This window comes from Meriones unguiculatus, chromosome 1 (assembly GCF_030254825.1).
Source record: "Meriones unguiculatus strain TT.TT164.6M chromosome 1, Bangor_MerUng_6.1, whole genome shotgun sequence".
Classification (NCBI taxonomy): domain Eukaryota; kingdom Metazoa; phylum Chordata; class Mammalia; order Rodentia; family Muridae; genus Meriones; species Meriones unguiculatus.
Window position 1 is genome coordinate 61454301 of NC_083349.1, and position 491738 is coordinate 61946038.

General features: G+C 49.2%; 9 protein-coding genes and 1 long non-coding RNA gene across 17 annotated transcripts; 4 read left to right on the top strand and 6 right to left on the bottom strand.

The window, feature by feature from the left end:
- Positions 1–7673: 7673 nt before the first annotated feature.
- Taf5 (TATA-box binding protein associated factor 5) lies at positions 7674–23123 on the top strand. Of its 3 annotated transcripts, XR_009594153.1 has the most exons (12): positions 7676–8366; positions 10853–11090; positions 14496–14811; positions 15412–15575; positions 15674–15809; positions 16767–16887; positions 18331–18460; positions 20143–20307; positions 21398–21575; positions 21735–21912; positions 22070–22893; positions 22925–23123. XR_009594153.1 is itself a non-coding variant. In XM_021650581.2 (11 exons), exons 1-11 carry the CDS (start codon positions 7808–7810, stop codon positions 22285–22287), a joined length of 2403 nt encoding a protein of 800 aa, XP_021506256.1. In that variant the 5' UTR covers positions 7676–7807; the 3' UTR covers positions 22288–23123. The 3 variants fall into 3 exon arrangements, 2 of the variants coding, with proteins under 2 accessions (XP_021506265.1, XP_021506256.1); XM_021650581.2 differs by having other exon boundaries at positions 22070–23123; XM_021650590.2 differs by lacking the exon at positions 20143–20307 and having other exon boundaries at positions 7674–8366; positions 22070–23123.
- Positions 23108–31873, bottom strand: Atp5mk (ATP synthase membrane subunit k). The gene is made up of 4 exons (XM_021650601.2): positions 31718–31873; positions 25732–25827; positions 25552–25644; positions 23108–23213 (listed from the first exon to the last, which is right to left on the bottom strand). Exons 2-3 carry the CDS (start codon positions 25816–25818, stop codon positions 25555–25557), a joined length of 177 nt encoding a protein of 58 aa, XP_021506276.1. The 5' UTR covers positions 25819–25827; positions 31718–31873; the 3' UTR covers positions 23108–23213; positions 25552–25554.
- Positions 31874–31893: 20 nt separating this feature from the next.
- On the top strand, positions 31894–75202 carry Pdcd11 (programmed cell death 11). Its single transcript, XM_021650612.2, has 36 exons — positions 31894–32014; positions 33586–33704; positions 34618–34746; positions 36274–36441; positions 38078–38239; positions 39555–39678; positions 40173–40354; positions 42212–42319; positions 43848–44054; positions 45080–45204; positions 45369–45429; positions 45998–46144; positions 48283–48534; positions 49065–49205; positions 49589–49783; positions 50482–50652; positions 51513–51732; positions 53854–54000; positions 54750–54865; positions 56997–57544; positions 58454–58516; positions 61929–62037; positions 62988–63077; positions 63253–63355; positions 63743–63920; positions 68215–68271; positions 68559–68681; positions 69753–69875; positions 70291–70576; positions 70721–70837; positions 71404–71553; positions 71718–71962; positions 72567–72735; positions 73081–73234; positions 73617–73782; positions 73991–75202. The coding sequence occupies exons 2-36, from the start codon at positions 33603–33605 to the stop codon at positions 74160–74162; spliced, it is 5610 nt and encodes a 1869-aa protein (XP_021506287.1). The 5' UTR covers positions 31894–32014; positions 33586–33602; the 3' UTR covers positions 74163–75202.
- Positions 75203–75526: 324 nt separating this feature from the next.
- On the bottom strand, positions 75527–81156 carry Calhm2 (calcium homeostasis modulator family member 2). The gene is made up of 3 exons (XM_021650669.2): positions 80823–81156; positions 78297–79007; positions 75527–76454 (listed from the first exon to the last, which is right to left on the bottom strand). Exons 2-3 carry the CDS (start codon positions 78849–78851, stop codon positions 76038–76040), a joined length of 972 nt encoding a protein of 323 aa, XP_021506344.1. The 5' UTR covers positions 78852–79007; positions 80823–81156; the 3' UTR covers positions 75527–76037.
- A 2153-nt stretch (positions 81157–83309) lies between these two features.
- On the bottom strand, positions 83310–86056 carry Calhm1 (calcium homeostasis modulator 1). The gene is made up of 2 exons (XM_021650625.2): positions 85505–86056; positions 83310–83798 (listed from the first exon to the last, which is right to left on the bottom strand). Exons 1-2 carry the CDS (start codon positions 86054–86056, stop codon positions 83310–83312), a joined length of 1041 nt encoding a protein of 346 aa, XP_021506300.1.
- Positions 86057–93879: 7823 nt separating this feature from the next.
- Calhm3 (calcium homeostasis modulator 3) lies at positions 93880–115242 on the bottom strand. Its single transcript, XM_021649556.2, has 4 exons — positions 115125–115242; positions 98111–98492; positions 96758–97013; positions 93880–94888 (listed from the first exon to the last, which is right to left on the bottom strand). Exons 2-4 carry the CDS (start codon positions 98395–98397, stop codon positions 94397–94399), a joined length of 1035 nt encoding a protein of 344 aa, XP_021505231.1. The 5' UTR covers positions 98398–98492; positions 115125–115242; the 3' UTR covers positions 93880–94396.
- On the top strand, positions 114525–190653 carry Neurl1 (neuralized E3 ubiquitin protein ligase 1). Of its 2 annotated transcripts, none has more exons than XM_060390844.1 (6): positions 114525–115256; positions 170923–171164; positions 171475–171796; positions 184099–184800; positions 187592–187738; positions 188683–190653. In XM_060390844.1, the coding sequence occupies exons 1-6, from the start codon at positions 115172–115174 to the stop codon at positions 188919–188921; spliced, it is 1737 nt and encodes a 578-aa protein (XP_060246827.1). In that variant the 5' UTR covers positions 114525–115171; the 3' UTR covers positions 188922–190653. The 2 variants fall into 2 exon arrangements, with proteins under 2 accessions (XP_060246827.1, XP_021495900.1); XM_021640225.2 differs by lacking the exon at positions 114525–115256 and adding an exon at positions 159246–159520.
- Positions 190654–191386: 733 nt separating this feature from the next.
- Sh3pxd2a (SH3 and PX domains 2A) lies at positions 191387–396073 on the bottom strand. 4 transcript variants are annotated; one of them, XM_021640215.2, is made up of 15 exons: positions 395285–396073; positions 351059–351139; positions 325085–325160; positions 303227–303303; positions 292626–292717; positions 274758–274786; positions 252012–252056; positions 245877–246008; positions 218072–218185; positions 214335–214418; positions 209763–209880; positions 204530–204864; positions 203553–203602; positions 201016–201135; positions 191387–200197 (listed from the first exon to the last, which is right to left on the bottom strand). In XM_021640215.2, the coding sequence occupies exons 1-15, from the start codon at positions 395354–395356 to the stop codon at positions 198248–198250; spliced, it is 3375 nt and encodes a 1124-aa protein (XP_021495890.1). In that variant the 5' UTR covers positions 395357–396073; the 3' UTR covers positions 191387–198247. The 4 variants fall into 4 exon arrangements, with proteins under 4 accessions (XP_021495890.1, XP_021495891.1, XP_021495892.1 ...); XM_021640216.2 differs by lacking the exon at positions 252012–252056 and having other exon boundaries at positions 395285–396053; XM_021640217.2 differs by lacking the exon at positions 214335–214418 and having other exon boundaries at positions 395285–396053.
- On the top strand, positions 286038–291893 carry LOC132648093 (uncharacterized). Its single transcript, XR_009586473.1, has 3 exons — positions 286038–286161; positions 287393–287476; positions 291782–291893. It is a non-coding gene; the product is annotated as an uncharacterized LOC132648093 (long non-coding RNA).
- Positions 396074–427863: 31790 nt separating the features above from the next.
- Positions 427864–463718, bottom strand: Stn1 (STN1 subunit of CST complex). Of its 2 annotated transcripts, XM_021640213.2 has the most exons (10): positions 463459–463716; positions 462844–463035; positions 454587–454682; positions 450221–450289; positions 443216–443383; positions 442289–442412; positions 440075–440246; positions 436737–436859; positions 434019–434091; positions 427864–428589 (listed from the first exon to the last, which is right to left on the bottom strand). In XM_021640213.2, exons 2-10 carry the CDS (start codon positions 462974–462976, stop codon positions 428432–428434), a joined length of 1116 nt encoding a protein of 371 aa, XP_021495888.1. In that variant the 5' UTR covers positions 462977–463035; positions 463459–463716; the 3' UTR covers positions 427864–428431. The 2 variants fall into 2 exon arrangements, with proteins under 2 accessions (XP_021495888.1, XP_060246854.1); XM_060390871.1 differs by lacking the exon at positions 443216–443383 and having other exon boundaries at positions 463459–463718.
- Positions 463719–491738: the final 28020 nt, after the last annotated feature.

The following is a 491738-nucleotide window of genomic DNA, read 5'->3' on the forward strand; positions in this document are numbered from 1 at the left end:
CCTGCTCCTTTGCTGGTTTGCTGGACTACGGGACCTACTGTCTACAAAGACTGGGATTGCCCCAAGGAACTAAGTCTAAAGAGGTCTATGTCCCTTTCCCTTCTAATCTTCTTTCTCTCCTACCTAGTGTTGGGGGGTTGGAAGGGAGGTAAAGGTGTAAAAAACCCCAATAAAGTAGATAAAAAGCATGCCACCGTCTTATTTCTAGTCTACTTGCTTTCCTTTTGTGTTACATCTGTTTTGTTGTTTCTTGAGCCAGGGTCCCACTGTGTAGCCCAGACTGGGCTCAAACTTGTTGCAATCCTCCTGCTTCTGCCTCCCAAGTGCTAGAATTACAGGTGTATGACACCTGATTGGCTCCATGTACTTCTTATAAGATGGATTATAATTTGTTAGTGTATGCTAGGGTTTTTTTTTTCTTTTTTCCTTTTTTTGTATAGGATTTAGGTAGTTTACTGTATACCAGAGCACATCTTAGAGGTCCTGGATATATAAATATAAACATATATATGTATATATAAACATATATACAGTTAACTTTACACACGCTACGGTCATCTCAGAAGGGAAAACTTCAACTGAGAAAAAGCCTGTTAGACTGGCTTGCAGGCAAGTGCGTGCCTTCTTAATTCATGCCTGATGTGGCACTCTGCACAGTGCCACTCTTGGGCAGGTGATCTTGAAGCCAGGCGATGGTGTCACACACCTTTAATCCCAGCACGGCCTCTACATCAGCTCCTGCTTCCAGGTTCTGGCTTTGAGTTCCTGCCCGGACTTCCCTTCATGATGGACTAACTATAAACTGTAAGTTGAAAGTTCCTCCCCAAGTTTCTTTTGGTCATGGTGTTTTACCACAGAAATAAAGAGCAAGTCAGAACAAGAAGTGAAGATGGACAATAATCAAAGGAACCATTGCAAAGGGACCATTGGGTAGATATACATATCAGGAAAACTTTATACTGTTTTTTTTTTTTGTTTTTTTGTTTTTTTTTTTTTGAGACAGCATTTGTCTGTGTAGACTTTACTGTCTTGGAGACAGTAGACCAGGCTGGCCTCGAACTCATAGAAAGCTGCCTGCCTCTGCCTCTGCTCTCTGAGTGCTGGGATTCAGCACTCAGCTGTGTGCCACCAATTCTGTCTTATACTATTTCTTTTTAGATGATTTATTTTTATTATTTTAAATTACGTGTATGTGTGGGTGGGCGCAGGCCCTCTAGGAGGCTAGAGGCCTGGTATCCCTTGGAGCTGCACAATTACAGGCAGTTGTGAGCTGGCCAACACTGGTCCTGGAAACCAAACGCAGGTCCTCTGGAAGAGTTGTAAATGTTCTCAGCCAATGAGCCACCTCTCTAGCTCCCAGCTTTATAATACTTTTTAAATCTTCTACAACAAACAGCTGTTCCTCAGGGGCTCTTTTTTTCTGTCCGGGTGATTGACAGGCCCTTTTGGATTGGGTCTTACAGGAGGAAATGGGGTCACTCGGTCTCTTCATTTGTAGTGTTAGAGATCAGCTCAGAGCTCCATGAGCATTCGACAAGCACTCTGCCACTGAGCTACACTCCCCACTACACCACTCAAAACGGAAGAGAAATATGGAAAGGATCTCTCCAAAAAATATGACAAGATATTCAAATTCTCTGACCATGAGAAGAGTGTTAATTCGAATGGATACAGAGTGGCTGGTATAATGGCTCACCAAGTGAAGAGAGATGCATGCTGTTGATCCTTATGACCTTGAGTTTGATCCCCAGGACCCCTATAGCACAAGGAAACAACTAGTATCCCCAGATTATCCTCTGATGGCCAGATATGTGCTGTGGCATCCATGTATTCCCACACACACACACACACACACTCAAGCAAATGTAATTTAAAATTAAATACAAAGACACTGAGACTGACTTGTGGTCAAAAGAGTAAAATACTTCATCCTGTCTTTGCAATAGGGTTTGGATAAAAACTCCAAGATCATAAAGACTTGTGAGGTCTTTAGGATGTAAATAGTAACAGCCAGCTTGACAAAGGAAACTAGACTGAAGTTTTGTTTCACTTTTTTCCCTCCCAGAGACAGGGTTTCTCTGCGTAGCCTTGGGTCGCTTTGTAGACCAGGCTGGCCTCAAATTCACAGCGATCCTCTTGCCTCTGCCTCCCAGAGTGCTGGGATTACAGGCATGCACCATCACACCCGGTGATTTGTTTTACTTTTGAGACAGCATCTCACCACATAGCCCTGGTCGTCCTAGAACTTGCTCTGTAGAGCAGCCTAGCCTCAAACTTATAGAGGGCCACCTGCTTCCAGAGTACAGGGATTAAGAGTGTCACCACACCTGGCTAGAATTCAGGTTTTGTTTTTTTTTTTCATGTTGTTATTGTTTGAGCCTCAAATAGCCCAGGATGGCCTCTGACTCCTTATGTAGCCCAGGATAATCTTGAATGTCTTTTTTCTGTACTTTGCTGAGATGACAGGAATGTGCCACTATGGCTACTCCAGAGCTCAGGGCCTGACTCACCCTTTATTGAGTTTCCCCTCTGGTATCCCTGGGCCTGGACTCATCATAAGCTGAGTAGACTGTGTACCACAGTAGACAGAACTCTAGAACTCCATTACTGAAGGTCAGAGGTTGAGTACTTGCTACTCTTCCTCAGAACCTGGGTTTGGTTCCCATCATCCACCCAGGTTCATAATCATTTCTAACTCCAGGTTCGGGGGAATCAGATGCTCAATTTTTGGCCTCTAAAGGCATCAGACATACATTCCAGCAAAACACACCCCCCCAAAACCATAAACTGTTGACTGCATATAAGTCCTCAGGGAAGTGGGGTTCACAATCCCCCCGACATACCTCCCATAGCGATTCACAGCTGCTATGAGTTCAGGAACGGAATATCCATGTCATGCCTGTGCATGAATAGCTCCTTCTTGAGCTGAGGGCTTAGGAGCACGGGGGAAGCCTCCAGTGCTAGCCTGATTACTCAATGCCCTGCAACTTGGGCATGTAGGGTCTTCAGTGACAGGATTTTACCTCAAGTTCTGGTGGGCAACCAGAGTGACAACTGCCTGCATTGTTTTGGGAGCCTCAAGAGCTTTATTCTTCCTGGATCTTTTCAGGCTTCACTCAGCAGTGACCCCCAGACGCCTAGCTTTTATCAGATAACAAGGTAAAGATGGCTTTAAATGGAGTACATGTTTAGCAAAAGTTACAGCAAAGCTGGGAACAAATATGATCGGAAGCAGGTGTGGGTATTGGCTGCCCCACACTCACACCGGAGGAAGGCATAGAAATGTGCAGAGCTGCAAAAGCAGCAAAAGTCCTGAGTTCCTTTGTGTGACAGCCGCTCAAAGGGACAGAGCTGTGGTTTTAAGGAAGCCATGTCATGCTTGGGAAAGCCTTTCCTATTTGTTTCTCCCCGCCTACCCCCATCTCCTTCTGGGAAGATGTCTAGAGACAAGCTACAGGAAAGTTTTCTGAATTGTGCAAATCTTCATTTATGAATTGGTTCTAGTGAACGTATGCTTGTATGTGCATGGGGAGCTGGCAACTGAGGTCATGGGACCCAAATAGGAACACAAGAGAATTATCCAAAGAAACTGGAGATTGATGGATAAATATAATGAAATATGGATAAAAATACAACTTCAATTGAAGCCAAAAACTGAACTAGATGCAGCAGAATACATTTATCAATAGAAAAATAATTTCAATAAGATAATCTGTAACAGGTCCTCCAGACCTCAGCACAACTGACTCCATGATGGAAGTACCATTCAGTTCGTAAAACTCAGAATTCAGACAGCACCATCTGCCAAAATGAAAACAAAGACCTAATCCATCAAGTCCACAGTTCTTGGAAGTCTCTAAATGTAGTAACTTGCTTTTTGGCTTCAATAGTTTCATTTCTGGCTAACTGTTCTTGGTAACTGATATATATCAGCCCAGGATTTTCTTTTTCTTAAAAGTTCATCCTGAGAAAGGTTTGGCGCTACACTAAGATCCTGAATACCCAGTATAGTTGTGAGCAGGTTAATAGACTTTGTATTGCCCAAGCACTATTCTCTTGTGGATTACCTTACAACAAACCCGTTTTTTAAAAATTATTTTTGTTTTCTGTGCATTGATGCTTTGCCTGCATGTTTGTCTGTGGATCCCCTGGAACTGGAGTTACACCTAGTTGTAAGCTGTCATATGGGCCTGGGACTTGAACCTGAGTCTTCTGGAAAAGCAGCTGAGCCATCTCTTCAGTCCCAAACCCATTATATATATATATATATATATATATATATATATATATATATATATTTTTTTTTTTTTTTTTTTCTTCAGTTGTTCAAGACAGAGTTTCTCTGTGTAGCCCTGGCTGTCCTGGAACCCATTCTGTAGACCAGGTTGGCCTTGCCTGTCGCTGCCTCCTGAGTGACAAACCCATATTCTTTAATTTTTTAAAAAACTCTAGTTTGTGAATTTCACATCATGCACCCAATCCCATTCATCTCCCTGTCCCTTCATATCTGCCCTCTGCCCTTGCAACCTTCCCCCTCAAAAGAAAATAAAGAACAGAAGACGAAGTAAAATCTTGCTGTGAAAGCTGTAGTGTGCCACACAGCATATATCCTTCTGTCCACACATCTTTACTTGCAAATGTTCATTGTAATAAGCTCCAGTTCAAGGCTTCTGCTAACAATACAGGATCCTCACCGGCACTCTTTTTGGATATTCTGTTGTTGCCTGTTCTCAGAAAGATGCTGTAGCTTTGGATCTGCAGGACTAGCCCCTTCACATGCTCCAGCAGGTCATAGATGGGGCCGATGTTGGGGTGGGCCAACTCAAAGCCCTGGATCTGGGCCTGGGAGGTATCTGAGCTAGTCAACCTGACAGCTCACCGCCAAGGCAAGCATTCCAGCACTGCCCAGTTAGCTCACTTAATTCCTCAAAGGGCAAGGGGCAGACCCAGCTCTTTTGTTCAAGTGCTACAGCCAGTGAGGGGCAGGGACAGCTCTCTCTGCTGGAGATGGTCAGTGGGAAGGTGAGAGAGAGAGAGAGAGAATCTCTCCAGCACCCACACCATCTCAATGCATATGAGTGTCTAGGCCAGCTCTCCTACACTCATACCCTCAGGCCGGCTCACCTGTGACACCCCCACCCGCCCACCCACATACCAGGGCCAACTCTGCTGCACTACCCAGGTGTGGTGCAGGGTCTACTCTCTTGAGTGCTGCAGCAGCTGAGGAGCAGGGACAGCTCTGTACAGCCCTTGGACATCAACATAGTCCCAGGCAGCAGCCCAGACCAGAGATATCTGCAGATATCTGGTGGTAATGAGCCATGGACATCCACACAGACCTAGCCCTCAGTGGCAGCATGACCAGGCTTCACCATGGCCTCAGGTGGCAGGGCAGGCTATTCACATCAGGCTATTTCTCTCCATCCTCCAGTCTCCAATTCCTCCTTTCTTCATAGTGCTCAAACAGGTCCGCTTCTCTTTCTCTCCCATCTCTCCACTACATACTTGCACATCATAGAGGCTCCAAATGAGGGTGGGCCGCAAGTGGTGGCAGAAGGCCCCAAACCCATAGCCTTAAAGAGATGTTCATGTTGGCTATCTGTGATAATTCTAAGCACCAGTAAGGCTGAGGTAGAAGATGGTAAGTCACAGCCTAGCTTGGGCTACACAGTGAGAGTCTGTCAAACAAACAGACAGAAAACCCACACAAACCAAAACTGTTCATCCGGGTCTTGCTACCTTGGCAACACTAACATTTTGAGTTGGATAATTATAAGCTATGGAAAAAATGTTTTTGAGGAACTGTGTCCTGTGCATTTTAGTATGTCTAACAGCATTTCTGAATTCTACATGCTCGATGCCAAAAGCATTTTCAAAAATATCTCCACACACTGTCAAATATCCACAGAGAATAAAATCATTTGGTTGGGTTGTAGAAGACAGGAAAAATAAAAATAAAGAAACAAATCAAAATACTATAAAATTCAATGGTTGAAGACTATAAACTCAATAAGTGGAGCAATATAGACCTACGATAAAAATGTATTACTTCACTGAAAAAAATCAGGTAGAAGGAATAAAAAAAAGCCTGGTACACTCTAAGCAAGTGTAAACAGCAAGCTGACCTCAAAGACAATACTATCCATTGACACATTCATAGGAAGAGATTTTAAAAGAGGGAACAGGAAAAAGGAATATTTGTAGCTGTGCTTACTAAACATTAAGCTCTACAGAAAAAAATGTCAGAATGAAAGAGTGACATCCAGAGAAGGAATGGGTTCCCCGTAAAGACCCAGACTTACAGCAGACTCTCAGAAGGAGGAGGACTCTGAGAGAAGGGGTCAGAAAGGAAGAAGACAGAAACAAGAAAATAAAAGTGGGTCTCCTGGGCACTCAGTGAGTTTCTTTCTTTTGGTGGAACAGGGAAAGTCATTCACCTCAGCGAAAGTAACAACTAGATACTCTGGAATTTCTGAGACCCCATAGAGAGGACAAGGGTGGCCATACTGTGAGTCATACACCCTCTTCTGATCTCTTTCCAATTAAGGGCTGCTACAGTAGCTCAGCGGTAGAGCACATGCCTAGTATTCAAGAGGTGGGGCGAGGTTCAGTTCCCAGTTCCGCCCTAAAGAACAACAGAATGGTGAGAATTAATAATTAGTACACAGCATAAACATTTCAGCCACAAAAACTTCTATATGAAAACTTTGTAGCTTTGTATGTGAGGGCACACACTTGTGATCCCAGCACTTAGAAGGTGAAGGCAGGAGGACCAGAAATTCAAAGTTGTCCTTCATTACACAGCAAGTTCACGGCCAATCTGGGTGCATAACACCCTGTCTTTTTCTTTCTCTCTCTCTGGTTTTTTGAGACAGGGTTTCTCTGTGTTGCCTTGGCTGTTTTGGACTCTCTTTGTAGACAAGGCTGGCCTTGAACTCATAAGAGATCCGTCTGCCTCTGCCTCCTGAGTGCTGGAATTGCAGGTGTGTGCTACCATCACAGGCTAAACAATCTTTTCTTTAAAAAAAAAAAGTTTTTAAAGAGATAAATGGTTTATTTGATAACAAGGAATGAACAGACATTTAAAAACTTTCTCACTCTTTAAATTTATAATTGATTTTGTTGTTGTTTGAGACAAGGTCTCCTTGTGTAGCCCTGGCTGATCTAGGTAGCAGTCATTATGTCCCTGCCTTCGGCTTAAATTTATTTTTAAAAAATAAATCCAATTTAAAGGCTTTTTATTACAATATAGCATATACTGTAAAGTTCACAAAGCTGGATTTTTTACGGGAATTAAAACTTAAATGAAAATTAGCCACGGCTCAGCTCACAGTATTAGAAAAATCTTACCAGAAACTCAGAAGACTCCTAATAATGGCATGTGCTTTTGAATTAAATACCTAGACTTGAATCTTCGTTCTTTCTTCGTGTGTGATTTTAGCACTGTATTTAAACTCTTTGGGTTTTCGTTAAGCCGCCTGTAAAGACTCCAGGGATTAGCACCTTTTAAAATTGTTGAATTAAAAGAACTCGTATACTGTAAAACGTCTATCTTAATGTCTCAATGTAGCCTGCCTGCAATAAACGGTAATTATCAGGCAAATGTAATAGAGACGGTAACCAACTCCCACTTCCTGCCTGCCTTTCACTCGGTTTTGAAAATAGCTCTTGCTCATGCCTTTTCTCCTCGCTAGCTCCGCCTCTTGCCGTAAACGGCCTGCCCCAGCTGTCGTGAAACGCTCCACCCCGCCCTCCATGTGGCGAAAACGCAGTCACGCTTGACGGCGCGAGGTGGCTCAGCCGCAAGATGGCGGCGCTGGCGGAGGAGCAGACGGAGGTGGCGGTCAAGCTAGAGCCTGAGGGACCGCCGACGCTGCTACCTCCGCAGGCTGGCGACGGCGCAGGCGAGGGTAGCGGTGGCACGCCAAACAACGGTCCCAACGGCGGCGGCGGGAATGTGGCGGCGACGGCGACGGCCGGCGGGGACGGCGGGACCCCTAAGCCTGTGGTGGCTGTCTCCGCCGCTGCCCCGGCGGGGGCGGCCCCGGTGCCCGCCGCTCCCGCGGAGGCCGGCGCTCCCCACGACCGACAGACTCTTCTGGCTGTGCTGCAGTTCCTGCGGCAGAGCAACCTCCGCGAGGCCGAAGAGGCACTGCGCCGTGAGGCCCGGCTGCTGGAGGAGACTGTGGCGGGCTCCGGAGCTCAGGGAGAGTTGGACGGGGCCGGCGCGGAGGCGGCGAGCGCGCTTCTCAGCCGGGTCACCGCTTCAGTCCCCGGCGCTGCGGCTCCCGACCCTCCGGGGGCCGGCGCTTCGGTGACCTCAGTGTTCTCAGGTTCAGCCTCAGGTCCTGCGGCTCCAGGAAAGGGTGAGTCGCGGGGTCCCGGGTAAGGCGCGCCGGCACGAAGGGGAGCTAGCCGGGAAGGCAAGGGCTGGCGGGCCTGCACCTCTGCGGGCTTGTTTTGAATTTCCTGGGCCCGCCTCTAGGGCCACATGCCCGCCCCTTTCTCTACTGCGCCGGCTGCGCAGTGAAACCCTCTTCTGAGCTGTCAGTTCCAGCCAGCGGCTGAGCAGAGCTGAGGGAGGTGCGGGAACTGGGGATTGACAGAAGTGGAGGACTTTCGGGGTTCGGTTTTTTTTTTTTTTTTTTTTTTTTACTCTTATTTGGACTTAGGAGCCTTGGATAGATTCGCATGAACACTAATATAGTACTGTTACGTTTCCCTTACTACTTTTGTACTGCAAGTACTTTCTATATCTTGATTTTTCACAGTTCCATAGTTCTCCTCTCTCCTTTTGAGACATTTTGAGCAAAGCCGGAAGACTTGCTTTGGACCATACATCCAGAGTGATGTTAGTATTTCTCAGAATGTGAGCTAAGAACCACAGGTGTTAAGTATTTTGGAGGATGCAAATTCCTGAGCATCACTTCAGGCTTAAACTCTGTAGGGGTGGAGTCTGGAAATCTGCCATAGGCTTCTAAAACCCTGCCTTTGAAAACTCTGACTCCACGGGTAGGTGTGGGGCAGACCTTTTTGTCTCTGTTGCTTTTCCTTGTGTGATGTCAGTTAAAGGCATTTTTTTCCCTTTTCAATTAAGTAAGTTATCGTGAGACTCAGATGTAATGTGCCCAGGACTGTTCCTGATTCAGTCCTGACAACTCGTCGCCACCTTTCTCCCAGACACTGTTGTCACAAAATCCGTACAGAAAAGCACACTCTTCCAGTATCAGGTGAAGGTGCTTGCTGCCATGCCTGACCACGTGAGTTGGGTCCACAAAATTCACATGGTGGAAGGAGAGACCCAGCTACCTGAAACTTGCACCCCAAACTTAAAAACTGTAGTCATACTTAGTGTAAGTTCTCAAATGAGACCATTAAGTATTGAATTGAATTATTCAGTTTGGTTCTAGACAAGTTTGTCTGTCCCTGGGAAAGCATTGCCAGACAGAGAGTTTGAACATTGCAGTCCATAGATAGCAACGTGTCAGGTATATAGGGCCAGCACTTGGGATGCTGAAGCAGGAGAATTACTGTGAGATCAAAGCCAACCTTTGCTAAGTATAGTTATGGGGGAAGGGAGTGATAAGTAAAAATGAGTGGAAAATGTGACTGTGAAGGAGGGTCTTTTCTGTATGCTAAATTTTGTGGGTATATTGTAACACAAATCATATTGTTATATTATTTTCTAATAGCTCTCATTTGTCAAGAAATGACTTAATTTTTAGATCATACCCGAGAAACCAAGAAGGAAAAGAGATCATGAGAATGACTACAAAATTATAAGTTTAATTATAATTTTTGCGGCAAAGAGTGTATAACCATTAAACCCATTAAACACACACACACACACACATACACACACACACACAAAAAAAAAGAGAATAACACTGTAATTGTAGTTTACCAAAATTTCTAACATCCAAACTCTGATTTGATTGAAAAAGCATTATTGTTTTGTATTGCTATATTACAAATCTATACAAACTCAGGCTTTCTACCTTGAAATGATTCATTATAGAAATAGTTTTAAGCATAATGATTGAGCTGTAGTCTTCTATACTCCAGAGCCATAACAGATGTTCCCCTTTTTCCTTGAAATGCTGATATTTTATATGAGGTGATTGGTGTTTGAATATAAAGATATCATAGGATTAGATCTCTTTTATAAGAGTGATATACAGAGTACTTAGATGTGGTGTATGCCATTTTCACTGAGCCTAATAACATAATAGTTAGCTTTGCACATACATTTATTTATTTATTTGGTAGTGTAGGGTGTTGAACCCAGGGCATTGTACATGCTAGATAAGTCTTAGTCACTTAGCACATTCCCAATCCTGCATGTACATTTTGTCTTTAAAATAAGACAGTTCCAGGAAAACTTGACTGTTCTTGTTATTGATTTGAAAATTTAAGATCTAGTCAAACTGAAGGGCTTTTGGCTTGGGTTACTGAAAAACATGACAATGCCCATTAAAGGTTTTGTGATTGAGGGCTAGTAGATGGCGGTAACAGGTAAAGGTGCTTGCCACCAAGCCTGACGAACTGACATGGGTCCCTGAAACCTTCATTAGGGAAGGAGAGAACTGACTAATATAATTTGTCCTCTGATCTCCACATGAATACTGTGGCTTTTCTGCCTTCTATCCTCATACACAGTCACACACATACAGAAAATAACAAATGTAATATGAAATTAAAAAAAAATATATATATATATGATTGTATTGGAGAAGTTGTGAGGAAAGAAACAATCTTGAGAAATAGCTATCCTCTGGGCCTTAGCAAAACCACATCTACTTGGTGCGTTTTATATCATTTTCTTAAAAGTTGTCATTCATTTTTTAAACAGTTGGAAGTGTAGCTGTGGAAGACCAGCCAGATGTCAGTGCTGTCTTGTCGGCCTACAACCAGCAAGGAGACCCTACAATGTATGAAGAGTACTACAGTGGACTGAAACACTTCATTGAATGTTCTCTGGACTGCCATCGAGCAGAATTATCCCAACTCTTTTATCCTCTGTTTGTACACATGTACTTGGAGCTAGTTTATAATCAACATGAAAATGAAGCAAAATCATTCTTTGAGAAGTATGTGAATCTTAACATATTTTATTTATCTATATATGTATGTATACACACACATCTGTAACCACACAATGTAAGACTGTAAATCAAAAGGTACTTTGTGAAGGAGAGGGCCCTGGGGCAGTGTGAACCTAACATGGGAGGATGACCTAGAGGAAGCCAGACTTGAAATGAGGTCTGAAGAAGTTCTAGGAATTAGCCAGATGAAGAGAAGAGCATATCTGGAAGTTCTGGTAGGGGACGGGATCATGGTAGTTACAGGCTCATAGAAGCTGAGGCGGGGAATGGTGTGGAGGTGTGGTATGGGGTTGGGGGTCGTATGACATTCAACTGGGAATGACAGGCAGATTCCTAGACTGTGTTCGGGATCTTTGTCATAGGAATAATAGGGATCTCTATTGGATGTGACTAGATTTGATTGAGAGTCACTGAAAACCCAGTGATGTAAATAAAACTTTATTTTAAGAGCAATGGAAAACAATGTTAGTATTAGACTGGACTGAAAATGACTGACAGCCCAAACAGCAGAGGCTCAAATACAATGAAAGTTTGCTTTTCTCATTAAAGTAGGACGTTTAGGGCTGATAGGTGAATCCTTGAGCATCAGGAAAATGGCCTTCCTCAGTTTACTGTCCTTGTCATGTAGCTGCCACTACGTGGCATAAGATGATCCTCTATTGGAAAGCAGTCTACTCAGCAAGGAGGGCACACATTACTGGAAGACGCACACAGTTCTTTTCTAACATTAGTCAGTGACCATTCGTAGCTACTAACGTAAGAAATATGGTCTTTTCTTAGGCGTCCGTCCCGGCTAAGTTTGATTTGTTTGTTTGTTTGGTTTGGACGGTCTTTCTTTCCTTTCATTTTATTTATTTATTTATATTTATTTGTTTATTTATTTATTTTGAGGCAGGATTTGTCTGTGTAGCTGTTCTGGACTTGTTTTGTAGGCCAGGCTGGCCTCAAACTCACAAGAGATCCACCTGCCTCTGCCTCCTAAGTGCTGGGATTAAAGGCATACAGCACCACCACCCAGTGTCAGGTGCTTTGTTATGGAGGAAGAAAGGAAAAATGAGCATTTGGAGACAGTGAGGCATCTCTGCTATCGATATCATTAGGGGATCATTTCATTAATTTTGTTTTTTGTTGTTCTTTTAATAAGACAGGATCTTACTACATTGCCCTTCCTGACCAGGAATTTACTGTGTAGACCAGGCTGGCCTCAACATTGCTGAGATATGTTGCTGGTTTCAGTGTTAGGATTATAGGCATGGTCCACCCCACCATAGTCTGAGTATTCATCTTAAACAGCCTTTATACAAAGAAGCAAACAGATGGTGGGGGAAGGACTGTTGATTGATTAGGGTTATTAAGTGGTTCTTAATGGAGGTGATAAACCTCCGTCCCTTAAATCATTTACAAATATTTCAGGGCATTTTTGTTTGTCATAACTGATAGGGGAGGAGGAATTAATGATAATATTATTATGGGATGTATAGATAGTCCTACTTAGCAGAGAATTGTCCTGCCAGTTTGTTAGTAGCATCTCTGTCGAGAAACAAGAATCTGCTGGTGAAGGTGAAAAGTAAATTAATTCGACAATTGATAATTGGATATGTAGATGAAATATTGATAATCCAGATTTCTGGTCTGTCCTCTGGATAAGAGTGACTTTCAGACAGAGATCCCTAGAAGAGGACATGGTGTGTCAAGTAGGGGGACTAACCTTTAGTTACAATTCAGATGGGCTTTCGACTAACTTAACAACCCACTAAGAACCAATAACTGTGCCCAGCGTGGTGGCATATACCTTTAATTCTGGCACTTGGGAGGCAGAGGCAGGTGGATTTCTTGAGTTCGGGGCCAGCCTGATCTACAGAGCGAGTTCCAGGACAGCCAGGGCTACACAAGGGAAGCCTGCATCAAAACCAAAAGAACAACAAACACCCAATACCTCCAATACTGGATGGCCAGTAGTCACTCTGTCCTTCTATAATGTAACCCCTGTCCTCCTCATAAAAGCTGAGAGGGGAACTAGAGCCATACATTGGCTTGAGGAGCTCCAACATTTAACAGCCAAGTGTAAGATATAGAAAAGGAAACTAGGGAAATAGGAAGAAATCCTGAAAGGTGCTGAGTTACAGATGTCAAGGATGCAGTGTTGAATTGACTGAAGGGGAGCTCTTCAGTACAAGCAATAGAGCTTGAAGCCAGGACTTGTCAGGTAAAAATGATGGTGATAGGGGAACAGGAGAACTCTTACAAAGCTATTATATTCATTTATTACACTTGGATTCCCAGTTGAAGGCACAGAAAGTGGACTAGCTCATCTCCCCCCAACCCCAGCTGATAAAATTTCTACACTGCAAGCTAAATTCTTTTGCAGTACTGCCATCAGTCTTGCTCTTTCAAGTCTCGCAGGATAGCTATCTTCCCATGTAGGAAGATGGGCTATCATAAGGTTCTCTGTTCCCATTACAGGCAGTCTGCTTGGACCCCATGCCCAAGTGACAACAAAACAAACCAAGACTTGTAAAAATAAAAGTATACTTAAACTGTAAGTTATAACCAAGGCTGAAGGCTTTATTTAATTGCTTTGGTAATAGTGAAAATATGAAAGTGCTCATTGTTCAGTACCAATATTCTTTAGTTTATCAATATTAAAGTACTGATATTTAGTAAGTCTTAACATAGGAAGTAATTAAAATGTATAGGCTTATGAGAGTTTATGTACTGATTATCTGTGAGGCTGATAAGTACACTAAGGCACACTATTTTCTACTATGTTTGAAATGATTTTTAATAAAAAGTTTTAAAGAGTGGGGTTTTGAGAAAGCACAAAATTCAGTAAAACAAGGATATTTTTATTTATTACCAGAGTTGTTTTTATTTATTTATTTTTTGAGACAGGGTTTCTCCATGTAGCTCTGTCTGCACAGCTCTAGCTGTTCCTGGAACTCACTCTGTAGACCAGGCTGGCCTCAAACTCAGACATTTGCCTGCCTATGCCTCCAGAGTGCTGGGATTAAAGGCACGAACCACCATAGGTCAAAGATGGTTTTCAAAAGAAATACATACTAGTGGTGGGTCGTATGTTCCACTCAAATGTTTCATTCACTCTACTTTATTTCAGAACTTTCTCTTGAAATATTTATGATACATTTCATTAGAGAAATTAACCATTTTAGGGGTGATTTTAGAAACTGCATTATAATCATTTTGAACTGTATTACTGTTGATCCTGCAGCCTAGGTCAGGGCTATTTATATAGTTACATTATCATATTTTATAAATAAATACTTATATATTAATTACAGGTTAGTCTGGGATGGTTTATAAATGTATGAGGAAGAAGCAGATTACCTTAATGACACATTGAACAATGACTTTTTAAAATCACTGAAACAGGTTCCATGGAGATCAGGAATGTTATTACCAGGACGACCTACGAGTATTATCTAGTCTTACCAAAAAGGAACACATGAAAGGGAATGAAACCATGCTGGACTTTCGAACAAGTAAATTTGTTCTTCGCATTTCCCGTGACTCGTACCAACTCTTGAAGCGGCACCTTCAGGAGAAGCAGAACAATCAGATATGGAACATAGTGCAGGAGCACCTCTACATTGACATCTTCGATGGGATGCCTCGAAGTAAGCAGCAGATAGATGCGATGGTGGGAAGCTTGGCAGGAGAGGCTAAGCGAGAAGCAAACAAATCAAAGGTACGGGAGCAAACCTGCGACAATGTAATGAGACGGAAATTGTAGGATTTCCATTATATTATCCATACGCTCTTCTACAGCTGCCTTGGGAATAATCTTACGCCGCACGTAAAATGTGTTGTTTAAGGATTACTGGTGTATTTGAGGATTTGGGAATGGTTGCATGTAATAGAGCCCTAACTACAGAGGCTGAGACAAGCAAGGGTTTTTGTTTTTCTTCTGGGACTGGCATAATAGTTCCAAAGTGCTCTCTGTACTCCTTGGCTTCTAGTTCCTGGCCCACAGTCTTTAGAATGTGGTCAATGTGTGTGTGTGCACACTCACAAATGGCTGCTATAGTATTGCAGCTGAATCCAGGGAGGAATAGGAGGCACAACAAAAGGTTTGCCAAGACAAAAGCCAGGACAACAGGTGGGTTTGTTTGTTTGCTTTTTTATTTTTAATTAAAACAATATGCAATGTACTTCTGTGTATATTTGTTGGCTACAATTCCATTATGTGGTCATTTATAGCTGTTAGAGAGCCTGAAAAGAGAAATTATTTAACCAAACACATTGAACAAAAGTTAATTTTAAAAATGTTCATACTTTTGACTTGTAGGTATTTTTTGGTTTATTAAAAGAACCAGAAATTGAGGTTCCTTTGGATGATGAGGATGAAGAAGGAGAAAATGAAGAAGGAAAACCTAAAAAGAAGAAGCCTAAAAAGGATAGTGTGGGATCTAAAAGCAAAAAACAAGATCCCAATGCCCCACCTCAAAACAGGTGGGGAAGAAACTTAAAATAGTGGTGAAAGCTGTGTTACAGAAGGTTGAAGTTTATTAATATTCAAAGAGTGATTCTTAGTCTGTTTTCTCTTATAGAATCCCTCTTCCTGAGTTGAAAGATTCAGACAAACTGGACAAAATAATGAATATGAAAGAAACTACCAAACGAGTGCGCCTTGGGCCAGACTGTTTACCCTCTATATGCTTTTATACATTCCTTAATGCTTACCAGGTTAGTAAAATAATTAGGCGTTTCTTCCAGAAGAGTCAGATAAAAAAAAAAATGGTGATTTACTACTGGGGAAAAGAAACTAAGATGGAATTTTATTATTTAAATTCTTGGCATTATTTAATGTAAAAACAAAGGAAAGCCAGTATGGTGGTGGTGTATGCCTTTAGTTCCAGCAATTTGGGCGGAGGCAGAGGGGCTCTCTGAGAGTTTGAGGGTAGCAAGTGTACATAGCAAGTTCCAGGACAGCCAGAGGTACAAAATAGTGAGACTGCCTCAAAAAACCAAGCCAAAGAAAGCAAGAGAGAGAGAGAAATGACACTGGTCAGGATAGGTAGACATCTGATTGTAAAAGCCTTTTAGCATCTTGCAAGAGTGAGAGTCTTGCTTATACTTGACCCTTGATTGATTGCAGCTCTGTTCTTCTAACCTTTGAGGGTGCTCATCTGGTTCATGTCTTGAACTTGGTTTAAGTATTAATAATGTAAAGTTGGCATTTTAGTTAATTCTACATGTCTATGTTGACTTCTTATACTAGACCAGTGAAGATGTATTTAGTAACATACAAAAATGATTAATCTTTACTTTTATTATGCATTCTAAATAGAGAGGGGAAAAAAAGCAAGTTGATCACATGTTCTTCATGTATGTGTCTTATTTGAGAATGGAAGTCAGATAATCTTATTTTGGCTCTACTTTTTTGGGGGGGACTTCAAACATGAGAACTGCATGTACATTACTCCTGCTGCTCCTTCTCAGCTCCTCCTGTGTCCCCACATTATGATCTTAATTGTTATTACATATATATGTGTGTATGTAAGTGAATAGTTATATATACAGGTTTGTATTTGACTTCACTCATATGTACATGTGTTCATAGTTGTCAAATGATCTTCCATATGGGAAAAATACCCATTATTAATTCTATTTTATTTATTTATTTATTTATTTTACTCTCAGGGCCTCACTGCAGTGGATGTCACTGATGATTCTAGTCTGATTGCTGGAGGTTTTGCAGATTCAACTGTCAGAGTGTGGTCTGTGACACCTAAAAAGCTTCGTAGTGTCAAACAAGCATCAGGTAACTGAGAGGACCTTTTGCTATAAACTTGAAATTAGTCTATACCACTTTAATTTTATAGAATGTAGACAGGAAATTGTGATCCTTGCCTAACTGCTTTCACTTGAATTCAAGGGTAACATTCTCAGCTGTAACTGGTGGTATAGGCCCATGATTACAAACATTTTAGGAGGAAGAGGAGAGAGGAGAATTGAGAATTCAAGGACTGGGCAGGTGAGGTGGCTTAGCAGGATAAGGCCCTTGCTGCCAACCCTGACAACCTGAGTTCTATTTCTGGAAGCCACATGTGGGAGAGAACTGCCTCCCAAAAGTTGTCTTCTGACCTCCCTACATGTGCTAGGCATGTATGCATCCACATATACACATACATTAAATATTTTTTAAAAGGAGAGTGAGTTCAAGGTCTGCCTGGATTACAGAGCGAATCAAGGCCAGCCTGTAAGCTTAGACAAAGTGTCTCAAAACAAAAAAATACCAAAGCAAAATAATATTTTCAATAGTGAAAGTGCCTTTGGGATGGCAGTGATTTTTCCATTGGCTCTCAGTTCTCTCATGTGCAAAATGAAGGATTAGGGCAGACAACTCTTTAAAGTTAAAACCTTAATATCTGGTGATCATTTGCCTGTACATTTTAAGGGAACTTTAGTGAGGGCTGGCAGGGTAACTCAGCAGCTAAAGGCAAATACTACCAGACCTGATAACCTGAGTTCAATGTCCACAACCCACATGATTGAAGAGAACTGGCTCTACAAGTTATTCTCTGACATCTACATGTGTATGCTGGCATGCATGCTCAAATTCACATTCATACAAGGGCTGAGGCAGAAGGATCACTGTAAGTTCAAAGTAGCCTAAGCTATATAGTGAAGACCCTGTCTCAAAAATCAAACCAAGGGGCTGGATGGATGATGATGACTCAGTTGAAAGCACTGCATGTTGTTGCAGAGGACCTGGGTTAGATTCCCACCACCATAGTAGCTCATAACCAGTCATCACTCTAGTTCCAGTCATCACCCAACCCATACATGTGGTACATTCACGTCCATGCAGGTAAAACATTGATACACATAAAATTAATCAAAACAAAAACAAAGGCAAAACAAATAACCCAAACCTCTAATAAGGTCAGGATTTTAAAAGCTTTCTGTTAGTTATTTTTCCTAAAACATACATTAAAATTGTTTTTGAATTTTTACAGCTTCATTTTTACGAAACAGCATGTTAGGCAGACTAAAGAATCAGAACTGGTTTTCATAGTGAATAACTGTGTGGTGTAGCAGATTAACTGAAGACTCGTTTTCTTATGGACAAGGGGATGTATCACTGACTTCAGCTTTAGCATAGTGTTGGTACATAGGGAAAAATGTTGAAATCTTAGTTCTGAACTATGATGAATTGCCATACAATGAATGCACCTAAAATAATATTTCTGGACCTTTTTAGATCTTAGTCTTATAGACAAAGAATCAGATGATGTCTTAGAAAGAATCATGGATGAGAAAACTGCAAGTGAGTTGAAGATTTTGTATGGTCACAGTGGGCCTGTCTATGGAGCCAGCTTCAGTCCGGATAGGTAAAATACAAACAAAATTAAATACTGATAAACAGTATTGAGATTTAAAAGTAAACTGCTGTAAATAAAATGCAAATGTCTAGACACTTTTTAGGAAAACATCATGGTTGCCCGTAGTTAAGTATCTTTTGGCATCTTACCATTTGCTAATTTATTTTGGGGTACTGGAATATAAAATAGCAACTAAGTATACACTGCATTTACAGAATCAAGGTACACATTCAAGGCTCACTGGTTTCAAGGTTTAGCTGTATCTTTGAATAACCCTCTGATGGAGATTGAACTGCTTGGGTTCTTGATTGTTCTTGGATTGGTACTTCATAAATTTTAAGAGAAATTATACTAATGGCATTAATAGCTATCAACTGAAGCATTAGCTTTCTGTAATGGAAATAATGAATAAAGCTGGGTGTTGTGGTAAGTGCCTTCAATCCTTAGACAGTAATACTAATATTCTGGACACTAGGGTGTTTTGAATTGTGGTTCAAGGTCAGCTGGGCATCATGGCCAGACCATATTTTGAAATAATAGCACCATATGTATTGAGGTGTTTCTTGAGTTTCATTTCTTTTTGCAAAAATGGCTGGGAGAGGGTATTTTCACCCATACTATCATCTGTATTCTGCTTAGATAGTAGTTTTCATTGAGTTTTTAAGATCTTGAGAATTAAAAAAAAGTTTTTAATAGGATTTAGCCAAATGGTACATTTTGCTTGGAGAGAACGTCTGATTTCAGTGAAAACTGTTGGCTTTTGTATTTATCCCTGAAAAGGTAGAACATTTGCATTCTGCATGTGAGGAGTGTCCTGACTGAATGTAGGGCCTCAAGCACATGCTAGATACCCACTCTACTACTGAGCTATACCCCACTTCTTTTTCCTTTTTTAAATATAACCCATGTGGATGGGAAATAACATATCCCAAACTGGTACACCTCATTTCTAGACTGTCTTGATAGTCATTACTATAATTAATATTAGTTTGTTGTTGTTTTGAAACAGGGTCTCCCACTGTAGCCCAGACTAGCCTTGAATTTGCAGCAAGCCTCCTGCCTCAATCTCCCAGATCTGAGATTACACGAGCCCCTCCATAGTCTCCATCATTATTATATATATATATGTATATATATTTATATATATATATATATATACATACAGTAGGTGTTCAGGATATAGTATGACAATATTTCATTTTAACATTAGTTTAATACTTTTAGCTCTTGGTATCTACTGTGAATTCTAAGAATAAATAAAGAGGTGGGGATGAGCTATCTGAGTGGGTAAACTGCTTGTCATGCAAGTCTGGAGACTAGAGTTTGGCTCCCCATAACCCACACAAATGCTGGACTGGCATGGCAGCCCTCGTGTCATCCCAGTACTGTGGAGCTGGGATCTCAGACAAAGCTGACAAGCCCTAGGAGATTGATCAAAGAAGACACCTGAATGTGCCCATATATACTGCATACCACACATACAGATGAGGGGGCTAAGGATGTATAGCTCAGTGGTAGAATGCCTGCCTGCCATGTGTAAGGCCCTGCGTTCAGTCCTCAGCACTCTGTGCACTCCTGTGCATGTGTGTGCATACACAAAGACAGAAGTGTGTGTCATTTGCTCAAGTGCGAAAATGAGAATGAGAGGTAACCGGTTGTTCTGGGAGTCAAACATCACCTTTTTTCCTCAGGAACTATCTGCTCTCCTCTTCAGAGGATGGAACTGTTAGACTCTGGAGCCTTCAGACGTTTACTTGCTTGGTGGGATATAAAGGACACAACTATCCAGTGTGGGACACACAGTTTTCTCCGTATGGGTATTATTTTGTGTCAGGAGGCCATGACCGAGTAGCTCGGTAAGAACACTGATCTAATAGGGTTATTCACTCAGTATAACTGTTTCTTATGGGAATACCAAGTCTAGCAAATCTCATTTTCATACTATTCACAGGATTAACTTTTTGAGAAGATAAGTAGTCATAGCTGTAGTTTGAAAAATGAATGTGAGAGTATTACTCTGCCTCCCATGTCTACACCAGTAGCCCTGCTTTAATATAACACATTCCCCACACCTCAGACATGTCTTGTTTTTCCATTACCGCTGGTACCTTTATGTCTCCTGTTAAAGTCCCCACTGACGTAATTCTTGCTGGAAACTATGTCGTTGTCCAAACTACAGGAAGATGGTTTTCTGTGCATTAGGAGTGGGAAGGAAGGTGGGTATACAAAGAATTAAGAATTTACATGCAGGCTAGAGAGATGGCTCAATCGTTAAAAGAGTGCTGGCTGCTCTTCCAGAGGACCCAGGTTCATTTCCTGGCACCTGCATAGCAACTCACAACTGTTGGTAACTCCAGTTCTTGGGTATCTGACACCCTTACATAGACATGTATATAGGCAAAGCATCAATGCCCATAAAATAAAGTTGTATGCCTTTAATCTCAATATTTGGGAGGCAGAGGCAGGTAGATCTCTGTAAATTTGAGGCCAGCCTGGTCTACAAAACTAGTTCCAGGATAGTTAGGGCTACACACAGAAAAATCCTGTATTGAAAAAACTAAAGAGAATTTACATGTCTATAATCCCAGCATTCTGGAACAGGGCAGGATGGTACATGTCTTCAAGGCCAGCCTAATCTACATAGTGAATTCCAGGACAGCTAAGGCTGCATAATGAGACCCTGCTCAAATAAAATAAAACAAACCCAAACCTAACAGCACTCTGGGATGTGGAGACAGGACAATAAATTCAAAGACAGTTTGGGCTACGTGAGACATTATCTCAAAACAGAAAATGTTAGTTCCAATCTATTATCTTTCCTTCAGGTAGGTGACAAGGAGGAACCGTTTGGAATTGAATTTCACCTGGATATACCTATATTTTGGGTTAAATTTTGCTACTTCAATTAATTACTATTATTTCTTAATTTCCATGAACTTATAAAAGGCTTTGGGCTACAGATCACTATCAGCCTTTAAGGATATTTGCTGGCCATCTAGCTGATGTGAATTGCACTAGATTTCATCCAAATTCGAACTATGTTGCTACGGGCTCTGCAGACAGAACTGTGCGGCTCTGGGATGTCCTCAATGGTAACTGTGTAAGGATCTTCACTGGACACAAGGTATTTTACACTTTTTTATTTTATTCCAGCACACAGATGCTTTTAAAGTCAAAATATATAACCAGTAGCATAAACACTTTAAAGATAATATTTATGATACTAAATTACAATTCTTTGTTGGCGGTATCAGAGATACTAAACCCGACTGATCTTTTCTAGGGACCAATTCATTCCTTGACATTTTCTCCCAATGGGAGATTCCTGGCTACGGGAGCAACAGATGGCAGAGTACTTCTTTGGGATATTGGACATGGCTTGATGGTTGGAGAATTAAAAGGCCACACTGATACAGTGTGTTCACTTAGGTTTAGTAGAGATGGTGAAATTCTGGCTTCAGGTAAATTATTTTAATGGCTTTGGGGTAAAGGTTTACTTTTCATAAAAAATAAAAAACAAAAAATAGAAAACCCACAGTAAACACAAAGTATACAAAGGAAAATACCACGCTGGTTGTGACAGATACACACTAACAGTTTTCTTTGGCTTTCTTTTAGGTTCAATGGATAATACAGTCCGGTTATGGGATGCCATCAAAGCATTTGAAGATTTAGAGACTGATGACTTTACTACAGCCACTGGGCATATAAATCTACCTGAAAATTCCCAGGAGTTATTATTGGGTACATATATGACCAAATCAACACCAGTTGTACATCTACATTTTACTCGAAGAAACTTGGTTCTAGCTGCAGGAGCTTACAGTCCGCAATAAACCAACGGTATTAGAGACCTTTTGGAAGCTACTGTTTGGAAAAGGGAGACTAAAAGCAAATACCTCAGTGATTAGTATTTAAGCTACAAAGAATGTTTTTGTCTACATGGATCTGGAAGTATGCTGCTTGGAAAATCTGAACAGGACAGTTCCACGTTTCTATAGCAACCACATTTAACTAATTTCCGTTAGTTGAATAAGAGGTATTATGTTCATGGAGGGACATTTATGGTGCTTTGGATTGTGTGGAAACTATGCATTTTTCTGTTCAAATGCTATTTTAATTTATTATGTTTAGAAAGGAAATCAATTTGATTCAAACAATTCATTCTGCTTCAAGATTCAAATAAGAAATATACTACCATTTTGAGTAGCTGAAGACTTCTATGAGCATGTGTGTGTCTGCTGTAAAATGAAGTTACTGTACGGCACTCAGGCACTTGTGTTAACCATCCCACTAACATGCTTTCCTTTTTCCGTGACTAGCGGGATGTATGTAACTGGGTAGGGACTACAGTTCCTAAGACCTGGATGTACCAACCATCCACCAACATCTCAATTCCTACCTTGTAAGTTTTCAGTGCAATCAGATGCTCTACGAACCAGGTGACGAGATTTAGATCCTACTCTACTCCAGCTAACATGGCTACATCTGACCTAGCACACTTGAAGTCAGTCAGACATTTCAGTTGCTTACCTCCAGTACTGAGCCTTGCTTTGGAGAACTAAAAGATATAGACCAAGTTACTGCCAGTTTTTGCCTTTGTTGCATTTTGTACAGTTTTATATTTTTGATATCTTGTAAATAAAGACAACCAGCTTTTCCAGGTTCATAATTTATTGTACAAATTGAGTATTACATGATGAGTTGACATCAGCTTCTTCAGGCATGGGACTTAACAGATGAGATCAGACATTTCAAAATCCTATAAACAAAGCAAAAACAGTCTGACACAAATGTGTTCCACTCTGACAGTCAGTAATTACCAAAAATCCCCAAAATAAAATGTAAATTCACTAGATTCTCAAGAGTCAGGGCATGCACACAGCACACACACATCCTTCAGGTTGATACAATGTTCCAGCTTTAACAACTTAAGTAATTGTTGAAACTGCCAACAAATCAGTATAGTCTTAAAAACAAAATCTGGGGAAAAAAAGTGTTGTATACAAAGTAAAAAATCTGTTAGGTTTATGTGTGAGTGTGTGCCTACCACTTATGTGCTTGGTACCTATGGACATCAGAAGAGGGTATCAGTTCCCCTAGAACTAGAGTTATGGATGATTGTGAATCAACATGTGCTGGAGATTGAATCCTGGTCTAGCAACAGGTGCTCTCAACCTCCCAACTATCTTTCTAGTTGCAAAGTAACATTTTAAAATAGCATAAATAGATAACATACATGCCAGCTACTTAGTTTTCAAGATCCAATTTTTATGGGGCTATTACCACCCTTCCAAAGTTTAGAGTAACTATGTAGAAATTTGGGTAAAGTAGTGTGTACCAGGAGCAAGGCATGCACTGGACCTCACAGTCTCCAAAGTTAAATGCATTTAAGATAGGAAAAGCTTTAAAAGCAGAACAAAAATAAGTGAAAAAGGCATCAGAGCTCTCTAGCCTTCTGCATTTCTGCACACTTGCTGCTAACACCATATTTACTGACTTCTGTATAAATAAAAGGGCATGAGGGGGACCATAAGAAAATACAAAAGGGTTTATTCAGGGAGAGAATCCAGTATTCTATGAAAATGTAAAGCTAGCAATTTCCTAACAAAGATTTACAACTTTATATACTAAAGGTTGGTTACGGTTGGGGTTGTAACTCTGAGGCAGATAGTCCAGCATCTGCTAAGGCCCTGAGTTCAAGTTCGGCTTGTAATTCCTTTTTTTTTTTTTTAACGTACATTAGTGTGAAGTATCAGATCCCTTGGAATTGGTGTTACAGACAGTTGTGAGCTGCCACATGGGTGCTGGGAATTGAACCCAGGTCCCTTGGAAGAGTAGACAATGCTCTTAACCACTTAGCCATCTCTTCAGCCCCCTATTTTCCTTTTAAAAGCTTTTTTTATTTTTAATTATGTGTGTTATGTGTGAGAGTCCAGAAAAGGGTGTTAAGATTACCTGGTACTGGAGTTAGACAGTTGTGAGCCTCTTGGCATGGGTGCTGGGATCTGAACTTGGGTCCTCTGTTCTTACAGGACTTGATCTTAACCACTGAGCAATCTCTAGTTAATCCCCACTCCAACCCTAGGCATGGTAGCACATGTCTGTAATCCCAAAACCCAGCAGGTTGAGAAAGAGGAACTGCCACACTCTTTTGAGGCCAGTTTGGGCTATAAACAAATAAGACCCAACCCAAACTAAATTACATAAGCTTCTAGTTGGGCTGGGGAGAAATGAAGAACTGAGTTTGATCCCAAGAATTTATGTTAAACTAACAAAAAAACAAACAAACAAACAAACAAACAAAAAAACAGACGCAGTGGCACATTTGTACTTCCAGCACTCTTCTGTAGAGATGGGAGGCAGAGACAGGACAACTGGCTTGCAAATGTGCATGCCAGCTAGGCTGGGAATGCACAATGGAATAGAAAGCAGAAATGAAGACCCTGCCTCAACAAGGTGGAAAGAGAAGCACCTCCTTAAAGTTGTCCACATACTTCCACATCAGCGTCCTGACTCGGGAGTGTACAAGGACATATGCTCCCAAAAATGGTGTTAAGAAAAATACAAATGATAATAAAACAAAAGGACTTCAACAAAACTCGAGACAATTTTTCTTTAACACGCCAATTTAGCAAAAAATAGTCTACACTGGCTGAAGTAAAAGACACACCCCTCTTACAAAGCTAGGTGTCCCATAATCATTTGGGAAAGCTCTCAAGCCTGAAATTAACACAGACAGCTCAAAACCACTGCTGTAATACCTTTTTTTGGGGTTTTCTTTTCACAGTGATCCTTCTGCTTCACCCTCCCCCGTGTTGCGGGGCTTACAGGTATAAGACACCACACCCAGTTCCTTGTTCTTGCTCTCTGAATTGTTCTGAAACCAAGTCCAGCTATGTAGTATAAGCTGTTCTTGAATCTGTGATCCTCCTGCCTCTGCCCCCTCACTGCTGGGCTTACCTGTGAACATTATACCCAGTGCTTTCAGGCAAGTAATTTCAGAGTGCCAACAGTTTATAAGGAGAGGAAAAAAAAAAAAAAAAAAAAAAAACTTAACAAATAACTAAGTTAAAAAAATTTTAATGGTAATTCCTTACCATCTATGTTGCTTTCACAGCTGGAGTTTTTTTAGGCCTTAACTTGAAGTATAAGACCAACAAAGCAATGCCTCCATATGTGGCCAGCACACACTGAGAAAAAAAGAAAGACGTAAATGAAAGCTGTCATATCTCTATTATTCTAAGATATAACTGCTTAAAAATATAATTAATACTTACATTCATTCTACCTGTGAGAGTGTAAGAGTTGAAATACTTTTTAATACCAGTGAACTGGAATTGGGCATCATTTTCTGGACCAGCCATGACTTCAAGCTAAAAAACACAACAACAAACACGATAAATTGATTTGAATGCAATCTTTATTTATTTATTTATTTATTTAGGCAGGGTTTCTCTGTGTAGCCTGGGCTGTCCTGGACTCAGTTTGTAGACCAGGCTGGTGTTGAACTCACAGAAATCTGCCTGCCTCTACATCCCAGAGTGCTGGGATTACAGGTGTGCACTACAGCACCTGGCTATTTTTTGGTTTTTCAAGACAGGTTTCTCTATCTCGAACAGAGTCCTGGCTGTCCTGGATGTGCTTTATAGACCAGGCTGGCCTTGAACTCACAGAGATCAGCCTGCCTCTGCCTCCACCTGGCTTTGGGTACAATTTATAAGAAAAATAGTTCAGTTTCAAAACCTGTCATCTTTTTTCTTTTAAAAAATATTTATTTATATAGTATTCTGTCTGCATGTATGCCTATACACAAGAGGGCATGTAATTTCATTATAGATGGTTATGAGCCACCATGTGGTTGCTAGGAATTGAACTCAGGACCTCTAGAAGAGCAGCCATTGCTCTTAACCTCTGAGCCATCTCTCCAGCCCCCAAAACCTGTTATCTGTGGTTCAGTTGCCATTGCACTAGCAGAGCCAGTAGGAAAAGCCTAGCTAATAAGGACTGTTAGTAGGCCCTTCACCTAAAAACTCCATAATGGTCAAGCACTCAACATAGGAAGACAAAGAGTTGTTAACTCGGTCGCTGACTCAGGACAGCTTAATGTTTTCATTTGTGGCTCTATCCATATTGTAAACAATCACTTAAACTTTTTTTTGAAATTAATTTTTAAATTTATTTTTTATTTTTTATGTTAATTACAGTTTATTTACTTTGTATCCCAGCTGTAGCCCGCTCCTTCATTCCCTCCCAATCCCACCCTCCCTCATCTCCTCCCTGCCCCTCTCTAAGTCTGCTGAAAGGTGAGGTCCTCCTCCCTTTCCATCTGACCCTAGCTTATCAGGTCTCTTCAAGACTGGCTATAATGTCCTCCTCTGTGGCCTAGCAAGGCTGCTCCTCCCTCAGGTGTGTGTGTGGGGTGGGGGGGTCAAAGAGCCAGCCACTGAGTTCATGTCAGAGAGAGCCCCTGTTCCCCTTACTGGGGAAATCCACTTGGATACCGAGCTGCCATAGGCTATCTCTGAGCAGGAGTTCTAAATTATATCCATATATAGTCCTTGGTTGGCGATTCAGTCTCAGAAAAGACACCTGTGCCCAGATATATTTAGTCCTTGTGGAGCTCCTGTCCTCTCCAGGTCTTACTAACTCCCCCTTCTTTCATATGATTCCCTGCACTCTGCCCAAGGTTTGGTTATGAGTCTCACCATCAGCTTTGATACTCTGCTGGGTAGAGTCTTTCAGAGGCCCACAAATGGGATGGATATTGGAAGTAGGAGAAAACAAGAAACACTTAAGACCAGTTGAAAAGCCTGGCTTGCCAGCATATGCCTGCCTGTAATCCCAGCACTTGGGGAGGCAGAGGCAGGCAGAGCTCTGTGAGTTTGAGGCCAGCCTGGTCTACAAAGCAAGTCCAGGACAGCCAGGGCTACACAGAGAAACCCTGTCTCTAAACCCTCCCCCTCAAACACACACAAAGTAACACATATTCTCACAGGTTTTCTTCCTATTAATCACTTAAGGGCTTCCAAGGAAGACAGATCATTTACTAATGATATTGATACCAGGCAGCAGTGGTCTCCGAAGCTGGAACCTACTACCCAAACAGAGGAACTGAGTGTAAACAATGGAGCCAAAAACTCCTGGAAGGAAACTGGCAATTACTTTACTTGTCTTTGGAAAGGGAAACAAAACGAGAGCCAACATTAGAAAGAAATGACATCAGACCCATGTGGCACAAGCCTTTAATCCCTGCCTTAGGAGGCTGAGGCAGGCTGAATTCTGTGAGTTTCAGGCCAGCCTGCTCTTCATGGGAAGTTCTAGGCCAGCTAGGTAAAAGAGGAGACCCAGTATCGCAACAAAACAAAACCTAACAACAAACCAATATTTAATTATCACACCAACACAGATAAGCTACAAGTAACTGGACTTAACATTGTATGGTTTAAGCTGGAACAATAACATATATTTAGACTGTCTATTAAGTTATATCATGAATATACCCTTCTAGATAGCTGATTGATTTCTTCAAGAATTCAACTTTACTGAAATTATCACAAGGCAGAACTATATGGTTCGTGAATAATCACTGAACACTCTTCACAGAAATCCATGGGACTAATAAAAAACAAATGCTATTGAAGAAAACTATGTGATCTGTATACCACCATGAAAGAAGGCCCCAAGTAATGTTAAATGTTAAAAATCAACTCTGCTTCTGGGTGTTAAGGGCTTATCAACGGTTCTCAAAGTCTGGTTCCTAGAACAGCAGCATGAGGCCAATGGAAATTTGTTAAAAATGCAGATACTCAGGTCCCTACCACAGACACTGAAATAGAAACCAGTAATCTGTCTTATAAGGCCTCTAAGTAATTTTAACTCTCTCTCTCTCTCTCTCTCTCTCTCTCTCTCTCACACACACACACACACACACACACACAGAGATCCACCTGTCTCTGCCTCTGAATGCTGGGATCAAAGGTGTGGACCACCACTGCCTGGCTCGCCCTATCTACTTATCTACCTACCTACCTAGGATCTATTTTGTTTCTTCCAAGACAGGGTTTCTCTGTGTTGCCTTGGCTGTTCTGGACTCACTCTGTAGACCAGCCTGGTCTCGACCTCCCAGAGTTCCACCTATTTCTTTTACGTAAGAAATTGCATTAAAAAAAAAAAAAAAGTGAACACACACTGGTGAGATGTGGGGAAAGAGGATCCTTACATACTGCTGATAGGAATGTGAACTTGTGTAGCCACTATGAAAGTCAGTATGGCGGATTCTCAAACAACTAAAAACAGAACCAGCTATTCCACTCAGGGGATATACTTGAAAGACTAAGCCAGCATACCACAAAGATACTTGCATATCAATGTTTACTGATAAGACTATTCACAATAGGTAAAAAACTGACACAGCTTAGATGCCTATCAACAGATGAGCAGACAAAGAATATGTGGTACATGTATACAGTGGAATTTAATTCAGCCATAAAGAAAAATGAAATTATGATACAAGCAGGAGAATGGATACAACAGCAGCCCATTGCGTTAAATGAAACAAACCGGACACAGAATACCCATTCTTTTCTCTTGGTACACAAACCAGAGATTTAAATATATATCTATAGATGTATGTGTATGCCTATGTTAAGTCACAAAAGTAGAACTAATTCTGACTATTTGGCTGGAAGCAGGGAACACTAAGGAGTGGGGTAAGGTTGATGGTGGGGACAGTGAGAGAGAAGGATGAAAAATAACAGTAAAATTACATTGTTTGCTAAATTAAAAGAACCAGCAGATACAAATTCAGGAAGTCACAGCAGAATTCAAAACTATTCAAAGTTTTGTGTGTCTGACTGCCTGTCTACCACAACCAAGCCACAGACTCAATAGCAACTTGGACTAGCTGGTGGAGGTCCAGGCAAGACTGGTGAACTGGCTGGTTCTAGATGAAATGGAAGTAGGAGAAAACAGTGAGGGTTCTGTTGCTATGGAAACTAGCATCCCTGTTTACCATTCAAAGTCTTCAGAAGCATTCATGCTCAAAGATTTCACAACAAAATTTGAGATCTTTATTTTGAACACTTTCAGAATGGTTACTGGAACAATGAAGGAAATCTAAACTTCACACACCTTGGTCACTCTAGCCAAAGCAGGAAAATCACCACTAAAAACCAACAACAAAACCTGCATAGGATGTCAAGTTTCCCTTTACTTAACCTACCAAAGCACATTCACTTCATGATGTATTTTTCATGAAGAAGGTTCTCTTGAGAAACCTTTTAGAAAACTAAGTCTTAACTTTGTCTATCCATTAACCTTCCAACTCATTAACTGATAATCTATTTATTACCTTTAGGAGGAAGTGGTGCATAATTGGTCAATATTAAGGTGCTTTTAAGTTTCATGCTACAGGATACTGGAGTAAGGATGATATAGTCCAAAGACAACTAATTCTGACTGAAGTAAAAGAATGGTATGGAAACTGGGGTCTTGAAGGACACACCAGAAGCTTAGATAGAAGAATAGCGATGTTGCTGATGAGATAAACAATAGTATTATTATTATTATTTTCGAGAAAGGGTTTCTCTGTGTAGCCGTGGCTGTCCTGGAACTCACTCTGTAGACCCAGCTGGCCTTGAACTTAGAGATCTTCCTACCTTGCTGGGAACAAAGGTGTGGGGCCAACCACCTTTGGTTAACAATGGTCATATTAAGACTTAAAACACATAGATCTGTACCTTCCAATAAACTGTATTGTTTGGGGCAACGAAGAGAAGCCTTTGTTAACAATGCCACCCCCTACACACATCCAATTTTGTTTATTTTTGAGACAGAGTTTCTCTGAGTAGCCTTGGTTGTTCTGAATTCCCTCTGCGGCCAGGCTAACCTTGAACTCAGTGATCCGACTGCCTCTGCCTCCCTGAGCGCTAGGATTAAAAGCATGTGCCACCAAGTCTGGCCAACAATGCCCATTATGGGATTTTTATTTCATTTTTTTCAAAGACAAGTGTCTCAACATGTAGCCTCAGATGGCCTTGAACTCAGAGACCTGCCTGCCAGTGTTGGGTCTAAAAGCATTAGCCATTCACACCCGGCAATTGGAATAAACTAAAAATTGCTCTCCTTGATGTCATATGCAAGTTTTGAGCCATACAATAGTGGAAAAAAATCATGTAAGACTAATACTTGTGAACCTGTGGTTTAATATTTTTAAAAATGTAATATTGTTAAACAGCAGCCTGTTAGAAAGCTTAAACTGACAAGTTTTGCTTCTGTTTCTAAATAATCCAACAAGTACTATTAAATAGAACCAGTCTCTCCACGATTATGTTCGTGAAATGGGCATTTTATTAAAGCCTTGACGTGATGTTGCCCTTGCTTCCTATCTGGTTCTTGGGTACAGCTAGTTTCCTGTCTTACAGTCATCATCTGTAGTGGTGAGATCACCAGGTCTACGTAAAAGGAGAGACCGCTCAAAGGCACCCAGGGACCGCAAGCAACAGCTTCTTGTGGAAGCCCTTCCATTGACTGAATACAGCAATGGTTCTCAACCTTCCTAATGCTGCGACCCTTTAACACAATTTCCCCTGTTGTGGTGGATCCCAACCCCCACTATAAAATTATTTCCGTTGTTCCTTCACAACTGTAATTTTGCTATGGCTACGAATTGTAATGTAAATACTTTCGGAGACAGAGGTTTGTAAAAGGGGTCGCGATCCATAGGTTGCAGAACCGCTGGAATATAAACTAAAATCTAATCCGTTTGTCGCGCCCAGGCCTGGAGAGTAGCAAGGGCCACTCCACGTCTACTCTGGCTTTGACAAAGGCTACCGCGCAGTTAAAGGAGACCTAGTTTCCTGATCACAGCTCAAGAGAAAACAAATTGCTACGGCCACACAGGCCAGACACATAGATTCAGCCAAAGGTGGGCTCAAACGTCAGAATTCTCTCCCAACACTGTATCGCTGGATGACCTTGGGGAGCTCCTCTCTCGACGGGTCTCACCCTCAGCCCACACTGGAAAATGGAACAAACGGCTCTTCGCGAACCGTGCGAGGCTGGGGGAGCTTGCGCTGAGGCTTCCTAGACGCGCCTGGGGCCCCGACCCTCATTTTCCACCAGGGCCTTTCCCATTTCCCACCGTCCCCTCCCCGCAGAAAGTAAACCTCGCGCTGTTCCGGGGCAGGAAAAACGGCCAGATTCCCGTCGGCCCTACAAAGCCAAGTCACCGGTTAGCGCAGCCGAGGGGGCTTCCTCACCCACCTTAGCCTAAAGCACAGACTCCGAAGCCGATGTCCTTCAACAAACCTAACGACCAGCGAGACCGGACCGGAAGACAGCCCCCTCCCGCACACGACCGCCTGGCCCCTGCGACTCGGCCCTCTGCGTGGATTGGCTACAACGCAAAATCCCGCCCCCCTACTTCCTATCTCCGCCCCGGTCCTACTGACGTCATAACGGAAGTAGCCCTGGTCTGGCCTAAGCGTGTGGAAGAGTCGCGTGGGGCTGTCGGCTCACGGATGTGCGCGCGCGATTTCTTTGGACCCATCCATCCGTGAGGTAGGCAGCCGCGGGAGCGGTGGGCCTGTGACCCGGGAGCTTCGGGCGAGGAGGGACGACACCCCATGGCTCCCTCCTCGGCTTTCTGGCCTGGGTCTCTGGGTTTCCTGCTAGGTGGTCTGTCCCCCTCATGCCCCTCTGCGCTAGCAGTTCCTGCAAGCCAGGATTTCCACTTCAGGTGCCTAAGTACCTTCTCCGCACGTAATCGCCAGACTGGTGCGTCTGTCTCAAATTCTAAAGTGAGAATTAAAGGTTGGATTCCCAGCAGAGGACACCTCGAGAAATATACGGTTTCTATGAAGCATGCATCCATAACAGATCAAATCCTGAATTTCCTCTCGGTGCTCACGTCTCTCACAATCACGTTCTTACTAAAGTTTTAATCTCAGAACCAACCATCCTGTCTTTCGTCTTCATTTATACGTAGCCCTGGTTCTCATGTTTTTCCTGATATACGTCATTTAAATCCTTATACTTGATTTACTTGCCTTCAGTTCTTTCTTTTTCTGTGCATTCTGTAAACTGGAGAATATTGTTCATTATTCTGACTTCCCCCAAGTCTCTGAATTAGCAAGTAAATACAAAGTACTTATTTTTAATTAAGTATCTTCCACTAAAGAGCCAAATTGTTTCTAAAATGTAACTTGTTACTGTGCTATATTTCCCTTGTGGTTTACTTGAATAATTCAAGTTGTTTTTTTTTTTTTTTTAATTTAATCATTGTACAGCCCGATCCCAGTCCTCTCCCTAATAATTCAGTTTTTTAAGAAAGGCCTTTGAACATATGTTTAATAGGCAAATGGCTGCTGTATTTTGAAGAATAAGCTTTTCCTTGTTTCTGTATTTTTTCATATTTTCTACCGTCATGTTCCTATTTGCTATTATTATTAGTTATTTTTGAGACAGGGTCTCATTATGTAGCCCTGGCTGGTCTGGAATGCACAGAGATAGGCCTGCCTCTGCCTTCCAAGTGCTGGAGTTAAAGGCATGGACCACTAGATCTGGCTTCCTACTTATTTAATATATAGCTCTAAAGCATCGTTCTTATGAAGCTTGCCATCTTTACTGAAGCTTGCCACTTCCTTTTTGTTTATGCTTTGTAATATGATTTGTATTTTAAATTACATATTTTATAAATAATGTGTGTTTGGAAGTAAGAATTTATGTGTTTATGTGTGTATACATATACATACACAAACCTGATAAATTACGATTTAATTAAATGAACATTTACCAAATTGAACTTATTTTCTGGAAGACAGTCCATAGTGTTTAGTTTGTGGTTTTGAGGCAGACAATGTTGGAAAGATGAAAATGGATTAACAAGAGCCTGATATATCGACTGTTTGTTTCTCTGTGTAGCCCTGGCCGAGACTCTGTAGACCAGGTCACTCAGCTGCCTCTTGCAGGATTAAAGCTGGAAGCTCCCACGTCCTGGCAGCATATCAGCTATTTAATCATACTCTTCAGTCCTGTTTAGTGATATTGCTGGACAGTTCTCTTGTCCATTTGTCACATCCTTAATGAATCCTGCCATCAATCCTATGACTCACCATTATTCTTTCCATCAGCTTTAGGAGAACCAAACATGGCAAACTTGGAAGAAAGCTTCCCCCGAGGGGGTACAAGGAAAAGCCACAAATCAGAGAAATCTTCCCAGAAGGCAGTTGAACAAGACAACTTATTTGATGTAAGTGGGATGCTGCTTTGGCAGGACCAGAAACTCTAGCATCTTCAGGAAGATTGAGCCCCATTTGCAGCAGTTATTTTCCAGTTTGCTTCTCTTTGATGGTACTTTTAGAAAGCGAACTTTAAAGAGATTCTGCCACCTCAGGCTTGTTTGAAGCATGGCATTAAGTATTTGACACTGAAGTGCTTTTATAACTTGTCTTTAGGGAGTCTGTGCCAGTTGGTTAAGGAAGGGGGATATAGGTACTTGATACTGAATTTTGTTTTGTTTATGGTTCTGGGAGTATATCCTTGTGCATGTTAGGCAAGTGCTCTACTCCTGAGCTCCATTGTCCCGGTCCTCATCATTGTGCATTTATTTAAAAGGAGTCGTAGTAAATGAGAGTTTGCATCGAAATGCAGTCCCATAGAGTAGTTTGTGCTCTAGATGCTACAGCAAAGGAAATTGCCTTGGATGTGTACCTTAAGGTTGGTGCTACAGAATCTCTTGATGTAGGTTTTAGGGTAGAAGTCATTGTTCCATGTGGAGGAACTGAGGGAAGTTACATAGTTAGGTGAAGCTATAAAGCTTGTTGAGGAAGAGCTTTGGAGTTTTACATTACTCTGGACTCCATTTCCATGTACTGTAACACATGGCTTCTCAACTGGGGAAGCCCAGTATCCACCCCATTCAGTAGAAGAGGAACATAAACATAAAGGTTGGGAAGATGAAGGAGACTTTCAGAGCATGGGCGAGGGGAACATTGGTGCCTGAATGCTGGGCTTGGAGTGGAGCAGAAGTGAAAAGAACGGGGGTGGGGGTGGCCTGGGAAAGTTTGCAGTGACAGGAAAGGCAACGTAGCCCAAATGTGGTAATGGCTAAGATTGTGGCTTCTCATCCTTTTGCGCCTTTATGGATCTCCCCCCCTCTTTAGATTTCTACAGAAGAATCCACTAAAAGGAAAAAGAGCCAGAAAGGGCCAGCCAAAACAAAAAAATTAAAAATTGAAAAGAGACAAACCAGCAAATCTGTGAAAGAGAAGTTTGAAATTCTTAATATTGAGGTTCGTTACTATTTGCTTTTCTTTTTAACATGTTACTTGTTTAAGTTTGTATATGTTCTTCCCTTTTTTCCTTCATTCTTTGCACATACACACACATACACACAATTTTACGGTTTTTGTGTCTGTAGGGATTTACGCAGATTATGATAAATGAGCTTTTTTTTTTTTTTTTTTTTTTTTAAAGATATTTGGAGTTTTTTGAGGTAAGGTCCTATGCTGTCCAGGCTCTCTCTATGTAGCCAAGGACCTCCACCTCCCAAGTATAGGGATTACAGGTGTGCGCTGCTGTCTGTATGGAGCCTGCTTCCTTTCTGTCCCGTACCCTCAGTCTTTGTTCACTTGAGTTTGAGTCAGCATCACATAAGCCAGAAGTGGTGGTGCATGCCTGTGATAGTAGCACTTGGTAGCTGGGGTTAGCAGGACCAGAAGCTTAAGGTCATCTATTAGTTCCAGACTAGTCTGAGATACACAGGATCCTATCTCAATAAACAAAGCAAATTATGAAAATGTTAGATATGTGTGATTTTGCTTGTGTTTTAGTAGACATGAGAATTGACAGTAACTCTAGCAGTCATTCTAATTCTTATTTTATTTTTATTGTTTTTGGAGATAGGGTCTCACTCTATAGCCCTTGGCTAACCTAGAATTCACTATACCGATCAGGCTGTCCATGAATTAATAGAGATCTTCCTGCCTCTGCCTGCTGAATACTGGGATTAAAGGTGTGCCCAATCATACCTGGCCGAAACTCATTTGCTTTGTAGATGTGAAATGACATCTGATAAATGGTGTTGTTTTTATGGTTCTTAAAATTTCATATTATCCCCACTCCCCCAGTATATGTTCATTTAAAAAAAAATAGTTAAGCTATTCTGAGAGTAAAGATTAATTAGCTTGCAGAAGTATTTTGTTTTTTAATATGAGTATATATATTTTTTAAGACAGGGTTTCTCTGTGTAGCCTTGGCTATGCTGGAACTCACTCTGTAGGTCAGGCTGGCCTCAGACTCACAGAGATTCACCTGCCTTTGCCTCCCAGGTGCTGGGATTAAAGGCATATGCCACTACACCTGGCTTCCTAATATATTTTTTAAAAAATGTTCAATTTGGTGGCAGTTTAGAAAACTGGAGGTTTTATATAAAAATGTGATTTTGGCCCCTCATGAAAATCAAAGTGCTGACAACAGAAAGCCCATTTTTCCATGTTTGAGGTCTCAAGGAGCTGTGTCATGGTTGTGCTCTTAGAAGTGACACACACACTCCAGACTGCCATTGCTTCAGTGGCCTGTCTCGTCACCATGCTTTCTTGTAGGTGTTCAGTGAGGGTTGCCGGGATACAGTAGAAGGTGAGAGCTCCTTGGTAACGCTGTTTCTCATCACAACCTTTCATGGCGCCTGCCAGTGACATGTGCATGCATTCTCCTTTCCTTTATCAAATTCCTCTAGCATCAGTGTGGGGACTGGGAAGCTACAGTCCCCCAGACCTCATCACTGTTGTCTGCCTTACTGTGTGTGTTTTCCTTTTCAGTCCCTATGTGAGGGAATGCGGATTTTGGGTTGTGTGAAAGAGGTCACTGAGCTGGAACTGGTGGTCAGTCTTCCCAATGGCCTCCAAGGCTTTGTGCAAGTGACTGAAATCTCTGATGCCTACACTCAGAAGTTGAACGAGCAGGTGGCACAGGAAGAACCTCTTGAGGTAAGGGGTGTCTGAGTGAAACGTGCTCCTGGAATTAGAATAGAGCCAAACAGATGTAGACCCACCACTTTGCCAGATGCTAAGAAAGGAAAGTATGTGTGCCAGGAGAACCATTGTCTTTTTAATCTTTCACGTTTTTGTGTGTATGTGGATTTACACATGTCACAGGACTCACATAGAGCTCAAAGGATAACTTGTGAGATTTGGATCTCTCCTTCCATCCTGTGGGTTCCTGGGAGCCAACACAGGTCCTTAAGGCTTGTTCAGCAAGCATCTATACCTGCTGAACTATCCTGCTGGGCCAGGGGCCGTATTTTTAAAATAATATAGGGTGGGTTTTTTTTGTTTTTTTTTTTTTGTTGTTGTTGTTGTTTTGTTTTTTAACTTAGTCTAGGGAATCTAGAGCACCTCTATAAGGAAGGACCATTGGAGCTGAGGGCTGAAGGATGGTTTTCCAGATAGAGAAAGAAGGGAGATCAAGCGAGTCAGGCTGTTGCAGAGAAGGCAGGTGTTGCTACCGTAGGAAGAGCAAGAGGAAGGGCAGTGTAGGAGGAAGCTGGGCAGCTGTATAGAAGCCAGACTATGCATGACTTTACAGACCATCTTAAAGATCGGTTTTAGATGCTATAATCAAAAGGAAGTCTTTGAACTGTTCTCATTGGAGTGGGTGACATGTTGATGGCATAGCAAATAAACTAAAATGGTATGAGTAGTTGCCTCAATCAGTTAGGATGCTACAGCTATTAACCTCGGCACTGAGATTGACAGCAGCCTAAGGATTTATCAAGGATTAAGGAGGTGAAGCCATGGCCAGAATGATACACTTGATATGGGTGAGGCAGAGAGGTGCTGGGGACCAGTTGTAAGCTTCCACTGTGTATGGTTTGATGGGAGAGATGGTTATTCGTCAGCTGCTATTTTCAATTTGAGCTGCACTTGATCCCAGGGGACAGGTGATTGCTGAGTTCCAGAAAATCTGGACTGGAAACAAATGTGTGGAACTTGTATAGCTGATGAAGGTATGAAAGGGAAGAAATTAATTACTTCTGGAGATCAAATTAGAGTGAGAAGAGCCTGCAAGACTGAGTCTAGAGTAAATGGTGAACTGAAGAGACTTGCTGTCAGAAGAAGCAGGAGGGGCCAGGAGGATAGAAAGGGCAACCATTAAATATTTATGTAAGAGAGCAAGGGCCTAACTCAGGTTAATGGATATGTTTAGCATGCATGAGGCCTTGCATTCAGTCCCCAGTACCAATATGTAAATGTCACGTAAGCAAAGGACTACTAAATGGAGGTGGCATGGAGCTTACTGTCTTAGCAGGTACAATAGAGTGAGAGGAATAGGAAGAATTCTGTGTGATGCTAAAGGGGAGATGAACTAGAGACAGGAAGTACAGACAACCCTGGGTCATCCATTGACATCTGCCTGTTTCGTGGCAGTACTTGAAGGCTCTATACCTAAGCCCAAGGTTGTGACTTAACTGTAGGCTCTTCCTCATGAAGAGCCTTACTCCGTTTGCCTTTTGGCTTCTCTGGAGGTTTGAGCATGAGAAGTCACTGAGGTGAGGCTGGGCAATGGATTCTTCGTTCAGAGGAAATACATATATATCAGGTCTTTCTCATTACCTTTACGCAGGACCTACTTCGCTTGCCTGACCTTTTCTCACCTGGAATGTTGGTGAGATGTGTGGTGAGCAGCCTGGACATCACAGAGATGGGCAAGAAGAGTGTAAAACTTTCTGTAAATCCCAAACGTGTCAACAAAGTGCTGAGTGCTGAGGCCCTGAGGCCTGGCATGGTACGTATCTGGATGCCATGGAAAGGAGGAACAGTTGTACCCTGTCTCATGTGGGTATGGCTTGTGCCACCTTTTACTTTCTGCTTAATGGCTTAGGCTTTCTGGAACAGTGGTCTGTTAGCTACTTAGTGATCATTGAACATTTGAACCTAGTTTTATTACTGTGGAAGGAGGAAAGAAAACTCTAAGCTTTTTTGGTGGCACAGTCAAATGTCTGCAGGGAGCATTCATGGGAGGCTTGAAGATGGTGAAAGAGTTCCCCACCAGCTCTTCACAGACTTAAGTTTTCCCAGAATCTTGCCATGTAAAATGTCAAGGGGCTCTCAGTGAACACAGGAAAAGGGCAGATAGCAGTCAGCTTACCAGTTGTCTTTTTTTTTTTTTTTTTTTTTTTTTGTATAGTAGCTCTGGCTGTCCTGGACTTGCTTTGTAGACCAGGCTGGCCTCTTGAACTCAGAGAGATCAGCCTGCCTCTGCCTCTGCCTCTGCCTCTCAAGTTGGGGGATCAAAGGCATATGCCACCACCACCCATCTCCTACCAGCTGTCTTAATACCCAACTCTGTGGGAATTCAGGCAAACTTATTCAGGCTAGATCCTCCAGCTCTTCTAGGAATGACACAAAGTGCTGCAGTCATGTCTGGTGATTAAGGGTCAGATGTATCTTGAAGTGTTTTCTTAGAAGCAGTGGGATTTGGGGAAAGCTAGAAAGTGTAATAGTATTTAGTTCAGTACAAAGAGAATAAAAGCCAGGTTGCAGTGAGTTGCAAGTGTCAGGAGCCCACTCCATGACAATGCTCTTTTAGTCACTTTGTCTCTTGCTGTTCTCACAGCAAATAGGGAAGTCAGTAGACAGTCTCCCTTCTCCATATGAGGTCTCAGTGACTTCGCAGAGGGCAGCTAAAGTCAGCTGCACTGCTTCTCATGAAACAGATCTTGGCAAGATACACTTCCTCAAGAGTTTAGAAAAAAATGAACAGAAGATAAAAGGATGGTTCTGGATTCTCTTGGTAGTCCTGGCTCTGGGTGTGACTGTGGAACTCATTGCTCTTTGCATAATATAAAAGTATTTGTGTGTTACTTCACACTTTAGCTATATATAACACTACTCACTTTCAGGAAACAAAACTCTTTACACTCTGTGAAAAAGTTGATGTCTTCTCTTTACTCAGGTAGGGAGCTGTGATTAACAGGCTTGAGAGGCTGTGATTAATGAGTAGTACATTTGTAACATTTGTGTTTAAATGGTAGTGAAATTTGTGGGTGTTCTGTTTACCTTTGACCTGGAACTTTTGAGAATGTTTTCCCTTCCCCCAGCTGCTGACAGGCACAGTGTCAAGCCTGGAAGACCATGGCTACTTAGTGGACATTGGTGTTGGTGGGACCAGAGCTTTTCTGTCACTGCAGAAAGCCCAAGACTACATTCGACAGAAGAACAAAGGTGAGGGTGAGCAGAGAAAGGGGCTGATATGTGGGAGTGAGCTTAAGCATGTGGGATTATATTTGAATGTTTATATTTTAATGTTGATTTGACTAGCAAGACAGAATGGTGACCCTGAAAGACTGGTTTGCTTTGGAGAAGTCTATAAATGCCAGCTGATAGGAAAGAAGATGTGTAAGGGTCAGAGAGTAACAAGGTCTCTTCTCTCTTATGGTCTGGCTTCAGTTTCCTTCATCTCAGAGATTCTGCCGAACTTGGCCTCCCAGACCTTTGACTGGCACTCCTGGCTTATTTGGTTCATTTTTTTTTTTTTTTTTTTAATAGTTGAATTCTAGATCAGTTAGATTCACATCCTACCCTTTTCTTGCCTGGTGAGTATCAGATGCTCACTGGGTGGGGAGGCCATAGTTCTTTCCAGGTTTGCTTGGGCCATGTTTAAGGACTCTTCTCATAAAGATATATTTTCTTTTTTGGTTGCTGGCCTGGCCTCGCAGGTGCTAAGCTCAAAGTTGGCCAGTACCTGACCTGTCTGGTTGAAGAAGTGAAAAGCAATGGAGGAGTTGTGGCTCTCTCTATAGAACACTCAGAGATTTCTTCTGCTATTGCAACTGAGGAGCAAAGCTGGAACCTGAACACCTTGCTGCCAGGGCTGGTGGTCAGAGCCCAGGTGCAGAAGGTAAGCTGTTGGTTGTTACTAATCTTTTGGAAAAAAAAAAAATTAATATTTATTTGCTGGGCAGGGCTGGCACACACCTTTAGTCCCAGCACTCAAGAGGCAGAGGCAGGCAGATCTCTTGAGTTCAAGGCTAGCCTAATCTACAGAGCAAGGTCCAGGACAGCTAGGGCTACACGGAGACCCTGTCTCATTTTTCTGTAGCTCAAGTTATAGGTGGTGTGAGCTGCCTCGTGTGGGTTCTGGAAGCCAAACTCTGGTCCTCAGGAGAGCAGTGCACACTCTTGATCACTGAGCTGTCTATCGCTCAGCCCCTGTGAAATGTAATTTGTAACAAGGTATTAATATGCGTTCTGATAAAGCTGTCCAAGAGGGTACCCAGTAGATATTTCTGGTTATTGAGCACTTGGAATGTTGCCAGTGTTTTATGTCGATACAACAGAACTTTGGGAAAACTGTTATTATTTTATTTGTTTGTTTGCTGAGACCATATAGTTCTGGCTGGCCTGGAACTCATGGTTTAGACACCAGGCTGGCCTCATACTCAGATCCTCTTGTCTTTTTTTCCCAAGTTCTGGGATAAAAGGAATGTGCTACTATGCCCAGCCTCGACAAGCTATTATTGTCTAACTTTATCTGATATTTTTGTAAAATTAGTTTTGGGTTTTTTTTGTTTTGTTTTGTTTAATTTCATTTATAGGGCTAGAGGGATGTCTCAGCAGTTAAGAATGCTTGTTGCTATTGCAAAGGACTTGACTTCAGTTCTGAACACCCATATGATTCCGCACAACTATTTGTAAATCCAGTTTCAGGGGATTTGACCCCATCTTCTGACCTCCATAGGCACCAGACGTGCATGTGCACTGCAATCAGCACTGTACATAAGCTAAATTAATCTAAAACAAAAGCTTTTTAAACATTGAGAGAAGCTGGATGCGGTGGCTGGCGCACACCTGTGATCCCAACACTCAAGCACTCAGGGAGGTAGAGGCGGGCAGATCTCTGAGTTTGTAGACCAGTTTGGTCTACAAGGCGAGTCTAGGAGAGCCAAGGCTACACAGAGAAACCCTGTCTCAAAACAAACAAACAAACAAAACAAAACAAAACAAAAAAAAGAAACTCCCCAAAAAACCTACATTGAAAAGAGAATATGTGTAAGTTCACACATACCATGGTGCCTTGTGGAAGTCATAGGCTGACTTGTGAGATTCAGTTTTCTTCTTCAACATATTGTTTCCAAGGATCAAACTAAACTAAGGTTGTCAGACTTGATAGCAAGCATCTTTACTCAATAAATCAGCTTATTGGCTCCATGTAATTATTTGAGGTTATTAATATGACTTGTATCTATCTATCTATCTATCTATCTGTCTGTCTGTCTGTCTGTCTATCTATCAACTATCAATCATCTATCTAATCTAATCTATCAAGTATTCTGCCTGTATGTGTGACTGTATGCCAGTAGAGGACACCCAATCTCATTATAGATAGATGGTTGTGAGCCACCATGTGGTTGCTGGGAATTGAACGAAGGACCTTGGGAAGAACAGTCAGTGTTCTTAATCTCTGAGTCATCTCTCCCATCAACTCATGTTGATTTTGATTTTCATTTTCCCAGCAATAAGTGATTGTCTTCATTTTCATGATGATGTACTTATGGAGCTTCTTTGGAGAAATGTCTGTTCAGAGATTTTTTACTTTTTTAAATTAAATGATTAATATTGATAAGGGCTAGCAATAGGAGGAGAAATGCAAAGTTGTGGGTGTTGTGTAATCCAGTGTTTGTTATGAATTATCTTTTATATTCCAGGCCACTTGGTAGAATTCTTTTAGATAACTAACTGTTCTGTTTACTTCTAGGTAACTCAGTTTGGACTCCAGCTAAACTTCCTTACATTCTTTACGGGCCTGGTTGACTTCATGCACCTGGAGCCCAAGAAAATTGGAGCATATTCTTCAAAGCAAACAGTAAGAAGTGTTCTAGCTATCTTTCCTTGGTTCCTAGTTGTGTCTTAGCTGTCCAGTGTCCTAGCTAGCTTCCAGGGAGGCTGTAGGGCTGCATGTGTGTGGTGTATAGTGAGATGGGGAAGTGCTGACAAGTGCTTTGGAAGATACAATAACTAGTAGCTAGACTGAGCTGAGAGAAGGGGCAGCCCCAGAAGGCAGCTTTTGGCTTTTATTTTAAAGGAAGAATAGTTGGTATAAGAGAACACAGTTTGTTCAAGTATGTGAGGCCAGGAACAGTGGCTCATACCTGTGTTGCAGCATTTGTGAGACAGAGGCAAGATGATGACCTCAGATTTGAGGTCAAACTGGTCAAGTTCCAGGCCAGTCAGAACATTCTCTCTCTCTCTCTGCTTCTCCCTCTTTCAAGTACACCACTCTTCATCCCCCACCCCGAGGAAAAAAGTTATGTGAAGCCTCTGTGTATAACTCATGTTAGAGTACTTACCTAGCAATGCTGTGGCCCTTGTTTTCATTTTCTAGCACTCACCATCCCCATATTTAAGATTTGTTTTTAATTATGTATGTGGGTTGTTCATGGCCATGACTGCAAGTGTCTTCAGAGGCCAGAGCATTGGATCTCATGAAGCTGGAGTTGTAGGCACTTCTGAGCTAGGAAATGAACTTGGGCCCTTTATAAACACAGTGCACGCTCTTAACAGATTAGCCAACTCTCCAGCCTATCCCTCTCCCTTTTTTTCACTTGTGATTCTGTAAGTAGTGTAGATTTTTTATTGCATTTTATTTGTGGAGGAAGGGAAGCAAGTGTGCCACAACACATGCGCAGAGGTCAGAGGACAGCTTGGTGGGACTCAATTCTCTCTTCCTACCGTATGGGTCCTGCAGACTGATCCAGGTTGTCAGGCTTGGAGGCAGATACTTTTACCCACTGACACCCACTGAACCACAGCTGCCTTTACCCGCTAACACCCACTTTAGTTTTTTAGATTTTAGTAGTAACCATTGTAGGTTTTCTACAGTTACCTAAATGTTAAAATTTTACACAGTGAACATGTGTATTTTAGAATGTATGTTATTTAGAATTTTTAAATTCTCAAATGATTTCATCTCACTTTCAAAATAGTAGTACATACTTAAGTATCTCAAAAATGTTTTAAGAGAAAACATTGGTCCTGATTTGGACCAATACTGTTAATGTCATAGTAAACTTGCTAGTGTTGTTTCATGATAGTTATGTTTGTGTGAAGAGCTGCTATGCCATGTACGTTTTAACCTTGCTGGTAAGATGGATAGTTGAGACATTTCCATAGGCCTTCATTGGTGACACTGATATGAATGAGAGTACACACAGTTAGTCCCTATGCAACATTCCGTTTGACTTTTCCACACGCTGTTTGATTACACAGACTGACACTGGTACTTCTGAAGATTAGTACTAACCTGGTTAGCATGGTCAGTTGTGGCACCTTAGAAGGTCTGCTCTCACCTGTATTATGTGGGCGCCTCCTTCTCATTTTGCTCTTTTGTCCAGGTAAAAGCCTGCGTCCTCTGCATCCATCCTCGCACCAGAGTTGTGCGACTGAGCCTGCGTCCCATCTTCCTGCAGCCTGGGCGTCCACTCACCCGCATCTCTTACCAGCACCTAGGGGCTGTGCTGGATAATGTTCCTGTTCAGGGTTTTTTCAAGAAGGCTGGGGCTACCTTCAGGCTGAAGGATGGGGTACTGGCCTATGCCCGGGTAAGGAGATTCTTTGTTTAATCAAGAATCTCATTACTAGAATGACTTTAGGCAAGTTGGGTCTTTTTCTATTTCCTTCATCCCTTGTTGTTAGATAACCTCCAATGTGAAAAGCTGTCCACAAAGTCAGAACAATGCCAGTGCGTTGTTTCAGAATGCTTAGCAGCTTCTTGTCATGTATGATAGCTGGTCGGGGAAGAAAGAACGGGAATGAGATAGAATCCAGACCAATGCTCAGCAAATCTTTTTTTTTTTTTTTTGGTTGCTGTTATATGATTTTAAATTATTATTATTTTGTGTGTGTGTGTGTGTGTGTGTGTGTGTGTGTGTGTATGTGTAGAGTGCCCATGAAAGCCAGAGTACAATGTCAGACCCTCTGCAGCTAGAGTTACAGGAGGTTGCAAGCCGCCCATCACGGGTGCTGAGAACTGAACCCAGCTCTTGTGCAAGAGCAGTATCTACTCTTTATTACTCAACCATCCCTTCAGTCCCAGCAAAACTTTTGTTAAAGGGCTAGATAGAGAGTATTTTAGGCTTATGGGCTGTTTAGTCTGTGTCTCAACAACTGTTTTGCATGAAAGCAGCCACAGACAGTATATAACTGAACAGGCTTGACTACCATCAAGTAAGACTCATTTATAAAAATAGACATTTGCCATGAGTATGTTTTATTGACCCATGATCTAGGCTATTCTTCATGAAATTCTAGGATATTGAAGAATGAAGATTGTTTTAACAAAGTACTATTTTTAAATTTTATTTTATATGTATGGGTGTTTTACTTATATGTATATTTCTGGACCTACTGTGGCTGCAGTTATAGAAAGATGTGAGCGAGCATGTGGGCACTGGGAAGTGAACCTGGGTCGTCTAATAAAGCAGCCAGTGCTTTAGCCACTGAGCTGTCTCTCCTCAAAAAACATCTTTATAGTGGATGGTTAATGTTGTCCTCTCCGTGTGCTTTGAATTTGGACTGCCTCAGAGGTGTGTTTCTGACTTAACTTCACTCATCTGGTATTCTGTAGCTCAACCATCTCTCTGATTCTAAGAAAACATTCAATGCTGAGGCCTTCAAACCAGGGAGCACTCACAAGTGCAGAATTATTGACTACAGCCTAATGGATGAGCTGGCCTTGCTGTCTCTGCGGAAGTAAGTGCCATTAGCACAGGGAGAGATTCTCTGTGTACATGCACCTCCACTTTCTTCTGGTCTTGCTGGGTGAGGGTGTCTTCTTGTTGGCATGATTGTGGAAGTCCTGAATTTTAGGCAACCCCTTCCTTAGACTCTGTAATCATATTTTTCTTTTGTCCTAGATCAGTTATTGCAGCTCGGTTTCTTAGATATCATGACATCAGGACAGGGACAGTGGTAAAGGTAAGAACACCAGCATCGCATAGATCCTTCTCCACCTTCAGGCATCCTTGATGTCAGCACATCAGTTCCTTGTTAATTCATATGAAGTCGTAACCCTGCTGTCAAAAAACTGAAATTTCTGAGCTTCCCTTAGGTGACTTGTAATTAGCTTCAAAGTAAAATCTTACTAGCCCCACCCAACTTAATGGAGACAGTGGGTCACAAATCCTGGGGTTTGGGATTTGGTGGCAGCTGTTAGAGCAGATTGAAAGTTAGTTGTGTGATTTTAGAGAGAAACTGGATCCAGTTACCTCTCCTCCAGCATGTAGCACTCACTGAGCAGTTCCTTTCTAGGCAGAGTTTGCACTTTGAGAGACGTGTCCCCTCTTAGGGAGTATACCTGTCCAGAAGACAGAAAGTGCATGCTCAGCCAGAAAGCGTGAAAGGCTTCTTGCATAAGCCTGGCTAAGTCTAGGTTGGGGTACAGGAGTGGCTTACTCACACGAGATCTGCAAGGTGGGCAGTGAAGCAGACATGACAACTCTAGTAAGAGAAAATGTGTCGTGATGGCTTTTCTTTTGATCCTCAGGGCACAGTGTTGGCCATCAAGCCATTTGGAATACTGGTGAAGGTGGGTGAGCAAATAAAAGGCCTAGTATCTTCCTTGCACCTGGCTGACGTCATGATGAAGAATCCAGAGAAGAAGTACCATATAGGGGATGAGGTCAAGTGCAGGGTAAGCCCTCTGAAGGAGACCATATTGGGGTTTTGGGAAGAGGGAGGTTCTCAGCTGAAGTTTCTGCCTTTTTTTTTTTTTTTTTTTTTTTTTTTTGTGAAATGAATGTGTAATCTCTGCAGCGTATCCAGTACTTTACCTAACACTGGGAAATGAAAAGTGAGTCCCTGGGTTGTGTAGTAGAGTTGTAAGTTAAAATATCCATACAGGTCTTATGAAAGAAGTGGGAAATAATAGTAAGAGCTGGAGAGGACAGGAGCTCCACAAGGAGAGCAACAGAACCAAAAAATTTGAGCACAGGGGTCTTTCCTGAGACTCATACTCTAACCAAGTACCAGGCATGAAGATAACCTAGAATCCCTGCACAGATGTAGCCCATGGCAGTTCAGTGTCCAAGTGGGTTCTATAGTAATGGGAACAGGGGCTGTCTCTGACATAATCTGATTGGCCTGCTCTTTGAACACCTCCCCCTGAGGGGAGAGCAGCCTTACCAGGCTACAGAGGAAGACAATGCAGCCAGTTCTTATGAGACCTGATAGATTAGGATCAGAAGGAAGAAAAACCCTCCTCTACCAGTAGACTTGGGGAAGGGAGTATGTGGAGAAGGAGGAAGAAGGGAGGGATTGGGAGGGGAGGAGGGAGGGAACTAGAGGGGGGATACAAAGTAAATAAAGTATAATTAAAAAAAAAATCCATGCAGGAAAAAAAGCAAGCTAGGTGTGTGACCTTTTGCCACATGGTTTGGCTCAGGCTATATGCTGTGGTCAGAGCTCAGAAAGCGGATAGGTGGGAGTCAGCAACAGAATATTATCAATAGCCATTACCATACAGTCCTGTGTCTTAAGGACCCTTATTTTCCAAGTAGGCCAGTTAAAGGATAGGAAAAAGCCAAGTATGTGTCCAAAGTCCCACAGCTAATAATTGCAGAACCAGTTTTCAGATTTATCTCAGTATGACAATAATTCCTTCTGGACTTTGACCAAGTTTGAACTAGAAAAGATGGACAAGGTTTGGAAGGTTGTGGAAGAGCAGGGGATATGTCAAACTCACAAATAACCCTGAGATACATTATGTACATGCATGGAATGTTATAGCAAAACCCATTATTATCTATAATTAATATAAACTACTTGAAACCTTATTTAAAAAATAGCCCAGACCCTGGGAGGTAGTTCAGTGGGTGATTGCTGCACCCTAATGACCTGAGTCCGATTCCCAGGTCCCTAGTAGTGGAGGAAGAGAACTACCCTCTGACCTCTGTACACATGCACCATAGCACCTGCATACTTCCCACCCCCGACCCCAAACGTACATGCACCATGGCCTGTGCGTGCCCTCCACTATTCCACATATAAACACATGTGCCATGGCACGTAAATGCCCTCTGACACACACAATACGTAAACTTAATTTAAATATGCCACAAAAACATGAGAGGTTTCCAACAGATACTCAAATCCCTCAAGAAGCTCATTATAAAAAAGTGATACTATACAAAGCACTGGCATAGGGCCTGGAGTGTTCAGGCAGTGGGAGTCTCTGGCTCTGTTTTGTCCTGGTACTGATAGTCGAACTCAGCGCTTCCTGCGTGCAAAGCACGCTGTTCTGCTTAAACACACCACTGGCTAGAGCCGGGTTTTCTTACATTTACTATATTTCATCATTATTGATGCATAAAGGGTAGTAATTGAACATTGCAAATTTTTATGTAGTGAGGTTAAGGAATTAAAAACAGGTTTCTCTGCTCTCAAGGTAATTGGATTGCTCAGTCTGTATTAGAGTGTAACTAATAAATAGCACTAATGAGGTAATAAGGTAATCCACTTGGCATGTGGTGAGCCATTGTAAGTTTCTAGAACACCAAGCCTGGTGCTGTTGTAAGAAAATAATCCCACGGTGTGACTGGGAAACTGTTTTAGCACAGCCGCTTATTAGAGGAAGCGCATTTGATGGAGAGAGTTCTGGCTTTAGATGGCCATCCTGAAGGAAACAAAAGATCCACAGCTGAGATTATTAGAGGTGAAAGGTAGTTGGTCCTTGGAAAATGACCTATGGCCTTTGGGTTCCTAGGGTTGTAGACCAGGCAATGACTGTCTTGGTAACAAATGACTTGTTGATAGTCTTTATCTTTTTCCTAGGTTTTGATCTGTGATCCTGAAGCCAAGAAGCTAATAATGACCCTGAAGAAAACACTTGTCACATCCACACTACCTGCCATTACCTCCTATGAGGATGCCAAGCCTGGCCTACAGACTCATGGTGTTATTGTAAGGGTCAAGAACTATGGCTGCATCGTAAAGTTCTACAACAGTGTGCAGGGGCTTGTGCCCAAGCATGAGCTCGGTACCCAGCATATCCCTGACCCAGAAAAAGTCTTTTACACTGGCCAGGTAACTCCTGTACAGATGCCCTGTTCTTAGTGACTCCATGAACACAAGTTTAAAGCATCAGTAATCATGTGGCTGCCTTTTAAGAGGAGGGGAAAGGGAACGCAGATAAAGTGGACCTGAACCAGTTAAAAGGGGGAGGGGTGACAGAACCCGAAGTACTCGTTGGAATCCAGTGGACCCAAGCCCACTACCCAGAAGAAAGCCCTTATAAGCTATAATAAACCAGAGCTCTTCATATCAGACATTGTCACCAGATGAGTGCTAAGTAATGGGTTTGCATTTCTCTTAAAAAAGAACGTCTTAGAACTTGAGGCTTATAACTTGAAGTTATTTGTCTTTGTTGTAGAGGGTTGGCTTATAGGCTTTTAATGTAGTCTCTGTATCCATCATCTCTTCGCCACCTTTGGATCTGACCCAAGGTCTTGGTGGATCTCCCAGGGCCCCTTCAGTGTTCATGGAGGGCACTTTGCTCTAAGTTCTGAAGGCCTGTTGCTGCTGGACAGGGCCACACACATGTGATTTCTCATCAGGTGGTAAAGGTGGCAGTGCTGAACTGTGAGCCTTCCAAAGAGAGGATGCTCCTGTCCTTCAAACTGTTGAGTGATTCAGAGCCACAGAATGAGAGTGTCGAAAACAGTCAGAAGAAAGAAGGAGCCGTTAACATTGGGCAGGTACCTGGACAAGTGATGGTGCCGCATAGTGACAGCTGTGCTAGAAAAGTGCTGAGGCCTGTGCAAGAAAAGAGAGGTGGCTCTGAGACTGCAGGGCCTCTTTCCTGCCTGCCGTGCCAAATGGAAGCTGTCACGAGAGAAAAGCTGTGTTATGGCAGGGCTTTGCCGGTCTCCTCTCTGACTGCTAAGACAAGCCTGCAGTTCCCTTTTTCCTCCCGGAATCAGCAGAGAAACTCCCAGGGGGAACCCTAGAGGAGTCCTGGTGTGGGGTCTAGAGGAAAGTGTGTTTGCTATTAGCTTCTTGGGATTGGGATCCAGTGGCTCTGGCTCTGAGCTTTTTGCTCAGAAAGGGTCCTAATTTTTACCTTTCTGATTCTGAGTAGTTGGTGGATGTGGAGGTTTTGGAGAAGACCAGAGATGGACTGGAGGTGACCATCCTGCCCCATGGCACCCCGGGTTTCCTCCCCACACCTCACCTGTCAGACCATGTCGCCCATGGCCCACTGTTGCATCACTGGCTCCAAGCAGGTGACACTCTCCATCGAGTTCTGTGTCTGAGCCAGGGTGAGAGACATACTGTATCCTTGACTGGTGGTATTTGGGGGCAGTTGAAGGCCATAGGCACTTAATTCTAGACCAGGACTAGGAGGGGGGGATATCAACTATTTGAGCTTAAAAATAAAATGCTTCCATAAGACCAAATTGACCTGTGCCTGGAAAGCAGGAACAGGCCCTTAAGCTCTGCCAGGGGCTGGATGGGGTTGAGGCAGTTGCCCAGAAAGGTCTTACCTGTTGCGGGTATGGAGATCAGAACTGTTTTCTTGATGCTGCCTGTGGGTGTTTTTCAGGACAGTACCTTTTTCTTACCAACCATAAGACTAAAATCCTTAGGGCATCAGGGTAGAAGGGGATTCACTGGTGACAAGACAGGGTCAGTGGACAGCTGCACTGGCTGACCCAGCTGTGGACTGTGGACCTGCGCTGTGTGCTGTTAGCAGACCTCCAGGAATCTAGAGAGGAGTTAGCAGGAAGGAGTAAAGCTGACTGTCCAGCATCAGGGAGCATCAGTAGCTCCTGGAGGGCTGCACCTCTGGAGCTGCTGCTTCAGCAGTCAGATAATGCTTGCAGATGTGGACTCTCCATGCTCTAGTGTGCTGTCCACGCTCTGGTTCTCTGTCCAGAGTGACTCACGGTGATTGAAAAGTCGGTGGAACAGAAGAGGAAGTAATAGACATTTCATTTGTCTTTCTGGCATTCCTTAATGAGGTTCCTCTAGCTTCTTTGTAGGAAGCCAGCTTTGGTCTCCACAGTAGAAGGTGGCCAGGACCCTAAGAGCCTCTCGGAAATCCAGCCTGGAATGCTGCTCATTGGTTATGTGAAGAACATCAAGGACTACGGTGTATTCGTCCAGTTTCCCTCGGGTCTTAGTGGCCTGTCCCCCAAATCTGTAAGTTCAGTTCTACGTACAAGGGCCTTTGAGGAGAGACCTCAGGCTCGTAGACCTGCTGCGTTGAGAAGTAGCAGGAGACTAATGCTTAAAGGAGGTCAAGGGGAACCACTCAAGGTGTGGATGCCATGAAGGCCGCTGGGAAAGGAGTGAGTGCATCTGATACATCTGTCCTCCCGCCTGCTCTGTTTCCTGGAGGAAGGGCCCGCTGTCTCTTACACAGCAGTATTGGAAGACAGTGGCTTTGATTTTCATCTCTATTGTAAAAAGAATAGAACTTGTTTATAGCATATTCAGCCTAAATTTTCCTGGATAGCCCAGTCTAGTTTTTAGAGCCTCCTGTGGTTTTTAAGGTGTAAAGGCACCAGTGTATCCCTGGAATTACTTTTTTTTTTTCTCTGTGCCGTTGGTTACAAACTTTGCAGATGGGAAAAGATCCTGGCACAGGACAGCCAAGGCTACACAGAGAAAACCTGTCTCAAAAAATTAAAAAAAAAAAAAACAAAAACAAAAAACTAAAACAAACAAACAAAAATCTTTGAAAAAAAAAAACCCAAAATTTTCCATTGGTCTGACTTTCTGATGTTTTAGAAGGGAGAGTCTCATCCCCTGCCAGAAAAGGGTAGGAAGGAGGGTTGTACCTAGACATGCTCTGTCCCCTTTGGTGTGCTAGTAATGGGTCTTCTAAATGGCTGTCATCTCTAAATGCCAGGGTACATAGATAGGGCCTCTCCTTTTTGTGGAAGGGGGATAAAACTGCTCAGAGAAAGCCAGGAAGCTACCCAGGCTCCCTTGTCCTTAGCCAGGACTGTGTTAATGGACAGTGACTTTCTTGTCCCGATTATTTATCTGCTGTTCAGATCATGAGTGACAAGTTTGTAACCACTCCAAGTGACCACTTTGTGGAGGGTCAGACGGTCGTTGCTAAGGTGACCAACGTGGACCAGTTGAAGCAGAGGATGCTGCTGTCTCTGCGGCTGTCAGACTGCAGTCTGGGGGATTCAGCCAACACCAGCTTCACCCTTCTGTGCCAGTGCCTGGAAGAGCTGCAGGGCATCCGAAGCCTCATGCGCAACCAAGGTAGGGTGTGTGTAGTGGAGACAGGAAACAGAGGGTAACGTCCAGACAGTAGTGTGTGCTTTCATTGTACCTATTGTTAGGTAAGTTGAGACTGTGTAGTTTAAATGAATCTGATGCAGTTTGATCAGGGAATGAAGTGTTTTTATGGCCAGTTTACCCTAAACCATGGCTCTTAGGTAGTGACCCTTATGTCTGAGCCTCTTCAGTAGCTTGGGGCTGTAATTGCATGCTACCTTAGCAAGCCTCTCTCTCTTTTGCTCTGTCTTTCTCCCTTCCTTCCCTTCCCTCTCTCCCTACCTCCCTTTTTTATTCTTTTTCTTTTTGTGGTGCTAGATAAGAACCAACCTAACCTAGTACCTCAAGCATGTTAGGCAAGTGCTCTACTGCTGAGATGCTTTTGTTTGTTTGGTTTTTGTTTTTCAAAACAGGGTTTCTCTGTGTAGTCCTGCCTGTCCTGGAACTCACTCTATCCACCAGGCTAGACTTGAATTCGGAAATTCTAAACTTGTCTCAGCCTCCTAAGCCATCTAAGCTTTTTTAATAGTAGTCGTTTATAAAGTAATCTTTACATGTTTATTAAGTGAATACCCATTTACTACCCAGAGTGTAATGAAGATCCACCTGAATTCTTGACTAGCGTGTACAAAACTCTGGGTTCTATCCCTAGTACCCAGAAGGGAAGGGAAGGTACAAGGATCAGGAGGAGTTCAAGGTTATCCTTGGCTACATAGCAAATTTCAGGCCAGCCTGGGCAACATATGACCTTGCTCCTACCCTCCAAAATAAAAGGGCTGGGCATGCAGTTTGTTTGCTGGAGTACTTACCTAACATGCACTAGTGTAGTGGCACACACTTGTAATTCTAAAACCCAAGGTGGAGACAGGAAGACCAGGGATTCAAGGACATGCTCAGCCACTTAGCAAGTTCTGATCCAGTCTGGGATAAATGAGACCGTGCTTTTTTGTTGGTTCTCCTCTTGCCTGGGGCCTGTGTTCCAGCAGCCCGTGAAGTCAGGAGGGCCAGAGACTAGAAGCTTGCCTGGAATGGCCAGCGAGCACCATACTGGGATCTCACATCCTGGGAACCAGCTGATGGGTAATTCAACTTTAATTCTAGAGAACAAAGGTTGTATAACCTTTGGCGAGTGAGTGGCAGGCTCCAAGAATAGCTGCACGGAATTGGTTGGAAGTAAGCGCTTCAAGGATGCCTGATTTGCATATACAGCACACTTCTATCATATGAATGGAAACACAGCACCCATTTATCATATAGGCAGGGGAGGAGAGAGCTAGCAGGAGCTGTGTCAGACATATCAAATGTGGCTGAGATGTCTGTGTCTAATGACACAGATGAAGTCAGGCAGAGAACAAGGGGTCCTGCTGGGAAAGAGGGGGTCCTCCCTTAACGCCAAGCCTATCTGGACTAGGCGAGAACTGCGCCCTCAACCAGCAGGGTGCCTCCAGCAGTTTTTTGGTTTTGTTTCTGTTTTTTAAAATCATTGTAAGTAAGGAGCCCCAAACTTCCCCTTGTCCCCACAGTTAGTCAAAAGTCAAAATTTCCCTCCATTCTGTGGCTTTGAGTTTATACTGCAGATTCACTTTCCATTCTCTTCTTTTTTCTCTAAGTTATGTTTATTTGAGTATGCTTATGAGAGAATGTGAATATACCATGCCATGCATGTATAGGTCAAAGAGCAGTCTATGGGAGTTGGTTTTTTCCTTCCACCATGTGGGTCCCCCAGGATTGAACTTAGGTTCTCAGGCTTGATAGCAGGAGCCCATTGAACCACCTCCCTTGCCTGACAATAGATAAGTTTGGGTTTTGCTATATATGTTTTATTTTGTTGAGACAAGGTCTCACTGTTGTAACCCTGGCTGGCCCAGAACTCACTTATATAGAGCAGTCTTCCACAAATTCATAGAGGTCTGACTGCCTGTCTCTCCTGTCCCTGCCTGTCTGACTGCTGGGTTAAATGTAATGTCTGGTCTGACACTGAACTGTTTGCACAAAGCAGTTGCACTCTTTTGGTGATTTGCTGCTCCCTGATGCTGGTGCATTTCCAGAGGAAGTGTGTTGAGAGCGGCCATCACTAATTCCCTGCTTTCTTTGGGCCTTCGGTAGACTCTGTATTGACCCAAACACTGGCTGAGATGACCCCAGGGATGGTCCTTGATGTCATGGTACAAGAGGTGCTGGAAGATGGTTCAGTGTTGTTCAGTTGTTCTGTGCCGGACCTGATCTTGAGAGCCACCAGCTACCATCGGGCAGGTGAGTTTACTCATTATGGATTGTTGGGGAGACCCTGTGCTTACTGCTCCCACTGTGGATACAGAATTCCCACAGTCATGTTGTAGATGAGTTGATGCAGTTGAAGCATGCTTATCTTGAATGAAGATAAAGACCACAGCAGGATGAATGCTTAAGTATGGATCTTGTGATGTTTAATGTCAGTCAGTGCTCAGCTTAACAGGATCCAGGATTACTTGGGTTGGCCTCTGGGCATGCCTAGGGAGCAGGGTCTTCTTAGCTGCCTTAGTTGCAGTGGGACAACCTGTATAGTGCTCCTGGGCTGTGTAAGAAAAGAAGGGAGCTGAACAATAGCAGCATTGGTGCTGTGCTCTCTGCTTCTTGAGTGGGTGTGATATGATCAGTGTTTCAAGCTCTGCTGCCTTGACCTCCCCACCATGGTGAACGACACTTGAAACTGTCAGCCAGAATTAACCTTTCCCTCCTAAGCTGCTTTTGTCAAGGCATTTTATTACAGCACCAGGAAACTAAGCTAGAAGGGCTTTTATTTTATTTTATTTTATTTGGGTAAAGTTGGGATTTTAGGTTATTAGGTTGTATAAATTAGGGCCCAACACAGCCCTAGCTATGTGTTTCCCTATCTGTGGACCATGTAATGTAGCAAATGTGCCATCTTTGCCTTCTGGACTGAGCCCCCCCCCCGCCGGAGAGATGCCTTCCTTCCCCTCCTCCACAAGGCTGACTGCTCTGTGCTTGGTTCTGCACTGCAGGCCAGGAGGTGGAGCCCGGACAGAAGCGGAAGGTAGTGGTCTTGCATGTGAACATGTTGAAGTTGGAGGTGCATGTTTCCCTTCAGCAGGACTTGGTGAATAGGAAGGCTAGAAAGGTAAGCTTACTTACAGTTTCCATCTTGTGGCTTTATATCTCGCCCTCCACACTACACTCACAGCTTAGGGAACTTGCAGTTGGAGTGACTGTGTACCTGGTTTCTCTAGGACATTTCTTGTTTTTACCTCTTGTCCTGGTATAGCCAATAGGACAGATTTTCATGCTAGTTAGGGTGACAGATTTTATGATCCCCCTATCTTTAGGGCCAGTCAGGTACCGTAATGAGTGAGTAGGACATACCAATGAGGGAGTGAGTGTTAGCACTCAGAACCAGACAGATGGGCAGATGTATGCCTGGCCCACGTGGGACAGACTGTTTGGCTCCATCTAGTTGTTATCAGAGGGCTCTCTGGGTCTAACGTTACTAAATGTATGTTGGTGTCCACCTCACACCAATCCCCACCTACCTCATTAGTTTTCAAGACAATCTGGCATTGACTTCAGTCCTGCCTTTGTCTCTCAAGTGCAATTTTTTTTCTAGATGTTGTATCACCATACTTTCAATTTCTTTGGTTTTATTTTGTTTTATTTCTACACAGAATGCCTCTGTTTAGCCTTGACTGTTCTGGACTCACCTTGTAGACCAGGCTGGTCTCAAACACAGAGAGATCTGCCTGCCTCTGTCTAGGATTAATGGTGTGCGGCACCACACCCAGCTCATACTTTCAGGTTTTTAGGAGAAGACAGAATTTAGATTTTGTTAGAAATAAATGTTGAAAACGTTGAAAAATAACTTTTTAAACAAACTCGGTCTGGGCATTTCTGGTGTCCAGGCAGCTCGTCCATGCTTATTACTGAGTGCCTCTGTAAGAAATGGGTGTGCTGATGCACTCCTCTAACCCCACCAGAGGTAGGCAGATCTCTTGACTGACCTGGCGGTCTACAGAGTGAGTTCCAGCACAGCCAGGGCTACGCAAAGAAACCCTGTCTCAAAAAGCCAAAAAAATTAAAAGAGCAGGTTTGAAGAAAATCTCAAGATCTGTAGAAGTTTTCTATAAGGATGTTCAGATTGTGTATTGCTTATTGAGAATGAAATGCTTGGGAACAGAAGTGTTTAAGGTTTTTAGGGTTGTACTTTTCTGTTTTTGTTATTTGAACTGAGTTTTCCCTCTGTAATACTGGCTGCCTTCCATATCCTGGGTGCTGATATTGCAAATGTATACTGGGTATGCTGGGTGACTTCAGTATTTTGAAATACTTACATAGATATCACTGGTTCAATATTCCTAATTCAAAAGATCTGAAACCTGAAGTGCCTAAAATGTAAAACTTCTGAAGTCTCATATACTAGTAACTCTCAAAAGCAAGGATTTGGGAGCATTTGGGTTTCAGGTTTTTCAGTTAGGTGTTCCCCTTGCATTTGATCATTATCCCAACTGTGTGCGTGTGTGTTGCTAATTATTGGTTTTGAGACCATTTCTCACTGGATAGCCCAAGCTGACCTAGAAACTTGAACTCTCAGTGATTCGTCTTATCTCAGCCTCCCAGATACTGGCATGATGGGTACATGTCACCGTGCCCAAGTGCTCTCACTCTGTTGTGTAGTAGGACCCTACCATCTTACCATCTGAGTAAAGCTTAGGCAGAGAGTGAGCGCAATGGGATTGGAAGGAAGGCAAGCAGAATGGAGTGCTTCGCACATAGTGTGCTCTTGTTAATGACTACTGTCTTAGTGATGGACAAAGAACTGAAGGACTGTGGTAGGATCAATCCTAAGCCTACTGGCAGTCATTTAGCTGTACATCAGATTCACCATAATGACCCCAAAGCTCAGATTCAGTAGTTCTAGAATGGAACATAGGAATTTAAGTTCAAAAATACTGAGGCTAGGCATGTTAGCATACCTGTAATCCCAGCAGTAAGGAGACTGAGGCAGGGATAGTATGAGCTCTAGACCACTGTGGATTACATAGCACACCTTTTCTGAAAGAAAAGAACCATTACAGCAGGATTCTGGGGATGCTGGGAACTAAGTGTGTGGGGAAGGAGGGCCATCTCTGTTGGGGGAAAGCTAGTTGCTTACAACCCAGTCTCCTGGGTGTCTGGGGGCTTCATGCACTGCCATGTGGGTCCAGGAATATGTGACCACACTGTGTGGAAGAGAGTGAATATGACTTTCTCTTTTCCAGCTGAGGAAAAGCAGTAGATACCAGGGCATCGTGCAACATCTGGAGGAGTCCTTTGCCGTGGCCTCCTTGGTGGACACTGGCCACCTTGTGGCTTTCTCCCTGACCTCTCACCTCAACGATACCTTCCACTTTGACTCTGAGAAGCTACATGTGGGGCAGGGTGTCTGCCTCACCCTCAAGACCACAGAACCAGGAGTGACGGGTCTGATTTTGGCTGTGGAAGGGCCAGCTTCTATGAGGACCATGAGGCCAGCTGGGAAGGATTCAGAGACAGTTGATGATAAAGAGGAGGAAGATGGGAACTCAGATATACCTGTGAAATCTAAAAGGAAGCATAGCTTAGCTATTGGGGACAAAGTCACTGGGACCATTAAGTCTGTGAAGGCCACACACGTTGTTGTGACTCTAGAAAATGGCATCGTTGGCTGTATCCACGCCTCCCGCATTCTAGATGATGTTCCAGTGGGCACCTCTCCTATGAGCACACTGAAAGTTGGGGAGAAAGTCACTGCGAGGGTAATCGGTGGGCGAGATGTGAAGACATCTAGGTATGAGGTTTTGGGCTATTGGGCTGGCTTTTGAGAGGCTTGGCAGTTACAGGAGGAATGGGAACATAGGTCTTAAAAAGTTGCATGTAAATGATAATTTCTCTTGGTTAGCTAAAAGACAGTCAGAATCCTTTAGTATGTTATTTTAAAAAAAAAGTAGCAATTAAAGGGTGGATTTAAAGTTAGAACTGACTTTGAATTTCAGGTTAACTGCTGAGTTATTTCTGTTATTTGTAAAGTGAGAATAATGGCATGGTCTGCCTTGGAAGGCCATTGGGAAAACTGACAAAGTGAGCATGAATGCTACCTGCATAGTGGGTTGCTGCTTCATGCTCTTGTTCAGTATATATCAACAGTTCTTATAGTATATCCTTCATGGCACGTCTTTTATTTGTATTATTTGTGTGTGCACACACGTGCATTCACAGGCACATACTATGGCCCATGCATGGCAGTTAGAAGAGACCTCTTCTGCCCCCTGTGTGATCTGAGGATTGACCTAAAGTGGTCAGGCCCACACACAAGCTGTCTCAATGACCCCTTACTCCAAAATCTTGTTGTGTATCATCATAGTGGAATTTCTTGCTATAACAAGAAAAAGGGGGGGGGGGTGTTCAAAATCTGGCCTATTAATATGGATGGCATACTAATTTCAAGAATTAAGTATAGGATCTCCAGTAAGTCATTCATCCTCTTCAGACATCCAGAATGAAACAGGAAATAGAATCTATAAGTCAAGTCTTTTCAGGGCCAGTCCTTAAAGACTTTCACTGGATCTTTGTCAGCCTCGTATGGTAGTATGTGTTTTGGGGGCTAATCCTCTAGGGATAGGATAGGGCAGAAGGAGTTCTGATCTGGGATCATTGTGTTAACAGAGAGTAAGAAGTGACTTGATTTCTTTTTCTCTAGGTTTCTCCCAATAAGTCACCCCAGATTTACTCTGACCATCGTGGAGCTGAGTATTCGGCCAAGGTGAGGGAATCCTAGCAGTGGTCTCCTGGAAAGTGTCCTGGGCTTTGGAACCAGTAACCCTGAGTTCTTGATCCTACCAGGGAAAGGGCTTCTGTGCCTCTCTCTGTCCAAGTTTCCTTAGTTCTGTGCCCGGATGCACTGAGTCTGTGTCTAAGTGGAACTGCTGAGGGAGACTGCAGACGCGTCAGAGAGTGCCTGCAGTTCCTGCTCAGCAGCTCTCCAAAGAGCCCCACGTGAAAGATGGGCTTTGTTTGTTTGTATTTAAAGAGCGGAGATTCTTGACCACGTGTTTCCATTTGAGCATGCTGAGGGTAGCAACCAAGGGCTCATGTAACCACACAGCTACGCCTCAGCTCTTGGCTCCTTTTTTTTTTTTTAAAGCCATCCTAAGGCTAGTTAGAGGTGTGAAAATTAAAGTGAGCATAGATCAGTGGTTCCCAACCTCTGGGTCATGACCCCTTTTGGGGTCGAACAACCCTTTTAACAGGGCTCATCTGAAGTTCTACATATCAGATATTTATATAACAATTTATAACTAGCAAAATTACAGTTATGAAGTAGCAATGAAATAATTTTTATGGCTGGGAGTCACAGTCACCACAACATGAGGCACTGTGTTAAAGGGTCATAGCATTAGGAAGGTTGAGATCCACTGGCATAGAGGCTCATACCTGAAATCCTAGCACCTGGGAGGCTGAGGCCAGAAGATTCAAATTTAAGGCCAGGTTAGGCTGTAGAGTAAGAGCTTGTCTCACAAAACAAGAGTAAAATGTCAGCACTGTTTGCAGGTTTGCTAGTCAGCATCTAACAAAAAGAACATTTCTGTTCTCAACCCAGTTTTCTAGAACACAGTAATTCCTGACATAAGCACATAGCCAGGAATACCTATTCTTTCAGCACGTGCAACCTCAGAGTTTGGTGGCAGAAAACTGCTGTGTGAGTTCTGCAGAGTGGCATTGTGTGAGAGATCCTTGGGGAGGGCTGTGGTCCCTGTGGTGGTGTCTCCTATCTTCATAGTCTTTTTCTTTCTTTCCTTTTTTTTTTTTTTTTTTGAGACAGGGTTTCTCTGTGTAGCCTTGGCTGTCCTGGACTCAATTTGTAGACCAGGCTGGCCTCAAAGTCACAGAGATCCACCTACTTCTGCCTCCCCAAGTGCTGGGATTACAGGCCTGTGCCACCGTGCCCGGCTTGTGATATTATTTTTCAGTTAGCAACTTTTAATTAAGGTTGAGGACAAATTGTTTATTTGAACTATGGGTAGAGATCTCAAACTAATGGGTAATCCCAGGGATGTCAGTGACAGAAGGCCCCCTACAGTCCTCAGGAGTGCCAGGACATGTTGTCTGCCCTGTCCTGGGAGACTGGCATCAGTCAGAGTGGTACTACTTGGCTGTGGAAGTGTGCACCATGTCTAGGAATGATCGGATTTGTGAAGGGGATAGGAAATACAAAAACATAGTAAGAGACAATAAGGAGACAACCAGGACATCTTCCACCTCTCCGTGTCCCTGTATCACACTGTTACTTATTTCCATAAAAGACTCTGAGAAGTATAGTACCAACATAACAGTGGTATTTCTCTGGTGCTTTATCTTTTAGTGTTGTTATTATGTGTATGACTGTTTTGCCTTCCTGAACAAATTTGCACATGTGTGCCTGGTGCCTCAGAGGTCAGAAGAAGGAGCTGGATCTCTTAGAACTGGAGTTGTAGACAGTTGTGGCCACCATATGGGTGCTGTAAACTGACCTAGACCCTCTCTGTAAGCAAAGTGTTCTTAACCACTGAGTCATCTCTCCAGCTCCTAATATTTATGTTTTAAAATTAATATTTGGAAGTCAGGGTGAAAAGTGTTTACTTAGTGCATGGTACTTCCTTTTCTTTCTTAAAATTTTATTTTTGAAGAGGTCCATCTCCAGCTGATACCAGAAGTCAATAGAGGTCAGTAAGACCTCTAGTCATTCTTGCCTCTTGCATTAGTGCTCTTAGCTAAAACTTTTTACAGGAGAGGAGACACATTTCAGGAAGACATAGGTCTATGACCTCTTAAAGCATCGTTTTCTTTTCCTTTCTCTCACTAGTAGTTACACAGAATGAGTTATTGCAGTTTATTGTTAAGTGTAAAATACTGTGAATCAGCAATGTTTTATTTATGACCTGATCGGTGGTGGCGCACAGCCTTAGTCCCAGCACTTGGGGAGGCAGAGGCAGGGGGATCTCTGAGCTTGAGGTCAGCCTGACCGACAAATCAAGTCCAGGACATCCAAGGCTACACAGGGAAACCCTGTCTTGAAACCAAAACAACAACAAAACAGAAAATTTGTCTCAAAAAAACAAAAAAATATTTTGTTTTTCTTTCTTTTTTTGTTTTTTGTTTTTTGAGATAAGTTTTCTTTGTGTAGCCCTGGCTGTCCTGGAACTCGCTCTGTAGGCTAGGCTGACCTTGAATTCACAGAGATTTGCCTGTCACTACCTCCCAAGTGCTGGGATTAAAGGTGTGTGCCACCACTGCCCAGCTCAACAACATTTTCTGTTTTCTTTAGGTAAAGGCTGGCTTTTATTAATGGACTTTCTGCCCTCTGTGAGCTTTCTGTGTGTGCCAGGACTGGGATAAATAAAATTTGTTGCATTAAAAAAAAAAAAAAAGGTTTGATTAGATGGTTGTTGCTGAGTGGTAGAGTTCGTACCTACGATGTGCAAGGCCCTGGATTCCATCCCCAGCACTGCTGAAGAGAAATTTTTTGGGGAGATCAACTCACTTGGGGTCAGTTGAAATGAGAGAATTTACCCTGTGAAAGCACCAAACCGCACACACTCTCAGAATGATGCTGTACGTTTGAGCTTGTTTCTGGTCACTAAAAACTACAGGGAAATTCTTACAATGCCACAGCAAAAAGCACTGAAACTCACTCCACTGTGCTCATGCGTAATCGTTTCTTTTGGGTGGAATTACTGAGTCAGAATGTATATGCAGTTGCAGGTTTCTAGTGTAAGAAAAGTTTCCTCATTCACTAGTACATGTGACCATGTTTTGTGTTTTTAACAGCATCACTGCACAGTTGTATTGATGAATCTGTAGAGCAGGCTGGCCTTGAACTCAGATTAACCTGCCTCTTCCTCCTTAGTGCTGGGATTAAAAGCTGCGCCACCACAACCAGACAAAATAATTTTATTTACTAAATTTATGAAAGACTCATGAACTAGTTTGCCACTGGTTTAGATACAGATGATGACCCTGAAAAGAACGATTAGACCTGGGTTGATTATTGAGAAGATTCTTCAAGGAGAGAGATTGTCCATGAGAGTAGAAATAGTGGAGTCCTGTGCTGGTACTCTGTGGTCATTTGAAGGAGTTCTTTCAGGCTAGACTCTACCCAGTGGTTGGCTTTCTCTTTTTTGCCTTTCTGTAAACAGCGAGTTGAAGAAGGATAGCTACAGTGCTCTTAATACTCACTCTGTGAGCCCTATGGAGAAGATTAAGGAATATTCGGCTGGTCAGACTGTGACATGTTTCCTCAAGAAGGTGAGTAGTTGCTGCCCTCACTGCAGAGTTGACCTTCAGAGCAGAGTGGGTGAAACTGGAGCCAGAGACTCTGCACCGGGCACTCTGACTCTGTCCTACTATCACGTAGGGCTGTGGCTGGTGCGTGGCCTCTGCCCCTGCAAACCCATCTCTGGATTGGACCAGAATGTAAGAGTGCTGGCAGGGAGGACACAGGCCTCTACTAGTCTTCCTTCTATGTATGTTTTGGCTCTGGTCACTGACTCTAAGGAGATACTGTCCTTCAAAGGAGAAACCTTTGAAGAAACACCTGTTCAGCTGTGAGAGTTGGGCATATCCTTTTCTGTCAGATCTTTTCTCTGATATGTCACCTTCTCTGCCAGTCAATCAGACATCACTTTGAAACATGAGTGCTTCCTTCTACAAACTATCTTTCCCTTCTTTGTTTGGGATTAAAGCAGTGTACCACCTAAGCTTTCCTTTACCTGTAACTTGCTCTATACTAGGCTGGCCTTGAACTCAGATCTACTTGCCTCTGTCTCCTGGATTATAGGTGTGTTTGTATTCCAGCTGGATCACATGTACCTTGAAGGTCTTTGGGTGTGATCTCTTGCCAGGACATCCATGTTCTGAATTAAATACCTCTGCCCTCTTTGTCTGTTTTCCTTCTGCCTAAGCGCCCTTTAAGGGTCAGCATCTATCATTTTCCCTGTTGATAACCAGTATATTCCTATAGCATGTTGTGCTTCCTGCACACTGCTTGCAGCTCTAGTTATTTGCATGCACATTGACTGGGGTTGAAGCCCATGAGATGTGGTGGTGGGCAGGGCCACAATTACAATAGGATGATGGCCTGTCCCTTGGGGAAATGTGGGATTTTTGACATTTTCATCCTTTACAATGTTTTAAGAGTAAATTTTGTTGGTGGGTTGGGCAAGGGTACTTTTACATATCTACCCTGTCTTCCACAGTACAACGTGACTAAGAAGTGGCTTGAGGTGGACATTGAGCCAGACGTCCGAGGGAGAATTCCCTTGTTGCTCACTTCCCTCAACCTTAAGGTCAGTATCTGGAGAGAAGAGGTTACGGGGGAGGGGGATGTACATGAGCTACCTAAACTAATTGGGATTTGGTGATTTGGGAGGGACTTGCTATAGAGACTTATATTTTTGGATAAATGACAGACCTCTATGGAAACTTTTTTTTTTTTTTTTTTTTTTTTTTAAATCCTTTCAGGTTCTGAAACACCCAGACAAGAAGTTCCAGATTGGGCAGGCCATCAGGGCCACTGTGGTGGGCTCAGACAGCCCTAAGGCTTTCTTATGTCTGTCACTCATAGGTATGGAAAGAAGCGGTACCTGGATGGGGAGGTGTGTGCAGGAGGGGCTAGGGGGCCTGCTTCAGGTACTGCCAAGGTTAAAGCCCTTTGGTCAGAAAGCCAGTATAAAACTTTGTTGGAGGGTTTAGTTTGATTTTGGCTTTCTCTTGGGCTTTGTTCTCTGGCTTATGTGACTCTACCACTCTCTTAGATATCCTTTTTTCTTGACTTGGTTTTCTCAGGTTTTTTAGAAGGGATTATGTGTCACATGGCTGTGGGGTTCATGGCTTCAAGCTATGATGAGCCTACTCCATTTGGATGCCTCAAGGCTGGATGGCCTCCACCTCGGGCTGGTAGGCTGTAGTAGGCCAGACTGCCAGCTGCTTTCTTGTTTCCTCTTCCCACCAGGTCCTTACAAACTTGAAGAAGGGGAAGTAGCCATGGGCCGAGTGTTAAAGGTGGTGCCCAACAAGGGACTGACCATCTCCTTGCCCCTTGGGAAGATAGGGAGAGTCAGTTTATTTCATGTGAGTGACTCCTTCTCTGAGGCACCCCTGGAGGACTTCTTTCCCCAGAAGATTGTCAGGTAAGCCATGAAATTGGTGGAATTATTTTTAACTGATATGTGATATGTATGTGTGTGTCATTTTAGTCCTCCCACACACACAGAAAAATTTATAGATTTACTTATAATTGCTACCAAGTTGAACTGCCAAAACCTTTTCACTGGGATGTCCCATATTTATTAAAAATTCACACACAGATGAAGAGCGAAAAGCTACTGATACCTGATTTCTGTCCCTGTTCTCCTCTTGCAATCACATACTTAGATGCCTTTTGACCTGATGAGGAAAATGTCACTAAGACTTAGAATTACCACTAGCAGGAAGAAAGAAGAAAACAAAATGGAAATTGAAATGTTTCCATAGACCTTATGTACACAAGTGAGTAGGTCAGAGGACACTTGTGGAAGTTGGTTCTCTACTTCTGTGATGTAGTTTTGGGGCTTGAAGTCATTTGTTTCACCTTTACCCTTAAAGCTGCTGAACCACCTCTCTGGCCCCCAGGTAAATCCTTTTATTTGTTTTTGTTTTTTTGTTTTTGGTTTTTTTTTTTTTTTTAGATTTATTTATTATGTATACAGTGTTCTGCCTGCATGTCAGAAGAGAGCATCAGATCTCATTGTAGATGGTTGTGAGCCACCATGTGGTTGCTGGGAATTGAACTCAGGACCTCTGGAAGAGCAGACAGTGCTCTTCCAGCCCCCCACGTGAATTCTTAAGCATATTCTCTAGGTATCTTTTGACATAATTATCACAGGTTCTATGTGGATGGTGCCCAAGTTGCCATCAAATGGCCAATCAGATAGGCCTCACTTACCTCCTGTGAATAAAGGAATGGGCACAGGTAGTGTCGAGTTTCTTGTAGCCTGTTAACTTTCTACAATGATGTGGTTTCTTCACTCTACCAATAGAGGGTGCACTCTTGCAAGCATCTTCAATGACTAGTTTCTTGTATGTGGATTCGCCAGCAGTCAGCTTTAAAGAACCGTGGCCTAGAGACCTCGGTACTTACCTTCTCCTGGAGCTGGAGTCCCAAGAGCTAGGGATGACACTAATTAGAGAACAGCTGTGGTACTGCTTCATCTGAGAACATGACTGGTTTGAATTTTTGTTTGTTAGCATATAAAATAATGGATATCATTATGGCATTTTCTCAAGATCATTGTACCTTGCTAATACTCCTCGACTAGCCCACTTCTTCCCCCAGATAGTCTCCCTTCTGCTTGCATGTTATGGGGACACAGGACACAGTTAAGTCTAGATTCTGCGTACAAGCAAATATATGTAGCTCCTGTTGTCCATCCCCCCATTACCCTCTTTTGTTCGTCCCTCTGTTTCATTATTTTACTTTGTTTATACTGCACGTATGGGTGTTTTCCCTGAATATGTGTCTGTGAACTACATGTGTGCCTTGTACCCACAGAGGCCAGAAGAGGACATTAGATCATATGTAACTAGAGTTACGGGTGGTTGTGAGCAGCCATGTGAGTGCTGGGAGTTGAACCTGTTATTCTGCAAGAGCAGCCAGTGCTCATAATCGCTGAGCCATCTCTCCAGCTATCTTACCAGTTTCTAAAGGAAATGTGACTCTGTTTTTGGTTTATCGTGATGAACTTCAGTCACCCATTTTCCTACAAATGATGTAGTTTTATTCTTTATAATTAAGCAAGATTATACTTTTTGTATATATGACGTTTTCTTTATCTATTTACCTATTGATGAACATAAGCTGAAACCTTATTTATTTATTTTTTTACTGGAAAGAAAACCTGAAATATACGTTTCTGTCGCTTCTCCGGCATGCTTTTGCCATATATACTTTGACCTCTAATCTTTACAGACTTGAATATATCTCTGGTATAATTTTACTTCATTTAGTAGTAGAACTTCATTTTATTTGCAACTTGCTTTTTTCTCAAAGCAGTTTATCATGAATTTTTCCTTCATGCTAATATCTTGTTCTTACTCCTTATCTTTATTTGTATTATACTACTTTTATCTAAACTTACTTAGCCCATTCTCGTTGAATGTTGAAATACCGTCTCTGTGTGCATTTGAATGGTAGTACAACTTTGAAGTGTGCTTGTAGAAGTAAATTCCATGGACCAATTGATGGTAAACATTTTGCAAAATTGCCTATCATTTATAGTCCCTAATAGTGTAGGATTATTCTCCTCTGCTTTCTGGGTGCTGGAACTGTAAGACTGTATTTGTTTGCCTTTTTTGCTTTATATGTATGTGGGTTGCACGTATGTATGTATGTATGTATGTATGTGAACCATGTGCATGCTTGGCGCCCACAGCAGACACGAGAGGACATTGGATTCCCTCAACTGGAGTTCTACCATGTGGGTGCTAGGAATCAAACTCAGGTTCTCTGAAAGAGTAGCCAATACTTTTTAACCAGTGAGCCTTTTCTTCAGCCCAGACTAAATATTAATTTTTTTAATAAAAATTTTTATTTTCTAAATTTATTTTTTTTTATATTATGTACATTGGTGTTTTCCCTGCATATATGTCTTTATTAGGGTATAGATCCCCCAGAGCTGGAGTTGCAGACAGTTGTGAGCTGCTATGTGGGTGCTGGAATTGAACCCAGGTCCTCTAGAAGAGCAGCCAGTGCTCTTAACCTCTGAGCTATCTCTCCAGACCAATATTCTTAATTTTTATACCAGTCGTTGGATAGGCAAAAATTGATCTCTCATTTTAATTTACATTTCTTTTTTCTTTCTTTTAGGTAGACTTTAAAAAATATTTTTAGTTTATATGTATATGTAAATGCACCATGTTCATGCAGTGCCTGTGGAGGACAGAAGAGGGCTTTGGATTTGGAGCTGGAGTTACACAGTTACAAATTGCCATATAGGGGCTAAGAACCAAATGCGGGCCTTCTGCAAGACCAGCCAGTGCTTTTACTGCTGACCTATTTCTAGCCTGTTAATTTGATTTCTTATATTGTCTCTTCATGGTTTTTTTTTTGCTCTTGTTTTCCAAGCCAATTGCTCATTTTTATTTGAAACATTCATATTTTTAGTTTAAAAAATAATCATCTGTACGTGTTGTTTTGTAAAAGGATAGCAGCCTTGGGGGTGGGGACTTGATAAACTGTTTCAGGCACCCACAAAAAAACCTGTGTCGCAGTTCCCTTATGGCCGGTGGTTTTGTGCTGAGGCACAGACTCTTTCCTTATAGTTTGGGCTGGCCTCAAATTTGTGCTCCTCCCTAGAGCCTTCCAGGCACTAGAAGTACAGCTTACACCATAAGGGTAGCCTGAGAAAAGTAGCCTTGCAGAGCCAGATTTCAAGCTATGTGTCCTACTACCAGCCAAGACAAAGTTGGCTCATGGTAGAATGCATACCTCTGGGAGACGGGGACTAGAAAACAGTCATGGTCCACCTCCATCTCCAAGTCCCAGATACTGACATTTGCCGAAGTTGTCAACTGCTTATTGAAGCCAAACAGCACAGAAATGCACAGAGCCTCAGTGAGTCCGAGAGGTAACAGGTCATCTCTGGCTTGGTTCTGGAAGCTTACAAAATGAGGGTGTGGTTTTAGCAACATAGTCATTTTGAATACTTTTTCTGACAGCCAGACCCTGTGAGTAGCATGCAATTAGAATGCCCTTCATCTGTCAGATGTGGGAGGAAATAATTTGCCTCAAGGTAGCACCTGAAGTCTCCTTCGGCTTTGAAGACTCTGGTGCTTGTGAAAAGCGGATGTCTCTTATGAGAATGTTTTGCATTGAATTGAGGCCGTGATATTTTCTACCTCCATCCTCTCTGTTTCTAGTTAGTGAAAAAGGACTATGGATTACGGCTTTACCTGAGCTATTTTGGAAACCAGTGAGAGTCAATCTTGCTTTCCCTCTTCAAATTCTCTCTCTGCTCAGACCTCATTGGTCTGCCTGACAACCCTCACTCATTTGTTCCTTGGTCGTGTTTTTCCGTGGTTTTGCTGACTCTGGAAAGCCTAGTTAAGAATTATGTGGGGATGGTCTTATCTCTCAGCTCCTGACAGATCATGTTGCAATAAACTTGTGAGTTGAAGATGCCAGAAGCTGAGAATGCACCAACCACCTCTAATCACGCAAACCCTGACTGAGCAGCAACAGGGCAATGTAGCTCATCCATTCTATCACCTCATGGTCATGTGACTTGACTGGAGCTCTTCTTGCTGCCCAGCATTGTAAGAATATCCTACTGCATATCACCAACAGACAAAAGAGTAGAATTACTAAAGATTTGTTTGAATTTTCAGTTTATGCATCTGTCTCCAGAAACACTGACGTTTGAACATGCCCTCTTTTGCTTATTCCAGATGTTACGTCCTGTCTGCAGCACACCGTGTGTTGGCTTTGTCATTACGATCATCCAGGTGAGTGCTGGTGTTGGGGTGAAAAAGGAGAAGAAACAACTCAGAAGACTTAGGGAAGATTACAGTTACCTGTGACAGAACTCTGAGCGTCCTACCTTCTCTTCCTGTCTATTTAAGTGTGTGTGATGGGTTGGGGTTGGGACATTTGACATCCAGGCTCTTGTCTCTATAGATTCAGTCCTCTCAGAACAGAGGCAAAGTCTCCCACAATGTGATTTTTGCAGGTTTTCTGGGGGAAAAGTAGCAGTGGTTATAGATATATATGTACAAGCCTTGTATTCCCTTAGGACAAACAAAGAGACAAAAAGTAAAATAGAAGATCCAGAAATTGACTCCATCCAGGATGTCAAGGAAGGGCAGCTCCTGAGGGGCTACGTGAAATCTGTCCTGGGAAGTGGTGTGCTCATAAGGTGAGTAGTGTGAGGTACAGAGACCCAGGTGCTTTCCTGGCCTGCCTTCTTGGCTTTGGGCTTGCTGTCCCTCCCTCCCCCACCCCCCGTCAACTGGCTAAGAATAGAGGAGAGCTTATATGTTGTCAGTTTTTAAAATTGCAATTTTAAATACTTATTTTTATCTTTTTAGTGTTCTGCCTGCATTTTGTATATGTGCACCATGTGTGTTCCTGGCACTGTGGCTGGGAGCCAAACTTGGGTCCTGAAAGAGCAGCCAGTGCTCTTAAACATGGAACAGTCTCACCGCTCCCAGAATGCCTTTGTTCTTTTGTTTGTTTTGAGTTATTTCTTATTTGGTGTTTGGAAAATTAATGATATTTTTAGTTTCAGATTCTGGATTTCCTCTGATTCTGTTTGATCATGATTCTTTGTTGTGCCATTGTTTATTTATCTTTCTGTCTATTTATTTACTTATTTAGTGGTCAGGTTCTCGTTATGTAGCTTCTGTTGTCCTGTCACTCACTCTATAGACCGGGCTGGTCTGGAACTCACTGAGATCCACATGCCTCTGCCTCCTAGTGCTGTGATAAAGGGCGTGAACCACCACACCCAGCTTCATGATTCTTCATATGATTAGCACCAGTGTGTTGTATTCCCTGCTCTCCTGTCTCCTCTCTTCTCTGTGTCTGTTTAGCAGTTTGTCATTTAGACATCATGGAGCTATAGTGGATAAAAGCTAACCTGGGGAGTTGGGTGTGCTAGTGCACTGCTTTAATCGCAGTACTCCTGAGGCAGAGGCAGGAGGATCTCTGAGTTCCAGGCCAGGCAGGGCTATATAGCTCAGTGATGGAGCCCTTGCCTAGCTCGCCTAGGTTGGATTTTCAGAAGCTCAAACCAAATCCGAATTCATAGCTTCATTATACATGATAATTTTTTTAGTTTCCAAGACCATCTTTATCCTCCTGGGTGCTGTGAACAGTGTCTCATACATCCTATCAAAACTTGAGGCCATGTAAAAGTGGGGACACTGGGTGTGGTTGGGGTTGTGTTGTATTTGTACCCACAGGACTCTTGTCTGTCTCCTTTCAGCCTTGGGCCTACAGTTATGGGTTTAGCCCAGTACTCCCATGTCTCTCAGTGTAGCCCACCTGAGAAAGAGCTTTATGACAGATATCTCCCTGAGGGAAAGCTGATCACTGCCAAGATCCTAAGGTAGGTGTCTTTTCTCCCTGCCCTCTCTGCCCCTCTTTGTTTGGTGTGAACCAGACCCCTTTCTCTAGGGAGCCCTGCCCAGGGAGGAGTTTTTGAGGTAAACTCGGAACATAAAGGTGTGGGTGGTGATGCATTCATGTGCTGCTCAAATGAGTGAAAACCCTTTATTTGAAGCATTTGACCTCAGCTCCAGCCCTAGCCCAGAGTAGACACGGCCTCAGTTGTTGATGAAGCAGGTCCATCCTGGGTGCTCCCTGACTTTTTCCATGAGCAGATGAAATGTGTAAATCGCAGATACTAAGCATCCCAAAACATGTGGGGCAGGCCTAGACTTCTGATGAGGTGAGCTCTGACAGCCTGTGGTGCCAGTCACCTTCTAGCCTTACTCCTTGCCTTTCTTCTCTTCCTGTATTAGTGTGAACCCCAAGAGGAACCTGATAGAGCTGTCACTCCTTCCCAGCGACACTGGGAAGCCGGATGTGTTTTCTGCCTCCCCAGAACCAGAACAAGAAGTGAGGAAAGGAGGGGCTGAGGAGGACCTAAAAGGAGAAGAAAAGAAGAAAAAGAAGCAAAAAAGGAAAAAGAAGAATCAGAAGGAACAAGAGAAGTCGGAGTTGTCCAGCCAAGAGAAGAAAGAGTCCCAGAAGTCACAGAGGAATGGGCAGGGCAAGCGGGAGCGCCAGGAATCTGCAGATGAGCAGGTAAGTCCCCTTCCAGGGAGGATCACGCCTCTCCTCACCCATAAGAAGTGTTTGAGAAGTGAGCTGCAGCTGCCCAGCCTTCTCTCGTGGAGGCACCGGCAGGGCGAGGAGAAACTTTGTATCCTACACCCCCAACCATTTCAGGAAAGAGTGAGCAAGAGGCCAAAGAAGTTTGGGCCACCGGAAGAGGATGACAGTGGTGTGGAGGTGTACTACCGGGAAGGAGAGGAGGACATGGAGGGGCCGAAGGCGCTGCCTGCGGTAAGGGCCACCACTGAATTGGAGCAGAAGGGTTTTCGGGGAGGAGCTCCTTGCCTTCCTCCCACAGCTGTGCTATCCCAGTCCCATCCTCATTACCTCATTTTCTATAAAACAGTGGGTGATGAAGGGTAGTTACCTCAGCCAGTCTAGCTGCTTGAGGACAGGGTCTGTTAACACTAATAACATGTTTATCAAGAACTGAATGAAAGAGGTGGGCAGATGAGAATGCACAGCCTGCATGAGCCCACGCTCTTCACAAGTGGAAGCTTGGTGCTTGGGTAGGGAGGACTACGTGAAGTTTCAGCCATGGAACAGAGCTTCTTCGCTCTTGTCAACCCCTGCCACCTTCTCTGTAGTTCTATTCTAGACCCCTCCTGTGTGGGTGTGGTGTGGGTGTGCGTGTATGTTTGTGTGCTTGCACGTGTGTTACATTTTATAAAGTCATTGTCTGATTGATTTAGAAAGATCATTTTTAAGTCACTCTTGTCCCCTCAACGGCCGGGAGGTTGGGTAGGTACAGGGAACAGCCTGGCCCCTGCTTCCTTCAGTTTTCTGTGATTCTGCAGGGAAAGCAGAAAAAGCCCACAGAGGTGCCCCGGCTGCAGCTCTCTTCAGGCTTCATTTGGGATGTGGATCTCGATACTCTAACTCCAGCCTTACCATTCAGAGGAGAGAGCTCAGACAGCGAGGAGGATGAGAAGCCACAGCCAGCCAAGGTATTTCTAAGGCTTTGTTTCTTTGGCAGAGACTCCTCAGTCCCCGACTCCTTTGCCCTCTTCTGGCCTAGGTGCCTTCCTGGAGATCATGGATTGACCTATGAACCCATGATTTCTACCTCGGATCCCCAGATGATTCACTTTTCTTTCTTCCATAACAAAAGAAAAAGGGCAAGAAAGAAAGGGAGCTGGAGAGGCAGAAGGCAGAGAAGGAGCTGTCGCGCATTGAAGAGGCACTCATGGACCCGGGGCGGCAGCCAGAGTCGGCTGATGAATTTGACCGTCTGGTGCTGAGCTCTCCCAACAGCTCCATCCTGTGGCTGCAGTACATGGCTTTCCACCTGCAGGCCACTGAGATTGAGAAGGCCCGGGCTGTAGCTGAGAGGGCCCTGAAGACCATCTCCTTCAGGTGTGGGCTTTGGCTCTCCCACTTCGTTTTGGGTTACAGATCTTCCTGGTAGTAGTAGCCCATGGTCTTTCAGGCTCACACTTGTAAGTGTAGCCACTTGAAACAGATCACTCATTCATACTTTATGTTCCGCTTCGATGAAATCACCATGACGACGTTTACAGTCTCTGTGTGCCAGCAAGGTTCCCATATAAAACAAGCAGAGCAGGGAGAACTCAGCACTTACTCAGGGAAGCCTATTCTCGGCAGAGTGGAGGTAGCTTTCTGAAGCTGGTGTAGAGGGATGACAGTCTGATGCTTTGCCTTCTTCACTGTGGGGGAGAGTCAGACCCAAGATTCTGTTACAGTTGAACATAGGCCCACTTTGTAATCTGAGGCTTCCTTCCCAGAAGGGGGGGTGTGATCAGGGGAGCCCCAGACTTGGCAGTAAGATATAGGGGAGCACAGGTTCCCCTTACAGTGAGCTGCAGTGGGGGCAAAGGGTTTCAGTATCTGTATTTACTGGTGGGATCGAGGATGTGATTGTTGCCTGGGAGAAAGAAATAGTTCATAGGTATCCAGTGCTGAGTTGATGGAACTTGTGTTCTGCCTACTCCACCTCCAGAGAGGAACAGGAAAAGCTGAATGTGTGGGTGGCACTGCTGAACCTAGAAAACATGTACGGCTCTCAGGAGTCCCTGAACAAGGTCTTCGAGCGAGCTGTGCAATACAATGAGCCCCTCAAGGTTTTCCTGCATCTGGCTGACATCTACACCAAGTCTGAGAAGTTTAAGGTAGGTGTCAGGGCCTAGGGCCAGCAGTCTGTGAGGATCCCACCTTCTGGGTTCCCCATGCTATCACATCCCAGCCTCATAGGCCCTTTCCCTTCTTCCTCTTGCTAGTCTCACGTCTGTCTTTATCCAAGGCAGAGGTGAGAATATATGGAGGGATTACTATGGAAGCCCCAGTATTTTGTGTCACTGCATTGTGTTCTCCTGAAGATCCTCCCAGGTTCCTTAGGCCCCTAGAATTAGGAACTTGGCAGCAGTGAGCCAAGCCTACCTTCCATGAACATAGCCTATCTTTGATATCTCTCTCAAGTGCTACACTTTTCTTGGCTTACCGTGTCTTTCCCACAGGAAGCTGGTGAGCTGTACAACCGGATGCTGAAGCGTTTCCGGCAGGAGAAGGCAGTCTGGATCAAATATGGTGCCTTTGTTTTGAGGAGGAGCCAGGCTGGGGCCAGTCACCATGTGCTGCAGCGAGCCCTGGAGTGCCTACCCACCAAGGAGCGTAAGTGTTCTTCCCACTTCCTGAGCACACTCAGGACTGGTGCCTGGGAGTGACAGTTGTCATCTTGTAAAAGGTGGGGTTGCTTCTGACTTAGTAAAGCTGATGGTGTGCTCATGAAAACCATGATGCATGCTGGGCTCCAAGGACGGAGGAGCAAAAGCAATCAGCCTTTATTCTGTCATCTATGACCCAAGAATAAGGGGTATCTGGAAGGCTCGTGTACTTGGCTCCAAACCCACAATGTTCTTTTGAGGTTTTGTCTTTATGTCCTGGATCTTGGCCCAAGAGCAATGAATCGGACTAAGCTTGTCTCTGTAACATACTGTGCTGTGGCGAGGGGTCCTTGGAATTGACTTGGCTCTGACCTGTCCTTTCTCCACAGATGTAGACGTGATTTCCAAATTTGCCCAGCTAGAGTTTCAGCTGGGGGACCCAGAGCGGGCTAAAGCCATTTTTGAGAACACACTAAGCACCTACCCAAAACGCACAGATGTCTGGTCAGTCTACATCGACATGACCATCAAGCATGGCAGCCAGAAAGAAGTCAGGTGAGGGGGACAGCAGACCAGGGCTGACTCCTGCTGGTGTGGGGTAGGAGGGCTTTGGCTATGTTGATGCTTAGCTGCCCCATGGCAGCCCCAGTTGTCTGACTTGATACATATTAGAGGGACCTAGTGCCTGAGAGCAAGTTGGGAGCGTAGCCGGAGTCTTGTGATATGGACCCTGAGGGAATTGCTTCCCTGCTCTCCCTCATAGGGACATCTTTGAGCGGGTCATCCATCTGAGCCTGGCCCCTAAGAGGATGAAGTTCTTCTTCAAACGCTACCTGGACTACGAGAAGCAGCACGGCACTGAGAAGGATGTGCAGGCTGTCAAGGCGAAGGCCTTGGAGTACGTGGAGGCCAAGAGCTCAGTGATGGAAGACTAGTAGCCACAGACTCCACTGAACACTGGTTGCAGCAGGCGCCTGGATGCTGGGAACATTGCCTGGAGACTATTACGACTGTTTACATGCTGCTTTTTTACAGCATGCCTGCAGGCTTGTGATGTTCAAGGAAGGGAGAGAGGAAGGCAGACTCGGCTTACTGGTGCCAAGTTTCTCATCCTGTCAGAATAAAGAATTCTGGGAGGCTTTCCCGTTCAAAAAAAAAAAATTCTTTTGAGACAGGGTTCTTACTCCATGGCCCTGACTGGCCTGGAACCTATTGTGTAGACCTGGCTGGTCTTGGACTCAGAAATCCACTGCCTCTGCCTCCCAAGTGCTGGGATTAAAGAGGCATGTGCTATCATTTCTTGCTTTTAAAAATATGTTTATATATTTTTTTAATTTAGGGTGCTATAGATTGAGCCAAGGCCTTAAACATGCTAAGCAAGTGTTCTTTCACTAAACTGTACCCTAGCCATTGAGGTTTTAAAGCTCTTGTTTTGTTTTATATAAAATGTCTTCCTTTGCCTTTCTTGGGGTTGCTCAGTGTTTTCAGGCAACAGGCTCTTAGGCTTCCAGAAAAAAACAAGCATTCCTCTTTCAGGAGTGTTTGCTGCAGTCTAAGAACAGAAAGGCAAATGACAGCAGATTTTGTGGTCAGGATCCCACTTTGTCCCTTGGCAAGCTCTCAGTCCACACCTAAGAGGTGGGTAAGGTGGGTAAGTCCACACATCCTGTGGTCCAGAGGTCCAGGCATTGTGTCAGCTCAGCCTGTACCATCTGCCCTGTTGTGGAGCCTGGGATGCTGAGATGGGAGGACAGAGGAAGAATCCTGGGGGGTGGGGGAACGACGGGACTGGGAAGCTGAAGCTACTTAGGACAGCTGAAAGGACTGGTTTATTTGCCTACTCCCCCAGACTCACCATGGCCCAGTCACCCCACCTCCTCAAATCTGGCACGACCTGGCATTCTGAGATGCTAGCACAGACCATCTTTTTTTTTGGCTTGGGCCTAACGGAAATTAAAAAGCTTTCTCTGACAGAGCCTAAGATGTTCTGTGAATTTTCTGTGGGAAATGGCTGGGTTGGATGCCGGGGAGCAGACGAGGGAGGGCATGAGGTTTTAGAGTATGAAGGTAGTTGGTGCAGGGCTAAGAGGGCATGGGCTTTAGTGCTAAGTCTGGCTGCAGGGTCTTCTGGTGTTTCCAGCTGAGTGTCCCTCTGCAACTCGGACCGCCAGTCAGCCCTTCGGCAGGGCATGTGGTACACCTTGCATTGCTGCCATTTTTGTGGCCCCCCAGTCCTGTCCCACCTCCTATCACAGTGGGCTGAGTGCCCTTGTCAATTGTGCAAACACCAGTCTAGGTCTTTAAAGTAAGAAAAGCTTTATCAAAAAGTTTAAATGTATAAAATCAAGCCAGAGGTATACAGTGGAGGCAGCTTCCTAGCCACACACCAAGGAGCTAGGTGCCCCTATGCAATTAGACACAAATTAACTGCACAAAGCATTCAACGAGCCCCCACAGTGGGCAGTACTGTCACCAGGCTCCACCAGCTGATGCTTCTCAGCTTGAGGCCCACCAAAGGTCATCCATGTCATACTTAAGGACCAGCTCTAGAAAAATCTTAACCTGTGTGAACCACGCCCACTGGTGGCCGCAGGAGACATGATTTCAGCAAGTCTGGGAAGTCAGTCTCACCACCCCTACCACCCACCACTGCCAATCTCTGGGCCATGTGGTCCACAGGATCTTTACAAACTTAGTTTTATGTCCCCTTGGTCTGTGCCTGGAAAAAAAAAAATCACCTGGTGCTGAGGTGAGCATGCTGTGAACGTTAGTTTGGGACTAAGCACTTCCACTTGCAAAGAAGCAGGCTTCTAAGAGGTGAGCAGGGCCATCTCCACATTGTCAGGGGCTGTACCATTACCTGTCAGACCCTGGGCCCACTTGTGCAGGCGGCTGTACAGTGGGAGGCCCTGGTTCTCACGGTACAAATAGACCCCAGTAATAGCATTCCACTGTGGTCGTGGCTGTGTGCCTTCCACCGGGAACTTGGTGACCAGCTCTTCATCATCCTTGTTGAGAGCCACAAAGCCAAAGAAACGGCGCACGTTGTTGGCAGCCAGCACCCTTGAATGCACCTCTACCGTCCGCTGGAACAGCTGGTCCTCGTTGGTGCGGTACTGAGCCCAGTAGGCCTCCTGGCGGTAGCTGAGTGGCGAGCAGTAGTGTTTGAGGCACTTGGTCAGGAACACCAGGATGGCTACCACACCGATGAGCAGCCATCCAAAGAGCTGGGCAGAGAAGAGGCAGGGCTCAGGGAGGGCCCAAGAGCCGCCTGGACCCTGCCTACCCGTGGGGACAGAGAAAAGAGAAACAGATTCTGCTCTGTGGGCAAGCAGGACTTCCTCTTTTCTATTCTTAATCCCCTTAGGCCACATACTGCTGTGTGTTCCTTCTGCCTTTTTTATTCTTCAGCCCCAAGGGTGCACTCCACCAAACCCATCTCAGGAGCCAGGAGTTGAGCTCAGTGACAGAGCACATGAGACTCTCCCAGCCACAAAAAAAAAAAAAAAAAAAAAAAAAATTCAAACTGTCGGTTGGCTCTGATGCCAAGGTTTCACAGGCCTCATCCTCTCTTGTTGCTGTTTAAAGAATTGTTTTAGATTTTGTACTTTTCAGGGGAGGGAAGGGGTGTATATGTGTTGGGGGTTAAGTATATATGTTGGGGGGTCTGTATCTGTGTGTTGGGTTGTATAGTGCTGGGGGTTATGTATATCTGTTGGGGGCTGTATATGTGTTGGGGTTGTATAGTGCTAGGGTTACATGTATAAATGTCGGGGGGGTTGTATATGTGTGTTGGGGTTGTATAGTGTGTTGGGGCTATGTATGTGTTGTGGGTTATGTATATATGTAAGTGCAGCTTAGAAGAGGGCATCAGATTGGAGTTACAAGGAGCTGTGACCCCCCTGACCCGAGTGCTGGGAACTGACCTGAGTGCTGGGTTCTCTGTAAGAGCAATACTCTGTCTTAACTACCAAGCCATTTCTCCAAATCCCTCCTTTTTCATTGAGACAATGGTCCAAATGGTCCCAACTGACCCTTACTTTACTCTGTAGCTAAAAATGACCCTAAACTCCAGATGCTCCTACCTTTACCTCCCTAGTACTGGATTACAGGCAGGAAGCAGCACAGGCAGCTAGCTTAGGTTCCTTCTTCCCCCCTCTCTTCCTTTTTTGGTATGCATGAGTGTTTTGCCTGCATATGTCTATATACTATGTGTGTGCCTAGTGCCCTCAGGAGGCATCAAGTCCCCTGGAACTGGAATTACAAGTGGTTGTGAGCTACCGTGTGGGTGCTGGGACTTGAACCCAGGTCCTCTGCACTCTTAGCCCCTCAGCCTTCTCTCCAGCCCCTAGCTTAGGTTTTTTATGTTTTCAAGGAAAGAGACCCTTTAGAGTCCCTTGCACTTCTTCCTGTCTCCCTCATCCTCTACTTCCGAGTTCACATGCAGTTCAGATGGCTGCTTCTGACCATTCTTTTGACCCCTTTTCCCTTGACCAATCTCCAGACAGGATGCAGGGAAGGCCGCAGCTAGGCCCAAGCAGTGGTAGCCTGCCTCTTGCTGGCCTGCCTCGCTCGAGTGAGGCTGACTCAGTACTGGGACGGGAATATGTTCATCCTGGAGTCAACCAGGCTCCACTAGCAACTCAAAGCCCACACGGGTATTTCTGAGGTGGCCTGCAGCGGCCCATGCCCAGTCAAGCTAGGGTAACGATAAGCTCACCAGGCAGATCGAGAATGGCCCTGGGTGTTATAGGATGGTTTCTCACCAGGATTCCAGGCGGTACTCTCTTATGCTCAAAACTGTAAGGCCTGGAAGCGGCCTGGAAGCGGAGTCTAGTGGCAGAGCACGTTTGGCATTTGTGTGGACTTGGATTCACTTGCCAGCACCCAAAAGCAAGTCACACGTTCTTGCGATGAGTTGACTCTTGCCCACGGGTGGTTCTGCTCTGGTGCCTTATTCTGGAGCTCCCCTGGAGAGGTGCCCGTTTTCACACATGCCATGGGGTACCGCCCCACCGGCTACCGCTTTGGGAGGGACGAAGAAGGCTGCCCTTCCCACAGCTCCTTACCTGGGACTCGTACTTGAGCCTGCGGCTGACCTCGTCTCGGAAGCCCGACAGGTTGGCGGGGCCCTCTCCGCAAGGGAACCTGGCTAGGATCTCCGTGGCATGATCTGGGGGGAAGCCTTCGTCCCCAGCTGTGAGTGAGGAGGGGTCCACAAACTCACTGAGAGCACAGACGTAGGCCTCCCCTCGAAGCAGGGAGATGACAGACCAAGTGACAGGAGCCACAGCGGCACGGCCCAGGATGGAGCTCAGGAGGAGGAAGTTGGGGGCAGCGGAGCAGTTCTTGGCCCTCCGATACTGGCACTCAGCAACCAGGTTCCAAGTGTGGTTGTTGAGGATGACTCCGATGAGGAAGAGCGCCAGCGCAGGCACTCCAATTGCTGTCAGCCCATACAGGTAGTTCCGGGCAGGTGAGCAGGGACAGTGGAAGGCCACCACAGAGAACAGCTCCTGACTGCCCACCGTGCCCAGGGCCACCAGCCCATTGAAAATCATCACATCCTTGCTCTTGAAGAAAAGAGACAGGAAGCGGAAGTTCTCTGCGATCAAGGCCGCCATGGTGACTGGTGCGCTAGGGATGGGTTGCTTAAGAGGAGGCAGAAGAGCACAGAATTGATGGCTTCTGGAGAAACTGGGAAGGCGTGCAGGCAGGACGACATCGGACAGCAGAGCATGGTTATGCCATTTTATCACAGTTGGCTGAACTGGTGCTTCCTGTGAAACACAGATGACTGATAAATGTTTGTCTCTGAGCACAGGCTTAAGGATGCTGCTATGGTCAAGCGGGTGGGGCAGGAGGGAGCCCAGGGCCGCCACAGAAATGGTGGTAGCCATGGTTGCCTAAGGTCCTGCAGGTGCCAGATGCCCATCCTCACAAGTCTCTGTACGTAGTCCCTGGGATTCTGATGGCATCCTTGTGTGCCTGCCTCCCCCCACCTCAGCACAGAGGACATGGCGTCCTGGGGGTGAGCCCCTGGCCAGGACCACATGTGAATAAATGGCAGGCCTCAGATTCAAGATCACATCTGCCTGCTCTGAATACTTTAAAATCTTTTTGCCGCTGGTAAGAAGAATCTACCTTCTTACCAGGAGGATTTAGAATGGCTGGTGGTGTTAGGCAAGTGGGATGAGTTCTCTCTGGGATTCCAGGTGGTACAAATATGCTAAGGATCTGGGACAATTTGGAGGGTGTGCTATGGGTAACAGCTGTAGGGGCAGTCCTAGTGGACAGGACAGACTGGAGCCCGGGGGCTGGATCAGCGGCAAGCCTGGCACAGGATGCCAACATCCTTGGGTGCACAAAACCCTTCCGTGTTGAAGACCTCGGGGCTCAACACACTTGGTGTCTTTTCTCCAGACCCCTGTACTCAGCTGTGAGGGTAAGTCACTGTGGCCCCTGAGCGCTTCCTTAATGTTAGGGGACATTAAGTGATGTTTGATGGTAGTTGAACATCTGAACCACTTATCCTGTCAGTTCTACTGGCTGAGGATGATTCTCCTGTTGGCAAAGACCAGAAAATCAAGACCTGAAGGGGACAGGGTGTCTTGCTGAAGCCAGGCAAATCTGGAGGAGCCAGATTTGAGAATACTTAGAAAGCGGACAAAATAAATTGGAGCCAAATTAGCTCCCCCTGTTCACAACCTCCTTCAGACCTGGCACCCCTCACACCCTCCCTATCCAGCAGCCTGCAGAAGCTCTGCTCCTAAAGGCCTAGGCCAGAGACCTCCAGCACCTGCCAGTCTCATGCCGCCTTGGTGGGATTCAGGCTCACCCTCCCTTGTCAGCCCTCCCCTGACTCTTGACTACAGTAGTGATGGCACTGGGCCAGAAGTGCCCATGGCCTCAGGCTCTTTGGAAGTTTAGCCCTAATTCCCTTCCCAGGCTCCACCCACACACCCAGAGAGACAGGCAGGGTGTGGCCCCGTGTCCACCCCCATCAAGTGAATGAAAAACAAAAATGCTCCGGACCAGAGGAAGCCTGGAAGTGTAGAGAGGGGTTAGGCTGTGCAGAGAGGAAGGGAGGGTAGGGACGCCTGCGCTGCCTTTTTCTGTTTCATATACACATCCCTTTTCAACTGTTGCTGCCTCTGCCAAGGATACCAGATGGGCACAGGCGGGGCCATCTGGACCCAGGAGAAGGGAGGAACATTTGACTCCCCAGCTCGGAGCCCAGAGTTCCTGAATAATCCCACAAGGAAGGGACTCCATCCTGTTAGTGGCGAGAAACTGGCTAATGGCAACCCCACCTCTTCCTTTCTTCCTTCTTGGGGGCTAGGCACCCATTAGCTCCTTGTAGTGGCCCTGAGTTCAGTGCTGGGTACAAGATGCCTGATAGCCAGGGTAATTAGCAGAGGCTGGACCAAGCCATCTTCTGAGATTATTATGCCAGGAAGCTAGAGAGGGGAGTGGGAGCAACACTTCCTCGTCCTCCCTGGGCATCTCTCTCCAGAGAATCCCTGGAGGCTGCCTGGGACCAACCAGCAAGCTCCTTTAACACCTGCACGCCCCAGGGAGGGGCCCCTCCTTACCTAGGGGTGGTTGCAGGCATCCGTGGCCTTGGCTTCCTAGTGGAATGACAGCAGTGTGGGACTGCAGACACAGGGACAGGCTCCAGGCTCCAGGCCACAAAGCAAAGTGGCCTCACGGGGGGGTTCGCTGCTCCTGCACCAGGGGCCGGGCGTTTGAAAGCAACAGAGCTTTGGACCCGGTCACAAAAAGACCTCCGGGCGGCTACAGATGAAGTACAGGCATCTGAAGACAAATTTAACTCCAGAAAAGGAGAGAAAGAAACGGTGGAACTTTCTTTCTCGCCAGCGAATGGAAAAACAGGCTCCTGGCGCCAGGCAGAGGAGGGCGGGCTGCTGAGGGGCGGCGCGAGACAGAGGAAGTAAGAGAAGCGGTCGGTCTCGGATGCCGCGTCCTGTCCCAGCCCGCCTCTGGGCCCGCTGTGGCTGGTCCTACTGGCCCTGCCTTGACTCTACCTTGTTGCACCCCTCGGGGGCCATCTGGGAAGTCTAGGCAGGAGCCAGGCAGGGCCCTCCAGGAGCTCTTGCCCAGGCTTGTTCTCCGGGCAACAAGTTTGAAGAACATCCCCCATGCTTGACACCCACCAGGCAGAAGCTGCTGGAGAGGAAGTGTTCAGGCTTGATGATGATGCTCCAGAATACAAACGGTCAAGACCGGGGTCCCCTCTGCCCTCCCTTCCCTGAGCACCCTGCCTTTGTACCAGCCATTCCCAGAAGAGGCTCATCCCACCGCAGCTGAACAGATACTGTCCCTATCCTCTGTACAGCTGACAAGTGAATGGAGGAATCTGGGGATCCTCTGAGGCTCCTAGGGCAGAGGCTGGTCATAGGCAGAAATTAAAGGGGAGCAGGTTTCTTAAACTGCGCTGCCGGTCCCTAGAGTGGCCCTGAGCTCTTATCTCTGGGAGCTCACAAGCAAGAGAGTCATGAGTCAGGGACACTGACAGGGAGAATGCCAAGATGGACCCAGAGGCTCCTAGGACTGAGAGAGATAGCCCTGGGCCATCAGTTCTCCAGGGCTGTGACAGTGGGATTCACACTGAGGGACAAGCTGAACCCTCAAATCTGGCTTGTTCCCATGGCAGGAATGAATGGAGAAAAATCAGAGTTTGTTTGTCCAGGCCTTTCCAGGAAGCACTTTACAGGTTGGGGGGTTGTCTTAGCTCCCAGCACTCTCGTGTTAGAATCCAGGTCTTGGCAAAGCTTTCTCTCACATTTGTTCCTCCAAACACTCCTGTCCCTAGTGGACACCCCCACACCAATGCAAACTTGGTCTGTATTAATTTGGTCCTTTCATTCAGGGCTGGGGTCAAGTTCAACCTCCAATTCCCTGCCACCGTGGCACTGTGATTCCACTTGAGAGTGGAGGGAGGCTGGATGAGGGAAGATGAAAATACGAAGATCAAAGTGAGCTCTGAGAAGGGCAGGGCTAAGGGCTGGAAGATGGGGCTGGGAGATAAAAAGCCTAACTGCATCTCTGTTTCATTTTCTTGGACACGATAACAGCCAAGAATTCCTGTCCTGTCCTGTCCTGTCCTTTGGTTGGGGTCAGGGAAGGGGAGGAAGCAGCCAAAAGCATATTAACCCCACTGGTCCAAGTGTCTGCTTTGTGCCATGATGAACCTGTAAGGTAGATGGCCTTCTCCCTATTGTACAAATGAGGAAACTGAGACCCCCAAAATGAAGGACTTCGCAAACAGTAGAATCAGCATTTAACCCACTTTTATCTCACTCTGTAGCCTTAACTACTCCCCCTCTTAGGCAACACCCTCATCTTCATCCCACCTCACTGCAGGCTTCCCAGGGAGCCTTTGAGAAAATAAGAGTTCATCAGCTTTCATGTCTAGTCCTCACACCCCATGGATCGTCTGCTTTCCTATAATCTGTGTGAGAGTATTAATTTTGTGCTTGGTGTGAGGTAAATATGGAGTCTGTTGTCTAATGGCCTCATGACACACACCTTGACCTCTCTCATAAGATCCTAGGTCATGGCATCTTATCATGTTTCACCCAGGTATGTCACAAAACCCATTCCATTTGGTCCAAGAAACTGGCAATGATCACCAGAGGGCTGGCTGCTCTCAGTTGCCTGAGCCCGAGCGCAAGAGAAGTCTAGAGGAAGAAGAAATACTGGCCATGGGTTTTGGAAGCCTAAGTGGGGACACTGAGTCAGGGATGGAATGAGCAGCATCAGGATGAGGCTTGGGAAGGGATTTGGGTACCAGCCATGCTTCCTGGTCCCACCAACCAGATGTGGACACAAGTAATACTGAAACAGCAGGAGATGAGACACAGGACGACACTGCTCCCAGGCCACCCAGGGCAGCAGCTCAGCTCAGGAAGTAAGGTCTTCCAGCTCCGACTTTTCTTTTTAACACCAGCAGGTGACTGTCTGCACTTGTTATAGCTCAGAAATGTTTTCTGTCTACTTCGAGGGGCAAAGGGTTTTGGGTTCAGATCTCTGTTCCTGCCTCTACAGCCAGCTATGGCTCACACTTTGCTGAAGTAGGTGGCCACTTCTTTGCGAGGGGGCCGGAGCTCACTCCCAGCCCAGCCATTGCCCATCAGTGGTGCCTCCTGGCCCAGCCGCAGTGGTGGTTTGCATTTGTGCCAGCTTATAAGTAGCTTGTTCATGGTGCCTTGGTCAGTGATGCCACGAAGCTTCTCCCTCTCATTCTCCGTCCTGTCAGAGGGACTTTGGGCAGCCTCCATGGCTGTGGCTGTGGCCGTGGCCAGCACTCCATGAGTGTGACCCAGTTCCAGGTCATGGTTCATGGCTTCAAAGAACTGCTGGATACATACCTTAGCAAAGGCCTTGGCATGCTCTGTGCATGTCTCATCGAAGAGCTTACGCTCAATGTCAATGTAGTGGGACCAGTACTTGCTCTTGAGAAAGGCAGCCTGCGTGAAGCAGGGCCTCACAGAGCGCACCATGAACGCCAGCAATGTGGTCAGCAACACGAAGGACCAGCCCAGTGCCTATGGGGAGAAGAGGCTGTCAGCAGACTTACCTGCCCAGACCCCTAAAGGAGTTCTTAGGGCCTTGACAGAGGAGGGCAGCCATGGATCAAGAAACCTCTTGGCCTCTGTCTCCCTGTGTGTAAAATGACCAAATACTCCACCTCGCAGGACTCAGATTCTGGGAACATAGAATGTGCCACTCTGGCAGTGCAATCAGTACAGGAGTTAACACCATGCCCCATGGAGAGGCCTCCTGGGTACAAATCCTGCCCCCCTTTGATCTTCCTATGTCTCCATATCTCTCCCTACAAGATGGGGCTACCAGCAAGAGCACCTACTTCACAGGAATTTTCCGAGAACTAAATGAGATGATGATTGTAAGACAGCTTGCATATAGCACTCTCTGTTAGACTTCAGGATGATACCACTCAGGGGCCTGATCTCCCCAGGCCTGGCTACTTCTTCCTCCAAGCTCCGGGCCTTTCCTTCCGTTTCTAGAACTGACACCAGCTCTGAGTGAGCTCTTTCTCCACCAGGCCCAGCTAGACTCTCACAGAGTTCCGGAGATACCCTGGACAGTCCTCAACCTCTGACACTTGGCTTTGACAAGTCCTCTGAGAGCAGCTCACCGGACACAGAGCCGGGCGCCCCTCCCTGTCTGCACTTTGGGTCAGACCCTGTCTGCACAGAGAAGAGTTGGGAAAGGTCAAGCACTTGGGGTTAGCGGTGGGTGTGGCATCACTGTTGCCTAATGGCCGCCATGGGGGGGGGAGGAAGATACAGCGCATGTGACTCAGCCAGGGGGCTGCCTCCGGTGTTGCTCACTAAGCCGATTTGGTTACAGAGGGCTTGGGTTGTCTCCTGTTGCAAGTGAGGCTGGAAACCTGATACTTCTTGGACGATTTTTGATTTCTAGATAAAGTCGGTTAATTTCTAAAGTGACTCCTGAATTCCTTCTCTACTGGTCACAGGGGACTTGACTTGTCTACAAGCCAGGCTGCCTATGGCCTCCGGGGGCATTCGGGTGGTGGGGGCACCTTCCGGCTTACATAGTGTGTCGGTTTAAAGGTCAAGCTGAGCGACCACTGCTCCAGGGCCTAAGGTGATGGAGAAGGGTCCCCAGATGAGGAGGTAATGAGCTTGGCTTAGACACCCATGGTGGGAGATCCTCAAGCCATTGGGGGGTGACAGAGGCCGTGCAGGGAAGAAGTCCCTCCCTCTGGGGGACCAGGCCTCTGAGCTGGTCAGAGCAGTGTGCCTGCCTCTCTAGCCCACTGGTGCCCATACTGCCTCCTGCCAGTCTCCCTAGATCACCATTCCAGGGCACGATGCCCAGATGGTCCTGTAAGTCTTACCCCAACCATCCATCTCCCTCACCCACATGCTCCCGTTCAAGATGCCCAGACCCTCAGCTCCCACTCCCGGAGTGAGCAGGCAGCAGCTGGGGGTATTTGCCAGGGAAATGTACCCAAATGGCTTAGCCACCCACCGGCCTCTCACTACCGCCTGGGCCTGGGAGAGGAAACGGATGCAAATTTCCCAGCCTCTCAACTCTGAGCTCAGGTTGGAGAAGGTGGAGAACCATCCACGCTCTCCAGGTGGGCTCTGTGTTGTCTCAGCTAGGATCGAAGGCCTCCACCCACAGCCGTCTGAGGGGAAACCCCACTCTGAGGAGGGATCTTCACACAGGGACCCTGGCCTGTGAGGAGACCCAGCCCCCTCACCTGAGAGATGCAGCGCAAATACCGCACGGCCACCTCTCGGGCCAGCAGCCAGTTCCCGTCATAGATCTCAGGGCAGGGTACCCGAGCCAGCAGGCGAGCGAGCTCTGGAGCAGGCAGGCCAGGCACCAGGCTGCCATTGCCTAGTGTGGCCACCGGCACAGCTGTGCAAAAGGCACAGAGGAAGCACTTGCCATCCAACAGTGTGACGGCCACCCAGATGACAGGCGCGATGAGAGCTCGCTGGGCCATGGAACAGAACATGTAGCGCAGCACGGCTGGGTCCTTGGCCCTGCGACCTGGGGGGCGCTTCCACTCTTCGGCTAGCATGGATATGTTGTTGTTCATGACTAGGCCGAGCAGGAAGAGCACCAGGGGAGGCGTCAGCAGTATGCCCATGCTGTAGGCCACATTGTAGCCAGGCAAGCAGGGGCAGTTGAAGTCAAAGGCAGAATACATCTGGGCACTGGCCAGCGCCATGATGCCACAAATGCCATTCATGAAGGACTCTTGGTTGGACTGCAGAAATTGGAAGATCATCCGAAACTTGTCCATTGTGTCTTTCGGGGTTCCTCAGCCTCTTCCGCTCTCACTGTGTCCTCCCACACAGCTCCAGGAGGCTACTCCGTCCACTGGGCATCCACCTCATGACTGGGCTCTCCTGGCTGGACAAAGCTCAGAGCAGTTGATGAGGTCACTCTTTGAAAAGCCTTCTAAACAGGTGTTGGTAGAGAGGGTGCAACTTGACCAATCCCGTAGGTACAGCCGCATCTGTGTCCCTCCCTCTGGCTTCCCACCCCTTCTCTCCAGCTGCCTGCAGCCTAGAGATCCAGAAAGCTGCACCCTATGAGGAGCAGAGGAGCAGTTTTCTTTGGGTGTGGGAGGGAGGAGGAGGTGCAGACGGGCTGGAATTTGAGAGGTCGCTGGGCTCTGGGGAAGCATGTTGTCTCCTGTGCCCTCTCCTGAGCTGTCTCTACGATGGATGCCAGGACCCCAGGGAGCTCCTCAGTCAGTTGAGACAATGACAATAAGAGGACATGGAAATGACGGTGGTGGCAGAGGCTGTAGCAGGCAGCAGTAGCTGGCTGTTACTCATAGTAGGGATGGCAGAGGTGGCAGGGGTGGAGCTGGCGATGAGAGTGTGGCACACAGCAAAAAAACCTGGATTTAAAGGATTTTCTTTTTCTTTCTTTCTTTCTTTCTTTCTTTCTTTCTTTCTTTCTTTTTTTTTTTTTTTTTTTTTTTTTTTTTTTGACAAGGTCTCCAACTCACATGTAGCCAAGAAAGATCCAGAACTCCTGATTGTCTTGTGTAACCCCCAGGTGTTGGAGCTCAGGCTTGTGCCCGATCATCTTGTCTGAGACCCCCAGACTCTGGGCTTGCAGGTTTGTGCCATCCCAGTTGGCACTGGCATTGGAGTTGATCGGACGGGTTGCCCATTTCGTCTCTATGTCTCTGTGGATATGTCTGTGTCTGTGAGTTGTGGGTGGCCAACCCTTCCCAGGGTTTCCTCTTCTACCTCTGCACCCCTGACCCACAGGCACGGTGTTCCATGCTCAGAGCTTCTCTGTTGAGCCACCCAAGGGGAAGGCTCCCTTTGATCCTGCAGCTTTCAGACAGGCATGTCAGATCCAGATCCAGGCGGATGACTCCTTGTCTGGGGCAAGGAGAGGTTGGATGTCAGCAAGGTCATCTCCTTGTGTTTCTGACTGTGCGTGTGCGCAGTGCGGCTTCTGTCTGTGTGCAGAAGTGTGTGCAGAACCACGTTAGTGGTCTTCTGCCTGCATCTCTGTATTTCTGACAAGAACTGTCATGGCCTCAGCTGACCTGTGTGCATTGTGTAGCCCTCGTACAACCCTGTGGGATAGGATTTTCATTACTTTACACAAGTGAGGCCTGAGGCTCAGGGAGGCTGATCTTAGCTAAAGGCCGCCCAGGTCATAGGTGGAGAAGTGGGATTTGAGCCCAGGCTAGCACTTGTGGGTAGGAGTGCGGGGTGAAGGAAGGCAGGAAAAGTGTTTGTTTCTGTTTTAACTTATCTTCTGGTTGGATTAAGTTTGTCTATTGAGTGGAAAGACTACTGTCTCACAAGTAGGACATGGTGGGGAAGAATTTTGCTTCCCTCAGCCATAAGGCTAGGTGTCCCTAGGACAATTGGAGTCCCTGGGTTGGTGGCCCCTGGAAGACTCTTGCTAGGGACTCCTCCAGAAGACAGAAGGGAGCAGCGGGAGGGAGTTCCGGCAGAGGCGTGTCTGTCTCTCCCTGGATTTGTATTACGAGTTGATAGGCACCGAAGAGGAGGGTCTCAGCTGCTGCCAGGGCTGAATGGGGATGGGGTGGGCCTTGATGACTCATGAAACCACAAGAGGTTTCCAGCGCCATCTGGAGTACAGCCTTGAGTACAGGTATTGGACATGGCTGCCTGTTTGTAGCAATGGTATGTCAAGAATCCCAGACTGGTTGAAAGGTGCCTGCGGCAGCCGTGCATGCCTGCAAGTTCTCCCGCAGTGTTACTTGAGAAGTCTTGAGGCAGCACAGTCACCGCTGGGTCTTACAGGACTCTGTGAGGGTTGGTGGCCTCCCTTCACTTCAGCTCCAAGCCTCCTTCCACTCCTAAAACACGACAACCTCTTCCCACTGTGCAAGCGCTTCCGCGTTTCCTGAGTGCTTCTGTTCTTCCCGGCAGGCATTCCTGTTTGTCTTATTATTTATTTTATGTATATGGATACTTGTCTGCATGTGTGTCTGTGCACCACATGAGTGCCTAGTGCCCTCAGATCTCTGCAGACTGGGGCTACAGATGGTTGGAGGCTGCCAGGTGGATGCTGAGAATTGAACCCAGGTCCACTGGAAGGACAGGCAGTGCCCTTAACCACAGAGCGAGCTCTCCAGCCCCTTCTATTTATCTTATTTCTTTTCTTTTTCTTTTCGAGACAGGGTTTCTCTGGGTAGCCCTGGCTGTCCTGGAACTCACTCTGTAGACCAGGCTGGCCTCGAACTCAGAGAGCTGCCTGCCTCTGCCTCCCAAGTGCTGGGACTAAAGGCATGTGTCACCATTCCAGGCCTTTAAAATTAACTTTAATGTTCTTTCTTTTTTTTCCCCCAAGACAGGGGTTTCTTGTTTCTTTGTGTGACAGTCCTGGATATCCTGGAACTTGCTCTGTAGACCAGGCTGGCCTCAAACTCACAGAGATCCACCTATATCTACTACCCAAGTGCTGGGATTAAAGGCATGTACCACTACACCTGGCTAAAATTCACTTTAGTGTTGTCTCCTCTCCTTTATTTTTTTATTTTTATTTTTTTGAGACAAGGTATTACTGGCCTTGAACCCATCATCCCTCTGCCTCCTAAGTCTGGGATTATGAGGATGATCCCCATGCCAGGCTGATAATGGTTCTTCTCTAGAGGGGACTTCTTCAGCTCTCAGTTTAGCTCAGTTTCTCTCTGTTTCTGTCTCTTTTTCTTTGTCTCTGTGTCTCTGCCTCTGTCTCTCTTTGTCTCTGTGTGTGTGTCTCATAGGCACAAATGACTGTATGCATCCATGTCTGTGCAGAGGTAGAGGTGAGAGTTGGCACCTTCCTTTGTCACTCTCCTGACTGCCTGGAGACAGAGTCCCCTGCTGAACCAGAAGCTCACGTCTTAGCCAGGCTGTCTGGCCAGTGAACTCTCAGGATCTACCTGTCTCTGCCTTCCTTGGTTCCTGGCATACATAACGAAACTGAACTTTTTACCTGGGTGCTAGGGATTTGAACTCAGTTCCTCATGCTTGACCAGCAAATTTTCTGACCCCCTGGGCTGCCTCCTCAGCCTCTTTATTTCAAACTTAGCTATGCTAGGAGGATGTTCATATCTGCTGCTTCTCCTTGGACCATGCAGGCTAAAACTCTGCATTCATTTTCTTCACTATTCTTTTTTAAAAAGATATTATAGTTTACATATATGAGCATTTTGTTTGCATGCATATATGTGTACCACATGAGTGCCTGGTGTCCTTGGAAGAGGGCATTGGGTTCCCTGGAACTAGAGTTACAGACTACAAACAGTTATGAGTGGCCATGTGGGTGCTGGGAACCGAACCCAGGTCCTCTGCAAGAGCAACCAATGCTCTTAAGAGCTGAGCCATCATTCCAGCCTCCTTGTTCATTGCCCTATACTGAGAACACTGCACCTGGTACTTAATAGAGGTTCAGTTAATAAGTGCTGAGTGAATACTCAAATGGGCGATCAGAGGATGAACTTGAGGGGAGATAGGAACTCAGATCCAAACAAGAGACTTGCCTTGATGGGGGAAGAGGAGGGCTAAGGGCCTGGTGAGGGTTCAGAGCTCCCTGCCAGGACAGCTGCTACTGGCAGGCAGCCCAGTGTCACCTCTGTTCTGCTACCACCTGTGACTCCAGACCATTTCCCATTGGTTTCCCCTAGACCTTCAGGGACAGGGTCCCCAACCCCAACCCTCACCTCTCCCCAAAGAGCCCACAAGTGAGGAAGGAGAGGGGTTGGGTGCAGGCAGACACACAGCAGAGTGCCTGCATTTTCTAGGAGGCTCTCCAAAGTGTGGTTATGAGTTGGTTCCTCTGCTCCCTCACGGTCCTCTGTCCCAGAGTCTTTCCCCGCACAGGATGTGTGTCAGGACCACTGGGACAGGGTGGAAGCCTCTAGCCTTCCTTTATAATTCTGGAAGGGACATGGGCCCTTTATCTGCATGGGTCCTACAGACCCCGCTTTGGACCCCCTTACCTTGCTGGCCTGTCTCTGCCCTCTCTGCTTCCTGATTGCTCCTTTTTCTCTTTAGCTGATCCTCTTCCTTATCCTAAATGCTGCCTGCCCTCACACTAGCCTCTCTCTCGGCAGCCCTATCCACTCCTGCAGCCTTCGGCATCCCTTCACCTAGACAAATCCCAGATAGCATCTCCGGCTCCACCTTGCCACTAAGCACTTGCCTTGCTCCCTCAGTTGCTTGTACATGGTACAAAGTATTAAGTACCCTCTGGGACTTCCCCTCCCCTCCCAGGCTGGGAGTAGATGTGGAGGCTTCGAGTGCCCAGGCTGCACAAGACGAAGACATGCCCTTGGATATAGGACAGGGTCAGGGGCTGCAATCCTGGACTGGCTGGGACTTGAGGAATGTGTCTGGGCCCCCAAGATAGCTCCTCTCGTTGAATGGAAGGTTTTTCAGGAGCCATCTCTGTGTCCCTCTCAGTTGGGGGGGGGACACCTGTGTCTCAGGCATCTCACACCTGCAAGGATGTGAACAATAGGTAGTGTGGGTGGGTGGTGGCAGAGAGCTTGGGGGCCCTGCAGCTATATGGACTGGGGCCTAAAGAGGGTGAGTGATACCTCATAAGGCAGGAGGGTCCAGAGAAGGTGACGCTGGGCTCAGGGGCTGCTGCTTGGCAGACTTCTTAGGTTCTGGCCGATGGCCTTCACTTCTGCCACATTGCACAGGCACCCCGCCGTTTGGTTGAGTTCACTCTTCATGCCCCTACCTTCCACTCCAGCCCAGAATATATGAAAAGAGAGGACAGTGTCCCTCCTGCACTTGTACTCTGAGCCCCCAGGACCCCATGAGAATCTGCTTCACGAGAAGATGCAATGGGCTCTGCCCTTTGCCAGCTCCATGCTTGTGTCTTTGCTGTTTTCTCTTCATTTTGCTTTCCAAATTGTCACAGAACAGTCCCATCCTTTAAGACCCAGTCACGTAATATCACAACCATCGCTCAGTCTAGAGCTTCACTGTGACCCCAGAAAGCTTCCGGTAAACGGTTTGCCTCTGTTATGTTGCACTGATTGCCTCAGACTGTCAACATTTCTGAGCCCGTCTCTGTCCCTTAAACAGTGATCTCCTTGGAGTAGCCTATAAAGTATCTCTTTCAGCGTTTTCTGTTACAGGGCCCTATGCAGGAGGTGCTCTATAAGGGCTCAGTGTGAGAAGGAAGGTGGGATGATTACAGTTGGTGGCTTTTTAATAGTCCCCGGGGCCCAGGGCAGCCGGCCTTTCCCAGGGCAGGAGCTCACCCACCCAGGCTGGGCTATCATCAAGCTCTTTTTCCATTCTCTCCCACAGTTGCTGTTATCAATTTGCCTAAATCATGTCGCATGCCCCATGCTACTGCAGACATTTGCATGGCCTGACCACAGTCAGGAAGCGGAGGGTGGGGAGGGGAAGTGAGCTACAGGGATTTTCTGGTTTTACTGGGTTTCACAAGGTCCCTTAGCAAGAACCCAAGGAGTAGAAGTTGCTTAATGGAGGGATCCAGGTTCCAGGAGCCATCCAGGAGTACCTACACTGCCCACGGCCCTGAGGCAGCGGAAGAGACTGGAGTAAACGTAGCTTTGTTTTCGGGCGCAAGTGAGTCATCAGGGTCTGGAGGAGGTTCAGAGGACTGGCTTGCTCTTTCTCCGCCTCTTCCCGTTTGGGCTGCCACAGACTAGTGACTTTTCTAGCAGCTCCAACATCAGTGGTGTTTCACAGGCTTTGTTCCTTTGCTGGACCCCACCTGGTTCTGGAGACAGCCTTACCAGGCTGGGGGCGCTGCTAACAGGGGGAGGGGCGGCCCGAGAAGGGATGGTGCTGACGAGGGATTCAGGCAGCCGAGCAGCAGTGATGGTGGTAGAAAGGCGAGGGAGGCAGCCCTGCCAGCTGGAAAGCAGAAGGCTAGGCTCGAAAGAGCCTGGACCAGGCTTAGCTTTGGCCAGCTCCAAACAAGCTGCTGGGAACTGGGGGCTATGGAGGTCACCTCCTCTTGATGCCACAAGATAAATTGTGTTTATCATGTGTTGGGAAAGTGGCGTGTGCACGCCGCCTGGGGTGCATGTGGAGGTCAGAGGGCAACTTGCTAGAGATGCTTCTCTGTTATCACGTGGATCCTGAGCACTGAATCCAGGTCCTCAGGGTTGGCAGCTGGTTCCTTTATTCTCAGAGCTATCTTACCAGTCTGATCTATTTATTTTTGAGACATGGTCTTATGTAGCCCAGGCTGGCCTTGAATTCGATTTGTAGCTCGGGATGACCTCAAACATCTGCTGCTCCTGCCTCTACCTCCTGAGTACTGGATCCAAGTGTGCATGACATGTCCAGTTTATACAGTGCTGAGGACTGAACCCTCATTCATGCTGAGCAAACATTCCACCCACTGAGCTGTATCTCCCAACTGAGCTATACCCCCAGTCTGCAAAATAGAAACCTCTGGAGTGGCCACGAAGAGTCAGGACCTAAGGCTTTCCATGAGAACTAATTTACCAAGCATGATTTGCTAGAACCTACCTTGAGAACCCTGGTAGAAAAGCAAGAAACTCAACAAGGGCACTGAAAGACAATCAGAAAGGCCTAGAGAGTAAGCTGGTGTCACGGCTCAGAATAAAACCCAGAGCCCAGTGTTCTGGGATTCAATACCAGCTCCTACCCTGGCGACCCTGGGCAACTTCAATGCCTTTTTGGTTTAGTTTTCTCTTTTAAACAATGATCTGATGATGGAGCTTCGGCGGTAAAGTGCTCACTTAGCACTTTGTTCCATCCCCAGGCACAATGCACGTCTGTATCCCAGAACTTGGGAAGTAGAGGTGGGAAGGTTAGGAGTTCAAGGTCATCTTCAGCTAGACAGAAAGTTGAAGGCCAGCTAAGTTTCATTGGATCATATTTAACATACATGCACGCATGTATGCACGCGTGTGCGCACACACACACACGTGCAAGGAGATATGGTAAGGAAGGAAAGAAAATTTGTCTCTTTGTCCCTGGGGTGTGCTGGCACACTAGCAATCCCAGGACTCATAAAGCTGAATCAGCAGGATCACTGAGAGCTCCAGGCCAGCTAAGACTACAGAACAAGGCTTTAAAAGGGCGTGGGGCTAAAGAGATGGCTCAGTGGTTGGGTCCATACTGTTCTTGCCAAGTACCCAAGCCTAAATCTCAGCACCTATACCAGGCAGCTCACAACTGCCTGTAAGTCCAGTTCCAGGGGATACAACACCTCCGGTCTCTGCGGGCACTCATGTGCTCATACCGCCTCCTCCTACACATAAAATAAAACAAGTCCTAAAAAAAGAAAAAAGAACAACTCAATGGCTCACCAGGTAAAGGCACCGTTGCCAAGCCTGACGGAATTTCTGAGACAGACATGATAGAGCAAGAGGGGTGACTCCGACAAGTTGTCTTCTGATCTCTAGACACAAAGCAAGGCACACACGCACGCACACGCGCACACACACGCACACGCGCACACACACGCACACAGGCACACACGCACACAGGCACACACGCACAATCAATCAATGTGATTTAAAGGGGGTGCTAGTAATCATCTCTTCTTCACTAGATTTCACACCAAGAGCGACTGAATGAAATCAGGCATGTGACACTATTATGATGATTTTTTAAGATTTGGTATCAATGTCTATGACCCGGATCCACAACGGATTTATTCTGACTGTGGCTGCTCAAAGTTTGGTCCACTGACCAGAAGAAACAGTCTAGTGTGGGGGCTTGTTGGAGATAAAATTCTGGAAACCAGGAAGTGGTGACTCACACCTGTAATCCCAACACTAAGGGAGCCTGAGGCAGGAGGCTAGCCATTCTTATTAGTCCTGGAGTTCAAGGTCAACTTCAGCTAGACAGATGAAGTGGGACTCTTCCTCAGAAAGAGATGGGGTGGTTGAGGAAAGAAGGAAAGAAGGAAAGGAAAGAAAGGGAAAAGGAAAGGAAAGGAAAGGGACTCAGTCTTGAACACGCTGAATAAGAATCTGAACTTGCTCAGGGCCCAGAAGGAATGGTGTCCACACAGCAGGACATTCCCAGAAACTAGGCAGATACAGGGCTATCTGGGAAGGAGGCCAGCAAAGGAGGCTGTGCTAACATGGGCATTTGACATGGGAAAATGGAGCCTCACAAGATCCCTATACATTGACCTGGTGGCACAGCTTGGTGCCTGGAGCAGCGATAGGAGCTCGGTGATTGAGGCCAGGACCCCAGAGCCTGGGGGACGCTGCGAGGTCAAGCGGTGGCTTACTGGAGTACCAGGTACTTAGGAGTTGATCCACCTGCTGCCGGCTGGAGACTGCACGCAGGTGGGCCTTCCCGATCGCACCATCCAGGTCTTCTGGGGGCTCTGGGGACTCCTGCGACTCTGGGATCCCACCGGCTGGGTCCCGACGTAGCCCCAGAGAGCGCAGCTCGCTCTGCATGCTCGCGAAGAAGTGCAGCACGCAGCGGTGTGCGAAGTCCCTTGCGTGCTCACAGCAAGTCTCATCGAAGAGCTTCTGCTCCAGGTCCACATAGTTGCTCCAGTATCTGCGCTGTAGGAAGACTGTCTGGTCGAAGCAGGGCCTCAGGCAGCGGACTAGGAAGGCAACCACTATCAGCAGCAAGGTAGTGCTCCAGCCTATGGCCTGGAGGATGGTAGGTGTCAGTTAGTGAGATGCAGGAGGGATCTGGTGGTGTTACACCGAGTGTGTGCTCCAAGGCCCCTCCCTTTGCTTTCTCCCCATCCTTTATCACACCTCTACATTTTCCAACCAGTCACCATCCTGCCACCCATCCTCCGATTCATCCATCTAAACAAACATATGTCCGCCCATTCATCCAATCACCCCTCCTCTCCTCTGACTATATGTCCATCATTGTCCCATTCTTTCATTTGTGTGGATGTATATTTCCCACCTAGCCTCACTGCTGTGCTGTATTTTTGTGAGCTCTTAGGCTGGGAGTAGGGACAAGGGGACAGTGTTCTAGGCCTACATCGAGGGAGACAGGAAGCCATTCTCTAATGCTGGAGCCCACGCCTGCCTGACCCCTTTCTTCCTCTCTATCTTCCAAAGCTGCAGTTTTTCCCAGCCCCACAAACATGAAAATCCTCATCAGTTGTAGATTTGACTGCCACCATTTACACAATCTCCTTGTTTGGTCAACACAGAATCCCCCACTGAAAAAGTTGAGTATTTTATGTATGAAAGCAGAGGAAAAAAACTTGATAAGCTAGGCATGATTGATAACTTAGAACTTAGGATGCAAACCTGGGTCTGACTGCAAACTCCATGCACTTTCTCCCGAACCTGGGAGAGCTAGAGGTGCTGACTACATCTTGGCCCTCTCGGCAAACCTTCAGCCTGTGTTTTCTCTCAGCCTCTCTGTATTCTTCACTCCAGAGTATCGGGCTCTCTGGAGCCCTGGAGAGGCTCTGTGTATAAAGACCTCATAAATACTCTGAGACCAACCCAGGCCAGCACAGGCATTGGTGAGGGTGGTGGAATTGGGGGCCAGGATAGAGGTGGGGCTGTGTAGGCTACAGCGTAGTGGAGAGGTTTCCAGTTGGAGTCCAGGCATCTGGTGAACCTCCTTTGTAAGGAGGTGGTTAAGAAGGACCTTGACGTGTGTACCCAGAGCTTGGCATGTGTAGCAGAGCTTGCCTGTTACAAGTTCTGTGACTTTGGCCTTGTGAACTAAACACTATCAGAGCCTCACTCCCTCCTCTGAGAAATCCGTGCCAAAGGGTTGTTCTGAGAATTACACACACGGGTGCACAGAAATGCTCAACACAGCACCTGAGGTGGAAGTACTCAGTAAATGACATTACGCTGTGTGTCTGGGGTGGGAGGCCACATGTCACCAGCAGTCCTCTGCCATCCACCTCCTGGGGCCTTCAGGGGCAGCTGCCTGTTCTGGGTAAGCTGGTATCGATGGCCCAGTGCTTGCTTCTCAAGGACAGTGGTCCCAACCCCCCACACCTCCTGCTCTTGGTTATGACTCCAGCAGCGAGGAGCATCCTCGGGAAGTCACATGGACCAGATCCAGCACCAAACCCAAAGCAACACAGGGGCTCTGTCTCAGTAAAGGTTACTATTGCTGTGATGAAACAATGAAGCATGTGGGGAGGGAAGGACTTATTCAGCTTATGCTGCCACACTGTAGCGGAAGCCAGGATAGGAACTCAGACAGGGCAGGAACCTAGAGGCAGGAGCGGATGCAGAGGCCATGAAGGGGTGCTACTTACTGGCTTGTTCCTCAGGAATTGCTCAATGTGCTCTCTTATAGAACCCAGGACCACCAGCCCAGGGATGGCACCACTCATAATGGACTGTGCCCTCCCTCATCAATCACTAATTTAAAAAGAAATGCCTGACAGGCTGGCCCACAGCCCCATTTTATGAAGGCATTTTCTTAATTGAGATTCTCTCCTCTCAGGTGACACTAGCTTGTATCAAACGGACATAGAGCTAGTTAGCGCAGTCTCCATGAGGGCCTGGGCAGGACCCCCTTACCTGTGACAGGCACCGCAGGTATCGAGACACAGCCTTGCGTGCAGGGCTGTTTTTAACAAGCTCATCCTCCTTGCAGGGCACCTTGGCCAGGAAGAGCTGCACCTGGCTGGGGGTCATGTTAGCGAAATCCAGAAACTTCTCAGGGTCCACGGAGTTGCTGAAGGCACACACGAAACACTTGCCATCAAGGAGGGCCAGCAGGATCCAGACCAGGGGTGCTGCCAGAGCGCGTTGCAGCACCGAGGAACACATGTACCTGGAGGCAAAGAAAGGAGGCCTCCGTGGGCATCCAGTGCACAGCTCCAGCCAGCGAGAGCTGCACCTGCAGTTGTGGCCTCTTCCTAGCTCCGAGAGCTCAGCTAGGATTTCTAGACGTATGTGAGAGAAGGAGAGAGCACGCAGGCACACACACACACACACACACACACACACACACACACACACTCACATACCAGCATGCCCAGTTTAGCCTTTAACTCTCTGTGTAGTAGATGAGAATGACTTTCAGCTTTTGGTCCTCCTGCCTCCTCTTCCTGAGTTCTGGGCTTGCAAGGAATGTGCCGCCCCATCTGGAGAACGCAGTGCTGGGGTCCAGCCCAGGCCCTCATGCTTTCCAGGCAAGGGCTCCACCAACTGGTCTACGTCCTCAGCCCTTGGCCAGGGTTCTTAACATCCAACTGTCAAAGATTCATCGTGCTGGAAAGCGGGTCTGCTGAAGGAGTGGGCCCAGCAAAGTGAACTTAGAGGCGCCTTACTTGCAAAGTGCTCAGCAGGTAGGCATTGGTCCCAGGTAGGCATTCCATGCCAGCTGGTTGGTATTAGAAACTGCTGAGCTCTATCAGCTGACCTGTAGGCATACGACAGACCCTGGGGACATAGGGCTACAACAGGTACTTGTCTCAGGAAGCTTCCAGGAAAGGAAATACAGCCTTTAAATAAAGCATTGCCTCTCGCTGCACTCACAACAGACAGAAACCTGCTATGCGCTCAACGAGACTGATGGAACCTGAATAAGTCTTGGAAATCCTGACTCATTCCTATGGTTACAGTAGTGGAAAGATGAAAAACAATAGGAACAAAATACTTATCCTCAGGACCAGCCAGTTGGACCAGCAGTGAGGGTAACAGGCTAAGACTGATGACCTGAATTCAATCCTCAGATCCCATAGGGTGGAAGGAGAGAACTGACCCCTGAAACCTGTCCTCTGGCCTCCACACACACAGACATGTTTCCTGATGGGAACCGGAAACTGAGCAGAACATCTTTGGTTGTTGAGCACTATCTGGAGCAAGAAAAGGAACACCGGATAGCATCAGTTGCTCCGGGCAGTGGAGAGGTATGTGCCAGCCTACCTGATGGTGCCCAGGTCCTTCCTCCGGCGCCCTGCTGGCCGGTGCCACTCCTCCATCATCACTACAGATTGCCTATTGACCAAGAGACCACAGAGGAAGAGGGCTAGAGGAGGAGTGAGCAGCAGGCCCAGGCCATAGAGGGCATTGTAGCGAGCTAGGCAGGGGCAGTTGAAGTCGAAGGAGGAGTACATCTTGACTGTGACCGCAGCCAGCAGGAGGCAAATGCCATTCATCACTGACTCAGAGCTGGATTGGAGGTGCTGGAAGAACATTCGGAACCGATCCATGGCTGCAGCTGCGTGGACAAAGCTGTGGGTGTGACACTGAGGCTTGGTCACTCAGTGGTGGGCCTGGGCTCCACAGGAGGGGGTCTCTCTTCTTCCTAGAGCCACAGTGCACAACAGAAAAGGCCGCATGCATCCTCCAAAGCACAATGGAGACTGAAGGGAGATGCCTGCTTTCTCTAAAGACACCTCTCGCCACGTGATCGCCACCCCCCTCTCGGTGGGGTGTGTCACTCTGTGACCAGCCAGACCGAAGCACCTCTAGGCAAATGGGCCCTGCCTTCCCTTGACTCCCTCCACAGCCTGCCTTCAGGGTTTGTATGCACAGGCAGACAGTAGATGAGGCTCCCAGGCAAATTCTGGGTGCCATGAGACAAAACATGCATGGAGCAAAATTGTGTTTTCTGATGGGCCCAAACCTGACAGCACAGTCCAGGGAGATGTCCTCTGTGCTCTCGGGCTGGGTGGAAGGTAGAGGAGTGTCTGCTCCTCCCCTGAATTATTACTATTATTTTTGCTTTTAAAAATGTGTATGGGCGGTGTGTGTGTGTGTGTGTGTGCTGGAGTAATAGTTCAGAGGGCCTGGGTTCAATTCCCAGCACCCACATGGTGGCTCATAACCATCTATAATGAGGTCTGATGCCCTCTTCTGGCAGGCAGGTGTACATGCAGACACAGCATTATATACATAATAAGTAAATAAATCTTTAAAAAATCTGTATGGGTGTTTAGCCCGAGTCTGTATTTGTGCAGAAGCCAGAAGGGGATCTGGGGCTTCCAAAACTGGATCTCAGACAGTTGCTAGCTGCTGTGTGGGTGCTGGGAACCGAACCTGAGTTCTCTGCGAGAGCAGTAAGTGCTCTTAGCTGCTCAGCCATCATCTCTCCACGCCCCATTTTTGCTTTTCTGAACTGGGTCTTACTGGTAGCCCAGGATGGTCTGCAACCCATGGAAGTCCCCCTTCTTCAGCTCTCAGGGGATCACAGGCATGTACCACCATGCCTAACTATGATTTAGTCCTGCCCCTCTGACACAGAATTAGCCTTTGGGGAAAAGGGCCACGTGAGGCCTCTGGCAAGAGTGACATTGAACGAAGGGCTGGTAAATGGGGTCAGACTAGAGGGACTTGTCTTCTAATGTAACTGACGCAGCCTCTGCCACATTACAAAAGTTCACACACATGCCTGCACACACACATACATAAGCATGCGCCCATACACAGTAACTATTTTTTTCCTAAGATTTTATTAATTTAAAGTATGAGTGCTCTATCTGTATGTATGCAGGCACACCAGAAGAGGGCATCAGATTCCAGGATAGATGGTTGTGAGCCACCATGTGGTTGCTGGGAATTGAACTCAAAACCTCTGGAAGAGCAGCCAGTACTCTTAACCACTGAGCCATTGCTCCAGGCCCCTGTTTTTTGTTTTGTTGTTGTTTTGTTTTAGTGCATGCTACGTAACGCATGTGGAGGGGAGGGGACAACTTTCGGCAGTTGGTTCTCTTCTCTCACTGTGAGTTCTGGGGTCTGAGCTCAGGCTGTCACACTTATACAGCAACCATCTTTACCCACTGGCCCTCAGAAAGCCTGGATGCCCTGCTTGAGATCACAGCCTGGTGGGACAGAGCTAGGGAGAAAGCTGGGAGCCTCCTATACTCTTCACCCTTAGTTACCTGTTTGTTTGTTTGTTTGTTTGTTTTGATTCTTCAGCAGAAACATTAAGAAAGATGATTTATTGTACAAGAGTTACACTTGGCCACAAGCGAACAAAACTAGTTCATTAGGCCAAAGGGCCAGGGCAGAGGGCCAGCGGACTGTTTTGATTGTAGGGAAGGCAGCCAGGTTCTCAGGTGGTCTCGGCGAGAGGGTGTTCCAAGTCCATTGAGACGGTATTGCTGACAGCAGCGTACAGAGCAACAACCTGCACCAGCGTCCCGGCCTTCAGCATCTCTTACATCGGCTGCTGCATCCTTCGTGGTGCACAAGCTAATTTACTTGGACCTCTGCCTCATCTTTCTTCTCTCACGCTTCAGCCTGCACGTCTGCTTATTCGGCCACTTCGCTCTAGTGGGCTCTGGCCATGCCTCAGAGACAGGTCTTTTAGTCTGTGTGATCTCTCTCTTCCTCCTTCCCTCCCTCTTTCCCTCTCTCCCTTCCTCCCTCCCTCTCTCCCACTCTCACTTTTTCTGCCTTCCTTCTTTCTTTCCTTCACTCCAGCCCTTTTTTCCTCATGCACCTCTCCCCCACCCTTTATGAGTTTTTACTATGTTGCTCAGGCTGCCTCGGCCTCTTTAGTAAACAATATTCCCACCTCTAATTCCAGAAAAAATTCCTTTAAAATGTTTTTCTAAAGATTTTATTTTTATTTGGGGGGGCCGAAGAGTAGAATCAGTGGTTAAGAGCACTGGTTGCAGCAAAGGACCCAGGTTTAATTCTTAGCACCCACACGGAGGGCTCGATGCAGGCACCAGGCACGCATGTGGCCCATGGGCGTACATGCAGGCAAAATACTCATGCACATAATAAAAAAATAAAATGCAATAGAAAGGTTTTGTTTTTACTTGTGGTGTGGTGTGTGTGTGTGTGTGTGTGTGTGTGTGTGTGTGCCTGTGGAAGCAAGACAAGGGCTCCAGATACCCCGGAAATAGATTGCAGGGGATTTTGAGCCACCCAGCGAGGGTGCTGGGAACCAAACTGCAGCCCCCAGAAAGAGCAGGAGCAATTCTTGCTTGCCTAGTCTCTCCAGCTCCTAAGTAAGGGAGAACCTTAGAGTCCACGAAAACATCCATGAGCATGCATTAACTTGCAACTGGAAGATGCTTGTAGAATTAGCTTCTGTCTGGTTTTTTTTTTTTTTTTTTGAGTTGGAATCTTGTAGATACATTCTTGGGGTTCTTCTGAAAAGAATTTTTTTTTCGAGACAGCCTTGTGTAACCCTGGCTGTCCTGGAACTCACTCTGTAAACAAACCTGGCCTCAAACTCACAGAGATCCACCTGCCTCTGCCTCCCCAGAGCTGGGATTAAAGGTGTGTGCCACCCCCCCAGTGTTTTGTGGATTTTTGTTTGTTTGTTTTGTTTTTTTCCTTTTGAAAGGACTTGAGGAGCTAGAGAGAGGACTCGGTGGTTAAGAGCACACACTGCTCCTGCAGAGGACCCAAGTTTGGTACAGAGAACTCCCACTGGCGGTGCTCACAGCCTCCTGAAACTCCAGCCCCAACATCTCCTCTGGACTCTGTGGGCACACTTAAAGTAAAAAATTAAGGTAAAGGGCTTGTTATTTTTGAGATGTTAGCTTCATCATATTCCTGTGGCCCTGCTGTTGTTTATGTGTTTATCTCTTAATTTGCTTTTGGAGACAAGCTTTCATGATGTAACATGGGCTGTCCTAGAACGCATAATCACTACAATCACTTTCCCTCAGCCTCCCAAGTGCTGGAATTCATGGAGTTTCTATTGTTACAGGCCTGATAGGAATGGCTGCCTCTATCTGATCCAGGTGTGGTGGCAAACTCCTGTAGCCCTGACACGTGGGAAGCAGACGCAGGAGGATTGCCACAACTTCGACATTGGTCTGCTCTGCACAGCAAGTCCCCGGTCAACTGGGTCTACATTTTGAGACTCCACGACTAAAAGCAAAGCAAAGCAGAACACTCAGTGCATGTGTGCATGTCTATCTGGAAATACGAGTGTGGTTGTGTCACTGCCGCAGGGTAGAATGATTCTGCTCCCCCGGGGGTTCCCCAGAATCGTCTTTCTTTTAAAGGCAGCGAATGAATGTCCTACTTTTCTCTCGGGGCTGGAAGGCTACTGACTCCAGCAGAGTAGCAGGGCTCTCTGTGCCTCTAAGTGACCTGGTTCTCTGGTTCTCTGTCTCCTTGGGGACATGTGGTGCCAAGAGTGAGAGGATGGCAGCGGAAGGGGACTACCTAGCCAGTAGCACAGGACTAGCTGGCTGACTAGCCGGGAACAACTTGAACTAAACCCCTATTTCATTCTTTTTAACAGGGTCCCACTCTGTGCTCCAGGCCAGCCTTGACCTGGCTGTGCCCTGCCTGCAGCCTCTCAAGTGCTGGGATTATAGGCATGTGTCACCGTACACAACCCCCATTCTTCATACCAAAATAAATTTCATGTCTCAACGTCCTAAACATGCAATTAAAAAGAGAATGTTAGACAAGAAGCTTTATGTAAATGGCCCAGGCCCACGCCTCTGTGAGCAGAACGCAGCTCTTGGGTGCTGTGCAGAGAGGCAAAGACCTGTGTAAACCAGAAACGCATTTCTGGGTGTGGTAGTGACCATGGGTAATACCAACGTTTGGGAGACAGAGGCAGGAGGATTATTCGGTCAAGGTCATCCAGGCTGAAAAACCAGTTCCCGGACAACCTGAGCCACACAGGGAGACAGTGTCTCCAGTGAACCTTAAAAAAAATAAAAAGGAGAAACAAAATAAACAACTAGAAAATTCTGTGAGCAAAAAATACCAATAAGCCAAATTAAAAACAACAAAGAGGACTGAAAAACCGTCTTTGCCACACATACTACACAAAGGCTTGTGCACTTACCTTGCAGAAAGTTTGAGTCATTACAAAAGACGTGAATAGTCCCTCAGAAAAACTGGACAAAGTGAGGTCGGGATGTAATTCAGGTGCCAGAGTGCTTCCCCAGCACACACAAAACCCTGTGTCTGATCCCTATGGCCGCAAAAGGTAAGTGTGTTGGCACACACTTGAGAAAGAAAGGCAAGAGGATCAGTCTTTCAAGGTTAACCTTCAGTACATAGAGACTTGGAGTCCAGCCACGCTGTACGAGTCTCTGTCACAAATTCAAATAAATAAGTGCAAACAGGACAAAGGATCTGAACTGGCAATTCCCAGATACTGAAACACAAGTGCCCCAAACTTGTGCATCCTCATTCACAATGAAGCTTGTGCCTTTTAAAATTTACCAAGAGCTGAGTGTGATGGCGCACGCACTCAGGAAGAGGCAGGCAAATCTCGGTGAGGCCAACCTGGTCTACAGAGAAAGTTCCAGGACAGCCAAGACTACATAGAGAAACCCTGTCTCGAAGAACAAAGCAAAAACCCAACCAACCAACCAAACAAAAGCACTTACCGAGTAGTTAGAAATGAAGCTGCTGATGACACTCAATGTCAGCGAGGCTTACAGAAATAGTCAGTTTCACACACACACATTTTGATGGGTAAATATGGCGGCTCAGTAGGAGAATTTGGTGGTCTATTTAACCACAGATGCCCTTCCAGCAAGTAATTCCTTAGCTCCCAGTTTGCAGATGTGCAGATGTGCAAATGTGCAGGTGTGGCCAAGACAAACAAGGATGCTTGTTACCAAGTTACTGTGGTGGCAACAAAACTGGGAACAAACTAAGTTCCATCAGCAAAGGGGTTGCTTAAAGGAAACACGACCATTTATAAGACTAGAGCTAGAGCTGTGCAGCTATTGAAAGAATGAAGCAAACCTGTGCCTATGCAAATTAGAAACTTTTGTGGACTTTGATAAACTCGAAAGGCATTGCTTGCATATTACACAGTCTCACCCCTTCTAGTTCAGGCTTGAGCATGCGTGTGTGTGTGTGTGTGTGTGTGTGTGTGTGCGTGTGTGCGTGTGCGCGCGCGCGCACATGCACACACACACACACACACACAGCTTTAATATTATACAAACTGTTTTTGTACGGTTATTACCACGGGTGGCCAGAAGGGGAGACTTTCTATTTTATATCTTTCCTGTTGTACTTTCCTTTTCTTTTTTGAGACAGGGTTTCTCTGTGTGGCCTTGACTGTCCTGGACTCACTTTGTAGACCAGGCCGGCCTCGAATTCAGAGATCCGCCTGCCTCTGACTCCCCGAGTGCTGGGATTAAAGGCATGTGTCACCACACCCAGCTAACATAATTTTAAACATCCCAGTCTTTAAAGAATTCACTTTAAATGCTCAAAGTCTCTTTAAAATACCCAGTCTTTTAACTGTGTTCCTATAAAATAAAAAATAAGTTAAATACTTTCTTACTCCAAAGGGCATTAAAAAAAAAGTTAGACTTAAGAAAACCCCAAATCCAACGGAGTAGATAGCTCAGTGTCTAGTATCTGGAAGTCACAATTTTCTAGGCTCCGAAGGGTTGGGTAACTCCACTTGTGCTGCTCTGCTATTCACAGCATATAGAACTTGTCTTGAAGGCTCAGGCCAGCTCCACTCTGTAGCTGCTACCGTCTGGCAGTTGTCACCTAGTCCTGTCTTCTCCAATATTCTGGATCTGTACTTCAGTGAATGGCCTCCTGGGAGACTCTTTCCTGCCACATAGCTCTGTGCTTTGGTTTCTCTCTGTGACCCTTTACTCCTTCAAAACCACCACCATGTGGGAGACTCTTGTGCACAACTGGGTTTTCAGCTCTGGCTAACCAGCATCCACTGCCCATAAAACAGACTCTTAATTCAGTATCACACAACTGGCTCAGCAGAGTTTTTACTTCCCTCTGAGACTTCACAAGCAAGGCCTCCACCATCTGTACTTCTCTTTTGTAGGTACCCACAACAGCTCCTTAAGCTTTAAGCACTCAGCAACCTTTTCCAGCCCAAAGCTCCAAAATCCTTTTCACTAAACTTTCAAAAACAGCATGGTCAGGCTCATCACAGGGATACTCCACTTCCAGTACCAATTTCTTTCTTAGTTTGTTTTGTGTTGAGCAAAGCCAACTTGGGGAGGAAAGGGCTTGGTATATCTTGCAGGTTAGAATCTATTATCAAGGGACGACAGGGCAATAGCATGAGGCAGGAACGAAGCAGAAACCGGGGAGAAACTGGCTTACTGGCTTGTGCTCCATGGTCTGCTCAGCTTGCTTTCTTGTGTAATCCAGGCTCACCTGCCTAGGGGTGGTAACACAGTGGGGAGGCCCTCTTCTATGAATTAGCAGCCAAGAATATGCCTCACAGGCACGTCTGCAGGACAATCTGATGGAGGTAATTCTAGTTTGGATCAAGTTGACAAACACCAACCAGCACAGTGTCTTTACTGGCTGAGCCATCTCTCCAGTCCCCCAAAAATGCTATTTCTAAAAACAGGATCAAGGGGGCTAAAGAGGTGGCTCTGTGGTTAAGAACACTTGCTGCCCTTGCAGAGGACCTGGGTTCGGTTTCCACACCTACATCAGGCAGCTTATAACGGCCTGTAACTCTGGTTTCAGTGGTTCTGACATCCTCTTCTGGCCTGCATGTGTACCTTTAGGCACATGCTACACATACTCTCAGGCTGCACACATACACATAAAATAAATCTAAACAACAACAAGAAGCCAGAATTGAAATAGTATGATTGACACAATAAAAGAAGTAGATTCCAGCCTTAATATTCTTCCTTTATGTAAATTCTTAGTCATATTCTACAGGATGCAGAAATTGGAACACTTTGTTTTATTGTTGTTTTTTCAGTACTGTGCGTTGAATGCAGGGCCTTGTGCTTGCGGCAGGTGCTCTGCCAATGAGCTGTCCCTGGGCTTTATACATTCTACACTTCATTCTTTTCAGAAAAAGAGACAAATGAGCTTTATAAAATTATCTTTCTCTTCTCTTTCCTTTTTGCTTTGACTAACAAGCTATATACGTGAACTATAATGCCAAGTTTGTCGATCTGGTAGAGAGCACCGGTTTTCTGACTTAAGAGATCTTTGAATACTACACGTGGGGTTACATACAGAGAAATTCCAGGACAGGACGGGGGGGGGGCTAATGGTTTGGGGCGAGGGAGTACCAGGATACACTTTGGGATTTTCACTTCTACTCCCCAAGTCCACCGAACCCAAAGTGACTGCAGACTTTCTTTTACCCACGCCCTCTTCCCGTTTTGAGACAGGACCTCACTACGTAGCCCTGGCTGGCCTTTAACTAACAGAGATCTGCCTACTTTTGCTTCCTGAGTGCTGGGATCAAAGGCAGGGGACACTGTGCCTGGCCTCCTTTTACCCTCTTGCTGATGGAAACATCTCCAGCTGGCCCAGCGGGAAGTGGGTGATCGTGTGTTTGTGGAGAGACTGGGCTGAGGAGAGTCCCAGCCCTGAGGATAGTAGCCTGCTTAGAGAGCCACGATGCTGGCCTGCGCAGATGTCCACCCTGGGTAACCAGAGGCAGCGAGGGCTATGCCCAGGGGTGCTCTGAAGGGGGCCTGGGCTTCGCTTACGCTGAGGAGTGCTTGTGGATGGTCTGTCCTTTGGTCAGTTGCCACAGTAGGGAGGACTCCTCTGTCAGGATGAAAAAACGAGAAAGGGGCCCCGGTGAAGCGAATCTAGGTAGGAGGGTGGAGCGCTCAGAGCCTACAGTAGGGCCAGTTTCCTCACTGACGTTTGCTTCATACGAAAGTAGCTAATTCACGTTTCAGGGCGCACAAGTCCTTCCATAAGATCTTTGCCTTTTGAAAGAAGCCTGGACATCCTTTAAAGTGTTTCGATTGGCCTGAGGCTCTCTCCTTCAAAAGTTAGAAGGCACTAAGGAGATTCCCATGATGCTCTACTGCTCTCTAGTGGTGGAGGGGGGACCTTGAAACACAAAGGGAGAAGTGCCAAAGTGCTTTTGGGTGTACCTGTGGGACCCCTCTTGAGCAGCAGCTACTGCTGTGGCCTCAGCTCACCCCCTTACCAGGTGTTAGGACAAAGGGCATTTAGTGTGATTTAACCGGAAAGGCGCCACCCGACTCCCGTTTGACGTTTGCCGTCAAAGAGTTTTACAGCGTAACGCAATCGTATTTATCGTGTTTTCCCTTTATGAGTCCCTGGTCTTTGTAGCATTCTTGGGGGGCTTTCTTGCCAAGTACAGGCCGCTTCACTTATCTAAGAGAGAAACAGGAAGCTGGGGCTTGCACCCATTTCAACCACCTTTCTTGGGTTTCGGCGCGCTCTGTCTGTGTCCATCAGCAGCCCGTCGGCTGTTCCCTGGTTAAAGAGCCTGGGGAGTGGGTTCTCTAGCAGAAAGAGGCTGGTTCCTGAACACAGTAAAAACACTGTTCTTACCATAGATGCCTCCCTCCAGCTCAAGGCACAAAGGGGTGGTACAGGCACAGTTCACAGGCGCAGGGATCTGAACTCAGATTTCCTAGCGCTGTAACTCGGGCACTTCACTTACCGGCTCCCAGGCAACGTCCCTAAGCCTCGGGATTCTCCTTTGCTCGATGGGAAGAGCAATACCACCAACAGTACGCAACTCACGTGGCTGATTCCAGCGAGCTGACTCATGGGTGGTGCTCAGGCCAAGGCTTACTGCACAGTAGAATAAGTTCTTCTGAATGCCGCTTACGGCTGAGGAGGTGACTCAGTGTTCAAGCGCGGAGGTCTCTTCCAGAACACCCAGTTAGGTTTTCAGCGCCAACACAACCGCCCACAACGCTCTGCAACTCTAGTCCTAGAGGGCCAGATGCCCCCTTCTGGCTCCCATAGGCACTGCACCAATCCAGTACAGAGGCATACGCGTAAGCAAAACACCCATGTACATGAAATTTTTAAAATGAAGAAAATTAAAATAAATTCCACTTGCTGTAATTATCTGAGCCAGTGGTCTGGAAGGGGCCCATGGAAGCTTGGACTGAAGGTCATTACGCAGGTTCCCGGGTGGGACATTTGTTTTCCCTCTTGCTTCTTGGAGAGACTCCACTTCCGCACTGAGCTGCAATGGGGAGGTTGGATTCGGGCCTTTGTCTGGGCTTTGTCTGTGGGCACCCTAGACCCAACATGTAGCCAGCGGGCTTTTAAGGGTCTGCTTATGACTTGGGGGGAAATTGATGACTCCAAATTATAAAAAACAGAACAAAACAACAATAACCTTCAAAAGTAAAATTAAGAAATGTTGGCATACCTGCTTCCAAACTTGACATCATGTCCGCTCACTAAAAGTCATTAAAAGTAGTACTCATAAATATTTCATTATTCTTGAAGACCATGGTTTTTTTCCCTCCCCGCCACTTGGCAAGAAATACAACACATGCATGATTGCTTAGAAATAAAATCAGTCATAAAATCAGTGACTTCCTGGTAGTCCTTTGACTCCAAGGCCACATTTGTAAAATTCCATTTAAAATATGTAGGGTGATAAAATGACATTTCATGTGAGGTGTTGTATAACTTATATAAAAAGAAAGATTTATTGTATTTTACCTGTGGGTGTGTCTATGTGTTTGTATGTACATATAGGTTTGTATGTATGTGCACATAGGTGCGTGCAGAGGCCAGAAGAGAGTGGCCGGATCCCCTGGACTTGACATTCCAGGTGGCTGTGAGCTGCCTGATATGGGTGCTGGGTCCTGAGCTCCTTTGGTCCTCCGAGAGAGCAACAAGTGACCACTCGAGGAGCCGTCTCTCCAGGCCCTGGGGATGGTGTACTTTGGTATACTTGAACTGGTGGAGTCGGCCCCAAAGATAAAAAAACTTACAGTTCTGTGACTAGCCCTACTATTGATTTTTGACTCAATGTTGCCTGGAGATGTCAAGGCTCAGGAGGGACTGTGGTCCCTCTTCCCAGCACAGCTGCCCTCCTTCCCAGGTGGCCTCACACTGGCCTAATTTTTGGTACTCAGTGTTCCTAGGGTAGCCTGCAGGATTGCTTTGAATCTCATCCTTTCCATTAGGACACGTGGTCAGAGGCAGCTTCCCTAAGACCTGCCTTCTGCTGAGTCAGAATCTGTTGGTGGAAGGGGGCGCTCCATTTGAGCACTGTCCTCCCAGTCAAGCCCCTGTGGATAATTCTGGTGCACATGTGGGTTTCAAAGTATTGCTTGCAAGGAACCGACATCTTGCTCAGTGCCAGGCACACACTGTTCATTAATAGTGTTCATAATACATGGCAGAATATTAGATTCCATTGCGAACTCCAGAACTGTGAACTGTAGGACCCTGTTTCTTGTTTGGTTTGGTTGAGGCCTATCCGACACCTGCTGGGTGCTTTCTCTGCCTCTCTGAGCTAGTGGGTTTTCATCCTAGCATCTGGCTCCTGAGTCTTTCTTGGTAAAATAGAACGGTTGGGACTTTCATTTAAAAACAACATCAGCAACAACACATTACAGTTAGTGTGTGTTACATGCTTGTGTGCATGCAGGTGTGTGTGTGTGTGTGTGTGTGTGTGTGTGTAGAGGTCAGAGGACAGGGTCTCTCACTAAACCTCAGGCTTAAACTTTTGGCTAGATTATAGTCAGTGACTCATCTTTGTAGAAAACTGATTTTCCCTTACCCAGCAGGTACCAGTTACAGCCTCTTGGTTAGGGTGGGATTTTATGGCCATTTCCCTTTCTCTTTGCTGGAATTCTGTCTGGCTTGAATCTGTGAAGGTCTAGTCATAGGCTCTGTGCATCCGTCTTGTTGTGCCTGGAAGATGCTGTTTCTGTGGAGTCGCCCCCAAACTCTGGCTCTTACAATCTTTCTTCCTCCTCTTCTGCATAGATCCTTGAGCCTGAGGGGAGGGGAGTGTCACTGGGCATATCAGCCACACTCCAGGGCAAGACCCAGGCCCAGGAGTAATTGGCCAACAGAAAATGGAGTCCATGGTTTTGTGTATGTTTTTTGTTTTGTTTTGGTAATTTTTGCTTCATATACACATTTATAAATAATATATATAGTTTGCATTGATTTTTCATCTTGTTTTTTTGTTTTGAGAGAGATAGGTATGATGTAAGGAGGATCTTGGAGGAGTTGGGAGAGGGGAAATATGGTCAAAATATTGTATAAAATATTTTTAAATTAAAAAATTAAATAAAAAAGTTGGCTAGGCCAGCAGGCCAGCAAAACCCTAGGGGTCTTTCTGTTCCTGCTGGGATTGCGGGCATGTGCCTCATGCCCAGATTTTTTTTTCTTTTCTTCTTTTCTTTTCTCTTCTCTTCTCTTCTCTTCTCTTCTCTTCTCTTCTCTTCTCTTCTCTTCTCTTCTCTTTTCTTTTCTTTTCTTTTAACATGAGCTCAGCTCCTCATGTTTCCATGGACACAAACAGACACGCTCTCTCTCTGACTCTGAACTGCTGGAAAGAGTTGCCATATCGACAGCTGCTAGAACCCCACCTTGTGGTATTGTTTTTGTTCGTTTGGTTGGTTGGTTTTGGAGACAGGGTTTTTCTGTGTAGCCCTGGCTGTCCTGGAACCGATCTGTAGACCAGGCTGGGCTAGAACTCACAGAAGTTGCCTCTGCCTGGGATTAAAGGTGTTCGCCACCACCGCCTGGCTCTCCTTGTGGTACTGATAGCCCTAGTCTCCCTCCTCCCTTCCGGGATGGGGCTGAGCTACCTCCTTGTCGCCTGTAAGTTGCATCAGAGTCAGGGAAGGGGCTTAAAAGTCTGGGGTTCAGAAAGACACATGGTATATACTCACTTATAAGTGGATACTGGACCTATAATATAGGATAAACATACTGAAATCTGTACACCTAAAGAAGCTAAACTAGAAGGAGGACCCCAGGTAAGACGATCAATCCTCACTCAGAAAGGCAAATGGGACGGATATTGGAAGAGGGAGAAAACAGGGAACAGGACAGAAGCCTAAGCCTACCAGAGGGGCTCTGAAAGACTCTACCCAGCAGGGTATCAAAGCAGATGCTGAGACTCACAGCCAAACTTTGGGCAGAGTTCAGGGAATCTTATGAAAGAAGGGAGAGATAGAAAGACCCGGAGAGGACAGGAGCTCCACAAGGAGAGCAACAGAACCAAAAAATCTGAGCACAGGGGTCTTTTCTGAGACTGATACTTCAACCAAGGACCAAGCATGGAGATAACCTAGAACCCCTGCACAGATGTAGCCCATGGCAGCTCAGTGTCCTAGTAATGGGAACAGGGACTGTCTCTGACATGAACTGATTGGCCTGTTCTTTGACCACCTCCCCCTGAGGGAGGAGCAGCCTTACCAGGCCACAGAGGAAGACAATGCAGCCAATCCTGGTGAGACCTGATAGGCTAGGGTCAGAGGGAATGGGAGGAGGACCTCCTCTACCAGTGGACTTGGGAAGGGGCGGAGGAGATGAGGAAAGGAGGGTGGGGTTGGGAGGGAATGAGGAAGGGGACTACAGCTGAGATACAAAGTGAATATTTTTAAATTAATAATAAAAAATAAATAAAATAAATATTTTTTAAAAGAAGAAAAAAAGAAACATAAAAGTCTGGGGTTCAGCTCAGTGACCAGGGGAAAGAAGGCTGCTGGTGCTCCGTGGCTCTTTGAGGTGTGTTTACCCAGGGTCCTTGCTAGGAACCCTGGACCCTAGGACAACTTGGAGGGTTACACTCCGCTGGGTCACATGCAGCCACACTCTCCTTCTTTAGGTCTCTGCCCGGCTATAGACCTACCTCCAGTTGACAATTAACAGTGATGTCTTATCCCCCAATTGAACACCCCAGAAAAACCAATTCGGGGTAACGAGGGGCCCCCTAAGGGGGTGACACTAAGGGGGTGACACTAAGGGGCCCGTGTGCAGATTTGTGCAGAGTATTGTCACTCAGAGCGTTGTCACTCAGCATGCCATGGCATGGCCCTTCACATTCACCACTGGTGTGGCTCCTTTGCCCCAGCCCGGTGGAGCCCTATCATCCTCCAGTAATTTTTTTTTTTTTTAACCTCTTGAGTCAGGGAAAGTTTTGGTACTGCTCTCAGCTTTCATTCTGGATACTGTACTGAACAGGGAACTACAGCTATGTCCTGAGCCATATCTGGCAACTGGTCCTTAATTAAAAGGAGAGTTAATCACTGTGGCCACATTAGGAAGAAGGATAAAAAGGTCCAGGGATCCCATGTCTGTCTTTTGGGGTCCTAAAGTGAGATTAAAGTTTAAACAGGGTGCAGAGGATATGCACATCTAAGCAGGCTGTGATCCCCAAGTTAAAAAATACTTTTCACTTTCTTTGGAGCTCAGGCTACTCTGAGCAGCAGAGAGCTTCCACTGCCTCTGGACTCTCAGGAAAGACTCACTGCTGGCCCTCCCTCCCTCCCTCCCTCCCTCCCATCCTCCCTTCTTCCCTCCCTCCCTCCCTCCCTCCCTCCCTCCCTCCCTCCCTCCCTCCCTCCCTCATTTCCTCCTGTCTCTTTGGCCTTCATTTCTCTTCTGCTTTCCCCATAGCCCAGGTTTAGGCCTGTGTGGGGCCTGTGGTGGCTGTCATCTACTTCCGGGGCCTTAGGTCTCCCATCCCCCTACCCAAGCTTCCCAGGAGACAAAAGTGAGCTTATTCCCAGAAGGACCTAGAGCCTCTCCCACAACTGTCTACAAACCCCAGCCAGGCTGGAGAGATAGCTCATCTGTTAAGAGCATTGGCTGCTTTTCCAGATGACCCTGGTTCAATTCCCAGCATCCACATGGCAGCTCACACCTGTCTGGTCTGTAACTCAAATTCCAGTGGATCTGATTCCCTCACCCAGACATATATGTGTGCTGAACACCAAATGTACATAAAAATAAATTAAAGCAACAACAACAACAACAAAAAACAAACCTAGGCAGGGCCCTGCCCTTCATACACTCAGGGGAATTAGTCTCCTTTATACAGAGTCCACAATTTTATTCTGACTCCTAAAAATGTCTGTTCTCCCCAGCTGTGGCTACCCTCTCTTCACAGACATGAGTATATATGCTGTACAGCAAGTTCATTTGTGTAGAGCAGAGGTGTGTGCTAATGTGTGTAGCTGTTAAGAGCCCACAGATTTCTGACGAATGAGTCATCCATTGGGCTAAGTGTTGGGAAGGCACCAGGCCTGACCATTCTGCAGCTGGTCCGCACATGATCCCAGGCACTCCAGAGGCTGGGGGCTGGGGCTGGGGCTGGGGGCTGGTTGTCTTTCCCCTCAAACACCAGGGTGTACCTCTCACAGGTATTTCTAGCTTGCCTGGAGTCTCTGAAACTTAAGGATGAAAGGCCAGGAATGAGATGGGAGTCAAAGGCAGGACGGGGACTAGAGAGGGATTCAGAGATTCTGTTTCCAAGGATCACAGTAGGGTGTGACTGCTGCCAGGCAGGGAGCGCCATCCACTTGACAGATACTTTTGAGAATCTACTGTACTGCCCTGTGGGCTAGAACACCGCGGGGAACGAGGCTGACGAACTCTCCCCTCACTACGCTTATTCGCTATTGGGAGAGGCAGAGTCTAAGCAAGCAGAAAAGGCGACTTTTAGGCAGAGTCACATAAAAGCCATGAAGAGAATGGGATAATCCCATGGAAAATGACAGACAGTGACAGGGTTGCTTAGTTGGGATGGTCAGGGAAGAGCAGGGCATGGGCTGTACCCAAATATTGAGGATGGGTTCCATGGAGATGTGTGGGAAGAAACTTCCAGAAAAGCATGGAGGAGAGGTCTGTGCCCCACTCATGCCTTCCAGGACTCTGGATCAGAGTCGCCGAAGTCAGATTAGAGAGCGACAGAAAGCCTAGAGAGGTAGGAAGGCCAGTCAAGGTAGTATCCACGGAGAAAGAAACGCCCCAGATCCAAGTGGGAGGATGACTTCCTGGTTCCTTCCTGCAGGTTGCAGCACCGAGCTACACCGAGCTACACCGAGGGAAGAGTCACGTGAACAGGACATTTACAGACCGCCCCCCTTCCTCCAAAAAGCCGCCTTGATCTACCATAGGCCATAGCCCCCCTTCTCCAACCGCTTAGCTTTCCAGCTGACAGATTCCTTCAGCTTGGAAGCGGTAACTCTCTCACCGTTTGCGCCTGAGCTCTGTCCCCTCAACTTGGTTCTTGCGGTTCTCTGGGCTTGAGCATGCAAAGGCCCTAAGTCAGGAAATGGGTCTGGCTGGGGTTCTGGTTTGGGGGAGCGAAGGGAAGGGGGGCGCCTATATTCCTTATCCTAATTGTCTTGATCCATCATCCATTCACTCCGGAGAGTTTTAACCTGTGCCAGGCCCTGTTCTCGGTGGTAGGGAGCCTCCATTAGGACTGCCTCGCCACGCCCTGGCATCGGGGCTCCTGGGTTGTGGAGGTCCTGTTCCTCTTGTTTTCAAGTTCTATGTCCCAGGACGGGAATACGCTCAACCTCTGGAGCCCCCTTCTGTTCCTGATGTCAGGTCCGGAGCGGTGCCGTTCCCCACCCGCCACCCCCGCACCCCCGTACCCCCGTCCGCCTTCGAGAACTTGTGCCCAGCGGGAACGCGGCGCGCCCCGGGTCCACATCTGGCAGAGCGGGCGCGCGCGTGTCACTAAGACGCTCATTCACCGGCGCGGCTGTCGCCATAACAACCGGAGCCCGGGAGTCCGGGCGACGCTAGGGCGGGGGTTGGGGGCGGCGGCCTCGGGAGGGACCCGGCAGGAGCGGGGGCGGGCCACACCAGTCGGGCGCTGCACGCTCACCCGCGGGCGGGAGGGCGCCACGCACGTCTCCGCGGCCATCCCCGCGGGCGGGGACCGAGCCCGCCGCCGAGCCTCCGAGCAGCCGCGCGCCGAGCCCGGACTCTATGGCCCGCGGGGAGCGCGCCGCCGCTGCGCCGCCCACCCGCAGCCGGAACCCGAGCTCCAACCCCAGGCAGAGAGGAGCGGCGCGCGCCGCGGGCCGGGGCCCAGGGGCCGGGCCGCCCCGGGCGCGGGGCATGAGAGCTCGGTAGCCGGCTGGCGCGAGGACCCCCGCTTAGGGCAGGACCCCCCGAGGGAAGACAGCCAGGCCCGGGGCGAGCCGGAGACCGCGAACCGCCCGCCCCCGGCCGCAGCCCCGCCAGGGCCCTCCCCCGGCGGCGCGCACCCGCGCGCACACACACTTGCACACCTTTCCTCCGCTCCTACCCGTCCTCGCCTGGTGCCCGCCGGAGCACCCCCGGGGGGCCGATGCCATGGGTAACAACTTCTCCAGCGTCTCCTCTCTGCAGCGAGGAAACCAGAGCCGCGCGTCGCGGGGCCAGACCCAGAACCTCAAAGGTAGGCTTCGTCCTCCGGGGCGCAGCTGGAGGGCTGCGGCGCAGGTGGAGAGGTGGGCAAGGTGCGGTTAGGGAGGACCCGCGGGTGCCACCTGTTGTGTGCATCCGAGCGGCGTGAACGGCCTTTCTGAAGGTGGAGGTGGGCTCGCCGGAGCGGCTGATGGGTGCTGGTGGTGGAGGTGAGGGAGGATGGCTGTCGGTGGGGGTCTGCGTAGTTCTCGCCGTCTGCCCCGGCGACGTCACCGGAGTCCCCTCCAGCGGTGCTGGGCAGGGTGAAGGGGTGGGAAAGGCGTTTGCGGGCAGGATAGGGCAGAGTGGAGGGAAACCCCGGCTCTCCAGCCGAGCTTCCCCGGAGAGTCGCCGTGGTCTTCGTTGCATCTGCCTTGGGCTGCGGAGATCCGGCTGGAAGCACTAGTTGCATTTTCAAGCGGAGGGTCTTAGAGATCCAGGACTAAAGCGGTAGGAGCGGATGGTGTGCTCCCGGGGTCTTCTGCAGGGGGTGATCTTTTGCACCGACTGAGTCAGCTTGATTTTATTAATTTTTTTAGTTTATCCAAAGACAAGATATATGGTCTGAACCCTAGAAAGAGGGGGCAGGGAGCTTCCAAATGGATGGACCTTTACCGGGAAGGTTTGCTGTGTGTGTCCCTCCATCCACCCAGCATCCTCTGGGGGAGGCCCTGGGCTCAGCCCCAGGCCTTCTAGCTTCCAGCATGTCTCTGACCTTTGGAAGATGCTGCTGGATTGGACCCAGCCAATTCTCTCTGGAAAGCTGATTTCTTCATCATTATCAGAGCCAGGTGCACTTAGGTTCTAGGGGTACAATGATAGCTAAAAGTCCCAGCGCTTTTCAAACAACAACAACAACAACAATTAAAAAGCAAAACAACCCACTTCCTAGTCTTCCAGGATACGACTAGGGTAGTAATAGTGCCCTTTAACCCGGAGCCTTTAATCTGGTGTTCGCAGAATGTTCTCAGGCATCTTTTCAGGGACTATGAAAGCCTCTTTGGCTAGTCAGCAGAATAGAGGTAATTGTGCCCATTTTATAGATGAGGGGATCTGAGGCTTCAGTTTTCAGAGCCAGTAAGAGTCAGAAACAGAGTTAGGCTTCAGACCCCAAAGGCTTGGAACTCTGTCTCATCTTGCCAGGCAGTTAACTTCAAGATGGAGAAGGGAGGACAGAGGAACCCGTCCTGCGTTCTAACTCCACCTTTCAGAACTTCACCTCCACTCCGCTCATGAAAATCAGTGGGTCTTGGTGGATTTATGGAAATTAATGTGGCGATACATGCACAGGTCCTTTTAGGGTCATGTTTATTGACCTTGAGGGAAATGGCGATGCAGGTGGGACTAAGAGCGTTAGGCTAGGATGCTCGTGGCAGTATCCTTTAGACTAAGAAAATAAGCCAAATGCCTAAGATTCGTGCTGTTGCCTCTTGGGGAGGATGTGTCGTCACCATCACTAAGATTGTCTTTTCAAAGACTCTGAATGACTTGGGGAAGTGCTCACATCGTAAGAACAGTATGTAAAGCTATAAAAAAGTATGTAAAGCCATAAAGACTTTGTGATCCCCGTTTTGTTAAAAGGCAGTTATCTGACTAGAAAGGAAAACCCAGTAATCACAAAAACAAATAAAAGCTAAGAAGGGACATTTCTTAAAGGTTCCAGGCAATGAATCATATGGGACTTTTTTTCTTTTTTTTATTCATATTTTCTTTTTAAAAATGTGTGCAGTAGCTGGGCACGGTGATACACGCCTGTATTCCAGCACTTGGGGAGGCAGAGGCAGGTGTATCTCTGTGAGTTTGAGGCCAGCCTGATCTACAAATCGAGTCAAGGAGAGCCAAGGCTACGCAGAAAAACCTTGTCTCAAAAAAATGTGTGCAATAAATGCAAGTTATTATTTTAAGGTTGGTTTCATACATGTGTGTAACGCATCCTGCTTACCTCTCTCCCGCCCTGTCCCTTTTTTAACTTTTTTATTTGTTGCTCCCCCTTTTTAAATCTAGGGCCACCTGTGTACCCGGTGTGTTGGGACTATGCATTGCGGCCTGGTGGGGTCACTAGTGGACACACCACTGAAGGCAGCGACACTCCCTTTCCCTGGCTGTGTCTAAAGCAAATAGTTAAGCAGCAAGGGGCGGGGCCCTCTGAGTCCTTCCTGTGTCCTTGGCTGGCTGTTGATGGCCCATTTTTGTGCAGACTCAGCACAGTCATCTGTAGGTGTTGAGAGTTCATAATTGCAATGACCATGTCCTTCCCAGAACATGACATTTCACAGTCCATTCTATATTGAGCCTCTTAGAGTCTTTCTGCCAGCCCCCTCTTCCTTAATGCTCCCTAAGCTTTGGATGGAATGATACAAATGTCTTATTTAGGGCTGAACATTCAACAATAAATCTGTCTTTATCACAGTTCGCTGGAAAGAGAGGCTTCTCTGATTAGAGCTGAGTGCAGTAATTGTCTATAGGTATAAACATATATATTTAGGGGTAGGTCAACACTGTCATTTTAGCTAATCACATTACCCCTGTGTTCTATGGCCCTACCCACAGTGAGCTTTAGAGGGTATTTAACAGTACTAAGTATGGATTCTGTTCAGTGGAGCGGGCCTAAAATTCAAGCATAAAGTGGTTGGTTACTTCTCTAATGGTTGTGCCACTATTGCACAAGCAGGCATATCTGGCCTAGCGGTGTGGTTTCATAGTTTGTTGTAGGATTCACAGCTGTGTATGACCATTGATAGCCTTTCTCCCCAAAGCGGCTTGCATAGCACTTTCAACACTATGAAAGCTTGCCATTGGAAAAGAAGATTCCAGCTCAGTTCCAGCGTGATCTCTTTATTGCATGCAGCCAAGATGTGTGGTGTCTTCAGCCATGAGGTCTTACCATCTAGTTCTGGTGGGCATCCAGGAGAAATGGCAAGAGCTTGTACTGTTTTGGGGGCTTGTAAGGCTCCCTGACCAACTCGTAAGGAGTTGTCCCACACTTGGCCCCATTTTTGTCCATTTTATAACCCACAGCTTCAAGAAGGATCTTTCCCCAGCCATGCAGGGTATCTCCCTTCCAGCTTGAAGAAGTTTGGTTGTAAGATTGTAGGCTTTTTCATGCCCCCATGGTTTTTGTTGATCCTTCCTGCTGCCCCTCCGTCTCTAAATGCCCTGCTTCTTTCCTACTTAAACCTGTTCACCCCTGGAATTTCCCCCTTCTGCTTTCATATTAGCTAGATCTACTGCCTACCTTTTCTTAGGGAATCCCTCCCAATGGCCTCTTTCTAGATTTCTGGTCTCCACATCAACTCTAAATTGAACACAGTAAGTTAGAGATACTCAGTTATGACCCACTTATGAAGGAGAACATATGCTATTTATTTTTCCTGTAGCTGGGTTGCCAGGTTTTATACGTTTTCCTGTTTCATCTATTTATCTACACAAGTACTATTTTATGATTATAAATGAACTGCCATGGGCTGGTGCTATACCAGTGGTAGAATGCTTGCCTAACATGAGTGAAGGCCCAGATTCAATCCCCAGTGCTGCTAAATATGTGAATAAATAGACTGCTGGCGTCAGCATGTGTAAAGACTATTTCTAAGCACCAAAGAGAGATTGTTGATGAGGAAGGAATTTGTGGCCATCATTTGGATAAATTTCTTCCCTTACAAATGAGAAGAAAAATGGAAAAGCACACTGATTTGTCCAAATTACTTAGCAGATCAATTTGAGGGGCAAAGCTGAGCTCTGTCCTTGATGGGTAGGGGTTTGCTGGGGGCTGGCAAATTGACCTCATTGTTTAGGACTCACACCTGTTCTTTTTCTGGCTCCATGGAAGCCTAGAGGAGCCCCCAGGAACTGTACCCCTTTACCTGATATTTCGGCCTGTGAGGGATGTGCAATCTCTGTGTCTTGGCCAGGGGTAGGGGTCTGCTTTCCTGAACTCATTCACATATTTGCTCTCTCATACCTGAAATTCTAGCACTTGGGAGGCTGAGACCAGAGGAGTGTGAGTTTGAGGCCTGAGAGGGTGAGGCACTGCTAAAGAAAGAAGAAAGGAAGATAGAAGAAAGTAAGAATGAGTGGGAGGAAGGAGGAAGGGAGGAGAAGAATGAGAATAAATGAGAGCGCCCATGTGTGCACACCCGTGGGTCTGCCAGACCTCCTCAGCCGGGCTCCTAGGTACTTATTCCTATTTTCCTTCTCTAAGAAAGTGCTCACCTATGGGTCCTGGAAAGACAGCTCAGTCGTAACTCAGCTCTGGGAGTACGATACTCTCTTTTGGTCTAGCGGCAGCCCACACGTGTGAACACAAACACACACACACACACACACACACACACACGCATGCATGCACGCGCACACACACAGGCACACATCAGAATTAGAAGAAAGCTATCATATTTATTCTGCAATTCATTTTCGCTTTGAATTTCCTTCTACCCGTTCAGCGCTGCCATAGCGTCCCACCTGGTAGATTAGTGACCATCCAGAATTCTGTTCTAATTGTGTTGGTTTTGACTCAGGACCGGCGTTCCAGCTGCACACCCAGTTTTCAGCGCTCGGCCAGCATCCAGCTGTGATTTTAGCAAGGCCCATGTAAAACTTAGGTGGGGGTGGAGGACCTGCCTCCCTTTCTTCTTCTGTTCCAGCACTTTCGGTTCCTTACCGCTCTAACTGAAACAGCTGCTGGGACCTGTGAGAATGGGGAGACCTCAGACCGTGCTGCCTGCCAGGCTGATGGGAAGTGGACTCCACTTGTACCTCTCCGGTAGACGTTGGTCTTTTCCTGGAGACACACTGATAATTCCCACCGGGTCTGAAAAGCATGGATCAGGAAGCCAGGTGTAGCTCTGGACAGTGCCGGACACTTGTGTGCTGGGCTCAGAGGCTGAGGTTATAGACTCTCGGCATCCTGGGCTTCCGTGTGCTGAAGATCCAAGAAAGGCAAGGTGGAGGGAGGAGTGGAGACTCATGCTTGCACAGTTGGATTGTGGAAAGCCTAGGTCTGTGTGCCAAGGTCAGAGATGGGAGGGACATCGGGAAAGGCTTGCGCTGGCCATGGGGAACTGTAAGGAGGGAATCCCGTGGTGGTGTGTGGGCAGGGGACAGACAAGGCCTGGAGAAAGAGAACATGTGTGTTGCATATTTGCAGCAAGCCATGCACAGGTGACTGGAGAGGGAATTCGTGCTTTGTTTGGAAAAACACAGGGACTAAGATCTTCTTCATCTTCTGGCTTTTTAAGTGCTTCTCTGTTTCCTGCTGAGTGTGGAGGAGCAGACGATTAAGAAAGCTTTGGGGTGAAGTTACTCAGCCTAGTTGTCACCCGTGGATGGAGAGTGGGTGGGCCACCTCCTACCTCCTGGAAAAGTCATTGCAATAAAATTTATATGATATAAAATTTGCCATTTTAATGCACGTAATTTAGTGGCAGTTACAGTGCTGTATAATGACGACTTCTGACCGATTCCAGGACGTTTTCATTGCCTCAAAAGGAAACCCTGTGACCATTAAGCAGCTACTCTGCTGCCCCTGGCTCCCTGGCGATCACCACTCTATCTTCTGTCTCTGTGAACTTGCCTGTCATGGACTGTAAAAGTAACTTTTATTCACCTGCTGTAATTGTTGTCTGGGAGGCTTACTGCCTCTGTTAACCTAGGCCTAGTCCTAGAAACTTCTAGCCTCCGTACAATCTAATGTAGGCCTAGAATATTTTTGTTGTTGTTGTTTTGAGACAGGGTTTCTCTGTAGCCTTGGCTGTCCTGGACCTGCTTTGTAGACCAGGCTGGCCTTGAAATCACAGCAATCTGCCTGCCTCTGCCTCCCTGAATGCTGGGATTAAAGACATGTGCCACCACACCTGGCTTAGGCCTAGAATGTTTTCAGCCGCCATTAACTGCTGAATAAACTCTCATTTTCTAGTTCTTTCTCAACTCTTGCTGGTTGGTTCAACTTAGCTGTTCTGGTTCAAAATCCTCTCCAAGCTGACTGACTCAGTCTGGCTTCTCTCAGTTTCTCACTGAATTGCTCTGCTTGGCTTCAAACTAACTCTAGCAATCTGTTCTAATCTTCTGGCTCCTTCTCATTCTCTGGCTTGTTCTCTCTTTAACCTCTTCTGTAAACCTCTCCTGGTAAAACTGCCTCTGAATTTCATGAATTGAACTGCCACAAACTCAACTCCACGGCACTGTTTCTCAACTCATTGACTCAACTGAACTGCCTGAACAGAACTCAGAGATGTGCATACCTCTGTCTCCTAAGTGCTGGGATTAAAGGCTTGTACCACTAAGCCTGGGCCTAAGCTTTTCTTTACCTGAAACTTGCTCTATACCAGGCTGGCCTTGAACTCAGAGATCTGCTTGACTCTGTCTTCTGGGATTAAAGGCATGTCTATTCCAGCCAGATCAGACATATCTAGAAGGTCTTTGGATGTGCTCTCTTGCCAGAGCAACCATGTTCTGAATTAAAATTCTTCTACAACGGACATTTCATGTAAGTGGAATCTTAGATTAACTGGTCCTTTATGTTAGCTTCTTTGACTGGACATAATATTTTCAAGCTTCATTCGTGATGTGGTATGTCTTTTCTTTTTTCTTTTCTCTTTAATCAAGTACTATTCCATTGCATGAATAAGCCACATTATGTTCATATATTCATCAGCGATGGACATTTGAGTGGCTAAGGGAGGCACTCCAGAGATCCAGCTAAGGAATTTTGATTCTGAGTCAGAGTGGAGAACTTAACTTCCTCCCTGCCTCAGGGTAGAGGATGGGTCTCCCTGGATCAAGTCCTAGCCAATTTTGAGCCTTATATTCTGGCTGCTATTTCCTTGATAAGGGTCCTCATACCACATATGGTGAGAGCTGCTTTTATGTTTGAGACAGTCTCATGTAGTGCAACTAGGTGAGGATGGTCATGAACTTCTGATCTTCTCTGCTGTGTTTTGTTTGCTTGTTTTTCATATTTGTGTGTGTGTATGTATGTGTGTGTGTGTGAGAGAGAGAGAGAGAGAGAGTATTGTATTAATTTTATTCTATCACATGGGTCCTGGAATCCAACTCGGGTTGGCAGATGTCTTTACCTGCTAAACCATCTCACCATTCCTTGTATGTTTTAAGAGAAGATCCCACCCTGTATCCCAGATTGTCCTGAAATTCGCTATGAAGCCTAGGCTGCCCTCTAACTTATGGCAATTCTCCTGCCTCAGTTTCCTGAGTCCTGGGATTACAGGATTACAGCCCGATCTCACCTGGTTTAGATGCCATCTTCATTCCTGCTGTTGTTCTGAGAGTGATTGTATTATTATCATTGGCTCTCACCTGTCTTCAGTGGCTGCCACAGCCATAATCCAATAATAAAAGCTGCCATTCTTCTGCTAACTCAGACATTTCCGTGTTTCTGTCTGGGCTCCTTCTTCAGTTGCCATGACGTTGGCAGACCACGTGAGCTCATCCACCCCCAGCACAGAGGCTGGGGGGGGGTTGGTGGTCTCCTCAGTTACCCTGGATGTCAGAGAGTCTGGGCTGAACAGCTACCCACCTGCCTGTCAGTTTTCAGTTCCTCGTTACCTTTGAACCCTGTTTGCTAACTGCCATAGTAATATTTACAGTAGCAGTCATATATTAGGTGGTTACTGTGTACCGAGTACTTACTATGTAGATTTTTCCATCGGTGCCATCCTGACAATATACCAAGGCGTTTTATAGATGAAGAAAAAGAGGCCGAGAGAGGTTGAGTAACCCATCCTAGATCTGTTGGAAATGAATGGGGGGCAGGTGAGGTGGCTCAGCAGCTGGGTATTTGCTTCCAAGCCTGGCGACTTGACGTCTGTCTCTGGAATCCACATGGTGAAGGAGCGGACCTGCCCCCTCTAAACTGTCTCTGACCTTCACACCACGCTATGACATACACTCCCACGGTTAAATAAAAGTAATAATAATAAAAAAGATGACAGGCACAGCGTGCACACCTTTATTCCCAGCACTTGGGGCAGAAGCAGGCAGATCTCTGAGTCTGAGGCCAGCCAGAGCTTCATAGTGAGAATGCATCTTGGGATTGGGGGTGGGGAGAACATGAATGGAGCTGGAGTTTGAACTCAGGATCCTCAGACTTTAGAGTTTGCTGCTTGTCTTAGTGACTGTTCTGTTGCTGTGGAGAGACACCATGACGGAGGTGACGCTTATAAAAGAAATCGCTTAATTGGGGGCTTGCTTGCAGTTTCAGAGGCTGAGTGCACTATCATGATGGGGAGTGTAGAGGTAGCCAGGCAGGCGCAGGAGCTGAGAGCCACTTCCTGATCGCCAGTCTGCAGGGGAGGGGGAGGAAACTGAGAGGGACTGAGACTGGCCGTGGCAAGAGCTTTGAAGCCTCAAAGCCCATAGCCACTTCCTCCAGTAAAGCCACACCTACTCCAACAAGGCCACACCTCCTACTCCTTCTCAAATAGTGCCACACCGCGGAGACTAAGCGATCAAGTATGTGAACCTGCGGGGACCGTTCTCACTCACACCACCACACTGTTGTAACTACCGTCCTGCCTTGGGTTGGTTTTCTCTTCAGCTGTAGAAAAGAGACAAGGCAGAGCCCCAGAGGGAGGAAAGAAGGCAGAGTAGGGTTTTTCATGCTCTCTCTCTCTCTCTCTCTCTCTCTGTCTGTAAGCTGACTTGGGTAGTGCCTTCCCAGCCTCTGGCCCCTCATAACTTCCCCAGTGACTTTTGTCCCCAGCAGCCGTATTGGGCAGTTCACAACCACCTGTAACTCGGCTCTAAGTGTTCTGATACTCTCCTTGCCTCCACAAGCAGCATATACTCAAACAGACGCACATAAATAGACAAAAAATATTCTTAAAAAGACGAATCCCTGTTTCTCATGGTGCGTTCAGTATAGATGAATTCATTCGCTCTCCTAGTAAATGTGAGTGTTTTCTTCTCAGAGTTTCCAGAACATGGAAAGCAACAAGGGAGAAGACTGGCTTTGGAGGCATTTCTCTTTACTAGAACTTTCCCCTGTTGCGGGAATGGTAGCTCAGTCTGCCCAGGCAACCAGTACTAATACATAACAGAATCCCACTGGTGAAGGCTCGGACTTCTGAAGGCTGGCAGTCTACACTAGGGTAGGTTCTGGTCAGAGGGCTTTTCTGGCCTTGCACACACCTTCTTTTTTTTGGGTCATCAACTGGCCCTTCCTTGGCATGTACACATCATTCTCTTATAAGGCTACTAACCCACGACAGGTGGCATGGACTCTCACAGTTTGCACATTGAGACTAGCCGTTGGCTTTACGGAGTCCAAACAGAGGCAAGATAGGCAAAGACAGAAACAGATGGAGGAAAGGGGGAGGGAACCAGGAACTGGGCACTGCATAGTGGATACCAGGGCTGTCTTCACGCTGGTGTGCAGCTGGCTGGGGCTGTTTCCTGTTTAATCTGCAATTATCTCATTCCTGGACCTGCACACCCAGAGGCTAGAGGCTGAGGGGCTGCTTCTCCCTGAGCTGGTTGCTTTGGCAACCTGGGCAGGATGCAAGTCTCCTTGGTAACATCTGGGAAACCTTCTTCAGGGAGAGAGAGACATGGGGTTGCCAATATCAGGCCTAGTGGCACAGACAGAGCTGGGCCAGACCATTGAGATGGGCCTGTGAGAGGGGTGAGGCTTTGGGGATAGGCTGGGCTGTCTCTTGGCCATTTCTCAGTCAAGAGTCCAGAGGTCCTGTGTTCCTATGGGCCTGGCTTATCAGGAATCATTGCCCAAATCCTGATGGCTTGGAAAATGGACAAGTGTTGATAATTGTGAGATGAGGCAGGGCATCTCTGAGAGGCAGGTAGGTGGCCGGGGTGCCTCTGCTCTAGCCATAGTTTGGGATGCTGGGGCTCCGGGCTTGGGCACTGGCCTTAGGTTAGTGGTGGTTTCCTGGGAAGCTCTGATGGGCTTTAACAAACACACACCGGGCCCTAGCAGAGCCCAGCACTTCTCTAGGACACAGAACTATACAAAATAGACCAGGGCTGGCTGCCATGGAGCTAGTGGGAAGGAGACAAACCCCAAAGGCAAATGAACAGGTGAAAAAGAGTCAGGTTAGGGTAATTGCCAACATTTTAGGAGCCATGTTATGTTATGCGACATGTTATCTTACACCCTCATCCAGCTGAACTATTTGAACTTTAAAAATGTTATTACATTCTATTGGGTGTACGTGTACCCAGGGATGCAGGCACATGTGGGGGTTCAGGTCACAGCTTAGAGAACGCTCTCCACCATATCAGCCCACGGGGTTGAACTTGGACTGCTAAGTTTGCCAACAATTGCCTCTACCTACTGAGCCATCCCACCTACCCAGTAATTTGACTCTTTGGATGATCACTGACATGTACTATAGGGGTGATTTTTAACCCTTTTGCAGATGGGTAAACTGAGGCTTGGATGGGTTATGCACCAAAGGTCACATGGCATTAGATGGGCTGGTAGGACTCTAACTAAGATGTGTTTGCCTTGGAGCTGCCACTGTTTTTGAGACAGGGTTTCTCTGTGTAGCCCTGGCTGTCCTGGACTCGTCTAGTAGATCAGGCTGAATTCGAACCCACAGAGATCCACCTGCCTCAGCCTCCTGGAGTGCTGGGATTACAAGCGTGCGCCACTGTGTCCCACCAGAGATGCCACATTTACTTGGTTGGTAAAGTGCTTGCTTTGCACACTCAGCCCCATGGGCTAATGTTCTGGTGTGTGCTTGTGATCAGCATGTGGGTGGCAGAGGCAGGAGTGTCAGGAATTCAAGGTCATTCTTGGCTAGTGAATTCTAGGCTAGCCTGGGCTACATGAGATTATATGTCAAAAAACAAACACAAAAAGAACAAAACAATAAAAAAAAAAACCCTTTAGGTCTGGAATGGTGCTGTTGCTTGTGAGGCTTTGGCAGGAAGATCCTGAGTTTGAGGATACCTGGGTTCTAGAGCAAGACCCCATTAAAGAAGCAGGCAACCAACCAACAAAAGAAAACAAAATGGAAGAAATTTCTTTAAACAACAACAAATTCAAACTTTGACTTCTGTTCTACAGACCTCCTTGTGCCCTGCCCGTGGGCTGAAAGCCCCACCCTGTGCCCTGAGGGGGCGTGGCCCCTGTGGCCAAGCACCTGTCTCAGATCATCATGATGGCATACAGAGGGAAGGCAGTGACTGAGCAGGCAGCTGCTTATGTGCTGGGATACGCTGGGCGCCAGGGTGTGGCTGCTGCCAGTCTCTCTAGCCTCCCCCTCCGGGAGGCCTGTAGAGAGAATAGAGAGGTTGAGATCGGCTATGGAGGGAGGCTGGGACCTTACTGTACCTTTTAGAGTTCTCTAGAGGAAGAAAACTGATAGGAGGAGTATATATAATAAGGACGTTTATTGGCTGGCCTTGCAGGACCGGGCTGGGCATCCAACAGCAGCCACCTGCATGCTGAAGAGGCTGAGGAGAGCCTGGTGGCTTCTCAGTCCATGAATCCAGATACCTCGGTGGTTGCAGTCTGGTGCTGAGGCCATGGGCTGCTCCTGGAGAGTTGCTGGTCTTGGGTGTCATTTAGAAGGTCAAAGAAGCTGTGTTAGCAAGGACAGAGACAGCAGCTGCAGCCTACTGTAACTCATCAACAGCCTGGCCATGTGGCCTAATCTGGAGTTTTATGGCACAGTTCTTCAAAACATGCCTTTGAGGATGATCAGAATTTCGTTTCCACCTTCTCCTTACGCTGGTTCCTGCCTGACTTGACACACACTACACATGCTTTCAAACCATTACCCGGGTCACCACTACTGACATTGTCCTGGGGGGCCTGGCTCAGGAGCTGTTTATCAGCTTCCCCTCTGGAAAGGTAAAGCTAACTCCTTCCCTCCATTGATGCTCTTTGGGAGGAAGTTTCCTGTCCTACATCTCCTTTCCTTGGCTGGCCTTGAACCTTCTCACCTCTGGAGCTGGGATGACAGGTTTGAGCCGTTCTGCCTGGCCTAGCTCTTTCTTTGATCACTCAGTCAAGGCAGTTGTGTTTGCAGAAAGGCTCAGTGCAAACCATGGGTACTATTGTGGGTATTTGGCATGTGCTGTGGGCTCAGGGAAGGCTCCTTCAGGTAAGCAACCTGGTAAGAGCAGGGGTCTTCATGTCTCTAGAGAGACTAGTAAACATGCTGGACATGGCACTGGCCACATGCCACCCTAGGTGCCTGTGTGTTAAATAACTTATGGGTTATCCCACAAGCCATTGCTGCATTCAGTTGGGAGCACTGAGCTAGGTGTGGAGGGATGCAGTAAAGGCCCAGGATGAGCCCTGGTACCCTGCGCTGAGAGAGGTTCAAGCTCAGGGCTACCTGGGAGGTGCTGCTGACTGGAGAGGGAGAGGGACTGAGTCAGGCCAAAGGCATCCAGTGCTTCTGGTCAAGGAAGTCTCCATAGGAAATCATTAAACATCCATGTCCTTGTCTCAGCTATCCCATAGTCCATCTGTCCTTGCAGGTAACTTGCTGGATATGTGCAGAGTGAGGTAGAAAGAGTAAGGGAGGCTCTTCCTGGGAGGGAGGAAGAGAGGGAAGGATGGTCCTTGATTTACCTGGATGGCAGGGTTTGTTTGTTTGTTTTGTTTTGTTTTAGCCCTGTTGCTCCACAAGCCTTTCTGACTACTCCAGAGGTTAGAGCAAGGATGGAAAATGGAGAGCTTTGCCAGGGCCCCTAGCTCCTGCTGAGAGGCTGCTGCTCTTGTTCTGTAGGGGTAGCTATTCTAGAGTGTCTAAGGGGAGTGGCATGCAGTGTTCCTGTGATGAGGAGGGGCACTTTGCTCCAGTCAAAGCCCGGTGAAGCTTTAAGGGGGTCTAGGCTATTCATTTCATGAGTCGTGCCATCCTGAGCTGGGTGTGGTGCCCACTGTGGAGAATGGAGAAGTGAGTGTTACATGCTCTTCTGGAGGGCATGTGACACTTTTCTTCAAGTGTGCTAGGTGATAAGTAGAGGGCCAATGGTTGCTGACTTCAAACATCAGAACCAGCGGAGATTGTTTCTCAGCCCAGGGCTCTAAGCAGAGGGGGGACGCCATTTGCTCAAAGTCCAAACGCTTAGGCCTTGTTCTAACTTCCTCCTAAACCCCTATGTGTCACAGCAGTTCACTCTCCTGACAGCCTCACCTGAGGAGACAGTCAGTATAACCCCCATCTCTTCAAAAAGTTTTGTTTTTATTTCTATCGTGTGTGTTAGTGTGCGCACATGTGTGCAGCTGCCTGTGACGGTTGGAGGGCCTCCGATTCCCTGGAGCTGGAGTTACAGGCTGTTGTGAGATGTGTGATGTGGGTGCTGGGAGCTAAAGCCCAGGCCCCTGCAAGAGCGTCAAGCTCTCTTAACCCCCCACCCCCAAGCTGTCTCTCCACCCTAAGCCATGACCCCTTCCTGCCCCTGAGTGTCTTGGAATCTTCTTCAGCTTTCAGGGACAAGGGTGAGCCTAGGACAATCCTCCCACCCTCACGCCAGTCGTGTGTTAGTCTTCCACTGCTTTGCAAAATATCCAACAAAAAGTAGCTTAGTGGAGCAGAGATTTACTTTGCCTTAATTTCTGAGGCTTCATCCACAGTCGCTGGCTGTGGTGAGGCAGGATGTGGCAGGAGCCTGTGGTGCAGAGCAAAGCACTTCCCCTAGAGTGAGCAGGAAGCAGCGAGCGTGAGAAGAAGGCTCTAGAACTCCCTCCCTCCAGGAGGGATCCACCCCCAAATAGCCCATTCAACATCAGTGACTGGATTCATTAACAAAGCGTGAGCCACCATGGTCCACTCGCTTGAGTATTGCCACCAGCTGAGGCCCAGGCCTTCAACATGTGAACCCGTGAAAGCATTTCATTTCTGAACTGTGGCGGATTCTGTGCACAAAGCCTCATGAGGTGCAGAGGCTAGGGCTGAGGAGAGCAGCCAGGTACCCAGAGGAGATGGTCAGGGCAAACACAGGTAACCAGTGTCGTCAGAGGGCAACCTTCCTGAAAACCAGGGCTGTGTCACCACAGCGTATCTCCTTAGCTGGAAAATGAGAAGAAAGATGTTTGAGGGAAATTTGGCTTCTTCATCAGAGCCCCAAGCTGAAGCTGTAGTAAAGAAACAAAGCCAGGCTTGGGGTGCATGCCTTTAATCCCAGCGCTTGGAAGGCAGAGGCAAGCAGGTCTCTGAGTTTGAGGCTAGCCTGGTCTATGGAGCAAGTTCCAGGACAGCCAGAGCTACACAGTGAGTCCTATCTTAAAACAAACAAAATATAGTCAGGTGTGGTGGCACACACTTGTATTTGTAGCAAGCAGGAGGATATGTATAAGGCCAGCCTGGGCTACATAGCAACATTCATTCATATTCTCTCTTCCTCTCTCAAAAACAAAACAAAAAAACCACAAACCCTAAAATAAGTAAAAATAGAACAAAACCAAAAGAAACAAACTAAGAAAGAAAACTAAAAAGAAACAAACCATAATTGGCTGGGTTGGGTCTTAAGGAGTTGATGAGCTAGCTCCTCAAACCTCAGGGCTTATCCTGAAAGGAGAGGCTAGCTGGTGACAATGTTCAGGTCCTGAAGTCAGGGCTCTATTTTGGGGTGAAGGTGCCATTTTTGCAGGCAGGATTCTAGGTTGGTGCTGGGGTTGCCAGTGGGGGTACTAGGGCCCTGCTAGGTGGGGATCCACTCCTGGAGTGTAGTTCTTCTTGTCAGCGTCCAGGGTCATGATTGCACTTGACCCTTGAGGCCTATGGACAGACATCCGTCTGAGCTTTTATAGCATTGGGTTGAGGCTCCCTCTCTGGGCTTGGTTAGCTGGCCTTGGGGTGAAGCAGTTTATTTTCCAGAAACTTCCTGGGCCCATCAGCAGATGGAAGAGCCAGAGAGCCCCTGAGAGGCCACTCCTGACTTTCCCACTCTGCTTGGATCTGAGACCATAGCTAAGTCACTTCCAGCTCCAGGTCTCTGGGCGTTAGCTTTGGCCAGGAAGTCAGGGCATCTCACACTCACCATCCACACTCACTCGAGCATTCCAAAATGACACTAATGGCGTGCTCTATAGGCACTGACGGCCATTGCTCTGTGAGTCAAATCCGTGATGACAGTACTTAAGCTGCCCCAGGCACTGTCAGCTTGGTCCAATTAATGCCAATTGGATCTTAACTTGTGCTGAGTGGCCCCTGGGGAGAGGGAGTGCTCAGTGAGCAGGATAAGTTAAGCCTGAGTCTTGAGGGCTCAGTACAGCTCAGGAGGGCCATCCAAAGCCAGGCCAGGCTAGTAAGGCCAATAGCTTTGCTTCCTAGTGGCCAGTTTCCTCTGCCCAGGCTGTCAATGAGAACGGCTGATGCCATGGTTGAAGGAGGCTGGCTGTCTTTGGGGCTGGGATGTAAAGGGACTGGCTTTTTGCCTTGGCTGTCCTGGAACCTGGGTGAGAAAGAGCAGTGTCTGCACAGGGCCTCAGCCTCTCCCAGGACCTCCAGTGTGGAGTCCTCTCTCAGAAAGCTGAAGTGGTTGCAAAGAAAACATCCCATTCCGTGTGTCCTGGGCTCCCAGCTTTGTGAAGCCTCTTTTTCTTTTCTGGTCTTGCTCAAGATCCCTGCAGGCAGGTCTCATATGTGGTCTATGGCCTGCATTCAGCCAAGGATCATAGTGAGTGTGGCTGAACACAATATTATGTCAAGTTTATGATTTTTTTTCTTTTTTTGGCTTTTTGAGACAGGATTTCTCTGTGTAGCCCTGGCCCTCCTGGAATTCACTGTGTACACCAGGGTGGCCTTGAACTCACAGAGATCCAATTGCCTCTGCCTCTCCAGTGCTGTGATTAAAAGCGTGTGCTACCACTAGCAAGGTTTTTGTTTGGTTTTGTTGTTTTTTTGTTTTAGTTACTCAGCTGCACGGTTCTCAAGTGTGAACTTGTGACAATGCTGTGTTGCCATGAGATATGCCTGTGAGAGGGATGTGGTCTTGGCTCTCTTTCCTGGTTGCCTCCTGGGAACCCTCTTGGTAGCCCAGCACCCGCTTGTCCAGGTCAGCTGCTGCCAGCAGGTTTTGAGTCAGGGGTCCTGACTCTGCCTCCCAGCTCTCACTGCCCCACCCCTTCTGCAGACTAAAAGACCCCCTGTGGCCCTCAACGCCGACAGCAGCAAATGTGGAAGGCAGTTTCTAGCTCTGGTGTGATTCCCTTCCTGTTCTGGGAATTTCTCCTGCAGTGTGGAGCCCTCCCTTGTGGCTGAGAGACTCAGGGCACCGGAGGAGAGGGGTAGTCTCTCTGCTAGGAAGGCTGTCTGGGGTGAGGGCTAACTTTGTCTGTGATGAGGGACCCCGCCTTTCGTCCAACTCTCTGGGCCTGACTGAGGAGCCTGAGAGGCTTGGACTGTGGGAACCGAATCCAGGTGCTGACCTGTGGGAAAGCCCCTGGGCCTCTGGAGCTCCCTGAGGACATGGCTGGTGGGGCTGGGTCCGGGCCACACCAGCCAGTGGTGAGAAGGGAAGGGTAGTGCTGAGGATCAGCCATGCTGCGAGCACAGGCTCCTGAAGCACCTTCCTAAGAGGCTGAACTTCCATGTCCTGGCTCCTCAGTCAAGCTTGGCTAGTAAGGGAAGCACAAGGCATCTTGGCTATTGTCTTACACTCTCACCTCAGGCCTCCTCTCAGGTCACTGGGGACTGACCAGCCGGCTGGCTTAGATGGCTTGGTGTCCCCCTCACTTCTGTTCTGTGCTCCCGAGTCCTCATCTAAGCAGTGATCACACATGGTCAATGTCTGCTTATGTGGCGGCGGCTTTTGCTGTCTCTCTCACCGCTGATGGCCATCCCCAGGGCCTGGCACTCCAGAGGGCATTTAACGTGTTTTAAAATGAATGTAAGAATGGGTTGATATAGGGAGAGTCAAACTTCAGGGCTGCCAGTGTTGTCCCTCATTCCTTCTTCCTGCTCCCTTCCCCTTCTCTCCCCCCTCCTCCTCGCTAGGAATGGAACCCAGCCTCCTCTGTATGCTAGGCAAGAGTTCCATCCCTGAACCCCCACTTAACAATGACATTTCCTGAATCCCAGAGCCCAGGACTGAGTTACTTGCTGACAGTGCAGATTCTTCCTGGTGCCAGACTGCATGCCAGGCTCTGGGTACCAGGCTCATGGCCCTGCCCTTATAGAGCTGGTTGCTTAAATCACTGGGGTGGAGGTCAAAGTTTAGAGGAGAGGGCAGACAGGCCAAGAGAAGGGAAGGAGGTCTCCCCAGAGAAAAAAATGTACTTTTATTTATTTGAGACTATGTTATGTAGCCCAGGCTGGCCTTATTCTTGCTGTGTATCTGAGAATGACCTTGAACTTCTGATTTTCCTGCCTTTCTGTACCTCCCAAGTGCTGGAGTTACAGCTGTTTCCCCACACCCAGTTTGTGCGGTCCTGAGGATAAACTAGGAAGCAGGCTATTTTTCTCAGCCCCTTGTTTGGTCTTTTGGGAGACTCCTGTCATGTAGCTTTGGCTGGCTTGGAACTCACTATGTAAACCAGGCTGGTCTCTTATTTGCAGTGATCCTCCTGCCTCTGCCTCCTGCGTGCTAGTGTTGCAGGAGTATGCCAAAAGGCCCAGATGAAGAATTTGTTTTGGGAGATACAAACAGGCTATGCTTTGGGGTGGACAGGGAGCTGAGCTGCCTGTGACTATGACAGGTGAGTCTAGCCACAGCGTGGGGCCTGAATCACAGGGTTCCAGAGCTGTGGAAACCACTGGTCCTCACTCTCCTTCTGCACACAGTGGCCTTGAGCACATTCCTCCCCTCTTGGTACAGTCAACCCTAAGATAGAAACCGTGATGCCTACCCTCAAGTTTTGAGACACAAGGCAAAGGCCTTGGAGGGATGGGGCAGCAGGCCAGCTGGGCATGGCTGGGCTAGACAGCGGGTGGGTAGGGAGAGGTGGCTTGCTGGGAAGGCAGGAAGTCATCTTACTTCAGGCTTCACTGGTAAATGATTAAATGCTCATCTCGGGCAAGGTGTGTCCACATTGAGGGAGGCAGCTGAGGTGGCTGGGAACTTGGTGCACACTGGCCTGGAGGTCTCTAGTCCCTTCCCTCTCCTTTTCCCCGGCTCCTGCTCTCTGGGGTAAATTGGGGCAAGGTGATAGCAGTTGTGGTATATGTGGTGAGGGTGGTGGTGGTGTGTGTGGGGGTGTGGGTGGTGATGGTGGTGGTGGTGGTGTGAGGGGGGTGAGGGTGGTGGTGGTGATGGTGGTGATGGTGGTGGTGGTGGTGGAGGTGGTGGTGGTGGTGGATGTTGGTGGTGTGGGTGGTGGTGGTGATGGTGGTGGTGGTGGTGGTGGTGTGGGGGGGTGAGGGTGGTGGTGGTGATGGTGGTGATGGTGGTGGTAGTGGTGGTGGTGGTGGTGGTGGTGGTGTGGGGGGGTGAGGGTGGTGGTGGTGATGGTGGTGGTGGTGGTGGTGGTGGTGGTGATGGTGGTGGTGGTGGAGGTAGTGGTGGTGGTGGTGGTGGTGGTGGAGGTGGTGGTGGTGGAGGTGGTGGTGGTGGTGGTGGTGGTGGTGGTGGTGATGGTGGTGATGGTGATGGTGGTGGTGGTGGTGGTGGTGGTGGTAGAAGTGGTGGTGGTGGTGGTGGTGGTGGTGGTGGTGATGGTGGTGATGGTGATGGTGGTGGTGGTGGTGTGGGGGGTGGTGATGGTGGTGATGGTGATGGTGGTGGTGGTGATGGTGGTGGTGGTGGTGTGGGGGGTGGTGATGGTGGTGATGGTGATGGTGGTGGTGGTGGTGTGGGGGGTGGTGATGGTGGTGATGGTGATGGTGGTGGTGGTGATGGTGGTGGTGGTGGTGTGGGGGGTGGTGAGGGTGATGGTGGTGATGGTGGTGGTGGCGGTGTGGGTGTTCGTGATAGCTCCTCAGATTTTCTGTGGTACTGTCTGCCTGCCTCTCTTCCCCATCTCACTGCCTTGCTCCCCCTCATCTTTCCACCTCTGTAGTCACAAGGATGCTACATTCCCCTCTCCATTCCCCACCCGCCTCAGGCTCTGCTCACTCCGAGGTTAACCTTCTGATCTGCTGCCCTCCGCAGGCACCCAGGTCCCCTGGCTGCTCAGGGGTCTCAAGGGAGCGCTAGCTTCTCCCATGTCCCAGCGCTGGAGACAAACAGGCGCTTTTTCATTTTGAGTGCTTAATACTGGGAACAGGAAGGTCTGTTTAGTCTTATCCAGCTAACATAAACCAGCCGGAACTGGGCCATGGCAGGGGACTCTGCTGTAAGTTCCCTTATTTGGAATGAAATTCATTGTTTTTTTTCCCCCCTTCACATTGGGAGGCACTGGGGACTTTGAGGAGGTCTCGCTGGCCTCACCCCACTGTGTGGTTTGTGTAGCCCCTTCCAGGCCCACTAAGGTGCCTGTGCCATGAAGGCTGGCCCTGGGACCCCTCCATGCCTCCCGGGTTCACAGACTACACGCAATCTTGAGCCATACCCAGTGTCTTGGGATGAAAGTAGCTGGGCTTGTGGAAGGGGCTTATCCTATTGTCCCTTCCAATAGGATAAACTGAGGCCTGGAGAGAAGAGACTTTCTCAGACTTATAGGGTAAGCAGAAGTAGGTAGAGGTCTAGAAGCCAGGGGCTTCCGGGCTTTTGTGCTTTGGGCCAGCGGCCTCTGTCCTGGATGTGAGTGGGGAGTGAATGTGCCGACTGGTCTGGACGGAAGTGGTCTGTAGTATGGGAACCTCCCAGGCTTCTGGGAAGCTTGTCATGGTGGCCTAGGGCTGAGAGCTAGGGGAGGTGGTGAGAGGGAAAGCAAAGTGGCTGGGAGTCTAGGAGAGCTGAGGTTGACCCTGATCTGTCCTGGAGGGTCAGTATTTTCTTGAGCATTTTTCCTGGATGTGTCTTAGATGAACCGCGGTAGTGGGAGGATTTCTCGGTGGTGACAGGCGGTGTGAGTCAGCTTACTAGGATGGGCACCAACCTCTCATGTCTGGGTTTCTCAGGAACAGGGTAGGAACTCTCTGTGAGGTTTCTACTGACTACTTCTGGCCAGTGTTAGCCTCTGTTGTTTCAGTTTGGGCCGTCTACTACTGAGGGTCTCCCTCTTCCAGAATCCTGCATCTGTGGCGTCAGATCCCTGGAAGTTTGTCTGGGGAAGTTGTCTTGCTCAGCGCCTCCGAGAAGGTAGGGCTGGTGGGAGCAGGCAGAGCACTGTAGCGAGGGCATGAGCTTTCAGAGCAGACAACTTCAAAAGCCAAAGCTGGGTTCCTCAGCCCTACAGAGCACGCTTTGCCTCTGGGTTTACAAAGATGACATGAATGAGCTCACAGTCACAAAAATATCAGCCCCAAGTCCCCACTGGTTAGGGTGGGGAGGTAGGGGGGAAACTGGCTGTCCTGGTGGCTGCCATCCTCCAAGCCAGGGTCCTCAGGGCAGTGTGAACTCTTTTCTGCCCTACATCTTCAGCTTCAGTCTCCACTGACAGTACAAGAAAGCGTGTATTCAGATCCTGTTTCTAGAAGACACACCCCGCTTCACATCTTTCAGAAAGAACTTCTTGTCTATCCACTTACGGTTTCCACCAAGAGTACTCATTGGGGGAATGGAGCTGCAAACTAACTGCCCAGCATAGGGCCAGCTAAACAGCCATCTCAGAAAGTATAGGCCTAAGACACCCTTACCTAAGGGCCCTGGTAGGGGACTAGGGCAGGAGACACTGCATTGTTTACTATGAAAATTCCATTCATTGTGCCTTTGCAGTAACAGCATGCTGTAATCCAGGGCTGTTTATAAAGCTACAGTAAACTTTCACTTCTACGCAGTCAGTGAGACACTCATTTAGGAAAGACTGCCTTGTTGCCAGGAGCAAAGCACCACCTTGTGAGCTGTTAACTTAGGAAAAGTAACCGGAGATGATGCAAAGAGCTGGTCCCTGGGCCGCTCCAGGCAGCGGGCGGGGCTGAGGAAGGTTTTACTTTTGTCTTTTAGAAATGTTACCAATCAGTTGGCATGGGGCCTTTTGCTTCACCCGGGACAGGAACTATGGGTAGGTGAGAAGAAGCTCTTGCAGTGCTGGTGGCCCTAAACTCTTGAGTGCCTGAGGCCTAGGGACTTGTTCTATTTTCTTTTCTGTTGCTGTGATAACATAGCCCAACAATGAGCAACTTAAGGGAAGAAAGGGCCTGTTTTGCCTTATAAGCCTCAGGTATAGTGCATCATTTTGGAGAAGTTAAGACAGGAACTCAAGTAGCTAATCTCACACCCGCAGTCAGGAGCAGAGAGATAAATGCATCCGTCCTTGCTTGCTTAGCTGCCCTTCTTCACTCTTCCACAGCTCAGGGTCCAGGTTGGGGAATGGGGCCGCCCACAGTGGGCTGGGTCAAATAACAAGACAGTTCCTCCCACCGACATGTGGTGGTTTAAATAGGAAATGTTCCCCCACAGGCTCAGATGGTTTTGGACTCTTGGTCCCCAACTTGTGGTGTTGTTTGGGGAGATTATGGAGTCTTTAGGAGGCAGGGCACATTACTGTGGATGGGCTTCGAGCCTCCCCCCCACTTACAGCTTACTCTCTGTTTCCTGTTCATTGCCTGATCTGGATAATTCCTCACTGAGACCCTCTTCCGGGGGATGCTAGTTTATGGCAGGTTGACATTTAAAACTAACCCATCACAGGGCTGGGTTGGAGGACCAGGCATCCGAAGCCCTGAGCCCTGAGAGCTGCTGGCTCACTACTCCAGGCTGTGGAGGATTATAGCTCTACGCTCTCACATTAGAGGCTTTTGGCTGCAGGCATTAACCACCAGTGGTCCTGGAACTTGGCAGCTACTGCAGCCTCAGCTTTTAGCAACAGTGGGTGGCCGCAGGCGGCAGCAGCAGCAACTGACACCTAGTTTTAGAACGCTCGTATAGGGCTCAGTCTGGAACCTTCAAATGTTATATACGGTGACAAATGCTACAGCTCAGAACACTGGATCTGCAGCCTTTGTGGGACTCGGGCACCAGCTGTCGGACCTGTTCTTTAGAACTTGCCTGTTCTTCAGAACTCTTGCAGTGACCAGGGCCTGCAATCTCTTGAATCAACTCTTCAGTAGTCATTGTCTTTCTCTCTGGAACTCTTTGTGTGCGTGTGTGCACTTCTGTGTGTGAGAGTGCAGGTGCCTACGTGCCAAGACACAAGTGTGGAAGTCAAGGAACAGCCTCTGTGTAGTCTCTGCCAGGCTGCCTGGCCCATGAACTTATTCTCTCCTTCTCCTGTCTCACTGTAGGAACACCGGGATTAAAGACACATGCTACCAGGCCACAGGCTAGAGAGATGGCTCAGTGGTTAAAAGCACTGGCTGCTCTTCCAAAGGACCCGGGTTCAAATCCCAGTACCCACATGGCAGTTCACAACTGTCTGTAAGTCCAATTCCAGGGGATCTGACACCCTCACACAGACATACATAGAGGCAAAACACAAATGTAAATAAAATAAAAGAGACCTGCTACCACATTTGACTCTACAGGGTTCTCTGAGGATTTGAACTTAAGTTCTTACATTTGCTTACAAGTTCTTAAAGTGCTTACAAGCACTTTACCCACTGAGCTGTCTCCTCAGCTCCACTCTAGCTCTTCAGCTGCCTTCTTATCACTGCTGCCACTCCGTTGCTGCTTCCTCCTTCTTTCTGTGTTACCAGCTCAGTCCATTCGAATGACAAGGACTAAGCGCAAAACAACAACAATGAAGCCAACAGACCTGTGAGAGAAGCCCTTTCTTCATCCTCTTCCCTCCTCTGTCTCTCTGTCTCTGTCTCTCTCTCTCTCTCACACACACAAATGAGCTGAATAGCCCTCTTATATGAGCAGGAAAGCTACATGCCAGGGGCACCTGCACCAATCACAGCAGTTCTTCGTGAAAATAAAAGATATTGTCTGTATCAACCAATCACAGCACAGCCATTCGTGCAAATGAAAGTCCACACTTGCAGCAATCACAGCCGTCCCCGGGATATGTGCATGGAAGACTTGTACCCCATGTATGTACGTGAAAGTGGATCTGCGCCAGTCCCTGGCCTTCTGCTGAGCCACCGCTGGAAGGAGTAGGTGCCCTCTAAAGGGCAGAAGTGGCTGTGAGGACTGGTGAAACTCTGTCCCAGCTGTCGGAAACGGTTGTGGCTGGGACAGGACTTTCAGACTGGAGGTGTGCTTCTCCAGCAAGCAGTTGTGGGGACAAGTTCTACACGTTGACATTCTGGCCAACTACTCTCAAGGTGGCTGAGACATAGAAAAGCATCTACTAGCTCTCAGAGGGGTGAGTCATCCTGGCATCCAGTATCTTCCCTTATTTAAGGGAAAATAAACATTAAAAGAAGTGTTTATAATAAAGGTGTATTGTTAACCTCGGGTACCTGAATAGCATTTAGTGCTCTATGCTTAACTCCTCCAAGACCCCAGAGAGGGTTCCTCTGATGTGCCTCAGAAATAATGTGCACTGTCCTGTGGACAATGAATTCAGGAGTGACAAGATGGGAGTGGAATGAAGTTGTTTGCGGGATGTGTCCAGAGTCCAAAGGGGTGGGCTTGAAAGTACAGTGAATGGATGGTGTGGATGGTGAGGGAAAGACTTCAAGATGGTGCCAGGCTTTCAGATGCAAGGCAGACAGCACTCCGGAGCTCAGGCAGAGGAGAATTACAAGGGAGGACAGAGGGCTGGGTGCTAGTCGGGTTGTATTAGAGCAGCCCTGATATGACCTGGGGAGAATGTGGGGTCAACAATTCCAAAGCGTGAGAATGAGGCTTAGGGAAGAAGTCATGGTTAGAACCTGTCAGCTGTAGCGTCACTTAAACTGTGATGACAAACAAAGTCTCACAGTGCGGACAGTATGGAACCATGAAGGAGTTGCTGGAGAGGTGCAACGGGAGAACCAGGGAAGGGCAGAGGTCCAGAGGTGAGAGGCGGAGCCCAGGGGGTGGAGTGTAGAGGCTCAGCCTGGCAGTGTGCCGTGGCCCTCGGATGTTAGTGGGTCTTAGCTGGCACGGCGGGGTGTATCCCCGAAGGACCACACAATACAGCTAGAAACAGTTCTGCAAAGAGACCCCAGGTAGAAGACTCACCCTTGCTGATGTGATACCAAATGGTAAATGTTAAAACTAAATGTATACCGAAATCCTGCAGTACCACGGCAGATGGTCCGGGAGGATAGACGTGTGGACGCATGTACAAACAGAGGCATAAGTAAATCTTCCTATGTATGGTCAGCTGTTTTTCAGGGAGAGTAAGACCACTTTTCAATAAATGGTGCTGGAGCAACTGGAAATCCACAGGCATGAGGATGGATTCAACATTTAAAAATGGATCCGTCCACCTATAGGTAACACCTAAAGCTGTAAAATGCTTGAAAGAAAGCCCAGGGGAATACCATGATGTTGGGTTTGGTGACGACTTTGTGGGTATTAAAAGCATAGGTGACAGAGGAGCTGCTGCTCTAGTTGGCGGGTGAACATTGGACGACGGGGTCTAAAACTGAGGCAGACTACAGCCTCATGCAACAGCCAACTTTATTCAGCACATCAGAGTGTCTACTCTGAAGGTTAGGAAGACTCACCCGAGTTAAGTTCACAATTACAAGGACAAGCTGCACATGGCAATAAAGAGTATTTTCATAGAGACTTATAACAAATAATAGCCATTTGTAATGAATAATCTGAAGTAATCCAGCTGCCACACCTGGGAGGGGCACAAAAGCATATTTGAAAAATAATTCTGTTTTGAAGAAACCGAGGTCACAAGATTCTTGTCTTGTTTTTTTGGAGTTTTCTCCCAAGCTCTCAGAATTCTCCTCACATGACTCCATTCTTGGACTGTGTTCCAACAAAAAGAAAACAGAGAAGCTGGATAGCATAGACATTTTGAAATTCACACCTCAGACAATAGTATAAAACTTCTCTAGGCCCAGCCACTTAGGAGGCAGAAGGATCACTTGTGCCCACTTGTTTTAAACCAACCTGAGCAACACAGTAAGACTCTGTTTCAAAACAAAGCAAAATAAAGAAAGGAGACAAAGCAAAGCAAAGGAACAAAAGGCAAAGCAACAGTATTGGCAGTGTCTGCCTCACCTTGCTCCACTGGCCTGATCATGGTTCGCCTCAGTGACACTTTTTTGGAGACAGGGTTTCTCTGTGTAGCTTTGGCTATCCTGGAACTCACTCTGTAGACCAGGCTGACCTCTGACTCAGAGATCCACCTGCCTCCGCCTCCCGAGTACTGGGATTAAAAGCGTGTAGCAGTGATGCTCCTTTACAAATAAATTTTACATATAAAAATTTAAAATACTACATTTACTTATGTATTGGGGGAGGACCACTTGTAGGAGCTGGTTCTTTCCACCAGCTCTGGGTCTCCGGGATTGCACTCAGGTTGTAGGCTTGCCGGAGAGTGCCTTTACTTGCGAACCATCTCACTGCCCCCTCAGTGAACCCTTTTAGGGCCCTGGCCTCCAAAGAACACATCTCTCTCTCTTTTATTTTCTTCTTGAAAGACAAAGTGTCATCTAACCTAGGCTAGCCTTGAACTCATGCAGCCAAAGATGACCTTGAGCTTCTCCTCTTCTTGCCTTCATCTCCCAAGTGCTAGGATTCTAGCCCTGTATCACCACACCTAGGTTTTATGCAGTATTGGGATCCAGTCCAGGGCTTTGGGTATGCTAGGCCAGCGCTCTACCAACTGGGCTGCAGCCCCAGCCCTTCTCTTCCGCAAATGGGATTACTTAAAGCACTTGCCAGGGAGATGAAAATTGTCTATTATATTGTTGAGAGAGAGAGAGAGAGAGAGAGAGAGAGAGAGAGAGAGAAACAAAAACAAACAAACAAAAGAACAAGCAGTGCAAGGGCCGGAGAGCTGGGTAAATGCACGGGCCCACTTGCAGAGGGCCCAGGTGTCTTCCCAGCTTCCACGTGGTGGCTCAGAACTGTCAGTACACTTCATCGCCAGGAATATGACTTCCTCCTCTGACCTCCATGGACACCAGGAACACACATGGTGGACATACATGCATGCAGGCAAAACACTCACACCCTTGAACTCATCAGATCATCTTTTAGAAAAGCACTGTGCAGCAGTATGCATAGCATGAGCCCGTCTGGATGTGGAGTGTTATAGTTCTCCTTTTTCTCATTTCCCCTCTGGATTTTGCTGCATTCCTTTCCTTCAGCTAACATTTATTCCAGGCCTACTGTGCACTAGGTGCTGTTCTAGGCACTAGGGTATAACATTGGACAAATTCCCTGTGTCATAACCATCTTCTTTGGAGGAAAAACAGGTTAAGGGGGGAATAAAAGAGAAGGTGCCATATGGGATGTCAGATGGTGAACAGCGCTATGGAGAGAGAAGTCATGAGGGGGCACAGCTAGGGATTATGGGTGGGGGATGTTATGCTTTTAAATCCGTCTGGCGGAGGAGGCTTGAGGGCATTAGAAGGCAGTGATGGAGAGAATGATGCAGAGATCCAGAACTCTCTGGCTCCACATTCCTGTCATCTGCTGTGCAATGTGCCCCTCTCCCTGCTACTTTGTATGAACAGACACAGGCTGAATCTGAATAGATGCCCACCCATGCATTACCAAGGCCTCCCTCTCGGGAATAGTTTGAATGGCAGTGTGGGGAGTGGGATGCCTTTTCCTTTTTTTTTTTCTTTCTTCCAAGTCAATATTGTTTTTCAAAGTTATTATTATTAGTATTATTGCCCGTTAGTACACGGGGAGGTCAGGGTCTTTTGCTGGCCTGGAGCTTGCTAAACAGGCAAGGCTGGCTGGCCAGGGAGCCTCAGGGCTCCGCCTGTCTTCACCTTCCCAGTGCGGAGATGGCATGTGTGTGCTGCTATTCTCAGCAGTTTTTCCATGGTCCCTGCAAACTGAGCTCAGGTCTTTGAGCTTCTCAGGCGAGCACTGTATTGACTGAGCCGTACCCCTGCCCACCCGTTGCTTTAAAACAAACAACAACAAACAAACAAACAGCAAACACCTCTGGAGTTTAAGTTTTACAAGATGAGCTTTTGTAGCCCTGTGCCTGTGGTCTGCGGAGGGAGCACCTGGCTTCCACAGTGCTCTCAGGAGTGAGTGGGTTCTAGAGAGGCCTGTGGTTGATTGTACCACTCTGCAGAGGTCACTTCCCTGCCATCCCCTGAAACAGGGTCTCGATTTGTAGCCCTGGTTGGCCTTGAACTCACATTGTAGACGGGGTTGACTTTGAACTTGCTGCAGTCTTACGGCCTCGGCCCCCGGAGTGCTGGAACTGCAGGTGTGCGCTGTGGCTCTCAGCCACTTTTTCTTCTCTTATTCTCCCTGGGTGTTCCAGACAGCTGTGTCTCGGAGCGCGTGAGCCCTCTTGCCCTGGTGGGAATCTCTGAGCCCCCCACGCCCACTCCCAAGGCCCTCGTTCCTCTGCAGGAAGGTTGGGTCTGACTCCTCCCCTGAATAAGAAGCATTGTTTTAAGTGTGTGACTGTTGTTATTAGGGCATGTGTGTGTGAGCGTGGTTGCCCCGGGAGGCTGGAAGGAAGTCGGAGTGTTCTGGCTCACGGTCCACCAAGGCCCCAAGGCGAGGGAGGCGGGGCTGGAGGGGTGGCACATGGCGCCACAGTCAGAGAAGCAGGGAGGTACATGTCAGTGCTCGTGTCGCTTTTTTTTTTTTTAATTTTTTATTGGCTCTGTGAATTTCACATCATGCACCCCAATCCCACTCATCTCCCTGTCCCTTCATATCCCCCCTCCACCCTGGCAACCCCCTCCCCAATAGGAAAAAATTTCCTTGTGGTAGCTGTAGTGTGTTACAGTGTGTCCCACAGTGTCACCTTTTGTCCACACTTCTTTGTAAATGTGGTTGGTCTGGTTGGAGGCCTCTGGCTTCTGCTGCACCAGTACTGGGTTCTCACTGGGACTCCTCTGGGGTATCCTGTTGTGCTGTGTCGTGGAGGTCCTGCAGCTTTGCATCTATAGGGCTCCAGCAGTTCGTCTTGGGTAGATGTTGAGGTAGATGTCAAAGGCCTTGGTCTGGGCCTGGGAGGTAGCTCAGATACTCAGCCCTCCCACACCATACCTTGGGGCAAGCTCTTTAGCCCCTCCCAGCTCAGCTAAGGCTGCCGCCAGCTCTCCCGCTCTCCCGCCCTTGGGTTCAGCTCACCAGCACCCACCCCATCAGGGCCAGCTCTGCCGTGCTGCCCAGGTGAGGTGTTCAACACCAGCTCTCCCGAGTGTTGCAGCTGGTGAGAGACAGGGCCAGCTCTCCCACTCATGACCCTGGGGCCAGCTCTCCTGGCTGGGGAGGGGTGGAGGAAGGAGTAGCTCCCTCTCATTGGCATCACAGAGTGCAGACCAGCCAGCTAACAAGGCCCTGATTGTCCGTGATGACACCCACAGCGACGTTAACCTACAATTTTCACAACCAGGGTCAGCTTTACTGTGCTTCCTGAGCGATGTGAGAGATGTGTGTGTGTGTGTGTGTGTGTGTGTGTGTGTGTGGGGTGCAGTACTCTTTCAAGTACTGCAGCTGGTGAGGGGTGGGGCCAGCTCTCCTGCATTCACATCCTCAGGGCCAGCTCTCTGGTTCTGCACAGCCTCAGACATCAGCATGGCCCTGGGCAGCAGCCCAGAACAGGGACATCCGCCTGGCCTCTGGTGGTAACCCAGCTGCTGCCGGGCCAAGGACCCAGACATGGTGGCAGCATGGGCCTGGACCTCACATGGCCTTATGTGGCACCGCCAGCTACTGCCATCAGGCTGTTCCTCACTACCCTGGAGCCTCCAGTTCTGCCTGTCTTCATGGTGCACACATCCTTGTGCTTCTCTTTCCGTCCCATTTCTCCACCACTTACTTGCTTATCTTACTGGTGTCTGGGGTCATCTCAGGAGTGCTGGCAGGGCTCACTGTCTCAGCTGTGGTCTTCCCACCTGAGCCCTCGTGGCACCAGACTGGTGGTCGTCTTGAGCTCACTCCCTCCTGGGCCCACTTTTTCTTTAGCCTGAACCTCGAGCCCATGGAAAGGTGTTGCCCCCATTTGTCGTCTCCTCAGCTCATTAACACCTTCTAGAAACTTACTCACAGACATGTCCAGATATTTGTGTCCCAGGTGATTCTGTCAGTTGATACTAACTATCACACTAGCTAGACCATTTGCTTATTTTTGTTTGTTTTTTCACGACAGGGTTTCTCTGTATAGCCTTGGCTGTTCTGGACTCGCTTTGTAGATCAGGCTGGTCTCAAACTCACAGAGATCTGCCTGCTTCTGCCTCCCTGAGTGTCTACCATAATTTAATGGTACCCCCTGTTTTTTGTTTTTTGTTTTGGACCCAGGCTCATGTAGCACAGGCTGGCCTCAAACGTTCTATGTAGCCAAGGATGACTTTATGGTACTTTTGATCCTCCTGCCTCTACCTCCTTGGGCTGGGATGACAGAAATGTACCATTACACTTAGTTTTTAAACAGTGCTTAATTTTTTTAAAGATTTATTTATTTTTATTTTATGTGTATGGGTGTTTTGCCTGCATGTATGACTGGGCACCATATGAATATCGTACCTGCAGAGGAGAGAAGAGGGTGTCAGACCCCATTGGGCCTGGAGTTACAAATGGTTGGTAGCCCCATGTGGGTGCTGGGTCCTCCGAAGAGCAGACTGTGCTCTTAATCGCAGAGCCATCTCTCCAGTCCTTGACAGCACTTTTTAAGGGGCCAGAGTATTCTCAAAACATTCCGCTTCCTTTGTACTTATTTAAATTCTCTCTCTCTCTCTCTCTCTCTCTCTCTCTCTCTCTCTCTCTCTCTCTCTCTGTGTGTGTGTGTGTGTGTGTGTGTATAAGGAAGATCACATACTGTGGCATGTGTGTGGAGATCAGAGATCAGAGCACAGACTGCATCCATCTTTTACATTGATCTGTGCTCAGGTCCTTAGGCCTGTGGTGCAAGCCCTTTCAGCAGTCCCTCATTTCCGTGTGCTTTTACTCATTTTATTATTTAGTTGTTTTGTAACAGAGTGTCATGTAGCTCAGTTGGTCTTAAATTTACAATGTTGCCAACAGTAACCTTGAACTTTTGTTGTTTTGTTATTGGTGGTGGCGTTTTGTTTTTTTTCTTTTTTTCTTTCCCTAGTTTTTGAGACAAGGTTTTTCTGTGCAGCCCTGGCTGCACTAGAATTTACCATGTAGACTAGGCTGGCCTCAAATTCGCAGCAATCTGTCTGCCTCTGCTTCCCAAGTGCTGAGATTAAAGACATGTACCTTTATTCTTGGCCTTTCAATCACTTTTGAAGTGTAAAATCTAGTGGTGTTAAATACGTGCATTGTTTCATAAGTGTTGCCTCCTTCATCTCCACTTTCCCATTTCCCCAAACTGAAAGTCTAGATCAGTAGCTGCCTGGCTCTCCTGGCCCCTAGTCCCTGGTGGCCACCATTCTTGACCACCATTCTTGTCTCTATGAACTCGATTATTCTAGTTGTAGTAGGGAAATGAAATTGTATGGTATTTGTCCTTTGCAATTGGTATATTTTGCTTAGCACAGTGTCTTCCGGGTTCATCTGTGATGTAGTTTGCATCAGAATTTTTTTTTTTTTTTAGAATTTTTTTTTTAAGTCACAGAAACTTGTATTGGAAACGAATGAGCTGCTTTTTTTTAAGTTAAATTATTAATTAATTAATTTATTTTTTGATTGATTGGGTCTCACTATGTAGCCCTGGATGGCTACAACTCACTACATACACCAAGCTGGGCTTGAGCTCACAGAGAGATCCCCTTGCCTCTGCTTTCCAAATTTTTGTAGCCTTGGCTGTCCTGGACTTGTGTTGTAGACCAGGCTGGCCTCAGACTCACAGAGATTTTCCTGCCTCTGCCTCTCTGAGTGCAGGGACTAATGGGGCGCACTATCACAGCCAGCTAGTTCTTTCCTTTTTAAGGTGCTATGATCACGTATTGTATTTAGGCACCGTATTTTCTTATCTGTTATATGCTGCTGTGACCCGTATGGCTGTGGAAGTGACCTGACTGGGGAGGGCATGAAGAAACAAAGACACACATACAGAAAAGCTGTGATTGACTGGGCCGTGGGCTCTGGTGGAAGTGTACCAGCAGTCTGGAAACTCCGCGCTTTTACTTTACACAGCTGAATGAGGAGGTGGGGTAGCGAATGCGGGGTAGCAAATGTTGGTGGGGGCTCAGATAGAGAGAAGTCTCCTGCTGTTGTCATCAGGAGGAAGAAGCTGTGGTTGGTACTTTCTGCACAGATTGTCAGCATCCGTACTCGGATCAGGGGAAACCTTGCCGGGCTGGGGGAAGGCCTTGCCATTCCCATGGGTCCTTGCCATGCCTGTGTCATGGCTGCACATCCACACGGGAGTGCATTTACTCCCCACAACCTGCCAACAAGCACCTGAGCTTATGCCGACTTTGCCTGCATGGGTGCAGGTAGCTATCGGAGTCCCTGTCTTCAGTTCTGATAGGTTTGTTCCCCAAAGTGGAAGTGATAGCTCATATAACTCTATTTTTAATTTTTAAAAAGTTTGGGAGGAACTGATTCAACTTAGTTTTTACCGAAACAGCCGTTTTCTGTCCTTACTCCATCTTCTCAAACGCAAATGCTTTGATGGGTTTTAATGCAGCTTTATTGAAGCCTGACATACATTGCACAGCATATATCTACACAATCTGATGTGTTTTGACACACGTGCATACATCTGGGAAGTTCTTGACACCGCAAAGCTAGGGGACATCCTGTCACTCTCAGAAGAGTCCTCATGTCTTAGGCGGTTTTCTCCCCACTCCTGCTGCTGATCTTATTTTTCTGCTCCCCACCCCCATGCTCAAGGATTTGCCTCCTCTGGCTGTGGTTTGGTTGACATATTTAGAGTCATATAAGATGCTTTCTCACCCTCTGTCTTCTGCCACTCAGTACAGTTGTCTTGGGATTCACCCAAATGCTGAGCTACATGCTGATAGCCTGGTGCCTTCCCTTGCTGACTGGTGTTTCATGGAATGGATGTGGCTGAATCTGTCTGCTGATGGCCGTTTGAATTGCTTGCAGTATGGAGCCAGTATGAAGCCCCAAAGAGATTTGCTTTCTCAAGCCTTTGTAAAGACATGATTGTTTGTTTCTTTGATGGTGGAATGTCTCAGTTACAATCGGTAAATGCACATTTAATTATTTTTGTTTTGATGACAGGCCCGCATATACCCCAGGCTGGCCTTGAACTTGCTGTATAGCTGAGAATGACCTTGAATTTAAAGTTTTTTATTTATTATTATCTTTGTGTGCATGATGTGTGTATCAGAGCATCTGTGGAGGTCAGAGCTCAGCTCTCTGGAGTCGGTTCTTCCCACTTTGCATGGGTTCCAGGGCCAGGTTGGCTTGGCTAGGACTTTCACAGGCCCCAGACCCTGAACTTCTGATCTTGTTTTACCTTAAGTGTAATCCCAGGATTACAGGCTTGTACTACCATGGCTGCTTTATGCTGGCTGAGCCCTTAGGAATAGAACCTTGGGCACCAAATGCTAGATGAACCCTTAACCTAGTATGCTTAACCTACCTCTAGAAAGTTGAAAATATGTTTGTGTGTGTTGGGGAGGAGGAGGGGGGATGGATAGAGACCGACAGACACACAGACAGGCAGGCAGAAAACACACTGTGTTTCAGGGACTGAACTCCGGTCACCAGGAAAGCGTGGCGAGTGCTTCTTTTTCACATTTATTTTAATTAACTAATTAATTAATTTACCTTACATCCCGACTGCAGTTTTCCCTCCCCCTCTCCCTCTTCTCCTCCCAGTCCTTTCCCTGCGTGTCTCCTTTCTGCCATCTACTCCTCCTCCCTTTCTGTTCAGGAAAGGAGGCCTCCCGTGGATATCCATCAGCCGTGGCATATAAGTTGCAGGGAAACTAGGCGCATCTTCTCCTTTTGATGCGAGATGAGGCGACTAAGTGCTTTTATCCCCTGAGCCATCTTGCCAGCCCTGAGTAAGTTTAGCTTTTAAATAAAGGGCCTATTTTCTACAGAAATTAAGCCATTTTACATTTTCGCTAGCAGTGTATGAGAGGGCGTGAGTTCTGATTTCTCTGTCTTCACCGACATCGTTAACTTTGGCCTTCTAACAGATGTGTGGGGCATCTCATTCTAGTTTGAGTTTGCATGTCCCTAATCACTCATTATACTGAGCATTTCTCATGTGCTTTTTATGCCATCCCGAGTGTACTTTGGGGAAGTGTCTGTTTAATTCTGTTCCCATTATATTTTATTGGGTTATTGTTGAATTTTGAGAGTTCTTTATATAGACAGCGTCCTCAGCAGCCATCTCAAGCTGTCTGTTGCAAGTAAGAAACCCTGGCCTAGACTGGCTTTCTCCGTGAGGGGGGAGAATTCCTGACACAAACAGGACATCTGGGTGGGTGGACTTCAGGTGAGCCAGGACAGCTCTGCCATCTTTGGGAGGATTTGCTTCTAATCTAGTGGTATGCCACGGCCATCTGAGGCTCCCCAACCAGAGACACACACGGTCTCTGGAGGAAAGGGAATGGCTTCTCTGGCACTTTTTTCTGAAGAGCTAGGAAACTAGTCTGTCTGTGGAAGATGTCACTCAGAAGTCCTGCCGCCATGCCTCACTGGCTAGATGCAGGCCACATGGTCACTCTCTACCTAGTCACTGGCAAAAGGGACAGAACCACATAACTGGCACCAATCAGTGGAGGTGGCAAGGAACCATCTGGAGAGCTTTATAAACCACCCCTGTCATCAGGTATGATGACATATGCTTTTAATCTCAGCACCGTGGGTAGGGGTAGGGGCAGGGATGGAGGTGGGGGTAGGGAAGCAGCCACAGGCTAGGGTCTGGGCCAAGGCAAGAGACCTTGAGTTTAGGGCCATCCTGGACATAATGGGTTCCGTGCCACCCTGGGCAACATACTTGGGACCTTGGCTCCCAAAACCAAAGACTAAGAATGTAGCTCAGTAGAGTCCTATCTATCATCTGCCAGGCCCTGAGTTCAATCCCCAGCCCCACACAAACAGAACTATGAACTGCCCCTGCTTGGGTGCCTCCCGGGAAATCCTTCACCAGTCTGGATGGGGTGTGGATATTAGTCAGTCTCTAATTTCCTCACGTAGAGACAGCAGTGAGCTTCAGTGCCTGGACCAGGACAGATGCTGGGAGTTAGCCACCATGTCCTTGATGGTCTTGCTGAGCAAATATGGCTTAAACATGTCACCTAACCTCTTAGAACCTCACTTTGCTCATCTGTTCAATGGGACTAGCTCTCTTATAGTTCCTGTAAAGGCTGAGTGGGCCCATGGGAGCTGGCAGGCAGGCTCTGTGCCCATCGGCACCTGAGGTGGCTGCTTAGCCCCTCATTTAACTTCCCTCCTGCCAGGAATAGCCAGGGGAGGGATTTCTTTTGAGCTCAGCTTCCTGTCATTAGAGAAAGAGAAGGGGGGAACAGATCAGGAAGCCACAGGCAATCACAGTGGGCTTTTTTCTTCTCAGAAGGTGTGGGCTTGAACAAGATGCTATAAATGGTTCATGCAGACGGGCTGGAGGATCTCTTCCTGCTGCCGTTTTACTCAAGAGGACCTGGCAAGAGTGCCGGCTCAGGGCATCCATCGGCTCTTCCCTGGGGTCCCTCAGTGGGTGGAGGGGTCCGGTGCATACCTCTGCTGCCTGCAGGAAAGTCGGTGGAGCAAGGCTGTGCATTCAGTCTCCTCAGTGTACAGGGCACACCTGGTGCTTCTTAGTGAGGCACAGGCTGGGGCTGCCAGTGTGTCAAGGGAACGGAATGAGGAGGGCACCTCTTGAGCTATGAGGTAATAGGTCAGGTGATCTGACACTTTTGGGTTCTACTGGGCCCACGGGGCCACAACAGGCACGAAGTCAGGGAGGGTGGCTTCCAGGCTACAGATTGGAAGCTGGAGAGGAGGGAGATGAGTCAGAGCCAGGACTGACACCATCAGTCCGAGTGTCCCCTCTGCTCTGCTCTTCGTTTTCTTCCCGCCTGTGTAAAATACCATTGGCAAAACTTATGGGTGCCACTGTTAGATGCTGGGCATCCAAGTTGCTCAAGGAATGAGAAAGTCCCTGTAGGGCAGCTCTGCCTTGGGTGGGCAGCTCTGCTTTGGGTGGGTAGTTCTGCCTTGAGGCTTTGGGATGATCTCAGAGTGAGTGGTAGGATAAAAGTACGCTGGAAGGTTTGGAATGGCTAGTGCGGGAAGGATGTACTGGGAAGGGGAGCAGTGCTCAGAATCACAGGCCTTTGAGATGTGGCCATGTTCTAGGGCTCATGGCTCATGTACACGGAGTACTTTGGTGGGACAGTGGATATCATGGGAAACAAGGCCAGACCCATGGGTTGGGGCCAGTTTAGGGAGTTCTGAATGCTTCCCAGAGGGATCATGCTTATCCTGAGGTGCTCAGGAACCATCAGAGGCTTTGAAAGACCAACCTGTCAACCCTATGAAGGAAGTAAAACTGGCAGCAAGGATCTAAGTGAGGGTGATGTTGGTAGCTGTTGCTCTGGGAGGAGCTGGAGGATGGAAGGAGTTGACTTGTAGCTCCTCAGAGCTGAGTCATTACTCAGAGGCCACACAGCAAGGGCAAATGCTTGGGTGATGAGGTCAACAGATGAGTATCTTTTTTTTTTTTTTTTATTTTTTTTTGAGACAGGGTTTCTCTGGCTGTTCTCTTTGTAGTCCAGACCGGCCTCAAACTCTGAGATCCGCCGGTCTCTGCTTCCCTAGTGCTGGGATTAAAGGTGTGTACTCTTGGCTCAGATTTTTGTGTTAATCTTAGTTCTAAACTGCTTTGTTGCTGTGTAACGTGCACCAAGCAGTCTGTGTCCCTAAGCCTCAGTGTCCTCATTGAGGACACCAAGTTCCCAGGGCTGGCCTCGACTTCTGTGGTCCAGGGCAGGTGTTTCCAGATGACAGTGGCAGATGTAACTTTCTTAGCTGATTTTACAAGTATGATAGTTACTTGTCCTATTGGCGTGACAAAAGCAACGTAAGGAAGGAGCCGTTTATTCCGGTTTACAGCTTTAGCTTGTAACTGTTGCAGTCTCTCATGCCCGGGACAAAGTGGTTGGTCACATTGTATCCTGTCAAGAGGCAGGGACAAATGCTTGTGTTCAGCTTGCGTTCTGCGTTTTAAATACTCCGAGACCCTAGCTGGTAGAATGGTACCACCCCGGTTAGAATGGGTCTTTCGGCCTCACTTAATCTAATCTAGAAAATCCCTCACAGACAGGCCCAGGGATTTGTTTCCATGGTGACTCTAAATCCCATTGCATTGACAACGAAAATTAACCATCTTAGGTGTTCTCTTGTCTTGGTTCTGCTTTATTTTTGTATAAGGGAAGGTGCTAGGGGACATACAAGCCCTTTGGGAAAGCCTCCGTGGGGTGGGGAGGGGAAAGGCGACTCTGCTGTTTCTTATTCTGTGACCCTGATTCATCATCAGTAAGATGGGGACACGAAGGGGCCTTTATGTAGTGCTCATAGCTGAGACTCAATCTAGACCACACTTCCTGGAATGGCAAGGTTGTTTTTCTGCTGTTGCTCTGGCAGGTAGGCACTGTCAACCCTGTTTTCCCTGAGGTTTGAAACTCGGTAGTTGGAACTACTCAAGAGTCTGATCTTAACACCTCCTTTTCTGTGCCGCCCCTCCCCCCACCCCCGGTTCTTCGGTGGTGAGAGCAACTATGTGAGGCACCAGACTGCTGGCCTTTAGCTGCCAGTGGCTTTCCTGGGAGTGTCTGACCCTAGAGTAGGGGCCCTTGCGGGTCCTGGGTTGTACTGGCTGATGCCCATTGTCTGAGGGAGAAGGTTGGAGAAGGAGACCCTTCAGGGTCAGAAGCAAGTGGAGGGCTGGCACAGCAGGCTGTGAGCTCCGCTGTCCTCTGCAAACCAGACCTTGGAGGCACAGGAAGAAGGACAAAGCAAGCAGCGAGGAGGAAGGCACGTGGGCTGCAGGAGGCCCAGGGGTGTCCTCAGATTTGGGGTGCTGTTGTGTGTGTGAGCCTGTGAGTGTGCGGAGGGACCGGGAGGGGGAAGGCCCCTCCCTGCAGAGGAGGTCTTTATCCTCCCAGCATCCGGCTGCCAGCTTTGCTTATAATCCAGCAGGCCAGCCGCCATCACTCAGGTGCATTTCTGCCTCTCAGCCGCACAGGGTCTGTCCCAGCACATATGTCCCGTCTCCTACGTCACTCTGGTGTCCTCTCTGCTTTTCCTCCCTCCATGAATGTTTCATTGTCTTCCTCTCCTTACCATCTCCAGAAAGGTTATACTGTACACACATCTCACAGACTCCAACTGATGATTTATCACTCGTGACTGGGACAAGGGCTGGCTTGCATTTAAAATTCATTCCACTCTGACCAGAACCAGAGCACCAACCAGGTGACAAGGGACAATGCTTAATCTCTCTTCTTAGCCGAACTGGCTGCTGGCCAGCCCTCTGACATGGCATTTGCATATATAGCAGGCGTGTGTCAGTACACATGTAAAGCTTAGAGTCGGGCCCGGGGAGGCGCGTGTGGGTCTGAGTAGACGTCAGTGACAGGAGCCGGCACTTGCTGAAGCCAGCTCTCCCATTTCTCCCGCCTGGAGGAAAGCAGTCTGTGTGCGCACCCAGTGTCCCAAGTCCCTCCTTTCCCTGGGGAGGGGCAAGGCCCCCGATCTAGTTCACCCGAGTTCCTGACACGACAGTGGCCAGGCAGCCTTTCCTTGCAGATGTGTCTTTTGCTCTTCATGAGTACCTCTGTCTCGTTTTGTCCCCATTAAAGGAGTGACCACAGACCCTCAGAGAAGTTCAGTCGTTTGCCCCGTCAGCCAGTTTGTGTGGCTGTAACGCCAGACTTCCCAATCTTCACATGCTTGGTGTGGGCACATCCACCCGCCCTTGCTGGCCAGTGACAAAGCTCAGGCCGTAAGCAGATGTTGCTTCCAGCTGCGGGTCCTGTGGGTGTGGGTTCTTTCCTGGGAATAGGGATCTGGTACCTCTGTGGTTCCTTCATGCTTGGCATGGATGGTGAACCCTCTGTCTAATTCAGTGAGGCTTGGAATGGGGGAGAGTGAGCAGGTGTGTCTGTGGCTTGGAGGGTCTCAGAAGGTGCTGTGGGCAGTGAGCCTGAGTGGAGCCTGGGTGGAGCTAGAAGGGCACCCGACTCCAGGTTGTTTGCTCAGATTCTCTTTCAGCCCCCGCCCCCGCGCCTGCACCTGTTGTGTTCCCATCATCCTGGGCAGCTGGCAGCTGTCATTGCTTAGGGCACCTGTCCCAGAGGACACCCTCTGGTCTCCATGGCTCTGGTTTCTCTGCACTGTGCAGCTTCTGTAGTCTGTGTTCCTGCTTCCATCTCTCTGTCTTCATCTCCATCATTTTCTTTCAGACTCCAGGTAGCAGCCTGTATTTTTCTTGGGTCTGGATATAGAAGGAGTTTGGGGGTGGCCTTCCCTGCTCCTCATTCTCCAGTTCCAGGCCTAGCCTAATCGGTCAGGGTGGGGAGGATGGCCCGGGTAGGTCGGCTTTAATATCTGAATACCAGATGACTCATCATCTCGATCAAATTATCCTTTGTTCAAGATGGAAAACAAAACAAAACAAACCCTCAAACACTGTAGCCCGCAGGAGCTGCCTTCCACCTCCTCCCCAGCACACCTTGTTTCCCTTCTCTGACTTCTCCACATGCCAGCCATTTTCTCTGTCTCATAAATGAGAACGTAGCCACCCTTCCTTCGGCCAGTTTGGTCTGTTATCTGTACTCTGCGTTTGCCTTTTGGCCACTCTGAGTACAAACCAGAAGACATCAGCCCCGAGTCCAAGTCCTCACCATCATTCCCTGAGAAAGCCCACACTTTTCCGAACCTGCTTTGCTGCACCTGTAAGGTGGGTGTGGGACTCCTGTGCCCGCCTCTCCTTGGGGCGGGGGCTGGGCCCACTGCCCACTGGAGGTGCTTTCCTCTTAGCCCCTGCTTCTGGCGGGGAGTTTGTTCTTTCCTGCTGTAGTCACTGGCTCTGCCTTTGACTTTCAGCTCTGAGAGGGTGGGTTTAGGCAGAGGGGGAGGTTGCTAGGCCATGGGAAACATGGATGAGATGAAGAAAAAGTTTAACTGGGCAGCCCCACCTGAAAGCCCATGAGGAAGGAGAGAGCACAGACAGGGTGAAGCAGGTAAGGGAGTGGTGGTTTTATGTTTCTGTATTAAACTCATTCTTTTCTCTTTTATCAAGAGCATGTTTAAGTTTTTTTTTTAAATTTTAAATCTATGTTTGAATGTGTATGCTCAAATAGGCACACCAGGGCACATGTATGGAAATCAGAAGATTAAAATTTGGTCCTCTTTTTTCACCATGTGGGTTCTGGGACTGGGACACAGCTGGTCAGCTTTGATGGCAAGCACCCTTAACTTCTGAGCCATCTCCCCATCCCTAGCGTGTGTGTGTGTGTGTGTGTGTGTGTGTGTGTATGTACAGACAGGCTTTATTTGTGTAGCTCTGGCTGTCCTGGAACTTGCTCTGTAGACAAGGCTGGCCTCAAACCCAGAGTTCTGCCTGCCTCTGCCTCCTGAGTGTTGGGATTAAAGATGCGTACCACCACTTCCAGGCTATTATATATATATATATTTTTTTTATGTGTCTGATTATTTCGCCTGCATGTATGTCCGTATACCATGTCTATGCCTGGTTACCACAGAGGCCAGAAAAGGAGTGTCAGATCCCCTGGAACTGAAGTTACAGCTGTTTGTGAGCTGCCAAATGGGTGCTGGACGCTGAGCAGAGCTGCTCTGGAAGAGCAGCCAGTACTCTTAACTGCTGAGCCAGCTCTCCTTTGACGGTGTCATATATGTGTATGTCTTGATCATATCTACCCTCAATTTCCACATGGCGCTGTCCTGGACTGCCCCTAACGCATCCCCCGCCTATTCTCCCGTCTGATTTTCTAATCCACTAATTCCAATTAGTGTTGCCCACATGCATGGTGTGGGGCTCGCCATGAGAGCGTGGACAATGGTGGTGCACGGGGAAGCTGTCTCAGTGAGTGAGCGGTGCTCTCTTCATCCCTTTTGGTAAATAGAATCCTTTGGCTTGTGTGGTAACCCCAGGAAATAAAACCTAGTTGGGAATTCGTCCCCGGTTCCACCCTGAAGAAGGGGTGCTGCCTTCCCTAAAGATCCCTGGACAGTGCTCTGGGGAAGGGTGCAGGACATTGCCACTTCCTTCTGAAAACAGGGCAGCAGATGGTGGGAAGTGAGACCCAGGTAGAAAGAGCCCTCTGTTCTGTGGTACTCTTCTAGAAGGCCCAGGAGCCACCCAGGTGTCCCCTAAACCTCAATTTTTCCTACCCCACCAAACAGGTTTCTTGCTGTTTAGCTCAGGCTGGCCTCCAGCTCATGACTCTCCTTCGTGCGTTTCCCGAGAGTCAGAATTACAGCTGTGTCACCGTGCCTAGCTTCCACTGCTCCCCTGAAGGACTCCTTGACCGCTCACCACACTTGCCCCATCCCTGCTGCTTCACTTCCCAGTTATGACCACCGTCCTGTGAATGAACCCCATGCTACTGTGAGCTGTTGTCCAAGGACCTCCTCTGCCAGGCATAATGCAGAGGGGGCGGGAGGGCAGGCCAGGTGCTGGCCCCGTCCTCTCGGATGCTGATGCTGCTTTCTTTCCTGGCACCTCTTGTGTCTTCCCACGTGTGCCCCATACCAGATGGCAGAGTGACCTTTTAGAAATGTGCGCCTGGTCTCATTGCCTCCCTGCTGAAGCCTTCCAGGGTTCCCTGTTGTCCTCAGGAAAGTAGCCTGGTCTTCTTCCCGTTCCTCCAGGCCCTGTGTCATTTCCCTGGCCCATTTAGTCTTGCCAACAGCAAATTTCCCTGAGACTCTCCTGCTGGCCTTGTTCTATCCATACCAGCCTTGCTCTGGGAATATGCTGGGCTCCTTACAGCCTGTGGGCCTTCACATAGTTTATTCTCTGTAGCACCCTATTCCCTGACACACTTACACAGTACACGGACATGAACCTGCAAATCTTGCCCTGCTCTGGATGCTTTTCAGGAAAGCCTGCCTCTAGCTCACTAGAACCTGAATCCATGGTTTCAGAGCACTTTTAAAGAAAAGTGATGGCGGGGTGCAGTGCCTCACGCCTGTAATCCCAGCACTCGGGGAAGCAGAGGTAGGCGGAGCTGTCAGTTTGAGGCCAGCCTTGTCTACAGATCTGTGGGCTCTAGGACCTGCCTGTTGGGCACATCTCATCCTCACTGTGTAAGTCAGTGTTTGGCATGCAGTAGATGCTCAGTAACTGTGGCTTTAGGTACACTGGGTTGAGGAGTTCTGCCCGGGTGAAGCTGGGGCACAGAGTCAGGTCCTGGATAAGCCATGGCTTCTCTGTGTTGTGCAGAATAAGATATGGGGTAAGACAGTCATAGCCATGGGGCTCAAGTTCCAAGAATGCGGACTTACCATCTACCTGCAGCCTGAGGGAGACTTTCTGAAAGCTTTTCCCAGTACTGGGCAGGCAGAAAGAGAGCATCTCTGGGGGGGGGGAGGAGCAGGAGCCAGTGGATGAGGGAGGCTGGCACGTGGGGCGCTGAGCCATGAGAAGACGGGGTGGCCATAGGGAAGAAGTTGGTGGACCAAGGCCCAGCTGGGTATATTAAAAGGCATGTGGGCGCTGGGGGATGTCTCACTGGGTAAAGTGCTTGTCCAAACGTGAGGCAAGGAGTGTGGATCCCCAGAACCCGTGTCAAAGCTAGGCAGGCTTGGTGGCTGCCTGTAGCTCCGGAAGCTGAGAGGCAGAGGCAGGGATAAGGAAACTGGCTAGGTAGCGAGAGATCTTGTCTCAGTAAATAAAGTGGAAAGTGATGGAGGAAGATCCCAGTGTCAACTTTGGGCCTTCACGTGCGCACGCAAATGTGTGCATCCCACACACATGTTCACACATGTTCATATGTGCACATACACCATGCACACATACACTCGTAATTAGTGTGTGTGTGTGAGGGGGTGCTAGAATGAGACATTCCTGTGTGCAACCTGCTTAGAGCAGTGCAGAGCCACTGCAAGGCTTTGCCTTTAAGACTGTGAGCTCATGAATGGAGTGGGGAGGTGCCTCAGCCACTCTCTCCCATAGGAAGTGGCTAGGGAAGTGTGTGTGTGTGTGTGTGTGTGTGTGTGTGTCCACAAGTAAATATATGCCAGTGTGAAGGGAGCTGCCTTGCATAGAATTCTGAGTTACAGCTTCTTCCAGAAGAAAGTCCCTGGCAGAGAGAGAACCACCATGCCACCTTGTACCCAGGGCCTGCCCAGCTTTCGAGCTGCTGTCCCCAGTTAGGCCCCACCGTCCTTTTGCAGTCTGTCTGTCCTACCAGATTGTGGTTGGGGGAGGGTATGTGGTGTGTGGGCCACATCAGCATCCTGGCCATGACACAGTGCTCAGATCTGAGTTCTATGGATGTGGGGCAGCTCCCCTCCCCCACCCCACTGCCCACCCTCCCCCAGCTCTTTCTCCAGCCCTAACTCCCCACCCATATCTTTCTCTAGGAACATAGATCCTTGACCCTAAGGACAGGGCCTGGGGGGGTGGGAGAGAAGCTCCCTGTGGGGAGCATGACAGACAGTGAGAGTGTTTCCTAACCCTGCCTCGGCCTGAGTGCTGGCTCTGCTGTGGCGTGCTGGGATCCTCAGGCTTTGCCTCTCAGAACACCCACCTTCTTTTCTGTGAAATGGGTGTAAGAGCAGCTCCGACCTCCCAGAGTCATCAGTGTGAGCCTCTGCCCTTTCGATGGCAGTTTGGGCTTGGCGCTTAGGGCAGGAAGGATTTTCCTCACTTATCTTCTCTGTCTGTACTTTCTTTTCCCTAGGTACAGGGCGCCAGCGCTGCACCTTAAGATTCCTCCTGTGTGAGTCTTCAGGAGAAAGCATGTAGTGTGTGGGGCAGGAGAGGGGTGAACGGGCACAGTGGTGATGCTTAGGCATATGTATGTGCATGTGTGTTTGCACACGTCTGTTCAAAGACGCGCAGCGTGATGCAGACATCCTGGGCAGGTCAGTGTGGCTGTGCAAGTGTGTGGTGAAAAAGACAACTTGTGTGTGTGTGTGGGGGGGGGTGCTGGAGAGATGGTTCAGAGGTTAAGAGCGCTAGCTTTTCTTCCAGAGGTCCTGACTTCAGTTCCCAGCAACCACATGGTGGCTCACAACCACCTATAATGAGATCTGGTTCCCTCTTCTACTGTGCAGGCACCCGTGCAGGCAGAACACTGTATACATAATAAACAAATAAACCTTTTTTTTTTTTCTTAAGACAACTTGGCATGGGCGTGAAAGCCTGGATTCTGGCGCACTGCTTCACTACCTGGGTCCTCATCTCTGCCCTGCTACCTTCTTGTTAGCTCTTTTATAGACTTCTGGCCGTTGGAAGGTGCTGGTGGTACCTGTTGATAGCAGCAGTGACGCTGGCCTCACAGGTCAGCCTGTGAGGACTGAAGGAGTCAGTCCTTGGGAAGCGCTTGCAACAGAGTCTGGAAGAAGATAGAAATGGTGTGAGCTCTTTGCACCTAAGCTCCCTCAGTGACTGTTACCCCGAGGGCAGGGACAGAGCCAGTGCTGCCCCAGGTCCCACCAAAGAGTGGCAGAGTGGGGACATGACGGAACTTCTTTCCCAAGGCCTCTCTGCTCCAGCCTCCCGAGGGGTCCCCGGGCCTCAGCTGGGGCCCTACTGTGGAGAGTGTTCTCTTGGGGAGCAGCAGTCCCACCCCCTCTTCACCCCTTATTTGCATGGAGTGGCATCATGTTCCCTGAAGACTGAATGGCCTGGGTGACTAGGAGTTGTGTGTAGATCCATGTTCATGGGACAGTGTGGTGTGTGTTTGTGTGTGTGTCTGTGCATGGTGTGTGCTCTGCTGGGGCATCTTCAGCGCTTTCTGGAGCTTGGCTATTTCAGGAAGCCTCCAGTCTCCTCCTCCTTATGTAAATAAACATGACAGATCCCTTCGCCTGAACCAGCACGGAGGTGGGGGAGGCTCCCAGTGGGTGGGAGCTGGGAGGCAGCGAGTGCAACCAGGGGGTGTGCATGTGTGGCCGGCTGGCTGGCTGGCGGGCGGGCAGGCAGGCAGGCGTGTGCATGCAGGAGGGAGAGAGAGCGAGAGAGCGTGGGGGTGCAGAAGGGGCCGCTTGGCCCTGCCATGCCGGCTGGCCGCGGGGGAGGACAGGGGGAAGGAGGAGGGGAGCTGGCAGCTAGGGCTGCTCGGTGACGAGGCCGGCCGGCCAAACGGAGGTGGCCAAGCTGCCATCGGCCTGAGATGGGGGGACAGATCACACGGAACACTCTCCACGGTAAGGCCCCATTTGATGTCTGGGGTTCCCCCCGCCCGAGCCTGGGGACCACTTGGGAGGTTGGAACAGAGAGGCCTTGGGCTTAGTCATGACCCTGCTCTGTGTGGGCTCTTTGGTGGGCTCTGAGGCTCTGTGTGTGTAAGGGTGGTGTTTGTCACTGTGGCTGAAGAAAGAGGTCTAGGGAAAGCTGGAAGGTCAGACATCTAAGTTTCCCCACAAAGTGGCCTTCTCCTTTTCCCCGGGGTGGGGAGCAGCCCTTGGGTGGGATGTGAGGTCCTGAGGATCCCAGGCATACCTCTCATAGGGAGGGAGACGAACCTCCCTTAGACAAGAGGGGAGACAGTTTGTGGTTCCTGGAGGGAGTTGTCTGGGCACCACATGTGTATACGTGGAGTCTGTGCTTGTGAGTTTGCGCTGCAGATACCGGTGGGTGTGTACCTGGGCCAGCTTGTGCCTAAGCACATAGGTGTGCTAGTGACAGCCCCCACAGAGCCCGACTTGGTTCTCTAAGAAAGGAGAATGAATTTCTGGCAGATCGACAGCAGGGAGGTAGAGGAAGGGAAGGAAGCAGACTGATTGGCAGCCTATTTGCTGGGCTCCTGCTTGCTCGCACTCCTGTCTTCTGGGCGACCTGTCTCATGCTGTGGTCTTGGGGAGCAGCATGGCTGGTGTGGCAGCTGACCCAAAGGGGAGCCCTTCCTCAGGACTGGAACTGCCCCCCACCTCCATGCCCTATGACCCTTCGTACAAGCAGGATACTAGAAGGTGGGCACCCTCTTGCTGAGTCTCTTGAGCATCAAGGGGCCTGGGAGAAGCCTGGGCAGGAAGGAGAGCAGTGGCAGGAACCACTCAGAAACCATGGCTGGTGGCTGATGGCTGGGTGGCTGCCCTCTCCCAGGCTCTGGACCTTGGGATAGTAATTTCTAATTTAAAAATAAAAAGGTAAAAATGTAGGGGAGGAGATTATTGATTCTCTGAAAAGGAAGTAAATGTTGTCCTGAGCCTGAAAGGCCAAGTGACAGATGGAAGGTCCTAGAAGACATATAATCTGGAGGCTGCTGGGACTGTCAGGGACCTGAGCTCTGGCCTCAGGCTTGGAATGGGCTGACCTAGGCCTGGCCTGCCTTCCGGTGGCCGGGGCTCGCTGTTGGCAGAGGGTCTGGAGGCAGCTTACATTTTCCACTGGGGTCAGACCTGGGCAGGCTTAGGGACTGGGCAGGACAGAGAGGCCCTTGAAGCACGTGGCCGCTGTCCTCTGGCTGCCTTGGAGCAGACGATCCACAAGTCTTGGGGCATGAAGCTCCGAGACCTGCTGAGCTCATGCTCTGAAGTAGATGACATCGCTGTGATAGCGATGCGGCTGGCTGCATTTCAGCGCTCTCATCTGTCAGCGGGACTAACGGTAGCTTCTCTCACAAGGTTATAGGGATGATCGCACGGATCAGTGTGAAAAGAGAATGCAAAGGGGAGGAACTCATGAGGGCTCAGAGAAGCCACCTGGCGCTAGGGTCAGACACCCCTTCTCCTTCGGGCATCCCATGTCCCAAGGAATAGGAACATAGTTGGCTGGGTAGCCATTGCCGAGTGTTAATCAAGGCTCTCAGTTGCCTGCTCTCCCCTCCCTGTCAAGTCAGGCCTCTCTCCCCAGCTTGCCCGGGCTGTTGCCTCAGCTGCCTTCACCTGAGTAGGGTGTGCGGAGGGGTGTGCCTGTGTCTACCAATATCCAGCACACACCAGCCATCCATCCTCATGTGTCCACACCCATATAAGCCTTCCAGCTCGGCACAGCAATTGCCCCCATGGCACTGCTTCTGCCTCCCTTGGAAAGGGAACAGGGGCTGGGGAAGGCACAGACTCTGGCTGCTTCCCGTGGGTGCTCTTTCTCTGCATGGCTTGTTTGGGCCTCCAAACATATAGTCAAATGACCCTTGATAGCGTTTTCAAAGCCTCCAGTTTAGGGCTTGTTTCGAGCACAGACAGTTTGGATTGTTTGGTAACAGTGCGTGAAGGGCCGAGGTAGGAGCGGCCCCTGCACTCTGTATTGGGTTTTATCTGCTGTGCATGCATGACGGAATGTTTTGGGTGTCCACAGATGGTATAGCTGTGTTTAGAGTCCCTATTTGTGTACCCATGGGGTGCGTCTTGCATATTGAAGAGACTGTGTTGTTCTTCTGAGCAGGCATGTTTGTGGTATGCCCATGGTGGTGGCATGCCTGTGTGTGTGTGTTGGTGTGTCGGTTGGTAAAGTGGAATCGAATTCCCAGAGGGGCGCAGCCTGGCAGGGGACCGATGGGCGCAATAAACCCCATTTGAAAAAAAAATGGTTTCTGCCGTTACATACTTGGTCTCTTTCCCTAGGCAGGTTTCTGGGGCTGCTCCTGCTCTTGGTCTGAAGGGCAGACTGCTGGGGTGGACAGGGTGGCAAGTCCCACAGGGAGGGAGCGGGACACTGAGAGAGTCCTCCCTTGCCCACTTTCTTTCCTCTTCCTCTCACTTCCTCCTCTGTCTTCCTGCAGTGTTCCTCAAGTCAGGGATCGCACACCTTGTTTGAGAGGTGATATATTGCTGACAGCCAGGTAGCTCACCTCCACCTGGCCTCTAAACCTCACATGCCCACGCATCAGAAGATGCAAGGGTTCAGTGCTCCGGGGGCCCACTCATCACAGAGAGAGATGACATCGCACAAGTGAGAAGTGGCGGGCGGAGGTTACACAGTTGGTGCCTCAGACGGGACGTGTGGTCTTGTCTCACTGGACCGGCTCCTTACTTTCCCTTCTTGGGTTCCTTAATCCCGAGAGCTGCAGTAGGGCAGTGGCCTCCCATGGCCTTATGAGTCTGGAGATTAGCACAGAGCAGCTGTGGGTGGGGGGAACGTAGGCTTGAAGAGCCGGGCTGAGGAACCACTGAGACAGCAGTCTCAGGGAGGGAGAGCAACAGGCCGTTCCAGCATAACTCAGCTCAGTGCCTGGGCCGCACTGGGCACTAGCAGGGCTTGGTCTGTAGGGAGAGAGAGGAGTGCGGAGTACAGGTCTGATGCAGAGCTGAAGTGTCAGAGAGCCAAGGTGAGGCTGAGCCGGGCTCCTAGTGGACAAGGCCAGGAAAGCTGTAGGGGGAAGGGGAGAAGAGCATGTCCTAGTGAAGGCTAGAAGCTGCTCCATTCTTGCTGGCTCATGCCTAAATTGGCCCCTGGGTCGGGGTGGGAAGGTCTGGTGGCAGAGAGGGGGGGGTAAGGATCCAGTCAGCTGATCTGGAGTCCTCTAGGCAGCATGCTTGGCTCGTGGCACGTGGGGTGAGCATCCTTGAAGGTTTCCTGTCCACGGATGCTTGCTGGCATGTACACAGGCATGTACCCTGCTGCCCTCCACCCCCAATCCCATTGTGCCCCTGGGGCAATGTTCTCTAGGTGTTTGTGTCCACTATTTTGCATGCCCACCAGCTACCCAGAAGTGAATAGTTGGGCCCAGTCTACACTGAGGGGAAAGGCTCAGGAAAGATGTGAAGTCTAGAAAGCAGAGGGGGTTACCAGAGCCTAGGTAGAGGTGTGGCCTATAGATTCCAACTTTGTAGGGTAAGAGCACGGGAGAGGCTTGTATGAAGGACCTGGTATATGAGAGGGGGAGTGGAGTGGGGAGAGAGAGTGGAGAGAGAGAGAGAGAGAGAGAGAGAGAGAGAGAGAGAGAGAACACACTCTCATGACTCTCATGGAACACTTTCTCTGTCTCCAGCAACCATCTAGGCATGTGCAAAGTGGGTGTGGCTCTGTGTAAGGGACAGTGAGGTGACAACCGTGTGGGGCAGGGACTGATGTGAGCTGTGCCTTCCCTTGTTCTCAAACCTGGCTTTCAGGTGGCCCTGGGAACACAGGGACAGTGACAGCAGGCTGAGTCATCCGGAAATTCCCTTGTGGAGCCTGAAGGTAGAATGGGAAGGAGAAGGAAAAGGACTGGTCCCTCTCCGAGGTGATATCAGAGGTGCAGCCGACGGCTGCCGGGAACATCAGATTGGGGTGTCACCCTGAGTGGTTGAGGGAGTGAGTGGGCAGGGGCTCAGCTTAGAGATGAATTTGCCTACAGGGTGGCCATTTGGCCCATCCTCAGCCACTCTTCTTCCCCTCCCACATCATCTTGGACCCCTTCAGTGTTGCCGGAGGCTTCAGGACATGCCGTTTGTATTGTCAAGCTTTGTGTGTGTGAGAGAGAGAATGCGGTGCTAGTGTCTGGAGAAGAGCTCAGGAAGGGCAGAAGGCTGGAAATAGGTTGAGTGGGCTGGCTGGCTTGCTGGGGCAAAGTGAGCAGCCTTTGCTCAGTGTGACAGGTCTGAGTTCAGAGCTCAGCTATGTGACCTTGACAAGTCTTTAGTTTTTAGGGACTGTTCTAAAAACTGTGGACCAGGACAGTTAATGCTATAGTGCCTGTTGCCGCATAACACATCACCTCCAGCCCCCTCTGCCTGAGACAGCAAGCATTTAGCCAGCTCACAGTGAATCCTGTAGCCTCACCGGGCCCCAGGACCCCAGGCTTCTCTGCTTCCCTGCGGTTGCAGTCAGCTGGCTGGGACCGCAGCCTCATCCGAAGGCTTACCAGAGGGGAGCCATCACCAAGATTACTCACAATTCCTGGCAGTCCTGGTCCTCCCCTCGTCTCCCTACGGGCGTGGTGGCTGGCCTCCCCAGAGGGAATAATTCCAGAGAGGACAGAGCAACACCAAGATGAAAGTCTTTCTATAACCCAGTGGGAGTGACATTTTATCACCTCAGCTGGGTTCTCCTCTACCACACTGAAGTAGAGAGGCCACACGTGAGCAAGAAGGCCCAGAGGCAGATGGTCCTCTTGGGCTAAGTTCAGTGGAGGTGCCTGCCACAGACACCCACCTTGCAGGGTTGGGAAGGTGAGACAGGCTACATATGAAGGACAGGGGGAGCCAAGACTGGTGCAGGAGTCATGACCTGTCTTTCCTCTCACCAGCAAGTGTGGCGCTGATGAAGGGGCTTGGGCTGGTGGAGGTGTAGTCAGGCATTCCGTGCGGGATCTTGGCACTGGGCAGGAGGGGGAGTTGCCTCCCTTCTTTTTCTAAAGTCTCCACTGGCCACCAGGGAGGGGAGGCAGGAAGCGGGTGCCCAGATTGGAGAACCACAGGCTAGCAGACCTTTTTGTTGTTCCGCTTGAGCACCTATTCTGTGCTTAGACCTGAGCATTGGAGAACAGCTGTGAACCAGATGGCAGCCTTGTCCCCCCACCTTCTACCAGGAGCCTCCCAGACCATCAGAAAGAAGGGCAGAAGCAAAGAACCTTGATGCCCTTCCCAGCCAGAAAACAGTGGTGCAGAAGGCACAGAGTCAGCTGAGGGACCTTCCTCAGCTCTCGAAAAGATACATATGCCCAAATCACTGGCTGCAGAGTTGCTGAGGGAAAGCACTGTGTGACATGGGTGCCTCAGTGGTGACCCAGGGTTTCAAAGGCCTGTGTGGCGAGGAGCACCCGGCTTGGTGCCCCAGAAGTCCACAGCAGGGCCCCAGAGAGGCTTCTGAAAGACCCTAAAGTCTGTAGGGTGAGCAAGGAAAGGGCAGGTCAATGGTGGGTAGGGCAAGGATGGGTGGCGCCGTGCCTTGGGCTGAGGCAGCTAGGGGAGTGGAGACCTTCAAGGAAGCCACTGTGCTCCTGCCCAGCTGGACTCCCACCTCCGGGCCTCTTTCTCCTGCAGAGGAAGCCCCGTTTAGAGAATGCATACAAGCCTGTCCGAGTGGGGCCACCAGGTCCTGCAGCCTGAGACAAAAGCTGCATCTGGGAGAAAGCAAGGTCGTAGAGTTTAGTTCTTCACAGATAAAGTAAATGGATGCTGCCTACCATAGTTGTCCCTTTCATTTAAAACAAAGCAAAGCCCGATGCTGGACTCAGGTGTCAAAATTTGGAAGTGTTTTTTGAGTCAATGTGTTCACCAAGTCCTCAGCTGGGAGAAGTAAGCAAAGCTATAATGAGCTGCCTTGTTGTTGTTGTTGTTGTTGTTGTTGTTGTTGTTGTTCTTCTTCTTCTTCTTCTTCTTCTTCTTCTTCTTCTTCTTCTTCTTCTTCTTCTTCCTCTTCTTCTTCTTGAATTTATTTATTTTATAAAAATTTAATGATTTATTTTTATTTCATGTACATTGGTGTTTTGCCTATATGTTTGTCTGTGAGAGTGTCAGATCCCCTGGACCTGGTGCTATAGACAGTTGTGAATGCTAAGTGGGTGCTGAGAATTGAACCTGGGTCCTCTGGAAGAGCAGCCTGTGCTGAGCTGTCTCTCCAGTCCCCTTAAAGATTTATTTTTATTTTAAATTACGTGTGTGTGTATGTGTGTGTCTGGGGAGAAGGCTTATGCATACATAAATGCAGATACATGCTGAAGCTGGAGTTAGAGGTTGTGAGTCACCTAAAGTAGGTCCTGAGACAGAACTCGGGTCCTCTGCAGGAACAGTAATCACTGCTGCGCCATCTCTCCAGCCCCAAGAGCCTCCTTTTATAAAGAACTCAAAGTCCAGAGAGGTATAGCAACTTGCCTGAAGTCACACAGCAATTTTGCAGCCTGGCTAGGGTTTGAACTGAAGACCTCCTGCTTCCAGTGTTCATAGTTTTTACTCTGCCCATCCTCACTCCCCTGGAAAGTGATGAAGGAGATGAAAATGAGGCCAGCACTTGTATTCAGGGCCAAGGTTTAGAACAAGGTAGCCTCAAGAGTGATGGGACCCAGCTAGGCCTTGAAAGACAGGTGGGGTCTGCAGAAGTTCAGGTGGGGCTGAGAAAGAAGGGGCATGGGAAGGGGGAGCAGCTGGAGCCGAGGTCCTGGAGGTGGGATGACATGGGGTGGTGCTCCTGGCAATGGTCACACAACAGTGACCGCTGAGTTGTCCCTATGCTGTCTCGTTTGATCCCATGAGGGCCTGTGGTGACCCCATTTCACAGACGGGAAAGCTGTGACACCACACACTGAGGCCACAGTGCCTGGCTCGGAGACAGGTAGGACTGAGCTCAGATCTGGGCTCTGCACTCTGGCCGAGAGACTGCGGTGTAACTGAACTTCTGAGGGTCTGTGCCAGGCGGCAATAAGGGAAAAGTCAGGATGCTCCCAGGAAGTGGCACAGGGTTTGTGCTGCCTCCCACTCTGCCTGCTCCTTGGCAGCTCTGCCATTGGACCCCACAGTAATTCTGGGTACAGCTTGGTGGGGGCCATGAGGTCATCACCCCAGAGGTTGTATATGTGTGTGTGTCTCTGTGTGTCTATATGTGTGCATGTGTGTGTGTCTATGTGTGTGTCTATCTCTATGTGTGTATGTGTGTGTGTCTCTGTATGTACCCCTACCTCCCCTGGGATCCTGTGAGGGGCAGGGATGTAAGCTGGAGCTGGCTGAGGGTCAGGCCTGTGTTGGCAGCTTGCATGCCCAAGGAAGCTGGTGAGTCTTAGCTCAGCATGGGCACCCCTAGGGGCCTCATGGAGGCTCCCGCAAGATTGTCACTAAAGGGTCCTACCTTGTACATGTGCTGGGAGCTGGTGGCAGGCTGGGGCGTCGCTTGTGTAGCTGAAAGGCCTCAGTCCTGCCGAAAGCCACACCTTTGCCGGGGTGCAGTTGCCTCCTCATCGAAACCCATTTCCTCTCTAACAGAACAGGGGAGCATGAGCTCTGGGGTCAAAGTGGGCAAAGGGCCCTGGACACACATTGGAAGAGCACGGTCAAACCTGAGTCTTGCCTCACAGTCTGATACTAACTCATTCATCTGCAGGGCAGGCCTCACAGAGTTGTGGTGAACATCAGAGTGATGGAAGGAAGCCACCACTAGCTCCTTGGTGCCAGAGCTGTACACACAGTAATTCTCAATGTGCTTTCTCTCCCCTCTGCCCAGTGGATTTTCAGTTATGACAGGGAGGGAGGTAGCAGAAGCAGGGACTCGAGGGTGGCAGTCCCTCTTGTCAGGTGCCTCACACTGGTCACCTCTGAGGGTACCATTCACAAGACAGCCCATAGGTGCCTCATGGGTGGCCCTGGCACCTTAACCAAAGAGGCGTCTCCATGCGTTAGTCACCAGCAGCTGGAGAGGAGGGTCTGGGAGTCGCTCAGTGGCCATCCTGGTAGCCTTGGAACCATAATGTAGGCAGGCGAGGTAGACCCAAAGACTTCACACCCCCTAACACCAAAGCTGCCAGGGTGCCTTGTCTCCACCCACGGGGGCAGGGACGGCATCCTTTCACTTCACAGGTCCAGACAGGACTTTGGTTAAGGTTGGAGTGTCAACCCAACTTGGCTTGGGGACCTGTGAGGTGGTCTATATCCTTAGGAGCCCTTCCTGGGGCCAAGTGATGGGGTGCCTTGGTGGTCAGAAATTCCAGTTTTTCTTCCTGCTACTGTCACCATCAGAAGGCCTGGTGTATGTGTGTGTGTGTGTGTGTGTAAGCATGCACACACGTGTATGTTATGTGTTTGTATGGTGTGTATATGGATAGAGTATGTGTACATGATTTTGCTTGTGCCCAGCAGTCAGAGGAGGACATATAAAGTATTCCCCCCTGAGACAGGGTCTCCCACTGCTTGTGGAAGTGAGGCCGGCAGCCAGCAAGCCCCAGCAATCCCCCTGCCTCTGCTCCTCTCCCTCTGAGTGCTGGCATGACGCGGCACACACAGCTGTGCCTAGCTCATTGTGTGGCTGCTGAACCCAGGTCCTCATGCATGTGCCAGCAGCAGCATCTCCCTGGCCTCAGCTTGTTGCTGAAGTCTAATGTCTGCTCAGTGAAAATCGTCCTTTGAACATATATGGGTTTGGGGACAACCATGTAAGTTCTGTGACTGCCACCACCATTGAGATAGAGAATATTTCTGTCAACATGAGAACTTCCTTCAGGCTTCTGTGTGGCCAAGGCTTTTCCTCGGACCCTACAGACCTCTGCCCCTCCAGGGTCACTGAGATGCAGTCACGTAGCAGGTGACCTTCTGTTCTGGCTTTTGTCACTCGGCATGCATCTAAGTTCCTCCACTCTCCCCAGAGCACCCATCACTGTGTGGACACGCCCGCTGCACTTACCCCTTCCCAGAAGAGGTGTGCTTGAGTGGTTTGGGGGTGGCCGTGGATCAGGCTGCTGTATACCGTGTGCAGATCATAGCCATGTCCCCACTTCTCTTGGGAGAACATGCTGACGAGTAGTGTTCTGTTGTGTGGAAGCTGTCCGCCTCTCAGGACAGACTGCCAGCCTGTTTTCACCTTGGTCTGGCTGCGTCCCAGCACGAAAAGGCGGCTGAGAGCTTGAGAGCTTCGTGTGTATGTGTGTGTGTGTGTGTGTGTGTGTGTCTGGAGGGACATAAGCGCATGTGTGTGTGCACATAGCTGGAGGCCAGAGGATGTTGTGTGTCCTGGCCTGTCACTGTCTTAGTCTCTGAGACAGGCAATCCTCCTGTCTCTGTGCTCCACAGCCCTGGTAGTGTGGCCATGCCTGGCTTTTTATATGGTTACTAGGGATTTGAACTTGGGCACTCACTAGCAAGTGGCTCCTAGCCCCTGAGCCATCTCTCGACCCCAGCAGCTGGAAACTAAGATCCAAGGTGTGTGTGAGGCTAGCTGGGTGCCTCTTTCAGGAAGGGACGCTGGAGCCACTGCCACTCCCTGACGCTTACCTGGGATGACCTCCCACCCTCCACGCTGCCTGGAGGCCACTTAGGAAGCCCCTGTCACTATCCTGAGATAGTCCAGCTCTTGTGGCCTGATGGCTGTCAGAGCCCTTGCACCTTTGGACAGCTCCAGGATATCTTGTCTTCCTGGAGAGGGCAAAGCCACCCTTTCTCATGCTGCCTCCCATCGGGCCTGGAACTCAAGAATCTGCTCCAGAGAGACCCAGAGGAGTGTGGCGAAGGGTCACAGCTGGGGCTAGGCTGTGGAGCCGGGTGTCTGGGGCCCTCAAGAGAAGGGAGCAGAGACACAGAGTGACACAAACCAAAGTGTCCCGACAGGCTTGGCTTCCCAGGCCTCCAGCATCACTCATTCTTCTCCCCTCCGTTTCCATCTCTCCCCATCCCCCATGGAGAGAGTGGAGGGGTCTGTGCAGGCCTGCTGCTAACCATGTCTTGATGCACTGTTACATTGCTGTCTCGTGAAAACCAAAATCTGAAATACCCCAGAAGGTGGTCATAGGTTGGAGGGACCTCCACCTCCTTCTGCCCTGTGGTTCTTCGTGGCTCTTTGCTTAGGATGACAGGATGGGCAGGCCCCATTTTCCCTAAGACTGATGGGGCACAGGATCTGGGGAAGAAAGGACATCCTAGCTCCCAGCCCACGTAAGCTGCGGATCCTGAGGCACAGGCCAACCAATGTCCCAGAGGGGGAAGTGTCGCCCAGCCGATGAATGGCAGAGAAGCCACCCGACACCTTGTCCTGCAGTCTTGCTTGTTTCTGTATGTCTCCTGGCTGCTAGCTGCACATCTATAAAGCGCTCGCCCCTCCCCCAGCCTGCCCTGCCCTCTATCCTACTTGAGTGGTGTGTCTGTGGAAGAAAGCATGATGCCTTTGTCTGCTGCCCCCAGTTCTGCTACCGGCATGGGTGAGCAGGAGCGAAGCCTGAGGTACGGAGGGGATAGCCTTGAGGGAGGGAGAGTATGTCCTTGACACTGAGGCTGGTGTTGCCTCCTCCGTGGTCACACGCCCACCACAGCTCTCTCACCAGCTGAGTCCCAGTGCTGCCCTGTCCGTCTCCTCCTCCAGGGCCTTCCTGAGAGGCCAGCCTCTCGGTGGTTCTTTGGGCAGTGGTTACTGTGTGCCATGCAGTACAGTGATCTCCATGTACTGTGTCCTGGGAAGGACTGTTGGCTTCAGGACAAGAGCAGTGTGTGTTTCATGGTTGTACTTCCAAGGGCAGAGCTTGGCATCCGGTAGATAATGAATGATCATGACTAAAAGAGATGAGTGCTGACGATGACAGCGAATGGCGTTAGCAGGGTGGCAGGCCAGCCTTGGTGATGGTGGAAGGAGGCAAGTGCTACTGGGGAGGGAGGCAGGAGAGAGGAACTGGAGGGCTGAAAACCTTTAGCACTGTCCTTATGTTCCTCATGTCGTGCTGACCCCCAACCATAAAATTATTTTCGTTGCTCCTGCATAACCGTCATTTTGCTACCGTTGTGAATTGTAATGTAAATAAGTGATACACAGGATAGCTGCTATGTGGCCCCCAGGGGGTCGCAACCCACAGGCTGAGAACCGCTGCTGTGAAGGTGGCCGCCCGCAGACAGTGGCTGGCAGCTGAAGGATGGGTGGTTACAGCTGGCCCCGCAGGTGACCGTGCAATGCTGCAGGCTGCGAGCTCCCGGACCTCCTCTAGGAGAGCCTGAGCTGGCTCTTGGTCGCTGGCTCTTGGTCCTGTTCCGCTCTCTGACGCTGTGGCCCTGTTCCTTTGCAGACTCCATCGGGGGCTCCTTTCCGGTCCCCTCTCACCGATGCCATCACAAGCAGAAGCACTGTCCGCCTGCGTTGTCAGGCGGGGCGTTCCCGGCCACGCCGCTGCTCTTCCACCCCCACACTAAGGGCTCCCAGATCCTCATGGACCTCAGCCACAAGGCCGTCAAGAGGCAGGCCAGCTTCTGCAATGCCATCACCTTCAGTAACCGCCCGGTGCTCATCTACGAGCAAGTCAGGCTGAAGGTGGGCACCCCCGACCCCGCCTTTGACCTCTTTCCTGCCGTGGCCCGCTGTGCCGCTGCCGGCCTGCCCCCGCTCCTTCTTGCCCTTCTCTCATCCTTGCTCCTTTCCCAGCCTTCCTGGGTAACAAGACTCGGTGGGAATGGCCTTCACCAACCTGTAGGAAGGCCCCCTGGCATGGGTGGTGGGTGAGGACACTCCCTAGAGCTGGCTGGGGGTGGTCTATAGAGAGCCCACCCCTTCCTTCCCCCTTGGTCATCTGGCCAAGGAGGAGAGGCTGGTCTGAGGCTCCCCACTCACTCCCTGTGGCCAGATCACCAAGAAGCAGTGCTGCTGGAGTGGGGCCCTGCGGCTTGGCTTCACCAGCAAGGACCCTTCCCGCATTCACCCCGACTCGCTGCCCAAGTACGCCTGCCCTGACCTGGTGTCTCAGAGTGGCTTCTGGGCCAAAGCACTGCCTGAGGAGTTTGCCAACGAGGGCAACATCATTGCCTTCTGGGTGGACAAGAAGGGCCGAGTCTTCCACCGCATCAATGACTCAGCTGCCATGCTTTTCTTCAATGGGGTCCGGACAGCGGACCCACTCTGGGCCCTGGTGGATGTCTACGGCCTCACTCGGGGTGTCCAGCTGCTAGGTGAGTGCCATCCCTCTGCTCCATTCCATGAGTCCTGGGGGCTGCTGGTGGCGTAGCAAAGGCTAAGGGGCCCAGGAACAAGTCCAGGGCTTTCCTAGGAACTGCAGTTTCCCGATCCTGGCCACAGCTTTGACAGTTCCTCCTTCAGGGTGCTTTCTGAGCTGTGTGCAAATTTCACCACCAGAAACGACAGCTTTGTCCCTGCCCTGGTGAGGCTAAAGTTGCTCTCAGTAACCGTTGTCATTGGAGGCCTAGGCATGCCTCTTAGCAACTCTGGGGCTCTTTTGGAGGAGACTCATGGTCAGGGATGTTCAGTTGTTCGTGGATGAATGGTCTCCCCGGCCCTGGCCTGAGCCCTCTCCTGGCTCCTGGGCTCCATCCTTACCCTCGAGCTTTCTGCAGCGATGGGAAGGGGAGGAGAGAGGGGAGCAAGAGGCAATGCGGACCCAGACCCCTCAGAGGGAAAGAAAAACAACCTATAGGGTTACCAGGGGAGCATCAGAAGATAGGCTGGACCTGAGTGCCAAGGCACAGGCTTCCTGGCCATGGAATCTGCCAGGACTGCCAGGGCCCTCAGAGAGCTGGTGATGGAGATGGGCTATAACTCAGCCCATCTTCCCAGCTTGATGTATGTGTTCATATATTTTCAAGAGTGTGCTTACAGGCATGTGAACTCTACATACAGGCAGAGCCTGATCAAGCCTCAACTTCCTCAACTGGAAAGCGGGTCTTGGGAAGAGTTAAAGAGGCAAAATAAAGTAGCTTGCACTATCCTAGGTATCAAAGATATACCTAGCCAACACCTGCTACTTCCATGCCCACCCCCATTCTGTTTCCTTTGCAGAGAGAAATCCCACAAAGGGGGATTCAAAACCCATTTTCTTTTTCTTCTCTCTGACTTCTAAGCCTAGAAATTGTGAACGTTTTCAGAATGCTTTCACTTGCATAAAAAAAGGCAGTGAAAGTAAAAACAAAGACATGAGTAATTGCCAGAAGCCCGTGTGTTAAGTTCCAAACATCAGGAGGCTGTTTTTATTAACTCGCAGTTTGGGAACTTTCTGTTTTTCAAGTCAATAAAAGTGTTCCTGCATTCATGCTGACATGTTGAGAACCCAAATGGGCTATTCCTGGTGACAGCTACCAAAGAAGGGTATCCGGGCTGGCCGGCAGCCTCCTCCACTCCCTCTGTGTACTGGGTACACCTGAGGCCTCTGCCCTGCCAGGAATTGTGTGCGTTAGCTGGAGAGACAGATCCAGGCTGGATCGCAGTCAGTGCAAGGCTGTCTGGGCCAGGTGGCAGGCCCGTGTGTATGTGGGCAGTATAGCGGCGCTGAAGACTCCTGAAGCATGGCGGTATCTGGATCAGCTGATACACAGTAGTGGCTGTCAGTCAGCCCTACCAGGCCTGGGAGGACAGTGCTCAACCTAAGGCTCACACGAGTCCCTTCCTGTTGCCCTGGTGTCCCCTGGGCCTCACGCTGTAACACAATAGAATTCCAAAGCTCAAGTGTGAGCGCTGGCCCACTCATCCAGGACAGCCTCAACCATCTGCTTGGAAAAGTGTCTGGAAGTCCATGTCTTACCCAGGTCCCTGCCGCCTGGTGGAAGACAGAGGATGAGTGGCTTCCTGCTCTTGAGAAGGTCTTGTTGGGTGAGGGGTGAAGGAGGTGGGAGCAACACTCTTTGTCTTCCCTAAGCAAAGAATACTCCTTCCTTCCTGCAGGACCAAGACCTGGGCCCCCAGGCCTCCAGCATGCTAGGCCAGTGCTCTGCCATTGAGTGAGAGATCTGTACTCTCCATTTGGAGACAGGGTCCCACTGGGTTGCCCACGCTGGCTGTGAACTTGTTCCCCTGCCTTAGTCTCTCTAAGTAGCCGAGTATAAGCCTGTGCCACCAGGTCTGGCCAAGAGCGCCTTTCCCCACAGTCCCTACCCTGGCCTGAAGTCCCAGCTGGAGGCTGCCTCCTCCCTGAGGCCTCTGGGTAGAATTTTGATTTCTATTCTATTTTCACCACAGCTTTGCAGTCTTGAGAAGCTTTAGCCCATCTTTGTGTCTGTTTCTCCATAGGACAGGAGTTCCTCTGAGGAAGGACCCAGGTCTTATACTGCTAGCTCGCTTTAGAGCAGAGGCTCTCAACCAGTGGGTCGAGAATAGGGTGGGCAGTGCCAAACAACCCTTTCACAGGGAGGGGTCACCTAACACCATGAGAAAACACAGGTACTTACATTACAGTTCATACCAGTAGCAAAATTACAGTTGTGCAGTAGCCATGAAAATGATTTTATGGCTGGGGGGGTCACAACACGAGGAACTGTATTAAAGGGTCACAGCAATGGGAAGGTTGAGAGCCACTGCTTTAGGTGAGACTCTCATCCAGCCTTGCGAGAGGGGAGCGTGGAGGCTGGCCGAATGGGCAGGCTGGGACTTGTTACCTGAAGAAAAGGACAGGTGGGTGGGACCGAAGGAGACCAGCCTACCCTCGGACGGTTCCAGGCTCCCTGTCCAGTTAGGGAGGCAAAGGAGGCACCAGGACTCAATCAACGTAAACCTGGGAGGGTAGTAAATTGCTAACCTCTGAGGTCATAGGATCCCTCTCATCTGCCCAGACGTTTCCATCATTAGCTCACTTAACCTCTCTGCAGGCCTAGAAGAGTGTTTTTCATCCCCATTTGGCAGGGAGAAGACTGAGGTCTGTGGAAGGCCCGGTCTGCCCATGTAGGGATGTGGCCGAGCTGGGTCTGAACAAGGAGTTCCACGATAAAGTGGCGCCTTTCCCACGGCCCTTCGGCAGGTTTGAACCGAAAAGGAGGCAGAAGTTAAAGGTGGCTCAGGTCTGCGGCGGTAGAATCCAGATAGGCTTCTTGAAAGAGGAGGCTCAAGCTGGACCTTACACATTCCAGGAGGCCAGAGAGGTGGGAATGAGGGGGCCTTGTGCCTAGTGACTTTGGGGCTCTGACCTTCAGGGCACTGGGGGTAGGTAGGGGCTGAAGCTGGAGACGAAGCAGCAGCAGGCCTCGTGCTGGCACCGGAGCCCAGGCTGCCCATGCCAGCCTGACCCACACGCCTGCTGTGACTATACATGGGTTTGCTCAGAGTGGCTCACTTGCCCCGGATCTGCCTGAAGGCAGTTGTGCACACTCAATAAGGCTGGGGCCTCTGATTGCCATCCCAGCCATAAATCACCACAATTCCTGGCATTTTCAAACAGGGATTATGGCCCCTAAAGTCAATTAGCAGATTAAAATAGCTCTTCTTTTTGCTCCTCCTAAATTGATTTGTGTGTGTAAAAAAAGAAGAAAACAAGAGAGTCAGAGGGGGAAGGGAGAGCGAAGGGGAGGAGTTGGGTGGGGCGAAGGCATGGATCCCTCTGGGGCCTCTAAGGGGACTCTGGCCTTACTCTAGCTAAGCGCTATGATTCTAGGCCTGTGCCACTCTGCCCAGCATGTCTGGGTCTTTTGTTGTCCCCTCTCCTAGCAGCTATCTTTCCTCTTAAGAAAGTTGTTCCCTTTCTTGGTGGCTCTGAAGCTGGGACAGTGTTTCTTGGGGTGATTATCCCTAAAGATTGTGACCTTTAGGAACTCCCTTCATGCTTGCCCCATCCCCTGCAGCTTCTGTGTGGGGACTCCACACCTTACCTGCTCAGTCTTCAGAGCACAGGTGTACTCGAGCGCTTGGCCTACTGCGCGTGGAGTAGGTGTACAGACATTAGATACCCAAGCCAGCCCACAGAAGATGGCTCTGTCCCTGGAAGAGTGGGCAGCTAAGAGCCCGGGGTCTGACCCTCCTTCCCTGCAGTCCAGACACAGTCATAAGGACAGCTTTTCCAGGCCATGTCCCCATGTGCTCAGTAGCTCACCCTCTTTCCTGCGGGTGCCCTGGCCCAGGCCTGGAATGGTATCTCCAAGAATAACAGCTCCCTACCTCCAGGAAGAGGGGCCTGCCAGCAACCAAATAAACACAAGTTTTATGGGGTGATTAATACAAGAACAGATAAACTCCTGTCCTAGTTTCTTGTGGTCTCCTTGCTTCTCTTAGAAATGTTAGCTAGTTTGGGAAACACAGGCCTGTAATCTCAGCACTTAGGCTGAGGCAGGCAGATTGTGAGTTCAAGGCCAGCCTGGACTACATGAGGTTTCATGTCCCAAAAATTAAAAAATGTTGGAAAGAGCAGCTATGATCTTATGAAAGGCTGGTGAGCCCAGTCTACACCCTCAAGCCCTCCTGGATATCACGTTGTGCCTGCCATGGCCTGGCCTTTCTGCAGAGAAGGGAGAGTAACAGGAGAATTGAAAACCCAACTCCTGACCTTGAAGATTTTTACACCAAGGGACATGCTACATCACAGCTGTGAAGTGGCCCAAAGCTGCTTCCACAATTAAGTGTGACCCAAATCGTCCACCTGTAGGATGCCACAGAAACAATTCTGGAGGACTTCTGTGGGAAAAGAAACTCAAGTTGCTGAAGAGCAATTTAGCCATTAGTGGATTAATACACTGGCACGGGGTGGGGACTGAGCCAACAGGGGAGTCCCGTCCTAGACGGGGGCAAGAAGAAGAAAGGCAGCAGGCTGCCTGAGGCCATGAGGGCTGTGTAAAACTGGGCACACACAGAGAGAGAGAGCTTCAAGTTAAATGTTCCTGCGCTGTCTGTGTATTTAGTAGGAGAAATTGTGGCTGGCAGCAGAGGAGTGCCAGGTCCAAAGTGAGGTGGGAAGGGTCTGGAATTCAGATCCCCCGGACCCTTCAGGCTCACACATCAGGTCAGTGTGAGCGGACCTGGTGCCACACCCAAGTGGTAGTGGCAAAGCCAAGAGGGCTGGGAGCTGGGGCTGGCAGGGGCTCAGGCCCTCCTACTCCTCTCCCGGAAGCATACTTCCAGGCCTGGGTGGAGAGCCTCACCTGCCTCCTCGGGGGTGTTATGCATGGAGACTCAGGAGGTGTAGCGTTGGGCCACGTTCTAAGGGGCTGCCCGTCCAGGGCAGTGGTCCAGCTCCATAGCTCTCCTCAGCCACCTGAGACGAGGCCCAGGGGCCGTATCCTGTCCCCCGAGTGCAGTCTATAGCTGAAGGCCGCACTGCCTTCTAGGTGGGCTTGCTGCTTCTCTGGCTAAATCAGTGTTTACGCTCAGCCTTAGCTGCGGGTTCAAGAGGCTAGTTGCATTTTAAGGAGCTTGTACTGGTCTTGGGTTGGGGAGTCCATTGGGAATGCTTTGTTGATATGGGTTTCTCCCTCGTTGACAGTTTTCCCTTACTCTTCACTTAAGAATAATTCAGTCAAGTGTTGCAGTATACACACTGGGGAGCACAGGCGGAAGGACTCAGATACATATTGAATCTGAGGCCAGCCTGGACTGCATGAGACCCTATTTCAAGTCCAGTGCGCCCTCTGCCCCCAAATCTTATTGTTCCTTCTGCAGAGGTTCTTCCAGGCCTTTTCTTTTTCTTCCCTCCTCAAATCTTGCCAGTTGTGTCAGGCCCATGCACCAAACCCTCCTCTCCTCCATCTGGGCTTTTCTGCCTTCCTTTGTGCAGGGAGACACATCTTCTCCTGAACACCCAGGGCACATGGAGGTCTAAGTGGTTTGCGTGCTGCATCGTCCTGCTCTCTAAGGCGGCACTCACCCTCTGCGCACAAGGAAAGGTGTTCCTGTGGGTTCTGCAGAGAGGTCTAAGAACCTCAGCTGGTAGTGGCTGTTTTGAACCAGGGGCCTCTGGACTGCACTGCCTTCCAGCTTCTCTAGCTGGGAGTAGTCTAAATGACCACCTCCAGGTGGTCCCTGAGGACCTGCTGTGTCTGGAACAGGGAGTGTGAGAACTCTAAGCAGGAAGGAACCATACCTGTTGGGCAGAGGAACCCCAGCAGCATTGGTTTCGGAAGGAGGTAACAGGGTACCAGGGTATCCGATTCAGCTGTGAGGGCAGTTCCGACTGCCTGAATTCTTCATAGGTTCTCAAGGGCTTTGTCTGGCTCTCCTGTCCCAAAGCAGACTAGCCTGAGCAGCTGAGCCTCGTGTCCTCAGGATTACCAGACTAAGACTGTTTGTTACCTTCGGAAAAGGCAATGCCACATTTCCACCTGGTGTCTCATGGCTCCAGGTGTAGTTCCAAGGGCCTTGGTAGGACCTGCAGGGGCGAGAAGGTCATAGTGGGACCTGAGGGAAGGGAGTACCCGGTACTGTAAACTGGGGACCAGCCCCTCATTTTAGAAGCAGGAGAGAGCCACCAAATTAAGGCCCGACCCAGCTGCTTGTGAGCTGTGGGCAATTCCCAGCGCCTCTTGCCTTGGCCTCTGGGTTAGGTGGCCATGATTATATATGACCCACTAAGCTCCAGATATCTGCAGAGCCTCTCAGATGCAGGAAAGTGTTTACAATGTGAGAAGTGGTCCTATCTTTAGGTTAAAAAGAAATACCAAATTTGCCGTATTTTTCCATGGTCACCATCACCATCGCCAAACAGAAAACTCCATGCAATCTGAGTTTAACACGAAGGAAAACCTTGCAATCTGAGTTTCCTGGGATAAGATCTGTGCTTCTCCAGCGGAGTTCTCTGGAGCTCTGGTGTGCCCCAGGACACTTCTGAGACAAAAGCACAGGCCTGGTGAGGAGATGGGGCCCTGGCGCCTGCCTGCCGGACCTCAACCACAATGTCTGGCAGTCCTGGAACAAAGATACCCTACCTTAAAAAAATGAGCAATTGAGGCGAGTGTGGAGCTCACGCCTGTCCTCGTAGCCACCGGAAGACCGACACAGCAGGATCACTGTGAGTTCCAGGCCAGCCTGGGATACAAAATCCTGTCTCAGAAACCAACAAAACCAAAGTCAACAAACAAACAAACAAATGAAACAGCAGAAGTGTGAGCCACCACCTCAACTGTCGCTGGGAGCCTCTGGCTCCGGGATTCTACCAAGGCGTCTGTCTTCGAGTAATTCTGGAACAGTCTACGCTTCCCTCAGTGGCCTCAGAAATCGTGTTTGTTTCTTCTGGGCTGCACATAGCTGAGTTTAAAAGGAGAGAGAGGGTGGAGGGCAGTGTGGTTTCCAGAGCACTGCCCAGGAGGTTGAGAAACCCTTGGTCTATCTGGGCTGTGGACCGCCTCCGCGGCTCCTTCCCTGCGTGGGTCAGACGCAGACCAGCAGGGCGATGTTGATGGAAGACAGTAAATGTGCTGGCAGCACCTTCCAAACCGGCTGGCTGCTGCAGCCCCGTGGTTAAAGACTAACCAGTGCTGCGGATGTGAGAATCTAAACAAACAAGAGTCTGGGCTGGTGGTGGCCCAGCTTCAAAAGAGGCACCTACGGCGGTGCCAAGAGCCCAAGTTGGTCACCCCGTGCAAGCTGGCTATGTGTTGCAGGGCTGGGTGGCCTCGGGGTGAGAGCTGGCCCTTGGCTGTCATCACCAGCCAATGTTACCCTTGGTCTGGCTCAGGCTGATCTCCATGAACTTGCCAGCAATATCACACGCCATGTGCCTTTAACAGGATGTCTGTCCTGCTTCTGAGGCAAGTCTTCCCTGACCCTCTCCAAAGCATAGGATGAGCACCTTAATCTGAGTTGGAGGGCTTTATTTTCAAGGTGACATTTATCCCAAAGATGAGACTCAAAGGGGCCCTCTGGGGCATGATCTACCACACCATGATCCAAACCGGGAAAGCTTTTCTTTTTCAAGACACGGTTTCATGTAGCCCAGGCTGACTTCAGATTCATTTACGTAGTTTAGCAGGGATGACTTTGAACTTCTGCTCCTCCCCCACCCTCCAGGGTTCTGGGAGTACAGGTGTGCACCAGGCCAGTTAGGTACTGAATATCAAATCCAGGTCTTTTGAGCATTCCAGGCAGGCATCCTACCGACAAAGCTGTGTGTCCCGCCCAACGAAAAGTTATTTTTGACAGAGTTACACAGTGATAGGGGCTGGGAAGCTTTTTGAGGTGGTGAGCTTCCTGTCTCCAGGGTCATTCTAGGCAAGGCTGAGTGAGAAGCCGGCAGGGGGAGAAGGTTGCCTAGGCCCTTACCTCCTCACTTTCTTTGAATCTAAGATGCTAAGATTCTTGCAACTGAGTCTAATTTGGATTCTTCCTGTCTCTAGGCCTAAACTAGCTGTCTGCTGATTCCCAGGACCCAGGTCCTGGCTTGTCTCTGCCTGTGGGTCAGTACATGAGAGTATACCAGCCTTGCCCTGGCAGGGCCTGGTTATTTCTGCTCTGGACCAGAACCTGAATTGGCTGAGCAGCTCCTCTGGAGATCTTGTGCCACCTCGGCCTCCGCCACTGACTCCTCCTGAGCAGGGCAGCTTTTCTCCAGCACCGGTTATATAACTTGTAGCTTCCAAACGTGGGGCCAACCATGGCTTGTGGCTCTAGATTACCTGTGTCCCGGGAGAGTCCCAGGGTGTCCTCTGGGATTTGGGGGCCAGACACAGCTATGCCCCATCTCCATGTTAGCTCCCTCTGAGGCCCTTTGCTTCTGCCACGCGGTGGGTGCTCTGTGTCTCAAGTTGCAGCTATTTCAGGGCCTTGAGCAGCTGACCCGCTGCTGGGACAATTATTTGGAGCCTGCTGGCTGCCCACAGCTGCTCCTGCTGAGCGCTGGGGTGGAAGGGGAGAAGACATTCCTAGGCTGGGTCTAGTGGCTTCCAGCTGCTCCTGGGCTTCAGGCCTCAGCTCAGCAACATTCCCATACATCCACTTCCTAGCCCCGTCTGTCTGTCTCCCTCTCTCCGTCCACTCTCTCATTCCTCCTCCTTCAACCTCCACACATTCGCTGCTTCTCCTGGGTTTTCAGTCAATAATTTCATTCAAAGAGTAGTTCCTGGGAGCCCACTGTGACTTGTGTGGCTACAGACAGCACGGGCAATGTGTCTGCCTGGGCAAGCACTGCTCGGGGTTGAACCCAGAGCCTTGTGCATGCTAGGCACGTGCTTCACTGCTGGCCACGCCCCACCCCCAAATGCTGATATCTGAAGTTATCTGGGCAACAAGGCCTCTGCCTGCCCTGGCCTGCCAGAGCTTGCCGAGGTATGCATCTGCCTCCATTCTCTAGGTACACCATGCTTCAGGAACGTTGCTTACACAAAAGCCGAGTGCCAGGTTGAACATTCAACACCTGGTCTGGAGTGCCCTAGAGCCCTCGGTGACATGGAAACCGTGACTTGTATTGACATCTTGTCACGTGTGCCAGGTACTTTCCAGGTGCCCACGGGGCCTTATTTTACCACATCCCTGCGGCGTTCTTCCAAGATGAGCCCCAAGCCCCAGAACACAGGGTTTGTATAGATCAGGTCTCTCTCACAGCTGAAGAAGAGAGAGACCTCAGGAGGTTAAGCCACGTGTCCAAGGTCATGCAGTTCATAAAAATCTCAGTCAAGATTTGAGCTCAGGCTGATGACTTCAAATTCACTACAGTCAACTCTATTCCTAACAGTATATGGGTTTGAAGTAGACTTATCTTTAAAGTGATGGTACCTCTGTGCCTAGAGCTTCTCGGGGCACATCTGGAGTTCCATCTGGGTCTATTCACTCACTAAGTGGTGGGAAGGTGTCTGCAACCTTCAGTATGGAGGCAGCGGTGTCTTTCTTTAGGCTCAGAGCTCCAGAGGTGTAGTGCACTAGATCCAGGGATGAAGAGTTCCGTTTAAGAGACCCAGCCTCTCAGGGGGCAAAGTCCTTCTCTGCTTACTGAGCTACTTGCACAAGTAGGGTCCACAGGTTTGGCCTGTGCTGCTGTGAACTGACCTACAGCCTGCCTAGATCCAGGACTCTGAACACAAGTCCTAGAGTATGGCACGGCCAGCGTGAGATCTTTCCCATAGGCTGTGGGTGCACATCTCTGAAAACTGAGTCCCTCTCCTCTCTTCTCCCATCTCCCTAGAGTCCTCAAGGCCCTGCACTGGAAACCCTGAGGGGCCAGGGAACAGAAACTGGCTCTCCAGGGCCCAGGCCCTCCCTGCCATTGTCTTCCTCCATTTTACCTCTTCTTCCTTTCCTGTCCAAATGCTTCCTCTCTGCCTCTGCATGGTCCCCAGCCTCCGAGCCATGGCCCTCATTGTCTGAGTCAATTCCCTGGAATAATCGAGTTTTCCGGTCGGTTCCCTCCTCCTTGCTAGCGCAATGCTGGGAAACCCCAACCAGCCATGCCCCAGGAGGCTTCTGGAGCAGATGAAGGGCAGCACCTAACCTTCCAGAGTCCAGATAACAGCTTCCGAAAGGGGTAGGGAGACAGGGACAGAATGCAGAGGCTTTAGGCTCTCCTCCACCTTCAGTGGAAGGCCAACTATGGCCTCTGCTCTTCTTGCTGGCTTAGTCTCCCAGGCTCTGCTTGGAAGGCTTGGGCACCCCAGCCACCCAGGCACAGGAGGGCTCCTGGGAAGGCAGAGGCCATGGTGTGGCTAACTGTGGTGCCAGCCTTCTTTGGAGGCACCAGCTCTACAGAAGGGCTTCCATCAGAAATGAGTGTGGCATTGAGGGATGCACAGACCTTGCTTCAGTATTGGATCTATTTACTTTGTGGCCGTCACTCAAGACCCCCGAGCTGCATCTACGGTGGGATGGCTGCCATGGGCCGCTTTAAGGATAACATGCAGGGGCCATCACACGTCATGACTGTCTCTGTAAGTTACAGGTCCATAGAGCAGGACATAGCATACCCATTATAAGAATATGGCTGCAAACAGCTGTTGGCTTGAAGGGGTGTTTGGGACACAGTAAGTAAAAGAAAAAAAAAAAGTCATTGTGCAAAAGGAAATTTGTGCAGCAGGGAGTTGAGCCTGAAGTCCATGCCCGTGGAAGGGCTTAATACATGTCACGGATGCCCACATGTTATCCACAGACTTTACTGACAGTATTTTCAGGAGCTGGGTCAAAGTTACTCCATTTTCCAAATGGCAGGTTACCCATGAAAGTTTAAACATTATTGGTGTTTCTATAGCAGAACTCAATCTTTGCATTGTCAGAAACCAAAAATACATTTAAAAGAATCTGTCATGAGCTGGGTATGGTGGTGCACACCTGCAATCCCAGCACTCAGGGAGGCAGAGGCAGGCGGATCTCTGTGAGTTCCAGGCCAGCCAGGGCTACACAGAGAAACCCTGTCTCAAAAAACCAACCAACCAAACAAACTAATCTGCTATACCACAGTCCAAATACAGGAAATGCTTTTTCCCTAGGTAGTGGACTAACAGTTGTTTTCCTTTCTGCTGGAGTGTTTCTTCAAAGCTCCGTTTGTGTTTCCTGATGGCTTTGCAGCCTGCTGAAGCTGCTCTCAAATGCTCTGTTTCTTGGATTTGATTAACTCCCTTCTATACTTTAGTATCGTTATGTGGCAATGATAACATCCAAGGGTAAGTATTGGTTTTGATGTCATAGTTTATGCAAAGAAACTGGGAGACAGGGGGTCCTCCTGGCCTCCTAGAGTGTTACAGTGTCAACAGGGCCTGTAAACATGGTTATTTGTCTGAAAGCCACTCTGAGGATTGGGGGATAGCTCAGTGGGCTGAAGCCACAAGAACCTGAGTTTGTTGTCGTGTGTGTGTGTGTGTGTGTGTGTGTGTGTGTAAGACAGAGTTTCTCTGTGTAGCCCTGACTGTCCTGGCACTCACAGAGTCCTGATTGCCTCCACCTCTGCCTCGGGAGTACTGGGATTAAAGGAATCACACTTGGGTTTGTTGTCTTCTGAAGGTGGGTTTGTGGTGTGTTTATAATCCTCCTGCTGGGGGTGCTGAGACGTCCCTGGTTCCAGGATAGACAGCGGCCTCACACACACACACACACACAAGGATGGTGCCTGAGAAACACTATGTAAGGTTGATCTCTGGCCTCCTCGTGCGTGTTCACACGTGCACTCGCATACCTGCACGCACACACAGGGGAGTCAGTGCGCTCTAGTTTTTAAGCAGAAGTAGGGAAATCCGAAGGGTTAGAATTTAAGAAACCTTTCTCTTCCGTGGAAGGGCTGGAAATCAATCCATTGCTAACCACAAAATTCTTTGTAAGACTGTAAGTCTTAGCGGGCACTGTGGCACACACTGAGTTCGAGGCTAGGCTGGGACAGGAGACTCAGAAAACTACAGCACCGCTCCTAATACGCAAGTGCTGCAGGGTTCCCGGAGGGGGAAAGGGGAAAGCGTTTGTCAACCGGAAAGCACTTAGAAGCAATTAGATGCCCTTCAGGCGGGCGTCTTCCGGCCGCAGGCTTGGTCTGAAGGGTAGATCCCCGCCCCTCGCTGCCCGACGGGCGCCTTCAGCCCGCTGCGCTAAGGGGCCGCGGTGGGACGGTGACGCTCGCCCTCTCTCGCCCTCCCCGCCGCAGACAGCGAGCTGGTGCTGCCCGACTGCCTGAGGCCGCGCTCCTTCACCGCGCTGCGGCGGCCGTCGCTGCGCTGCGAGGCGGACGAGGCGCGCCTGTCCGTGAGCCTGTGCGACCTCAACGTGCCGGAAGCCGACGGCGACGGCGGCGACGAGGACGGCGCGCCGCCCGCCGGCTGCCCCATCCCTCAGAACTCGCTCAACTCGCAGCACAGCCGCGCGCTGCCGCCGCAGCTCGACGGCGACCTGCGCTTCCACGCGCTGCGCGCCGGCGCGCACGTCCGCATCCTGGACGAGCAGACGGTGGCGCGCCTGGAGCACGGGCGCGACGAGCGCGCGCTCGTCTTCACCAGCCGGCCGGTGCGCGTGGCCGAGACCATCTTCATCAAGGTCACGCGCTCGGGCGGGGCGCGGCCGGGCGCGCTGTCCTTCGGGGTCACCACGTGTGACCCCGGCACGCTGCGGCCGGCCGACCTGCCCTTCAGCCCCGAGGCCCTGGTGGACCGCAAGGAGTTCTGGGCGGTGTGCCGCGTGCCCGGGCCTCTGCACAGCGGGGACATCCTGGGCCTGGTGGTCAACGCGGACGGAGAGCTGCACCTGAGTCACAACGGCGCCGCGGCCGGCATGCAGCTGTGCGTGGACGCCTCGCAGCCCCTCTGGATGCTCTTCAGCCTGCACGGCGCCATCACGCAGGTCCGCATTCTCGGTGAGTGCTGGGCGCCATCCTCCAGTTCATGGTGGTCTTGCTAGGCAGTCACTTGTAGTTGAATTTGGGGCCCAGAGGAAGCATCAGCTCCACCGATGGCTGGGGAAGAAACCCATCAACTCTCATCCCAACATGACACACAAACCGGCCAGAGCCATACACCTTAGAGGTTGTGTGAAAATGGGGACAAGGGAGTTCCAACCAGCAGTGAAGTTTCCGAGACTTGTTTTCCTCGGGGCTGTTGTGGGTCTTAACGAAAATCAGGTTGGCTGGTTTGGTGCATGCTTGTAATCCCAGCGTTCAGGACACAGAGGCAGGAGGATCTCTGCAGGTTCGAGGCAAACCTGGTCTGCATCTTGAGTTTCCAGTCAAAAGCAGAAAAACAGCAATAGCAAAACCCCAAAGCCCCAAACACCACGGTGGGGTCTACTGGTGCAATAGAGTAGGGGACCCTGAGCAGGTGGCCTTGGGGAATGAGATCGTCCAGGCATTTCTTTCCGGAAGAGGCAGTTTGACAGGGTTGGGGTGTGGGCTTGTGTTTAGCCACACTCCCTGGCTTGTTCGACAGGATGTGTCCCTTACTGTGACCGAGCACCTGTCAAGAAGGCAACTGAAGGGAAGACGGGTTAGATTTGGCTCGTGGTTTGAAGGGACAGTCCATCCTGGTGAGGGAGGAATGGATGGAATGTGAGGGCCGGTCTCGTTGTGTCCATCTGCTGTCCAAGAGACAGGTGCCTGCAGGCAGCTCCGTCCTCTTCTCTTCCTGTTTTTATTCAGGATGGGAAGCCAGTCCTTCCGATGGTGTCACCCACACTCAGGGTGGGTTGACCTTACTGGCCTCTCTCACTAGCAGGTGCAGCTCTTTGAATCCTGGCTAATTCTGTAGCTGTAAGATAGATTCCGGACATCTGATTTTGTTGGGGTTTTTTTTGTTGTTGTTGTTTGTTTTATTTTGGTGTTTTTGTTTGTTTGTTTTGAGAATGGATCTCTCTACATAGCCCTGGCTGTCCTGGAACTCACTTTGTAGATCAGGCTGGCCTGGAACTGACAAAGAGCCAACTCTGTCTCCCAGGTGTTGGGATTTAAAGTATTTGCAGCACTATGCCCAGATGATTTATATTTTTCTTTAAGTATCCTTAGCTAAGGTTGGAGAAACCTGGGCCTCTCAACCCTGAGGCTCAGCCCAGGAGGCTTGGTAGGGTTGGAAATATGTACAGATTAGCAGGCCTCAGCTGCTTTCTGAGCTCAGCTTTCAGTGAGGGGCTGGGTAGCCCAGTGCCTGTGTTTATGTTTGTGATGCTTTGAGACCGTAAGTGTGAAGAGCTTGTGAAACAAGAGAAAAACCAGCACAGACTTGCAGCTCTGTAGAGACCAGGTGAAGCGACGGTGAGAAGCAAATAGAAAAGCTACGAAAGGAAAGGAGGCTGGAGTGCCGAGGAGCTGAAGAAAGACGAATCAGGTAGGAAGGAGATGAAATCAGGTTAGAGGAGATGAGATCAAACAGGAAGGAAGATGAACCAGCCTAGGGTGGGTATTCTGGGTGGGATAAAATGAAAGTGGATTGTGAGGTGTGTACACAAATCTGAGCTGAGGCGGGAGATGACTGGCTCTCCTCGTGCTTCTCAGAGAAAGGGACACACAGGTGCAGTTGCGTCACCACCACCTAATAATAGCAAAGCAGCTTTCCAACAAGGCTTCTTCCGCCCAGAGTGGTTTATGAGACTGGAGCGAAAGGGAATTAAAACAAAAGGAAACACAAGACCTTTTCTGCCCCAGGTGGTAAGTGGGTCAGGGTGGATACCACCCGGAACCCAGCGTCTGTTAATAGCTCCCGAGCTGTTTGGAGAGTTGGGCATGTCTGTCCGCCAGCCAAGTGGTGTTGGGGGATCCTGAGTGGCCCCAAAGGAAAGACTCAGCAGCAGCAGCGTGTGAAGGCTCATTGTTCCCCTTACGGCTTTGTGAAAGTCCCCCGTAAGCTGATAAGTGAGGACCATTTCCTTTACCCATATGTACAAAACCTACAGCTCCCTTTGTGTTCCCTGGCAGAACAAACCTACGTTCACTAAAGACAACGATATCAGTAGCTTGATAGACATTGTTCTGAAAACAAAACAAAACAAAAAACGCTAGCCAGTGCAGCAGGGTAAGAAAAGTAAATAGAGAGCTTATGGTCCTGATAGAAACAGAGCTGGATTCTCAGCCAAGAGGACAGAGTACTTCCGGCTGTGTGGCTGGGTATGGCTGGTCAGTGACCATGACTAGTCATGGAGCTTGGGGGGGAGCCATGGTTGCCCAGAGACTGAGACTTGAGCACAGCCTCAAGAAGCTTCCTGAACAGTCCTTTGCAGGCAAAGGCTCCGTTCCCAGTCTCATATGTGCACAACATGAACCTCGAGGAAGAACTTGTTGAAGAAAGGCAGGGAAGACAGAGGGAAAGAGCGGGGGAAAGGTAGGACTAGAGTGCAGGGACCAGTGCCTGTGTAGAGAAAGCGAGTGGTTTTGGGCACTGTGGTAGAGAGGCAGGACTGACGGAGGCTGAGGTAAAAGGCGGGGCCTTCTTCTCTGAAGGCCAAAGGTACATAGGAGGTGGAAGGGGCCACTAAAGAGGCAGAAGTTGGCTTGGAGATTGTGGGCGATGTAAGACAGAGCAAGGGTGGGGCTGAGCCAGCCTGTGGGCCCTGTCCCTAGCCTGTGGCTGTCCTGTAGGCAGGTGCAGGAGCCCTCTCTGGGGGCGGGTACTATAGCTTTCTTAGTTAGGCTAACGGCAGTGTGGCCCATCCCCCTTTCTCAGGCTCCACCATCATGGCTGAACGGGGTGGCCCATCTCTCCCCTGCTCACCTGCCTCCACTCCAGCCTCACCCAGTGCCCTGGGCAGCCGCCTCTCTGACCCCCTGCTCAGCACCTGCAGTTCTGGGCCTCTGGGTGGCTCTGCTGGTGGTGAGTACCAGGCCCTGTGGTTGGGTCAATGCTTCTCTCCTCACTCCGCAGAGAGGGCAGTGTAGCCTTTGCTAGGGCTAGGGCTGCCAGCTCACCGGGGGCCTTTTACTCTCTTTAGAAAACAAACCCACCTTTAATCGTTTTTAACTTTTGAGTGTGTGCATGTTTGTTGATGCGTGAATGTGGGCAGTGCCCGTTGAGGCTTAGAGGGTGTGCTGCGTCCCCCAGCTGCAGTTATAGGTGCTTGGGAGCTAACTGACTCGGGTTCAGCTAACAGGCAGCTGAACTCCAGTCCTCCGGAAGAGCAGCAAGCCTCTCAACTGTTAACGGAGCTCTCCATTGTTGAAGCTGTGGCTTTAAAAAAAAAAAAAAAAGATTTGTGCGTGCGTGCGTGCGTGCGTGCGTGCGTGCGTGCGTGCGTGCGTGCGTGCGTGTGTGTGTGTGTGTGTGGTGGTAGTGGGTTTTGTGGCTGTGTAAGCATGAGTGCCCGTGGAGCCCAGAAGAGGGCACTGATCCTCCAGGGGACTTTTTGTTTTTTGAGACAGGGTTTCTCTGTGTAGCCCTGGCTGTCCTGGAACTCTCTCTGTAGAGCAGGCTGGCCTCTCAGACTCAGCTGCCTGGCTCTGCCTCCCAAGTACCCGGACTAAAGTGCACCAGGGGGCTTTTTGATATGCACATAGGGGGTGCTAAAGGTTAGGAGGGTCACGCCTTGAAAGACTTGGGAAGTCCTTTTCCCCCCTCTTTCCCCCTTTCCTCTTATTACGCTCCTGGTCTGGGGCTGTGTGGCCCAGAGCTCTGCTTCTTCCTTAGGCAGGAAGGCGGGCTGTCAGTGTGAACAGGTGGCTCTCCACAGTGGAGGGAGAGTGAGCCCAGGGCCGCCTTTCTCCTGTGAGAAGGCCCTGTGCTGGGTCACATCTTGTTTTGATTAGTGCTTTTGCTCCCAGGGACAGCCCCCAACTCACCTGTGAGCCTGCCCGAGTCACCAGTCACCCCAGGTACGGGCCAGTGGAGCGATGAGTGCACCATTTGCTATGAACACGCGGTGGACACGGTCATCTACACGTGTGGCCACATGTGCCTCTGCTACTCCTGTGGCCTGCGCCTCAAGAAGGCCCTGCACGCCTGCTGCCCCATCTGCCGTCGCCCCATCAAGGACATCATCAAGACCTACCGAAGCTCCTAGCCCACTGCAGAGCCCCACCCTGCACGCCCACTTTTACAGACTCCAGCTAAGGGCAAAGCCAACAGGGTCCCTTCCTTCTCCATTTTGCAAATTCTTCCTCCTTTTCCATTAAACATGGGAAACCAAGGTCCCTGAAGGTTTGGGCTGAGAGGGTCTGAGGCAGGGAGGTTGGGGCACAGGTAGTACATAATGAATGGAGGAGAGAGGAGGAGGCTAGCCCACAATCTCTCTCCTCTTTACCCAGATTTCTGCAAGCTGAGGGGCTGAGGTAGAGTCTTAGGTTGTATAGCCCACGTGGCTCCTTGGAGAGAGTTGTTCAGCGGACACGTAGCTAGCTTCCCCTGGGCAGCCGGGGAGGAGACTTCGGGCCATGGTCTCGTTCTCCTTACCCAGAGCAGGTAAACAGACGGGCTGCCGATTCCAGGCCCCAGGCCCTGGACCTCGTGTCAACAGCTGTGTGCAGGGTCTCTCCTTGCCATAACCTGCACCAATCATCTCACTGGTGCCACGCCCAGGGTGCCCTTCAGTGTAGGCTGACACGGGCCTTCCTGCCATCAGGGTCTCCAAAGAACAGGTCTCCAGCCACACGCAAGGCCTCATCTCAGTGTCAGACTTGGCCTGGGCGGATCCTCCCATCATGTGCCCAGGAGGGACAGGGGACCTCCGTGTGGTGGGGGTTTCCTGGCCTATGGACAGCCCTTATCCTTATTTTAATTTATTTATTTATTTGGTTTATGAGTTTTATGGGTTAATTCTAACCTGGGGGCCCCTGAAATGCTACTCTTGCCAGGTGAGGGGCAGCAGAGAGTAGCCACTTGGTTTCTCTCCCCTCCCCCGACCCCAGGCCCTAACACAAGGCCCGTGGGCAGTCCTGCCAGCCCTGAGGTGGAACTCAGGGCTGGAGGTCTCCCAGGAGGTTGATGAGCCTCTCTTGGTTGGGGAACCACCCACATCACTTGTGCTCTTCCTCTCTGGGTGGGCGCTTCCTTAGCTTGGTTGTTTCGAGGGCATCCATTCTCTAGAACTCCACCACCTCTATACAGATAGGGAAAGTTCTGGAAGGTTGGGGAAAGTTATTGACACATGGGCCAGAGACCAGAATGGAGACCCTTATTAGAAAAGGGAGGATGGATCCTGAAGGCCAGGACCCTAGTCCTGAGAAGGGAGTGTCCATCCCTCTCAGGTTGTGGCCTCTGTAGCCCTACCTGCCTGTCCTGGGTTACTGTGGCCTAGATTCCCCCAGCCTTTCTGATGGCTGGTTTTATTACCATCAGAGGTGGCTTCTGCCTTGACAGACAGGACCTGAGGCTGTGTCCTGGCCACTGGCCAGTGGTCACCCCCACCCAAGCCCCAGCTTCCCCTGTGTAAAGTGGTTTTGGGGTGGAGCACTTTCCATGTCGTTCCTGGGAGTTCTTAGGGGGATGTACTGGGGAGGCGTTGAGAATGTCAGGGTGGGCCTCTGCCTGCTCTGGCTTTGCAGGGATTAGGGCCACCCTCGGTCTTGCCTCTTCAGTCACTGGCCCTGGTAGACCCCTTCTGTGGGAGCAGGCTGGAGCTGATAGGTTGCCCCGTCCAGTTGGGGCCTCGTCTAGAGGTGAGAGAAGTGCTAGTGCAGAGCCGCCTGGCTGGAGGCGGGAAAAGAAGCCATCGCCCATTCTGCTAGTGCAGAGGTAGCACAGCCTCCTTTGTGAACTGGGTCACTGTGTTTGTGAATAAAGGTGATTTCGTACCAGCCTGAGGGCTGTGGTGTGCGTCTGGAGGTTGGGGGACCGGTGTGTGAGAACACCTGAGTGATTAGGGGTAGCCCCCTAAGCCCCAAAGGACCTGTGACAGGGAAGCCTTGGAGTCAGGCTTCGGAGCATAGTGTGGGGCTGAGACAGTGGGGTCCATAATACTAGGCAAGACTTTGAAGTTGAGAAGCTGCCCCTCTTCTGGTGTCCCCAGGACTTTGGTGACATAGGGTACCAAGGGAAGCCACAGTCATGCTATGCTGTTTCCTCTCCGGCCAGAGTTCCTGTGGGGTGAGTATCGCCACCTGGAGACTAATAGGGGAATGACAAGTCAAGCCTGTGGCTGGGATGGGGAAGAGGTGAGTAGCCTGGTCTACACACGATGTTAGAACTGTGCACATTTGGCAGGGCCAGGCCTCAGAGACCTGGGATGTGCCTGCCTACACCTTTGCCTGGGAGGAGGCTTTGGCCACCTAGTCCTAGCCTGCCTTTGAACTGACCTCAGGTCCATTTTTCCCTCCTTACTAGAGATCAGCCCAGTAAGGACCAAGAGTCTAGCTTTGGCTACTCCAGGAAAGCCACCTGCAGGTAGGAAAGGCTTGGAGCAGCCTGTGAAAACTGACCTCGCCTCCTCCATCCCACCCCCTGGAGTAGGCTGATGTTTGGACTGGTAGAACTTGCTAGCCAACTGAATGGGTCAGTGGGGCCTAGAAAGAATCACCTGATTCCGTTCAGTTAAAAAGGCCAAAAACTTTATTTAGTTTTTAGGGAAATACAAGATGCCTGTAAACATAAACAAAATATGAAAGAAAACAACCCAAAATTTAAAAGACTAGAAGCATGCCAAGACAGATCATTTCTACAGACCAAAGAGTCCCCCATCAGAGTGATAAAGGACACCCGCAAAGCAGCAGGCCAAGGGGGCTGGGTCCCTCCCCAATGACGCCGCCTGTTTGTGGTGAGACGTATAAAAACAACCCACTGCTAGAATTATGAGAAACATGGAGATAGTTTAGCACCACTGAGGGTTCTGGAGATATGTCAGCACTTGCACCGACCCCTACCGCATCCAATGTCCTTGTGGCAGTTTCTCTGCTGAGGTGAGGAGGGAAGAAGCTGGGGGAGGGGCTCCTGCTGATCCCGGGAAGCAGGCTGGGGCAGAGTGGACACTACGATGAAGTTCCTGTGACATCCACCTGCTCATTCTCACCAGTCCACATACCCACACTGCAGGGGGTGGGGTCACTCACATCTGCCTTAGGAGTTACTTCCCAGACCCCTCAAGAACTGGTGTTGCAGGGGACAAATTATAAATCTAAGAATGGCAGCTGTACACCCTTTGAAGTAAACTCAAAAGCAGTGTGCCTCGGTAGAAGCCACTAGAAAACAAGGCATTGGCCAGGATGTTGGTGTGCTCACCTCAGCTGATTGGCAGCAGGAGGCCAGCTCGGCAGTTAGAACCACAGGTTCCGTTACAGACTTGGGAATAAATGTCCTAAGCCAACAGGAAAAGTGAGGTCACCTGCCTCCTGGGCAGGCCTGGGCTCTTAAGTTCTAGTGTGGGGATGCTGGGTCCCTACCGTGTGGCCTGTATGGTCAGTGGTCTCTAATGTGTTTAGTCTGACAAAACACACTGGGCAAAGACTACCGGGAATCTGGGATATGGCTTTAAGCCTTCTGGGAAAGGGCCTCCAAACCCAGACTGGCTGTGGCTCGCAGCACCTCTTCCTTAAGATGATCCGTGCTAACTGGAAGCCCAGCTGCGGCCCAGTGAGTGAGTTTTCTCTGGCTGGACTCTTGGCTGGTGAGAACAACAATCCCTGTAAAACCCGTCGTTTTCAAACTCCAAGAACAGACTCCTTCCTGCTCCAAACACAGTACAACTCCAAACTCTCTCTCTCAGCCTTCCCACACCTTCTCTGCCTAAAAGACATCTCTGGAAGCCTCCGTCCAGTATGGGGACGGTAAGCCCCAGTAATTCCAAACGTGCGTACTCATCTTGCCAACGTGCCTCCCACTAGCTTTCCAACATGCCAGATCCATCCTTTTGCACCAACACAGTTCTCTCACATTTCCAAAGACACAGCCCATTGCCCAGAATGAGACTTGGAGTAAGGCAGGGATTTTCAGCACAGGGGCCCCGCCCTAAGGCCACTGAATCCTAGGACTGTGATGGGGGAGGAATTCTGTCAAGATCTCTTGAGATTTAGACAGGATTGGGGAGGGGGGGGTTGTCACATGCCAATTCCTTGTAGCCAGGTTAGAATCAAGGCTTTGGAAAGACCCTTCTATTTGGTCTACAAGCACCACTGAGCCCACTTTGTGGCCTGAGGGCCCCAGATGTCCTAGATGCACAGAACAAAGCAGTAGTTAAAAGCAGAGCTAAGGTCACTGACCTTGTCCTCTCACTAGCTGAGCTTGGGAAATGCAGGGACATGAGACTGACCCAAGTGGGACTTAGCCAGCAAAGCTCAGAAGGTCCTGAGGAGCCCTCCACACTCTCAGGAAGCACTGTAAGGCTTGCAGGGGAGATTCTAATACCCCAGGACATGTAGGGTGCAGGTGGGTGCCCTGATTTAACCGCTCGACGCTTCCAGACTCAATAGTATCTCCTCCATGTCTTCAGCTTGGTGCCCGGGACAATGGCCTGGGCTGCTTCTGTTAGCTGTTAATGCCAGTGTGAGTTTCCAACTAAATAATAAAATAATTACAAAAACAAAAAGACACATTGCACTCTCCAGCCAGAATCGTGTGAATGGCACACATACCTGCTGCCAGAGCTGCGAGTCCCTTGGGACCTGCCCAATGACAAGGACTAGTTCAACGGAGACCGCCTGCCCGGTATTTATTTTCTCTAACCCCATGCTATTTAGTTCAAGTGGGAAATAACCACCAGTCTCTCTCACACACACACAGGCACGCATGTAATTTCCATGCACATAGAAATTACCACCACCACTACACACATACACACACAAACGCACACACGCTATCTCAGCCCTCAAAAAAGCGAGGGAATCTTAATTGGTTAGTGACGTGAACTGTTGTCTTTCCAGAGAGCTGCACGGATTTTCTAATTGATCAGCTATGCAGCCATATCTGTTCCTAGCGAGAGACCCCAGAGGGGCCGGGACCCTCTCCCCATCTGAATAGAAATTCACACAAGGTGGTGGGAGCAGCAGGCCTACAGTACTATATAAAGAGACACACCAGCAAGGCTGCGCCGAGCCCCGCAACCTGCCCTCACCCCCAAGAAGACGTGCTATCCCACCACTTCCCTTGCTGCATGTGAAAGCAGGCTGGTGTGTACCTGTCAAGGGGGTTTCTGCTATCAGAAGCAGGGCTTGTGCCTGTTGGCCAAGTCACTGAGATGAACGGGTGGCCGGGACTCAGCCCCAGGCCACCTGCAGGCCTGTAGGAATTGGATCTCACTGGGTATGAAGGGCTTAAAGCACCTGCCCTCCAAATGGGTTTGCTTACAGTCAGGATTCCTGTCTGTAAGGTGAACTGAGGTTCCATAGTTTTAGAAAGACTCATGCATACATCCAAAGCATTGTAGCCCACACATGGGGAGGCTGGGGCGAGAGGGCTGCTGGGAATCTCTTCCAGGACGGGTCTCTCGGAGCAGCTGGCTGCAAAACAATGGGCATGAAGACAGGAGTGGATACCTCATTCTGCTCTGGGGACTAGGCCCAGGAGGTCAAGAGCACCGTGCCATTTCCCCAGCTCTTCCTTCTAGGTGGAAAACACCAGGTGGCTCCCCTTTCTTCATGCCAGGGGGTGGGGGTGGAGATAGACAGCTGGCCTGCCTGGAGATCAAGCTCCCCACCCACCCATGTACTCCACAGTGCTGGCTCCTCCCAGCAGCCCCAGCCATCCTCTGCAGGCAGATCCAACAGGGTCCACTCTGTCCCACATCCCTCTTGGTAATATTGCACGTTTCCTGTCTCAGGGTGTTTTCATTTTCCATTGAGAATGCAAGGTATTTGGAGTGAACAGGGGAAGTGAGTAACCTTAAAGAAACCATATATTAGTCAAACCTAGAAGAAATTGGGGTGATTTCACCTGGTCCCCCCTTCTAAAAACAGAACACTACAACTTAAATAGCTTACGTCTGCTCTGCAAGTACTAATCACATGAACGTAAAGTTTGACTGAAATTCCCTTGTCCTCTTTTCCTTAGATGATAAAAGTAGTAATATGCCTTTGCTGAGGAAAGCGATGGATATAAATACCAGTAAAATATGCTGCTCTAACATCTCAAAGTGACTAAATGATTCTATATAATGCCTTCGTCCATTTAGGAGTGAGAAAGGGAAACCCTCAGGGCCAGGCTGGGGGTGGAAGATGTGAGGCCCTGCACACAGAAACTCCCACACACACATTGTGAAGGGAGCCCCCAGGGCAAACGGGAGACCAGCTGGTGGGCACTCCCATCAGCTTCCTCCCGCTGCCCCCCCACCCCCGTGAGAACACAGAGAGGCCAGGCAGTGTCGTCAGGCCTGCCAGAGATAAAGAAGGAGAAGGTTTGAAGACTTCCCTCCACCCCTGGAATAGAAGGAAAGGGTCTTTGAAAGACAGACAAAGCACCACACGCTGCATCTTCGGGCATTATATAAACCTCAATAATGACCTCAGAAGGGCTCATTATGATTAAAGTTGCAGTATACAGCAATACAATGTCATTTCACATTTTCAATCATAATAGAAAACTAAGTTTGGACTTTGCTGAGATTCCTTTTTTTTTTTTTCCTTTTAGTCCGATCTGGTTTTCCTCCAGATGGATCAGAGCCCCAGGCCCTGTCCTTCTTCCACTGCTGCCACAGTCCGTCCAGTATCACAAAGCAGCTCATTAGCTCTAAGGAAAAGCCCTCTTGCCCGGGCAGGGCTAGGATCCAGGGACACAAGGCCTGGCATGCACCCTTCTTGTTTCAAGTATTCTTTGGGCTTGCAGGGTTTGTGCTGTGCCCTGACAGGCTGGTGGTGAGGCACCTTGGCTATCACTACTTGTTGCCCAAGTCTACGTACTGACACTAGGTGGCAACATTCCCCACTTTCCCCAGATGCCTGAGCAACTCCCAGCCATCCCTGGGGCTGGATGTTACAATGTAAACACAATAAACTAAAGGGGCGGGAGAGGAACACAGTATTAACGCAATGCGGGAACCTGCCATTAACTGGGCGATTTGGGGAAAGCCATTTCCTCTCCGTGGGTTGAAGTAACAAGAAAGGATGGGACTTCTAAGGTCCCTTCCAGTCCCACTGGGCCTGTGACTACAACACTGGGAGTTGGGAGAGGGTCTTTGGGATGCAGATGGAAGGATGTGAATGCAGAGGGCAGGGCAGGTAGGAAAGGCAGGCTCTGGGGATCCCGGTGGTCCAGTCCAACTGAGATGCTCTGTGCCTGGCGGGCGCACTAGTCATCGCGAGCTGGCTCAGTGCAGACATCTGAGGAGCGAGGCTGTGGGCTATCCCCTGGCAGACAGCTATGCGGAAGGTCCTTTCACCTGACAGTCATTCTACTTTTAAATTTTATTTTAAATAGTCATAAATTACTTTTTCTTCTTTTAATAAATATGTGCTGTTTTAAAATGAGAAGAGTATATACTGCATCTTTAAGTAATGCACTTTGCTCTCCGAGTTTCTTTCCATTTCACCTTAAAGTGCACTAATTAAGAAATAATGAACCACTTCTTTATCATTATTGTTCAAAAGTACAAATAATATCATGAAGACACCTACCCACTACCGTTAGTACTGCAATCTAGCAGATTAACTCAACATCCTGCTCTATTTAATACTGTCCAGCAGAAGAAAATAACTAATTTCAATTTTAAACAGACTCATGAACACAGAAAAGGAGATAGAACAATATTACCACAGGGCCTTTGACAGGGGAGGCTAGCGGTTTGTATCTGCGCGTGGGCGGGTCATAGGCTTGGAGATCCAGAAGGTTAGGGTTGGGAGCTGAAGGCAGACCTGCCTAGGAGGAGGGGGGAGAGGCGTGCTTCCTCCCACGTCTCCTGGAACCAGCAGCCCTCGGTCAGGGGAGATGCTGGCAGCTCAGCCACAGGCTGTGAGGCAGGATCTGTCCCAAATCAAGGCACGTGTGGAATCCACTCCCAGCTCGAGGGGAATCCTTGGAGGAAGCACGCTGTGGTTCTCTCCGGAGGGTCCCCCCTGAAATGTCCAATATTGAATCACAACCCAAAGCAGAGAACTGCAGCAAACTCCATTCCTTTGCTTCTCTGTTCCCTGGGGCATTGCCCTTGGGAACACAGGGTTGGTTCCTGGCTTTGGAGTCCATCTTCTTGGGCACTTGTAGCATTGCCAGAAGGCTAAGGGGCCCAGTGGGTGGCGTCTGCTCCAGGCCAACCCAGCCAGAGTCCCTTCTGCCCAGGGTTGGTGGCGACTGACTTTCCTACAGTAAGGCTTTCTTTGGGCCCTGCCCAGGTTGGAGAAAATGTGCAGGAGGAGGCATAATAGTCACCCAGCAGCCTGGCTTCTGACAGTGCCCCTTTCCCTCTTGGGCAGGAACCCAAACACTTTGTTTCATGGAGTCTGGGACCTGGCCATAGCGGGCCCCAAATTCCCTGGTGAGGCGCCATGCTTGGGCACTGCGCACACAGTGGAAACCTAAACAAACAACTTGGCTTATGGAAAGGCAAAAAACGTTAAACCAAAATCCAAATAAAACATCCCTCCCCGGAATTCAACAGAAAACCCCACCCACCCCTGCTTCTCTGCTTTGTGAGGCTGAGCCCCTCGGGCCCCTGAACAACTTCTAAAACAAACCCCAAACCAAACGCCTGATATAACCTCCCATCCAATAACCCTTCCCCAAACAGGCAAAAGGAACTGCCTACCCAGAAACCCTCAGGCAATCTCTAGAGTATGAGGAGCCTGGCATCCTCTAGGTCGGCTCCCACACTGTCCTCTGAGTGCCCCACAGAGAGCAGGCTCTCACGGCAAGGCCAGGGCGGCACAGCAAAAGGAAGTGGTCCTTGTTGGCATCTGGGAACTCTTAACTACCAAACATAGGCTGTGGCCTGGCCCCAGAAAGGGCTGAGCTCTTCGGCGACACTGCCAAGCCCTCGAGCTGGTGGCCTTCCAGGACCCCCACCAGTGGTCAGCGGTGGACTAGAAACCAGCACAATCTCAGAACACATCATTAGGACAACATAAAGGTGACTTCCAGAGGTGAAGCCAGCCACTGGAGTGGCTGAGCAGCGGCAGGACCCTGGACACAGCTCACCTCATGACATCTTTTCCACATCTGCAGCAAAGGCACGATCAGGCTTTCCCCACATGGCCTGTACTAAATGGCAATACAGTCCATCAGCAAAGTCATCAGTGTGCACGCAGGGGTCCTGGGCCCAGGATGTGCCTGCTATTCCCTTTCTCCTAAGTCTACACACCCATCACATCCTCCCTTCCAGCTAGAGGTTGTGCTGGGGTGGGGGTTACATATTCTGCAGGGTTCAATGCTGTCATCCCCCTCCCCCCTCCCATTTTGCCCTTCCCCTTGTCTGCACGCCACAGCTCATCCCGCGGCAGCCGGAGCGGCGCGCTGAGTCTGGAAGGGCTCCCTGCTCTGCTAGTTCTTCTTCTCAAGGTAGTTGGAGGGTACCCAGCCCTTGAAGGGCTTCACCTCATCCAGGATCTGGCAGTACCACCAGCCATTGGGGTTCCTCTCCAGCACCTCCATGGACACCCCCTCCTGGAAGCCCGCGGTCTCTTCGTCACCCTCATAGTCTGCGATAGAGATGTATAGATCTTTGAGGTTGTTGTGGATGAACTGAGACTTCTCAATGGGCTTAGGGCGCACTGGGGAGACCGGGATGCCGTTGCGCTGGGCAGGCAGCAGGGGCGATTCCGAGCCCTGGCTGGCAGCCCGCTCTGCCAAGCGGCCCTTGGCCTCGGCGGCTGCTGACCGTGCGGTGCTAAAGGAGGAGTTCCTGCGGACACCCCTAAGGCTGTCCGTGGCCGTCAGTGACTCATTCCTACGCAGGGCACAGGACAGGTTGTTGTCCTTGGGTGGTGGAGACACAAACACAGACTGAGGCCTGACGGCTACTTGCCGTACCCCATTCCTCATCTTCACCGCTGTGGTGCCCGAGGTCTTGCCGAAGCCCCCGGGGGGCTTAGAGGGGATGGGTGGGGTGGCCCTCTTGTTCTGGTTCACAGTGTTCAGTGCTTGTACCCGCTTCTCGATCTTTTCCAGGCTGTCTGACTTGCCCTCGTTCTGAGAGCTCTTTACTGTGTCTGGCTCTCTGTCAGCGGTGTCAGGTTGCTGGTTCTCCTCGGGCACCAAGTAGTGGGAGGGAGCCCAGCCCTCCAGCTCCCCAAACCTCACATACCACCAGCCGCTTTCCGCCTTTTCCAGCACGTGCACTTCCACGCCCGCGGGAAAGCTGATCTCTGAGTCCTGGACCTTCTGATAGGCGCTACAGGTCACAAAGGTGATGCCTCGCCCTTCCCATTCCTTCTTGGGAACGCAGGAGGGAGTGGCGGCTGGGAGGGGGGTGATGTCCGCAGAGCCTCTCCGGGACCCCTCAGAGGCCGTCTGCGGGGGCAGCTCTGAGTCCTCACTCCTAGAACCCTTGAGGCCCCCCCGGAGCTGGCCTGTGGGCCTCAGCTGGCGCCGTAAGGAGCTAATGTCCATCTTCTCCTGGCTTTGAGACTCGGCTCGGTTCAGGACTGGCTTTGGTCGGACCGATGGCTTGGCTCGGGTGCAGGAGGCCAGCCCGGCCTTCATATCGGCGTCTTTCTTGGTCCCGACCTTGGGGGTGCCACGGATGCCTGCATCTGAGGCGGAGCGAGGCTTCAGGTCACCATTGTTCTTGGACAAGGAGGAAGAAGAGGAGGAGGAAGAGCAGGTGGTGCCGATGGTGATGGAGGAGGAGAAAGAGACGTTGGACTGGTTCTTCCCCAGTTCTGCCTGGGCATTCTTCTCTGCCTTGAGCTTGAGGAGTGATGATGATTTGGGAGAACCTGACTTGGGGGAGTTTTTCATGGCAAGAGACAGTGAGGAGCTTCCGGGGGAGTCACTGTCCCCAGAGGAGCACCTGGCAGACAGGGTGTCTTCCGTGTGAGGCCTGAAGCCCTCGTTCTCGTAGATCGTCTCCTCTTCCAGGGCCACATCCTCACAAGACTCGCCCACCTTGAAGCGGGCCCGCTGCAGGGAGGAGGCAGGCGAGGACCTTCGGGGCTGGGCAGGACGCCTGTCCCCGGAGCCTCTGTCCTCTGTGGGCTCTTCACTCAGCTCAGGCTCCGAGTCAAAGCCAAAGGCAGGGATATCATACTCAGGCTCCTCATACTTAAACTTCAGTGGGGAGTCCTGGCTCTCACAGGCCCCTGCTGGGTTCTCCTCGGTCTCCTTGGGTTTGCTGGGGGGTGCGGGCGGCGGCACCTTGGGCCGGGTCAGAGTGCTAGTTCTGCGGCTCAGGTTGGGCTTCTTGCGCTTATCGATGTACGACGCAGGGGCCCAGCCCTCCTTCTCCCCGATCTGCACGTACCACCAACCACCTGAGTTCTTGTCAATGACCTGGGGAGAGAGGGGCAGGCCAGTGAGTTTCAGGGGTCTCTGGGTCCCTACAATGTCCCAGCCTGGTTTTATAGACACAGCAAACCGAGCCCATGGGGCAGTCAGTGGCAGGCTAGATTCAAACCCCAGTCCTGGTCGTGAGGCTCCCACCCTCCTTGTTTCCTGGCTCCCTGAGTCTGTGCCAGTAACTTGGTGGAGGGGGCTTCCACTATAGACCTCCATGACGCTCCCCAGATGTACTACATTGTTCCTAACCCCTCATAAAAAGTAACTTTCGAAGGATCCATATGCATACAGAACCAGTGTTCTATCATTCCTCTCCTCTACCCATGCCAAGCATCCCTCGAAAGGGCCCTCAGGTGTGCATGGGAAGAGGCAGACAAATCAAGCGGAGACCAGATCCTCCCAGGCTCCACAAAAATCTCAACAAGATCTCATCAGGACAAGAGATTTCTTGTCGCAAAAGAAGGACAAAATATTGTCCTTTGCTCTCTGGGTGCGTGCATACGTGTGTATCCTTCCAAATAAAACATTCCCGATGAAGCCAACTGTTGCATCCTGGAAGTCCACAGGCCCTCACCAGCACTTCATTTCAAGGCTCTCCGTGCTCTGCCCGGCCTATGTCTTGGGCCATGCCACTATGGGCAAGCTGAAGGCAGAAACCCAAGTCCTGGGCTTTAGCCCTGGTTGTGGCCCTGTCTAGGCAAGCACTCATGGCTGGGAGGCTCCTTTCTGTTACCCGCCCCGCCTGACCCTCTTGCCAAGAGAGACATATTATAAAATATGGAACACAGGTCCTCAGCCAGGAGAAGGCTCACCTCTGCCTTCTGTCCACCCCGAAAGCTGATCCCGTCAGAAATGCAAGACTGGAACTCGGCAATGGTGTAGTATTCCACCTCAACAGAAGGGGGCTCTGGTGGCTTTGGCAGCTGGAACCCCTACAGCAGAAACAAGCAGAAGCAGTGAGCAAGTCCAACTAATCAGAGCAGGGCCAAGGCCAAGGACGGGTGCCCACTGGCTCCCCAGGTGCTTGTGGTCTTCACTGCCAGCTGGGTGGCAGCTGCACTGCAGGCAGCTATTACGGTTCAGAGCTCCCCCCCAGGAGGTTTCACATAGCACTGTTTGAGCTATTGGGATGCTCCCTATCGATGCCTCAATAGTTGCGTCCCAAGGTGGAAAGCTAAAGACAGAAGAATCATTCTAACAAGGCAGGGACCCCGCCATTTCCTAAGTCTAAGGGTGGGTCCTCAGCCAGGTGGGCAGCTGCTGGAGATGAGGGACAGTATAGGGTTGGGGGAGGAGCCCTTGGGAGGGGGTCGGCTTGTTGGTACCCTGAACAGCACGCAGAGCCCTGTCTCAGTAGGCAGGCAGACTACCCCAGAGCTCCTATATGCCTTTTAGATGCTGGCGCTTTTCTCATAGTGATATTCAAGGACACTTTGAACAGTTGGCCCATGACCTGTAAGCCACATTTAAAAAAAAAAAACAAAAAAAAAAAACAGCCATTTGCCATGCACCTACTGGCTGCTGCTCTGAGGCAGCCAGTATAAGGGACAGGAACAGCCAGCCTGGTGGGCTGCAACTACAACATGCTGTACTCCTGGCTTCGCCTTGTCATTTTTCTTCTTCCTATAGTCAGGGTTAACACAAGCAACTGAAAAGGCAAGTGGGGAGGGAAGGGGCGGCTATGACGTGGAAGGACCCAGCCCACTCTGTGCCTCGGTTTCCTCTTCTGTAAAACAGAGCTAAGAAAGGGGTCGTGAAGATGATTTCTGCGATAATGTAATAAATTCCGATCCAGGGTGGAGGGATGCAGGGACAGTTGAACAAATCCAGAGGTCAATACCTCCGGAACCCTGTCTCCTCCTTTACCCTTCAAGGCTGAGCTACCTGTCTTCTGCTCTAAGCAGAGCTGTCTTGGGTCACACTGAGTGAGAGATGGGAGAAAGATGGTTTGGCGTGTGTGAATCAGCAAACTTTCCCTGCCCCTGTGCCTGGAGATACAGCCACACATGGAAGCAGGCACAGCCAGCCTAGCTTCATTCCCTCCCTACCCTGACAGGGTAGGGTTCAGCTGAGCCTAACTGGAACCAGCATCCCTGCCTCGGCGAGCTTGCATTTGTAAGTGTGGAAGGAATGACTGTTTTTGCCAAAGTCAAGTCTGCCCAAAAATAATTAGCTGCAGCTCAACAGGAGAAATGGAGACTTCATTGTTCAGTTGCAAAAAACCAGGGGAAAAAGGGATAGAAATTTCATTTGGACTAATAGCTAGGTCACAAAATACTTATGGCCAGAGGCCACATCTTCCAATGTATGGAGGCCCCCAACTCCCACGGATGGGCCACTGGAGTAACATGCAGCCAGGCATGATTTAGAGATCCATCCTATGTAGAGCGCCAGATAGTGGCACTAACATCCAGGAGTCCACACAGGAAAGGAAGCCCTGGCTGCATGTCCTGAGTAAGCACCATTGCCTCCCATCCTCACGGCAGACCTAGGAGGTGGCCAGTACTCTTCTTCCCTCTCAGAAGAGGAAACTGAGAAATTCGGAGGGTAGGTGACTTACAAAGGGTCTTTCTTTGTTCTTGTGTCAGAAACAGAATCTATGCCAGGCTCCAGTATCCCTTTCCAGGGATGCCAGGGATGGTACCTCCAAGGCTTTGCGCATGCTGAGCAAACACTCTACTGAGCCACACCCTGGCCCCAGCAGCTTGTCTCCACACGACATCACACTGTTCGCTGACCCACTCCCTTATGCTTTAACTGTCCCCTGCCCCATCCCATGACAGGCCTCTCAGTCTGTCACCAACATTGCTGTTTCCCAAGCTCCCAATCACATATCTCCCTGCCTGAGCTGTCAGTTACCAGTCACTCATTCACGAGCCAGGGACCTCAGCAGCATCAGCCCTCCATGAGCCAGATCCTGCAATGCACTCTCCTTTTTGAAGGATAAGCAGTGGTCTGCTTTTCCCCTCTAGGCTGTGAAGCCCACCACATTCACTGGGCAATCCTGAGAAAGTTGTAAGACTTTTGGGCCAGCATGGCTAGAAGCCCCATTTCTAGGCCCTGGCAATGCCCCAGTGGACACTCCTGCTGGCCAGTCTAAATGTTTATGTCTGCCAGTGCAGCGGCCGGGGTGGATTGATTTAGCCTTGGAGTGCCATGCATTTCCGATTATAAACTGTCTGGCTATGCTCCAGGGAGGCCTGGGATCTGCAGGCTCCTGTCCCTGTCCCCAGCGTTGTAAAGATGGCAACCCCAACCAACCCTTGGGCCATAGGCTCTGCCTTAACAGTGTCAAGCTAGTAAGGGTGCTGCAGTCACCCCAGAAAAGGAACAAAGACTGTTCACGTACCAGGCTGGATTCTCTGCGTGGGGGCGGTCTTGTCCTCAGATTTGGGGAGCCTGAAAGAAGAGCCACAGCTTTAAGACTCCCCGTGGACAGTACCTACACCTGCCCTCCCTGGGAATGGGGGTGGGGGTCTACTCAGATCCTTGAAACTTCATGATTTGGTCCCATAACTACGAACGACCCTGTATTCTAAGTCACCATAGGCCTGAAGAGAGCTTTAGGCTTCTTTGCCTGTTCTTTAGAAGGACCCACAAACCCCCTGAGACTACAGGGAGTTTCAAAGGCTGCATGAGTTTATCAAATTTTCAGTAGAAGCAGGAGCCACATCTATTTCTTGCTCACTAGTCCTAAGTCCTCTGAATGTAGCACAAGGCTAGAAGAAAGTCCTGCCCAATGAATATTCCTCTAAGTACCAGGGAGCTAACAATAAAGTGCTAAATATTAAAAAAAAACAAAACCCAAAACAAAACCCAAAACATCTTTCCTCTAGATTATTGGCTGGGCACAAACAGAAATTGTCCCCACCCCCACCCCATAATACCAAATGTGTTGCTGGTTCAGAGGTGTGTGTGGCGGGTGAGGAGAGGCAGGTTTTAGTAATTGATAATGTATGCAGGTGGGGGATGGGCACGTGTGCCACGGCTTTGGGGAGTCACTTTCTAAAGCCTTTCTGGAGAGAAAAGATGTCACTTCCTGCTCTTGGGGGTCTGTCCCTTTGCTAAAGAGCCACCCCTGATTCCTTCTCAGGGAGAGGGAGGCCAGCAGCCTGCTTCCTCTTGCAGCACATCTTCAGAGCAGTAGCTTACAGGGACACAACCACTCCCTCTTCACTCTTGTGTCAGCTGACATTCACAACTCAGGCTGTAGCTCAGGGTAAAAATGACAGGGAGACCCTGACTAGTCCCTGGATTCCCCTGCGCCATGCCTGCCCACTCTATGGGGGCTCTGTAGGGAGAAACTGGGGGCTTCCTGGTGCTTACTGATCTGGGCCCTCTGCGGGGCAATCCTGGCCACGGCTGGGGAGCCCTGGGCCAGCTTGGATGTAGTCCTCTCGGGGATGCCCAAGGCGCTGCCATTGGAGGCATTGCAGAGGATGGGTAGGCTGATCTCCTTCTTGGTGATGGGGGCTTCTGATCCCTCGCCGTCAGTGGGGGCCTCCTTATCTCCAGATGCCTTCTTGTTGAGCAGGTTGCTGATCTCCATGATGTTCCCAATGATCTCCACTGGACCTGCCAGGTTCTTCTTCCGGGTCGGCAGGTCATCCTTGGCCTTCTTCAGATAGGACGCTGGTGCCCAGCCCTCTTTGCCTAGATATCTGTGAGAGGAAGGACCACAGCATCATTAAGGCCATCGTTTCTGGCTTCCCTTCCAAGCCCAGGCTTCAGTTTCCACCTGACCTTGCCTAGCCCAGCCGTCTGTTTCATGCTCGGCTAGAGGCTTGGCAGTTCCACCGTCCCATAGGAAACTGGAGCTGGGACCAATGGGAAAGATACTAGACACTGAGCTATCACTCTCAGACAAAAGCAGGACCTAATTATTGTTCTGCCCCAAAGGTAGACTTCATGATGGCCTGCTACTTTTTGACCCAAGAAGCTGAGGGCAGTTCTAGAGAGATGTGGAGTGCGGGTAGAGTACAAAAATCACATTCCTATAGAAAGGGAAGTGTGACCAGACAGGAAAGAGGTAAGCACAGGTCCTGGCTGTGTTATCTTGTTCGGCTTTTTTCTGCAAGATACAGGGGTGCGGCTGCTAAAATGGATCCAAAAGGACAGATACAGAAGGACTTGAGACCAAAGAAGGTTCTCTATTGTTGAGTGTGGTGGCATAGGCCTAAAATCCCAGCGGTCAGACGACCGAGGCAGGAGGATTAGAAGTTCTAGGCCAGATCAGGAAATCAACTACTTTGGGATTAGATTTAAGGCCTTCGCAACAGGAGGAGGTTCATGCCTGGCACTGTGAACCTGGTGATAAGCCCCTAGGGGAACCTACCAAATCAGTGGTTCTTAATGCTGCAGCCCTTTAATCCAGTTCCTCATGCTGTGGTGACCCCCAACCGTAAAACTATTTTTGTTGCTACTTTATAACTGCAATTTCGCTGCTTTAATATATTGTAATGTAACTATCTGTGTTTTCTGATGATCGCAGATAGTCTTCCATCCCAAAGGAACCACAGGTTGAGAACCACTGAGCTCAAAGAAGCTTTTTTCTAAGTATTTATCTTTAGCAGAGTGCAGTGGCACACACCTGTGATCCCAGCACTCAGCGAGGCAGAGGCAGATAGATTTCTGTGAGTTCGAGGCCAGCTAGCCAAGACTACACAGAGAAACCCTGTCTTGAAACACACACACACACACACACACACACACACACACACACACACACTAGTGTTACCCCCAACCTTGGCCAGAGAAGCTTCTCTCTGAGGTGGTCAGCAGCAGTTTATGCAGAAACTTGTAACTGGTTTTAATGATTTTAATGCTAAGAATTATTGACTATTGAATGTGCTGTCTGTAATGTTATTATTAAAAAAGCATGAGGTTTATTAGGACCTGAAGAGAGAGAGAGAAAAGGGAAGTGGTGCCCCAAGAGAGAGAGAGAAAGTAAGAGAGGAGAGTAAGAGAGAGAGAGGGCCAGTATAAGAGAGTGAGAGAGAGACCACGTGTCGGGGTCATCCCTTTAAGGGGCAAGGTAACCACGCCTTCCAGGTGTGGACACCTGGCCGGCGACACATGATAACATCATAAACTGCTGAGTAACCCAGGAGCAGGTCGTGTTCCAAAATACTAACACTGTCCTACGTGGGATATCTGCATCGCTACAGCTCTTACTATATCACTGCAGGCTCTCAGGTAACGTCACAAAAGAAGGCGTGAGAAGAATGAGAGAGCCGGAGAGTGGGGCAGCACTGGGAAATGCTGTCTTCTAGATGTGACTCTGCTGTTGCACCCATGAACTCACAGTGGCTGCGTTACCTGAGCAAGATCAAGGCAACAAGATCAATAAACATGACAGCACTAGTTCAACCCAGTGGGGAGAGGAAGGGGAAGTGTTGGGGTGCCTTCGGAGAGTAGAAAGGGGGGACACAGATATGGTAAAAATAGAGGGTTTACATGTACAAGCGTCGAAGACTGATAATTCTGTTTTTTATTTTTAAGCTCTAGGTTGGCCTGGGCTAAAGCACCAGGGTTTAAGCCTTAGCACTTCACAAACAAGCATGGAGGCACGCACCCACATAGGCAGGGGATCAGAAGTTCAAGGCCACCCTCAGTTACATAGGCTAGCCTGGGTACAAGAGAGCTTGTGTCAAAAGACGGCAACAGCCACAACAACAAGGAGAGGGTGGGGAGGTGGCCAGCACCTAATGGGGGAGGGTTTGAGTGCTGCAGGAGGGACAGCAGACAGATCCGGTTCACAGAGTGAGCCCACAAACGGAACCTTTCAATGCTGTGAGCCAAAACCAAACTAGCCAATAGGTGAGGTGATGACAATTAGGAAAAGCAAGTGAGATCTGGCCTCTCATCATTCAGTAAAAAGACAGAATAAAAAAAAAAACAGGCACAGTGGCTGAGGCAGGAGGACTCAAGTCACACCAGCTTAGGTTACATGGGAGTACCAGGCCAGCCAGGACTGTATACAAGACTACAAGATTGTGTTTTTAAAAAAAATGTCATGTTTATGTAGTCTTGAAGGTTGAAAAAGCCTGTCTTTGCTTGTTTGTTTGTTTGTTTTTTTAGGACGGGTTTCTCTGTGTAGCCTTAGCTGTCCTGGGCTCCCTCTGTAGACCATGCTGGCTTTGAGCTCCCAGAGATTTGCCTGCTTCTGCCTCCCAAGGCGCCACCATCACCATTGATGGAAAAAACCTAACTGGGGCTACAAATACAGAAGCATAAATGCACATGAAAGCGCATGACTGGATAAAATTCAAACCATTGTTAGGGCAAAACTGAGCCAAAAGCTCATAAACAAAGGCTGAAGGCAAATGACAGGGCTGACTTAATTGTTGATGGTTCCTTAACTTTTAAAAACAAATCCCCTCTCTTCCTCCACATGGTGTTAAGCCTTTACCCAAATCCACAGGGAGCTTGCTTCCGGGCCCAGCACTGGCTGGCCAGTGCTTCCAACTCTAGGTTGCAATGTCCCCATCTGCTCCCTGGGACACAGCTGGCTCTTCAGACTGGCTCTTACAGACCAGATGTCTGACAACCCCCCACTGCCCTTCCTGATGTGACCTTGATCTGGGAGTGTGTTAGGTAAGAGAAAAGGAACATAGAGGTTCGGACAGGAGGTCACGTCACTGAGAGGCACACACAGGTTGTGCCCAGCTTACTTGTTCCTTGGAAGGCAGACATTACTGAACTGAGGTTGGCTCCTGATGTAATGGGTACCCATAAGCAAGGGTGGAGAGGAACACTGAGGAACAGCAAGTGTCTGACCTTGCTATGGTAGTAGCTAAAGCTCAGAGAAGTTAGCAGAGGGGCCCGAGGAAAAGCGTGTCACACCAGGCCTAGAGCCTGAGGTTTTTGAAACTCAGAAAAAGACCTTGCTGGTATCTTGTTATGTGAAAGTAGAAGAAGAATAGGGATGGGGTTTCGGGGTAATAGTCAGGCCCACACACAGCCTGGGGTGTCCCATTTCACAAAGCTCTGTTCCAGGCTTTGTGTTACAGGATACAGCAGGCAGCATGGGGTCAGGGGGTGGCTGTGTGTCTGTGACGTATGACACCAGGGGTGGCTGTGTGTCTGTGATGTATGACACCAGGGGTGGCTGTGTGTCTGGGCCCAACGTCCCCATGGCTGTTCCCCAGCTCTGTAGAACTGACTCCAGAGGGATGCAGGCTGTAGAGGGAATGTGGAGGAGACAGGGAGAGAGGGAAAGAGGGAAGGAGAGAGAGGGAGAGGGAACGAGAATAAGACGGAAAGGGGGGAGAGACTAAGGCTGGGGGAGGAAAAGAAAGACAGGAAATGAGGATCAACACACAGCTTGGAATGTTGGGAAATAGCATGTTTAAGGAGGTATCTGGCAGCCTTCTTAAGGTAGAACAGAATCACTAGGGTCCTTCTCAATTCAAGTCCTCACTGGCTGGAAAGGACCAAGCTGTAGGGACAGTAGCTGACTAGAAGTTGCCCAGAGTGACGCTTTTCATCTATTCATTGTCATAACACACACACACACACACACACACACACACACTCACTCTCTCTCCCAGACAAACAAACAGAAACCCCCACACTATAAAAGGCAGCTGTGGTGATCACTTTGGCCACCAGCCTGCAGGCCTTTCCATATCAGGCTTGATGGATTTGCAGGCTGGTTCCAGCTTTCATTGCTCAGAGAACATAAAAGACCAGGGGTGGCTGCTTGGGTTAACACATGTGTAAGTAAACAGCCCCACGCCACATAACAGTATAGAAAGGTACACCTCAGTCCCCCAGGGCGCCAGGGCAAGGGTGGCAGGGACTTCAGTTCACACTAAGGCTGCAGCCCGGACTAACCTGTAAGGCCTCCCAGCTCGGCCGTGCTCTCAGCCACTTAGCCAGGCCTGCTTAATGTGCACATTGGTGGATCACAGGGGCCTTTTGAAAAGGGCCGAAGTGAGTCTGGGGGTGTGGTGAACCGAGGCAGCTCATAGAGGGGACTATTCTGTTAGCTGGGTTGCAAGCAGAAGAGAGAGAAGCTGAGCAAATTCCCCGCAGCTGAACTGCCCCAAAGGAACTTTCTGAACACAAACCCATTTAAGGCAGGTCTAGGGTTGGTAACAGCAGAATGAGACCCACAGAGTTCAGCTTACAATAGTCCTCTAGAGACATGCCAAAATGAATCTCTCACTGAGAAGAGCGATTAGGCTCTGGGACAGACAGTGAGGGAGGGAAGAGATCTCACTTCTATCCCCACCTTACATCCAGCCCTGCAGGGTGCAATGGCCACCACCAGAGGCCTATGTCTGGAGCCCTGAGTGTTGAGCTGTGAGCTGCAGAGGCAGCGCCCGCTGGGGCTTAACAGGGCCTGTGGAGGCTGGTGTTTCCGGTTGTCTCAGCTGAAGAACAGGCTAGGCAGCCAAGGTGGATGAGGAAAACAAAATTCAGATGGGCTGAACTCTTGGCAGGTACAGGGGAGGGATCGCAGCGCTGCCTGTGAGCTGAGCAGAGTCGGCACGCATCATCTGTCTGCAGCCTGCCCTGCGTGGGCTCGGCTGCCCCGGAGCCAGACTCCTACCTGATGTACCACCAGCCTTCCAGGTTCTTGCGGATCACCTCCACTGTGACGCCCTTCTCGAAGCCAATCTCGTCCTTGCTCTGGCTGGTGTAGGGCTGCACGGTGACGTACTTCTCTTCTGTGCGTGGGCGGGTGGGTGAGAAAGCACAGTCATTCGAGGCTGAGGTGCAGATCCTATCCCCCATCCCCCCTGCCCCGCTGAGCCTTGCTCAGCCACTAACCTAACATGCCCTGGGCCAGCACTGGCTTTTCCAGAGAAGAAGAAAGGAGTGGAACTCAAGAGAGCAGAGGGGGGGGGGTCCCTGCTGTTCCCAGGATAAGCCAAAGCCAGGCAGGATTCTGGGGTACCAGCAAAGCCTCAGGCAGTGTGAAAACAGGTCCTCCAAGCCAGGGTGTGGGGTCCTTGAGTTTGGAAGACTCTGCTTTTCCTAGGGTCTAAGTCAAGAAACTGAGATGGACGCTGGGTGTCTCCTGAAGGCCTTGAACCCTAGCACATCCCCACTCAGAAAATGCCATGTCCCATCTATACTCCATCTGTAAGATTCCAGCCCTGTAAACCTCTTAAATTCTCTCAGCTTGACTTTCGGATGATTTCAGGGGCACCTTCCCTGAGTTTTCCCCATTAATAGAAGACTACGGCATTTCCATAAAGCAAAATCTACAGGCAGGAAGGCCTCAAGCCCCCTCCTCCTCCTGTACAGCCACATGCCTATCCCCCTGTGTGCCTTGAGGAGGAGGGTCCAAGTTTTCCCATAGCACTAGGATCTTGGAAAGAGCTTGTGGGGAAGGCTGAGCAGCAGACCTAAGGGCCCAGGGCTTCCATGTCTACTGAGATCCATTCCTGATGGGCAACTGACTGGCTGAGGCCACCCGCCTCTTACAGGAGTGTTGCTGGCCTGGGGCCCAGGGAGGAACATGCTGCCTGCCTCCTTCCCTACTGGAAGAAGTGGTTATCTGGAGATGCCCATGGGAGGACTTCCCTGAATCCTGCTGTGCTGATGCCTTCCTGGAGATCTGCAGTGGTACCCAGCACACACAGTAGGGGCTACTACTGTAGAGGCTTGGTCTCTATCAGAGAAGAGGAAAGCGGGGACTAGCAGGGACTTAATGAGAAGCTTGCTTGGGAGCTAAAAAGAGCAGGAGCCTGGCCTCAGAGCAGCATGCTGCTCCTGGCCCTCAGCTGTGATAGCCACCCCCGGACCTTGTCAGGCAGCCTGCCTCAGCTTCTGGGTGGCTACGGGGGTTAGGCGGGAGCTGCCACACCAACGCCCTGCTGTGGGAGGCCATCCATTCATTCTCTCCTGCATTAACAGGGTGCTGTCTGCAGCCCTGCCCTGGGCCAATAGCCTTTCCCTCTAGTAGAGGCAACTGTCCGAGCTGATGGACCATGGGCCATGCTTGTAAAACTGCCAAAAAGCAAAAGGTGGCTGAAGGCCACAGGAGGCCGCACAGCTCTTCATTAGGCTGGCTCTTAGCATAGGCCTTTCTCGGCATCAGCTAAGGAGAGCTCTGCTCAGGGCCTGCAGATTCCATCCCAGCTCTGCCCAGCCAGATCCTGACGAGGGCCCTGGAGAAGTTCCACAGGCTCCAGGCCAACCCTCTTCTCTCTTGCCTGCTCCATTTTCCAGCGGGGCACGGTAAACCCTGGCCTAGCCAGTGGCTAGAGGGACAGCGCCAGGTCTGGGGATCCAGGGCCTGAGGTCCAGGCAAGGCCTGGGCTCCACATTTTGCCTTTGTTCGGCCAGGCTATTTTTAAAAGCCTGTGGTTCGAGCAGGAAGCTATCAGGAAAGTTTTCCTAGGCAAGGTTGCTTTTGAAGAGAAAAATGACAGCCTTTCTCAGGGGAAGATTGGAGGAGCCCTGCCCTGCCCCACGGCTGAGAACAGGGCCCTGACCATGTGTTCAGCCTCTCAGATGCCAAGCCTGGCCACAGCAGCCTTTCATGTGTGTGTAGTGGACAGAGTCCAGGGTCAGCCACTTGGGACAGAGGGTAGAACCATGGGTATTGGTTCTGGCTAGTGAAGCTGGCTGCAAAAGACCCTGTACTTGGGGCACTGGGAACGTCATGCTTTCCCAGTTAAAATTCTGACTGGCACAGAGATTCATTCTATCCTGGTCACTGTGGTCAGAGAAGAGTTCAGTCCTGGTTCCTAACAGGGCGAGGCAGCCAGACCACCTCTCCCTGACTGTCTCTTTGGACAGGTGGTTCCCAGCTCTGGGAGAGAGATGCCCACCTCTGGTTGTCACAGGTGACTTGGGTCTTGGGCCATCCATCTTATAGGTGAGCTGAGGATAAGCAGAGACCGGTCCCCACTTCTGGACCTGGCCACAGAGCCTACGGTCAAGGGGAATGTCTAGACAGACAGATGTAAATGGTCTCTATAGATAGCTGAGTCTTCAGGGGGTCTGGGGTCTCTGGAAGAGATGCCCCTTTGAGAGACAGGGTTGAGGGAAGACAGGGTTGAGGGTCAGGGCCCCTGGGTTCTGTGATTAGGCCACGCAGAGGCGATGGCTCTCCGGCCCTGGTGAATGAAGGCTGGCCAGGAGGCCGGTGGGTGGGTAGGACGGGGGAGGTGGACAGCCTGTCTCAGTTTGGGAGGCAGGGGCTGGAAGACCTGCAGTTTCCAAACCACAGAAGCCTCCTCTTTCCAAACACTTTCCTCCCTGTCAGCAGTCTCTCTGCTCCACTCCTGGCCCCTCCTCTGATTCCAAAGGCCTGGCCAGCTGAAGGATAGGGAGCGGAGGCCCCGGGAAGCACTGACTTCTCTGATCCGCTTCCTTAGGACCCACTGCTGGTTGCCGCCTCCAGCTCTACCGCTCGAAGCATAGTGTCCACCAGCCAGCTCTCTGCAAGCCCTCTTCGGCTGACTGATTTAATGCAACACAGTTCATATGGCTAGGGCTGGGAAGTGTGTGATAATGAACATGAAGTAATGGCTTGCCTTTGCTCATGCATAGGTGACTGCAGAATTATGATTACTTGGGGATTTACACCTACACATATTGTTTTGTCTGAATTTACCATGTCTTCCCAGTATGAGGGGTTACATACATGTGTCATTCATGGGTATTGCTGCGGTTAAGCGAGGATGTGACTGGGAGCCGTGAATTGTACACAAACTCCATATGTGACTCTGTAAAGCAGCTGTATGCGGCAGGGCCTGTTGGGCACTCCTGGAATTGCTCTGCGTGAGTACCTCTGTCCACAGGGCTGGGTGCATGGAGGTGGTGGCTGGATATGGCTATGACACACACTAGTCACACCTGTAGCCTCCAGGGCCTTGTGTGGGCCTGTCTCTGGTCTCCATGTGCATCTGTGTGGTCATGCAGGCAACGGCATGTCTGCGGCTCAGCAAGTGATGGTATGTGGAACAGGCCAAACCTTTGTCCTCCTCGTGTGATTCTGGGCCCACATCCTATTTGTCTTTGCCACTAGAGCTGGAGGCCATGTTCCACCTCTTGGCAGAGCTGCTCCCTCCCTCCTCACTTTAGGGTGGCCTTTGTTTTAAATGCGGCCTGTTGCTGCTTCTCCATCTCAGGCCCCCTGTATCGGCCCCCAGGGCCCACACTAAGCCCTGCCTCCAGACAAGCTGGGTTCTTTATGGCCAACACTGTGAGTCAGCTATTGGCTGTAGCCATGCTAGAGTCTGACATTCTGTAGCCTGATTCTTGGGGTAGGCACTGAAATACACTGTCATTTGGGAACAAGCTTTGAGGGTGAGCATGTTGAGTCATGGGTATGAGACCCTGCTTTCCAGAGAGGCCCGTGTTCACTATAATTCCACCTCAGCTTCCAGCTGTATTGTTACCACAAGGAGGATACTCTCTGCTCTACTCTCTGTGGGGCAGGAGAGACTGACCACCCAGCATGAAGGTCTGCATATGTTTAGGGGTGCATCCAGAGGCTGGCCCTCCCGTCTCTCACTCCCCCGCCCCAAGTTCCTGGATGTTAGGAAGGATCTGGGCCAGACAGTCCTGACTCAGCAAATGTCACCTTTCCAGTCAGCCCAGGGCCTCCCCGGAGCCCTTGACTGGGCTCCCTGAGATCCTGCTGAGGCCCCTCCTCAGCGTTGGTTGGGGAATGCTCTCATGCCATGATTAGTTTGGCTTCTGTGCCTATCTAGGTTCAGGTGGAGCTACTGAAGAAGGGCTGTAAGCTGGCACAGCAGCTGACAGGAGAGCCGCAGCTGAGGGAGTCTTAATGGACAGCAGTAATAAAGGACAAAAGCCCTGGTGGGAACAGAAAGCTTTGCTCTCTCTCATATGTTCCCAGGACAGGGATGGCCTTCCTTGGAGACCCAGGGACTTCCCTCATACCTCTCTTCCCTTCCAAGGAACATAAAAACTCATCATGAGTCTCACATCCCTGATGCCCATGACACTAGCAAGCCAAAGTACCACTCCAACTCCCAAGCAAGGCTCTGTCCCCAGTTCGAGCTGCAGTGAATGAGGAGCCAATCTGGCCAGATCTGGGTGAGTCAGGAGACCACAGGCAGAGAGCAGAGCAGGCAAAGGAGAGGGTGTTAGTGAGAGATGGGCAGCTGCAGGAGGAGAGGCAGGCGCCCTCGGTCACCTCGGCTGTGCTGCCTGCTGACCATCCCGCCCAGGGTCCACCGGCGATCCAGGCGCCGCAGGTGAGCTTTGCGTCTCTTGGACACTGGCGTGAGAGATGGTGATGGTGCCCACGGCCCACACGAATCAAACCGGTGGAGAGAATGGAAATGAGGATGAGAGGGGATGGTGGAGGGGAGGAGAGAGGAAATGTGTGCACACTGCTGGGTTACCCGGCTGGGTGAGGAGTGGTCTGGTGGTGGCACTGTCAGAAGAGACAAATTCAGCCAACCCCCTTAGAGATGGGAAGACCCATCTGCAGCCCCCAGAGATTCTCTCCGAGTTCTAGACAGCATTGCTCTCCACTCACCAAGCATGGCTGTCAACTTGCCACTATGGCCAGGGGAAACGGGGACCCTTCCATGCTGGGTCAGAGCTCTCCCCACTAGGTGGGGTCTGGGGAGGGTGATGACTTTGCCTTGTATCTGAGTACCCAGGGCCTTACATGTAACCAGGTACTAGCCCAGGGGAGGTTTGCTGAATGACACACGTACCGGCAGATGCTACAGGCAAAGCTCTGTTCCACTGTTAGCCTTTGATGACCAAGACCACAACTCCCTAGATTCTCACTGCTCAAATCTGCTTTGCCTGGACACCACCACCACCATCACAGATAAATGCTGAGTTCCCATGTACCCTCAGCCCTGGCCTGGCTCCCCATGCTCTGCCTTCTTAGATGACTCCTCCTAAGGGAATGAACATCGGACCAGGGTGCCAGAGTGCCAGCTCACCTCACCCCCTAGCACCAAAGGAAGCTGCCAGACTGCCTAGTTCTGGGGAGGGTGGCTGGCTGGTAGAGAGAGTAAAAGTAACACTGTCCACACCTGGGCCAAAATCCAGTAAAACCTCTGGGAATATCCACTTGCCCCTGAGAAGAGTGGCCATGCAAACTGCTTCTTCTTCCTCTTTCTTAAGTTCTATTTTTTTTTAATTTTGTGTGTGTGCATGTATGCTCGCAGATGGCAGAAGAGAGCATTAGATCTCCTAGTATTGGGGTTTGAGATGCTTGGGAGCTGATATATGGATACTGGAGATTGAACACAGGTCCTCCTGAGGAGCAGGTCAGTGTTCTTAACTACTGAGCCATCTCTCTGGCCCTGCAAACTTCTTACAGAGGCCTAGGCAACAGGCTAGGAATGTGGGCTCCAACACAGAGCATGAAGGCAGGAGAGTTCTTAAAATGTGGCCAGAGTGCTGGAACACAAGTCCTACCAGAAGCATGCAGAGCAGCGACACCCGTGTGCACGCATACTCATATACACACCTGTGGATACAGACATTGCCATGGCTGTCCCCTAATCCTAATCCATCAGGGTCAAAGTCTTCCACAATCTGTCAGTTGTCTTGACACAACTCAGAGTCATCTGAGGGGATCTCAGTTAGGGATTACTTCTATCAGATTAGACTGTAGCCATCCTGGGATGTTATCTTTTTCCTTTCTTCCTTCCTTTCTTCCTTCCTTTCTTCCTCCCTCCCTTCCTTCCTCCCTCCCTCCCTCTCCCTTCCTTCCTTTCTTCCTTCCTTCCTTCCTAACTTCCTTCCTTCCTTCCTTCCTTCCTTCCTTCCTTCCTTTCTTCCTTCCTTCCTTCCTTCCTTCCTTCCTTCCTTCCTTCCTTCCTTCCTTCCTCCCTCCCTCTCTTCCTTCCTTCCTTCCTTCCTCCCTCCCTCCCTCTCTTCCTTCCTTTCTTCCTTCCTCCCTCCCTCCCTCCCTCTCTTCCTTCCTTCCATCCTTGACAGGGCTAGCCTTGAACTCACAGAGGCTGAGTACAGAGGGGCTCTGCCCCTCGAGTACTCAGATTAAAGGCCCGTGCCACCATCACCCAACAGTGGGCCAGTCTCTTGACTGTTAATTGATGCAGGAGGGTCTAGGTCCCTGTGGGCAGTATCATCCCTAGGTGGGGATGTCCTGGATTGTTTAAGAAGCTGGCTGATCAGAAACAGGGGTTAACCCAGTAAGCAGTGTTCCCTTTTTCTGCTTCAAGCTCCTGCCATGGCTACCCCTTGATCATCAAGGGAGAACTGTAATGTGGAAGGGAAACAAACCCTCTGCTCCCCTAGCTTGCTGTATGTCGCGAGGTTTATCACAGCCACAGAAACCTCACCAGAACAATCTGGTTCTACTTGTTCCATGTAAAATGCCCATGTTACTCTAACCAGGCCTGCTGAGCTGTTTCCCGCCTTGTCTGGTTCTCTCTGGGGCCTCTACAGCCACCCAATACCTCTGCTCTGTGCTTCCTGCTGTAGCCTTTTATGTCACACACGGTCCCTGACACAGTAGTGAGGCTACCTGCACTCAGACCTGATGAGGACAAACATGGGACTAAACATCTTGAGCTTCTGCCCTTATAGTTAGACATACGACATATATGTCATCTCCCAGAGTTGGTAATAAAGATTTGTTCCTGGCCTGGCATCGGGATGTTTGATGGTGTTTTAATTATAATTTTTTAAAATTTATTTTAAAATGGGGTCTCATGTAGCCCAGGCTAGCCTTGAATTCTTGATCCTCTCCCTCTGCCTTCCAAGTCTTAGGATTACAAGCATGCATTGCTACACTCAGAGAGCTGCTGTTTTGAGAGGCCTGGTTGGCTATGAAGAGTAGGGCACTAGGTAGGCGACAAGGTCTGGGGATTACAGACAGACTGGTACAACAGAACTGCATAAAGTCAGATAAAGGCTCAAAGACTCGAGGAGGGACCTAGGATCCGGAGTCCTGGTACAAGGTGGATGTGTACCGAGTCCCTCCTCTAATCACAGGCTGGAATAAGGCGCCGACACATGCAGGGTAGGGGCCCAATCATCAACAGAGTAGCTAACATCTTGGGGAAGGATGGATAAGGATCTGGCCCTGGCTGCCTATTTGGCTTGGGTAGCAGAGAGGAGGGGGATGGAGGCACAGGCCTGAAGGTGGCCTGAGCTGTGGGTGGTAGGTGTGTACTCCTCTGGCCTTCAGATGCTGCCACTTGGGTCACTCCTACTGACTGACCATTAGGGAAAAGATTCCTGCTGCCATGCCACAGGAGCATTGAAAGGCATTAGGAGCAGGGTGTGGAAAGTGGGGTGGCTCACAGTTACTGGGCCTGATGGCTTAGAGGGCAGAGGCAATCTCTGAAATGCACGGAGAAACACACAGAAGAATCTTAACGGAGCCAGAGCCAGTCAGAAAGTAGTATGGGAGCCTGAGCACCCCAGTGTCTGGTAGGCTGAGAGGGGGTTCACAGGACAGCCTGGGTCTGTACCACGAGGCACCTGTCCGTGTCCACAGCAGGATCACAGAGGGAGACAACACACAGCAGAAACCATGCCTGCCTGACCGCTTGGGGTCAGCTTTGCTGCAGGAAGTCCAGTGTGCAGCTGGGAGTAGAGGCAGGCCTTGTGGAGTTCTTGAGAGAAAGCCAGGGTTTCTAGCACTAAGCCTGTTCTCTACCGTAATGGTGTCTGAGACCCATAACCCAGCAGAGTGTTCCCTTTTCTGAGCCTCACAGGAGGGCTGACAAAGACAGGCCAGCATATGAGGTAAGTGCATGGACTGGTCTCCGTGAATGAATCTCAACGGAAGGGGCTTGGGTAAAATCCAACGCACTGTAGTAATTCAGGTGGCTTAGGGAGAAGAGTCAGGGAACTGTGTCCATGAGGGGCTTGTCCTAGAAAACCCTTCAGTCAAGCTTACTACTCTGCTAAGAACCCAGAGACCCTCACCTTCCCCAGTCTTGGAGGTGTTGATGTCCGAGTCATCTCGCGTGCCATTCTGGGCCTCCAGGTAGGTGGCAGGGACCCAGCCCTGCTCCTCAGATGTGCTTACAAACCACCAACCTGCAAAGGGGACAAGAAAGAACAGGCTGTGAATGCCACAGGACGGGGGCCAGGATGTTGAGAGCAGGAGTGGCCAGAGGGCAAGGCGTGCCCAGAGGAAAGGTGCTGAGCAGGGCAACCTGGGCACCTGGGAAAATCCTTGAGCAGCTACAGCAGCAAAGACAAATCGTTTTCCTGAGAGGAGGGACTGAGAGACCTCCCCCCATCATGGCGCACACCCGATGAAGACATTAAAAGTGTCCCCGTGCGCCATGTGGAACACACTGTTCAGGGAGGCAAGCACCGTCCCTGCACCATCCACCTGCCATCTTCCTGTTAGCCTCGCTGGGGCACTGGAGTCAGGCGGCCTCTGGCCATGTCACGTGACTGACTGACAGCAGTTTCTTTTCCCTAGCACGGGTCAGCAGTGCTCCCGCTCAGCTATGCGTGGCTGCCCTTGAAGCGTGTTGACATTGCAGTCACAGTAAGTGGGCACTGCATCCTCATGTGACCTCAGGCAACCAAAGCCTCCTTCATATCTCTTGCTCATCCATGTCGTTTGCTCACTCACTGGTTCATTCATTCAAGAACCAGTTACAGAAAAAATATCTGAACCCCCCCCAGGTCTTGGGACCTCTGGCTGTCTTCAGACCCTTACTTGCTCCATCTTCCCTCCCTTCTGCCGTTTGTCCTCCACTTCATCTGGCCTCCGAGGGTCCTTTCTGTTCAAGGCAGACTTTCCGGGGCCAGTTCAGTCCCCAGGGTTTCTCTTTGGGCAGCAAGTGGCAGCCTGAGAAGACACAGTGGAGGTTCTCCTAGACACCCCTAAACCGGGCTTGGAATGGCGACTGCTTGATGGGTGACATGAAAACCATAGAAGAGGAGAACCAACAGCCCATCACAACTAGGTAGGCCTTAGAACTCAAGTCATTTCCTAGGTCTTAAATTCAGCCCTCACTGTCCCTTACAACAGGCCTGGAGTCTGTGGACCAGCCGTTCCCATCCTTCTAGGAGGTTCCACAGTGCTCGGCATAGATGCTCTGCAAAGCCCATGGAGGCCCTGGCCTGTTTGCTCCAAAGATCTTAGTTGGGTCATTGACTTTCTTGGGTCTCTGTTTCTTCTGCTGCTGACAGTGTTGGCCCAATTACCTACCTTGAATCCTATGACCCGGGGCCCTTGCTGGCTGCTTGGCACAGGCCATGGTGGTCATCTCTCCCAGTGGTGAAAAAGGGCTGCAGGAGGCTCCTTCCCCACTGCACAGAGCAACTCTATAGCCCTGACTAGAACCTGAGTATTGGGCCTGTCCTCTTGCACTGTGCTGTCCTGGCAAGACCGGGCCACAGACAACCTGCAGGGGACTTCTATCTAAACCTTGGAGGCCCAAAGGCCTCCTGCATCAGGCTCATCACTTGGGCCAGAAGAGGGGAGCTGGATGTGATCTATCTACAAGATGATGGGCCTCTGGGTTAAGGAAGAAAGGAGATTTGACTTCTTATGAGAGAAGAGTTGAGGCTACTGAACAATTCAGGACAGGGAGACGCTGGTACCCACCTGTGGGGACAGGGTTGTAAATACTGGCAGGGCAGAAGCTAGTAATAATCTACTGATAGCCACTAGAATGCCTGCCTTTGGGGCTGTAGGTGTGGCTTTCAGGGCACCAGACAGCCAGACTTGGCTTCTGGGGAAAGAGACTGGTTCCAGGAGGCTCACATCCTGACAGAATGTGCTTTGAGCGGTGCTGAGAACCCATGACAGTGAGATGTTCACTTTGAGACCAAGGTCAGGCAGATGGTGCTTCTTGACTATGGGGAACCCCCTTAATCCTCTGCTTTTACCTCAGATGCTCTGACATTTGGGTAATAAATGCTGTCAGTGGCTGGAGAAGACTGATACATTCATGGATATGAAGAAAGGGCTTCATTGACCACCTCTGTTGAACCAGGAAGCTCCTCTAAGCACCACAAGCTGGCCAGTAAGTGCCAGGCTCTGTCTTCATTTTTATTTCCAAAGAGGTCTCTCTGTCTACTCTTTGCAGAGATGACTAGCAGGTGTCTCTGCAAGGGCTTTCTTTGGCTGCCCACTCATGGAGAGGATCAGGGAGGTAGCCACAGGCACAGAAAAAAATCACCAACGGCTCCTTCACCCTAGGCTTGAGGTGAAAGCCTTCCCCCCTCCTCTGCTGGGTTCAAGAGGGTGAAACACTCTGCAGGCTTAAGTGTCAAGCCTTAAGTGTCAAGTTCTTGGTGGACCCCCAAGAACTCAAGGGATAGTTACCAACTTGGGGTCACTTTTTAAGAGGCTCCAAAGTTTATACCTGAATTTGCTGCTGGAGGCTGTACCCATATCTCATCACACACCCTTCTGCTGGCCTGCAAAAGCCCATTCAGCTGTTGCTAAGTCAGTGTCCAGCAGGCCACAGAGCGTCTGCATAGCCTGGTCGATATGGGAACCCTTCTTCTGGGAGTGGATCTCTCTGGGCTAGGGCCAGGGGGTTTATTGTCAGAGGACAAAATAGGATTGGCTTTGAGGGAACAGTTCAGAAGCAGGTGTCCTGGTGAGGATTTGTCAAGATCTCTTCATGACCAACTTTCTTCCATCCCAAGGTGTCTCTACTGCCAGTGCCATCCTCTAAGGAATTTCCCAAAGCCCCAGGAAGGCAGGTGACTGGTGGTCTCATGGAGGCTGGGTGGTTATCTTCCAGTAATGGGGGCAGGACTAAGGGGGAATGTCCCTAAGGCAGAGGGCTGGTGGAAGAAACCAAGGATCATGTCTCCTCTGCATCTGAGGCCTAGAACTCTGACTTTCCCAGCAGGATTTCCTTATCTAATCAATCTATATCTGAACTCCTGGGAGGCAGATCCCTAAGCCAACCACATTCCTGTTGCTACCCTCTCCTTCCTGTATGGACCTTTCTCCTGTCTCAATGGGCTCTGACCCCAGGAGTCTGGGCCCTTCTCCCTTGCAGGCTTGTGTCCTCTCCCCTGATTTCCCTCATGGGTACTTTTGCTTGTCCATGCTGCTTCCCCCTTCCTGTGGAAGCAGATAGGTAGATGCTGGGCAACGCATTATCACAAGGCTCCTGTGTACCTCACACTGTCTCTAGGTGCTCTTTTTAAAATGTGACATGCCACAACTTCTGCAGTGTCTGGCCACACCCAAATACATCATCTCCCCTGGACATCAACTTAAGAGGACTTCATTCCCTTGCTGTGGCTCTGAGCACTGAGGCTGAGACAGTCATCCTCCTTAGAGCCTGGTGGCCAGCACTGCCTAAAAACACTAGCCTGGGTTTCTAATCCAGCCCCAGTACTCCCAGGACTGGGCTGGGCAGCTTCTAGGCCCCGCTGGAACCAGGTAGGATACTGGCTGTAGAGAAAAGTCTATCACTGGCTCAGCTCCACCAAGCCATGATGGGCATGAGTGAACATGGGTAGAGGACAGTGTCCACCTAGCTCCACACAAGACTCGCTAGGCTTGCTCCCACCCGTGGCTGCTAGCAGGCCTCTCCTTGATGCCATTGACTCACACATCAGTTGCTATAACTGGGGCTCCTGACACTAGCCACTGCTCTTCTACTGAGGGACAGACAGGCCCCAAACCTCTGAGTGTGGCCAACTGGCGTGAGCCAGGGCACCCTGTGGGGTTTCCAGATGCACCGGAAAGTGTGTACCTGTCCTGCAGTGTTTGTGCGTGTACGTGTGAATGGACAAGGGTACATGGGGGGGGAGGTAGTGATGCATGTATGTCGTGTGTGCACAGGTAGGCACAGATACATGTGGGAACAGAGGTCTGCAACTGCATGCATTTCATAGCCAAACACGGTAAGAATGCTCAGCTCCTCACACAGGCTACTTTAGTCACTCTACAGGACGTTAGAAAATAATGTCATTGTCGCTAAGTGTCCCGCTTTCTAGAGATGAGGAAGACCTAGGGAGTTCAGCTAGAGTGTGGAGTCTCAGCCACTATAAATGAAGTGTGTTTGTCTCCTGCGTGACAGTGGGGGTGACTCCTTGACATGCTGGGTCCTTTACTACTGGCACTTATGTTATCCTGGTTTTATATATCCTAGCTGTGTGACCTTGGGCAAGCTACTAGACCTTCCTGAGTCTCAGTCTAATGTCCCTTCTGACATTAGAGTAACCAAGGCGTCCCATCTCGTAAGGGTGAAGAGTTGACCCGGAGAAGACACCAGTGGCTGAGTTGAGCCAGTGCCAGTGTGGTGGTGCTGTTAATCACTAGGGCATCCATGCCCCATGGATAGCTGAGGTGATGTGCTTTCCACACAAGCTGAGGTGATGTGCTTTCCACACAAGCAAGATGGCCATTCCACCTAGAGGGCCCGCAGGGGTAGGCAGGAGCCCCTATCCCTGTTGCTGAATGGAGAACTGCAGAGGAACTTGTTTTGGGGGGCCCAAGAGGGAGCTCCGTGTGGGTGTGTGACATGCAAGAGAAGCCCCGGGCTGGGGAGTTATCTATGAGAGCAGGCTCCTGCAGCTGCCCCTGCTCCTCTTCCTTCCCTGGGGTCCTTCCCAGGAATTACAGGCCATTCACGGGCAGCCCTGCTTGGTAGGCCTCCTCAAGAACCTCCCCCTTTATCTTGGTCCAAGTGCCAAGGGGAGGGAGGGAGGGAGAGAGAGAGAGAGAGAGAGAGAGAGAGAGAGAGAGAGAGAGAGAGAGAAACAAGAGCTGTGCCCAGCATGTTCAGCTAAGGGTGGGGATGTAGAAGGCATGGACCAAGTCCAGCGCCAGGCAGGATCTGCTCAGGCTCTGGAGCCAGATGCCGGGTCTCAGGCCACAGGCAAATCTTTGGTGACCACTGGGCTGTTACCTAAGAGTCTATCTATCTGGCCAGTTTCTGGGAATGATTTTATAACTGAATCTTTCCAATGCTGGCACTTGGAGGTAGGGTTAGACAAAGAAAAAAAGAGAAAAGACCAGAAGGAAAGAGAGAGGCATAGGAAGAAGAGCAGTGAGAGAGCAGCTGGGGCTGAGCCTCTCCAGGAGGGGGCGGAGCCTGGTTGGGGCTGGGGGAGTGGCAGGAAGTGATGGGCACTCCCAGGCCACTTCTGTCCCCAGGGTGACCAGGCCACAATGGCCTCCTTAAGTAGGGAGGATAATGAGCTCATTAGGGCCAGAGTGAGGCCAGCTGTATACAATTAGGATGTTAATAAAGTCTTGTGAGGTCACTGCTCAGCTTAGGACAAAGCAGTAGGCGGGGGAGGGGAGACCCTACTCCTTCCTCCCCTTTTGAAATCCTCCCAATCCTACCAGATGCAGAGATGGGTCCTCCTTGAGGCCCCTTCACTTCCCACTCTTCTGGCTCTGCTGACCCTGGGACTGGACCCAGTTTGGATCCTGGCTTCACTACTTCCTAACTGGGCCACTGGGCCTCTTTGAGCCTCACTGGCATGCTAGGATAATAACTGTCTACGGGGGGACAGGGGGGCACAGTACTGTCAGTCACCTAGGATTTTTATTGAGCTCCTGGCACTGCTGCCAGGAACTCTCAGTGAAAGGAAAGTCACTCCCTAAGAACACACCTGGAGGTTCCCCTTCCCCACCAACCCCAGGCAGGGCATGCAGCTGTTGTCCTCCCTGCTCCAGCCTTGGTGGCAGCCCCTTGGCCCACACCCAGGATTTCCAGACAGGCTACAGCTCTGGTTTTGGAACCTGAGAAACCTTGCAACCCTGAGGTGAGCTCCAGACCTTGCTTTTGTACCCTATGCAGTGTCCCAACTCTTTCCCACTTGAGCTAACGACACTCACCTCAGAGCCGAGTTCATATGTGGCACTATCTCTAACCCAGGCCTCCTCCGGCTTTCATACCCAGGTTGCAAAGGGTGTCATGGAACCAAATACTGAAGAAACTGCAGACATTTTGGGTCTTGATTCTGGGGGACCAGAAGCCCATCCTACCAGAATCCTCATCTAGCACCCTAATCTGCGTCCATAAATGCAAGTGTTTCCTTGGCGTAGGCTTGGAGAAGTGGGAGAGTGAGGATTGGTAGGCATCAAATGATGAAGAGAGTCGGGAGATGTAAACACTCAGCCCCTGGCCAGTGCTGAGCCCTAAGGCCCTGGCCTCCGCTTCATTTCCTTCCTATCACTGTACAGCAGATCCAGGGCTTCTCTCTAGAGGGACCAGAGGAACAGGAAATGCATCCCACTCCTACATGCTGTGCCTTTAAGAACAGTGAAAGGCCAGCCTCCCTGGGCCAGGCCTCCCCTGGTCAGAAGGCTCTGTCACCGTATCCTCTTGCCAAGACACACTCCAGCTCTCAGCATGTGGCCTCCACTGTCCAAAGAAAACAGGAGAGGCTTTGGAGCCGGTCACAGCCTCCCCAGTCCCTCCTGTGCACAGCCACACAGCCCTGCCCTCCTGACCCACTCACCTACTCCTACCCTCGGCACTCACCCTCTTTTGTTGTCCAAGGCCCACTCCCTTCCCCCATGTGGGGCCTTGAGGCCATAGGGCCCAGAACCTTCCCAGGGTGCCTGGATGCCAAGACCATGAGCACAAACTGCCTACATCACCATTTGGAAGGCTCCGTGGAGCCCGTGGCAGGGAGGCAGGAGCTGGGCTGCTGCCACCTCTCCTAGCTTGGGCTGCCTACCTCACTGGATGAACCCGGAGTTAGGCTGAGGTCTGTCAAGCCCACAGAGCTCTGATGGAGCTGAGCAAGTCAGTGTTCTGGGTGAGGTACTGAGAAGGTGGTTATCTACCAAGCATTTGCAGGCAGAGAGAGGTACATGACAGAAGAGCAGGCAGAGACAGGTTTAAAAAGGCTCTCCAACTATAGACTGTCTGGGATCAAACCCCAGCCCTTCCTAACTAATGAAATTTATAGCTATTTCCTCATCTGTAAAGTGGCCCTAGATAGTACAGTGTGTGTGTATGGATCAGATACACCTTACTGTTCTAACAATACAATGTATAGCAATAATATCCAATTACACATTAGATAAAAAGATTTCAAAATGACACCTGATTTCGAACTGTTTGCCAAGAGCTAGCCTTCCATTATTTTAAGTGCAAATCATGGAAAAGAAATGAAGACCTCAGGGTTGGGCAGAAGGATCTTAAGTGATCAGCGCCCGTGTGCATGTGTGTAACGGAGATTTAGTCTTGGTGACACTGTCATTTGGTTTTGATCTGGGGAGGTATGGATCTGATGCTTTGGGCATAGTGGTGAACACCGTGCAGCAGGAGGCAGAGGCAGGAGGATCAGAAGTTCAGTGTCATCCTTTACTCCATAGAGAGCTTGAGGCCAGCCTTGGCTGCATGAGACCCTGAGAAGGAAGAAAGGAAGAGAGGGAAAGAGGAAGGGTCGGAGGAGAAAGAAATATGTAGATCTGGCAATATTTAGGGTAGACAGGGTGGTGGGGATGGAGGGTAAAGGACTAGGGAATGCAGGACAGCAGAGCACCGGGGCACAGCCACAGGCTGGGTGAGTTAAGGAATGAGTCTGCTTGGCTAAGTGCCACAGGAGGGCCTGGGCAGCTCCTGCCCTGCATGTGCTAGTGGCTGATGCAAGGCTTGTTGCAGAAAGGGAAGATGCCCAGTGATCAGATCTGGAGTGAGGGCAGAATTCAGAGAGGGGGCTTGAGGGGCCTAGCAGATACGGTCTGCTGGGGAGCAGAAGGGACAGTCTGTGGGAGCATGAGCAAGGGCAGAGTGGAAGAGGAAGGGCTCATCCTGGTGACATCCAGGATGGGGAGAGGGGAGAAGGGAGATGGAGACAGAGACAGGCACTGTTTCTTGTCCACCTTTTCATCTCCCAAACAGGAGATGTGCTCAGAAAGGCCTCGACCCAGCAAGGTAATGCTTAATAAAAAGGTAAGGAATATGAGCAGTAGGACAGACGTGGCTAGAGGAAGGAGACCTCTGAAGATGACGGAGGAGCGGGAACTGCAGAAAGTGAACAGATACAGGCATGAGCTACTTAGACTCGGGGCTGAATGGTCACATTCCAAGCAGCAGAACTCTTCAAAAAGTGATGACATATCTCCTGCAATCCCCGAAAAGGAGCGAAGTGTCTTTCCTGAGAAGGGCGGAGGACAGGGATCTGTGGTCCCGACGCTCAGAGTGGGTCCTAGACTGAGATGCTCCCGGGGGGCAAGTGAACCCAGGGAGAGGAGGCAACACTGTCAGCTACCTGCAAATGCTGCTGGGTCTGTTTTGAGGAGAATCCTGTGAGCACTTGGCAAAGGTTCTATACATCGCCATCAGGAATCTCAAGATGCCGAAATGGGAGCAAGGCTGGGGGACACAAAAATATGCCAGGCCCCAGCTTTCAAGGAAGGAGGAGGCAAATGCCAGAGCAGAGAGTAATGCTTCAACGAAGGTCATGGAATCAGCAAGGCAGATTCCCCAGGGATGTTTACTAGGGCTCTATAGACTGACCCAACTATGCTGGACAGAGAAGCAGGCCTGGGACGCTGGTAGCCAAGTGACCTGCTAGCAGGTCAGGATGGACCAAAGCACACACTTCTGGGCCCTTGAGTCCACGTAATTTCCCCAGCCTCTGGGGCTGTAGGGTTCCAGGAGCCCCAGCTGCTGGCTGGTATGTCCACAGAGGGTTGGTAGGAGCCTGTCCTGATAGATGTTTTAATCAGCACAGGGTGAGGACATACATACTGCACCATCTCATTGAAGAGGCTGAGAAGAGGCTGTGCCAGGACCAGAGGGAGAAGGGGGGGCCTAAACAGATGGTAATGACAAGTTAGGATCTAACAAGATGCTAAGTATCATATGGCGAGATGAAAAGGCACAGCTTAACACAGGGACCTCAGAAGTGGGTTTCCACTGTCTCCATGGGCCTGGTAGAGAATGCTGGCTTGGTGATGTGACTCAGCAGTTAAGAATACATACAGCTCTTGCAGAGGAACTGAGTTCCTAGCACCCAACTTAGGCATCTCAGAACTATCTGTAACTCCAGCTCCAGGGGATCTGATGCTTCCGGCTTGTGGGCACCTGCACACAAGTGCACATACCCTTACACAGATGACCCCCTCCCCCAACCTACATAAAAGTGAAAATAAATACCCAGGGCAAAGGAGGATTGGCTTGGCAACAAGGGGGAACAAGGCTCTGTCTCCCGACCTGAAACCCCAAGCTGCCTTAGGAATGACTGCAAGCCACACAGCTAAGTGGCTGCATCCGGACTAGCAGGTCTGACTCTTGAGGCAGCCTTCATCCAGCTCTCCTTCAGAACACCCCACCCACCATTCATTCCTTACGGAGGAGACCAACGCCAGGCTCTTCCACCTTAACATGGGTTCTGGGGATCCAACTCTGGTTTCTAGGCTTATGAAGCATGCATATGCTCAGTCGGTGCACCTCAGCAGCTCTGATGGTGCCATAACTCATCCCACAAACTATCTCACCGACGAAACCTGCCCGTTAACTGGTTCCTCTCTGAGCCACTGCTGCTTTCAAGCGACCCAGTCTCCAAATACTCAAAGGTGTGGCTTTTCCCCCATCAGCCCCACCTCCAAGTTACACCTCCTCTGTGCTGTGGGACAGGGCGAGGCAGGGACACCCACCTAGTATGAGATCTAACCCCAAGGGCTTTTCCAGGTAAGAGCGAGCTCAGATCAGCATTTCTCAAACCTCAGATGTCCCCACACCACACCACATCTTTGCCATTCCCCACAGCTACGCATTCTATAGCTTGTATAATACAAAGCTGCGTGCCATCCAAATGGGGCCAACTTCTGAAAAATGTATCACGGTTTCACTGTTCATGAGCAGTGCAGAATGTACTCTAAACATGCACCTAGGTGGTCTAGCTCAGTTCACTGAAGGGGTCTTGTGATATAATGAAGAGATGTCATAGTGTGAATCGTATGAGACCAGTAACATCCTAACATAGCAGACTGCGTTAGAGTAATTTTTTTAACTATATAAATAGGAATACATAGTAAAACAATGCCAAAAAGTATGTATAGTAAATATATGTTAAGTAATATGTAGTTATTCATCAGTTATATTTATATACTGGGCATAACTGTGTGTATGCTGTATCTTTATATGATGGATACTGCAGCTTAAATTGTTGAGCCAGAAACGGTGGCGCACACCTTGAATCCCTGTGCTGGTAGGGCAGAGGCAGGCAGATCTCTGTGAGTTCAAGGCCAGTTGGGGCTACATAGGGAAATCCTGTTCTAACATATATGTATGCATACACACATATACACAGAGACTGGGACTCCTGTGATAGACAGACAGACAGATAGACAGACAGACAGATAGATAGATACTGTTAGGGGTTTTTTTGTTTTGTTTTGTTTTGTTCTTTTAAGTCAGAGTCTCGTATGTGGCCCAAGCTGTCCTTGGACTTGTGATCTCCTGCCTCTGCCTCCTGAATGTGGGGACACAGCAGCACAGGTTTATTTACATCACGATTATCAACATGAGTTATATTTTCCACTATGACATTACAACAGCTCCAGCAACACCAGGAGATAGGAATTCACTTCCGCTCTAACCTTATATATGGGCTGTATCCTGTTCCCTCTGTTCCTGAGGAGATCTGAAGAGAGAGCCGGTCATTGTAGAACACCAAACCAAGACAGAAAGGGGCCAACCATGCCCACCGTGTGAAACAGACGTGTCGCATACACTTCCCTGTACTGCCAAGACCACTGCAAGAAGCGTGCTTGGGGGGATGGGAGGTGAGGTGGATGATGGTTCCAGGGAACACACCTCCTATCAGAATTGACACCTGCTTGTCTATGGAGCTGGAGGAAGAGGCTGGATGAGGCACTTGTGAGTAAGGAAGGGAATCTGAAATCCCTGCCAGAGCTGTGGGGAGAGGGAAAAAACAAAACAAACAACAAAACAAAACCCGAAAGAGCAAAGCAACATGACTTTCTTTGTTTTGGCAGTGCGGAGCTAAGGCTGTGGGCTATCCTGTGGCTGTTAATTTTGAGGGGTAGGTAGCAGTGCTGGGAAGTGAAGCTAGGATCTGGTGAAAAGTTCTACTACTACTCCCCAGCCTGTCTGGTAATCTCAGTTTTTATTTTATTTTATTTTATTTTATTTTATTTTATTTTATTTTATTTTATTTTATTTTATGATTTTGTGAGTGTGTGTCTGTGTATGTGTGTCTTGTGTGTGCAGGTGCCTCTGGAGGCCAGAAGAAGGTGTCACATGCCATGAAACTGGAGTCACCAGTGGTTGTAAGCTGCCTGATAGAGGCATGGGCTGGGAATAGGACTCAAGTCCTCTGGGGGGCAGAAAGCGCTCTTTCCAGGACTTAAGAAGGACACGTGCATGTAACAGCATATGTTCCTCTTCTCTTTTGCTAAAACTAGAAGTTTCCTGGCTTCACTGAGTAGGTTTCTACTAGGAGCTGTAACCTCCCTCCCGGCTGAGTCCAGCCCCTCTTCAATTGGGCAAAAATAAAACGGGGGCAATTGCAACTTTAAAGACCATCTCTATAAACAAAACAAACCCACTCTACAATTTGTCGAGGGCATTCCTCCCTCCAAACCCTCCTTACTTAATTTCTGGGGAATTTTAAATAGAGGGCTTGCAGTGATTCTGCTCCGCCTGACGTCAGTGGCTTTCTGACCACGTGGATTCCTCCGCACACTGTGGCGAGCCACCAATGCCCCTGCTTTTCCAGGCGCCCTTCCCAGTTGGAAACGCGGAGCCTCCGGTGTCACCCTAGTGTACTGTGAGACAGTGTCCCTCCTGGGGCCCTCTAACTGCAGTCCTTGCCCCAAGCCCTCCAACAGCTCATCAAGCTCCGGAGCAACACCTGTACTAGTGTTTGCTTACGCTGACAGCTTAAAACAAAATGTAAATACGCTCCCAGAAAGATGTCCTCCTGTGCCGTATACTGCACGCAAAACTACTATCCACGTAGAAGATAACTGGAAAAATACATCCAGTAATGCCTTGAAGCTACTAAGGCAGGTTCAACAAGACGCCCAATCAGGACACATCCCCCCCTCCCCGTAAAGGCTACTGATGAATTCTCGAACACTGCAGGAGCCCCAGCGAGCACTTTCTCCTCTACCCAAGGTGGAGTCAAAGAGAAGCAAGGGGACAGAGAGCTACTTGGCAGGTGTCCAGGAGCACATGTGTACAAACTGCTCTTTGGGAAACACTGATTGCTGCTGTGGTTTAACGTCCTGCGGGCCCCAGGCTACCCACAGCTACACAAAACAGAGCCTCCACACAACCTCCACACACGTAGCTCAGCCACCAGCAAGCGTTGAGGTGGCCTACAGATGACTCCCTCCGAAAAATGGAAACAGACCCCTGCCCTCCCTACCGTGGGGCTGCTCCGAGGTAAGAGAGGGGAAACTTGCTTTGGAGAGGCTCTAGGTCACTGGGGCCAAATTCAGGAATCCATTAGACTCCTCTACCCCGCCCCCTCGATGTCACTACTGCCAGGGACTTGAGGGTCGCCTACCCATGCCTGTCAGAGAAAAAGGATGGGAAGTAACTGCCACTTGGTTATTTTCTTTATCTACAGCCACATGGGATTCAAATATCAGCCCAGTTTTACAGAGAGAAGGCCTGGAACAGTGAGCTGCATGTTGGTCACAGGCTGGCTAGTCACAGGCTGGCTTCTCATAGCGTGGGAGCACTAGTATCTCTATGTCTCCCGATCAGCTGTCACTCTGGCTTCCTGCCCTCAGCCGCCCTGGCACCCTGACCTGAGGGTTGAGTTGACCACGTCCTCAGCCAGAGCAAGACATCTCTGAGGGCAGCATCTTGTTCAGCTTGGCACCCTGCAGGGCCCCAGCCTGGCTTGCAGGTTTTGGACAGAGAAGGGGCTGTTGAGAACACAAGGTGATGAGAGAGTGGCACGGGCTTCTCTGGTCTATGCAGTCACACCCAGGCCCTCTCAGCACAGGCTCAAGATCCCCCACGCTCAGCTTCTGGGGTCCATGTAAGCTGGGCTGGTCCTCCTCAGCCCCCATCACTCTAGCCCAGCACCTTCTGCTCGAAGGGACTGCAGCTATCCCCTGGGCAATCCTTCTCCAGTTCCCCAGTGCTGGGGAGTAACTGACAGCACCCCCTCTCACTTGGGGGGGCTCCCACAGGGGACTGAAATACAGAATGTTTTTCTTGGCTGTCTGAATGGCCGCAGCCACACAGGAGGCAGGCACTCCCATCCACAAGAGCTGGAGCCCCTGAAACCTGCTGGTGAACCCAACTGGAACATTTCCACTTCGGCCTCTCCCCTCTCAGGGATGGAAAAGCAAAGTTCAGGGAGGACAGGAGGCCACTCAAGAGGGACAGGCCTACTCCCAGGTTAAGGCTCCTGGAGGGACGGGGGATGGGAAAGATACCCGTCTGAGGCGGCCATGCAGTCTGGCTGCAGGCTCCACCAGCACCATGTGCACAGTTTCACATCCAGGGTCCATGAGGAAGCCCTCCCCTGTGGGTACCACCTGGAGCTCTGGAGAAGGTTGTCCCAAATACCTGATCCCCTTGCCCCCTGAGAACAGAGGGGAGACAGCTGCACCCAAAACAGCTTCCTTGCCACTGTGTCCTACTCAGTGCCTACAGAACCACGGAGGAGTTTCCGGCTGCTGCACAGCATACGTGAAGGCTGGCTGACGGCATGAGTTCCGTGGCGTGGCTCTTTGGCCTGTGTAATGGAGGTCACACTACTACACTGTGCAGGACGGTGGGAATCATAACCACAGGGGAGGGTGTTCGTCTCCATGCCTGGCATAAAGCTAATTCTAGATCCACTCATTTGCCTTCTGCATAGGCGTCTCATTGTCTCCAGAGAGCAGCAAATCTCTGCATCTCCTTGTCCTGGGATGACTGCTGTGGAGCCTTGGGGGGGTTTGGAGTAGTGCAGCAGGAGGCTCTCTGAATGTCCTGCTCCACTTCACTTCCATGTCTCCATGGGTAGCACCAACTTATTTCCCCGATTCCCGAGACTGTGTCTGATGCAGATGCTACCCCAATGTCAGAGAAAGATCCCTTTAAACCAGCTATTCCCCTAGTCCATGCCCAGCTCACTACACACTCTCCACAACGATGGGCCAGGCAGTGGTGACAGACACACAGGATTACCAATGAGAGAGGCAGCTCTTCCAATACTACCAACATTGGGGGGAGGGGCACACACATGCAGAAGGTCACCGAGCAATGATGGCTAACTGTTTCCTCTTTAATTCTTCTATGAAGGTCTTTCTAACACACGTCTGTGCCTGGCACACATAACAGGAGATAAAGGTCCATACGTGAATAGATAAACAAAAGTGTCTCCTGTCTCTGCTGGCTACACGCTTGCTTGTTTGCTTGTTTCTGGATTTTTCCATTTTGAATAAGGCTGATCAGTTCCCTCTCTGCAGGCAGAGGTGAGGGAGGAAGCTGGGGAGTTAACTGACTTAGCCTGCCCATCGTATTCTCATCTCTCAGCTGCCAACTTGCCCAACCAATTCTGAACTCTTGGAGGGGCAGCTCCATTCTAGAAAGATTCTTTAGTGAGAAGTCCTAGCCAGAGTCCTGCAGCAGAAAGCGGGACAGAGATGGGCTACAAGAATCCCTTTCCTGTTTTGGCAATGACAGGCCCAAGACACTCCCATCTGAGTCTCTAGCCCTTGGCTGTGGCACGCCACAGTGCCATTTTATGGAGAAGCAGCAGTATTGGTAATGCCATGTCATCAGCTGAGCCTGCCCCTTAAATTGGAACCCTGTGTCTCTATTCCCTTCTTCCTGCCTTGGCCTCTGGATCAGAACCTGCCCGGTTGGCTTAGCTCTCATCCAGTTACCCACCTGGGAACCACATCTACAAGTTTAGGTGGTAGACTATCCCCATGGAGTTTGAGAGAAGGGCCTGTGGAGTGCAGACTAGACTGAGGCCTAAAATGTTCCCTATTGCTGTGTCAATGTCAAGAGGCTTTGACCCCACTGCAAGCGGAAGACCTCTGGAGGTAAGTTTGTATTTGCCTATGCAATGAGGCCTAGGACAGTGCTGGGCCCTGGAAGCAGAAGAGGGGATATATTTATAAGCAGAAGAGGTCCTAGTGAGGCAGGACCCCTGGATGATAATTTTCCTTATGCAAATCTCATATGATGAGCTAAACACCTTCCTTCCTCTCCAATGATGGCTGGTTATAATCCCACTTTGGTGACAAGGTCCACACTGTCCCTAAGATCTGCTCAGCACTTGGGAACCATGCCCCACACAAAGCCATGGCTCTGCCACACTGATGGCCTAGGAGTGGGACAGTCCATCTGAAGCTTGCCTTCGAAGCACCAGTTGAGGAAGGGGAAAAGAAAGAGAAATAGCTCCCACCCCTAGGGCTAGTATAGACCCCAACATTCCAGTGTGCTAAGGCATATTCCTTGAGACAGCCACCTGATCTCCCCCATCACTCACTGTGAAAGCACATGGCACACATGGAGAAAATGCCAGGATACTTGGATGGTGAGTGCGCCCTTGCAAAGGAAGCCCCAGGAAGGCAGGAAGGACTCTGGAAAAGTTGGATTTCCCAGTTCACCTCAAAGAGGAGTGGCTAAGGCAAACTGTTCAGGGCAATTCCCAGCCCCAACACTAGTGGAGCCTGGTGGAGCCCTCCAAAGTGGACTCCCTGGCTTGAATTCTGGCCTCTTTAAGGCCCAGAGCTATGGCTTTCACAGATCTTGTTTAACTTGAGAGGGTGGGGGAGGGGCCAAGGAAAACTGCATTCCTCCCCATCAAAGCCAAGAGTCTAAAGTAAGACTTCTGGTTGTAAGTGATCGCAGTCTGTTTGTGATTATGGCCCTGGCTTTCTGGCAGGGCAGCCCTGGAACCCCACAGTCTTGCTGACGGGAGGGGACACTCTCCCTCACTTGGGTAATCATGTCCTCATCTGACATGACCCCTCTGCTTCCAACAGTTCTCCATGGCAACTCCTCAAAAACATCATTTAAAGAGGGGGGGAAAGCCACCCCAAAACCCTATCAGGAAAATTCTTTCTGTTCCAGGCAAGTCCTAGAAAATCCAAGAAGCACCAGCTGCCCCAGTGGCTGATGTCATCTTCGGGGAGGGGGGGACACCGGACCACCCTCGCCCTCTTCCTTTCATCAGGGAGAACAATGCACGCACACATGGAAGCCCCTTTGCTGCCACAGTAAAGCGGCTCAGGGAAGCTCAGCTGTTCTCTCTGCGGAAATTTAATCTGCAAAGCATTTGGCCTCACAAAGTCCGTTCCAAAGGTGTCCGGGAGCCCGCGTTCCCTGTGATCACTGTTACAAACCCAGGGAGGCTTGCAGCCATTGACCCAATTGGCAAATGGGGAGAGCTGGCTGGGGGATGGGCAACATGGCCACTTTCCCCTCCCCTGTGCCTTCTGTGTGGAGACAGACTATGTTTATACAAGCCTAGGGGCGGGAGGTATCAAAACTCCAAGGATCTCCACACCACGGGGACAAAGAGGCTACTGGCTCAGCTGATAAAAGTACAGCGGCTAGGGAATTGGGGAGCTCCAGCTCAAAGAAGCAACTGTGGCCACTACTGTCACCCCTGTACCCTTCAGATAAGGGCAGCCGGTGTTCTAAGGAACAAAGTGGCTTGAGGTCACCCCCTTAACTGGCAGTTGAGCTTAGAGCCCAGGTTGACCAGCACCATCTTATGCAATGCCTGGCATTCCTTCCAGAATGGCTCTACAGTTCTGCCCATTAACATGACACCCTGAGCACTGTGCCAAGTGGCAATCCCTTGGCCCAGTGCCTCAGGCAAGAAGTGGGTGTCTCAAGCTGGCAGCAAGCACCACAAGGCTAGAGAGAGGTTAGCTGGTCAAGCCAGCTGTGGTAGTTGATGGTGGAGGTGCTGGATGGCCCAGGGACCTGAGAGCCTGTGCTCTTGTCACACTTGCTTGCTATCTGTCTCCTCCCATCAAAGCAGCTCAGACCAGCCAACAACTCAAATACGTGAGCACAACCAGCCATGGGCAGGCTGGGCCCCTGAGAGAACAGAAAACAAATGAGAAAGTCAGAGTGTCCGGGAGTGCCAGGACTGGGTACCTAGCCAACAGCAACAGAAACCTTGAAAGGAAAGGAGGCTGCAGGGACTGGGTCTGGGGTCTGATGGGGACTCAGCCAGAAATGGACAGCACAGCATCCTCTGGAGAACACCAGCTTGTCTTCACTCTAGAGCCAAGGCTGGACAAGCAAGTCTGCATTTTCAGGCTGTGTATGCACACGTGTTAGGGAAATGAGCCTCTAAGTACACAGTGATGGGGATGTGAATCTAAAATCACAGCTGCAGCCTAAAGGGCCCAGCTGGGGAGCAGGGGTTTGGCAGGAGGAGCGGCCTCAAAGCCCTGCTCCTGTCCCTCAGTACCTGCTACATTACTTCTTGGCCTTAGAAGTTGGCTCCTCAGTACCAAAGTCCCAGAGCCATGAGACAGCCCTGCCCGTTTCCTACCCTCTGCACAGCAGGGAGTAACTCCTATCTGGCATCACACAGCAGGCCCAGTCTACTTACTGCCGCTGAACTCAGGGGCACAGTCAACCCCTTGTTCCAGCCGGTCACGTCGGACCCTCCACCCGTTCACTCTGCATGCCACACCTGGCTCCTGCGCGCCTCTCCTGTTTAAGATGTGCCTTCTTCAGAAGCCTTCTCTCCACCCAGTCCAGCACTGAGCCTCCACCCACCCCGCAGCACCCGGGCCCTGTGCCTGCCTGAGCCCTCGCCTCCTGTGGTCAGCATCTCCTTGATTTTGGCATCACATGGTAGACAGCACCAGCTCACAGTGTCTAGTGGGCTACAGGCAGTCTCAGGAATGTCACTGTCAGCAGGAGCAAGCCATCGGCAGCTTCCTTTGCCTCAGTCCTATGCACGCCATGGGTCACAGCAACTTCTCGATGTTGCTGACTAAGCTACCTGCCTGCTAGGGAAGCAAGATTCCCCTGAGTACTGAAGGCTGGAGGAGAGGAAGGAGAGGAGACAAGGACAGAGGAGCTGTTCTGTGTGGTATGTGGCTGGAGGAGACGGCTCGGAGGGTTCCGTTTGGTGGCAAGCAGAGAGAGGCAGCCAGGACTGGAGGCCCCTGGACTAGTGCCAGGGAGGCACAGCTCAGGCTCCACCCAAGCCCCTCCAGACCTGCCACTCACATAGGCCAGACCCTCCTGAAGGACCTGGGGAGCCAAGACAGGGAACTCAGGGTACTTTCTCCCTTCTCCTTCAGTCTCTGTGACCTGCAGCACTTATCCTGTTCCAGGGCATCTGCCCTCTGCTTCCTAGCGTTTGGGGTTTGGTGTGGGGAACTCACGTAGCAAAGCTTTCTGGGGTTTGGCCTTCTAAAGAAGCAAAATCTGGGCTGCAAGCACTCAGGCTCCCAACCTGGACAGACTATACGGTACATAACGCCAGTGCCTGCCTTCCTGGCTGTGCAGCGTTGGGGCAAGTTACCTCACTTTTCTGGTTTTCAGTTTCCTCCTTGGAGAGACAGAACACCAAGTTCCACCTTGCCTCTTACCAACAGTTTTAAAAACCACACGGGTTTCTATCCTATGAAACTTAAAATATTATGATTCAGAAAGAGATCACCTTGGAAAAAGCTCAAAGCTGGCAGGAACAGGCATTTCCCCAGGTGGCCTTGACCTCTCTCATGATGATTCCCAGCAGGCAGCTAAGAGAACAGACATGCAGACTTCTGGCCGCTTAGGTTTCCAGACACGGTGAGCCAAAGCTGGCAAAGCAACGCTGATGGAGCAGGCCGCAGGAGAGGGAGACATGGCCCTCACGTACCAGTTTCGGACCCAGGCAAGTTTTCTCTCTTTACCACTCATCCTTGGCAGACTGACTCTGAGTTTGGCTTTCTCTTACCTCCTGTGGTGCCCCTGGGCCATTTCCCCACAATCCAGTCCACTAGAAGCTTGAAAGAAACATGAATTTTCGCAGGAGCCTGAGAGATGCCCAGCTAGGAAGGGAAATAGAGCATGGGCTGAGACAATGAAACCCAGACAAATCGTTTCATATCACATACGCCAGTCACAAAGAGATGAACTTGAGCTATAGCAACCAGAAGCTTCCCTCCATTTTGGGGGATTCAACAGGCTCCAAGCTGGGGAGCCCTATGGAGCACTGATTCCCACAAGACTTTTCATGTCTTATGAGCTAACTGGATCACCCTAGCTGCTCCCCGCCTTCAGACTAGGATTCTCGGTCAGCACTGGACACCCAGAGGATGAGGTTATGGAATCTGAAAAGATGCTGATAGGAACGAGGGTGGTTGCCATGGGCTACCCTCAGCTACCACCACAACAATTACTGAAAACCCAAGTGCTGAAGTGTGTGATATTGAGCAGCCACAGGGTAAGCTGGGAAAAGAACAAGGAGGGGGCAATTTCCCAACCCCAAATTCCCTGAGGTCCTGACAAATTATACTCCCCAGAAAGCGCGTGCCCTACACTTGGCTCCAACCCATTACATAAGAGCAGAGGGCATGTGGGAAGAGCTGCTCTCTGCTCTTCAGCTGGGGAGTGAGACCTGCCACTTCTCCTGGGGACAAAAGCATGCATGTGTGTGCAGGGCAGGGTCTCCGGGACTGCCCACTCACAGGCAAGAGAGGACCGAATCCCAAGAGTCGGGTGACTTCTCTCTACAGAGATATCAGCAGGTGATTGGCTGCCATACCCATCCAACCTGAGCAGGGTGGAAACGAGACAGAGGGACCATCCAGCCCCCGTTGCCCTGCCTGCTGTCTGGCAGCTGGTTCCTGGCATGTGCCTGGCAGCACCAGGATCTACAAGCTCTTGGATGCCTTCCTGATGCAGCCATGGCCCATGTAGCTCCAGGGAAGAACTATTTCTAGAGCCTCCTTGTGCCCCGGCACCTGCCCTTGCTGCCCTCAAGCTCCAGGAAGGTGGGCTCCAAGCTCCCCTCATCAGGCAGCCCTCCCGCTTCTCAGAGCTGTGGCCAATTTGCGGGGGCTGCCTAACTGCCACATTCCTTCTGCCCTGCATTCTTGATGCCCTGCTTTGCTGCCCCTGCCCACCACTACGCGTGCACCTTCTGCCCACACCTTCTGCCCACTGGAACATGTTCATTTTCTGTGGCTCAGCTGGAAGCTCCTTTCTCCTTTAAACCTGGCCCAGCCTTGGCCCCCGTCCCTTCAGCACTGCCTGCACCACATGACAGAACCTTGATGGTCAGCATGGAGGTGTCCCAGGTGGGCCTCCTCTCCACTAGCTTTGCACGAAGCATCCTGATGGAAGGCATCTGCCCTTGGATCACCAATAGGAGTCTGGCCTCTGCCACAAGCCCTTCTTTCTCTTCACAGGCCAGGAAAAAGGCAGCCATGCAACTAAGAACTCTGAAGGAAGTAGCTCTGGCAGGTGCTGTCTTAACTTCATGGGCAGTAAGCCCTCTGGTGCTATCTCTGCCTCAGAGGCCCACAGAACTGAGTTAGGACCACTGAGAATGGTAGGGAAACTGGCCGGAAGAGCGCAAACTGCGCCATTGCTGTACCAGTCTAGCGTGGTCTGGCTTGGAGACAGGATCTCATATAGACCAGACAGGCCTCAGACTTGCTGTGTAGCCAAGGATGACCCTGAACTTCTAGTTGTCCCATCCCTACCTCCAAAGTGCTGGGCTCACAGATGAGTACCATCATGCCTAGTTTGCGTGATGCAAGGGGTCAGACCAGGGCTTTGCGCACGCCAGGCAAACACTGCCATCAGGTTGCTAGTCTACTGTCCTGTCTGTGCTACATACACTGGCATCTCTGTCCCTGAAAATGAGCCCTTTTCAGTAAGACTATGCTACGGTACAGCAGGGGCTGTACAGCTGTCCCTGTTACATGGGTAAGAAAAAAACTGATGCTTTGAGGACCCAAGAAACTTTCCAAGGGCCGTAGAGTAATCAAATCACTACCAGGTTTACCTAACTCGAAGCCTGAGGTTTTAATGAGAAAGATTTCTGCAGTCTCAGTGCAGAGACCGTCTCTGTCCTACAGTGAACAAGGCTGAACCCCGGAACTCACTTTCCCAGGGATTTACGCTCTCTGGGCCCCTCTCCTCCAGCCAGGTTTGAGAAGTGAACAAACTGCTTGCCAGAGATGGCCTTGGACCAGAATGAACTTAGGAACTGCTGATTAGGCAAATACAGCAGGGACACACACATGCATTTAAGAAAAGAAGAGCTGCTCAGAGAACAAGGCTTTCTGATGCTCCTCATGGAGCCTGTGAGGGCCAGACAGTACCTTCAAATGCGTGCTGACTCAGGGGCCCTTACTCTCACAAGGCTGTTTTGGAGATAGGAATGGTAGCTAATCTGCAATGCACCAGGATTGCTAGAAACTACCCTTTGAAGATTTCTAGAAATCTACTCTTTCTAGAAACAGCTTGGTGTGTCTTTACTGGGTGTCCATTTCTTAGGCGGCACAGCTTGGAAATCTGGATCAGAATTCAGGTCATTCCTTAGTCAAGCACAGTCTAGGCACAAGACTTTGAAGCCAAACAGAGCCAACTTAAGAGAGCGGGAAGTCTGTAGAGCTACGCCACATGGTAGGACAGATCAGTGGGTGGGGGCACTTGCCACCAAACATAACCACAAGAGTTTCATCTCCAGGGCCCACGAGGCGCAAGAGCACCAGCTCCCACGTGTTATCCTCTAACCTCCACAGGCACACTGCAGCACGAACGGCCCCTGGAGCTCCGTACCCCCTAAGAAATAAATGTGAGTTTAAGAAAAACTCAAAGCTACCCTACCCTCACAATACAGTCCACATCTTAAGTGCTTGAATTTTCACACCAATTAGACATGAACGAACCCTGTGGGTAGATAAAGTTATCACAGTGCCCAGGGACAAAGGAAATATTCAAATATCGTCAAGTAAACAAATGAGCATATTAATGAGCACTACCTTATAATATGTAGTGTACCCTGTGGTACATATCACTGTCCCCCCTTTATTCTGGAAAAAGGAAATTAGAAGGCTGGAGAGATGGCTCAGCAGTGAATAGCACTTGCTCTTACAGAGGACCCGACTTCAGGTCCCAGCACCCACATATGACCATTCATAACTCCAGTTCTAGGGAATTTGATGCTCATTTCTGACCTCTGCAGGCACCAGGTATGTATGTGGTGTAAGCAGACCCTGATAATACATAAAATAAATAAATCTAAAAAAAAAAGTTTAAAGAAGCAAATTGACTTTTGTTTTTAATGCCAGGGTTACTTACATTGGATTCATTCCTTCCTTCCTTCCTTCCTTCCTTCCTTCCTTCCTTCCTTCCTTCCTTCCTTCCTTCCTTCCTTCCTTCCTGTCCTGGGGTGAAATCTAGGCTTTGAGCATGCTAAGGAGGTACTCCACCACAAAGCAACCTCCTCAGCCCACAAGCACTAGATCTGAAACCCAGTATTTGAATTCCAGACTCTTGGCCTTCTCTGCTTACACACACAGCCTCTCAAGTAAATTGTTGCAGACACCCATGTTTTGGGGTACCCCTTACCTAAATAGCTCCTTTCTTTAAACTTGCCTTCTAGCTGACAAGAATAAATGAAAGCATTTGTTCTGCAAGCTAGATGCCCTGAGCTTGATCCTTGATTCCCAGAATCTCCAGTGAAAGGGGAAAACCAACTCTGAAAACCGGTCCTCTGACTACCACACAGACGCCATGTGCTCCCTTTCTCTCCCCCCACAAGCCCCCAGCAACAACAACAACCATGTCTCCTGCAGTCACTGCTGAAAAGGTTAGCTAAGTAGTCATAATTACAGCCTGTGACAACGCTTCTGGGTTCTGCAGATTGAATCGGGCCTGTGTCTAAGGACTGTCAACCCACTGGCTTACAAGAAGCCAATCAGAGTCATACACTTACACACATAAACACACTGGGAGTGAAAAGAATATATATGAGCTACAGACAGGATAGCTCCCTATGTTTCTCAGATGAGTCTCCAACTCATAGACTTTCCTGCCTCAGCCTTCCCATGAACCAGAGCCACGCGTGTGGAAATTTCTAGCTCAAACCTCAAAATTGGAGCTCAGAACTGGAGGCTCTGGGTTGTTGGTAGCTCTCTTAACTGAAACCTCATAGAGGCTCGAGCTAACAAAACACAGACGTAAAGAAGCTCCTATCTTGGGTGAAGGAGAGAGGGAAAGCTGTCCGCCGTGAGAAGTGCACAGCTCTGCTTTGAGTCCACGTGGTACCAAAGAAAGAGGGAGTTGTAAAGGAATTTTAATTCAGAACATGGCTGTTCTGGCAAGATATCATATCCAAAGACTTTCTAGGTCTGTGTGATCCAGCTGGAATGCAAACTTACCTTTAATCTAGGAGACATAGGCCAGCAGTTCTGAGTTCAAGGTCAGCCTGGTATAGAGCAAGTTTCAGGTAAAGAAAAGCTTAGATCCAGGCGTGGTGGTACAAGCCTTTAATCCCAAACAATGAAGGTAAAGTAAGTTTGTAGAAGGAAGCACCCATGTTTGAAAGAGATGTCTAATTGAGTGGCAGAAAAAGTGACGAATCAGAGAAAGGTTTGACAGAATAGGATACGCCCAAGTCTCTCAGGGCAATGCAGAGAGTTAGAGAGAGGGAGAGGGAGCAATTTTTACTGGGACAGTAATAGAGAGATGGGTTGCAGAGAGAGAACTCAGGTGAAGACTGAATGAGCCAGAAAATGAGAAGGAGCCAGGAGATTAGAGCAGATTGTTGGAGTTAGTTTGAGGCCAAGCAGAGCAATTTAGAGGGTGAGAGAAAAGCCAGATCGAAAGTCAGCTTGGAGAGGAGTTTGAGCCAGAACAGCTGAGTTGAACCAGCAAGCACAGAGCTCAGTAAGGACAAGAAAGGGTGAGCTTATTCAGCAGTAAGTCTCAGAGGCTGAAAACATTCTAGGCCTAGGTTAGATTGTATGGAGGCTAGAAGCTTCCAGGACTAGGCCTAGGTTAGCAGGAGGAGGCAGTAAGCCTCCCAGACAGCAATTAAATCAGTCACATAAAAGTTACTTTTACGGGGAGTGGAACACACACACACACACACACACACACACGTACACATGCGTGCACACACAGTCAGGAGAGGGCAGAGACAGAGCCAAGAAAGGACAAGAGCAAGGCTGTGCTCACTTTTTGCTTCCAATCCCAGCCTCCCCAAGGCTGGGACTTGTATCTCCTTTTCGGCTTCAGTGAGATTTTCCTGCATCTTCACTAGTCTCTTGAGCAAGCTGGAGGAATTTCCAGCCTTTAGTCACAGATCAAATGTACTAAAGAACTAGCTTTGGAGGGTAAATATTCCCAAGGCTTAGTTTTCTCACTGGGAAAGTGAGCGGATTGAAAAGAGGAGCTCAAAACCCCTTGTTTCCAAGGAAGGTTAAGAAGCCTCAGTATGTCACACCAGTGCCAGGGAGTAAGCGAAGACTCGGGATGAAAGCTGAGGCAGGAGAAATCCTGTTGACTCATTTCCACACTCCCTGCCCTGGCTGCAGTCTTGGAAGGAAACAATCCTGGAAAGCTGGAGGCAGCTTTGTTCAACATGGAAATCAGTGAGCAGGATCCTGACATCATCAGCCTGCAGATGTCAGACCAGTTATGCCTGCCAGAGGTGCAGCTGATACAAGTCTTCCAGACACAAGAATGTCCTAAACGAGGCGACATTGCAGGTACCATTGCTCAGGTCAAGGGTGAAGTGTCAAGAGGTTTCCATGAAGAAACAAGGGCTGTTGCAGGCCCTGGCATGGCCTGCTGCATAGCAAAGCTACCAAAGCTGCTGTAGCTTTCTGCTCTATGTGATCCTGTTGACCAGTGGCGAACAGTCTTCCTACATGGGCTCTTTCCTTTTGCTCACAAGAGGTGCTTGTAACTTCTATATATGTGCTCCCTGGGATGGGTTATCCTCAGCGTGGGGAAACATCACCTTCTTGAGACCTTCTCAGCTGATGCCTGCCTCCAAGTTCAAAGGATCAATTTAGTCCCTAATACCCCACACCTGTGGACACTATACCAGCTGGTTCCGAGCACCGTCTTTTGGCAAGGATATTCCGGGGGGATCTGTGACCATCTTGAGCTTTCTGTGTCTCTAATGCATTTATCATCGACACAAACTTTACCCACTCAACACTCCAAGATCAGCAAATTCTCAGCCTCCTCCAGGGCCTCTTTGAAGGGAGAGACCTAAGCGTTTGCATTCTAAGAATCACCTAAACTCTTTCCCTGTTTCTTTAGTTACAAAATGGTTAAAGTGCCTTTTACCATGAGACTGGTAGAATTATCGTATTCAGTGTGGAGCCTGGGGCCTGGTGCTTACGGTTTATGGACTTGGGAGTCACCTTCCAGACATATCCCTTTAGATGGATGACAGCCATAGGGTGCTGGCATGTCCACACATTACCTTGTGCCTGTAGTTCAGGTCACATGGAGGCCTCTAACAAACAGGCAGAGACATTGCTGGGTCTCTCCGCGGACCCTCCGTCTGAGCAACTCCCAGCTAAGTGAAAGGGCACACAGGCAGAGGCCTGCTCCCAATGGGAGGCCTGGGGGACGGTACTCACTGGGGCTGCTGCCCAACAATGCCAGTGGAAATGTTGCAACATGCTCAACATGTCCCGGGTCAAAGGCATCACAATTGCGTCTTTGTTCCAGAGTTCACCACTCCTTCCAAAACCAGCTCAAGGGATGTACACACCTCACGTCCAACCCCTACAATCCAGCCTCCTTACCAGACAGCTACTGGCCAGGATCTGAAGTCTGGCCATCCAGCTTTCTCTCCTCTATCCTGTCTCTCTCGTTAAGCTGGATGTACATCCAAGCCATCCTGGTTTCTATGGACAGATAGACAGGTAGCCATGGTACTCCAGATCCTTGTTCAAACATATATGTAGCTACACAGCGATCTCCACAAACCACCAGAGCAGCAGAAAAGACACAAAAAAAAAATTTTTTTTTTGAAGCAGAGCTTCACCATTTACTCTCACATGGCCTCAGACTCACACAGGCCTGCCGAGATCTGCCTCCTGATTGCTATGATTAAAGGCATGTTCCCCGACTCTCCCATGGATTCATGAAGCCTTCTTCTGCCATCCTGGCCAACGACTAACTGACCTGAAAGACTCAGGAGCTCACCACCTCCTGCTACTCTGGGTCACAAAGCAGGGGTGGTGTGGCAGGGCACATATGGCAATCTCTAAGGAAGAACGTGAAAGAACTGACCTTGCATTCAAAGGCGAGTTCCTGTCTCTCCTAGGAGCAAGCTCCCGAGAGAACAAACTCCAACCCCCTCACCCCCACGCTGCCTGCCGCCTCTCATTCTATCACAAGAGATCCCTCATGGAGCCTCAGGGACTCAGAGCTTCCAGAGCCAGCCCCAAGGCAATACCAGCTCCCTTACAGATCAGGGAGCTGGGGACGGCGAGAAGATACACAGAAGGGAAGCAGTGTGGTGGTCACCTAGAGTCAAGATCTGATACCACGTCATGTTCTGTCATGTGCAGTTTCGCTGCCAACCAGCCAGGCACAAGGACAGAGCCTGGCTTCTCAGGGAGGGAAATGGGCTATGATGATGCCAGCCTCAGGCGGGGATGCCAGCCTATGCTCACATCCCAGCGCTGTGCTCGGGAGCTGTGTCCCCAAGAATGCCCACTGAGATTTCTTTAGTGTCTCTGCAGCCACCAGAGGCATTATCGTTCAGGAACTTGGGAGCACTGCTTTTGTCCTCAGAACACTCCAGCTCTCTGGGTGCCTCAGTCATTCTATCTACAGAATGGACGCAGTGATCCTTCGGGTTGCTTTCCTTTCAGTGTCTTAGGAGGGAACAGGGAAGACATGTTTCCCTCTCAAAGGGCCCACAAGTGCAATCCAGGGGTACACCTATGTACAAGTCCTGCCTCCAGGAAACGGAAACTGAAACCAAAACAAGACCCCGACACCCCTCCCCACCCCCATCAAGCTCCACCTGACAGGCTGTGGGACCCTCTGGCCCTTCAGGAGCTACATGAGCCTGCAACCATGGACTGACAGACTCCATCCCTCTTTTCTCCATCTGCTGTGCCTTTTCTTGCCAAGGACATCGAGGGATTTTGGTTCCCTCTGTAAGAACCCTGGAACCAGCAGACCCTGGCAAGCCATGGGCATGGTCCCTATGTCAGTTCCTAATGACAAAGTGGCTGCTGCAGGACCCTCCAGGACCTGGCTTCATCCAGTGCCTGGGCCCTCTTCCCAGGTCCCGGTGGCCTCCAGCTCAGCAGGAGGCAGTCAGCTCACCGCCCACTCACTGCCCAGACACTAGCCAACCTCCCACAGGGCCCTGGCCCTTCCTCAGACATCTTGCCAGGGGCCTGGGGACTCTGGAACCCATTGTGATGTCATGGCCTGCCTTCTGCACCAGCTGGTGGGGTCCTCCCACTCCTGCCTGGATCCTGGCAGACAGACAGCTCAAGTGGTAAAGCTGTCATTGGGCAGCCCCTGAACTAAAGCTACCATCTCCTCTGGCCTCAGATGGCATGGGGTCCCCGACTAGGGAAGGGATGCTTCTGCTCCCACCTTGGCCCTTGCGTTAGCACAAGCCGGCTAATTAGCCCCAAGCCAGGGAGACATTCTTCCACCAGGCAAACTGCTGGCCTGCAGCCCAAACCAACAGGGGAACTTCAGACTCCTCGGCCCTCTCCCTTCCAGATGGAAATAACGTATAGCTGCAGAGGTGGGGGGAGGAGGAGAGGAACAAAACCCCAGCCGGGCCCAGGAGCCAGGCTGGAACCCAGAAGCCAGGCAGGAACCCAGGACTGGACAGTCGAAGGCCAGGCACTCACCACTTTCGTTCTTCTCGATGACATCTACCACCTCCCCGGCCTGGAGGCTCAGCTCCGAGTTCTCTTGTTTCTTATAGTTGGACACCACCACGTACTGTTCCAGGATCATGGGCTCGGCGTTGGTGTCGGCACCTGGCGAGGGCAGAAAGCATGCGGTGAGCCAGCGGCCAGCCGTGGCCCCGCGTCCGGGGCGCCCTCTGTCCATCGCCCTCGAGGGAGGCTGCTCGGTCGCCAGGTCTGCACCGAGGAGCAGCCCGTAGCCAGGGCTCGCAGCTTGCTGGGCCCCAAGGACAGGCCATATAGCAAGGCCCCACACCGGCCCGCTGCACCGCGGGGACCGGGGGACATGGGGAGCCAGGGGGACGGGGAGGGGGGGGAGAAGGGGGTGGAGAGAAGCAGAGACAGTCAGAGATGCAAGCCAAGGAAATTGAGGGAAAAGCCTGCTGCTGCGTGTGAAGAGTTAGTCACAGGCCAGCATGGGGGAGTCTGCGGAGAGGCCCGGGGCCTCCCATCTCTCCAGACTCTTGGGCTGGCTGGGGTAGGAGAGGAGGGCCACAGGAGCACAGTGGGCGGCCCATGAAGGTTGAGGCCAGAGCACAGGGGAGAGAAAGAAGAGAGGGGAATAGAAGGTCCAGGAGACCGGCTGCCTCTACCCCGGCCTTTAACCCAGAGAAAAGGCAGCAGGGCTTCCCTCAGGAGGGAGAGGGAGAGAACTTCTCCACAGCCTAGGTCCAGCAAAGAGTCAAGAGGGTTTGAGGCCGCCAATCACCAGGGCTTACTCGCAACCCTTAAATAGAAACACATGAGACCCATCGAATGAGGAGCCGGGGGTGGAGGCAGGGGATGGGAGGAGGGCCCAGACTGTTTACTTGAAACCCAAGAAGAAAGTCCCAGCGCCAGTGCTGGCGAGCCTAGCGCCCCCCCCCCCACCAACTTTTCCTCAAGTTCGGCTCCATTCCTGTCCTCCCAGCTCTTCAAGGGCCAGGCAGACAGCAGCCTTAGGCTTTCCGGAGGAGCCTTCCTGGGCCTCTCCACCACCTCAAACAGCAGAGGCTGCCTGGTCCCCCTTGCCTTGATGTGCTGGGCAGTTTTAAGAGCCTCTGAGTCAAAGGCTGGGGTGTATCAGAGAGAGAGAGAGAGAGAGAGAGAGAGAGAGAGAGAGAGAGAGAATGCGGGCCCTGCTTTCAGGAGCAAGCCAGTTCTTTGTCCTATTTGGCCACTGGACCAGTGTGGCACTCGTTAAACAAGCACCAGGCTGGGAAGTGGACAGCTGGGTACCCCTCTTGGCTTAAAGGGGATATGGCTGGATGTGCTGTCAAATCTCTGCTCTTCAACTGTTACCTCGGACACTCCCAAAGACAGGATGCCCTGTTAGCCTTATACGAATCCACAAGCCAGAAAAATGACTAATCACCTCTTTCAGGAAGCCTTCCCAGACCCCTCCACCCCCAAGAGAATTCCTAGTACATTTCTTGCACCATATGTTTGCCAGTCAGCCTGTAATTCCCACACTAGAGACGGAGGCAAGAGAATCAGGAGTTCAAGGTCAGCCTGGGTGGCCAGTCAAGAAACCTGTCTCAAAACCAAAACAAATGCAAAATGCCACCAACGTTCGCGTTCACTCGTTCTCTCTAAGGCTGGGGCTTTTCTCCACTAGGTCTCCTGGGGTGCCTCACCCCTCAGACACATTCCCTCTGCATGACTGAGTCTGACTCATATGCCAGGCAGGTATGGCTGCAGCCCGCCTCGAAACACCCCTTTTCTCTTCCTGTTTAACTCAAAAATTAATGAGAGGCTTAGAGAGGGCAAGAGACTCATGCAGTTCCCACAGCTCATAGAGAGAGAGCCAAACCACTCACGGTCTTTCTGAAGGTTCAAGGCCACCTCTCTCCTAATCACAGAACGCTGCTCTGTCTCCATGCACACGTTCCTTCTGACACAATGACTCTCCACTTAGGAACACAGACTCATCACAGGAGCTTATGAACCTCAAACTCTGATGCCCAGGCTTTAGAGGCTCAGCTTTGGTGGGTGGGGCCTCAGCACGAGTCACTTTGCATACCCCATCCTGTCCCACAGTTGAGAGATGCAGCCAAAAGTGAGGTGTGCTGCTTAAGACTTCTTGGTCCTTAGTGAAGAAGGCCACGCCAAGGTCTGTGGCCAGAGAACTCTGGGAGTGTCAAAGGAGGCTCTCGCGGGAGGAGAAAGAAACCATGGCCCTGGCACTTTTCTCCTGCATGGTGTGGGCTTTGCAGCCCCAGCTGAGCCCTTTGGAGACTCAGAAGCTGAGGGGTGTGCACACATGGGGGCCCTAGATAGCCCCTGCCAAGCCAGAATTGTATTTCAGGCAGAAACACAACCAACAGCAGGGCAGCCTGTCCTCTGTCCTCACCTGTCGCCAGCTTCTATACCAGCCAGCAGCAGACTGGGCACTGGGCTGGCAACGAGCCTCCCACTGTGCCCTGAAGAATATCAGTGTCTGGTAGCACAAACCAAAATGGGACCAGACTGAGAGGACCTTAAGTGTGAAAAACGGGTAAGGACCCAAATGGGGGGGACAGTGGTCGGGGTTCTGGAGCAACCTGAGGCTTCTAAGTCCGGACAGTGGCCAGGCAAGTCCCCATCAGGGTCCCTCAGGGTCAGTCCCATCCTCAGCACCCAACTGCAGCATCACGCTTGGGCCTTGCAGGGACCTTCCAGCCTCGTGTTACACACGTGCAAACTGAATGTCACGAGGGGAAGCCCGCTGTGTGTCCTCAGCTGGGATTATACCCAAGTCCCATGCCAAGCACGTGATCTTAACTCCTGCACCACACGTGGCCTACAGGTGCTGTTGATGCTTAGTCTCTAGGAAGGACCCTGCCCTACCTACATCCCCAGACACCTGACACCCAGGTGGTGCCTGATGAACACTGGAGCTCCGGGTTCTTACAGGCTCATGCTGTGACCTCTGTTGAGAGGCCCATGCACCCATTAATGGTAGGCACTGAGCATGAGAAGAATATACTTCCAGACAGTGTGACTGCAAGGGCCTTTTACTTCCCAAATGTGGGGACAATAAATGACTGAACTGGAAAGGAGGAAAAGGAGATGGGAAACTGAGGCAATAAGGAGCAAGAAGCTCTGGAATTGTGGCCAGACAATGGACAAAAAAATGTGAGGATGAAGATGAGGTGCCGGTGGAGGGGACAGGTATCAGCTCATTTTGATCCAAGCCAAGAAAAATCCGAGGCAGGATTTCAAAGCAGAGGAAAATCTACACACCCACAGCCCTCGTCCGCAGTCTGCTGGAAAATTGGCTGGAGCCTCTAACGGCTAGCATTCTGGGACTCAGGAAGGCAAAGCAAAGAGCGCTTTCTCCAGGGTCGCACAGCACGGGCAGGTTGCCACTCTTCTTGCAGACAGCTGCACTAGCTGCAGGGTTCTCTCTCCCTCTCTCTGTCCCCCCTCTCCCTCCCACCCCCAGTGCAGGCAGGCTCCCAGCTCTCCCGCTCTGGCATCTGCCTCTCGGGGTGTTGCTGCATGACGGCGGGCACTAAGAGCAGGTATCCAGATGAGAAACGGCTTGGTGGTAGGTGATGATGTCATCTATAGAGGCAGCTCTGGATCCCCTCCAAGGCAGGCAAAGGCCTGGAAAATCGGGGTCTGGAGGACTCTGCCTTAGGGAGGGGGAGGGAGCCTGGTGCTCAGATGAGGCTCTGGCACTGAGCAGAGGGGTGGACACTCCTGGATAGCGCTGTCTCTCCAGCCTTAGAAAGGGGCTTTGCACAAGAGGTGGATTCTTAAGAGTTCCTTGGCTGGAGGCCTTGGCTGGACCTTCTGGGCTCCTGGGCTCCTGAGGGTCTCTATCCTAGCCCTGCCTCACACCCAGATTCCTCCAATTACCATCTGCATAGCAATTTGGGGGTTTTGTTGTGAATTCAAGCTTCTGAACTAGGCCTTTGCTAACTCATTCCTGGGCTCCCACACCTTCAGTGGCTCCTCATTACTTGAAGAATAAAGGGCAAATTCAAGCCCAGTCGTTCTTGTGATTGGTGCTCCCCTGGCTCCCTGGTACTCCTCCACCATTCCATGTAGCATTCATTGCTCAGCACGTGAGTGAGCACACTCTGTCCCTGTGTACACTCTCCTTAAGCCTTCCCTGTAGGACTTGCCCCTGCCCTACACGTGTTCCCTTCTATTCCTCAATTCTAGCCAAGCATTCCTGCCCCTTAGGAGGCTCCCTTAGCACTCCAGCCACGGTGTCTCTTCTCTCCTGGCCTTCTGGTTGGGAATGGTTCTCCAACCAAACCGTGTGCTTCAGACTAGTCACTTGTGATTCCAGTGCCACAGGACACGACCCAGACAGAACCATTTCCCCTGATCCCTGAGGCACAAACTTAGCATCACTGTCAGAGGTTCTGAGTCCAGTCCTGCCTGCCCTTGTTTGCTCTGTGACATTGGGGAGCACACCTGCCCTTCCTGAGGTTAGCTCCTCATATGTGAACAGGAACAGTACCTCATGGGGCTGTCCTGTGAATGCTAAAGCCCTGTGCAAAGTACAGACAGTTGTTTAGAGCACAGGGACTATGGGAGACTTGGGAGGAACTGAAGACTCATTACCAGAGGCAGCTCATAGCAAAAGCCCCAGCACCCGGAGCGAGGAGAGGGGAGCCTAAAGCTACTCCCCTGCAGTGTGCCTCTTCTAGACGCCCCTCCAGGCAGGCATGGACTTACTGGCTGGAGAGAGCCAGCTCTGAGCCTCCCAGGCTGCTCTGGGTTGGATGCCAGGCTAAGCAGCCCCAGGACTCTATCTATCCCTTGGGATCTCTGGCATCAGCCCATCAACTCTGACTTTCCTGTTTGACAGAATTCCCCCAACATTCCAGAAGGGAAACCAAGGCTAGGAGACTCTAGTCTTGGACTCTTAGTTAGCTGTCCCTGCGGCTCTAGGGTGGGGATGGGGGCGGGGAGGGGGCGAAGCCAGGCCTTATGGGAGCTCTGCCACAGGTTCCCCAAGACACTCCCAACCCTGGGCATCCCACCAAGACCCAACAGTCCCTCACAGCCTGGTGCTCCCAGGCTCCACTGGGCCTGCTGGCCTCTCAGCTATACGTTTGGTGAATAGAATGTATTGCTGCGGGCCAAGTGTGCTCTGCTTCACTGGCTTGAGCAGAGGGGAAAAAGGGACAGGAGCCCAGTGATTAGCTCAGGCCCAGGCTGGCGTCATAGGGAACACTATAAGGACGACCAGGAGGGAAGGGGGATCTCCCCCGCTGCCTTCTCTCCCAGGATGCTCAACACCCCCTCCCTGCCAACAGTGGTGATGGAAGGTGAAGGAGGGATGAAACTTAAGCTTTGACCCTGCAATTGGCCCAAGACCCCTTCTTACCCCAATCCTCTGCCATACCTCCCCAATCCCTTGGCCTGAATATTTGCTCTTGGAATGAAAAGGATCCTGTTAAAGATCCTTCTGGAAATGCCATCCTTCTCCCACCATCTACTCTAAGCATTATAGTCCTGCTGTTCATGATTTTTGCCACAAGGCAAAACTGACCCTCTCTCCAGATGGACCAGATACAGGCCAAGTCCCTGGGCCCTGAAGGCACCTTACCTGGCAGCTAATGGCCCTGGGGCATTTCCAAGCTCTGGACTACTGGGAAGTGGGGGCTGTGATCCACCCTGTCACACTCACAGAAAGGGGTCCCCTGTACTCCAGATCTCTAGCTCCCCAGAAGGATCTCAAAAGTGGGTTTGGATTTTGGCTCTTCTTTGGCTACTCTCCCTGGGAAAGTCAACGTGATAAGGCAGAATATGACAGCAGCCCACCATCATCCTGGCGCAGAAATCCCCAGAGACGGCGTTGTATGCCTTTGGGAAGGTTATGCAACCCACCCAGAGCAGCACAGGCAAGGCATGGCTAAGCTGGGATTCAAACCCACGGGCCCTGAGCCAGCACACACTCACACTCCAATACTTGGGCACTATTCTACAAGGTTCCATGGCTCATCAGAAGCCTATAAAGGGTTCTCCCGGCAGGCAGAGGGCCCAGGGAGTGGAAAAGCCCTGCATGCAGATGAAGGGAAACAGGCACCAGCTCCCCGGCATACATGCTGGGACACACATGTTCAGGAACACATGCACGCAAGGCAGTACCTGTCACGTCCTTCTTGGGAGACTCAGCCCAGCTGGATAACCACACTTCCGAGTCCCCGAGAGAGCAAGGAGAAGCAGGAGAGAAAACCGTTAGGCAGGCAGGAGGGCCACGGATGCGTGGCTGCAGACACTGAGGTTCAGGGCGCCCTGGGCGGAAGGCGGGGGAGGGGAGGGAATGATTTCCTGGCCTGGGATGGCTGCTGGGCGTGGGCCTGTATGATTACAGAGGCTGGCTGGGATAATGAGGTGTCTGTTGAAACACAGGAACCTCTGAAGCAGATTCCTGACCCAGGCCCTCCCTGCAATGGGATTCGGCTTTAGTGTGGGCTGGAGAAGGCAGGACTCTCCTCCTTTGCCATGTGGGAGGTTGGTCCCATGGGGCCTGGTGGCTCCAAGGATTGTCAAAGGCCAGCAGGCTCATCCAACCAGACCCAGGACCTCAAATGTCAGGGTAGTTTTCAAGTTTTATGATACCACATCTACTTTGCCTTGAGGTCTCGTTTGGCTCTTGCCACAGCTACATCCACCCAGGGAGGAAGCAGGCCTGAGGGGGGTTGGGGGGAGACTCCCCACAGCAACGGTTCCCAACCTTCCCAACACTGCGTGTGACCCTTTAATGCAGCTCCTCACGTTGTGGTGACCTCAGCCATAAAATTATTTTCATGGCTACTTCATAACTGTAATTTTGCTCCTGTTATGAATCGTACTGTAAATATCTCTGTTTTCTGATGGTCTTAGGTGACCCCTGTGAAAGGGCTGTTGGAAATACCAAGGGGGTTGCAACCCACAGGCTAAGAACCGCTGTTGTGCAGACCCTCACTTCACAATGGGCTCGGGAGTTAGTGGCCAGGAGATGGGGGCCACATTCCAGGCTCAGACAATGTTAGCCTGCCTGGGTCTCAGTTTCCTCACTGGAGAAACAGTTATGTTGTCTCCTGCCAAGAAGGAGGATAAAACCAAAGCACTCGAGAGAAACAAGACATTACAGGCTAGGATGCCATCAGCCCTGTGATGAGGCGGAAAGCTCGTCACCTGTTCACTGCTAGGAACATTTCTAACATTTTAAGTGTGTGTGTGTGTGTGTGTGTGTTTGTGTGTGTGTGCCACAGGGGACAACTTTAGGAAATCAGTCCCCTCTTTCCATATGTGTCCCAGGCTTGCATAACAAGCCCCTTCACAGGCTGAGCCACCAGGCCAGCCTGGGCTCAGACACTTCTGGACTGTCAAAGGTCACCAGAAGTCACCACAGACACTATCTGCCCACAATGGACCATTTACTCCCGTGACGGACTCAGCAGGTGGGCACATGCCTCTGGCCTCACACCGTTAGGGAGACATTTCTCAGATGGGAAGCATCCGCCCCAGGCTTCCATGGGCTAGAATGGAACCTGGCCTGGAGCGGAGTGGTATTACGGGAGACAGTCAAGGGGCTACTGTTGGGCTACACATATGCGAGGTTTGCAAACCTTGCAGGGCCATCCAGCATTGGTCAGGGGCTGGGGTGGGGTGTGGGGGGAGCTGAAGTCCTCTTCACAGTGAGTAACAGCCTCCAACTGTGATCCAGCATCTGTGGTCTACCAAGCTTTGTACAGTACACCTCACATGAGGGATACTAAGTTACTCTTCAAGCAGGTACTGCTATCCCTCCATTTTACAGGGAGCCAGAGAGGTCAAGTTACTCCCTAAGAATACAAAGCTAATACAATGTCCACCCTTTGCAGGTACAACCAGAGTTTGAAGTCTCCACACTTGCTCAGTAAGCCCCCAGCCCCCAGGAAAACTTTCAGAGTGAGCTTGTGGAGAGTTTAGAGATGTCTCTGAGACCTGGGTACAGACAGACAGACGCAGGCTCCAACCCTTAGGGACGTTAGTTACTCTTTTGAAGCCTATTTTTTCTCCTTTCTTTCTTTCTTTCTTTCTTTCTTTCTTTCTTTCTTTCTTTCTTTCTTTCTTTCTTTCTTCTTTCTTTCCTTCCTTCCTTCCTTCCTTCCTTCCTTCCTTCCTTCCTTCCTTCCTTCCTTCCTTCTTTCTTTCTTGACAGGGTTTTGGTGTAGTCTTGGCTATCTTGGGCTCACGTTGTAGACCAGGCAGGCTGGCCTCAAACTCACAGAGATCAACCAGCCTCTGCCTCCCCAAGTGCTGGGATTACAGACATGCACCATGGTGCCAGACTCTATCCTTTATTTCTAAATTAAATTTCTTTTTCGTAACTTTATTGTTATTTTATTCTATGTATATGAGTGATTTGCTTGCACATATGTTTATGTATCAGTTGCCTGTTTGGTGCCCGTGGTGGTGGGGGAGGGCAGAAGAGGAGTCAGGTCTCCTGAAACTGGAGTTACAGATGGTGGTGAGCCACCAGCTGGATGCTGGGAGTCCAACCTTCTGGAGGAGCAGCCAGCGCTCTTAACCACGGAGCCATCTCTCCAGCCCCTTAAAGCCTATTCTTGAGCTTGTGAAAGTCAGGATAAAGTGGTCTGCTTCCCTTCTTGGCTGCTGTGATGACTAAATGAAGTGCTAGTAGCAGGCAACATAATGCCTCGGAATTGCCAGTGCTTACCAAAGGTTAGCCACCATTGCCACCAACACTTCCTATAATGCAGCTAGCACGAGCCTGGCTCTCAGCCTCATTCAGCTAGGAGGGCACCAGGGAAGTCAAGGACCTGGGATGCAAGGATGGTAACTGAATGATACTGGGTGCTAGAAACAACAAGAAAACTGCTGCATCTGAGTCTGAGATGCTTCCCACCGCCACCCTCAGACTGGGTCCATTGGAATTAGGGATAAACAGGGCTGGGTCTGAGGCCAGAGCCTCTCACCAAGCCTGGCAGCTGGCAGGACTGCCCTCATGGGGCTGAGATGGGCCAGACATGCTCAAGACCACCAAGGTCTAAGTGGCAGCAGACAAGGAGGGCCGGGGAGTGGGGAGCCTACCTGCCTATAGATGCTGCCTTCTGGCTTCCCTTTGGGCTCCTCACGAGGAAGCACTTTGAGAAAGGCAAATCTCTTCCAGTGAGCCACAGAAAGGCATTGTGCCTGCGTGTGGACAGTCCAGGAAGAATTATTCTTTGAGGCCAGGGACCAGGGAAAACTTATCCTAGGTGCTGGGGGTGAGGGGTCTCGGGGAAGACCACTCAGCTCTGCTGTTAGCATGCAAAGGTGGGTCGGCATGGTGAAACTGTTAATCCCAGCACGTGGGAGGTAGTGGGAAGATGACCAGAAGTTCAAAGCCTGCCTGGGCCACTTTGATTCTCTGTGAAAATATAAAGAGGGCTGAGAGGGTAGCTCAATAGTAAAGTGCTTGCCTAGCATGTTTGAGGACCTAGGGTCAATCTCCAGTAACACACACACACTAAATAAATCATCCAGTGATTATACTAAAAACAGTGACTGGGCCATCTTCCAATAAAATTTTATTCACAGAAGCAAAGGTAGGCCAGATGTGGCTAGAGGGCAGACACCTGAGTGAATACCCATCCTGCCTCAACCTCCAGAAGCAGGCATTTTCTTCCCCGTCCTCAAGGAAACTGCAACAGACTGGAAACAAGCCGGTCTTTTTTAAAGCGATTCCTTTTCCAATCCCTGGATGTGTAGAGTAAATCCAGCCCTGCCGCTCCCGGCCGCCCTGGCAAGCTCTCTCCCGGGATGGGAAGGTCCCCTTCCACCTCGCTCTGATGAACAGAAGAGAGCCTGGCTCATACAGCCAGGCCCTCCAGCCAGCAGGCACAAAGGGCTGCTGGCTCAGGAGCAAGAGGCAGGCCCAGCCAAGAAACAGCTGTGACCAACACAAACCAACTGCTGCTTTACTCCCCTCTCCTGACCAAAAAGCCAGGGCCCTGCAGAACAGGGACAAAGCCTGCTACAAAATGAGAGGTATGGGATATGGGACTGGTTATCTGCAGGCCGGGCCTTGCTGAGAGCTAGCTCTGTGGCCTTCGGACCAATACTCAACACCTGCCAACTATAGCATGCAGGCCTACTGATCTCTTCGGTGTTTGTCTAATGTTCCAGACCTTGCCATAACACATAACACACGTGATTAAATGAGTACTGGGAAAAGACCATCTTTCCAGAGAAAAAGAACCCACTTGAACACAGATTCAACTTCTGGAAAGCCAAACCCCCAGAAGGAGGAGATAGCTTTGAAGGCAGCCATTATGTTTGAATATGAAACATCTCCCACAAGCTCCTGGACTATAGGTCTGACCACTAGCTGATGGGCCACGAGGAAACCACTGGATCCTGAGGCTTGGGCCTAAGTAGTGGAGTGGGAGGTGGAAAGAAGTAGGAAGTAGGGCCTACCTGGAAGGAAGCATGGCCCGAAAGATGCACCCTGTCCCCTCCCCTTCCTGTCTCTCTCTTCCGGCCTGTGAACAACTTTGCTCTGCCATAGGCCCTTGCCGCCAGGATGTTCTGGCTCACAGCAATGCAGCTTAATTTGTTAGTTACATCTGCATCACTGCGACCTGCCTGGCAGGAACAACTGAAGAAGAGAGCTTAACTTGGATACATGGTTTCAGTCTATCATGGTGGGGAAGTTCATATCACGTCAGTGTGACGTGGTGGACCAAGAAACAGGAAGCAAGGCTGGAACTACAGCAGTTATAACCCTCCAAGGCTGGTTCCTGGTGAGACCATTCCCAGCAGCTAGGCCTTGCCTCCTCAGGGCTCCACAGCCTCTCCAAAAGGTGCCACCAGCTGAAGAAGCTTTCAGGCCACAAGCTCAGGGACCATGGCAGAAACCATGGATAGACACCTCTGTGACACCATGAGCCACAATAAGCCAGTCCTCCCTTTAAACTGTTCCCTCAGGTCTTTGCTATAGCCATGAAAAAAAATGAGCAAGACATCAGGGGCACAGATGAGGAGCAAGAGCAGCAGAGGCCTGGGCCTTGTGCTCACTTCGCCATGTACAATGGCTGACGTGAGACATTTAGCAATCTGATCTTCTTTTCCTCCCATGATACAGCAGTGAAGAGGCCCAACATCACATCTTCACGGTATTTTCACACTGTCATGACCCACTGCCTGTGAGAGCTCCAGGACAGGTTGGAGTTAGGCCTCTTGGGATATGATGGGAAATGGATAACAGCAAAAGGTGTGGGTTCCAGGGAGATAAGATGGTGTGGAGACAGGGCCTTTCCACTATGCACAGCTTCCATGTTCTTGTCACAGCTGTTCCTGCTGGCCAGCAATACCAGCAAGGATCTAGGCCCAGAGGAAAATCTAGTGTCTGCAGATGTGGCCAAACACTGGGTCTGGTGAACACTTGGGAGGCTGATCCTGGCTCCTCTTGGGTCTGGGTGATGAGGGAGAAGCCAAGATCCCTGTCCTCCCCCCCCCCCCGCCCCCATTTCCCCTCCGCTCCTAAGGTCTGGCTGGCCTGGCTAGTCTAAATGAGGGAAAGACACCCCTCCCCCACCCCTCCCAAGCCCCTAACCTTGAACAACTGCAGAGCTTCAGGAACCACGCGGCAGACACCCCAATCCAGTCCTACACTGTGTCTGCAGGATGCTTCCCTGGAGGAACAAGGTCCACATTCCAAACTAATAAACCTTGAGTGGGCTGAGTCCTGGGCGGAGGCACAGAGAGAGGGCTGCCAACTGCCCTAACTCTATGAAGATGACACCGAGCCAGAGGCTCGGGGGACTGGGGTGGGCCACCACTTTACCAGTTCTCACAGCTCAGAGACTCTGCCAGGTCCCGTGGAATGAGAATCTCTTTGACCCTTCCCTCCTTCAGGATCTTGGGAGAGGCCTCTCCCTCTTTGGGAATTCTATTGTTCATACCCATGTGCAGCTTTTAGGTAAGGGCTACATTCTAATCTTTCCCCTCCTTCCCTTGCTACAATTCAACTTTACACAGGGCCGATTTCTTAAGTTTCTAAGACTCCATGTGCTTCTTTCCCCCTTTGACTATGCCACACCAGGAAAGGTGGCCACCGCCTTCAGCCCCATACTTAACGGTGGTGGCAGCAGCTGTTTTCATGAGTGCAGCATGGATGTCCCTGTCTCCCCCACTGTCAGTCATGGACACACAATGGTTCCTTTTGTTCCAACAGCCCCACCTGGCTCATCTGTCTTACAGAGCTATTCTCGACATTGACGGCTACTCTGGAGAGCAGGTGCAGGTACAAAGGGTCTCAGGCCCCCTTTCATCTCTTCTGAACATGCCTGCCTGCCCTTCTACTGTCTGCTGTAGGGCAGAGGCAGCTATGGGACCGTAGATTTTTGGCCCCCTGAACCTGTTTTGTCTTGTTTTTCAAAATAGGGTTTCCCTGTGAAGGAAGCCCTGGCTATCCTAGAAATCACTTTGTAGACCAGGCTCTCCTCAAATTCAGAGCTCCACCTGCCTCCGCCTTCCCAATGCTGAGATTAAACGTGTGAGCCATTATACCTGGTAAACCCTGCAATGGAAGTGTTGGTTTCTCTGTATGTTATATAAATATGTTTTTGTTTTAATCCTGAGGGTGGGATTTTAGTTGGGCTTTAGTTTGTCCACAGCTGTTCATTTTCTCATTCAGAGTGTGGCTTTTGCCGTGTGTGGCACAGAGGCGGGCATGGTCTCCGGCTCTGAGAGAAAAAGTATGAGCTCGGAGAATGGGAAGGTAAGGTGTTCAGTGTTGGCATGTGGCGTGTAGCAGTTTGGAGAGACCAGAGACGGTGTGGCAGTTTGGAGAGACCAGAGACGGTGTAGCAGTTTGGAGCAGACAGACTAAGAGAAACTAAGTTTGGGGCGCAGCAGCGTGGAGGAGCCTGCTAGCTGCCTCTGCGGTTGACAGAGATTGGTATAGAGTCCTAAAAGAATGCTGTGACCCTAAACAGCTGGGAGAAGTAAAGGGGTCTGGGCCCCTCTCCCCCACTAACCTTTTCTCTCTCCTACTTAAGGTTGGGGGTTGTTGGAAGGGAGGTAGAGGCCCAAACACCCCAAATACAGGAATCCCCTTTTCTTTATAAATTGCCCAGTCTTAGGCTCAGTTGGCAGAGTGCTTGCCTAGCATGTGTGAAGCCTTGAGTTCAAATCCCACCAGCACACAAGCCCAGGTGCTGTGGTCCTTCCCTGTAATTCCAGCACCTGGGAGGCAGAGGCAGGAGAGTGGGAAACTCAAGGTCATTCCCAGCTACACAGCAATTCTGAGGCTACCCTGGGCTACAGGAGACTGTGTCTCGGGTATCCTGTTCCTACAACAGAGCATGACCTAAGACAACTGTTTTTCAGATGGGCGGCCCGGGAAGCTTACACGGCCCCCCATACAAACCCACAAAGACACCATCTTGGACTTAAGGGGTTAATGCCACCACAGCAGTGGTTCCCCGAATGCCCTGCATCCCCCTCCCAGCCTCTCGGGCAGGTTGGCTTCCTAGAGCCTTCAGAAATCCTGTACACTGACACAAGGGCCTTGGGCTAGCTTAATGCTGTGGTGGGATTGAGATCATCCAGCATTTATGAACAAGAGCTTCACCCAAGCCCTAAGTGGCTGGGCTACAGGCTTCTCAGCCAAGTGGGTGGAAGTACTTAGGGGCTGAGTTACCAATGCAGATCTAAAAGACAAGAAAATCCCCAAATGTCTCCAGTCTCCTCACTCTGCTATATCCTTGGCTCTCTGGTCTTACCACACAGACCAAAAACCATGGTCAAACTCCAGGTGAGAGAGGAGAAAGAGAGAGAGAAAGAGAGAACTGCTTGCCTAAGATTCAGTTAGACAATATCAATTACTCACTCAGCAAGAGATGGGTGGGTCAGAGTGCTGAATGGTTAGTGTACATTTTCTTACTTAATCCTTAGAATAATCTGCCTTCTGCAGACAAGGAAACTGATACTCAGGGGAGTTAAGGTCCTTTCCCAAGAGCCCCACAGCAAGAAAGAGATGGTGTCAGGGTTGAGCCCAGGCAAGTGGGCCAGGAATGGGGAACAAAGGGATCCTAGTGGGAGACATTGTTTTCTGGTCTTTCCCTTTGGCCTTATTTATTTCTGCTGCGCTCTCCGTGTAAAGGCAGCCATGTTCTCACATTGCGCATGCAGCTACGAACGAGCCCTTCCCCAGGGTCTTGCCATTCCCAGACTCCATTCCCAGGGTACCCATGGGAGCGCCCAGCCTAGGGGAGGAATGTACCAGACCCTGAAGTCTGCACTGCTCAAGGAAAACAGGCAGATTGTCTGCTCAGGTGGGAAGATGGGAGGGGTCCACAGCTTCTAAAGGACCAAGAAAAGGCTGGCACCAGGACAGTCCAGCCTCTGGGACCACTCAGCTGTCTGGGGGAGGGCCTTCAGCTCACTTAAGAAACCAGAAGAGGTTAAAGACAGGTGGCCACACTGGGAAATGTGTGGGCTGACAGAGGAGCACTGGGTAGGGAAGTGGGTGGGCGGGGCTGCGCATCTGCTTCCAGCAGCTGCAGCTTGACCCCACACCACCCCCTGGGTGCGGCCTCCCCCTCAGCTCTCAGGTCCCTTACCTCTCCCGGAGCCCCGCCGTTTGTGTACACCAGAAAAGAAATAAACTCGAGAACGAACCTCCCAGCACCCCAGCCACTCCCGCCTTGGGGTGGTCTGCCTTGGTGGTCTACCCTGTTTACCGAAGTGTCTCTCCCTGCAGCTCCTCCACCCACACCCCAGCAGCCCCCACCGAGGGCACTGTGTGTGCCCACTCGCAAAGGGGCACAGAAATGGGCCAGTGACTTCAATAGTCAGCCAGCCACTTCCGGCCCATAGTCCTGGACCCAGCTACCCCCTGGCCAGCTCGTTCAGAAGCCAAATGGGAGGATGGAATATAGGGAGGGAGTCAAGGGCAGCACGCTCAGGATGGACATTTCCATCCAGGACAGTGTGGAGTAGAACGTCCAGTCTCCCACTCTGGACTCCGGCTATCAGATCATCAAAGAATCAACTGCCAGCTATTCAGAGAGCGCTGTCCGCATGCGCGGCCGGGCCCTGCTGCTGATCCAGCTCCATTGGATGTCCTGGGCGCACAGGAGGACATACACAGTATGGACACAGTACATACTCCCTGACCGATGCTGTCTGCTCCGGAATCCTCGAGCTTGAAGCAGCCTGGCAGCCTTGGCTACCTGCTCGATTCTGTCCAGGCCACCTCCACGGGGTGTCCCTCTCTGAGCCTCACTGGAGTGGCCTGGGAGAGTCAGAATGAGCCTCCAAAGACCTTGCTGGTGCAGCAGGGCCTGGCTGTGAGCATGGCTCCCAGGCTGTAGATGTCAGGTAAGGCCTTGCTCTTATCTGAACCGAGGTTGAGGATACCCATATTTTTAAAAAATACAATATTTTTATTGATTATTTGGAAATTTCCCATAATGCAACTCAGTCACATTCACTTCCCAGTCCTCCCAAGTCCATCCCTCCACCCTTGTGACCTCCCCCCAAAAAAAAGAAAAAGAAGAGGAGACGCAGGAAGAGGAGCAGGAGGAGAAGGAAACAGTGTACAATGTGTGCTGCTCACGGGTTCACCGGAGCATGGTCACACTCCGGTGGCCAGCCCCTCAAAGGAAACTGAGTCCCTCCCCACCCGGTGGAAACCATCAGCTGTGAAGAGCTACACGTGAGCATCCTTGTCACAATTTTAAGACTTCTCTTCCACAGCTTCCTGTCTAGCCTCTTTCTTTTCTTTTTTTTTGGGGGGTGGGGGTGGGGTGGAGGTTGTCACAGAAGCCTTCTCCTGGTGGAGGGTGGGACGGGGGAATACCCATTTTTGGAGGGGATACCCATTTTTTAAGGTTGGTCTATCTCACCCATCTTTGCTCTGTAGTGTTCACTGTTTCAAGCAGCTCCAGAATGCTTGCTAGGGCTGTAATCTTAAAAAATTGTTTGGCACATAGTGGGTGTTGAATAAAGACGCTAAGCTAGGTGAGATACATACCCCAGGGTTCAAGCATTTGCCTAGGGTACACAAAGAACCTGTGCTCCGTTCTTAGCACCCCTCCCCCAGAGTGCTGCGTTTCTCCAGTTAGCTCTGAGGTTCCTCTTGTCTTAACCCTGTGTGCCACGTCCCCACACCTCGAACACTCGAAGTCTCCCGTTAAACCTCTGGATGACAGGAGCATGAGCCCCCTTTGGTCCTTGCTCCACTGGTTTCAGGGCAACCCAAGCTCACTTGATGCCTGCGGCCCTGACCTTCATCTAGTTCAGTGATTCTCAACCTGTGGGTCGTGACCCCTTTGGGGGGTCACATATCAGATATTTACACTACAATTTACAACAGCAGCAGAATTACAGTTAAAAGACAGTAGAAATAATTTTATGGCTGGGAAGAGGGTCACCAAAACATGAGGGACTGTATTAAAGGGTCACAGCATTAAGAAGGTTGAGAACCACTGCTGTAGTCCAAAGTCGCCCTTCTGAGCCACATGCAGGCCTTCTGCGGCTGGGGAATGCCCCTGACCTTCCTGGGCGCCACAGAGATGCCCTCAGGCCCAGCAGAACATCCCAGAAGGCTGCATGACAACATCTGCTTCAAAGGGCTTAAGAAAACAAAACAAAACAAAACAAAACAAAAAACATAACCAATATAGTCTCATGGCAGGATGGGTGTCACGGGAAATGGGAGCCTGTGCAGGGACTTATCTGCCATGACTGGTGGAATCCAGGTTCAGCCCCTCCCCCACAGTGTCTGCTAGAAAAGCCCCCTGGCCTCTCCTGATTTGGCCTGGCCCTGCTCTGCAAGGGTTTGGTCAGGTCCCGTGAGCTCACAAATGCCACGTAAACGGTAGTGCATGTGCGTATGTGTGCGCAACACACACACACACACACACACACACACACACACACACACACGCACACACGCGCACGCATCACTGCTGGGGAAATCCCCCCACAGCTGGCTCTCACGTGACTAAGCTTTGTCCAGAAAGCAGCAGCTGAGTGAGCCGCAGGACGGGGACGGGCTGGGGGTGGAGCTGACCCTTTCCTTACCACAGCGCAGGCTGAGCTTCCTTCCCGCCAGGAGAACAAGTCACTGTGTGCCTAGCTCACTGCTTTTCTGGGCCCATGTTTCCCTGTGTTAAGAAAAGGAGGGGGCATGTCCCGATGCCAGATGCCTAGGTGGGGGGCCAGGAAATCGGCTAGAATTATTGCCCTCCTTTTATGGGTGTGAACAAATGTCTCTAACTGGAGGTGGGGGGAGGCCCCAGGGGCAAGTTTTCTCCCATCCAGGCGCACCGTTCCTATTGGCCAGTGCTGACCTGTGTCGCTGCTGAAACTGTACGCCAGGGTGGGTACTCAGAGCCCTGGAGAAGCCTGAGGCCCAATTTACTTTATGTTTCCTTACTGAGATACTGTGTAGCCCAGGCTGACCTCAGACTCATGATCCATGTGCCTCAGTGTCTCAGGTAATAGGATTTTTTTTTTAAAGAGCCCACCCTGAGGTTTAGAGACCTGCTATGCAGCTGAGCACGGGGTTGAACTTCTGGGCCTACGCCGGGATTATAGGCAGAGGCCACCATGGCCAGCGCAGATGCTCGGCTTAGAAGATATTTGCCCACTGTGCCACCAGTGCGGTGACTGGCCATCTTCTGCACTGTCCTCCCTCTTTGCCTGGCATTAGGGAGGCTGAGGTAGGAAGTGCACAAACTCATGGCCGGCCGGCATGGCTGTGCTGACTAGGTTTTATGTCAACTTGACATGAGCTAGGGTCATCGGGAAAGAAAGTGCTTGACTGATGTGGGAAGTTACGGCCCCCTGTGGGTGGGACCACTCCCAGGCAGTAGCCCTGGATGGCGGGAAGGCAGACTGAGCGAACCGTGAGGAGCAAGCCAGTAAGCAGTGCTCCGCCACGGAGCCTGCTTGAGTCTGCTCCCAGGTTACCGCCCTGACTTCCCCTAGTGATGGAGTATGCGCCGAGAGCTGTGAGATAAGAAGCAAACCCTTTCTCTCCAACTTGCTCCTGGTCATGGTGTTTTATCAGCAACAGAAACCCTAACTAGGACACTGGACAACTTAGGTAGGCCTTGTCTCAAAATATAAAAATAAAGTTAGTAAAAAAAAAAAAAAAAGGCGGGAGGGGGGGAGGCTGTTTGAGAATATATAGCTCAGTGGCAGACAACTTGCTTAGCATAAATGAAGTTTCCATAAGATCGTATGTTTGAACGCTTGATCCGTAGGGACCAAGATGGGAACGCCCAGCTGGCTGATCATTGCCAAACCTACATTCCACCATCATAGACTCTACCCCTTTGGAACCATGAGCTCAATTAAACTCTTTCTGCTATAAGTTGCTTTATAGCAGTGTTTTTCATAGGTGTTTGTCTCAAGATGTTTTGCCACAGCAACAGAAAATAACACAACAAAAATAAATGAATAAAAAAAAAGAAATAATCAAAGCCCTTAGTAAATTAGCTGCAGAAGGCCTAGCACTTTCCTGGCAGGTCTGTGTGGCTGGATTGCTTGTCCCACCCATCTGTGGCATTTGTGTTACTGTGTTCATTGACACTCTCTGGTTAATTTATTCTCCCATCCAACTGGGGGTCCTGGAAGACAGAGACCTCCTCAAGTTCATCTTGGTATCCCTGGAGCTGGGCATAGAGCCTGGCATGTAACGGGTTCTCAGTTGCTTGGCAAACAAATCTATAAACCAGCCATGGCCAGAACTAGTTCAGCAGCAGCCATGCTGTCCTGGACGGAAGGTCCAGAAGCAGCACTGTCCTATGCATCTGCCCTTCAAGGGTCTCCCAGATTGCCACTGGTGTGCATAGTGCCACTGGCCTTGAGCAGAGGAGGCCCAGGTCCTGGGAGTGTGGGATGGGCTCTGAAAGCAGAGCTCTGGGATCAATGTAAATGATGACCCAGGAGCCATGAGAATGGTGGGGTGAGGTGGGGAACAGGGACGGCGGTGCACAGAAGGACATGTCTCTCCCCGACAGATGTGTGTAACGTCTCCACGAGGTCATGGCCAACGTACAAACGTCTTGGTTTGACCTGTCATCTCTGCTTTACAAGGACTTCACCTTCCTGCAGGAATGGTTATACACTCACTTAGATCTTACTTAACACTTTGGGGAGCCTAGAGGGATCAAGGGTGAGCTGGCAAGACCCCAGAGAAGACAGAAAAGCTGTCTCTGAGACCACAGAAGACACCACACATACGAACCAGAAGTAGAGCCATGGGAAGGAGTGAGAAGAAGACAATGTTCCTCTGATCCCAGGAATGTGAAGGGATCCTGACACAGCCCCGCTATCTTAATGCAAGACTCCTGTCCTGATGTTAACTCAGACCTTCCTCATGCCAGCTGCTCGGCCACACGGTGACAGCAAGGGGACAAAGAAAACGTCAGTTTGCTTTTCCTGCAAACTTCTAAATTTCCTGAAACTTTGGAAAAACTCTTTGCCTTCCCATTTCGAAACTGACCAATTAGAAGAAGGCCACAAGCCAACCAAGTTCCACACGGCACATTTCTGTTTCTAAACTAAGTAACTTTAGATCAGAAAAAGGTGCTAATACAACAAGCGAGGCGCGTTCCCCTCGAGCCTTTGTTTTTCCGTTGGCTTCATCGTTACTGGAAATGCTGCCCCCAATGTCACATGTCTATAAACCAGAAAGCTGGAGGGAGCAACAAGTTGCTTCCTGGCTGAGGTCTGTGGTGGGAAGCATTTCTCTGCTGGACCACAGCTTGGGCGTCTCCCTCTCCAAGAGCCTTACCTCCTGGGGAGGCCAGATGGGGATCCCTTAGGCGACTGATCTCCAAGGCCCCAGTGCTAGTGCTTTCTGACAGATCCTTGCAGGTCACTTCCAACTGCAAGCATCTTCAAAGAGCTGGTCCAGGAACATGGTGAGTCCAGTGACTCTTCCCGCTACCTTCACTGTCTGTCAAGCCTGCACGTGGCCATCAGTCCCACACGCAGAAGGTAAGCCTGGTTTGGTTTAAGAATTCTTAGGCAGTGGGCTGGAGAGATGGCTCAGTGGTCAGGAGCACTGCCTGCTCTTTCAGAGGTCCTGAATTCAATTCTCAGCAACCACGTGGTGGCTCCCAACCATCTACACTGGGATCTGATGCCCTCTTCTGGCATGCATGCGTACATGAATATAGGGAACTAGTATGCACACAATAAAATTGAAAAATAAAAAATAAAAAGAATTCCCAGGCAGTATAGTTTAGGTTCATGCCTATCATCCCAGAAAGTAGAGACAAGAGGATCAGGAGCACAAGGCTAGTCTCCATCACAAAGAGAATGCCAGCTTGGACTACATGAGACCTGTCTTAAAATAAATCCTTGAGAGTTCATGCTGAGTTAGTGGGCCTGAAAAGTCTACATTTTAGTGAGCAGGCTCAGAATTCTGACCTGGCCTTTGCCCAGGCTGTCCCTCCCAGCCCAGCCTCCTGCTTTTCTGGCAGGAGAAAGCGGGGAATGGGGAGCTGCGGAGGCCGCTAACAGAGCAGGATACGGGCGGGGCTCGAGGCCATCTCTACTTCTCTCCTGAGAGCCCAGAACCTGGGGAGCGCACCCCCTCCTGCATCGGGTGTCAGCCAGCTGAGCAGTGGGTGCTGCCTCGGCTGGAGTTCTGGCAGGCACCCCACATATGCGGAAGCACGCAACACGTGAGCAGTGCTGGCACCCCATCCACATCGCTGCCACGTGGCTGCCAGGAAACTCCACCAATCAGCCTCATTTCCAATTAGATGGCTTTGCATTTCAGGGGTGATATGAGGCTGAGGAGCCAGCCAGCGCCATGAAAAGTGAAACTGCTGGAAAACACAGCCCTGGGTGAGATGGAGAGGCTTCCACAGACATGCTCACTAGGGACAGGCCAAAGGAGGGCGCCAGGAGGAGTTTGGTCATGGTCACAAAACAGCCTGGGTCTTCCACAGGGGATGAGAAGTTTAAGGGGACCAGGAAGCCCTGGCCACAGTAGGAAGGCTACATTCCCCAAGGCTTCCTCTCCAGCCTCATCTCACACTTCCCCTTCCCTAGCCCCGTCTCCTCTCCTGCCAGGAAGGATTCCTCTCCTTCCTCAGCTCTCCCTCCTATCAACCCCAAGTCCTTAGTCACGCTGTCATTTCTAACAGGGTACCCAGCTGACACCCTGCAGCTCCCGCCAGCTTCAGAGCGCTTTTCACCAGCCTCCTCTTTTTCTCCCTCTCTCCCCTCTCCTGTTCTCTCCAGGCTGCCTATAGGACTCGGCGGACAGCACACCTCCCTGGCAGTGGGGCTGGGCATTCCATGGGTAAGGAGTCAACCAGGGTTTCCAGGAGGCAGAAACCAGTGTTCTTCAGGGAAGATGGCTGCTCAGCCCTAACCCTGGGAAAAGCAGACCTCCAAGGCCACACGGACCTGCTGGCTCAGCCACACCGTAGCCCTTCTAACACCTCACTGGGTGCCAAGATCCACTGCAGTCAGCAGGAGACCAAGTTCTGTCCAACCTGGGCAAGTGGCCACTCTTAGCTACCTCATCTAAGGAGGAGAATGAGGGCTGACAAGATAGCTCAGCAGGTGAAGGTGCTTGCCACCAAGACTGACGATTGTCCTCTAACCTTTACATACATGCTATGGGGCATGTATGTGAGCGCACACACACATATGTGCATGTAAATAAATGTAAAATGTTTTTTAGGAGTGGGCCACGCAATTGTGAAACACACTTTTAATTCCGGCGCTCAGGAGGCAAAGGCAGGCTGATCTCTGAGTTCAAGGCCAGCCTGGCCTACAGAGCCAGTTCCAGGATAGCCAGGACTACCCACAGAAAGCCTGTCTTGAAAAACCAAAACAAAATAAAAACAAAAGGTGGGCTCAGCTTTCCGAATAGATAGCTTTTTTATAGTAGCCAAGTCTTATAGTAGGTATGTCTTAATAGTAGAAAAAAAATATACTTATTCAGAACTGAACTTAGAGTGTTAAAGAAATGGCTCAGTAGTTAAAAGCACTTGCTGCTCTTTCAGAGGACCTGGCTCCAATTCCTAGCACCCACTTGTGGCTCACAGCCATCTGTAACTCCAGTGCCAGGGGCTCCAACATGTTATTCAGGCATACATGCGGTTCCCAGGCACACACGCAGCAAAACAACAAGTATAAAGTAGTAATTTAAAAAACATAAATAAACTTTAAAAAAATAATGAAAAACTAAACTTTGCCAGGCACAGTGGCTCATGCCTCTAATGCTGTACTAGAGAGGCCAAGTTGTGAGTTCAAAGCCAGCCTGGGTTGCAGAGTGAGACTGTCTCAGAATTACAAAGCACAGGGGCCGGGGAGATACTGGGTGGGTGAGGCACATGCCACCAAGTCTGATGACCTCAGCTTGATTCCTGGAACTCACGTGATGGACAGAGAGAACCAAGTCTCACACGCTGTCCTCTGACCTCCATATATGTCACATAAATATTTCAAATGTGCGATGTTCTTATTTATTTTCAAATATTTTGTGATAGTTTATTTTAAAAAAAAAAGTTAACGTAAGAACAATAAAAAAGCAAATGAACAAAACAACAAAACTGCCCAAGCTCATAGCCTGGCCCAGAGACACAGGCCTGTACTGTGCTTGCTACTCAAGAGGCTGACACTCAGGGCTTGAGAAATGGCTCAGCGGTTAAGAACCTTGTTGCTCTTGCCACGGACCTGTGTTCAGTTCTCAGCATTCACGCTGGGAGGATGGAACTGCCTGGAACCGCAGCTCTAAGGAGCTCATGCTCTTACACCAGCACCCTGCCCTGGAGGAGCACGGGCATATCTCTGCAGCCTCCGGCACTCCATTTTATAGAGGGAAATGGAGACATAGGAAGCTAAGGACTTACTCCAGAGCATATAGTTGACGGAACTGGGGCACTCCTTTGGGGCTTACAAAGAGGAAATCAATACTAAGACCGAATCTTTTCCGTGTCAGATGCCAAACCTTAAACTCTCAGCTCCAACAACAGAACCACATCAGCACTGATCTCATTAACTGGACCCAATAAGACTGGTTAATGATCACAGAGATGGGCAGGCAGGCGGAGCCCATGGCTTTTCTAAGAACACAATTAACAGGACTTCGCCAGGAACGTCAACACTTGCCCAAGAGAACAGTCTTGCAACACTCTTGAGCAACCTCATTTGCATTTGAATTAGAGCTCATCCCTGAGTTGGGGGGGGGGGGAAGGAGCTCCTCTGCGTGGCAAGTGGCAGCCCGTGGAAGTCATGATCCCCAATGGCTCTGTGGGCCACTGCGCCCCCTAGTGGCGACTCTCAGAACTCCTCAAGCATCTTTCCTGGGAGCTGTGGGAACTGCTTGCAGGGAGGAAGGGCTCCTTTTCCCCTTAAGGACTCTTGGAAGGATGCCTTCCCGCCATAAGGAGCTACTACAGCTACTTCTGGCCTTTCCTGCTTCTGGCTGGCAGGAGGCCCTCAAACTATAGGGTTAAACAGGTGTGATGATCAGCTAGTGAGGCCAGCCAGCTCCAACACATGCGATCATTTTCACAAAGCATCCCAGCCTTAGTGGACATAGGGGAATTGTCCAGCACTGGGGCAGAGGCGAGGGAGACCACAGCCTAGAAGCTGTAAAGCTGCGGGGCAGGGCAGAGACTCCCTGAAGACACACGCGTGTGCACGCAGATCCAGCTTGTGTTTGGGAACCTGTTTTCTTCCAGCCTGCCCTAGGGGTTCAGGCTGGCCTAGACAGCCCTGCTGGTGTATAAACCAGTTCCTTACAGTAGCACCCCACCCCCCTTCTTGTTCCTTCCCTCCCTACAAGGTCCAGGCTGGCCTTGAACTCAGCCCTTTGAGTGCCAGGGTTACACATGCTCAGTTAGTCTCTTACTCCCTGTCCCCTGTTCCTTCTCCAGTTTCTCCAGCTGAACTCTGACTTGTACAAGAGAACAGGCGAGCTCCAGGCGAAGGAGCATGTCCAAGGTCACATGACTGACAGAGTGTGGATGTGAGACAGGAAGGTCAGCTTTTTGTCAGCTTGCTACAGTCATACGGAAGAAGGAACCTTAACTGAGCAGACGCCTTCATCAGACGCCTGTAGACCAGCCTGTGCGGCATGTTTTGTGATTAATAACTGACGTGCAGAATGCCACCCCGAGCAGGAGCGGAGAGAGCCATGGAGAACAAGCCAGCCAAAAGCGTTCCTCCATGGCCTCTGCTTCGCGCCTGCCTGGAGTTCCTGCTCTGGCAGTGCAGAGCACAGGCCACATAAACCCTTTCCTCCCCAAGCTGCATTTTTTTCTGAATGTTTTATCACAGCAACAGAAAGCAAACTAGGATATCAAGCAGCTTGACTGACAGTCTCCGGCTCCCACACTTTGAGTTTGCTCATCACTGCAAACTTCCAAACAGCAGGCATATTTCTGTAACCGCAGCACCGTGCAGTGCCTTGAATACAGCTGGGGCTTAATAAGGGCGGATCTTTGATTTCCAGTCTTGATTACCCAAATGTACTCTCTCTCTCTGAATAACCAAAGCCTCCAGCTCTCTGCTCCCGAATCAGAAAAGTCGCTCCGATTTCCAAGGTCCCCCAAAGCTGGAAAGAGAAGCCACCTTTCCTGACTCTCACAGGGGGATTCTGGTACTCACATTCTCCTCACTCAGGTACTCACTCTCAACAAGCGGAGGGTTCAAGGTGGCGGGAGATGGGCAGTGAGCAAGCGCATGCACAAGGCAAGTAACTAGAAGGGTCAGCAACAGGGAAGGCGCGGAGATTTGCGAGGGCGAGGCTGGGGCGGCTCCTCCCAGATGGCGAACAACAAAGACGGAGGCCAGCCGTGGGGAAATGGAAGAAGATACTCCAGGTCGCGGCAAGCAAGTACAAAGGCCACGCAAAGGAATGAGAGGATGACCCATGCGGCTGAACAGGTTCGACCTGGTGGGAATGTGTATTGGGGCAGAGCCCGGTCAGAAAGGCAGCAGGGGTCAGTTATGCAGCGCTGCTCTGCACGGAGTGGAGGTCCCCGGGGAGTTTCAGGAGGTTTGGAATGTACTTTAAGGGTTCCCCCTAGTGGTGTCACGGGGAATAGCAACTGCCGGGGTAAAGGTGGAAGCGGACTGGGCTGGAGAGTTCCCAGGGAGGTGGAGGGCTTTTGACAGGCACCACGGTGGGGACAGGAAAAAGTGAGTGATCAGGAGATCAAGCTGATAGGCAGAAGGAAGGGAGGACCCAAAGATGGCTACTGGTAGTTAGGCAGACAGTACCTGGAAAGGAAAGACTTAGAAAGCAGTATGGCGGGAAAGGTGCAGAAAAAAATTCAGGCCACACCCTCTCTCTGTCCACGGTAAATTGTCAGCGGTCCTGCGCCTCCACGAGGCTGTGTGCCACCTGACATCATTTTTCCTCTGCTCTGCACATGCCTTGCTTCTGATTGGGTTGTTTGTTTGTTTGTTTGTTTTGGACAGGGTCTTGTCAACTAAAGAAGTAGCTCTTGCCTCAAAGGAACAAAGGAGACAGTTTATTCCAGAACCCAGGATGGGTAACCACAGCCTAAGAACAAAGATTCATGTTTCCCCAAATAACACGATCCAAAGAGACAGCAGTCTTGTGAACTGTTGTCACAACAGGAACAAAGACAGTCAGACTTTCAAATAACTGGATATGGCAGGTAGCAGCTGCGTGGGGCGGGGAACTCTGCTACAGGCTGTCTGAGCGTATCCGACAGTATTCTTAACCCTCCGGTTGGCGCAAACTAGGATTCTGTTCTTAAAGCCCAAACGATTTGTGACCTAATGGTCACAAAAAGAAAAAAAATGTTAAGTCCCATGCAGAGAAGGACAATAAATGGCTACTGGTGAGGCTGAGGAGGAGCTGAGATAATTAGGCTCTGGACTTGCAACATGGCGAACTCTCCACACCCCTGAGGTTCTAATCAGTCAACCAGCCTTTGCCATCATAGCTTCCTTCTAGGAATTCTAGAGACGGTTCAGAGCCTGACCTATGATAAGGCTGACTTTATTATACAGCCAAGGGCGCCTTTGAACTTCTGATCCTCCTGCCTGTGGCTCCTGAGTGGTGGCGTTGCAGGCATACACTGCCACACTGGGTTTATTCAGAGCTGGGGGTTAAACCTAAGGGTTCATCTGTGACAAGCAAGCACTCGACTGCAGCCCAGCAGGGCACGAGACAGAGATCAACCTGGGCCCTATGGCCAGACTATGTCTCTAGAAAATTGTCCTCAGTTCCATCATCAGCAAGGATCTTCAGAGGAACCAAGCTTTGGAGCTAGACTGGAAAAGCAGACAAGAAACGGCATCCACCCCACCCCCGTGTGAGCATTCCTGTGTGAGCATCCCTGAGTGAGTGATCATCCCTGAGGGGCTTCACTAGAGAGCAGGAGGGGGCCCTAAACCTGATTCTGTCTGTACCCAGAGCTGTATGTCGGCGCAGAACATGATGGAACGCCTGTGAAGCTGGCCCATGGCGTGCTTACTGAGTGTCAGCAGCCTGCACCTCAGGAATGCTTTCTCTGCTGCAGCCAGTCACCTAACCACACTCACAGACACTAACTGACCTCATCTTCATTACTGCCACATAGGTGTGTGTCAGGATTCTCCAGAGAAATGGGCCAACATGCTGTGCGTGTAGAGACAAAAAGGGCTTATTCCAGAAATTGCCTCACGTGACTGGGGAAGCTGGGTGAGCACAAAGTCTGATGAGGGAGCAGGCAGGAGCCTGAGAGCCAGCTGCAGTCAAGTCCAAAGGCAAGCTACAGCCGAGGGCCTTGTTGGCAAGTGTTTGTGTGCACACATGTGCATGTGGAGTGCGTGTGCATGTGTGCGTGCAAGCGTGTTCTACTAAGGGCTTCAACTGATTGGATAAGACTCACCCATATTAGAGAGGGTAATTGGATTTTTTCAGGGTTCACTGACTTAAATGTTAATTTTATTAAACAACAACAACATCATAGAGACACATAAATTAAGGCCTGAGCAAGGATCTGGGTACCATGGCCCCACCTAAGGGTATATGATGATAACTATCTCAAGAGAAAAAAAGTAACCCCCACAAAGGGGATGAAAGTATCTCTAATTTATAGACAGAATAGGTACCGGGAGGGAGAGCATCTCCCAAGAGTCAGAGCCTGGCTCTGATGCCTGCTGCCTAGCTCCAGCCTGGCACTCTAGCCATGCCACTAAGTGGCCATTACCATAAGCATACCCAGATGTAAATTAAATTTCCTCATCTCTCCTTTTCCTGGATGGAGGGGGAAGGCAGAGAAACTGAGGAGGCAGTCTGGCTGGAGCATGGGGGAGGGGCAGGGCCCCAAACTTAAACCAGAGGACCACAAGGACAATGGGTAACCTCTACCGCTACAGTATTATACAGTACTACATACGGCACATATGTGTACAGATATGATTATATAGTACTATAGTTTTCTTATGTGCTAAGGGCTGTTCTGCGTGTTCATCACTGGTTTAAACTTAATGAAGAAGCTTCCCACAGCCACACCGGAAGCTGGAGTTCAGCAGTAGCTAGTGCGCTAGGCTTGAAGCTCAGGCAAGCCTCTTCTTATCACAACCCCAGTTTTGCCCCCCAGCCCAGGGCTCCCTTTGGGATCTGGTTGGTAGTGTTGATGAGAAAAAAATCTTTCAGGCTCCCCACTCTCCTTTTCACAGAAGGTGATGCCCTTCTCACTCGGCAGATAGCTAAGACACCCCGGCACAGCTGTCCGTCATGTGTACACACATCTTACCCCACAACCAAGCACGCAAGCTCACTTGAACAGGCTTCAGCCCATAACACGCTGAGGGCCATGTAAGCACTGGGACTGCAAGGTATCAGCAGGACCACCCATGTGCACGCACCCTAACACTTGGCCTCCCACACAGGAAGACACAACTTTGCTCCTCCCAACGCGCTGGTAAGATAGCATTTGTCCACACAACACATCCAAACCTATATTTACAAGGACTCAGAATACAATTACCTCCACCTCAATGCCCACCCATCACGGGCAGCACACAAGCCTCTACTTGGTCCACAGACACCCGGCATTGAGATACAGGGCCCTAGAACTTGGGCTATCTGACACATCCCCAGGGGTCAGCCTCTTTAGAAGACTGTCCGTGGTGACGTCCCGCCATGGCATACAGGAAATACATATGCCAACATAGCTCCCTCTGTCTGCCCCAGCCTCACACGCCGGAACGCACCGCACTAAATTTAAAAGCTCACCCTCCCCCAACTAACTACACCCCGCCCACACCCAGGCGTGTGCCACTTGGGAGAGCCTCTCCCACCCAGAAAGAATCTTCTCTGACCCTCCAGGGACAGCGTCAGGGGACAATCTCGCTCTTGCGCTCTTACACCTGCCGACCCCTCCTTGTCTTTACAAGCCACGAGCCTGCAGCGGACCCCCCCCCACACCCTCCCCTACCAACCCACAGCGCAAGCTCAGAGCTGAGAGAGTGTTCAGACCCGCGGTATGGTGCAGCAAACCCAAGTCTCTCAAGAGCGACCCCCTTCTCAGAACCCTCTGACTTTCCCACGCAAAAGACCCTGCATAGCCACAAACTCTCCCACTGCAGCGCGAAGGGCACGCGGGAAAGGCACAGCTGTGCCCAGCAGTGGCTCCTGCGGCTAGGGTGCAGGACACCCCCTTCCCCATGCATCCCCACTCCCACCCAGGAGTCAGCGGGGGAGGGGAAAGGAGAGAGTGGCAGAGAACTTAGAGGGCAAGGGAAAGGGAGGAGGCAAAGGATGCACCTCCCAGCATACAGGACCGCGGGACTAGCAGGCCAGGCGGACATTCCCCCTCCCCGGAAAGTCCTGCGCAGGATCCCAAGGAAGCGTGCGAGGCAGCTGGGAGGTGAGAGAGAAAAGCCCTGAGACTCCCTTACCTGATTTCCTCTTGGAACTGCCATAATCTCTGAAAAAGAAACAACAACAGATAGACATGGTTAGGACTGGCAGGGGCGCGGGGCTGCGGTTGTGGGGGCGCCCCCGGCGCGCTGTGGCCGTTCCCGGCGCCTCTGCTCATGTGATGCCGCGGCGGCCGAGGGAGCCGCGCGCTCCGCAGTCGCACGCACTGCGCGCCGCGATACCCGCCCGCCGCCGTCCCGACAGCCCGGCCTCCCGGCCGGCGGGATCCTCTGCTCGCCCCGCCCAGCCGCTCCGCGCAGCCCGCACCCGGACCGCGCCCCCGCCTGCCCCAAAGGGCTCACCTTTCCCCAGCCCTCACTAGATCAGAGACAGCTATCAGGAGGTTCTAGTGAGCTTGCTTATTAAACAGGGAAACTGAGGCTACCCGAGGGTGGGTGATCGCTAGAACTCTGAACCAGGGCTGAGCCCCCTCCCACGCCCGGGACACTCCCAATACTTTGCGTTGCTAGCTCGGTGGCATGTTCACACTCCTGCAATTAGTTTGCATGACCCTTTGATTCAATGGTGCCCTCCCCCGTCCTCCCAGGACTCCCTCAAGGCACACTAGCTGCTTTAAAGCACTCGGTCTTTGGGGACTGGCACAAGTGCTGAACAAACATGGCCTGCAGGACCAGCATTTAGCAACTGTTTTTCTTTAAAAACTAACGCTGACACTGAGCATTCTGCTCTTCAGAGTGTTCTGCAGGGGTACCTAGGAAGCTGGGAGGGGTAGGAACGGAGACTGAGCTTCTGAAGTGAGCCCTGGGTTCAAATCATGTCACTTAAAAGAAAACCTCAGGCACATAGCCCCTCCCACCCTCCATCTGCCTGGAATGGACACTTCTGCCCTCCAGGCTCCCATAGACCTAGACTCGGCATCAGGCAGGGCTGGCTGCTCCTTGTATCCTCCAGTCCCTCAACTTCCCTTTCCCCAGTCTCATGGATTCCTATGATCTGAATTCTGCTAATGCCCAGGAACAGCACAGGGGCCAGCTGGGGACTTATCTGGAGACAAGAGGAACTGCCTTCCTGGTCCCTGGGGGACCAAAGAAAATGCCACTTGTTACCCATTTTTGGCCAAACAAACTAGCTAGCTGGATCAGCTCACTGGAGGAGGGTCCCATTGAGAAGAGCCGGCAGGCAGCCCGCAGGGTGAGACTCAGCCAACAGGAGGGCGACTGCCTATACAGCCCAGGATGCAGGCACCACCCCACTCCATCCCCCAACATCTGGGCAGGGCCTCGGAAGCTGCACGTCTTGTTTGGCACTGGGACAAAGCCTCACTATGTAGCCCAGGCTAGCCTTGCACTTTGCTTGCCTCTGTCTCCCAGTGCGGGGGACCAGCATGTGCCTCCCCTCCTTCTTGTCCAGGTGGAGAACCCCCCTTTGCAGACGAGGCTCACTCACTGCCCAGCATCACCCAGAGTGAAGAAGAGCTTGTGGTTCATAAGTCCCCGGGAAGAATCAAATCTGGAGGGCCCGTGGAGGCAGAGGTAGCTCTGTGTTGCCTCCGAAAGGGATTAGGGAGGATGGAGAGCAAGGCGTGGTGGCACAAGCAAGGCGTGGTGGCATCCTATCACTCAGGAGAGGGAGGGGTCTCGCCCTCCTTCCCTGGCAGTGCTGACACAGTTACAGTATCAGAGAGGAGGGAGCCTCCGCTGAGAAAATGCCTCCGTACCGCCGCCAGGCTGCAGAGAAGCCTAGAGGGCACGTTCTCAATTGGTGATTGATGGGGAGGGCCCAGCCCACTGTGGGTGCTGCCATCCCTGGGCTGATGGTCCTGGGTTCTCTAAGAGAGCAGACTGAGCAAGTCATGGGAAGCAAGCCAGAAAGTAGCACGCCTCCATGGCCTCTGCACCCTTCTTGCCTCCAGGTTGCTGCCCTGCTTTGTTGGGGTCCTGACTTTCTCCAAGGATGAACGGTGGTGTGAAAGTTTGAGCCAAATGAACCCTTTCCTTCCCAGTCTGTTCACGGTGCTTCACCACAGCAACAGGACTCCAATGGGACACTTGCTGAGGCAGAAGGAAGACTGGCAGGGGCTGTGCCCTAGCCCGCTTGGCAGTGCCCTCCTGGTGTTCAAATGTGGGAAGAACTCCCAGCAGAAAAAGGATTATTACGTGGTGACTGTTTCTCACCCACAGAGAGAATTCTTTTTCCAGTTTTCCCGCTGAGGCTGGCCAAGAGGAAGGGCAGGACATGGCTAGCAATTCAGAGCCATCATTTCCCCAAAGGGCTTGCTGAGTTCTGGGACTCCACAGTCCCAAGGCTGCCAGTGGCCATGCAGGATGGCCACTTCAATGGCTGCCTTCTCCTGGCTGAAGGCTTCCCGAGATCGTTTTTGAGCTGGCTAGCAGGCCCAGTGTGGAGGCAGGTAAGTTGACAGAGGAGAAGACATAGGTCACATGTCTGGAGTGCCTTTGTACCAAGCACCACACTGGTGAATCTTGGGCTGACCATTCAATAGAATCATCTAGAAAGCTGGATAGAAACTCAGGGTGGAGCCACCCAAACCTCCCTGGTTGTCTGTGCTTCCTTGCGATTCTGGGGCTGAGCCAGGGTTGCGTAAGCACCAGGCCCCAGCCACCTCAAAAATATTCATGTGGAGAAGCAGCAGATTTCCAGACAGAACTCTGGTCTAGTCCTACTATCAGGGTCTGCAGCCCTTCTCCCAGGCTTCCTGGCTCTCTCCCTGTAGGTACAATGTTCTCTTCTTTCAAGTAAGAGGGGCAAAGACTATAGATACTTCCTTGTCCAAAATCAGGCAGGGAGTGGGTGTGGTTGGGTTGGGCCCCAAACCGGGAACCCTGGTTTAGCTCTGAGGCTACACACAAACTCTCAAGATCCACCTTCCTGGAGCTGTGGGTGCAGGAGTAGAAGGCAGAAGCCTGGGGCCTGACAAACAGGGGGGTAGTGAGGAGACCGGCAGCTGGCTCATAACGGAGTGGTAGGGTGGCCATTAGAGGGATCCATAAGGTGCCCGGCCTTTAGCCCAGGGAAGGCATTGCCCTAGTAGAAAATCTCTGAGGAGACTTCTGGTTGGGCACCTTTCAGCAAAGTCATTTTGTATTTTTAGCTACTGAATATGCTGCGAAGCAGCTTAGGTATCTGGGACTCCCCGTCCCTCACATATGAAAAGGCAGGGCTCTCCCACCTCAGGCACACCCACCTTTCATTGCTCTTCATTCTGTCCTGGACTGACAGGACAGACCCTGTTGGACCCCCTCTTAGACCCTCTCTTGGGGTCCAATTTCCCAACAAGTCAAATTTCCTCCTCACTGGATTGTGATCTTAAGTTGTCTGGACTGTGCTCTACTCCCCGGAAGTCACAGTCCAGCCTGTCTCCAACCTCCTACTGAATCACTAAGTCACAGAGAGCCACAGGAAGGAGCAGGGGAGGGAGGCCAGCATCTCTCTCTCAGGCTGCCAGAAGCTAATGTAATTGAAAAGGTCTCCCAGGCTCCATCAGGCTGTTCAGCCTTTTAGCTGGCCAGCAGTGACTAAGACAACAGGCACCAACTGTGCTAAGAAGACTGGAACATGGGATTTGTCATGAGTAAATGGGACAAACTGGGCCTGGTGTTTCCCTGTGGTCCACAGGTTATAGGAGAAAAGGCCATTCTCCCCCTACAGCTCTCTGTCTGTGTCTACAAAAGGAGAGTCACACCATTTATCTCTGAGCCCTTCGAGGGGAGATGCGACCAGGCACATGTGAGGCCAAAGCCTCCTGTTCTGAGCCAGGCTGTTTGCATGCTGGTGACCCTGAACTCCGCCTTTAGCCCTGAACCCCGACTTTGCCATAAACAGGATGAGGACAGTCACAGCCCGTCACAGGGCCAACTCCCAGGCGAGGATGGAGGATACGGTGCTGCTGTACAGGATTATTCTGGAAGTTAAACAACAGCCACTGTTGGGAGTTCAGCTTTGAGAGTTTCCATCCCTCACACAAGGGCAGACAGGGTCACGAGATCCTCTCCTGAGCAGCCAGCTGCTCCACACCACATAATGTCTGTAACTCTGCCCTAATTGCACATGGCCTGGGGAAAGGGCTTGAGTATATAGGCCAGGGAAGACTAGGGGAAGGGACTATGTGACTACAGGAGAGCCATCATCCCTGCCTGGTAAAGACTGTCTGCCGTGGCCTTTTGAAGGGGAGCAGCCATACTCCAGAAGGTAACCCCCAACCTATGCTTTGTAAGTAAGCCCAATAAACACATTGGTTTCCCAGAGTGAACGCTTGTGGAATCGTGCCTGAAACTTAGGGGTAGTGGTATACAGGGCTATGTCTTTCCCCAGGGAGAAATTTAAACAGCCAGTGTGCTGGGGGAAAAATAGCCTCACTAGAATTAGCGTTAACTGTCAATTTGACATACTCAAGAATCATGGCAAATGCCAGCCCCCAGGCACACCTTTAAGCTGCTCTCTAGATGACAGAGTCTTTTAAACTTGGGATGCTTGGCTCAGGAAGATGGCTCAGCAAGCAAAGGGGCTTGCTGCCAGCCTGATGACCCAAGCTTGATTCCAAGGACCCACATGGTAGGAGAGAAATGGCTACCAAAAGTTGTTCTGACTTCATACATATGCCATAGACTCTCTCTCTCACACACACATTAAAATATAATAAACAATGTTTTGTAAAAGTTTTAAAAACAAGCTCCTGAATTCAAACATATGTATCACCATTAAGCTGTCTGTTGGGGAGTTTTATTATTATTAGGGAGTATTATTATTATTATATTTATTTTTAAAGATGGTCTCCATCCATTAGCCCAGGCTGATTTTAAAATGGAAATCCTCCGGCCTTGGACTTCCAAGGGCTATGACTACAAGTATGTAGTACGTGCAGCTTCAGGTTCTCCTTCCTTCTACTGTTTCATTTCTCCAGGTGAGGCCTATCCTCTTCCCTACACATTCTGTGACGAGGGAGAGGCCGCAGCAGTGGGTGAGGAAAAGACTGGCCTTTTTGCGTTAGCGACCTGCTTCTACAGCTCACTGCTCTGTGGCTACTATGCATCACCAATGTAATACAGGGATTTCTTGGCCAGACTTTGAAGAGATCATCTTGATTCACTCAATTGAAGCAGAAGGACCCAACTAGTATGGACTTCCCAGAGTGAATAAAAAGGTGATTTTCGTGGGATTTTATCACAGCCAGAGGAAAAGTAAAACAAAACATTTCCTCTCCCTATACCACACTCTTGGAGATATCTAGCTTTGGTCTTCGGTGCTGGGGCAGGGGGAGCTGATGTCAATCCACTTTATGGATAAGGAGACCAAGGTTGTAAGGGAGCAAGTGGCTTGCCCAGCATCCTGAGGTTAGACTGACAGTCCTGACCCACAATGCCCCAGTGGGACCGCACCAGGGTCGACTAAGAGAACTGGACTGAGAAGACAACACAGCACCAGCAGGCTCTGGGCTCTTGCTGGAAGTGGCCACCCCGTCCATCAAGTTTAACCAGAGAGAAAGGGAAGCCAGGAAGAGTAGCTGAGGTCGGTGAGAAAAGAGTGAGGGAAGCTAGGTCCAGGGGTGGCCACGAGGAAGAGTGCTGTAGCCTTGACAGGTGGAATCTGGCAAGCAGAGCAGGCTGAAGCCTCCTTCCCCATCGCCCCTCCCGTCGGAGAAGCCTTGGCTCGGAGCTCAGGCTCACACCTCCGTCGTCCTTGCCCTGCTGTCTGCTGGCTGACTTTGGCAGCACGGCCTGGGGTGCCCGTCTGCAGGGCTGCTGCTGCTGCTAAGAACTGCTTAGAAGAAGCAGACCTGCTGCCAGATGGCTGACTTGGGGTGACTTTGAGAGCTGGGACGCGGGCACCCCTTAGAACAGGCGGACCAGGGAGGCTGTGCAACCTTGGCTGAGGGCCTAATCTAATCCAGGAGAGACCATGGTGACACTGACCAGTCACCAAGCCACAAGCACGCTGAAAGCTGCTGCCGTGGGCAGCCTGTGTGGGCAGGCACGGGGGAGACTGCTTCACGGGTTTGTGGTGCAGGTGGGCACCAACACTACCCAATACAATGAGGAAGCCAACATCCTCAGACAATGGATCCTGAGCGTCACAGGGGTGATGCCACGCCGCGTGTAAAACAGAGGTCCTCAGGTGAAGCAGGGCACCCTCAGGAAGGCCCTTGGAATCCAAGGAGAGGCCAGGAACAAGGGGGAAGACCCTAGAAGCACAGACCAGCGGGTAAAACTGACCTGGGTGGACTGGCGGAGGGACAGGATGGGTGGAGTCTGAAGGTTCAGCTGTGAAACCCAGGATTAGGAGGAAGGAAGAAAGCGTTCTGAGCCCAGCTGGAGGAAAACTGTTGGGACTGGAAAGGGCAGACAGCTAGAAAGTAGAGGCAGGAGGGACGCCGTAGCCCTGAATCAACTAGTTCTGAGCTCTGCCCTGCCATCAGGATCGGCAGCCCTGGGCAAGCCATCTTAAACTGTTCATTTCAGCTGGGTATTGCAGGGCACAGCTATATTCTCCACTTGGAAGATAGAGGCAGGAGAATTAGGATCAAAAAGGATTTTTTTTTTTTTTAATTCATTAAAGGATGCTGGGGTGCTTTTGGAGACAGTCATGTAGGTTTGGCTGGCCTTAAACTCACTGTGTGGCTGAGGATAACTCTTGATTCTCCTGTTTGTGCTGACCAAGTGCTAAGATTACAGGGGCACCCACAGCTCCCAGCAAAACTAACACTTGTCAAATGACAACCCTTTGATAGTGAGCTCTGAACCTGCTCTGGCAGATCCCAATAGGCACTTCTAAAGGTAGAGAAGACTAGAAGCCATTAGACTTGTTTACGGTCAAGGATATTTTGCTAAATGTCAGATTCAGTAATCTGTCTGTCTTTCTGTCTGTCTGCTTGTGTTGGGCTGTGATGGCAGATGTGCTTCCTAATGGGCAGAGGCACTCTTTTAAAAACGCTGACAAGCACTCCGGGCTTTGATTTCCACATCTACAGAAGGAGGCTACTCTGACTAGCTGACAGAGCTGCTATGGGACTCTGGTTCTGGAGACCCACAAAGAAAGAAGGAAAGTGTTCTTCCAGAAGCCAGCTGAGAGGGTCTGAGCAAAGGGGGGCCAGGTCAGCTGAGGTCTGCAGAGCTCTGGGAGCTTTCTACCCCACATAGCCCGGAGCTAGGTTTCTGCTCTGGCCTTTGCACAGCATGGTCTCAAGAGGCAGCGACCTCCAGGCAAGACAGGGAGCATGGATGCCAATCTATGCCATTTGTGGCCCAATCTAAATTGCTGCACTGAAGGCTCTTGTATCCAACAAGAATCTAGCCATTCTCTGCAGGGCCTGCGTTCTCCAGGGTTCTGAGAATGGACCCATTGTGACCATGTGGAAGTCCAGAGAGGCCAGATTCCTGCCCTGGGTGAAAAAGCTGAATCCCTGGGGGGAAGAAAAGAGTCTTGGGTCCTCTAGCCTGTGCCCTAGATGCTATGACCATCACAGACCTCAGAAGACACCCCTACACACACACACAAACAGAGGGAGAGAAAGAAAGAGAGAGATTTTGCTCATCTCCCAAGCATTCCAAAAAGTTTCTGCTGCTCTGTCCACAGAGAAACGTCAAAACACTATCTGTCTGCCTCCTCTGGCTTGTCCACCATAGTGGGGACAGGTCCTGGGTGTGTCTACAGCTCAGGGATGGCTCCATACTGTTTTGGGCCTTAGCTCAATGAGGAGGGACAGTGGGTGAGCTCAGAGCCTGGTCCAGCCACCGGCCATGCTGGAGCCTCCTGAGTCTTCAGTTACAAAGGGGCTAAAACAATTCCTGCTTGACAAAGTTGGTGTCAGTTTGGGCAATGTGCAAAGTTCTTAGCACAGTATTTGGCACGTGGGAAAGGTTCCAACGGAAAGGTTGGGTTCACAAGAGGGGCCTGGAGTGTGGATGGCAGCCCTCTCTCCAGGGAATGTTGCTGTAAGACCCTGGCTCCATCACACAGGATGCCAACTGAGGGTCATGAGAGCAAACAGATCTGGTTCTCACCTATGTACCTTCCAGGAGTCCCACCCAGTGGGAGACTCTGACAATCCATCTATGGCAAAGGTGGGGGAAGGAAGAACCACAAAGCTGAGCTCCCAGGAAAGGGGAAGTGGGGCAGGCCCATTGCCATGGCGTGGTACAAGTTCTGCCTTAGGGTATCTGACATCCGGCTGCCGCCTCTGTCAGCCGCCTATAGGTGGTTCATGAATGTCTGAAGGACTCAGAAGTGTCAACAATAAAATAAAGTGATGGGGTTCAATCATGAAGTCCCCGTGGAGAACATCAAAGAGGCCCTTCCATGTGTGGAGGTTTTCTCTGTCTCTTTCAAAGTCCATTGCTTATCTCCCAGCTTTTTAGTGGAGTCAGGATCCACAGGCAAACTGACAGCACCATCTGGGACAGGTGGGCACAGGTGGGCACTGAGGGGAGAGGAGGAAGTTGGGCTGCCTCAGAGGATGGGCCTGGGAGGGATGTGGGGAAAGCAGCCAGGCCGCAGCGAAGGGCATCTGTACAGACGGGAAGACGCTCAGGCCCTGTGGGCAAAGCCACGCTGCTGAGACCACAGGGCTGCTGGGTTGCAGTTGGGGCCCCAAGACCCCTGGGCTATGGCTCTCCTACTGCTTTCATAGTCCCTAGAAATCCCCTCTGCTGCGAGGCTAGCAGGCCTCTTGTGGGCTCCTGGATCCCAGGGAACAGGAATGAATGCCAAATAAAGATGTCTCCATTGTGGCCAGCCAAGGGGCGGCCTTAATTAGGCCTCGCCACAAAGGAGCAGGCGGCCGCCACACTGCACACAGTGGGCTCAAAGCACAGGCCAGGGCCTCCTGGCCGAGGGCCTTTGTTGCCGGGGAAACCTGGGGAAGAGCCTCCCCAGGGCAGCTTGGGCCTTCCCAATGGCCTATCACCTGTGTGTGCTACATTTCGGAGTGTGCCCCAGCGGAAAAGGCTTGCTGAAACTCTGATGGACTCCAATGGCCAGTCCAGCACTGGGGTCACAAGACCTAGGTTTCATTCAGGTCTGCTTTGTCTGAACAGGCAATACTAGCCTTCTTTGTGCCTCAGTTTGCAGGATTTGACTGGGTTCCATCAGCTCTAGGTCTCACACAGACCTGCCTCCCTCAGGCTTTGGACCCCAGATAAAGGTGGGAATGGTGGCAGTTACTACTGATCCACCCTCCCTATCCCCAATAAACATTGCTTTCTCAAGGGTGGGGAGACAGAGTTAGAATCATCATTTGTCACTATTACTAATCCTATCATTGACAAGAACCCTACATTTGTAAAGCATTTCCACCCTGTAGCTTCGAAACCACATCCTTGACAGTGCTTGGCTCACTACAAGCCTGGGGTAGATGTGCCCATTTTATAGAGGTTCACCAGGACGCTGCTCCCCACGACAGTCTGCCCTGTCTATGGGCCTCATGGGTTCTCCAAGGTTCCTGCCCTCCTGGTCTGGGCATCTTTGAATCTGTTAGAGCTTTTTTCCTGCTCAGCCACTGAACCTGGGACACCAGCAGTACAGCCTTCCTGGGGACCCCAGCCTCTTCCAGGCAGCTCCCAGGCCTCGAGGCAGTGCCTGTCTAATCTCCACTAGGTCGGAGTCAACCTTCTTTGTGGCACCAGCTAGCTGCTCCTCTCAACACTGTTGCTCAGCCCACAGCATCCGCTGAGAACCTACTGAGTGCCAGGTTCGAGGGACTTGGGTTAAAAAAGGCTCGCTCCTCGTCTCTGGGGAGTGCAGGGTCTGGGGGTGTGGGCTGGGAGGAAGATGCCAAGGTGGCTGTGACAAAGAGGAGAAGGGAGGAGTGAGGGGTAAATCAGAGGGTGAGGGGCTGAACAGAGAGGAGAGCAGAGCAAGGCATGGTCCTGAGGTTAGAGCTGGGGAGGGAGGCTCCCCAAGAACAGGCCACCCTCAGACTCACCCTTAGCACACTGGAAGGTCACCCATATCTAACTCACTCAAGCCAATTGCTGGGTGCCAGCGGGCTGTACGTGGGCTGAAGAAGGTGCCAGGCAGTGCGCAAGCCAGCCTGTAGCTGGACCCTGGCTGCCTCCCCACCTCCCTCCCTCCCTGCTTCCCTCCCCACTGATGCCAGCGCCCAAATAAGCTGCAGGAATTGGATGTGACAGCTGACAAGCCAAGGCATCGTCTCTCTTGGGGACATTTTGTCTTAAGTGGTACATGCATAATAGGGCCTCATAGTCCCTAAATCTGGATACCTCAGCACACAGACATACATGCGAGCAAAACACCTGTAAACTAACAATACAGTGGGAAGTTTTTTCTGAAACTGGAACAATGACAGCTACACAACTGAAACTGTGCCACTGGCGAGCGAATCAGTGGCACACTTCAAGCAAGTTGAAAGGCTGGATGTGGCTTAGCAGTCGAGTACTTAGCATGGGCCAGGTTCTGGCTTCCATGTCCAAAACCATAAGAAGCACGTGAATTATAACATGTAAACTATGCATATTTGCATATGCAAATCACACATCACTAAGCGGCCCTCACCACCCTCTGGCCCTCAACACCGAGCGAGGCTCTCAGGCTACCAGCTGTCAATGGAAGTTCTAGGCTGAATGGGACATGAAGTCAGCTGCACGCACTCAGGTCACCATCCCCCAGTGACAAGTGATCTGGCTACCCCCTGGAGAGCTGAAGGGATTGATTACGATTGGTGAGAGGACTAGATTTTTCTCAGTGCTTCTAGGACCAGGCTATGTCTGATTGTTTAGAGCATTCTGTGCCCACCAGAGGGCGCTCATCCTTGGACTTTCACCGCAGAGCAAAACCCAGGAGTTCTGGAGGCCAGAGGAAAGGTCTCTAGGACCCCCTTGGATGTCTCTACAGACATGCGCCTTCAGGGTGTGCGGGGGTTATCATCTGTAGAGATCACCAGCCTCCCAGGAGAAACCAGTAGTTACACAGAACCACTGCAGGTGGCGGTAATACTCCCTGTTACCACCAGGTGGCAAAAGATACACAGAGATCTGAAGTGAGGCACTGGTTCCCAGGCATCCCAAAGTTAGGCTGGTGCTCAAACTCCAACCTCAAGCACCCTACAGGCCGCTAAGTGGCGGGATCACAGGGTTTTCACAAAGCTTGTCCCTCGCTCTGAGGTTGTGCTTGCTTATTTTGTATTTATGTTTCTGTTCTTACAACTTCTAGACCTGAGTTGTTGCACACCTGGATGGCTGCAATAGTCACCCAGCTCTGACAGGACCACAGGATGTCAGAGCTTCGGTCCCATTATCTGATGACAGAGGGTTGACAGCGAGCAATCCCCTTGTACCTGCCTCTTCTCAGAACACCTCCTAAGGCTCCTTCAGAGACAGACTCTTTCTTGAGGTCTGTTGCGGACTCCTGGCCGCCATCTAGGAGTTACATACAGAGCAGCCAGCAATGGTAAGAATGAGGCTTTGGACTCTAAGGAGAAAGGGGGCTCACCTGTCCAGCTGGAGATACCTGAGAGGGCACCTGGACCTCAGCCATAAGGGAAGAAACACGTGGGAATGACAGCCAGCGACACCCCAAGGCTGGGGATTAGGGGAGAACAGAGAGCAGGACATGAGAAAACACTGGGGCCCCAGGTCACCCCTGTACCAGAACATCCATATTTTCACTGAACTCTTGTTTAAAGGAGCGGGAAACCCTGTGTCAGCCCTGAGAACAGCTTTCTTCCTGGACCACACCCTCATTGGTCTTTGCTGGAGTTGTCAAGACCAGACAAGAGTTTGCATCCTCTTTCCTCCTGCTGGCCTCTGCAGTAGGACAGCCAGACACAGAGGTTCCGCCCCTTGGTGCTGACACCCTCTCAGGTGTCAGCACCTGAGAGTGGACACCGTTCCTGTGGGCTCCTTCCTACCACCTTCCCACCAGGGGAAGAGACTGACGGACAGAATATACAGACATGGAGGTTCACGCCTTCCCACCTCCAATCTCCCTTGGACCCACAGACCCTGGGTCCGCTGGGTTCTCTTGACCATTTCTATGAAAAGGCTCTCTGTGCACTAGCCAGTGGCCATGGATGGGCTGCTGGAAGGACAGTGTGGGCTTGCCTAGATGAATGATGACAGATGAGTAGTGCTGCCTAGCTGAGGGTCTAAACAGGACTTTGCCCAGCATAATGTGGGCTCTCTAGCCCAGTTTCTAAGCCAGAGACAAGCTGGGTACCAGACACCAAAGAAGTGATCCTAGAGTGAGGGTTCTGAGAGAGTCCTCCAAACACCAAGCTGCAGCCAGACCTGGTTCCTTCCTCATTAATAGTCTCCCCATCTGTACAGGATGGTGGGAGGTACCTTTGGATCTGGGTACAGAATGAGAATCTGAGGTTTGAAGAGAAAAGATCCCCCAAAGGTCACAGCCGAGGTGGGTATTCAGATTCCCTCGCTGCCATCAACCCAACACAAGACTCTAACCTGGAGGTAGTCAAGAGTTCATTGGCCTGTGTGGTTCCTGGCATATAACAGGTGCTCAATAAATACCTGGGGGTAAAGGAAGGCTGCAGGAAAGACTCTCCATGGCTCTTTCTGCCACCTTCCATTTCCCTCCCTGAGAGAGTGGGGAAGAGGTGGGGTGAGCCCCACACCCAGCTTCCGCCACTCTAACCAGCCCATGCCACGGCTGTGGCCTACAGGAAAGGGAGGGCCACACTGCGAAGCCACTGCCATCAAGGTCCCGTTGCCAGCCGCAATGCAGCCTGGACACTAAAATGCCTTAGGTAAGCTGACCCCCCTGTCTTGCAAGCAGGCCTGGAATTCCAATGGGTTTGAGAATGCAAGGACCCCAAAAACAGTCGCCTCAAACTCTCAGGAACCTGGCTGCACTGCCAAGATGGCCTTACACTGTCTCCCTGCTGGGTCTGAGGCAAGGCTGATAGCTTCTTCTCTTAGACCACCACCTTTCCCATGGGGAAACGTAGTGACTGCCCCATCTCCTCGGGGACTTGTTAGTTTTATCAGCTGGTCCTGGATAAGCCACCATCTCCAGGAAGGAAATGGGAGGAAGCTGGACCCGTCTGCTATGAGTCTCTGCATGTGACCTCACCCTTCCTCACCCTACCTGCTGCACCCCCTTCCCGGGAAAAGCTTGTTCCTGTTTCCCAGGTATGCCAACTTACCCTTGAGCCAGCCTGCCCCTGTCCCCACAGCCAGGGCTCTCAGTCAACTGGACTGCAGCCCAAGGCAGCCTCGCTGCATGCCTGCTCCTGGGTCCTGAGCCATGGGGATGCTAAGTGTATGCCAAAGCCAAGGGTGCTGGGATTAGGATGCTGGGGGGAGGGGGAACTTGGCCTTGTGGGGAGCAAAGTGGCTTGGGATAGAGACTTTCTAGCAACACTAAGGCCCCTGAGTCAGAAAGAAGCTGGCCCTTGAGGCAGGCTGGGGCAAGATGGTTCTGATCTGCCCAGGCCCCACCACCTCCCACCTCAAGTCTCTCTGAACATTGGGACATTGTTCTGGGTCTCAACAGAGGGCTCTGAGACCCTAAGGCTGAAGAACAAAAACTGGTTTAGCAGGGCTCTGCCTGTCCCATGAAATTTCAAGAATTTCAATTAAGGCCCTGGCAGGTTGGACAGGGAGGAATAAACTGGAGACCACGGCTCACTGCCTGAGGGGTCCCTGCAGAAGCCTCGGAGAGCTGAGCCAGTGTGAGTGGCCCTCCAGGACTGAACAGGATGAGCGGCCATATTCGTGGGCGATGGTCACAGTACCCCACACTTGCCCAGGTTCCTCTAGGTTGTCAGAATGAACTCAGTACCCCCACGGGATGCCTGAACTGAATTCCCTCTAGTTTTAAGTGTGGGTTTTAGAGTTTCACATTTTTTAAAAATTTAATCTTATTTATTTGTGTGTGGGCGTGTGTGCAGACAACGTGCCACAGTGTGTATGTGGAGCCTATTTCTTGCCTTCCATCATACGTTGCCCAGACTGAACCCAGCCACCAGGTCGGAGGGCAAGCGCCTTCACCCACTGGGCCACCTTCTTCTCCCTCTCCTTCTTCCTCTTCCTCTGGAGACAGGTCTCACGTAGCCCAGACTGCCCTTGAACTCACACTCTAGCTGGCGGTGACAATGTACAGTCTGATGCAGCATAGCTCCCTGCATGCTTCCCAAGCACTGCAGTTCCAAGGATGGCTCTTGACTGTAAGTCCCTCTGTCCTCACCCCCTGTGCCACACAGCTCCCCCAGAGCCCACACAGACAGACAAAGAAGCCCTATCATGAGCCTTTCTTGCCCACCAACCCCTGTGACTATAAGACAAGGGGCTGGGCCTAGGGAAGAGAGGTCTGAGGGAGGCCTGCACTCCTCCAGCGAATGTGCGCTTTAAGACTTGACTCCCAGCTTCTCAGCTGTGTGGTCTCCGGCTTTGGATTCACCATTTGCTAACTAGGTTGAAAGATCTTCTTCAGGCAGCCTAAGATGTAAATGACATATTTCGTGGGGTTCACAGGGCAAGGCCAGTAGGGCGACACTCTTCTCTCTCTGCCTCGCTCCTCTCTTCTCAGGATGTTCACACACACACACACACACACACACACACATACACACACACACACACTTTTTTACATGCTAGCACTCCAAGAACACAGCTACAGATAGGATGTTAGTTGAATCCAATAGGACAGTATTGCTTGGTGAGGCCTTAGGAGGTGACTAAGACACAAGAGGCAGTTGCCAAGGATGGGAGCAAAGTCTTCTAGGAGAACCCAGAGAGAGAGCTGGGATGATGGCTCAGGGGTTAAGCATGTTGACCTTAACATGCTCTTCCAGAGGACCCAGGTTCAATTCCCAGCACCCCCATGGCAGCTCACAAATGTCTGTAACTCCAGTTCCCAGGGATCTGACACCTTTACACAGACATGCATGAAGGCAAAACTACCAGTACACATCAGATAAAAACAAATAAAACACTGGGGGAAAAAGAGACCTGGCAAGCTAAGGTCAGATGGAAGGGGAGGAAAACTGCCCCTATCAGTGGACTTAGAGAGGGGCAGGGAGGAGATGAGGGAGGGAGGGTGGGATTGGGAGGGAATGAGGGAGGGGGCTACAGCTGGGACACAAAGTAAATAAACTGTAATTAATATAAAAAAACAACAACAACAAAAAACAGGGGGAGGAGCGAGCAAGCCCAGAGTTTGATCTTGAATAAAGATGGATGTCTATCTAGCAGGAAGTATTCTCATCTTTGGCTACTTAATACTACTGTGACTACCGTGAAACAGTTTCTGATACAGAGGCCACTCATTGCCTAACAGGAGCCAGTTAGCAGGACGCAAGTGGCATGCAAACAGGAAGCAGTGGGGGTGCTAGAAGGTTTAAAGAAAGACAGAAGGCTGTCCTGATGGAGAAAGAGGTGTGAGGGGTTCTCTGGGGGCTGCTTTTGTGTCCCACGCCCTGAAGCAGCAGAACAAAGGCCCCAAGTGTGGATGGCCAGCAGGTTTGAGCAGAGCTGAAAGAGGATGAAGGATAGGTGCTATCAGAGGGAGGTGACAGCGAGGGCCCTAAATGACAGGAAGATTGACCTGGGAGTGACAGAATCACAGGAGAGACCAAACAGGAGGCCAACGGTCCACAGAAGGCATGGTGATGGGCTGGCCCCAGGGCATGCAAAGAGATGGCTGGACTCAGACCGGGAGGTAGCCTAAAGGAAGCACCTGCGGGATTTGCTGAGGGGCTAGATGGTGAGCTGATGCAAACAGTCTGATCTACAAGAATGCCTGGAGCTGAGGCACAGGTCAGGGGCCTTAGAAAGAGCATTCTGTTTTCTCCAGTGTAGAAATGCGCACGTGTGTTCAAAGTCAGAGGGGCAGCCTTTCTGGAATGTCTGCAGGAGAACGAACACCATGCCTGCTCTGTGCCCATCAAAGGGGGCTAGAAAAGGACCCTTTCTGTGCCAGGCCCCTGGCTGTACAGAGCAATAGACAGCCACCACGGTGGCCCGTGAGAGGATCAAAGCCCAGAGCTACTGCCCACTTCCCCAAGACTGGACTGTCCACACCTTGTCTTGCCTATAAGATAGCACAGGTGGCCCTGGCGCCCAGTGGCACGAAACCAAAGATGCACCGCAGCAGTGCGTTTGAGAGAGGCCAGGTTGCCTGCAAAATCCCAACGCAATGCACTGGCTTTGATAATTCGATTACTCTCTTCAGAGTCGACACAAGTCAAAATGCTCTAACTTGATCCATATTTATGTTTCTGGGTGGGGGCTGGGACATGAACCGTGGCCAAGAAAGGTAAGCAGCCCTTAGAGGGAGGGGCAGGCGCTTGGCTAATATAGCGTCAGGCGGTCAGCCCAGGGTCACGGGGCGGCCTGGGCCTCCTTCAGAGTGGGGCACAAGTCTCTCCCTGGGAGGGAGAGATGGAGGGAAGGAGGAAGAAAGGGAGGGAGGAGGGGCCCAGAGGCAGTGCAGAGATGAGCCAGGGCTAGAGGACCAACCCCTTTTGAACTCTCATCTCACACCTTCCACATTTGAGCCACCGGTCATCCGGTACTACCTCAAGAAAGAGGCAGCTAGCTCCCGTCTCCATGGTAACATAAAAGGCCAAATGCTTTTCACCCTGTTCCTGCCGAGCTGTGCCCTGCGTGGCCGAGCGTGCCCTGAGTCCCAGCCTGTTCTGTGTCCAGGCTTTTGCAGACAACCGCGTGAGCACTGACTGTGTGTCATTGTACACTGACTGGGTTTTCTCCGGGGGCCTCTCGCCCACCACCATGCATCCAGTATCAGTTTGCACTGGAAACAGGAAACTAGGGTTCTAGAAGTTGCACAAATGGTCAAAGAGCCTTAGGTGACAATGACTGACTTAGAGCATGACACAGAACAGTCACCTGCATTCCCTGGGCTGTTGTGTGGGTGCTACCATTTCTGGGAAGGGCCTTCTGGTGGTGGGCACAAGGCTAGTCTATTGGACACCATCAGCTCACTGGACCACATGTGAAATGGGGCCCATTCATTTAGCTGACTGGCAAAGAACAGGGGCTGAAATAAAGGTGCTTTCAACCATTAACACTCCCCCTTTCCCTTTAAGCACCCGATCCTGGTGCTCCACCACCAGGAGTAGCAGTGTTCTCCCTGGCACTATGGAAGGAGAGGGAAAGGCCATCACAGCCGGGAACAAGCAATACCAGGTTGTGACCCAGAGCCACGGCTACCCTGGAGAGCCAAGACGTAACAGAGGAGCAGAACCGGGAGGAGAGAGAAGACTGAAGAGCCAGGACCACACGTTCCCAGACGGGAGGCAAAGGGAGAGGTGGAAAGTTTCAAAAGGCTTATTTGAAACCTGGAGATATGGGTGCAGCCTGCTTGCCTGCCCATCATCTGCAGTGAGAACCTATATTATCTAGGCACAACCCTTCTGTCCCCTTTGGGGCACAGTCTCACTTATGTAGGCCAGGCTGGCCTCGAACTCACAGAGATCCGCCTGCCTCTGCCTCCTGAGAGCTGGGATTAAAGGCATGCACTACCATGACTAGCTTTCACTTCTTTTAAAGTAATTTAATTATGTATGTATGTATGTTTAATGATATATATATATATATATATAGAGAGAGAGAGAGAGAGAGAGAGGTGTATGTATGCAAATATGTTCACTGCAGCAAAAAATAAGGAGCTTTGGCTGTTCCCTGACTTTAAAAGCTATATAATTATGGCTCATACGCCTGCTGATGATAGGGGACCCTTCTAGGAAGCTACCTACAGCAGCCTTCTGCAGCAGGAGCACTGGGAATGGTGACTATTGCCTAGCTGCATCCTCAGCTGGTTAGCATTGCTAGGTCTCCTCTCCCAGGTGCCCACGTTCTCAGCCTCCCTACAGGCTTCTGATGCGGCCCATACTTCCCAGTCATGCAGAAGAGATGGAAGCCACTACTCACTCTTTTGGGGGGTTGATATCCTCAGGCCGTGCCTCAAAGAACCGAAAGACTTCATCACACTGTGAAATGTGGGGAGGCAGCCGGACAAGTGCCTGCGAAAGACAAGGAGATGAGGTCATTAGGTATGAGGACCCAGATAGCATCAGCTCAGCGCCCGGGGGAGGGGGTGGCCCTCAAGTACTATGCCGTGGGAAACACAGTCAGCCAGCCAGGCAACAGGGAACTGAAAGAGAGAGAAAATAATCCATCTATCAACCCATGCATCCATTTAAAACAACAGCAACAAAATCACCACCAACTACAAAAGTATCTTGGAGCTGGGCATGTTCAGTCAGTAGAATGGTTTGTCCAGCATGCTAGTAGCCCTGGGCTCTGTCCTCAGATATTCAGAACCTGATCCTGGTGTTCAAACTTCCAGCATTTGAAAAGTAAAGGCAGGAGGGTCAGAAGTACAAAGTAATCTTGGTTGTACACTTTCTGGTCAACCTTAACTAATGAGATTTTGTAAAAAAAAAAAACAAAAAAAAAGAAACAACTAACAACGAAGCAAAACCCAATAAATGAAAACCAACAGCATCAACTACCATCAAGGGATAGTGGTGCCTGTCTGTAGTTCCAACACTCAGGAGGCAGAAGCAGGAGGATCGCCCAAGTCTGGGGCCGGCCAGGGTTACCTAACGACACCTACATGTCTGCCATGCTGGTGTGAGCACTGAGTTCGGATCCCCAGGACCCCGGTGAAGCTGGATATGCACATTTCTGCAATCCCAGCTATCCTACGTCTAGTGGCAGGCAGAGGCAGGACAGTCCCCGAGAGCTCATGGATGAGCTAGCCTGGTTCATACAAAAAAGAACAGAGTCCCTGTTTTAAATTTAAACATGTACACACACACACACACACACACACACACACACACACACACACCAAGCCAACCAATCTGCTAGACAACTAATGATCAGTCAACCATCTGGCCAACAGTTTCAGTAACTATGTGTGGTGGCTTGAATGAGGATGTCCCCATTGCATCCGGCATTGAATACATGGTCCGTTTTTGGTGGTATTGTTTGAAGAGGCTTACGAAGTATGGTCTTGCATCACTGGGAGCCAGGACCAGTTTACTCTCTCTTCCTGTCTTGGTTGCTGGAGGTTGGTCTAATGCTAATTATTGGCACTCAAGATCTGGTTACTGTGCCAGATACACCCATCCTGGTTTGTGTAAAAATGCCTAAAACATTATACCTGATCGGTTCATTAAATGGCCTATACCTGGGCAGGGCAGAATGGGGTAGGCGTGGCCAGGTTCCTGGGCTTTGGAGGACAGAGGAAGCAGGAAGAATCACGAGAATCATGGGACAAACAGACAGGAAGAGAGGAAGAAGGAGGCCACCACCATGGGTTAGGGTGGAGGAAAAAACCACATGGGACTAGAGAAAGGACTCCAATGACGTCGTGTAAAGGCCTAGATAAGGAATAAAGGCAAGTATTTATAAGATTATGGATGGAAGATAGAGTGGTTAAGGAGGATGGCATTGGATGGGGGCTGGAAGATGGATGGTGAGGTGATTCAGAGAGTAGGTAAAAATATCTGCCCAACCCAAGGTAAATAAGGCAATTATAAAATCTAATAGGTATCCGTGTCTTATTATTTGTGATAGCAGGTTAGATAATACTGCTGTGATAATCTTAGGGCTAATAATAAATCAGATAGACCAACACTCATATTTTACTAATTACTACAACATGTGGTTAAGGATGTGAGCTCTCGGCTTGCTACTCCAGCCACTGTGCCTCCTGCTGACCACCGTGGTGGACTCTCTGGAACTGTAAGGCCAATAACCCTGCCTTCTGTAAGCTGACTTGATCATGGTGTTTTTTCACAACAACGGGAAAGTAATTTATACGCCGTGCAAACAAACGGTCAATTAAAGAAGCAGAAGTTAACCAAGCAATAAGCAATGAGCACTGAGTTCAGGTTTCAGGTTGGCAGGGCTGGTCATTCCTCAGAAGCCCTGAAGGAATCTCATCCTACTCAAAAACTAAGTCTGAGGCCCTTAACCTAACAAGGTGGGGTTCACCCTCACCAGCCCACAGAACAGTTCAGACCCTTAACCTATCAGGAGAGCGCTCACCCTACAAGCCTCACCTTTCCCTAGCCGTACCTGGACTGCACAGTTGTGTTTCCTAGACACTGCAGGGCTGGTTCTTAGTGACAAATTGAGAAACGCAACAGAGGACAAATATGTGCTGTGACAGAGTCAGACAGGAACTTAAGTGGTCATCTCGTTTCCATTCCTACAACAATGGAAACGAGATGGCAGGAAGGGCCCAGAAGCTAAACTCTGAGGTGGGGTTGCTCATGCATGGTGGCTGTGGAAGCTGCATGAAGGTAGAACAGTTCAAGCGCAGGGGGCAAGGAAACTGGGAGCGGTTGGACAGGACTTGTCAGAGTAAAGTCCTTGTAGACAAAAGTACTGGAAGGCTGAAGGATGGAGAGAAGGAATCCTATGATGATTAAGTGGACCGAGAGGACTGTTGTCCAGAGTTGGAGTCTCCCACTGAAGGGAGAACGAGAGTAAGATCAGCGTTCACCCTCTCTAGCCAAGGACACATGGGGGTCCAGGCCTGGCTCTAACTAAGAGGTGGGGAGGAAGGCAGGGCCCCTCTCTCAATATGGGAGAAATACTGGAATAAGGAGAGACTCTTGGATCAGACAGGACAGTCAAAGTAGGGCAGAGGGTCAAGGCCAAAGAAACAGAGGGCTGGAGCCAGGAGAAAGGGGGGAGCTACGATGTCCCTGAACTCCACACCAGGCCCTACTTCAGAGGCTCCATCCAGGCCCCTGCAGTCCAGTGATCAGTTCTGAGTGGTCCCTGGGAATCCTCAGGATGGCCCCACCCCCACCCGACGATGAGGAAGATCCATGGTGAACATCACCCTGGCCACCCGAGGGGCCTGGAAAGACATTGAATATAAGCCTTGAGCACACAGGGACTTTAGTCCGTTCTGTTGATGGCAACTCAGGGCAGAAATTCAGTTTATATCTGAATGAAAGAGCAGATGAGTGAAAAGTGAGCAAACAACAGAGCTTGATGTCTAGAAGCTGATACTCAGAGACAGAGAGGGAGGCCCAAGAAAGCACCCTCGGCCTTGCGTGGCCACAACTGAGTTACAATATGGGGCAAAGAGGAGCACAATTTAACTTTCTGAGCTGGTCAGACAACCCAACTCTATTACCCAGCATTAGGTATCCAACCAAGAAGCACTTCTTCATGCCAAATCCACGCCCAGGCAAGATGGGACAAGATCTGACAAGAGCAGACCTCAGCAAATGAGAACATTTTGCAACTCTTCCTTTAACTCCAGCCAGTTTTCCCTAGAGCCTGTGGCTTTACAAAGGTCTCCAACCTCCCCACCAACAACCAGGAAGCTGCAAAGAAGTCAAATGAACAGCAATGAACAAGAGCTCTGCTGGGCATTGTCTCCAATGCCAATTTCTCCAGCCACCTGACAACAGGAGGGCTTTTCAGAGTGCGTATGTGTGACACTGGAAGAGGAAGACAGGACATACCCTTGAGGGGGCACATTGCCTCTGCTTATAGTGGGGACACAGAGCTTATAGTGCTGTGAGGAAGGAGCTGTCAAAGGAGAAAGTGGCAGGATCCAAGTGCTCAAAATGCCAAAGGTGGGTGAATGCGGCCCCCAAAGGCCACCAGGTCCTCACCTAACATACGGGGCACATTCTGTGTTCTCCCCAAGGAAGGGTGGAAGGAAAAAAATATGAGCAAGGGACAGACAGAGAGGAAAGCAGGAGAGAAAAAGGAAGGAGGAGAGGGGCCAGGCATGGACAGAAAGGGCTCACTGGGGGGCGGGCAGAGGTTCCCAGGGTGGGCTTTAAGGATCAAGCTAGGCAGAACCAAGGGAAGCCATCACCAGGTTGGGCCTGTGTTCAGTCCCTGTCAGGATGACCTCAGAAAGGTGATGCAGTGGAAAGCAAGAGTCAGCTGGCCGGGAGGGTCCTGGACCCTACTGGACGCCTCCACCCCTAAAACAGAGGGCTCTTCATGCCAAAGAGAGTGAGTGGTGCTCGGGGCAGAGGACGCGTGGGCCACAGACAAAGAAGTCTTTCGGTGGAATGACAGTGACATCTTGACTTCCCAGGGAGCCTGCAGGGAGCTTGTCACGGGCTCATCCTGATTGCTGGCTGACAACAGAGGCTCCCAGGTCTGGAACAGCCTAGTTCTGGCCAAAACCACTTAACAAAAGTGGCTGGTGCTGAATGGCCTGTCCCCAGGCCATACCAGTGCTGGCACTAGGGAGCAGGAACCCAAGCCTGGCCACACTGAGCAAGGTAGGGTGGGGGCCAGGGTCCCAGCTCAGGTCTTGGGTTCTGCCGAAGGACATTCATGGTGCCTGTCATGTATGAAGTGAAGCCGGGCAGCCCTGGGTGTGAGTCCTGCCCCTGCCGTGAGATGAAGAATGCTTTACCTGCCCTCTCCGAGCTCAACACGCTGGATTTGACAGTAGAACTGTCACCGTTAAGTGGTCATGAATCCGAGGAGCCCAGCACAGAGGCTGGCTAGGCTGGCACTGAGCAAACTCTGGGTACATCGTAGCTGTTACATCACTACCGTTCTTTAGGTCAAAGCAATGACGCACCAGCAAGAACTCCAGATGTGTCAGGAGCCCTTGACAAATGCAGCTGTGCATTTGTGTGTGAGCCTGGGCAGCTCACGTCATCTTTGGTTATCAGTTCTTCCAGGGGTGGGATGGGGTGCGGGGGGTGGGGGGAGCCTAGTTCTGGAATCCCAGATTAAAATGACTTCCATGAGTACATACAAGATGGCACCTTAAAGGCCCTGCCTTCCTGGCCTGGACCATCGCCATGCTTGTTAGCATAGCAAAGCCCCCAAGACATTCCGCAGGAATGTTGCTGAGGCCAGCTTGCTGTCAATCAGAACATCCGAGGAGTGTGGCTCATGTGCACTATCAACTCAGAAAGAAAGGCTGTGACCATGATTCTAATTCCACAGAAGAAACTAAAGTCTGGGTAGGTTAAGTGGTCTGAGGAAAGCGGGGGCTCGAGCAGCTAGGGCCACCTAGCCAGTCGGTAGCATCATTCTGTGTCAGTAGCCAGGATCCAGGCTCTCTGCTTCCAGCATTCCTCACTAGAATCTACGAGGTGTCCCGAAGGTCCTTAAGCTCCAGGGCCAGTACATTGTCATTAGGGAGATATCTGTCTGACCTATGGCTCTGGCAGCCTTTCCATACCCAGGAGAGGTCATAGGGTTGGCTTCAGGCACTGGTCAAGGGTTAAGGAGTCTGCCCTCACACCCTTGTATTCAGGCAGGAGGGAATGAGTGGGAGTGTGTAGAGGGGAGGGAAATGGGGACAGTTCAGCCTCTGAGCTGCTCAGTTCCTGCGGCTATCTGCTGAGTGACTCCTGCCCCTCCACCTTTGCCTTTTGGTGACTGGTTGGTGAAGCCACTGAGAATGAAGAAAAGCCAGGGGTGTAGGGTTCCTAGGCTGGGGAATGACGCTGCTCTGCTCTGATGAACCACCAGTGCACACTTTTTCTGTCCTAACCTGATCCAGGGGTTCTGGTTCTTGCTTCACTCCTAGATTGTTTCCTTAGAACCCAGTGCCAGGGCAGATGGGTCATATTGAACAGGGTGGGGGAAGGGAAGAAAGGAGGAAGAGAGAGAGAGAGAGAGACACTTCCATTCAGCCGTGGGGAATAGCAATGGCTCAGGATGAGTATGGTAGGCCATAGCTATCATCCTGGCAACTCAGAAGGCTGAGCGTTATGCAGCAGAATCCTCTTGACTTAACACCTTCCACCCTGGAGCGAAGCTAGCTAAGACGTTAGAAAGGGGGTGAACCTAACAGGATGTTTTCCAAGTGGAGGTGAAACATTCCACCCTGTGCGGAGCTTTAAGCACAGAACTAAAGGCTGTAGGAAGTCCCTGAAACCGATCAGAACCACTAGGCGCCTTCCTCCCGCAAGTATGCATAAGCTGTAGGGACTGCTGAGAGGCTCTCAGACCCCAAAGCTGCCTGGAAGGACCGTCGACCAGCCAAGCTGCCTGGGAGAGGCTCCATCAACTGAGCTGTCTGGAAAAGATGTTCTTCAATTACTTAAGCTTCCAGATTGTGTGAGCGGTCACCATGTTGGGATGGGTTTTGCTGGGGTGGCTGTCTTATGTCATTTCTGATCCTGTGCGCTCCCTCTCCCATATTCCTGTAGGTAACCTCACTAAAACTCATTGGTTCGCCAAGTTGGACTTTGGGAACATCCATACTTTGTCCCTATCTGGGGTGAACAGACACTTGTTCTCACCTCCCAAAGGAGAGTGTCATACAACATTGAGACAGCAGTTGCCTGTGCAATTGAGGCTGATTACACAGTGAGAGTCTGAATCAAACAGCAAATGAACAGACGGGCAGGGGCAGACAAGGGGAGCCATGGAATGAAATCTCGCAGTACTGTCTGTGAGGGTGGTGGTGGTGGGCAGTGACCCTGGCTGGTCACAGATCCTACCATCTGACGGCAGAGTGGTGGAGAGCACCTCTCAGCAGTGAGCACGGCCTCGGGGTATGCCTCACTGACCTTGGAAGGGTCACTGGGTCTCCTGGGCAACTGCAGCCTAGCCCTCAGCTTGCTTGCTTGCTTGCTTGCTTGCTTTTGTTGTTTTATTTGTGGATTGTTGTTTGTTTGTTTGTTTGTTTTGCTTTGCTTTTTTAAGACAGAGTTTCTCTGTGTAGCTCTAGCTGTCCTGGAACTCACTCGGTAGACAGGTTGGCCTCAGAATCAGAGATCCACCTGCCTCTGCCTCCTGAGCGCTGGGGCTAAAGGCGTGTACCAAGAGAGGCAGACCTCCTTTTCTAACTCAGAAGGATTAAAGGCCAGCCTGCATGGGCCTGCTCTGACACATCCATAAAGTCTTCCTTAGGAGATGACATTCAGATGGTGAAGCCCTGATCTAGCCAACAGCCCCGACTCTGGGATGCTCCTATCCATGCAAATAAGGTCAGAAGGCCCCCTCTTACAGGTCCCACAACTGTAGCTCTCCTGTTCAAAACCTGATTCCCAGGAGGTAAGATGCTGTGGCTTCCTCCTCCAGCTGGCCCACAATCAGGATGCCACAGGCTTGGTAGCTCAGGGTCAGGATGACCAGAGCCATAAGCTACAGCTGGAAGGCTTCCTCTCGCCTCTGCGGTCTCCACTAACTTTGCTCATTTATTTAACTTCTTAAAGCAGTAAAAAGCTTGGCTGCAGCCATTGGTTCAGAAATAGTGAATGTACTTTAATGAGGAAAAAAGGATATTGATCTGAAGAAGAGAGATCTCTAGCTCAGGGCATTCATTCATCATTTACAATAAGGCAGAACATGTGACCCAGGCCAATCTGGACAGAATTCAAACCTGGGTTTCATTGGGAGGAGAAGGACCACTTGTCTTCCTGGAGGGTAAGGAATGGCAGTTAAGAACTCAATTCTCATTTAAAATTTGCAGGATCGGTTCTTTACTAACCTGTAGAGAGGGTCTCAGGCAGCTTAGCATAGTCAACTGAGGCTGGCCTTAAACTCCCGGTCCGCCTGCCTCTGCCTCCTAAGTGCTTGGGTTGTAGGCATGTGCCACTGTGCCAGGCCTGACTTAAACATCTGTGTTGCCAAGCATGATTCATTATAAAATATTGGAATTATAAAGTCTTGAAACAAAAAGTATCTTGGTTACTTTGAAATTGCTATGACAGCACATGATGACCAAGGCAAGTTATACCAGAAAGCATTTAATTTGCGGTTCATGGTTCCAGAGGATTAACCCGTGACCACCATAGCTGGGAGCACGGAAGCAGGCGGGCAGACATGGTGCTGCCGTAGTGCCTGAGAGCCCGTATCTCGAGAAAACAACCATGAGGCTGAGAAAGAAAGCGAACTGAGAACGGCATGGGCTTTTTGAAACCTTAAAACTCACCCCCAATGACACACTCCTCCAACAAGGTCACACTTCCTAATACTTCCCAAACAGTTCCACCAACTGGGGACAAAGTATTCAACTATACGAGCCTGTGGGGGAGGGGGTATTACCATTCGAACCACCACAGAAAGGGACCTTACCAGTAAGAGCTCAGTACAGGGACAGCATTTCCGAAGTCACTTAACAGTGATGTGCATTCCCACTCAGCTCCTGGGGGGCTGTGGCTTTCATTGCCGTTTGTTTGCGGTCACACAACTCAAGCCTGCTGGACCAGACTCCAGCTCTTCTCATTGTAGTGTGCGTTGATGAAACGACCTGCTATTCTTCCCTCCTTAGGATTCTTCACTTTGAGCCAGCCCAGGTGGCCTTTTCCATCTTCCTACCTCAACCTCCTGATCCTTAGGATTATAGGATCATAGCCTCCTTGGGAGTGCACACACACACACACACACACACACACACACTCCCATGTGCAGAGGCGAGGGAAAGACATCAAGCTGTGTGTCCTAGTCTAACATTCTTTGCTTTGCTCCTTTGAGTCAGACTTTCTCATAGAATCCGGCCTCACGGATCTTCCTGTGTCTGCTCTGCCCAGCGTGGGGTTACAGGTGCATGAGGCCACATCTGGCTTTGTTCATCAATGCTGGGGATTTCAACTTAAGCCCTCACTCTTGCACAGCAAACATCCCTAGCCAGTGAGTCATCCTCCCACTTCCCCCTTGGAATTCTTAAAACACACACACACACACACACACACACACTTACATATATCTATGGCTGGACAGACGGCTCAGCAGTTAGGAGCACTGGCTGCTTTTACAGAGGACCCAGGCTCAATTCCCAGCACCCACACATGGGCTCACAAACACCTATCCCAGGACCCAACAGCCTCTTCTGGCCTCCATGGGCGCTGCTGACATACATTCAGGCAAAACCCTCATACACATAAGATAAAAATAAATCCAAAATGTTCACTTTCAACATTTCTGTCTCTTCCTTCCCTCCCTCCTTTGTGCTGTACATGTGCCGTCAGAGGACAGCATGCAGAAGTTGGCTCTCCCCTTCTACCGCAGGGTGCTGAACTCACGTCTTCAGGCTTGCTGGCATGTGCCTTTACTTGCTAGCTCCTTCCCTTGAGTCACCTTCCACAGTGGGTACTGGTGAGCTGTAGGTTTGCTTTCCTTTTCAGAGGCTGTGGGGTCAAACCCAGGGCTCGGGCACACTCTACCATTACACTGTAGCTTTAACCATTGCTTTTTTGAGACATGATTTTCTATGTATTCCAGGCTGGTCCTAGACTCATCCCCTCCTGCCCACTAGGATTACAAGCATGTGCCACTATGCCCAGCGTAACTAGAAATTCTATTTCTATTGAAGTCAGTGGTATCATAAATAACAGTAAATTTTTAATGCTTTCTGTCTATTCTTATTAGTTATTTTTTTTCAGTACAAGGTACTGAACTTAGTAGGCAAGTGTTCTACCATGGAGACAACCCCAGTCTTTTACTTGATTTTAATACTTAAAAAAAGGGGGGTTGTTTATAGTATGTGTTTGGGTGTTTTGTCTGCATGTGTGTCTGGAGACCAGAAGAGGGCGCTGGACTGGAGGCACAGAAAGTTGTGAGCTGCCATGTGAGTGCTGGGAACTAAACCCAGGTCCTCTGCACGAGCAATAGGCACTCTTACCTGCTGACCCATCTCTCTAGCACTTTCTAAACACATTTAAAACGTTCACTTATTTATTCAGCACAGCTGCCTGTGCTCTGCAGTAATCGCAAACGGCACCCACTGAATGCTCCTCTGAGCCGCACTTACACTGGTACCAAACGCACATCAACTTCCTCTGCCCCCACGATGTGGGAACCGCCCACTTTCCTAGAACAGCCTGGAAACAAGCTGAGAATGTGGAGTAGGCGCATAGAGCTAGACAGGGCTCTGAGCCCAAACAGTCTGGATGCCCGTATACCAACAGCACTAATGAGCGTCTTCCAGGGGGCTCTGCACTATAATCAGTATAAAAGACAGGATAGTGAGGCCCTGGGTTCAGATAGCACCACGCCCCCCAAACAAAACAAAACGAAAACACAAGCACAAAGACAAACAGGCTCTGGTTTATAACATACTGCTGTTCCTGTCTGCTCTTTGACATCGGTTATTTTGGTGTTGTGTATATACAACACACACACACACACACACACACACACTCACAGAGAGAGAACAACCAGAGCGTACACTGGCATCTATTAAAACATATGTGAATAAGCAAATGTGTATTCCAGATGCCACTGGGCTCAGAACTGAGTCAAGCCACACTCAAAATTAAAAACAAACAACAACAACAAAACACTCCTCCTACCCACATCCCTTCAGCACTCGGCTCCTAGGCTGGTAGAAATGGTTTAACCAAGACTTTATAAACATGGATGCATTCTGAAAGGGGCAGAGCCTTGGCTGTGAGCCCTCGCCCTCTGCCCCAGACGATGCTCTAGCCCCAGCCCCAGAGTGAAGTCACTCTGCACCTCCCACCCCAGCCAGGAAACACCAGGTCCCAGGTGGGTTTTGTACAGACATCTTCCTTTGTAAGTGGAAGAGGCCTCCTCCCTCAGCCCAGCCCCAGCCTTACCCTGCAGTACTCGTCAATGGGCTTCAGTCTCTTCACAGCCACGTCCCGGATGTGGCTTCTCCGGAAGAGGATCTTGCCTGGAAAGAGAGCCTGGTGAGCAGCAATTCTGGCTGAAGCTGCCATTGAGATACTCCTGTTCCCTCACCCCTTGGATTTTCAACTGGTCCCTGTGTGTACCACATCAGCCCACTACCAACAAAGCAAGGGAGAAGCTGTTACCTCTCCCTGGGGGCAGGAGGCGCCCAAGGCTGAGGGCCCAAGGCCTCTCTCTGGAGGCTGCCATCTTGGGCCTGTATGAACAACCCAATCAGCTCACCTTGTCTGGGTCTGTGGCAGGATCAATGCCCAATGCTAGGGTGTGGCTTTGTAGTGACCTCACAAGTAAATATGAGAAGAGGCCCAACCCATATGCTATGTTTTGTCTTCCGGCCCCTCCTTAAGAGATCAGCATTCCTTTCTGCTAGCCAGGCTCAGGATTCCTATTCTTAGCTTAGGTGGTGGCTATTTCCAGGATGAGGCAAACACCTAGAGACTATGGATGTTCCAGTCAGACTGTCCCCTGGCCTCTCTGAACACAAAGCCTGCAGCCATTTGGGTTGGGCCATCCCCCAATAGGTATGGGCAAGGCCTACAGGAAGTCCTGGGCCCTCAGGTCTCTCGAAGTCATGAAGAACAAGTCAGTGTGTTCAGTCATCACAAACACATCAACACTTGGTCACATTCAATCATGAGTAGAGTAATAGATGGTTCTTTTCCAGTCTCATAAATACAGATGGTTCTATCCCAGAATCCCCAAGCTGGAGACTGAGCCCCTCACATACACTGTAAATGCTCTGCTACTGAGTTGCTTCCTCAGTCCAGCCTGTCAAACTTAGAACTCATTAGTCTGATGCTCGAGGCCTTATACACTGAGGCCTCTGGGCCCAGTGGGGGTCAGTGTCCGGAGCCAATGGCCATCCCCTCTTCAGAAGGCCTTGCTTGAGGATTTCATAGCTGGAAATTATCTTCCTCCTTCTAGAATATCTGCACCTGCTCATGCTGCTGTGTGTTACAGCACAGACGACACACTAAGGGGCCCACGGAGCCAGCAGGTGACTGAAGGGCCCACCTGAAGCTGATAGACCTATCTGCTGTCCCATCTGCCCCACTGTCCTTTGAGGAAGACCTCCTCCATGTTAGATCCTTGCCAATAAGGCTAACCACATCCCCTGGCAGCAGGCAGGGCCTAGTCAAAAACATGGCACAGCCTAGTCAAACAGAGACACAGTGATTGGCTCAGTCATGGGCAGGACCCAATCTGAGCCAACGAGGTTCAGCCCTGAGCCTTCTCTTTCCCACAGCGCACATTGGGCGAGAAGAAAGCCTGGCATCCCCAGTGGCCAACTTTATTATTTTGAGAAGAAAAAAATGCCTGGCACGGCATGAGCTCAATAAAGGCCTGTTGAGTGACACAGTCAAGAGACTGCTGGTGAGAGGCAGATTCCTCCGCCGCTTCAGTAGCAGATGTGGCTGTTTCTGAGTCCAAGGCTATCTCTGGACCTTTCAGTCGTGTTTCTGTCACGGTCCAAGTGAAAGATTAGTTGAGGCCTTAGTTCAGGCTGTTCAACCCACAGCAGCCTCAGAAACAAGAGTTTTAGTGTAAGTCACCTACGAGAAAGCACAGTAAACATCCCTGGGAGAGAAGAAGGCAAAGCTGGGAGGAGGAGGTGCCAGGCAGGGGCTCTCGGTGGGCAGCTGGGGCCTGGCCCTGTGGGGCCACCGCAGAAGGTGATTCATAGTTCTCCTCAGGGTCTCCCTCTGAAGCTGGAGACTTGGGTAGCTGGGGTGATGAGCCACTAGCTCCCCTTTATCACCAAAAGCTGTGCCCAAGGGTACTCATTCTGCCACTTCTGGCTAAGGGGCTTCCTTCAGGTGAGCCCAGCTGTGCCATAAAGCGGAGCAGAAAGGACTGTAGGGAACCTTGGGTCCTTCAAGAAGAGGCTGCAGTGGCCTCTGGCTTCCCTGTCACCACAGCAGAAGTCACCAGCCCTGCATAGTGAGACAGGATCACCTCCTTCCCGTCCGTACATCTCTCATCTTTCAGTGCGTGGTCTACAGCGCATTCCCCAGTCTGCCCCGTAATCCACCCAGCATAGCCCGTCATACAGCGCGCACTCCAGTAAGCACCTGCTGGCACACACACCCCCATCCCCACCTGAGCATCTGCCCCGAGTGCCCTTCTTCCATGTTCTATTGAGTCAAGTGTCTGTCCACCAGCAAGATCTCCACCATGGGATTCCCTTGCAAAGAAGCAAAAACATAGCCGGTGTGGTGGCGGACTCCTATAATCCCAGCACTCAGGAGGTAGAGGCAGGTGGATCGCTGTGAGTTCAAGGCCAGCCTGGTCTACAAAGCCAGTTCAGGACAGCCAAGGCTACACAGAGAAACACTGGATCAAAAAATCCAAACAAAAAAAAGAAGACAAAAGGTTAAGATACCAGTGACACCGTTCCTCATGGGGAAAAATGTCCTTGGTGCTCCTGCCTCTTGGTCTCTAATCTTCTCTGGTTGCCTGTCACTTTATTGCTATGTCACAGGTGCATAAGTGTGTGGCTGTGGGGGATGCTGTGTAAAGTGGCCTTCATCATTAAGCTGAGGTTTGGTACAGGGAGCCCACTCTCAGGACTGATAAAATGATGGGTGTCCCTGGGCTAGAGCTCTGGCTTCCCACCCAAGCCAGCCAGAAGTCTAGAGGTGCCCAGCGGGACCCCGACGGACCATGTGAAGAATGGAGGAAATGAAGGGCAGCCTAGAGAGAGACCTTACCCTCCAGTGGTGGCACCCCTACCCTTTCTCATCCTGTGAGATGACGGGGGAGGGGAGGAAGATGTGGAGGTGACCTGGGTTCCTCTTCTAGCCTCCATCCCAAAGCCAACTGTATACCTCTCCTTGTCTTACAGGGCTGTAGTGGGGACTAGTGGAAGACAAAGGAGATGCACTTCAGGCCTCCAGGAAGTGCAGAGGCTTGGAGAAGGGGGAGGGGAGGGGGAGGCTCCACATGATCGAAGCTCTCCTGGCTGGTGGAAGGAAGGCCTCCACACTATGGGTGAGGCCCCTAGGCCCTTCACAAGGCTCAGGAGTCGGCTGTTCCTGTGCAGGGCAACCCGAGATTGGCCTCTCTGAACCCTGGAAGGGTGGCTTTCTTGAGCAGCACTTCTGTTCTGTACTTGGGCCTAGTCAGCCCACAGGGATGAGGGAGGGGAGGCCTGGAAGACATTCTACGGTTTTGACTTTTCCGTGAGGAATCCAAACCGCACTGGGAAAGCCAAACCAGGGACCATATTAAAGGGAAAGAGGAAAAGCAGGGGGAGGGAAATCCCCATTAAGGAAGCCGTGACCACAGGGCATTAAAGGCTTCTTGTAAACGGCCTGCAGCCCCTTTACGGCAGGCTTGGCTGCTGCAACTCTTCAAAGCCTTGAGAAGCTGCCCCAGAAATACGATCAGCACCACAGGGCAGATTACACTGTGACCTGAAATAGACCCAACTCAACAGGACTTGACTTGTTCCTGGAAGGCAGTAAGCAGGCTGGAGAAACTGAGCAACCAACAGTATCTGTGAATTGGGTGGAAGGCTGAGGATGTGAGGCCTCAAGCAAGAGTTCTGGGTTCCGGTTGTGCCTAACTCACAGGCAGCTATGTGACTACAGCACGTGCCTCCTTGCTGGGACCTCTGCATTCCATCAGAACCCAAGTTCTACAAACTCTTGAGAGGAATCCCCCGTGGGGTTGGGAACCCAAAAGTGGTAAAAAGGTACGGGTGATGAACAGTATCAGTAGCTAAGGGTTTTTCGGAGCTAGGTGATCAAACCTTGCAACAGCCTTTAAGAAGTACCTTTGTTAATTTATTTTAAGATTTAAAAAATTTTTAAACTGCTGGGCGTGGCAGTGCACACCTTTAATCCCAGCACTCAGGAGGCAGAGGCAGATGGATTGCTGTGAGTTTGAGGGCAGCCTGGTCTACAAAGCCAGTTCAGGACAGCCAAGTGAATTCCAGGACAGCCAAGGATACACCAAGAAACCCTGTCTCAAGTGAAGGAAAAAAAAAAAACTTTTTAATTATGTGGGTGTAGATCTCTATGTAGGGGTATGTGCATGCATGAACATGAGTCTGACATTGTATATGCCCACATGCAGAGGTCAGGAGAAGTCAGGGGATAACAATCAGAAATCAGACCCCATGGGTCCCAGGGATCAAACTCAGGTCATCAGGCTAGCAGCAAACACGCTTACCCACTGGGCCACCTCACCTGTCCTGGTCTCTTGAGATCTTTCACTTACTCACACAGCAGAGACCCTTTCCAAATGAGGGCTGTGCCCACAGGTCCTAGGGCCACGGCGAACCCTCTAGAGGAGATTACAGGAGAGAACCTAACAGATGCTGGCATCAAGGTAGGTGTCACCACACCCAAGCTGCGTATCGCTGAGATCAACGCAGGGCTTTGCACATGCCAGGGGAGGACTTTGTCCCCCTGCCTGGCTCCTACCCCAGGGAAACACTTGCAAAAGCACACCCTGGATGAAATGACAGCCCTTAGCTGGGTCTGATGGTTCAGCACTGGACACCTGAGGTGGTGGATGGCCATGAGTTCCAGGCCAGGCCAGGCTACAGAGTGAGGCCCTGTTTCAAAACAAACCAAACTCTTAACTTTGCTGTTGCCACAGTCCACATAGCTCAAGGAAGGGTTGTGGCATCTTGGGGAGTAGGGGAGGACTTTTTAGCTCCCAGAGCCAGGCTTAAGGGGACAAAATGTTTTAGAACCTAGGCCACCCAGCAAAGCGGCGACACCACTGTGCTCCTGTACATAGCAGGGTTCCCAAATGTGAACTATCTCATCCACCCAGTCATGAGTCTGGAAGGGATTAGAAGCAGTGTCCAGGCACGGTCCTCTCCTACTAGGGGAAGACGACATTGTCCACACGAGTCCTACAGAGCCAACCTTTGAGCACGTCTTCTTCTCTTCATCCCTCTTCTCCTTCATTCATTCATTTACTTATTGATTTACTTTGAGCCAGTCTGTCCTCAACTCTCTGGGCTCAAATATCTTCCCATCTCAGCCTCTCCAACAGCTGGATGTGTACCACTGAACACACTTCTGTCTGTTTGCACTCCCTAGCAGTCAGAATAGTGGTGGCTGCTGTTGCTATGACAGGGTCTCACTCTGTAGCCCCGGCTAGAATTAATTATGTCGCCTAGGCTGGCTTGAAACTGGTGGTAATCCTTCTGCCTTAGCCTTAACAAGGGCTGGATTACGAGTCTATGCCACCATGCCCAGCTTCAGGATAATGCTATTTTATTTCAAATTCTCTACACTGATTCACTCTCTGTGAGTGCCTGTGCCTGTGCGTGTTGTGTGGGTCAGAGCACAACTACCAGGAGTCAGTTTGTTCCCAGAGTGCACCGCTCCTGCTAGTGCTCGGATTCCCTCTCTTCACAGTACTGCTGCAGAACTGACTGCAGAACAATGCCAGCAGATGTCCTCAGGGCCCAGCACAGCCCGCCGCTGACTTGTGCTGAGTGCAATCAATGCGCTGGTGAGCGTGTGTCCATACAGTCTTGCTCTGGGCGTCTCTCTCATTTCTACACACACGTGTACGCACACACGCACTCTCTCTCCTGGCACACTGGGGCTGCCATCTCTGAGGCAAGGGCTGGACTCATCTTCCAGGACCCAGACATAGTGGGGCCAGAGAGCCTGGTTAATAGAGAGGCTGCTACTGAGGCCAAGTGTCCCTGCTCAACTCCTCCTGGACTTGGGTGTGGTGGGCAGTGGCTCGGCCTCCCAGGGGGAGCTGGGGATAAAGGGCCCCATTCAGCCTGGCTGCCTCAACTCCGCCCCGGTGGGGAGCTGTCCTCGGCATGGGGGTGGAGGGATACTGGCCAAAGCATCCTGGCTGCCTCTCTCTGTGGCATGCTAAAGTGTGTGGGGTAACTGGGCCAGGCCCCAGGGTGCCAGGACTCTGAGGGCCACAGCAGACAGGCCCAGCCTTCTGGGGCAGGGGAGGGCAATCCTTGCTCAGCAGAGACTTGAAGGGCCTTTGTTCCCTTCTGATCCTCTGGGCAATGGGGAGGGTGCCTGAATTCCCTTACGAAAGGAAACCTCAGGACCACAGCTAGGCCCGGCCAGCCAGAGAGGAGTTTGCTGGGCTCTCCTGAGAGAGGGCAATCACCTCAAAGCCTGCTTCCCTGAGGTCGAGCACAGCCGGCAATACCGAGCCCACACAGTCAACCCTGTTCAGCCACCTCCGCACACACAGAATTCACCACTTCTGCAAGGATGTGACGACAAGGAGAAGGCAAGCCAGACAGGTGGTCTGGACGAAGTGCTGTGTGCCGTATGTTCTGTTGATGTTATCTGAGCGGCACAGTGACCTATATTTTAGAAGGAAGGTACTGAAGTTACTTCCATTTTACAGATGGGTAAACTGAAGCTCCAAAGCTGAGTGGCCTACTGCAGGTCACTCCCTAGTAAGGGCAGAGCTGGGATTGGAAGCCTGCCCACCTACCTCCACACTGAGGATGCCTGTGCTTTTAGCTCTTTTGTCACATCTGTTCCTTTCGTGAACCCAGAGCTGTGTGTCTGCTCGGCCAGCCACTGCACTGGAGGCTGGGATGTGAATGTGCCCAACAGACACAGCGCCTACATTCAGATGACAGCGTTGTGCCACAGTGGGTCAAACGGGAGGGAGCCAGGGACAATAGGAAGAATGTTCTGGGTAGAGTCAGGAACCCCATCGGAAGTCCAGTGATGAGAGTGGCTGGGCCCATCTGAGAAGCTGAAGTAAGTTGAAGGTGGCTACAGAGTGGGGTGCATTTGTCCTGAGGAAGGGGACGCTGGGGTAACAGCCCAGGGTGTGGGTCATGAACGTGTAAGAAGAATGGGGAACAGCCTGATGACAGGGGCCACACAGCAAGTGTTTCTGAAATGTATTTCAGAATTCCTGGACCTTCAAGACCAAGGGCCACCTATTTATTTATTATTTATTTATTTACTGTATGCAGGCTGAACTCAGGGCCTCACACACATGCTAAAAAGGCACGTAATACTGAGGTATTGTCTCAATGTATTAAACCATTTTTTTTTTTTTGACACAGGGTTCTTGCTCCAAGCTGGCCTCAAACCCCTCTATTTTCCTGCCTTGGTCTCCTGAGTTCTGGGATTACAAGCATGCAACACCATGCCCACAGAATCGCAATTTTTTACCTAAGATGACAAAGTACATTCTAAGTTCTTCTTTCTCACATCTAAAGCCTGAGGTCAGGCCGGCTGACATTACATGAGCTCAGTTTGGGTCCTGCCATTGTCAGCAGGAACCGCATGGATCGCGGGTAAAAACTGAGAGGCCGCTGAAGCCATCCTATGCAAGCCCTCATTTCCTTAGGTCCAAGTTGGGCTCACAGAAGTCCATGACTTGCCCTACCTCACAAAACCAGCGAGAGGCCAGGCTGCAACAGTTACAGGTTACCCCACCCAGCGTTTCCGACTTGGCCATCCTTGCTCTGTCAAAATCCTATCCCAGTCCTCAGCCAGCAATAAGAGATGACATTGCTTCAGAGAGCCATAGAACTCATCTGGCCCTGGCTGATGGCCCAGATTCCCACTCACATCACAAGATGAAATAAGCCATGGTTTCTGCTCTCTGCAAACCCCGGCATCTAAAATTCTCATGACCAAAGTTGAAGCTATCCAGAGATAGCTTCTGGATGTCCCCGAGTCACACCGCTGATCGGATGCCTGCCAGATCTGGGCCCAGGGGTGGGACTTAAACTTTGCTGTATGTGCCTGGTCACATGGCTAATGGGTGTGGGGGCAACGGGCAAGGAGGATGTTCTAGAACACTTGATAGAGAAGTGGATTTGCCAGGCCCCATTCACATGCTGGAAGTACCCGCCAGCAGTGAACTGACTGAGTAACCCACTCTCGCCACCACGCCTGCGTGGTTTGTGGCTGCCTGCTGCTTAGCCGACATTCATGTCCCCAGATATTTGGGGGCCATCATTTTGTATACACTACTTTCTATTTTCATTCAGTTCTTTGCTAGCCTCAGTTGCTTTCTCCAAAAAAACTTAGAGGAGGGAAGAGAAGAACTCTTTGTCAGAGTAAGTCGGGGGCAAAGGTGAAGGTCAGAGCCTTGGCTGTGTGTGCAGGCTTTCAGTAGGAGCCCTTTTGCAGAAAAACACTCAGGACAAGGGGGCTTTCTGCACCTTTCAAAGGAAATGGGAGCAGCAGGGGACAGAGGGATCAGAGGGGCACAAAGCCGGCCTTATGCAGAGGCAGACACATGCTTCCAGTGTGGCTAGATTTGAGGCAGGGTTAGAAGACCCCTATTTCCCTGAAATGTTTTTCCTTTTGCATAATATTCCATCACTAGGCACTTATTAATGGCTTTTAGAGAAAAGCCATACACTAACAGGTCAATCAGAGTCGGCTGTGAAACTCAGGCTGTGATTCTTATGCGATGTCTGAATGAATAGGACTCTACAAAGCACAGAGGACCATGTCTGTATTAACAGATGTGCTACCAGACACAGAAAAATGAGCCCAGAGCCTTTTTCCTGCGAGATTTAGGAATGAAGAAGTAAAAACAAGAATAGAGTATTTCTCAAGATTCTACTTGGTATCCCAAACGGAAACTTGGAGGATTTACTATCAGATAGAAAAACAAAGGTAAAAGAGGGTTCTTAAAAATAATTTATTTTTATTTCATGTGCATTGGTGTTTTGTCTGTATATAAGTCTGTGTGGGGGTGTTAGATCCCTTGGAACTAGTTACAGACAGCTTTGAGTTAGCATGTGGGTGCTGGGAATTGAACCCGGGTCCTTTGGAAGAGCATCCAGTGCTCTTAAACGCTGAGCCATCTCTCCAGCTTCCAAAAGGGTTTCCTCTACCGCCATTTTTAGTCTATGCTAAATTGTGGTTTAGGAGCGGCGCTCGTGGTGTTCTTACGCTATTTCCTCTGGAGCACTATACCTGCAATTTGAGGATCTGCCACTAGGTGGCAGATAAAGGTAAGGTAGATTGAGAGACCGCCAAGAAAAATGCAATGGACACAAAACCTTTATTAGCTTGCCTCAGATGTCTTCAGGCCTTCCTTATTTTAAAGTTCTAGTTTGCAATTATCATCCATTTATTTGTTTGTTTGCTTGTTTGAGGAGAGTCTTCCAATTACAAGTATGCATTACTATGCCCATACTAGAGCAAAAAGAGATACCTTAGAAATCTCAACTTATTTTTCTGTCTTAATGTCACTGCCCAAGACTCCCATGACAGCCAACTTTCACCTTTAGCAGTACATGAGTGAACGCTTAGGTCTGAGTCAGTCTTAATGCCATGGCACTGATGGGAAGGACAGTTCAGTGGGTAGATGCACTTGCCTCCAGGTCAAATAATCCAAGTTTGATTCTCAGGACTCACATGGTAAAGAGCTGACACCCTCAGTCTGTTCTGATTTTCACATGGCCTCACAGAGGGCCTGGGGACTTGGAGACTGATCTCTCCTCTCTCCATTTTTAGGGGGATGGGGAAGACCAGGTCTTAGGAAGACAAGGGGTAAGACGCTCAGGCTGACCTAACACCTCAACCTTCCTGCCTCAAACTCCACATGCTGGGATGACAGCTGTGTGCTGCAAAACCTGCCCAGTAGGAGAAGCTTCTAAAACGAACACTTTATCGATATTCTTGGCTCCACATTTCCCCCGGCCTTGGGCGGGAGGGAGAGAATCCTGCCTCACAGCTGATGAGGCAGGACCCCAGCATCCTCCTGCTCCGTCTAGTGATGAGAAACAGGTGGCCATGCTGCCTGACCCCATCCCCCTGGGTGTAGATCCCATAGGCAAGTAGGTATCTCTGGGATGCGTGAGGACCACAGGCCAAGACATAGACCACATCAAGTTGCCACACAAGGTCCTGATTTCCTGTGCACCTGTATTTTGATGTAACGATGTCTTTGATCATTAGTATTTACAATACATGTATTTGGTCACATGTTTACAATACATGAACTGACTGAATATAGCTAGACAACAAGAGTGTGTTAAAAATAGAGCAAGAGGCCTACCGAGAGGCTCTGAGGGCTTTCTACAAGTGTGTCTCACCCTTTACCGAGCTCTTGGTAAGATACAGTCCTGATTCAGCAGGTCTGGGGTGGAGACTCTGTGTCTAACGAGCTCCCGAATGACACCCCAGTTGCTGACCACATTATGAGCAGCAAATCCTCAACCGCCTAAGACCCCGCCTGAGAAGAACCCTCCTTCCGGGAGAAAATTCCAGAAGGCTGCAGTCACAGCAGCCCAGGGGGCAGGCTCACCACACAGTCATAACCACGCTCACCATGGCACTGTGGGTGTTCACTGCGCCTCACTGACGACTTTCCGTTAGTGCTGAGCCGCCCTGACGTGCAGGGGTGCTGAGGGGAACAGCCTCATGGCCACAAAGCTACAAGGAGGCTGAGATGATCCATGAACCCCAAGTGTGTTGGCTCTGAAGCCCCGGTGCTAAAATAAATGTCACGGTGCTTGCAGACTTCTGCTCTTCCTCCCCCATCTAGTGGGGCCAGTAGCACGGAGTAAGAAGCCCAGGTTTAAGAGCAGATTTGAGTCCCAAGCCTGCTGGTCTCCCTGAGGCCCTCCCGCGGTCTTTCTCTCTAAATGAAACCTGTTGTCTTGTGCTTTGGCCCAGAGGGAAACAGGTATGACCTTTGTCCTTTTTGGCTCCCCAGCTTGTGATGGTAGAGAAGAGCCAGGCGAAACATCCTAGTCCTCTCCCAGGCTGCTCCCCTGTCTTCTGGAGGCACATTCACAGACTGTTCAGGCCATGCCAACCACCTTCGGCCAGATCTGTGGCTTGGAGACCAGACAGCCTGACAGCCTAGACCTCTTCTGGCGTCTGTGGAGATGGAGGGCTACTGGCTCCCTGGAGGGAGTGTCCAGAGTCTGATGACTAGACTCCATGTCAGGCAGCACAGGCTGGATGAAGCATCAGTTTATAAGGTAGGCAGGGCCTCTAAGAACCAGCTCAGACCCTGTCAGAGAAAGGAAAGGCTGGGGCTCTGTCTTTGGGCCTGAGTCCAGTCAGGGTGACCTAAGCTGGCTTCAAACTTGGTATGTAGCTAAGAAGGAGCTTAAACTTCAATCTTTCTGCCTCTGCCTCCCGAGTACTGGGACTGGGAACACAGGCATGTATCCCTATGCTCAGTGTATGCAGTGCAGGGGCTCAAACCAGAGCTTTAGCACTCTACCAACCGAACTGCATCTCCACAAAGCACCTTTGAATGTTCCGAAGGCAGTGGCTACCTGAGGGAGAGCAGAGGAAACCATCTTCTGCCCCTTTATGGTGAACACAGGGTAGGTCTGGGAATGCAGCCATCGTAAGATGCTGGTTTGCGTTTTGACCAGGGCTGACCGTGACAAACAGATCTATGGTGCCATCATTCTTGACCCCTCCCTGACCCCCACTGGGAGTCCACAGCCCCTTAACTTATCCTCCCTCTAATACATGTATACACTTATATTATGAATTATCTTCTTTATATATATATATATATATATGACTTGTCTTCCTCCTCCGCCTTCTGCCAAGCTGCTTTCATTGTCTGTCTGCCTCCATCACCTTTTGTGTGGCTCATGCCAGCCTGAAGGAGCTTTTCAAAATAGAAATCTGTTCTCTTGATCTAAGACATCTCTTGGTGCAGGGATAAATCCTCAGCTCTTGGTGTGACGTCTGAGAACTTGCTCTGCCCAACCTGGCAGAGGTCACCAGCCCACTTCCCTACCTTGTACTCAGCGTGGCCTGACGTTACCTCTGAGATTATTAGCCCATGAAGCCTCTCTTCCTTCTCCTGCCTTGGTTTCCCCTTGCCTCTTTACCACTACTACACCTGGGCTGAGTAACAGTGCTTGAATGTGAGTCTGCCCACACCACCGCTTCAGGAGACACCAGAAGTGTTAACTGTTCTAAGCACAAAGTGAGAGACTTGACCTTGTAAAAAGACACCAGGCTTCCATAAGGAAATTATTTCTTTCCAGGGTGGAGGGCATGGGGTGGGGAAGGTCATGAGTGTTAAAGAGGCCTGATGCCACATCCATCATTGTTGATGGTAGTGTCAACAACTGGGGGGGGGGTGCAGCTGATAGCTCTGGGAGGGACTGGAGGAGAACCCTGGCTGCTTCCAGGCCAGAGTGCATTTCCTGCATGTCAAACAACCTGGGCTTGCTGCAGGAGTGCGGTCGGCATGTATTTCAACAAAAGGCCACTGGGAAAGAGTCCTCAGAGACACCCCAGGGCTACTGCCTTGGGGCAGGTGCTCAGGAGGCTGACCTCCTTCTGAAGGGATCTCTAAGCCAGGGAGAAAGGACACAGAAAATTCTGAGAAGTGGCCAGCTTTTCCTGGCTCTGAAGTGTTGAGATATGGTAGGGAGTGGGTGTGGGGCCTGATCCACATCCTCTTTCAAGAGTAGAAAAGACCCCAAAGCCACTGCCCGCACAACTGGGGGAGGGAGGACCTGGGGGTGGATGCTCCTGGGGCTAGCGACACTGCCTTGACAGGCAGGGCCTCACAGTTCACACTCCTGTGGAGCTGCTGACTCCCTTTTCAGGGGTAACCTTCTTGATCCCATCTCCTGTCTGCCCAACTCTCTGTGGTTAGCTAGCCTGCCCCCTTCTCCACGAGTTCATGCTGTTAGTCACACATACTTCTTAGAGCCTCCTCAAGTCACTGTCCCTGCTGTCCTCTCAGCTGGCATCTCTGGACGCTGATCTACCCATGCCTGGCTCAGCTCAGACATCTCCTCTGCAAAGGCCCCTCCTGGCCAACACATCTCAGACATCCTGGGCCACCTCACTTACTGCTCTTTTTCTCTCTGGGTCTTGTCACTACTTGAAATTGCTCATTTGTTCGCTTTCTGGAACCCTCCCCACCATTGAAAGATAAACTTCCTGTCAACCGTGATCTGGCCTCTTGTTCTCAGCTATATTATCGCTGCCCACAGCTGGTCCCCAGCACCCAGTAGATGCTGGATAAGTACCTGAGGCAGGAAAGGAATGAATGAACACAGCTCCTCCGTGCAGCACTCAGAGTGGTGTGCTCAGGGAAGGCCTCGGTAGCTGTTGGCCCCAGATTATAGTGTGGGAGCTATGATTACAAGAGAAAATCCAGCCCTTCCCAGAAGGATGGAGGTGAGCCGTTCAGGCCTGTAATTTTGTTGATGGCTTGTAGACCCCAGCATTCCCAGAAGACCTGGTCTGTCTTGTCCCTATCACAGAGGTTTGTCTTTTTCCTGCCATTTCAGGTTACCAGCGGATCCAGAAACATCCTTTGCCCTCGCCCTCAGAGGCTGCATTCTGCCGGAGCTCAGAGTCATTGCTTGCCCCAGTTTCCAGATCCTTTGGGGGAAAGGCTTCTTACAAGGCTGGTGGAGATGGAGAGAAACACCTAGAGCTGAGCAAGAGGGCCAGCTCTCCTCAGGCTAGCTAAAAACTGTCCCTTCCCCCTGCTTCCTGTGGTGCTGAACAAACACCGGATCTGCTGCACGGGCCTCCTCCACAGTAAGGGAGAGGAAAGCCTTCTGTCTCTAGTTCACTCAGCACCCTCCTGCACTGTGGCTCCAAACTCCTCTTCATTAAGGAACTGGTATGTAAACTGTCGGGCTAGTACAAAAGACGCAAGCACTGCCTGCTGTCTAAAAATACCATCCTGTGAGCCAAGGAGGTCAGCAGGCGGTCTTCAGGTTGGCAGCCCCTACCTTGATTAGAGTTACGAGGTCACTTTGTGGTCATCGTATAGATCTATACCTCATTCACCCAGGGGTACAAAGGGCTCTATGGGGCCGACTCAGTGGATTAGGGCCACAGGGCTTTCTGGAAGCCCAGAGGTAAAGTGAGGCCAGTACAGAGGCAGTGGAAGGTGACCTAGCACAGCCTTGGCAGAGTGAATACAGCTCTTTCTGCTCCACTGCCTGGCTTCTGAGGTCCCGGGCCCCCGTCACAGTTGTTTGCTTTTTACATCAGCAGCTATATACACTCCGCTCTGCTCTGTAATGACCATTTCCTCCCAGGGAGGCTCCTTGGGCCAGCCAACTCAGGATACAAAGGAAATGGACTCCAACCCCAGGATGGGCAACAGGAGATGGATTTTCCACAATACTCTTTTAAAATGAGGCAGAGGCTTCCCTGTAAACAGCAGGCTGCTCCAGAGGCTGCAGACCCAACCATGTCCGAGTACCCAAAAGGCACTTGCTTTTCTACCCACCCCTCCAAACAGGCCCCAAATACCTGTGGGAGACTACTACCCCTGGCTCTGCGGTATTCCACAGGTGGAGGCCTCCTAAGCAGGCAGCAGGCTTTTTGTTTTGGATTATCTTTCCAGAGATAACAGCCTGGGCGCATTTCTCTGTGGTGAAGAAGCAGGTTTGCTTCCTGCCTGTAATAAAAGACGTAGGCTCTCTGACATCCAGCCTCCCTTCCTGTCCCAGACTATTCTGTTACCTCATGGGAACTTGGAGGACGTGAGAAATTTATTCACGTTGGCTGTAATAAAGTCTAATGTCTCTGAGTCAAGACTGTTATATTTTATATGGTTTACCATGAAATCAGCAAGCTAAGCTGCCTCACAAATAGGCCTCAGTCCGGCACCATGAATGGGCTTTTTTTGTGAGATCACGTCATATGTAACCCAGGCTGGTCTTGAACTCTTGATCCTCTCACGTCCATCCCACAAGTGCTAGGACAGGCTGGTATATCACACCTTGATCCACTCACAGTTCTTCACAATGCTGTTCCTGTCCCTAAAGCCTGAGAGGTCAAGGTGACTGCCGAGTCTCCCAGCTCTCGTTCCCAGCAACCCCAACGCCATAGATTCTTCTATTATTGTTATTATTATTAAAGGTAGGATCACAATTGTTATTATTATTATTATTATTATTGTTATTATTTTCACAGGTAGAATCTCAATACATAACCCAGGCTGGCCTTGAACTCACTGTGTAACTCATGTTAAGCTTGAACTACCCTTCTCCAGCCTCTTAAGTGCTGGGTTAACAGACAAGCACCACCTCAATGAAAGAAACTTCTTTTAGAGGTACTTCATTTTGTAACAGAATTTGCCACATGCTTCTTAAATAATTTGTTTTTGGTTTTGTTTTGTTTTGTTTTGTTTTTTGAGACAGGACTTTTCTGTGTGGCCCTGGCTTTCCTGGAACTCAGATATCTGTCTGCTTCTGCCTCCCAAGTGCTGGGACTAAAGGCATGAACCACCACTACCCAGCTCACATGCTTTTTAATAAAGTACGTGGCTTATGTCTTTGACTACTGGGGAGGCAGAGGCAAGAGGATCCCTGTGGGTTTGGAGCAAGCGTGCTCTACTCAGTGAGTTCCAGGACAATCAAGACTACATGGAGGGACTCTGTTTCAACAAACAAACAAAAATACAATAAAACTAAAAAACATAGCTGGGCACGGTGGCGCAAGCCTGTAATCCCAGCACTCTGGGAGGCAGAGGTAGGTGGATCTTTATGAGTTCCAGGCCAACCTGGTCTACAGAGTGAGTCCAGGACAGCCAGGGCTACACAGAGAAACCCTGTCTCAAAAACCAACAAAACAAAACAAAAACCTAAAAACCCACTGAGAACAACTGAAAGACGGTGGCATTTGTCCTAAGGAATTTGTTCAGGAGCCTTGAGGACAGTTCCTTCATGCAAACCAGGTTCTACCCACAGCGTTTTTGCTGCAAGCAGGAACGCGGAGCACCTGACTGCAGAGTGGCTCTTCGGCCTCTGTCCTTCTCACCGGCCATCTGGCCTGCTCACTCAGTAGCATTCCCTGTGTGCTTAATGCAGAAATCACCCACTCGGGCCAATGGTCTAGTTAATTTAAGCTGCCAACATCAATTTTCTGGTTTTGAAAGCATACTGTCATTATTAAGATGGTCCAGGCTGGGGAGGTGCTCTACCCTTGCAGAGAGCACCTGAGTTTACTTCCCGGCACCCACGTCGGGCCACTCAAAACTGCCTCTAACTCCAGTTCCACGGGAATCTGAGGACATCTTCTGGCCTCTGGAGGTACTGCACATGTATGCACAAACTTATACTGAGACACACATATTTTACAAATGAAATCTGGGGGGCTGGAGAGATGGTTCAGAGGTTAAGAGCACTGGCTGTTCTTCCAAAGGTCCTGAGTTCAATTCCCAAAAACCACATGGTGGCTCATAACCATCTGAAATGAGATCTGGTGCCCTCTTCTGGTGTACATGTGTACATGCAGGCAGATACTGTATACATAATAAATAAATCTTAAAAAAATGAAATCTGAAAAAAAAGAGAGAGATATTCCATTACAGGAAGTAATTTGATGGTGGAAAAAGGCTGTCCTGGCCTCCTCCCTTACAGTGGAATAAGGCCACCCACTCTGCATTTCAGTGGTGGGACTGGGAAAGAGCAATGTATGGTAGCTGGTGTTTTTTGCAACATTTCATGAGTCTGTAATTATTTCAAAATTAAAAGTTAAAGCCAGATGTAAGTGGTACATTCCTATAATCCCAGCACTTGGGAGGCAGAGACAAGAAGATCAAGAGTTCAAGGTCACCCTCAGCTCATAGCAAGACCAAAACCAGCAAGGCTCCATCAGGCCTATCCTGGTTGGTTCCGTTTTATTAACTTGACACGGTTTCTTCTAAGTGAGTAGAAGAAACCACAGTTGAGGAAGTGCCTCCAGAAGACTGGCCTTCAAGGCTGTGGGACATTTTCTTACTTAGTTACTAATGTGGGGAAGGGTGTCACACCGGAGCAGGTGGTCCTGGGTGCAGGCTGAGCAAGTCATGGAGAACAAGCCAGTAAGCAGGGTCTCCCCACGGCCTCTGCTTCAGTTCCTGCTTTCCAGTTCCCATCCTGCTAGAATTCCTGTCCCGACTTCCTCAGTGTTGGGCCTGACTTGCAACCTGAGAGCTGCAAACTGAAACAAACCCTTTCCTCCCCAGGCTGCTTTCAGCTGTGGTATTTTGCCACAGCAACAGAAGCCCTAAGACAATGCCCTGGTTTTTAAAGGGGGTATTTTTAAAAACCCTCAACAGCAATTATGTTAGGTTCATAATTGAATGAATATGGTGCTCTGAAAGCCTTAGCGCTACAAATGTGTAATTGTGTAAAATGAAAATACACTATATAGTTTAATCACACAAAGATAATTACTCCGTGCCAAAGATCTCAGCCACTTAATGCAACTGGGAAAGCCCTTCCAGGTCACCGGATTCCCAAGACGTTCAGGCTACCTGACGCCAAACAGGAACTCCCAGTGCTTGAGATGGCAACTGAGGGAGGGACAAGGGTGCTTATGCTTAGTCTCAGGCCTAACTTGATGGGCACAGAGGCAGTGGAGGAAGGCAAACACGGAGCCTCACTGAGGCTGGCTGAGACAGCACGTCAGAAGGATGGACGCGCTACCATGTGTGGCTGAATGATGATGACCTCTCTTTTTCTAAATACTTCTATCACTTTTTTCTGTGAGAGAGAGAGAGAGTGTGTGTGTGTGTGTGTGAGAGAGAGAGAGAGAGAGAGAGAAGACAGTTTGAACAGTCTTTCCTTCCACAATGTGGGTTCCAGGGATTAAAATCCTTTTGGTGGCAAGTGCCACCAAGCCATCTGCTAGCCCCAACGTTGATTTTTCTCTAACCTGGGGGTTAATGCCCCTCAATGAACCCAAGGTGAGCAATTAGGAGTGGCCAGTACAAGTCCAGGCATATACTAGTAGCTTGGTAAAATGTGTGTAAATAAGGAAACTGATCAACAAGTCTTAACACAGCACAAGCCACCCGTCCAGCCCTACAACAGAAACATAAGTGAAGACTGAGGAGGACAAGGGCCTTGTCTCAGAGAGCCACAGAGGTCAGCCAGAGGGATAGGCATGTCTCCTCACGCTCACACAAGTTTGGAGGTACAGTGGGGGGAGGGGGGTCCTATCCTCATCCTCCCTTCTCAGGATGCCCAAGCTCATGGATAACACTCTTGCCCTTTCTTGGCCTGAGCCATGCACATATTCTGCCCTAAGACACCTACTGGAGAGCTGCCCCTTGCTGTGGGCTTCTAGCTCCTCAGGCCTTGTGGAGGCTGGTGGTTCTGTACAGTGGCCCTTCAGTTCCAGAATCCGGAAAACAGGTTTTAGCCCAGGTGAAAACAACTTGGGGCCCCTCAGGGCAGTCCACCTACAACCTTTACACAGGATCTAACTGCTACAAATATCAGTAACTGGCCAATCCCTGCCTCTACCCCCTCACTGTCCCTGCTCACAGACCTCCCCTAAATCCTATCCCTGTCTCCTGAAAGGCACTGGGTACCCTCAGGGGCCAGCTTCTCTGGGACGAAGATTCTATGGCAGGAACACTGGGTGCTCACAAACCTACAGGCTGGCCTGAACTGTAGGTGGGCCAGACCTGCCTGGACATATCCCCAGCCTGTGTCCAGATCCCAAGATGCACTGCTCCTGCACAGAATTTCCTACCTGGATTTGCCTGGCAGATGAGTGAGCATGCAACCAAGCCTCAGCTTCCCTCAATTCTCTGAGCTCTCTGCTTTCTCAATTACTGATACCAGCCAGACACGTCACGATGTTAGCCATGAGCCTGTGGTCCGGACTGGTCCTCCGAAAATACCCCAAGCTCCTCTCAGGCAGCTCACCATGCCCCAGCACCTTTAGAACTAAAACTGAGCCCTCTGAACATAAAGTTTGCCCTCTTGCTCCTCCCTGGAGCTTTCCTTACCATGAAATTCCAGGAGAGACAAAATGCTGCCAGAGCTATTCCTGCGGCTGGCTGAGGTGCTTGGAGTGTATGTACTCTTGGGGTTTTGTTAAATCTCTGCTCCTTGGGTGACTATGAGAAAATCAGCAGGTGGCCTCAGACACACCTCCAAAGGTAAGGGGGCAGAAACTAGCTGGTGTCCAGTGACACAAGACCTACTACTGAGATGAGCAGTGACTCGCTGGGAAATTCACAAGAGAGAGAGTATTCCCAGTCCCTTGCAGCTGAATCCATGTCTCAAGCTAAGACGGGGGATGCAGCTACTAAAACGCATCCCTTTCCAATGCCCTCTGCCCTGGGGGATCCAGGGACCCACGGGTATACCCCGGTGCAAGAAACCTTCGGCCTTCTGAGGAAAATGTGGAGAACAAAGGGTCTAAGGTAGCTTCCAGCAAGCTGGAGGGAGGCAGGGGCAGGCCCCCGCTGTCTGCCCCAAAGGCTAGCCCAGTCTGAAGCACCCCCTCACCCCCCCGGCAGTGAGTAAGCAAAGAGGACTCCAGGTAGAAAGCAGCTGAAAGGAGGGCAAAGAAGGAGCATGGCTAAGAACAGGGAGAGTTTCCTTTAGGAGGGATTAGTCAACCCCTTTCCTTTCAACAACACTCCCTATGCAAGTAACATGTAACAGATAAAAGTTACCTTTATATGGGGTTGTAAGTGGTGACTTTCCCCAGAGGCACGGTCAGTTTACTTCACTAAGATTAAAGTTTGCTTCACTCACATCAAAGTCGGGCACCACCATGGCCCAACTAGCAATTAATTGTATTTTAAATTATGCGCACGGGCGAAGGTACCTGTGTTCGGGTGATGGCAGAGGCTGGAGGGTTTGGATCCCCTGGAACTGGAGTTACTGATCTGCCCTACGAAGGTTCTGGGAACTCAGCTTGGGTCCCCTGCACCATCTCTCCGAGTCCCACCTCCTCCATCTAAAAAATGTTTCATTGTGTATTTATTTGGGGAAATAGGGTCTCACCATGTATGTGACCCTGGCTGGCCTGGAACTCATAGAGATCCCCCTGCCTCTGCCTCACCAGTGCTGGGGTTAAAGGCGTGCATCACCACGCCCAGCTTCAAGTCACTCTGATGGTAGAAACGATCCTGTCTCTCACTATTTCAAGGATTCCTTGGATGAAAAATCTTTCAAGTAACTGAGACAGCCTCACCCTAGCCCCTCAAGCCTGGCCCAGATAGCTCCCCTCCCAAGCATGGTTGATGGGATTGCTATCCCTTTCCTTGAAGCGTTGGCCAGGGATAGAGTGGAGGAAGTAGCTTCAGGTCCCAGGACCAACTCCAGTACCCACGTAACTCTGATGACCTCGCGTTCCTCTGGGACCCTTCCCCCTAGAGCATCCTGGCTGGACATCCGTGCAGCAACCAGACTGTTGGAAGAAACTACGGTTGCTGCGGACACAGATGCCGGGCACTCCAAACCCTGAGCTCCGTGCAAAGTCACTGTCTTGTAACTCAGAGGCTGACAGTGGAGAAGCTGTGCTCTGCCCCCTCACCCCGTGAAGGAAGGGGGTGAGCACCTACTCTCGATAGCTAGTCCTTGCTTGCCTAAACTGTAAGCTCTGGCTAGTCTTCCCAGGAGAGCCTTTTGCTGAGTTTGAGGGTCTGGTAAGGAACACCCTTTAGAGGGGAGCCACTCTCCATGGGAGGAACCCCTACCTGTGTTCAGTCAACAGCAGGTGGTGACCACAGGCCACTAGCACCTATCTGACAACAGCCTGGAGGCTGACCTGTGAGGGTCCAGGGCCTGTATTGACCCAGTGGGAAGACCACTGTGAAGGGAACTGTCCTGAGAACCAGCTGGACCTAATGGCTTGAGGACCCCCGAAAGCCAGGGGGCAGTGCCTCCCTCATGGTTCAGGGAGGAGCCCTGAGTTCATGCCTTCCTTATGCCACTTTGATGGGCAGTTAATTAACCGCTCGGACCCTAACAGCCTCATCCCTCAGGAGATGCTAATACAGCTTTCTGTAGGAAGAGCTACACTCAATAATGATAAGGAAGCACGTTATGACTGCATTATAGACCTCTACTCAAACCATAGACACCCCAGTAAGAGCAGGTCACCATAGACACCCCAGTAAGAGCAGGTCACGGCTTATCAGAGACATTTTTCTCTCAATTGCATATGTTTGATTGAATGGAACAGGTTCCATTCTAGCTACTGGCTAGACCGAGCTGGATTCAGAGCCTGTGTCTGCTAGCTCACATGTGTGTGAGGGAAGTACGCCACCGTAGCCACCGTAGCCGTGGCACTCGGCCTACGGGAGGGCAAGACTCAGGCACTAAGTTCAACTTGAGGGAGGTGGGAGAAGCAGCTGGGCTTGTGATTAGCAGCTTTCCCAGGTGGACCCAAGTCGCTCAGCAATTCTGAATTGGTTGTTTAGTTTACGATACTACTTAACTTTAAAAAATATTATACTTATACACATACATATACAAACCTATAAAGCCAGGCAGCAGTGGCACACACCTTTAATCCCAGCACTTGGGAGGGAGAGGCAGATGGATCTCTCTGAGTTTGAGGCCAGCCTGGTGTACAGAGTGTCCAGGACAGCCAAGGCTACACAGAGAAACCATGTCCTGAAAAAAGAAATTATTTTTATGTGCGTGAGTGTTTTGTTTGCATGGCCATCTGTGTACCACAAACCTGCCTCAAGCCCAAGAAAGCCGGAAGAGGGCTTTGAATGCTCTGGGAATGGTTGTTACAAAAGGTTGTGAGCTGCCATGTGCTGAGAACTGAACCTGGGCCCTCTTAACCATTTGAGATGGAGTTGCATGTAGCCCAGGCTGGAACTCACTATGTAGCTGAGGATGATCTTAAACTACTAATACATTTTTATTTTGTTTGCATGGGGTGGAGGTGGGGCTGTCACGTGATGGTCAGAGTACAACTTGTAGAAGCTGGTTCTCTCCTTCCACCATATAGGTCCTGGGACTCAAATTCAGGTTATCAGGTTTGCAGATCCTTTGGGGGAGTGGTTAACACTCCTAAGCCAGCCTCACCCCTTCCCCAGCCATTGGTGCTTACCAGGGAGGAAGGGGATGATCCTTTGCTTGGGATCCTTCTGGCCACCTTCGATAGGAAACTTATCCAGAAGCTGCATCTGGGGAGACAGACAGACAGACAGGCTTGAGAACACAGAATGGAATCAGCATCCCACCAGTGCCCCACTGTGCTCACACGGATGAGTGACGCCCAAAATCCCTCATTTCACAGCCCATTAACAAACCACATGGGGCTTGAGAGGGAGAAGGCCAGAGCTCTCCAGGCATCAAAGGGGTGTCTGATCCATCTCAGGAAGGGGGAGGGGCCTAGAGACACTTGGGAGTGAGGCTGGGCCAGGGACCAGCAGGCCTGTAGGCACACTGGGGTTTCCGGATGCTCCTTTGGGCCCAGTCCCTTCCTACTTCATCTGTCTGTTGAGTGAATCCTTCAGCCGCCCGCACATCCCGAACCTTCCTGGGCCATGAACGGAGGAAGGCCCCACCTGACACTTCAGACCGACCACCCACCCTCAAGAAACGCTCTGCAAAACCAGCAGCAGATGTTATTTTAATCACAAAACCAAACCTATCACATTGTCCTCATGGCTGGGACCCCTTCCTCTGCTTCTTTCTTCCCACCCTGAGCTCACTACTGTTTTTCCAGGGATGAGCCCTCTGGAATCGTTTCCAGGAACCTGCAGGAACAGCTGTTTCTCTTTTTACTATTCTGGGCTGAAATTCTGTGTGAACTGGAAAAACACAGGGGAAGCAGGATGGACAAGGCCAGGGTCCCTGTGTGCAGTTGATGCTGAGTGGCTACAGCCAGGATGTCTGCTGGGTGTCCCAGCTATGAACTTGAGCAAGGCAAGGAGCCCTCCTCAGGCACCTCCTCAGCAGGATGAGGATCTGTCCCAAGTACCTAATATCCATTCATTTCTCCCTCTCCCCAAATCTGATCCCGACTACAGGCACTGTACATTAAAGAGAAAAGTCCTTGCCCTCAGGATGTTTACATTCTGGTGGAGGAAGACAAACAATAAATAAACTGGACTTATGTCAGGGAAGGTGAGTATTATAAAGAAGAATGAAGCCAGTTGAACTAGCTTAAGCAAGATGAAGCGTCTTTTGTATGGGGTGCTGAGGAAGATGTCACCAATTCAAAGGCAAAGGCCTTCAGGAGATGAGGAAGCAAGGCACTATGGGTAAGACCCCGTGTTCCAGAAAAGAAATTGAAAGTGCAAATCACTAGGGAAAAGCCAGTGTGGTTGGCATGGCATGAGTCAAGGCAGAGGGACAGGCAATGAGGTGAGAGGCAGGATGGGCAGCATTATGGTAACTGTGAAGACACAGGTGTACCCCGAGGCACTAAAGGGTTTTATAAAGAGGGGGGACATGAGCTGACTGTCCTTCAAGAAGATGGATCAGCTAGAGTGAAGTCAGTGAGCCACAGGGTAGAAATGGCTGGGGCCAGGCGTCAGCATGGAAGGTCATGAAAAGAGGCCCGACACTGCATGCGTGTGCGTATTCATCTATCACCCGCTAATGCACGGTTTTAGAGCTATCTCTTACATATCATTACTCAATCTCCATAGGGCATTTAGAACCCACATGAAAAGGGTTAGGTGGATTCCATTCAGAACAAGATTGTACCATAATCAACTTTCGCTTCCCCAAATAGATACTTAGCAAAAGCTGGCTCATGAGTTTTAATGTTCAGACTTCAACTCTCGAGCATTTAATAATTCCTTGTTGCTACATTTAAACACAACTGTTTGGGTATAACATTATACACTTGTATTTGGGAGTTTTGTAATACGTTTTGAAATAAATGCCGTAGGCTAGAACCCTTACTTTTCTCACCCATATTCTATTTCTGTACTACATAAGTAACCCTTGCTCAGTGAGGAGAAACTAGACATTACAAAAGCAATCGGGTGTGAGGGTCTGAGGTGGGGGAAGCCAGATGTGACGGCGCACACTTGTAATCTCAGCACTTGGGAGGCCGAGGATCAAGAGTCCGAGGCCACCGTGGGCTGTGTAATGACCAAGCTTGCTATGGAACAAGACTGTGTCTTGGGAGAACACAAATAAACAAACAAAAATTTTTAAATGTTTAAAGGAAAAAGAGTCACTTATACCCAGCTCCCCTAAAAGCAACACTAGAGCTGGGAGGCAGCGCACACCTCTCTAAGCGCAATTCTACGTGTGTGACTGAAGTGACCTCGTCATCCTCTCGGGCCACACAAAAGTTGAATATTTTCCCATTTAAACGAACATTTCCATATTAGCAGAGCAGTGTCAGAGCCTTGTCCATGCTAAGCCAGTGCTTTACCCCTGAGCTATATCCCCCAGCCTCACATCAATATCAACATTCCTTTTTCAAAACATGCTCTCACTATGCAACCTAGGCTGTCCACCCAGCCCAGCACTGCCGTGCACCACCGTGCCTGGCCGTACTGCCTTCTAAAGTTAGGACATAGAATTTCAGTGTCCGCACAGCCCACAGTTCATTTAGCCATCGCCCTGCTGCTGACCCTTCATGCTGTTTCTGGCTTGTCACTGCCATAGTAAACATAACATCTTCGTACCACGTGTGTCTCCATGGTTCCTTAGTAACAACATAAGCTCTAGTTTCTCCTCCAGCTCCGCCACTCACACCTTGACTCCAGCGTTGTCTGTTGGACCTCAGCACTAACTGTGCACAGGGAGGAGGGGCCGGGGAGGGGCGCAAGATGTTCAGGCATTCATTCCTTTCCTCCTGAAGCACGGCGCCTTCTAGACGGCAGGCCCGCTGCTATGGTCGAGGAAGAAGCCAAACGGCAACGCTGGCACCGCGGAGCTCTCACGGTGGGGTTTCACAGCCTTCGGCAGGTGTACAGGCAAGTGTGAACAACGAGCGTGCAGCTCGGTTCAGAGCGCCTGGCAGGAGCTCAGGTCCCTCCATTCTCCAGCTGCTTACCGCAGCGAGGCCGAGCACTCCCCGCAGAGAACTCTGTCCACACGTGACACCAGCCCGGGGGGAGACGGGCTGTACATGGTAAACATATGCTGGACAAGGAGCATAAAAGAGAAAAGAGGGAGAGGAACAGGAGGACAGGGGAGAGAAGGAAGTGGGTGGAGGAAGAGAAGAGGTGTCCCACCAAGAATCATGTATCGGGGCTGGAGAGACGGCTCTGCAGCCATGAGCCCTGGCTGCTCTTTCGGAGGACCCAGCTCACAGGCACGTGCGTAACTCTAGTTCCAGGGGATTCCAGAGCCTTCTTGTGGCCTCCTCGGCCAGTGTACACATGTGATATGCAGATACATATTTGGGCAAAACACCCATATACATAAAATTTTTAAATGGGGAAAAATTCAGTATTGATTGTACGTTGAGAATATTACAGGACAAATAAATAATTTACTTATGTAATTTTTAAAGATTCATTCACCCATTATTTATACAGTATTCTGCCTGCATGTGAGCCAGCAAGCCAGAAGAGGGCACCAGATCCCATTATAGATGGTTATCAGCCACCATGTGGTTGCTGGGAATTGAACTCAGGACCTTTGGAAGAATAGCCAGTGCTCTTAACTTCTGAGCCATCTCCCCAGCCCCCAATTTACTTTTATTTTATTTATCGTTAAGTGAGTGAGTAAGCAAGCGGGTGAGTGTGTGTGTTTGTGTATAGGTTTTTACACATGAATGCAAGTGCTAATGAAGGCCAGAGACATTGGACCTCCTGAAACTGTAGTTACAGATGTTGTGTGACTATGACACAAACTCCGGAATAGTGCTCTTAACCACTGAGCCACCTTTCCAGCCCGAAGTGAATAGTTTAAAAATCAGCTTTACCTGTTTCCATCCACATTGTAAAGTGGCTATAGGAATTGCCTTTATTGGATAGGTAACTCACACTGTACTTCTGTTGAACAGCATTGGTCCAGGACACAGGATTCGTTCGTTTGTGTTATTTTTTTTCAAGACAGGGTTTCTCTGTGCAACAGCCCTGAGTGTCTTTGTAGACCAGGCTAGCCTCCGACTCGCAGAGATCTGCCTGCCTCTGCCTACCGAGTGCTGGAATTAAAGGGGCGCACCACCACGCCTGGCTTTAAAGATTTATTTTCTGTGTGTGAGTGCTCTATTTGCATGTGCACCTGCTTGCCAGAAGAGGGCACCAGACCACATTATAGATGGTTGTGAGCCTCCCTGTGGTTGCTGGGAACTGAACTCAGGGCCTCCGGAAGAGCAGACAGTGCTCTTAACCTCCAAGCCATCTCTCCAGACCTTCACAGGATTCTCAGAAGTGTAATCTGGGGTGGGGAGGGGCTCCGGTGAGGATCTACATGGCTGCTGAGAAGGCTTCCCGGTGACAGTGAGGGTCACATCCCTGCTGCCATCCTAGCCGAAGCACACGTGAATTTCACAGTGGCTTTATGTGCCTCCTGGAGGTGCAGAGCCATCTGATAGCCAGGAAGCCGTGGGGGCAGACTGAGCCTTCCTCTACTCGGTTTCTAGAGGGTAGGGTAGCTTGCAGGGCCACTGCCCCCCTCCTCCTATACAGCAATGCTTCCTCTTGGTTCCTCTGGCTTACTCCAGCACCCACTCTCCACCCCTGGCCAGGTTGCAACCATCTGCTCAGTCCTCCAGCAGCTCATCCACACCGCTCATCCTCAGGTATACAGCCCAGCCACCTGTCAGCTAATCCACCACAGCTAAGCCTCGGCGTGGGCCCTCACTAAGGGCTGCAGCCTACTGGCCCTGAACACACAGCCCAGCCTAACCAGCTGCCAGGGATATTTTCTCTGCCCACAGGTCACCTCTCAAAGACATCAAAAGCCTTGGCACTGACTCCAGAGGAAATCAGGCAGCCTAACGGCGTTGAGCCAGCAGTGTGTGACATCAGCGGCTGGGTTCCTCTGAGAAATGCATACTGAGGGGCCATCTCCCAGACAGACCTGGCCAGGCTCTCATGAGGAGGAGGAGGCATAGGAGCATGGACAGGGAGACAGGTTCCATCCAGCATGGAGTTCCGCTGCGACCACCTTTTCAGGCAAGAAGTAGATTCTCCTGTCAGTCTCGAAAGGTCGGAAGGAAACAGGTCTGATGGCCAGTGTGAGTGAGAGGTACCCGCTAATGCAGCCTTTACAACCAACACCATCACCCCTTCAGTGCAGGACTGTTTTTGTCTGAGGGGTGAGAGATACAGGACAGCTTGGTCCCAGGAGCTGGCTCAGCCACAGAAAGCTGATTCCACAGCTCTCCTTGGGCAGGACTCTGCAGCAATAAATACTGGGGAGAAAGGAGGCAGGCCCCACCCGACTGGGGCGCGTTTGTAACCCAAGAGGCCCAACTGCTCGCCTGCAGGGAGGGAGGAGTTCCCAGTGACTCTGTCTTCAAGCTCCCGGGTTTCAACCTTAATCCTTTAGAATCAGACCATTTTCTGCCCAGGGAGCAAAAAGAACATTGCTGGAAAGGTACTGAGGTCCTTGACCTACAAATTCCCTTAAGAGACAGACGCTCAGTTGGTAGGGCCACGAGGGAACACGACGACTCGAGTCATTTGTCCATGCTGTGCATTGGATTTGGCGTCTAGCTTGTAATCACGCTTGTAATCCCAACACTCTAGAAACTGAGGCAGGAAATCTGAGTTCAAGGCCGGCCAGCCTCCACCACATGTCAACACACTATCTCAAAGAACCCAAAACCAAGTTAAAGTAAACAATGCTGGGGCAGCTTTTCCTACAGTGTTCTTCTCCCACTCTCCCCTGTTCTTGGACTGCCTTCCATGTGAGACTGACCTGAAGAGCATTCTGGGACAGTCCATTCTGGGACAGAAAGGTCACCATCTACTTTCTTTGAATTCCAGTAGTGCTTCCAGCTTGTTTATCCCAGTTGACTGACACTGCCTTTCCAGACCCCGCCCCTCTCTTTGAGACAGGGTTTTATAAATGCCACGCAGGCCTGGAAGCCACTATGTAGCTGAGGGTGACCTTGAGCCTCCAATCTGCCCTTCTCCACCTGCCGGGATTACAAGCATTCGAGGCAACACCAGTGTTTCGTGGTACTGGGGATTCAATTCAGGGGTTTGGGCCCGTGAGACGAGGACTCTACCAACCAACTGAATTAACCACAGCCACAGCCCTGTGATTTATTCACGTCCCGAAGAGGAAGGGCTCTTTGCCCCTGAACAGTTAGGCATCCTCGTTGAGCCAATGCGACACGGTGCTAAGTAAATAACAGATGAGGGAGGGACTGGGTGGTGCCTCTAAAGTAATTATTTGCAAATCCTCTTAACTGGGAGACAAGGGACGCCCTGCTCTAATTAGATCTGACATCAAATGTCAACATATATTTCAGGGGTAGTTATCACATTATCCCAGAGCAGTTTGCTGAGGAGGCTCTTCTGCCTTCCAAATTAGACTAAGTTCTTGTCAAAAATCAATTAACTCCTGTCTATTTCAGGGCTTCATGCTTTTCTACGACCCCAGTATCATCTCCTCTTGATTACTATAGAATTTGGTAAGTCTTAAAGTGATTTTTTTTCTTCTTCAGAATTAGTCATTCTAGATCCTTTGCAATTAAAAAAAAATTAGGTTGATTGATCTCTATAAAACAGTAGTTCTCAAGCTGTGATCCTTGAATATAGCTCTTCATGCAGCGGTCACCCCAACCATAAATTTATTTTCATTGCTACTTCATAATTGTGATTTTCGCTACGGTTATGAATCGTAATGTAAATATCTGTGTTTTCCAGTGGTCTTAGACGACCCCTGTGAAAGGGCTGTTTGATCCCAAAAGGGGTCATGACCCCATACATTGAAAACCTCAAAGCTCCTGAGACTAGGGAGGCAGGAATGCCGAAATTCACACACCAATCTAGGGAAAATACGTTTTGGTTTTTTGTTTGCTTGTGTTTGCTCTGTAAGACAGGGCATCACTATCTGGGTCCAAGGCTAGCTTGGCACTCAGAGATCTGCCTGCCTCTTCCTCCCTGAGATACAATTATAAACGTTCTCCCCCACTGTTTTTAATACACACATAAAGGAGAGAAAATAGGAGTGCAACCCAGGCTTCAATATCACACCAGCTAACCAGATGCTGCAACTCACAAAAGACTGGAGGACAAGAGGGCGGTGCTGGGTGCATGTCGTTCAGGGTTCCCAGATGCCGGGGCGAGGGATGCAAGCTCTCCTGTCAAAATCACCACAGTGCTCCATGCGGCTGGCCGAACACTCAGGCAGACAGTAGGGAAGCAGAGAGGGCTCCTCTGCCCTGGCCAGGAGGACCTCCTGGTTGGGTCAAGGACCCCTAAGATGCTAACACCAGACTACAGGGAACTGAACGCTCCCCGGTGCCGAGGGGCCAGCCCAAGCGCCTCAAGTCTGCAACAAGCTAAAGCATTCCGTCAGCATGTTCTGGAAAGCAAGCTGCTGTCATTGCTCCAAATCCCTTCCCTTTAGCATGGTGGTCTGCACGCTGTATTAGCAGGACCCTGGGTGTGAATCACCTCCAGGCTCTGAGGGAGCCAGGACACCCACGCAGGACTAGCAGCTTTAGGTGAGGGTCACAGTGCTTACACGAGGTAAAAGTTAGGGGAGGGATAAGATCAGTGGCTGGGTGGGCAAAGCAGACGTGCCAGAAAAGACCATGGAGTTAGGCCCTGAATTAGCACAGCAGGAGAAAGAAAGAAAGAAAGCCAGCACACAAACGCAAAGGCTTGCTAGTGTGAGGGTCAGCCCTGCTACAGGAAGTGCACTGAGCGGCCTTGCTCAGGAGGAATACAAGCCACCATGTGTTAGGAAAAGTGGTGAGATCTGGGGTGGAGGCTCTAGATCGTTTATTCCAGAGACTTGGGAGTGAGCACAGGCTTGGCACAAACGCTGGTAAGGGTTGATGCCCGATGTGCTCCTCTACAGTGGGCCAGGCGTGCTGACACGAACCCCAGTGTGAAGAGCTGAGCTGAAGTCACTGCCAGAAGTCGGATGGAGAGTGTGAGAGGAATACTTCAGAGCCTGCTGGGCAGCAGCGCTCACTCTACAGCCATCTCCTTCCAGTCAGGTGCAGCTGAGCAGAGCCGCTCCTCCCGAGCTCCCTGGAGAGACGCAACCACGCCTTCGCCACGCCACCGTGTGGAGGCCACGCTCACGGCTCGGCATACAGCTCCCCCTCTCCCCACTGTGTGTGTGTGGTGTGTGTGTGTGTTTTGCTGTGTTGTTATGTTGTGTGTCTATGTGCATATATGTGTGTTGTGTGTGTCATGTTATGTGTGCTGTGTTGGTGTTATGTTGTGTCTGTATGTGTGTGTTGTGTTGTGTATGTGTGTGTGTGTTTTGTGTTGTATGTGTATGTATGTATATGTGTTTTGTGGCTTGGTATGTTGTGTGTGTTTTGCATTGTGGTGTGTTGTTTGTGTATGTGTGTATATGTGTTTTGTGTTATGTGTTATGTTCTGTTTTATGTATGTGTGTGGTGTGTGTGTGTTTTGTATTATGGTGTGTTGTTTGTGTGTTTTGTGTTATGGCATGTTGTGTGTGTGTTTTGTGTTATGGTGTGTTGTGTGTGTGTTTTGTGTTATGGCATGTTGTTTGTGTGTTTTGTGTTATGGCGTGTTGTGTGTGTGTTTTGTGTTGTGGCGTGTTGTGTTTTGTTGTAATGTGTTGTGACAGAATCTCACACAGCCCAGGCTCGGCCAGCACACTCAGGGTGGTTGAGGATGACACTATGAGTACTCTTCCTGCCTCCACCGCCCAATTCAGGCAAGGGCCACCAGCGACAGTTTACGACGTGCTGGAGATTAAACCCGGGGCCTGCACATGCTAAGCAGTCACTCCCTAACTGAGTTACACCCCGGGCCATGTGTTTTCTGACCGTATTATTTTGCCATGGCGATCGTGACAAAGCACCATAAACTAGGTGGTGTAAATGACAAGGGCCTAGTGTCCACGGTTCTGAGCCTGGAACCCCAAAGCAGAGTGACAGAGCCCTGGCTTCTCAGGGCTGTGATGGGCTCGGCAGCTGGTCTCTCACTAGTGGCTGGTTATTGGGCCAAACAGTCTGTGGCTGATGGAGCATCACCTTTGTCTTCCCAGGCCTCTCCGTGTGACCCAGTGTCCCTTTAGTCATGCTGCACGGGTGGCTGCTATTCCCCAGCACACTTCATCTCAGTGGATCCCAACTACATGGACTCTAGTTCCAGACACGGCCGCTTACCAAGGTCCTGTGCTTTAAGTGTCCGCATGGACTGGGCGGCACATTCTTCTCCACTCCACACACACCTGAACACAGCATAGAACCGCTAAAGAGAGTTTTTTGCCCTTCTCCTCCCAGAAGGCTGGGGTCATGGTGGAGCAGCTCGGCGATGGGGTAAACGTGAAGAACACACAGGGCTGAGCTGGCACAGCGACACACGTCAGTCTCTGTGTCTGTTAGGCAGGACGGGAGCACAGTCTGAGCAGCAGGCTCCACCTCTGAGGTCAGGGAGCCAGCGGGGACCATGCAGATGGGGGCGTTGTCCTGGCCAGCCCCTTCCTAGCTGTGAGTATCCAGGCTCTGGGGAGTTGCCCAGCTGGTGTGCGTGGGCCAGTCTCAGAGTGGAGGCCTCAGATTCCCCCAGCAGCCCAGCCAGGGATGGGGTTGGCCAGGACATGTGTTACATTTAACATGGTGGAGGCCGGGCCAATCGCCCACCACCTGCTGAGGGGCTCTCGGGGAGGAAGGAAATCAGGGACATGCTGACAGTACTACCCCAGCTATTTCTAGACTGTGAGCCTTCTCACTAGTTCCTGGAAGTTTCCCAAGCAGGCTGGCTACCCCAGTCTTCCCCAAATCCACTCTCATGGGCTCCACAAATATTCAGGAGAAAGAACACGGGACTGGAGGCGTGAGGAGGTTCCAGTCCAGCCCATCGAGGGCTTGCGACCCGGGAAACCCTCTCTGGGCATCAGTAACTGCGTTGGTGAAATAGTTCCCATGGTTGTACCCACTGGTATAGGCAAAAACTTGGGAGATAGGTGCAGGAGGATCAGAATTATAGAACCAGCTTCTCTCCATAGCTAATTCAGTGGCAGTCTGCTGTGCATCACATTCTGTCTCAGAAACAAGGTGGGGTATGGTGTCACATGTCTTAATCCCAAAAAAGAGCTGCTGAAACCCAGGTACAGTATTCCTACCTTGCCCTGTCCCTGTCCCTTTAGTCACTCATGGGACACTTGAGTTCTGACATCATAGACCTGCCTGTTCCTTTCCTGCATGGCCATGTCATGTAGTCTGTGTCCTGTCTCCTCATCTCTTAGTTAGCATTACCACTGCCATGATGAAACATCCAGACCAAGAGCAACTTGGGGAGGAAAGGGTTTCTTTTCCTCATGGCTCATTCCCAAAAGCAGTGAGGGCAGGAACCTGGAGGCAGGAGCTGATGCAGAGGCCATGGAGGGGTGCTGCTTACTGGCTTGGTCCCCATAGCTACTTCAGGCTGCTTCCTTATAGAACCAGAACCACCATCCCAGGGATGGCCCCACCCACTAGGGGCTCAATCACTTATCTAAAAACTGCCCTGCAGGCTTGCCTGCAGCCCGATTTTACGGAGGCATTTTCTCCTCTAAGGCTCTCTCCTCTCTGAAGACTCTGGCTTGTGTCAAGTTGACATAAAACTAGCCAGTATATCGTCTTTGAGTGAAAACAGCATCACAGAGTGAGTGGCGTGTGGGTGAGGGTAGGTTTGGCTTACCGTGAGCCTTTGACACCTAGGCTGTTCTAAGATGGTGACTCCTGACTCCTCAGTACCATCCCATCTTTGATGCAGCCTTTTAGCTTTCAGGAAAGCAGGGCAGAGTCTGCCAGGCCCAGCCATCCCTTACTGTCAATGGTGAAAGGCCTTTGGGGTCCATCCCCGGTGACTTGACAGCCCTTTACATCTAAAACTCTTAGCATCATCCTAGCATGTCAGTCCTCATGCAACTTCAGCTCTTGGTGGCCAAGAGGAAGAAGGGGAGGCATGATGCCAGGGAAGCAGACCCCTGGGAAAGCCAGTGGCAAAAGTGCTGAAGCAGAGGTGTGGGCTCAACCAGTTTCCAGCCTGGCTCTGGGAGAATGGAACAGGCCATGCACTTCATGACATGTGGCTTCCCACGCGAGAACAGTGTACCCTCACCTACTCCCAAGACTGCGGTGAGTCAGGGCTGGCACTCGGCTCTTCCTCCTTTATCCCTAGGAAGGTGGCCAGTGCCGGAGGGTCCTGATCCTAAAGAGGGCAGGGGTGTACCGGGCAGGGTGAGGGCAGGGCTGAGTCTGAGAGGAGGAAATTGGACTTCCTGCTCAAGGCAACAGGAAGTCCCTGGAGGATGCTGCGCAGAGGAGGAACACACTGAAAGTGGAATTCTAGAAAGACACATCTGGCTCCTACATAGGCTGGGAGGGGTAAAAGAGACATCTGGAGGGGAGCAGATGGCCAGAGCAATGCTGGTGCCAGGTCAGAGGAAGGGTGGTGACGTAACCACACGGAGGGTCCTGGCTATGGTCACCCAACTTCCTTTTAGGGCTCTGCAGTCCCTTCACCTTGCCAAAGACCCCTCCTAAGATTTCTAAACTATCCCCAAAGCTGCCAACACTTCCCTCTCCCACACAAACCTTCCAGAACACCCCCCCCCCCCCGTAAAAAAGGGGCAAGAGGCCCTCTTTTGCGAGGAGAACAGAATGGAGCCTTTCCCCCAAACCCCAGTTTTTTATTCTTTCCTTTCATATGGCCAAACTGTGGTCCCCAAACTTCTTTGGGCACTGTGGTGTGAAATTCTGCCCAAACTTTGGGGCAGAAAGTAGAGATGAAGCCAAGTCAGACCCTTAGGGCTAAACTGCTGTCCAAGGCAAAGAGATTCTGTTCTAGTCTCCAATCTGCCCTCCTGATGAAGAGAGGCCGAGCAGGACATGTCTGAAGGACAAGCTAAGTGCCTTCTCTCTATACTCACCCAGCTTTGTCCCCTATTGTTTCTTCTGCTCATTTTTCCCCTTTTTTTTTTTCGGGGGGGAGGTGGTTGTTTTGACATAAGTTCTCACTATGTAGCTCTACCTGTCCTAGGACTCACTCTGTAGACCAGGGTGACCTTGAACTCACAGAGATCTGCTTGCCTCTACCTACCCGAGTGCTGAGATTAAAGGCATGTGCCACCCTGCCCCTCTGCTGGCTCTGTTCTAAATGGGTGGAGGTCTTTCCAGGCCTTAGAGCTCTTTCCCCACAAATGTCTTACGCAAAAGGGAAAGCAAAAGAATAGAAAAAAAGGCAAGAGTGGAGCGGGCAGAGTGCCAGCTCTTTCACCAGCCTTTCCCTTGGAGTGAGAGTCCTAGCTACCCAGGAGTTGTCTCCTTGCCTGGGGGTGGGAAACAGCGATGGAGCGTGGGTCAGACCCAAGCAAGCCTTTCTGTGCAGCGAAAGCACTGGGTTGTAGTACAGAGCTCAGGCACTTTCTCCAGGCTGCTGCTGTCTGTGTGAGAGGGGAGCCCAGCCAAGGACACACAGGTCGCCCCCCAGTGCTCCCCTCTCCATTACAGATTTCACAAACGCTAATTGTGTCACTAATGTCCCAGTCAGCACAGTGCCAAGTGAACACCAGTGCTGAATGCTGCTGCCTTGGGCTTCATGCCCGCTACGGGCTCTGCCATCCATGTGGCACCGCTGACGTGGATGGTTCTGCAGCCTCACGGGTATCCCACACTGCCCGGCAGTGTGGGCCTCATCAACACAGCACATTGTCCTACAGCTCCATCCTCTGTGGACTGGCCATGCTTCCAGAACCTCGCTCATTCCTGTCACAATGATCTGTGCACATGCCTGTGCGCCTGTCAATCCTCACCTGAAAGTGTCTCAGAAGGAAATCTGGGCATCGAAAGTCCACTGTCCACCGCATCGGCCAAAACACAACTGGGCACACCTAACCCACGCTTCCTGTCCTCCTGTGTTGACAGTATAGTCGTGTGATTGAATCCTGACTGGTGGAACTTGAGCAGGAGTGAAATCCACCCCACCCTACGCACCACCAGCAAAACTCTCCATGCCGTCTCTCACATTCTTCTTCATGACTTCCACTGGGCAGAAATATCCACGGGATGTGGGGGCTGCAGGTGGAAGGGTGCAAGCTCCTGAATGGCTGCCTGGAGCTGAAGCCTCTGCTGACTTATTAAGGTCTGGGGCATCAACGGAAAAAAATGAGTGTTTCTTATGTTAAGGCACTGAGAGTCTAACTGAGAGTTCGTTAGACAGCAGTTGGGAGTTTAATCAAGGTCTCCCCATCCAAATCTCGAGAGGGAAGACTGCAGAATGCAGAGTCATCCTATGGATGTCCTGGGTCCACAGCAACCAGGCAGCACAGTCCCTGTGCAGCTGAGCTTCCGCACCTGCAGAGCCATCCTTCCCTGGCTCCCGCCAGCCCTGCCTCCAACAGTGAGAGAGCCACAGCTGCAGAGCCTGGGCCTACAAGTCTACAGCAAACATAGCAGTCACAAAGCTGAACCGTGGGAGGAGCCACCCCCCCCGCCTCAGCCAGGCACCAGCATTCCTGATGGTGACCTTTCAAGCTTGCCACTTCTCCAAGGCAGTCCACATTATCTCTGGGCAGCTTCTAGAGGGGCCCAAACAGTGTTCCTCTCACAGGGTCCCAAATTCACCAGGCCAATTCCCTCCTGATCAACCAATCAGCTTGCCCAAAGATCACGCTTGAACAGAAAAAAAAAAAAAAAAAAAACGACCACAACAAAATAGGATGGAGAAGAGAGACTTCCGATTGGCCCTTGGGTGACCTAGGCCTTCACTGTTCAGGGTGCAACCATGAGACCAGCAGGGCAGGCATCGGCTAAGAACATGGGGGAAATGCAGCTTCACCCTGCACACCAGCTACCACCTCAACCTGTATCTGAAGAAGGGTGCCCAGTGGCTGGAACACGGCAGAGCTTGAGGAGCCCTTCTCTGCCCGACAAGGACTCCACCAGATCTTTGACAAGTGACTCACAGCAGACCAGCCCACAGGCAAAGACTGCACAGAGGAGTGGAAGCTGGACACACCTGGCTTTGAGGAGGAGGGTAGAGGCCCTCTCGCCACGGCCTACACCCTGTGCTCTCTAGATTTCACTCACAATCATTTCACTGCTGGCTTGGAAGGCGCCATTCTACTGACTGGGAAAACAGAAGCTGTGAGGCTATTTCTTCTCCTAAGGCTCATATTTTGTGGGGAAAGTGAGAGTAAACAGGTGACTGATAGGATGACAGATGACCAGCTGGGGACAAGTGATCTGAAAACAGGGTAGGAGGACTTGGTCAAAGGAGGGCTTGCTGGCAGGTCACCTGAGGCCTGAGCAAGCAGGAATCAACTGTTAAAGATCAGGGGAAGGGATCTGGAGAAGAGAGAACAGCATGGACAGGGGTGAAGGCTCTGAGGTAGCAGTGCGCTCCATGTCTGGGGAATGGGAGAGAGAGAGAGACAGAGACAGAAAGAGAGAGAGACAGTGTGTGTGTGTGAGAGAGAGAGAGAGAGAGTGTGACAGAGAGAGAGTGTGACAGAGAGAGAGAGACATACACACACAGAGCAGACCTGAGAGGCAGTACACAAAATAGAATCAGTCTTAAAGGGCACATGAACGGATCACATGGGCCAGGAGTTCAGAGTTCCTTCTGAAAAGACAAGTCTTATGGGATGGGTATATGCATGGCCATGGTATGGCGTGGCCTGTTTGAAAAGGCGCACTATGATTGGCAGGAAGCCTGGAGTACAGCACGAGGGAGAGCGAAACTGAGGAGCTGTCTCGGAAACAGAGCAGGTAGAGCCGCACCTCGGTTCTAAGGGAGGTCTGAGAGGAAAAGCCCCCTTTCTCTATGTTGGACCCTGGATGTCAGGCCAGGTCTGTGTGGTTCCCTAATGAATCTCTTGCCATACCTCAGGGGCTCCTAACATCTGGTCTGATGGCCCTGCGTCTGATGAGCTCCCCCTGGTTAACAAGGCGGACCTCGGGCCCACAGGAGTCTCCTGTCACATCCCTCTGGAATCTTCTTCAGGCAAGGGCTGCTTTCAGTCTCTCTACACTGGGAGAAGTAGAGAAGAAGTGGAACTCTGGCAGGAAAGGAGAAATCCCAGAAAGAAAATAAAAGTTGGGTGGAGTTGCCCAGGGAAGCCTCATACTGCAGCCCACACGGGGAGCTGTGCCTGCCCACCTTCCAGCTGGGCTCTGCGCAGAGGTGGTCCTGTAGGGGAAAATGCTTCTGTCAGGTACCGGGAAATGCACAGGGAAAATGTCCCTGAGCATCTGGGTGCCATCCAGGCCACCCTGGAGACCAGCTAGAGGTCACCCCTCCAGTAGCTGCCCTGCCTTGTGGCTGACTCAGTGCCAGGAGTGGCTGGTACCTAGGGTGAGGTATGGAAGGAGGGGGAGGTGCAGGGGAGATCACGGTGGCTGCAGTAAGCTCGCTGGCACCTGTCAGCAGGCCTGTCTGGCCGCCAGACCATGGTGGCCACAACAGCAGGGGGGCCCTGAACCCCTCTCAGCATCTCCAGGCAGCCCTGCCTCTGCACTTCTGTCCCCCAAGAGCTCCCGAGCCCAGACTCTTCTCAGGCTTGGGATCATCAGTCCTCTTTCCCCTTGTCCCACTTCCAGGTCTATCTGCTCCGTAGAACTTCCTGACACTGTATTCCACCACGGCAGGAGGAGGGAACCTCATAGCTAGTCAACAGATACTTCTCAAGAGCAAAATGTTATTACATGTGTTAGCACTGGGCCAGAGGCCACTGAGGCCTGGAGTATTCTACACAGTTCTGCACCAGGGTCTCACTAGAAAGCCCGAGATGAGATTGAAATTTTTCAGTCACAAATAAACAACAGAGAAGAGAAGCTGACTGTGGCACTGGGATGTAGGGAGATCTGGGAAGACGGCTCCGGACTCAAGAAGCGAGAGGGGGAGAGATGGTGCAAGGACTGAGAGAAGGGGGAGGAGGGATGGAGGAAAGAAGGATGTGGGGAAAGGTGCAGACAGCAGCTGGGTTTGGAACATGGGACAGATACACAAGAATGACTTACGAAGTAAGAGACTTAGGAGGGTCACCTATGGGAATGTCCACTTGGACAAGCCATTTGCCTCCAGGTCAGTCTCCAGGCCAGCTGTCTCCACTCCTCAGCCTGGTCCAGACAAGGTGATCTGCCCTTAGGTGGTGCTCCACAAATACCCTCAGGTGCTCACCCTTCCTCACCTTCCAGCTGATGACAGGAACCGGGACTAGAGAAAGCCGCCACTCACTGAGAGAGATGAACCCCAAAACCTGCTTCTGGAGCCACCTGACTGTGACTGAGGGAATTCGGGGTCCAGTTTAACCCTACAAGAGCCACTCTGTTTATCCGGCAAATGCTCAACAGAACAAGCATAGCACTGCAGGACCAACTAAAAAGGGGAGACGTCAGTCAGTGGAACAGTTGGGTGACCCTATTGGGCCAGAGGAGGGAGATGTAGGAGAGGCCACTATTAGCCTGCTGTATTCCCAGGGGCCCAGACACAGCAAGGTCCAGAGATGGCAGTAAGCAGTCATTCTTCCCTGGGAGGGAAGGAAGGGCCCTCTGAAGACATCAGTTCTTTGCCAGCATGCACTCAAAATTGATGGTGCAATTGGTGGAAACTATAGATTTGAGTCCTCCTCTACAAGCTTCTTAGAATTGTGGCCCCCTAGCCCAGACCCTCTGCTTTGGTTACAACCCCATTGAACAGCCCGACAGGACAGGAAGGGCCATACCCAGCATCCACTGGGCACACCCACTGGGTTCTCTCCACCCTTCCACTGGGGACTCCTCCTCCTCCAGCTCCAAGTTGAGAAGTGAGGCACTAGAAACCCAAGACAAAAGCAGCCTGTCTCACTGGGGAGGGAGACAGGCTGGCCTTCACAGAGGTGCCCTTGGGAAACACAGTGGTAAGAATGGCCAGCTTGTCACACACACAGCCACCTCTGCAAGCATCTCCCCGCCAGCCCAGACACCAGCCGCATGCTTCCTGTTTGAGTTTTTCTTTTTTCAGTTTTATTTTGTATATCTGAATGTCATCCATTTAGCCTTGGGGAACCCCCCTTGCCAGTGCTTAGCCATTTCCCCCAACCTCCAGCATTCCAGCAAGGCTGAACTGGCCACTCTGTTCTGCCAGGCAACAGATGAAGGCTCCCTAATTAGCCAACAGAGCCAGGCCCTGGCTGCTTTGAAAGCTGTCCCCTAGCCAACCCAGGAACACTCACTCCAGAGATGCCCAAGACCCTTCTGAAGCTGGAAACCATTGCCTGAGTTAAGTCCAGCTGGGCAGGCACTTGCAGAAACCTAGAGCTCCTTCGCTCTGCAGAGAATCTACATCCTCAGCCCTGTAACAGAGATGCTCCCCGGCTGCTCCAGGCTTGGTAGGGAAGGTCCCCTGTGCTTCGCCCCCTAAAATATGCCACGGCCACAGAGGCAGGTTCTGCAGACACAACCACTGTAGATACAACTGTGGAGGGCTCCAGAGGATAGGTAATGGCCTAGAGTCCATCAGCAGTAAGAGGCGGGGCCAAGGCCCAAACACAAGTAAATGTGTGACATCTGCTGAGCCTCTGTCACCCCACTCAGGACATCAGGAATTTGGCACCAGGAATGCCACAAGCCCTTTGAGAGCCAGATTTCATTCAACAGTAGGAGGTCCCTGGGGAGCTGAGATCCCTTTCCCCAGCTTCTGCTAAACTCAGGGGATTTCATAGCTCCTGATGGTTGACTGCTGAGGAGTGGCAGGACAAACCGACTCTTCCCCTAGAAAGACTCACAGCTCATGTTGTCATCCTTTATCCCAGGCACATGGTTCCATGAGAGTTCAAAAGCAAAATTGATTATTGCCCTGTCTGGAGCTGGGAGGGACAGGATGTCACACCTCTGGGCCTCCAATAGACAGCACCTGCCTGGATGGATGCCCAGCACACAGGCCCAGGTAGCTGGTCTACACTGTGGATTCTCACCAGGGCCACACTCATTCTACCCTTCTTGGATCTTGCCACTAGTGGATGCTCCCAGTTAAACCAGGGCTGACTGCCTGCCTCTTCCCCTGAATCCTCAGGATGTATCAAGAGAGAAATGCAGTTGCCCCTGGCAGGAAAGAAGTGAAGTGATCACAGGTGAAACTTAAAATTTTTCACTTGCATGTGGCACAGGCATGCGCACACACACACACACACACACACACACACACACACACTCACCTGGCCACCACCAAAGAGATTCCTTCCTTTCATCCTCCGGCTTGGAGGGGTGCTCTGTCTCCCTACGCGCTTCTTCACCAACTCTCCTCCAGAGAGGGGTGGAAGAGGCTCGGTGAAGACGAACTGAATTTTCTAGGCCAAGCCTTTGAGCCTGGGACCACGGAGGGAGGCGATGGGGCGGCAACTGCATTCCAAGGCCTCCCTGACATAACACCCAAACACACCCCAGTGTGACACCTTATACCAGGAAAACAAGGTGTGCGGCTCCTAGCAGGCACAGGTGGTGTGTGCTGACTCACACAGATGTGGTCCCTGGTGGAGCTGGGTTTGTTATTCGATAAGAGGGAGGTGGTGTGGGCTGAGGGCCAGGCGACACTGGAGCCCCAGAGAGAGAGAGAGAGAGACTGCTTGGGAAGACCTTTCTAGAAGAGAGAGTTCTGCTCCTGGCACAGTCGAGAGAATGGGCTCCCACTTCTCAGCTGTGATGGTGAGGCATCAGGGGTTCCTGCCCCCCTCACCAAAATTAGACCGGTCCCAACCGGAAGGAGCTGCAAGCTGGGGCACCAGAGTCTCACTGGCTTGTTGGTGCATGATTGAGGAAGGTTTTGTTTCTTTTCTTTTCCTTTCTTTCTTTTTTATAAACTTGTGTGTATACATGTTATACATGTGTGTAGGCACACACGTGTGGATGTGAACACGTGAGGTCGATGCTGGGAATCATCCCTAATGGCTTTTCCATTTTATTCAATGAGGCAGGGTCTCTCGATCAAATTCAGAGCCTGCTGGTATGGCTAGTCTTGCTAGGCAGCTTGCTCTGTGGATCTAGCTCTGCTTTCCAAGGCTGGAATTACAGGAGGGAAGCCACATTAACTGGCATCTCTGTGGGTTTCCGGGTATCAGAACATGGCTCTTATGCTTGTACAGCAAAGCTCTTTAACCACTCAGCCGCCTTCCCAGGCCCCTGGTGCTGTGATTTTTGGACAACCCCAAAATCAGACTTGGAGTCTAATGTTTTCATTTATCAAATAAGGGGATGGAGAGAGATCAGAAGGTGGCCAATCAGTTTCATCTCAAAGGCAATTTACTAAGTGATGGGGGTGACATCCTGAAGATACCCAGTTTTGTTCTCTTAGCGATTGGGAGATACATATAGACTCACGATTGATTAACAATGTCTGTCACAGACATGGTAGGGGAGAATGTGTGATCAATGAATGTTCTGTCGTGGGCATGTTAGGACAAGGTAACTTGAGTGTCAGATACTTATCACTTCTTTATCTCTAAAGGCCTCCAACTATAAAACACAATTCTACCCCTTCCTCCACGAACACAAGTTAATACCAGTTTTAGGAAAAGCATGTACCTTCCATAGTGTGATATTCACACATAGACGATTTCTCCAGCTGAGACACATTCTCAGCAGCTCTGCAGGACTTGGGGTGTAGGCAGTACCCCTCCCTCCAGCGTCCTCACTCACAAAACTTCCCCTAGAAGTTTAGACCCAATGAGCAGTCTATGCCGATACTAGAAGACAAAAGCCACCGTAACTTCCGTTATGGCTTTCCTGCCTAAGGAAGAACTTCCTGAAGGTGAGTTAATAATTCCAGCCTGACCCCAGGGAAGAGCCAAGGGAGTAACAAAGGGCAGAAATGGCTTCAGATTTCCCAGTGCACACCGGAGGGGCTGATCCAATTGGACCTGACATCTGCTAGGAACAGGATATGGTTGAACTCCCTCGCCCAAGAGGTGGGTGCCTGGATCCAATGTGCACAGCTCCCCAGAGAGGAGCTCCCTGGCTTCTGTGGAGAACCCTAGGTGCGGAAGCAGCCGCACAACTCTGGGGCTGCTTCGGAGAGTCCGAAAGGCCTAGCAAGAAAGCTCTCCTGAGAGCAGGACTCTGAACACAGTTCTCAAGCCTCAGCTGACATCTGGGTCTTATTTCCCTTTCTCACAGATGTGCAAGAATCCTCTCCAACCCTGTCCCACGCTGCCCCATCCTTCCTCTGTGTTCTAAGTTGGATTCTGAGCTCTGGATCTGAAGAGCCCCAGCTGTAGAAGGGGTGTTCCTAAATGCACAGGGTTCAGAACCCACACAGGAAGCTACACGCCTCATGTGTCTGAGAAGGGAGAAAGAGCATCAGCTTTTTTTTTTTTTTTTTTTTTTTTTTGAGAACTCCAGCAGACCCGATCACAAGGTAGCTTAAAAGTGAAAACTCAGCCGTAAGCTTTCCCACCCTGGGCTGACCCCCAGGGACCATTTTACCCAGGGCCTCTCCTCCCCTCCCTCTGCCCTGGCAAAACCTTCCTCAGGCAGGATCTGCCAGTGGAAAGAGATAGGCTGGAGTTCACTTAGAGCCCCAGAGGCCCAGAAAAGGAGCTGGAGCTGGCTGCCCGTGGGAAGGGAATTACCAGGGACCAATGGAGTCCTCCCGAGCTTCCCCAGGAATCCTTGCATGTTCTATCAAAAACAAGATGCCTCTCTCCAAGGGTAAGGAAAAGCTGTGGACCAATAACGCTTAACTGATTTTTTTTTTTTTTAAGTTTTTCTAACAGTGTGGCTTGGGGGAAGTGGGTTGGTAACTGAACTTGGGAGATGAAAACCATTTCTCTACAGGAATCCTTCACACTGCCATCTGCCTCTCCAGCCTAAGGGCAGACTACACATTCTCTGGCAAAAGCAAAGTCTGTATTAAGGGGCACAGGAAGAAGCCTGTGTCTCCAGCGAGGGTGGGGAACCCAGCTATTTCCTCCTGAGGGCTGAACTCATGATGCTTCTGCCTCCTTCTCTAAGATTGTTACACTTGCTTTTCTAATGGCTTTCTTTACATGAGACCTAGCATTTTTTCTTTCTGTCATCCTAGGAAGCAGGTCTTTATAATGACTTCATTTTAAGATGAGAAGTCAGGGGCACTGAGAGGTTAAAGAACTCATCAAAGGATATATAATCAGTAAGGCCTGGGGAGCTCGGTCTCCGGAACCAGCCATCTCAGTCCTGGGCACTGCTCACCCTGACCACTGCTTCCCCGGCCCGACTCACCACGGCTTCATCAGGACCAGAGCACCGCTGCCAGCAGCCTTCCTGTTCCAGTGCCTGGCTCACGGGTTTTAAGTAATATCTGAATACATGATGCCAGTTTGACAAGATAATTTGGATAGGTCCCTGGGGTTAGTTCTAATGAGATCTAAGTAGTTACATTCCACAGGAATGATCTAGAATGATGGTCCAGGAAAAATGAGGTAATGCAAGTTAAATTATTATTTTCATTTTCTTTCTCTTACTAGATGCATTCTTGATAAAAATTTTCAAGCCTGTTGTTTTCTGTTGCTGTAACAACCACAAGAGGCATTTTTTAAATTTTAGACTTCCCACACTCCGAACTCTCCCCAGGTGTCTCTTCAATTACTAGCCTTTCTTCCATCAATGTCCCTAATATCATCCAGACATAATGGTGACCCATCTGGAGTACATCCTTCTAAATCCCTAAAAATTAGGAATACATCCGTGGGAGAGGTGGCTTGGCAGGCACCGTCTGACAACCTGAGTTAGAGCCCTGGGATCCACAGGAGAGAAAGAGAAAACTGACTTCCACAAGTTGTCCTCTGACCTACACACACACACACACACACACACACACACAGAGAGAGAGAGAGAGAGAGAGAGAGAGAGAGAGAGAGAGAGAGAAACAAAACTGCTGCCTCTTATCTAGGCTCAGTGTTCCCTAGGGCTCACTGACCAACCTATTTAGCAGAATCGTCAAGATCCTCAGTTTGAGACCTTATCTCAAAATAAAGAGTTGGGCATGGTGGCGCACGTCTATGGTCTCAGCATGCAGGGAGGCAGAGGTAAGTGGATCACTGTGAGTTTGAGACTAGCCTGGTCTACAAAATGGGTCCAGGAGAGCCATGGTTACACAACGCAACCCTGTCTCAAAAAGCCCAAAAGTAAATAGATAGATAGATAGATAGATAGATAGATAGATAGATAGATAGATAGATAGATAGATGGGCAGGTAGATAGATAGATAGATAGATAGATAGATAGATAGATAAATAGATAGATAGATAGATAGACAGACAGATAGATAAGGAGAAGAGCTACAGAGGAGGACACTCAATATCGACCCTCTGGCCTGCACACAGGTGCATTCATAAACACATGCATACACAAACACATACACACAAAAATCTTCATGAATAGAAAAATGAACAGCTTTCCCCCACAAAGAAAAGGCTTAGAATAAAAAGTACTATAGGTCTATAGTCTATAGACTGCAGTGCAGAGACGGCTCAGTGGGTGACAGTGCTGGCCATACAAGCTTGAAGATCTGAGTTTGGATCCAAGAATCCATGTAAAAAGCTGAGCATGGATGCACACATCTGCAGCCCCAGAGCTGGGGGCAAGGGGCAGAGCCGAGCTGTCAACCTAGCTCCAGGTTCAGGGAAAGACTCGTCCCAAGGAATAGTGTGAAAAGTGCTACAACAGGACGCTCTCAAACAATGGCTTTCTCTGCTCTCTGCATACTTGAATACAGGTGTGAGCACCTGCACACACCACATACATACACCATCCTCACACACACATTACAAGAAGGATCTCTTCTAATTCTAAAAAGGCAATGCTCCATGAACCTCCACAGGTAATATTATAACAGCCTCCCAGCACGCCATTCCAGGGCTGAATATTAGCGATTCTAGGATTACAGCTTTGTGCACCGGTCATTAACCAGGCTACTCAAGAGCTGGAAACTGAGTGTGGCCCCGTGCTGGGTGCGTGGGTGGAAAGCGCAAGAGAGATGAATAAGGAAGAGAGATAAAAGCTCTTCGAAACAGCTGAAGCCCTTTGAGCAAATAAGTAGGCTCAAGCTCTCTCAGCTGTCTTCCAAGTGGTGCAGGGGAAGTTTAAGGGCCTTTCCTGGCACTGACCAAATATTGACCCAGTTACTCTCACTGCCAGGGGTCCCTCTCAGAGGCCAACAGCACATGAGCCAATGTTTGCAGAGAGATGACCGCGGCCCAGGGGCTGGCGGACCAGGTTGTGAAACAGCCACCAGTGGAGCCAGGAGGGAGGCTTCCTGTCCTTCTTTGGAGGGACTAGGTCACAGGGGAGAGATGTCCAATGAAAAGATGACTTAAAAGCGAGATTGTGGCCACTTGCCTGACTCCTGCTTATCTGCATCTCCAAGCAGACCCTTTATGACCAAACAAATGTGGGCCTGAGACCATAATCTGCTCCCTGTAGGTTGGGTCCCTCTTCTGCTCGTAGAAGGCTGAGGAGTAAGCTATTTTTAGAAGAACAAGGCTCTTTCCCCTGTTTCCACCTTGACATCTAAAATGCTCTTGAAGCCCTCTCTGGAGTCTATCCTTGCTTTCAGAGGGGCCCTGGGACAGCTGTTCCAAAAACATGCTCAGGCGGTGGTTGCCGGAGGTAGAATCAGGCCATCAAGTATGTTAAGGTTACCTTTAACCTGCTAAGTCATCTTGTCAGGCCAGCAACTCCAATAAATAAGAAAGCCATGACCATGAATAAATGAATGGATGCCACAAAGATGAAAAGGAATGCCCTTGGGACCCACTTTATGAAAGCAACTGCTACAGTGTATTTTGGAATAATGACAACAAAAAGAATCTGTACGTGTTCGGGATGGAAGGGGAAATTTTATGTTTTCTTAAAAAAAAAAAAATGAAAAAAGAAAGGGTCGTAAGCAGCCCAGGCTACCCTCAACCTATGTAGCTGAGGATGACCTTAAACTCCTTATCCCCCTGCCTCTACCTCACAAGTGCTGTGATCATAGATATGTGCTATTATGCCTGGGTTAAAAGTATCTTTGGAGTCAGAGAGATTGCTCAGCAGGTAAAGATGCTTGCTGGCAAGCCTGAGGACTTGAGTTCAATCCCTGGGACCCACGTAGTGGACAGAGAAAATTGACTCCCTCAAGCTGCCCTCCACCCTCGACATGTGGCATACACATGCCTCACCGCAAATGAATAAACATCTTTGATCTGAAAGTAACTGAACCTGTAGCTGTGGAACTTGCACACACAGGGACAGGATGACCCACTCAGACAAGCCTGGCCACAAGCGGAGTCATGCCAGGGCCAGGGGCCAGCACATCACAGCTGCTCCATGCTTGTGTCCCTTCCAACAGTGACAGGAGGAAGAGAATCCTCACGCAGGGGTGGAGGATGGGGGCAGCATTTCTTTCCTGTATGATTCAGTAACTTGGGAGGGGGTGGGACCAGAAGAGAAATTCTGATTTGGAAGTTTCCCCGGGCTGCTAGCCCCCTTCCAGCTCATCAATGAGCCCTTTCAGGGTCCATGCTCTGCCCTACTGTACTATCATTTCCTGTCCCCACACACTGTACCCATTGATGGGGTAGAGGCAAATCCCACCAGTTTATCCTGAGACCGAAGGAGACTGACTGGGCAGGATCGAGAGGGGAAGGGGCAGAAGGCAGGAGGCATGTGTGCTCCTACTCTCACATGCAGTGACAAATTCAGCCCCGTACTGTTGAACCAGAAGGGTACATAATCTGGGGAACTGGCTTTTTAAAAATTTGTTGCATAAATAGAGTGATAAGGATCATGAGATAAAAGCAGGCATTAATGCACAAACACACAGGCCTGCCTCTGCCTCTCCAAGATGGTCCCCTATAAGGGGCTAAGGGGAAGGACTGGCTGCTGGTTCTGAGGGCTAGAAATGAATGTCTCTTCTTTGAGTATTTGTGAGTCTAAATCACACTCACATCCTAAGGAAGAATCTCAAATATCTCGGCTTTCCCTTCCAGATAGAGGAAGGGTGCTGCCCACTCATACTAACACACCAGCACTTGCTCCTAATGCCCAAGGGTGACACCTTCAATGCCACCCTGCCAGAGCTCACAACTGTGCTCCTAAAGACCCTCTACCTCTGGGCATTCTGATTGTTCTGAAGAAGGTACCTGGCCAAAGTCTTCCTTGAGAGTAATCAATTTGGAACAGGGAGACAGTCAGTGTCTATGGCGTTGGGAGCCACAGGTATGGAATTCCAGAGTTACTGACAGCTAAGTTTGTCAGTGTGGGAGTTAACAAGGGCAAAGGACAGTATTGGAGGGAATCAGAGACAAGACGGGAACAACGGGTACTAGTTTGGGCTTTGCGGAAGCCCCACTGACCCAGTGTCATCCCCACCATCTAGTCAACCACATAAAAGTCATTTGTCACCAAAAGATCCTAAAATGAATCAGCCAGCATCAAAGAGGTGTGTTGGGTGGTACTGTGTGGCTGTGTACTAACATCTTGCTGAAGAAAGTTGCCTGTGTGAGTTAGAGACACACACTCACCATCCGCAAGTACAAACTGGGTGGCAAGCGCCTTGTTTAGATAGACAGGCAGACGCAGTGGTATGCCCAGCATGTAGCTTTATAAATTGCTTATTTTGCTTCGGTCTTCTCTGTGTGTTTGCTTTTCTTTACTAGCAATGATGTGGTGACTTGTGTCTCATCATAGATGTTTACAGATATGTCTCCTCAGGCACACAGCACCCACGACTGCCTTCCCGACTCCCCTTGGTTTCCACCCCAAGGCCAAGGCAAGATGACAAAGCATGCCTGTGAAGGACCACTGCGGAAAGCAACAAAGCCTCAAGTGTCTGCACACAGCGCTCAAGACAGTAACAAGCCTGGCCACTCTGTGGGGACTCCCCCATCTGCCCCTCTGTGCCAGAATGGATTCTGGCCCTCAGCTCTATCCAGGGCCTTCCAGTGGGATATGGACACAAAACACGGGAGCCCACCAGAGACTCGGGCCACTATCTGGCTCTTGCCAACTCACCTGCAGGTCAAAGAACTTGCTGTACCTCCGGTAGATAGTCTGGGAGGTAGAGTCGGACCAGGTCACATTGATAATATATACCTGTTGGAAAAGAAGAGCAGGTGAGTAGGTGGCCAAGACTGGGCTCTAAGGCAGGCCGGGCACGGCTTTATATTACTGTAAGAGTGCCACAGCCCAGACCATTCTTTTTCTCATCTGTCACCAGGGCCTGGCTCACTGTCAGGAACCATATGGATGCTACAATGTATGTTAATGCGCGCACACGTGCACACACACATACATGCACACACACACACACACACACACACACACACACACATACACTCCCTATACCTGAAGAAGCATTCACTGAAATAAGAATGGAGGTTCTCTTAGTAAAGGGTTAAAAGAAATGGCTTACACATCATTTTTGTTAATATGTGTTGCAGATAAGAAACATAAAATTGAGGTCATTATACATTTGTAAATAGCTGATTCCCACTGGTCCTCAAAGTTCGGAATGAGTGAGATTCCACGAGGGTTCCTCCACAACTGCAGCTCGACAAGCCTCATGCTTTGAAATCCCACACGGGCAGACCTGGGCTCAGGGCACTCAGATCTCTACTCCACACACAAAGCTGGGTTACCCACCCTGAACTTTTTGGGAGACTATAAACGTGTCAGAGCTGCACGGCTCAACTCAGCCTCCCGACAGCCAGGCTCACTGTCCTTCAGAACACATACACAGAAAGATTCGCTACACTGACCAAGAAAGCCAGCAGATCTGGCACAAGAAGCAACTTCATAGGAGAGATGGCAAGCAACACGCAGAAGCTACTCAGGCTGCTCAGGTGCCATACCAGGCAAGCACACCAGGCCCAGGCCGTCCCCCTGGTAAGCCACACGGGGTTGCAGCTTCAGGCCACCACGGAAGACCCCCTGGTTCAGGAGGCCTCTGGGAAAGGAGAGAAAGCTCCTTGTCCATATGACGTGGCTTGCTGTTCCTGTTCTACACCCCTGGCAGAGGTCTAAATACAGACTGCACACAGATACCCACTGCCATTGGGCTACTCTGCTGACCTCTTCTGGCACAGATGTGATGCAAAGGAGGCCACCTCTGGGGGGACACAAAGGATCCCCAGCAAAGGCTCTCATCTCTACATATCCCTCAGAATTACGCCGGAAACTGTAGAAATTCAGGTTCTCAGGCCATTGGTAAGTGATTTTGACACCACAGGTCTGTGGCATTCTTCCTAGTGAGCACCTCACAGTCAGAGAAGCCAGGGCCAGGGCCTGAGCCACATGGAGGAGAAACCTCAGCAAAGAGAAGCTGTGGGTAGAAGACTGGTGCAACTCCCCAGTTGAAGAGACCAAAACTTGCACACGCAAGTGCGGGCAAAGCCTGTTGCTTGGTGGTTCAGTGAAAGGCACTCTCTGACTTCTGTTCCTTCTCCCTTTCCATGGTCAGTCGCAGAGTCAGTGTGGGGTTCCAAGGAGAATGCCCCCCACCCACAGTTGGTGGAATTGTCTGGGAAGGGTTAGGAGATGTGACCTTGTTGGAGGAGGTGTGCCACCAAGGGTAGCCTGAGGTTCAAGTGACTCACAACCATTCCCAGGGTCTCACTTTCTGCCCGTGGTTGTGGATCAAGATGTGGCCTCTCAGCAGCTGCTCTGGCCACCATACGCCTTTGCTCTGCCATCACAGACTCTTAACACTCTGGAACCATATGACCTTTAAACACTTTCTTTTGTAAGACGCCTTGGTCATGGTGGCTCATCACAGCAATAGAAAAGTAACTAAGACAGTTAGCTGTCCAGCGTGGAGTATTGATGAGTAGAGGTCCTGGTATGGAAAAACATTAAGCTAAAGGCCAGCCCTGCCCTGAGCTCAAAATAAACTACTGTTATGAGTTGGGTACATAGCTCTGGGGTAGCACATCTGCCCAGCATATTTGAGACCTTGGGCTCTAGTCTCAGCAGTGAGAATAATAGTTTTAAAATTATTAAACAATACCTAATATTTAACTAGGTGCACAGTGGTGGGCACCTATAATTCCAGTATTTGGGAGGTGGAGGCAGGAGTTCAAAGTCATTTTCAACTATATAGTGAGTTCCAGGTCAGCCTGAGACACATGAGTCCCTGCCTGAGAAAACAATGGACATACATAAATATACGGACAGACATACAGGCAGATAGGTGTGTGTGCATCTGCTTTGTTGTACCCTTGATAAAAACATTTATCTCAACAAATTACAAAATCATTTCGATATCTAATGATGGCTCATGTTTAGGTGATAAGTTACTATAAGCCAGTATGGTATAAAGTATTCAAATGCATCAGCTCATTTAATCTTCTCAGTGATTATTCCCATATGGTGCAGGAGGAAATAAGGCTCAGACATGCTAAGTCAAGTCACACAGCTAATAAAATACACAGCAGAAGATGTGAACCAAATCTGAATCTTCCCCGTCTTAATCACACCGGGTAAACCAGCCATGCTGGCTTGCCCCTATAATCCCAGCATACGGGGAGGTAGAGGCAAGTGTATCGCTGTGAGTTCTAGGCCAGCTTGGTCTGCAAAGTGAGCCTAGGACAGATAAGGCTACACAGAGAAAACCTATCTTGAAAACACAAACAAACAAACAAAAATCATACTGGGTATTTACTTTTCTACTGTTGCTTGAGGTAAGTTAAAAACACTAGGCTTGATTTGGTTCTTGTACTTGGAAGCCCAAAAGCTCGGTGGTGGCAGCTGTGAGGTCATGTCCACAAGGCACACGAGGGAGCAGGGAGTACAAGAGACAGAAGAAAGAGGGCTAAACTCATCCTTTTTACCATGAACACAGTTCCATGACAAGGACATTAATCCATTCAGGAAGGCTGTGCCCTATCTAAAGATCCTTCTCCTCCTATTGTAATGACAATTGAACTTTAATTTTGAAGAGAATATTCGTTCAGCAGCCACAGGCCTGTTTCTCTATATGTCAATTTAGGTCTGTAGGTATTAAAGCAAATAACTTGATAAGAAATAAACATCTTTTAAATTAAAGCTTCCTTCAGGTGCTTGGAAAAGTCTGGATACCTATGGGCAGGGAAGGGCCTAGGGCAATGGCTCCCAGCCTGTGGGCTGAAAGACCGTCTCACAGGGGTCACCTGAGACCATCGGAAAACACAGATATTTACGTTACAGTTCAGAACAGAAGCAAAATTACAGTTATGAAGTAGCCATGAAAATGATTTTCATGGCTGGGGTCACCACAGCATGAGGAACGGTATTAAAGGGTTGCAGCAGCATCAAGAAGGTTGAGAAGCAGTGGTCCAGAGGAACAAGGAAGAGTCCACGACCAATCAGACAGACTTGGGGATCAGATGGGCCAGGGTTCAGGAATGCAGCAAAAGCCAGCCGCCCCTCAGGCATAGCCGCTCCCTGCTACTGTGGAAGAGGAGCTGGGTTTTCATCAGGGTCATAATCACCCTACTACCCCCTACCCTCTTCCACCTGAATGTCTCCTCACTGCAGGTTCCCAGGCAAGAAGCAGATGTGTGCCGGCACCAGGTGCTGCCTGGTGTCCTTATATAATGGGTCCCCAAGAGGCCAGGCCCACCAGGAGAGAGAGAAAGAGCTTGCCTGCAGGTCATTAAACTCCACCATTCTCCTGCGCCTGTGAAGCGGAGCTGAGGAAGGACTTAACGGGGGCTTAACACCCATGCGCCTTCCTGTGTGGTAATTAGGGGCTTCTCTTTCACCTCCCAGGGAGAATAAATCACTGGCCTGCGCCTGGCTGCTGGAAAGACGCAGGGAGGCCTGGTAGTTGGGAGATGCAGGCAGGCCTGGCCATTGGGAGATGCAGGCAGGCCTGGTAGCTGTTACAGGGCACAAGTTAAGACGATTTTGGCAGAGGAGGAAGCTAGGGCTCAGTGACTTGTCGAGTCGGGATGGCCAAGTGAGGAGAGAATTCTGGAGCCAGTCCAGGCTGGATCTCTCTCTTACTCATAGCACCCACTTCATTAGTTGTGAGACTTCTCAGGATCCCATTCCCACCCCCAGGTTTTCCCAAACTTCTGGGACATGCCATAGGCTGCAGACTCCAAAGCAGACAGTGTCTTCCTGTAGATAAGACCAGCGATCTGAAGATGGACTCCAGACTCCATCCTTCCATTGTGACAAGATGCTTGCTCTGTTTTCTTCCCAACTGTAGATAGCCAACTGTAGATATTATCACTCCAGATGAGAGATGGATGCCGGAATTCTGGCCTCTCCCAGGACACCCCTAGACCCTCATCCCAGTACCAGAGCTTCTTAAAGATGCTCTGGCTGGCCCTGCTTTAGAGATAAACTGTGGAGAATGAGCAGGTGTCAGAGGGGGAGAGGGCAGAGGTCACTGGAGAAAGCCAGCTCTGTTTACCCGCCCAGATAACACCCCCCCCTCTGGTTTCGGGAGCTGCCAGATAACATTACCCAGCAGCTGGACTGCAAGAAAGGGCTGGCAATTAAACTCCCTGATTCCAAACACAGTTACTTGGGCTTATGTTTCCTGTGTAGAGTTTCCCTTCCTTATGGATTTTAAAAATGCGCAGATTCCATTTCAAGGTCTGTAGTCACTTCACACAGATGGCAGGCAACTAGGAAACCTCCTTAGAGAGCAGTAGCCATGTCTGGCTTCCTGCAGGCTAGCCAGGCTATCATGTTCTTCTGCAGCTCACATCTAAAGAAGCCCTAGCAGTGTATGGACAATCAGCACAGCACCTCATTGCTCAACCTCCCATCTGACACCATGCTATCTGCTCTGTACACATAGCCTGACCATAGCTGAGCTTTCTGACTTTGTCTGCCCAGTGGGTTCTGCTACTCTCTGTGAACCAAGCGCCTTTGAACTTGCCTATAGGTCAGTAAACCTGCAAGACCTGGATGCAAAAAAACAACCTTGCAGGTCAGCTCCTGAGAACAAAGAATAAAGCCCAATCTCATGAAGGAGAGATGGGAGGACGGGATCTGGAATATTCCCAATGAATGATTGCAAAGATGTGACTCAAGCATTCCTAGAAGGCCTCAGATGGGCCTGGATTTAGTCAGTAAAGCTAGGTGTCTGCTGCTGCTTTTGCCACAGAAAGTAGGGCAAGAGTCGAGGAATTAGGAATTGTGGGGGGAGAGGGGCACCCCTAAGTGGTGTACACTGTGGCTGCAATTTGCCAAGGGAGAAGGATTTATTTTCCCTGGCCCCTTGACCAGCTGACCTGGCTGCAGGTCAAATGGAAACTCCCTTGCAATGGTCCCCACCTGCTCACGCATGGCTCTGGGACCAGGTGGCCAGGCCCAGGGCCACTGCACATAGTCAGGCAAGTTGTATTCAATACCCAATGGTTGCCCAGTGGGAGGCAGATCTAATCTAGACTCTTCAAATTACATGTTCCACCTTGCGGCTGGAGAGATGCCACAGAGGGTACCTTGCTCCTGGAGTGGGCTATCACTGTCTTCTAGGACCTGGGAGGTCACAGGATCACTTCAAATCTTCTGGAGTCTGGGCCATTTGGGGTTAATTGGGTTGAAAAATTATGGCCCTAAAAGCCAAACTGAACACAATCCAGAAACCAATAAAGGGGGATCTACATTTGGGGCCACAGTAATTGTTGTAATTGTTGAAGAAGGGCCTATGCCAAGTTCTTTCCAAGAAGTTGATGCCCATCTGAGATACCATTAAGCCCTACCTTTCCATTCTACATGCCCCACATACTTAGATCTGCCTTGGAGAGTTGGCAGACAGTATGCCATGCACATCTCCAGTCCAGCCAGGTTGGTCTTCTAAATTAGACTACCTTGGGCAGAGGGCATCAGAGCTACTGTTCCCAATGCAAGTGGCTGTGCCAAAGCCGGGCTGATATTATCCTCTGTGACTCTCAAAGTGGCAGTGATGGTCCTTTAATTGTTCCAGAGAAGGAGCCCTCAAGGATGCCACCATCTGACCCGGGCTCCATTAGCCCCGTGAGTCCTCCCATGTCGTGGAGTGCTCAGAGTCTGCGGTCGACGATCAGTGGTGTATTATACCCACCCTTGTTTGCCAGCTGCTGGGACAGCACAGCCCAGAGCCTGGCACATGTTGGGTCGTCAGTGTCTTTAGCGTGGGTGAGTCCACCCCTCCCTGGTCTCCCCATATTACCTAGTGCACTCTCTTGGCCTTTAGTGTTCTAGATCTGGAGATAAGCACTGGTTCATTCAATGAAATAAAGTCCCAGGGGGTTGTAGCACCAATGAGTGGCTAAAGAAATATTGGAGAGAGTTCTCCAGCCCCAGACCTAAACTCTTAATGGGCAAGAGACTGAATACAAATCCTTCTAACTCAGTACAAGGATATTTGCCAATCCAAAACCTTGACAGCAAAGTCGTGTACAATAACCATGGTCACTTAGCTCAAAAAAAAAAAAAAATTTTGTGGGGGTGCTGGAGAATCCCCAACGAATAGGAATAGGGGTATATCTGTTAACCCATATGGCCTCAAACTCACAATAGACAAGGATGACCTTGAACTTCTGATCCCCTTGCCTCTACTTCCTGGTTGCTAAGACTATACTCGTTCATGTGATGCTGGGAATCAAGCTCAGGGCCTCATGCATGCTCCACAAGCACACTCTCAGGTGATCCAGAGTCCTTGTTTTCAAGGTTTTAGCTTAGCCTGAAAACACTGAGCACCCTCGGAGTGGCCCTGGCGAAATCCCAATGCCTCCTCTGGCTGGTGTTTGTTCTAGCAGACATAGAGCCACCACTTAAAAGGCTATTTAGTCGGGCACCTCCACTCCAACATCCACGCCTACAGGGTGACCACAGCGTGGGTGAGCAGCTTAAGCCAGCCCTGTTCCAGCCCTTAGCCCCCTGGTCCATGCTCCGGACCTCACCCTCACAGAGCTATCACCGTGACTCCTGCAGGAGCCACTCCAGGAAAGGCTGTGACGTCAGGAAGGTATAGAAGAAGGCTTCTTCCGGAACCACATATATCCACCCGCTACTCCAAAGCCCATGAGCACACCGCAGAGCAGGGGACTGAACCCATTTCTGGGGAAAAGAGAGCTTTTCATTCATTCATTTATTCATTCATATTTTCTTTTGCAGTGCCAGGAATTGAACCCAGGACCTTGTGTGTGCTAGGCAACTTCCGCCACTGAGCTACATCTCCAGTCCTGTGAAAAGGACTTTAGACTTTTAAAAAACTTTTTTAAAAAAAAAAATTTACTTAATTTTATTCTCTGTGTGTTGGTAGGAAGGTGTCAGAATCCACGGAACCGGAATCACAGACAGTCGTGAGCCACCATGGGGGAGCTGGGAATCAAACCTGGGTCCTATGGAAGAGCAGCCAGTGTTCTTAACCATGGGGCCATCTCTCCAGCCCCCTAAACAAAACTTTTTAAAGACTTTTTTTTAAAGCTGTTTAAATTTTCACACAACTATATTTATGGTATATTGAGCGCACACCCTCCTCCACGTCTCCCTGTCCTTCTGTCAGTCCTCCTAAGCAGCTTTACTTCTAATTTCAAGTCGCACACACAGAGGGTGGGGGAAGATTTTATGCGTAAACATAAACATCTTACGTCCTGGGAAGGGCAAAGCATGACTTCGTTGCACGGGGCGAGGAAAACAATGGGGTACCATGCTGTGAAGCCAGGGGCTTGTTCTTGTTCTTTTTCCCATGTCCCCTGGAAGGGAGTGCACATATGCGCTGGGCACTCTCAGGAGCCAGAAACCCTGAGGAACCTGAGGGGAAGGGTTCACCATCAAACCTCCATCCCTCAGGTCCTCAGAGCTGGGAGACTGAAGAGGTCATTCTGCAGACCTTGTTCTTGTCTGCGCAAACAAACGTGCCCATTAGGGCTTCAGAAAGGGACAGCCACCGCTGTTTGCTGAGGGCTTTCTGAGTTCCAGACACTGCCAGGGACTTTATTCTGATTGTGATCTGTCTTTACAATATCCTCTAAGACAGTGTTAGGGCCTCCAGCTCCTCCAGCAGAGGCTGCAGTCAGAGCAGCAACCTGGGGCGGTCAGGCGCACAGCAGTGACAGGGCTTGAACAGGCCAGTCCCCTCCAGAGGAGTGCTTTGTTCTCTCTTTCAGGTTTAACTGCATTTTTCTAACATTTATTTCTTTGTTTGTTTGTTTGGTGTAGGGGGTGGGTATGGATATGCACATGCCCAAGCCTTTGTGCCACGGTGTATGTGCGGAAGTCAGGGGACAACTGAGAGGAGTCAGTTCTCTCATTCCACCTGTGGGACCCAAGGCTGAATTGAGGTCCTAGGACGCAGTGGCAAACTCCTTCACCTACTGAACTGTCTTGGCAGCCTTTTTTTCAGTTATTCATATCGTTCATTCTTTATTGTGTATAATCATTTGTACATGGTATTGTGTTTTATGAGGACACTTACTGATCAGTATTCATCCTAAGTTGGGTATATGCCCCCAAATCCTCTACCCTTCCTTTTTCACCCCTCCACCCCCTCAGTTGCACCTCTACTTTCATGTCATACACACACACGTGATTTCCATATCTATATAAAACCTAGGGACCACAAATGAACAAAGCCAGGCAGTTTGTCTTTCTGAGGCTGCCTTAATTTGCTTTCCTTCAGACTACACTAACTTCGCTCTTCTTTCAAGTTGAAAATGTCCCACTGTGCATATGAGCCACGTTTGCCCCTGTTGCCGGACCCCCAGTGTGGTCCCGTAACTTAGCTACTGTAAACAGGGCTGCAGTAAACATCCACGGCCACGTATCTCTGTGATACGTTGACTCGGAGTCCTTCGGTTAAATATACTCTGTCCTCCTTAAATAACACCAGATTGCCTGGGACAGGGCGGACAGAGCTCTCTGCCACAAGGACCGCCGCTGGGGTCCAACCTGCAGCTCTGCCTGTTGGTTTCTCCTTGGGTAGGTAATGACCAACTTCGCAGTCAGTACTAAGGCTGCCTATGTCACTGGTGAGGAGGGAGCCTGGCATTAGGACCCCTGTGCTCTAGATCAGCTCCATGAGCCCCGAGTCCCCATTCCATAAATGAAGGCGATAACTCCAGCCTCACTTTGAACATCATGTGAAGAACACAGTGTCGGGGGCACTGTGGACCCTGACACAAGTTGCCTGTCACAGACCTTTGTTCTCTAAGGGCCCCCAAATGCACAGGGCCTGGAAGGGAATCCACGTTGGGTTTCCAGATTTCTGGCCATTTCTGGGATGTTCTCCTGAACAGCGGAGACTATGTGGTTGTCCTTTGTACTTTCCTTCTTCCAACCCTGCCACCACTGCTCAGCCAAAGCAGTCTGTCAGAGAAAAGGGGCTGAGTCACTCAACCAGCAGGGCCCCCAGTGGAGAACCCAGAAACGGTCAGTAGACATCTTAGGTAATGCCCAGGCATCAGGGAGGGTGGCTGACACTGTGCCCAGTTGGGAGGGCAAGGCTCACTTTATGATGGATATGAAGTAAAACCTTTATTTGTTGCATCTGACTTTTTGACACTGTGACACGACTGCTATCAACAAAGAGCACACGTGAGATCCATGTAATCTAGTCATAAAGCATGCATGCACACACATACACACACAAATCTTACGTTGTAGCGAGCTTACAACAAAGTAAAACAAACAAATAAATTTTTAAAATGAAATTTTGTGTCAGGCCACATTCAGAGCTACCATGTCATACATATCTGTTAGACACTCTTCGACACTAAGGAGCCAGCGCTCTGGAAACAGCAAAAGTGTTATGTGCCTGGGTTGCAGTGGGCTTGGCCACCGCTCAGAAGCTCCAGTAGAGATAGGAAGGGAACTTCTGGCTCCATACGCTCCCTAATCAACACTCAACTCTGGTCCACTGCCCTCCAAAAACACATCCTGCCAGTGTGCCTGCGCCTTTGTCACAGCGCAGAGCCAGGCAAAGGTTAACACACACACGACTTGGTTCCGCTTCCTGGGCATCACAGCAGCCAGGGGAGGGCAGAGGTCAGCTGCTCCTTTACACACAGCCTTGGGGAAGTGACCTCTCCACTTCCTCCCCAGCTGACACACTCACACCGTCCTCCTTGCTGTGCTCAGCAAAGCCCGGCGGACACACGACACAAGGCAAGTAGCTGTCATTAGGAAAGTGGCTCCTGGCAGGGCCTGGATCAAGCTTTGTGGAAAGCATTCTAATGATCCCCAGCCCTAATCTTACATATTTCTTGACCTAGCATACTGGATTGAGAGAGAGAGAAAGAGAGAGAAAGAGAGAGAGAGAGGAGAGAGGGGAAAGAAAAAGATTGTATATGTATGCAAAAGATATCCTTTCTCTGCAGCAAAAATTAAGGGATACTGAATGCTCATGACTTTAAAAGTTGTATAAATTACGGCTTGTATACTGATGGTAAGATACCCTCTTTTATGCATGCTGAGAAAAAAGAAAGCCAAGATCACAAAGCAACACCTATAACACAACACCACGTTTATTGGCGTGTAGGTGTGCAGGGGGCTGTACTCCTTCACATGCACACACATTAGAAAGAAAGAAGTGACAGCTGAAAACAGTGGTTATTCACGGGCAGAGATCAAGGGGAGAGACAGGAACAGTTTCCATTTCTACTTCGAACATTTCCGTATTTATTTCCTTTTGCTTGAAAGCATATGGCTTTCATAATTTAACATGAGATTTCGATCTTGGAAAACACTTGTGTCCCCTGGCCTGTCCCCTGGCTCTGGTTCTGGATGCTGTGCCGACATCGGCCCTTGTTGCTTCCTGTGGGGTGGTGCGGAGTTTCAGATTCAAGGCTGAGTTCCTGAAACTAGGGTCTACAGCCCTGGCTACAAAGAGTCACCAAGGGTCCTTTAAAACCAAGCTGCCTGGACCTCACATACCAGTTAAACTAGAGCCTTGGAAGGTGGAAATGATTTGGGGAGGTTAAGGGCTCCCAGGTGGGTCTACTGTTAGTGAGAGTTGGGAATCATTAAAGTCAACCAAACCCCCAAAGACCAATGACTAGCTGGGGGGGGGAGCAAAAGACCCCTTTAACTGGAACGCATCACTGTAGAAGAATTTGTCCTGTAGAATTCAGCTTTGCCTTCATGATGTCTGTGACAGGGAGTCTGGACTCAACTTCTCTGAGTCCTGCCTGCAGGCTTGGGACTCACAGGCTCTAACGAAGAAGGAAAACTGGCATCAGATGCCTCCGCTCTGGGCTGTGGCTGGCCTGAGTGTCCACTGGCAGCTTGTGCCACTCACCACACCTGGGTCTCCATCAGTGACAGAGGGGCCAGAATCAGCCCCCGGCTCAGGAGGAAGAGCTAAAAGAGGAGAGAGCAAAGAGGATACGTGTTCTCAATAGTTAGAGGACTCTCACTGTACCAGGGGTCAGGTCCAGCTGACTGCCAAGGCAGGCAGGAGATGAGTGAAAAGTTGCAGAAAAGCAGGTCTCCATCCACTGTCAGGAAGAATTTCCCTTCCAACTATAGCTAACCAAAGATGGACGTAGATGTCATCTGAAATAGGGGATTGCTGGACTGCGGGGACAAGAAATCCCCCAAATGTAATGTTGCTTGGAGCTACCTTCTCATTCCCTCTCTAACTTCCAACACCACAAGGCTAGAATCCCTCTGAGATTTTTTTTTTTAATCAAAATCCAGCAGCTTCTTAAATAAAAGAAATGTCCCACTTTCACCAACTCCAGCCTGAGTCCCGAGAGGCCAGGCACCGCACTGGGCACTGGAAGTCCGGGCAGTGGGCCAGGCACGACTGTTGTTATGGAGCTTCCCTAGCTCAACAGAAAACACATGGGATCGTGCTGAGGCCCTGAGAATGAGAGCAGTGACAAGTGACGGGAGAGGCACCTCGCTAGACCGAAGGTCAGGGAACACCTGTCTGGGACCCACATGATGAAGGCAAAGCATCAGTCACCAAGTGAGGAAACAGCGGAATGTCAGTGGGACCCAACACAGAACTGGAAGACAGTTCTCCCACCACATGCAAAACAACTCAAATGGACCAGCGTCTCAGCCTGGCGCTGTAGCACATGCCTGTAATCTCAGCCTTCACAGGTTGGGGGAAGGGGCAGAGGCAGGTAGATCTCTGTGAGTCTGAGGTCAGCCTGCTCTGCAAACCAAGCCTAGTACAGCCAAGGGTACACAGAGAAACCCTGTCTCAGGGCAAAAACAAAACAAAACAAAACAAAACAAAACAAACAAAACAAAAAACAACCAGCACCTCAAATGGGAGAGACAGAGGACAGAGTCTTAATGAGGCACTGAAGCAGCTCAGTGGAAGGGCAATTGTATCACCCACCAGCTTCCTTAGTTTGACTCCCTCCCTGCAAGAAAGTCTTCATGACCTCAAACAGTGAGTTCAATGGTATGATACCAAAAAAGACAGCAATGAAAGGAAAATAGACAAGTCAAAACACAATAAAATCACAATGCTGCAATGAATATCAGCAATAAAGAGAACCCACAGCACAGGAAAAAATTCTAGTTATGACGTGTCTGTTAAAGAATTTGTCTCTAAAATGAATGACCTTTGAGACCATGACATATGGCCCAGTACAACTGCACAGTCAAATAAGTGAAAACTGACCCAGAGCCGGGGACTGTGTGTGAAACCTTCCCAGTAAGCAGATCTGTGAGCCAGAAAGTGCACAACAGCTTGCTTAGAGCTGAGAGCGGGGGAAGGAGGGTGGCATCTCCCCTGGATGAAATATCCTAAAACATGACTGTGGTAGCTAGCAGCTGTATAGCTCAGTGACTGTTCTACGACCATGTGAATTATATCTGTGAATTATATCTCAATAAAGCAGCTATTCAAAAGTAGAAGGGGAAAGCACCACTTAGAGGTATGTGTGTGTGAGAGAGAGACAGAGAGAGAGACAAAGAGAGAGAGAGAGAGATGTATTTGTATGTGTGTAGGTGTGCGCATCTCTCTGGGTGTATATGGAAGCCAGAAGCCAAATTCGGATATCTCCCTCCAATACTCTCCACCTCATTTTCTGAGACACGGTCTCTCACTGAACCTAGCGTTTACAGTTTGGGTTAGACTAGCCGGCCACTGAGCCCTAGGATCGGCCTGTGTCTGCCTCCAGTGCTGGGAGTGCAAGCATGTGTCTCCACACCCAGCTTTTTATACAGGTGCTAGGGTATTGAACTCGGGTATTCACGCTTGCACGGCAGTCCCTTTGCTCACTGACATATCTCTCTAGTCCCTTTAAAGCCTTCTTGACTCTGTTACTACATCCTCGCAGCCCAGTTCCTCCAAATTTCAAGCATGACCCACTGTCTCCTAGAAACTTCCTGAGATGTTTCTGTGCTGGGTGTCCCCCTGTTCCTCACTAGTGTGATCAGGAATCACATGACACCCACCAAGCATGGAGAAAACCTATGCTAGGTATCAGCAGCCCTTGTGTGGAGAATCAGCCACACAGCTCACAGTAGGTAGCACTGCTCACAGTAGGTAGCACTGTTCACAGTAGGTGTGGCCATCAGAGCAAGGAGGAATCCCTGCTGTAGGAAGATGCACCTGCCTTCTTTCCACATTGGGCAAGGAGGAATCCGGGTACTTTAACACCACGGCTGGAAGGAACCAAAGCTCTAAACACCCACTTCTCTGCCCACAGAGCTTGCTGGCTTCAGCACACCCTGCTGTGTATAAAAATCACCCAATCCAGCAGTGAAAGTGGGAAGGCTGCAGTCTCCTGTGTGTCCAGGACAGGGAACGGCACTGATACCCACTAGCCTGTTCCCACACTGGACAGCCTACACTGAGGGAAATTGCTCAGCTTTTCCAGAAACCAGTTTCTTCCTTGGGAGCACATTCTAGCCTTCTTCCACTTGACCCCACTGTCCCTTTCCCTCACCCAGCCCACGTTTCATCCTCAAAACCCATTATAGGTGCCTGGAACCACAGTTCCTACCACCATGCCGGAAACCCTTCCTGCCAATTTCATGTGTCCATTCTCGCAATCCATTCCCAGAACCACTCTACAAATACCCACCACCCAGCTTCCCTTGTTTCACCTATAACAGTGAGTGACACTGGGAATGTGACAGATTCCCAGCAAAGCTAAGCTTCGGGAAGACAGGGGCAACCTTGCTTTGTGAGGAGCACCTGCCTGACAACTAAGCCACTCCCACGACACAGGTGTCAATACCTCTTAATGACATCATCACCTTCAGGTCTCCACGCCACCACAGTGGCACAAGCTTTTAAAATGACTTTCTGTGGGAACAAACTGTACAAAATCATAAAAGGCTTCCCAGAAATTGTCACACTGGAGGGGAGGGGAGAGCTATAGTGGCAAGGGGACACCCAGGACAAACAGTAGAAGAGGTGAAACTAAGCCTAGAGTGGCATGAAGCAGGGATGGATGGCAGGAGGCTGAAGCCCAAAGAAACAAAGGGGAGAATGCCAAGTGCCAGTTGTGAGGATGAGAGAATGATGGAGGCAAAAAGAAAGCATGGCAGTCCACAAAGCCAGGGACCAACAGCCAGCAAGGAGTTTCATAGTCAGAGACCATGGCATCATTTGGGAGTGGAAAAGGAACAAAGATCAGGTGTCGGGGAGCTCTGAAGATGAATGCAAAAAGAGATGTGGTAGGAAACAGGGAACTGCGGGAAGCCCAAGCTGGGGGCAGGCATGTTAGCGAAACTGAGCCTGGTGATGAGAAACTTTGGGAAGCAAATGTTGGAGGGGGCCTTAAAAACAAAAGGAGATGTGGCAGCCCAGAAAGGGCTGTTTGAAGGCGAGGAAACTCCATACAAAGGCATCTGAGACCCCAGAACACCAGGGGCCTGAGTAGGAAGAGGATGGAGGAACTCTATCCAGGCGGAGCATAGGGAATGTCCCCCACTTTCTTTGAGACAGACATTGACTAGGACCGTGGGGCACTTGATGCAGAGGGCATAGCAGCTTTGAAAAAGAAGGGAACAAAATGCTAGAAGCCATCGTTTTGTCTTACGTTTGGTTCACTCTCAGGCACAAGCTCTTAGGAAAATCTAAGTCTGTCTGTCTGTCTGTCTGTCTGTCTGTCTCTCTCTCTCTCTCTCTCTCTCTCACACACACACACAATTTGTCTTAAAATACAGAGTGACAAGAACAAAATAATGCCAGGTCACATGTTTGTAGCCCCCAACCCTCATCTCTCTGCCCCTTCCTAACCTGTACCCACGAGGGACCCCCTTCTCTGTCCCAGCCAACTCTAGGGCGTCATTTGCTCCCAGGTCCCCTTGGGGAAGAGGGCTGCCAAGTTGGCTGGAGGAGAGCCCTGTGCTGGGGCCAGGGCAGTCTGCCAGGCACTGCATCTGGTTGGGCCTCCCTCCTGATCCCAGTTCCTCATCAGACGGGGGCTGGAGGTAAGAGGGCATGTGGCCAGCTCTCTTCCACCCGTGCTTTGCACAGTCACGTCATGCAAGCATTCCCTGGGGGATGGTGGTCCCCTCCCTCTGACCTCAGCCTGCTTCACTTGGCCAGATCCCACCCCTCTCACTCACACCCAGGCTCTCGCAGGCAAAGGCATGAGCTATACATTCTAGCCCTCCCAGGCGGTGCTTGAAATCCCCGAGAAGAAATCCCTCCTCCCAACCCTTGCTGTGTGTGTGCCAGCCACACTGCAACGGGTACTGGGGACCAAGCACTCAGCCAAAACACAAACTTGCTAAATGCAATCTCTCTCCAGTGCTTTATCACACGGCCAGGGCTGGGGAGAAAAGCTGGGGAGGCCCCATGGGCAATACAAGTTACACACGCTAAATCCAGCTTTGTCTCTTATTTGGTGTGGGGTCTTGGATTAAGTTTCCAATTCCTGAGCCTTCCACACCTATAAAACAAGAGGAGCAAGAGGACATGACTTGGATGGTTTGAGTGAAGAGTACAAATATTTTTTAACATTTTTTTTTATTATATTGCATGAGGGTGTGATGCTGGAGAATGTTTCATGCATTGTGTATTCAAATACTGATTTCTGTACCCAGAGATCTGGTTAAAGTCCTGACATTGGCATTGTGATTCCTAGGAAGCATCTTCTACTTCAATGGTATATGAAAATTGTTCTCCATCACTTCTGATTGGTTAATAAAAAGCTGGACAGCCAATAGCTGGGCAGGAGAGGGTGAAGTGGAACTCCAATGCCAGGGGCAGGGGTCCCAGGTGGAGAACAGGGAGAGAAGGTTACCATGGGGAAGTCACCATAAGAAGCAGCAACAGCCAGGGCAACCCTCAGATGGCAGGTGACACGGCACGCAGCTGGGAAGTAGGCCAATGTCAGGTTTAGTTGGGTTAATTTAGATCCGGCTAACTGAGACTCTGCCCAGATATAGTGCATGGAGCTTACTAATAAATGAGAGGTTTCCATGTCATTATGTGTGAGCTTGGAGCTGGCAAAAAAGACCTTAATTTTACAGTATGATGTGTGTATCTGTGCATGAGTACATGTGCCACAGCATGCATGTACAGGTCAGAGGACAACGTTGTGGAGTTAGGTCTCTCACTTTTATGTAGGTTTTAGGGATCAAACTCAGGGCCCCGGGTTTGCTCAGCAAGCACCTTTATCTCTTGTGCCACCTTGATGGCTTTTGAGTGAAGATTAAACGAGAAGACGACCACAAAGCGCTCACTGACTGTGTGCCTAGCCCGTAAGAAATGTGCTGCGGTGGCTCCTTCCTGTCATATCCTAGGAGCTCTCTGGCGTGCCTCCACCATCCCAATCACTATCAGCTGGTTCCAAGCCGGCGATCTGGCAGACCTTTGCCCATACACTGACCTTCATGAGGACTGGCTAAGCACTGTTCTTACACAGTTGAGGGCAGCCAATCCCCAAGCATTTCATGCTCCTTGCCCTGGCTCTCTGTGGAGAGCTCTGTGTGCCCTGAATCACTAAGCCCCTGCATCCATACAAGGCCTCATGAATGCTTACCCTATTCAACAGAACATGCTGAAGTTCCAAAAGGGTTCAAAGCTTGTTCAAGGTCACATGTCTAAAACAGCACAGCTCAGATTACAATCCTAGAGAAACTGCCCTTTCCTTCCTTGTGGCAAAACCTTACACTATGGGTCACTGCACCCTAGAAAACTGAGAGGACTTGGCGGTATCCCAAAGAGTGACAGGGAGGCAGGGAGCCCAGGGACAGATGTGCTGAGCTGAGAAGGAAGGACAGGTGGTGGGCAGGGCCTCACCTCAGTGGGGATGGCCAAGCCAAGCTAACCACCTTGGGACCCACACCGCAAGCCCCACCCCAGGCTGGGCCCTGGCAGCTGGTGGCCACTCCCTGCCTCTAGAAAGGAAGCACACGGACTTACAGAGCTATTCTGGAAGCTCCATGCCCCCATGGCATGTGTCCTACATGACACTCCCTGATGACCTCTTTTCTACTGACTCTTCAAGACCAGCTGCCTCCTTTCCACAGAAACCACAGAAGATGGAGAAGCATCCAGTCAGAATGGAGTCTCTTCTGTCAGTGGCTTTGGGGCTCAGTTTAAAATAAGGAGACCAGGGAGAAAGCAGAGCTGGGGAATGGCTGGCAGGTGTCTCTGGCTCCAAATGTCCTCTACTCTCAGAGGTCTGAGTCTGGGGAAAGTCCTTGTAGAGAAAGGTTGTAACAGGCCAGAGCCTCTGCTCCAGACAACTCATCCCCAGCTCAGAGGTTGGGACAAGTGAAGAGAGAGGAGACTTGCAGTCAGGGGTTAAGGCTCACACCTCGCTCCATCCTCACAAGGTCTGAGACTGCGGCCCTGTATCAAGCAAACACCGATCAAGCCTGGGAGCAGGCCTGTATGGAGGACAACTGTCCCGTGTGCCACCCTTGCCTCTAGGCCCTGTCATACTGCTGTACTCCATAATAAGAGTAGCCTCAACGGAGGGATCCGGGGACTGGATGTTTCAAGAGCAACTGCAAAGAGGCCAAGGAAACACAAGAGTAAGAGAAAGGTTTATACTCACTGCTCGGTGTCTGTCCATGTCCAGAGTCAATACTAGAGTTACAAGCAAGGAGGTCCATTCTGTCTCTGGGTATGCGACCTTCAGGTCTGTCTTCGGCTCTATCTGATTCTCCCTCCCTCCAGCTTCTGCACAGACCCACTACCTATGTCCTCTTCCTGGCCTAGGGATACCTCATAGTCTTCTGCCTCTGGTGGCTAGTCTTGTAGCTAGCTTCCCTATGCAGGCTGCTTGCTCACTTCAGTGCAGTGCAGTGCTTGGGGACTGTAAGGGGATAGGGGACTGCAAGGGGATAGGGGACTGAAGGGCTGAAAGCAACGCCACCTGTGAAGATGGGCTTAGGCAGAACAGACACCCTCAACTGCCGTGACTGTGCCTCAGAAATGTGAGTTCTAGGGCTAAGCCCCCAGGACCTGAAAGCCACTCACAGAGCCACCGTCTAATGAGCAGGTGACCCAGACTCCAGCTCCTCCCACTTCTGCCTCTGCAGCCCCACTGTACTTGCGCCCCTGACTTCACGCATCGTTTCTGAGAAGTGCTCAGGGTGAGAGGGCAGCTGTTGGGGTTGTGGTAAACAGAACGGGAATTATTATTTAATGGACAGTTTCAGCTTTGCAAGACACAAGAGTGATGTGGGTGTTTTAGTCTACGATGCTACTGTCAATGGAAACGGTTTTCTTCATTTTCTCCTCTTGCCTATTTCATTCCACCCTTCTCCGAGGGAGTTTTGAAAGGTAAGACTGGCACCTAAAGTGCTCTCTCTCCTTCCTCCCTCTGGCACTTATAACTGTAAACAGGATAACATGAGAAGCCCATCTCAGTCCTTGCCACACATCAGAGTGGGAGAGAGATACAGTTTTAGGGCACATACCAGAGTCCACCCAGCACTCCACAGCTCCACACGGCACAGTTCGCAATGAACTGGGAACAAGGTTGTTCTTGGACAGAACATAGTTGCACATAACAAACCATCTTTTCAAATCATAAAGGAACCCTAACAGAATCACCAGCAAGTGTTTCAGGAAATTAGGGGTGCTCTTGTGAGCGCAACAAATCCCACATGGCCGAGCTTTTCACACCTGGAGTTTAATAAAATGCCCAAGTTTGCTCACAGCATCCATAGGCTCCCAGGTTCCCGGCAGGCATTTCAGGCACAAGGACACACCCTTGAGTCACTGTCTTGGCAAGTGAGGCTATTTTTGCTCAGAGTGCCACAGTTTGCCTAAGGTCACAGACCCAGAGACTTGGATGCGCAGCTTGGTCTGCAGCCTTCCCACCTGCTCTTTCACTGACGGTCACAGACATGGAGACGTGGACACACCGTCTGGTCTACAGACTCCAAACCCGTTTTGCCCACCATGCCTCCCAGCCTCCTTAAAGAAGGTTCCGGCTGTTTACATTTTCTCTCATCTAAACCCAGCGCTTCAACCCAGGACTCAAGCGAGCTCTCCTGCTGCTGTCTGCAATGAGATAGCCTCAGACCCATGAAAGACCATGATGGACCACAACGGACCCCGGTGGCAAGCAGAGCTCAGGATGTGACCTCTACCTAGCTACCTACAAAATGAATATGGCAACAGTAATGGAAAACTGAGTCACCTCTTCCCCTTTCACTCTCCTACCATTGGCCTTTGCCAGGTGTCCCCTCAGCCCGAACACTTGCTGCTTCCAAGTACAGCAAGTATGCAAAGGGGCCTCTACTCCTGTTTGGAGATCACTTCCTTCCTTCTGCTGAGTTGCTGCTCTGTGTACCAGATGGGTCCCTTCTGAAAAGCTCAGGATCAAGCTGGTCCAACCAGTCAGTCTGTGGGCTCCCTGTTCTCTGGAGAGTGGCTACTTCAGTTCACCCATGTGTCTACAGCATGTGAAACTGTATCTGGCACATAAATGATTGCTGGACGAAAGAAAGGAGATCAGATGAGATCCTGCCAATGGCATGCTTTTACAAGGTTCAGCAAGGGGATAGGAGCACTGCTAACAGTGTTTGTGGGCCCATGGAAGAGCATTTTCGGCAGAAAGAAGCATAAAGGAGCAGAGAACGGAGAAACGGCCAAGGATAAATCTAGTCCCTTCCACCCCAGGATATCCCACGGCTAATGTGTCATCCTGACAGGGCCTTCCCATCACCATAACCACATCTAATCAGTTATCCAAGGAGTTAGCACAAAGGATGAGCAGCCGGATGAGGTCACCTCCTCAGAGCCAAGAAGACTTGGCCTTCAGCTCCAAGGCCTCAGTTGTAGCACCAAGCCATGTGTTTGGGAGAGTGAGGAAGACTGCTTTCATTCTGACAGAGTTCCTGCTGTTCCCTAGGCCCCCTCTGCTTCCCCCAGCCTGAAAGGCTGGCTCCTTCCAATCTCCCTTCTTACCACCCCTCAGGGCCTTCCCTCTCTGACCACTCTGGTAAAATAATCCAGCATGGTCTCATACCAAGAGAATGTATTCTGGACTGGAAGGGCCCAGCTCCACCACCCCTGAGCTGTACAGTGCTAAGGGAGCTACATAACTTCTGTGCCTTGATCCTGTATTTATGAAACAAAACTCAGGGAGTGCTGTGAGAATTAAAAGGGGTTATGCACCGGAGGCACAGAGCTTACAGCTGGCACAGAGCATGCTCAATGCTCCGACACTCGAGCCATGCCCCCTCGCGAATTCTCTTAGAATGTGTGGCATCCAGTTCTACTGGGCCCAGTGAATTATCTAACCTGGGAGGTGGTCTTCTCTATACCGTTAAGACTAAAGCTTAAGGATGCAGAGCATGGGGTGAAATGGATGGCTCTGTGGGTAAGAGCACTGGCTGCTCTTGTAGAGGACCGAGGTTTGATTCCCGGCACCTACATGGCAGCTCATAACTATCTGTAACCCCAGTTCCAGAGGATCTAATGTCTTCTTCTGGCCCATTTGGGCACTGCATGTATGCTGTGCACAGACATACATGCAGACAAAATACCCATGCACATAAAATAAAATTCATATTTTCATAAGAAGGAGGAGGAGGTAGGGTGCAGAGGATGGTGTCACTGGCAGGGGAGAATGGCTAACTTGATCTTGCACAGAATGCTAAGATGTCACAGGATCTAGGTCTGAACTGTAGCTCTGCCACATCTCTATGCCACTATGGGGAAATGTCCTCCCAGGACCTCTCAGACCTCATCTGTGGACTGGGCAGTAAGAGTCCTGCCTTGGCTGATGGGAGGCTCCGTGACAGGCTCTGCACAGTTCCCAGGTGTGCTCAAAGCTGGAGACCATGGCTGTCATCTCTCTGGGGCTGGCATCACAGGGCATTGCCACATCTCTGAGAGCAAGGAAGAGGAAAGTGTCTGTAACAAGATGTGATGGTTCTCCACTTTTGCATTTTGTGTAAATGGCTGATGAGCACCTAGGCAGGGTTGGCAGGAGGGAATGATCCCGCTAAGGAGAAAACTAGCAAGCCAGTGCCAGGTCCTCAACCACCATGCAGAACAAGAGCCCATTCTCTATACCTGGGAGCTCTTCCCCATGACTCATGGACAACGTTCTCATATTTCAGGTCTGGTGAGCCATTTTATGGCCACCCCTCAAACAGCTTCCCCCAGCCCATTAAAACAGGCAGGCCAGCAGCTCAGAACTCGCCTCCCTGGGGATGGCCCGCAGATAACCTAGCCTCACTCCTTAGTAAAAGCAAAATGATTTCTAGGTCTCTGGCCGATGAAAACCAGCCACTCCCACCAGTTTAGCCGGGGGATGAGAGATGGGTGGAAGAGGCCAGAAGTGACTCCTCAGATCGTCCACGTGCAGGGGTCCTCTAGCCCAATGTGCTGCCTGGATACCACAGCTCCACAACAGCCAGGAGCTCTATCACCCAGGGGCCACCTTCCTCTAAGACAAGGAGTCTCTAATGTGTGTGAATCTGCCTTTAGGGTCTTGGCAGAACAAAGACCACTTCTGTTCTGGGCTTCCTGTTCCCCCTCCTCCTAAACTTTCCACCAGCCCGAGCAGAAGACCACTGCAGGACCAAGGCGAGATCCATCATTTCCAGTGTAGGGCGTGCACGCACAATCTTCTTTAATGGCCTGGCTGTCCTGACAGCTTTTCTCTCTTTGAAGTCTCCACTGGGTCTTTTGCCCACTGAGAAGGAAGTTCCATACAGCCGGACTCTTATTTTCTTAACACGGTGGAAATATTTGGTCTTTCCAATAATATTTAGTTTTCCTGATACAATACATAGACAGCACTTTTTTCATGGTAGGCTTTCAAGGGACTGTTTATTGAAAGGCGATCAGTGGGATACCACACACTGCCAGAGAAAGACAGCTCTGCAGATGGGTGGGGACAAACAGAGGAGCCATCTCAAGTGTGTGCTCCTAGCCCACTTTTGGGGCACACGCAGGCATCTGATCCCTTCGTAAAGGGTGTGATTTATGATGTCTCTCTTAAATTAAAAGGGCTTTCTGAGTCACCCTCCTAAGACTCCCTATCCCAAAAAGCAATAAATGAGACTAAAACGAACATTTATAAGGGAAGGGCAGGAGGTAATGCCTCTTTTTAAAAGAAAGATTTTGTTTATTTTTTTTTAATGGTCTGGTCCTAGCCTTTGAAGATGATGGAGAGCATGTAATCTGTGTCAACCACCCAGCAAGTATTTACTGAGCATCTGCTAAGTGAAAAGCTCTGTGGAGCGAGGTGGGGGCTGGGAGCAGGGAGAAGACACTAAGGCTGGCTGTCCACAGCTCACAGTGTAACTGGAGAACTCGGACAAACACAGGACAGGCACGTAACACCGGATCCAACACCATGTTTAAGCCTCACTGAAACGGGGCTAAATAAAATCAAGGACAGGAGGCAGAAAGGCGGCTCAGGAGTTAAAAACGCTTGCTGCTCTTCCAGAAGGACCTGAGCAAGATTCCAGCACCCATGTCCTTGGCTTACAACCACCTAATTCTAGTTCCAGGGGATCGAAGGTCTTCTTCTGGCCTCCTGGACCACCAGGTATGTATGTAGCACACAAACACACACAGATATGCAGATATTCATACAGATAAAACGAAAAAACTAAAAATAAACACAAAGAAATATAATTTTTAATAATAAAAAGTAGAAGTACAAAAAACAAAACCAACAATAGTCAATTTCAGATGTCACAAAAGAGCTATGACTGAGAATCAGGCTCAGGCCAGCAGCTGGGGAGCATTTGTAGCACTCTTTCCTGCAATTAGCACCAGCAGATAAACCCAGTCAATTTCAACCTATAAGCAAGGGCACAGTTTAAACAGAGCTAAATGCCAAACCTGGCTTCTGAGGTGGAGGAGGCAGCAGGGAGGGCTGGAGCCCTACCCTTCCAGGTGAAGCAACACTCTCAGCTTTTCCTGCACAGTCTACAGAAGCGGCCAGAGAGGCTTCCAGGCCCGTTGGAGAAAGGAAGATAGGAAGGGCTTAGTTCAGATTAAGGGAGAAAACAAAGGAGGTTTAGTTTTGAAAAGCTGGCTGTGTTTCTTCAGATAATGGAAGGTTTTAGGTTTCTGGTCCCATTAGTGAGACCTGGGTGGAAAATTATAAAAAGGACTTTCATTGTAGACAAGGGAGATGGACTGGGAAGGAATGAGGAAGAGATTAGAATTTACTATGTCATCCAGTGGGACTGGATTGGATTGGTTGGGGAGGAGTGCCAGCAGTTGAGAAGGTCTGAGGATAGTTACTGAGTGGGGTGGAGCACACAGGGAGGCGTGGGGCCTTACATATAAACGGGCACCTGAGAAGCAACATGGCAGCACTTACCCAAACTGAGTCATTTGGTAGCAATCCTACCCCTAAGTCTACATGCTAGAGAAATCTGCGGAGCTCACACAGGCTACAGCGTGCATGGATGCTTGCCACAGTAATATTTGCATTAGAGAGCCTTGGAGGCTGCCCAAGTGTCCATCAAGAGGAGAGTAAGGAAAATGTGGTGCATATGGGTACAGAATGCTACAAAGCGTCAAAAGCAATGGAGCAGATGGAAGAAAATGCAAAAGGATCTTACACACACAAGTGACCAAACAGAATCGATTGTACAATACCAACTATGCCAACTGCACAGCCGGTTTTTGGGGGCTACACGGGCTTAGATTAAATAAATCAGAGTAGACACCGAAGAAGAAAAAGGAAGGAGGAAGGGTCAGATTAACAGGGAAAACAGAGAGGATTTGGGTTCTGTAATAGTTATGAAAAAAAAAAAAACCTGTAAAACAAGATTAATTTATCTAGCTGCACCTAGTTGGAAAAACCCCAGCACATAGCCAACAAACACATCAGGCAGGGCCACGAGTCAGGCAGGATCAGCAAATATTGACAAGCGTTCTGCTCAAGGGTTAGCAAAGCCCTTGTCCTACAGGAACTTTGTGTCTATTAGTTTGGGGCTTACTTAAGTGCAGGACCCGGTCCGTCCGCTCTCCATAGGGTGCCTGGTACAAACGCCTCACACCTGTGGAGGAAGCCTGTGTCCCTCACCTGACTCTTGAAGAGACATTCAAACGGTATCTTGAAGGAACAGGGCAGGTAAAGCACATACTCCAGACGGTGGAAACAGCTTAGCAAGTACAGAAAAAGGCCATGTAACTGAAAGTTGCCTGCCCTGGTCTGAAGGAGTGAGCGGAAGTTAGGCTGCCACGTCCCCCACAGTGTGTGACAGGAGAGGGGTATGGATTGGGAGCAGAGAGCTGGCGAGTGCAGAGGGCAGGGCAGGGTCTTCCGATAGTCTCGATCAGAGCTTCAACACTAGGTTCTGCTCCCAAACCAGGCACTAAGCTGGCCCAGGGTCAGAGCTGGTAAGCCCCAACGCAATACCTCTTCCCAGCTTCCCACAGATCTGGGGATCACTCACGGAACAGCACCCAGTATAAACTGTGAGGCACTCGAGGTAACGCGTTTCCATATGCTTCAGGAGGTTCTGCCTGGGCAGTGCTACCTGCAGCTGAGTGCTCCCTAAAGGATGGGCCAGCTTTGTGCTGGCCCAGCTCCAGCTAGAGGAGAAACCCAACGCACTTGTGGACTTCCCCATCTGCCGCCCCCGAGAGAGAAGTCGCACAATCCTGCGTCTCAAGGAAAGAGAATCTGGCCAAAACTATGGGGACTTTGACCAGAACTCAGCAAAGGGGTTGGGGGAGTTGGGCAATATTAAAAACAAATAAAGATGCTATTCTGTCTCTTTCCCCTCCCCCTACCGGAAAGAAGGTCCCTTGGGGGGACAGATCAGGGGAGGCCTTGTGCAGTTTCCACCCCTCCCCCGCCAGCTCTGATGGCAGGAAGTACTGGGAATAAACTGCAAAGCAGGACCTGTACTGAAAGACCCAACCTCCAGTGTGCTGGCTGAGGAAGGGGCAACGGTCCACAGTGGAAGCGGGGTTAGCTCCAGTGTAGCCTGCACTCGCATCCAAGGGCTGGCCCTGCTAGTCATAGCCAAGATCTGTGCCCCAAGGAATGAATCAAGCACCCCCAGCAAGCCATCCGAAGAGGTGACATGGATGAAAGTACTTCCTAATGAAAGCCAGTCATGAACGACCACATACCAGATGACTGAATTTATAAGTGATGTCTTTTAGATACCAGTCCAAAGACAGAAAGTGCGTTAACAGTTGCCAGGTGGGGGGTAGATATCATGACATATTCTGCAGCTGATTATCACAGTGCAGTTGTGTAATGCTGTGAAAATTATAAATCATTGAGCAATGCAGATTTCATGGGCCAATTGTGCATTATGGGAATTCTATCTCAAATTCGGTCTCAAAGCCGGGGTACAGTGGGATGGCTGATATCACTGACATGGGCTAGCTTCTGCCATGGCTAGGTCCACGAGGACATCAGCACCTGCTGTTTATTGTGTTTTTACAATTGATTCATTCTCTCCTTCCTTCCATCTCTTTCCCACTTCTCCTTCCTTTCTCCCCCTTTCTCTTGTGTTTTGGAGAGAGGGTGTGTTAGTTGGGTTTCTAAAAAGAACTTGGGAAGGAAAAGATTTATTTTACCTTATAGCTTATAGCCCATTGTGAAGGGAAGGCAGGGTAAGAAGTTAAATTAAGGCAAAACTGACGCAGAGGCCAGGGAGGAATGTTGCACTCACTGGCTTGCTCCCCAGGGCTTGTTCAGCTTGCTTTTTTATACAACTGGGAACTACCCGCCCAGGGTTCCTACCACCCACAGTGGGCTCCCCCCACCCACCCCATCGATCATTAATCAAGAAAAGACTCCCGTAGACCTGCCCACAGGCCACTCTGACGCAGGAGGCATTTTCTCAGTCGAGGCCCCTCTTTTCAGATGACCCTTGCTTGTGTAGGAGTTGATAAATGTACTCATAGGTAAACAGAGTCTCCGGTATTCCAGGCAGCTAAGGCTGGCCTTGAACTCCTAATCGCCTTTCCTCTGCCACCAGGTACTGAGATTATAGGCATATGCATCATTGCACCTACCATCCTACCACTGGTATCATTTCAAGGCCACTCTGACTCTATCTATGAACCCTGCCCCATTTTACAGAGGGAGAAACTGAGACTGGAGGAAGGGGGAGTAAGCAAACCCCATGCCCCAACTCCCATGGCTGGTTTGGGTCTCTCACTCCAGAAGCCCTGCCACTCGTGACCAGGGCACTATGAAGCCACATCCCGACCTAAACTGACTCAATACAAGGCTCAGCGTTTCCTGACAAACACTAATACACTCGGCCTGCTCTCCCATTACAGAATGACTTTTGAAATGTACAGACTGGCATGGCAGAGTCCCCTGCTTCCCGGAGCTAACCCTGGCTGATGCTGAACCCACAGCTGGGTGAAGGCGAGCAGAAGCGGCCTTTGAAAAATTCTTGGGGAACACAAGCATGGACTATCTGCTTCTACCGAGGAGTGGTTTGCAGGCTGGTCAAGGAAGGGCCTCTCCGGGACACAAACACCCAAATGCCCTGGCTGAGTGTCCCCTGTGCTTGCAGCTCCTCTGGAACTCTCTGCTCTCACAGCTGGAAGAGCTGGGCCACTCCAGAGGCCCACTACTGCCTGCCCAGAACTCACACTAACCAAACATCACCCTCCATTCCCTCCAAGAATCCCCACTGACACAGCCTGGGCCTGGGCCTCCTCCTTCCCCAAGGCTAGACCACACAGTGGATGCCAACGGCACACTCAGGAAGAAGGTGACGTTTACTCTCAGGTAATACACGACCTTATTTACTGACTCGGGCTTCCCACAGGGTCCTCTCCTTGGGCCTCCTCAGCCTTTTCTTGCCACTCCCCAGTCTTCCCTTGCTTTCTCACAGCCCTATGGTCACAGGTTTTCCTGACTCAGCTAGGCATCAGGCTTCCAGGGCTGGTGTCTTGGGTGGAAAGAACGAACCTTCTTCTGGGCAAGCGATAATACAGGATAATACAGGCTGGCCCAGTCCCTGTTCTTCTACTTGAAGGGCTGACTTCAGCCTGATCCTCAGCTTCCTGACTTCCCAAAGGGCGAGGAGGTGAGGTCAGTGCAACCCTGCCTTGCACAAAGAGGAGTTGAAAGAAGGAACTGCCAGACCCTTTATACAAAATCTAAGCACTGCTGGACTCCTTAGCCCTATGACAGGGAGCTCCGAGGAAGAGAAGATGACATGGAACAGTGTGACCCAACAGCTTTCATCATACACATACACACAACACAGACATAGATACATATCAATAAGTACACACACACCTCCGTCCCCCCATCACCTAGCACACACATGCACCATTTCACACTCAAACATAAGCATGCACACGTACAAACACTCCTTTTTTATTTTCTCGAAAATCCTTTTACCCTCTTAATAGCACCTGTTTTCCCTATCGTTTCAAACACTGTCCCAGGAAGCTTTTAGTGTTCATGACTGATATGTGATCATTCTTTCCACTGGTGAAATGAGCTAATTCAACAGAAGTTAAAGTATATAAATGCAGGTTTATTGGGAGCAGCTCTCTGGTACCAAGGAATGTCGCCATGCACAGGGAGACAGAAAAGTGTGGTAAGAGAAGAGGGGGGATGTCCCTTCCCCACCCCTGGGCTGGAGGGTTCAGAGTAGAGGGTGAAGTATGCCAGCCATGCCCTGCAGCAGGTGGGAACCAAAGGATGCTGGGAGAACCAGGAAGTCAGGTCCCCCTTGGTTCAAAAGGCACCTCAGCTGCTTGTCCCGAGTCTGAAGCCAACAAGGACATCTAACTCATTCCCTGTTTTGCAGACAGGAATCTCACAAGAAACACAGTGGCTCCCTTAAGCATGTCTCTTCGTGGGCACAGAGGCCAGCAGCCAGGAGCTTCACTGCCTCCTCAGACTGTTCCTCCGGCCTGACTACTGTGCACAGGCTGGATCTCTACCCTCTCCCAGAGCTTTTTTGTTGTTGTTGATTTCTTTCCTGGAGTGAGCCTGTAAGAGGTCAGAGGCCCTCATTTCAGAGGCCCCACTTCCACGGTATCTGCCTGCATTGCTACAGGGATGGCTACACCCATCCCTGACAAGCCCCCAAAATGTTGTTTATCAAGTCTCTTCCACTTACTGAATCCTGATTCACTCTAGAAACTCCCTCCCTTTATAGTCAAAGACCTGCAAAAGCCATGTTCTTTTCCTCTGTGACAGAGGGAAGGCCAGCCACCATACAGAAGTGTCTGGTCTGGCGTCCCTCAGGCACAGAGTTTTCAGTCCTAGCTCCACCACTTGCTACAGGAGAAGTTTGCAGCCTTAGTTGGGTTCAGACCTAAACCATGGACTCAAACACATGCTAACTTCGATCTTTTATTACCTTCAAGTACACCCCACATGCTGAGAACACGCTTTCACCTTCCCACGGCCACAGCCAGGTTTATCTCCATGGACAGAGCAAGTTCCCTGGTCTTTGCGAACCCTACCTGACATGAAGACCCCCCTCACACCTTACAGCTGGCTGGATGGTTATCACAAAGAGCCTCCTGCATGCTTTCATGCTGTCAATGATTCTCAGAGCAGCCCCACAAGGAAGGCCCAGGCATCTGAGGAAGCAGAGTGAACAGAGTGAGGCATCAGCTCACAGCCAGCCAGCTAGGAAAAGGGCTGGCAGTCCCTCACCTAAGGTCACCCTCCCCCAGAACATGCCACAGGCTCCATCCAAGATGCCTTTGTCATAGACACCATGTAGCCCTCTCAAGTGTTCTAAATATATGCTCAGCAGGCCCTGGAGACCCTGGGGCTTCTGGGAAGCTGATTCCACCTGCTGTGTCTACTCAGAGACGGTAGGACTGAAGGCCTTAGTACTGTCTTCCCCATCTCATTTCATCTCCCCAACGACGCCACGCCAGAGGTTCTGTTCTACCTCCCTTTAAAGGAGAGGCAAGTGAAGCACTGAGCCACCAAGGGACTTCCCCAAGACCACACAGCAGGAATGCTGGAGCAACTGTGAACTGGCAGTCTGGGTGCAAAGCCTGGAACTGCTATTCTCAGTTCTCCCTGGAACACAGCCTCATTCTCTTCCCTTGTCTACCAGGGAGCGCAGCAACTCAGGTGTTGAAAATGGAACCAAAAGTGGGGGGGAGTGAAACACCATGCCTGCTACCTCTCTTAAAGGGCCAGGCTCCTGGGGAAGAGTACACAATCAGAAGATTTTTTTTTTCTAGGAGCCTGGGGTGCTCACCTGGCACCTGGGCCAAACACACTCAGGACTAAATGTTAGGTGAGGTTTTTTTTTTTTGTTGTCATTGTTGTTTGTTTTTCTCTCTTTGCAAATGAGGAGGTCTCTGTTTGAATGCTCTAATGGGGATTCTTGTAAATCTTTCAAGACCTAACCCTGAAGGCTAAAAGCAAGCAGAAGGCCAAGATGAGCTGAGCAGCCCAGACCCAGCCAATCAGCTCTCAGCTGCACACAAGTGAATGGTGCCTGACTCCACCGGAGAAGAACCTCTTGTAATATGCAGCTCTGTGCCCCCAGTGATAGTATTTATTTTAAAATGATGCCACGAACACAATAAATATTATATGAAAGAGATGTATAGGATGGAAGTGGAGAGATGGAGAGGAAAAGGGAAGAGAGAGACGTGGCGGGCCCCCAGAAAACAAGCAAGAGGAGAGCAAGAGAGAGTAAGAGAGGAAGGTCAGAGAGAGAGACAAAGTGGCGGGTTGGTCCTTTTATAGCTTGCGTCTGCCACACACCTGGTGGGCGACACATGATGATGTCATAGGTTACTAGGCAACCCAGAAGCAGGCTGACTTTACCCTAACCCAGAGCTCTTCCTCCACCTGGCACTTTCAAGTGCTCTATTTGTACACATTAGCCTAGTTAACCCTCACTGCCAAGGTGGTTTGTCATCTCTCCTCACAGACAAGAAAGTCAAAGTGCCGACGCGCCATCAGCTCCCCAGAGGCCACAGGCTACCAAGGGGCAAAATTCAGCCTCAAGTCAGGTGGTCTGTCTTCAACAACTGTACCAGGGACGGAGAAGGCCGACAGCTTGACTAGTACAAAGCCCTGCTGAAGTCTGGGTTGGCGGTGTAGGCCTGGAATTCCAGCACTCTGGAAGAGGAAGCTGGAGGATCAGAAGTCCAAGGTCATCCTTACAAGCTTGAGGCCAATCTGTAACACACTGCATCTGAGGTGTGTGTATGTGTATGTGTGTGCACACGCATGCGTGTGTAAGACTTGCACTGTGGCATGACATCTTGCAACAGAACCGTCACTAGCTGCTTTTACATAGGAAGCTGAGCCTCAGAGTTACACTATCTGCTGAGGGTCACTAGGAGAGTAAGTGGCAAAGACAAAAGCTGAAGTGATACAGGACCCTATGGATCCTGGGAGCATCCTAGGACAGAAAGGCCTGTTGCCAGTGAGTGGCAATCTGGCCTGAGAGAAGGTAGGCCAGTGCGCACACCAATGAGGTAGTATCTGTATTGCAAGGCCAATGGTCCCAAACCCAGAGCTACTGAGCCCAAAGGCGGCAAGGCCAAGCAAGAGCCTAAGGCTGTTGATAGACTGGCGGTAGCAATGGGGAAGCCAACAACAGCTGCTGTTTATTTTGGGGCCCAAGGACTAGTTAAGACCTGTTTGGTTCCAAAGATAAACTGAGCAGGGTAGAATGTCAGCTTCCCTCTCCCAGGGAAAGCGCTGCCCCAGCCACCTGCTGGCCTTCCTCCTGCTGGCCTAGGTGTCAAAAGTATCTTGCTAGACACCCTAAAGGGGCCTCCACCAACACGGTCCCCACCCTGACTTGTAAATGGCCCGGGAAGACAACCTCACACAACAAAGCCACCCCCTGCAGTGCGGAGTTCCCATAGCAAACGGTTTTTCCTGTCTAGGGAAGGAGTGAGGTTGGCCTCCTGTGGCTTTTGTCCTCTTCCCCTGAGGCCTGCTAGCTTCCCTCTTTCAAGTAGAGATCTAGGTGCAGCCAGCTTAGGCTGCAGCCAGGCTGGAGAGGCGGGCTAGGAGGATTCTCTGGAAGGCTAGGGAGCTCCCAGAGGATTCTGTGACCCTGCCTGGCTTTAGTTCCCCACTCTGCCTCTTCCTGGCTGGTGACCATTGGTAAATCAAGCTCTTGCCGCCTTCTGCTCACTTGGCGGCACAGCAAGGACCAAGCTGTGCTTTTCCCACAGGGCTGTGGAAAGGACTACATGAGTCAGGTGCCTAGCAAAGTGGGTGCACACCAGACTGGCTGTCACTGGCATTGTTATATTCATTATTTAGCCCCCTGGAAGACAGTTTCCCTGGCCATCACATGGTAGGTGTAGGTTCCCAGGTTAGTCCATGAGGAGCTAACTAACAGAGAGCCCTGGTTCTCAGGTTATAGGTCTATCTGCTCCAAGGAGAACGTATATTTTCAGTGAGCATCTTGACATCACTAACAGCAGCACACGGGAGAGATGTGTGTTTTGACATCCAAACCAGCAGAGTCTACAGCTGTGGTCAGTAAGAGTGAGGTGAGACGAAAGATTTCCAGAGGGCAAAGAAGCCTCAGTACACAGGTTTACCACACCAGTTCAGGGCCCGTGGGGACCTGGAGCATCTGCTGGAATGCCAGGGGAGTGAAAGACCCTGCGCTATGGTCGCTCACAAACCCTCCTGCTCCTGCCTTTCATTGCAGCACCTCACATGCAGCAGGTATATGATTACCTTGCAGCAGATAAATCTCCCCAGACAGTGTGAGGCTTTTGAGGCCCTGGGGTTCCACTGCTGACTGAGACTGTGTCTCCCTAGGGGTGTCAGAATCAACCCTAAGCAGGGTTTTGGCCAGTCTGAGTCTTCATCAAGCCACCAGGAAGCATCGGTACAGAGCTGAGCACTCCACCCCCAGCATGGGAGGGACAGAGACTCCACCCCTGCTCTGTAGCTCAGGCTTGAGCACATGGCTCTGAACACCCAGCCTCCTTGCTCCTCCTTGGAAAGGGTGGTGGTAGTTCTGCCTTAGGACCCTTGCTGGTCCCTCTCCCTCAACTGCTTTCTCTCAAATACTCTCATGCCTCACTGCCTCAACTTTAAAATCCCAGTCAGAAGTCACCTCTACAGAGGGCCAGCCCTGGCTCCTCTACACACTAGCACAGCGACATCCAAAACAGCCTCCCCAGCATCCCTTATTCTGCTCTAGTTCTCCCCCTAACGTACAATATATTTGTATTTATTTTGTTTGTATACTGTTTCCCTTCTCCCACCAGAATTATCAACCGCCCAGGGCAAAGCTTCGCAGCCACCCTCACTCACGGTGCTGGAACATAGCAAACACTCAAATACTTAATGGTGAATGACTATGAGTAAGTTAACAGCTTGCTAAGAGCTGAGAAAAAAAACCTAAAGCCTCATAGGCAATATTTTTAGATGTGAGGTCAGGGGAGCTTCCAGAAGGCGACAAAAACTGAACAAAATCATGAAGGGTGATAATAACAGCTTACACTTACTGAACGTGGAGTCACAACCATATGACATAAGTATCAAAGCATCATCATCATCATCATCATCATTTCAACAGAAACTTGGAGTTGAAGAAAGGAAACCAAGTGAAACAAACAAGTGAGAGGCCAGGGCCTAAGCCCAGGTGGGAGAGGCTGTCAACCTCGCACCTACATTCTCTTACCCTCTACTTCTGCCCGCGGCCACCCAAGTCTCTCTGAACGTTACTCTAGTTCCCACAGCTTGGATTTACCTGAGCAAACATCAGGATAAAAGTGCCAGGGACTTAAAGTATCCCCTGATCCTAACCACAATGCCATGATAGTCATCATCTTAAAGAAAGGACAAAGAGCCCCTGGCAGCTGGATTCAAAGCGGCTCTGGACAATACATAAAACCCTGAGCCATTCTCAAGTTTATCTCAACTACCAGCTGCAACCACACTGTGACCTCGGAGGAGGTCAGAGGGGCAGGTGAGCTGCTGTGTCACCTGTGACCCTGGGAATTCTGTCTGGGTCCCATGTGAAGAGCTCCTTAGACTCTGGCCGCCTAGGAAGCTAGCAGAAGGGGCATCTTCAAAGCCATGGGACACCCACGGCAGGACTTTCCTTTTATTGTCACCCCATTCCTTACGAGAGCAGGACACCATTCTGTTCTGTACCCACAAGGGCCGGCCACACAGGAGGGAAGAGATGCCCTCGGGAACACACCAAGGAAAACCATGAGGACCAAAACATAAAGATGCAGGGAGGGCTGCTACTTTAACCCCCCACTGCGGATGCTTCCAGCCTAGTGAGGTTTGACCCTCTCCCAGGGCAGCGCATTGTCTGGAGCATCCCACCAACTCTCTGGTAAAAAGCAGAAAACTCACTTCTCTGTTACTGCAGAGATCTGGGTTGAAACCTTGGCTTCCACCGCTTAACTACCAGGGACCGAACCCTAGTCCAGGGCTGCACTTAGAGGGGCTCCCCTGTATACTTTCTCTTAACTCAGTGAGCTACTTCCCACGGCCTGGGAGCTACCACTCTCAGAAACCGCAGTGAGAAATGAAGCTGTTTTGCTCAAGCTGCCAATGAGAGATGAGTAACGTGAATAATTAATCCCAGCTTGAAACCAAAGCTCAGACATTGTTCTGTGTGACTTTAACTATGTGTGAGAAGGATCAGGAGACCGACCCACTGGGGTCTGAAGTAGCAGCTGTGTCTGCGTATCCCGATCTCACCAGTAAGAGCTGGTCTCCCCTCCAGGAGCCGGTATCTGTGCTGAAGCCCAGCCCCTGCCTGGGAGGTAGAATTCAGGAGGGAGCCTCCCTCTCAGAGCCTCACCGTCAGCCCTGTGCCAGGCAGCGAGGCCTCCTCCTCCTCTGCTGTCACGCAGAGAAATTCTCCCACACAGGCAAGTCCCTTAAAATAGCTTTTTGGGTTTCAGCCACCAGGAAACAGAAGAAAGCTGGATCAGGCCTGGGCCTACCCTGAGAAGTTTACAAAGGAGCTACTTCAAAGGACAGGGACAACCCCTATTCACGCAGAACCCTAGGTAGGCAAAGCCGTGCGGCAGGGTTTCCAGCAAGGGACATGCTCCATAGAAGGGCAGCACGCTGGGCAGCAGAAGTCCCCATGACCTCTGGGGCAGCCCTGGAGAGGGTCCAAGTGTGTGAAGTACAGTGACAGGATGAGACCAGGCACAGGCCAGGAGAAGGGACGAACGAGCCCAAATGCGTGCTTTACCGACAGCGAAGCCCGCACTATCTAAACCGCAGTCCTAAGTCCTCTGGCTTTGGAAAGGCAACTCTGATTATAAGTGAGAGGCTTGGTAGACTTCATGGTAGCTGTGCAGTGACTGGCAGCAACCTAACAGAGGTCAAAGTCTCCATCTGAGTAAGTAGATTACTTGATAACGAAGGGCGTTCTACTAGGCGCAGTAAAGGACAAAGGTTCAAAACCAGCCCAGGGTCCCTCAGTTCCTTACCCCACCTAGGATGTAAATCCACCCTCACCACCCCTTCCTCCCTGGAGCTGTGGGCACATCTGATAAGAGTGATGGCTTTCCCACAGGTCTGAAGGTCACCCGGGCTTCAGGGATCCCAGCCACGGCTCAGATCCCCTCACTGACTTAGTGCACACAGAGGAAAGGACTCGGCCCCATCCCGTGTGTGCCTCCGCCCAGGATTGGGGAGGGTGATTTCCTTACTGGACAAAGGGAAGTGACAGCAGAGGGCCAAAGAAAGCCCAGTGGAGGGGCAGAAAGCGCAGCTGTTTCCTCTTTGCTGACTCAGCCACCTGGGTGTCACTTCCTCCCTCAGGTAACTGTGGCAGGCGTGAAAAGAAGAAAGTAGTCTCAGAGGCTTTACTCTACAAGATCTTCGTTGAGTGCCTAAGGTGTCCCCAAGACAGCCCTGGCTGTGACCCTTCTTAGGAAGAAGCTGGACAGGTGAGCCTTGCTGAGAAAGTCCAAAGGTATCCAGAAGGGCTTTCAGTCAGAATAGTGCCTGTGCCAAATTATTGAGATCCAGCCTGGGAAATCAGGGGTCCTCTCGTACATTCTGCGGAGCTCATCTTTCATACCTGCCCCTAACCTCCTCAAGGCAGGCCCAAAAGGCAAGAGCCATATCCAGATCGCCAAATAGATCGTGAAAGGGGGAAGGAGACACAAGGGAAGTCTCACAGTTTGAGAAGCCAAGCACCCTGGCCTCAGAGTAGATGTCCTTAGGGCCATTCTGGGAGGAAAATGTGTCATGTAGAAGCTGGAATCTCTGTGGAGACAGGGTAGATTTTGGAGCCTTGGGACCTGGTTCAGGACTTCCGCTGGTGCAGTTTCTGTTTTCCAAGGTGTCTAGGGATTTGTGCGGGCTCCCTGAGGAGCACACCCTCCCCTGTGTGGATGCTGGCACCAGCTTTGAAATGTCTGAGGCTGTTTGGAGACTATCCCCTAGCACACACGAAGTATTATACACCATCACCACCACCAGCGCTCAGGGATCATGAGAAGACTAGGCAGAGAGAACGCACAGAGCTAAACGTTGGGGAGGATGCTGGGAAACACTGTCTTCTGCACTCATGAACTCATAAGAGTCAGGGTTACCAAAACAAGACCTGCACAAGATCAAACCAGTCAGCATTCTAACACGGATGGGGGAGGGGTTCAGGAGAGCCCACCCCTAGCTGAGATGCTCTTGACTGTGGATGCCTTCTCGGAGTCAGTTTTCTTAGCTGCGGCCCCTGGTGCGTAGCCCATGCTGCAAAGGATGGCCCCACATCCACACACTAGTGAAGGAAAAAAAGGACATGAAGATGGGAGGGGGCCTGTTGGCAGGGAGTGAGGGAGGAGAGGGGGAGGAGGGTGGATCACAGTACTTTGCATACTTGTATGAAACTGTCAAAGAAGCAGTTTTAAATGTGTGGGGTTTTTGGTATTCCTAACCGTTAGTTATTTCTATTAGGACAACCCCCCTAAAGAACCAGGCTGTGAAACGCATGAGTATATAGCAGGGGATCGGATGGATGAAGAGGTGGCATGAACCACTGTATGTAAAACGGAGCTCTGAGGGTGGGTGTTTCAGTGCCGCTGGGACTTTTGGGCCAGCTATCTGGGCTCCCACTGAGCTGTTTAGAGTCAGGCCCCAGGCATAAGGCAAGCCCCGCCTTTTTCTTGCCACCAGGCAGTACAGGTGAAAATTATTCCTCTGAAATGCTGCTGCTTCTGTCCTGCACCACACACATACACACACACACACACACACACAAACACACACACACACACACACACACATACACACACACACACACACACACACACACACACACTCACACTCAGTGGAGATCTGAAGCAGCCACTGCCTCACTCCTAAATGGACCTACTCACACTTCTCTGCCACTCTGCCAAGAGCCCGCTGGGTACAACCAACTTTTTTGTGACAGTGATCATCAGGAGTAAGGGCTATAAACAAGAGGGGCTGGGGTCCAGCTGACTCAAAACCCCCAAAGCAGACCCAGGAATAGATGTTAGTGCTGGCCCCGGCAGCAAAAGCAACCCTACAGCCAGACCACCCCCGTCCTCTCTCCCTTTGTTTGTGCTTATACATGCATGTTCATGCATTTGTATGTGGAGGGCAGAGGTCAACCTCCAATGCTGTTTCTTAGGCACCACCCACTTTTTTAAAAATTACACTTGTGTGTGTGTGCTTGTTCGTGTCTGTACGTTTGTATGTGCGCACGCATGTGTGTACACATGCATTCAGATATAAGTCACAGACAACTTGCAAAAATCAGTTCCCTCCTTCCACCATGTTGGTAGCAGGGATCAAAATCAGGCTGTCAGAGTTGGTGGCAAACATCTTGACCTGATGAGTCCACACTCTTAAGACAGTCTATTGTCCTCAAAAAAAAAAATCAACTATGTAGCTGTCTAACTAGAGAGCTATCTGTCTGTCTATCTACCTATCTATCTATCTACCTACCTACCTACCTATCCATCTATCTATCTATCATCTATCCATCCATCCATCCATCTATCTATCTATCTTACACTTTCCTGACTGAGATAGCTCCCTATCCTGTGCAGCTAGTTCTGAGCCCTCCCCCACCCCGCCAATCTGCATATTCTGTCCCCATCCCTTGGGGGAAGATCAAGGTTCTAAGGTGTCTGCACACCCAGCTCTGAATCCCCTTGGCTACCATAGAGGGCCTCACAGCTGACTCTGATCTTTACCACACACTCCTTTCTCCTCTCCACGCTCAAACTGGGCTCTGTGTAAACTTTCCCTGCATGTTCCTCGGGCAGGGCGCTGTTTTCCTGCCTCCCAGGACTGCTTTCTGGTAGTCAGCCTCTGATTCTGTCTTTCCCAGCCAACCATTCCCAAGCCCTACCATGAAGGCTGCCTTCTCTATCCACCTGCCTCCCTTGGAAACCCCAGTTCTTGGGAAGTCCCTCCTACTCTGGGCAGCTTTGGACTGAACCAGATATGAATCTTGTATTTCAGATACCTGGGCACTGTGCTAGAATCTTTATGAGGATGAACTCATTGAATACCACGGGACTAGGTCCTGTTTCCACCTACATTCTTCATTATTTGCAGATGTGGAAACGGAGGCACAGAGACACAAGTAACTTGTACTATATGGCGTGGCCATAAGTGATGATGACAATCCGGGTATCCCAGTGCTTGCATGACTCTCATCCCTCAGGACATTCTGCCTGGATTTGCTTGTCATTTCATCCTCATTCAGTTTTGACGGGGAATCAGCTGGCAGCTGACCAACTTATTAGGGGCAAAGGTGAAAATCACACAGCCCTACCACAGAATACTCTGAGTGTAAATCCTAACCACATATAATTTCCATTTCTACATCTATAAAATTCTCCTCCCAGACATGGATGTTGGGAAGCCCAGATAAGATGCCCTCAGTTTCAGCACTGTTGCCATATTTGACCCTCACAGACTCTCAGGTCAGTTCCTACCCTGCTTGCTATGCTTTGCAAGGTTCTGGCTGGACTCTGGTCAGCACTGTGTGTGTGCGCGTGTGTGTATGTATAGCAGGACTCAGTCCCTGCTGCTACCATGGCGACTTGCCTGAGGTTATCCAAGGCCTCTCAGTGGCCGGCCCACTAGTCCAAGGTCCTGACCTCTCCATTCACCTGCTCGCCTACAGCTCACGTCCTGCAGCCCTACCAGGAAGAGGTAACTCAATCCCTGAGATCTGCCTGTCCAAACACTGACCACCCTGTTGGAAGCTTCCATTATTTTTGGCAATTGTCAGGGCAGAGAACACCATTGGCCCTCACTCAGAACTTATTTCCAAAGCCAGAATCTCCACCTCATTTCCCACACACACCCCTTGTCCTTCCTGTCCCCAGGGTTTCTGTCCCAACCCATTATCCCTTTCCTGGATTCTCAGCACTCAAGGCGAGCAAGTGTGACTGCCGTATGTATAACCCTATTATTTGTTTTATTTTCTTTAATTAGGAAGCAAAGGGGAACAGAGTTGCCAGTTAGACTTTTCTGGCCAAGAAACTGGTCAGTGACTCAGGATGAGGAAATTAGAAGGCAATTTCCAGGGATGGTGAGGCAAACCCTAAGTCAGAAGTTCCCCCAGCACTCCCTACTTCTCAGGCCCCACTGCCCATTAACTCAGCTGGCCCCAGAATAGCTCTCTGGAAAATCCAATAGCTCTGCTCATATTTCTGAAGCTGGACCCGGTCACACTTGACATCAAATAGGTTTATTTTTCCCTTCCCCTCCCCTCTGCCACATGGTGACTCCAACCCTGGTTTGCCACCCGCCCCCACCCCTCACCCCCCCCAAAAAAATCCCTCATCCTCAACTCTGAACAGAGCCATGAAAAACGGCTGGCTCTGCTCTCTGGCCCAACGGTCTCGAAGGATGTGGTTGGTTGTTCCATGAACAGGGAGCCTCATCAGCCCTGTGAATCACCCCTAGATCACTTCCCTCTACAGAGATGAAATGGTCCGTGTGTGTGTGTGTGTGTGTGTGTGTGTGTGTGTGCCACAATCAGGGAGATGGAGAGCAGGCACAGTGCGGGCTCTGTGTGTGATCTGGCTAGAATCCTTCTCGTCCTTAGCTGGAGCAACCCCTCTTCTCTACCAGCCCACTTTCTTTCTCTTCTCTGCTCATCAGAAATGTACCACTAGGCCCCTGTGCTGAGCCAGGAGCCTCTCCAGGTCTGAACAGCTGCTCTCTGTTTACTGGGGTCAATGTATGCTGGGTGCTTTCCACAGAGCAAGCAGGCCAACGTCCCACAGGGCCCTCAACAGCTGGGCCCTCCTTTTTGCCTAGTCTTGCCTTTTCTTTCAGTGTCCCCCAGGGCTCTGAGATGTACTTCAGTGTTTTGGTGATGAGAACAGCTACAGTGGCTGCCCACAGTGCTGTTCCTACCTCACAGTGCTGTGAGATTACAGATGAGGATACTGAGCCCAGAGTCACTGGTATACACACACACACACACACACACACACACACACACACACGGTTAGGATGTGCCAGAGGCAGTATTTGAACCCCAAACTGTGCAATATCACCTCTTCCAAAGGCAAGGCTCTAAAGAGGGGCTCTTTCCAATCTGAGGCTGTACCTCTCACTCCTGTGGGCTGAAACGATAATCTCAACCTTAGAAGATAAAAATGAAGAGCAGACAAATGAATGAGATCGGTGCCAATTCCTAAAAACACTGCTCCCGGACCACAACCAAAATCTGTGGTGATCTAAATGCAGGGAAAATGTATTATTTATTTCATGGGCCCGCCCTTCATCCGCCTTTCCAGGAGTCACTGGAGACAGACACTGTTCTCCCAGAACTCCCTCCACGACCAGGCAGAGCCAGTGCGTTGCACATGATGGGCAACCCTTCCAGAAAGGCAGCCCTCAAATGCCGCCCTGTGTCACCCTCTCAGTGTCACACAGGCCTCTGCCTGGACTCACTAACTCCTCTCGAAGAGGGAACAGCCCTGTGTTGGGCTTCTCCTTGGGAGATAAGCCTGAGTTTAGGAGATAAACTAACCTGTGTTTATAAACCTCCTATCTGTTTCTTCAGAGAATTTAGATCTCACCGAAGCTAAGTGAGAATCGCAGGCAACGAGTGAACTTCACCCAGCTTTGGTCAATCCATCTGTACTAAGGCTCACGGCAGCACACGCTCTCCTGCCCACACATGCGCGCACGCACGCGCGCACACACACACACACACACACACACACACACACACACACACACACAGTACAGCAGCTCTGGTTCCCAGGAGAGCATGCCCATAGCGTTGGGCACCATGGAAGGTAGCCGCTGACAGTGGCTATTGCTTGCATTCCCTAGAGTCCTGTGGAGGATCAGAGCATTCACGACTGGTATTTGTCTGAAATAAACACTCAGGAAAGGAAATGACTGTGAAAGCAGGACAACTCCCAAACGCAAACAGACATAGCGTCCCCTTTGCTTGGATAAACAAGCTTCTCTCGGCCACCATACGGCCCAAAACACACCTGTTCACACCCCTGAGTGCAAAGGACTCTGCTTCTGAACTCACAACCCTGTCAGAAACTCTCCAACGCAGGCAGCTGTGCCCTGCAGCTGGCATCTGCAGGGCCATCTTAAAGACAAAGGGTCTGAGGCCAAAGCCAGTTTACCTAGGTAAGGTCTCCCAAGGAACAGCTCAGGAGAGGTAGGACAGGAGCCCAGCTCCCAGGGAGGCCCACCCAAGCCACAGCTGCTCACCCTTCCCAGTCCCCCCTCCAGACAGAGGCTGGCAGAGAGGAGGGAAGCCAAGGGCCGGCTGCACCTTGCACATGATGGAGGATGGAGGCCACTTGTCTGCCTTTCGTAAACAGACCCAGAGCACCAGACACCCCCACCCCCACCTTGACTACAGCTGCCCGTGCTCGTGAGGATGCGCACACACTCTATTCGGTGTCCTGAGAGAACCTTTGCATGCATTCCCAGTGTTCTGGAAGCTAGTGCTGCTCCTCCTGAATGGCTCCAAGCCTCCCTCACCAGCAAGCCCGGGCTGACGCGGACATCCGTATAAACCTCTGCTCGGCAATTCACCAAGGCACTGGCTCAGCATGCTCCATCAGTGCAGGGAGGTCGGAAGGGGACATGCTTCTCCAGTGTAGAGTTTACCAGGACATAGGTGACTGGAGTGTGACTTGTCCTGCCAGATAACCATGCCAGAGTGCCTTATCCACAACAGTTGCCCTTCCTGTGTGGGGTATCTACTATACAAGGATCAAAACAGGAGGGGACCTCCTCAGAGCCCCATTACACTTTCACTTATTGGGCACCCCTGTATCAATGCCCCACATGCGGAATGATGCCTCTCTCTTCCTTGTCAACTTCAACCAGACTTTGGGTGACTTCAGTAGACAGAGCCCGCGCCACAGGCTAGAGGCCAGTTAGCCTCAGTGCTCTGACTAGCCACCCTGTAAGAAGCCCACCTGGCTCCCGCTTCCCTCATCTGTACGCGAAGGGCCCGCCCTGGCCAGCTCCACAATGCCTCATCGTATAGCACACTCCTTTCATTGTTTTCCAGAACTCTGTGCGATCCCATCTGCTAGGTGACATCACTCTCCACCCCAAGAATCACATCATCCATTCATTCTCACACGGAAGTGGAGATGACCCAGGAAACACTCTGTCTGCAGAAAGGGAGGAAATGATCATTTCAAGGGAAGTAGACAGGACTTCTTTTGTATTTCCCACACAGTACACTTTATTATCAATCTTAAAGCACCGAGTCTCTCTTCCTCTCAGCCAGACCATTAATAGCTACTTCTCAAAAACCTTCTCAGTCAGACTCTCGCCAACAGTTAGCTACTATTTGCCGAGTGCTTAGTATGTACCCAGAACTGGGCTATGTCTTTCACAGGGAGGTTCTCATCTAATTCTCCCGACAGCCCTGTACTGTTATTATCCTCACTTTAAAAGTGAGGAAACAAGGGCTGGAGAGGTGGCTCAGCAGTTACAAGCACTGGCAGCTCTCCCAGAGGACCCCAGTTCAATCCCTAGCACCCATGACGGCTCAACTGTCTCTAACTCCAGATCCAGGGATCCTACAGTCTCTCATGGCTCTCTGCTGGCATTGCGTGCTAGTGGTGCCCAGACACACATGCAAGCAAAACGCCTGTTCATATAAAATAATTAAAAATTTTCCTTCAAAATAAGGACACCCAGGTCCATGAAGTTTTAAAGAACGAGCATAATGTGGCACAGTTAATCGGTAGGCCAGCCTGGCAAGACCAAACACTAGCCTATCCTGCCTTTCAATGCTTTCCAGAGCAGGGTCTTGGTTCTGTTGGCTGCTACTTTGTAGCCAGTGTGCGTTACATTGTAATCTCCGGCTTAGCTGCTTAGAACTAACTGCAATGTTTCACGTAAAATCCAGCACGGGAAAAGCACCTGCTAGGGTCTCAGGGCAGAGACTGCCATCTGTTGAAAGCAGTGTGGGCCTCACCTGAAGGCTGGAAAAAAAGAATCCTTATAACAGCATGCAGTGCCCCCCAAAAGAGGTCAAGAATGTTGGCGCCCTGCTTAACCCTGGGATGTGAGCAAATGGACACAGGTGGCCACCAGCAGCCCAAGTTTTCCCTTTTTATTCTAGGATTGAGAATAGAAGTGCATCAAATTTACTAGTCAAGGGCTCTCCTACTGAGCTACCTCCTCAGCCCCTAGAGGAGTTTTGTTTTTGTAGAAGCTTTCAACACAGTTGGAAAGGATCCCTGACTGTGGATCAGGGAATCCCCACCTCCGCACACACACACACACCCCACGCACACACACAGAAATCCACCTCTCTCTCTCTCTCTCTCACCCCTCAACCTCCTTCCCAACCTGAATCCAGCCTCACTAGTCAACTGCAGAGAACCCTGTCTTCAGGTCAGCTGCGATGCCAACAGAAAGAGTAGCCCCGGGCTGGTATTACACCACAAACCCCAGCCTCCTTCCAACAGGGAAATAAAAAGCACTTCGGAGACTAATGTGCAATCTAGGGCACCAACCAACAGCCTGTTTTAATTGTTAAAATTAATGCCTTGAGCATTCTAAATGCTCCCTTAAATCCTAATTTGCAAGTAAGAGGCTGCCCTACTATCCCCAAGTCTTCTGAGCTTTGGGTCCTTTACTGTGGCTCTCTTCTATCTCAAGTCCAGGACCAAAGCTCAGCAAGCCATCCTCAGGCAGCAAGGACAGTGTTTACTTCCAAAGGTGTGAAGGATTGGAAGACAGGCCTGGCTGAGATGAAAGGGGACTGTCACACACTCTGAAACCCAGCTGGTCAACCCTAGCCTCTTCTCATTAAGTTTGGGTAAAGAAGGGGGAGGGGCGGCGGGGCAGTCAACCGTGCCTCCGAGACCACAGACCACATTTGCCTACTCGTGTCTGGAGTCAGAGCATCACTTACGAGGAAATGACCCTAGCGAAGGGTCACGTCCAGAGGAGGGATAAAAGGAAAAGCCACAGTTCTCCTCACACCGCGGGATACAATGGTTTTAAGAAGGAAATCAAAGCTCGAAGCGAAGAGTGGAAGGGGGGGGGTGGCAAAGCGCTTCCTCTGTCCCCAGACCCCAACCGGTGCAGGCAGAGCAGCAAACGTGGAAGGCAGAAAGAGAAGCATGGGTCCCCGGTCAAAGCAACTGAAAGCATCCCGGGCCGAGTGAGCGTGAGCGTCCCGTGCCCCTAGGGAGCGCGGCGAAGATGCTCTTTCCCGAAAGGAACTGCTCCGCAAGGGGCTGACGAAATCTCCCCCCTCCATCCATCCAAGCTGCGGGCGGACACATGACTTCACCGTCGTAACAGACAAGGGCAGCCACTTGCCAATTGCAATGCCAAAAAAAGAAACCCGGGACAGGGGAGTGGAGGAAGGACAGAAAAGACCTCCCTAGAGATCACAGCCCTGCGAACAAACTCCGGAGCCAAGGGTGCCCCTGGGAGCGTGAATCTCTGGTACTGCCCCCCCCCCGCCGGGGTCAGGGGAAGCAGTACTCACATAGTGCTTGGAGGGGCTCCTCCGCTTCTCCACGTCCACCACGGTGGCATCTTGCACGCAGTAGGCGAGCATCTTCCCCACAAAGAGAGTGGCGCCCCCCGGCGGCGTCACCTTCTCATCCCGGCCGGGTTCCGGCTCCTTCTCCCGTTGCCCGCGGCTCTGCGCCACCCCTGCCCCACGCGCCGTTCCCCACCCGGGCTCTCGGTACCCACAGCCGCGGCTCCCGGGCAGGCGACTGTCGTGGAGGGCGCGAGGGCTCCGTGCGCCCCGGGCTGCTCCCGCGGGCCTGCCGCGCGCCCCTTCCCTCCCGCGCCGCCGCGCTGCGCTCCCCGGCCCGCTCTCTCTGCCGCCCGGTGGGGCCGGCGGGAACTGGCGGCGCAGAGGAGGGCCGGGGGTGTGTCCCGCCGGCGAGGGCACCGGGCGGGGGCCGGGCCTGCTGTCAGCGCGCCGGGGAGGGGCCGGCGGCGCCCCTGGGCCGCGCTCGGGCTCCTGGGGGCTCGGCGCTGGCCGACGCTGTGGGCGCAGGAGGCGGAGGCGGGGCGGCCAGGGAAGGGAGGGGAGGGGAGGAGAGCGCGGCGAGGGGAAGCGCGGGGAGGGGCTCCGGGCCGGGGGAGGGGCTCGGGCGGACGAGGGGCTGCAGCCCTGCGAGGCCTGGGAGGGCTGCTCTACTCTGCTGGGGAGGCTCGGGAAAGGGAGCCCAGCGCGCCCCCATCCTGGCCTTCTGTCTCCCAGAGGATCGGAGGCCACCTTTCCGTCCCTTGTACCACGGCCATCTCCCCAGATCTCTTCAAGGAAAAGTAGTTTATTACCCGCCTGTTACTGGCTACAGCTCCAAGAGGAGACCAGCACGGAGAAGAGACGCGTTAGACCTTCAAGCCAGCCTTCTTTTGATGAACCACCTGACCCCCTGCAGGTCACCACGGGTGAATTCTCCCCGGAAATGGGATCTATTGATCTGCTGCTGCCTTCCCCATCGATCAGGGCCTGTGTAACTAACCTGCGACATCATTCCCAATGACAAGGTTACAAACACCACTTTAGCCTGAAGTCCGGCCTCCCCCGGGACGCTCCCAGGGCTGCCAACCGGGAAGGGAGCACACAATGGTGGGAAAAATCCACTGTGGTGGGGCCCAGACCGTCACTAGCTCCAGGCTCTGGCTTCCTCACCATCCCTCCCTCTGGTCTGGAAGGCTGGATTTCCAAGTCGCTTGCCCATCTCTCATCTTGGAGCACAATTTTGCTTAGGTCACCCTGCCCCCATCGATTTCCCTTTTTCCCCCTACTTTCAAATATTTAACGGAGTAGGTGTTTTCATAACGAATCCAATTGTTTCACAATACAATAATGTTTTGTGCTTGGACACCAACGGAAAGCATCGGAAATGAGGGCAAAGGATTTTGTGACTTTTTTTTTCCTTGTCAGAAGCCCTGGGCCAATCTGAGAATCTCTTACCCACCGTGATCACATGATCCAGCCTGAGAAGGGACACACAGACACTGAACCTCTACACCTGGAGGACCTGAAGACGGATGCAGGACAGGGTTAGGAAGCTGACTTGCTCGGTGACAGCACTGGCTGAGGCGGCTGGAGAAAGGCTGGCTCCACATTAACATCAGTTGTTACATTTACGGAGGACCTGGGTTCAGTTCCCAGCATTCACACAATGGCTCAAAAACCACCCATAACTCCAGTTCCAGGGGTCAGACACCCTCTTCCGACTTCCTTGGATACACAGCACGATACACATACATATATGCAGGAAAAACACTTATACACATAATTTCTTTTAAATATATATATGTATATATGTTTTAATTTTTAAAGAGCTGAGCAAGCATAACTGCCAGAGTTCAGATCCCCAGTACTAAGGTAAAAGCCAGCTGTGGCCAGGAGCCTGTGACCCTAACACTATGTAGGACAGAGCCAGGAGGAATGCTAGCTGGCTAGCCAGCTAGCCACAGAAACAGTAAGTTGTAGGTTCGGTGAGAGACCTTGTCTCAAGGAAGAAGGTGGCGACCCAAGAGCAAGTGTACACACACACACACACACACACACACACACACGCACACGCCAGATGGATACAGGAGTCTTGACGTCTGGCAGAAGACTTCTTTAACAGTGGCGGGAGAGCCTTGCTGATGCTGGCAGGAGGCTAGAAGAAGGCACTCCCTCAGCAGTGGTGTTTGGTTAACCAGGAATGTCAGAGCTGCATCTGTCTTCCCAGCAAGGCTTGTTCTCCAAAGCTTCACCCAGAATATACGCTCAGCCCTGAGCTGTGGAAGGTGGGAGGATGCCCGCCCAGCCCCGAGTCCTCTCTGATACTGTGTCAAGACAGCCAGTGTGTGTTTCAGGATAATCCGGTCCATGGAAGCACTCATCACTCTTCCTCCTTGGCTGGCCACAGTTCTAGATGTGCTAATTAGTCCTGATAAGCCCCTGGTGGGGGACAGTGTTTGGCTGTGGGGGAAATGGAGGAGCAGGCTCAGTCTGCTGAGGAGTTGGGGCAGGCTTGAGAATCAGAGTTAGCTCAGCCAAAACAGCACCAGCTTGGCCCCAAGCCACCGCTCCCCCAGGGCCCCGACTGCACTGAACAGAACACCAACCATAAGAAGCCTTGGAGAGATGGCTCCATGCTGCCACCGTCCTGGCAACTTGGTGCTCACCTGCCTGGTGTCAGCCTTTGCCTGCCTAGGAAAATCCAGACAAGCTGAAATCTCTCAGGTTGAGGTCTTTAAGCACAGCTTGAACATATATTCTCGTTCCTCATTTTGCTTCTGAATTTTATGTCAATAAAAACAAACAAAAAACTAAGGGGCTGGCTCAGTGGTTAAAAGTACTGGTTGCTCTTCCAGGGGTCCTGAGTTCAATTCCCAGCAACCACATGGTGGCTCACAACTATCTGTAATGGGGTCTCTCTGTCTCATGATCTCTTCTGTCATGTAGGTATATATGAGAGTGCTCATATATACAAATAAATATGTCTAAAAGAAGAAAAAACAAAAAAACCTGAGCCGGTGTGGTGGCACATGTCTTTAATCTCAGCACCTGGGAGGCAGAGGTAGGTGGAGCTCCCTGAGTCTGAGGCCAGCCTGGTCTACAGAGTGAGTTCCAGGACAGCCAGGGCTACACAGAAAAAAACCCCTGTCTCATACCCTCACACGTGAAAGGAAGAAAGAAAAACAAACAAATTGCTGGATATCAGCTTCAAGCCCACCCGACATCAGAGCGCACACGGGTTATTCACACCAACAGGAGAAAAGCTCTTAGAATGCCAAGTGGGACGAGCGAGCTTACTTCCTAGTTCTCCCACCAGTGTTCCCAGAATGACTTCTGGTTTACCGAGTACCTCCTGTAAGACCCAAACTTTTGCTAAAGGAACAGAATTCGGCAGAGTTTGACTTGTAGACAGAACCTGTGTCTGGTGTAGGTACACGGTGCTCTGTGTTGAAAATGTCAGCCCAAAGACATAGCTGGAGATGAGATGAACCCCAACTGTCACCTCCACCTATGAATGGGTGAGTCCAACCCAAGAACACTACGTGAGCTCAAATGAGGAACTGGAGATGTAAAAATGAAAAGAGAAAAAGCCGAGGATAAATAATGGTAAGAGTGCCCAAGAGAAAGATGCAAACTCTGAGCTCAAACTCCTCAAAGCCCTTAGGAACAAACAAACAAGCAAACTTGGACGTTGGTGGCACCTGTTCTGTCCCTACCCTCAACTGAAGCATTTCTGCCACCTGCCCTACCTTCCACCCAGAGTGTGGCTGCGGCTGTCCAGACGCTCTGCCGACGGCTGAGATCACGCCAACAGTTGTAGACATGGCTGCCGCGAAGGGCTAACTAGACGAGCTGGTGAGGGGTCTCAGAACAGGCCTTCTCCAACCTGGGCTCCCATCCCAGATCCACCACAAGCCAGCCTTGTGACTGCAGAGCCCTCTGGGAACCTCGTTCTTCAGTTTCCTTCTAGCCATACTGGATGGTGATGAACAACTGTTCCTTAGCCTAAGGTCTCCCATCAGCCCATCACCTAGAGATGTGCCAGCTTGAGTGAACTTTGGGGCTCCCTCCTGGCCAAAGTGATAAGGACCTGTTCACTCTGGCTGCTGGCCGGGGTAGCATCTGCCTTCCAGACCCTGGCTGACCCTGGTGGGGACATCAAGGCCTGGCATGAAACACTCCCAGGGTTTATAATTCCTCTCCTCCTCGTACAGGCTCGTTTTAGAACTGGCTCTCACTATTAGCTTGCGTTTAGGGGCATATCCAGAGGATGCCAGCCCAGCCCACCCCCTGGCTCCTGTATTGGAGTAGAAAGTGAGGTCAACTTCCCAGGAAAGTCATTTGCTAGCTTTAATTTTTTTTAATTATTTATCTATCTATTTATTTATCGTGGGTGTTCTGTGTGCATGTATGTCTTTGTACCATCTGAGTTCAGTGCCAAGGAAGGCCAGAAGATCATTAAATCCTCTGGAACTTGAGTTAAAGACAGTTGTGCTGGGAATCAAATCTAGGTGCTCTGGAAGAGCAGCCATGCTCTTAAGCGCTGAGCCATCACTTTAGCCCTCCCTCCTTTTTTTTTTTTTTTTTTTTTTAAGACAAAATCTCACTATGTAACCCTGGTTTTCCTAGAACTCACCCTTTAGATCAGACTGACCTCAAACTCACAAAGATCCATGTGACTCAGTCTCCCCATTGTTGGAATTAAAGGTGTGTGCATCATACCTGCCTGTGGTAATGGTGCAGGCCTTAATGCTAGCGCTTGGGAGGTCCAATGGGGATCAAGAGTTCAAGGCCAGTCTTAGCTACATGAAACACACATGTGTTAGTGCAAAGGCACACACACACAATTCTTTTTTAACAAAGTATTTTTCATTGTGTATATTAGACATTGAGTGTGTATTCCCCCTCCAACCCCAGACTTCTTTGTTTCTCTAGACCAGTGGTTCTCAACTTTCCTAACACTGTGGCCCTTTAATTCAGTTCTGCATGTTGTCCTGACCCCCAACCATAAAATTATTTCAGTGCAGGGCTGGAGAGATGGCTCACAGGTTAGGAACACTGGCTGTTCTTCCAGAGGTCCTGAGTTCAATTCCCATCAACCACATGGTGGCTCATAACCATCTATGGTGAGATCTGGTGCCCTCTTCTGGTGTGTTGTGTAAATAATAAATAAATTAATTTGAAATTTTTATTTCATTGCTACTTCGTAACTGTAACTTTGCTACTGTTATGAGCCATACTGTAAATATCTGATATGCAGGCTATCGTGTGTGATTCACAGGTTCAGAATCACCGCCTTAGACAGTTTTACTTCTATGTTTATGTCATGTAGACACATATACATATGTGATTTTGATGTATCTATACAAAATCTAGGAATCACATATTTGTCTTTCTGAAACTGGCTCAATTTTTTTGACAAAGCAATCTCCAGTTGCGTCTATTTTCCTGCAAATAGCATACATCTGCTTTCTGAAGACTCCACTGCACATGCATCATGCTTTCTTTGTTCACTCCTCTGGTACTGGACATATAGGTTTCCTTGATAGGTTAGTTTTTGTGAAGAGTACTACAGTGTGTAGCCACCTCTGGGAAGTTGGCTTAGAGTTGTATGGGTAAATACCCAAAATATAAATTATATTGCTGAGTTGCATTAGAAGGTCTAGTTTTAGTTTTCTGAGGACCCTCCATGCTGACTTCCACACCAGCTGCTCTAGTTTGAACCCCGGGGTATATGGGTTTCCTTTGTTTGTTTGTTTGTTTGTTTGTTTGTTTGTTTGTTGAGCCAGGGTTTCTCTGTGTAGCCTTGGCTGTCCTGCACTTGCTTTGTAGACCAGGTTGGCCAAGAACTTACAGAGATCTGCTTGCCTCTGTCTCCCTGAGTGCTAGGATTACAGGCATGTACCACCACTCCAAGAGCTGGGCTCCCTTCATAGGCTTCTTCTTTCTTTGCTGCTGGACATGGGGAAGTATAAGGCACCAGAGTTGCACAGCCCCAGAGTTGTCTACACAGACCCACTGCTAATTGCAGTCATGATAACAAGTAAAGGCTGCTTGCTCAGCCATCAGCTGGTAAGCGCCACCTCCCTGTGATGCCCCAGGTAAGATTCTCATCAGGCAGCTCTCCGCCACTTGGATTTCTAGCCTTAGAAGATGACCAGGCCTCCAGAATACCCGAAGGAAATCTGGCGGCTTGAACAATCAAAGAAGCCAATGACACAATTAGATTCATAAAGAGAGAGAGAAAAAAAACATTATTCTATAACTCTAGGCTTCTTCCCCATTCCTGCCCAGACATCTGGTCCCCAGGCTAGCACACTATGTTTGAAGGCCTTCAGAAATGAGGATGTGGATGGTTCCTTACTATATAATCTCAGCTACTCAACAGTGACATGCTGGCTAGGTTAGAGGCATCTGAAGGGAAGGAACCTTAATTGAGAAAATGCCTCCATCAGATCTGACTGTAAGGCATTTTCGTGATTGGAAATTGGTGAGGGAGGGCCCAGTCCACTGTGGGTGGGGCCATCTCTGGGCAAGTTGTCCTGGGTTCTAAATGAAAGCAGGCTGAGCAAAAGTCATGGGGATCAAGCCCATAAGCAGTATGCCTTCATGGCCCCTGCATCAGCCCCTGCCTCTAGGTTCCTGTCCTGTTTGAGTTCCTGCCCAGACTTCCTTTAGCATTGGACGATGATGTGGAAGTGAAAGTCAAATAAGCCCTTTCCTCCTCAAGTTGCTTTGGTCATGGTGTTTCATCACAGCAGCGGAGACCTTAACTAACACAGGTGAATTCCCAACATCCTCTTAGTATAAAAGATCACTCTGTATACTCTACTTGAACCACAAATCACCCTAGATTTTTATTTTCAAAATCCCCTAGGTTTTCCAGAAGCCAGTAAACTCTGGCTTGGCCATGGAATGACAAATAAAAAAAGAAGAGAGAAAAAAAAATCCATGGGGAATTCAAAAGCTTTTTTTTATTTCTTTTTTTTTTTTTTTAATTATAGCCTGAGGCTAACAAATAAAAAATAATAATTTGTTTTGACTCTACCCCTTCCATTTTCTTTCATTTCTCTCTTCAAAAATGTCTTTAAAATTAGTTCCTTGTCCTGTTTGAACCCATAAGTTTGATAGTTTTCAGGTAAAAAAAAAAATTTGAGATACTCAAGGGCTCAAGGTTGTGTGTCTTCAGCACAAGCCTCCCTGCCCCCACTGCCGCATTATAAAGCAAAAGGTCTCCCCGACCATTGGCTCATTTCTTACCCAAACGGTAACAAAGGCAGAGAAAGGCTTAGCATCTGGGCTGACGACCTGAGCTGGCTGAGATGTGGGCATCGGTAAGTAATCGGCCAAAGATGAGCAATCGACCTGATTAATCAACCTGGTTCTTCCTTCTGAAACATACAGTGTGTGTCTTCTTTAGGACTCAGGCTTACAAGCACGAGGCACTGGCTGGAGCTGTCTAAAGGAGGATGGAGGAGACTCTGTCTCAGGTGGGGCCTTATTTGGCATGAAGAAACACCATGACCATGACAACTCTCAAAAAGGAAAACATTTAATTGGTGCTGGCTTCCAGGTTCAGAGGTTTAGTCCATTACCTATTGCCACGGCAGGAAGCATGGGGGCATGCGGGCAGATACGGTGCTGTAGAAGGAGCTGAGACTTTTTGCATCTTGATCTGAAGGCAGCAAAAAGAGTGCCATACTGAGCATGGCTTGAGCATCTGAGACCTCAAAGCCCACCCCTAGTGACACACTTCCTCCACAAAGCCACACCTACTCCATTGAGACCACACCTAATAGTGCCATTCCCTGTGGCATTATTGGGGCCTATGGAGCCTGTTGGGATAATCTTTCTGTACACTGAGTGAAGATGTTTCTCTGTTCTTCCCCACCTGCCTAAGGCACCTTCTGATTGGTTTCATAACCAGAGCTGAACAGCCAACAGCTAGGCAGCAGAGGACAGGCAGGACTTGCAGGCAGAGATAGGAACTCTGGGAATGAATCAGGATTCACCAGACAGACACAGAGGAAGTCAGAAGTGCTGGGACTGAGGAGCAGTAACAGGCCATGTGGCAAACATGACTGGAATAAAAGGGTTAATTAAGTTATACAAGATAATTGGGAACAAGCCTAAGCTATAAGGCCTAAGAGTTCATAAAAAATAAAAGTTCTTTATGTTATTATTGGGAGCTGGCAGGTTGAAGCAGTTCTGCAATAGGGACCATTTTTATTCAAACCACCACAGGCTCTATTTATAGTATATAGTAGTTTCTCATTGAGTCACAGATATCTGGACATCTTGAATGAGTAACATCAGGAAGTAGCAAACCCTTGAAAATACAAGCAATAATTTTCTTCTTTCCTTCTTTCTTTCCGTGTACATATACATGTGTGAACCTCCCGTTTCTGCCTCCCGAGTGCTAACATTGAAGACTGCACCATTAAAGCAGGCTTTTTGTTTTATTTTCTGACTGTTGACTTTTTTTTTCTCTGCTTCTTTACAAAGGGGTGGGAAGCCTCTCTGCACGAGAGTCCACAGACCCCTCTATCCAGATATATAACTAAGGCTCATTGTCTGCCCCTGGGGGCCAGTTGCAAGTTTGCTAGGAAAGAAGGATCTGATTGGCTCAGGTTGGGTCATGTGTCCAAGCTGACCCACACAACAGTCATCAGGTCCAGTTATGTAGAAGAAACTTGATCATGAGCAAACTGATGAGGGACTCAATTAGAGGAAGGAGGGCTGGTACAACCCTTTGTCTAGGAAAGAGGGTCATGAGTCCCAGATACAGTTACCTCATTATTGTTCACTTTTTAGAGAACCTCATTGATCGATGAATTTATCTTTTCCATTTAATTACTGAGGGTGGGGCATGTGTGCCATGATGAAGTGTATCGAGGTCAGGGGACAACTTGTGGGAGTCAGTTCTCTCCCACCGACCAGGTCTCGGGATGGAAATCAGGTCAGCGGGCTTGGCCATAGACATATTTCTTTACTTAGACCTCACCAGCCTGATAATTTATTCACTAAATAATTGTGTGACGTTGCCAGCATGAGAGACCCACTCCGCTGGGAAATGGGGCAGTGGTCCGAGGCTGGCTTTGTAGAAGATAAGCATGGATCAAAAGAAAAAAATCATTAAAAGGAACCTGGAGGGATGGCTCAGTGTTAAGAGCTCAGGCTACTCTTCCAGAGGACCCAGGTTCAAGTCCCAGCACCCACAGGGTGGCTTACAGCCATCTCTAGCTCCAACACCCCCTTCTAACATCTGTGCACACCATTGAGGGAAAGATCTTCATATGGACATTAGCAGTCATAAATATAAAATTATAATAGTGGTGAATTTTATTTAAGCAGAGCAAACATACACCAAGGTATAAAATCTGAGGATACGAATGAAAAGCTTTACGTTTTAAAAGATTTTAAACAATGTAAAATAAATCCACCCCCACCAATCCCACAATGCACTGCACATTTGCAGAAATGAAAGATGGGTTTGTTGTTTTTCAGCACAGGGGCCCTGTTTGGGGGCACGGGAGGTCTGAGGTTTTCAGGTCACCAGCTTGGGCTTTGATCATGGTCTTGAGGTGGAGCGCAGGGAGCTGGAGCGCAGAATGGCCTCTGTTTGGTGGGACTCTGGGGACCCTGGTGACACCGACCATCGTAACTCTTGAGCCTGGTTCCTGTGCTCACGTGCTTGTGAAGTCCTGAAAGTGTTTTAAGAGGTTTTATTGTTGCTTTAGCTTTTAGTTTATTATTTTTATTTTTCTAGAAATCTTTTTTTTCCTGGTGTCTTTTTCTGTCTCTCTCTCCCTTCTTCTCTGATCATAACCAGTTTTCTGGCTCATTAACTTCTTGGGAGGCATATTAATCGGTGTATTTTTAAAAAATAAATTAGTCCTTTCAAGAAAACGGTGCCATGCTGTGCTCTTCTGCAAGCTGGCCTTGCAGCTGGGGTGATGCTGCTGACCAACTGGCTGTCGTGGGCAGGGCCAGGGCTGGTCGGCCAGCACACTGCGTAAGCGCAAGCATTCTGTGCATCTGCACTAACCATGTTCCCTGAAGATGTGGGGCGGCAAGGAGGGGGTGGTGGCTGCGCGCTAAGTCCCCTGAGTGCTGTGCTGGGGATTACAGTGCGAAAGTTCTGCGCTTGTGTCTCTAATATCGCAAAAGGAGCACCATGCTTTTGTGAAGCTCAGTCTAGCCAGCAGTAAATTATGCACTGGAGAACCATTACATCTGGGCCCTTTTAGCTTGCTACACACTCTCCTCCCTCTCTCTCTCTCTCTCTCTCTCTCTCTCTCTCTCTCTCTCTTTCTCTTTTCAACTACAGGGTTTCTCTGTGTAGCCTAGGCTGTCCTGGACTCGCTTTGTAGGCCAGGCTGGCTTCTGACTCACAGAGATCCATCTGCCTTTGCCTCCCCAAGTGCTGGCATCACAGGCGAGCACCACCAGATCTGGCTTAGCTCGCTGCTCTTAATGTCTGTTCAGCACGCCTTTAATGAAAGCTACAAGAAATAAGTTTTGTGTTAAGTGTGCGCCTCCTTTGTGCCCACTAGGTGTTGGCTATTGTGGTGAGAACCGGACGACTTACACCCACAGGGCCCTGGAAAACCCCATCCTTTGAAGCCAAGACTCTTGGCCACTCGTCTCTGTTGTCTAGAGGCACTGAAGTGACCTGTTCAGGCGTTTAGAAGCAAAATGGAATTTTTTCACCATAGAGATCCAGGGAGCCCTGTGGACAACGCTGAGTAGGAAGTGGTAATATCGCTAGAACAGCAGAACACACACTAAATACAAGGAAGATGGCCTGGCTTGCTTACGTGGCACACTCTCCCAGACACCTGACACACAGCAAGTATGAGCTAAACATTTGTCCCGTGAGTGGTTGCCTCTTGGGAAGAATATTTAAAAGAGAACAGTTGAAGAAAACTCTGGCAATTGAAATCCAACTTCCAGAGTTCTGATTTTCTCACTGACTTATACAGAGAGCCAATTCATAGCTTTCCTGTGCTGTAAGGAAACAAGAGATTCTCTTGGCCACTCCTAAAGTCTATAAAGTACTAACATACGTGTCACTTGTGACATAAAGGTACATATGTGGAAAGCTGAGCCACTGGCTATTGTGTTTTCAGTTTACTTATCTTTGTCCAGCTCTGATGAATGCTATTCCAGAGAAAATGAAGGGGCCCGTCCCAGTCAAGGGACAGAAAGGCCACCCAGTGAACATTTCAGCAGCGTGGAGGAGGAATAGGAATTGACTTTTGGGAAGAGGGAGGGTCGAGTGAGGGCAGGCAGGGGGACTGGAACAGGGGAAAGCAGACAGGCTCGAGAGATGCAGAGAAGGTTCGAGTGTCTGTGTGAGCTGCAGAGGAAGAGGTGGGAGACATAAGAAAGGGTCCTGAGGAAAAACCACGGACCTTGTCCTGCGGGCTATAGAAATGCAGTATTTCTCCATCATATGCCCATGCTGTGTAGGACCCAGACCCAAGAGAAGCTAGTGTAAGTATCCACATAGATCGTTTTGAAATATTGATGGCAGCATTATTCATAATAGCCCCAAACTGAAAATGTGCCACTCTCCATCGATGCTGAGGGCATCAATAAGTAATGTTACAGTACTACCACAGAGGACTGCAGGGCATCAATAAAGGAAGATCTACCACCTTCTGCACTGGAACAGATGAAGCTCCCAGGCACGACACAGAGAGGGAAAGACTCAAAGGGACTATAGCACACGATTCCACGTATATCAAGTTCCGGATGTGGGGCTGGGAATACAGCTCAGCTGGTGGAGTGGTGGCCTGGCATGCACACAGTCCTGGCCTCAGTTTCCAGCGCCGGGTAAAGCCGTGCATGGCAGCACACTCCCGTGGGCGCCAGCCCTTTGGAGGTGGAAGCAGGAAGATCAGAAGTTTGACACAGCTGAAGATGCTTAAGATCTGGTCTCTAAATCAGTCAATGCTTCGTCAAAACAGACAAAATTAGTTTATGCCATGAGAGGTCAAAAGAGTAGCTGCCTCCGGGAGGAAAGCACCAGGAGAGGCCTAGGTGATCTGGTGTGCTTGCAAACACTTTGGCTCTTGCTCAGGATGGAGCTTTCAAGCTACTTAGTGGGGCTGTGTGTTGAGTTATACCTCTTAACAAAAAGAGACTAAGTCAGCCCTGTTAGAATCTCCTGAGTAACGGTGATGTGAGGAGGGGCTGAAGAGATGGCTCAGGGTGTCAGAGGCCCTGAGTTCGAATCCCAGCATCCTTAAAAGCTGCTGTGTGGCTATGCATGTAACCTGTAACCTGTAGCTCTGTAACATGCAGAGCTGTGGAGACAGGGGGACCTCTGTGCCTTGCTGGCTGCCAGCCTAGCTCCAGGATCAGTGGGATGGTTGGTCTCAAAAGAATAAATCAGAGTGTCATAGAGCTGGACCAAGTGTCCTTGGCTTCTGATAGCGTGCACACATGCACCATACCCACACATGCACGCATACAAACACACACACACACACACATACACACACACACACACACACTGCAATGTGTCTTGAAAAGCCAAAAGACCCCCAAATAACTGGGTTATAACATATATAATACAGGGTTAATCTCCTGTATCGTTCTTTGTACCATGAAGTGTTTGAAATATTCATGGCTTTAAATCATTTATTATAAGTGAGAACAGAAAGCCAGTGGGGACAATTAGTGAGCTCTAATGAGCACAGAAACCAGAGTTGCTGGCTGTGGAGGACAGTTCTGCTCAGTGGGTGTGAGTAATCTATCTTCACGTTTTGCTCCAAGCGTGCCGCATCTAGCAACTTGATTCCACAAAGTCCTTGCAAATCTACAAGTGACTTGCTTTGCAGTCCTCTGACATTTCACATGAAACTCTTCCATGTGGAGAGGCTTTTCTCTTTGAAGTTGTACCTAACAGCTGCCCCATTCTAAGGTTGGTCCCACTGTGCGGGGTCGGCGAAGGCTTCTCAGCCTCCTTCGACTTCCGTTCTTTAGCAAAGTACACCCTCAAAGATATTAGAGCCTTATGAGGTATTCTCCGAAGCCATTTAAAAAAAAAAATCAGGTATCTGTTAGGTATGGTGGTGCAAGCCTGTAATCCCATCAGTATTTTGGAGCAGGAGAATCAAAGAGTTTGGACCAGCCTGGACAGACAGAGAGTGAGCTCTTGCCTCAAAGCAAGCAACAGCAAATCAGGCGGCAATTACCCTGAGTGCGTGTGGGCAGGGCTACAAGCCTTGCATAAGCTAGCAAGTGATCTACCAAATCCCCAGCATTTTAGGTTCTTAATGTGTCACATATCTTGCAAACTTAAACATTTGCATTTAATGAAATTCAAAGTTTTGTTTATTTATTTATCATTTCTATGCGAATATGAGAATGTGGAGTCAGAGGATAGTTTTCAGGGGTCTTTTTATTTTTGTCTTTCCGCTTTATGTGTTCTGGGGATTGAACACAGGTTCAATCCTACTAAGTCATCTTGTTGCTCCAATTACTATTTTTTATTTTTATTTATTTGTTTGTTTGGTGGTTTTGGTTCTATGTAGTCTTGCTATGTAGACCAGGCTGGCTGCAAATTTACAGAGGTCTGTTTGCCTCTGCCTTCTGAGTGCTGGGATTAAAGGTGTGCACCACCACAACCAGCTTCAATTACTATATATATATATATATATATATATTTTGTTTTGTTTTGTTTTTTTTGTTTTTTTGTAGAGAGAGTCCATACTTAGTTAACATAACTGAATGTCAGTCCTGCAGTATAACTTCAGCCTGCTCAGGCTTATGAAAATTTTAGTGGCAACATTCGATTTTAAATTGAATTCACTTAAGAAAAATAAATGTTCTGCCAGCCATACGGGTGAGAGTAGCTCCTCGGAGCATTTCTTTTCTCTCATGAAATGGTCATAGCAGTGTTTCAGTTGGTCTGAAGAGCTAGATGCTAATTCTGGATCTTAGTGCTCAGATGCTTACAATAACCCTAATGCTGGAAACTGTGCAGTGTAAAGAGTGTTCCCCGACTCTGACGTGCTGACTCCTGAGACACTGCCTCTGGGCCGGGGCTGACACCTGCCTGCTGGACAGCCCGGCAGGAAGGGGCATGACTACCTCCCCAGCATTTGAACATGTTCCAAAGTATTTAAAAATGACCTCTTGACAATTCTTGGGAATTGTTGCAAAAGGGCAGAGGAGGGTGACATGGAGGAATGTGGGCTCTGTGCCCCAAGTGTCTTGCTTTGCTGCCTGCTTCATCACTATTCTGTGTGTCTTGCTCCATCTATGAAGTGGGGACAGCCATGTTTACTTTATGGTGTCCTGACGGGCGATCATGAGATGTAGAGCAGGCAGCATGATGCAGGCACACAGCAAATCCTTGGTAAATGTTAGTCATTGCTACTGTTTACTAAAATAAGCACCATTTGTTTTCTGGTTTTGTTGACTTGGTGTTATTGCCTAAATCTGAAATGTCTCCCAAGACACAAGTGTTGAAGGCTTGGTCCCAGAAGCAGCAGTGTGAAGGAAGGGGGTCTTTGGGACAGGACTGGATCATCTCCTGCCTAACCTCACCAATTCTGGTTAATTTGTATCTGAATGGGCTATTGGGAGGTTGTGGAAATTTTTAGGAGGTGGGGCCTGATGGGTGGAAATTTTAGGAGGTGGGGCCTGATGGGTGGAAATTTTAGGAGGTGGGGCCTGATGGGTTGAAATTTTAGGAGGTGGGGCCTGATGGGTTGAAATTTTAGGAGGTGGGGCCTGACGGGTGAGCCAGGCACGGTGGTGCACGCCTGTGATCCTAGCACTGGGGGAGGCAGAGGCAGGCAGATCTCTGTAAAATTGAGGTCAGTTTTGTCTATAACACAAGTCCAGGACAGAGAAACCCTGTCTTGAAAAAACAAAACAACAGCAACAACAACAACAAAATGGATGAGGTGGACATAGCTGTGAGGGACATGTTTTGTCCCTGTCTCGTTGTTCTCTGCCTGCTTTATGACTGACACAAACAAGCATCTTTTCATACCATGCCCTTCTGTCATCATACTGCTGGCTCACGTCAGGCCCCGGAATAACAGAGCCAACGATCATTGGCTGAAAGCTCTGAAACTGTGAGCCATGATAACCCTTCCTCCTTTGTTTTGGAAAGTCATATTTATAAATTACTTGTTTATACATGTGTGCATGTGTGTATGTCATACCATACATGTGGAAGACAACTTATGAGAACAGCTTTCAGAAGTTGGCTCTCTCCCTGTATTGTGTGGGCCCTGGGGATTGAACTCAGGGTGTCAGGCTTGGGGTCAAATGCCCTTACCCACTGACTCATACTGCTGGACTCCTTTCCACCTTTAAAACAGAAAATACCCCTTTGGGGCATTCTGTTGCAGTGATAAGCAGCCAGCTAACACAGTGAAGATGGATCATTCACTGAATCGAAAGCTACAACTCCAGCCAAGCATGGTGGCATAGGCCTTTAATCCCAGCAGATTAAAGGCAGGGGCTGGAGAGAGAGCTCCAGCAGTTAAGAGCAAGGTTGCTCTTACAGAGGACCTGAGTTCAACCCCCAGTGCCCACATGGCAGCTCACAACCATTCATACTGCAGCTCCAGGGAGGTGATGCATTCTGCTGACCTTCACGGGCACCAAGCACAGATGGTGTGCATACAGACATGCAGGTAAAACACTCACACATAAAATCAAATGCATATATCTAATAAAAATAACAAATAAAGGCAGAGGCAGGCAGACCTCTGTGAGTTTGAGGCCAGCCTGGTCTACCTACTGAGTTCCACAACTACATAATGAGATCTGTCTCAAACGGGAAAAGGAACAGTATCCACTGAAGGGGTTGGCTGGACCCCTGCCCTCTCGAGTTTCTCGAGCACCTTGGCATCTGCAAATGTTCTCTGGGCTGGGTGAGTTGCCAGTGGTGGTTCCTGGGTCCTTTCAGAGCAGGTGCCCGTTCAGAATTCCTGTTGCCCTGTGAGGAATGGGTTGCCCAGGGATCCCAGCCTCTCCTGAATGGGGTGCTCTTCCTCCTGGGCAACACGCTATTCAAAAGCAGCACTGAAAGGGCCTTTTCTTCACCAGGCTTTTTTGCATATGTTGTTTCCAAAAACAGCAAGTGGTTCGTCTTCCCGTGTTCAGTGTCAGAATGACACTGCAAAGCAGCAAGCTCCATAAAAGCCATTTGTAAAATCCCCTGCAGGAGACATGTTAAGGACATGGGCCACTTTTATAACCATCAAAATGATTCCTCCAAACAAGTAGATTCTATCCTTCTGTCTGTCTCTACAGGACCATTTTTGTCTCACTGCTTCATCAGCTATAGACACCATGGCTGGTACTCAGAACTGGTCTGTAGGAGGATGTTGATAAAATACATTATACACTATCAAGATTTCTTGTTGTGGAAGTTTTGGTTTATGATATGTAAACATGTTTTTGCTTTAATCCCAGGTATGGGATACAGGACTGATTCAGACTGTCCACAGCGGCAAACTATTTGCCTCATGTGGACTCTGAGAGGGGTTCTTTGCCAGCTGCAGAAAGTTTAATTCTGAGGGCTCTGAGAGGGAATAGTCCTGAGCCCAGAGAGAGAAAGGGGCTCCAAGAAAGAAGAAGGCTGCTGTTGCTTCCCCCACCCCCTGCTCCTCCTGGTTGCTGTTGACAAAGCCTGAGGAGAAGTTGGAGACATCCTGAAACGAGGATTGGACTTGCCCCAAGGAACCGGAGGACTCTAACCAGCAGGAAGTAGCTTAGGAAAACTATGCCCCTTTTCCTCACTAACCTTCTTTCTCTCCTGCCTGGAGTTGGGGTGTTGGAAGAGATTGGGGTGGAGTAGGGAGATAGAGGTATAAGAAATGTAAATAAAATAATTTTAAAATACACCAACTTCTTTTCTTTCTTTCTTTCTTTCTTTCTTTCTTTCTTTCTTTCTTTCTTTCTCTCTCTCTCTCTCTCTCTCTCTCTCTCTCTCTCTCTCTTTCTTTCCTTCCTTTTTCTTTCTTTCTTTCCTTTTCTTTCTTTTTGGTTTTTTGAGACAAGGTTCTCTGTGGCCTGCCTGTCCTAGAACTCACTCTGTAGACCAGGCTGATCCACCTGCCTCTGCTAGGATTAAAGATGTGTACCACCATGCCCGGCCTCTTTTTCTTTAATTTATTTATTTACTCTTGGTTTTTTGAGATAGAGTTTCATATATACCGGTTGTCCTTGAACTTGCTATGTAGCCAAGATTGACCTCGAACTCCTATTATCCGGTTCCCACTTCTCAATTACTGAGATTACCACTGTGTGCTGTATCCAGCTAAATTTTCTTCTTAAACGTCTAATTTTTCATCAGTGAAGGGTAGTTATCTAAGTCCACTTGGAGAAAATAGTACATGAATATGCATGAGCTCTTCCGGCAGCCACGTCTCATGGCTAGAGCAGTGGGCCAGCACCTCCATGGAGAGTACAGCATCCAACCCAGCTCTCACAGGACCTCTGAGCAATGGCGAGAGCATCAGCTCTGAGGTGGTCAGTATGTCACCTTTGGAACGAGAACACATTCAGATATGACTATTATTGTGTTTTAATAAAGTTCAAATATGTTCAGCTTTTAATACTGAATCTTTACAAAACAATATGCAGCAGAATCCTGTTTATGTAAGTAGATTAGATGAGAATCGGGCACTGCCCGTTTCTCCTCAGAGCCTCTCAGAGGCCTGCAACTTTGGTGGACTGTGGAGGTTCCTTACACAGTGGAGGCTGTGGGGCTGGAGAGACGGCTCAGTGGTTAACTGTGCTGCTCTTGCAGAAGGCCTGGGTTCGGTTCCCAGCCCCCACAAGGCCCAGAAACAAAGAATGTCATATTTGAAAGAGTTGTTTTTTTATTTTTGTTTTTGTTTTTTGTTTTTTTCCCAGGAAGCTATGGCCCCTAGAAGCACCCTGCAAGTGCAGGGCTGGGGTTGGTGGATGCATTCCCCAACTTCCTAGTCCAATGGTGGGACAAGCGTGAGGTGTGTATTCTACACTGTGTCTTTGAGAGTCCTGGGGAGTGGGCACCAGCGACCTCTCATCAACACAGGCTCCCTTGCTTTCTCCTTTTCCTACCCTGCTTCCCCATGTCCTTACCATGCTCCTTTCCTTTATGTCACCGCAAAGTCACCCGCATCCACATCACTGACATGGAGCACTGGGCCAGGTGGGAGGAGCCACATCCAACTTGCAACAGCACAGCAAGTTCAAACTGAGGCATCTATTGAGATCACAGTACTTCTCTCACTCACCACACATACGTTATCGCAGAACTGCTTCCTTCGCCGAGAGCTGCCTCCCCAGCCACAGTGATTGCTTGGGGTTGGATGTCTGATCTAAGCCACTGATAATATATTTATCCTTGCTGGGTGTAAATATTACCAAGCCACCACAGTGGCTGGTTGATGGGGACCGTAACTCCCATTGGTCCCATTGGACTAATGAGACTCCTTCCTTAGGACTTTTTAACTGGTGCTGGGGGAAGAAAGAGCTGTGAGACTAGAGGCACAGCTGCCCTCAGCCAGCTCTCTCATCACACATAGGTTCCTGTTCCCAAGTGTGCTGGCTAGTTTCATGTCAGCTTGACACAGTCTAGAGTCATGGAAAAGATAGGAATGTCAAACGAGAAAATGTCTCCGTAAGATCAGGCTGTGGGCAGGCCTTTAGGGTGTTTTCCTAATTAGTGATTGACTGGGGAGGGCCCAGCCCACTGTGGGTGGTGCCATCCCTGGGCTGGTGGTCCTGGGTTCTTTAAGAAAGCAGGCTGAGGAAGCCATGAGAAGCAAGCACCCCCCCCCCCCATGGCCTCTGCATGAATTCCTGCCTCCAGGTTCCTGCCATGTTTGAGTTCCTGTCTTGACTTCCTTCGAAGGTGAAAGTGTAAGCCAAATAAACCCTCAACTTGCTTTTGGTCCTGGTGTTTCATCACAGCAATAGTTAGCCTGACTAAACTCAGTGAGAGGGCACTGCCGATCCTCAAAGGAAGACATATGATGAAGGTATCCTTATGGCATCTGGATCCTAGGGATATAGTTCTCCCCAGTTAAAGTAAGAAACTACAAAGTAACAAGGTAACTGTTACAGTGAAAGTTTTATTAGTTATCCAACTGTGGAGGGAAAAAGGATATTTCAGATACTGTGTTTTTTTAATTCTAGATCTTTTTAGGTTTTTGGTTGTTGTTTTTTAAAGATACGGTCTCATGGAGACTGCCCTTGAACTTATTAGTAACTGAGAGTAACCCAGAAGTTCTGATTGGGTGCTGGTATTACAGGGTTGTTTGTTGTTGTTGTTGTTGTTTTTTCCTCTTCTTTAAAAAAAAAACAACTTAAAAAAAACTTCAAAACTTTTGTTTTAAGTTTCTAGATCTCTCACAAACAAAAAGGTATTCTTCAACTAATATCTTTTCCAAAGACTTGCCAATTCTGGCAATGTAGCTGTTCTACTGACTAGGATTTTCCTATTTCTTTATTATTGGTCACATTTTTCTTTTTCTTCAAATATCTAATTAGGGGACAAGGGATGAGGCAAAGTCTCGCTTTGTAGCCCTGCTAGCCTTGATTTACAAATCCTTCCACTCTAGCCTCTGGGGTGCAATGGCTGCAGACAGAAGTCACTGTGCTTGTCTACGTATCTAGTCATTTTTGCGCATGAATATTGTGACAGGTTGTAGACACTGGACTCTGTCCCTGGCCACTGAAGAACATTTCCTTTGTTTGTTTGTTTGTTTGCTTGCTTGCTTGCTTTGAAGACAGGGTTTCTCTGAGCCCTGGCTGTCCTGGAACTCACTCTGTAGACCAGGTTGGCCTTGAACTTAGAGAGCCACCTGCCCCTTCCTCCTGAGTGCTGGGATTACAGGCCTGTGGCACCACTGCCCAGCGAACATTTTCTTTTTTCAAACTGTTTTTACGTTTCTTTCTTTTGTGCATGTCTCTGTGGTGCAGCACTCATGCTACGGAGTGTGTGCATTTGGAGGACAGAGGACATCCTTCAGAAGTTGGTTCTCTCTGTCCATCATGTGGGCTCCAGGGATCGAACTCAGGAAGTCAGGATTGGTGGTGCTTTTACCAATTGAGCTGTTGTAGTTGGCAGTTATGTTGCTACTGGCAGATCATTGGTAGATCACAACACATTGCTTAAGATTTGGCTTTTAGGATGGATCTGTTCTTTCAAATGTTTTAAAATTTGTATGTGTATGGGTATTTTGCCCGCATGTGTATCTGCGCACTCCATGTGTGCATTGTCTGAAGAGGCCAGGAGAAGTTGTCGGATGCTCTGGGACCAGAGTTATAGATGGTTGTGAGCTACTGTGTGGGTGCTAGGAACTGAACCTGGTTCACTGGAATGAACGGTTAGGGTTCTTAACCACTAAGCCGCCACTTTCCTGGTTCTCTCTCTCTCTCTCTCTTCTCTCTCCCTCTCTCTCTCTCTCTCTCTCTCTCTCTCTCTCTCTCTCTCTCTGTGTGGTCTGGTGTGGTTTTTCAAGAGAGGGTTTCTCTGGGTAGCCCTGGCTGTCTTAGAAGTCTTTTCTCTTAAAGTGTGGCCCTTTCATCTTTTCAGCAAAATGCCCTTGGTGAGACTTTCAACTTCAAACTTCTCTTCCCTGTAATAGACAACAGTGAAATTTGTGCTTATTCTGTTTTTTGGTTTGTTTTTGCTTAGATTTCTGTGAGTCTCATGCATGTACTGTTCAGAGGTTGGTCAATGGTTTGCAGAGAATTTATACACACATTTGGGGGTTTCCAGCCATGTGACTTTCTTCCTCCTTCACATTTTCCCCCAGCTCCCAGTTGTGCCAGATGCAAACCCCTTCTCTTTAACTTTGTGCTCCAACCTAGTCTCTGCACAGTCCCTCCCCCATGCAAGTCAGCCACGGTTCTTTAGGCATTCTCTTGGGCCAGCAGCAGCAGCAGCACCACGACCCAAATGTGTAAACCAGAAAACCAGAAGCTTGGGGTAAGACCACTAAGCCTGGGATTTTTTTAATTTTTTTATTTTTTACTTATTTCTTTGTGGGTATGTGTATGTGTGTGTGCATGAGTGTGTGTGTGTGTGCCACAGTGTCTCTTTCCATCACATGGGCCCTGGGGATGAAACCTAGGTCATCAGGCTTGGTGGATGAGCCTGATGAACCATCTTGCCTGCCCAAAATCTGTGTTTGAACAAGCTCCCCAAAATTTCAGCATATTCGAATTTCAGAATGCCTTCTTTAGGAGAAAAGGCACACACAGCTACGGATCCTGTCCGCTTCTTTTACTGAAAGGTTTTCTGACATCACACAGATGTGTCCCTCCTCCTCAGACTCCAGTCACTATTTGTGGAAGGTTAGCCTGCAAATCAAGGTATTCTGTCAGACCAGAATTCACTGGGAAAAAAAGGGGGGTTCATTGTTATTTTACGTAGCTTACATATATGTGTATGCACCACATGTGCTCCTAGCACCCGAGGAGCCCAGAAGAGGGTGTTAGATTTCCTGGAATTGGAGTTACAGATGGTTGTGAACCACCATGAGGGTGCTGGGAACCAAACCTGGGTCTTCCCTAAGAGCAGTCAGTGCTTTTAACGCTGAGCCCTATGTTCCATATCCACGACCACATAAACCAGCTGCGGTGGGGCGTGCTTGTAATGCCAGCACTTGGGAGGCAGAAGCAGGAGAATCAGGAGCTCAAGGTCATCCATGACTAGGTAGCAAGTTCAAAGCCTGCCTGGGCTAGGCTGTTTCAGACCCTGTCTTGAAAAGAAAAGAAAGAAAAAGAGGGAAAAGTATGTAGTCTAAGCCACCTAATGGGCATGAAATAGTTTGGGAATTAGCTTCAACCAGGCTTAGGCATGCCTCTATGACAACTGTCACCATAGCATCAGGCCCAGGGAGAGGTGCTAAGTGAGACTGTGCAGAGAGAGGATGCAGTGTGGTATCTTCCTCATCCCTGTTCTGGAAATCCCCAGGACCTGAGTTTGAAGCCCAGGACATACACTGTAGAAGGAGAACTGGCTTCCACAAGCTGTCCTCTGGCCTCCACTTGCACATGGTGACATGTATGGGAAGCCTCAATAATTACATACATGTTTTGGGTTTTCTTTTTGATTTTTCTGAATTAAGAGTTTCTTTGTGTAACAGCCCAGGCTGTTCTTGAACTCGATTTGTAGACCAGACTGGCTTTGAACTCAGAGAGCCACCTGCCTCTCAGTGCTGGAATTAAAGGCATGCATTGCCGCTGCCCAGCCAGGGGAGGAGGGGAGGAGAGAGAGAGAGAGAGAGAGAGAGAGAGAGAGAGAGAGAGAAGACTGATTCAGAGATTTAGAGGAAGGATCACGTGGGAAGGACCAGGGAGAGGATGGCTATTTATAACCTGAGTGCAGAGCTCTCTAAGGAAAAGCCTTAGACGGGGACTTTCCGTCCCTGGAACTGTGTAAGACTCCAAGGCAGCAGCAGCGAGGCTGCCCCAGCAAACCGTAGCCTAGGTCTGGGAGGACCGAGGCTGCTTTCCTAACAGGCCATGGACGCTGCTAATGCTTCCAGTCTTAGCTCAGCGTGCTGAATGTCAGAGGCCTAGAAAAACGTGGCGCCCGGTCACTGTCTGGCATGGTCAGCAGCTGCAGATGTCACCTAGCTGGGGGAAGAGACGACATTTTTTTTTCTCAGACTCTGCCTTTGCTCATTCATTTTCATATTTATAATACTTTTTAAGGGCTTATATACAGTAGTATCTTTCAGCTTCTACAACAGAAGGGAGCAGGCTCTCCTAGCAATAAGAAGATGGCAGGGGTAGAGGGCTACTGGCCTGTGGGCAGTGGGCAGCACTACCATGTCCTTGTGCAGGAATGTAAGCTCCACATGGCTACAGTCCCTAAAATTTCAGGATAAATCAGAAATTTGGAACCCTTGAAGGGGCTAGCTGTATATTTTATTTTGGAAATACATATCTGTAAGTATATACATATTTTATGTATGTGAAGATCCATTAGTCTGTACAATTAAGATTTGTGCAATCAACTTCTTTCAAGTCATGCCACAAGGAAAAAAAAAAGTCTGCATAGGCATGCAAACATGGGCACTCTTGCCTCTGGGGACAAGGCAGGGAGGGGAGAGGTGGCTCTTATCTCTGTTTCGAATACCATGCCTTCGTAAAGAGGTAGCGAGTGAATGAGGCATAGCCGCACACAGACTCCCAGCATTCAGCAAGCTGAGGCAGGAGAATTGTGAGGCTGAAGTCTGCTGACTGCATAATGAGACTGTGTCTCAAAACACGGGCTCAGTGGGTGAAGGAAGGCTCACGTGGGTGAGAGACACTCAAGCCTGATGACCTGAGCTTGATCCACGCCCGGAACCCAGGTAACAATGACAGCTGTTGTGGCACGCGTAATCTCACTGCTCCTATAGCTAGAAGGGGGCAGAGACAAGAGAACTGTCTAGAAGCTCAGCGGCCAGCTCGCCTGGAGTGAGGAGGGCAGCACAAGCAAGCAAGACCTGCCTCCAAGAAGCCGGAAGGGAGAAGTGACTCCTGCAAGTTCTCTGGCCTCCTTACACATGCGCATGCTCACAGACATGTATGCATATGTATGTGTATGTATATGTATATACATATATATATTTAAATAACAAAGCAAATGAAACAAAAGCATAAGGCATGGCCAGCTGGAGCACACGGGGATGTGTCACCAGCCGATCCACTTTCAGGGTACTTATGTGGGGTCCCCTTTGTGCATTTCTGTATGTTTGGAAACGTGTCACAGCTAAACATTGCAATGTTAAAGGAAGCAATACCTGTGAAGACATGAGCCCACCCCACCCTGGGAGGCCACGAGGCAAGGCTCCTGCCTCCCTCCCAGGTTGGTGCCGTTTAGGGAGGCACACTGCTGCCAGGTCCCAGCTCTCCTCCATCTTCAGTAAACACCTGCTCCCTCCGCGGCATGGGTGCGTCTTGAGGTCACCGTCCCCCTGGTCAGCCCAGCATCCCACGTGACATTCATCACCACAAGTGGCATTCTCTCCTTGCAACTCAGCGGCACTCAGGGGAAGTTTATGTGCCATCCCTGATTTAGACACTGTGTTGGGCCTATGGTTTAGGATCACTGGAGAATGACTTCTCTCTCTGACCCTGAAAACAATACATTCTTGTAGTTAAACTCAATAGAAGCCTGGGTTCCAGGCTGTTAGGCAGGTTGGTCTCTAAGATTCAGTTTTCTTGTCTGGCTAACAGGAATGATCATAGTATTGATCTGCTTAGATTTACCTGATGATTGAAGTTTGCTCTAAACTGGTTCACAACTGTTCAGCAATCAGTAGCTATTACTAAGTTGATTTTACTTGGAATATCTTTCTTATATCATGGGTTAAGTCTGAGGCAGCAGGCTGACTCCACTGACACCTGACCTGTAAGCCTCAAGAAGAAAGTGCTGAGACATTTGAAATTAGCCTCCGGTCTGCAAGGAACTACCTTCTTCTGGCTTTGGAAAGACTCGCAAGCATTGGATCAAACCTAGAAAGGAAGAGACAGGCAGCAGCTGAACACGTTGCTGTCTTGTCCTGTCTCCTTCCAACTCCAAGGCCTGGGTACCTGCCTGTCCCTTTGGTCCCGGTTACCAGGCAGCCAAGCAGTTTGTTGACAAGAGTTGCCAATGTGGGATTAGGCGCTCCAGGTAACCGTCTGGGAACAGCGCCCACTGGTGGCCTGTGGTTTCAAAGGGTTTTAACCATGACTAATGAAGCTGTAAAGGATGAACACAGATTCCAGAAAATACATTCCTTCAGGGCATAGAATTTCAATTACTTTTCAGTCCATCTTTCTTTATCTTTTATATATATATATATATATATATATATATATATATTTAGTTTTTTGAGACAAAGTCTCATACATCCCAGGCTGGCCTTGAACTCATTATGCAATCGAGGTTGATCCTACTGTCTCCACCTCTGATCCACTCTGCCAAATTCACATGTCAGGGATGGGTTTGGGGCTTTGTGCAGGCCCGACAAGCACTCTGCCACCAGAGCCACAACCTCAGCCTTACTATGTTTTTAAGCTAACACTTGTTAAACTCTTTTCACTCACAACCCCTTTTTAACTGAGAAAATCCTATGCCTGGGTAGCTGGGTATACAAAAGAAACATTTAGTGATAATAAATCAAAAAGAAATTTACTTTGAACCAGATGTGGTAGCACATATCTGTAAACCTAACACTTGGGAAATAGAGACAGGAGGATCAGGAGTTCAACGCTAGCCTCAGCTCCATGGTGACTTTGAGACTATCCCTGGCTACATAAGACCCTATTTCAAAAAAGAAAGAAAAAGGATTTATTTTAAAGTAACTTTTGTTTTGATAGTCACATAATTCTAACATTTATTAATGTAAAACATTTTTATTCAACTCCAATAATATTTTTACATATCAAAATAAATCTTGGTTGAATGTTTGATATGGCAGGGCCAACATTTTTCAGAACTGATAGGTTTGTGTTTTATGATTTCCAGTGCTGGGGCTTGATGATGGCTCTGCAGTTAAGAACACTGGCTGCTCTTGAAAAGGACCTGGGTTCAGTTTCCAGCCCCACATAGTAGCTCCCAGGGATAACCCCAGTTCAGGAGGTCTGATGCCCTCTTCCGGCTCCTCAGGCTCCGGAATGCGTGTGGTGCACACAGGTACACTCAGACACCCACACAGACTCATAAAAAGGCACTGATGCCCAGAAGGCATTGATGCTATGTATTTATGCGCACAAAACGACAAAAATATATTTAGAGACATTTCAGAAATTGTTGGAAATTCTGTTATAATTCCAAATTAAAATATTTAATGATTTTTAAAATAAAACCCGAGTCAGCCATTCAAACAACCAGTACTACAGTCAAACACTCTTGGACCGCTGAGATGACTCAGGGAGTAAAGACCTTTGTCGTCAAGCCTTACGACCTGAGTTTGAACCCCAGAACTCACACAGTAGAAGAGTCAGCTCCTACAAGCTGCCCTCTGCCCTCCACATGTACAACTTCACACACACATACACACACACACACATGCTTTTTCTTTATATATAGATGGTAACAAAATTTTAAATGTTGCTATTAAAATTTTAAAAGCCTGAGGTCAAACAAAACCCTTTTGCACCTCAAAGTTATATATAAATCATGTGCCTTATGATCCATTTGATGGAAAATTCCAAGTCTGCCTGTGCTGGTGGCCCAGCCCTTACTGGAGTGCTGAGACCAGCATTCCCAAGCCAGCTGTCATCTCCAGGAGACCAGTTCCCATTTCTTGCCCTTCGCCAAGGGCAGGCAAGCCTAGACACCAGCAGACACCACAGGCACAGGCAGAGCTTGCTGACACCTATTGAAGCTTCTGGGCTGGGCTGGGCTGGGCAGGGCTTGGCTTGGCTTGGCTGGGCTGGGCAGGGCTGGGCAGGGCAGGGCAGGGCTTGGCTTGGCTGGAACAGGCTAGCTGCTGCCACTGCAATGTGTAAGCCCTCATGCTTCTTCATGTTGAGAGAGGACTCATGGCTCAGGGGCTTTCGGAATCTTCTGAGTCTGGCTATGTTGCTCACTCACCTGCATCCTGCTTAGCCAGGTACAAACAGCCAGGTACACTTTCCTTGCTGGTCAGCATGTCTAAGGCCTGTGGGACAGGGCAGATCATAAAAGGGTGAGCCCTGCCAAGAAATTATACACACACACACACACACACACACACACACACACACACACCAACACTTAGGTAGAGAGTAGGACAACTTGTAGGAATCAGTACTTTCCTTCCACCATGTGGGTTCTGGGGGTTAAAGTAAAGTCATGAGGCTTGGTGGCAACTGTCTTTACCTGCTGAGCCGTCTTGAGGGCCCCTCTCCTACCTTCTCTAAGGAGTGTTTGCCAATGGTTTCCAGTGATTGAGGACAGGTGTTCTTGTTCTTGGAGGAAAACAAGCAATGCCTCCAGCCACACCATGGCATTATCCCTTTCTTTGCCACTCAAAAATAGCATTCTGAAATGCAAGCAGGTTGGAATGACCTCATTCTGAGATTCACCCGGAATTTCTTCTAACTGTGCATTATGAATTTTACTTTCAAAACTCAAGTGGGTGAGACTTGTCATTTTCCTTTCCTTTAATTTCAAGTTGTCTTGGGTGAGCCTTCATCCTGTAGGCTGGCACAAAAACCAGACTGGTAGTGGGAGGGTGAATGGGTAAGTTCACCCGTTCCTGAGGATCCTTGGGAATCCAGAACTACATAGCTAGAAAACAGACAGGACTACCCTCCTCCTGAGACCAAAGCCTATGCTGATAGCTGAGGGTCCCCACCTGATGTCCCTTCAGGACAGGGGCTTGTGATCCCCTCCTCTGCAAGCTCAGGCCTGGAATCTTCCATGAAGCTAAGATTCAGGCTGAGGCCACGCCCTTCTCAGAGATACCACAGAGCCTCTGCATAGAAGCCTTGCTGTTCTGGCCTCTGCCACGGGACAGTCAGAGAGGACTTCTTTACAGTCTGCACTGCCTGGGGTCCACTCATCTGGAAACCCTCCCCAGGCTCCCGGGTTCCGGAAAACATCCCCCAGGCTGCCTGCACAAGCAACTCCCCAACTCAGTTCCACACCAAATTTCCCTGAGGTAAAGCTTGCTTGCTACCTACAAAGGAGTCTGGGGAAACAGGAACTATGCTAACATCTCAGTATAGTAGCATGCCATTCATCTTAGAGTAAATTCATTGTCCACAAATTCCAGTATGGCACAAAAGCCGGCAGCTGTGACAGAGTTCATGCAATGCTGCCATTATTCTGGAAAGTGGAGCTAAGAACACAATGGAAGCATGCTCTGTCTCCCCTCCCCTTCCCTGGTATCCTTTATTCGTAGTTTGTCTTCAGAATGAAAAGTAAAGACCCTCAGCCCCAAGGGTACAATTCCTAACAAAGATGATCAAAATGGGTGTTGCCCAGTGCCCCAATTAGCTTCACTAACCCAGTTAACTAATGAAAATGAAAACCCCAGCCTGTTAGGGTGATTAGGCTCTGAGACGCAGATGGAGGCTCCATTCAGCCTGCTTCTACTGCCTCCCTGCTTCACTAGCTCTTTCCCACAGGCATTCGTGGTTCCCCACATTCAGCTCAGTGGTGATAGTGCCTGAAGGGTGTCTCGTCCATGAGACCTGTGGCTTGGTAATATCGTCACTGGTCTTAAAGAGATCACTGAAACCAGGCATGATGGCACACATCTGTAATCCCTCACTAGGGAGGCTGATGCAGGAGGATCAGGAATTCCATGCCAGCTTGGGCTACGTGGTGAGAGAATTCAACTGGGCTAGGGAGATGGCTCAGTGGGTAAAACGTTGGCCACGTAAATGTGAAGACCAGCATTTAATCCACATAAACATGGGCGTGGTAGTGCACTTTTGCCAGGAGATGGGGGAGATGGCGGAGCCAGGAGAAACCCTGGAAGCTTGGGGGCCAGCTAACCTGCTGTACACAACAGTGACAGAGATCTTGTTTCCAATAAAGTGAGGCTTGTCCTTTGACCTCACATTCACTCTATGCTGTGCAACCATATTTGTACATATGACAGCATGCACACAACACACACACACAAAACACACACATACACACACGCAATCCTGAACCGACGCCATCAAATGGTCTTCAAGCTTCCTCTTTCTGACTCAGCTGAAAATGTAGCAAGTTACTTTGCCATAACAGAACTTTGGGGTTTGGAATTCTTGTATATACAGAACCTGGTGTTATCCTGGGATTTGCCTGTTTGTCTTCATAAACACAGGAGAGGTTAGCTGGCAGCAGACAGGTTGCCAAATTTCACCAGAAACAGGCTGACTCAAAAGTCAGCGCTACACTACACAAAACTTAGTAGTCTGCGTACAGGCTCACGTCCAGCCCTCTGCCAGGAGAACAGCAGGCATTGAAGACAAAGCTCTCTGTCCTGCGACACCGGCCCTCCAGGATGTTGGTGCACAGCCTCTTCCCAGCGTCTGCTGCTGGTGTTTCTGCGGAGACACTCACTTCATAGTCTGACTTTCCCATAGGCTTCGTATAAACTTAGCAGGGGAACAAAGAGATGTTTTTGGGTAGCCTCGAAGAGGCCACTTGTGGAAGAGAAACCACATTAATAAGAAAGTGTAGATGCTTTTGCCAATGGAAAATTAGAAGTTTGCTTGGTTTCAATCATTGGCACTGAGTCTTGAATCCCTCACAGTTGAATGGACTTTATCCCACTTGGCTTTTTCAGCCAGTGTCTTGGCACGCCATCAGAGAGGAAAATAATTACAAAGAAGTGTCTTAGAGGAATGAGGAGCGCTGGTCGTTACCAGAAGGGGAAAATCATGGCTCTTCAGGCAAACCCATGACTAGACAGTAGCACCATTTGTCTTCTCGCCTCTGCAAGCTATGTGTGGGCCCACGCTTCTCCAAACAGGCGTGCATCGAGAGCTGGAGGACCTTACTCCGAGCCTCTCCTTTTCCAGGGACCCTCTGGTTGGTTTTTTTATACATAAGCTATAGCTCAACTGCTCCCCCCCTCCCCTGGGCTTTCCAAGACCTTTCCTTAGCTCTGCAGTGTCCTTATTCTTCTGTGAGGGAAAGGCCTCCCAGGCTTGTCTATTCAAGTTTCTGGTGGATGGGGATGGGAAATAACATCATGTTTAATTATGAGTGTGTGTGTGTGTGTGTGCACAAGTGCTGGTGTGGAGGAGAGGGGTGCTAGATCCCCTAGGACTGGAGTGACAGGTGGTTGTGAGCCACCTCAAATAGTTGATGGAAATGGAACTCACGGGGACCAGTACATGCTCTATAGCACCGAACCGTCTCTCCAGTGATCCACCTTCTCTGTGTAGCCCTGGCTGTCCTAGAACTTGCTCTGTAGACCAGGCTGGCCTTGAACTCACAGATAGCTGCCTGCCTCTGCCTCCTGATGCCAGGTTCAAAGGTGTGTGCACCACTGTCAGGCCTCCAGCCTCCTATGTTAACTCTATTATTACTGCATGTGTGTGCAGGCCTGCATGTGGAGGTGTGCGTGCTACTGTGCACGAGTAGAGGTCAAAGGGCAACCTTGTAGAGTAGGTCTCTCTTTCCAGGAATTGAGCGCAGGCCACCAGCGTGTCCCTTTACCCTCCAGGCCATCTTTTACAGGCCCGTTTATTACTTTTTTTAGAGCCACGATTTGTGAAGACATTAATTTGAAAGCATTTGGCACCTCACCTTTCAAAGGGCACAGACGTTAGTCTCTGGTGAGCATTTCTAATGTTTGTTACGTACAGCTATCCATGTAACACCTCTCAAGTGAATCAGAGTGTTACATTAATGTGATTTTGCCCAGAAACTGACCCTGAGGCAAAGACTTCAAGAAAGCAAGAACTTTCTCTTGGGAGATGCAGAGAACAGGGGTAGGGGCAGAGGAGACAGGAAAGGGAAGCTGGCAGAGATCTGTTATGACCCAGGTGCCCTGGCTGAGTTTAGTTGGAGGGATGTTAATTCTGAGTACCCCCAGCCTGAAGAGCTTTCTGAACACTGGGGGAACCCTCAGGAGAGGCAGGCCTGAGGAGCTGGAAACAGCCAGCTACAAACAAAAGTGGGATGTCTCAAAGATGCGCTAGGCCCTGCCCTGGGTACGAGGGACACAGGAAACAGCGATTCTAGCCTCCTGGAGCTCTCTGGGGGACAGACGACAAACAGGGCAAGCAGGCAAACATCTGGAGCGTGTTAGGCAGTAACTAGCGCTGTGGGCAGAACAAAGCTGGGAAGCCGAAATTGGTTACAATCAGCTAAGAGGGCCGGGGTAGGCCTCACCGAAAAGGTGAGTTACACAGAGACTTGAAGAAGAGCAGAGGCCTGTCACCAGGCAAGGCTGAGCGCAGTGCCATGAGGTGAGGCGTAGCAGAGCCTTGCTGTCCACTGAGATGCCCCAGGCTCCGACCTAAAGAAGACTCAAAGCCATAGAGAGTGGGAGCAATGCAGGACCCCCGTGGCTGCTGTCCTGAGGGCTGACAACGAGCCGGAGAGGAGGTGACCGCAGTGCTCTGGGAAGGTGGTAATAGGGAGCGAGCACATCCCAGAAACACTCGTGGAGGCATCAAGACAACCTGTAGCTGTAGTTTGGGTGTGGGCTGAAAGACACTGACACACTTGACCTGAGTGTCTGGAAACAGAGCTGGCGTCTCCTGCATGGGGGGTGGGGGGCAATATCAGGAGTAAGGCAGGGCCTGGGGTCATCCAGACATTGGCTCTGAATGGATTAAACTAGTGATGTCTCTAAGACACCTAAGCAGATGCCAGTACAGGGTTAGGTACAGGGGTGTAACGGTGGCAGACAGGCCCAACCTCATGCCAACTGGGAAGCCTGGCAGCAAGCATGAGGTTAAGGTCCCGGAGAACAAGACAGCTAGAAAAGAGGTATGGGCTCCCAGGGAGACAGAAGACTAAGTAAAGAAGGCGCAGCCAGGGAGTCTGGTGTCCTAGAAGGCAAATGCAGCCTAGGAGGAGGAAATGATGAGCCGTGTCTGTGTAGACCTGTGCTACACACATGATGACTGTGGAAAGGCACGCAGGGAGTTTTCTATCAATGGCATTAAAACACATGATCAGCCCGGGGACTTGATTTCCCTCTCACCACATCCCCCATGGCAGCAGTAGCTGGCCATCTGTTCCATCATTTTAATGGCTAGGTAGCATTTCACTGGGTGTATGGCTCATACTTAACTTCTCCAAATATAAATCATTATAGATTATGCAGAGATGGACATCCTGTGCATTTATGCTTTCACACTTTTTGGAGGTTTGTGTTCCTTGGAGAGGAATCCTCGGAGGGTCACTCTATCCAGCACATGCCCATTTTATGTCCTGGTTCTAGGCTCCCTCCCCAGAAGCTCCAGTAATCAGGATGTATTCATTCAGCACAGAGCAGCCCCTGGCCTGGAGGAAGAATTCATGCAGAGACCCTTCCGAGCACACGGAAGACCAGGTGGCTGTATCACCCCCACTAATAAGGAGTCACCAGAGGTCTGGGTCCAGTCAGCGGAGCCCAGGACAGGAAGTGACCTGCCAGTTTGAACTCTGGCTTGTGAACGTGAAAGCACTCATCCACAGAGGATGGAACAGCTCCTGGGCCCAAGGGATTTCCAGCTGGGCCCTCCAGACTCTGTTACGTCAGAAGCTAGCACAGCAGACTAAGGCAGATGTGCTCTCTGCGAAATGACTGTAATTAACTCCAAATCTTTCTGCACACTTTATTTCTGCTGGCTGGATCTGCCATTTGCTGTTGGAACAAGCCTGCTACATAACTCAGATGTTTTCTTTACCTTGTCATTCTGAGCAAAAGCACGACTCCATCACCTGTCTGGGCACACACCAAGCCTTTGTCTGGACGGTGTCGGCACACCCTGCACACTCAGCGGCAACCTTGAAAATAACACCGTCAGCTAGACAGCTCGCTGACAACCTCTGCCATCTTCAGGGGCACCAAGGGACCACACAGTTAGCTGGGCACCTCTTTGAGTGCAGGAAAATGTTCAGAGATAGCTTTTAAGTCATAAGGAAACAAGTGCAGGAAAATGTTGAGACAGCTTTCAAGTCATAAGGAAACGAATTAAAACGTTAAGCCATACTTCGGATCCTTTATTCGCCAAGGCCAATCTGCAAACCTCAGCAGCAGTCACTGCTGGTGCTGGAGCCTTGGGAAGAGAGGCAGTCAATCACTCTGGGAGACTATGGCCCTATATGAGCTTTTTACAAACCAGGGCAGCCAGGTGGGGATGCATGTAGTAGCCTGGAGTGTGTAAAGTGTTCTGTCAGTGTGGTCTGGCCATCGCCTCTTCAGTTCCAGATGCGTAGACGCCTTTATGCTCCTCTATCAAGCCTGGGATGTCCCATTATCAAGACAGGGCCCGTGGATTCAGAGTGGTGATTAAGCCAGCAACACTGCTTCCTCCCCTTCTGCTCGGAGTGCACTAGGACCAGCCAGGGAGTTGACGAGGAAAGTTTGTGTGTCTCGGCTGACATCAAAGCCATCTGACTCAGGGGCATACCAAGTGGTAGGAAGTCAGGTCCTATTTTCCCAGTGACTAAATTTAGTGAGATTATATACACGTAAGTCTGTACAGCACCTGTGAGCACAACCTGGGGAAAAGCCACCTGTGTCTGCTCCACGGCTCTGCTCAGAAGGCCGTGTAGTAGTGATCTCCAGTGCTCACGATGTCACTCTGGTCTTCTAGGAGCTCCAGCACCTGCTGCATCACAGCCCTGTTCAGGTCCCAGCGGAGGTTCAGGCGCACGCAGCTCAGGACATGCATCACATGGCAGCCCTTCTCCACATCTATGGGTGAGGGCAGACATTAAGCACGATGGTCAGGCCTCCTCTGTCCCTCCCCAGGTCTCCCAAGGCAGCACGGCATCATGACCAGATTCAGGATGATTCTTTTCACAGCAGGTCTAAAGCACACCACTTCACATGGCCGCACTGCCACAACCAGGCCCAGGCCCCACATGCGTGCCCTCCCGTGACACAGCCTATCTCTCAACACTCTGCTCTGCAACGTTCAGGGCCTTCAGTCAGTCTCCATACCCCTGACCTGGCGGCTGTGTGGTCCTGACAGACCCTTTTCTCTGGTACACAGAACTGAACCTTGGCTTCCCAGGAGCCTCTGGGGACTCACAGCAGAGCTGGTCTCTCAGAGGCCCTGACCTGATGGGGCCCCTTCTCCACCCTTTAGCCCATCCCATGTTTCCTCTCCTGGCTGCCACTGAGTCATACCTGTCATTACTTTAGTAATCTTTTACCTTCTGACCCCAAACAAAGACCACTGGGTACTCAGTGATAAATTTGGAGGCTGGCAACTCCCCTTCCTCAGGTTTCCTCCTGAGGCTTGTGGCTACTAAACGATCATTAACTCTATTTTCATGGGTTAGCATGAAAATAGTTTTCCTATCCTGGTAGGAAAAAAAAGAAAAGACTACAACAGAAAAATGAGGACGCCTTGCATTATGCTCTGTCACTTTACCTCATATGGACATCTTCTGAGGTAAGCATTAGCCTGAGTCAAAGCGGAGCCTCATCACTAAAAGCAAGCCCTGGTACCAACCACCTGATCTGCATTCACATGGTGACAGAGGGCTTTAGGTCCCGGGAGTGCACTCAGAGAAGCAATTTGACCCTCATGTACTTTTGCAGCACTGAGCAAGTCACAGTCCGCACAAGAATCAGTTCTCTTACAGTTTGTTGGTTGTGGGACAGGGACAACTTGCCTAAGGTCCTGGACTAACAAAGACTGGACGGTGACCTCTAGTGGCTGGGTCTCCTCATTGCTCTCGGAATGCTGCCATGGTACAGCAAACCACACTCACACAGGTAAAATGACATGGTGTCCCTACACTGAGGAGCTGAAGCCCTCCAGTGAACCTAGGTGAGACACGCATGTATGTGCTTTGTGCTTAATTTTTCAACTCATGAGAACATTTTCAGAGTCAAAAGACATTTTTAATATAGAACTCTTTTTGGGATAATTTACCATTTTTCTACCATACTTTAAGCTGAAATCCAGGGTATTTAACACTAAGCCACCTATAGTGGAGAAAAATCCACACAAAGACTTCACCTGAAAGTGCTAGTTCTCGTTTCCATATTCAGCTGAGAGGCAGAGAGCTAGAACAGCTCCCAGGACCCCAGGCTGGAGGTAAGGGCTATTAGTCACTGTCCCAGCAGGGAAAGGGAAACTAACTCACTTTTCTCATTCCTTCCTAGCCTAAATTACAATGTTTTCAACAGTTCTCTGAACACCAGTTCACCTACCTGTCACATTGATCCTTCAGGTAGACATTACTGTCACCTGCCCTGCAGCCAGGCTCTTTCTGATGCCACATGCTGCACACCCTTCAGACAATCCCCTCTAACTCCTTCCAGGAGCTAACACAGGCTTAGTGTAGACACTTTCCTTGTTGTGGTATCTTTGTTCAGATACTCAGCAATGGCTCCATCATTCTAAACATCATTTATTTTACATGATAGGTAAGAGATGAACTAGAGGCCCAGTAAGGATGACAAAATAGGGGCTGGAGAGATGGCTCAGCGATTAGGAGCACTGGCTGCTCTTCCAGAGGATCTGGATTCAACTCCCAGCACCCACATGGCAGCTTACAACTGTCTATAACTCCTGTTCCAGGGAATCTGACACTCTCACACAGACATGCACACAGTCAAAACACCAATGTACATAAAATAAAAATTAAAAAAATTAAAAATGTTAAAAAAAAAAAAGAATGACAAAATAAAAGGCTAACTAGCCTCTCTGGACAACTGTGAAATACCATCTAGCTACTTAAATTTGAGGCCATTTTCCATGCATGGTGCAATTGCCAACAACCTCTAGAAGTCAAGGCTGGGTGGAAAATGGAAGGTAGAGGCAATGCCCATACAAGCTAACCTTGAGTTTCTAGAAAAGATGGACTGTGAATGTGCAACTGTACGGAGCATCCCTAGACTGATGCTGGCCTGGTGTGAAGAAGGAATTTGACTTCCTCTGCAGTTTTGACTTTTTAGGATCTGCACACACTATTATTCAGGAACAACCCTCTTTACTGCCCTCAGTTATAACAATAGAAAGACAAGTAGTCACAGCCAATGCTAAGAGTTCCTGTGAGATCTTGCTCCAGCGCTTTGTCGGGTGGGAGTTATTTGAGCTAGGTGATTGGCCTGTGGCTCGTAGAGGCCTGCATGTATGGGGAACACAGCACAAAGGAGCATGGCCCTTACTCCCACAGATTGCTAGGAAAACCAGGGATGTTAAGCACTCAGGGTGGTCTTTCCAGTGGGAAATATGTAAAACTTGTTTTCCTTCCAGAAAATATTGCAGCTTGGTGATCTGCAATATTTGTTGGGTCAGGCCGTATCAAACTCCTATAACCAGGACTGGAGGTAGCTAGCAATCTAAATGGCCCTTACATTACTTGTACAGCCAGGCGCTCCCACAGTCAGGACTGGAGATACCTAATAGTCTAAATGGCCCTTACACTATCTGTATAGCCGTGCTCCTCCAAGCTCCCACAACTAGGACTAGAGAAACCTCAGTGTCTAAATGACCCTTACACTATCTGTATAGCCAGGAGCTCCCCCAACCTCTCAACCAGGACCAGAGGTGGCTAATAGCCCAAAAGCCCTCTATAGTATCTGTATGATGGAGACCAGGCCAGGTTCTTCCCTGGCCCTTAAGCTATTTCTAGAACCTGTCTTCTTAGAAGAAACAACATGTACTCTGAGTTGAGTTTCAATGCATATGCTTCCTTCCTTGTGCAGTGGGGATTGTATTACACCAGGAAGTTTTTTTTCCAAATCATACTGCATTTAAATATGCGGGCAAATAAACCGCCTGGCACCAGATTCCGCATTCTAGGTTGACAATGTCAATTCCTTTTTTTTCTTTTTTAAAGATTATCTATCTATCTATCTATCTATACATACATACATACAATATTCTGCCTGTGTGTGTGCCTACATGCCAGAAGAGGGCACCCGATCTCATTATAGATGGTTATAAGGCACCATGTGGTTACTAGGAATTGAACTCAGGACCTCTGGAAGAGCAGCCAGTGCTCTTAACCTCTGAGCCATCTCCCCTGCCCCAACAATGTCACTCTTTATCAAGTTTTCATTCTCACCTGTTCGCAGTTTACTTCCCCGCCTGCCGTGAGCACCTGCAGGGGCCCCTCACTCCTTACAGACCAAGTGGAAGAGCCTATCCACCTGACAGCCCACCAGCAGGCAGGAGCTCACCAGTGAGTATATATAGAGCTGTCACTGTTTTACTGGTGTGTGTGTGTAGGCATGCACATGCCATGGCTTGTCAATGAATCTGGGAGTTGGTTCTTGCCATCTACCTTGTTGGTTTCTGCTGCATGCTGTATGTTCCAGGCTAGCTGGCCCCTAAGCCTCCTGGACAGTCTTCCAACTCTGCCTCCCATTTTGTTATAGGGGTGCTAAGAACACAGATGTATGGCACTGAACCTAATTTTTTTGTGGGTCCCAAGGATTTGAACTCTGATTATCAGGCTTCCACAGCAAGTACTTCTACTCACTGAGCCATCTTTCCAGGAAAACTTGTGATTCTTACTGTGGCTCTGGTCACCAGGCTGTAGGTCCTTCCCAGAAAGGAAATGTGGACCCCTTTCATTTACTTTACAGGTGCCATGCTAGATGCTTTTCAGTCCCAATGTGTATCAACCAAGAACATGGCTAGGAGGAGGAGCCTGGGACTGCGAGCGGAGGAATGGTATACTGGGATCACAGCACCGCCTCCCCTCTTCAGCAGAGGATCTCACAAAGCACTAGGCCGTGGACAGATAGGCTTCCTCTTGACTAAAGGATGCCTTCGTGGCTTTGCTTTCTGAGAGTCTTGTGGGCTCGAGAGATGGCTTGTTTGGGAAGCACGAGGACCTGAGTTTTCAAACCTCCAATCCCCATGGCTGCATGTGAGCCTGAAATGCCAGCACTGTGCGTACATGGGGAGGTGGAGGAGGGTAAGGACAGGAGAACAGCCGGAGTATGGTGGCTGCCAGCCTGCCTCCAGGTTCAGTGAGAAATCTCTCTTAAGAGACTAGGACAGCAAGGGATGGAGCAGGACACCTGAAGTCTTCTTTGGCTTCCATGCACACACACACCATATACATTACACACACACACACTCACACAATGGGGAAGGAGAAAGAGGGAGAGGGGAAAGAGAGGGACAGGGGAGGGAGAGAAGGAGAATGTATCTCACTATGCTATCCCTGGCTGACCTCAAGCACTTGGTCCTCCTGCCTCAGCCGTCTCAGGGCTTGGGTTCCATATCACCATGATGTCCATATCACCATGCCTGCTTATGGTTACTGTTCTGAATTCATTCACTAATATGGCAGACACTGGTTGTCACAGCACACTAGGCTCTGATCTCACTGAGTCCTATGCAACAGGACGGATGACCTGGCCCCACTCTACCTGACGGTCTGGATCTAAAAGGAGTCGATGACTTCTCCAGAGAGAAAGAAAACAGGATTGGGGGACCTGCGGCTAGTGACAGCCCTTTCCGTTCCAGGAGTATGTCTATCTAAGTATTTGTTGTTGGCAGATGTTTGTAAGAGACCGGCTCTGAAAAGTCATCTTGAAGACTGACAAGTTCATACAGACACAACAGAAGACTCCTGTTTTCTTTGTAATTAGTGTGAAATGATATGCGCCTTGTCGGACTAGCTGCAGTTTGAGTGTCCAGCCACTAGGGGACAACCTAACTCCACAAAACTAGGCTATTTTCTAAGCCATTTCATTTATGCGGCATCAGTTTCCAAGAGGACTGGATTCCATTATTCACAGATGTAATCTCTAGAACCATCTGTCTAACACTATAAGGCCTTGACGGCTGAAATAAGGGGGAATGTCAAGTCCATGTTCAAAGACAGTGGTAAGCACGGACAACAAACAATGCGACTGAAAAGCTAGGGTCCAGGAGCTCACCTCAAAGGTGAGTGTGGTGGTTCACGTCAGTGTGTCAGAAGTCTGGGGGGCTCACCTGCTAGCCTCCAGCTTGTCCCTACAGGATCAGAACCCCCACGAGGGTTTAAAAGAGCTCCGATGCTGACTCCTTGTTAAAGTTAAAGGAGAGGAAACTGAGGTTGAGGGAGGACAGAAGCCCTGACTATCCTTCCTGATTCCGTCTGGTTCTGGGGAGGGACCCTGGATGCAGCAGCTCACCATAACCCACACCTCACCACACTTACGATTTGGTTTCTGACACTCTTCCTTAATGATCTGGTAGATCTTTTGGTGCAGTTCTTTGTCTTTGCTGGTTACCTAGAAAAGAGAGTGCAGAGAGAAAACGTGGTTTGGGAACACAGCAGCATGTCACTCAGAATTCAAAACCAGCATTCCAGGCGCTTCTGCAGATTCTGTAACCACCACACACCCTCCCCCAGCCATGTGATTTTGATGCTTGGTGGCTTGCTGCGGCTCAGTTCTGTCCCTAAGCATCTGCTCACTCTGAAGAGCTGATTTGTTGGGGCCAGAAAGGAAGGTAAAACTGGAATTGTGTGCCGTGAAAAAGCAATTTTCTTTTTCTGTACTTGGAGGACCCACTAAGGCCCTCTTACTTGCCTGGTAGGTATGAGGGAGCCCAAATGCTCAAAGTCTCCACCCTTCATCCCACCACTCCTTCCCTTCTGTCCAGTCCCCAGCCTATACTTCTTTAGCTTCTCTTCTAAGCACAGGAAGAATTAAAGAAGAAATGAGCATGCGGAAGCCAGCAAGATAGAGAAGCTAGCTTATCTACGGAACAGCTCCCTGCTCTTCACTGCAGATACCGGGTTCCTTCTCAACTACCCTCAGGCCCAGCAGTAAATCTAATAACAAAAGAGAAAGGGGAGAGGAGAGAAAAGAAAAGAAAGAGCAAGAGAGGAGGGAGGAGATAGGATAGGGGGATATGACAAAGGAAAGGAGGGGGAGGAAGAGAAGGGAAGATAAGGAAAGAAGAAAGAAGTGGTAGACAGGAGGAAGGTATAAAAAAGAGAGGAAGAAGGAAGGAGGAAGAGCCTAGACACCTCAACACAACTGAAGAACTGGGCGGTAGAGACAGCCCAAGAATGCCTGTGCAACCTGACTTACGTAGCAGGACCCAGATGACCTTCTACCCGCAAGGTTAGAGCTAAAGTCAAACACGGGAGCAAACAGAGGTGTGGGCACTGTGATAACTACATCCCCAGGAGGGCTTCAGGAGGAAGGTAACCCACAGTCAGGCAGGAGTGGAAGGGAAGGTCAGTCCCAGAAGGGGACATGAATCTATTCTTGTTCGACTACTCCTTCCAGCTCACGCTGATTCACAGGAGGAAGTGCCCAGCCCTGACACACCTCGCCCTTGGCAGCTGCCGTGGCCCTTGTGCTTCCATGGAGGCTTGCTCTCTTCAGACCCTCACAGAAGCCAACCCAGAGTAAAAGGAAGCAGAAGTCTCCACGAGGACTCTTCCTGAGCTTCCCTGTTTGGTGTGACAATGGCCAACATGTCCCACTCAGCCTCCCATCCCTGGATAAGTGGCCAGCGCAGCACTCAGGGTATTCCAGATTACTTCTCCCACAGGTTGCTCAACACCACAGAAAACCCCTCCTACTTAAAATTAAAATAATAATAATAATTTAAAAATCTCTCCAAAGAGGAAGTGCCCTGCTAACTAACTAACTAAACCTCTAGTGAGTCTGAAAGCAACAGGGCCCACCAGCCTGTCTCCAGCAGATTCACCTTATTTTTTTTTTTCTTTCTTTCTTTCTTTTCTTTTCTTTTTTTTTAGACAGGGTTTCTCTATGTAGCCTTGGCTGTCCTGGACTTGCTCTGTAGGCCAGGCTGACCTCAAGCTCACAGAGATCTGCCTGCCTCTGCCTCCCTGAGTGCTTGATTGCAGGCGTTTGCCACTGTACTGGGCTGATTCACCTTACCCTTAAGGCCACATCCCTGCTGTGGACACAGGTGGCTCTGGGAAACCCAGTCTTAGCTTATTGCCTCCACTATCAAAGGTGTGCAGCTAGAGACAAACATTTAACTTGAAAAGAATGAGGCAAACAAGCAGCCATGCCAGTACTCTGAGGGGAGGCTGCCAGCAAAGCTGCAGTGGCACTTTAACTAGGTGTCCTTGGCTCCTGAAACTCTCCTTCTTGAGTCCTTCTTGGAAATACTGACAAAGATAGCTGCGTAGACAGGGCCGGGCAACACTGTTTGACAGCAGAAGTCACACAACACTACAATGTCTGTCACAAAGGAATGACTAGAAAGTTCTGGTAAATACTCATGGTCAGAAAGAGTGAGGCAGATCCACAGGTGCTGAGGCACAAAGGTAATGGGGATGGACCATGGTACCCAAAGAGGTACTGAGCCCTGTCTACAAGCGTGGGACATTCAGTAATGCCCGAAGGCACTTTTGGTCACCACAACATGGGAGCTCTACTGGCAGTGAGTGAGTGAGGCCGGGGATGCTGGGATGCCAGGGAGCACTGCAGTGTGCAGGAGTTCCCGGTCCATCACCGTCTGGCCAGCCATTCTCAGGATGAGGATTTCTCTGAGAAAGACTGGCCCCCTTCTTCAATAAAACAAAAAAGCCACCGGAACATATTTGTACATCACACACCCGTCAACACGCAGATGAATATTTAGGAGGGTTTTAGGTTTCAAAGGCAGCGTGCTTGGGTGTTGTGGCACTCGCTTACGATCCCAGCATTGGAGTGGTGGAGGCGGATTATGAGTTCAAGGTCATCGTGGGCTTACAGAGGAAGACAGTTTCACACACAGAGAAAGAGTTAGACCGTGAGCTAGAAAGAGTTAGGCTGCGAAAGAGGCAGCTTTCACATCTGCCTCTACCTGTCCCCTGATGGTTATTTTAGAGACAACCAGGTATCCCTAAGCATAGCTGTATTTGTAATGGCAGCTGCGAAGGGGAACTAAGCTGCAGGCCTCTTACGTAGTAGAGCTTATCAGAGCCGCCATCTCTCTGGAACACGAGTCCCTTTTCCCGCAGCAGTTGTATAGCTTTCTTAAACACAGTGTGCACAACACTGCAAGTGGTGGTGTTCTTTAACTCCATCTGCACAGGGAAGAAAAAGCAGTAAGTTTCGTCTTCCATCACCCGAGACTAACGCCCCAGACTGACTGGTTTATGAATTCACCCAACAGGCTTTTCTTGTGCTGAGTCAACACAATCTAGGCATGTGTCAGCTGAGCAGGCCAGTATTTAGGCAAGGAGGGTCACACTTGGTAACCGGTTTGTGCTTCAGCTTTGCCAGTTCACAGCTTTGCCTCCACACGGCCGGGCAAACTTTCCCATGTGCGGCAGCTCCCTCCTCTGGAAGGCTGGGCTAGCAGGAAGAGGAAGGCAGGCCTCCGGGAGCAAAGGCAGTTGCAGCCGTGACTGGCGGCTCCCAGCAACTCCTAACAATGCGGGAAGCAACGTTTCCCATACTGACGTTTGCTCACGTGACCTCAGGATGCGCTTCCTAGCCTGTTTTAAAGGCCACAGTCTTGAGAACAAGATCTCCAGGGGTCTCTTCTGAAAAGCTAACAGCTTCCGGGACTGAGATGTGTGTTTTGCTTGTCATTTTCAAAAGAACAATGACAGACATGCACGATTCAGGAAACCAAAATTCCTCATAGACTAAAGCAGCCACCTAGGGCTCAGGCCAGGAACTGGGTGGCTTCCTGAAAAATATATAGTCTGCATTCCCAAACAAATTCAGCATTCATCCAGCTGTCAGAGAAACAATGGTTTTGCAAGATCTGCTTATCATGTTTTTGGATTTGCTAAGAAGAAAGAAAGGGAAAAAAAGGGAAGTGAGCTTTTGTGAGTGATAACAGAGGTGCCCATGGCTCTCAGGTTTCTGCATCGCCTGAGCATCTGTAGTCTCCCAGGGCGCTATTAAGTGGGATTCAATTGAGTGACACTGACCTCCCAAGCAGTGCAATTTGACCCATTGATTCATAATTGATGAAAGAAATCGTTTTCAAAGAAAAACAAGTATAGCACTGTATCTGTTTCTTTTTAAATATACAGCACTGGATACCACACCAAAACTTCCCCATCGAACCTAATGACGGGGGGGGGGGGGAGAGGGAGGAGGTCCTGAAGTCTCTCTACTTCGTAGTAGCCATCATGGCTCTACATGAAGGTGGGCTTACCCTACTTATTAATGTTCCCTTGGAGCTGGGCATGATAGCATACACATGAAGTCCTAGGACACAAGAGCTGGGCCAGAAAAACTGAATTTGAGGCTAGCCTGGGTTACACAGCAAGTTCTAGGACAGCCTGGACTACAGAGCAAGACCATGTCTCAAAAGAAAAAGGAGAACTTACGAGACCGTCAGCTGGAAAGGCACTCACCTCCCAGCACTTGGGAGGCAGATCTCTGAGTTTGAGGCCAGCCTGGTCTACAGAGTGAGTGCCAGGACAGCCAGGGCTACACAGAGAAATCCTGTCTTGAAAACAAACAAACAAAAATATGTTTTAAAAGCAACAGGGGTGAGGAGACAAGGGAGGGAGCTTACTGCAAAGAGACTGAGGCATCAGAAGCCCTAGGAGGTTGGTTTGCCTCTGGGCTTCTTCTAAATGACGCAATGGAAAGAAGGCCAATGGGAAGTGGGCAGCTGGAGGCCAAGGCTGTTTAGAGGCAACCCTGGCAAAGAACAAAGCTCTCAGCCGTGACCTTCTCCAGCTGAGTGTTTTCTGAAATGCTATCCCTCACCTCTCTGTATGATATCCTGGGTCACTGGGCACACAGCCTGTTGCCAGGAAGTGGTAATTAGGTGTGTGAACCATCCAAGAAGCAAGGGTCAAGAGGGGCTGCCATGTGAGAGGAAGCCTGTTCCACCAGCAGCAGAGTAAGTTAGGACACTCAGAGCAGCCAGGCTGCTGCTGAGAAAATGGAGACTGGTTATGTGCAGAATGGAGACTGGTTATGTGCAGGAACTTACCCTTGGGTATGGAAAATAAAAGCTTTTAGATGGTAGCAGATTTCTGTGTACTACCAGTGAAAAACAGAAATATGTGCTGCTTGCTGAAAATCTAGGTCTCCTAAAGACCATAGTGCATTCCCAAGGGGGTGACAAGAAGAGACACAACCACCACTGTCAATATAAGCTCAGGATACAGCCAAGTGCATGCTCAGGAGACTAGCCCTGGGCTCAGGGACAGGCTGGAAGAGGATGGGAAGAAAACACACTTGTCACTTTCTGGGATCATCTGAGTTAAACAAAAAACCAAAACATCATTCCTTTCAGTAACAAGTAACTGGAGTGTGCTTTATCCAGTCCTGATTGAGGCTCTACGTAGAGAGCAAAGAACTAGACAGACAGGGCCTCTACTTGTACAGGACTTAAACGTAGGAGACCAGATGGGAAAACAGTAAGTTACATCACAGGCCAGGACATAACAGGGTGGACTGCCAGGGACAAGTGGCAGTGACATCACAGACATGGATGGAGCTGACCGAGGGTAGAGAGGGTGAGGACCGTGACAACACAGACAGGGACATGATGCAGTCAGAACATGAAGGGCGAGTGACATTACAAATCTGTGAAGACAGTGAGGGGCAAGCCAAAGTCAGAGCAGATGAGTTGGCCAGAGGATGGTTTGTAAGCTGGAATGACTCATTTAAAAGTAAATACAAGAGTCACACAAGACAGCAAAAAACCTCAAGCACAGTAAGACAAGGGATGGCCTAGACCCAAAATTTCTAGTAAACTAATCTTGATTTCACACAAACATAGAAACAGAGACAACCAAAGCAGTCGGCCGGGACACTAGTAGTGCAAGACTGACTTTTACCAATAGGAACATGAACGCTCTCTGGTGCTCTTTGCACTTTTTGGTTATAAACCTGACTGAATGCAACTTGGCCTTTGTTGCATCCCACAACAAGACATATTAACCTTTTCCAAGCAAAAAAAGAGCAAGTCATTAAACACCCTGGTTCAGGTATCACCTCGGGTGGAGGATAATTATCTTCTCTCACCTCCATTTGCTCTGAGCTTAAACGCACATCTCAGTGAGTCCTGGCAGCCAGATGCTGCGATCTTAGCCTGTTATTATTTTCTCCTCAAACATTAAGTGCAGTGTGAGCAAGTAAGGAGCAGAAAAGGGCAGGCCCAGCCGCATTTCAAGTTCTCAGTGGTCAGTGACCTTTCCAGAACAGAAAAGGCACAGGCTAGAACCGTAACCACCCCTTGTGGACTCCACCCGGCGACTCTTTCCAACAGTCACTCATGCCCTTCACCCTCAGTGCCAGGCCGAGAACCCGCTGCGCTTACCTGGTCTGAGCAGGCCCCGTGAGCCACAGGCTGACTGGCCACGGACTGCAAGGACTCCACCATTTCCAGCTCCTGCTGGTAGAAGGTTTGCACTTTGTTCTCCTGGAGGAATTCTTTGACTTTCTCACTCAACAACAACGTGAGGCCGTCAAGATCCAAAGTGTCTTTATTGCTGCAGGGGACAGTTTTAAAATGCCCAAAAAGAAAAAAGATCAGTTTGCTCCTTTTGGTGCACATAAACCGAAAGCAAGCTAGGAGGCGCTATTTTATACCAGTGCTTGTTTGCTGTTGTTTTTGAGGGCTTTTTTTTTTGGGGGGGGGGCAGGGGAGTGTTTTTGTTTTGTTTTGTTTTTTGTTTTTAAAGAGTAATTCATACTTTGGCCCTGTGTACCTATGGTGGAACTATATGACTCGACAGACATTCATGATAAGATTATAAAAATGGATAAAGACCAGCATGGAGGGGAGAGGCATTTCTGTGAGAGGAGGTAAGAAGTCCCACAAAACATCTAAGTGATATGCGTGCTTGTGTATGCACAGAACAAAGACATCTAAAGGGGACCATGCCGACCTAAGAACACTGGTAACCTCTGGGTAGTAGCGCTGAGAGACAATTTCTGCTTTCTGTGTTATCCACACCTACTGTTTGTACTGTTTGAAAATACGACTTATTAAATAAGTAATATATTTACATGTTTAAAAAGTTAAAGAGAGGGCTGAGGATACAGCTCAATGGTAGAGTTTTTGCCTAGCATGAGTTTGGTCCTGGCTCATGCTCTAGTGTGGAAGAAAAATTGTGTGTGTGTGTGTGTGTGTGTGTGTGTGTGTGTGTGTGGTGCGTGTATGCGTGTGGTATGTGCATGCAGAGGCCACAGCTTGAAGACACTAGGTAACCTGCAGATTTCTCATTGAATTTAGAGATAAAGAAATAGGGCTCAAAGGTTAAGAGCACTGGCTGCTCTTCCAAGTCCTGAGTTCAATTCCCAGTGACCACATGGTGGCTCACAACCATCTACAGTGAGATCTGTTGCCCTCTTCTGACATGCAGGCTGAACACTATATACGTAATAAACAAATAAAATCTAAAAAAAAAGAAAGAAAAGAAATGGATAGCAAGCTCCACTGATCGTCCTGTCTCCATCCTCTACAGGGCCAGGGTTACAGGTTTACACACCAGCCTGCTCAGCCTTTAATATAGGGCTGAGATCTGAACTTAGGACCTCACGATTACGGAACATGCACTTTACCCACTGAGCTGTCTCTCTGGCCCCTCTGCCACCAACCCAGCCAAGTAAATAAAAATTACAAAGACAGAATGTAAAGTACCTGTCCTGTGCTAGCTAGTTTTATGTCACCCCGACACCAGCTATGGTCAGCTACGGAAAGGGCAAATGCCTCTGCAGACTGGGCTGCAGGCAAGCCTGTAGGAAACTGTCTTAATTAGTGACTGACATGGGAAGGCCCACCCCCAGGCTGCTGGTCCTGCATTCTACAAGGAGAACGAGCAAGCCGTGGGGAGGAAGCCAGCATGCAGCATCCCTCCATGGCCTCTGCACCCACTCCTGCCTCCAGGGCCCCGCCCTGCTTGAGTCCCTGTCCTGACTTCCTTGGATGATGGCCTGTGATGTGAAAGCTCAAGGCAAATAAACCCTTTTCTCCCCACGTTGCTATTGGTTGTGCTGTTTCATCACAACAATAGTAACCCTGAGTACGACATCTTCCCTGCTTGAAGCCACGAGGGAGCAACTGATCCCAGTTGTTTTTTTGTTCTTGTTTTACGGTGGGGAGTTGCAGGATCAGGGTCCGGGTGCAGGATGGCACATGGTTTTATGGTGGGGATTGAGATCTGCCTTGGGGCAGTTTTCTCCATGGTTCTCACGTCACGGTTTGCTAAGCTTCCTGGATCTGTGAGTTTATCATTTTCATCTAACTTGAACAAGTTTCAGCCATCATCCAAATATTCGCCTGTGTGCCCTCCATTCTTTAGTAACTCCAATTATAATATACTTATGTTTCCATCACAACAGCTCTAGACCCTCCTCTATGCTATAGTCACTTGCATTTTCCAGGAGAGGAAACTGAGGCACAGAGGGTGGAGCCCTTGTGGCTCAGTTGGAAATTTGATAATTTGTACCCTGGCTGACCCCTGCACCTGGTTCCACTGCTAGGCTTTCCTGCTGCCATCCTGCTCTCAGCACTGACACAAGAACTTACTTCAGTGCCTCTTCTTCACTTAGGGTGGGGTTGCGGAAGGGTTGGTCATACACTTTCTTGTAGAGTGCAGGCAGCTCAAGCATCCTCGCGATTTGAATGCTCCATGCTGGATCGTCCACCTTATCTAACAACCCAGGAAAAAGATGACACAGAAGTAACACGGGAGCATGTCTCTCCACAGCCAAATCACCCCGAGGACAACAGTCTAGAGCCACAGAGCAGCTCCCAGCCACCCACTGAGAGAGAAGGCAATGCTCTATGTGTGACAGGCACATCTAGCGTGGGAACAGGACTGTCACCAGTGATTTGTATGTTATGCTGACAAACTACAGAGCCAACCCTTGAAATTTACATATTTATTTGTTGAGACAGTCTCCCCACGTAGCCTTAGCTAACCTGTAACTCACTATGTAGACCAAGCTGCCCTCTAATGCACAGAGAGCTGTCTGCCTCTGTCTCCTGGGTGTGGAATAAAAACATGGCTGCTTTTGAGATTTTCAGCTGAAAACCAGCCAGCACAATGTAAAGGGGGTGATTCAGAACTATTTCTAATTGCTACTTTCATTAAAGTTAATGAGCTTAATGGTGTTCAAGAGATTTCCATTCTTTTGAAGGATTAGAACACCCTGCCTTAATGGACTGACATTTAGAATTTCAAAGTACTTCAGAAATGGCAATGCTGTCCAGATAAACTTGCCAACTGTATAGACTCAGTAATTCATTGTTTCCCAATTAATTTCTAATTAATGTTTTTCAAAATAAAATTTTAAAATGCTGTATTCCTAAAAACAGCATGCTAAACATAATTTCTCCCACTAGAATTAAATCTTCTGTGAACCTTTTGCAAGTCTGACTCTGAGCTGAACAAGCTTTTGCAGAGCACACACCCAGGATAGCAGCTGGTCTGTAGAAACTCCCCATTCTTACAATGCATGGTGGCGCAGACTTCTCGCTCTTCCCTGAACATGCGCACAAAGCCTCTGACTCGGATAACATCCCCAATTTCTAGCTTGGTTTTCTGCTTAATAGTCTCCTGCAGTTTCTTAAGCTGTGAGGTCACACTTAGCTCTCTCGAGGTGCACAGAGCAGCTGGTTCTGTCAGGGGCGGGAGAAAACAGAAGAGGTATTACCAAGTGTTCCTTCATCCTGAGGACACAGTTTGAGGGTCAGAGAAACCCAATCTATTCTCTTGATGAGGTGCTCTATAACAAGAGATCTTCCTATCTTTTCAAACCTTCCACCCAGAGCATAAGCTCTAAGTATCCAAAGGCAGAACAACAGGGGAAGACTCTGGAGTGAGGCCAAGTGGGCACATTCCAGGGCGGCTGTGATGCCCCTCCCACCCGGCATCACCAGTGCAAAGGGCTCATGTTCAGACCAGCTGGGGGCAGCGGCCCTACCCTGCCCTCTATTTTGTATGCTTTACACTGCTTTTGCAGTATTAGGGAGGGGACCCAGGGCCTCTTCCATGCCAGGCACTGAACCACTGAGGTAACCCTCCCCCAACCTTCATTTTATTTTACTTTATTTTGAGACAAGAATTCGATGAGTTGCCCAGGCTAACCTTGAACTCACTCTGTAGCCCAGGTAGGTTTTTGTCGTTGTTTGTTGTTACTTTTTTTTTTTTTTTTTCTGTGGTTTTTTTTTTATTTCTTTATTTTACATATGAGTGCTCTATTTTGCATATACATCTGCATGACAGAAGAGGGCACCGAATCTCATTATAGATGGTTGTGAGCCACCATGTGGTTGCTGGGAATTGAACTCAGGACCTCTGGAAGAGCAGACAGTGCTCTTAACCTCTGAGCCATCTCTCCAGCCCACTTTTTGTTTTTTTGAGACAGAGTTTCTCTGAGCCCTTGCTGTCCTGGACTCACTTTGTAGACTAGGCTGGCCTCAAACTCACAGAGATTCACCTCTACCTCCCAAGTGCTGGGAATGAAGTCGTGAGCCACTACACCTGGCTCCAGGTAGGCTTTTTAAAACCACAATTTTTTTAAGATTTATTTATTTATTTATTATGTATACAGTGTTCTGCATGCATGTACATCTGCACACCACAAGAGGGCACCAGATCTCACTATAGATGGTCCAGCCCCAACTTTGTTCTTTCTTATTTGGTACAATTTAGAAGTAAAAGTTAGTGGTGGAGATTATTTAGGGGTGAATATACATTAGCTTCTTTTCACCATGAGGTGAAGGTTGAAGATAAGAGACAGTGTGGGTACAGGAGGGAGAAGGGTTAGTCTAATTTCCTGGCAAGACTGATCTCTGGGACACAGTCTCTGCATTCAGAATCTCACTTTGTGCCACTGACTAGCCAGGAACTCAAGATCCTCCTGTGCTGTCGTCTTAAGTATCTGGGATTACAGACATACACCACCACACAGGGCTCTGCATTCACGCTCTATAGGCTTGTTTATGGCCAGGCTTGGTTATTTTATTTATTTTAAATAATTAAAATAAAATAAATCTTAAAAAAATTTTAAGTAAATTAAAAAAAAATAGCAAAATAAACCATGTGTGAATTTTGGTATTTTGAAACACGGTCTCACGTAGCCTAGTCTGGCCTGGAATTCACCTATAGGATTATAGGTCAAGAATTCAATTCTGTCAAGTTTGTTTAAACGGCAAGAGGAACTGGCGGTGGTGGCGTCTGGTGTGAAACCAGCACTTGGGAGGTAGAGGCAGGAGGATCAGGAGGAGCTCAAGGCCAGCCTGAGCTATGTTATGAATTCAAGACAAGCCTGGGTTACAGGAGACCCTATCTAAAAACAAAACAAAACCACAAAAATTTTTAAGTAAATTAAAAAAAAAAAATAGCAAAATAAACCATGTGTGAATTTTGGTATTTTGAAACATGGTCTCATGTAGCCTAGTCTGGCCTGGAATTCACCTATAAATCCTCAGGAAGCTGAGGCAGGTGGAATATGACTAGCCTGAAGAGATGGCTCAGCAGTGAAGGGCACTGGCTGCTCTTCCAGAGGACCTGAGTTTGCTGTGGCCTCTGCGGGTGCCTGCATATGCAGGCACACACACACAGACACATAATTAAAATAAAATAAATCTTGTGAGCTTCGGGGCTGGAGAGGTGGCTCAGAGGTTAAGAGCATTGGCTGTTCAATTCCCAGCAGCCACATGGTGGTTCACAAACATCTATAATGAAAGTTGATGCCCTCTTGTGGCGTGCAAGTGTACATGCAGTCAGAACATTGTATACATAATAAATAAATCTAAGAAAAAAAGGAAGGAAGGAAGAAAGGAAGAAAGAAAGGAAGGAAGGACAGAGTCAAGCAAGAACACTGAACATTTGGGTATATGGGTGTTCCTTTATGGAATTTTCAATGTACCAGCGTGTCCAAACCTCACAACTGCTCCCATCCGCTAGCTCCATTTCAGAGATGAGAAACTTGTGTCGCAGAGAGATCAAGCAACATTTCTAAAGTAAAGCAGAGGTTAGGAAGAAAAGGTGCAGTTTGAACTACAGGGTCTGGCAGCAGAGACTGTGGATACACTATGCTCTCAACAGCTCTCCCAGAGGATATAGCTGTTTTCTGGAGCCAACGTGGTTCATTAAAGACTCAGTGTTCTATCCTGCCTGCTGTAATTGCAAATATAGATATGTGTCCACAGAAACTACACAACCCAGCATTTTGTTATTGCTTTGGTTTTTGAAATGTGGTCTTGCTGAGACCCCAGATGGCCTCAGACCCTCACCCCCTGCTTTAGCTTTTGGGGTGCTGGGAAGTACTCAGCATTTCATAGTATATAGCATCCTGTCATGTTAATATGGCAGTTTAGTTAGCTAGTTGTTACACATTTCTCCCCTTTTGATGACTTTTCATTTTTACTTTTATCACCTGCACAGGACATGCACAGTGTGCAGGGAGCCAGAGCCAGAGAAGCCCAACTTGCATCTCAGGGGCTCTCTTCGCTACTATGACGCCTCCCCGTCTGCTGCCTCTCCACACTGATGTCCCTCTCCTCTCAACTGCATGAACCAAGGAAATGAGGGTAATAACGGCAGTCCACTACTACGGCTAGTACATACACACACGCATGCACACACCACACACACCACACACACTTGTAGCTGTCATGCATGACTCAACTTTGCATACCATGGACAGAGGAAGTGACAACTATGTGTTATTTGTTGTCTAACAACTAAGCTCCTCAAGGTAATCATTTTTCTTTGAGAACTTTCACTGAGTTTATAACCTGTCACTTGTTACAATGCTCGCCAGAAACCCTCAACCCTGTGTTCACACATGTCAACAGCAAAGCATATGTGCTCATAGCTCCCTCATTAACATGTCACTGCAACCCAGAAAACCTAAACAAAGCCCAATTCTGTCAAGATTGTTTAAACGGCAAGAGGAACTGGCAGTGGTGGCATCTGGTGTGAAACCAGCACTTGGGAGGTAGAGGCAGGAGGATCAGGAGGAGTTCAAGGCCAGCCTGAGCTATGTTATGAATTCAAGACAAGCCTGGGTTACAGGAGACCCTATCTAAAAACAAAACAAAACCACAAAAATTTTTAAGTAAATTAAAAAAAAAATAGCAAAATAAACCATGTGTGAATTTTGGTATTTTGAAACACGGTCTCATGTAGCCTAGTCTCGCCTGGAATTCAATAGCTACCGCCTGCCTCTACCTCCCAAACGCTGCAATTACTGGTTTGTCCCAGACACTGAACTGGTGGTTTTTATGAGACGACTCTGTGTTTCTTTGCTGATAAGCTTGCACTATTGGCTTCATTTAATCTTCAAGCAAACTGTGTCCACGATACTCATCACATACACTGCTCAGTGCTTTATTCTTAGCATTTATTTGATTTCACTCTGTTGCATAATATCTTGATTTTGGAATCCACTACTCTTGTTGCTCCTATTTTAGTAACCCAGCAGCGAGGATTTACTGGAGCATAGCATGTTTATTGGGACAGATACACAACGTGTCTTCTTCAGGTTCCTTTATGTGAGCTGCAGGATAGAAGGAATCATGACCTCCTCTTTCCAAGTATGATTCTTTACCCAAAAGACATTTGTTAGATGCTTATGTATTTCCCACAGCTCTGGTTTCTTTCAGAAAGGTTTCCATAACAGAGTGGTCTCTCCTTTGGGCTTTTGCTGAAAATTTCTGCTTTCTGACCAACTACAGTTTTGCCAGCCATGGTTTTGTAATGTGTAGCAGCACTAGAGCCCATGTGCTGGGCCAAGGCCCATAGCAACACAGGGAGCACAAAGAACGGCACACAAGCAGTAACCGATACCTAGGAAAGTAGACGCAAAGCAATGACTGCTTAGCTCACTGGTTTCTTCTGAAAATACACAAGAATCGCTTTTTAAAAGGCTGCTCTCCCGGTGTTCCTACCTCCTGGCCCTCTTCTAGTGAATCTGACGTTAAGGGGTATTTATAAACCTCATTGTCACGATGCAGACATCATAGGACATAATAAAAAGTTCTGTGTAGCACCACTGACATTATCAGGCTGACAGTGGATCTAAGGAAAGAGGCCTAGCTTTCATTTAAAGAGGACGCCAAATTGATGAAAGACGGCTCTAGCGTGTAATTTAATGAATGTGATGAGCCAGCTGGAGTGTGACAGAACTTCATTTTAGTAGTCTATTCCATCCTGAAGATGAATTGCCTCTAATAGTAAGGGCTAAGCTGCCTTAACTTTGCTCATAAGCTGAGTGCAGATGGTATATTCAATGTAACATGCATAGTAGTTCACATTAGATTCTTTACTTAATTGACTGGAACATGATTTTGACTCAAACGGAATTTTGTTTTTAAAAAATTGTCTTTTTTGGCCACCTTCCAATGGAAAGCTTTTAAACTTTGGGCAATTAAATTAAAAGGAGAGAATGAGTGAGTTGGAAGCAATTTAAAAATAGCTCTTCCTGGTAACATGACAAGAGCCTGCTCTAGGCTTTCTCCAGAGACTCTTGCCACTTTCTCTATATTTCAAAGCAGCTTTAAGCGAAGACTAATTGTTCACTGGTCCATCTGCTTTCCGACCTTTCAAACACCTTCCTCTTGGCCTGTTCAGTGTTAAAAGCCATTGTGCTGATCTCAAACATTACTATTACTAAGTATGGGAGTGACACAGTGTTCCTGATCATGCCACTTCCCTCAAGAGTGACTTAATCTGGATGTGGTGGCACACCCCTCTCTGGATCACTGTGAGTTTGAGGTCAGCCAGAGCTACACAGTGAGACCCTGTCCCCCCCAAAAAGAGTTAATTTAGAAAAGAAAACCAATTATCTAAACCACAGAACAAATCAATCGATAGCCTGTTTAGAGTTTTTTTGGGACAGAGCCATTCCTGACTGTCCCACTTGATAGCCCACTCTGTGTTAAACTGGCTGTGTCAAGTAGCTGAGGCAGATCATGTCCACAAACAGAATATATATCATCTGTCCCTTTAGAAGTTTGCTCACCCTCCACCTACCTCAGGTGTGGCTAGACAAACTGCACCTTTTGATTAAAGACTGTGAGTAAAGCTATAAATCTGCAAATGGCTTATAATGCTGCTGTGGTCTTAATGCTTCTGAACCCATCAAGGCTCATGCATTAGAAACTCTATCCCAAACTGTACTAGTCAGTGTTCCACCAAGGTAATGAAATACCGACTCAGACCACTTATGAAATACAGAGCTGTGCTTTGGCTCATAGTTCTAGATGTTCAAGTCCAAGGTGAGGCAGTCTCTATGGTTTGTGATGAGAAGAGCATGTTACAGCAGGAGTGTGTGTATAAGTAGAAGTCATATACTCAGCCAGGAAGCAAAAAGAGACCAAGGCAGAGTACCATAATCCTCTTTGATGGCATGTCCCTAATAACCTAGGACCTCACTCTTATTCGTCCACAAGATTTTCCTTTCCTGCCAACCCTGAGGACCAAACCCTTTGGAAGGCATTTGTCGGGACCACAGCAACAACAGCACAGTGGTAGGAGGTGGAGCTGAGTGGGAGGCATCTAGAGCACAAGGACAATGTGGATGAGTCAATGCTATTCTCTTTTTGTGCTCTTGTCATGTACTGGAAGAAGCAACACTCAAGAAGCTATCTTGGAGGCGGAGACTGGCCTTCACCAAGCATCAGACCTTGCAGGTACTTTGGACTTCCCAACATCCAGGACAGACAAACAACTGTTCGCAATGAATTACCGCCTAGAGTATTCTGCCTAATAGCACTGTGGTGGTTATGGTTAGTCTTCATTGTCACTTGGCTTAGCTTAGAATGGCCATAGAAACACACTCTGGGTGCGTCTATGAGGATGTCTAAGAAGGAATCCTCCCAAATCTGAGCTATATTACCCCATAGGCTGGGATCCCAACTGTATATGAACAACAAGGAGAAAGAGAGTGGACAGCAGCATTCATCTTCCTCTGCTTCCTGTGGTTGTAGGGTGAACAGGTGCATCACCCACCTGCCTCCGTGCCTTCCCGGTTAAACTGTGAGCTGACACGTAACAGTTCTTAAATTCCTTTTGACAAGCTGGGCATAGCAGCATATGCATTTAATCCTAGCAACTGGAAGGCACATCAGGTGGAGCTCATTGAGTTTAAGGCTAGCTAGTGAGTTCAGGCCATCCAGGGCTACATAATGTGACAATGTCACCGCCCCCATTCCTTCAGTTGACATAATAACACTGTATACCTAATAAATAAATACATCTTTAAAAAAATGTACTGTAGAAACTTCCGGGAATCTCTTCTCAGTTCCTAGGTTTAGGAGAAAATGAGGATCAAGGAGGTAGGAGAGAAGCAATTGCCCTTCCCCAATATGGGGACAGGGTGTCAGGGCCATGGATGCAACCCAGCAGTGGCTTAATGTGAAAATACTGAGAGCTGTTTGATGAGCTACACTGAGCAAAATCCTTTGTTTAGCAGAAAATGAAAGGGATGTGGCAAGTATAATTACCTGATGAGGACTCAGTATCGCTCAGCTTTTTCCAACAGATGCAGTTTATAACTCCAGTGGCATCATCCACTAAAAGAGAAGCATCAACCGGCAGGTGAGACCTGGGCATGGCTGGCCAATCCACATGTCATCACTGCATTCAGCCATATTCAAAGAGGACAGTTTCAATAGCCCAGTGGAGCAACTCCCTTAAAACCTCTCCCTCAGCTGAGCGTGGTGGCGCACACCTGTAATCCCAGTGCTCAGGGAGGCAGAGGCAGGTGATCTTTGTAGGCCAGCCTGGTCTACACAGAGAGTCCAGGACAGCCACGGCTACACAGAGAAACCCTGTCTCAAAACAAACAAACAAACAACCAAAACAAAAAAACCAGCCAAACAAAAAGCTTCTCCCTCTCTCTATACTACACACCAGTGACCTGCTTACTTGTGAGCATATAACACATGACTCCAATGGGCACATTCAACATTTCCCTCACCCTACCTCCATGGCAGTGATGGATCTTATCTACTCTCTGCATCCTTAGGGCGTTAGGTGCCCACATCCATAACCTGCCTTTCTTCTCGTTCTTCTCAAATGAGAACTTACCATGTGGTCAGTGGTCAAAGGCACCGGTACTCTGGGCTCAGCCTTCTGTTACCTTGTCTTTCATTAGCTTGCTCATTACCCAAACAAAGTGGCCCACATCACTTGGACCAGAGGCTGCTCTGGAAAAAGGCTTCAGCCCCTCCCTTACCTTTACAAGGATGTAAGTGAATTCAAGTTCATCACAAGACCCAGCTTCATTTTAATAAAAGAAAATAATAATAACCTGGCCACAAAAATAGAACTATTCTGCCTTACTTTATTTATAGTGCTAAAAGGAAAAGAAAAATCAAACAATTTCTCTAAGACTGGATTTGTACAACAGAGGAATTTGGAGCTCTTTGCTGAGAGTAGACAGGACTTTCTCTTTGCCTGAAATCTGAAAATCACCAAATATAGATTACTAAGCACAGAGAAATAGGCCTCATAATTAAAACAAAACAGAACAAGTAAACTGTTGTAAAGGCCCATGTAATATAGAATATAAGGGTAAATGTTCTAGTATTGGCTTAAATCTAGAAAGAAGATTAAACTATTCCTTAGAGTGAAAAAGTTCATTTTATTAACATAAAGTACGTAAACAATGTGAGGAGATATTGGTGACCATCTTTAAGCTCTGGGTTTAGAACTTGTGGAAAGACTTCCTAAAGCAGTGAAAATTTCAACTCATTATACAAAGTTTGATACATTTGCTATCCTAAAACCAATAAAAGATATATATGGTTACTGCTTTAATATACAAAGAGCTCATATGAACTAGTGAGAAAAAGACCCAGACTATAAGAGAAGCAATATCAAAGAAAATGCATATGCAATGCATGGAAAATATGTAAGTGGTCAAAAAACAAATGTCAATATGCTAAATCCACTAACTGCCATGAAAAAAACTCAAGTTTAAATAACTTCTCAGCTGCTAGGTTGACAGTTAAAAACACTGACAACAGGAGTGAGGATATGGCTCAGTTGTACAGCACTTACTTAGTATCATGGGGGTCTGGGTTCAATCCCTAATACAAAAACAAATACACAGGAAATGCGGACACCCTCACTGGCTAGGAGTGGGGTTAAATCAGCAGCTCATTTCTAAACAGCAAGACTGGCAGCATGTATCAGATTCTAAAGCACACATACCCTCTGACTAGGTGATTCTAGTAAATTATTCTGCACAGAAAAACTGAACAAGCAAGTGCACAGATATCTATATTGGGATAATGTTGCTCACTGAAGTAGTTGCTTATAACACTGAAAATGGGAACAACATAAGTTTATAAATATGTAATCGGTTAAATAAACTGTAATACCAGAGTATATGAGATTAACGTGTTATGATGAAGACCTAGGTCCTCACTGTTGAAAGACACATATGCCTCTCTGTAAAACACAAATTCCATATACCTTCTAAATCTTACATACATAAAAATTAAACAGTATACTTAGATGGAAATTATTTTAAGATACTAAATGCTAGTAGAAGAATCTTATGAAGTATGGAGGAAGAAGACTACCTTCAATGTGAACATTAACTGCCAGATAAATTTCAAAAACAAAAAGAGATGGGGTCTGACTCTGTAGCTGGCTTGGACTCAATATGTAGCCCCTGCTGGCCTCAACCTTGCAGTAATCCTTGGCTTCAGCTTTATGTGTGTGGGGATTGCAGGCAGGAACCACTGCAGCTGGCTGAAAGTTTATTTATATTGGAAGCAAGACTAAGAGCAAATGAGTGAACACTTGTTCTAGGAGATGTGAGGTTACCCTGGTCTAACCCGAGCCCCTTGAGAGTCACCCAAGAGCACAAGCCGTTGCCAGGGGCTCTGTGAACTATAGGCACTGTCACCTAACCCTGACTTCTCTGGCCTCTCCCAGCAGACCATGTAACATGGTTCCCGAGGCCTGCTGCTGAGTACAACTACAAAGCCATAGCACATCCCTCCCTAGTATGATGCTATGATGAGTCAGTGTGGGCAGAACACCACAATGCACGCCTGCGGCGAGTCAGGGGCAGGCACAAGAAGAGCCATGCTGGGCCTGGAGACAGCAGGAGGACAAGCAGCTCTCTGCTTCAGCTGGCCACACAAGAACTGAGGCACAAAAGCCTTTCCGCTCTTAATTACTTCCACACTGCTGTCTTCCTGCAGTCCACAGCTGTGTCACGCTCTCCCAACACCCACTTGGAGGGAAGGCTACTCAGGGAAGAATCAAGTGTCTTCTTAAACACTCCCATAGTGGGAAAGTGAGTTAAGTCAAGTCCCTCTATGTCACAAGCTGGACCAGAGCCAATCCTAGGGCCAGACCTGAAATCCCCAAAAGTCTCATTTATTTGATCTGAAAATATCAACTCCAGATGCCTGGAGTCAGGGGAGCCTGGTGAAAGAAGGGATGCAGGAGAGAAAAGCTATTTTGAGCTCTATGCAGAAGGAGAGCGCACTGGGGCCAGGTCAGAAGTCACATGGAGTCATAAGCCTCCCCCAACACAACCCTGAGAAGTTAAGCGAGTCAGTTTTCTCACCTGCAAAATGAAACTATCTGTCCTTACTTATAACCAAATGGTGTGCATCATACAAAATGACGACCACGGAAAGTGCTTTGTAACTGAGACAGGGTTATTTGTCACTGGGACCTGGAGAGAAGTGTTGTACTGCACTACAGGCCCTGCCCACTGCTGGGGGCCCGCGCGCTGCATATACTTAAGGGTTATGTCCAGAACATCAGGGGAGAGGAAACAAACCTTTGTGTTACTCAAGATGTAGCCATTATCACACTTGACTGTCCCTTATAATCGAAAACTAAATCCAGAGCCTCCTTGTTCTGGACACTGGAGAACAGCTAGAACGTGCTTTAGTATAGTAGGTCTCAGTTTTTTGAGCTTAATGTAAATAACATTTTCTTTCAAAATGAGCCAAACATGTTATCTTAAACATTCCCATAGTGGGAAAGTGACTTGAGTGAGGTTCCTCTATGTCACAAGCCAGATCAGAGCCAATCCTAGGGCCAGACCTGAAATCCCCAACGGTCTCATTTATTTGATCTGAAAACATCAACTCCAGATGCCCAGGGTCCCCAGCACCACACTGGGTGGATCACAGCTGTTTCTAACTCCAGGGGATCCCACACCCTTTTCTGGCCTCCTCAGACACCTGGATTCACATGCACATAGCCACACACACACTCACACACGTATGCACATAGATAAAAAAAATTCTTTTAGAAAAACATACTTACATTAAACTTGAAAAACAGACCTACTATACTGTTCTAACAGTCCTCTGGTGTCCAGATTATGGAGGCTCTGGATGTTTTCAGTATGAGGGACAGGCAAGTCTGATAACGGATATTTACATCTTGCGTAACAAAAAGGTTTTTTTTCCTCTCCCCTGATTGTTCTGGATATAAATCTTAAAACAAAACAAAAAAAAACGATTCTTACCTAAATAGGTCTAGTTTTACATTTATAGGGCCTCTTTTCAGAAGGATCACTGTGAACACACAGTCCAGTCCTTGGCTCTGCAGAGCTGTGTCACGGGTATCGGGTGTCTTCCTGACCATCAGTGACCCTACACTGCTGCATTTCAATCCTTCCACCCCGCCCCCACCTCCCCTGAATCCGGGCGCTGCCACACAGGGCTCATCAGGATCATCCTTACCTGTGGCCTCATTTACTTCACAGACACACACACTCCGAGAGCCTCTCAACAGAGCCCTTGGTTCTGTGAGGCCCTAGCTTCTCACAAGCTTGAGGGCTGCTGAGAATCCAACCTGCAGCTGAGTGGGGACAGCTGCTCTTACCTCCGTAGCTGTAGAAAGCATCTCTTTCCCTTAGGCTGACGACGGTTCCCATGATATCTACCCGTCTTATTGGATGCCCGTTGTAAAAATATACACCTAAAATCAAAAGAAAGCAGTTCATGTAAGACAGCCACATTTTCTTGCATTAAATGTCTCTTGGGCATAGAGTGTCTGTCACAAGTCAGTGGCATACTGTGTGCGCAAGCTCCAGCCTTAAGAGTCCATTCTTGGAGCAGAGGCAGAAAACTGGGCTCTCGAGAAGCCTGAACTGGTGCAGCAGAGAAAGGCAGAGTCACCCACTCAGGCTGGTCACTTCCCACTGAGAACAGGAATTGTGCTTCTGTGAACAGGGCTCACCAGGCCTGTACACAGCTACTGCCTGTTGACACCAGCACACCACTGCATCTGAGTGGCTGCAAAGGAAACTCTGGCTTTTTAGAAAAACTTACCGATTTTACTGCACGTGTGTGAATGTTCTGCCTGTGTGCATTGTGCACATGCACCCCACGCATGCCTGTTGGACTCTCTGGACCTGGGGTATGGATGTTTGTAGGCCACCAATAAGGGTGCTGGGAATTGAGCCAGGGTTCTCCACAAGAGCAAATGCGCTTTCTCTCCAGCCCCATGGGCTTTAAAACCAGAACTTTTCTAAGAAACCAGTCATCATTTCTATCAACCAGTGAGGAAAAGACACAAGCCCTGCCCACTGGGACCAGCTGACCATGGCTCAAGCACTTCTTAAGACCCTGTTTGCAAAGCCCAGACTATACAGATGCTGGGAGGCAAGTTTCTGCCAGGGGAGAACCTGAGAGGTTGAGAGGAAGAGCTACCACTGACATGCAGCGATTTTTTTTTTCAGACATGGCAACACAAACCCGGGGGCTTCCAGAAGCCACAAGCTCCTAATTCCAGCTTTCATACCCTAGACTTCCTGGATGCTTCAGGGCTTCCCTCCCAGACTCTACATCCTTCTCCAGCTCCTGTGTCAGCCTCTGCCAAGTACCTGTATGTATCATCACCTGCTGGTTTCCAAGTAGTCTCCGACATTTAGCCTCTTCCAGCACCTGCATCCTTTACTTTCATATATAAATGATACATATACTTTCATTTTTCGTTTACTCTATTTTTGAGGGCAATACATTACTTATAAAATATATTATTAACATGTGTGTGTGTGTAAGAGGGAACCCACAGAAAAGGATGTCACATTCCAATGAGCTGAAGTTGGAGGCAGTTGGTTGACAGTTACCCAAATGGGTGGCAGGAACCAAATACAAGAGCAGCAAGCACTCTTAAATGCTAAGCCATCTCTCTAGGCCCACAGATATGTTTCCAAACAGCCTTTTTCTTTGTAAATAGATATATGGATGTAACAGTTTCTTTATCCATTCTTTGGTTCAGGGACATCTGGGCTGTTTCCAGTTTCTGGCTCTTACGAATAAAACCACTGTGAACAAAGCTGAGCAAATGTTCTTGTTGTATGGTGGAGCATCTTTTGGGTGCTCAGGAGTGGTAGAGCTGGGTCTTGAGGTAGAACTGTTTCCAAATTTTCTGAGAAAGCTTTCCAAAGTGGTTGTACAAGTTTGCACTCCCACCAGCAATGAAGGAAGATCCCCCTTTCTCCACAACCTCGCCAGTATGTTTTTGATCTTAGTCATTCTGATAGGTTTAATGAAATCTTAGAGTGGTTTGCATTTCCCTGATGACTAAGGACACTGAACATTTCTTTAAGTGCTTCTCGGTCATTCAATATTTTTCTGTTGAGAATTTTCTGTTTAGCTCTGAACCCCATTTTAAAAGTGGATCATTTGGTTTGTCGGTGTTTATTTTTTTCCTTTTTATTAATTTTTTATTTATTACAATTTATTCACTTTGTATCCTAGCTGTAGCCCTCTCCCTCATCCCCTCCCAATCCCATCCTCCCTCCCTCTTCTCCTCCCAGGCCCCTCCCCCAGTCCACTGATAAAGGAGGTCCTCCTCCCCTTCCATCTGACCCTAGCCCATCAGGTTTCAACAGGACTGGCTGCATTGTCTTTCTCTGTGGCCTGGTAAGGCTCCTCCCCCTCTCAGGGTGAGGTGATCAAAGAGTCAGCCACTTATTTCATATCAGAGACAGCCCCTGTTCCCCTTACTAGGGTATCCACTTGGAGACTGAGCTGCCATGGGCTACATCTGTGAACGGTTTCTAGGTTATCTCTATGCATGGTCCTTGGTTTGAGTATCAGTCTCAGAAAACGCCCCTGGGCCCAGATTTATTGGTTCTATTGCGATCCTTGTGGAGCTCCTGTCCCCTCCAGGTCTTTCTATCTCCCTCTTCTTTCATAAGATTCCCTGTACTCTGCCCAAAGGTGTTTAATTTCTTGAGTTCTTTATATGTTTTGGATATTAGCCCTCTGTTGGATGCAGGATTGGTGAAGATCTTTTCCCAGTCTGTAGACTATGTATATGTACACAATGCTATTTTAAAAAAAAGGACATCATGAAATTTGCAGGCAAATGGACAGATCTGGAAAAGATCATCCTGAGTGAGGTAACTCAAACCCAGAAAGACACACATGGTATGTACTCACTTATAAGCAGATATTAGCCAATTAATATAGGATAACCATACTATAATCCACAGACCTAAAGAAGCTGAGTAACAAGGAGGACCCCAGGGAGGATGCTTAATTCTCATTCAGAAGGGCAAACAAAATAGACACCAGACATGGTTGAAGAGAAGGAACAGAACTGGAGCCTTCCATGGACATTCTCTGAAAGACTCCACCCAGCAGTGGATCTAAGAAGATTCTGAGAATCACAGCAAAACTTTGGGCAGAGGGCAGGGAGTCTTATGGAAGAGTATGTGTTGGGGGGGACGGGTAACAGAAAAACCCAGAGGGACTAGGAATCCATAAAGAGACCAACAAAGCCAACAAATCTGGGTCAGGGGCTCCTGCAGGGGCTGATGTACCAACCAAGGACCAAGCACGGAGAGGACCTAGACCCCTGCTCAGATACAGCTAATAGGCAGCTCAGTCTAGGGGATCAGGGGCTGTCTCTGACAAGGACTCTGGTACATGCTCCTTGATCACTTCCCCTGGGTGGGGTGGCCTTGCCAGGCCACAGAAGAGGATTCAGGCATTCTTAAAGAGACTTGATAGTCTTTGGCCAGTTGGTAAGGGAGGAGCTCCCCTTTTCTGAGGACTAGGGGAGGGATATAGGGGTTGAAGAGGAAGGAAGCTATGATAGGGATGTAAAGTGAATAAATTTTAAAAATTTAAAAGAAAAACAAACAAACAAATAAATATGTAGATGTAAACAATGAAGCCATGATTGCACCAAGCATTTGGTGCAATCCTAACCATCCTTCCTAACCATCATGGCTGGTCAGACCTCTGGATTTCAATCCATTAGGAGACTATGACCTGAACTTTCACACTAACCACTGCTGATGGGCAGTTCTCTCAGAGGGATACTAGGAGAGTAGGTGTGGCTTGGAGAGAGAAGCACAGCGAATTTAGAGAAGAGCTGGTCCCACTTCTATGGGGCCAGTGTACTTCTAAGGTGGATAGACTTAGTGCAATGTAGGAGACTAGAAACTGATGATGGCAAGGCCCCCAGAAGGAAGAAGCCCAGGTTACAGTGTCACCCCTGAAAGACAGCTGCTCCCATTCACAAACACATGGGCTGACTGGGTATGACATGGATCTACAGTCAACAGCTGAAATATTATGACCCTTAAGATGGGGTGAAAGGCTGAACAGAAGTCTGTTTCCAAAAGCAGTAAGAAGACTGGACTAACACACAAGCCAGTGTCCCCAAGTCACTGACCCCTCATTCAATAAACCGCATCTGGCAACAATGAAAATCTGAACAGGTTTTCACTTGAGAACATACTATAACCTCCTTGAGAAAAAGGATAGACATGGACCTCATAAATGTCTACCCTGGGAACTAACAATAGCTCGCTCTCAAGAGCGGTCACTTGAGGCTGCAAGAAAATCCTGCTAGTCCCAAAGGACTCAGCAGAAGAAAATCTTGAAAGCATCACAGAACAATAGAGGACTACAGAAACAAACAAACAACAGATGGTTTGAATTGGGAGGGGGGAAAAAAACCTCTGAGGAAACTAGTTGAGAAATGAATGCAGTGCTTAAAAACACAGAAGAAACTTCTCAAAGCATTTTAAGACACAAACCACAAAATAAGAAGGCAGGCCTCCAGAAGATGGCTTACGACATGGTGAAAAAGAGAACCACTTCCTCCCACCACAGTGAGTTCTCCTGTGGAGCTCAAGGGCGCAGCTCTGTCCACTGAGAAAAGAACAGGCCAAGAAAAGAAAATGATCAAACAGACAAGCTTAGGGCAAGCTCACGTTCCAGCCTTTTCCACGGAGGCCACAGTGGCCTAGGAAATCCTGGGTATCTGTGCTCCCCAGACTCCTAAGAAAAGGAAGCCACTCTGTGAGACAGGCTTAGAGAGCCAAGGTCATTAGCAAATTTGATTCAGATTTTAAGCTACTGTCCACGAACATTCACAACTCCAAGAGGATATTGTCTGTTTTCTCTCTTTAAATAGTACTTTCATAAAAGATTCAGCTCAAGAAACAGGACCGAATAACATTCAGAGCCAGGCTGGTCTGCATGGGAATATCTGGTCAGCAAGGGCTACACAGAGAAGTCCTGGGTCAGGGAGGACATCCTCCACATACAAGCAAAGTTTTTTAATGCGTAAAACAAATAAATAAATAAACCACATACCTAAATACCACAAGCTTCACATTTCTACCAGTGAAACCCAAAGTTCACACAAGGCCAACCAAACAGTACTCAGTTAGGTAAAACTTCACCGGTTTTGGCCACTCCCATTTCAGCTACGAGATTCCAGCTTTGCTGGATCCTCTGCCCAGCCTGTTAGTGTTCTGCCCAGTTCACAAACCCCAAAAGACCAGGAATAACTAGACTCCGCTGTAAATACACGAGGTTCTTTTTATTGTAAATTACAAGCTGCAGCTTGGGCTCACACCCCCACTGCCGAAGCGGTGAGAGCCGAGCACCCGGTGCTCAGGTTAGTTGGGTGATTTAAAGATTCTGGTCCCTCCCAGGATGCCCAAGGCAGGGGTGGTTCCTACCTGGCAAGCATCTATTGGTAAAAATGCTACATTTTGAATTGACTGGCTATAGGAAGGTCCCCAGACCATTAATGACCTGGTGTCCCACCCTATGGGGATGGGCCAGTTTCCTAGCAACTGTATCTCTAGTGGGTGGGGAAAGAATGCAATAAGGCGGTCCTTCCCCTCAGGGCATTAGTGGACTTCTCCACCCACCTAGTTCAGGCCTTAATTAATAATAGCTACTAATTTTTAATCTTTTGGCCTCTCATTACAATGCTGTTTCTGTGATTCTTTCAGCTTTGATGATTACTTAAAACTCAGGAAGGTGCCAGACTTAATGATTAGAATTTTATAACAAAGGGCAGAAATTAGAGAAGGCTAAATAAAGCACAGAAGAAGGTATAGAGGTCTCATGTTAAGATTCTGAGACTCTGGGACACATCACTCTCTGACACAGTATATTTAACTAACCAAGGAAGCTTATTCAAGCCTAAGGATCAGGGATTTAATGGGTTTTCATTGTGTAGGCATGATTGATTCACAGGTCATATGAATGAATGACCTCAGCCTCCAGGGTGAGGCTGATAGGGTCCCTCTTTGATTCCCAACCTTCAATTCATAACTCTGGTCTTTTGGGTACAGACAGGTCCATTCTGAAACAAGCAGCCCAGGAATAACATGTTCCATTAGCATAAACTAAGGTGTGGCGCCAACCCCCAGAAACAAAGACACTCCTAAATCAGGAAATTCCAAGATGGAGAGATTATAGCCCAGGACCCAGGACAAAAGAGCAAGCAAGTTGATTACTACAGAACACATTTGTTTCCTATTAGCGGTTGTTAACCTCTATTGTGTTGTTTCAGATAGTCCTTCCCATTTAAATATTTCTAATTTTATGGAGTCACAGCATTTTTTTCCTGGCCTTGAGTCCACAGAGATTTGCCTGCTTCTGCATATATCACCGCACCCCTTTTGTCTTGTGTTTAGAGCCAATGTGTCCTGTAGACTGACTGGGTTGGCCTTGGATGTTGTTGAGGATGGATGATGCTGAATTCTTGATCTTCTGCCTCCACCTTAATGCTGTGTAATCCACACTTGGTTCACAAGTATTCTCTTTATGGTAAACTAAGACAGAAGCCAAAACCATAAAACCTACCCTCTTGGAAACCAACAGCATAGTTTAAAGAAAACCATTCTGAAATTATGAGGTTGCTTCATCCATGAGATTTCCTCTCACAAATGGGCATCTGAAACAATCTCACCAGAGAAGAGAGGGTAAAGATCAGCAGGGTTGGTTCTCATTGGATTTCTTTTAACACACCATCGCATCCTTTGACCACAGGAAGGTTAAATCCCCATAGTTAAACTGCTGAGATGACCCCTGGTACTTGTTTGCTCACTCACACATCTTTTAAGAAAAACCGAATTTGGTGTGAATTAATTTCTTCCCCAGGATGTGAGCTATACAGAACAGCAGATAATTCTAGAAAACTTTGGAGGAGGCTGGCTGCCTTCCAAGTGGAGGGAAAACCCACAGACCAAGTTCAACAGTAAATAGGAAGTAAAGGTGTGGCGAAAGGAATTCTGTACAAAAGGCTTTAGTAGAAGGCCACCCAAATACGTGCAACAAATCGCCTAAAACCTCATCTCATTCAAACTGGATATTTGAGACCTTGACTTTTTTTTTTGGCTCAAAGCTTGTTTATTCAGAAGGTCCTTAATTGGAAAGCTTCACAAACTTGCAAGGAGGTCAGCCAAACTTCTCATACAACACAATATTAAACTCCTGAAGGACTACCCAGAGCCACTTAAATTATTCTAATCTATGTATCTGTTAAACTTTTAGATAACCATATCTCTGGTAAACAATGATCTAATTTTAAAAACTGTGGCAGAGGTGACGGTGCATTTAATAAAATGCTTGCTGCACAAGCATAATGATCTGAATTCTGACCCCCTGCATCCACAGAAAAGCCCACTTGTCTGCATATACCTGTAATCCTGGAGGGGACCAAGCAGAGATTAAAAGATCCTTCAAGTTCATTGGTCAGCAAAAGACCTTGCCTTAAAAAACAAAGGAGAGCCGGTGGGGTGGTGCACACCTTTGATCCCAGCACTCAGGGAGGCAGAGGCAGGTGGATTTCTCAGTGCAAGGCCAGCCTGGTCTATAGAGTAAGTTCCAAGACAGCCAGGGCTACAAGGAGAAACCCTATCTCAAACATCCCCTTCCCCATAAGGCAAAGTACTCAATGGTTAACAGTACTGGCTGCTCTTCCAGAGGACCTGGGTTCAATCCCCAGCACCAATATGGTGGTTCACACTATCTGTAACTCCAATTTCAGGGGATCCCTCTACTGCCTTTTGAGGGCACTGCACACACATACACACTCGAGACAAAGACAAAACACCCATACACATAAAATATGATAGAAACAAAATTTAGAAAGTGAAAACCCCAGGAAGACACCTAGCGGTGCACACATGTGACTCACGTGAACATGTATTTATACTGCACATCTATGCACAATGCTACATACACAGGGCTTTGCTGCTTTCACTGGTGTTTCTCAAGGGCCTACCCACTGCAAGCTGATGATGTCACTAAACATGGACAAGCCAGAGGGCAAATCTGGCATCTTTCCTTTTAGGAGTTTCTATTTTCATTGTGATTAATTCAAACCAAAACCAACCCCCACAAAGAGGACACCCAAACTTTGCAAAAACTGAGTCATCTCCCTGGTAAGTAGTGCTGCAAGGCTTCTAAGCCTGCCTAGTCCAGCGATCTTTACACTCAAAAGCAGGCCCCTCAAAAAGAGTCTACGTATTTTAAGACATGGAATAAATACTTTAAGCATATGTCCTGCCTGGCTTTGAACCCCTGATCATCTCTACTTCCATCTACCAAGTGTTGTAATTACTTCTGGTTTGAAGTACGGGAGGGGCTGAGTGCAAAGGTTATGCCATCAGACTATTTGACTTTAAAATTTTCTTTAATTTACAAAAAATCACAGAAATGGACTCCTCCCAAGGTTGAGGCTAGATAACGTTCAGACCATAGCAGGGCTCTTCCGGATTCCCTAAGCCCCAGCTTTCTGTATCTTTGGGGAAACTAGGTGGGCAGGGGGCAGCACAGGGCATCCATTAGGCTGATGGGCCACATACCTGGCACTTGGTCAGACTCCTTCATCTCCAGGATATCCCTGATGTAGAGTTTTGCAAAGGCTACAAACACAGGATCCAAACCCCAAAAGAGGGAGGGGATCTCCTCTTCCCTTGGACTGGATTCACACTGCATCAAGAGGCAAGGATGTGTTATCTGCTGACCCCGAGACGCTCTGCTTCAGAGCCAGGGCTCTATAAGAGACACAAAAATAAGGTTTCAAAGTGTTTAGTGTGAGGTTTACCCTGAAGTTTTAGGAGTGGGCTCAGGACCCTGTCAAACTCTAGGCACTGTAGATGGAAAGGAGGGGCTCTTCGTGTGGTGGCCCCTTTCCACGAAATACCAACTCAGAGCCAGTTAAACACAAATTTTCTTTTGCAGACAGCCCAGGCTGGCCTTCATTAGCTAGGTAGTTGAGGATGACCTTGAACTACTGATCCTCCAGCTTCCTGCTCCAGTACCGGGATTACAGTCGTGTAACATCGAGCCTAATTTATGCAGCGCTGGGGATCGAACGCGGGGCTTCCTGCTCGCTAGGCAAGTACCCTCTAGGAACCGGGCTACATCCCCTAAACACTAACTCTCCACTCTGGGGACAACCATCCACACAGGCGTACCCCAAAGGAGCTTTAAAAAGGAGTCCGGAGACTAACGGCGCCCCTGTGGCCGTGGACTTTGCGCATGGTCTATCCACGCTTCGACATTTCACCTTCTGGGAAGAGCGGAGGAAAAGAAGAGGAGACAAAATTTGAGCAGTTAACAGTCTCTCCCGGCAGAAGCAATCGGCCACGATTGCCGCAACAGTTCCGGTCGGGAGAAGGAGGCGCGCACACTGCCGCCGGCGCATTTCCTTCCCGCCACGGCGTCTAGCTTCCGCCAGCCGCTCCGCGGAGGCCACACCCGCGAGGTTCGCCCCACAGACCACGCCCACCACCCCGCACAGGCTCCGCCCACGCCGTCTTCCAGATCCGCGCCCTGCGCTAGCTCGCCTGGGCCTGGGCTAATATAGGCCCCGGAATCTCTGCAGCTCAAATTCCGCCTTCCGTGTCACGTTTGTCACTGACACTCCCTCGGACAATTCCAAGAAATTGGGACGGGAGCAAACTTTTTTTTTGTTTTAAATTAGGGCAGGAGGTTGTCTTGATTTATTAAACCAGAAAACAACAAAATTAGGCAGCGGAGTATTTTACACGTTTCTCCACAGCTGGTAAATGACCACTGACCCGCCTTAGGGATGCTATGGTATTGCTTGTAGATCTAAACTTGAGGCCCCGACTGAATCTGAGGTCTTGTCCTCTAACGGAAACCAGCCCTCCAAGACCCCCCTTCCCTAAGGTACAGTCCAGGTTGGTGTACATTTGAGAACTCTTTCTTGGGAGACTGACATTGTGTAAACCATGGTCAGCTTGGTGGAACCCTGTCTCCAGCGTTTCCACTCCTATAAAAGAGGCTGTGCTACCACAACGGAAGAAATGGTGAGAGTTCTTCCTGACTATGACAAAGACAAGGGGAGGGCAGGTCACTGATGCAGTAAAAGAGGCCGGTGGCTAGAGAGATCATTTTGTTAAACTTCTGGGGCTGGGATGGAAACTGTGTCATTAGAACCATGGCATCCAGTTACCTCCCTGGCCACAGAAGGAGCTGAAAAACACATTATCTCCCAGAGTCAGTGACACTAAACAGCTGGGTCGGTGGAGTTCAAGATCTATTTCAGTCACAGCCAGGAGGACTGATGCTTCCAGCTTACCTGTCAAGTGGAGACAGACAGGTTGGGTGACATTCTCTGGACTGCACACAACTGCTCTAGGGTGGAACCCAAGAAGAAAATCACTCTTAGGTGTCGTCAGAACCTGAGGGGTTTTCAGGAATGACTCGCAGGGACAGAGTGCTAGGACTCTGGGTTTACTGCCAACCTTGGGGAGGGCCACTCCAGTGGTATAAATAGGAGCAGACTCCCCTGATGTCATCTTTTACAGTGATAGGAAGACTCCTTGGACAGGGTTGTGCCTCTTGATCTGAGCCCCAAACCTGAGGAGAATGTGGTAACGAAGCTGAAGGTGAGATGGAGATTTCCGTCTGGGTTGCAGAGCCACATTGAGAGGTTTGGGGGGAGATTTGTAAAGATCTCCTCCCACCACTGGAGATCCTAGGCTCTCAGGCCTGCTTGAATGCTCCTGAAATCATCAACCTGGAAGCACATCCCCCGACGCCCCACCCTGGCCACAGAGCACCCTACAACACTCAAGGCAGATATTTTAAAAGTCAATGCTAGGAACCCTTTCTTTTGGTTCGTTGGTGTGAAATAAGTTTTATAGACTTTTTTTTTTGACAGATCATATTATTTTTTCCTGAAAGCTAAGATTCTAGCAAATTCTTCTGGAAAACAGTGAATTTGAACTGTATGTCTCAAATACCTCAAAGCTCAAATTAGTATGCTATAATTGTGATTTCCATCTTTACAAGTAGTACTTGCCAATGGTTTTCTCTTTGAAGTTTATAATTGTTCAAGATTTCCTTCCTGATCAAACCTTAATCAGGCTCCTAGCTTCTCAACTAGGCTCCAATCGTAGTCTATGAAGAGCTAAGCAGACACTAACATAGTTTGTAACAGCATCCCGGGGCTAGTACCTCGTTCCTCTTGAAATGCCTGAGACAACTCCAGACCACAGCAGAATTGTTTGCTCTAGCTGACAGCCAACCACAGGGAGCCATGGCCTCTGTGGGAGGGTAGGAGCCTGAATACCACAGGCAACAAACTTAAATTAGTTTTACTGGCTGTAACTCCCTGCACACTTTCTTACTTTTTCACTTCCCTGACTGCTCAAGCCCAGGCTCCATTCCCCAGTCCCTTCTTCCTTGTTTTCTCTTTTGAAAAACCCCAGTCTGAGTGAACCCCACTTTTTCTTCTTGGCAGTGGCTACTATATATAATCTGTTTTCACTGTTTTAACTAGTGTTGCACTATGCTTATCTTTGATATAATAAAGACAACTTGCCCTGAAGGCATTTTCAGTGTGTCAGCATCCTTTGACCCCCCCCCCCCGTGTGTGTGTGTGTGTGTGTGTGTGTGTGTGTGTGTTTGATTTGGCACTGGGTGTGGAGAAGTACTAAGCATCTAAGCATGTCACTGGAACGGAAAGAGTGATGCATGTGATCAGTTAAAGCACAAAGCAAGGACTGGGGTGTAGCTCTGTGGAAGAGTGTTTCTCTAGCTGCTAGAGTCTAGCATGTGCACCATTCTAGGTTCAATCCCCAGCATAAAAAAACACAAAACAACAACTAAAACAAGCAAGAGGCCGAGGGTGTGGCCCGAGTTATAGCTGCTGTCTGAGTTGTGGGAGGTAAATGGAGGGGGCTCATTAAATGAGATAATGCAGCATAGTAACAGCTAGAACAAAGCAAGCACAGTTCACAGGAACTATTGTTTGTATTCACTGTGAAGGTGGGAGTCAAACTGGGTTGTTGTTTTTTTTTTTTAATGGAAGAGCTGATCATTCCCTTATTTATGAAACTTATTTCCAAAGCTCCTGAACACAGGGAATGAGGGAGAAATATGTGTGTTGGGGGGGGGAGGGTGAGATGGGTCCTCATGGAGCTTCTGTTTTGTGAGAGAAGAGACAATGGACAAAAGAAAATAAAAAAAAAAAAAAACTACACTTGTCACTGCTTAGGAGGCCATAAGAAGCGTTATGTTTGCACCTCGTGTATAGGCTTTCTTTTCACTAGATGAGAGGACGGAGCTCGAGGGCTCAGTCACAGGCACTAGGAAAAGTGCATTCCGAGCAGTAGTCAGGACAAGCATGGATGGATGCCTGGGAGCCCAGCAGCAAAGTACTTCCTTGTTCCAGAGCAGGGAAGAGTGGAGGCCTGTGGCCGCTGTGCGCTGTGCAGTAGGTAGAGAGCAGGTCCAGGTGAGCTGGTGCGTCGTGGACAGCAAGGCAGGTTTGTAGGCATGCCAGCACAGCAGCCTGGCTGCAGAAGTCAGGGAGACCAAGATCTGAGCAAGGTTCTGAAAGCGTGAGTAAACTTCTAGCCTTACTCCTTGTAAACAATGGGAAGGTGCTGCTTTAGGTTTTATTTTAACAAATTAAGATAGTGGGGCAACTGAGCGCTCAGCAGGAAAGGGTGCTCGCCACCCAGCCCGACAACCTGAGTTTAATCTCCAGGACCCAAACGGAAGTCGCAAGTCGACCTTTGACTTAAACAAGTATGCCTCACCCTCTTCTAAATAAATAAATGTAAAACAAAACAAAATACGCTTTAATCATAGGGCTGCCTACCACATCTGGCATACTACAAGAGTATGTAAAAAGGGTTTTCTACCCAGTAACTCAGTCCTGAAGGTTTATTTTAGGGATCTCCACCAGGTGATGGTGAAGGAGCCAAAATAAGATTTTGGGGGACTTATTTCAATGGTCCTTGTCTATGTCATCTGTTGTTCTACATAACTGCTCTGTGAGCTTTGAGCTCTCTCTTTTCTCCCTCTCTCCCTCCCTCTCTTCCTCCTCCTTTCTCTTTCTTCCCTCTACTCCTCCCTCCTCTCGCTCTGTCTTTGTCTCTCTGTCTGTCTGTCTCTCTCTTCCCCTCTTGCCCTCCCTCACTCTCTCCATCTTTCTAGTATATGTCCACTTTGGGAAAATGGCTTCGCTGAAGATCTCCACCCTTTAGTTTCTGCCCTGTAGCTCACAAGCCTTCTTTCAGAGCGAGCTCGGAAGGAGCCCTGGGCACTCCCATACACACTTCCTGATGGTGGCTGTCCAGTTCAACCTAACAGTCTGACTCACTTTAAGCTTCAAACAACCCCACCCCAGCCCGCCACTCCACTAAAACTGTTCTCCTAATGTTAGCAATTAGGTTCACATTCTCAAATGCAAAGACTGCTCTTCTTATTCTCCACTGCAGCTGTATTTTTTAAAGATTTAGTTATTATTTTTTTTATTTATACAGCATTCTACCTGCATGTGTGCTTGCACACTAGAATTGGGCACCAGATAGAACTATAGATGGCTGTGAGCCACCATGTGGTTGCTGGGAATTGAACTCAGGACCTTTGGAAGAACAGACAGTGTTCTTAACCTCTGAGCCATCTCTCCAGCCCCCTGTATTATTATTTTTTTTTTTTTTTTGTAGAGTTGGACAGTTGGTCTCTCCTTACACTTTGACTTCCTGAGTGCATCCTTTCTGGTTTCCCTTGTATCTCCTGTCTCTTAGTGTTATTCTTGTCTTCTGTCTACCTCTTACAAGGTCCTGCCTGTCTCTCCCTATGCACACTGAGAAGCCTCATTCAAACCTAGGACTCAACCAAGCCAATATTCCAGTGACTCTCAACTCTTTACATCTAGCCAAGAGCTCTGCCTGAGCCTGAGCCCCACACACCAATTCCCTGTGGAATCTCCTGGTACCTCAATCTCAGTTTTCCCCATGACTAGTACTCACCCACATTCTGTCTCTCTCCTCCCTACAAAGGTAAATACCAACCTCATCTGCCAATTTTCCAGGTCAGAAAACAGGAAGACTTCAAGGGCACCTCACCCTCTGCCACTTTTGAGACGCGATTAGTCACAAACCTATCAATTCTGCCTTTAACGTATGTTCTCTAACTTAGCTTCCTCCCTGTTCTTATTGTCATGGCCTTAATCCAGGCTTTCACAGTCATTGCCTGGATCACCTTCTAACCAGCTTCTATGCCTCCAGCCTGTCCTGCCTCCATTTCCTCATCTATGCTACAACCCAGATGCTCTTCACAAAATGCAAGTTAGACAGGTTAGTTCCTTGTTTAAACATTTCTCAATGGCTTTATGTGGAGGGCAGAATAAAGTTTAGCATCCTTTGCACTTTATGTCCGTCCCTCTCAGCCTGACCAGTGACTTCCCTCTCTAGATGCATCTCCCATGCCTGTACGGCTTGCAGCTGTGTGCACGTCTCCAAAGGCTGATCTGAGGAGGACTTTCTCAAGCTGAATGTGTTCAGATTGAAACCCAGTAAGTGGACTCAAACTCAATGCACACTGAAAACATCTGAGAAAGGAGCAGAGCGGGTAAAGTTTGAGCCCCAAAGCAGCACTCCAATGAATTCACCTGGAAAACACTGATGGCATCTGGAAATGCTGTTTCTAGACCATATCAAGCTGTCCTTTGCTCTTCCCCTTCTACCTGGGATGCCAGTCACTTACGAGTTACGAACATAACTGCTCTATATGTGCAGGGGATACAGAAAAAAAAAAGTGTTAAATGCTCGACCTATAGCAGGAATAGAGATACATGATCGCTGTATGTCAGTGTAATGGCCCAGGGTTATGGAGGAAAGGTCCAGAAAGCTTCAACGCCAAAAACCTCCAACATGAAGACCCCAGGAGTTGGCACCCCACTCCCAACCTGGCACCATAAAGCCAGCTCCCCCACCATCAAGAATGTATTACTTTAGCCGGGCTGTGGTGGCACATACTTTCAATCCCAGCACTCGGGGACAGAGGCAGGCAGAGTTCTGTCACTTCCAGGCCAGCCTGGTCTACAAAGTGAATCCAGGATAGCCAAGGCTCTGTTTTACAGAGAAACCCTGTCTTGAAAAACAAGCAAACAAACAAAAAAGGTATTTATTACCCTGACAGGTATCAGGCTACACTCCTTGTTTGACCTTACAAGGTTTTCCCCCAGACCCTGCAGCACCGGAGTATGCAGATAAGGCATCTTCCATCACCATGGTCAATGGTACAGGGCCACACGAGCCCCGCCCCAGGGACCCTGCCCACCTCTCCAGGGGCATAAATAACCCCTTCACCCCACCCCTAATAAACTGAACCGGTTCTCTGAAGCTGTTCCTGGGTGTGTTCTTTACTGGCACACTGCCACCGACTGAGACCCTGTGCTGCATACACCTGCGTCCTGGCCTAGCCAAGGGCTAAGCTTCACTCTGTCCAGCACAATGGCCTGGCTACCGCGAGGGAGAGGCAGACAGGTGGCTTGGCAGAATGAAGAGTTTATCTTGGCAACATACAATGGGGACCTGAGTCATGCGACCAGGGGACAGTAACTCTGCACTTGTTCACCTGGTCTGTCACCCAAGGAGTGCCTCAGTTTCACCTCCCGTATTTTGAGCTTAGTTGTTACATACAGGTGTTATATACCCTCTTGATATATTAACCCTTAATGGTATGAAATGTCCCTTTCGTAGTCTCTAATGAGAGGACTAGTTTTAAAGTCCCCTTTGGGGGCTAGAGAGGGCTTTAGTGGGTAAGGTGCTGACAAGTGTGACGACCTGGGTTTGAATCCCTGGCTCCTGTATAAAAGCTGGGCACGGCTGCATGTGCTGTAATATTTTATGTTATGCACAATATGGCACAATTTTAACCGTTGAAAAGAACATCCAGGGTAAAAACGATAGTGGGCTTTTTTTGGTTTGTTTTTTGTTTTTTTTTTTTCTTCTTCCTTGATGGTTTGAGGATTCACCCTCATCAGGAACAGTGCGGTAATTGTCTGGACTAGAAACCTGATGACTACATACATCAGGGAAACAAATAGTTATAGATGTCCTTCAACAGTCCGTAAGATTGAACTCTGGGAAAAAAAAAAAAAAAACGACCCAAAATGTCTACATCACCCTGGATGTCGTCTCTGTCTGTGCATTTAGAACCTACTTTGGCAATGGCAAGATAGTCAGCTTTGGCATGGTTTAGGATTCCTTGAAGTATGCCAAGAAAAATAAGCCCAAGCACAGACTTGCAAGACATAGCTCTATAAAAAGAAAAAGAGTTAAGAAAACAGTGTAAAGGAGGTAAGAACAGGATAAGGACAGGTGGGGAGTAGGTGGTGGGTGGTAGGTACTGGTTGGGGTGTCTGCAAAGGCCCAGGGTGGTGCTGGCAGAAGAGGCCTGAGCTTGGTGATGGCGGGAGTGAAGATTAAGTAGTGAGTTGATCAGGTGACCGTGCAAATTTCTAAAGTGAAGACTAACAACCTATGCAATCTTAACAAAAAAAAAAAAAAAAAATTTAAACAGTGAGCCTGAGTGTGTCATGAAAACTGAGTGTGGCTTGGCTCAGCCACGGCACGTAAACTTACGTGATGGTCACCTGTATGATGCATCACTTAAGCCATGGGCTCACACTGTGTCTTGCCAAGGGCAGCAGTTCCCGTTGTTACTGGCTATTTACGAGATGGGTTCCATGTACACCTCCTCTCCTGATAAAGTTAAAGATGGTCTCCCTGACAGCTAACAGATACTTCTCCAGGACCAGAGCTGGCAGGCAGCACCCCACTTCCCTAAAGGTTACCAGTTAGAATGAACACCAGCTGGAAAGACCCCAATTCTCCTTATAGTTACCTTATGATAATGTTGCTGCACACATTAGAAAGAGGTTCGAGTTGAATAAACACTAAGCACTGACAGACCAGAATAAAGAGACAAAGAAAAACGTCAAGTAAAGGAATCCAAATTTTCCTTTTTACGCAAGGCATTGACAAAAACCTCATACGGTTGGCCAAATGAATTGTGCACGGATATGTGTACTATTTTAAAAGTGATCTTAAAAGATGGGGCGTTTGAATGTTGAGTATGTATTGCTTAAATACGGAAAGTCATTTTAAAATTAGCATTTCCAAATCTCACAGATGCACTGGTGAGTGACAGAAGCCAGGCACAAAAGAAGGGCATATTCCGCCATTCTGTTTATATAAATAGAAGTGCTCCGTGTTGTTGGAAGTCAAGAGAATGGCTGCTCTTGGTGAACCATGTGGGAATGTGAAGGCACCTTGTGTGGCTCCGGGACGCTTAATATTGCTTGTGTAAATCTACGTTAGGTTTCCCTTACTTTTCTAAAATTGCATTTGTTTGTTTGTCCGTTGGATATGAATGTGCGAGTGCATGTGTGTTTGACACATGTGTACCTCAGAGATAGCTTGCAGGGGTTAGTTCTCTTCTTTAACCATCTGGGAGTCGATGGATTCCATGAACACCCCCTCTTCCGATAAATGCCAGAAGCCTTGGGTGATCAGGTTTAGCAGCAAGAGACCTTCCCTGCTAAGCCATATGCCAGTGACATTATGTTCAGTAAAATATCTTTTCAATTTATACCCTTAGTGTTTGAGGTTGAACTTTATCTTTATTTTTTATGATGTGTATATGTGTGTGCACATATGTAAGGATGTGCACGAAAGTACAGTTCACAGGAAGGTCGGAAGCACAGGGCCCCTTTGAGCAGGCAGTCGTTAGTCACTGGATGTGGGTACTGAACTCTGGTACTCTGGGCCAGTAGATCTGTTCTAAACTGCAGAGCCATCTCTCCAGCCCCTGAAGTTGCTTTTTTAAGCTGAGAAAAAAAAAAAGTGAACGTGATTAAATGTGTAAGACACCACATTTGGCGTTGCTGTCCCTTAGTGGAATAGATAGTTTCATGGTAACTTAATTCATGAGAAGAGAATTAGCACCATCCCAGTGTTTTTCTTTTCTGTTTGACAAGTGCCCATAGGCTCAACTAGCTAGGATGTCATAATCCTAGCATCAAGTTGGAAAATAGCATAGAATTTTGCCTCTCTTATCAGTTTATAATTCTCCCAAGGACTCCTTTCACTCAAAGAAAAAATTAGCTCACAAATGGTGTTAAAGACAGCACATTCCAGAGCTTAATTAATGAAGCACCCAGGGAGGGTTGAACTGCCATTACGATAACACCTCTAGGAACAGATTGGCTGGGGTGATATTATTTGCAGTACTATTTAGAGTTATATTAGCCTGATGGGGAACAGCTGCTCTGGCCCTGATGATTAAAGTAGGAAGTGTGTGTGTGTGTGTGTGTGTGTGTGTGTGTGTGTGTGCATGCTGTCAAAAGCAAGAGACCTTACAGAACCAGAGGGAGCATGACTAGTCAGACTGCCTCTATTTAGAGTCTATCCTCATCCGTGTTTTCCTCTTCTTCTTCTCCTCCTCTTTCTCCTCCTCCTTCTTTTTCCTTCTCCTCCTCCTTCTCCTTTTTGAGATAGTTTCTCTGTGTAGCCCTGGCTGTCCTGGACTCACTTTGTGGACCAGGCTGGCCTCAAAGACACAGAGATCCGCCAGCCTCTGCCTCTGGAGTGCTGGGAGTAAAGGCATGTGCCACCATGCTCAGCGTCTGTATTTAATACTCATAGATTTCAACAGGCCCAAACCAAGCCCGGCTCTGAATTAGACAATTCCAGTTAGTACTGCTCTTTCCCAGGGCACCCCTGCTGCCGACCGAGTCACTCACTCTTTGCTGGTTACGCCACGTATGGATGTGGACCCTGGGCCCCTAAATCCATGACAAGCTATGTAAAGGCATTTTTTTTCTATATTCTGACAGCAGGAGGGACAATAGTATAAAATTTAATTAAAAAATAATTGTCAATTGAATAAACTATAATAAAAATAAAATTAAAATTAAAAAATAATAATTGTCCAGAGGCTGGAGAGATGGTTCAGTGGTTAAGAGCACTTACTGCTCTTGTAAAGAAGCCAGGTTTGGTTCCCAGTATCCACATCAGGTGGCTCACAAACACCTATAACTCCAGTTCCAGGGGATCCAACGCACTCTGGACTCTAGGAATATTTGCACACACAGGTGCACATAAACTTATATAGGCACACAACACATATAACTTAATAAATACATAATTTAATAGTTTCCAAAGAGCAGTGGAATTACATGGAGTCTACTAACCTTTCCACTTTTCAGTGTTTTGAAAATTCCTTTGCAGGGTAATTAGGTGATATACTTTCCCCCCCTTCTTCCTTCCTTCCTTTCCTTCTTTCTTTTTCTTACTTTTTTTCACGAGACAGAGTCTCACTGGGTAGCCCTGGCTGACCTGGACTCACTATGTAGACCAGAATGGCCTGGAACTCATAGAGATCTGCCTGACTCTGCTTCCCAAGTGCTGGGGTTAAAAGCATGAGCCACACACCAGCTTGTTTCTAGGTTGCCTAATTTGGTCTTTTATGTGCTTAGACTTATGTCTTATTTGGACAGCTTCTACTTTTATGCCAAGGACCTACTTAAAAGATGTTAATATTTCAGCTCAATGCCTTGCTAAAGATGACATGTCAGATATACTCACAGATAGTCTAATAGCCTTTTATAGTGAAATTACTCCTTATTCTTCACCCCGTTCCCCAGTATCATAGCTACTAATATAGAATTTACTGATATATAATCACTGTTACCAGGAATTTAATAATTTAGAACTGTGTAGCACATGTCAGCATTTTAAAGCTAGCCTCCTGCTGTGACTGAACATCCCATTGTACTGAGTTTCAGTGTTGGTTTTGGTATTTCCGTGTTCAAAGCCAGTTCTCAGTCCTGGATGCTCCCAACCCCTTTAGCTGTGGCAGATGCCGTGCTATGTCATCCACATCTCCATTTAGAGCCGTAGCTTTTATTCAAGACCTTCTTCAGTCTCCAGCTTCACTCGTAGTGATGCCCTGCATTTGATGGCAGTAACAGATTGCTGTAGTCCCAACTGGTGATATCCCCAGAGTGCCCTGTGCTAGCCTCTGTCTCAGCAGCTTTTCAGTTTAGCTTCTCTTTGTGCTTGTCCACTTCATGGGCAAACATCAGTGTCTGAGAAGCCAACTGAGGATCCGGTCTGAGAACCTGACCTAAAGCTGGCAGACAGGATGGGGACACTCCTTAAGGGAGTGTAATGAGGTTGAGGGCAGTTCCTGGGACATACTGAGGTGCAAGGAAGTATCAGCTCAAGGACAGTGAAATGAAATGGCAGTCAACACTCGGAGACATTTGCCTTGAAATATGGGGGCTTGCTAAAGGCAAATGAAAGCTGCGGGGCCTAGGCAGTGTGTGCCAGTAGAAGCTAATTAAGATCCTTGACTTAGGACAATTAATTTAATGACTTCTTTAAAACTTTATGATGGTGCAAAAATGGTATGATTCAGCAGAAACTACTTTTTCTTTTTGAGGTAGAGTCTTGCATAACCAAGGCTAACCTCAAGCTCACCGTGTAGCAGAGGCTGGCCTTGATCTCCAATCCCCCTGATTCTACCTTCCCACAGCTAAGTTTACAGAAGTTTATCATCAGTCCTGACTTATACTTTGAACTTTGATTTTTTTTTTCCAGGCTAGTGATCTGTGGCATGCTGCTGTTTCACATGTGGGACTGCGGCTGCAAGGAGCTGCAGCTCCCAGGAAGCCATGCAATCGTTCTGATGAACAACCCTACAGCGTCCTGTGCTGCTAAGCTATGCCCCTCAGTAGGTCAGACACAGTAAATACATTTCAACTTAGGACAGCTCAATCTACAATGGTGTCTTAGGATTTCATTGCTGCAACCATGGCAACTCTTATAAAAGAAAACATTGAATTGGGGCTGGCGTACAGTTCAGAGGTTTAGTCCATTATCATCATGGCAGGAAGCAGCATGCAGGCAGGCATGGTGCTGGAGAGGTACTCGAGGGTTCTATATCTAGGTCTGCAGGCAGCAGGAAGAGAGAGTGACGTTGGTCCTGGCTTGAGCATCTGAAGCCTCAAAGTGCACCCCCAGTGATGCACTTCCTCCAATAAGGCCACACCTACCCCAATGAGGCCACACCTCCTAATAGTGCCACTCCCTATGAGTCTGGGGGGCCACTGTTGTCCAGACCACCACAGCTGGATTTACCTGGAGTAACTAACCTTATGGTAAATTTGGAGGGGCATCTGGATATTAAAAATGCACACTGAAGGAAGTAGGATATAAATGTGACTAAGTAATAATTCAGTGACAGAGAACATCCTCCCCAGATATACGTGTTCAGCTCAACAAGGATCCCAGGAGATGGTGTCATCACAATGCCAGGACAGCTCTTGGAAATGCCATCAGACATCACCAGAAGCAGCCCAGTCTATCAGTGATAACACTGAGAAGCACCTGTGTTACACAAGATACATAAGTCTGTGGGGGCCTTGAAAGGAAGATGGGGGGCGGCTCTGCTCTACATCAGTGAAAATTTCAGGTCACACACACCATGTCAGTGTAAAGGCTGGGCTCTCCTGGGGAGGTTTCCTTCAAAGTAAAGGACATATACTTGCACTTCATAATTCTTCCACTTCTCAGAGGGAAGCAAGCTGCTTGGTGGGTCCTGGACGCAGTGTTTTCCTCTCAGCCTTCCTCCTGGTAAGAGAGAGATAGTTTGGCTGTGATTGGAGCTTTGCAGGAAGTCCAGGATGCAAGAGCAGGCCTGCATCGTGGGCCCTCTAACTAGCAGTCCTAAGCATCAGAAGCCATTTGTCTCGCCACATAAATTCTTCCATCACTCTGTTAGCTCTCACGGGGAGATATGAAAGTCTCGCTTCAGGATTCACATGCTGTGAAAGAGAGACACAAAGCATGAGGCTATGGAGAACCTGAGCTGTCAGGAAACATTCAGAAATCCAGGGAAAATGAGCCAAGAGTGCAAAGGGCAGGGGGTGGGGGACCCAGCTGATAACTGTGTTGCACAGCTAATTGATAATTATGCAAATGAGGGAGGTGGGGAGTCGGTCAGAACGGAAAGTGCAATCATTTGAAAAGCAGCACAGTGTACATGAAAGATGAATGGTATAAAGTGACCTGTTTCCTCACTAACCCTTCCATGGGGATGCAACTGGGGCACCCTGTGAAATTGTGTTTCCTCAGCTTTCCCACCAGTGACCAGGTGACATCACCGTGGGCCTCCTTCTGCCCTGCTATAGCTCCCTGAGAGTGTGTCTGCAGCTAAGTCTCACAAGGCTTGGACCCAGTGGCCTGGTTCTTCTGCAGATCCCAATGCCCTGCTGACAGCATGCTCTGCTTAGGCTGTTAGTCCCTGTGCAGCCTTTATAGCTGCTGGCCTTTGGGATCCCAGTGCCTATAAAGAGCCCAGAGACCCTGTCTTCTCAGCCTGTCCCTGAAAAGGGGAGTACATGGGAGATTACCTGGGAAATGCTCGCTCAGTCAGACTTAGTGGAGGTATATCTCGTGACTGAAGCATAGAAAACGGACCTCTTAGAGCTTTATTTTACTTTTAATTATGTCTAACTCAGGGGTATATGTGCACACAAGTACAGATACCTGAGGAGGCCAGAAGAGGGCACCAGAGTCCCTGAAGCTGGAGTTGCAGGAGATTGTGAGCTGCCATGTGGGTGCTGGCAACGGAACTCAGCTCAGTATGTGATCTTAACCTCAGAGCCATCCTTCTAGCCCCAAGAATGTAATTTTTAAACACCTTTCCATTTAGAAAAATAACTTTCAGTTGTGGAAGAGAAAAAATAATTTTCAGTTGTGACCAAAAGAGAAATGTCTCAGTAGGAGTTCACTTTTTAAAAACTTTGCATATGTAATCAGGCCTCAAAAAGAAAATAATAAAAAAGAAAAACAACAGCACAAAAAGAAAAAAATTGAGATGAATTATTTTAATTACACCAAAGTATTCTTTCCTTGAATTATGTATTTTTTCAAGCATAGCAATATTGGAGAATTATGGTAAATATTTATATGCCTGGCACCTACATCTTGTGTTATACTTCACTGTATTTGTGTTATTAAAAAAAAAAACCACCTTTTTGTTATTGTTTTGTCTTATTTTGGGGCATGGTTTCATGTAGCCCAGACTGGCTTCACTGAGGCTGGCCTTGAACCCCTGGTTCTCTGTCTCTGGAGTGCTGAGATTTTAAGCAGGCATCATCACATCCTGTTGTCATCCCTTCCCAGTTATTCTGTATGTGAGGTTCATCTCTACTCACTCATTAACCTATTGACTTCGTTGTTATTTCTATCAGCACAAACTCATGGATATTCAGTTTTTCCAGCTCTGATCACTGGGAGCTGTGCTCATGTGTGTTGCTGGCTCTTGAACCCAGGACCCTGCACACTCTAGGCAAATGCTCTACTGGAGTTGTACTCCCATCTCTTCATTGGAAACATTTTCACTTGGTTCCTGGATTCCTTTGTTCTACTCTGTTGTCTTAATTCTTGTGCCTTTCCTTACCTTCTGGCATTGCAAGAAATTTCAAGTTCATCAGCCAGTTCTTTAGGAAGTCCCATTCCTTTCATTGGAAAAACAGTCTTGGAAATCAAGATCTGGGCACAAGTGTGTTTGGTGCTACCGGGATGTTGCTGCTTCCAGGCCCTCAATGTACAAGGCTAAGAAATACAGGATGCATGTACACATGCATGTATGTATGTATGCAAATATGTATATTAACTTATATGCACACTTTCCTATTTTTTTGTTCTTCTCTTCTCTCTCCCCCCCTTCCTTCCCTTCTCTGCCCCTTTCTTTCCTTTTTTTTTTTTTTCTTTTCCCTTCCTTTTATTCTAGTACTAGGGAACAAAGCCAGAGTCTTCCTGGGAAAAGCCTCTACCCCCAGCTTCATTATCAGCCCAAGAGCTCTTAGCACCGATACTTTCCCTCTTCCCCAGTCTCTGCTCTCACTGGCCCAGACTGACATTCCCTAATCCCCTCAGTTCTGAATTAGAATCTGTAATAGCTTCAGTTTGCCCTCACAGCACATTTTATTCTTCTTTCTTTATAGCAGTGGTTCTCCACCTTCCTAACGCTGCGACTGTTTAATACAGTTACTTGTTTTTAGAAGTGTTTTTATTTTAGAAATGTTTTTAAGTTTTATTTCCTGCTCAGCGGTTGTTGGCTACTGAATTTTACTCTAAGTTGTTCATGGCTGTATTTAAACAAAGAAGCATATTCAAGTCCTCATCTGTAATCTGTACATATTGCTACCCATCTCACTTATTTTGCTAGACCATTATAAAGGTTTTTGTTTGTTTGTTTCCAAGACAGGGTTTCTCTTGTAACCCTGTAGAGCAGGCTGGCCATGTACTCAGGATTCTCTGGAGCCTGCCTCCCGAGGGTCAGGATTAAAGGTGTGCACCATTTTTGCCCGGCGACCATTATAAAGTTTAATGAAGTGCTATACAATAAATACCTTATTTGATTCAAATGTTAGTTGGTATATGGACATGTGTGTTTGTGCATTTGTATTCTGTGTGTCTCCGCTACTTAGAATATTTTCTAAAAGACAGCTGGTATGCAACAAATAAATGTTGGATGGTCATGAAGAAAGAATTAATATTAAAGAGGTACTTCATGTAACATAGTATTTCCTCACATTGTAATAGAAAAATGGGAAGTATGTACACTGACATTCCTGTCTTGACAGTTAGCGGCAAAACCACTGTATTATCTCAGAACTCTACTTCTGAGGTCCAACCTTAGAATCCATTTCCTCTCAGTGTTCTCGGCTATTTCCAATCTACTGCAGTCACTGCAGTTGGCAAAGGAACAATAACTTATTCACCAAGTTACTGTAGGCTTGGTTAAAATTTAATAGCATTTAATCTCTAGCTGATTTGGCATATGGTATTGTTATAAGAAAGACATTTAGGAATCAAGGGTTTCATACTTCCAAAGGTATAGCCACAGGATATCCACAGCACAGCTAAGTCTAATTGTGTATTCTTTTCATGTCTTTGTGAGTTGAAAACACAGCGATAGCTAAGTAAAAAGCAGCACCAGGCCCACATGAATGTCTTTATTACTAAAGTGCTTTATTCATGAGTTTATCTTTCTTATTATGTGACTGGCTGGAAATGAGAACTCCCAGCCCAATTTCAATCAGTAGATTAAAGGGCTTTATTTCGAAAAACTCTTCCAGGGAAGTCTGCTAATCTTTTATTACTGACAGCTAGAAATTGAGGTGAGTCATAAACAAGAATAAATGAGCACTGAATTTACAAAGCGATGGAAAGAGCACACCATGCGATTTTGAACCTCACGTTGCTTCTCCTGTTGCTTTTCTCATCTTTCCATGCCATCAGCCTCTGCTTTCATGTGCAGAGAGACTTTGGTGCGTTTCTCTTCTCAGACACTTCAGGCTGCCACCCTCCTCCCTCCCACACGGCACAAACTCTGCCAATTCTTGCCCTAGAATACAAAACATCGGGAGATTAAAGATGGAGATGTAAGGCCCGTGTCACTGCAAGGATGTGTTCATTTGTCGAAAACAAGCCGCAAATGCCTAACACCCAAAAAGCCACGAGGTCTTTCTGTGGACTGCAGCCTGTCATTCCCACTCTGGCTCCTGGGAGGTGGATGTGCTCCAACTTTGTACTTATGCTGCTGAGCTTTTAGGGAATGTGTCATAGCAAAAAAAAAAAAAAAACAACCATCAGATGCTATATTCTCCACCAACTAGCATTGCCAAAATCAAGCTCTGAGGCTCTTATAAAAGATTAAAATGTCAAAGCCAGTACTTTGCAATGAAGGGCATAAATCATTATTTTGTTCTAATCTGCAACCACCTGACAGGCCTAAGAAGCAAGCACAGCCAGGAACCCGAATCCCAAATACTGTAAAATCATTGTTGATTTTCCGTATTGTTTCAGCCTCTCCAGAAGCAATCAAATAAGGAAATGTGGGTGATATAAATTTATATAAGAAAAGAGCATTTAAAGCCACTGAAGATTTGTGCATCCATACAAAACATCAAGCAACTAATTTAAGGACTGTAAGCTCCAACATCCCCTTCTGTACATTAATATAATTATGCATGTATCTCGTAGCATTATGACAGTAAATGAGATAATCTATGTAAAGTATACAACACAGTGCCTGAGATAATCTGTCTCAGCGCCTGGAAAGAAAGTGTGCATAGTCTTGTAGATACACATTGTTATCAATGTTCTAGGACAAAGGTTCGATGAATACATACCTAACCCACATTGGCCATTTTCAGGTACTCTACGCTGACTGCTACTCTCTCTCCTTTGCTTGGACAGTTTCTTTACATTTTCTTCCTTCTGTAAGAAGGTACAGGCATTCCTCTTCAACACTCTAGCCAGCTCACAGGTACAGGCCTGAAGAAGGCCCAGCGAGTACAGGCGGAACAGTATCAATGGCACGGGTAGAGCTGCCTGCACTCCATCAGCCCCCAGGGAATCTCCTCTCTCTAGTCCTTGGCAACTGTGACTTTGCTGTTCTGATGATAATAACCAAACCAAGCCTAATTTTCCATCTGTGCAGTCTGGGTTGTCCATGTGACAGTCTTTGACTCACAAGGCAGAAATGATGCTGTGTGGATTCTAGAATTTAAATTTTAAAAGACCTTACAGCTGATGTCTTCACCATCTTGGAACTCGGAGCTGTTTCAAGCAGTGAGAAGACCAGTCTTCATTAGAGATTGCATGGACCCCATGGACAACCACTCCAGCCACCACATACGTGAAGGATGCCCTCTTGGACTCTCTATCTCTGGGTAGGTGGTCAGACGACCAGAAGCCCGGGAGTGACTCCAGGAGGGACTGAAAAAGAGGAGCTCAGATGGCCAATGAATAGGACACATAATATAAATCAGTATTTTAAGATTCTACACAGGGGATATTTGTTCCTTGGCTTCCCATAGGTGCCCGTGCTACTTCACAGAGGCTGCAGAAAGGAACTTCTTTCCAAATGTTTTATTTCACTTTACAACCTAAACTTAGACCATTGTAAATCTCTATGTTGTTACTTGGTAATATAGAATTGATGATCCACTGATCTACTGTCAACGAAGCGAGCGTCTCCCCTGTCCCACAGCGACAGGACTCTGATGTTTGAAATTTTCTAACTTTCTATCTCACTTTCTCATTGTCTGACCCACCCCTCCATTCTTTTCTGTGGACAGTGGGTAAGATACCAAAGGAGCAAACACGGGCTCATTGACTTGTTGATCTAGTCCTCAAATATTTATTGAATACACACTGCATGTGGGACTGGATTAAGCAGTAAAAGGGAAAAGACCTTAAGATATGGTTACTGAGTAGCTAAGGACACTGAAGTTTGTGCAGCTGAAGAGCTGACTGTACAGGCTTCTCACAAGTTATTAGAGTTTAGCTGAGAAGACTTCCAACCAGGATGAGCAGGGCTGGCTTAATAGGAAACAGGTGACTTGAATTTAGTGTTAAAGATAGAATTAAGAGTCATGAAGGTGAGAGTGTTAAAGGCCTGTCCAGGAGACCTTGGTAACAAAGGACAGGAAGGGTATTTGAGCTGCTTTTGAGAGGAGTGTTCAGAAGGTTTAAGTTAAAGTGGAGGGTTTATTTACTGATCCCTTTGTGAACTCAGCAGATACCTGCAAAGTGTCTGTAGGTGTCAGGAACTCTGCCTGCTCTGAAAATACTGTTATACCAATGGCAAACAGCGAATTTTAAGAAATGATCTCATGTGCAGGCAGCAAACAGCCAGTGCAATATTTAAGATGATCAAAGTTTGTGGCTGAGCAAGGGAAGTCTAGAAAAGCAGGTGAAGGGCTCAGCTGTGGAAAGCCGAGATTTCCCATTGTGATTCAGAGAAACGACCACTTTTTGGAGAAACAGTGACACTTCCTTTTCTTATATGGAATTTTACTTGAAGCAACTTATGCGAAAGACAAGGTAGCCAGGAATGGTGGAATGTGCCTCAAGTCCCAGCTACTTAGGAGGCTGGGGTAGGCAGATCTCTGTGAGTTCAAGACCAGCCTGTTCTATGTAATGGGATCCTGCCTCAGAATAAATAAATAAACAAAATAAGGAAGGAAGAAAGGGGGAAAAAACGTACAAAAATACTCATACTTACTTGTAATTGAAGTAACACAATGTAAGGCCCAGAAGTTCTATGGCAACCACATACAGACACTTGTCATGAAAGCTAAACAATGTTGTCTGGTCAAAGGGACATCTTGGGTAGAAACAGACTGCTGAATGGCAAATCTAATGTTCTGTAATGACTGTCTTGTCTAGAAGGTTGCAGCACTCCAGGAAAAGGGAAGATTTTTAAATTCTTTCACTTAGACAATTTACATACAAAGGTACCGTGGGCTTATAGGGACCCTAAAAAGTAATATTTTTCTACCTGCTACTGGCAAAGATGAAAATATGTGTTATGTTTCAAGCTGGCAAGGATACAAAGAGGCATTTTCTTCTATTGGTTTTGACAGTCTTTGGAGTTTAAATTTGTACTGTCTTTTTGAGAAAATTATCTGGCAATACTTTTAAAAATTAAATTCTCATAGCTTTTTGTAGCGAGAATTTTGTAATTTTGGTTTCTTGAAGCACACACACACACACACAGAGAAAGAGAGAGAGAGAGAGAGAGAGAGAGAGAGAAATAGGTTGGGTGTGGTGGCATCCATCTTTAATCCCAGCGCTCATGAGGCAGAGGCAGGTGGATCTCTGTGAGTTCAAGGCCAGCCTTGTCTACAGAGCTAGTCCAGGACAGGGCTACACAGAGAAACCGTGTCATGAAAAACCAGGAAAGGAAAGAGGAAGGGAGAGGAGGAGAAGGAGGAGGAGGAGGAAAAGAAGGAACAAGATGATGAAGAAGAAGAACAACAACAACAAATGTTATGGGAATATGTTTTTATTTTAATCCCAGGTATGGGGATATGGGTGTGTGTTGTGGGTATTTACTATTGATCTATCTTTTAGTTAAACTTCGGTTATTCCTAAACCAGCTGTCTACCCAAATCATCACACAGAGACTAGGATTTATTTAGTTAACCTAGAGCACAATGTTGGGCAATGATTACTCCATCCTAAACCTCCAAGCCCGCATAATTTCCTACTATTCAGATTTAACCCATTATACTTGCTTTTAGTCATAGGTCCTGTTCATCCCTCCTCTTGGTTCCAAGTTCTTGCCTTTCAAACTCTGTTCCTACTTTCTTGTCTGCTTCCTCTCCCCTCAGGACCAGGATGTCTCACCCTATTTTCTCCATTGTACAGCATTGGCTGGTTGTTTAATTGACAATTACAGAGAACAAATGTTTACACAAACTTGAGACAGGTGATGCTTAGAATAAACATTAAAATGCAATGTCCAGATTGAAACCAGATAGTGGGGTAGAGAAATCAGGATTTGAATGAACAAGGGTAAATTGTATACATTCCACAAGAACATTATCCTGACATTTTCCCCTTTCAGTCCAATAAAAGGCTCCTTTTTTTCCCAATACAATAATAATAAAAGTTATGAAAACTATTAGGTAAGATTTACATGTGCAATGTCCAGTCCATGTATATTTAGCAACTTAGGAGAAAGTATTTGATTATTTATTCTATCTTGACAAGTTTAGTGTTCTATACCTAAGTTAACTTTTATCCTTATTGGTATTACCTATATGAAAACATTTTCTTAAATTCTAAACAACTTAATTGTGGAACTGTAACTATTTGGTTTCAACCCCACCAGAGACTTGAGAAGGAATAAAATTAGTTATTAGAGCAAGTATGAAGTGCACGTTAGCAGCTTCCAAAAAATAAAATAATTGATAGGGACAGTTTGCTGCCCAACAGTCACCCATAACTCTCTATAACCTTGGAGCATCATCTTCAGCCTTCTGGCTCAGAATATTTGACAGACATAAATATGAAGCAGGAACTATTTAGGACTTGCTTACCTGTCTTGGCAGAGTTCTGCAGTCAACTTGTCCTGCATTTAAGCTTGCCCATTTTTGGCAGAATTCTGTCTGTTGTGAGAGGAGGACATTTTCTATTTACCCAGGTGGCTTGTTTGCCATATATGAAGCCATCTCCATATGGAGGTTCTTTGATGCTCATTATCTTCTTTCAGGTAGGCGGGGTGCTGCCAGGAGATGACCTGTCTCATTGTCAAAGAATCTTTAAAATAACAGAGACATTTTTAAATGCCATATTCTGTAGGTCTCTGAAGTTTTTGAAGACTACTTACTTTATATAATCAATCTGTCTACAAAATCATTTCTATCTGTTAAACCTAGGGTGTATACTTCTGTGATAAGACTAGTGTCTGACATGACTATGAGTTGATTAATTAGCAATTAACTTGCATTACCTAATACCCTAAACAGTTTGTACTAGCAGTTTAAAAGCATTGGAAGTAACCTTGAATTTGTATCAATATCCTAAAATTTACCAATGTATTAAAAATAGACTTATTTTTGTATCAATATACAAAAATCCTATAACAGAGTAAAAAATAACCTTATTTGAGAATAACAAATAAAACCTTAAGTTGAGTAGATTCAATAATCTACCTTTTTTTTTTTTGTCTTATTATTCCTGTATGATGTCCCTGTATTCCCCTTTCTTTCTTTTTTCCATACCAACAGGCGTGCTTCGCAGCAGGTGCCTGACTTGCCTTGTGCTCTGGTATTGGTGTGATTTTTGCCAGCTCCAGGTAGTTTCTGTGAGTTTGTGACGTTTGGAATTCTGGTAACTTTTCAAGGGATATATAAATGCTAAAGCACCAAGAAGTGGCTTCTGGCTGATTGGTGGTTGGATGCTGTTGGTTTGTTAAGGAGTCAGAAACAAGAGGAAGAAATTAGATATCCTAACGGCAAAGATGGAACTTGTCCCCAAGGAGCTCAATGCCTCTCACCAGCAGGAAGTAGCCTAACGATAATATTGCTCCCTTTCCTTTTTATTCTTTTTCCTCTCTGATCTAGTGTTAGGGTATTGAAAGGGTAGAAAAAAAGGGTGGAAAAGAGAAAGAAACCCACAAAGTACCAAATACAGGCTACAGTTTTTTGTTCCAAGAATTCTAGATTCTACTTCTATGAATTTGTCCTAGGGTTTTATATTATACAAATAGGCAAAGAGTATTTGAGGATTAGTTCTTAGAAATTAGTATTTGTGAAATGAAAAATCCAAATAGTATTGTTATATTCCTGTAGGAAACACTAGCTAAAATTATGCTATAATGGTAATGATTTGGAGCTGTATGGAGGAAAAGCTACATATAGAATATAATGAAACCAACCAAATACTAGAGCAACTAATCTACTATGCTCTTGTGATAGTTAATTTGGGTCAACTTGACCGGGTTAAGAAACTCCCAGGGCATCAATGAAGGTGTTTCCAGTGGGGGCAGAGTCACTCCCACCCTGAAGGCAGGGTACCATCCCAGGCTGAGATCCTGGACTGAGCAGAAAAGTAAGAGGACAAAAATGCAGGCATTCTCACTTCTATGCTGCCTGGTGCGCTGAGACCAGAGGGAGGAGCCTCGCGTGGCCTTCCACACCACAGCAGGTTGTGGTTCCTCAAGTCACAAGGGAAATGAGCCCTTCCTCCCTTACAGCAGCTCATGTAACACATTTGGTTACAGTGATAAAGCGATACCACTCTTGTTTATATAAAAAGTAATGCATAGGCAGAGAGGGAGCCTACGGGAGGGCAGGGGGCGTGGGGGCGTGGGAAGGCAAAGGCAAGGATATGTTACATGTTTCTGTAGATGAAGACTTGCAGGATGTTTCTGGAAGATATCCAGGTAATCATGAGCAAAGGCTTCCGCTGGGAAACAGTCCCAGTGAGCAGGATTCTGCCCACTCTCTAAAAGTTTGGGGAAGACTGTGCTAGGGCAGGGGAGTGGGCTATAGGGGACTGGTGAGTGCTACGGAGTTCCATATCTGTGGAAGGGGAAGGAGAGAAGCGGGACTGTGGAATAGTCTCAACACAGGCAGGCCTCAGCAAACCCCACTGCCAGGTCTGGGAGGGCCCTTGGGAGTTGTTTCAAGTTAAGAAGCCCCTTGATAGATCCTGACATCACTCAGCCAATGCATGAGCTTTTCTGAGGAAGTGGGTGATGCTTGGAAAGAGAATCCTCACTTGGCATCATTTTGAAGAGGTCTGAAGTGGGAGTGGCAAGGCACATTGTTCCCACTTCTGTAGCAAGACCATTTATTTTTTTTGGGGGGGAGTTAGGTCAGTGACAATTTAAACTTGTCGTAAACCCTCTCACAGCTTTCAAAACCATTGCATATAGCTAAGAACAGTGCTGGGATTTGGCCTTGCTTTTACTTGGCCCAGGCTATCCATACTAAAGTACTTACGAATGTCATTTAACTGCTGGCCTTTGGTGGCTAGGAGTGTAGCTTGGGAGTAGAGCATTTGCCTAGCATAGGCCAGGTCCTAGGTTCAATTCCTGTACCAACAGCAAACCACCACGGCAACAGAACAATCGGCAGGTCTTTTCATGAACTCAATTTTTGTTAAGACAGTTTAAAAGACAATATCACTTATATCGGAAATTTCACTGTGCTTTGCTTTGTTCCCATTATTTTTGTGTGTTCTGGTTTTAAACCCTGCTTCTATTTCACTGTTAAGAATTCTTGGTAAAGAAGTTTAAAATCTTCTGGTTAGTTTGCCTCAAGCTCTTGGGAATTAAGGGTCTATTGAATTGTTCCTCACAGAAACCCTCATTCTTTAATAAAAAACCGCTGTCTAGCTGAAGCGGAGAAGCATACCATCTTAGTGCTTTTGTATTAATAAGTGAGCTAGCTTGCTTTGCCAGCTCAATAAAGGGGTGAGTGATTTGAAAATAACACAGCCGGGTGGCTTTGCAGGAGTGTACCACATTGTGAATGAGTTTATCTGGAGGATCTGGATACTATCAAAACAGAATGGAGCACAGCCTCCCTTTGGGAAACCAAACCGCACAGCAGGAGAGGAGGACAAAGGAAAGGGAACAAGGGCTTCTAAGGCTGCTGGTTTAGCGGGATTGGCTCTGGTGCTGGGTGTCGGCAATACTTGGTTTCAAAGCAGTCTTTATCCCCGAATAATTCCCTAATCCTGTTGTTATGTGAGCCAGCGAACATCTGAAACACACACACACACACACACACACACACACACACGCCACAATTAGAGTTAGGATGGTCTCTCGAGTAAAGCAAAGCTACTCAACGAAGTGCAGGACTTGCATGAGATTCACTAACTCACATCTTGAGAAACCCAGGGAACTCTGATCAGAAGAGAAATGTCTTCTGATCATCCTGCTCTTTAACAGTGCTAGTTAGAGTTACCAGAATAAAGTGGCCTCTATACTATAGGAAGGGTTGCAAAGGAAGGCCGTGTGGAAGGTCTGCTGTCACTGGTTAGACTCAAAATCAGAGAACTTCTCTTCAAGTTGTTTTACATAGCATTCTAGCCCCTACCAAGAAAAAGCATGTCTATTTTATTTGTCTGTTTCAAAGCACAGTGAGTGCCAAACTAAATATGGTAAGCCCAGCATTTAGGAAGCTGAGACAGGAGGATTATAAGTTCAAGGCCAGCCTGAGCTCCAGAGATGGAACCTGTTTTAAAATAGAACAAACAGCAACCACAACAGAACGATGTTTCAGTGGCAATGATAGGGTGGTAGAACCCATTCAGGTCAAACCTGTCAGTTGCCTGTCACAAGACTGTAATGACTGCATTTACTGGTTGATGAGACACCATTAGAAAGTACTTGCAGTTTCGCTGAAGTATAAGTGACACAGAAGGTTACACAGATTTGAGATGTATCGCTTAACGTCTTGACACCTGTGAATCTCTCACCACGAGCACCGAACATACTTGTTACCCCAAGGTTCCCATGCTCCCCTCTAAAGTCTCCATCTTCCCACCCTCTTCTCTAGTCAAAGAGAGTCTCTGCTTTTTTCTCACTGTTTTAGGTAAGGTTCTCATTCCTGTGAAGAGACACCATGACCATGGCGACTCTTATAAAGGAAAACATTGGGGCTGGCTTACAGTTCAGGGGTTTAGTGCATGATCATCACGACAGGACGCATGGCCGTGTACAGGCAGACATGGTGCTGGAGGAGCCCAGAATTCTCTATTTTGATCCAAAGGCAGCCAGGAGGAGACTGGCTTCCACAGACAGCCGGGGGGGGGGGGCGCTCATTCCACACTGGGTGGAGCCTGAGCATAGGCAACCTCAAAGCCTACACCCATAGTGACACACTTCCTCCCACAGAGCCACGCCTCCTAATAGTGCCACTGCGTATGGCCAAGCATTCAAACACATGAGTCCATGGGGACCAAACCTATTCCAACCACCACAGTCAGGGTACTTTGTATTTTAGTCTCTATTTACTGTACCCTTGGGCTGGGACTCTTTTAGGGAGGAGGGTTAGTTAGCCTGTTTTCATTCACTGTAATTCTTTTGAGGTTCATCAAGACTATTGTGTGTATAGCCCATTCGCTCCTTTGTTTTGCTAAGTGGTGCTCCTTTTCATGAGCACACCATCATTTATTTTTCTTTCTTTCTTTTTTATCTTTCAAGACACGGTCTCACTGTGTAGCACTGGCTGTCCTTGCTCTTGCTCTGTAGATCAGGCTGGCTTTGAACTCAGAGATCCACCTGCCTTCACCTCCTGAATGAATGCTGGGATTAAGGACATGTGCCACCACTGCCCAGCAATTTCCTTCTCCATTTCCTCGTTGGTGACTATCTGGGTTGCTTCCAGCTACTATGAACATTCACAGGCAAACCTTCATATTGTTGTACGTCTCCACCCCTCTTCAACATGTGGAGGAGTGGAATAACAGGCTCATATGGTGGATATAGATGTACTTTTTAATGAAACTGTCAAGCTGTTTTCACAGCGGCCCCTGTGTTATCTTCCTCCAGCAGTGCAAGAGAGTGGTCCACTTGCTCTACTTCCTTGCGAACATCTGCTGGGGAGAGTATTTTAATCTTCTGTCATACTGGTAATGGTATGTCACTGAAGTTTTGATTTGCCTATGAGCATAAGCATCGATTAATATTTACTATTGATATATCTTCTGGTAAAGCTTGTGTTAATCCTAAACAGCTGTATAACCAAATCTTCACACAGAGACTGGGTTTATTTAATTTACCTAGAACACAATGCTGGGCAATAATTACTCCCTCTTAAACCTCCAAGCCCTCATAGTTTTCTAACATTTAGATTTTACCCATTATACTTGCTTTTTGTGAAATCTTAGATCTGGCTCATTCTCCACGTTGTTCCAAGACCTCCAGGCCTGCTCTCCCAGCTCTGCGCCGGCCCTTTTGCCTCCCACTCTTTTCCTGTCCTCTGGCTCTTCTTCTCCTCTTTCCTGACCTCTGGCTCCTCCCCTCTCCCCGCCTACTCCTTCTTCTCTATTGCTCAACTTTGTGGCTGGTTGTTTTATTTTGGATGTTTACACAAAATTGAGACAGGTGATGCTTAGAATAAGTATGCAATATCCGGGTTGAAACCAGAGAGTGTGTGTAGCAGGAAATCAGCATTTGAATGAACATGGGTAAGGTGTATACATTTCAAAAGAACATTATACCGACAGCACATATATGCCTTGTATACATTGCCTTTGGTGAAATATGTGCTCAAATTGGTGAACTCAGGTTCAATTGAAGATCTTGTCTCAAAAAATGGTGGAGGGTGATGGGGGAAGACACCTAATATTGACCTCCAACCTACATTTGCCTACACATTCATGTGAACATGCACATGTATACACACACACACACACACACACACACATGCATGTACAAAACAGAAAAAAATACAGCTAAAAAGAAACTATAAAGGTAAGGTATATCAGAATTATTTTAGGTTGTCTCTTTTAAAAATCTCATTAAAAAGCAATCATAGATTGGGCAGTGGTGGTGCATACCTTTAATCCCAGCTCTTGGGGGGCAGAGGCAGGCAGATCTCTGAGTTTTGGGCTAGCCTGGTCTACACTATGAGTCCCAGGACAGCCAGAGCCACATAGAGAGACAACAACAAAGCCATCATAGGTGGGCATGGCACACAGCACTTAAGAGGGGGAGGCAGAAGGATAAGGAATTCCATGTCATATTTGGATACATAGTGAGTTCCCAGGCTAACCTGCCTTTCAGAAAACAACAGCAGCAGCATCTGCAGACTTTTTTTAAAGACTGTTTTTAAAGTTGTGCTACAGATCAATAGGATTTAAAATTCATTTTGGGGTTTGGGCATATCTGACTGCTAATAAAAGGCAATAATGTCCAGGTGGGGCAGAATAAAAAGAGACTTCTAGCACAGCCGGCCGGGTGGTGATTGCCTTTGAAGTGGAGAGAGTGGCACCAAGCTCATAAGTAAAAGGGGGCAAGACCAGAACTTGACGAATCAGAACTTAAGAGCAGAGGGGGCTCTTGCTAGTCACTCAGTCAAATTTCCCATATGTAAAAGCATTCTGTGCATTCTGAGCCGATTGGTATGCTCAGGGGAAGTGGTGTTATGACATGAAACAGAGTGGCTGAGGTGGGCAGACTAAGCCTATTTTCCTATTTTTAGCCTTGTCCGAAAAAAGGCTAAAACTACAAAGATTGTGCTGAGACTTGCCTGTGCTGAGCCCATCTGATCTAAGAGAATGCTGGGTATTAAGAGATGCAAGCTCTGCAGGAGCCCCTGAAGGAGCCCCTGCAGGAGCCCAGATTTTTCAGCTCTGTTGCTCTCTTGTGGAGTTCCTAGCCCTTCCAGGTCTTTCCTTCTCCCCCTTCTTCTGTAAGGTTCCCTGCACTCTGCCCAAAGTTTGGTTATGAGTCTCAGCATCTGCTTTGATACCCTGCTGGGTAGAGTCTTTCAGAGGCCCTCTATGGTAGGCTCCTGTCCTGTTCCCTGTTTTCTCCCACTTCTGATGTCTACCCCATTTGCCCTTTAATGAGGATTAAGCATTTTCCCTATGGTCTTTCTGTCAACCAAGAACCGTGCCTGGAGAGGACCTAGACACCCTGATCAGATGTAGTCCATGGGCAGCTCAGTCTCCGTGGGGGTTCTCTAGTAAAGAGAGCAGGGACAGTCTCTGGCATAAACTTGGTCACCTACTCTTTGATCACCTCTCCCTGGTGAGGTGGCCTTACTAGGCCACAGAGAAAGAGGATCCAGACAGCCCTGATTAGACCTGATAGGCTGGGGTCAGATAGTAGGTGAGGGGGACTTCCCCTATCAGTGGACTAGGAGAGGGACATGGGGGGTGGGGAGATGGGAGGAGGGAGGGGATGAGGGAGGAGGCTATAGCTGGGATACAAAGTGAATAAATTGTAATAATAATAATAATAAAATGGGAAAAAAAAGAGATGCAAGCATTTTGAACTGGGTGGCGATAAGAGAAAGGGCCAAGTGATCCAGTTCTAAGGTGATTTTGTTATGAGGACAATAAAATAGAATCACAAGCTTTTGTTA

Excerpts from the sequence above, each read along its gene's own strand:
- Pdcd11 (XM_021650612.2), top strand. The coding sequence starts at position 33,603 with ATGGCAAACTTGGAAGAAAGCTTCCCCCGAGGGGGTACAAGGAAAAGC. Across the intron at positions 44,055-45,079 it reads GGGTACTGGCCTATGCCCGG|CTCAACCATCTCTCTGATTC; the intron begins GTAAGGAGATTC and ends GGTATTCTGTAG. Across the intron at positions 51,733-53,853 it reads AAGCCTCATGCGCAACCAAG|ACTCTGTATTGACCCAAACA; the intron begins GTAGGGTGTGTG and ends GGCCTTCGGTAG.
- Calhm3 (XM_021649556.2), bottom strand. The coding sequence starts at position 98,397 with ATGGATCGGTTCCGAATGTTCTTCCAGCACCTCCAATCCAGCTCTGAG. Across the intron at positions 97,014-98,110 it reads AAGGACCTGGGCACCATCAG|GTACATGTGTTCCTCGGTGC; the intron begins GTAGGCTGGCAC and ends CTTTGCCTCCAG. Across the intron at positions 94,889-96,757 it reads ACCTGCGGTGCCTGTCACAG|GCCATAGGCTGGAGCACTAC; the intron begins GTAAGGGGGTCC and ends ACCATCCTCCAG.
- Sh3pxd2a (XM_021640215.2), bottom strand. The coding sequence starts at position 395,356 with ATGCTCGCCTACTGCGTGCAAGATGCCACCGTGGTGGACGTGGAGAAG. Across the intron at positions 351,140-395,284 it reads GGAGCCCCTCCAAGCACTAT|GTATATATTATCAATGTGAC; the intron begins GTGAGTACTGCT and ends CTTTTCCAACAG. Across the intron at positions 201,136-203,552 it reads CACGCAGAGAATCCAGCCTG|GGGTTCCAGCTGCCAAAGCC; the intron begins GTACGTGAACAG and ends TTTCTGCTGTAG.
- Taf5 (XM_021650581.2), top strand. The coding sequence starts at position 7,808 with ATGGCGGCGCTGGCGGAGGAGCAGACGGAGGTGGCGGTCAAGCTAGAG. Across the intron at positions 14,812-15,411 it reads GAGAAGCAAACAAATCAAAG|GTATTTTTTGGTTTATTAAA; the intron begins GTACGGGAGCAA and ends TTTGACTTGTAG. Across the intron at positions 15,576-15,673 it reads AATGCCCCACCTCAAAACAG|AATCCCTCTTCCTGAGTTGA; the intron begins GTGGGGAAGAAA and ends TTTCTCTTATAG.
- Calhm1 (XM_021650625.2), bottom strand. The coding sequence starts at position 86,056 with ATGGACAAGTTTCGGATGATCTTCCAATTTCTGCAGTCCAACCAAGAG. Across the intron at positions 83,799-85,504 it reads ATTTGCGCTGCATCTCTCAG|GCACTGGGCTGGTCCTTCGT; the intron begins GTGAGGGGGCTG and ends TTCTCCCCATAG.
- Stn1 (XM_021640213.2), bottom strand. The coding sequence starts at position 462,976 with ATGCAGTGTGAATCCAGTCCAAGGGAAGAGGAGATCCCCTCCCTCTTT. Across the intron at positions 443,384-450,220 it reads CGATACTGAGTCCTCATCAG|AACCAGCTGCTCTGTGCACC; the intron begins GTAATTATACTT and ends CGCCCCTGACAG. Across the intron at positions 436,860-440,074 it reads ACGGGGCCTGCTCAGACCAG|ATGGAGTTAAAGAACACCAC; the intron begins GTAAGCGCAGCG and ends TTCCCTGTGCAG.
- Calhm2 (XM_021650669.2), bottom strand. The coding sequence starts at position 78,851 with ATGGCGGCCTTGATCGCAGAGAACTTCCGCTTCCTGTCTCTTTTCTTC. Across the intron at positions 76,455-78,296 it reads GGCTCAAGTACGAGTCCCAG|CTCTTTGGATGGCTGCTCAT; the intron begins GTAAGGAGCTGT and ends TTCTCTGCCCAG.
- Neurl1 (XM_060390844.1), top strand. The coding sequence starts at position 115,172 with ATGGGTAACAACTTCTCCAGCGTCTCCTCTCTGCAGCGAGGAAACCAG. Across the intron at positions 171,165-171,474 it reads ACGAGCAAGTCAGGCTGAAG|ATCACCAAGAAGCAGTGCTG; the intron begins GTGGGCACCCCC and ends CCCTGTGGCCAG. Across the intron at positions 184,801-187,591 it reads CACGCAGGTCCGCATTCTCG|GCTCCACCATCATGGCTGAA; the intron begins GTGAGTGCTGGG and ends CCCCTTTCTCAG.
- Atp5mk (XM_021650601.2), bottom strand. The coding sequence starts at position 25,818 with ATGGCTGGTCCAGAAAATGATGCCCAATTCCAGTTCACTGGTATTAAA. Across the intron at positions 25,645-25,731 it reads CTCTCACAGGTAGAATGAAT|TGTGTGCTGGCCACATATGG; the intron begins GTAAGTATTAAT and ends TTTTTTTCTCAG.